We start from the raw sequence: 576,716 nt of genomic DNA, 5'->3' as shown, positions 1-576,716 counted from the left end.
TGCCACCAAAAAATGTAAAAAAACAACTCATGTTGACCTTTACATGTTTCTACCTTATTTTAATTTTGACCCTGTCGACATGTTGACCCAGTTGACTTTTCCTATGTCAACCTTTTGACCAATTTGACCTTTTGACCTATAGTATTGCATGTCGACATGTAAGAGTCGACCTATTGACTGTCTATCAAAACACTATCAAATAATCCACACCCCTTGAAAGACCCACCAAGGGAATGATATTTTAGGGGTTCACTAACTGGCATTACCAGTCACCAGATGGGATGTTGCCAATTATCATAGCTATTAAGGTGCCCATACACGGTCCGTTAAACGGATCCGTTTGGGTCTTAATTAGCATGCATCGTATCGGATCGCATGCCTAGTGCATGCCTAGTGCATGCAATGCGATCCGATACGATGTTTAGCTAGTACAAAAAGTATGTGCAGCACATACTTTTTGTACCGTACTATGTGATGCGCGGGAGCGCGCATCGCATAGTACAAAACGGACGGTCCGGGAACGGACCGTCTATGGGTACCTTTACACCAACAATTTTCATAAATTAATAAATACTGTAGTTTAAATTGCTGGCCTCTGTGAATAACTTTTCATAGCTATCACAAATAAGACTGTAAAAGTTAGGATGTTAAACCAACATTATAAGTAGGGATGCCAATCCCGGGGCATTTTTACAATCCCGGGATTTGTAATTGGAAAATGCTCAATCCTGCGATTCCTGGGATACCCAGGGTAGAGACAACCCAATAATTTGCATACCCCCCACCCCAATCCGGCCTCCCTGCAGGTTTACTCATGTGTGGTGGACGGCAGGTGCAGGTGGCCGGAGAGGTGCAGCGGGTGCAGTGTCTGAAGAGGTGTGGTGTGGTCAGTAAGGTATTACAGGGAGATAGGGGGAGGGGGATTGTTAGGGGTCCGCACACATTAGTTTCCTTTATACATATGCCCCAGAAATATATTTTAAGTTTTTCGGGGAGAGTTGATCAGGCGCCTTATTAAGAATTAAGAATCAGTAAGGTAGCCAGAGCTAAGTGGTGGTGCGGAAGACTCGAGCAGGGAGAGTTATAAATAATGTGAACCTGTTCATAATGGTCCCGGGCAGTTACAAATGCATTTTACTACCTTTGTGTAGCTTATACAAAATTAGCAAGAATTAGCTGCACTAATAAATATTTTGCTTTACACTACACTTCCTACACTATTTATTACTTAGGGCCTAATTCAGTACTACTGTAGTTAGACTTGCGAAGTCTAGCAAAATTAAAATTACCAGTGGCAGGCTGCAAGGGGCCATCCAGCACATGACAATTGCTTCTCTATAAGGGCCACTCTGACTGTGCAGCCTATCTGTGAAGCTGGGCACATGCCGGCCTTGTTTGGGTCTCAGCAACTGCGAATGGTATCATGCAGCCATCTGCACTTGAGGGCTCAAGAATGTGCATGTGCAGTTTCCCCCAAAATTGAGATTTTCAGGAAACTGTAGGATTTGTTGAATTAGGCCCTTAACTGCAATAATCATCAATGATTAGTATATCATTGTATATAAGCATTACTTAAGAGAGTAGAATTACATAATTCCATATTATCTCTGTAAAACAATGACTTTGAAAGTCACAATTGATTAAAACTTGCCCGTTCTCTTTTCCTGCTCTATGGGACCACTTTTTTTTCTAGCGGTATGAAACTGAAAATTAATATATATAGCACCAGTTCCTTTCAGCTAACAATTCACTTCTTTGGTAACTTACAGTACAAATTCCCAACTGTAACGGATTCCATTAACAAGCTGAAAGAATAGAAATGATGAACATTTAACACTTCGCTAAAAATCGCTGAGTATTGCAACATTCCCAAGAGGAATCTGACGACTTTGTACTTTAGAAGGTTGTCATAATTTAATTAAATACTTTCATTTCATTAAAAAAAAACATATTTTTCTATGTAAAATTAAACTGGCCAATTGTATTTTATTTTGTGTATAAAACGCTCTATTTCACACAATATCATTTGTAGATTCTTAGAATAAGAAATGTAATACTGTTGGCGTGTTGCTTTCTGCATTGTGGCGATATCCTTAGTTGTTATGCCATGTGAATCCTTGTAGATCAAGTAGTAAAATGCAATATGTATGAAGAAAAGTGCAATATTACAGCGTAGTTCAAGATACATATTTTAGTGATATGCAAAATGCAGAACGAACGAACGAACTGGGAACAAACTGTGAAATGAGCAGCATGGATATATCTACAAGGCTGTGTATATACAAATAACATGCAAAAAAAAAGAAAAAGAAAATAATTAAAAATGAGAAAGTGATGACTTCCTGTGGGTGGTCCATCTAGTATGGACGCTTTTTAGTGTGGCATCCAGAACGAGAAAGGAACCCTTGTCATCTATCCCCATTACTAGGAATTGAAGGTCATTGTCTGTTTTCCTTGTCATTAATGGAACCTTTTTTGCATGGAGCTACTTTGTGTCCCCAAAGTCAGGCCATCAGCTTTGACAGCCTGCATGAATGCCAGCACCTCATTGACACGAAACTGCTGCTAGGAATTGTGGGTGATCACTGTAAGCAACTGGGTGCTATGCTCCATCTGTTCCACAATCTGGGTGCTAAATATGTCCTGGACGCAACCCTCTGTGGTCTCCTCTTAATAACTGGATTGCTTGGGTGGTAAAGTGCATTATCTTCCTGCAGACCTCCGGTATCTAGCTTTCTATCATTAGAATAGTACAATGTACAAGAGTGGACTTTTTGCTGAAGTTTGTGGTAGTAGTCTACACTTTGGGCTCTACTTCTATTCAGATGATAGAGACAGATTCTACACTGATGTGTACAAACTCCTATAACTTTATCTCAATGATCAATCGAACCATCTGTGGTTGGCACTAACCTCTATCCTGGGAATTCATGCTACTCCCTCTTGTGATGTTGCTCCTATACAGCAGATGAATAGCTCTATAGTTCCGGTCCCTGCTTCTAATGCAGATTATTCCAATGCATGTTGAAAGGGTAACTATTTTTACTTTAACATAACTTCTCACCAAGGCAATTTGCATTCTTACTTCCAGGTGGACTAACTCTTTGGGTGATCAGATGATTTGGAACATGCTCCTGGTCCAGTACAGGCCATGTAGCATAGCCCTGTTATGGACTCCCTAGGCCTCCCATCCCACGATAATGCCTCTCTCAGGAAGATGGATGAATCTATGATTGAACTTCTCCCATCTGCTTTACTACTCAGGAACCTCAACATTTGGAGGGAATTTTAACACCCCCCCCCCCCCTTCCGGTACATCTTATCAACATGACTCCTCATACGGTATTTCACCATTTATTTGGACTTGTGCAAATGAACAGCTTGGAGTGTCTCCATTTAGAGCAATTTGTGGGATCTGGCTCGTGGTTTATGTTGATGGTGACGTACTACTGACCACCGCAGAGATCACCCATTGAAATCTATGTACTCCACCTCTTTTAATTCCTTTCAAAATTTGGTCTGCTACTTATGTTACTGGAATGCTTATAAAATGCATCAGGTAACTTAACTACTCATGTTATGTTCTTCCTCAGTTTATTTATTAACAGTTTCTTATATAGCGCATACATATTCCGTAGCGCTTTACAGAGAATATTTGAACATTCACATCAGTCCCTGCCCCAGTGGAGCTTACAATCTATATTCCCTACCACATGTACAGGCACACGCAGACATTATTGGGTTCTTATATACAGCCCCTTTGCATGTTTTCGAGGGGATTCTGGTGGCCCGGGCATTCGTTGGTGGGGCAGGCGGTGCTAACCCGCTCGCTAGGTAGCGAATTTATTCTACTGTATTTCTTTTTACTGTTATGTGATATTTAGTTTGGGGGCTGCTTATGGCACAAATTATCGTTGAGTTTTCCATTTTAGTTGATTTTACCCCTATATATTTACGGTTTATTTATTCTTTCCTTTTTACTAAATTTTTCACAAATCTATATTAGTAATATATCAGGTCTATTAATCTTTTTATGGTATGATCCGTTATAAAAATAAGTTTTGTATTCTCTTGATTGTTTCTGTGGACCTTTAGCGCTGTTCTCTGGCCAGTGCCGAGTTAGATTGCAATTTTGGATGTAAGAAAGTAATACATAAATGGTTTTCAGAAATTCTTTCTGTTATGGTTTGGTAGAATTAGAAAATGAAGGTGTAGGTAGCTGGCATCATAATATCAATCTATGCTGAATATCTGTGAAATTGTTGGTTCTCCCTTGGGATTCCTCAGAAAATATGTATTTACCTCTATTATATGCGATGTCTTCTACAATTTGTCATATTGCTTGAATTCTAGATGGTGTTTTAAGATTGCTGTATTTCCTACTATGTACAGTATATACAAGTTACCTACTGTCTGTGCAAATCATTTTTCATGTTTGTGATTTAATAAATAAATAAACATTTAATTATTGTTTTTAATTAATAAATAAATATAGGATTCCAAAATTACAGTCTGAACATAATGTAAAGAACAAAAGAGGAGTTTGGAGTATTGAGGAAAATTAAATGAGGGAAGTGAGAAAAAAAATACTACAGTAGTAATGTCTCCTTTAAGAATATTTTGATGGTAGACAGCTGTTTTAAGCAACCTGTGTGTGATGTGGCAGGGATGATATGGTGGGGAAGCCATATTCTTTGGTTAGCCTTGTAATAGGCTAAGGGGGTATTCAATGTCAGGGGAACGGCTGTCGAGCAAGCTCGACAGCCGTGCCCCTGTCCCGTTCTCGCTTTGCTCGACTGGAGCTCGGCGGTCGGGATTCAATGTCACGGCCGCCGAGTGGCGAGAAGGGGGCGTGGCCGCGAGATGAGGACGGAAATAGACGAGCTCCGGCCGGGAGCTCGCCTATTTCCGGCTTTTCTCGGCAGAACAAGCCCGACAGCTTGTGATGTCGGGTTCGTTCTGCGGAGAAACCCTGTTCAATGCTGTCGGGGAAGACAGCATTGAATAAAGCCCCGCAGCCATCTCCCCCGTCGGGAGATGGCTGCGGGAGCACGACAAGGAATGAATACCCCCCTACGAGTGAACTATGGAATATCTCCTTCACTCATACAGTTTGTGCAATGTGTTTCATATTGCCATATTTTTCAAGGATATTGCTGTGTTTGCTACAGTATGTAGGGTTTAAATACTTTTTATCAAAAATACTTTATCGGGATTGACACTGTTCTTGGGACAAACAAGTAATTTGGCACCCCCACAATTAAAATTAGTAATGCTCTTTATGGTACATTAAGCCACACAAGTTCCGCTTAAACATGTTATTCCATATAGTAGAAATATACCTTTACCACATTATGGGGCAGATGTATTATAGCGACGCTTAGTGCGCCACTATAATACTTCCTGCTTTGCCTCATTAACAAGGTGAAACGGGAAGGGACACTGACAAGGTGTATTAACATCTTGTCAGCCCCCTTCCGGCAATGTCCCCTGCTGGAGACAGCGCGTCAGTTCAAACTGAAGGCTGTCTCTGCCTGCCCGGCTGGCTCACAGAGCACGCGCAAAATCTCGCTATTATTGTGAGATCTCGAGCACAGCCCGGAGCCAGCAGCAGGGCTAGAGTTGTCCCTGCAGTGGTGATAAGACAACACTAGCCCTGAGCTGGCGTAGCGTCTGGGCGGATTAATGCATCACCCTGACCGCTAATTGCTGGGTGGATTGAATGGGACAGCCGCTCCAAGCATTTCTTGTTAGGTGCCCTAGTAATACATTTGAAAAAACTTTATCTCCCCAGTTAACTAGCATTAAGTGCAGCATTTGCACTTGAAGCTAGATGATACATCTTCCCCAATGAGAGGGGAGGGGGAGATAGAGGAGGTAGAGAGAATAGAGAGAGAGTGGGGAATGAGGGCAGATAAAGAGGAAACAGAGAGTGGGGAGGGAGAGGAAATGTAGGAGAAAGAGAAGAGAGAGACCAGGTTTGAAAATACACTTACCACCTATTGTCAATGGTGAACAGTGGCATAACTATACATTTTGCTCCCCCTGTGAAAAAATGTTTGTGCCCCCCCCCCCCATACAGAGAAATTAAATGAAAGGGTTAACTTTGCAGGTATGCAGAATAACAGATGTATGTATATCACAGGCAGGTGTAGCAGTAGTTAATACTGATAGCATGTAATACAGGCAGGGTACACAGGTGTATGGTGCAGGCTACTTTTCGTTCCTGTTGTAGAAGGATGATGGATGGAGCAGAGTATGGAGGCTTTTGCAGGCTTAAAGTCTGCGTGCAGATCTGGTGGGTCTGTGAGGCAGGCAGTGGAGTAGCGCTGAAGCGCTATGCAGGGAACTCACGCTGGCCAGGTGGTGATTGACAGCTCAGGACCCAGGGCTCAGGACGTGCTGTATACTAATGTGCTGTCCTGTCATACTGCAGGGCTCCCTCTCCTCAGGTAGCGGTTGGACACAGAGTAAGGTAGGAGCATGCTGTATCAGACACTCCAGCAGCGCTGCACACACACATACCACTGGGCACGCTGCAATGACAGTCACACAGCGCGCGGGGACATTGACTTGGCATGCTGGGGGCTGGCTTGCTGAGCACACTGTCACTCAAGAGTGTGACAGCATGTGGGGACAATGGGGCCCACCCACACAAGGGACAGGGAGCACAGAGGTACACAGTCACTGCTGGCTGAGGCTGCTGTCACCAATGAGCCAGGTGGAGCGCACCTGCCTCCCTGAAGCTCAATTCGGTCCCAAGAGATTAGGCGCCCAGCTAGGCCTGGATCCCCCAAGCCGCTGTGGTGGCTGCCGCACCATAGTTATGCCACTGATTGGTGAAGATGCAGGCTGCCTCGGGTCATAGCACACAACATGCAGCACCCTGCTGATACTAACAGTGGCAGACAGTATCCGGGAGCAGGTCTCACACAGCATCCATGCAAATTCATGTGCTTTGTTCAGCATTCAATTCATCCAGACTTTGGCAGCCTTTATAATACATTTCAAATCCTCTTATACCCCTTTCAGACCATACTCTCAACCCAGGTTATTGCCAGGTCTTTACGTCACCAACCCAGGTCAGGTGTGACCTGGGTCCCATTCACAGTATGGAGGAGGCAGCGCTGTCAGCTCTAAGTACTCCCTTCTCCCCCCTCCCCCAATGGCGCGCCACTGCTGAGCCCCACCCCTGTGTGACATCACCAAAACGGCAATGAGCTGAGTCGGACGCTGAGCTTTCTGACTGCAAATGCCGGGTCGTTCCTAGGATGGACCCATGTTCTAATTCTGGGTGCAACCGAGCACCTGCGGTCTGATTGAGCCATGAGGGTCATAAAGTGATTGCACAGTCTGTAGCAGTCTGGATGAATGGAGTGATGCTCATCAGTGTAATGCTCGCAGACTCTGTGGGGGAGGAACAGCAAACCAACAGAGCTACTGCCAGAAGGAGCATGATGGAGGTTGCAGCGCCTCCAGAAATCCGTTTCACAGGGCACGTGCCCCCACATACCCCCCCAGTTGCGGCCCTGACTTTATTAATCAATAAAAAAACAGGTGAACTATTTTTTTTATTTAGTTGTCAATTAACCCTTTGCATATTATATAATTTAACATATATGTTAGGGGATGCAGTTCAAATCCCGGCGGTCAAAATCCAGATGTTGGAATCCCAAATGACAAAATACCGACACTTTCTCCCTCCGTGGGTGTCCACGACACCCATAGAGGGAGAATAAATTAATGTGCCGAGCGTAGGGAGGCACGGGGCATGCTGCGTGGCGTCAGAGCGAGCCCGCAAGGGGGGGCGATCCACGTCCCCCCCTTGTCGGGATTTCGGCGGTAAGGACTCCGGAGTCGTGATTTTGAACGCCGGGATTCCAACCAGCAGGGATTTCATATCAATCCCATATGTTAGGTTTAAAGCAATATATCAGTATACGAGAATGGTGTGCAAAGAGAAGTGAATAGCTGAAAATTGTTGCAGAATAATATTAAATATGTTGACCTACAAATGCCAATGCCTATATCCTAACATTGGTGTAATGCTACTTAGAGCATTGTATCTAGTTTGTTATGACTTTAAACCTGCCATTTACCAGCATGTTTAAAGTTATAACACTTGCACAAGTAAAATGTGACATGTGTCCACCTCCTGTACTGTCCTCGTTCTCTTGTTATTTCACATGTTCTCAGTGATATGTACTATACATTGTAGGTTAACAGATGAGCCGAGTTGTTCTTATCTGCTGTCAATTTCTATGCTCTTTGGGCTAGCCATTTTGTGTCAGTTTTCTTTTGGAAGTGTTTCTGCTAAATGTTCATAATGGTAACACCTAAAAAGCTTAATATATAACATATAATGTAACAGTTCGATTAAACAATTAACTTTTCAGGTGCCCTTTGTCAGAAAAAGAAAATGCTTTTTAACCTACTTGCAAGAAACAGAAAATGGTGGACAATGATGTGCTGCCAGGAAACAATGTAAATATCACTCCTCTTTCCTTGGTTTAGGTGTAGTTCCAAGGTAGATAACACTCATATATGGGACAATTGAAGTGAAAATATGAGTCAGACGATTCATGGATATGAACCCAAGAATTTGTAATTCCTTTTTACTGACCTGTGTTACAGGCTATATATGCCCATAAAGGTGTCTTTAGTGTGCACCAGACATTCCCATTGAGTAAATGCTCACCTTAAGGCAATGCCCTATTTTCACAAAAGGGTTTCTTTGTGTCTCCTCGATACTCCGGACCTCAAAGGATAGAATGCCACTCCAAAGTTGGTTTAAAAAGATTTATTCCAAATACAAATAGGATAAAAACCAACTTAAAACACATGGTTTCCAGTGATTACTTCACTCTCTCTCTATCTCCACACCTCTCTCAGCCCGGGTCTTGAGAAAGGTGGATACCCCCTAGATGGGGGTTAAGATGAGGGGTCAGGAACACTGGAACCAGCAAAAGTACTCCACAACACGGACGCGTTTTGGACCTATAATGGTCGTTTTTCAAGGTTTTTCCCACACCTTGAAAAAGGACCATTATAGGTCCGAAACGCGTCGGTGCCCCTGCATGACCAACTTATGCCACACCATGCACCCCCTCACAAACACTGTACGAACATGGTATGAAGAAACCAGAAAGTTGGCAACTATGGGTCAATATCCTAAAATTCCAAAAAGTTAGAATAGTCATAAGCTTTCAATTAGTGCTTGCCATGCACATGTTCCTTTACAATATATTTACCACATTATCGATAATGTAGCCAGAGGTACCACAACTGCCAAGTGGTTCTCAGCTGTGGGGACCATACAATTCTTCCATGGAGGAATGGTATAGTCCTGAGTAGTAAACTGGGGTCTTGTAGACGAGAGAATAGAAATGGTAATAGGTTTTGTTTTACGCCTCCAAGCTGAATACAAAACCATCCCTTAAACTTTCTAGAATTAATATATATGTATATATATATTTATTTATATACGTGTACATTCTGTTTTCTTCCAGTTTTTTTACCCTTCGTGACATAAACAAAATTACATATTCCTGACTAGACTAGTAAAACGCAATTTATGCAGTCATATCAAAGATTAAAGAGCCCAGAGCTCCATAGTACAGTAGTCCATGACTCAGCATCTGTCAGCAGCATCTTGAATTAGAACCAGGAATGATTCAACATTTCAAATACACAGATTGTAAAAAAAACTATTAATTCAACTCTCCTGTAATCCATGGAGAAAAATAAGGGGAAAGAGAGGCACCTGTAATCCAGAGTCAAATGTAAATGTACCATTTTATATGCTAAATAAGAAAATGTAAAAGAATGCATTTGTTCGGCTTCTTAAATAATTTAAACAATGAAATGAATAAAATAAATACTTTGATGTTTATGAGGTGTCTGTGAATGCTATTGCATAAAATGGATTGCGAATAAATGTATTGGTTGTTTGTGTAATATACTGTATAATATATAATGATTTGTAATAGAAATATTTAGAATTGTTTTAAAATAAAGTCACAAATTAAATATAAGATTAATAGCAAAGTAAGATTAACATCTACAGTAAAAATGATGCTACAATGTCTTAATAGAGAGTGAACATATACATATACATATACTGTAGGATTTACTCTGAGTGGACCACTGGGTCATTATATGTTGGGCCACCGTTAATATAGCTTCCATTCTCCTAGGCACAGATTCTGCTATCTGTCTACACCAGCGGTTCTCAAACTGTGGGTCCTGACCCCAAAGTGGGTCCCGACCTTCTCAGCATGGGGTCGCGACTCCATGTTGCTGACCATCAGGCTGATGACTTTTCTAATCTCAGTCAGTGATTCAAGGAGTCTGATAAAATCTGTTGAATTGTCTGTTACTTTAGACTCCTCCCATCACTTTGTGCCTCCACAATGCTGCCATGTATGTGCTGTCTGCTGACTACACATGTGATGACCTTCTGCAGGAACTTTCTGGGGTCCCGTAATAATTTTTTTTGTCTGATGGGGTCCCAGAGCAAAATAGTTTGAGGTCCCATGGTCTACACAAATCAGAGGGCCTATACACTCTCATGAAAACAGGCCCTATACCATAATAGGGCTCTGTAAGCCAGAAAAATGATGATGATGTAAAAAGGGTCCATGCTTTTGTCTGCATACACCCATCATACCATCTGCATGGCGTAATCAAAAAGTTTAAGACCACATGACCCCTATACAAACATTCACTGAGCTACTAAGCACCTGCATGTGTTTGGCTCTATTTGCACTAAATAGTAAGGGTGTATGATGAAGCCTTCTGCTGTTGTAGCCAATACAACGTAATGTGCAAGGAAATGTTCATTGATAGGTCATCTATACTGGTTCCTGAGTCAGATTATCTATAATTTGATAGAGTTACCCATCTGTGGGACAAGTCCTTTAGGATTCACAGCTTGTATGTGTCATATTGTGGGGTCGCAGCTACATACTGTTTAATTTATCAGCTACAGTAGGTTCTCTGAACCACCCTCACCTCCAGTAACTGGGTGAAACTGTTTTCTTCAAAACAAGAGATGAGTTACTTTAACAAACCAACCAACCTCCTGCACCAGCGTGTAATGTAATGCGTCTAGTTAAATTCTATGGGTTACATGTAAAGGCCTGCGACTTGTAGACATTACCAAGGTTCCAGCAAGCCTGGCCAATCTTTTAATGTGGCAATAATTTACAAGACAAACCAACTTGGTTTTGCCTTTGAAATAATTGTTACAAGAACTTACCAATGCTGGCAAGTCACAGGCTATTGCGTTTACGTCTGTAACTATTGAGGTGATTTCCTGAGTTTGGACCAGGGATGTATATATTGTCTGTCAGTTTATGCCCTGCAAAATGCTATGGAACCTTATCATATCATTACAATATAAAATAGTATCATTATAAATTGGCTGTGTTGTTCCATCTGGGATTATCTACCTCCTCCTGGGTGGGATGCACTAAATAGAAAAATGCGGTAAAAACTACATTTTCAGGGTTTTTACCGCATTTTCATATGCAGTAAAGCTCCACCACTGGGGCTTCACCACGGGGGGGGGGGGGGGGGGGGGGGTTACATAAGGGCTTCCTTTCACATCCCCCACTGCCTCACTTGTCCACCGCTGATCCACACTGCACCCCTCTCCCACTCACCTCTGTCAGGGCAGCATCCTGCTGCGCTGCCCAGACCAGTGACCTCCCCCTTTCTGCACCTCTTCTGGGTGCAGAGAGGAGGTGGCGGAGCCGGCAGTCCCTGCAGCCGTCTAAGCAGGGGGCTGCCGGGGACCGCTCACACATCGCCGGGCACATCGCAAGGGGCAGCTCTTAACGCAAGAGCTGTCCTTTGTGATAATAATCACCTATGTGAATGCATGTGTAATTATTATATATGCAGTAGACAGCGATGTTACTGCAACCCGCCCACAAAGCTAAAATGGGCTCTCAAGACCCGACTTCTTGATCAAATCTTGCCATCTCCCATCATAACCCACTGCTACCTGATCTAAAACTGCATAAAACAGGCCATATTGAAGATCTTTTCAGTGTCATAAATAAATCTTTAAACGCATAGAATTTTCTGTCATACATCAGTCCAGCTGTATTCACACTGGTGCTACTTACCTCTTTGTGAAGATAAGAGTGAAGAAACGACTGGTAAAAGAACTGGTAAGGCACACATAAACATTTTCTCTTACAGAGTGCCACATATATACCACATACTTGTTCTTCATTGTCTTGTACTGTAAGTCAATATTTTCTTGTCTTGTTCATTTGTTTATGTACTTTGTTAGACTCTGAGGAACCCTTGTGGCACCATGTAAATTAAAAATAATAATCATAATAATAAACGATGTGCAGGTTTGGATTTTTATCGCAAGTTTGGATTTTTCCGGTTGGTTATCGGCTGTCACGTGTTTTGGACTGCCAATAAGATCCCACATTGAGATCCGCGTAAATCCAGGTAAAACTGAACCCACACATCTCTAATAATAATAATAATAATAATAGTAATGTGTATTGCTGAGAAATAGCTCTTACTGTATATATAGTAATGTTGTTATACCCAAGGCATGCTGCTCTGTAAATACAAATAAAATGCCTATGGGTTTCACAGTGCTTAAAAATGACATTAGAAACATTAATATACACATTTTTATAGTATTAATAATCTTCCCAAGGTGCCTGGGCACCAACCATAAGGTTAATTATTTCCTGCTGCACATGGGGGATGCGAGGCACAGCTAGGTTTAATGCTGCTGAAATGACCTGTTTTGCTCTTCCATGATATAGACCATTTCCTACCTAAATATCTCATACATTGGTTTTTCACCCTTGAAGTTCACTCTGTCTGTCAGAAGTTCAGAAGAAATTGGATTTCTCTCAAGGAATGGTTGTCCTTTATACTGTATATTACTTGTGTCACATTGGTACCTCAAACACATAGAACACTCAGCTATTCCATCAGTTGCCTTGTAGCTTCTACCATTTGAATCTATTTAAATATAAAAGAACTAAAAAAAAAAAAATACAGAAAAGAAGACAATTAAAGTACAGAAAAGTACAATATGTATGAACGGTTTTCCTCTTTACACAACATTAATTTTGACATGTCTGTGGCACTATACTGACAATGCTGTTATTGCTGCTAATTAATGATTCTCTTTTTTTGTAATTCCTCCGGGAAATGTTCCTTTTCAAGTGAAAACAGGGCTGAATAACCTTGGAAAATGTCTCAGGAGAATGTTCTCCTTATCAGACACACAAACACAGAGAGCCATGAGGAGATAAACTAACTTTGGAAAATAATGTATATAAAAGGTTACTTGAAAATTGATGTCACTCGCAAAATGGTGTCTGAAAAATAATAGCAAGCTTAATGTGTTCTAGAACCACTGTTTCTACTTTATTGTTTTCAAGACATAAATTCAGGCTTTGTACTCCTCCTTAGAAAAATGATAGATAATATGTGTTGGAATTCAGTAGAAAGCCTTAATGTACAAATTCTTTAAACAGTGTTTTAATTTAGACTTGTGCAGGAGTCAGCCAGAAAAGACAGCAATCATCAAGAAGATTTATGTTCCATCATGAACAGAAAGTATCAGCCGTAATTGTTTTAACTTCTCTTGATAAACAGAGAATGATTCGGCTGGATTCTTTTGAGAGTAATATTTAAAAGCAGTGCAATATTTTTTTTATACTATTTATTTCATTTTGTTCCTGAACATGGGATATTTAACCATTATTAAATATGCTATAACATCTGAGAGGCTGTCAGATGATTATTTATTAAGTATACCTGTAACGGAGATTTTAGAAATATAGGCCAGGTACACACTAGAGCACATGTTCTCAAACTCGGTCCTCAGGACCCCACACTGTGCATGTTTTGCAGGTCTCCTCACAGCATCACTAATGAAATAATTAGCTCCACCTGTTACTCTTTTACAATGTGTCAGTCAGCAGTGGCGTAGCTTGGTTTGGGGTGCCCCCCCCACCGTTAATGGGGGGGTGCATCCCCCCCCTCCCCGCCGGCCTCCCCACCCGGCCGCCGGTGCAAACGGACCAGTTTCAGAGAACTGTCTGCTTTATGGGGCGGCCATTTTATCGTGGTCCGTCTCCATAGAATTGATTGAAGCCAGGAGGGGAGCCGGGATGCGCAGACAGGTAAGCCTGCGGGGGATGGGGTGCGGGGGCATTACTATAGCACCGCAGCCCCCTGGCGCCCCCACATGCACAGCGCCTCCCCACGACCGCGGGGGCTGCGGTGCTATAGTTACGCCACTGTCAGTCAGTAATGAATGCATCTGTGCACCTGCCGGGTGACCTGTAAAATGTGAACTGTGTAGGGTCCTGAGGACCGAGTTTGAGAACCCCTGCACTAGAGTGATCTTGGCCCCACATGTTCTTTCCAGATGAATCAGATTTCTCCTGTAGTCCCATGTAATATATTCCCATCGGTCATGCTGCACGCCCAACCAGACGATATCGAATGCAGCACTGGGTAGTTTAATGAAGGACGAGAGATTGTTCTATGTTCATTACATAAGAGTTTTTTTGTTTCTCTCCTTCTGGCAAATTCCTTCTCAAATGGACAAAACCATGTGCACTGCAGGTGGGGCAGATGTTACTTGTGCAAAGAGAGTTAGATTTGGGTGGAGTTTTATTTCAAAGTGAGATCTTTATTGCAGTATAAAAATAAAGCAGCCAGTATTTACCCTGCACAGAAACAAAATAACTCACCCAAATCTAATTCTCTCTGCACATTTCACATCTGCCCCCTGCAGTGCACATGGTTTTGTCCATTAAAGAAGGAATTTGCCAGAAGGAGTGAACCAGAATAACCCCCATAGTCCTGATGTGTACAGCGGATAGGATATGTTGGTCTGTTGGCTGGAATATGGTCAAGGTACACATTGTTCTCATGTGTACCAAACCACAGAAAAGCTTGGACCAACCATGTTTTGATTGGCAAAATATAGGATACATAAAAAATACAAAAGTGCTAAGTTTCTAAATTTGTATAATTAGCACAATGTTAAAGATGGGCTTATAGTAAGAAAAAATATATTACGGTATTTTAATAATTTGAGGTTCAATTTAAAAAGCCTTGGAGAGAGATAAATTGGATAAGGATAATGTACCAACCAACCAGCCACTGATATAAACCTATGTGACAGATACAATATTCAAAACAATCAGTCCAATCCAGTCCCTTTCATGTCAACATTTATCACAACTAACTCCCAGCTGTGTAATTAATCCAGCAGTGTTCTTTGGACAAAGATTTCTCCGTACATGTCAAAAGCACTAATATAGGCAATTATCACACCCCCTCCTGATGCAGGTGTTCTTAATATACAAAGGATACACTAATCAGTCTGCTCTGGTGTGATCAAAAAGTTTCCAACAGCAACATTTCCATGTTCAAATGTTATGATGCGTTTCATCATTTGAGTTCTTCAGAGGTTTGTCAAGTGTGGATCTCACAATATTGAAAGACCTTGAATGCAGAAATATTATTATATATCTAATTAATTTTCTCCGCTTTATCTCCAGTTTATCTCTTCTCCAAGCTTAATTAATCTGCCCCATAATCTCTTACTAACACTACCCCCTTGAGTCTCAAAAGGGGATGACCAGTTATCCTATTTGTAAAGAAGAGAAAATGTTCTACAAACGTTTCTCCAAAAGATCATTTCCATGCAATGTTATGGCATTAGAAAGGTCATTATGTACACACCTTAGCATAGATAATTCATCAATTCATGAGAAATACTGTGTGTTTGTGTGTATGAATGTATATATACACACACAGACACACAAACGTGAGCATACACGCACACACGCATATGTTCATGGACTTATTTTCAAATCGTCTTTCTTGGGGAAGTTAAGACTCATCCTGCCCTAGAAACAGCCCTGACTGCAATGATTATACACAGGGATACAGGGATAATTTTGTGTTGGACAATTCAGCAGCGTCTTTCCACAAAAAAATATCTGTAAATTATAAAAAACACAACCGTTCTGTGAAGAAGAATGTGAAACCAGCAGGGAAGCAAAATAGGAAAGGAATAACAGAAGGTGAAATAATAATCAGTGTTTAGCCACCTTATTTTCAATACCAAGGGGTTTACTTACTGAAGGACAATATTCAGCAATTTCAAATAGATGAAAATCACTTTTTTAATTGATAAGGGGCTGACACACACATTTACTAACAGACTATTTTTTTATATTCATTTTTTAAAGTAAGTACAGTAAGGGTGATATGCACTAAGCTTTAAAAGTGATAAAATGGAGAGTGATACACCACCAACCAATTAGCTCCTACCTGTCATTTATCAAACACAGCCTGTGACATGGCAGTTAACAGCTGATTGGCTGGAGGTTTATCGCTCTCCATTTTATCACTTTTCAGGCTTAGTACATCTGGCCCACTATGTGTGTTTTAGCCTGGAAGTAAAACATTGATTTAGATTGATTTCCATCATTCTGTAATCGATAAAAATAAAAAAAACAATGAAAATCGACCTTTAGTAAATATAACCCCCAATGGTCAAACTCAGCTGTATTAGGTATGGACAAGTATAATGGTAAAATCAATTCACAGGGAGGAAGAAATATGTACTAAATAAATAAAGGATTACATTATTGTTATTGTTTACCTTGTGCATAACTAATATATTTTGAAGGACGATACATTACTTTTTATATGAAAATCCTGGCTATTTTCTATAAATAAAAACCTATGCACCTGCCTCAGCCCACTGGTGACCAAATGCCAGAAATGATTCTCTTCATTGAGCAATAACTGCAGTACCTGTTCCACTTGACAGGCGCCAGCTGAGACGTGCACACCAGGGGTACAATATGGATGCCAGAGCTGGCGTTAAAACAAGCTCATGTCAGGCAACCACAATCACATTAGAAGTGCCTGTTCCAACTATTTAACCTTACTCAATTTTTTTCATTAGCCATGGACTTGACAATTGTCAGGAGGTATTCTATTGAAATGAGCAAGATTTTCCTTGCAAGATAATGATTATATTTCTGTTTTCGGTACTTATGTAGTATCTGGGCTGCCGATTTTTTGATTGTATGCCTTAAGTTAAGGCATACAATCAGATGCGATGCGATGCGATATCGCATCGCATCGCATCGCATCCGATATCGGATGCGATGACCCGATTTTTCCATAGGAATCAATGTTAAAATGATTCCTATGGAAAAATGGGTCCTTTTCATACCCCTACTATCCAAGTGGGCATGGAGTTGGATATAAACCTGTGGCGAGCGTAGCGAGCCACCGAGCCCGAAGCGTGGCGAGCGAAGCGAGCCCCGCGAGGGGACGGTATTCGTCCCCTCGCGGGGCTCGCTTCGCTCGCCACGCTTCGGGCTCGGTGGCTCGCTACGCTCGCCACAGGTTTATATCCAACTCCATGCCCACTTGGATAGTAGGGGTATGAAAAGGACCCATTTTTCCCATTGAATTCCATGTTAAAATGGACTCAGTCCATTTTAACATTGATTCCTATGGAAAAATCGGGTCATCGCATCGCATCGCATCGCATCGAATCGCATGGTCGATGCGATGCGATGCGATCTCCCGATCCGACCCGATTTAGAAATCGGCAGCCCAGATACTACATAAGTACCCTGTTTTCTACTGAATCTGGAAAAAAAAATGACTGTCCTCTTGCAGTCTGTTTGTGAACATTGAAAATAAATTTTAAATGAAAAAGCATATTTAAGCATCTCATTAAATTATAAAGCTCTAGAAACTTTAATAGTATAGTTTCCAACTCAGAAATTGAAATTGTCTTTGGTACAAGAACCGTGGTAGCCGACATTAAGCACTTTCAAGGGGATGTAGTTGGCATCCCAATGGATGGCATGCCAGCGGTCAGAAAACAGCAGGAATCCCAAATGTGAGTATGCCTGGAAGGGATAGTGTCAGGCTGTGAGGGGGGAGGGTTAGGCTGTGGGTAGGGTGGGTTAGGCTTAGGCTGTGAGGGGTGAGGGTTAGTATTAGGCTGTGTATTAGGCTTTAAGGGGAGGGTTAGGTTGCAGCAGGGAAGTGCGGTGAGGTAAATGGCTGAGGAGTCCCTGGCAAGTACCAGAGCCAGATTTGCACACAATATATGAGCCATGGGGTACATGCCGGCATTATACACATGTGCAGCAGTATACACTGCTGGAGATTCAATGATTTTTGATAAGAGATGAACATAAAAGGTAGCCAGGTGAGGCCCTGCCTCACCTGCCATAGACTTTTTACTCCAGAGTTTTGACTTTAAAAATTATTAGAATAATAAAAATAAGATTTTTTAAATATATTCTTTGTATTTTTGACATACTTTATAAATTCAAAACTCTGGCATATACGGTAGTACGTCAGGAAAGGCTGTACCTCACCCCACCGCATGCCACTGGGTTGCAGGTAGGAAGGGTTAGGGTCAGGCTTTGGGGGGGTTAGGTTGTGAGGAGTTAGGGTTAGGATGCTAGGAGGAGGGGTAAGGCTGTGGGAGAGGGTTAAGGTTAGGCTGCAGGGGTGTGGGTTAGGGTTATGCTTTGGGGGGAGTGTTAGGGTTAAACTCCAGGTAGGATGGTTAGGGTCATGGTTTGGGGGAGGGTTAGGCTTAAGGGACTCATCCACTAGGGCAAAGTATCACATGCGGTACCATGCATGCAATACCCCGTCAACTCACCTGGCAGTTGCGGGGCAGCAGGATCGCGTACGACGATACATTGTATGCGGTCCTTTTGCATACAATCCATTGTATGTGATCCCAGCCAGGGCTACGGCTGCAATGAATATTCACAGCAGCCCATAGGATCTGTGACTGCGATGTGAGATACACAGAAACATGAACATAGGTGAATCTAGGGGGTGGTCCGGGGGTGCACTGGACCACCCAATAGCCCATTTTGTAGCTGAGGGATGGGGCTTTCCAACGAGCCCAGCCCCGTGTCTCTAGCCCCCTGGGAACCAGAGATACTGCCAGGCAAAGCTGGAACGTTTTCCCTATAGGATAACATGGGACCCGCTAATTCCAACCCCCACCCAGTTCAACGGTTGCCAGTTCCCCCTTCGGCATCACTGAAGCTCGAGGTTGATCTCAGTCGAACCCAAATCGCTGGGCCTTCAATCTGATACCAGGCTGGATCCATATGGGTTAATTGGTTCCAGGGATATTGAGGTTAAACCATTTTTTTACATTTCTTAAATGTAATTTCATGACTGTTTATGTTCTTTGAGGGCAGATTTCTCTGGAACCAAACAGCCCAGTTTCACGGGACCAAAATTATTCGAAGCCAACTCAAAAGTTCTTCAATATGATACTGGTCTCATGTAAATGAGTCAGTTGGTTCCGAGGATATAGCTGGTTGGTTAAAGGGGGGTCGGGAGAGGGGAGTGGTTGTCTCTCCCCCTCACACCAGAAAATGCATGATCCTGGGACCATATTCCCAGGTAAATCCCTGCATTTTCTGTTGTGGAAGGGGTATTATTTCAAACAGCCGTGACCTGCAGTGCTCTGAATACAGCCAGGCAGCCCCCTGCTCTCTGCCCAGCTGTCAACGACTGTCACCCCTGCAGCTTCCGCTCCAATTCTTCTCCCCGCTTTCACCTCAGCCCGCCACCCCTTTAATCATGTGGTGCTGGCGCCCGGCGTGCTCCCCCGACGTCACGCACAACAACAGCGCGCACAATATTTCAAATGTCCACTCGGCTAGAGGGGACACCAGGAGGGGAGTGGGAGCGTGCTCTGTGCTGCGCTCTGCTCCTCTCCCCATAGAAGCAGCTGCACCGCTCTCCATCTCTCCCTGCAGCAGCAGCGAAGGCTCATATAAAAATTTCCAGTAAGTGGCACTTTTGGGGTCATTGCTTAAGGGACGCTACAAGTGGCGGTATGTGGGGGCATTACGGTGTGCAGCATCATGTGTAAGGGGCATTATGTGTGCAGCATCATGTGTAAGGGGCATTATGTGTGCAGCATCATGTGTAAGGGACATTATGTGTGCAGCATCATGTGCAGCATCATGTGTAATAGGTACTATGGTGTGCAGCATCATGTGTAATGGGTATTATGGTGTGCGGCATCATGTGTAATGGGTACTATGGTGTGCGGCATCATGTGTAATGGGTACTATGGTGTGCGGCATCATGTGTAATGGGTAATATGGTGTGCAGCATCATGTGTAATGGGTACTATGGTGTGCGGCATCATGTGTAATGGGTACTATGGTGTGCGGCATCATGTGTAATGGGTACTATGGTGCCATCAAGCAAGAACCCCCTAGCAATGAGCACGTAACTAAGCAGCACTTATGTGGCAAATATGTAATGGGCATTACGGTTTGTTATATAGTATGTAATGGGCATCATGATGTGTTTCACAATGTGTAATGGGCATTACGGCATGTGGCTTTATGTGTAATGGGTATTACAGAGTTTGCTAAAATGTGTAATGGGCATTACTGTGTATGGTCTAAAGTGTAATACCACACCCCTTTTTGTGATGCCATGCCTCCTCCCCATGAGGCCACGCCCCCTTTTTGCTCTGTGCTGCGCTCTGCTCCTCTCCCCATAGAAGCAGCTGCACCGCTCTCCATCTCTCCCTGCAGCAGCAGCGAAGGCTCATATAAAAATTTCCAGTAAGTGGCACTTTTGGGGTCATTGCTTAAGGGACGCTACAAGTGGCGGTATGTGGGGGCATTACGGTGTGCAGCATCATGTGTAAGGGGCATTATGTGTGCAGCATCATGTGTAAGGGGCATTATGTGTGCAGCATCATGTGTAAGGGACATTATGTGTGCAGCATCATGTGTAATAGGTACTATGGTGTGCAGCATCATGTGTAATGGGTATTATGGTGTGCGGCATCATGTGTAATGGGTACTATGGTGTGCGGCATCATGTGTAATGGGTACTATGGTGTGCGGCATCATGTGTAATGGGTAATATGGTGTGCAGCATCATGTGTAATGGGTACTATGGTGTGCGGCATCATGTGTAATGGGTACTATGGTGTGCGGCATCATGTGTAATGGGTACTATGGTGCCATCAAGCAAGAACCCCCTAGCAATGAGCACGTAACTAAGCAGCACTTATGTGGCAAATATGTAATGGGCATTACGGTTTGTTATATAGTATGTAATGGGCATCATGATGTGTTTCACAATGTGTAATGGGCATTACGGCATGTGGCTTTATGTGTAATGGGTATTACAGAGTTTGCTAAAATGTGTAATGGGCATTACTGTGTATGGTCTAAAGTGTAATACCACACCCCTTTTTGTGATGCCATGCCTCCTCCCCATGAGGCCACGCCCCCTTTTTACAGCGCGGCTACGCCACGCAAAGGTCCCCCTTCTATTATATCTAGATCTGGGACCACCCATTACCATAATTCTAGATTCGCCTATGAACATGACATGAGATATGTCTCTTTTCATGCGGTCCGTTTGAATCATATAAAAAGCAGCCATATTGCACTAGTAGATGGCGACCTTAAGGCTGTATGGAGTATGGGTTAGGTTGCTGGGAGGAAGGGTTAGGTTTAGGCTGTAGAACGGTAGGGTTAGAATTAGTTTAGATGCTTGTATCTGTTGGGACCACAGCAGGTGGGATGCCAGGGTCAGTATTCTGACTGTTGACACACTCTACACCGGATCTGGTAGATAACCCCAATAAAGCATGGACTGGGCTGCAGGACATGCTGAAATACTCAGAGCCGACCCTAGCTTAACTGATGCCCTAGGCAAGATTTTGGCTGGTGCCCCCTAGCACCGCCACTAGTTCCGCCTCTGACCCTGCTCCCCTTTCCCAGCACCATCAATCCTCATCATAGCAGTCATCATTTTGGTGCTCCTACCCGCAATATTGTAGATAGAAACAGTGCACACATTCGGTGCCCAGCCCAAACAGGGGTGTGTTCTTGCTGGGAAGGGGCATGGCCACACAATAGTACCCCCAATTCAAATTATGCCACACAGTAGTGCAACTTTATTCACATTATATCATGCAATGGTGTCCCTTATTCACGTTACATCACACAGTAGTACCACTTTACCTTATATACATTACTCGTCACATTATTCACATTATACCCTTAGGGGAGGAGGCCGAGGCCCCCACTGGGCCCTTCCATCAGACTTTGGCCTGGGTAATTTCTACCCCCTACCCCTTTCTCTCGGCACCCCTGATAATACCACACAGTAATGCCCCTTACACATGACACACATTATAAATGTCCATATAAAAATAATGGCCTTACACATTATGCCAAACTTTATTAATGCCCTTCATACACATAATGACACACATAATGTCCCTTACACATATGCTGCACATTATTAATGCCCTTATACACATGACACACATAGTGGAGGTTATTCTGATCGGAGCGGCCAAACGTGCGTACGTTCACTATTAGCGTACGCTCTCCGTACGCGGCCGTTGGGGTTAAGTCCACCCACAACTCAGCCGCATACGTACGGCCAGAAACAAGGGGAGTGGCGTACAATTGAGCGTACGCCAACGTACACGGACGGACCAGCCCTTACACTCCGACAACTGGCGTACAACAGAGCGTACGCCACCGTTTACGGACGTCTCTCGTCCGTCTTCCCACCGACTTCTTGCGGCTATCTGAACGTACGCCAGCTTGCACGGACGGGTCCCTATTGTTTTCAATAGAAAACTCAGCTTATGTCAGCTTATGTCACCGCTCGTGAGAGTGAGCGTACGTCCGTGTACGCTGGCATACCCTTCACATATATGGACCTGCAAATCTTGCCTTTCAACTATAATTATGAAAATTAATTAATTGATTGAATTAATTAATGTGCAAAATAGTGGGCATGGGCTTAAAACATTGCTGAAACATCCTTTGTAGGTGTTAGATGTGGTTTATGTTATTGTATCATAAATACAAAACCTATGTTTGTATTAGAGTGAACACGTTGACACATGTCGACTTGTGTAGATTGAGTGTGCTACTGTGTAAAGTCTATGAAAGCACGTAGTGAATGTGTATAACTGTTTAACAAATACCTACCTTAGCATATATAAGCAGGTCTTAAAAAGATTCTTACCTTAAATTAAACAAACCTTTAAATGTAGAGAAGTATAGAAAGATAAGCTTCCAATGTGTTTGAGTGCTGTGTGTGGCTTGCAGGTAGTGAAATCATGGTTTGGACTTAATAGACTGCAGCATTGCTTATTACATTCAGGTGTATGTGTTTGAGTAGTAATCAGCGTAAATTAGCAAACCCAGGCGCACGCTGGCATGCGGTATCTGTAGGGGTGGTCTGAGGTGGCGGTTGGCGGCCGCCTGTTTTGTGTCCGAAATGAACGGTGCTTTAGGCGATCGTGCGGTAGTAGCACCGTTCATTTTTGGTGCACACCCCCGTGTACACCCATATTTACGCCCATTTTCCCTCATTATTTCGGCCGCTCCCCTCAACACGCCCCTATGCCGCCCCCAATGCCCATACTCTCGCGTACAGGTTTTTTCGCACGGAGAAACCCGTCCGTAAGCGTTGTGGAGTGTTCGCGCCTGCGCATTGGCGAATGTACGCATGCGCAGATCATGAAAAACCCCGGAACGTACGCGTACGGCCCGGCCGCACCAACCAGAATAAGGCCCAATGTGTGTTACAAATGTCGCACATTATTAATGCATTTATATATGACACACATAATGCCCTTTACACATATGCCGAACACTATTGCACAACCAACCCTCCCGCAGACAGCACTCGCACAGCCACTAACACTGTGACCTCTGCCTCTGCTTGGATACAGATGTTTCCTCATGCATCTTACCTCAATAGGCCATGCAGCTCCTGGCCAGTTCTGCTAACGTTGGGTGCCTTTTTTTGCTAAAAATTTGTCTTATTTGCATTGTTATGACCAGCATACACAAGGAGCTTCCAATGATTAAAATAATATGTGGCATGCCTATATTTTGTGTGCGACTGTGGCTGTACCTGCATACAGAATGCTATGTTACAGTGATTTCCATGAATACACTATTTCATATGCAGATACAGCCTCACTCACTCACAGAATATAGGCATGCTGCATATCATTTTAATCAGCAGAAGCTGCTGCTGCCCCCAGGCATTCCAAATGCCCTAGGCAATTGCCTAGTTGGCCTATGCCTAAGGCCGCCTCTGGAAATACTCCCTGGCCCAGCTGTAGAGTGCCTGAATAGGGGATAGAAAAAAAATTCAAGATCATCTTATGATGTAAGCTGGTCAAGCTTTAATAAATACCCCCATACAATAAATCATGAATGCAGATGGTTCAGTGGCTGATCAGGTAAAATGTAGATTTGAAGTCAGCCAGCCACAGAACTTGTGTAATTGTCATGTCTCTGGTTTGAAGAATATTATAGCAACCGCACATCCCATCCACATCTGTGTGTATCTAGCAATATGAAAATTGAGAAAATAGTTCATATTTGCTACAAAGCTTTTAAGCTTGCAGGCTAATGTCACATCTTCCTCATTTCCGCATTCCTGCACTACCATACTGTATATGCTTTAAACAAATTTTAGGGGTTATTTAGACCTGACCGATGGGCTGCGAATTCGCAGGCCGACTGATTATCAATTGACTGCACATGTGTATGGATCGCAGTGAGCATGCAAAGGCCATCCAGCGATAAAATCCAGCATCTTCTTTAATAGCAGCCACTCGCAAGTTGAGTGGCAGTATGCCAGCCGTTGGGGGGTGGGAACCGGACATTTCCTGGGAGTGTCTTGGAAACCACAGTGGGGCCTCTGGATATCTGTTCCCAGGGCTCTGAAAAATAGCAGTAATGTGGTCAGGTATGAATAACCCTCTCAATTGCAATTAAAATGGAAGATAGTCCTATTTAAAGCCATTAATATATCAGTGGTTGTTCAGCAAGGAAAGCTGTTCACTTAGCTTCAATAGATAAGGAAATATTCCCCAATTAATCACACATCTAGTATTATCTGTATACTCATAGACCTACATCCACATACGGTATGTAGTCTGGAGGACACATCCACATATCATGATCCTGTTGAGACGAGAACACTGTTACCAGTATAGTTCATTTACCATATTTTCTGTTATGAATGATGGCCATGCTTGAATGCCTTAAATTATCATAACATAGCACAGTAAATACTATTAGTTTAAGTGCAATGAGCGGAAACATATAAAAGACAACATACCGTAAAGATGGAACACCGTTCTTCAGACCTTGGCGGTTAGCCCAGCTACCATTAGAATAGAATGAAGCAGTGAGAGTTATTGAGACGTCATCCAGCACGCTTACCACACTTTGTATGTCATCAGCATTAATCTAAAAGAAACATGACCCTTCAGGCTCCCACAAACTCAGCCCAAAAAATCAAAATAAATAGATTTTGATCAAATCTATTTTAAAACTTAAATCCATGGTGTCATCTGAAATAAGGCAAAAACACTTCATCCACATGTTTTATCAACCTGCAAAATTGTTGATGCGTGCAATGAATAAAGTGAACTTTGCTTAATCATGCCATATCTACCTGTCAGAAAGATGTTGCTGTCATATACAGATTCAAATCATATCCTGCTTGTAAGATGACCCAGAAACTTTCAGTGGTTTGGATAGCTGCCATATTAGGAGATACTGTAAACTAAAGGGAAACAGTTATACAGCAGTATGAGGCCATGCAAGCATATAACAAAGCCTGATAGTTTCAGGAAACAGACACATTTAGCTAATATGGTATGTGGAGATGTAGTGTTAATTCATGACAACCGGAGCAGGCTCATGTTACAGCACCCCCTATTTTACACTTGAATGTAGATGCACACACAGACACACATAAATACACACACAAACACACACATTCTCAGATGCTATCCGGCAATGGCTTACGTGTGTCTCTGTTCCTTTACTTGCCGGGATTCTTACATCGGAACCAAGAGGACGCGATCTTTGCCCCACGTTTCGGTAAGTATAATTTTCGGTACTCTTTACTTAGAAGGGCGCCCACGATTTTGATCGTGGGCATCGTTAGTAAAAAATCTCGGGCATCTCGGGCATTGAATGCACTAAAAAATCGGGTGCGATCAACCGACGAGATGCCCGAGATTTCCCATAGGGAACAATGTTAAATGTCTCAATTGACCCAATTTTCCTGTTCAATGCCTCAATTGACCCGATTTTTCCATAGGAAACAATGTTAAATGGGCCACAGAGGCCAAATAGGCACCCTGAGGTGTATAATGGCCACCCGAATTGTTAACGCCACCCCACGATCAACGTCAACCCGATGAGTGGCGAGCGCAGCGAGCCCGCGTCCTACGACCTTTTCATACCCCCACTATCCACGTCGGCGTGGAGTTGAGAATAGAAAGTGTGGCGAGCGCAGCGAGCACCGCGAGGGTACGCGGACAGCTGTGAAGCCCGCGAGGGGACGCGGATACCTGTGAAGGTATCCGCGTCCGCTCGCCACGCTTCGGGCTCGGTGGCTCGCTGCGCTCGCCACACTTTCTATTCTCAACTCCACGCCGACGTGGATAGTGGGGGTATGAAAAGGTCGTAGGACGCGTACCGCCGCCCCTCGCGGGCTCGCTGCGCTCGCCATGCTTCGGGTTGACGTTGATCGTGGGGTGGCGTTAGCAATTCGGGTGGCCATTATTCACTTCAGGGTGCCTATTTGGCCTCTGTGGCCCATTTAACATTGTTTCCTATGGAAAAATTGGGTCAATTGAGGCATTGAACAGGAAAATCGGGTCAATTGAGACATTTAACATTGTTCCCTATGGGAAATCTCGGGCATCTCGTCTGTCGCATCGCACCTGATTTTTTAGTGCATTCAATGCCCGAGATGGCCGAGATGGGCGCCCTTCTAAGTAAAGAGTACCTAATTTTCTTCTGCAGGTACCCACACTTGGATTTTTACTGGAGAAAAGTAATGTATTAACGTTTTATTACTCTGGTGTCTGTGTGTTTTATTTAACTATTTGTTATGTTGTAAAACTACAAGTACCAGTGGGCCCTTTAATGCCCCGCATGCTGTGACTTGTGGTTCTCCAAGTCCCTGCATGTGGTGCAGGCTTGTTGGAACTTGTAGTTCCACAACATGCCACAATAGTTTCTAATTTTCACTTAAATAATCAGACCATGCCCACAGTCCTTGGGCACCAAGGACAGCCCTGGGCTGGGGTAATTCTGGAGAGGGGGACCCATTTATTGGGGGTCCCCACTCCCCCAGGGTCCCAGCCTGGGCTGACCAGTCATGGGGATAATGCTTTGGCTGGGGAACTAGTGTAAATAGTTTTTCCCAGCTGTGGTATTACCCTGCTGGCTGTTTGTGCCTGGTGCTGGTTGCGAAAATATGGGCAACCAGCATAACCAGCCCGGGGCTCATTGAGCCAGACCTGGTTCCAAAAATATGGGGGACAAAAAGCATAGGGGGTCCCCTGTATTTCTGAAACCAGCCCCAGACTCTTGGACTGGTCCTGGTTCCAAATATGTGGGGGACAAAAAACTGCGGGTCCCCCGTATTTTGGAACCAGCACTGGGCTCCAACAGCCTGTGGTATTTGGCCACAGCAAGGGGACACTTTTTACGTAAGGTCACCCGGCTGTACCATGCGCACCATGGCTAGTCAGCCCTGGACAGGCTTCACCCATCCAGGGTTATAGCCCGGGGCTGTCCCCTGCATCCCTGGGCGGTGAACTCAATGAGCTTACAGTATCTCCACCCAACATCTGGATTGGTATTTCCATCTGTTGCATAAAAAATATATATCTTTCCTTTCCTTTCCTCTCTTTCTAGAGAGATATATATATGTATATGTATATATATACATAATACATGTATATATACTTCCTCAACACCGAATACAATTCCTTCAGTACAGCTCGCTACGCTCATTAGCGAAGTACAACTTAATCCTCATTTTTTCTATAGTCTCTTTCTATGCAACCCACCATTCACCCTTTCATTTTTATTTTTTTTTTATTTTTATTTTTTATTATATTTTTTTCTTGTAATAATAAAATAAAAAATTATATATTAATTCTCCTGCATACTCCCCCTTATGAGAAGTCCCTCTTCTGTCCCTCCTTTCCTTAACAATAAAGTGCATTTACAGTATTAATTGATATCATCCTATATCTTCATACTCAAATTTATTATAATCCTTTAAAACCTTCACCAATATTTTGATCACTCTTTTCAGTCCTCTGTTATGCCACTATGGTAATCGGAGCTATGTAACAACATTTTCCCCTTACCTATTAGCATGTCATTGCAAGCATCTGGTTAATAGCGTCCCTATATGCAGGCCTTTACTATTTATGCATATATTTTGTGTTCATTACTTTCCTCTCGCTAGCAAAATGACACATTATCTGTCCAATATTTCCCCTTAACACACCTGGGGTTTTTTGTCTTTTGCCCTGTGAACATTCACAGTGCATCAATCAAGATTATGTATATACTTTTCTGCGTATACTATACAATATATCTCACTTAATAATATAACGCTATTAGCGCATTATTTTTAATTCTTAAATTGATTTATTTTTCCTTTATGAGCATTTTGATATAGAGCAAGACTTTCCCTTTATTAGCGTACACACCTGGGACTCAGTCCCAATTTCTCTCCCAACAATCAGGTGGAGGTGAGAGTATTACACTCCCCCTTCACCCGCTAACCAATCAGTACTAGACCATTCAACTTACACGCTATTTAATGAGCAATTGATACAACTACCCCCCACACACATTGAAAAAGCCTAACGGCGAAACGATCGTTTGTGGTCCCAGATACGCTGACAACAGCGCTCCGGGACACTTGGATTGCCAAGGACGTCCCCACTAACATCCCCCGGTCAGATCCTACATCGCTGACATTTCCTCACGGCATTCTGCTGAAGGCGGGCAGTGAGACACGCTGCCGTGAGCCAGCACGATCAGAGAGTGCAGGACTACACGCTGCCGAGTAGCAGCGGGACGCCGGGACACCCCGTGTCCCAGGCACATACCTCCCTCCCAGCAACTGACAGCGGGACAGCAGACGCGCTCCTGTGAACCGGCTGACAGCGTGTAGGAACTCACGCTCCAAAGCAGCAGCGAGACGCTGCCATACCACAAGTCCCGTTGGACATATTCCTTCCTGAGCAACGGACGCATTATATACAAACTATCAAGTTTAACAGTGGCGTTCATAGCAGCATACTCGGGCGAGGTCTTGGATCTGACCCCCGGGGTGAACAAGGAGGTACTCCCGGTCTCCTCCTTCCTGTTACCTTTTTCTTTCAAACCCGCTCTCTCAATTTTTCCGATTTCTTCTCTTTCTTTTCTTTTTTTCCCTAATTTTCTAATAACAGCAGGGCATTATAGCGTGGTATACTGATATTAATCCTATAACTATTACCCACCATACGCTTTCATAAGACCCCAGCACCTCTTTCTAGCCTGAGCTACTATATTATATTCAATTCTATGACTTTGCTTTAATTCTATACCCACAAGCTAGGGGGTGCGCTCACCCAATATACCTTTAGGCCCCTCAGTGTTAGAAGACACTGACGGAAGCCAACAGAAATTTGGGCCATTTTAGTACACAGAGGGGGTGACCCCTCTGCAGGAAACCCATGGCACCCATAACCCTGTCACAGGTATAAATTTATTGGACAGCAGCCACCCCTATTTCCATCCCTCTCTAACCCCTAGGCGATTTGAGGTCCGCTCACCCGCAATACCTTAAGAAGCCCCCCGGCATATTCTTATGCTGACGGAAGCTGACAAAACCAGGGCCTTTCTAGTACACAGAGGGGGTGACCCCACTGAAGGAAACCATTGAACCCCTAAACTTGTCACAGGTATATAAAGCTGGGCAGCAGCCACCTCAAGGGGAACAGGGATCAAGGTCGACGTCCCACAATACCTCCAAAAGCCCACTGATCACACCCAGTGGAAGCAGGTGTGGCAGAATATGACTAGTAACAACTAGGGAGACCTAGCTGCGAATAACCGTATTCACTGCCACACTATAGGTATATAAAGTTGCCGTACTGTCACCAAGGAAACTTGTTGGATCTATTCCCCATCTTTCTTCTTTCTTTCTCTCACCTCTTAAAAAACTGAGGGAGGAGACCCCCCTTAAATCCCTGTTGCCTGATAGGCACAAATATTCACTTCTGTACTAACTACTCTTATTTTCGCTAAAGCTTCATTTAGACTATTCACTGTGAAAATTAATTAATTCAAAGATACTAATTATGCGTATGATCTTTCTGATGTTAAATTTCTATTTTGACTACAAATAGACGGTTTAACTTAGACCTATAGGCTGTGTGACATTACCCTTAGGGATACTACAAACTCTTTATTTATATAGAGAAACTGCAACTTTGTTACAATGACCTAAATGTAACTATATATCTCTTCATTTGCACGGTTAACACTGTAGCCCCTAGGCATAAACTAGCATAGCCTGTAGCCAGTGTTATTACTAATTTTCTTTCAAAAACACAGTTATCAGGAGGAACGCACTCCCCTCACATTTATCAAAAGGTAAACAATCCTACTAATATTCCTAATTTGAGGGGTATATGTATCTTTTTTGAATGTTATTTGTTTGTGTGTCCTTGTCTAGTATTTATTTTAAGGTTTTACATTAAAGAATTATTTTTAGTGACTATATCACTCATACCAGGGGCCATTCCCTGGACATTTCAATAAATGTCTTACTAAACTGACATATATTATGCATACCTGAGAAACCCATTAAGTCCCCCTCAAACAAATTACACCAAAAACCTTTCTCATTTTCTAAACAAATCGTTTTATAAAGAGTGCCCCGACAAAAAAGAGAGTCTTTCCCCTCCTTTTTCCAAAGTATCTCCACCCACCCATACATCTTTATTCATTCATAGCATATCGTATATACTCGAGTATAAGCCGACCTTTTTAAGCAAATTTTTTATGCTGAAAAAGCCCCCCTTGGCTTATACTCGTGTCAGGGGTGCCAGAAGTGAAGAGCCATCTTGGCTTGTCCCACTGGTGCTGTCCTGTGATGAGCTGAGCCGCCGGAGATCGCGCTGCTGGGTCCCACTGCCCAGTCTCTCCCTCTGTTTCACCACTCTCAGGTACCTGTGCTTCCTCTGTTCCTCCCTAGCTGCCACAAATTTGCTAAGAGTAGGGGGATGGCACGGAGCTGGGTGGTTCTCAGTACTGTAGTCCGCACAGCTGAGGGGGCCGTCCACCCACTCTCACCTCCATCCTGCACTAATCGGCCATGCTTGCTGTAAATCAATGCAGGTTACTGAGGCTGTGTCCCTTTGCTGTATGTACCTTGTGCAGCTCCGTTCATCACCCTATCCTGTTTGGGCAGTTTTTGGGCTCACAGTCACAATGGGGAAATCTGCTCATGCTGATCTGGCTTCTAAACTGGAAAGATTTGCCAGGGGGTCCCACACAGCTCAGCAGCCTCCGCAGGCTGCTAATCCTCCCTCCTCACCCTCTCAGCCTCAGGAGGATTCTGCAGTGCAGTCAACACAGCAAATACTTCTTGCCATAATGGCCACCCTATTTCCCACCCTAGGCTCAATTTGGGCGTTATGTTGTTCCTTCGCTTTTACAGGCTGGTAACGTTAGTGAACATAATGATTACATAAATAGTTAAATAATGACTGCATAATGCAAATTCATGGACTGAAATGGCTGCTGTCAGCCCTGTTTTCTGATCCTCAGTTGCCAATATCAAACACTAGTAAGCACTCCAAGGAGGGAGTCTTTCATTAATTCAGGTTTGAGAAGTTGAATCAATAAACCGGCAATTTGTTCTTCCCAGTAGACTGCTTAGCGTATATAGGTCTGAACCTGTGATAACTAGCTGCAGGTGCTTGCAATTCATTACCAGCAATAGATCATTAAGGCATTCCCTGATACAGGTTACAGAGATATCAATGACAAGCAACAAGTGTTCAGTGGAGCTCTGCGTTCAGCTCTCACACATAGGTGACATACTGTACATATATTATACCTGGTGTAGATCAAGTCTTTGGATATATCAAATTTATTTGGAAAAATAGGCACAATCCAACTGCATGCAGAAATAACCTGGCAATCCCCCTTATGTGCTGTACATCTGTGGTGCCAGATAAAGGTAAACTAGTTACCGCACAGATTATCATGGCAACAGCAGGATATGGACAAGTGCCACCTGGGAAGTTGTTGGTCTCTAACCAGGGCCATCTTATTGGCATTCTGAGCCCTAGGAAAAATAATGCACTGGGGCCCCTATTTAAGTAAATAAAAAAATCATAACTTCCTGAGGAGTCTCTCCACCTGCTATCAGCCATCCAGCAATTAGAATGCTTACAGCCAGTAACTGTTTGGCTGCAGGCCGGTAGAGAATGTTTTCTGGCAGTTCTGATTTTGTGTAAATACAGGAGAGAGCTTGCATAAGCTTGAAACAATATAAGCACCCAGTTTTATGTAGAACTTTCTAGAAGTTTAGCTGTGCAAGGGGGGTTAGGGTAGCTAGTGGTTAGATTAGCTGTCAATCAATTATTCACCCAATGGCAGCATCCTGCTGGGAAGGCTTGTGAGGTTATATAAGCACCAGCCTGAGGCGATCACTTCCTCTTGGCTGTTAGTTCCAGTGGATCCCACCCACCCGCCCTGGAAGAGATTTTTTTTTATTTTTGTTGGTGAATTTTCGTTGGATGGCTATTAGGCGTGATTAGCCAAGTCCGACATAAAGGCCACAGCGCTCCTCGGTGGCTCAAATTATTGCACAACTAGCTTTTGACTAGCATTTCCCCTTTGAGGACGGCGAGTCGGTCACTACCTTTGGGGAGGACCAGGTCGCCATCTTCGGGAGGGGCTAGCACTCTGCCAGTTAAGGGGAAATGATTTCTACCCAACATGGTTGTGCGGGGGGTGGCTTTTGGTTAATTAAGCGAGCAAGTTACGAGCCGCAACTGAGGAGCTCTGCTCAGGTCGCCACCTTGGCTTCAATTAAAATTAATTACATTTCAATAAATTTGGCTGTGACCTTTAATTTCCAACTTTACTCAGTTGTCCGTGTCGTTATTTATTTCTAAGGTTTAATAAAGTGTTCAGTAAAACTTATGGGTGACTTATGCAAAACCAAAGCAGCCAGGGAGCAATCTCTGGTAGTCCAGGGTTGCCTACCTGACCCTCTCCATGAGGGACTAAATGCTCTGTTTCTGGAGTTCCCTGGTAATGTAGGATTGCCATCACCTGTGGGGAGCTAGGTATTTGATAAGAAAGGTGTTTCACCACAGATGATGGCAATCCTACATTACCAGGGAAGTCCAGAAGCAGAGTATTTTCTCCCTGAAGGAGGGAGTCAGGAAGGCAACCCTGCGCTAGTCTCGCAGGAAACTCCAGAGGCACCTGCCCCTGCTCAAAGGCCCCTAGAATTGAGGGGTCTTAGGGCTGCTGGCCAACAAGCCCATGTGTACGATGGCCCTGTCTCTAACCAGAAAGGTTTCTCCCATATCACACCCTCGGTGATAGCTTCTAGAAAATAACAGCCAGCTAACATTTTGTTGCAAAGCTGGGAGGATAGCAAAGACTCCTACAAAAAAAAAATGCTAAAATGTTATTGGTTCATTTAGAATTGAACATAAGCCAGCTTTGTTGGATAGTATGCACATTTATATACAGTACTAAGTATGAATATAAAAAGTTAAATTGTATATTGTAAAATTACATCTATAGGTTGGCACAGTGGCAGGAAGGGCTATTGTATAATAAGGACCTGTTCACCAACTACTGAGTCAATTGAATGGGATGTACCCCAGATACACCTTACAGGAGCTGGGATTTGCATGTGCTGAAGAGCTGGTGATACTGATGATGATAACGATGATGATGAAGATGATGAACAGCTGAGTGACTGGATTGTTGCAGAGTGACTTCCAGCTGGTAGTACTTTATTCATGACTATCTTCAATCAATTAGTATTAATTCTTGACATGACATTTCCATGTAAACTGACTATACTGTATAGGGATAAACAATGGATGTCGAATATTGTATTTAGCTTTATTTATTAAATGTGACTTTTATTTTAATATAGAGGCAATACTCTCACGTGTATATTTGAATGCATTACCTTATCTGCATACACCATATTGTATTGATTTAATGCAGCCTTTGTAAAAAAAGCATAGCTTATTACTTAACTCTAATTAATAACCACATGACACAGAGTTGAAATAAGTCAGCATGAAACATCTGGAACAACCCATTTGCTAGTAAATGATTGGCTCAAATACAACAAGTAAAGCAAAAATGAACAAGTAATTATATACGGGGACAAACCATGATGCAATGCACTGTATTTGTTTTTAGCATGCAGGGTAAATACTGGCTACTTTTCCATGAAGACACGGGCATAAATTGAACTTTGTGGGTCCCATAGCAAAGTTTTGAAAGCCCCCCCCCCCCTATTGTCAATACAATGCCCATGAGGGGAGCATGTCCAAACTGCATTACATCTGTGCCTAATTAGCCAACCACCTGTAACTGCTTTTACCCCTTTCACATAGCAAAGTCAGGTCACACCTGAGATCACAATCATGGCTCAGACCTGGGTCCAGCACTTTCACATTAAGTCCAGGTTGCCCGTTATAGAGAGGGTGAGGGTTTATCCCTTCTTATAATCTGGGTTGAATTGCCGGGTTGGTCGACTCAGGTTATAAGGTGTGGTGCTTTCACACCACACCTCGACCTGGGTTCACACATCACCATCCCGGCAATAACCCGGGTCCAAGTTGCGATGTGAAAGGTCCAACACATCTTTAATACACTTCCTGGTGGATACATCTGAATCCATATTTCAACTCTGTAACTATGAACATGAGTTGCATGTGTCCCATGTGACAGAACATGTTTAGGAGCATTAGTGCACATAACCTATTCTGATACCCCTTCTTCTCCATACCACCTAATGATATTTCTACCCCAGAATATCATACTACTACTGTATATGTATAAACATTAGGCACCTGTTTGTATAAGATGTAGTGATCCCAGAGTGAATCTGTTGTTTGCTTCCACTGATACTGAAGCAGTCATGCAGAAGGACAGTCATAAAGTTGAATGTTATATATATACTGTACAATCTGTCACGGAGTGTTTTATGAACGGGGAGGCTGACCTGCATGTCACCCTATAGTCAGTCCGTTCTCCTCAGCTCAGGGCAGAGAGAAGCTAGCACTGGGTTTCCTAAGAGGAAAAAAAAGCAGTTATCTGCACCAGAGCCAGCCCTAGCCTAAATGACGGCCTAGGCAAGATTTTGGCTGGTGCCCCCTAGCACCACCACTAGTTCCACCTCTTACCCTGCTCCCCTTTCCCAGCCCCATCAACCCTCATCATAGCAGTCATCCTTTTGGTGCTCCTACCCGCAATATTTTAAATAGTAACAGGGGTTTGTTCTTGCTGGGAAGGGGCATGGCCACACAATAGTACCCCCGATTCAAATTATGCCACACAGTAGTGCAACTTTATTCACATTATATCATGCAATGGTGTCCCTTATTTACGTTACATCACACAGTAGTATCACTTTACCTTATATACATTACTCCTCACATTATTCACATTATACTCGTAGAAAAAATATTGCATTTTAAGCACCTCCATGGCCACACTGCAACCCAGCAAAAAGCAGTGTGTGCTGGGCAGTGGAGAAGAGCTGCAGCTGCTGCTGTCACTTAAGGGGAGGGGGCCTGGGTAATCCTTCCATCAGACTTTGGCCTGGGTAATTTGTACCCCCAACCCCTTTCTCTCGGCACCCCTGATAATACCACACAGTAATGCCCCTTACACACATGACACACATTATTAATGTCCTTATAAACATAATTACACATTATGCCAACCTTTATTAATGCCCTTCATACACATAATGACACATATAATGCCCCTTACACATATGTTGCACATTATTAATGCCCTTATACACATGACACACATAATGTCTGTTACACATATGTCGCACATTATTAATGCATTTATACATGACACACATAATGCCCCTTATACATATGCCGAACACTATTGCACAACCAACCCACCCACAGACAGCACTCGCACAGCCGCTAACACTGTGACCTCTACCTCTGCTTGGATACAGATGTTTCCTCATACATCTTGCTTCAATAGGCCATGCAGCTCCTGGCCAGTTCTGCTGACGTTCGGTGCCTTTGTTTGCTGAAAATGTGTCTTATTTGCATTGTTATGTGACCAGGACACACAAGCAGCTTCCAATGATTCAAATGATATGCAGCATGCCTATATTCTGTGTGCGACTGTGGCTGTACCAGCATACGGAATGCTATGTTACAGTGATTTCCATGAATAAACTATTTCATATGCAGATACAGCCTCACTGACACACAGAATATAGGCATGCTGCATATCATTTTAATCAGCAGAAGCTGCTGGTGCCCCTAGGCTTTCCAGCCACCCTAGGCATTTGCCTAGTTTTCCTATGCCTAAGGCCGGCTCTGATCTGCACTGTGCTGTGCTGTCTGGCCGGACAGTGCAGACATCACTCACCTCTAGCAGGCCCCCTTAAATGTCAGGGGTGCTGGATGATGCTCCGACAGTCATGATTCCGACAGTCATTTCTCTGACATTGGAATACCGACTGCTAAATGCCTGACAGTCGAGATACCGACTGACAGGGGCTATTTTCCCTTATAGTGGTCCAAGTATAGAACCTGAGGCATGTGCAGCGAGCCACCGACCCACAAGGGGCTCTGATGCACTTGCCTCCTGTAGGACTACTGTCAGTCAGGATTCCGATGTCAGAGAAACAACTGTCGGAATCATGACTGTCGGGGGTGCATACCACACCCAGATGCCAGCTCCATGGCTAACTGTGGTTGTACACTGCCCCTGTACTCTCCAGTTAGCCTGCTTGTGTTAGAGAGGGCCCTTCAGTGCTGTGTGTCCTCGGGAGTACGGCTGCTGCTGCTTCTCCTACTCGTGTTGCTGCCGCTAGCCTGAGCTGAGGACTGTTTCCAGTTTGCGTTAGGTAGCGGAACGCATGTCCCGGAAGCTTGGCTGCGGGCTGGCAGCATGGGGATTATTAGACTGGCCGGCTAAGTAAACTATGGGACCAGCTTTGGTGACATTGAACAACTGGGTGCAGGGTGAGCTGCGGGCGCTGGAAACACTGAGGAACCCATAGCAGCTGCACCCCCTGCATCCTCGGTAGTTACGCCAGTGCATGTAGCCCATATATGCAGGACAGCTTTATTTTTGCATGGCAATTTAGACTTCATTTTATACATTCCTTGCTCAAATATATGGGGTACATTTTCTAAGGTGCAAGTTTTTAGAAATGTAGATGTTGCCCATAGCAACCAGTCAGATTCTACTTATTTATCTAGCAACTTCTAGATGATTTATAGTTAAACTACAATTGGTTGCCACGGGCAGTACCTCCATTTCTGAAAACCCACAGTTTAATAAATATACCCCTAAATCTCTCTGCACAATTAAAATCTGCCCCTTCTCCATTGCAACGTGGTTTCGCCAGAATGTAAAGTTGCAGTCCTTGGTCATTTTTGCTTTACTCCCACTACAGAAAAAGGTCCATTGTGCAGAAATAGAGAATACTGGTTTTGATGCAAGTGAGTTTTCCTTTGTGCATCTTTCCCTTTGTCCCAGTATGCCTTTTTGCCAACAAGTAATAGTGTTGGAGATTTGCTTGCGTGTGCCCACATGTCTCTCAAGTGCATAACACCCAGTATATTCCAAATATAACATATATTCACACCTACAGCACATGCTGATAAGTCTTTTATAGGGAAAAAACATGACAGGAATGACAGGATTCAGTGTGTATGGGAAAACCCCCTGTTGTTTGTAGTTGCTATTATACTAGGTTAAGATCTAAATAAAGGTGCATGCTATTATGGCTGAAATGCCAGTCTGCAGCGCTATAGAATCCGATAAACCAGAAATAATCTGAAGCCATTATGAATGCACTCTGCTGAATGAAGTACCAGGGGAAGGTCTCCCCTCATCTTCCCCCTGGCTTTGTGCTAATAGCTGTTTACAGTCTACGTTGTTTATCTTTAGCATGTGCACTGTGCTCAGAGATCCAGATTTCATAGATTCCCTTTATGTTCAGAATTGGCTTTTACTTTTGTTAAATAGACATAGCTAGTGGATTTATTAAGGGCTACAATTGATTTGATGTTGGCCAAATAATGATTCCTTCTAAAAGCGGCATTTTTCAGAGAAGGTCATTAGATTAATGATTTTTGGCTTCTAGGACTGCTATTAAATGAAGATATTTATGTGAAGTTACTGTAGGAACACCATTGCTCACCTACATTTTGTCTTTAATCCATCCACGATCCATTATCTTTCCTGTTTTGTGTGTAATGGCTATATTTGTAGCAGGCAAATACAGTGTGAATAATCTCTGTTCCAGAAGTTTCTTCATAATGTCATTGCAGTAAAAGGTCTCATTTGAAATCATACCACCCTAGCCATTACAGCTGAGCCTTCTTAAGTCCCTATTCTCCTACATCGTATACCTTTCCTGTCATATCTTGACCCAATAAGCACTAATAAGTTTGAAACAGCTGTAAGAAAGATCATTATATGGCTCTATATAACTGGCTGTACCGTTACCTTCAACAAGAGGTCTCTGGATATTTGGAATAAAGGTACAGATATGGAAGAAGCTGCATGTCTCTGACCAATCTAATTTAGTGGTAATTCTTTTTGTAGGTTTTTACTGTATTGGATTTGTAGAAGGTGTTTCTTTTTTTGTTCCTTTTAGGCCATAAATAGTTACATTGTACAGGCCTGAGTAAAAACTCCATGTGCGAGAACACCTGGTACATACATAATTTTTTTCCATATGCAATAATGTTCCCTGCCTTCAGCCTGTTAACCCTAAGTGAAGGCTAGAATACAACATTGCCATAGGCATATATGGAAGCCCTAAATGACAGAACTATTAGTTAGGTGAGACAGCTTTCTCCAGCACCGGCTTTGTCACCACTAGCTGCCATTATTTGCAAGCAACTCGTCATGTGAAGGAACTGAGCTTTTTGTCTCTTGGGAGACTTGCCAATAAAGTTTTGATGACAGAAATGCAGCTGCGCAGGAGAAAGGTGAGAGTTTACACAGTACAGTTAGGGTGCAGTTAGGATGTGTCTCCACTGTCACCACCGATGGGAGGACAAAACCAATGCACATATCAGACAGCATGTCTGCAAACCCGCATATATGGTGAATAGTAATTAGCTTGAATTAAATCCCCATACAGTATATGATCCCAAAGGAAGGTAAGTGTGGTGCCACAAGAGGGGTGAGGGATGCTCCTGGATGTCAGCCTTGTGGGGGGGGGGGGGGGGGACACACACCAAATGATGACTTCTCTACAGTGACATGAGCCAGATCCTGCACTGTGACATTAATCTGCAGCACTAAAGCTCCCATCAATGAGGTGGAGCCTGCAAGCACCCAAAGTGCTGTTATCATCCACTGAGCCATGTCCCCTTTAATGATGTCACTGGGTGCTCTTGTGACACCATGCTCCCTTTTAAGGAAGCCAAGGGCCTATTTAGAAAATGTATGCCTTATTTATTTACTCCATTGCACTTTAAAATTAGAAACAACAGTGATAAAAACAAAATGAGTAGTAAATGACCGAAATAGAGGTAGGAGGGCCCTGCTTGCAAGATTACAATCTATATGGATAATAGGAGGGATACATAAGGATGGTATCTATCACATGGCAGTCTCACCAGATTGCAAGAGAGCCCTGATGGGATGCAATTAGATATGGGGGGGGGGGGAACCCCTCTCCATACAGTACACCCTCGTGCAGTCACCACTGTCAAAGAAGAATTGTTGCTGCACTATGTGGAGCTGAAAATGGCAGCAGTGTCAGACTCAGATCCAGGTGGGGCTTATATTCTGTTTGACTGCATCCTATTTCCGCTAAGTAAGTGATTTTCACTCATGAGTGACCTCGCTCTCTTTTCTCTCTCCACCTGTTTTATTTTCCTCTACTTTTGATCTTAGCCCTCTCATTTCCCCCCCCCCCCCCTTTTATCACTTGCACTCTTGATATGCTCTCCCTGTACAAGCTCCCTTACATCCTCTTTTATCTGTCATACTTTTTTCAGTACTCATATCTCTTTCTTCACTTATTCTCTCTCTCTCTCTCTCTCTCTCTCTCTTTCGATCTCTCACACACATTACTCTCTAAACTTTTCTGTTATACCTACAGAATTCCTGCTTTGAATGCCACCATTGATGTTAAGACTGTACACTGTACACCTGCATCCCCCATGACCTGGGCTTGGGAGCAGTGGTAAAACAATTACCAACAACCCTATGTGTAAAGGACCAGACAATAACCTCTTCATGCAAATAGAGGCCTGCAAAATGGGATCACCTCTGGCTCCCTTCTTTTCCAATTGTTTCCTGTTTGACATTGATCGTGCTTTGGGAGTGATTCTGGTCCAATTGCACAGACCAGAACATTCGCACAGGGACCGACGGTGGGCACATGCACAGGGTCATTTCTGCGCATGTGCATATTCGATAGTCAGCAACCATCCAATTATGTGGGTGTTCACCACCTTTGTTTTTCTCATCAAGATTTCATCCATTGTAATGTTTTATTTTATACACACTTCCTTGATGACCTCCTTTTATTTTAGACAGATCGTAAAGATGCTCTGGAGTTAATAATGGAGGAAACATAACACCAAACCTTCACCAATGAAGTTTACATTTTTTATTTCCAAATGTTGCTGGTTTTAGCATGACCAGTGATACATGGAAATTTGCCCCATGTGGGAGTGACAGAGGTCATATTTTTTACACTAAGGCCTAAGTAATCAAATTTTCCAGAGTCACTTGAAAAGTAAAAAAAAAACCCAAAGGTGTTGATCCTATTACTTGCGAAGGGTGCAATGTGCTGCTTGAGTGCCGTACCCACGGCGTTTAAACATTGGCAACGGCACCCAATTGAACACGATCTTGCTCCCTTCACAGGCCCGAACTCCCTAAAAATTTGCTCTCACTCCTATGGAGCAGCGAGCACTTTTTGCCGAATTCCATCCACCATAAAGTGCGCTCCGTGCCATGATGATTCACACTCACGAATCATCTGTGGCTAATAGGATCGACCCCCAAGTGTAGAAAAAATGTATTTGGGTCAATTCCCTTAATACTGCAAATGAAAAAAATTAAGGGGGGTATTCAATCTCCCGAAGCCATCTCCCGACGGGGGAGATGGCTGCGGTCCCTTATTCAATGCTGTCTTCCCGCTGCAGGTGGGACATTGAACCCCGCTTGCAAATTCTCGGTCGAGCAGACAGAGAATGGGACAGGGTCACGGCTGTCAGGCCAGTTCGACAGCCATGACCCAAGATTGAATACCCCCCTAAATCTCTTAACCACTTGAGTGGTATGCCCGGAAAGTTTCCGAGCTCAGCTACGCTGCCGCAGCGGGCTGTCCCGGAAAATTTCCGAGCATACCACTAAAATGAAGCTGTGCACCAGTGGTGTCCAGGTGTGCACCTCTGGCACATCACCTGTCTGGGCACTCCCCCAGTGGCCACGCTGCTCTCCCCTCCCATCAATCCTCCTCACCTCTCAGCTCCGGCGATTGTACGCCGGAGCTCCCCTGTCTGTCACCATTACTTCTAGTAATAAGCAGGCAGCAGGCTCGAGGATGTTTGGCGCCGCTTGGTGGGACTCGGGATTTCAGGCGCCCGAGTCCTCCCGAGCCGACATGAACATCCCCGAGCCTGCCACCTATTATGATCAGAGGCTGGGGCAACGGCAGGGCACAGGAGCTCCGGCGTACGGCGCCGAAGCAGAGATGAGGGGGAGGGGGAGCGACTGGAGGGGGGAGAGACGCGGGGGGTGGCCCACAACTCTGTGGTGGGTTTTGCTGGGGCAGGACAAACCTGCCCTGGTAGGTTTGTCCTGCCCCAGCAAAACCCACCACTCAAGATATTAATCTCACTTGCTGATCATACCAACTAATCCATCTATAGGTTCCCATACACTAGTGTGAATTGAGCCCTTTTTAGCTGATTCCGTTGCATCGCACCAAGAAATTGTAAATTGTACTGTAATCGTACAGTAAAGGTTTTACCTCTGATTCTGATGTGCAGTATAATGCACTTTGAATGATGGATGCCACAAATATCAGATCCAGTAGCCATGGCTGGGATCACATACGATACATCATATGCAAAAAGACTCCATACTTTTTATCGTATGCAATCCCGCTGCCCTGGAAGATGCCGGGGAGTTCAAGAGAAATTTAATGCATCTTAAAAACTCGGATAAATCGCATTAGTGTATGCCTTGTGTCTGACATGGCATAAAAAAAGCAAACTGTACAGAAACAAATCGACATAGACGTAGGAGGGCCCTGCTCGTAAGCTTACAATCTATAGAAAATGGGTGATAAAGGACCACTAACCAATCAGCTCTTACATGCCCGGCGAACGCCCGCCCCATCCATTTGCTTTGCTGGGGTGTCCGCCCACATCATTCGATGGTCACCGGCCATCGAATGATGTTTAGCGTGCACGCCTATATAAGTGTCTTTTAAGTTACTTACATTTGCGTGCACGCTGGCGTGGATCTGGGCGGGCAGCTGACATTCGGTGATGTCAGCTACCCGGCCCACACACCCGCGTCACTGCCTCATTACCATGAGAACACCCAGCGTTCTCATGGAAACACCCATGGAACGCTGGGCGTTCCCATATGGTAATGGGGCAGACCGGCGCCCCCCGCCCATCTCATCCCCCCCCCATGCAGCCATGGGTGCATGCACCCGGCGACCCGAAAGGTCGCCGTGGGTCAACGCACCATGCGCCTGCACATGCGCAGATACATGCCTGCGCATGCGTGCGAATGCACACAGTACCGAGTGCATCTGAATAAGGCCCATAGTATACACACACATACATACATACAGAGCCCCCCCCACACATAGTATACATATGCACAGCCTTTGCACACTCACATACACACACAGTACACAGAGTCCCCTCCCACACACATAGCATACATATACACAGCCCCCCTATGCACACACACAGTATACTTACAAAAAGCTGATAAACACACACCTTTATGACATAACAAAAAAGCAGCCAGCATTATTAAAGACCAATATACCTTCCCCCTTCCCCTCTAAAACAAAGTCATAGCCTCATTTAACATACAATCCCCCTGTTCCAGCTTACCTGCAGCACATTCAAACACCAGGAAGTCCTCTCCTCACTCCTCACCCGGCCACTCGTCCAGCACTGTTTCAGTAAGGCCTGAGAGGAGCTGTCTGTGCACTTCAGCTCCCCCTACAGGCAGCCGGCTCTCGGAAAAAAAAATATATTCTGTGATGTAGGACCTTGCTGCAATCGTGCAACAAGGTCCTCTCATTAGGAGGTGCCTGTGCAACCCCGGCACCCCCCCTGCGCACGCCTATGCTTACATCTATTAAAAGAAACTGAAATTCTGGAGTGCTGCACGTCTGTTCTGATGTACTTGCCTAGGACACCCACTGAAAATATACTTCTATTGTGGCTGTGCTGGACCACCTGCTTTATATATATATATATATATATATATATATATATATATATATATATATATATATATATATATATATAGGCTTTTTCTTTAACCTGTTTATACTTGGACATTCATTTAAAATAAAAGAATGGAAAACATCAGTCTCTTTTTTGTTATTTTCTTTTTGTTGACAAAGTTAAATAATGGAAATTTAATTACGTTTCCTATTTTCCTGTCTAATCAGAAAAGAAAGTTAAAGCTCAAAGCACAGCTACTTAGCATATTTGTGCAGTCTACTTTAACAACTGCGTCAGGAAAATGAATGCATCCAATCTGCATATATTACAGCCTGCTGGATTGCATGGTTTGGTTATCACTGAACATCCTAATGAGGCTTTTTCTGCTTAAGTAAATATATTTTGTTATAAAGAAGATCCTATTTTACGTTTCCCTATAACATGGGGAGAGAAAATAAGAAAGTGAAGAAAATCACTTAGGTTTTTCTCTTTAGAATATGGTTTGTCATTCTATTGAGTAGATTGATGTTGAGTGTATGTGTTTTTCTGCTATTCCATGGTTACGTACAGATGCTGTATCATTTTTTTCTATTTTTCACATCAAACAATGTCTCTCTCTGTGTACTGCCAATGTAATAGCTTGCCAAACTGCTATAAAAAGCATGGTTCATGAATTCACATTGTACATTGACAGATTTCTCTAGGGAAGGGAGAGACAAAGCTGTAAGCACTATATAGAGGAAGGGTTACTAAAATAAAAAGCATTCAGCAAAGACCTTAGTTTCAGCTAAGTACATTCAATATGATACACTTAACTGACCATTAGAAAGCGTACATGATTATTTTTTATCGGTCGCAAGTCTTCAGAACTACAGTTTAGGGCAGTGGTTCCTAAACAGCACCCTAGAGTATCAGAATTCTTTTCATGGCACCCCTAGGCAATAAGTTTCTTATTGAGAAGTAAAAAAGCTGATTTTGCCTTTTACATTGACCATAAATATTTTTAGTCCTGGACCACCAACTTGAGGCACCCCTGAAAGTGCCTCAAGGCACCACAGGATGCCATAGCACACAGTTTGGGATCCACTGGTTTAGGGTGTAGAATTATAATTAAAAGAGTTTCCCAGATGGAGTAGCATTTAAGGAAATGAATGGCAAGCTCAATCACTATGGGCAATTCAGGGATGTATCTAGGGGTCCGAGCTCTCGTGTCAAAGTAAAGGAATTGGTGCTCTGTGTTAGTGCAAGCACTGGTGCCCCTCCCCTAATATTTTAAATAGAGACGGCAAAAGAATGTAAGAAGAGTGTATTGCTTAATGTGATACACATTAAGCAATACGATACGACTAAGGGGATGTGTGACCCTGGGGTCACCTAGGAGCGCTGGTAGGATAGACATTAAGCAATACACTAGAGCCACTTACTCAGATTACACTGCATAGTAGTACCCCTAATACCCATTATGCAACTCAGTAGTGCCTCTGACTTATTATGCCACATAGTACTACCCCTTACACACCAGCACACAACCACTTCTCTTTAGCTTATAACATGTAAAAACTAAAAGTGCATAGCACATGGGCAGCAATTTCCTCATGGGTCATCCATGTGATGTTATGAGTTCGACTATAAATTCAGCAGAAAATATGAATGGAATAAACTCCTCATTTTCCAATCTTATTTAGCTGAAGCCTGCATGGATCAGTGAGAAAAAAAAAAATACTTAAAAAAAAAAATGGTATGGGGTCCCCCCCATGAGCATAACGAACCCTGGGCTCTTTGAGCCAGTCCTGATTGCAGAAATACAGGTGAAAAAATTAAATACTTAAATATTAAGTATTTCTATAACTATCACCGAGCTCTTGGTCCGGTCCTAAAAATATTTCCCAAAATATGGGGGACAAAAGGAGTAGGGGTCCCCCATATTTTGGCAACCAGCACTGGGCTCAAACAGCCATCAGGTTAATGCCACAGCTGAGCGGTGAATGCCGGGTTCATTGTGTAAAAAAAAATGAGCGTAAAAAAAAGATAAAATAGGGTATTGTTTTTTGTAGTAGAACTACAACACCCAGCAAACCTCCCCCACATGCAGGGGTATGGCGAACCTGTCCCTGCATGCACTGCATTAAAAGACCCCGTGGGACTTGCACCCATGATTAAAGTATACATTTATTACACACCATACATACATGCTTACATGTCTTGACACAGAGGTTCGGTCCACTTGTCCATGTAGAAAGTCCAAAAGGGTACCTGTGAAAAAATAATTATACTCACCACTCCTCCGGTGTAAATTACATACTCTTCATTCCCTGTAGGCATCCACGGGGTTAAAAAAAATGCCTTTTTCCTGTCAGCGGCTTTCTAATAGAGCATGATCTGTTCATTTTCTCTGAGGAAGCCTCTGATGGGGAAAAGTGACTAACCAAAACTCATTGAATACTTAATAACTGCAGCTACTCACAAAATGAATTAACTGTTTATGTTCAGGGTATATGAATGTATTTTATATAATCATTTTTAATGTGTTGCTTGCATCTATTAAATAATGATAATTTTCACCATTTATTAAAAAGTATTTTAATTTCAAGCACTGGCATTTCTGTTTTTTGTGTACCCTCATGTGCTTGCTCCACTAATGCTAGCCACAGTTTACAATTCTCAGTCATAAGGGGGTATTCAATCCCGGGTCACGACTGTCGATCTGTCCCAACAGGCGTGACCCTGGCCCGTTTTCGTTTTGCTCGACAGCAAAACGGCACGCGGGAATGTCCCGCTTGACGATCGGCAAAAATGGGACGTGTCCACGTAAATAGCCATGGATTGTCAAGATTCACCTGTGACCACAACAATTCATGGCTGTTATCGACAAAAGGGGCCCGACAGCTTTTAAAGTCGGGCCCGTTTTGTTGATCTGCCTCTTCAATGCTGTCAGGCAAAACACCATTTGTCCCTGTCGACCTTACATACTGTCCATCTTTTTACCTATTATTCTTTTGTCCCTGTTGCCCAAATGCATGGAGATCACATGGTGTTAATCTATTTCTCACCCTAGACACTGTTGACATTTCCAGAAACCTGAAAAGATCCAATTTATGATTTATATTTTGTGATCCATTCCCGTGCAAAGGACTAATTGTAGCTCATCTGCTTACCAAATCACTAAATGAAAACTGAAATCTACATGAAACATAAAATGAAGATAAATTGCAAAATGAAAAACAGTTTCTGCTGATATAATTTCCACATCAAAAACAATTCTGGAACATCTTGAGGCAGATAAATTATAATTAGTGATCTGGAAGCTGAATTAGAGAGAAGATATACACAATGGCCACCTCCCAACATTTAGGGCAAATATTGTGACAAAAAGTCACTTTACCCTTAATACATGTGCCCTTAATCTGCCAATCCTTATTGGAAAATATTTAGGGGGGAATTTACTAAGATGGGAATTAGACTTCACATTTGATGTTGCGATGGGCAATGAATCAGATCCTGTCTACTATCTTCTAGGTGCTAAATAAATAAAAAGTAGATTCTGATTAGTTGCCCATAGCAACATCACATGTGAAATCTTATTCTCATCTTAGTAAATTTCCCCCATAATGTCCATATTTTATCATGATCATGTCCACTTATCAATAGCAATGTCCATTTTTGGACAATGAAAATCAGATGGTTGGAAGTTTGGGACAGATACCTGTAATGTATCAGTGATTATAGGGATGGCGAGAGAGAAGCAAGTTGGAGTGATAAGTAATGGGAATAAACTAAATTCCAGTGAAAGTGTGGCATGCATAACATGTAGCAAGCCTTTCCTTATTCTGTCTATGTTTAATTCCCAAATCTACATGGGTCCAGCGTTCTTGTTGGCACTGTTAGTTTTAGTCAGTCACATGGCATGAGGTTTTGGTTGCATAGATATTATTATTATTATTATTATTATTATTATTATTATTATTATACTATATGGTGCCAAAAGTGTTCCTCAATGCCCTATGCTTGTTTATCTCCTAGCCCTGATATAATATATTATTTATTAACAGTTTCTTATATAGCGCAGCATATTCTGTTGCGCTTTACAATAGGAGACAGTGATACAGCAAACTGGGTATTTACAGACAGTCAAAGGTATGAGGGCCCTGCTCGCAAGCTTACAGTCTATAGAGAAATAGGCATTAGTTTCACCAGAATGCAAAGGGTCCTGGTGTGCTATATGATATGGTGACCCAGCAATTTGGCATGGGGTCATGAGGATGGAAAATGTGATAAAGAAAGAGAGTGGGTATGTCTGGACTGTACAGTGGGGATGTGATTACATAGGAACGGTATATGAAGGTTAAGTGGCTGGTTCTGGAATTTGATAAGCTTGCCTGAATAGGTGAGTTTTCAGGGAACGCTTGTAGGTTTGGAGACTGGAGGAGAGTCTTATTATGCATGGGAGTGCATTCCTTTCACACAAGCACGTCTTTCTTAAGCTATCTTATGTCAGCACTGAGCCACCTGGTACTGTGCCTTTTGCCTTTTTTTGCCTATTTAGGTGTGGTTCTGTACTCAGTGGTACACAGATATGCACATGCTCAAGTTGGTATGTGGTCACTGGATAGACAATCACTAGGTCGACCACTAATGTTCAACAGTCACTAGGTAGACACCCTGAAATGATCGACATACCCAAGGTTGACGTTGACAAAAGGTCGACGCATGTAGACATAGTCGACATAAATAAGCTTTTTTTATATACTTTATTATACAAGTGGGCATAGAGTGGGAATATAACAGTGTGACAAGCACAATGAGGCACCGTACCCAAAGCATGGCAAGCAAAGCAAGCCATGCAAGGGGACGCGGTACACTTATATGGTGTCCAAAAAAACTGAAAAACTCATGATGTGAAATGTATGATGTAGCCTTGAAAAAGACAGTTTTATCTGTCGAAACGCGTCGGTGGAGAGGAGCTGTGCAGTAATTACACCTGTAAACCCTGGAAGCACCTGACTGGCAGTGAATGGCCATACTCTGCCAACTCAGGTACGATTCCTTTTTGTCCACCTAACATCTTGGGTACAGGTTGCACCCTGCACACCTTTTTATGTTCTATTCTGTAATAAAAACTTTGAAATAAGAGAGAACGTTCTCTTTCTTTTTTGGATACTCTGGGAATATTTGGAGGAATTCCGCTATCACCTTCTAGCAAAACCTGTGGGATCCAAAAAGATACCTCTATACGATTTGAAAAGTGATCGTACATGTGAGTACGGTACGAATCTACCCTCCTTACTTTGGCACCCTTAAAGATACACTGACACCTAAAGATACCTTTATGTGTTTATACACCCATTACTCCATGTGAGTGCAGGTACGATATTCGTTTAAGAAAATAACCTGCTCATTTGGGCCAAACCCCACCCTATTTCTGTTTGCCTTTGATTTCATACACATACATTTCTAATCTATGTATGTCTATGTCTCTATTTTATTTTCTATGAGCAATCTACTGGAGCAAACAAGAAACCAGCGCCCATCATACATTGTTTCTTTTCTTTCTTTTTTATAGATATATATATTTATAAAAACAATACCTACATTATAAGGCCAATCAGTGAAAAGACCTTGTAATGGGGCATGAACACAATTTTTGGGAATTGACATTTGCAATAGTACGTTACTCCTTTGGGGGCAACTTATATACAGAATAATAATGCTAGAACCTTCCAAACCCTTGTTCTACATCTAATAGAGACAAATATTGAACACCCCCCTATGTCCTATAGGGGGTTGTTCAATCTTCACCAATATTTCCAGCCAGTGGAAATATTGGCCCGTCACTATTCAATCCCAGGCGGAAACGGCTAAGACTCGCTGCTGCAGATCTGGCTCTTTAAAATGCTGAATCTGCATTCACAGAAATGTCTACTAAATTTGCGAATTGAGGGGGCACTCGCGACTTTAGAGTGTTTTTTCAGCCCCTCTAAACAATTTGGGGGCCCGGCATACCTCTCGGCGGCCCTGAATTAGGGGCGGAACTACTGCCGGTGCAGCCGGTGCAGTGCACCAGGGCCCATGCATTTAGTGGGGCCCGCTGCTGCCTGCACATATTCTGTATGTTTTTTTTATTTTTAATGTTTAATTGTAGCAGTAGCGGGCCTCCATCAGGGAGATACTGCCAGACGCTTACCGCGGCGACAGCAGTTCCGGCCAGTGGCTCCCGGCTCCATTGAGTGTCAGCTGGGGACCTCACGCTGCGACGCAGGAGGAGACCCGGCACCAGCTTGAATGTACTGACGGCAGCAGAGCCGCCGCAAGGGTGCGGGACACTGTGCGCCAAGGCACAGGAGAAGGCCGGCTCTCTGCACAATGTGATTGTATAGGCTGCGCTGCCTGCAACAGAGCTGGCACCAGGCAGTGGAAGACCGTGTGTCTGGCACAGGGGAAAGGAGCAGGAGCTGGGGACCGTGTGCAGGGAACAGAAGAAGAAATACCAAGTGCTGTCATTGCTGGTGACTGTATTACGTTTCTTCAAACCACTGCTCTCCCTTCTAACTCCTCTCCCCCTTCACTATGATCCCCCTACCCTCTGCTCTGCTACCCCTCTTCCCCTCCCCCTCGGCTCTGCTACCCCTATCCTCTGCTCCCCATACCCTCTCATCTGCTCCCCCCTCCTCTGCTACCCCTCCCTCTGTTCCCCCTCCCCTCCACTCCCCCTTCCCTCCGCTCTCCCTCCCCCACTCTTCTGCACCCCCTCTTCTCTGCTCTCCCTCCTCTTTCCCTCATCCTGTCCCCTCCATCCCCCATCCTCTCCTCCACTTTCCCTCTCCTCTCTCCCTCTACTCTGCTCCCTCTCCTCCTCTCTACCTCCCCCTTTCCTTTGCTTCCTCTTCCCCTCCTCCTCTGCTTCCCCTCCTCTCCCTCTCTACCCTCTCCTCTCCACCTTCTTCTTTTCCTCTTCTCTCACTTTCTATTCTATTTCTCTCCTCCCCACCTCTTTCCCCACACTTCCCTTCTATCTCTGACAGTCCCTACCTGGCGCTGTCATTCTTTCTCTCTCTCTTCTTGACACCCCTTCTCTTTCACTTCCTCTCTCCACCTTTTTCTCCCTGATATCCCCTCTCTCTTGCTCCCTGTCTCTCCCTTTACTCTCCTTGACATTTTCGTGTATGGTATAACGTGTAATGGGTATTACGTGTGTGGCATAATGTGCAATTGGCATTACATGTGTGACATAATATGTAATGAGCATTATGGTGTGCGGCATAATGTGTACGGGGAACTACAGTGTGAGGCATAATGTGTAATGGACGTTAAATCTGAAGTAAAAAAAAGACACTATGCATTTTTTTTTTGGTGGGGGGGGTACAAACCTTATTTTTGCACCTTGGCCCACAACTCGATTGTTCCGCCACTGCCCTGACTATAATCACTTTCTGTATTATACACTTGGCAGTGTTAGTAATTGCTAAAGTCACATTACTTTATTTGTGCAGAAAGTAACAAAGTAATGAAGGACTTTTATTGTTTGTTATTAATACATCACAGATTTCATATAACATATAAGTGGATCTAAAACACAATTACCAAATTTAATTAAATGACATATCTTTTGCTCGTCCTTTTAAAAAACATGTCTAATGTTTGGTAGTATAAATATATCAATTACGTATATGATTTACAGTAAGTGCTGTCAGCTAGAGGGATCAGTCTGCAATCAGAAGGGCATAATGCTAGTATTGTACAGCTGAAATGCTTCTTCAGGTATGTACAGTACAACTGAACGTATGTGAATATTATTGCATTTTTTATAATTATTACTTTAACTGTTTATGTTCAGGGTGCAAATGTGCCTAAATGTACATACTGTAGGCCCCAAGCTGTGTGCTTGCAAATTACTCCTATAGTGTCTATATTATTATTTATTTATTTACAGTTTCTTATATAGCGCAGCAGATTCCGTTGTGCATTACAATAGTAGACAGTGATAAAACAAACTGGGTAACAACAGACAGATATGGAGGTAGGAGGGCCCTGCTGCAAGCTTACAATCTATAGGGATATAGGAGGGAAACACAAGGACAGGCACCAGTAATAGCATAGCTTTCCCACCAAGTTGAAAGTCTAGAAGGGAAGCTATATAATACACAAGTGCCTCAGAGGGTCAGGTGTGTGATAAGTAAAGAGATATATGCTGGTGCAGTATGGTTAATAGCTTTATATGCGAGTAGAAGTGTTTTTATATTGAATATGGTAAGATACAGGCAAACAATGGAGGGACTGGCAGAGCGGATCAGCAGACAATGAGCATCTTGCCAGGAAGAGAGTCTGTTCTGGAATACCAGTTAGGAGACTATTGCAATAATCAATGCGGGATATAATGAGTGCATGGATAAGAGATTTATTAGTGTCTTGTGTAAGATACGGTCGTATTTTGGATAGGTTTTTTAGATGCATGTAACATGATTTGGAGACAAATTGAATGTGGGGAAGAAAGGACAGTTCAGAGTCGAGGATGACCCCTAAGCAACAAGCTTGTGGGGTAGGTAGATTGTTGAGTTGTCAACAGTGATGGAGATATCAGGATGGTAACTGTTCTTAGTTGGTGGGAATATAAGTAATTCCGATTTGGAAATATGGAGTTTGAGTGGGCGAGAAGACATCCAAGATGAGAGACATTCAGAGACTCGGCCCAAAAACACTGGTGACAACTCTGGGGTTGACAGATAGATTTGAGTATCATCCGCATATAAGTGATACTGAAATCTGAAAGAGCTGATTAGTTTGCCAAGAGAGGAAGTATAGATTGAGAAAAGCAGAAGACCTAAGAATGAGCCTTGCGGAACTCCGACTGACAGAGGTAATGAAGAGGAAGTAGAGTCAGAGAAGCGAACACTGAAAGAGCGATCAGATAGGTAAGATGTGAACCAGGAAAAGGCTGTATCATTAAGACCTAGGGAGTGTAGTGTTTGTAAGAGAAGAGTGTGATCCACAGTGTCAAACGCAGCAGAAAGATCTAGAAGAATAAGTAGTGAGTAATGGCCTTTAGACTTAGCAGTTACCAGATCATTCACCACTTTAGTCAGTGCTGTCTCAGTGGAGTGTTGAGAGCGAAAGCCTGACTGAAGCGGGTCTAATAGGGTGTGAGAGTTAAGAAAGTTTGTGAGGCGAGAGTAGACAAGCCTCTCCAGTAGCTTGGAGAGGCATGGGAGCTGAGAGATAGGACGATAGTTAGAGAGAGAGTTAGGGTCAGAATTGTGTTTTTTTAGAATGGGAGTAATTACTGCATGTTTGAGCAGAGAAGGAAAATTACCAGTAGGAAGAGAGAGATTGCAGAATTTAGTTAAGGTTGGAATAAGCACAGGAGCTAGATTTTTAATTACTTGTGCAAGTACAGGATCAAGAGGAGTGGTAGTAGAGTAGGAGGATAAGAAGAGTGTGGATACCTCCTTTTCATTTGTAGGCTCAAATAAAGAGAAAGTGCCAGAGGGTTCAGGTGGGGAAGAAAGAGGGTTAGAGGTTGTGGAAGAGCATACCATTTCATCTCAGATGTTATCAATCTTGTCCTTAAAGTAGGAGGCAAGTTCTTGTGCACTGATGGTAGCCGGTGGGGGAGTAAGGGGAGGGTACAGAAAAGACTTAAATGCGTTAAAAAGTCACTTAAGGTTGGTGGCATGAGAAGAGATGAAAGATGGGTAGTATGTTTGTTTGACAGTGTCCAAAGCATTGCAGTAGGAGTGGTAGCTAGTCTTATATGTGAGGAAATCAGTCATATTACAAGATTTATGCCATTGGAGTTCTACTTTATGGAATTTTGTAGTTGTTTTGTTGTTTTTGAGTGCCACGGTTGGTATCTAAGCCTACGTGGGGTGTAATAGGTAGCTGGAGCCACTTCATCAAGGGCTGTTTCAAGAGGCTGGTAGAGGTGGGAAACAGCAGAGTCAGGAGAGGTAATTGTAGAAAATAGTGAGAGTTGTTGTTGCAGGGAGGTGGAAAGTTGTGGAAAATTAATAGCATTAGAATTTCTGCGGGTTAGAGTAGGCTTGCATGATTTCAGTGTCAGTGAGCTTGGGGTAATGGAGGAGAGTGAGAGGGTAATGAGAGTGTGATCAGAGAGAGGGAAGGGTGTGTTAGTAAAATCAGAGACTGAGCACAGCCTGGTGAAAACAAGGTCAAGGCAGTGGCCTTCCTCATGAGTAGAGGCGACGGACCACTGGGAGAGGCCAAGAGAGGAGGTTAGAGAGAGGAGTTTGGAAGCATGCAAAGATGGTGGACTGTCAATAGCAATATTGAAGTCACCCAGGATGATACTGGAGATGTCAGAGGATAAGAAATGGAGGAGCCAGGCAGAGAAATCTTCTAGAAATTGAGTTTTGGGAAGCCCAGGTGGGCGATAGATAGCAGCAACACACAGAGAGAAAAGGGAAAAAAACCCTAATAGAGTGAACTTCAAATGATGTAAATGTGAGTGAAGGAACTGGTGGTAGAACTGAGTATGTGAAGGCTTGTTACAGTAATATACCAACACACCTAATTTACAGTTACCAGGCCTGGGGGTGTGAGTGAAGTGGAAACCACCATGTGATAGTGCTGCAGGCGAGGCCGTGTCTGATTGTGTGAGCCAGCTTTCTGTAATGGCCATCAGGTTGAAGTTGTGAGAGATGAAGAGGTCATGGATGGATGGTAATTTATTGCAAACAGAGCGTGCATTCAATAGGGCACATTTAAGTTGTTTGGTGTGTGGTGGGAGGCATGTGATATTTATGAGGTTCGCTGAATTTCTAGGCTGAGTGGGATGGGTGATTGGGGCCTGGATTTGGTGATATATGTCACCAGCTAATAAGATTAGAAAGGAGAGATAGATATAGGTGGATGTGTGTGTTTTTTGTATTGGTGGTGGGATGTGGATGTGAAAGTACAAGTAGAGAAGTAAGTAAAGAGCTCATGAGTGTTTAAAAGAGGGGAGTGAATAATGGAAGAGGTAATGTGCACTGAGTGGTGAGTTTCAGGGAGATTACAGGATGGTTGAAGTTTGGTGAGTATTCCATGTAATGAAATGAGAAGTAGCAGTTTGGTGAGCATGATTTGATTGTGTGTATGTTTGAGACAGGGTTAAGTAGAGTGAATAAGTATAGTAATAATGTGTAATAAGTATTGTATTTACCTTGCTTTATGTTGTTCAATGTTTTTCAACTGTTTTTTTTAAACTGTTCTTTATGAGTAATTCCTATTGTGGGGAAAGTGTCCCATCAATTAGCGGTGAGATGGTAAAAGCTTCACACTGGGGTAATTGTACTTCCACTTGTAAACCCCTGATGGGGTAGCTCTGATGGTGAATAACGTCCCGAATAAAGGGGAAAAGGTGACAACCACAAGTGCGGTACTCACTGCTTGTCCGCAGATAATTTCAGTCCGTCACTGAGCAGCAGTGTCCAGCGGGGCTCCTTCTGCGTGTGTGCGGGATCCGGTAACACCTCGCAGCGCCTGCCTGATTCACGCTGAACCGCTGCACAGTGGGAGAGATGCAGGCTTGGATTGCACTGATCACAGCGGCTGCGTCCTCTCCAATATCCGGGATGATAGCGGGGCTGGGCTATGTGGCCGCTCTGCCAATACTCTGCATGTGCTGTTGGACCGTGATACTGCCAAAGTTGGGAGATAGATGTACCAGGTCAGTAGGTGGCTAGTGAGTCTCTCCGGTCCTCAGCTTTTGGGGAATAGAGGGTCCTCAAAAACGCGTTTCGCCGCTCTCAGGGCGACTTTTTCAAATCACACGCAGAAGGCGCCCCGCTAGACACTGCTGCTCAGTGACGGACTGAAATTATCTGCGGACAAGCAGTGATTATCGGACTTGTGATTGTCACCTTTTCCCCTTGATTCGGGACGTTATTCACCATCAGAGCTACCCCATCAGCTTTACCATCTCACCGCTAATTGATGGGACACTTTCCCCACAATAGGGATTGACAGCAAGTTGCTGTGCCTCTTGTGAAATTAACTTTTCTGAAATTTGTTGCATTCCTGGGACCAGTAGTGGTAACTATGAAATTATAGCGGAGACCAACTGTTATTATATATATTCCCAGTTTTAGCCTTAATTTGCATGCATGCAATTAATTGTTTTTATTGTGAATTATCAAGTTGTTATTAAATTGTAATTTTTTTTGTGTGTTCATACGGCACCTAGTGTTTTTTTCCACTATTCTCCTGTAATATCACGGGCTGCCTGCGTCTATTACACTTACCATTTTGTGCTTTTAGTTTCTCTTTAAAAAATTTGTAACTGAAACTGTGTGTTGTGATGTTCAACCAAACAGTATTGCATATGCGATGTCCCATCTGTGTATACAATTCAGAAAAGCAAAAACTGTCTAGTTAATAATTTAACATGTCTACAAATTTATTATGCACAGTATCCACGTCTAAAAGAATAATATCTAGTTGGAAAGTAAATTGCTCTTTATTTTTCACTCAGCAAGCTTTATCTTCTTTGTTTGAATCATTAGTGCTAGAGGAAACATTTTAACAAATGACATTGCTTTTTTACCAATGTAGATCAAAATGTTTACGTTCAGTCTATGGCAGTCAGTGATTTGATAAATGCCCTCGTTATCATATTTTATTTAATTACAGTGAACAAAATATTTTTAGTGCTATTTTATCACTGTGCAATCATGAGAAATAACGTTGATGTATCTCTCCAATTCTAAATGCCAACCCGCAGGCTCATTTTTTTGTCTTTCTTGTACGAACTGACCTAACAGCAATAAATCCTTTCACAGAAAAATCTTGCTTTGCACTTCTTTTATATAATATTTTTCCCTTTTCATTCTTGCAGAGGATAGCACCATAACTATTTTGTTGATAAAAGCAATATCCTGACTATAAAAGAGGAGTTTTATCATTTTGCAACAATGAGAAAGATTAAGTTTATTTTTAAAAGGTGATTTTCACCCTCATATTCCAGCTACTATGTGTTTCTTTTTATAAATAGTTCTAATATTCTTATAGGTAAAGATATTTGGTAATATTGAGCAATAAATATAATCACATATACTAATATATACAGATGGAGCGTGTCCCATCTTTGGGCGGCGCTCGCCAGATCCCTTGCACTGGTGAGCACCGGCGATAGAGACTGGGACGCGCGTGCGTCTCACACGCACGTGCGTCCCAGTTTCCCGTCGGCGGGGGGACGGGAACCCTGTCCGTCTCTGCTTCAGGGAGACGGACAGGGTTAGGGGGGGTGCGGCAAGGCGGCGGGGACCCGGGGCGACCATCAGTGAGGCGGCGGGGACCCGGGGGGAGCCCCATTGTAAGGGGACGCGCGCGCATCTCGTGCGTGCGCGTCCCCTTTCGGCGGCTGGCGGGGGATGGCGGCTGGCGAATCTTCCGCCATCCCCTGCAAAGATGGGCCACGCTCCATCTGTAAAAGCAACCTGAACAGGGTGTAACTAGAACTTTGTGTGCCCCATAGCAACATATGTATGGATGGGGCACTGTCCAAATGCTTTTCCTCTCCTTGAGATACCTCTCCATGGCAGCTATTCAGTTTATGCCCTATAATAGTACCCTAGGTCATTTTATGAACCATAGTAGTGCCCTGGTCAATATTATGTCCCATAGTAGTGCCCTCATTAATTTTATAACACCCTCCAAGTTCCCTAGCTTACAAGGTGCCTCATTGTGAGGCTGCAGTGCACATATTGTTATACAGTGTGCCCAATTATGCCAAATTACAGTGTCCTCCAGTTCAAATCTTACTATGTTAAAGTTCCCCAGTTTATATACCATGCTTTAGTGACTCCATTGTGCCACATTACAGTGTCCCAGTACTTATTATGGAACATTATAATGCCCTCCACATTACAATCAGCAGATCAGATTATGACACAGTACAGGGCTCTCAAGTTCATATTGTGTCACATTACAGTGCCCCATTACTATTATAATATCCAATAACACTCCTCTCACTGAAAATTCAATGTCACACAATTCAGCCTGGGCAATGGATCAAACCAATTGCTAAGCATGCATATCTGGGTATTGGTATGCTACTTTAGAACCTTGCTCCAGAGCAGGAGCTACAAATTGATTACTAATTCCCTCCCCCACTACCTCTCTGTTCTCCATCAAACACTATACTTCAATCTCCCCCTTAATTTGTTTCCCCTTTTCATTGTTTGCTTTTTCTTACATTTTTGTCTGACCATTAGAATCCCCCATGAGAACAATTCGGTTGATGACTGTTTTCGTTGGTTGAGGTTAGGTGAGTTTTATTGGGATATTTGTGATGTTTAGGTGGGTGGCAGGCTGCGGTTTGTAACAGACCTAGCTGGGGCAGTAATGCACCACATATTATTACCAATAGCTATTTGGTCATTTGAACATACTGTAGGCATTTTATTGTGGCAATTTTGCCAGCATAAGGATTGCAGATACTGTACCCTTCCGCTGCATAAACTAGTCCTGAGGCTGCTTCTCCGACCACCTACCTGCTTACCTCCTGCTATCTAGCCACCACCCACTTGCTTGCACCTCATGTAATCAGTCTGTCTCCCCTTCCTACTAGATTGTAAGCTCCTCAGAGCAGGGCCCTCTTGCCTCCTGTTGTCAAAGCCCACTTCTCTTCACATTTCACTCACAGCTCTCCCATACTCAAACACTCAGTAACCATCTTTGTCCACATACTCATCTCCACCATTGGCCACAAGCCTCTAGTAGTCCTCACGACTTATATTTAAGCTGTAATGTGTATTGAACTGTGGCGCTCTTTACCTGTACTCTATTTTTGTTATTTATTCAATGTAATACTAAGTTTTGTCTCCCTGTACTGTTACATTGTATGGCGCTGCGAAACACTTGTGGCGGCCTTTAAATAAAATAATAATAATAATCCAGAAGGGGAAGTGGGAAGGTCCATTTGTAATTTGATTTCTGTAGCAATAGGCACTCTTTGTTGACCATGTTTTACAGGGGTGAAAAGAAAAACCTCTTATACTGAAGATATTGGTTACTATAACCAGTGGTGTAACAAGGCGGCCGCTGCTTGCACCTACAGCAATTGGCTCCTGTCATAGATGAAGAGACTGCATTACAGACACTCCAGTCTCTAGGGCAGTGGTTCCCAACCCTGGTCCTCAAGTACCCCCAACAGTGCACGTTTTCCAGGTCACCCAGCAGGTGCACTCATTATTCAGGCACATTTTAAAAGATCCACAGGTGGAGCTAATTATAGCACTTGTGATACAGGGATGCTAGACATGCCCTTGGAATGATGTCACAGGTCTCTCCTCAAAGCCATGCCCTTATATCTGGGCCTTTTCATGCTGCCACGCCTCAGTGCACTGGGAGGCATGTTGAGTGCACACCAGGTGTCACCAGACCTGGGGACATCTCCGATTGAATCATACCTTTGGTTATGACTGCTTTGCCTTGGTTTGCCCCATTCTGCTTTGTGCTTTGGTTTAATTTAGTCAATTTGGGCACTCTAAATTTAAAACTATTCAAATATGTACAGATACATTATAAAGCAATATTCAGAATTTATGAAGCTGTTATAAATAAATAATTTCAATTCACCATACTGAATTTACGTCTCATGGTCTATTTTGTAAATTTAAAGTGTTAAATATATCTTCATTTGTATTCCGTTTGGAGATATGCAGCATTTAAGAAATTTAATATAATAATATTGTATTATAAAAAGAAGAAATATACAAAGGAAAGTATATATACTGTATTATATAGTAAATATCACTTTTTCTTATAGCCTTTTTCATTACTTGTATGTGTGTTCTCATTGCTTCAAACAAACAAGTGAACCATCAACAACTTATGTGAATAATCAAAGATCACCTTTTGTACAAATACTTCTGTGCACACTGAGGCAAATAGTAGTAAGATATAGCTAGACTGATTCTGAGGGGAAATTTATTCAACCGGATGAACATGGCCGATCCCTGTATGAACGGGATCTGCCTTATACAATAAAAAAATACGAATGAAGAATATGACAAATTTACAAAGCTGTCGTATTCTTCTTGGTTCAGAAGTAGGCACCCTGGCAGGTAAAATATCAAACTGACACATGCGTAACCATTAACGGAGAGAAGTGGAGAATGTTTTGTTTACATTCTTGGCTCCTCCCCCGAACAGGGGTTAATCCCACCACCCAGCCAATCAGTATTGAACTTTTACCAGAGGCTGCTCCTGATTGGCACCCCTGCATCCAATAGCAGCCCAAACAATAATCAATGCTGTTCACATTTACCAAACTGCCATCAGCCAGGCTTTTCATTAAACTAAAAGACTACACACCTAATAAATTGTCTAAATTCTACACAACCAGGCCAATCAGTACATCAATACTTTAAATAAATAGTCCACAATAATAAATCCAAACCAGCTCTTAAACACAAAGTACCAGCCAATCAGCTCCTAACTGGAAAATGACAGTTAGGGACTGTTTTTTGGTACTTTATCTACGCCTACTTTATCTCCCTCAAAGGCTTAGTAAATAGACTCCCAAATCTACAGGTGGCGTATAATCACCTGGGAGGTTGGGGCTAAAATTGCGGGCTCTTGTGTGGCCTTAGTTTTTTCAAATTTGAAAATGTTAAATTAAGCTTAAAATCACATATGAAATTAATCACACATTATTTAAAACACATATTAAAATACTTTTGCCCATGAACTATAGTGATAACTAATATCCTATAGTAAGTTAGCCAGTACACTGAAGGCTAATGTGATGGGAGGTAGATCAATGTGTGTGTTTCAATTTTCCCCGAGCCTGCACAGTACTTTGCAAGAAATATTCTCTGAGCTCAACTATAATGAAAACAAGATACAGGCAATTGTACAATAGCTGATGGCATAGACTTTGCATTCTCTTTGCAATAGAAGAATACGACTTAAACCCAGAGATGTATTATATAAATTTAATTTTGAGAATCCGCTCCAAGCATGAATTTAGTATGCGGTGTCATAGAAGCAATTTAACTTTTGTGTTGATTTCATTTGTTAGATAACTAAATGTCATTCGAGAGCCTTATCATTATATACTCTTCTATTTCCAGCCACAGTCTTGCGTTTTCTTACCGGAAGAACTTTTTACTGTTTAAATTAATTACCTGTCTTTTTGTTTAACTTTGTTTAATTAAAAACAGAATTCAACAAAATGTTATCAAATGTATTTTCAGTATTAAAAGAGGAGCTTAGAGCTGGGGCTGTAGTAGAAGGAAATTCCACTGTACAATCAGGTGGATTAAAAATACCTAAAGTGGCTTTTTTAAACAGTTTTTAATAAACTCTTGAATAAGAAATCGTCTTTGCATGATAGGAAGACCATCTTTATTTTTGCGTACAGATAGTCTCCTTTCGGAATAGCTTTATTAACCCTATGAAGACAGTTTTCCCGCAGTAATCTTCAATGATTTCCATTAACCATTAAAGTGCAACTAAACTCAAACACTGACATTTTCATGTTTAAAACAAGAAGGTAGAATACATGGTTCAGGCTTATAATTTAGCTTACTTAGAGTGGAAAATGGGTAATGTATTATTTTTTCTTACTAGCAGTGCAAGCGTGAAATCTCCCCAAAATCATCTGATAGTTGGGCTTTTAGCTTTGCGATTCTGACTCTATGGAGCTTGCTGGCAAGCACAATTCAAGAGGCCACACTCATAAGCAAAGTTAGAAAGTTGGTAGTGGGTGGTCCCAGCTCCAAATGTCATGTTTCATAAAAATAAGTTGCTCCAGCCATAGGCAGGTGTGCAAAATAGGGGGCTTGGCCTCACTGCGAGGGGTAGGAATTGCAGCTGGAGTGGTAAGTGGCGGCTGGGAATGGCTGGCGGTGCAGCGTCCATCAAGAGTAACCGGCCAAGATGGCAGGCTTTGATGGACGCATGCGTAGGGTGGGTTAGGGTTAAGCTGCAGGGTACAGGGGTCTGGATTAGGCTGCAGGGGTAGGGAGGGTTACAGAGCATGTCAGTGTGATAGAGCACAGGCCGTGGGTGAGGGAGCACATCAGTGTAATAGAACACATGCTGCAGTGTGAGGGTGGGTGTCAATGTGATAGTGCACAGGCCACAGAGTGAGGGAGTGCGTCAGTATACTATAGCGCAGGCCACAGGCTTAAGGGGATGCACGTCAGTGTTACAGAGCGCAAGATGCAGGGTAAGGGAGTGCATCAGTGTAATAGAGCCCAGGCTGTGGGTTAGGGAGCGCATCAGTGTGATAGAACGCAGGCCACAATGCATCCAGTTTATGTTCCAGCATAGGGGGTTTGATAGCATTTGAGGGGGTGGGGGTACCCCAGAGATTTCAGTGTATGGGGCCCCAAAATTTCTGTTGCTGTCCTTGGTTGCCAGAAGGTTACTTGTGGTCCCCCTAAGAGGCATTTCACTGGTAACAGCTGTTTCAAAGGACCTTTGAAACAGCTGTTACCAGTGAAATGCATCTTAGGGGGGCCACAAGTCACAGCAATCCACACTCCTGAATTCACTGCCTGGACCAGCCTGGATGGACCTAACCTGCAGCTGCACTCTCAGGACCCCAAACTGCGGCTTCTATGCACACCTCATTGACCATTTGGATTACAAAGAGGGACTCTGAATTTCCATCTTTACTTGGGACTGAAACTCCAGTAACCTGCTAAAGACTCTGAGCCCTGTGTCCATGAAAATCAGATGGTAATTATAACACCCTGAGACGGTCATGATATTCCAGGCATATATAGGAACGGACAGTGTAATGACATAGCTGTGATTTTTCATTTATACTATTATTTTATTAATTTATGCATGCTACTTAATTTTACATCATTATATTTTATTGTTATATTTTATCTATTCTAACGAAGTGGTACAATATATTAAGTAATACCTTTACCATTTGACAATACTTTTGTAAGGTCAATCCAATTACTAAAAGTTTTTACTTTACTGGTTCCATATGTAAATCTTGGGTGTGAGGTTACATCTCTCTGGCAGACCTGGTCTTCAGACAGGATAAAACCAGGGTACTTAGGGGCGATTCATTCCCACGGCTGATGGTGTGGGTTTTGCATGCGTGAATAGGTGCATGTGCAAAACCCAGGAGCGAATGCCTTTGGCGAGTTCACACTCGCAGGGACTTTCCGAACAGGATGGGCAGGAAGGGGGTGGCCATGGAGTGGTCATAAGGGACCGTCCAGCATTTTATGGGGGTGCCCACAAAAACAGTGAGTGTGCCCATGGAAACACTGGTTGTACCCCTGTAAACTCTGGGCAAGTGACTTCAGCTCCCGCCCCCAATTCGGCACATAGCGGGCAAGTATAGACTTTCAGAGTGAAGGCTGGAGAAATCATTTGATGGTGAGCGACCATTAAATGATGTCATTTCCGTGCGTCCACATACGAGCGGGTGTGTAAGCGTACACATCCGCTCACATGCTAGTGTGGGGATACTCTCGGTGGCGGGGCGTGCGTTCGGCAGGGCAGCGTTTACCTGCTCGCTAGGCAACAAATATACGCTTCCTAGTGAACAGGTCTGAATCAGGCTCTTGGTTTGAACCCACCCATACCCTTTCAGTTGCTCTGTATTACAAGAGAACGAATTAACGGTAACTACAGCACTTTAGCTTCATAAATATTCTTGTAATGTTTCATTGGAAACTAGACAAGTTTAAATTAAAACTTTTGTTATTCTTGAGTAGCAGCTACAAAATGTTAAGTGTAAAAGGTTAGTAGGCTCCCAGGCATTGTTACCTATCCATATATATTGCACTATTTCAGTTTCATTTTATCTTTACTCTCTGTGTTGATTTTTTATGGTTTAGAAATGTTAAGTTTTTATGTGTGTTCTTTATTGAATTGTGCCTTGTGGGTGTACTAGACCTACACAAGTTATACTGCCAGTGTTTCTTTTCCCAGTGCTCTCATTTCCATTAAAGACTTAGCTATGTTCAATTGTCATTCATTAACAACATCTGCAAATATTGGAACAAAATGCGGGCTGCACTGATGGTTCCATTCATTACTAAAAAGTGTAAGTAGTTGCAGTACAGCTATAGCCACATCCATCGTTGCTGCATCAATCGTGACCTGTGACTCAGGTAGCAATTGGCGTTGTCCCTTCTCCATGTGCGTGCATCTAATTCTCTCCCATGGTACAAAGAAATGCAATGAGCAGTTAAATCACAGGGCAGCGATTCCCATACCATGAGGGTAAATTTGGCGTAACAAGCAAGCACGAGTGGCCGGACCGCCACAACGATGAGCATGGCTACATCTTTATTTGTTAAATGGTGTTTCAAGTAGAAGTTCTATTTTAGGCATCAGGAGTTATTACAGTAAAGTCTTATAGACTTTATTGCACAAATGGTTTCTTTTCAGATTGACATTTTACTTCCATATTATTCATTTTTGGAGTTTAAGGTGCATACACACTGCATACACACTAAGCGATTTTAGCCCATCTAAGTGATTTTCCCAGGGTTGGAGGACTTTCCACAGCAGGCAGATGAGCAACGGTGATGCAGGAGCACGCATCAGCACTCGCCACTCATCGCCAGGCCGTATGCAATAGGCGACTATTGAGCTGAAAGCTCAAACCGTAAAACTGAGTTGCTTTCTGGTCAAAATCGAGCAGTGTGTATGGGCCTTTAGTTATTAAACTGTGTTCACTATAAATTTACAGTAGCAAGTAATCTCAAAAGGATATTTGTAACACATATACAGATGGAACCTGGCTCATCCTTTGCCGGCGCCCACCAGATTACCTTCTCTGGCAAGCGCCGGCAATAGGGACTGGGACGCATGTGTGTCTCACGTGCATGTGCGTCCCAGTATCATGGCGGCTGGGCAGCGTCTCCCTGCGCGTGTCCGCTTCAGGGAGATGCTGCCCAGTTCGAGGGGTTGGGGCGGTGAGGGGGACCGGCGGCGACGGCAGGGAGGCGGAGGCACAGGGGCTGGCGAAAGATGTAGCCGGCTACATATGTATATGGTCATTACTGTAATAGAAACATTATCAAAATCCCAAACAACCCCCTTTTTGCAGACAAGTTCATTCGGGAAGTGTTCCAGCTCTAAATGTGGACCTCTAGTATAAATATTATTTTTACATAATGGACCTACTGTATTTATGTGAATGTGTCTCCAGTTAACGTATTATCTAAGGGTGCACAATCAGGTCCGAGAGCCACATTGTGGGATGTTCTAATTTGAAGGGGTCACAACAAATATCAAATTGTCTAAACAAGTAAAATACCTAATTGCAGTTATGTCATACCAGGCAGTAGCGAACACAGGGGGGGTTTCTGAGTACCCAGAAACCCCCCCAGGAGTCTAAGGGCCCTAGGCTAAAAGCTAAGGGCCCCCTCTTTCCATGGGTACAAGAATTTTAAAAATTGGCCTTTGGGAACCGGAGATATATGACTTCAAAGCAGTGGTCCCCATCCAAGCCTGTTAATTGCTATTCCCAGTCAGATATTTCAGGTTTTGTCTGCCTTAGAGATTTGCTGAGGGTATATTCTAAAAGCTGGGACTCTCCCCCTTTCAGGGACACTAGTAGATTGTCTCTACTGTTCCCATAACCAGAGATATCGGCCTTCCAGCAGCTGGTTACTGCTCCAGCTCCACACACCTGGTATGTAGTTTTATATTCTCGTTGGCAGATTGCTCTGCCTCCTGAACTCTGATCCCCTAGTCCCTAATAACATTTGGTAGGTGGGATTCTCTAGTTTTTAATTCCATTAAAATCTAAGAAATATATTTCCGGGAACTGGAGATATCTGCAGTCAAGCAAGCTGTCCTCTCACCAGAAAATTATGGATAATAAGCCCACTCCACTATACACTGCTCCTCTGCATATTAAACATCCTCTACCACCCTGGAAGTTATGTATCAGGGCCCCTTCATTAAGCCCAATGCCCCCTTCTCCCACCCAATCTCCCACCATCTGTGCAGTAAAGGGGTAATTAGTGGAAATTACTGATCCAGGCCCTACATGCTGAGCGGGTGATATTATACCCTCTACCACCCGTTCAGCATCAATGCTTACCCCACCCCTACCGCTGGAAGATCGGTAGGGGACCCAATACATTGCTATGTCCAGGGGTCTACACTGCTGTTGACGCCCCTGTATGTGTGTGAATATAATATAATATAATATAATATATATATATATATATATATATATATATATATATATATATATATATATAGGATGCAGAAAAGAAGCGGCACTCTCGGATTTGAAAACAAACGTGAAACGTGCTATTTATTGTCCGACATGTTTCGGGCAAGTGCTGCCCGTCCTCAGGGATCATGTGAATATAATATAATATAATATATATATATATATATATATATATATATACACATACATACATACATACATACATACACACACACACACACACACATTTGGTCTATACATAATACTTTAACTGACCCGACATATACTGGGTCACCTAGGTTTCCATCTCCGTGCTTTGCTCCGCCCCTCTGGAAACCCCCTTCTGAAAATCCTGCGTTTGCCCCTGCCAGAAGCCAGATAAACAGTGGAATGGATGGGGCCATATCACTGGCCCTCCTCAATCAAATAGACCAACTGTCCACAAATTTAGTTATTTCATTCTGCACCTGGTGTAGGGCCTCAGGAGGAATGGCAACTGGGAGAGTCTGCACAACATACAAAACCCTCAGTGACAAATTCAACCAAGACATGTTTTGGGGTTTTTTATTTGCTTCATTTACTATCTGCATGGAGATATATTAGGAATAGTAACTTTACCCAAAGTGTTGCAAATGAAGCAAGCCCGCATTGCTGCACAATTATACCGATATTGGTTACATAACATGGACTATACGATATTTAGCATTAAAAAAATTGTGTACCTTTTGTACCTGTCCCCTAATGCATGTTGTCGACAAGATCTATTAGACTACACCCATTAGGAAACCCCTGTCGAAATCATACATTTTCTCTGGGTGCACATGGCACTGGCCACATAAAGCCCTGGTCACATCTCATCCACTTCTTATAATAGGCACTTGAACATTTTAGCCCTGGAGCATGTGGACTTTAATTATAGTATAGAAATTTCAAGGGGAGCATAAGTTGGAGCACCACAAAGTGGCCAGGCACCACCATTAGGTGTGTGGCCAACTCAGCTGAGAACTCACAAGGACACAGCAACTGTGTCCGGTGCTAGGGTGTTTGGCGCCTCTTTGCAAAATATAAATTTGCTCCCCCTCTCCATTACATAATAAAGGGATATGGCATGCACCAGAAAAAGCTTGTGGTATCACATAAAAAGGTTGTGCCCACACAAAAGTATTTAAATTACGCCACACAATAGCACCCTTATTAAACCACATGTAACATCCCTGATTCATATAACATTCCATAGTATTGTCCCTTATTCACATTATGACACACAGTAAGTAAGTAAGTAAGTAAGTTTGGTACTTATGTAGTATCTGGGCTGCCGATTTTTTGATTGTATGCCTTAAGTTAAGGCATACAATCAGATGCGATGCGATGCGATATCGCATCGCATCGCATGCGACCATCGGATGCGATGACCCGATTTTTCCATAGGAATCAATGTTAAAATGGACTGAGTCCATTTTAACATGGAATTCAATGGGAAAAAGGGGTCCTTTTCATACCCCTACTATCCAAGTGGGCATGGAGTCGGATATAAACCTGTGGCGAGCGTAGCGAGCCACCGAGCCCGAAGGGTGGCGAGCGTAGCGAGCCACCGAGCCCGAAGGGTGGCGAGCGAAGCGAGCCCCGCGAGGGGACGGTATTCTGTGTCCCCTCGCGGGGCTCGCCACGCTTCGGGCTCGGTGGCTCGCTACGCTCGCCACAGGTTTATATCCAACTCCATGCCCACTTGGATAGTAGGGGTATGAAAAGGACCCCTTTTTCCCCATTGAATTCCATGTTAAAATGGACTCAGTCCATTTTAACAATGATTCCTATGGAAAAATCGGGTCATCGCATCGCATCGCATGCGACCATCGGATGCGATGACCCGATTTTTTCATAGGAATCAATGTTAAAATGGACTGAGTCCATTTTAACATGGAATTCAATGGGAAAAAGGGGTCCTTTTCATACCCCTACTATCCAAGTGGGCATGGAGTTGGATATAAACCTGTGGCGAGCATAGCGAGCCACCGAGCCCGAAGCGTGGCGAGCGAAGCGAGCCCCGCGAGGGGACGGTATTCTGTGTCCCCTCGCGGGGCTCGCTACGCTTCGGGCTCGGTGGCTCCGATGGCTCGGTGGCTCCGATGGTCGCATGCGATGCGATGTACCCGATTTAGAAATCGGCAGCCCAGATACTACATAAGTACCGTAAGTTTTATTTATATAGCGCACTTTCTCCAACAGGACTCAAGGCGCTTTACAGACATTAAAAATAATGCACATACTGTAATACAAAGGGTTGTCAAAACGGGCAACAATGGCAGTACAGATATACATCACACATACAGATATGCACTAGATGCATTCTAATGAGGGACATGGACAACATATTTACTGAGCTGTACAGCACCCAGGCAGCCATTCGTCGGCGCCACATGGTGATTGCACCAGCCAGAAGGGTAGACAGGTAAGACAGTACAGATATAGGACACATACAGATATATACTAGATGTACTCTATTGAGCGACACGGGGACAGGGAACATATATTTACTGAGCTATGCAGCACCCAGGCAGCCAATCAGCGGCGCCACATGGTGATTGCACCAGCCAGATAGGTAGCCAGTACTGATATATATATACTAGATGTATCCTGATGGGGAACACGGGGACAGGGAACATATATTTACTGAGCTATGCAGCACCCAGGCAGCCATTCAGCGGCGCCACATGGTGATTGCACCAGCCAGATGGGTAGACAGGTAAACAGGTAAAACAGTACAGATATAGGACACGTACAGATATATGCTAGATGTATCCTGATGGGGGACACGGACATGGAGCACACAGTGTAGGCCGCTGCTGTCAGGCTATGCACAGCAGAGGCGTAACACGCGGTGCGGGATAACAGGAATAAAATTTTTTTTTTTTTTTTTTTTTTTAATCAACTTTTTATTGTGTCAAAGCATCATAGTAAATCAAGACATTGCTGTTAATACAATTGTACATTCAGATACATATGGTAATTCAGTTACATAAAGAACATGCAGCACAGTACATCTTATTCTAGGGCATTGTTGTCACATGCTAACTTTAAGCTTTAATATGAAATTATATACTATTCTAAGGTTAATGGAGGATCTCTAAGCAACATTTGTTCCTCATACCATTGCGTGTTTTTGAAGCATTTGTGAATTGTTTGTCTAGTTGATAATGGTAATGATTCCATGTAACTGGTCCAGGTAGTAAAAAAGCGCTGAGTGCGCGTCTCTTTTTGGAGGGATGCCTCCAACCAATCCATGTGGAATATAAAGAATAGTTTGTCTTTGAACATCGCCAAGGCCGGAGGAGAGGACTGAATCCATACTTGTAGAATTGCTTTGCGAGCGGCCGATGATACCGCCAGCATTAGTTTTCTGACCGGTCTAGGTACTCTACACTCCTCCGGGAGGATACCAAAAATCGCCCATTCAGGGGTAAGTGGTGCATAATTCACAAGGTGCTCAGTAGCGAAGTCCCGGACATCAGCCCAAAACTTCATCACCAGCGGGCAACCCCAGAAACAATGGTAGAGATCTGCCCGTGCATTGCCACATTTTGAGCATTCTGGGGTATTTAATATTTTCATTTGGTATCCTCGTGAAGGGGAGATATATGACCTGTGAAAAATATTTAAATACATTTCCGTGAACTTGGCCATCGGAAAGAGGGTTATCGAGGTCTGTAATGTTTTTATTAAAATATCCGTGGTGAGAGAAGGGAAGTGGTCTAACCACTGGTTTAATCCTGTGCGCTGCTCTGAGTAATCAAATGGTTTGTGAAGAAATTTATAGTAAATGGAGATCGCCTTTTTAGGTAAGGGGGGGGCTAGGAGAACATTATCTAAATCGTTATCCCAATTATTGTCAGGGATGAGTTTACATATTTTATCAATATATGATTGGGCTTGAATAAAGTTCAGGTTTAGTGTGGTTATGACTGGGTACTCCTTTGAAGCTTCTAAAAAAGTAAGTGGCTTGTGAGTTACTTTATTTATTAGCTGTCCTACTCTATACAGTCCCTCATTTTTCCAAGTTGAAAATGTATTTGAAGCACTTCCATTTTGGAAATAGGGGTTGCGCAAGAATGGAAGGTGTATTGAGTGATTTGAGTTTAGCTGGTATGAGTGACGTAAGACTAACCACAGTTTTCTAGTTGACATTAAAAGGGGATTGGTGTATACGTCCAGGGGGATATCTTTGTCCTCTAAGTGTAGAAAGGCCGTCAGGGAAATATGAGGTAGGAAATTTTTTTCTAGGGTAGTATTTGCATATGTAGAGTTCGTGAGTAACCAATCTTTCAAATATCTAAACACCGCTGCCTGATTATATATCTTAACGTTTGGGAAGTTGATACCGCCATTCCACTTAGGTTGCATCAGCTTGACCATCCCAATCCTGGCTCTCCCCCCACTCCAAATGAAATTGCGGAATAATTTCGTAATATTGAGAGTGTCAGTGTTAGTTAATAGGAGGGGCAAGACCTGGAGCTGGTATAGGAGCTTAGGAAAATAGACCATGCGCAGAAGATTGGCCCTACCTAAATAGGATAGCTGTAAATGTTTCATCTTATTTAAATCACTAGTGAGGGTTTTGATGGTTTTAGTTAAGTTGTAAGAATATAGGTTTTGTATATTTTTAGGTAAAAGTATGCCCAGATAGGTCAATTTGCCCTTAGCCCATCTCATGGGCAACTGGGATGCCCATTTAGGTCGTGTGTAGCCTTGTTTTAAATAGAGGACTTCTGATTTGTCCCAGTTTATTTGAAATCCAGATAGTCGCCCCACACTACTAAGGAGGTCCAGCAATGGGCGCAAAGAAGTCTTGGGGTTTGATATGTAAATTAAGACATCGTCTGCAAAAGCAGTTGATCTGACCTCTTCAGCGCCCACCCGTATCCCCCTGAGCGTAGGCCAGGATTCAATCAATCTGAGAATAGGATCCAAGGACAAATTGAATAATATTGGGGATAGCGGGCATCCTTGCCGAGTTCCTCGGTGCATTCGTATGGGAGCACTTTTGGAACCGTTAAGTAGTAAAGAAGTATCTGGATTATAATAAAGGAATTTAATCAAGTTTATAAAGCGGGGTCCAAAGGAGTAAGCTGATAAGGTCGAGAATAGAAAAGGCCACGAAACTGTATCAAATGCCTTATGAGCATCTAAGCTTAGGAGCATATGTGGAGCGGAAGGGTTGAGGTTAGAGGCGATCACTGAGGCTATAGCTGTTCGGATACCCTTCACTGACTGTCGTCCAGCCACGAATCCCATTTGGGTGTGCGATATAATTTCTGAAAAGAAAGACTGTATTCTAGTCGCCATTATTTTTGACAGGAGTTTACAGTCCACATTGAGGAGGGTAATGGGGCGGTATGAATCTACCTTTGTTGGATCACGTCCAGGTTTAGGAATTAGCGTTGTGTATGCAGCATTAAAGGTGGGGTGTGAGGGGTGGGCCTGATGGATGTCCCGAAAGAGCCCTAGTAGTGTTGGGGTAATCTCTGACTGTAGTATTTTATAGAATTCCCCGGAAAAGCCATCAGGCCCCGGAGATTTGTTCGAGTTAAGCGACGAGATCGCTTGGGCGATTTCCTCCGCTGTGATATCTTTGTCCAACATTTCTAGTTGCGTTGTGGAAAGAGTTGGTAGATTAGAGTCTTTGAGCAATTGATCTATTTGGGAGTGATCTGAAGGGTTATCCTTATACAAATTGGTGTAGAAAGCATGAAAAGCTTCCATTATATCCTCCGTCTTTGTTAACGGTGGGGAGTTGGCTGATTGTTTTATGGATGTGATATGACTCTTTTTGTAAAAGGGTTTAGTTAAATTTGCCAGGAGGCGCCCCGTGCGGTTGCCCCATCTATAGTATCTATTTTTGGTAAAATCAAGATGCTTTTGGGCCTGTGATAGCAAAAAATCTTCCAGGAGATGTTTCGCCTGTTTGTAAGCGGTATGGTTAGCGTCAGAGGGGTTAGAGATAAAAAGGTTAAGGCAGGAGGTCATGTTGGAGTGGAGGGAGTCATACTGCAATCTGGAAGATTTGTTCCTTTTTGCCACATATGCTATTATATGTCCTCTCATTACTGTTTTAGCAGTTTCCCAAAACAAAACTGGTGTGTCCCAATGATCAATATTATTATCAACATAATCCAGCCAGTGATGCTTCAGATATTGACGAAAGTTTTCTGAGTGAAATAAGTATGAAGGGAATCTCCATGTCCTATGCAACGGGTTCGTAGCCGGGGTATTAAAGGATATAGTGATTGGGGCGTGGTCTGATATTAGTATATCTCCTATATTGGCTGATGTAACCGAGGTTACCAGGGTGTCTGCTACCAGTACGTAATCGATACGTGAGAAAGAGTGATAGACTCCTGAATGAAAGGTGTAGGTTTTATCACTGGGGTGGATCAGTCTCCATATATCGGTTGTGTGTGTCTGCGCGAGGAAGGTATTAAAGGCTGTCCATGCGTTGGAAGTAGTAGCTCGTGGGGGGGGTAGTTTGTCGAGAGCAGGGTCTTTTACAGTATTAAAGTCCCCTCCAATAATCAAGGGATTATTTGCTCTTTCTGCTAGTAATTGGGCTATATGTGTAAGGAAACTTGAAGTCTGTGTATTTGGAGCGTACACATTTAGAATTGTTATTGTTGAGTCTCCTATTTGTACATCTAGGAGTAAGAATCTGCCTTCAGGATCAAGTATTGAGTTAGTGACAGAATAAATCAGTTTTTTTGAGAAAAGAATAGCTACACCTCTAGATTTAGTAATATATGGGGCAGATATACATTCCGCGATCCATGTCGCTCTGAGTGTTGAGTCCTCACCTGCCTTCCAATGGGTCTCCTGTAATAGAGTTATGTCAGGGCTATGACTTTTTATGTGGGTTAGAACTCTCCTTCTTTTAATTGGGGAATTTAGGCCGCAAACATTCCAAGACAAAACATTAATAGAATGGGGTGGGGGTAAGTATGGTAGGGTCGTTTGGGTCTGTGTTGTCATCCTATTCCAACCCTGGCGATGCTCACATAAAATGGACTTGGTGTACATGATGGGCCCTCATCCCAGCGAGTGAGGGTCCACACTGTGATCATCTGCGTAAGCAGCAATGGATTTTCAACAGCAATGGTGATGCAATTATAACAAACATAACTTAAGTAAAGCTTTGACAACATTTTCCAATTTTTTCCGACCAAAACATGTTGGTGGGCTCTGACCCGGTTGTCAGAGCTGACCAGGTACGTACAGATTAATAACGACATTATATTTAAACGTAAGGTGAAGATCAGAAGTAACATTTTTAACATTTACAAAATTCCAGGCTGGAGAAAGAAAATTTGTGTACAATATCACAATAAACATGAAAAGGACCATTTATCTAGGTATTCGCTGGTAAATTTGGAGAACCACTAGATGGCATGAAATGTGCTTTCGCCGCTTCTGGGTCATCGAACAACAGAGTACGTCCGCTATCCGTTACCCGCAGCTTGGCTGGGTAAAGTAATGCAAATCTCCTATGGGTGTCCACCAAAAATTTGCATACAGTGGAGAACGCTTTCCGTTTCTGAGCTACCGCCACAGAAAAATCTTGAAAGATTAGTATGCTTACCCCATCGATTATGAGTTGCTCCATTTTTTTATATGCCCTTAATATCGCCTCCTTCGTTCTGAAATCAAGGTAGCGAGCTATTACTGGTCTAGGGCGCGAATTAGGGTCTGTTTTTTCTTGGCCTATTCTGTGCGCTCTCTCAATGTGGGGCAATTCTACAGAGTCCAGCAGGTCTAAGGCTAACAGTAGTTTAGAAGATAGATAGTCAGATAACATGTTGGGTTTAATGTTTTCAGGTATGCCTATAAACCGGAGGTTATTCCTCCGATTTCTATTTTCCAGGTCCTCAACTTTATCCTGGAGTTCTTGGAGCATCATGGAGGTGCTGTCAGAGGAGGATTGTATATTGTTGACAGTGTCCTCCGCATCACTTACCCTCTGTTCGAGGTCCGCTATGCGGGAAGTATTGGAGGCTACCTCTCTAATTGTTGACTGAAAAGATGACTTAAATTCCTCCATTTTTTTGTCAATGTGTGGCATCAAAACCGCTAGGATTTCCTGGGCTGTGGAGGAAGGACCCGGTTGGCTATCTAAAGATATATCCTCGTCTGGAGGAGGGGTTGTGTGTGAGGAGGATTGGGACGAATGAGGTGTCAAAGGTGTTTGTTTTGTAGCTCTATTGCGTCCCATTTTTTCCTCGCCAAGAGATATGGTTGGGCGTGGATGTGAGGGGGACAGAAATCTGTCCATTAACCAAACCTATTAGAAAAGGAGATAAACCGTGTGGGGATTCGTAAGATAATCAAAGATGTTATGGGATTTAGCACTGTACTATCTGTGTTAAGTATAGACCTTTCCAGAATAGAAATAGCTGGACTTTTTGAGTTGGTGAATTAAGCGAATAAATTGTTGCCTGTGTAATTTGGAGAAGAGAATAAGTAAATAAAAATAAAGTATGTGCTTCACATATTTAGAATAGGGTCCCTAAGCACTTTCTCCCGTCTAGAATCAGGTATTTCTTACATTTCACATCCTGTATCTATGTGAAAGTTCTATGTCTTTTTATTTCCCAAGTTGTTGTTTGTAAAATAAGGCTAATCTAAGTAAAAAAAAAAAAAAAAAAAATTGTGGTAAGATACTTCAATCTATTGAGTGCAACAACTACCAGTATTGCAAAATTATCTACAAGTTATATGAAATAGATTCTTAGGTTTAGGATGGTACCATGTCATGCCACAAGGTGGCGATGTGTACCTTAGCTATCAAATATATGGCCTATACACTCCTTAAAGACAATGCTAAACAATGCAAAACAATGTCTTCCAATTCACCAGAGAATGTGGTCCAAACTGTAAAATCCCAGGTGTCAACTTACTATGTCCTAGGTTAGCAGCCTGCACCACACTCACATATAATTAATCACAAAGATTTTTTGAGCATAGACTACAGGTATAGTAGAAGAGAATAATCATAAAACATATATAGTAAGAACCATTGAAGCTATTAGTTACGGTGAGTCTTCCTGAGAATTTGTATCTGCAGCCAAGTTCCAGAAACAGACACAGGAGAGGGGGGGGGGGGGGGGTGTAGGGATTCTGGAAAGGTTTCCTGGGATAAGTATTGGGCGTGGTGAGGGGCAATAAACTGGCCCAGATTGGGGATCAAAATCCGGTGTAGCTCCTAAATGGTAGGTCACAAATGTCACTTTCTGTCCCCTGTAGTAGATCCAATGCTAAGAGTAAGTCTCAGAAGATCGACCACAAGGAGTATTGGAGTCTGCCTGTTGTTAGCGTAGGTTTGCACCTCTCTCTATCAGGGTCAAAAGAAGGGGGTCAGAGAGTAGTATGAAAGTTCACGCAGGGGCAATAGGCACAGTGTTTATGTCCACCCTTAGGGAAATTGATGTGTCTTCAGGGTTGCCTTTTTCAAAGCTCCCACACTGCTTGAAGTGTGTATAATCACCTCCCCTTTCCCCTATATGAGGAGCATTCCCCACTTGCAGTTCCCTTATGGCGGGTTAAGCAGTCAGTAGGGGACGTATTATATCTCCCCTGGGTATTCAGCAGATAAGGAGAAATAACAAGGAAAGAGGGGGAGGGAGGTAGGCAGGAGGAAAAGGGGGAAGAAGGGGTAAAGCAAGCCCCCTTTTATTCTATTCAACCAATTGTCCCTCCCTAACGATGGGAGATGAGGTTGGAGCCTTGATTCGCACTTTTATTGGGGGGATTATCGGGGGAAGTTGGGGGTACAGCTTTTCCCCTCAGACGTAGTGATGCCGGGTGGCGAGGCCGCAGCCCAGATCTGAATATGGGGGGAGAGGTCGGGGGTGTCCGGTTATCTGTGCGCTGGGTCTCCGCAGCACACTACGGGGGTCAGGCGCCTCTCCGGTGGTGATGGGATCAAGGCAGGGATGTTACCTGTCAGGGGGTATGCGCCAGCACAGCCCCTGATCTGTCGCTTGTTGCTTCCCGGAGCCTCCGGCGTGCGCGCGTAGTCTCCCCTGGTGCCCGCTTCCAACGACCGCGTCACCCGTCTGCGCAGTGTGGTCCGTGAATTGCAGTCGCGACCCTCTGGCTTCTGCTCACCGCCGACCGAGGTCTCGGGCTGTGTCCTCTCTCTCTGGATGTCGGGTAGGGCGGGTGAATTGGTTGGTCTCCGCAGAGTAGACCGGTCTCCCTGTCACGAGGCGGCCTGATCACAGGCCGGACTCCGGCGCCGGGTGGAGGTGTTCCGGGACCCCTCTCGTCCCAAGATCGGGATCAGACGGTTCCCCGAAGTCCAGGGGTCACTGGGCTGATGTTTGAGGCCCAGCAAGGCTTATTGGTAGCTCGGATGGGGCCGGATTACTCCCTGGTGAGCGGAGCTCTGTTAAGATGCGGCCATCTTGGATGCGCCGCGCGCCGGAAGTCAGGAATAAAATTTAAGAGAATACTACAGTGGCATACAAGGCAGTATTAAGACAGTGGTAAGGTCAATAAAATTATTTTTCACATGTTTCAGGGAGCAGCAGATGATCTTTGTAGCAATAATGGAGCAAGGTGGTCCAGACGCGCGAGTGGATGATATAGTCAGAAGGGTATACAGAGCAAGTAGGTAGATGAATGCGGTCCTTAGCAGAAGAGTTAGCTGACAGGATAGTCTCCATTGTTCGTCTGATGTTTCCCTTCTGATTAACTCCTGTATAACTCCAGCTTCGATATAACTATTGTAATATCACTTTGAATTGATCACTTAGAATCTGATCAGCCTAGCACTCACTATAAGTAGGGCTGCTATCACACAAAAATCACCCCACCCCCACTAGCCTTCCTCCAACAACAAAAGGTCACCAATTAAGTAAGCAAATGGTGAGAGGGCAGTCTATACAATACAGAATCAGTGATTTCCTGCCTTAATTCAAAGTTTAAAATAAGAAGGGGAAATATGCTGTAGTCAATTACCAATAAATTTCAAAGCTGGGATATACAAATTCAAAGCAATAGGGTTTGTTGGGTGTTGTAGTCAATTACCAATAAATTTCAAATCTGGGATATACAAATTCAAAGCAATAGGGTTTGTTGGGTGTTGTAGTCAATTACCAATAAATTTCAAAGCTGGGATATACAAATTCAAAGCAATAGGGTTTGTTGGGTGTTGTAGTCAATTACCAATAAATTTCAAAGCTGGGATATACAAATTCAAAGCAATAGGATTTTGTTGGGTGTTGTAGTCAATTACCTGTGGATGAAAAGAATTGAAGAGTCATATCAGAGTCCCTTCCAGGTATGAGTATAAGTAGTATTAACTCCTGTATAACTCCAGCTTCGATATAACTTTTGTAATATCACTTTGAACTGATCACTTAGAATCTGATCAGCCTTGGCTATATCAGCCTAGCACTCACTATTAGTAAAAAATAGGTGTATTCGTATCCAGAAATACACCTATTTTTTACACATTCGTATTTTCGGGATTCACTATACCGAAAATACGGCAATTCGTATACGAGTGATGGGGCATTCATATTTGTATTTACAAATATGAATGAATACACCATTGAAAGAATACAACAGGAATCACCATTCAAAAGAATGGTGATTCCTATTGTATTCGTTCAATGGTGTATTCATTCATATTTGTAAATACAAATATGAATGTCCCATCACTACGAATACGAATTGCTGTATTTTCGGGATAGTGAATCCAGAAAATACAAATGTGTAAAAAATAGGTGTATTTCTGGATACGAATACACCTATTTTTTACTAATTTGGCTCAGTAAATTCAAAAGAATGGTTATTCCTAGTTTACTAACCGGACGTATTTTCAATACAGCCGGTAATTAGTGGAATATGCTCGCTAATTACCGCCCAAATACGCTTGGAAAATACACTTCATTTTACAGGCGTATTTGGCTTCAGCCTGCACGGATCAATCAGATCGTGCAGGCTGCAGTTTGTTAAAAAAAAATTTGAAAAATAAATAAATAAATAAACCGCCGTGGGGTTTCCCCCACGGGCATAACCAGCACCAGACTGAAAGAGCCGGGGATGGTTCTAAAAACTCAGGAAACCGGCCAAATAGGGCTTCACTTTATTTTTTAAAACCAGCCTCAGGCATCAGGGCCGGGGCTGGTTCCCAAAATACGGGGGATAAAATGAATAGGGGTCCCCCGTATTTTAAGAACCAGCCCAAGGCCCAACCAGCCAGCAGGGTAATGCCACAGCCGGGGGGAGACTTTTTATACAAGTCCCCCCGACCAAAGCATTAAGCCTCTGAATGGCCAGCCTGGCCAGGGGTCCTGGGGGAGTGGGGACCCCCCAATAATGGGGTCCCCCCTCCAGGACTCACCTGGCCAGGCTAAAGCGGTGGGCAGTGGGCATCAAGCTGATAAAATGGTGTAAAAAATAGAATTAAAAACCATTGTCTTATACTGTGGAACTATGAGTCCCAGCAAGCCTCCCCCCGCATGCTGGGACTTGGAGAACCACAAGTCCCAGCATGCGGGGCATTAAAGGGCCCGCTGGCACTTGTAGTTCCACAGTAAAATAAATAGTTTAACCACACTGACACCCATGAAAAATAAAAGTTTAATACATACCTAACACATACATACTGATACTTACCTTTCTTGAGCCCGTAGGTAGCCCTGGGTCTGGGGTCCGGGGCTCCAGGGTCTAGGGCTACAGGGTCCGGGGCTCCAGGGTCCGGGGTCCGGGGCTCCAGGATCCATAGAAATCCATTTGAGGACCTGTGGAAGAAAGTCCTACTCACCAAGGTCCTCCGGCAAAGATCACGTCCTCTTCTGTCTGCAGTAATCTGGGTCTTCAGAAAAAAAAAGCAAGTGTCTCAGTACCCTCGCACTGACAGGAGAGGCGCTGAAGTTTCACCTGCAGCGCCTCTCCTGGAGCCCCGGACCCTGGAGCTCTGGACCCCGGACCCTGGAGCCCCGGACCCTGGAGCCCTGGAGCCCAGACCCCGGACCCTGGAGACCCAGACCCAGGGCTACCTATGGGCTCAAGAACGGTAAGTATCAGTATGTATGTGTTATGTATGTATTAAACTTTTATTTTTCATGTGTGTCAGTGTGGTTATTTAACTATGTATTTTACTGTGGAACTACAAGTGCCAGCAGGCCCTTTACTGTCCTGCATTCTGGGACTTGTGGTTCTCCAAGTCCCAGCATGCAAGGGAGGCTTGCTGGGACTCATAGTTTCACAGTATAAGACAATAGTTTTTAATTCTATTTTTTACACCATTTTATCAGCTCGATGCCCACCGCCCAGGGGCATCGAGGACAGCACAAGGCTTCAGCCTGGCCAGGTCAGTCCTGGAGGGGGGGACCCCTTTATTGGGGGGTCCCCACTCCCCCCAGGACCCCTGGCCAGGCTGACCGGTCAGAGGGCTGAATGCTTTGGCCGGGGGAACTTGTATAAAAAGTCCCCCCTCCCCGGCTGTGGCATTACCCTGCTGGCTGGTTGGGCCTGGGGCTGGTTCTTAAAATACGGGGCACCCCTAATCATTTTGTCCCCCGTATTTTGGAAACCAGCCCCGGCCCTGGAGCCTGGGGCTGGTTTTAAAAAATACAGCAAAGCCCTATTTAGCCAGTTTCCGGATTTTTTAGAACCATCCGCGGCTCTGCCTGGAGCTGGTTACGGCCGGTTAGTAAATTAGGAATCACCATTCTTTTGAATGGTGATTCCTGTCGTATTTTTCCAATGGTGTATTCATTCGTATTTGTAAATACAAATACGAATGTCCCATCAATACGTATATGAATTGCCGTATTTTCGGGATAGTAAATCCCGAAAATACGAATGTGTAAAAAAATAGGTGTATTTCTGGTAATAGGTAATACACCTATTTTTACAAATTTGGCTTAGTAAATTTCCCCCTTATTATCAATATCAGTGTCATTCACATCTTTTTTATTCATTTTATTGCTTGTTTTAATTTATCCCTTTCTCATGTGAATTAATAAATTGTCAAAAAATTTTTTACCACACACCTGACCTATATGTTTATGTTATTGTAATTTATCACTTATACTAATCTTTAGTAAATTAGCGCAGTCAACCACCCCTTTTTTCTGTTTTCAGAGGCGGAACTAGTGGCGGTGCTAGGGGGCACCAGCCAAAATCTTGCCTAGGGTGTCATTTAGGCTAGGGCCGGCTCTGGTAAACTGAAGTTTGCATTGGTCTTGCAGATATCTCGCTGGTTTCCCAAACTCACAAGTACAGTACTGTAGAAGTAAAAAAAAAAGGCCAGAGTTGTAAAACACCAGTTTGTGGCACCAGACCCGCTTTCTAACATGGAGCAATGGAGCAGAAACAAATACTTATTTATGCACAGATGAATAATTTGTTTTACTTTTGTTCATAGCATAAAGTTAAATACAGATAGCATGTCAGAACATTCCAACCCACATGCCTAAATAATTTATACCGTTGGATTATTTTTAATGCTGAATACTGAAATATGCAGATCTGATTTGAAGTATAATAAACAAAACAAGACACACTAACAAATCTTAAAGAGTCTTTCAAAGAACCGTCAGAGTGCCATGAATCAGACCACAACTAAGCAATTGCACACATCAACAGAAAAATAGCTTTACAGACAAATAGTCAAAACCATCAATAGAACAAAGATAAAACAAGTTATATGTGCCAAAGAAAACAATCCATCTGAAACATACTTTATCTTTTTAGTACAACCTTAAAAGATATATCACTGAAGTACAATACTATTGTGGTCACAGCAAAGATTAAAATAGTAGATGGACTTGATCACTGCAATATCTTATCGCTGCTCTTCATGGCAATATGAAATCAAGTTTAAAGTGTAAAGCCCCCATACATACTGTAATAAGTAATATTACAAACCATCCCGCTCATTTTGGCCCTTCTGAGTGATGTCATTTGTAAAATTGCTTAGTGTGTACGCTCAATATATAACGATGCGCGCACCAGTGGGTCGTTAACAATGTCCTCCGTCATCTGTAAATTCAGCACAATTTGACTATATTGTCAATGACTACATTCTCTGCATGAGACCAGGGACTTCAGTCATTAACAATATCACTCAGTGTTCATGCACTATATCGTTAGCTTGGGAGACAAAGGAAATTGTTGACAATATCACTCAAAGAGCATATTGTCTGGTGTGTACACCTTTATTCTATCTCATCATTAAAAATATTTGAGACTCCCTCAGTTTTATATAAAAATATAGAAATATAGGAGGTTATTCTGGTTGGTGCGGAACTTTCCGAATTCTTTCGGAGCGGACCGCACGCCACGCTGTGCGGACATTGTAAGAAGAAACGCCCACAGGTCCTCCGCATTCGGACGGACTCGCTCTCTAAGAAGAGGGTGTGTTTTCGGACCACATCCAAACCGTGCGTGTGCGGTGGGAACACAAAGATTCTGCACGGTCTTACAGCATCAGAACGGACGGGAAGCTGCCCGTACGCACCGATGCAGTGTATTTACGCAAAACTCAGGACTATTATCTGAACTCATAAATCTGTCACATGACACACTTATGCAAATAGGCTACCTCATAAAAAAGGGTTTGTTTGTAATTGTAATCAATTAAATCCTATTTGATACTTAAACACATTACTACCACTTTACATTAACCCTTATCCCCAAATGTGTGGTGTTATTGCTGAATGTAAAAGTGACATGTAAAATTATATTATTGGTACCAATTTCTGACCATTGCTTGCAGTGTAAATGTGGGTAAATTAGCAAACATGCAGTGGTGTTTTAGCTTATCTTTGTGTCTTTAAGTAATGGTCCATTTAGGCAGCAATGCTTCCAATTGAAGCAATGAAAAGAGTGTAATTAATGAGTAATGAGTAGAGGAGTGGATTGTATTGTGTTCAGCTGACAGTGCTTCAGGTGCGGGCGTACTAATTGGGCAAACCAAATGCCTAGCACATGAACAAGTGCTCTCCGCAAAGTGAAACTTGCTTATGAAGACCGCATATTTCATGCGTGTTGGTTCGTTTGCAGTCGGTGTGCTGTCCGAATTCACGCCTACCAGAGTTCGTGCACTCCCTCGTGTACGCCCATATTTATGCCCAGTTTTTCCAACCACGCCCTTGTGTAAGTCCGAATGACGCCCAAAAACGCCCATATTTCCCGAGTCAATTCGGTGGACATTGCTGTACGCTGTTAGTGAGAACGATTACGGAGACCATGCGTGGCATATGAGCATAGCGTTGCCTACGCATGCGCAGACGGCTAAAATGCACCCTCCGAAAGAATTCGGAACGGACAGCATCGACCAGAATAATGCCCATAGTTATTTGGTGCATATAGATGATGTTAAGAAAACAACCTGCAATTAAAAAGAATGATAAGCAAGAATCAGTAATCAACTGATATGTTTAAGTACTTGAACATGTCCTTTAATCAAAAGGATCGATCACCACTACTTTGATGCTCAGAATCAATGATCAGAAGAAACATTTATGATAACTCCCATTGGCCATTCATTGTGATGGGCCTCTTTATCCTTTAAAAGAACAAGGTAACCGATCTGGAGGTTGGGTTTTGACATCTGTTATTTGTGACTACTTTAAAGCATATGTAGATTATCTGTCTTCCAGCAATGACAAAACACATTGGACAGGTGTTGAACCTGTTTCCACTGAGGTCTGTAAATGTCATTGTGGTCTCAGATTTCAGGAGGAATTAAAGCAGTTCCAATCTTCTGAGAAAGAAGAGTGGCTGGATTAAGAATGATTGGTGAATCAGGGTCTGAGGATTCTGAGACAAGTGGTCTTGCATTAATTATGGCAGATACTGCTGCAAAATGTTGATAAAACTTCATAAGAGATGACTTGTGGTCCTGCAACATTGAATCGAGGGTACAATTTCTCAACAACAGGAAATCAATTCGAGGTGGGTCGACAAATGGCATACCCCACTCACTCAAAAGGATGCTGATACAAGTGTATCAATGTATCTTTAAGATGGGTGGTGTACCCGTACTCCCGATGTAGTATGCTGTATAACATATATCACGGTTTCTTTCATAGGTTTCAATCATTTTATTTGATATGAATAACATACATAAAACTTGAAGTATAAAACCAAAAAAATATCAAATAAATTAAAAACTGCTTTATAGTGTGTGTGAGAGTGTGGAGCCAATACACCTAGATCCAAGCAGGTGTGGACAACCATGTTCTCTTGCATGTAACACTAAATCTGGGTCAACATGTTTTGAGACACAGTCCCTTCCTCAGGTTGTCCACACCTGCTTGGATTCAGATCCAATAGAACTTTCAAATGGGATCTTAGTTATTTATTAACAGTTTCTTATATAGCGCACACATATTACCCAGAGCTTTACAGAGAATATTTGAACATTCACATCAGTCCCTGCCCCAGTGGAGCTTACAATGTATATTCCCTTCCACATGTACACGCACACACATTCATTCTAGGGTTAATTTTGTTAGGAGCCAAATGACCTACCAGTATATTTTTGGAATGTGGGAGGAAAGTGGAGTACCCGGAGGAAACCCACGCATGGTGAGAATATACAAACTCCGCACAGTTAGGGACATAGTGGGAATCTAACCCATGACCTCAGTGCTGTGAGGCTGTAATGTTAACCATTACACCATCCATACTGGTTTCCACAGATTCTCTTATTATTATTATTGGTACTTGTTTCCTAGCACGGCGCCCGTCGTGGGTCATCGCATACCTTAAGTTAAGGTATGCGATGGACGCAACAGACGTGATTTTTGGGCTATTTGTAGCCTTTTTCCCGACAATTAAAAAATCGCATCCATCGCATGCCTTAACTTAAGGTATGCGATGCGACCGACACGACTGACGCGATTTAACATTGAATGCATTGTATTCAATGTTAAATTCCTATGTAAAATCGGGTCCATTGTATGCCATTATAATGGCATACAATGCGACTGATGCAATGGACCCGATTTTACATAGGGAACAATGTTAAATTGCTCAATGGACCCGATTTTTGATTGTATACCCACCCTGATGGGTAATTTGTATGTGAAATGCCCCCCCCCCCATTGTAAACGCCACCCCACGATAAACGCCAACCAGAAGCAAGCGCAGCGAGGCTGCGAGGGACGGCGGTACCTCCAATCCTTTTCACACCCCCACTATCCACGTCATCGTGGAGTTGATTTAAATAGTGTGGCAAGGGCAGCGAGCCACCGAGCCTGAAGCGTGGCGAGCGCACGCATAATACCTGTGAAGTAATGCACGTCCGCTCGCCACACTTGGGGTTGGCGTTCAGCGTGGGGTGGTGTTAACAATTGGGGGGTATTTGACCCATCAGGGTGGGGATACAATGAAAATTGGGGTCTGGGGGCATTCAACATTGGGGCCAATATAAAATCGGGTCTCAGGGAGTTTATACCCGTCAATACATGTAAAGAGAACAAAAATGGTCTCATAGCATATCACACAGTTTAATCCCACATGAACATAGATACATAAACAGACATTTACAATAATTAAAAATAAAATTGATGTAAAATTGTAGGTAAGTATATCTCCAAGCAGAGTCCGAGTCCAGATTTAACCAACGCATTTCTACCACCTTCTGTGGGCTTTTTCATGGTAGGTGTATGTGCTTACTAACAGATATCTGCCTTTTAAATGTAGGCTGTCTTATTCCCATTCATGAATTAGCATATATACTTATGATCCAAAGGAGTCCAATTACACTTCCGATTGGTTCTCCTCTTTTGCCAAGACAACATGCTCAAACTTCCAGGCAAGGCGGGTTAAGTTTCCATATAGTGATTATAGTTGCCCCAGTAACCAAGGTCAACATCCAGGCCCGGTGATGGAGCTTCCTGCTATAGCACCATTATACGCGTGACTGGACTTTCGACTTCCGCTACATGACATCCGCCCCGAATTGCGTCCTGTTGCTCTTTCTTACTCTTAGGGCAGAAGTTTTCCTATTTGAAACTTACAACATCCCATAAATTAAAAAGATCAAATATTGCAATACTCAGAAGAAATAACCATACATTTGTATAGAAAAAAATACAAAAAAACTCATAAAAATATGTAAAAAATGGAGTAGATTGTTAAAAGGTAATAAACAGAACAATAGGATCATTATAAAAAACAAATAAGTTCAAAATCATCATTAATACCATTTGGATTTAATGTATTAAAATCACAAATAATTCTCATCTCAATGCTGGCTAATTGTGCATCCAGAATGGTCCTGCGTATGGTTCTGCACTCTACACACTTAATAGCAGATTTACAGACTTTAGCAAAATGTTCAGTAAAAGCACAACATCTGAAACATACCCCACAAAGTTCCTTGCATTCCTGGAGTGGTTTCTTTCTGAAACCACTGCATTTCTTTAGTTGATGTGGCTTCTTATGAATGGGACACTTGCGATTGGGGTTTTCAATCCTTTCACCTTGTCAGAAGCTGATATTGATGTCGGAAGGATTTCAGTCCTTTCACTCCCACTGGACTTCTGTAGTTTTTGTAGTTAGGGTTTTCATACTTGGGGGTAGGTGAATCAGGATGGCTTCATTCACTGTAGGAGAAGCTTGGGTCATTCTTGGATTCTGCCATGTTCTTTGACAAACTCACAGAAGTAGGAAAAGAGGGGTAGAAAACTCAATTTTCCCTTTTGTATTTTGACCCAAGTGTATTCCACTTTTCTTGAATACCGTATGGCAGCTTGGAAACTATTGGGTTTACCCCATGAGCTTTAACCAGGTAACTGAGGCCAGGTTCATGAGTATCTGCATTGACCAGGTGGAGCTCAGAGTAGAGTAGGTCACTGAGCTTGTCCATGCCGGATATTATTTGTAAATCATGCAGCCGTTTGAACAGAGTGTTCTCTATTGCTTCAATACTTCCAAAGCTTCATTTTAACCTTTCCCAAGCAGCAATGAGGCCTGTCACAAGAGTAACCATGTGGATGGATCTGAGGCTCTTGACATGTTCTGCAGACTGTGGGCCAAGCCATGTGAACAACAGATCTAGTTTTTCAGCAGCAGTAATGCCAAGGTCACTAATTGAAGTCACATTTACAACCTCTGTAATTCTCAGGCTTGTCATCAAACCAAGTGATGTCAGGCTTAATAAATTCGCTACGAACCATGTATCTTGCGAAGTCTGGTATGTCTGTTTTCTCTGACTTTTGGAAAGGAATTGATGGCTGAGTATGGCTGTTCATATTATTCGTGGTGTTCTGGGTAAGAGACATAGGGAGATACAGAGGTGCATAGGCATTCAGCCTAAGAGTTAGTTTAAGGTCCCTAGGGCTCGCTGCATGTGTAACTGTGTGGTTGCCAAGGATCTGGTGTGACTTACTGGCATACTGTTTTTTGACCAGGCAATTGTATATTGAGGTGTTGGACCCTGGTACACTGTGGTGTGTGCAATGTACTGACCTTGGATTTGGTGTGTTAAATAATGATCTGAGTCCCTTTGTTTGCAGCAATCAGGGGTTCAGTTTTTTATAAGGAGGTTCCTCTGCCTCTCCTTCACTTAAACTGTCTCTTTCACTTCCACTGGCAGCTTGTTCCAAAACTTTTATACATATCATTGCTGTGGCATGCTCACAGCTTCTATTTTTACCTTTTTGTGTGCTGCTCTGGCTTCCATTTCTGACATCTTTTGATTAAAAATGGCTTGTATTTTTGTAGTTTCTGCACAAAAGATGGTCGACATGTGACTGTAAGTTTTGCCATAAGTTTAGGATATTGGAAGAAAGTTCATGCTTCCTACCTTCAAGATTCTCTTTAACCTTTCATGTAGACTTACGGTATTTAGACTGCAGGGTGAGATCCATAACCTCTCCTTGTTCTGAGTGTACTGATGGAGTGCCTCTCAGTCAGCGCTGGCAATCGCCAGATTTCCTTAGCTGGTGTTCGCCCATGGAGAGGTGCTCCATCTGACGGTAATGCGTGAGCATCTCACACGCTCGCGCAGTCACTCAGCGGCGGGGAGCAGAATGCCTGCCCATCTCCGCTTCAGGGAGATGGGAAGGGTTAGTGGGGTGCGGTGGCTGTAGGCAGCGACAGGGGAGCAGTGGGGAGGTGGCGAAGGGTGGTGGAAAATGCCGTCAGAACAGGGCATGTGAATGGGTGGTTGGCACAGGCTGGTGGATAGTGATTCTATCACCAGAGCAGCTCCGATGGAAGATGCCACTTTGTGATCTCATCTAAATGAGCACCACTGTTCATACTTTCATACTGTCCTACTGTGTATGTATGACTGAATAGTCCACTTTGATAGTTATGTATTACATTCTATCTACCCTTTCTATATATTTTTAATGTGTTATTAAAAAATATTTATCAATGATCAAAAACATATCCAAGTTTTTCATGGTGCATTTGAAACTGCCATGTACAGTTTTTACCTCATTTGAATATGATTAATATATAATTGTATGCTTTTTGAGGCATCAAAGATTTGAAATTGCTTATATTTGTTTTATATTTTTTTTAGGGACATGTAACGGACATGCATATAGAGGTATTACTTTTTTCATGTCTTACATTAAACAAAAATAGTACAATTTGGGATATATAGATATGTGGCTTGTACTGCAAATTTTATATCTCTAATAAATACTTATACTTTGTGTGGGAAAAATATCTGCAGTATGGCACCACAAACTACATTTCACAACTTTTAAAAACTAGATAAAAGAAAACTGTTCTTCATCAACAATTCATTTGGTTAAATATGATTACAGTTACTGTTCTGTACATGTTTTAATTTCATCAAATTTAACCAATTTGGAACATATCATTACTACTTGGACCTGAATAGATTTTATCACAAAAAAATAAAAATAAATGCATAATATTTTTTTAAATAATGCAAGTGTAATAAATGTCTATAAATGTATTTCTTTATTTATTGCAATCCTTATTTTTCATGTTTATGACTTTATTTTTATAGTTTATATTTAATTTGACTGTAATTTTATGTTGGTGGCATTGTAAAACCTCTTTTACTCAAGAGAAAAGAAAAAAGGACTGTTTAAAAAGGGCTAGTTAAAATAAAATTCTATTTACTGGTGGGGCAAGTTAGAAAATGTAACTTTGAACTACTTGCAGCAATATCCACAGACCAATGTTAAGAATTTTGCCGAAATTTCAGTTAAAAATAATTGGCTGCAGATATTTTTCTACATGAAAGCAGCAAAATGTTCATTGTAGTCAGTTGATTTAATGTTTGCTTGCTACAGTTTTTATATACCACCGAGATCATTAACTAAAATATAACATACAGTAGGTTTGCATATTTATTTTATAAAATAGAGATATTTCTAAAATAAATAAAAAATTGACAGAATTATTTAATTTACAAATTACATATGGTTTGGTTTATATGTATTATTGTGCCTCTGTTCTTCATCGCCTTAGCTCTCTTTTAGTAGTCACTGTTGCTTTTAATTTCTACCTAAAGTTTATCAATACTCATACTATAAATTCTATAATTCACTATTAAGTTGATTACTGTATTTTTGGAAATGTAAGTTTCTTGATGCTTGTTTTTCATTTCATCTAAATGCTAATTCACTAGCATTACTTTTGGATGTACACTGTCTTTCATTATTTTTAAATTATTATCATGTCTTGTTTCAATAATAAAAACATAAAAAATATATATTTCCTGTCTGTAATGAAAATGCAGACTATAAAAACACCAGTGTGCATATACCATCACTTTTTTTTTTTAAATAATAATCTTAAACAGGCTTATGCAGCATGTGGAATAGGTTGATTTGCACCATCTCACTTGAGAAAATATTATACCTTCCCTCTGTCCCTCTGTCCAGGACCTGTACCTGGCCAGAGCAAAAAAGCGGGCAACGAAGATAGTCAAGGACCAACTACATCCTGGCCATGGCTTGTTTAACCTGCTGCCATCAGGCAGACGCTACAGGGCTATTCCTTCTAGGACCACCAGAAGCCTAAAAAGTTTCTTTCTTTAAGCAGTTCACCTGTTGACACCTGAACACCTCACTGTCTAGTCACGCCATAACCCTTTGCACATAATCTAACACTGTGTCCCCTCGGAATAACTTTCTGTATGACTGTACATGCTCCCCCACCTGTTTATATTGTTTATACTGTATGCTGTTTACTTGTTACCCACCTGGCTGCTGCACAGCAAACCGAAAACAAATTCCTAGTATATGCAAGTATACCTGGCCAATAAAGCTGATTCTGAATCTGATATTGAGTGTAAGTGTTTGCTGGCAAAAGGTGCAGGACCCAATACAGAACAAAAATGTTGGCATAAAGTGGGAAGTTTGCCTGTGAAATGAGTCACAGTGGTTTATGTTCACCTTACTCTGATGAGCCAATGTGATCTGAGCTCTATATTACTGTTATCTAATGTGATGAAAATTCAATACATTTGAGTATGGGTCATAGGGTCTAGTATATGAAGGTCAACATACATTAGGTCGACCACTAAAGGTCGACAGGGCATAGGTCGATACAAGAATTAGGGACAGAAGGTCGACACAACAATAGGTTGACAGTCAAAAGGTTGAAATGCGTATCCTTATGCATGTCCTTATATTAAGTACTAGCAGAGGAGTAGCATGCGGTTCCTCTGTGTACTGTCTGACTTCTGTGAGATTAATGCTGCTGCTTGCTACACCCTTGTCAGTGCGGGGCAGATTATCGCTGATGACTGAGGGCAGCTTGGGTAGCCACCAGTGGTTTGCTTGACGTGCAAAAGCACAAAGAGATGCTGATGATGCTTCAGATGGAACTGGAAGTGATGCGTAATGGTTTGTCTCCATGGCAATGCCATCTGCCATCGGGAGACTACTTCTCTTGGTAATATTGGTAATTGGCCATTACCAATATTATTTTTAAGTTCCCCCAATCGGTCTGCAGCATACCCCCAAGGGTGCGAGTACCCTAGGTTGGGAAACGCTGCTCTACATGATGCATTAAATATGAAGAACAAAATAGAAAACTGACACTATAACACTCATAAGGTGACTATAAGTATTCAATAAAGTGATTCACACTACATAGAAGAAAAAGAGTACTGTCCCTTTAATTGGTGTTGATCCAACGATGACAAAAAAGCAGCAATATCCTTCAGCAAGGATTTAGTAGTTGATCTCCCTAATTGATGACCGGGGGGATCAAAGAAACAGATAATGGTGCAGATCATTTAAATCAACAACATATATTTTAATAAAATGCACTCACAAATTGTAGACATATAAAACAGGGAAGCCCAAGGCAAACACTGCTCACACATCCAAAACTGTCCTGGGATGGAATAAGGGTCACTGCACACAATCTGAATAGGCAGGAGTCCTCCAGGCAAGTTGGTAGTGGAGACAGGTGGGCAGAACAAACACAGATAGAGCCACGCTTTACATGTTTGAGATCCAAAGGATCCTTCTTCAGAAGCGTGGATATGGCTGTCCTCCTGGCCATATTTATACCCCTACTGTAAGGGGCAACAGCTGATCCTGCTGCGGCCCTAATTGGCGGTTTGGCACTACTGCGCATGCTCAGGGGCAGAAGCAGTATGGCCGTGCATTCCACCAACCCGGAAGTGGGCGCCGATGCGTTCCACAGTAAGATCCAGCTGGATAATCCATAAAAAGGTGTTTTAACACCTAAAAGTGTCCTCTTATTTGATACTGAAGCATAAACATAATAAAAAAACACAATCAGTGCAAATAATGGACATATATAACATAGATAGAAATTACATACTGACAATTAATGCAACATGTTTCTATATTACAACATTTTGTTTAAAAATCTATATATTTTAAAATATCCTTCTACAGATGGAGCGGGTCTCATCCTTGCCACCAGGCCGCCATGGCGGAGGTTCTGGCGCTCCGATATTCTTCTTGCGCCGGTGTCTGCCAAGAGGCGTGGGTGCACGCCATGCAATACAATCCGCCACCACTGGGTGGCTAATACTCCATCAAGCTAGAGTCGGAGTGATATACTGTAATGTGCCAATGGAATCTCACCATTCGCCGTACGGAGCGCGCTTACAGTAAGAGACGCTCGTGCGCGATGAGACGTGCGTGAACATTGGAGCGAGCAAAAGGGCTGTGTAGTGTCATGATCCTATACAAGCATTTACCTTCACGTAGCCGATGCTGAATATTTTGAACTGTTGGTACTGTGCATAATGTGTTTGCAGGGGTGGAGGGGGTCGACTTGACCTGGAATACAGTACATTACATTACAGCGTTAATCCATTAAAGGACCGTATCAGACGCTGCCGCGACTCGGGTTTCGCAATAGGGCCACGGATGCCATTGATTATTTATAATGTGTCAGTCAGTAACGAGTACACCTGTGCCACAGCTACTGTAGGTGTTCATGAAGTGTTGGTACTGTAGAGTAAGAGGACTTGATTTGGCTACAGTACCATTGCACTATTATCTCTTCCAGGGAGTAATGTGTATGCAGCTGAAGTCAACCGCCTCCTTCCAGAGGTCACAGTTTTAGCGGCTGTGCGAGTGCTGTCTGCGGGTGGGTTGGTTGTGCAATAGTGTTCGGCATATGTGTAAGGGGCATTATGTGTTTCATGTATATAAGGGCATTAATCATGTGCAACATATGTGTAATGAGCATTATGTCATTATGTGTGTCATGTGTATAAGGGCATTAATAATGTGCAACATATGTGTAAGGGGCATTTTGTGTGTCATTATGTGTATGTAAGGCATTAATAAAGGTTGGCATAATGTGTAAGGGGCATTATGGTTATAAGGACATTAATAATGTGTGTCATGTGTTACAGGCATTACTGTGTGGTATTATCAGGGGTGCCGAGAGAAAGGGGTAGGGGGTACAATTTACCCAGGCCAAAGTCTGATGGGAGGGCCCAGTGGGGGCCCCGGGCCTCCTCCCCTTAAGTGACAGCAGCAGTTCTTCTCCTCTGCCCAGCACACACTGCTTTGTGCTGGGTTGCAGTTTGGCCATGGAGGTGGTTAAAATACAATATTTTCTCAGGATTTTTTTCTAAGGGTATAATGTGAATATTGTGAGGAGTAATGTATATAAGGTAAAGTGGTACTACAGTGTGATGTAACGTGAATAAGGGACACCATCACATGATATAATGTGAATAAAGTTGCACTACTGTGTGGCATAATTTGAATTGGGGTAAAATTGTGTGGTCATGCCCCTTCCCAGCAAGAACACACCCCTGTTTGGGCTGTGCTCCAAATGTGTGCGCTGTTTCTATTTAAAATATTGCGGGTAGGAGCACCAAAATGATGACTGCTATGATGAGGGTTGATGGTGCTGGGAAAGGGGGGGGCACCAGCCAAAATCTTGCCTAGGGCGTCATTATGGCTAAGGCCGGCTCTGGATCAGATACTATCCTCCTCACTTTCAAGAGCTGAGAGTAGGGGAGACTACGTATCGTAGACCTAGGGTGGCAACTATGATAATCCAATAAATTATTTCTGTCAGACAGATTAGCATAGAGACAAGTTGAAATATTACCCTCAGTCTGTTTGATCAATACATCCAAGTAATGGATCTCTCGATTGCTGTGGTTGTACGTTAGCTTAATGGGATGCTCACTTTGGTTCTGTGTCTCAATCAGATTGATAAGATCCGAAGGTGGACCCTGCCAAAATATCAAAATGTCATCGATATATCGATTGTAATGGACTATTCTATCTGCAATTAATGGGGTATCAAAAAACAATGATTGCTCTAACTCAAACATAAATATATTAGCGTATGAGGGGGCTACTGCCGCCCCCATCGCTGCCCCCATCGCTACCCCATCAACTGCAGATAGAATTTGTCCCCATACACAAAAAAAAAAATTGTAAGGATGATAGACATAAGCTCCAACACAATTCAATAGCTGGTCCCTGGTATAAAGGATTATGTGTCAGGAAGCTCCGTAGGGCTGCAAGACCCATAGGATGAGGAATAGAGGTATATAATGCACTGACATCTATCGTAAATAGGTACATTTCTTCGGTACTTATGTATTATCTGGGCTCCCATGTTAAATGCACCCCATTTTATCATACCCCTACTATCCAACTATGCATGGAGTTGATTTTATATAGTGTGGCGAGCGCAGCGAGCCACCGTGCCCGAAGCGTGGCAAGCGCAGCGAGCCCCGCGAGGGGACGCGGTCTCATAAGAAAAACGGGAGCCCAGATATTACATAAGTACCATTTCTTCTGTAGGTATTATGACCGATTGTAGTTGTCTCAATAAATCTGTTGTGTCGAGCAGGTATCTGGGGTGAGCCTTTATGCAAGTTGTAACAAACTGTCGATATAAATCGACAAAGGTTGCATTAGTGACCCTCTGGCTGCCACAATGGGTCGACCCGGAGGATCCACCATGGATTTGTGGACCTTGGGGACACAGTAAAATTGTGGCACCAGGGGGTGTGACGGTAACAATGCATTTTTCAAGGTCTCCGTAATTATACCCTCATTTACCGCTCCCGATAATATCTGGCTAAGTTCCCTTGAGAAAACAGTGGTAGGATTTGTGTTAAGATTACGGTATACATTGGTGTCTTCTAAATGTGTCATAATTTGTCTATGATACAAGCTGAGGAACGTAGGTAGTCAGTTTACTTTAAATATGACACAGTTATTAAGCCTACTTCCAAAAGACATAGAGCCTGATTCAGATTTGTACGCAATTCCAATATTCATGCAGCTGAGCATTTATTGGTAGACTGTGCACACACCCAGGTACTCTACTGATGCCTTCTCCAATCAGCAGCAAAAAAATAGTACTACATTATGGATTGTTTGCAGGAGGACGGCCACAAATGGGTATCAAACCTAGGGCTCCATGAGGTATAAATACACCTCTGACACAGTCTCACACTGAAGGTCTAGCAGATTGGAAGCTGCAGTCTGTATGGAATTTAAAACAAGGCTGGAAAAAACTCTGAGAACACTACAGAAAACAAGGTAAGGTGCAGAGCAGGTTATCAGAAAATACATGACAGGTTCAAGTGAGTGTATGATCTTCATAATTGCAACCGCAATATACCTTATATGATGCTTTTCCTTATTTATGTGAGCAAGTGTTCTTCTACAGAGTATAAAGCAATGCTTCTATACAGCATATGGAAGTAGAACAGAGGGACCAGATAAACCACATAAAGGGCCTTATTCTGCTTGGTGCGGTCCGTTCCGAATTCTGTGCTTTTTAGCTATCTGCGCATGCGTAGGCAACGCAATGCGCATGTGCAATGTACTGTCTGCGCACTCATTCTCACCAATACCATCTAGAAATGTGCACCGAACTCCCTTGGGAAATATGGGCGTAACATGGGCATCATGTGGGCGTACACAAGGGCGCGGTTTCCAAGTGGGCAAAACTGGGTGTAAATATGGGCGTACACGTGGGAGTGCACGAACAGTGGTAGGCGTGCATTCGGACCGGACACCGAGTGCAAGCGAACCAACACGCCAGAAATCTGCGGAGTCCATAAGCAAGTTTCTGTTCTCGGAGAGCACTGGTTCATGCGCTAGGCATTCGGATTGCCCAATTAGTACGGCCACACCTTAAACACGCGCAACTGACCACAATACAACCCACTCCTCTACTCATTAGGGATTAATTATACTCTTTTCACAGGTTCAATTGGAAGCATTGCTGCCTAAATGGCCCATTACAAAATACTAGAATATATGCTGCAAACACGACTGGATTGTTGCTATCTGACCCACATTTACACTGCAAGCAATGGACATAAGACAATAGCAGTAAGACCGTGCAGAATCTTTGCACGTTTTGATGCAGTCCGAAGACACTCCCTCTTCTTAGCGAGTCCGTCCGAAGGGATGCGGAAGACCTGTGGGTGTGTGTTCTTAGAATGTCCACCGTGGGTGGTGTTCAGTCATTTCCAAAAGAAGACGGAACGGACCACAATAACCAGAATAAGGCCCAAAGTCTGTGCAGCCCGTGCTTTTAATACTAGATTGCATCATATCTAATACAAAAAGCACACTGCTGTAGCACATTGTATGCTTTTTGTACTAGATACAATGCAATCTAGTACTGAAAGCACTGTGTATGGGCACCTTTAGACATGGCTACAATTCTGTGGCCTACAAAAAAAAAAACACACAACATGTAAACACAATATAAATTTAAACTCAGTGTAAAACATTTCTGAGAGGCTCCAAAATATTTACATTACCAAATGAACGTTAACAAGTCTTTTGACCACTGTATTCTAGTTTCTTAGCAACTGCATAAATATATTTATAATACAGATTTTATTCTCTCCATGCAACGTTGCAAGAAAAGGCAGTAAATTTGGCTAGTGTAATACAATGGCTTGTACTGTGTATTACTGAACAAGAAAAATAAATTTGAATGATCACTTTTCATCTTAGGTTAAGTGCAATTATTATTTATTATTTCCAGTTATTTATAAAACTCACACATATACTGCACCACGTTACAGAATATATGTTGCAATTCACATCAGTTCCTACCCCATTGGAGCTTACAATCTATGGGGTAGATTTATTATATGGCGATCAGGGGAATCTGCGCTATCCCCGTGCGTTATAGCAGGGGATATCGCTTCCCCTGATCTATCACACCCGCCGAGCGTTTACTCTAACGCCGGCGGTGTGGGGCAGGAGGCATAGCGCAGGGGCGATATTTTGCACTGCGCCCCTGCCTCCTGCCAGATTTATGAACGGTCAGCATCGCTGACCGTTCCGCCGCCTGCAGCAGGCGACTTCGCCAGCTGCAGGCGGCGATGCCCTATACCTAACAGCAGGGACAGCTCTGTCCCTGCTGCTGGCGCTGAGCTGCGCTGGGATCTCGCGACACTAGCAAGATCGCGCGCATGCGCAGTGAGCCGGCCGGGGGGAAAGGAGACGGCGCATCAGTATTAACTGATGCGCTGTCTCCAGGAGGGACATCGCCGGAGGGGGGAGTTAGCGCTCCCCCACTCCGGCGGCAAGATCTTAATAGATCTTGTCAGTGTCCATTCCTGCTTCGCCTCGCTAATGAGGCGAAGCAGGAACTGTTATAGCGGCGCGATAGGCGCCGCTATAATAAATCTACCCCTATGTTCCTTACTACATGTATATGTACACACATACTATTTCATACTATGGTGAATATTGTTGGGATACACCATAACAACTCATGCGGGCAGTTCGATTAGTCTGGCCTAGCATTATCGTGCACCAAATCCAAACCTGTTTTGGTGTCATGACGTTATCACCAAACAAGTTGACTAATTTCAGCTGCTGATGTGCCATTTGAAATCTAATTACACTACAGTATACACCTAAATATTTGACCATAATTCCACAAGCACCACCATCTTACAGCTGATGTTGGGACAGTATAGCTGGCCATACATTTATGCGTTTTGGGCCCTTTTCACCCGATTCCAATGGATCGGGCTGAAAAATCTGATGAAAAGTGTCCTAATTATATGTGCCAAACCTCCGATTCCGATGCGCGGATCTGGTAGATACATTATATAATATATCGCCATTGCACAGTTCCTGAGGTGTCGCATGCATGTGATACCTTGGATCCGTATATGGGGGCCTTATGACTGATATAAGGCGCAGGCTAATGGCCTTGATAGGAAGCTGTGGTCTACCTGCTCTGGCCTGGTGGGAAATGATAATGAAATACTGTAGAGAACATTACACATATGAGAGTTCTTGTTACAGTATCTTACTGATTTTACCACCCTCGGCATTACCCATATCTACCAGTAATGTCCTGCTTCCATAGTTACCATATATTATCTAGGACATAAAACTGGTTTTATGTCAAAATCTTCAAAATCTGTTCAGTTGCAAGTATAATCTATTTCCCTACTTCCTTTACATCATTTACATTTTCTAATCAATAAGTATATTTAAAAAGGGTGGGAAATAATAATAAACATTTTTTTTAGACAATTTTATTTGAAATATTATGCACAACAGATTTATTATAGGAACTTTCAAAGTAAAAGAGAAGTCCAAATTATTTTGGCATCAAGGGTCATTAAACTGTCTTTTCAGGATCAGTAAGGAGGAAATTAACACTGCCAAATAAATCAAATGACACTGGCATCCAGAATGCAAAATCACCAGCATTCAGATCATCAGGGACACATTAAATGACATTGTATAAGAGAATAACTACTTAAAAACAAAACAAAAAAAGTCTCACGGAGTGTGCAAAGAGGGAAGTTTGTTTTATAATGCCATTTGAATTACGATTTCTATAATGAAGCACTTAATTCATAATCATTTTTTGACATTCTCATGCACCTTGGCATCCTTTTCTGTACAAACATTATACACAGTTAAATGAACATAACAAATGCATAAAGGCACCAATTTAATGTAAAATGGAAGCACGACACATAGGACCTTATTCTGGTCCACACAAATTTGCAGCGTTGTGTGTGGATGTAAACGCCGCCCGTTGCCCCCACGGCCGCCCTCCCCCCCCTAGCTCACTGAGTTCCCTGCATGGCTGCAAATGGATGTTTAGCGTAACCATCCATTCACAGCCTTGGGTGCAGGGGTGAAATCATTTGATAGTCCATGAATGCTGGGTAGTAGTTCTGGGTAATGCTGGGTATTCCCATGGGCGCAACCACTCAACACCACCAGACGCGCCCCCCCCCCCCCCCGCACTGCTAGATTCCGCCTGCTTGCATCCAGCATCTACAGACGCTCATATCAAATCTTTTTTTTTTTAAACATTGCGCCCCTGTTTGTATATGCAGGGGAGTGTGTCAATTAGAATATCCCCCTTAGTTACACCAATGTGACATGCAACAACGTACCAAATGACCAATCCCAAATGTTGCTGTGTATAAGTAGGCCACTATACATCTGTAACCAGAAATGTAGTGGCTAATATACAAGTTTAATTTTCTGATGATAAGGTGAAGGTAAAAAGAATAATAGAACAATGAAGTGGTAGACAAAGATTAATACGGATACTCAGAATTGATAAATCAACAGAAAGTTAAGGGGCATACACACAGGGAAATGGAGCACCGATCAGTCCTTGTGTATGCCCTGTAGCGACGGTGATGCCTGGTACCACGTGTCGCTATCACCCACTGGTAAAGCCACTGCTTGCTTCCTGCTAGATCGTGGAGCTTTGTCTATAAACAATAGGCATAGCCCCACTCAGCACACAGCATTGCGGGGTGCTTATGCCCATCACTCAGCATGGAGGATGGGTCGCCCCATGTGCATGGGGCTTTAGTATTGTATAGCAGTGTCCCAATTGAATTAACAAATCGGATAACTACTGTATTCTCTATAATATACATGTAGAGGAGTACTTGTACTCTGCAGGGGGGAGTCAAATTATATGCAATGCACCACTGGTCCTTGTGGCGATGCCTGGCTGCGCACTTAACAGCCAGTTACTGTAGAAGTTTTTCTTGCACCTCCATGGGATGCACGGGAAACCGTATGCTCCCAATGGGCTCTGTAGAAGGGTGCATCATGTCCAGCATGCCCAATTGAATTAACCCAGTTTACAATTAAGATATATTTAAATGACTCTAAAATCATGGTTGTCACTCATTCTAGGGCCTTATGGAATAGCCTGAGAGATGCAGTATAACAATGTCAAAACATTTACGTTTTTTTTGCCATAGCGGTGACTCTGGGAATTGGTAAGCTGCGATTGTCGAAGTTTACTGAGTCAACCAGAATTAGGACCTACGATATGTCCTATTCTTATGTTCTAATTATCTTTCATTGTTAATATCTCAGTTTCTTATAAACATAACATAACACCTTCATCCACCTTCCCTTCAATTATAAGTTGTCAGTCTTAAGGGGCATACACACGTAGAGATCTGTGCTAAGCAATTTTGCTAAGATATTTTGCTAAGCAATTTTGCTGGTGTCAAGATCTCCCATGGAGAGCACATACACACGCAGAGATTTGTGCTAAGTGATTTTGCTAAGTAATTTTGCTAAGCAATTTTGCTTATGCAAAAAAAGTCAGGGTAATGGTTCAGAATGGGAGATTGTGATCAGTATCTCTCATTCTGTACACACAGAGAGATTTGCAGTAATTTGCTAAACAATCTGACTAGATTGTGACTGCATGCACTGACTTAGTTAGCAAGAGATATTTAATCTCTTGGAGCATACACACAGAGAGATCTGTGCTTACTTTCTAAGCAATCTAGTCAGATTGCTTAGAAAATAGCACAAATTTGCTCCGTGTGTACACCCCTTTATAATGCAGCACACTCACAACAAATAAAAAGTATACAATCTTCAGATCAAAATAATGCATGTTTTATTTGTAGCATTGTGCATTACATTTATTCATTTATCATAAATCTGCAATGTAAAGCTCTTACATACAGTCCTTTTCCAGATGTAATATGATATATGAGAACTCTATACATTTATATATAAAAGATATGGTACTTTTTATAGAGCATTTCATTATGCAAAGCATCTCAAAACAAGCGCAGCTCGTCTGATAATACAGTCACATCCAAGTCTCCGGAGGTTTCCCATGGGATTCATATCAGTCCACAGTTTTCGTCTTCTATATATGTTAAGCAGCTTTAGTTAACCAACTGTATCAGTTGGGAGAGGAACACAGTAATACTGTCTTTTAAAGGTGAAAGCCATCATCGTTTTATTGATAAAAGGCTCTTGACTCCCACTGGGAACGAGTAGTATCTAGAAAGAGAGAGATGATAACAACAAAATATAATTAAGAGCCTTTGTAAACAGGATAAGCCAACATAGTTCAATAGCATTCCCCTCTCAGACGGTACAGCTAAGTTTGCAATGACCTCTGTCTAATGTAAGCTATCTATTTTACCTTGATTCATTGATAAAGGAGAAAGCTATTATCTGGCTAAATGTGGATTCCATCAGCAATAATTCCATGGCATACTGCAAATTAAGAATCACTTTAGTGATGTATTGTGTAATATGACTATTTAACATGTGGGATTGTCTACATTTATATTTACAAGAGATAAGTACTCTATTCCTGTTATGTAATATCGTTTTAGATGAAGAACACGTGGAAAAAATAGGTTTGATGCTTTTGTAATTTTTCCATTTTTTTTTACAAAAAGATTTTTTTTAAATGGGGGTTGGAGGATTCTTTGCTTTATCTATTTTTCTTATGATATATATAGAGTTTTTTATAGTATACTGTACAGTTTGTCAGCATACATTTCTACTGTACAGAACGGGCACTTAAAGAGCCATGGGGGTATATTTATTTAAAATAAATTCATAAAATCAAACACATTTTGGCCCTTATTTTAGTTCTACTTAAATTTGATTGATGTGGGAGAGTCTGATTGGGTTAGGTAGGGGATTTCTAAAGTGGCAGCACAGGAGGAGTCTTGTAGGCAGGAGTGAAATATGGCTACCAGGTGCAAGGTGCTGGTCAGAGACAGAACTAAGAGGGAGAATATTTTGAGATGGAAAGTGAGATGTATGAAGATGTGAGGTAACTGGCATTGTACATAAGGATAAGAAACATTAATAGGGTTCCATGGTGGACTACAAACAGTAGAGAGACATACATACTGTACATTATGTTTAGTGAATAGGGAGAAAGTTCAATATTGCTGTTACTTCTAAAATGGGTTGAAGCTAGTATTTTTTTTTTTTTTTTTATTAGAGATCTTACATTTTTACAGCAGTTCGAAAGCATAATAGTTCTATGACGACAGGATAACATAGATAGTATCAATGACAGTTTGGCTCAACATAGCCAGTACACTATGAATTTTAGTATGTTAACACTGCAGTGTGTTACAAATAAGCAGTACTTCCAATTTAACCTTGATTGAAGATCTTAAATTTCTCCAAATATCCCAAAAAGAGAAACATGTAGACACATAGACGGGAGGGGTCGGGGAAGAGGGGGGGGGGGGGGGGAAAGGAGAGATACCAAGAAAGAAAATAAAGAGTAGGCGAAGAGGAAGAAGCAAATGTGGGGACAGACATATTCCTCTGATGCTTGTAATACTAATAGTGTCCACTATCCACCATATCCATAACTTCCCAAGCCCGCCAAGCATACTTCGTTGCTCCAATACCGCCCATTTTTAATACAGAGGTTTAACATGATAACAGCTCATGCTATCCTGAAACAACCATGCAGTAACCACAAACATTTATATGCGGACATCTACAACTAAAACAGTCTTGATCTCACTGAGTCCTCTAGAGTGTGTATAAATGGAAGCCACTTGGAGTGGAAATTACTAGTTTCTAAGTCCGAACTTGAGCAGTCATATCTTTTTTCGAAATATAGAAATTGTAGAAGCTTCTGTTTAACCAACAACAAAGTAGGAGCTGATTTTTTGGTCCAATGTATCAATATACACTTTCGGGCGGTGGTAATTATGGTTATTAGCAGAGGTAAACCCTTGGAATCAATTTGTCCTGTTTGCCAGTCTTGAAAGGATAGCCCCATAAACGCAATAGGAGAAAATGTCCACTTGACAGAGAACACAAAGTTAATATAGTCCATAATTTTAAACCAAAACCTTCTTATTTTTGGGCAATCCCACATACAGTGCTCCCAGTTAGAAATGGTTGCATTACATTTGAGACAGTGACCCACTTCATCTAATACCATATGACGTCGTTGGTGACGTCGTATATATGCTCTATAAAATGTTTTAAAATAAACCTCTTGTAAATAAGCGGATTTTAGTGATTTAAGTGACAATGTACACATGGCGACAAGTTGGTCGTGGCCAACATCACACTGTAGGTCGGCCTGCCACTTTGCAACTAACCCCCCCCAAACCGTCTGGGTGTGATATACTTTGCCGATAAGTAGTTGGTATAGGTGTTTCAATTTATAATCTTTGACCGAGCAAAATTTTATCAAAGTGGCCAGTGACTGAATTTGAGAGGGACAGGTTATCTGTGTAACCGGAGATCCTAACAGTTTGGAAGCGTTCGCAAAGTGGCACGCCTGATAATACATGAACAAGTGTGAGCTGTCTAATTGAAACTTATTCATTAACTCCAAGAAAGACAATAAGCGGCCTCCTGGGTCAAACATCTTGCTAGTGAGATCCAGGCCCCTCCTTTTCCAAACCTTAAATTTCGAATTTGCGAGAGAGGGGGGAAAAGATGGGTTGCCCCATAATGGTATAAATATTGTTTTCTGAGGGTTGGATTCTAAGATACGATTCATCCGTATCCAGGCTTGATAAGTGTCCCGGAACAGAATATGATCCCTGATCCTCGGTGGTACGACCCCAGATCCAGATTGGAGTAATGCCCCAGGCGCAAAGGGATAAAAAACGCTACAATCTAGATCTAAATCCGAAAAAGTTGATTTGTTTTGGAGCCAATCATTTATGTACCTAAATTGAATCGCCAAAGAATAGCTACGAAGATCAGGGTAGCTCATTCCGCCTTCCATCCTATTTGCTTTAAGTTTCCTGATTGCAACTCTTGGGCGTTTACCTCTCCACAAAAATTTGTTGAAAAGGGATTCTAGATGCTGAATATCTAACGGTTTCAAAGAGATAGGAAGCATTTGCATACAATACAGGATCTTTGGAAGGATTATTGACTTAATGACCGCCATTCTCCCAATCAAGGATATGGGCAGGTCAGCCCATGTTTCTAATTTTGATTTAATTTGGGAAATAATTCGTCCATAGTTCAAAGAGTATAACTTAGAAAGGGTATTACTAATTAACACTCCCAAATATTTAAAATGAGAGTGACACGCTGGAATTGGAGACTTTAAGGATTGTAGCAGGTTAGGATCGAAAGAACCCAAGGGTAGCAGTTCAGATTTCGACATATTGACCCTATATCCCGAGACCTCCCCGAAAGAGCCAATCAGATTCAACAAAGCAGGTAAGGATTGAGTGGGTTTGGAGAGAAAGATTAATGTATCGTCAGCGAATAACGCTATTTTAACCTCTAATTTATTAATGGATATCCCATGGATCATGGGGGAGGACCTAATTGCTATAGCGAGTGGTTCAATCGCTATTGCGAACAACAACGGGGATAAAGGGCAGCCCTGTCGTGTCCCCCTCTGAAGTGGGAAGGGGGCCGACAGGGTCCTATTACAAGCTAATCTTGATGTAGGGGAGGAATACAACATCTCAATTATTGAAATAAACTTGTCGGGGAAAGGGTTGAAGCTAGTATTGATGGATGAGGGGAATGGCAGATAGGATGAATTTGAAGTTTAATAATCAATGTAGTAGATGATGAGAAAATAGCTGAGATGTTTTGTAGCATCTTGGGTATACTGTATACTGTATGAATATAGAATATGGCAAAATATATATTGACATAAGACTTGCTTAGCTTATGACATCCATATAACTGGTTTGTTATACATGTGTATACTGCCTCTCTATTACATAGTGTGACTGCCTGTAGGCTATTCATTGCCAAATTCTGCTTATCCCTTTTTATCTGTTCCCCTGGTGGGCCTTATCCCCTTCTATAGCTGTCTCCTTAGGTCTATATACCCCATAATTTCCTCTCATCTGCATTACTCTTTCCATCCTATTCCCTTTGTATCATTGCTGTCTTCTATCTTTTTCCACTACCCATTCCACTCCTTTATCCATTCTCTGCCCCAACCTCTCGCACCAATGTCTCCTTTCTCCTCTATAACATTGCCATCTTTAATGCTTCTCCTCCTCACCAATATTTTCTCTTTAATGCTTCTCCTCCTCCTCTCCCATATTTTCTCTGTCCTATTTTCAACATCCATTTTTTCCCTTTTCCCATTCCGGCCGTCCTTCCATGTATAATCCGTCTTTGCCTGGCTCATACAAAAAATGTGTTCCATAATCACTGTGCTATTGGTAACTAGGCTATTGGTGCTATTGGTAACTGGGACACCATTGGTAACTGGGACACCACTTTGACGTGTGAACAGAAACATGTTTTATGTCTCATCCAACATCAAAGGAGCTTAATGTAGGGTGCTGCAATGGCCTTAAAACAGAATGCACCACTTCAAATTCTTTCTATCAATTTCTAGGATGCAATAGTTAAATGATAGACAGAATCTTATTGGTTGCTAAGGGCAACATCACCTCTCTTCATTTTTAGAAGCTTTAGTAAATTTGCCCCTAAGTGACTATAATTACAAAATAATATACATACCGATTTGAAGTTAAATTATAGTAGCCACTGTCTTCTAAAACTTCTTCGATCATTGTCTAAGTGGTAAAAAGTATGAGTTTAGTGCATGCTACAACTTGGTCACTTTCAAACATTGTGCAAGGATAAATAAAATTGTGGTAGAATAAAGTCAAGAGATGAGAGAAATGGTTTAAAAAGTTTCAGTGGGACAGACCATTCCTAAGCGATGCAACATTCTAGTGATACAATCTTTGAGTTAAGACAGGTACACACTATCCAGTTATTGGTCCGATCAGTCAATACTTGGCCTGATAATTTGAGATATGTAGGAGTGTTAGCCAATAAACTGCTTCCAAAGCACCTGCAACTGACGTGACCAATTCTGGAATCGGCGGGATCCGGGGATTTGGCCATAAAATTGCCAGGATTTCAATCCCAGGATTGGAGGTTCCAATCCTGGGATTTTGGGATTAAACTTCGCATGCACAGATGCCGCCATCCAGATGCTGCTCGGCTGCCAGCTCGGCGTGGTGTGATGTGGTCAGAGGTCAAGCTGTGCGGGCCGCACCACCTGCCCCGCTCCTGGGCCCCACACTGCTCCTGGCTGCACCACCTGCCCCATTCCGGCCACACCTGCCCAGGTGAGTAAATATGTGGGGCGGCCAGTTTAGGGGGGGGAGGTTTACTTTTTTTTATTAATGATGCCAATTCTGGGACTGAGCATTTTTCAATCCTGTGATTGAAAAAATGCTCTGGGACTGGCATCCCTACCTACAACAATTAGGTCAGGAGGTTGGGATGTGTACTGCACATGCTTCAGTATATTGCTCCCGACCTCCCAATCCCTTTGAAGAGATCTGCATATCAATATAATCGCTATATCGGATTGGAGTGTTTATTGGATCAGCAGTATTTATCAAATATTGTGTACCTGACATTATTATACAGTATTGCATCAAAACTGATGTCTAGCAAATACTGGATTTTTACACAGCAATATTATGTCCATCAGTTTACAATAGACAGCAAAAATGATTATTAGAAAATGTATCCTCCAGCCTAAGATGTAGAAAACTTTTTAGTCTTCTCCTATGTAGGAAGTCTCATTATGACACAAAAATAGCACTTAACTAAACAATATGGGTGAGATTAAATAGGATGAGAGATTAAGAAAGTGAGAGATTTGGTGAGAAATCTTCAGTTTTTTTAAAGCGGCAATCTCAAAATCAAACTGGTTTTGCTGTGTAAATGATTGCCGCTTTAAAAAAACTGGAGATTTCTTACCAAATCTCTCACTTTCTGAATCTCTCATCCTATTAAATCTCACCCTATATATAATAACAATAATTATTACAATGTAACAATTAACATACCTGCAATTGCTCATACGTTATTCCACCATCAAGTTCAAATGTGCTAGCAGTCCCTATAATAGTAAAAAATAGTTTTTTTGAGGTCATAATCAATTCTATCATTGTTTCCTATGGCTCAACAAAACATTTGTCTGTATATGTTTCCATACATGGCGTATTTACCCTGGCTGTTGCAATGTAAAAGAGGCAAATTCCTAGTATATGCAAGAATACCTGGCCAAATAAATAGAATTCTGATAATATAAGAAAAACAAATAATGCTATCATTTTAAAGCATATCTATCTGTATTATGTTGGTTTGGTACGTCTCTGGACTGCTTCCTCCACGCCCCTTTTGTGCGACTTGGCTGCTCCCTCCAAGAGTGAGCAGCCACAAGGTAAGTACTGTATGTGGTAGTATGCCTCCATCAGCTTAAAGCAGTTTACATCTTCAGAAGATGGTGTAAACTGCCAGGTACAAACTCCGAAAAGTTTTGGTTTTTGAAGTTTGCTAAATAAGGATCCGATCCTACTGTAATCGCCATTGATAATAATGAGGAGAGTAATTTGCAACATTACCCTTATTCAGGAGTATTATGTGAAATCTCTTGCATTAGCATACCCTCCAACATCTGAAAAGCAAAAAACGGTACAAATTTGGAAAGGGGACGTAGCCATGCCCCCTTTCCTATACTTACAATAGACAGTTAGAGACCCAAAAGAAGTACAGGCAACAAACAAACAAAAAAGTACTGTACCTGCCAAAAAAGGTACAGTTGGAGGGTATACATTAGGCCAGGGGATGCCAAACTTTTTGGAATCACGGCGCCCTAGAGCATCAAAATATTTTCAAGGCACCCCTAGGCCAAATGCTTCTTATCGAGAAATTCAGAAAAAAAATATTAAATTAAGTGCATTGTGTTTATATGTCACAGTTATCTGGTGAGGGACAGGATTTGCTTCTTTTTGTCCACATATATTATGATTGGCAGCCACAAGCACTGGTTTTGCCTGGTACATTGACCATAAATAATATGAATTGATCCTGGTCCACCAACCCAATGCACCCTTGCAAGTGTCCTGAGGCACCCCAGGGTGCCTAGGCACACAGTTTGGGAACCACTGCATTAGGCTATTAGTACATAACAACAATTAATACAATTAAGTAGAAACTGCACTTTATACATAGTTTCATTTAAAAAAGCTTGCCCCTAGGCATTTAAGTATTTAGTATAGATGAGGACAACAATGTGTAACAGTAAGTAGGCATGACAAGTCCGGCCTGGTCAGCACTGCAGCCACACTGGTGTGAATATTGTGTGTTGTTTATTAAATCTTTTATATACAGAAGAAAACAACTTCAGGCTTTAAACTAATTTTTATGCATATCAACAGATGTCTATAGATGAAATATAAATATTTATACCAAGGTTTTCTTATAGCTAAAAATAACATGTTTTTATAATTATGCCCAACAGAACAAAACAAAATATAAAATGCTACTTGATAAATGGCAAATACAGAGATAGGCACAAACATTCCATGCTTACATTTAGTGAAATATGTTCTGCTTTAGCTATAATAACATATACTATACTGCATGTCATATCTGTGCTTCTAACATACGGTACTGCATGTAACATATGTGCTTCCAACATACTGTACTGCATGTCACATATGTGCTTCCAACATACTGTACTGCATTTCACATCTGTGCTTCTAACATACTGTACTGCATTTCACATCTGCGCTTCTAACATACTATACTGCAGGTCACATCTGTGCTTCTAACATACTGTACTGCATGTCATATCTGTGCTTCTAACATACTGTATTGCATTTCACATCTGTGCTTCTAACATACTGTACTTCATGTCATATCTGTGCTACCAGCGTACTGTACTGTACTGTAATGTACTGCACATTCCTTGAATCTCCCCGCATGCATGCAAATGGATATTTTACATAAACATCCATTCGCAGCTTGCGTGCGGGGATGAAATCCTTCGGAGGTTCTGAATGTCATATTCGTGCTTCTAACATACTGTACTGCATGTCACATCTGTGCTTCTAACATACTGTACTGCATTTCACATCTGTGCTACCAGCGTACTGTACTGAATGTCATACTGTATCTGTGCTACCAGCGTACTGTACTGAATGTCATACTGTATCTGTGCTTCCAGCATACTGTACTGCATGTCACATATGTGCTTCTAGCATAGTGTACTGCAGTTCACATCTGTGCTTCTAACATAGGGGGTTATTCTGATTGACCCACAATGTTGCAAATTTCGCAGTTTTGCGAGTCATTTAAACACTGCCCACAAGAAAAACCGCCGCACATTCTTTTGCATAAACATCCATTCGCAGCTTGCGTGAGGGGATGAAATCATTCGGAGGTTCTGAATGTCATATCCGTGCTTCTAACATACTGTACTGCATGTCATATCTGTGCTTCTAACACATACCTCCCAACTGTCACGATTTTAGAGGGACAGTCCCGATTTTCGGGTCCTGTCCCGCTGTCCCACCCGCGGCAGACATTGTCCCGCTGCGGGGGGTGGCAGTTGGGAGACCCCCCAATCTAGTAGAATAGACGCTGTGCGCATGTGCACAGCGTCTATTCTCGTATGAAAATGAGGTTGCGGCTAATTAGCATAAGCCGCGCCCTCATTTGCATACGCCCCATCCCCTTTTCGGGCGCTCGCGCGGCGAAGTCCCTATTTCTTCAGGTCAAAAGTTGGGAGGTATGCTAACATACTGTACTGCATGTCATAATTGTGCTTCTAACATACTGTACTGCATGTCATATCTTTGCTTCTAACATACTGTACTGCATGTCATATCTGTGCTTGTAACATACTGTATGATGCACTTAGTAACATCAGTTGGCCTTGTAGTGGCAACAACACATACAGATTGTGAAGAATAGAACAGCAGATGAAAGAAGCAGTATTTGTGCATGAACACACAGGATCCCCCCACCACCCACCCCCCATGCAGCTTTCATAGATTCTTTGAAAATCATTCCTTTATGTTATCATTTATGATTTCCATTTTTATTGTACCTCTTAAATGTAGCTGTGCTTTGATGTAGTCTTAGCTTTGATTAGGACAAATCTGCAAATAGGGATTGCAGTAATAGCTTCCAATCAAATATTTCATGGACGTTTTCTTCTAAAATCATCATTGCTCATATATTTTATTATATTTCAGGTCAGTAAATGCGCCTATCCCTGTATTCTGCAATGCTGCTACAGTACATAAATGGCATGCAATTATTGTTTAATGCTTACCTGTCCTGTCGTCAGCTATGAGTGTCTTCCCATATGACTGTAGCAGTCCATGGCAGTCGGCAGTAAAAAACTCAATGAGCTCAGGAGAACCTTGCAAAACCTAAACAAAGATGTACAATTAGATGGATAACCTGCTGACATCTTAAACCTACTGTACAGGATAGTCAAGCAATTACTGAGATTGAAGGGGCCATATTAGGTCAGGTCTCTGGAAAGTATATATGCCCAGATCTAAAGAAAATGACATGCCACATGCAGTATACTAATTAAACACCCTAAAAACATAGTAACGTAGGGTCTGATTCAGAGTTAAATGCCACCCTGCCGAACTCCCCCACCAGTGTCTGACTCCCCTCACTAGCATGCAAGGGGATGTGTACGTGGACACGGCTCGCATGCGGCCAAAAGGAGGAGAAATCCCTCCTCCAATAGGCGGTGTTGATTGGTTCTATTTTATTAGTTTCACATTTTTTTTCACAATGTTTATGTTTGTGTTCTCTCTTTATGTATGTATGCACGGCATTGTATAAGTAAAACACTTGATCAAAACACCTGCCCGCAGTCATCATTTCCTACGTCCATACTCTGTATTCCTGAACCCCCCCCCCTACTGCCACCAATAACCATTTTCTAACCCCTTAATGCATACTTGATTAACATTCTGGAATAGCGGGGAGCCTCCCAAAATTGAACGGTCCTGCCAGCCCCCCAGGTAGGTGGGCAAGACTCTTGCTTACTCTAGAGGCCCCCAGCACCCTCCCCTTTGCCACCCACAACCAGAGGTGTAGCTAGGGCGGAGCACGGGCTCCAGGCGCCGACATGTCACCTGGCGCCGGAGCCGTGCACCTTGCAGCTGGCTCCCCGCCCTGCTCGCCCGCTCCCCCAGCACGTCCGCTCAGTGGCATGTATGTATGCTGCCTGCAGGGAGTGCCAGGAGAAAACCCGCTGTGCACGGAAAACCCGCTGCGCAAAGAGCAGATGTGAGGTCGGGAGGGGTTAAAGGTGAAAGCTGTCGGCGCCGCTGATTCACCGTCCGAATCCCTACATAGCGGGTTTTCTCTTGGCGCTCCCTGCAGGCATCATACATACACGCCACTGAGCGGGCATGCTGGGGGAGCGAGCGGGATAGGTTCACAGCTCCACAGCGCACCCTGCTGCCGGTGACATCACAGGTCACAGGTTGTGTGAGAGCTCAGAGAGAAGGACACTGCGGGACCCCAGCAAGCCTCTGATTGGTGGATGGCTGGTGAGTCTGAACACTGCTCTTCCTTCCTGTACTCCAGGATTGATTGCCTTCAGAGTGCTCCGTGAGCTGGGAGCTTCATCATGGGCTGTGTGCTGTCAAACATTTCACACCTGGTGTTCCTCACTCCCCACAGCACTGCTCACTGTCACAGAGACCAGGTAGTTGCTCTGCTGCCGTAGTTGCAGGGCCGTCTTAATGCAAGGGCTCAAAGTGCAGTTGCCCATGGGCCCCAAAATGCTAGGGGCCCAAAGCCTGGCTCCTGTCGGCAAGCCCCCCCCCCTCCCCTCCCATCGCATCGCAGCCTGTACCCGTTCACCAGCCCCTGTCATTAAGGGCCCAAGCGCAGCCACCTGCACTGTTGGGGCTGCTGCCGATGCCCGACGCCCGCCCACAGAGCGCAGAGCATTAATGGGAGTGTGGGATATTACGGGGACGAAGTCATGCGGCCGCCCAATCAGAGGCAGAACTACCAGCTCTCTTCATGCTTCTGCTGGGGTGGTCACCATTTATTGAGGGGAGCCTGGCTACATCTGTATGTGTCCAATGTGTAATGGGCATTACGGTGTGTGGTACTTATGTATTATCTTGGCTACCATGTTAAATGCACCCCATTTTTTCATATCCCTACTATCCAACTACGCATGGAGTTGATTTTATATAGTGTGGCGAGCGCAGCGAGCCACCGTGCCCGAAGCGTGGCGAGCCCCGCGAGGGGACGCGGTCCCATAAGAAAAACGGGAGCCCAGATATTACATAAGTACCCCTTGTGTTATATAGTATGTAATGGGCATTACGTTGTGTTACATAGTATGTGATGGGCATTACGGTGTGTGCTATAATGTTGGGCCACGCCCCCTTTTTGCCATGCAAGAGCCCCGTCTGCTACAAATCGCTTTGTGCCCTTGCTCCGGGCACCGTGGCACCTAGCTACACCACTTCCCACAACATAGTACAGGAAGAGAGGGAAGCAAAATAGGGAAGTATGCCTCAAGAGAAAGTATGGAGGTGAGGTCGTAGAGGTTCCACAGCAACTGCCTGCATTGAGTACAACAAGGATCCTCACAGACATCCTTTATTTTTTGATAGGCAGACTTGGTGGCGCCCCCCTAGATCCTGGCGCCCTAGGCAGCTGCCTAAAGCTGCCTAGTGGTAGAGCCAGCCCTGAGTGCAGCACCTCATGCTATTTATGTGTTTACATTAAATTTTACCTAGAATTCCCATCAACCAATGACTGCTTTTCATGCTGGTATTTTGAACTACAAATTCCAGCATGTAGATGTTTTCCAGTGACTGCTTGAGCATGTTGGAGCTTATGGAACTAAAAGCATCGGCGTACACCAGCGTAGCCAGAGCATATTGTAACATACTGTACCACAGACCTACCAAATAGACAAAAACACAGACATGGTTAAAAATGTGTTAGGTGGAGGAGATGGAGCTTAACCAGTGTGATCATAGATATATTTTGTTGCTTATCTTTTGATACATTACCTGTCCTTTTTATGATAATATCCAGAGTGACAACTTAAGAAAGAATAGGAGGAAGAAATATCATAAGATAAGTAACAAAATATGTCTATGATCACACTGGTTAAGCTCTATCTCCTCCACCTAACACATTTTTAACCCACTCTTTTCTTGGGGACACAAGGGAAAAGTCCCCCTTTGGTGGAATTGAGGCAGAACATAACCAGACGAAGCACCCAATGTTTTTTTGCCCATGTTTTCTCACTTTTATTAAAATTAAGCCGCCGTCAACCCTCATTTACCGTTTTTATTACATTTCAAAATGATAAGAAATTATAGTGAATTGTCTATCTGAAGTAGTCCATAGAGAATCTTCATCTGTGCGTCATTCAAAAGAAAATAAAGCGAAAACAGAACAAAACCGTAAGACATTAATGTAATTTACCGAGCCCAACGGGTAAATGACACAAAACTGAATGGAGCCAGACAAGCCTAAGTGGAGTGTTGCTAAGTGTATAACACATCTTTGCTCCTCATGCATTCATATACCAGTATCTGCAATACAATTTATTAGAATATTACAGCATTGTCACTGCCTGACAGTAGTGTTAGGTTTTGCACGTGATGTAACTACTGTATTTGATAGTTAAATGGCACTTAGAAGAATGGATTCAGAGAAACCTTTTACATAAAAGTGTACTTGTGTACTCTGCTTATGGTACATCATTGATCCATATCTACAATATAGTAGTAAAATATTATAACATGTTCCATTAATGTAAATTCATTCAGTTTATAACTGGAAACCAAATACAAGTGTGCCTTGAGTTCTAGTCAGGATGTCGATATTCAGAAATTTGTCTATATTACCATCATGTTGTCAGTTAAGGTCAAGATTCACAATGTCAACACAGATATAATGTTGACATTTCAAAATGATCACTGCAATATGCTGCAATGGGGGCGGAGCCTAATGGCACACTTTACCTGGCCAACTCCATGCAAGAAAAAAAGTGTGCCTTTACCAGCGTTGAAAAAGGCTGGTGTCAGGAAAGAGTAGAAAGGAGAAGAAGAGAGTGGAACGATTGCAATTACTCCGGTTGGGCTAAAAATGTCAGCTGTCTTGGGTCCATAGAGCGATTTAGGAGTCTGGCTGTAATATTATCAGACACCCCCCCCCCCCAAATAAAAATATTTTTTTTTGTCATCGCATAGAATGCACCCCCCCTACCCCCCAACCCCCCAACCCCCCCCCCCCATAGAATAGAGTGTAGCTCCTTTAAGTACAGAATATAATTTGTCTCTACTTCCCTATATTATACAGTATAATGTGCCTCCCCCTCCCCATAGTATAGAATATAATGAGTCTCCAATCCTTTAGTGAGAATTAGAACCCCACACTGCCTTTAGATCCCATGTATTGACCCCTTCCAGCTGTACTTCTCCCCATATCATGCAGGGAAGGAAGCTGTCATGCTACCACCAGCAGGTGCCACCCCTAGGCATGTGCCTCGCGTGCCTGAAGAGTGTTCTTATATAGGAGCAAATGCAGTAGGAGTAAATATTCTATAGCTATATTATAATGGTGTCAGGGCTTAAAGTGGTAGAGAGTGGTAGAGAGACGGTGGAACTCATTCCCCTCTGCCACCCAATTCTTCCCTCCATTAGGCATAGCCAGTGGTTGGATTTGGCACACCCTTGCATACTATAATTCTTTTTATTAGAATTACTGTGCAGGCCCAAGGTGGAGTTAGTACTAATTCCACCTCACCATTACAGGTGGTAGAACTCAGTTTCAACCTGCACCCCCCACACGCACACACCTTACACACACACACACACTTGCGCACACACACACATAGTTTGAAGCCTGTGAGTGGTGATATGCCTATACTAGGAGATTATTATGTATAATTCCATATATCTGTGCTGTTATAATTAATGCATTTAATACTTATTATTACTGCTAATAGTCAAAATAGAATGTCAAGTCTGGAAACATCTCCACCAAGGTAGCAGGCTTCTTCTTCCCTGCAGAGAGTGACATCATGTATGTCCCAGGTTTCCATTTGCCAAATGGCTGGGGAGGTGGTGCGGTTGGGAGATGACTCTTTGCCTTGTCCTGGCTGTTGCTCTGTAGGGCGCAACACAGTGCAGCGGGTACATCATGAATGATCGCACCATCTCCTACTGTCTGTCTCAGTGTAGGGGTGAACCTTGGATGCGGCAAGCCAAGTGTTGGAGACATTCAGAGCAGAGCAAATAGAAGCCTCTCCCCCTGCTCTGGCTGGAACCCTTTCTCTCCCTCACCACCTTACCTATAATTCAGACCCCGTATTAGGGCAGCTGCAGCAGAGCCCCCGACAGTTCCCCAGTCCCCCTGCTGCACACTCTCAACTCAATCGGCCCTAGGCATGGACTGCATGATGCCCCCTATGCATTCCAGATGCCCTGGGCACTTGCTTAGTTTGCCTATACCTAGGGTCGGCTCTGGATAAGGGCAACAGGTGCAATCATAAGGTGACAAGCCAGCGGTGACCCGGGGGAAGCGCCGTCGGAAGGGGACGCGCGCGTCTCTCATGCGCGCGCGTCCCCTTCTCGCTATAGAGATGGTGCTGGCTGGGGATGGCGACTTGCATTGCCATCGTCATCCCCTGCAAAGATGGGACCTGCCCCATCTGTAATAGCCAGAATCTGGTTGCTATCGGCAAAATCTCCCTTCTAAAAACACACGTTAGTACATATACCCCTACATATAAGTTGTACATACCTACATGTACAATGTATAAGACATTTCTCTCCCAATATCTTACAACATGTCCAATTTAAAATATACACTTAACTAAGTTTGTCTACATTTAAATGTACAGTAACTTTTGATTAGGCCCAATATATATATATATATATATATATATATATATATATATATATTAATATATATATATATATATATATAAATATATATATATATATATACAAGACAGAAGTACCCAAAAATCCGCGCCTAATTAAGAGTAGCAGCAACTCTGAGAGTCCCCCGTTAGCTGAGACCCAGAACAGATAGAAATACAAGATAGGAACAGAGTGCGCTCAGAAGGTGCAAGTACACAACTCTTTACACAATATAAAAATTTAATAAAAGCCAACAACACGGCTCGTGAAAAGAATACAGTGATAATACAATCATATATTGGAATCAATCTTGACAGAATGTGTGGTAATTCAATATAACAGCAGGCCCAACGCGTTTCGTCACCCACGTGACTTCCTCAGGGGCAATCGATGACTTGATTAACAAGGCTGTAATTGTTCTAAAAATAACAATATAGTGTATCAGAAACAACACACACAGAGAAAGATACATATATCTCATTTTAGCTGGAGAGAAGTTAAAAAGGAGGAGGAGGACAAATGGAGAAGAAAAGAATTGAAAACCAATATAGCAATACTGCCTAAAAAAATAAATAAAACATAAATATACTTCATTATCACTGCCATATTATATTAACATCATGGGGAATATATCCCCCTTATTCTTAAAAAATTCCACATAATTCATTCATAGGGTCAATTTAAATATTCTAATTACACCCAATTAAAAAAGAGAGTACTACATCAAAGTATAAAATTGACATCTGAACAGAATCGAATATCACTTACACCCAGAACAATAAAAAACAATACCTTATTGCCGTATCTCAAATTGATTGTATACAGATAATTAAAGTGGGTAATGATCTAAATGAAGAAATGCATACAGTCGAAAAATTAGAATTAATTCTCCTTCTTGACTATTGTAACCTTCACCAGCACCATATATATGTGGGTCAAGTGTCAAATGAAAGAAATAACACTTACAATATACCAAAAAGACAGAGCTCTTGTCAATAATTGTGGTACACTTTTCCAATATCTCACTCAATTATGGATGCCAGCAGCACAATTCTTTCAAAAATCCACTTAAAAAGGCAAAGTATGAATGTCCAGTCAGAAGTAAATACATACATAAATACAATATAAGGCAATGACTATGGGCAGGAGCTTTCTAACATAAACCATTCCAAAAGAAAATACTCACATATAGCAGGGTCACCGGAAACATGCTACACTGTATCCAACTGCCGAATGACAGCTTGTACTAACAGGCAGCTTTATATAGGACTTAGCTAATTGCGTCACTTCCTGTCTAAGAAAAAAGAGGGGGAAGCCCAAAACGGGGACATAGTCACCTTCTAAGTTATAAAAAATTATAGTGGGCTGTGCACATGTCTATCTATAACGTCCTTAGAGAAGATAATGTCCAGACACCTCTTTTTACCCTAGGAACGAGCGGAAGAACCGCCGTGCGTTCCATACGGGCGCCATCCTGCCTAGGTGGAACGCAAAAGCGTCTCCTAGGCACTATTGTTAGACGTCATGAGGAACTAGCTTGTCGGACGCACGGCGCTGACGCCGTGCGTTCCATATCTGCGCCATCTTCTCCCTAGGTGGGACGCATATGCGTCGCCTAGGTGCTCCTGTAAATCATCACTATATACTCTATCAGAGTCGGCCGGGCGACGATAAACATCATGCGTTCTACCTAGACTCCATTTTTAATCATGGTGACACGCATAAGAGAAAAAATAGCTGGCTTTTAATTAATTAACCTTATAACATAATTTACTAATATTTTATGTTATACACCCACGTTTGTACTAGCTCTTTTAAGTTTTATTTGAGACAAGTGTGATTGATACCTCAGAGACTTGATAAAATAATCAGAAGGTGAACCCAATATTATAGTTCATCTCCTACAGTCTGATAGAATAACAATGCTAATACAAATTAATACTAAATAATATAAATTAAAAAGAAAAAACCATATTTAATTTTATTATATTAATATACAAAAACTAATGTGCTCCTTGACTATCCCATATCAGGGGATCTGAGTGTGCATCTATCAAAAGTGAAATATTAAAAATTGAATTTATATGCCTTGAAACATTATATCAGGCATTTTCCTCCTATAAAAAAGGACTGTGTTTATTATCAGTGAATGTGATATACTAATTAGATTAAATATCAGTGCCTTGAAATAATACATCAGGCACGGTACTACAATGAAAAGGGGACTGTGTTTGTTATTGATAGTGCATATAAACTTAAGATGGACCTCTATGAGTCCATTAAATAATATAATCAGAATTGGAGTACCCTATAGTATATTTTAACACCCATAAATTATAACGTGTGTAAAACAATTAATTGTCTAACTTTCAATTATTATATTATATATAAAAAAATAATAGAAAAAATATGAAAAAAATGGTGACCTAATGCTGATACTCTAATTTATATATCGTACCATTACATATATCCCAATAAATCTAAACGTTTTTTTAGAGCTGAAATAAATAGAAAAGCTATGAAAAAATATAAAAATAAGGGAGGGGAAAAAAAAAAAAAAAAACTTTCTAAAAAAAGAATCTCTTACAAATATAAATTACTCCTGCCCATATATCACCGTCCTATTTCCATCGAAATAGTTACAGCCCAGTTACATATTTATAACATTGTATTCATGTATACATAAAAAGATAAATGAAAAAAAAGGGGGGGGGGGGGGTTTTGGACAGAGAGACATCGAAGAAAAGAGAGTAAAGAACTATAGGAAGGCCACTATATCTACGCCCTCGTTGAGTCCCTTAGGGGTTAACGAATTTAGAGAATAAATCCAGAAGCTCTCTTTTCTGATTAACTCTCGGCCCCTGTCTCCACCTCTGGGATTTAATGGGACATGTTCTAAAACAGTAAATTTAAAATTCTCTTTTGAAACCAAAGAATTGTGTTTCTCCAGGTAATGCCTGGGTAAGCTGTGTACTTTGACTTTGTTCCTGATGTTGCGCATATGTTCTTGTATTCTCAACTTGACCTGTCTTATGGTCTTCCCGACATACGTTAAATTGCAGCTACAGGTAATTTTGTAAACAACATGGTCAGAGTTGCAAGTTACCGCATCTTTGATTTTATACTCCCTGCCGTTTTCCATAGTGTGGTGAAAGGGGGCTTTCTCCAGAAACGGGCAACAAATACATTTGTTGCAGGGCAACGTCCCAGGTTTTTTATTTAAAAAATGAACCGCTTTTGGAGTAGAGGGAGGTTGTGGTTTCATTCTACTTGGCGCCAAGATTGATTTTAAGTTTTTCGCTCGTCGATAAACCAAATTAGGTCTCACGGGTAAATGTGGACCAAGTACTGGATCACGTAAGAGGATAGACCAGTGCTTTTCCAGTGCCCTCTTAATTTGGTGATTCTCGCAATTGAATTGCGTCACGAAAGGTCTACTAACAAATTCTTTTTGGGGTTTACTGGTTTTAGATAGTAACTCATCTCTCTGATGAGTAAAAGCTTTTGTTCTCGCCTCTTCTATGAACTCCACTTTATACCCTCTTTCAACAAAACGGTCAAAGAGTAATTGTGATTGTGACAAAAGCTCACTGTCATCATTACAGTTACGCCTGATCCTCAGAAACTGTGCGTATGGCACACTGTTCTTCCAGGCTGGGAAATGGCAACTGGTGGCAGGAATAAAACTGTTGGCGTCGACAGATTTAAAATGTGTGCGGGTGGAAATTTCTTTGCCAGATACTCCTTCCAATTCCAAATCTAGATATTCAATTTTTGTTGGATTTGTTTTGAACGTAAATTTAAGGTTGAAGTCGTTGTTGTGTATATGTGACATAAAATCCTCAATACTAGATTGATCTCCATGCCAGATCAGCAAAAGGTCGTCTATGTATCTTTTGTACAAGATAATATTTGCTTCAAAACGTGATCCATAGACGAACTGTTCTTCCCAGGCCCGCATATGGAGATTCGCATACGCCGGAGCGAACTTCGTCCCCATAGCTGTGCCTTGCTGTTGAATATAATATTCATTATTAAACTCAAACAGATTGTGGGTTAAGATGAACTTCATGCTGTTGACTAGAAAAGATATTTCAGAATCTGTATTTTTTGGGTCACTTCTTAAGATTTTTTCAACGGACTCTACCCCTTTGTTGTGAGGAATTGATGAGTAGAGGCCTTGCACATCTATAGTAAGCCAACAATAGTCCATTGACCAAATTTTTCCTTTAAGCAACTGTAAGACAGAGGAGCTATCTTTCAGATGAGAAATGTTCTGCATCACATACGGTTGTAATTTCAAATCAAGAAAGTGAGACAGGTTCGCAGTCAACGAATTAACCCCAGCTATTATGGGGCGTCCAGGAGGTCGATCTTTATCTTTATGGACCTTGGGGATATGATAGAAAATAGGGAGTACTGGAAATTTTACATTGATATAATCAAATTCCTCCTTACATAAAACCCCTTTTTGTAGGCCAGAAAAAAGGAGTGCCTCCAATTCCCCCTGGAAAACCATGGACGGATTCTCAGGTATTTTCTTGTAGGTGGATTCGTCGCTTAAGATTTTTTCGGCCTCAGTGAGATAATCAGATCTGTCCTGAAGAACGACGGCTCCGCCTTTATCCGCACTTTTAATGACTGTATTTTCATCACTCTTCAATGCTTTCAAAGCCTTACTTTCTTGAGGATTAAGATTTTTAGGCAGATGTTTATTCGGTTTAATGGTCCTGAATTCTTCACTGACAGCTTCGTAGAAGATATTCAGATGACTCCCTCGAGACTCCACTGGATAAAAGTGGGAAGTAGGGGCAACTAAGGGTTTATCCTCAGTGATTTTATTGGCTTTGGTGGCATTGGAATGATTCTTTAAAAAGTGACGTTGAACTGTGAGGTTTCTGATATATTTGTTCAGATCGATAAACAAATTAAAGTGATTGACGTGGCCATCTGGCGCAAATTTGAGACCTTTATTTAGTAGCGTGCTCTCTTCAACAGATAATTCTTTCGTTGAGTTATTGATGACTCCGGTCCTGGTGGTGGTACAACTGGACCTCTTTTCTTCTTTGGGGAGCCGCTTACCCCCTCTGCACCCTCTGGGTCTCCATTTAATCTGCGCTTGAGGCCATGTGGGGATTCTAGACGGGTGTACAGTTCTTCCCTCACGGTGCGGTGAGGAGGGCCCGAATCTTGTTCTACATCTAAAAAATGTTTCTGATTCCGGTGAGGTGAGGGGGATCTAAACCTATCATTTCGCTGTTGTTGATAGGAATCCTGATAGGATGGTATTCTATCCCTAAACCTCCTTCTTTGATGATAATCATCCCTCTGATCACGATATTCGTGTCTTCTGGGTCTTTCATTGAACCTTTCGGTCTGTCTATGACCTTGATAGTTGTTATAATAATGATTTGAAGGTCGATGTACATTTTCTTCTCTATCCCAGAGTGGACCCCGTCTGGATCTCTCCCAATTGGAATTATTCACAGGTCGAAATCTTCTAGATGGGATATCAGGGGCCCTATTTTCATTAGGCCAAATATGTATATGGCCATTAATGTAGTCCCTTTTATCCCTTAAGAACTTTTTTTGTTTCCGCTGGATAATTTCTTTTTCCAGGGTATCTAGTTTCGACTGTAGATCGGATATATCCCTTTTAAATTCCTCACTTGAGTCAAATTTTTCCAGAAGGCCTTCAATTCTGCCCATCTCACTTTCCACTGTTACTAACTCGACTTTTCTTTCATTAATCAAAGCGGTCATGAGTTTCGCTGAACACTCATCTAAAATGGCATTCCAAGATTTGAGGAAAGTTGGGTTATCAATGCCATACGTAGGTGTTTTCTGAAGTCGCAAGCCTCTCGGGATTCTATTCACCTCGAGGTACTTTTCCAGTGTTGCAATATCATACCACCCTTTAAGTTCTTTGATGGCTAACTTCTCTAGGGCATTTAAGTGCCCAAAATAGTCCTCTCCTTCGTCCTCCATATCCAACTCAAACTCCTCTTCATCAAAAATGCTCTTCATATTATAACTCCTTTTAGTTCTATCTTTGAACAGTGGCATATTATCACGGCAGCGGTTTTAGGTGGCTAACAGAGAATAGATACACACAAGACAGAAGTACCCAAAAATCCGCGCCTAATTAAGAGTAGCAGCAACTCTGAGAGTCCCCCGTTAGCTGAGACCCAGAACAGATAGAAATACAAGATAGGAACAGAGTGCGCTCAGAAGGTGCAAGTACACAACTCTTTACACAATATAAAAATTTAATAAAAGCCAACAACACGGCTCGTGAAAAGAATACAGTGATAATACAATCATATATTGGAATCAATCTTGACAGAATGTGTGGTAATTCAATATAACAGCAGGCCCAACGCGTTTCGTCACCCACGTGACTTCCTCAGGGGCAATCGATGACTTGATTAACAAGGCTGTAATTGTTCTAAAAATAACAATATAGTGTATCAGAAACAACACACACAGAGAAAGATACATATATCTCATTTTAGCTGGAGAGAAGTTAAAAAGGAGGAGGAGGACAAATGGAGAAGAAAAGAATTGAAAACCAATATAGCAATACTGCCTAAAAAAATAAATAAAACATAAATATACTTCATTATCACTGCCATATTATATTAACATCATGGGGAATATATCCCCCTTATTCTTAAAAAATTCCACATAATTCATTCATAGGGTCAATTTAAATATTCTAATTACACCCAATTAAAAAAGAGAGTACTACATCAAAGTATAAAATTGACATCTGAACAGAATCGAATATCACTTACACCCAGAACAATAAAAAACAATACCTTATTGCCGTATCTCAAATTGATTGTATACAGATAATTAAAGTGGGTAATGATCTAAATGAAGAAATGCATACAGTCGAAAAATTAGAATTAATTCTCCTTCTTGACTATTGTAACCTTCACCAGCACCATATATATGTGGGTCAAGTGTCAAATGAAAGAAATAACACTTACAATATACCAAAAAGACAGAGCTCTTGTCAATAATTGTGGTACACTTTTCCAATATCTCACTCAATTATGGATGCCAGCAGCACAATTCTTTCAAAAATCCACTTAAAAAGGCAAAGTATGAATGTCCAGTCAGAAGTAAATACATACATAAATACAATATAAGGCAATGACTATGGGCAGGAGCTTTCTAACATAAACCATTCCAAAAGAAAATACTCACATATAGCAGGGTCACCGGAAACATGCTACACTGTATCCAACTGCCGAATGACAGCTTGTACTAACAGGCAGCTTTATATAGGACTTAGCTAATTGCGTCACTTCCTGTCTAAGAAAAAAGAGGGGGAAGCCCAAAACGGGGACATAGTCACCTTCTAAGTTATAAAAAATTATAGTGGGCTGTGCACATGTCTATCTATAACGTCCTTAGAGAAGATAATGTCCAGACACCTCTTTTTACCCTAGGAACGAGCGGAAGAACCGCCGTGCGTTCCATACGGGCGCCATCCTGCCTAGGTGGAACGCAAAAGCGTCTCCTAGGCACTATTGTTAGACGTCATGAGGAACTAGCTTGTCGGACGCACGGCGCTGATGCCGTGCGTTCCATATCTGCGCCATCTTCTCCCTAGGTGGGACGCATATGCGTCGCCTAGGTGCTCCTGTAAATCATCACTATATACTCTATCTATCGCACCGTGAGGGAAGAACTGTACACCCGTCTAGAATCCCCACATGGCCTCAAGCGCAGATTAAATGGAGACCCAGAGGGTGCAGAGGGGGTAAGCGGCTCCCCAAAGAAGAAAAGAGGTCCAGTTGTACCACCACCAGGACCGGAGTCATCAATAACTCAACGAAAGAATTATCTGTTGAAGAGAGCACGCTACTAAATAAAGGTCTCAAATTTGCGCCAGATGGCCACGTCAATCACTTTAATTTGTTTATCGATCTGAACAAATATATCAGAAACCTCACAGTTCAACGTCACTTTTTAAAGAATCATTCCAATGCCACCAAAGCCAATAAAATCACTGAGGATAAACCCTTAGTTGCCCCTACTTCCCACTTTTATCCAGTGGAGTCTCGAGGGAGTCATCTGAATATCTTCTACGAAGCTGTCAGTGAAGAATTCAGGACCATTAAACCGAATAAACATCTGCCTAAAAATCTTAATCCTCAAGAAAGTAAGGCTTTGAAAGCATTGAAGAGTGATGAAAATACAGTCATTAAAAGTGCGGATAAAGGCGGAGCCGTCGTTCTTCAGGACAGATCTGATTATCTCACTGAGGCCGAAAAAATCTTAAGCGACGAATCCACCTACAAGAAAATACCTGAGAATCCGTCCATGGTTTTCCAGGGGGAATTGGAGGCACTCCTTTTTTCTGGCCTACAAAAAGGGGTTTTATGTAAGGAGGAATTTGATTATATCAATGTAAAATTTCCAGTACTCCCTATTTTCTATCATATCCCCAAGGTCCATAAAGATAAAGATCGACCTCCTGGACGCCCCATAATAGCTGGGGTTAATTCGTTGACTGCGAACCTGTCTCACTTTCTTGATTTGAAATTACAACCGTATGTGATGCAGAACATTTCTCATCTGAAAGATAGCTCCTCTGTCTTACAGTTGCTTAAAGGAAAAATTTGGTCAATGGACTATTGTTGGCTTACTATAGATGTGCAAGGCCTCTACTCATCAATTCCTCACAACAAAGGGGTAGAGTCCGTTGAAAAAATCTTAAGAAGTGACCCAAAAAATACAGATTCTGAAATATCTTTTCTAGTCAACAGCATGAAGTTCATCTTAACCCACAATCTGTTTGAGTTTAATAATGAATATTATATTCAACAGCAAGGCACAGCTATGGGGACGAAGTTCGCTCCGGCGTATGCGAATCTCCATATGCGGGCCTGGGAAGAACAGTTCGTCTATGGATCACGTTTTGAAGCAAATATTATCTTGTACAAAAGATACATAGACGACCTTTTGCTGATCTGGCATGGAGATCAATCTAGTATTGAGGATTTTATGTCACATATACACAACAACGACTTCAACCTTAAATTTACGTTCAAAACAAATCCAACAAAAATTGAATATCTAGATTTGGAATTGGAAGGAGTATCTGGCAAAGAAATTTCCACCCGCACACATTTTAAATCTGTCGACGCCAACAGTTTTATTCCTGCCACCAGTTGCCATTTCCCAGCCTGGAAGAACAGTGTGCCATACGCACAGTTTCTGAGGATCAGGCGTAACTGTAATGATGACAGTGAGCTTTTGTCACAATCACAATTACTCTTTGACCGTTTTGTTGAAAGAGGGTATAAAGTGGAGTTCATAGAAGAGGCGAGAACAAAAGCTTTTACTCATCAGAGAGATGAGTTACTATCTAAAACCAGTAAACCCCAAAAAGAATTTGTTAGTAGACCTTTCGTGACGCAATTCAATTGCGAGAATCACCAAATTAAGAGGGCACTGGAAAAGCACTGGTCTATCCTCTTACGTGATCCAGTACTTGGTCCACATTTACCCGTGAGACCTAATTTGGTTTATCGACGAGCGAAAAACTTAAAATCAATCTTGGCGCCAAGTAGAATGAAACCACAACCTCCCTCTACTCCAAAAGCGGTTCATTTTTTAAATAAAAAACCTGGGACGTTGCCCTGCAACAAATGTATTTGTTGCCCGTTTCTGGAGAAAGCCCCCTTTCACCACACTATGGAAAACGGCAGGGAGTATAAAATCAAAGATGCGGTAACTTGCAACTCTGACCATGTTGTTTACAAAATTACCTGTAGCTGCAATTTAACGTATGTCGGGAAGACCATAAGACAGGTCAAGTTGAGAATACAAGAACATATGCGCAACATCAGGAACAAAGTCAAAGTACACAGCTTACCCAGGCATTACCTGGAGAAACACAATTCTTTGGTTTCAAAAGAGAATTTTAAATTTACTGTTTTAGAACATGTCCCATTAAATCCCAGAGGTGGAGACAGGGGCCGAGAGTTAATCAGAAAAGAGAGCTTCTGGATTTATTCTCTAAATTCGTTAACCCCTAAGGGACTCAACGAGGGCGTAGATATAGTGGCCTTCCTATAGTTCTTTACTCTCTTTTCTTCGATGTCTCTCTGTCCAAAACCCCCCCCCCCCCTTTTTTTTCATTTATCTTTTTATGTATACATGAATACAATGTTATAAATATGTAACTGGGCTGTAACTATTTCGATGGAAATAGGACGGTGATATATGGGCAGGAGTAATTTATATTTGTAAGAGATTCTTTTTTTAGAAAGTTTTTTTTTTTTTTTTTTTTTTTTTTCCTCCCTTATTTTTATATTTTTTCATAGCTTTTCTATTTATTTCAGCTCTAAAAAAACGTTTAGATTTATTGGGATATATGTAATGGTACGATATATAAATTAGAGTATCAGCATTAGGTCACCATTTTTTTCATATTTTTTCTATTATTTTTTTATATATAATATAATAATTGAAAGTTAGACAATTAATTGTTTTACACACGTTATAATTTATGGGTGTTAAAATATACTATAGGGTACTCCAATTCTGATTATATTATTTAATGGACTCATAGAGGTCCATCTTAAGTTTATATGCACTATCAATAACAAACACAGTCCCCTTTTCATTGTAGTACCGTGCCTGATGTATTATTTCAAGGCACTGATATTTAATCTAATTAGTATATCACATTCACTGATAATAAACACAGTCCTTTTTTATAGGAGGAAAATGCCTGATATAATGTTTCAAGGCATATAAATTCAATTTTTAATATTTCACTTTTGATAGATGCACACTCAGATCCCCTGATATGGGATAGTCAAGGAGCACATTAGTTTTTGTATATTAATATAATAAAATTAAATATGGTTTTTTCTTTTTAATTTATATTATTTAGTATTAATTTGTATTAGCATTGTTATTCTATCAGACTGTAGGAGATGAACTATAATATTGGGTTCACCTTCTGATTATTTTATCAAGTCTCTGAGGTATCAATCACACTTGTCTCAAATAAAACTTAAAAGAGCTAGTACAAACGTGGGTGTATAACATAAAATATTAGTAAATTATGTTATAAGGTTAATTAATTAAAAGCCAGCTATTTTTTCTCTTATGCGTGTCACCATGATTAAAAATGGAGTCTAGGTAGAACGCATGATGTTTATCGTCGCCCGGCCGACTCTGATAGAGTATATAGTGATGATTTACAGGAGCACCTAGGCGACGCATATGCGTCCCACCTAGGGAGAAGATGGCGCAGATATGGAACGCACGGCGTCAGCGCCGTGCGTCCGACAAGCTAGTTCCTCATGACGTCTAACAATAGTGCCTAGGAGACGCTTTTGCGTTCCACCTAGGCAGGATGGCGCCCGTATGGAACGCACGGCGGTTCTTCCGCTCGTTCCTAGGGTAAAAAGAGGTGTCTGGACATTATCTTCTCTAAGGACGTTATAGATAGACATGTGCACAGCCCACTATAATTTTTTATAACTTAGAAGGTGACTATGTCCCCGTTTTGGGCTTCCCCCTCTTTTTTCTTAGACAGGAAGTGACGCAATTAGCTAAGTCCTATATAAAGCTGCCTGTTAGTACAAGCTGTCATTCGGCAGTTGGATACAGTGTAGCATGTTTCCGGTGACCCTGCTATATGTGAGTATTTTCTTTTGGAATGGTTTATGTTAGAAAGCTCCTGCCCATAGTCATTGCCTTATATTGTATTTATGTATGTATTTACTTCTGACTGGACATTCATACTTTGCCTTTTTAAGTGGATTTTTGAAAGAATTGTGCTGCTGGCATCCATAATTGAGTGAGATATTGGAAAAGTGTACCACAATTATTGACAAGAGCTCTGTCTTTTTGGTATATTGTAAGTGTTATTTCTTTCATTTGACACTTGACCCACATATATATGGTGCTGGTGAAGGTTACAATAGTCAAGAAGGAGAATTAATTCTAATTTTTCGACTGTATGCATTTCTTCATTTAGATCATTACCCACTTTAATTATCTGTATACAATCAATTTGAGATACGGCAATAAGGTATTGTTTTTTATTGTTCTGGGTGTAAGTGATATTCGATTCTGTTCAGATGTCAATTTTATACTTTGATGTAGTACTCTCTTTTTTAATTGGGTGTAATTAGAATATTTAAATTGACCCTATGAATGAATTATGTGGAATTTTTTAAGAATAAGGGGGATATATTCCCCATGATGTTAATATAATATGGCAGTGATAATGAAGTATATTTATGTTTTATTTATTTTTTTAGGCAGTATTGCTATATTGGTTTTCAATTCTTTTCTTCTCCATTTGTCCTCCTCCTCCTTTTTAACTTCTCTCCAGCTAAAATGAGATATATGTATCTTTCTCTGTGTGTGTTGTTTCTGATACACTATATTGTTATTTTTAGAACAATTACAGCCTTGTTAATCAAGTCATCGATTGCCCCTGAGGAAGTCACGTGGGTGACGAAACGCGTTGGGCCTGCTGTTATATTGAATTACCACACATTCTGTCAAGATTGATTCCAATATATGATTGTATTATCACTGTATTCTTTTCACGAGCCGTGTTGTTGGCTTTTATTAAATTTTTATATTGTGTAAAGAGTTGTGTACTTGCACCTTCTGAGCGCACTCTGTTCCTATCTTGTATATATATATATATATATATATATATATATATATATTAATGTGTTTACAGGAGCTTTCCAAATTATTTTTGGAATCCTTCCCCAATGTCATTTACCTAAAGAACACAAACGTGTCACCTGTAATTGTTTTTCAGTTGATTAATTGAATTAATTCACATTCCACTAGTTACTTGCAAAGTATGGGGGATTGGAGATAATACTATAAATTAAGTCTTATAAGCTAATAACCAATGGTAATTTAAAGGAGAATGATATTACTTTAAGTGTCACATCTGCAATTTTTGAAGTTGTAATAATTATACATCGCATGCTGTTGTTTCACTAAAACTTACAGGATGAGTCCTATAGCAGTTAAGCACACCACCAAATTTCTCTAGGTGTGGACTCAACTACGTTTCAGGGGTTTCCCTATTTATTTCTGCTACGTGCCGACTGGGTAAGGGATGGTTCCACATTAGGATGGGGGACCTCAGGATGCAGGTTTCCATATTCTGTTGTAATAAACCCAACCTGGATTAGCCTGGTATTGGAGGAGCACTAAAGGGGTGTACACACGGAGAACTTTTAACAGGGGATTTAGACTAGATAGTCAAAATCTCCTAGAAGGTTAGCCAAAATCTCCCTATTTTTCTCCTGCTTAGTCAATATTGTCTAGCAGAAATTGCTTAGCATAGATTAACTGTGCAGGCAAGAAAGTTTTGACTAGATCATAGACAATCATTGCTTAGATAAAATTGCTTAGTCAAAATCTCCAGTGCATCTAGCCAAAATCTCTCCCAAAAATGCTTAGTCAAAGTTGCTTAGTCAAAATTGTCCATTAGCCAAAATCTCCCCGTGTGTACACCCCTTCAGGAGTAGGGACAAAATGCATTCATTGTTGAATTTACTTAATTTTTGTGATAAGCAGTAAAAGTATGTGGTCCACTTGTTGTGGCTACTTCTAGTACAAGATGCTGAACAATAAAGGCCCATTTACAAAGTTATTCTACAGTACTGCAATTCAAAATGATACACTTATCATCCATGTACAATATAATGCATGAAACTCCTGCTACTTTAAAACTTATTGTATTTTGTAAATGATTAAACATTTGGTAAATGATTTAAGAATTTAAAGCAAAGTCCGGTGGGCGGGGCGCCTAGAGCGGCCACATTTTACAAGGGCTCCTTATAGAGACGGACTAAATCTGTTGAAATCTGTCTCCATAATTTACACAACTATCTCTCTGCAACTATCTCTGGGCACTGGGCACAGGAAGCTGGTTTTCTCCTTTGATATTAGAGGCCTTCATGACCACCCTCGTTTGGGTGTGAAAATTGGCATTCTATACAAGTCAACGTGAAATAGGCATTCAGATACCCCTTAACTCGCTATTGTGCCATGGTGGCCGAGATATTGTGATGTAGCAACTCGCAGAGGAGAAACCCTAAAAGTGTTCTATACATGTATACTAACCATGAGGGTAGCAGAGGATATTCGTGTGCACCGAGCACAAAAACTGCCACACCTTTGGGACCAAAATCAATGACGCACCATTTTAATGGATCGTAAATAATCAGGTAACTACTGGGTGTGGACTTCAGTGAAGGGTACTAGTAATAAGTACTATAATTTTGAGAAGATTTTAAATATTCAAACATCACTGGCACACCCGTGCAATGCACCCCTGGGACCAGAGATGTCGCTGAAAAGGATTCCGAAGTCCGCCGTGGATGCCAGGGAACCAGGTAAGTATGAAAAAAACTATCCCAAAATCAGCAAAAATCCCTTATCCAAAATGCTCGGACCAAGCATTTCGGATACCAGATACTATACCTGTACTATCAATCTAGTCATATCGCCTAGCAAGAGCCTGCATGCTGCCGTGTTAACTTATTACGTTTATAAAATTACATTGATTTCTGTTATGTGCAATTTAACAAGATTGAAGTTATAAGTAATTCAGCATCATTTGCGTTAATGTTAGCTTACTATTTGACATTCTATTGTACTTACCAATCACATTTATTGTAAGGGTTGGGATCATTTGGTCTATAGCATGATGGTCTACAGTCATTAGGTCGACACCATTAGGTCGACATGGGACAAGGTCGACATGGGTCTAGGTCGACATGGGAAAAGGTCGACATGGTTCTAGGTCACAATGTCATTAGTTCTACAGGTCATTAGTTTGACAATGTTTATGTCGACAGTCAAAAGGTCGACATGGGGTGTTTCACTGTTTTTTTTACCTGAATTTCAACAGAGTCGACATGGACACAGTTTCAAGTGCACCGCATCCCCTTGCATCGCTCGCTGTGCTCGCAATGCGTTGGGCACGGTGCCTCGCTGCGCTCAGCACACTATTTCATTCTCCCACCATGCCCTAGTGGATGGTAGGGCATGAAATACCGCCTGTCGGCACATGTCGGCTGAAAAAAACAGTGAAAAACCCAATGTCGACCTAGACATTGTCAAACTAACGACCTGTCGAACTAATGACCCTTCGACCTAGAACCATGTCGACATTTTCCTATGTCGACCTAATGGTGTCGACCTAATGACTGTCGACCATCATGCTGTAGAGCAAATGACCGCATCCCGTTTGTAACTAATTGATTTGGTTTTATTCACGTGCTATTTAACAAAACTAAAATAATTTGTGATTCAGCACCATTTGACTTCATATTTTGACCTCATATTGTATTTATCAATCACATTGGCCCTTATTCTGATTGACGCGTACTTTACCGCATACTTTCGGATCGCGTCTTTACGGCGTCTGCGCATGCGTGGAGAACGCTACGCGCATGTGCCACGCCTTGACTCCGTACCTGTTCGGCCAAATCCCGTACAAAACTGGTCACCGCAATCATTCGGGAAATATGGGCGTATTATGGGCGTCATGCGGAATGACACATGGGCGTAGTTTCAAAGTGGGCAAAACGGGGCGGAAACATGGGCGGACACGGTGGAGTACACTTATGTTGGGGGGCGTGCATTCGGATACCACTCCGAATGCACGCGAACAAAAAGGGAAGAAATGTGCGGTGTCCAAAAGGCCACTATTGCTTTGCGGACACCACTCGTTCCTGCGGGAGGCGAACGGACCGCCTAATGACTACAAGCATTAACACCTGAACCCAATAAAATCGTCTCCTTTACTCATTACTCACTAATAGGACGCTTGTCAGTGCTTTAATTGAAACCATTGCTGCTTCAAGGAAACCTTACTAATCACCCACATATGCTGTACTTCTGACACACTTTAAACCTGCTAACAATGGACATGACTGAATATTAATACTATCAATACACATGTGTATGCGACATGTACTAATTAAACCACACAATTGTTGTAAAGTAAAGAAATTTATTTATAGACATTTCACAGTCAATGCCACTGTGATGCAATGACAAAAAAAAAAAAAATACAAAAAAAAACAAACCATGGCAGGAATGTACAAAAATAAATTATAATACAAAACAAATATAATTGCACACAGATGGACTCCAGCACCTCCTATGTGCCACTGCACATGCAGCCAGTGGGAAATGAGGAGGCTGCTGGCCCTTCTACAGCAGGCCAACCTGCACCTGACCATTCTACAGCAGGGCAACCTACACCTGGCCCTTCTGCAGCAGGCCAACCTGCAGCTGGCTCATATGCACCATCAGCAGAATCATTTGGAACACAACCGGGGACTTAGCAACATCACATCAAGTGCAGCTGACAGTAATGGCAGGCAAAAGAGGGCAACAGGGGAACCAAAAAGGACATTTGAAGCAAGGGCTCATCTGGTTACCCTCAGCACGTGATTGGACACAAGAAGCTGACACACACAGTACAATGGAAGATTTGGGATGAGATAACGGTGGAGATTAATGCAGCCACAAGTTCATTTTCGACCACGTTTGGCCTTGGTAGGCTCCTTGGCCTGTGCAGCAGCTCTTCGGGCACGGCCAGATGCTGGGGCAGGTGGAGCAGATGCTGGTGAGGGGTTGGCTGGTCTACCCCTCCTGCCAGCAGGGAGTGTTGCTGGTGGTAATGCACCAGAAACGGATGACATTAGGACCCTGTTGCTGGTAACTAGCTCCACCATAAGCTCATTATGGTGGAGGAGGAGATCATTTTGGCGGGTGGCTTGCTCGGCCAGCACCTGAGCACTTGCAGCCATGGCCTGATGCGCCTCAGCCATGGCCTGCAGGCTCCCAGCGATGGCCTGCTGGGTGCTGACCAAGCTCGCCATGATCTCCTCGGTCCTATGCATCCGTTCTGATGCCAAGTCTCCCTGCTGGTTTATGTCCCCAAGCATCTGGGCCAACCTGGCCAAATCGGGTTGGGCCGATGGCTGCTGCTGCACAGGCCTACCACTCGGGCCAGGTGGCACGGACTCCTCCACCTCCTGACCAGAGTCGTCACCAAGCAGTGGCGTGTCTGTGGAAAATGATAAACACAATTAGGACACATTCTAAGATAATTACTTGCACAACTTTATGGCATGACAAATATTTACCTTCAATAAAAGACGCAAACACTTCAGCTGGGGCCTCGCTATCCATCGTGCTCACCCCCCTGACCTCCTCAAGTGATACACAGCTCTCGGCCATCAACTCCAGGGGGGTGAACTCTAGCCCTGATGGCATGGGCCCGGCCCCAGATGTCTGGCTGTGTTGCCACCGCTTGGTCATCTTCCTCTTCAGGTTGGTTTTGAAGTCCTGCCACCTGCAATGTAAGTTGACATATTAATACATGTCACTCCAGATGTTTGCTGTTGCTGCCATTGCTCTGTGCTACATATTACGACATGTGCTTAATGTCCAAAAGATAACATTACATGCAACTATGATATCAACCGTTACAATACACATTCACAATCACCCTACTCTAACTCTCAACCAAATAACATGTCAATAATGTCTGTGTATGGTAACAACCTCACCGGCCATTTGCAAAATCCATCTAAGCATGAATTCAATCATTACTTGTCTATTACTGGGCACATGTATCACAAAACAACTTGCCTCTTCTTGACATGGTCGGCCTCACGAACTTGTGGCGCAACTTCATTAATCTCTGCCGTTATCTCTTCCCAAATCTTCCATCTGCGTGTGTGTGTCAGCCTCTCTGATGGACACTCAATCAAATCACGTGCTCGGGGAACCAGGATGGCAAGCTCCTGTGCTTCATATGCCTTATTTCTTGTAGTTGGTTCCTCTGTTGCCCTCTTTCTCCCCTTGCCACGTCCATGGCCACGCCCCCTGGCACGTGTCGCTGCACTTGAAGTGCTGGCCATGGTACTATCTTGTGAAGTCCCCGGTTGTGTTCCAAAAGATTCTTCTGATGGTGCATATGAGACAGCTGCAGGTTGCCCTGCTGCAGAAGGGCCAGGTGTAGGTTGCCCTGCTGTAGAATGGTCAGGTGCAGGTTGCCCTGCTGTAGAAGGGCCAGCAGCCTCCTCATTACCCACTGGCTGCATGTGCAGTGGCACATAGGTGGTGCTGGAGTCCATCTGGTCAAATAGTTGCTGCAGCTCCTGGTCCACCTCTGGTTGTGATCCAGACATGTTAGCAGCAACATTGTCACATTCTAATACACCTTTATATACTGTTTGTGTATCCTGTTTGGCGGACGTCCGCGGCAGCTGCGTTCCGTGCACGAGCGTACGTCGCTGTTTTTTCGCGCCGCATACGGTGGCGGAAATTCCATTGTGTAAAACCTGGCGAAACTTCTACATGAAATACTGGTCACCAATTCTAACATTGCATAGAATCTTCTGATACACCTGTGACTATCGCACAATACACATGCTATTTGCTAGCATGACATGACATTTGGTTCATGACTACTGTGGTATTGTGGCGTTTGATTGCAAGCTAAAAGTAGCCCAATCCCTTAGAAAATCCAGGCCACAAGTCATCCAATACTCATCACTACTGTTCTAGACCACACATGTGACAGGCCTATAAATAGTGAGTTGCTGCTAGAATCATTTGTCTCCAGATCTGGACTTGTCAGGGTCTAAGGTAAGCTCTTCCATGGTCCTTGTAGATATGTTATCCATTAACAATGTAAGTGTATGAATGTATGCACCATTGCCTCACTGACTACAGATTGTTGGGCCTGCAAAGTCTTTGTAGCATTATTGCAACATGTCACATGTTCACTATTTCCCTCACAGGTCTTAAACCTGTGTGTGTTCATCTATTGCAGGACAACATGTCCCAGCAATAGCTGGAATGTCTCATAGTACATGATGTCGGCAACAAATGCAGACACCTTTGATACTCAAGTAGTGTTTAGTAGTTCGATGTTGTAAGCATCTGTGTGTTTAGGACGGTGTGTATTGAGTTCATATTATTGTTACATCATTATAGAGTCAAATGGATCTTCGGGATTTTACGGGGCGGCCATCTATTGTACGTATTGAAGCCTACAAATCTATTTGTAGTGGGATATGGCCATTATGTGCATAGGTGCATCAGTATTTATGTTCATTTCTTTATAGGTTGCTGAAGCAATGATGCGGGACATGGAAAGGAGGCTAAGGGCACTTGCGGCTCTCCCCACTCGTCGCCCAAGGAGGCCAGGACGTGCTAGAATCTATCGCACACGGGTGACTCTGTTTGCTATGCCCGATGATGAGGTACTTACTAGGTACCGGTTACCGCCACATGTAATTCTGAATCTGCTCTCGTTAATTGAGAGTGATCTGGAACCTCTACACGGGATCACGACAGCAATTCCGCCTCACACACAGCTGCTGGCGGTGTTGCATTTCTGCGCCTCTGGATCATTCCAACAAGTAGTGGCAGTACTTGCTGGAATATCTCAGCCGGCCTTCTGCCGAATCCTGAGGCGTGTGACGTCGGCCATGTTCAGGCGCAAGGGGCACTTCATGGCCATGACATTTGCCACCGAGACCCTGCGCAGAAGCCAGCAGGCCTTCCATCAAATTGCTGGCTTCCCTAATGTGATAGGGGCTGTGGATGGCACCCATGTACCATTTGTGCCTCCATCTCGAAGTGAGAAGATATATAGGAACCGCAAATTGTTCCACTCACTGAACGTGATGGTGGTATGTGGCCCATCCATGGAAATTCTCGCCTTCAACTCGAAGTTTCCCGGAAGTGCCCATGACTCTCATGTCATCCGACAAACCGGGATATGGCAAAGACTACAAGAGCTGGAAGGCCGTGATGCGTGGGTTCTGGGTGACTCCGGTTACCCATGTACGCCCTGGCTACTTACGCCGTACAGCTACCCAGCACCGGGCCCACAGGAGGCATTCAATCGGGCGCATGTTGCCACCAGGCAAGTGGTGGAGCGCTCAATTGGCCTTTTAAAGGGTCGATTTAGAGTGCTCCACCGCACTGGTGGTGACTTACAGTATGCGCCTGAAATGGTGTCGAGGATCGTGGGCCTGTGTATATTTTTCCATAACATTGCTGTGCGGCGTGAGATACCCTTTGATGAGTGGGAGGTTCCATCTGAGCCGCAAGATCCGCCCATGCGCCCATCCCGCGCCCCCGAATGCCGGAGGGGATACCAGCTGCGGGACTCTGTGGCGCAAAGATACTTCAGGTACATTTTATCTAGTGGACCAGAACACACCAATTGTTGTAAAAATCACCCCTTCAAATAAGTACAGTGTGGTAGTTGTCAGTGTTACAAAACGACAATTAGCCAGCCTGCCCTCCTAATGGCAAAGAAATAGTAGATATTTATCATATGTGCTTAGTTTTGGGGGAAGTACAATATAGGTGCTCATTATTATACCTTGTACAAGGGATCTTATGTGTTTGTTATATCTTCATTATTGTAGTTGATACTATCCCTGATGACTGGTGAGTACATTGATTTATTCTCTAATGTGTTGGGGATTTTTTCCTGTGTTGATGTATGATTGGTTTGCAGAGATATATATATATATATATGATATTTCAATTTATTAACATGTTTAAACATTTCAAGGAGCAGGCAGGCAGGCAGGCAGGCAGGCAGCCAGGCAGCCAGGCAGGCAGCGCTGGTGTATAATGCTGGACTCAGGATACCTGCAAGTATGTGTATGTGTCTTTTAAACATAAATGTACGCATACACATAGATGCATAGAGTAAGTAATGCTAAGTACAGCTATGCGTTGCTAAGCTATAGCACGCGTTGCTTGGCGGAGCGAGGCCTTATTGGATTTGCTAAGTGCATACACACTGTGTTTTATATATATCAGATTTGCTCATTCCCATACATCAGCACTACTGTTTTTAAGGCATGCGAAATTGTCACCATTTGTGTTGGCGCAGAGACGCTGTTCATGTAAAGATGAACAATAAAGTTATTAACACAAATAACTGTGATAAACCAATGACACCACCTGATTGGTTGATTGATGCCATTGTTAACATGGCGGAGACACGCAGGGCAGAGCCATTTTCTCCTGCGGAGCTGAGGGCTCTGGTCTCCGTCATGGAGACAAGGCTGGGCCGTGCGGGGCCCTTTATCACAAATGGGCAGAAGCGGCGGGCCTATGCTGCGGCAGGGCGCCGGATTTACGCCCGCACCCGGGTGCGGAGGAGCCTCGGCCAGCTCGAGAGGCGGTGGTCGGACCTCCGCAGGCGCCAGCCCCAGCTTCTCCAGCAAATTAGGGGCGAGATAGCTGATTGTGAGTATTTTAGCTATGAAATTTCGCACTTACATCATACCATCTATAAACAATAAAATGTGTCTCATGATAAGTGGGTGTCCATGGGTTTAAAAGTCCATAGACTGTTATGTGTGCTTCTTCCTGGTTAACATGCAGTCATGTGGCTTTTATATGTAATGACATAGCATTCATGATTCAGATGCATACAATGTGCCAGATCTAATATGTGTTCAACATTGATAAATGCCAGGGTTGTAATGATTGAACAAATTACTAACAATCACATAATAACTTAAATGACACATTTTGGAGTCCATTAACAGTAAGGAGCTACTTTCAAGCATCGTTTGCCAACATTATCACCCTTCCATGTATGTCTTGTTATGGATTACTACATGTGCCCCAATGACCCGACATTGACCATGATTTTGTTTTATACCACACAGCACGAGCCCGAGCACGACAGGCACGGGAGCAGGCCGAGGCAGCCCTGGCGGAGGAGCAGGCGCAAGAGCGTGATGAGGAGGTGGCGGCGAGGGTGGAGGAGGAGCAAGTGGAGGAGGTGGAGGAGATGGTGGAGGAGATGGTGGAGGAGGAGGAGGAGATGGTGGAGGAGGTGGTGGAGGAGGAGGAGGTGCCTGAGGAGGTGGTGGTGGAGGAGGTGGAAGAGGAGTTGGTGGCAGAGGAGGAGATGGAGGAGGTGTTGGTGGCGGAGGAGGAGGTGGAGGAGGTGGTGGTGGTGGAGGAGGTGGTGGAGGAGGTGGTGGTGGTGGAGGAGGTGGTTGTGGCGGAGGAGGTGGAGGAGGTGATGGTGGCGGAGGAGCTGGCGGAGGAGGTGGCTGAGGAGGCCACGGTTGCCCCAGAGGTGTCCGAATCCGAGGGGGAGGAGGCGTGTGAGGCCCCGGAGTCCCATCAGATCGGTATGTTTACATAATGCATCATTCATGAAGTAGTTGGACTGGTATTTGTTATGTAGCACTGGTGATTAAACATTTTGGTACAATACTATTAATACAGACCCCAAAGTGGGTAGCTACAGATACAGGTACGGGTTAGATGGGGTGTCCAAGGCATCCCTTTCATCCAGGACACCTCTGAATTACACAGGTTTGTGGGATGGCTTGGAGCTCAATTTTGACTGCCACATAACCGTTGCAGTTAAACTGGATCCTGGAGTAAAGGGATGAGTGGATCATTTGTGGATTAAATTCACCTGCTGCAAGCGTTGATTATGACCCATCAAATAGTGGAATCTATATTTTTGGTGAATGTTATTTATAAACTATAGGATGTATGCTATAAATGGAGTATGGCCCAGCCTACCTTGGAATGGAGTCACAAGTTGCCAGTGTCCCAGGAGCCTCCTCTACCTAAACACCCCCTGTAGTTCAGATTGTTTTTTTGGCCTCACAGAATTGTAGGTTGGTTTAGACTGAATTATGATTTTGAGGATGTGTACTGTGCATTCCTGACATTTGCATAACTCCCATGCCACGAACCATCACTGAACTTAGACTGAGGAGATTGTGACAAGTTCTTATTGACGGAGGCCATGACATGCTTGTCATTGGTTAGTCATGGGTGGGTTGTGACTGAGAAGAAACACTATGACTGTTATGTCTTCTGCAGAGTAAAGGGTAGAGGGAAAAAAACACAGTATGTAGTAAATAAGTTTGCATGTATGTATATATGTATGGGTCATATCTATTTATCTATGTGTGTCTCTATCTCTCTACATATATATATATATATATATATATATACACACACATGTCACCTAGCATTTCTGCAATGTATGTAGCAGTATGTGAAATGTATGCATGAATATCATGACTAATTTTTGCCCCTTTGACATGCCCACAGATGCCACAACACCGCCAGATGAGGGGGTTCGTGGGGCCCTCCTGCGTGCGGAACACCATTTACGGCTGTTATTAGCCGATCTGCAGGACCTGCGCGATTTAATTCTATAATTTTTTCTTTGGTTTTTTTATATTTAATTGTTCCTGGTAATAAATAATTTATGCAAGTTCAAAGTTGTTGGTTTTCTTTGCACATTAAACAGTATATGTGTAGATTGTTTATAATATTTTACACAGGGTCTAATACAAACCATTGCACTTCAATTGCTGTAAGGGTTAATGTGTGCAATGCATGTGTTAGGCATGCTTGTAAGGATATATTGGAATCTAATTGATTCCAATTCCAAATAAGCATTTTTTGATGAGGATAGGTAATTGAATAAGTGGGTCATGTGATGTATTGCAGAATTGACATAATAGTGGGTTGTTGGGCGTAAATACACCGCTTACGGGCGGTAGCACCGCTTGGCTCCCGTTCGGATGCGGTATTCCCGAGCATACTCTGTAATACTCTGTAATACCGTGCAGAATCGGAGTGTTTCTCCCGCACACGCATGGTTTGTATGTCGTCCGTAAACACGCCCTGTTCTTAAAGAGTGAGTCCGTCCGAATGCGGAGGACACGTGGGCGTTTCTACGGACGATGGACGCACGCGGCAGAACACCGTGGCGTGCGGACCGCTCCGTAAGAATGCGGGAATATCCGCACCGATCAGAATAAGGGCCATTGTCTGGAACTATGCATATGCTTCAATAAAAATCTTTTAACAGAAAAAAAAAAGATTTAAGAGCCAGATGCCATGACCAGTGATAAAATGGAGAGTTCTAAAGTACCAGCCAATCAGTTCCTAGGTGCCATGTTACAGGCTAGGATGCCAGATCATGCTTTAATAAGCTCATCGGATATAGGCCCTTATTCTGATCGGTGCATACTTTTCCGTATTCTTTCGGATGGCGTTTTTTAGCCGTCTGCGCATGCGTGGAGAACGCGACGCGCATGTGCCACGCATGGTCTCCGTACTTGTTCTCATTAATACCGTACAGAAATGTGCACCGCAATCACTCGGGCAATATGGGTGTGTTATGGGCGTCATGCGGAATGACACAGGGGCGTAGTTTCAAAGTGGGCTAAACTGGGCGGAAACATGGGCGGACATGGGGGAGTACACATATTTTGGTAGGCGTGCATTCGGACAGCACGCCGAATGCACGCGGACAAAAAGGGAAGAAATGTGCGGTGTCCAAAAGGCTACTCTTGCTTTGCGGACACCACTCGGTCATGCGCTAGGCAATCGGAACGCCTAATCAGGACGGACGCACCTCAACCAATGTCACCTGAACCCAATACAATCACATACTTTACCCATTACTTGTTAATTACACGCTTCTCACTGCTACAATTGGAAGCATTGCAGCTTAAAGGGAACATTACATGCTGCACTTGTCACACACTTTTACACTGCAAATAATGCACACAACTTAATATTAATAATACTAATACACATGGCACTTCTGCATGTATCAATTAATACAGACATTTGTGGGTCCAAAATATCATTTATTAAAGAAACTTTGCCAAAAATGACAAAAACATCACAAAACAAATGGGACCATAACAGGACAAAAAAGAAATAATATAGAATAAATAGCCACAGCAGAATCATTAGGAACACATCAGGTGGCTTCACAACAAAAGTACAGCACCAACACTTCAAGTACAGCACACAGTAATGCTAGCCGAAACAGGGCAACAGGGGAACCAAACATGACATTTGAACCGCGGGCAAAAGTGGTGACCCTGGGCACGGATTTGGACACAGGATGCTGACACACACAGCTCAATGGAAAATTTGGGAAGACATAACGGGGGAGATTAATGGGGACACAAGTTCATTTGCGGGCACGTTTGCCCCTGGCAGGCTCCTTGCCACGTGCAGCAGTTCTTCGGCCTCGTCCACGGCCAGAGTCAGATGGTGGCTCATGTGGAGCACATGCTGGTGAGGGGGTGGATGTTCTTCCCCCTCTGGCAGCAGGGAGTGATGATGTTGGTAATGCACCCGAAGCGGGTGACATTAGGGCCCTATTGCTGGTAACTAGCTCCACCATAAGTTCATTATGGCGGAGGAGGAGGTCATTTTGCCGCAGGGCTTGATCAGCCAGCACCTGCAGGCTAGCAGCAATAGCTTGGTGGCTGGCACTCATAGCTTGCTGGCTGGCACTCATAGCCTGCAGGCTCGCAGCAATACTCTGCTGGCTGGTGGTCAAACCCTGCAGCACCTCCTCGGCCCTACGCACCCGCTCGAATGCAAACTCTCCCTGCTGCACAATACTATCCAGCACACGGCCCCACATGGACAATTCAGCCGCGGACAATCTCGGCTGCTGATGCACGGGCCTGCTACTGGGGCCAGGTGGCACAGACTCCACAACCTCCTCAAGAGAATCTTGACCAAGCGGTGGGGATGCTGTTGAACGAGAAATTACCAATTACCACACATTCCATGCCAAATTTTAAACATCTACTTATGGCCTGGCAAATAATTACCTTCAAGCGTAGAAGCCATCACTTCCGCTGGGGACTCGCTGTCTATAGTGCTCACCCCCCGGACCTCCTCCACTGCAATACAGCACTGGGCCATCTCTTCCAGGGGGGTGAGCTCCAGCTTGGATGGCATGGGGCCAGCCCCAGAGGTGTGGCTGTGTTCCCACCGCTGGGTCAATTTCTTCTTGAGGTTGCCTTTGAAGTCGTGCCACCTGCAATCAAAGGGTACATATTAATACATGTAACTCCTCATGTTTGCTGTAGCACCCATTGCAATCTGAAACATAATACAACATGTGCCTACTGACACCAAACTTACATTATATTCATTTTTCAAACCAACCCTTAGAAGATACAAAAACAGTCACAATAACTATCAATTCAATGTCATGGCCAACATGTCTGTGCCTCCAAGCAACGTGAACACCCATTGCCCAACTCCATCTAATATTGAATGTTAACATTACTGGACTTGTACTACTCAAATGTAACACACATGTACTTGCCTCTTCTTAACATGCTCCGTCTGACGAACTTGTGGAGCCACTGCATTAATCTCCGCCGTTATCTCCTCCCAGATCTTCCATCTCCTTGTGTGTGTCAACTTCACTGCTGGGCACTCAATTAAATCACGTGCCCGGGTCACCAGGATGTCAAGCTCCCGTGGTTCATATGCCATGTTTCTTGTGGTTGGTTCCTCTGTTGCCCCACTGCGGCCACGGGCACGGGCACTGCCACTGCCACGGCCACCGGTTGCTGTACCTGAAGTGCTGGGCTGGCTACTCTGTTGGGAAGCCACCTGCTGTGTTCCCAATGATTCTGCTGATGCTGAGGATGGCCCAGCTGCTGATTGGCCTGATGTTGATGGGCCATCTGGGTGCTCTGGGTTGAGGGGGACATAGGTGGTGTTGGCCTCCATGCGGGATAAGAGATTCTGCACCACCTGGTCTTCCTCTGACTCTGAGCCTGGCATGTTTGCAACAAGTGTTTGCCTTTCTAGGACAACTTTAAATACTATTTCTGTAATTGGCGTTAATCAGCTGCAACCTGCGTTCCGTACGGCCGCGTCCCGTACGCCAGCGTCAACCGTGCGGCGCATACGGGCCGCCCCTTGGTGTTGAAAAATATTTTAAAAAAACCTGGCAAACTCAGTAAGTGTGATTTATTAGCTACATGCAGATTCCAACACCAATGACCAAATAAAACTGAGGTCAGACATGACATGTATATTTGAATGTACTTCTGTACTGTGCACTTGTTTGCTATGTAGTACAACTGACACTACCTATTCCATATGTCAATCCAGTCCACCACTTAGCCACAAGTAATCAGTGCTAGCATCCAAATCACATGTGAAAGCACTCCAAATTCAGGCTGGATTCTAGCTACTTTTCATTCCACCTCTGTAGTATGGGCCAGTAGAAGGTAAGTGTACACATGGCAGCATGGTCTAATTTTGGGAAAAGGTCTGCCACTATTTGCTATGTTTCTGCTGCATAGCTTTCATTATAAATTAGCTGTTTAGTACCTTGTTGAGTTAGGTGTAAGTGTCTAGTGATGCACACTATTTCACCTGTTGCTTATACCCATGTTTGGTGAATGTTATAGATTAGATAGAATGTGTTTCCATCTTATTTTACACTGTTTAGGATGGCTGTGCGATGCAATGGGTTAGCCGTCTGTTCGGGCGCATACACGCTGTTAGTGTAAAAATGAACAATAAAGTTAATACCAAATATCACTCTGACCAACCAATGACAGCACATGATTGTTTGATTTGTGCCATTGCTAAAATGGCTGCCTACCAGCGAGCACAGCCCTTCTCCACTGCGGAGCTGATGTCGCTGGTGGCAGTGATGGAGCGCAGACTGGGGCAGGCAGGCCCCTTCATAAGCAATAGAGACAAGCGCCGGGCATATGTTGCGGCCCGGCGCCGCATATTCGCCCGCACTCATGTGCGGAGGACCATCGCCCAACTGGAGAGGCGATGGTCCGACCTGCGGAGGCGGGAGCCGGAGCGTCTGCAGGCTCTGAGGCGGCGTCTGCAGCGCTGTAAGTATTTTCGCAAAATACCAATAAATTACAGTGGCCAGGATTCGGTCTGCTTCAAAAGTGTTAAAATGGAGAGTAACAAACAGGCAGACAATCAGCTCCTACCTGGCATTTTACATCTACAGTCTGTGACATGACAGGAAGGATCTGATTGGCTGCGTGTTTATCACTCTACATTGTATCACTTTTGAAGGCTAGTGCATCTAGGCCAGTGAGTGTTTGCATTTTCACATTATTTAATATTAATATTACATGAGGTCAATTGGGTGTTGATGACATAGAAAACCCATATACTATATTTGTGATATATAACACATATATCATGTGGTTATGATATGTACTTGTTAGAGTAATTTCAATGTCAAATGACACTCACCCATTTTGTTTGTTTAACCCACAGCGCGGGAGAGAGCCAGACAGGCACGTCAGGAGGCCCAGGAGGTGGGCAGTGAGGAGGCCAGACAGGAGGTGGCCAGTGAGGAGGCCACACAGGAGGTGGCCATTGAGGAGGCCACACAGGAGGTGGCCATTGAGGAGGCCACACAGGCCCAGGAGGTCGTGACAGAGGAGGACACGGAGGAGGCCCAGGAGGTCGAAGTGGAGGAGGAGGAGGTGCCCCTACCCCTCCACGATGTGCCACCACCTCCCAATGTGGAGGATGAGGACCTGGTGGAGCTGCATGGCAGGGGTAAGTAGACATAATGCTTCATTACTGAGTTAAGTACAGTTTGTTATGTCGCACAGCTGATTCAATTTTCCTATAATATAGTAAAGAGTAGTCCCAAAAAATAGGAAACAACAGACACACTTTGGTCTTATAGGGCCATGCTGCAAACGTGCAATCTGGATGCTCATGTAGGTGATGAGTGTTTATTTATGGAGGCTCTTTGTATAGAAGCAACAATAAAACATCAATGGATTATGGGCAGGCCTGATTTATACTGGAGTCCCAAGTGGGCAGTTTGCATGGGCACCCCTCTAGCCAGTGTGCCCGTGTTGTTGTCATGTATTTTTTAAAGGTATTATGTATGATGGATTGACCTTAGAAATTGTTTGGTGTATGGAAGCGGATTAGTGCTGCACTTTCACCTATCTGGCAAATGTGACAAGGAATCATGAAGTAATGGGAAAAGGGAGTAGCCTAGCATTTTCCTGTGGTATCTATTCTATCTATTCTATCTATTCTATCTATCTATCATGCAGTTTAGCTATTAAGCAGTAACATGCAGGTATATATGTATGGGTAAATGTGGCATGTTGTAGTGGGTGTATGTTTTGAGTTGAGTGAGGAGTCTTTGGCCAGGACAACTGTGAGTGATCCTCAAGTGTGGTTGTGTTTTTGATATATAGATTGTGAAATGTATATGTCACACAAGTGTGTGTGTGTGTGGTGGCAGCATCATGATCATATATTTGATGACATTACATACAAGAGTGGCTAAGGCTTTTTTTGTATGTATGATTTCTCATGGTGTAGGTACTTAGGATTGACTGTACAAGGTGTACGTGAGTAGCATAATTAATGTTGTACCCCCTTTCTCATGCACACAGATTACCAGGAGCCACCCCAGGGAGTAAGAGGGGCTCTCATGAGCTTAAGGGAGGACCTGAGGCGGATGACCGCTCATGTGGAGGACCTCTGTGTCCTGCTGCTGGACTGATGTTGGTCCATTTTATTTTATTTGTGTAATAAAAGTTTGCCGTTGTTTAAGAAGTTGTCTGTGTGTTATTTTAGTATTTAACATTAAAAGTACAAAAAGCATTTAAAACACAAACATGTGGATGTTTAGATATGTACACAGCAAAAGGGTAGATGACATTTTTATTGACATAGGGAATGTTAGGGTTAATGTATAGTGCTTGTAAGTGTTTAAGGATCAATTAGCTAAATAACAGATGACCAGGAGCAACAATCTGTTCTCAAAGTGGTTTGATAATTGCATAAGTGTGTCATGTGATCTATTTGGGAACTCAGATAACAGTAGTCTGTTTTTTTGCGGAAGTACACCGCATCTGTGCGTAGTGGCCGGTTCGCGTCCGTTCTGATGCGGGAAGGCCGTGCATACGCGGTCAGACCGTGCAGAATCTGAGTGTTTCCCCCGCACACGCATGGTTTGTATGTCGTCCGTAAACACGCCCTGTTCCTAAAGAGTGAGTCCGTCCGAATGCGGAGGACACGTGGGCGTTTCTACGGACGACGGCCGCACGCCGCCGCACAGCGTGGCGTGCGGACCGCACCGTAAGAATTCGGGAATATCCGCACCGATCAGAATAAGGGCCATAATGACAGTTGGTATGGTTGGGAGGAGTCAGAGTTCATATAAACTGTTATTACATTCAATAAGCAGTCAAGAGCCTGTGTAATTCATTTGTGTTGCTTGTTAAAGGGATGATCTGACAACTCTGGTTACAGGCTTTGTTTAAATATGACAGTTAGGGGTTTGTAGTTTAGGTACTTATGTATTATCTGGGCTCCCATGTTAAATGCACCCCATTTTTTCATACCCCTACTATCCAACTACGCATGGATTTGATTTTATATAGTGTGGCGAGCGCAGCGAGCCACCGTGCCCAAGTGTGGCGAGCGCAGCGAGCCCCGCGAGGGGACGCGGTCTCATAAGAAAAACGGGAGCCCAGATATTACATAAGTACCGTAGTTTATTACTCTCCACTTTATCACTGTTCATGTTTAGTACATCTCAAAAACAATGCATATTTAACAGTAAAAAAACAGCGCTAAGTGAACATCTCAACATGTGTATGCCCCTTAAGATATTTGTACAAACATTAAACAATAAATAGTTCTTATTAAAATGATGTTATATGAGAGTTGTTATTTCCCCTTTAACTAAGTTAGTTGCTGAGGTATGGAGCAAAGAGAAATATATGAAGTGCAACTAGGATGGACAGTGCGAGGAGGTTGTCATTAATAATAAAAGTGTTGCTGACTTTGCTAATGGAGAATCTAATGGTGTCAAATTGATTGAGCATGTTCTTGATAGGACAAACGGATGATATTAATTATGCAAGCAGAGAATGTAGAACTATATGGCACAGATGCTGCTGAGATGAGTAAATAATATTGGGATAGTATTAAAGGGTTACTCTAATGGTGTTAGAACTTGGAAGTTTATATTTTGCTAGAAATTTGTATATGTTAGTAGATGTGAAAGTTGTACTCCGGCATGGGAGAAATACTCTAAAGCTCTGTACACACGGAGCAATATGATTTCTTGCAATATATTACTGAGCAATATATTGCTCAGCAATCATATTGCTCGGTGTCTTCTTTTCATCAGCGACCAGAGATGGTCGCTGAAGAAAAGGAGATACTGTCGAGGGAAGCCGCAGGGGGACGCAGCTGTTTGCCCGGGAGCCGAAGAGGAAAGCCGCGGTCGTGACCAATGCAGGGCTGGTCGCAGGCAGCGGTGTAGCTAGGTGCCATGGTGCCCGGAGCAAGGGCAAATCCCCCCCCCCCCCCCCCCCCCCCGGTAATGAATTGGGCGCGTGGCTAACATGTGTTGCATTTTACATTTGAAAAGAAAAAACTTCAAAAAATCTAAATGGATGAAAGGTTACATTCTTTACTGTAACGGAATCTGCTGCGCTATATAAAACACTGTAACGGAATCTGCTGCATTATATATGACACTGTAACGGAATCTGCTGAGCTATATAACACACTGTAATGGAATCTGCTGCGCTATATAAGACGCTGTAACGGAATCTGCTGCGCTATATAAGACACTGTAACGGAATCTGCTGCGCTATATAAGACGCTGTAACGGAATCTGCTGCGCTATATAAGACGCTGTAACGGAATCTGCTGCACTATATAAGACACTGTAATGGAATCTGCTGCGCTATATAAGACGCTGTAACGGAATCTGCTGCGCTATATAAGACGCTGTAACGGAATCTGCTGCACTATATAAGACACTGTAACGGAATCTGCTGCGCTATATAAGACACTGTAACGGAATCTGCTGAGCTATATAACACACTGTAATGGAATCTGCTGCGCTATATAAGACGCTGTAACGGAATCTGCTGCGCTATATAAGACACTGTAACGGAATCTGCTGCGCTATATAAGACGCTGTAACGGAATCTGCTGCTCTATATAAGACGCTGTAACGGAATCTGCTGCACTATATAAGACTCTGTAACGGAATCTGCTGTGCTATATAAGACGCTGTAACGGAATCTGCTGCGCTATATAAGACGCTGTAACGGAATCTGCTGCACTATATAAGACACTGTAACGGAATCTGCTGTGCTATATAAGACACTGTAACGGAATCTGCTGCGCTATATAAGACGCTGTAACGGAATCTGCTGCGCTATATAAGACGCTGTAACGGAAGCTGCTGCGCTATATAAGACGCTGTAACGGAATCTGCTGCACTATATAAGACACTGTAACGGAATCTGCTGCGCTATATAAGACGCTGTAACGGAATCTGCTGCGCTATATAAGACACTGTAACGGAATCTGCTGCACTATACAAGGCGCTGTAGCAGAATCTGCTGCGCTATATAAGACACTGTAACGGAATCTGCTGCGCTATATAAGACCCTGTAACAGAATATGCTGCGCTATATAAGAAGCTGTAACAGAATCTGCTGCGCTATATAAGACCCTGTAACGGAATATGGTGCGCTATATAAGACGCTGTAACAGAATCTACTGCTCTATATAAGACGCTGTAACAGAATCTGCTGCGCTATATAAGACGCTGTAACGGAATCTGCTGCGCTATATAAGACGCTGTAACGGAATCTGCTGCGCTATATAAGACGCTGTAACGGAATCTGCTGCGCTATATAAGACGCTGTAACGGAATCTGCTGCGCTATATAAGACACTGTAACGGAATCTGCTGCGCTATATACGACACTGTGACGGTATCTGCTGCGCTATATAAGGTGCTGTAACAGAATCTGCTGCGCTATATAAGACACTAACGGAATCTGCTGCGCTATATAAGACGCTGTAACAGAATCTGCTGCGCTATATAAGACAATGTAACGGAATATGCTGCGCTATATAAGACGCTGTAACTGAATCTGCTGCGCTATATAAGACAATGTAACGGAATCTGCTGCGCTATATAAGACAATGTAATGGAATCTGCTGCGCTATATAAGACAATGTAATGGAATCTGCTGCGCTATATAAGACACTGTAACGGAATCTGCTGCGCTATATAAGACACTGTAATGGAATATGCTGCACTATATAAGACACTGTAACGGAATCTGCTGCACTATATAAGACACTGTACCGGAATCGGCTGCGCTATATAAGACACTGTAACGGAATCTACTGAGCTATATAAGACACTGTGATGGAATCTGCTGCGCTATATAAGACGCTGTAACGGAATCTGCTGCGCTATATAAGACACTGTAACGGAATCTGCTGCGCTATATAAGACGCTGTAACGGAATCTGCTGCGCTATATAAGACGCTGTAACGGAATCTGCTGCACTATATAAGACACTGTAATGGAATTTGCTGCGCTATATAAGACGCTGTAACGGAATCTGCTGCGCTATATAAGACGCTGTAACGGAATCTGCTGCACTATATAAGACACTGTAACGGAATCTGCTGCGCTATATAAGACACTGTAACGGAATCTGCTGCGCTATATAAGACGCTGTAACGGAATCTGCTGCGCTATATAAGACGCTGTAACGGAAGCTGCTGCGCTATATAAGACGCTGTAACGGAATCTGCTGCACTATATATGACACTGTAACGGAATCTGCTGCGCTATATAAGACGCTGTAACGGAATCTGCTGCGCTATATAAGACACTGTAACGGAATCTGCTGCACTATACAAGGCGCTGTAGCAGAATCTGCTGCGCTATATAAGACACTGTAACGGAATCTGCTGCGCTATATAAGACCCTGTAACAGAATATGCTGCGCTATATAAGACGCTGTAACAGAATCTGCTGCGCTATATAAGACCCTGTAACGGAATATGGTGCGCTATATAAGACGCTGTAACAGAATCTACTGCTCTATATAAGACGCTGTAACAGAATCTGCTGCGCTATATAAGACGCTGTAACGGAATCTGCTGCGCTATATAAGACGCTGTAACGGAATCTGCTGCGCTATATAAGACGCTGTAACGGAATCTGCTGCACTATATAAGACAATGTAACGGAATATGCTGCGCTATATAAAACGCTGTAACTGAATCTGCTGCGCTATAAAAGACAATGTAACGGAATCTGCTGCGCTATATAAGACAATGTAATGGAATCTGCTGCGCTATATAAGACAATGTAATGGAATCTGCTGCGCTATATAAGACACTGTAACGGAATCTGCTGCGCTATATAAGACACTGTAATGGAATATGCTGCACTATATAAGACACTGTAACAGAATCTGCTGCACTATATAAGACACTGTACCGGAATCGGCTGCGCTATATAAGACACTGTAACGGAATCTACTGCGCTATATAAGACAATGTAATGGAATCTGCTGCACTATATAAGACACTGTAACGGAATCTGCTGCGTTATACGACGCTGTAACTGAATCTGCTACGATCCGGGTGTGTGTGCCAGTAACTGAGGCGGCAGGCCGGCCAATGGAGTAGGACCTAAAGATCCTGCATAGACAACTGACATCCCCAACTCTAAATTGCAAAATCTGCGGTGGGAAGGTATTGTGCTGCCGGCGACACTCACCAGCTGGAGCTCCGTGCAGATCTCTCAGCGCTTTGCGCTGTTACAGCCCGGGACCCAGAAGCACGTGAAAAGTCCCCAGACGCGGCCTTCTCCCTCCTGATCAGCGCTGCGGCGTCCGTCTGTGCTCACTGAAGGGGGCTTTAGGTGACGGCGCCGCTGTTCTCCTCTGGAGCTTCCTCCAGCACTGTCGGCGGCGTGCGGAACCGCTCTCCCACACTTCCTGGCTGTGTGGTGCTACTGGAGGGCGCAGCGTGTATACATGGCGTGCCGCAGGCTTCGGTGTCATTCCACGGGGGATGCGGGCGGGCGGGGGGGGGGCTTCAAACCGGGTGAGCAGGGCAGAAGGCAGGTGCCGGCAAACGCTTTGTGGAGGGGGGGCGGGCCGGCGGCGCCATTTGGCCAAACGGCACCCGGAGCATGAGCTCCAGTGGCTCCGCCCTCCCTACGCCACTGGTTGCAGGAACGCGTTCTCGCAGCAGTCGCCCCTGTACGCATGGGGATATGGTCGCTCAGTGACCATATCCCTGAAGATTCTTGCTAGAATTGCACCCTGTGTACGGGGCTTAAGATATACCCCTACTTTGCATAACCACTTATCAGTGGTGCTGAATAGTAATATACTTATGTTTCGTGTAGGAAAGTAGTGAAATATTCGAGAATAACCAAGATATAAGATTATATATATATATTTAGTACTGCATTATCTGGGTGTTCATTATATATATATATATATATATATATATATATAATATTTTACTGTGCATGATGTTTTAAATTTGTATTACTAGGTTCATCTAACTATTCAATTGGTTTAGAAGCATTTTTTACATACTGTATATAAGCATATTTATATCTTTGCAATTCATTATGTGCACTAATTACATACATTTGTGTCTGTTCTTTCAGCGAACACTAACCAAACAAAACATTATACCAATTGTACTCCCAGATACTGGACAGCCAGATATTGTGCCTAATTCAGTATGGGTTGTAGAAATGTGGAAATCGGTAATTGGTATGCGCAAGCCCTTCAACTGTGGGAAAATGCGAACGCAGTCTAAGAGCTGGCGGGGGGGGGGGGGGGGCGAGGCTTTGAAACGATGTTGAAGGGGACACGGTCTGGACAATGCATGAGTGTCAGAACCATTTGCGGGTCCTCTAGTGACCCTAGTGCCAAGAATCTACAGTGCTGCTGGCTAGAGAGAAGGGAGCCCAGATGGAGTCTTCACACGGCCTCCTCCTCTAGAAGCGTCCCTGCATATACCATATAAGGATGTTTTTAATGTAACTGGCCCCTCCCCTCATGCTATATCCTATGCGTGGTCTGCACCGTAGTTGTCATTGTTATTCAACCATTACACTCATACTTCATATGAAAACTGTATTTGATTTATTTTAATCTGTATAGGACAAGGAACTCATGAATGAGAGCAAATGAGCCTATGTGAAGTGAGTAATAATAGGGTATTATATACAAAATTTTTGATTATAATAGCCTACCTTAGGTATGACAGTGAATATCACAAAAATACTACATACCACATAAAGGAGCATTTTATTTACCAATGAAGATAGTTTTCTTCTATAATATAAACAGCATGCGTTTTACCTTTTGCATCTCTGCTTTCAGGTTACAGGGATTGCTCTGGAGACTGAACAGAGATTTCTTGTATCGCTCAACAACTCTCCTTTTGAGGTTATCCTGAAGAGCTGGAGGGAGCTTGGGGAACATAAGGAAAATTGTAAAAATATTTCAAAGACATTGTTGTTGGGATGTAATACTTTTTTGTTACATTCTCTGGGATTTGAAGGTCACAACTGCCTCAATATTTGAAACATATACTCTCGATAATATGTTATACCACAAGTCACTGCACAAGATAGCGTTCAGCTTGTACTCATTATTTGTGGAGTTATTTTTGTATCTCTTTGAAGGTCCCATATGGAATTTCATCACGGGGCATTTACCTTCATTATTCTCAGGTGGGGTGTCACTAGGGGTGGTGTTCAGCACCAAGTGGCCCCATACAAGGGGATGACACCAAAATGTACTGTTTTTTTGGTGCTACTCCCTCAGATGGTGTCGCCAAGAAGTGCTGCAGCAGTGATGGCATCACCAGTGCAGGGAGATGCTGGTGGCTGCCAGGGTGCTCACAGTGTGAAAAAAAGGGCAAGACACATGGCCATGCCCCCAAAACATTACAAGATAATGTCCACTTTCACATGTACGAGAAGAAGGGTTGTGTTGGTAGGTGCACTGAAAGAATATTTAAACATTACTTTTAATATGGTCTTCTTAAAAGATGCCATGTGACTTCAAGGACAAACAGTGAAATATATAGGTAAAAAAAGTATAAAAATAGATGTACATACAGTGGGTGCAAACAATTCCAAATAATAAAGTGTATGAAAAGAGTGAAATGTTTGCCTACTGTGTTTTATTTACCTGTGTCTTATGTCGCTGTGTTCAGAAATGTTTCAATTGTATAACATTAGCGGGAGCAGAAATACTGTAAGTTCTCCAATTTTATCAGTAATTAGCAAAATAGATTCCTAATTAATATATACCAATAGGCTCCTATTTATGTGCAGGTCCATGGAATTCAGTTTATTATTACCAGTAGGTACCGTGTAATTACAGGTTGAGTATCCTTATCCAAAATGTTCGGGACCGGAACCATTTTGGATAACGGACTATTAAGTTTTTTGGAATATTTTTAGATTTGAATGATGTATCTTGAGGTAGCTTGCATTTATGTTGTATAAACACATGAAACATGAAATACACACAAATATATTTTATTTGCGCATGAAACCGTGCCCCCACCCGCACAGTCAACCCGCCCCCCAAAGAAATAATTTGATGGTCGGCGACCATTAAATGATTTCTTCAGCGCTTGCAGATCTGAGACACTTCTAAGGTGTCTCAGACCTAAAGGCACCCTGTGAGAGGACAGGGCAGTCAGCAGACATTCGCTGACGTCAGCTGCCTGCCCCCCGCATCCATGTCATCGGGGGATTTACAATGGGAATGCCCAGCATTCTCATGGGAATGCCCATGAAACACTGGGCATTCCGATAGGAAAATTCCCTGATGCGCATAAAAACCTATGCAAACAATCAGTCCCCCGGGCGAACACGTAGGGGACCAAATGATTTAGAATAACCCTCAATGTTTGTGTACAATCTCAGACACTGAATTTGAATTCCAAGCAATCATTTTCTTGCAGTAGTGCCAATTACAGATGCCCGCAGGTTTTTAGCAAATACAGTATATATATATTTTGGACACAACGGTTTTCGAAATTTGGAGAAATTTGGATAACAGATATTTGAATAAGTTATATTCAACCTGTATACCCTTCATGATACCAGTGTGATCATATAACCAGGCCTGGCGCCAGGGGGGGTCAAAGGGGACCCCAGAATCAGCCACTCCTCCCTGCAGTCAGCTGCCCGGCACTGGATTGCTATGGGCACCTGACACATAAACCACCCCCCTAACAAGAATTTTTGCAGCTGCGGTGCTGCAGTGACTCGGTAGGGGAAGCTGCCTGGGGACGCATGTCAGAACACGCAGCTTCCGGCCGCCGCTTACAAACACACTGACATGAGCACCGCAGCAGCACCGGCTCATGTCAGTGTGTGTAAACGCGTGTCTTTAAACAGGCATCCCCAGGCAGCTTCCCCTCCCGAGTCCCTGCAGCGCTGCAGCCGCAAAAAATCTTGTTGGGAGCGATATTAAGTGCCTGCCACCCACTGCAGTTCAGTGCCGGGTAGCTGAATGAAGGGACAAGGGCTGAATTTGGGGCCCCTATGATGCACAGGTTACCCCTGGGCAAGAAGCATGTAAATTCCCCTGGGAGCAAACATTTACCCCCCCCACACCTTCTCTGGCAACAAGCATGTTATCCCACTGGGCAATAAGCATTTAACTCATCTGGCACTGGGAATGTAATCCTCACAGGGCATTGAGTGGGTAATTCCCACTTGGCAATGAACATGTACTCCCCTATGGCAACAAGTATGTACCCCCCATGGCAAGGAACATAATACCCAGGCAAGGGTAACCCCCCTGGCACCGAGCATGTAACCCCCCTGGCACCGAGCATGTAACCTCCCTGGCACTAAGCATGCAACACCTGACAAAGAGCATGTAGGTAAGTGGCACTTATGTGGAATAATATGCAATGGCCATTATGGTGTGTGGCCTAATGTGTAATGGGTATTACCATGTGTGGCATAATATATAATGAGCATTACGGAATGTGTCCTAATGTGTAATTGGCATTACGGTGTGGTATAAGTAATGGGCATTACCATGTATTGTATAATATGTCATGGGCATTATGGTTTGTGGCCTAATGTGTAATAGCCATTATGGTGTGTGGCATAATATGCAATGGACATCATAGTGTGTGGTAAAATATGTAATGGGCATTACAGTGTGGGGCATAATATGTAATGAGCATTATAGTGTGTGGCATAATGTGTAATGGGCATTACGGTGTGTGGTAGAATGTGTAGTAGGCATTACGGTGTGTGGCATAATGGGTAGTAGCTGTCAATTCAGAAGTGAGACTGTCTGCACTGGGGGCAGCCATTAAATGGGACTTCTTGCCACCAATATGCCACCATCCCTCTCTGCTCCACACAACTACTAGTGCTATTTCTGTTGCCAGCCCTGCATATAACCTGCTAATTATGTATATATACATAGGAGAATGTATTAAGCAGAGACACAGGCATCCAAATTGGACACACATTTCGAAGATCAGGCTGGCCACATCTGTTGGATATTTTTTTTTACATTACCTTTTTAAAAATAATGAAAGTTAAAACGTTATATACAAATAAAAAAAAACAATCTTTGTACCTGTGTAATATAGATAATTTTATGCAGCTGGATTAAAATTTGTTGAATAGGGTCACTGATCTGACGCACTTTTCTCTGTGATACTGCAATACCTGCAGATGCTGCAGCGTAGAAAGTGAAATAAACAAAACAATGAACATTGTAATTAACGGAATATAAACAATATGATTTCATAATTATACAAATGAAAACAATGTAATAAAAAAAGGTACTTGTTTAGTTTCACGGCAGCCGATATATCAGATGCGATATCGGCCGATCCAATGCGATCCGATGCGATTTTTTACCTGTTCATAACCCCACTATCCACTACGCATGGAGTTGATTTTATATAGTGTGGCGAGCGCAGCGAGCCACCGAGTCCGAAGCGTGGCGAGTGTAGCGGATTACTGCGCTCACCACACTATATAAAATCAACTCCATGCGTAGTGGATAGTGGGGTTATGAACCGGTAAAAAATCGCATCGGATCGCATTGGATCGGCCGATATACCGCATCTGATATATCGGCCGCCGCGAAACTAAACAAGTACCAAAAAAAAATCTGTCACATTATAGAAGAAATAATAATAGTTTTATGTATATATCTCTCTTCCTCCAATAGGACTCAAGGTTCTTAAGAGATAAAACTAACATAATATAGAAACAATGAAATACAAAAAAAGCTGGTAATAAAATATAAAGAAAATAAATTAATTAAATTATAGATAGATGAAGTCAGCTAAGTGATGTGAATACAGTACAGTATGAGTTTTGCTAACATTTTGTGTAGTATTTTTGCATGATAAGCATAAAATAAACTGCGAAATGATAGGACTGACAGAAGAGATATGATAGAATTCAACCCTTTGAGTGCCAGCATCCCTGTGAGAGATGCACAAAAAAATCAGCTAGAAATGCCAGAGTCGCTCACATTTGTTATATAAATTTAAATAAAAATGTTGTGCAGAAAAAGATTATATTTCCTATATTAGGTAAACATTACAGGTCATTATGATGAATAAAAATGTTTGCTTGGCAATTTTCACACCAATTTTGACAAATTCACTCGGCACTCGAAGGGTTAAACATGCATGGTATAGGTATATAATATCCTTATAATGATCAAATAGGGTGGAGGTTACCTGAAGGATAAAAATTCTGTTCTATGTTTCATTACAAGCCAAAAGGAACTAACAGAAATAAATGATTTTCAAGTGCTTTGTTACAAATATTAAATGCATGTTCCTGAAAATAAAAAAAATACAGTGAAAGTGTTACTATAAATGAAGGGCTTTAAATAATTAGTGGATATGGGAATCCAAGTATTTTCTGCACCTACTACGAAGAGCAAACCTAACACAAAGGAGTCACCACTGCCTCACAAAATTCCCTCTTCGTAGTAGCTGATATGATACAGGGTCACATACCTGTAGTGGCTGCTGATATGAGATGAAAGTAATAATCACATGACAGTATGCCTACAGAATATGTAACAATATAATCATGCGGTTAAAGTGGGCCAGAAGGGGCGGAACTGTGTTCTGCCAGTTCCAATTTGGAGAGGGAACGGTTCTGCCTTTGTCCGCCCACCATGTCTGACCAGTCCACAATATGAATCATTATGCAAAGGAGTACACTTGCCGCTGACAAGAGGATGGATGATGACAGGCTGTGACTCACGCTGTCTGTCTCTCATCATCTGTCCTCTCTTTAGCAGCAAATCAGAAGTAGCTGCCACGCCTCCACCAGCCCACATACTGTACCTTGCATGCTCCCCTGCTGCGGCCAGAATAGATGGAGGCTCAGTCGGTCGGCTTCCTGGTCTGTGTCTATAATGTAGTGGCGGGTGGAGCAAAGGGAATGACTGATGTGGCCTGTCCCGCACCTCTGCCAGCCCACCTGCTTGCGCAGCCAGGACTGATTTATGATGATGAGATGGGCTCCCGTAGCACCGGCTACCAGCCAATGAGACCTTGAGTACCAGCAGCCAATCACTATCCGTGGCTGCCAGTACTCAAACTCTGAGTGGCTGGCAAGCTAGTGTCATACTTGAAAAGGGTAGTCACCGGGGATTTTCTTGTATGGCGTATAGAGCCGGTGCCTGACACTGGCGGCCCGGGGTGCACTGCATGCTGAATCTGTTGCACAATTAGACAGCACAGTGCACCAGGGACCCTGGGGGGCTGGCTACCGCGATTGCGAATGTGCGATCAGTGCACATAGCTGTGATGTCTGGTACCTGGCTTTTAGCTTCCTCTCCCCTCCCACCAGTGGCAGAACTACGGGAGGCAATGGAGTCACTTGTTGCTGGGCTTTTTCTCTTAAGGGGGCACTCTTCCATTGCCTCACACTGGCTGCCGATCCATCCCCGGAGGAGTAGTGTCACGCGGCACACCAGCTTCCTCCTTTCATTAATTTTCACACAGAGTGAGCCGGCAGCTGGCTGACACCAGGGGGATCTCCAGCGTACAGCTCCTCCAAGGCTGAGAGCTGTCCGGGAGAATTCTGTAGATGAGAAACTCTTTTGCTCTATTATGGGGAGATTGCTGCAGTCAGCAGGTAGGCACTGCCAGCGCTGTTGCTGCTCTGTGTGTGTGGCACATGTGGGGTGGGGGTCTTAAGTGTTGATAGCAATGGGATTTTACAGAATTTTTGTGAGGAGTGTTTGTGTGTGTGTGTTTTATTTAAGGGAATGTTGTTTTTGTTTAAATAAAATGGGAGTGTGTGTGTATTTTTAAGTAAAAGTTGTGTGTGTGTGTGTGTGTGCATCTGAGTGAAAAAAGGCATGTGTGTGAGTGTGCGCGTCTGAGTGAATAAGGTGTTTGTGTGTGGATTTAAGTATGTGTGTAAGCACACATCTGTATGAGAGGTGTGTATGTGTGTGCACGTGTCTGAGTGAGAGGTGTGTATGTGTGTGCATGCGTGAGTGAGAGGTGTGTATGTGTGTGTGCACATCTGAGTGAGAGGTGTGTATTTTTGTGCGCGTGTCTTAGCGAGAGGTGTGTATGTGTGTGCGTGCGTCTGAGTGAGAGGTGTGTATGTGGGCATCTGAGTGAGAAGTGTGTATGTGCGTGCGTGCGCACGTCTGAGTGAGGTGTGTATGTGCGACTGAGTGAGAGATGTGTATATGGGCGTCTGAGTGAGAGGTGTGTATGTGGGTGTCTGAGTGAGAGGTATGTATGTGGGTGTCTGAGTGAGAAGTGTGTATGCACGTCTGAGTGAGAAGTGTGTATGTAGCGTCTGAGTGAGAGGTGTGTATGTGGCATCTGAGTGAGAAGTGTGTATGTGGCGTCTGAGTAAGAGGTGTGAATGTGGCGTCTGAGTGAAAGGTGTGTATGTGGGTGTCTGATTGAGAGGTGTGTATATGGGCTTCTGAGTAAGAGGTCTGTATGTGGGCTTCTGAGTGAGAGGTGTGTAAAAGGGCCCTTGTATGAGAAGATCTGTCCGTAACGGTAGACGCCACGAATCTATCGACAACTCCCGAATGCTGGAGTACCAAGACCTCTTCTGCCACTGTGGGGCGATTAAGATCACTGAAATGCCCTGAGACCTCACCCTTTTCAGTAACCGAGCAATCATCGGGAACGGTGGAAAAATGTAGGCCAGCTTGAAGTTCCACTGACTCGTCATAGCATCTACCGACCAAGCCAGAGGATCCCTGGTCCTTGAGCAAAAGATGGGTACCTGGCAATTGTGCCTGGAGGCCATTAAATCCACTACCGGGAGACCTCATCTGGATACAATCTCCTGAAAAACCTGTGGATTCAATGACCATTCCCCTTCCAACAGCTTCACCCTGCTCAGATAGTCCACTTCTACATTCTGTATTCCCGGGATGAATACTGCTGAAATGGCTGGAACATTCTTTTCCACCCAAATGAAGATCCTTGAGACTTCCCTCATTGCCAAACTGCTTTGCGTGCCTCCTTGGTGATTCAGATAGGCAACCGCTGTGGCATTGTCCGATTGAATACGAAGAGGAAAGCCTCGCAATCTCTCCTCCGCTTGCAGAATTGCCTGCCAAACAGCTCTCAACTCCAATACGTTGATTGGCAGCAATGACTCTGTCCTGGACCAAGTGCCTTGGAGTCTCAATTCCTGGTCCACTGCTCCCCAGCCCTGGAGACTGGCATCGGGGGTGACCACCAGCCATTCCCACGTCTGCAAAGAGCGCCCCCATTAAAGAGTCTCCAAGTCCGTCCACCAAATCAAAGAAGTCCTTGTCTCCTGATATAGGACTACTGACTCCGTCTTCATGATCTTGTGATTTCCGGAACAACAGGCCAGGATATTCCACTGAAAAGGTCGAGAGTGGAAGCGGGCAAACTGTAGCATTTCGAATGTCGCCACCATTTTTCCCAGCAATTTCAGACATTTCCACACCGAAGGGGCAGACATCTAAAGTATAGACAGGGTTAAATGACGGATCTCTACTGCTTTTGATTCCGGTAAGAACACCCTGTGTAGATGGGTATCCATGATCACTCCCAGAAATTGAAGAGATTGAGTTGGTGTCAATTTCGACTTCTGTATGTTTAGGATCCACCCGTGATCCTGAAGAAAAAGAATTGCCGCAGATAAATCCGACTGTAGTTTCTCTGCTGAAGACGTCTTGAACAACAGGTCGTCCAAGTAAGGAACTACCACAATGCCATGCATTCTCAGAACTGCAGCCATCACTGACATAATTTTCGTAAATACCCTTGGTGCTGTTGCCAGACCAAAGGGTAGAGCCTGGAATTGAAGGTGTAGATTTTTGATTGAAACCAAAGCAGAGCCTGATGTTCTCTGTGAATGGGAACATGTAAATACGCGTCTTGAATGTGCAAAGACGCAAGGAATTCCCCTCGTTCCAGACCTAAAAGTACCGATCTCAGGGACTCCATTTTGAAATTATCCACCCAAAGAAGAGAAATCAGGGCTGGATAAATGTTACATGAGGATATTAAATTTCTTCATGCCCTGTGCTGTGTCCTGCATGACTTGCAGCAGGGCTGGTTCCCCCTGTGACATAGGAATGAAACCAAGGGACTGTTGTGAGGAGGATGAAGGCCTAGGAGACCTTGCCAGGTCCTCCTTCTGTCTGCCCAAAGCCTGTACCAAGGCTGTCACAGACCTACCTAAGGCAACAGCCCACTAAGGCTCTGGCTGATCCCCTTTTTTAGCCTGCGCTCCACTGGGTCCAGCCTTACAAAAGGGGCATATGTCCCCCTTAGCCATCTGTCCAGAGTTAAATCTAAGCCGCAAACACTGCACACTCTCCCACACCAGCAGACTGCCTCTCTGTCATGATTACCCACACAGTGCACAATGACAGGTAATATACTGAGTAAAAGTATGCAGTGCACTTATCTGTCTGCCTCAGAGATCCTCAGATCAGCGGGGATAGCGTGGCTCAAGAGAAGCTGTCACTCTGCAGGAAACCTTCAGCTCCGCGTTTAGTGCTTCCCAAAGGCGCCAAAATGCAGGGTGAAGGAAGAGACCAAAAGTCCCTGCCACAGCGGGGTCTGTAGCTTTTGGCGCCAACTGCCCCCTGTAGGCTGCTCCCATTAGCTGCTTCTCCTGCTCCAAGTGCCTCCCCCTCTGCCTGGGATCACTTGGGATGGTCCTGTGACAGGCTGCGCCCTCCATTAGGAGTCCAGCCTGTAAGCCCGAATCCAAGATGGCGGCCCCATCGCGGGAACCCCGTTTCCTACAATCCCCCCCTGTGGGGAGCCAGTTCGGGGGTTCCCCGCGCCCAGGAGTGTTCACCGCTGCGGAAGTCAGAAGCGCTGCGCAGGGAGACCAGACATCGTCTCCCTGCGCACAGGACGCTGACAGGATGCGCTTCTGTCAGCTCCTGCATGCGCTGTCAGTGTGAGGATTCTCATAGAATCCTCACACTGCATCTGCCCTAAAAGCTAGTGTAAAATTAAGAAAAATAAAAAATACCTAACTGTTCAGCATAGCACCCACTCCAGTGGGCACCTAAACGAAACTGAAGCATGTTGGGATGCAGAGGGGAGGAGCCTGCCCCCTGAAAGTTTAGCATAGGTGCCTGGCTCCTGCGGACCCTCCCACATCTCAATGTTGAGCTGCATCACCAGGATAAGATGATAGAGAAATGCATGCACCTGCACTCAATACTCACCCATGCACCATACAAGTTTTTCTCATTAAACAATTAACTAACCACAACTCCTCAATGCAGGCACACAGTAAGCACACTATTGCACTTTAAATATTTCTACCTTTCATACTTCATATCTAATATATCTGTGTGCGTATATGTAACACCTTAATAACATTCGATTTACAAACTGTTGATGTGTGCAGTGGCGTGCGGTAGGGTGAGGCAGGTGAGGCACAGCCTTTCCTGTCATACTAACGTATACATCGGAGTTTGGAGTTTATAAAGTTTATAAAGTATGTCAAAAATACAAAGGATATATAAAAAAATCTTTTTTTATTATTGTAATAATTTTTATAGTCAAAACTCTGCAGTAAAAAGTCTATGGCAGGTGAGGCAGTGCCTCACCTGGCTACCTTTTCTGCACATTTATAAAAGCTCAGCGAATCTCCAGCAGTACATATTGCTGCACATGTGGATAATGCTGGCATGTACCCCATGGCTCATATATTGTGTGCAAATCTGGCTCAGGTACTTGCCAGGGACTCCTCAGCCATTTACCTCACCACACGTCCCTCGCTGTGTGCATGTGGACACTTTCACTTGGAAACATGACTACTAAATCACTATAATGACTGACAATCATTGTGCAAAACATGTTTCATTTGTTTAAACCACACTTGCATCAGTCTTTTTAATGTCTCTTATGTATGTTAAGATTAGGGTACTTGTGTATTATAGCGGCGCCCCTGATGTTCATCGTACGATGAACGCATAGCATCGCATCGCATGCCATGTACCGGATGGCATGCGATGCGACGCGATTTTGACCCCCTATACGATAAAAAATCGTATAAGCACCCTAATGGGTGCTTACAATGTTAAATGCACCCCCACGCCACCCCCCCCACTATAAACGTGAACCCGAAGCGTGGCGAGCGCAGCGAGCCCGCGAGGGGCGGTGGTACGCGTCCTACGACCTTTTCATACCCCCACTATCCACGTCGGCGTGGAGTTGAGAATAGAATAGTGTGGCGAGCGCAGCGAGCCACCGAGCCCGAAGCGTGGCAAGCGGACGCGGATACCTTCACAGGTAATCGCGTCCTTTCGCGGGCTTCACAGGTATCCGCGTCCCCTCGCGGGGCACGCTGCGCTCGCCACGCTTCGGGCTCGGTGGCTCGCTGCGCTCGACACACTATTCTATTCTCAACTCCACGCCGACGTGGATAGTGAGGGTATGAAAAGGTCGTAGGACGCGTACCGCCGCCCCTCGCGGGCTCGCTGCGCTCGCCACGCTTCGGATTCACGTTTATAGTGGGGGGGGGGGTGGCATGGGGGTGCATTTAACATTGTAAGCACCCATTAGGATGATTAACATTGTATAAGCACCCATTAGGGTGCTTATACAATGTTTAATCGCATCGCATCGTATGGCATTGTATGCCATGTACAATGGCATACAATTTGAGAATTGTATGCCATCGCACACTATCGAACGAAATCGCGTCGCATCGCATACCATCATATGCGTTATGGTATGCGATGCGATGGGCGCCGCCAAAATACACAAGTACCAAGATTAGTAAATTATTTCCAATAAACACAATGAAATGAGTCAAATCATGTCATTAACTAATGGGTTGAGAATGGCTTGACTGCGTGCATAGTGCTAAGGCCCCCATACACCAGAACGACTGGTTGTATGACGGATTGTATGTAAATTGTGTGCACACAATTGTGCAATGTGCATTCCCGCTGGTTGGGGGAATTGGTCCTCTGATCAGACGTGCTGTCAGTGGCGTAACTATTAAATTTGCGCCCCCCTGCCGCAAATTCAGGAAGTGCCGCCCCCTTTAGGGTTAACAAATCCCCCTCCAACCCCTAGGGTTAACAACCCCCCCCCCCCCTCCTCCCCATGCAGCCGGGATATCTCCTGCCGCTGGTGCTTCTGTCAGGTCCCAGCTCTCCCGGCTCCTGCAGCTTATAAAAAGTGACACTCAGAAAATGGCTGCCCCCATAATGCAGACAGTTTTTGAGGATGCTAGAGGAGGCCGCGGCCTCTTGTAGCAACCTTAAAAACGGTCTTCTGTATGGGGGCAGCCATTTTTTGATTGTCACTTTTTATTAGCTGCAGGAGCCGGGATCCGACAAAAGCGGAGGCAGGTGCAGTTGCCATCCCCGGAGACACCCCCCCTTCTCAGCACCTCCCCGCCACCGCGGGGGCTGCGGGGCTATAGTTACGCCACTGCGTGCTGTATCATTTGATTAATTGGGATTGGGAGCCGATTACATGTACTTTTAAGCACATGCAATTGGTCGTTTGACTGCTTATACTGTATGACAGGCATCAATTGAGTGGCAGTTTTCAGGCAGTTTAGGTGTATACAATCGATTGTGACATTACCAGTCATATGCAGCAGCTGAATTGTACAATGGATTGCATGACCGATTGTGAGTACACTGTTTGTCCAAAAACCGCCAAGGACTGCCAGGGAGTTGAAGGGAAAGTTGGACACAATCATGATTGTAATACAGGTCTTTCTGATGTATGGCCACCTTTAGAGTTGCGAATGAAATCACCCACAGAGGTTGTTCACACGCGCGCACAGTGCATGATCTTTCACAGCAATGTGTGTAGGAGCACGCAAGTGTGCAGATACTTTGAGTCCACTGCCCTTTGGGTACCATTGCGAATCCTCACATTCACATGTGTTATGGGCGTAAATTTGCATGTCTGCGTGCGTGCGACTACCATTCGCACGAGTGCATGCGAACGTGCGAACGAGTGCATGCGAACGTGCATGTGAACGTATCAAACAGAATAAGGTCCAATGTCCGTGGGAACTGAGAGCCTGGTGACATGTTTTATGAAAAGAGCTATTCAAGAGAGGATAGAGAAAGACATGTTTTATGCCTAATGTTGTGACACACCTTTGTTTATGCCTTCACTCCCCATAACGGCCACATTTGTTCCCTTACTGTCCATCAGGTTGAGAGAAAATCCTCCCTGCGCTTTACTTTGCTGTAACTTAGGTATTGTGGCGTGTGCGCCAACCATAATGCACTGACCATGACACATGTGCAGTTAGAGGATAACTGCTCAACTGCGGAAATATCAACATTGTGCATATCTGAATTAGGCCCATAGAGTGTAAGCTCCACTGCAGCAGGCATGATGTTAAGAACTAAGTAGTCTCTGCAAAGTTCTACATATTATGTGTGCAAAATATAAATAGTTTAATAAATAATACATTATATTGTGTACAAATATGATATACAGTAGTAATAATAATAACTTACAACGCATACCTCCCAACTGTCCCGCTTATCAGAACAACCCAGTTTTTTGGGACATTCCTGCGTCCCTCACAGGGCAAGCAGTGTCCTGCAGTGGGGGGGGGGGCATTTGGGAGTCCCCCCCCGCCCCCTGTGAATGGATGCTATGTGCATGCGCACAGCGTCTATTAATGCAGCCCAACTGTCTGGGGACATAGCCAGCAGCTACAAAAAACGCTAACCATGCCCCCACAGAACCAAAATGGGGAGTGACCTTATGACAATAGGCCACAGCCTCTTACCACAAGGTCACACCCCCAACATTTTGTTCACGTGCAGCCAGCGCTCGAATTGTCCCTCCTCCCCGTTCAGCATTGGGAGGTATGCACCATCAAGCCGCATCTCTAAGCTATTATTGTATGTAAGTATAACGTGCCACAAATGAAACCATGTCACTATTTGTTTAATGAGCACATTTTATATCAAATGACACCAGCCTCAACCAACAATGAGAAGCAATGAGAATGGTATCATTGGCATAATCCTACTTACTCGCCCTGCCTACATGATTATGCAAATGCTGTCAACCAGGCACAGCCGCTGATTCTCTTTATATAGTAGATGTCCTGTATACACCATAAGAGCGGTTATCGACAGTAAACAAGTACAGTATGACAAAGAATTAAATTAAAAAAGTCACATAGTATTTCCGGTAACTGAGCCTTACAGTATTTGTGAATTATGCCCAGCAAATGTCAGTTAGGATCATATTTAGACTGGGCAGAGTGGGGCAGATGTATGAAGCAGTTATAAGGTAGGAGAAGTGAGCAGTGGAGAAGTTGCTTAACCAATCAGCACTGAAGTTATATCTATAATTTACATACTATAAGCTTATACAGAGCAGCTGATTGCACAATATACAAGACAAAATGGTATAGGATATGCCCCTAGTTCGTACTATCCTGTGGTTATCACCTAACAACCAAAACAATAGCAAGAAAATACAAAGGTGGGATTTCCAAACTGTCTGAGGCGGAACCGATCCAGATGGTATTCAGACCATCAATGGTTTCAATCTATTTCTCCACGTATACAAGTCCTCTCCGTGTGTATTTTCGGAAAGTAAATCAAAGAGAAAACCACCGATTAGATGAAATTCAGAAAACGTCAAGATCAAAACAAATTCACCAATGGGGCAAAGTAGAAAAATAAGGGTGAGCGTACCCCTACTCACAATGTGAGTGGCACTGTATGTGCACGTAGCGTGTACTTTCTCCGCTGGGCTCTTCTTTTACTATTCTCCCCCTTTGCTCCAAGTGGCGTATAAATCATGAAAAAAGGAATAAACAGTAATGTGTAAATCTGTTTACTCTAATTATTTGTGAAGAATTGGTGGTACAAGCTATTTTTGATGGGCGCACCTCACTCACCCGATATCAGGGGGAGGTACACATATAAAGGTATCTTTTTTAGTGTAACCAAACTTAAAACAAAGTGCAGTGATGAAATAAATGGGCGTACCCCACTCACGGTAAAGATAGATTGGGTATATGCCCATAGCAGGTTCTTTGTGTCTCCTTAATTAATGTGATGGTCAGGAATTTTTTTCTCCGAAGTGCAGATATAAAAAACAAATAAACATAGACAATGTGTAGTCTCGTCCTAACCGGTGTGCATATATACAAATGTTCTACAGAAGAACTATGAAGGTGGTGTGCACAAATCGTACCAGGACTCACTCTTAAAAGATTTTCTTAATGTGTATAAAGGTTTCTTTATGTGAAGATTGGTTATAGAAGGTTCCTTCACCAAATATAAAGAGAAAGGGTTTTTATACCCAGTGGCAGCAATAACTGTGGATAATGATGGCGTACCGGACTTACGGGTTTCATGTCTTGAAAAAAGGTGTTTTACACCGAAACGCGTCGACGGCTAGTGTGGAGAGTGAGCAGCCATCACCTCTTTTCCAAAACCCTTCACTGGATGCTTCCTCAGTGAGATTGACAATACAGGCCAAAAAAGAAAACGCTATAGGAGTGTAAAGACTTAACAACCCGTAAGTCCGGTACGCCATCATTATCCACAGTTATTGCTGCCAATGGGTATAAAAACCCTTTCTCTTTATATTTGGTGAAGGAACCTTCTATAACCAATCTTCACATAAAGAAACCTTTATACACATTAAGAAAATCTTTTAAGAGTGAGTCCTGGTACGATTTGTGCACACCACCTTCATAGTTCTTCTGTAGAACATTTGTATATATGCACACCGGTTAGGACGAGACTACACATTGTCTATGTTTATTTGTTTTTTATATCTGCACTTAGGAGAAAAAAATTCCTGACCATCACATTAATTAAGGAGACACAAAGAACCTGCTACGGGCATATACCCAATCTACCTTTACCGTGAGTGGGGTACGCCCATTTATTTCATCACTGCACTTTGTTTTAAGTTTGGTTACACTAAAAAAGATACCTTTATATGTGTACCTCCCCCTGATATCGGGGGAGTGAGGTGCGCCCATCAAAAATAGCTTGTACCACCAATTTTTCACAAATAATGAGAGTAAATGGATTTACACATTACTGTTTATTCCTTTTTTCATGATTTATACGCCACTTGGAGCAAAGGGGGAGAATAGTAAAAGAAGAGCCCAGCGGAGAAAGTACACGCTATGTGCACATACAGTGCCACTCACATTGTGAGTAGGGGTACGCTTACCCTTATTTTTCTACTTTGCCCTATTGGTGAATTTGTTTTGATCTTGACGTTTTCTGAATTTCATCTAATCGGTGGTTTTCTCTTTGATTTACTTTCCGAAAATACACACGGAGAGGACTTGTATACGTGGAGAAATAGATTGAAACCATTGACGGTCTGAATACCATCTGGATCGGTTGCGCCTCAGACAGTTTGGAAATCCCACCTTTGTATTTTCAGAGCAGCTGATTGGTTGACACTGGTAACTTCTCCTCCGTTATCAATGCTTCATAATTCTGCCCCAGCATCACGAAGCCCTGCTTCCTTGTGGTAAATATCCGTGATTCACTTGTTTCTGTGGAACGGGCGGAGCAAATATGACAGGATCCTATTACAATTGCATGATTTCAGACCCTCCACTTAGATCCACAAAATGTGGCATTTTGCTGCAAGGAGGTGGGGCTTGGTAATATCTGTATATATGGAAACCACCCCTGGAAAAAATCTGCATTTGCCCCTGACTGGACATTTTCAAGTAAGAGGACTTATTGCTGAAATATTTTAACTATTTTGATTTTAATGTCACTAATCAATCCAATTTTAGATACGTCGTTTTTGGTGAACATGCCTGTGAACTGCAGGCATCAGCTTGTTGCCTATTGCTGCCAGATATTTTAAAGTAGCAATCATTTGAAAGTAAAAATCAGGGTTACTTTTAAACGAGTGCTGTTTTGAAACACTGATGCTGCAGTTGGCATTACGTTTACCGGATTATCAATGGCAGGCACAGGAGTCTGTATTCCCCCTGCAGACCAGAAAAGCTACACAGCCTGTTAAATATAAAGTCATGCTATTTTCACTACAGTGTTTAACAATAGTAATATGAAGTTTCTTTTGGAAGTCAAATTGGAATCCCCAGTGAAAATCCCATCCTTACCCTTGAAAAGTGCTGACTGCATAAGTGAGATTAGACTTCTGAAGCTTGTGTGCTTAATATATTTTGTGCAACTAATGCAGAATAAGATTTAGCTTTACAAACTCATACAACAGTTAGGGTAAAATATATGGGTGAAATTTTAATAGGATGAGAGAATCAGAAAATTAGAAATTTGGTAAGAAATCTCCACTTTTTTAAAGCGGCAATCATTTACACTGCAAAATCAGTTTGATTTTGCAGTGTACATGATTGCCGCTTTTAAAAAAACGGAGATGTCTTACCAAATCTCTCACTTTCTGAATCTCTCATCCTATTACATTTTACCCTATGTGTCTATATCAGGAAGCAAAGAAAGATGTATATAATTCCACTAAAGGTATATACCAGAATCTTTCAGACTGTGAAGAAGCAAAGTAGGAAAGCTGTGAGTAGGCCATTCTGCCCCTAAACACGTCGCTAGTTTTCTACTTTGAGACCTGAACACCAGTGAAGGAACTTTCAGAAGAAGATCAATAGGCAGCAAAGCTGAAGAAAAGAAGGCAAGAAATAGCATTTCAAGTTATATAATGAGAGAGAACGTTTCAAGTATCTAAAATGAAAATACAGAAAAGTACCTGGTCTTGGTTTAGAACCTGTGCTTCCTGTACGTTCCCTGTAAAACAGATAGCACAAACATTAATCAGTATGCTGGGGCTTTATTATAAATGACTCAAACAAATGGAGAGGGAGCCTTTTTTTAATATCAAAACTATTTCTTGAGAAAAAGGATACCTAGCAAGTGCCTTTGTAATAGAAGATATCACTGACTGGCTTCTTATCTTTATAGAGGTCTGGGAAATACACAATTAAACCTTTTTTTACATGGGTTCCTAAGTTTCTGTACATTGAAAAACTGTTAATGTTTACCAGTTCAAGAAGGCTATAGGGGGAATTCAACAAAATGGGACCTTTATCTGTCTTATGATGTTATTGGGCAATTCAATTGAGCCGGGATCCATTAGTTTTCATAATAGGTCACTTATCAGGAATTTTCTTTTCTCCTGTGTCTGGTGAGGTAAAAATATCCCAGATACTGCCAGCTATCAGGGCTAATTCAATAAACTCCAGGGATTGTTCAACGTGGTAAGTTACTGTGCCTAATTGAATTCCCCTATGTGGGTATGAGACTGAGGGCTGAAAGATACCTAATGTCACACCCCATATCTATATCCAGTATATAAAAGACTAAATACTCCTCACCTCTGAGGTGAAGTACTGCCACTAGAGGCCACTCAATGAACCAAATAGCTCCTTTACAGAAAGTGAAAGTAAAATTATCTGTTTCAAACTTGCTGGATATGGAGAGAGGGAGCTGTGAAGACAGAGATTGGAGGCAGGCTCAGATAGGGACTAAGCTGTAATTTTACTGGGTTTAACTAGTGATATACATAAAAAGCCAGTGAAACTAATGGCCCTTATGTCTCAGCATGCAGAAGGGGGGCCCCAGTTTGGTTAAAGAGTATCGGTGAATGATGCCATAACAAATATTTTACTATAGCCATGATCCAGGCACAACCTGGAAGCCTAGGGGCTAAGAATTCCTGAATACATAAAACGCACAATTTGAGGAATAGCACAAATGCAGAGAAATATAAAGTCTGTATTTTTATTTTTTTATTTTAGCAAATGCATGGTGTTGAAAACAATACCATGAGCATAAATATCTAAGATCATAGCCCGTTATCAATTGCTGGAATAAGAGAGACAAATTGAGAGTGCCTACATGGGTCTTTCTGTAAATGCAAATGCATCTACAGGCTCAAAATCAATTCAGACAGCATCTGAGCAGTACAGAGGAGTCAGGAATTGTCAGTGACAGCCTCATTTCAATGGAGAGTTCATCATGCAACTTGCCAGACCGCGGAGGTCATATATTGAAGATCTGCAATCGTTTTCCCTCCCTGTTGGCCTCATTAGACGGAATAATTATAACAAATAAAAAGGCAGGAAGAAGAGAGCACATCGGTGGCTGCTATCTACAACTTTATTACAGGGCCTTGTCTGTAAATAAATCTACATTGCAACCACAGACTTAAAAATAATGGTTGGCATGAGAAATTACTCATTACTTGACAGTATTTAAGTGTGTATTATTGGTTAGGTAAACGATTATTTAAATTATAGACCTTGACCAATTGATTACATCATTTGTCTTCCTTTATGTCATTTTTTTCTTCACGCCATACTATATACTTGAATCATTTGTTGACACATTGAAAATCAACATGAAGTGTTGCTGTGCCAATCAATAGTTTCCAATCACAACCACATGTGTGTGTGGTAGTAAACCTGACAATACCAGGAGTTACTGCAGTTCTTAGAAATCCAAGTATAGATACCTGTAAATAACTATTCAGGTAAATAATGTTAACACATTAGGAAAAAGGAAATGCAATATATTCGTCTATACCTTAAATTCCTCATTAAGGCATCTTTAGACCGATATTGAGCAAAATACAATATAAGTAACAATGCTTGGTAATAGGGATAATAGCCTCAATGTATTTTAAACTAGCAATTGACAAAGTATGTAGCTGTAAACTAGGTGATGAAGTAGACCTGCCTCAGCCTAGCGATCTGATGTTTAACTTCAATTATATTGTTGCTTTAAAGCCTCTTATTATTTATTTCTGCTTTTAAGAACTCTGCAGCGGTAAAATAAATGCAAATAGTGTTTACAGTATATCAGAAGTTAGATCTGGTTTAGAAGGAAAACACTTTCTGCAGCTGCACAGTAATAGGGATTGACATGGGATTTTGGTGGTTTAATTAAAACAAACAATGTTTTTTTTCTGGTGATGGTAATGTTTTTATTATTTGAAGGCAGCCACCGTCAAATGGTGTGAAAGTGATGGCCCCTTGTTTATATACTGCTAAATGCGGCTTTTTAACATTGGAAATGGATGCAGGTCGTTACAAACATTTATTTTCCACAAACTAACACAACGGAAGTTTTGATGGAAGTCTAGTAGTTTAAAAGTTTCCTGTTTGGGCTTTGTGTGGATCAACTCCTCTCTGGCAAAAGTGTTGTAGACTCCAGAAGTGTCTACTGTGCTTGTGCAGGGCTCCAGAAACATGGCACCTACATGTTCTTCTTGGACAACTACATGTGCAGATCCCCTGGAAAACGTCCACTGCGCCATTTTCACAGAGATTACTGTCTCCAGCGCCAGAAACCACATTGTACTTCAGAGCGGTAGGTATAGTTGTATGTGTGCAAGGTGTGTGGTATGGGCCTGTGTGCACCCTGCACCATTATAGATACACAAACTCTCAGGGTACAGTATTCCATGCTGCACTCAGGACTCACAGGTGCATATTTAATAAGATGGGAGATCTATTGAAGATGGTATGTTGCCCATAGAAACCAATCAAAATCTTCTTATTATTTATTCCGCTCCTTATAGAAGATAATAAATACAATCTGATTGGTTGTCCTTAATAACATCCCATCTTCAATAGAACTCCAATCTTAGTAAATAAGCTGCACAAAGGGCCTAACTCAGAACAGTTTGCAAGACAAGTTGTTCTCAAAATGAGCAAAACCATGCTGCACCGCAGGTGGGGCAAATGTAACATGTGCAGAGAGTTAGATTTGGATGGGTTATTTTCATTCTGTGCAGGGTAAGTACTGGATTCTTTATTTTTACAATGCAATTTAGATTTCAGTTTCAACACACCCCAACCAAATATAACTCTCCCTGAACGTTTCCCCCACATGCAGTGCACATGGTTTTGCATATTTTCAGAACAAATTTGTCCTGCAATTAGGACTGAATTAGGGAGGTTATTCTGGTTGATTCGCAAATTCAACCAAAAGCCGCCCGCTTTACAGTTCACCCCCCCCCCATTCCCCCCCGATCACTGACCATCAATGATTTCTACAGTGCTTGCATATGTAAGACGCCTCTCTGGTGTGTTACATATGCGCGAGCCCTGTGCGGGAAGCGGGCAGGCAGCTGACATCATCTGCCTGCCGCACCCGCGTCATGGGTGCATTAACATGGGAAAACCCAGCGTTTTCATGGGTACGCCCATGAAACGTTGGGCGTTCCCATGTGCGCAGCCACTCACTGTTGCCCCCGCTGGTAATGCTAGGTGCAAGCATGATGGCGAGCAAGCAGTTTGCTGCGTCCGCTTGCACCAAGCAGTCGCTCAACTTCGCTCCCCTGTGCGAACACGCAGTGTAGCGTGTCAATTAGAATAAGTCCCTAGGTCCAAAGTCCAAAGCAAATAGTATCAAAAGCCAGGCTAACTCTCCCCAGCTGTCCCAGAATTCCCTACCACAGTTTTGCTGTTAGGGAATGTTAAACTGTGGCAGGGCATGCTGAAATCCATCGTTTTACAACATCTATAGGCCAACACACTGACCAGACCTGTCCCAAGGGATCACAATCCATGCTTTATAAATTAGAAACAAATGAATTTACACATATTTAAGCAGGATTATTCCTATCAGTGGTATAACTAGATATAACATAACAAGTTTGTAAAGGCCTCTATTTACCACCCAGTGGTGAAAAATGTATCTGCTGTAGCGTATATTACTTTAATAGGGAAAGTGGGCCCTTCTTTGCCCTGCCCCCCACAGTAGCTGCACTCCCTATACTTATGGTAGCTTCCCCTTTGTGCAGTGTCTTAGTTGCTGCTGGGTGAGCAGCTGGATGAGCAGTGACCAGTGTTATGGTAGAATAAAGGGAGAGGGTATGGGCCAACAGACAAGTAAGTCCCTAGGATGGAGCCACCTGAGATGAGGTTCTGAACTAATAGTAATAATGGCCTATACATACCTTGATTGTGATATTTCTTCTCCAGAAGCACTGACACTTCGTTTGAATGTATCTGAAAGAGAATATGTGCAATTGTATAAAGTTTGCATATATACAGATGAAGCCTCCATCATCATTGCATTTTCTCCGCCTCAACTGAGATTTTGCCACGCCTTAGTTGGAGCACAGACAGGCGTGTTGGGGCAGGTTGAGGCACAACAACATACATACTGTAGCATGTAATACACATCTCCAACATTGGGTGGCTAAAGCTCCACTAATCCAGTACTGTAGAGCAAATCGTATCAAATGGATATACTGTACAGTATAAGCTCTTACAAATGGGCAGTGACAACTGTAATGTTACTGTATACTGTAACAGATGGAGAGAGTCAATAAAAAAAAGAAACCAATAAATCATTAAATAAACATAGTGTATACAGACGCAAACGAACGTGTTAAACCAATGGTCAACTGATGTTAGGCTTGTGTGTGCGTCCAAGTTCCCTAGACAAATCAATAAATAAAAATAGTAACTACACATCTGAGCCTATGTATATATGCTGAATGTTCTCAGGATATGGTATCCCTTAATAAGGACGCAGTTCATGAAGTATATCATGTGCCCTAACAAGCAAGCCATGCAAAGAGCACACCAACTGTAGCAGCTGTGTGCGGATGATTCCCTGTATTACAACTCAGTGCATAAAAGCATTGTTAAATAATACCTTTACTTGTATCAATTAAGTGAGGCATAAGCTTTCAGTAACTGCTGTATAAGATACAGTAGCACTCACCCTGTAGAGTTCAAATACGCTGTCGAAAATTAGGCTTGTGTGAGCCTCCAAGTCAACTAGACAAATCAATAAATAAAAATAGCATATACAAGCTTTGTGCCAATGTGTTAAAGCAATATTCCTGTATGTTTTTAGCAATGAGGTGACAGGTATGGTCACTGCTGCTGCAGATTATATAGTGCAGTGTTCATTACAATGTCAACAGCACTGGTGTCAAGGTGCCAGGAATTATCTGCAGTACCCCCCCTAAAAATAAAAATAAAGCCTGCCCTACCCCAACCCTGCCTTACCCTGCTGGTGCTGCTTGCCACCGCGTGTGTGGCTGGGACCCGCAGCGCAGATCTTCCTGTTTGAGGTCCCAGCCTGCTCCTGATAATGGCAAGAATAGCTTTCACAAAATGTCTGCCCCCTTACAGCAGACACTATTTGAGGATGCTAGAGGAGCCTCCTCTAGCATTCTCAAAAGTGTCTGCTGTAAGGGGGCAGACATTTTGTGAAAGCTATTTTTACCATTATCAGGAGCCAGCCAGAAGGAGAGCCGAGACCACAGACAACTTGAAGTAGATCTGTGGGTCCCGCCGCACACCCGGCGGTGGCAACAGCAAGCAGTGCCAGCAGGGCTAGGCAGGGCTAGGGAAGTGCATCAATAGCACCGCAGACCCCGGCCGGCGCCCACACATGCTCAGCGCCTCTCCTGAGGGGCTATTGTTATGCCATTGCAAGGTGCGCTGCTATAGAATTGCTATAATTTAACCCTATGGATGAATTACAACAGGCTTAAAGCTTAATTTCTCTGGTTTTAAAGGTCTAATAGCATGAGAGCTGGGCACTTATGGAATGGAAGAGGATTAGCTTCCAGAGGATATTGACCTCATGTTCCTAGGCTCAAGGCTAACAGCAAGCGTCCGAATCCATGGTGGGTCTGAATTAACGGGATTATTACAGTCTTTTGGAAAATGGGTCCACTTTGCACCCTAATATCTCTGGTTCTGGGTGTCTCAGTGACTCAAGACTGGCACCATGCAAAAGAACAGACTATTGGCTTTCGGGACTAAGATTGAATACTAGTTTCCAATTGTTCACCCAGCTTGCATGGGGTGTGGGGTTTCTGGCTTGCTCTGCAGCTAGGGTGCCCCCGCTGGGCTATGGGGAAGGAATGGTGGGCAATCCCTTCCCCGTAGCCCATGGTGGGTGCTCAGGTGGCTCAGCTCCTGCCAGGTGCTGTTGTGCAGCAGGTGCACCCTAACCTTGACAGTGGTGCAGGTAGGGTACTGAAGCTGCAGGTTGATCATTGCAGCATCTGTGCCTTTGTCAGCAGCCCATGGGTGTTTTAACTAGCATTTTGAAATGCACCTGCAACATTACTCTTAGATATGTAAAACCTATGCCATCGCTCATTGATGTGGGCTTCCACAAGGCGCTGGATCATGGGCGGCCACCATTTGGTGCTCCATAGATGTTGGCGTCCACAAAAGGAGGGAGAGGGAGCAGCGTCTCGCTCCATGGGGGAAGGGGGTCTGCTCTGGGGGGGTTGCACCCAAGTGGCCGCCCTCCAGTGGCCGGCGCCCTAGGCAAATGCCTAAGGCTACATAGTGGTTGTGCTGGCCCTGTATATATGTACACACACATACATATGTACAGATTTACATTTACTGTAAATGTATGACAAGCAGCATGCTGAGCCCAGCATACAAAACATGAAATCTTTCACAATGGATACAATACTTTTAGACTGTACTGTAGGTCATTTGTGCATGTGGCCTTTTATGATTTTTTATATTACAGTATACTGTACAATTGCATATCCTGAATTGTCTGTCCCTGCTTTCTCTGTACAGTGCATCTGTGATGCTCAGCATATCTGTCTGCCTCATTCCTGTACCATGAAGGCCATTGCTTGTTAAATGGAATATTTAGTACACATTAAAGAGTATTTTATGTTCAGCCACATGTGACAAGTGACTGTCCTTCTTTTCAGTTTGCAAACTAATCTTTTACAAAACGGTGCAATTTCTACATCGTATTCTTTTTTCATTACGTTTCTGCCACACATTAAATCATAGGCTATTTATAGGAAAGGAAAATATTGTAGGTATCGAGGTAAGATGCATTCCTTAGTATCTAGTGATACAAAGGGAACCGAAATTCCAATATTTATTGTAGAAACTTCTATTGAGTTTCTATTTATTTTACCAAGATGCACAGTATATCTATATATCTATATCTATTGTATCTATCTATCTATTGTATATATCTATCTATTGTATCCATCTATCTATCTATAGTATCTATCTATCTAGATAGAAAGGATGAGAAGAGAGGCGGCACTTGATTAAACCGGTCCTTTAATATCCAGTGGTTATAGGGTCACCTCAAGTCGTCAGGACCCTGAAGGGCAGGACCCTGATGAAGGGCAGGACCCTGAACTGTTGTCGTCAGGACCTGATGAAGGGCAGGACCCTGAACTGTTGTACCGTTTTATTCAAGTATGCAAAGTGGCGCCAGTAAGCCTATTTTACTGTATTTCAGAGTGCTGGACCTTTGCGCTCTCTCTCTCTCTCTCTCTCTCTCTCTCTCTCTCTCTCTCTCTCTATATATATATATATATATATAGAGAGAGAGAGAGAGAGAGAGAGAGAGAGAGAGAGAGAGAGAGAGAGAGAAGTAACAATGTCATTTTTGGCTTTCAAATATTTATGTTTGCATTAGATGTATGAGCAATGTGACAGCTTTTCACAGCCAAACACAGAATTCCCAGTTGAACAAGTTGACTTTGCCCATGTCAGTGACCGCCTTATATTGAAATGACGAGGGAACTTTCTTTAGAAGCTTGAAGCAATGTCATCCATATGACCTATTTACAGTAGTGATAGAAATCTCATCACATTAACAGCATGATCTGTTTTTCACTTTTTTGTGTCTTTATACAGTAGAACACCTGGCTCGAAGATTCAGGTGTATATCTACTGGTGCAGGTTTTCAAATATGGAAATGTTGCCCATGACAACCAATTGGCTATATCTTCTAAAATGTACTAGATAAATGATAAGTACAATCTGATTGATTGGTTGCTATGGGCAACATCTTCACAATTGAAATCTGCACTTGAATATACCCCTCAGTCTCTACTAAAAATACACATATGACCTGATTCTGAGTTGAGGGTCAATGATGCCCTCACTTGGTCGATGTTGTAAATCTGCACATGTAGAGTCCGCAAGTGCATGCATCCCGATTTTTAGTGCTCAGAGAGACACAATTGCCTGCAGAGTGTGTAGATTTTAACAGACATTCCTGGAGGTAAGTGGGCGTGGCTGAGCCGACGAGGGCGAGTTGCAGGAGTGTCGCTGAAAGCACCTGCATCGAAAGATTGCGGCTCACATAGGAGGCCATACTCAGATGGAGAAACTGCAACTGCCATAGGGCCGGCCGGTGCAAGCGTCAATTGTGCGCCAATAGTGGATCTACAGACACTTTGATATGGTCTATTGTCAATAAGACCATCCCCAGACTCCTGTGCAACTAGCCTATGGGAGTCGAGGCTGAATGATGGATATACTTGAAGCTTTTGTCCTGTGCCGAGACAGCGGCTGCTGATCCCAGGTAAGGCAGCCAGCACATATCTTACATACAGTTATAAATGTATGTTTATATGTGCTGGCCAGCTCCCCCTGCAGTCTTTGGTCGGCGGTGAAGCTCAGGAGCAGCAGTCGCCGCTGTAGGAGAACATACTATAAGTTATGACTAGTATCCACTATCCTGGTAGAGTATTTGAACCCCAGGGATCATTAGGGCAAAAATGGATTTTAGTATCTGAGTTTATGGTTGGTGACTACAAAAATTACAAGGACAACAAACCACTCACTTTTGTTTGCGCTTCAAATGTAAAAATATATAGTTTTGTTATGAAAGGAGAAGAATCATTTTGTCATAGTTACATCAGGTTTGTTGTTTCAGAAAACTGGAAAATAATTAGAATTATGTACACATTTAGCAAGATGTTCTGGTTGACCAGGCATACTAAATATAATTATTCCTTGTGGTTCCATCACAATACAGCAGGCCAGAACAAACATAATTATCAGGAAGAACATACATTTTACATGGTCTGATCATGCTGGAAAAGTAAAGACATTCTCTAACCAGCAAAATTAGCCACTTGAAATAAAAATAAAAAAATAGAAAGTTTTTTATAAAGCAAGAAACATCACAGCTTCCCAAATAAGTTTGATTATTCAGTGGTGGAGTGGGACTAACGTAGTGCTCACATTTGTTAAAGCAGTTGTATTCATCTACAGATTATTCTCCCTCTAATTAAATAGTCACAGTTGATAAATTTGAATGTATGATTGTGCTATAGTTTTTCTCTTTGATTAATTGGCCCCATGCTGTTTAAGTTTTAGAAACGACCTAATTTGCATGTTGTTCTGTTGATCCCTTCTTCTGGGAGAACTTTCACTTGTACATCAACTAAGGTTTTTTTTATGATGTTTTTCTAATTTAAATTGTGTTGTCAGATATTCCTGGTTCTGACTGGTACATGGTTCCGCCCAAAGTCAAACTGGAGAAATGCACAATATTCAAACATTGGAGATTGGAGATGATGGGGATACAGTAATTCAGACCTGGCCACCATGGCCACGTATTAGCAATAGCCAGGCTTCAGTGAAGCCGCCGCCCCGCTACAGTGAAATCCTGCCTTGTGCATTAATGTGTTTGCCGTGCAAATGGATGTGTAGGGCTACAAATGTATTCGCAACCAAGTGAATAGGTCATAAATCCATCGCAACAGTCTCACCATCTAATGATGTTAACACTGGGCAAAAGTCACCGTAGGCCAAAGACTAACTCGGCGGTGCGATGTTAAAAGACATATCCGGCCTGGAGCTGACGTCACACACCCTCCCTTAAAATGCTCAGGCATACCTGCATTTTCCTGGATACTACTATAAAAACTGAGAGAGAAAGGGACTGTATTTGAAGGGCGCCCTATGTTATTTAATAAAATGTAACTTTCATTGGTAACTACTAATGGCAGGTAATGGGCAATTCCCCATAATTAAAATTAAGGAATTATCAGTAATTACCAATAAAATTAACATTTTTATAAAATATATTGTGCGTCCTGCAAATACAGTCCCTGTCTTTCTCAGTTTGTATACTTTAATCTTCTTGACTGTGAGGCGCAGCACCCTCAATTTAACTTGGGGTCCTATCGAACTCATCAATATGTGGGATAGTGGTGTGCAGGTATACTCTCTGCCCCATAGGGGCCAATACCAGTTTCCCAGATACTCCCAGCATTTTCCAAGGCACACGTGCGTTTTTCTTAGCACTCCCACAAAACGGCTTTGCGGATGCGCTCTACAGGCCGTATGCATGCGCAGTCTATAGATAATCATCCACTGTGCAAATTCCCGGCTGTGCGATACGGTCCCAATTACCCCCAAGATGCAAACATTGATGATAGCCAAAGAATGGGCAGCACATCGCCAATGGTACTCTCTAGTAATACTAAACTCTTCTTACTTCAACAATCCACAGTACTAACATTTACCTAAAAAATATGACTTGGCCTCAAAAACGAACATTCCTCGCCACAGTCTGTATCTATATGCTAATGTCACCTCCGATTATCAAACAACTGAGACGTCTACTATTTACGATTTGGATACACCATCGGCGCACCAAGGAAACTTTCACCAGGTCTATGGCAGGTGCTGTTCCCTGTTTCAGTATGACCTCCTGTGTGAGTAGCATTTGAATGCAGCTGCACCAATAAGAAGCTGTCACACTGAGGATCTATTGCTATCACTCTCACTTCACTGCCTTTTCTGTCACCGCATGAGTCATTTAGCAAAACCTGTGGAGGAGAACTGCATGATAATGTGTCCACAGGCATCAAGCCGCTACTGTCAAGCTAAGAAATGCTTGGGAAATACAGTAGGGACTTTAGCAGGAGATATCTGTGATATTGGGTCTAATTCAGATCTGATCGCAGGACAAATTTGTTCTCAAAATGGGCAAAACCATGTGCAGTGCAGGTGGGGCAGATGTAACATGTGCAGAGAGAGTTAGATTTGTGTGAGTTGTTTTGTTTCTGTGCAGGGTAAATATTGGCTGCATTATTTTTACACTGCAATTTAGATTTCAGTTTCAACACACCCCACCCAAATCTAACTGTCTGCACATGTTACATCTGCCCCACCTGCAGTGCATATGGTTTTGCCCACTTTGAGAACAAATTTGTCCAGCAATCAGGTCTGAATTAAGCCCATCTCCTGCACCATGCTATTGTTGTTACCCCTTTTAGACATACTACCCGGGATTTTAGACCCGGTTCAGTCCCGGGTTTTTAAAAATCCCGGGTCCATTGCAGGTGCGCAGGACCCGTTTTTTAATCTTCAGACATACAGTAGTCCCAGGATTGTGCGCATACACGTGAAAAATCCCGGGATTTTTCCGTATGTCTGAAAGGGGTATAAATAACCCTAACACTTAAAATCACAAGGACTCTGCAGTTTCAGCATGAGTTAGGCAGGGGTTTAATAAATAAATACCCATAAAAAAGGAACAGACTGATGATAAAAGAAAGGCAGCACATTTCTAGAAGCTCTTGGTTTAAGACAACACTCATTTTGATATAAAGACACTTTAGAATGAGATGACAGCTAATTACTCTCAGACAAGGGAATAGCAGGAATGATTATAGTATTCATATCGATAGCTTGAATCTCTCTGTCAATTATATGTGCTCACTGAGGAGGATCAAGTAACTTTATGGTATGTTCACAGAAAACTGCTTTCTATTAATATTTTTTAGAGAACATGATTTTGGAAGGGAAAGCTGTATTCTATTTTTAGAAGCAACATGTGGAATGTTAATAATTAGAACTGCACAGGTATTATACATACTGTAGCAGACAAATGGATAGCGTGACAAGTTCAATTTATAGTAAATCTATCACCCTGAAGAAGCTGTTCCCTATCAGACATACAGATCTGTGATCCCGGTCATGTGACTTTAGTATGAAATGAAATCAGGGGACAGCAACTCCCATAGAGATGATTGATGTCTATGGAAAGATTCAGATGTACATTTTCGGAAGATGAATGACAGAGCAGGGATGAACATGGGAGAACATGCTTGTGTCTACCCTACCCCTATTCTTCATTTCAAGACAGTCAGGTATACTACTTTAAACTTCCCTGATTGAGCTGATGTGTTTTCCAATCAACAGTCCCGGTACACTTGCGCTTCTATCTATATTCATTCAAACTCACCATCAACCTGTTATCATTTAAGTACAAATTCTGGCAAAAGAGGAATCTGAATAGAAATGTTTTACAGAAAACATGGATCATACCTGTACTGCATCCTTTAAAATAGGTAGAGCAACTTGAATTATCAGATGTATAATCTTCAAGCTCAGAAAACACTTCTGGGGAGGCGAAAAAAAACATAAAGGTAAAGAAGTGCATCAAACTATCAATGATTTTAGTATGTTAAACAACAAATTCATGAATTTGAATTCATGAAGAATGATTAAACATTCTTGTATTATGCATTTGACATAAAAAAAGATCATAAACAAATTAGAACTGACAGGAAACAAATATTAACGTCTTCCATACAGACTAAAATAACACTGATCTATAACATGTGACCAGAATGCACAGATGTGTCCTCATTAGGGGTGTGTGAGTTCGGATTTACTTGAATCTCAAAGCAGGATCTTGTTGGCTATTCAAAACATGTGACAGCCAATAGTCTGAAAATCCGAAATTGCAATAATTTGGCGAAAAGAACTCAGTAAATTCGAGTAAAACCGAATCCGCTCACCATAGTCCATGAGGACTGTGTCAACATTTGGCACAAAAAACATGAAAAACCCCATGTCGACCTTTTGACTGTCGACCTTGGCCATGTCGAACTAATGCTTGTGTCAAGCTAATGACTCTGTCGACCTAACCCCATGTCGACATTGTAAGGCATAGACCTTGACCCATGTCAACCTTCAGTGGTCGACCCAATGCAAGTTGACCTTCCTCTTGTTGACCCTATGACCCATATCCGTTCCCGTGCAACTCTGTTAATGACGGGTAGATTTTCCCCCGAAAATGTCTTATCCTTCGACTGCTGATTAGAATGATTGGTGACATGCCTATGTTATGGTGCCCATACACTTATGCAATGGGATTCGATGCAACATCGAAGTGCTATGTCCATCGAATCCGATCACATTTTTGGGTACAAAAGTCAGCACCCGATGTCGTATGCCATCTTCCAATTGCACATCGGTGCTGGAAGAGGGCAGGCATGGGACGGCAGAGTAGTGTATGCTAGCAGTAGCGCTTGTGGGTGGCGGGAGTCAGCGGTGGCGGCAGATTTGTTGGTACTTGTTTCTTATCACAGCCACAATCGCGGGCATCGTGTGACTTAACTTTAAGGCACACGATGCCCGCGATGCCCGCGATTTCCTTTGAAAAAACAGTACTCGGGTACATCGCGTCGGTCGTGTGCCTTAAGAAGGCACACGACGCGACCGACGCGATGCCCACGATTTCCCCATAGGCTTCAATGTTAAAATATTTTAACATTGAAGCCTATGCGCGCCCGACGCGATGCCCCCGATTTCTCCATAGGCTTCAATGTTAAAATATTTAACATTGAAGCCTATGCGATGGACCCGATTTGTCCATAGGCTTCAATGTTAAATTATTTTAACATTGAAACTGAGTCCATTTAACATAGTAAAAAATGGGAAAAGGCCGAATAAGGGCCATTTCTCATTGGCTATGGCCCCGTCATGCGTGTAAAAAATAATGGCCCCCCATTGTGGCCGCCACCCCCACGATTAACGCGAACCCGAAGCGTGGCGAGCGCAGCGAGCCCACGAGGGGTGGCGGTGCGCGTCCTCCGACCTTTTCATTCCCCTACTATCCACGTCGGCGTGGAGTTGAGAATAGATTAGTGTGGCGAGCGCAGCGAGCCACCGAGCCCGAAGCGTGGCGAGCGCAGCGAGCCCCGCGAGGGGACGCTGATACCTGTGAAGCCCGCGAGGGGACGCAGGGATCTGTGAAGGTATCAGCGTCCACTCGCCACGCTTCGGGCTCGGTGGCTCGCTGCGCTCGCCACACTAATCTATTCTCAACTCCACGCCGACGTGGATAGTAGGGGAATGAAAAGGTCGGAGGACACGCACCGCCGCCCCTCGCGGGCTCGCTGCGCTCGCCACGCTTTGGGTTTGCGTCAATCATGGGGGTGGCGGCCACAATGGGGGGCCATTATTTTTTACACGCATGACGAGGCCATACCCAATGAGAAATGGCCCATATTGCCCCTTTTACCATTTTTTACTATGTTAAATGGACTCAGTTTCAATGTTAAAAAAATTTAACATTGAAGCCTATGGACACGATGGACCCGATTTCTCCATAGGCTTCAATGTTAAAATAATTTCACATTGAAGCCTATGGACACGATGTACCCGATTTCTCCATAGGCTTCAATGTTAAATTATTTTAACATGGAAGCCTATGGAGAAATCGGGTACATCGCGTCGGTCGCGTCGTGTGCGTTTTGGTATGCACCCGACGCGACCGACACGATTTTTTCCGACACGACCACCACGATAGAAATCGTGGTGGCCGTGCTAGGAAACAAGTACCGATTTGTTTAAAACACTGGGCTGCCCTGTGATTGGCTGAGCTCTCCCAACCAATCACAGGACAGCCCAGTATTTTAAACAATTCTCCCGCCACCACTGACTCCCACCACCCACAAGCGCTACTGCTAGCGCTACACTACTCCGCCGCCTCCTGTTACGAGAGGCAGGTACGCTGCCAGCGGTCCCTAGGGCCCCCTCTCCCCAAACCCCACACCGCTAAATGCGTCCCCTCTGCCCCCCACCCACGGATTGTAATAGAGCGATCACATGTGGTTAAAAACTCCTACAATTCGATCGACATGACATTCAACTGCGTGCCCGCACATCGCGTCGAAAAGTCCCTTAAAAATGCATACAATCATTCGATTTATCAGCCAGAATCGGTCAAAATCGAATGATTGTATACAATATCTCACCAAGTGTATGGGCTGCATTACAATTATTAAACTGGCAATAATAAATTAAAGTGACTTCCAGGAAAACACTGATACAGTACATAGCAGTTGGCATAAAATGCACAAAAAAGATGCCCAGCACTAAGATACTGCAGCAACGTTGAGGTAGGACATATCTGTACACTGGCATCTATATGTCATAAAATGTGACCCGCTGCAGGAGAAGTAGTGTACAGATTTTCCTTAAAATGTTGCGTCTTGGGGGCGTGGCCTGAACGGGAACGCAGGTAGTCACGTATCTACATAGCTCCTGCTTCCAATCCGTTTTTATTGCCAAAAAGCCCTCTCTCCCAGAAAGATAAAAGCACCAGCACTCCTTGCCCTACCTACAGCCACTTAAGAGAGCGGGTGGAGTCGGGCTGCGGAGCCGGGGGACACAGTTCTGTGTCTTTGCAGGTTGCGGCCTTCTCCCCCACTGAAGCCGGGACCTATGGTGCAGCTGCTGGCCGGGTTCCGGGCTCCGGGACGGAGGTGCCGCGCACCCACCCAGATTGAGCGGCGGGGGACCTGTTCAGCGCGCACTAGCGCCGGAGCCCATCGCCCTGAGACTCCTGCGGGACTGGACTGCCTGGCACTGGGGGTTTGAAGGTGAGGAGACCGTGAGCGCCATAGCTATCTCCCCTGCCCTTCCCCTCCTGCTGCGGCGGCCATCTTGCGTCCTCACAAGAGGCTGTTCTGCCTACTGTCTCTCACAGCAGAGGTCTGGTCCCTGCTCCCTGCCTATCTGCAGCCCCCCAGAGGCATCCTAGCCTTCGGAAGGTGCCCATAACTTTTATACAGCCCTCCTGCAACTCTCTAAGCCTCCACAAAATAACAAAAGTTAATAAAATAAAATAAAAATATTAAAAAAAAATATATATATATATATATATATATATATATATATATAAAAATAATTAAAAAAAAAAAAGAGTGTTAAACCAGCAGCGGCAACTGTATTGGGCTATATTGTGCTCACCTTCACTGCTCCTGAGCCCCCACCTTTATCTTCAGAAGTCGGGGCACTGGATGTGTAAATGTACCCTTTCCTCCACTTATTAGAGCATGGCTACTTCATCTTCGCATCAAGAGCTCCACCCTGTGGTCATTTGTGTTATTACACCTGTGTTTTCTGGGATGATGGGCATACAACCCCACTGATTATGCTAGAGTATCCCAACATGCTCACTTAGATTCTCTAATGTCTCCTGCCTCCCAAATCTAATACGGAACGATCTGTCATCAAAGCTCTGTGAGGATCAGCCCATTCTCCATACCCTACCACACTCAGCACTTCTAATGATCTGTGCAATTTATTATGCCTTCCAAACGAAGTAAAGTGTCAAAGCCTATCCCGCAGATTCCATTCTTCAAAGCTTCGCCCCACAGCTCGCGACCTAAAAATACAGAGATTATCCCTGTCAAGTCTGACTCTCCAGCCATACACACTATGGCGGCGCCACCCCCTGTTGCGACATCCAGCCCAACATCTGCTCCTGTTAGAGACACTGACGCTCTTACAGTTGGCACCTTGAAGCAACTATTCGAGAGTTTCAAGAATGAAGTCACAGCAGAAATCCGAGCTGCGGTGCAGGACTGTCAGCATGCTGTGAACGAACTGGGTACGCGCACGGATCTCCTTGAGACCAAGATGGAGGAGGTTGTCGGCTCACATAATGGGTTGATAGATTCACACGACTCCCTGGAAGCAGAAGTCAAGTTGCTAAGGGACAAAGTGGCGGATTTAGAGGACAGGTCCCGGAGGTGTAACCTAAAGCTGAGGGGTATTCCGGAAACTGTTTCTAATAGCAGCTTGCACGACTATGCAATGGATCTGTTCAGGAAACTCCTCCCTCTTGTTACATCAGCGGACCTCCTTATTGACAGGATACACCGGCTGCCGAAGGCTCGAGCTGCCCCGAATGGTGCACCTAGAGATGTGCTTATGAAAATGCACTACTATCACATCAAGGAAGCCTTACTGAAAGCGGCAAGACCCTCAGCTGAATCATCGGCTCTGCTGGGGGATCTTCAGCTATTTGGTGACCTATCGGCAGCCACTCTTCTCAAAAGACGCTCCTTCCAACCAATTACTTCGGCCCTCAGGAAGGCTAACATCCCCTATCGTTGGGGATTCCCTACAAAGCTGCTGGTATCTCGGGAAGGCTCCACCATAGCTATCCTCAACGCTGAAGATGGGATGAAAATCTTGGCCTCTTGGAACATCTCCATTTCTGTTGCCGGCACCTCCCCCCCTCGTCGACTTCAGCAGGACTGGTCGGTGGTGGGGTGAGGCCTGATAACAATTGCATTTGTGTCATATATCTATATGTCATATGATGCTCCTGACGCAAAATACTCTCCCACAGTCCCAGCTTTACATTCTCAATATATAATACTCTCTCTGTTGAAGCAAAGTTTTGATATTCTTGGGCTGCTGCGGATGCTGGTTAGAACTCTCTGTGTTAACTGGAGGTTTGTGTATTCTGCAGGTTAGTTACATTCAAAAGAAAAAAAGAGAGTAAAAAGAAAGGGAAAGGTAAAGAGAGAGTTGCCACTGTTGTTGTTTTTTTTTTTTTCCCTCTCTTTGCCTGCGAAATCTACTCCTTCCCATATACTGTCGTCTGAGACCTAAAGCACAGCTAAATGGGCTTCATATTTGAGCAGAGTCCTCTTTATATATTTGTTTATATAGATATATATAATCTTTCCATCAGATTCAGGCTATTCCCTTCAATATGTGCTGTAACGAGGTTATGATTAATCCTAGTATTTCTCTCCCAAAGTTTCGGTTCCTAGTTTATGGGGAATCCCCTTCCTTTGTTGAGGGAGGTAGGAGACCGGCTGCTACCCCCCTTGTAGTTTCAACTCCCGACCACCTGTTAGAGATGGTCGGCTTGGATCCCTCTTGGGATCAGGTTTTACTTTTTCTATTTCTTTGTTTTTCATTTATTTTAGTGTCTTTCTATGTTATGTATTTTGTTTTCTATGCTCTCTACTATGCAGTTACATGTTACAGGACAGGTGACTATACATCCTCACAAAAAATCGCTACCACCATCGACCCCCCCATATTAGAATATGGTTAAGATAGTATCACTAAATGCAAAGGGGTTAAATTCCCCCCAAAAAAGGAAGCTGGCCCTAAATTATTTTCACAAACTGAAAGCTCAAGTGGTTGCTCTTCAAGAGACCCACTTCAATAAACAATCCCCTCCCCTTTTTACAGATTCAAGATACCCCCATTGCTATACTGCCAATGGACCGAGTAAGAAAGCTGGAGTGGCACTCCTCTTTGCTCGTCAATGCCCATTTGTTTTGTCCACCCAGCATGCTGACCCTGAGGGAAGGTTCTTGATTTTGACGGGACAACTAGACAATGTAGAAGTGACCCTTGCCTCCTGTTATGCCCCGAATTCTAAGCAGGTGTCCTTCTGCAGAAAATTCCTTGACACTCTACGGAAGCAGTGTAAGGGAGCTTTATTAATTTTAGGTGACTTCAATATGGTCCTAGATCCCGTCTTAGACAAGTCTAGATCGCTACAACACAAAAGTCTACCTAGACAACTTGACAGTTCGGCACGGTTTCGCTCTCTGTTAGCTGAATATGAGCTATACGATCTGTGGAGGGCTAAACACCCCTCTGAACGTGACTACACGTTCTACTCGCATGTCCATGGTTCATGGTTCATATTCTCGCATAGACTTAGCAATGGTTGACAGATGGACCTTAGCTACTGTAAGGAGAGTTGACATTCTACCGATTAGCTGGTCTGATCACTCCCCAATAGCAATTCTGTGGCAGGTGGATAAATGTAAAGTATCCCCAGGACCTTGGAGGATGAATACACTCATGTTAAATCAGCCTCTGGCCAAAAAGCATTACAGGAGTCCCTAGATGTATACACTGATACGAATCGTGTTGAGGATACATCCACTTTCATACACTGGTGTGCACTAAAGGCTGTACTGAGGGGTTCGTCGATACAAATTGCAGCCAGGCTCAAAAGAGAACATAACCAGCGGTTTGCGAGTGCGGAGCAAGACGCTGCTACTTTAGAAGCAGCCCATAAGGCTGACCCCTCTAATAAAGCTTTATTTAACAAACTACTAGCGGCTAGAGAAAAGGTCAATACATTCTCACTAGCGGAGGTGCACCGTAACATACATCGGCTCCACCAGAAGTACTATATTTTAGGAAACAAACCAGGGTGCCTCCTGGCGCGTAAACTCCGAGGACGTAGGGCTAAAGATCGGATCCACGCCATACACACCTCTAAAGGCGTTAAGGTTTCAGACCCAACAGAAATAGCGGATGCCTTTGCTGAGTACTACTCGGAACTCTATAATTTAAAAAATGACCCGGACACCCCCCAACCAACCATACCTGTCATAAACAATTTCCTTCAGAGCCTGTCCCTCCCTGCACTTGACTCCAGTGCTCGAGACTTAATTAATACGCCGTGGACGTTGAGTGAAGTCGAGAAAGCCATAGATTCTCTTCCCCTAGATAAAGCTCCAGGCCCTGATGGATTCCCTTCCAACTTTAATAAGAAATTTAAAGCTAAGATTGCCCCAATACTTGTCGCGGTTTTTAATGAAGCCTCTTCCTCGACAACTTTCCCTAAGGAAATGCTTGAGGCCCGTATAATTACTATTCCTAAACCTGGTAAATCTCCCACTAATGTACAAAATTACCGCCCCATAGCCCTCCTTAATGTAGATATAAAATTATTTGCCAAACTGATAGCAACTCGAATCTCCCCCTTATTACCTAGTCTAATCAACCCGGATCAAGTAGGATTTGTGGTAGGTAGGCAGGCATCGGATAACACCCGCAGAGTTATTAATGTCATAGAATTCTGCCAAACCCGTAAACACCCTCTATTAGTGCTTTCACTCGATGCAGAAAAAGCCTTTGACAGGCTTCACTGGGGCTACCTGCGCTCCACTTTACATCATTTTGGCTTCTCGGGTAGGATACTTAGCTCCATCTTGGCCCTGTATTCCCTTCCAAATGCTAGAGTGTTTACGAATGGATGTTCCTCCTCCCAATTCGATATTACAAATGGCACCCGTCAGGGCTGCCCCCTCTCCCCTCTAATTTTTGCGTTGGCAATAGAGCCCCTGGCTGAGTGTATTCGTACCCAAGTCCATATCAAAGGTCCTCTCATAGGTGGGGTCTCCCACAAAATCAGCCTATTTGTGGATGACGTGCTAGTTTGTCTTGAGGATCCTGAATCCTCTCTTCCCCACTTACAAAACACTCTTGATGCTTACTCGAAAATCTCCTACTACAAATTGAACACCACTAAGACTGAAGCTTTTCCGCTTAATGTGCCAGACAGTGTGTTAATACGCCTGAAAGACAAATTTAAATATATTTGGAAAGACAAATCGATTAAATACCTTGGGATTAATTTAGCTAGGGACATTGACATTATGAACCTAAATTATGACCCTCTGTTACGTGCTTTTAACACCCTTACTAAAGAATGGTTGATGCAGGAGGTGTCCTGGGTTGGTCGAATAGCTGCAGCAAAAATGGTACTCCTACCCAAATTAATGTATTTGTTTCGGACCATTCCTCGACCCTTTCCATCCGCGATAAGTAACAAATTCAATAAGCTACTGTCCTCCTACATTTGGAGAGGCGCTAAACCTAAAATAGCGAAAACCACCCTATCCTTTTCTAAAATAGACGGTGGCCTAGCATACCCGAACGTAGAAAAATATCACTCTGCGTGTATATTGAATCAAGCGAGGGATTGGCATTTGGGGAATTGCGTCAAACCCTGGGTGGCAATTGAAAGAGCCGCTGTGTATCCTCTTGACCTCCCTGAACTGTTCAGACTGCCCCCTACAGCTGCCACATCTAAAAGCAGTACATGTAAATCTGTTCATACTACACTTCTTATATGGCATAGGCTGGTTGCCTCTAGTACCAACATCTCATTGCCTTCCCCTCAGTTAGCATTGAAATCCATCGCAAATATAATCCCAGACCTTAATGTAGACTCTTGGGTGGCCCTAGGATTATTATCTCTGAATGACATTCTTGCCGATGGAACAGTAGTTCCCTTTTCCCACCTACAATCACAATACCATGTCCCGAAGCAGGACTTCTATAAGTATTTACAGATTAGGCATTGGCTCAGTAGCTTCCTACCCAAACCCCCTGCCCAGCTCTCGATACCTAAACTACTACTTGCTCTCATTGAAACTCCAGCCACAAAAGGTGGTATCACTCGCTGGTATAAATATCTGATTTCCAGTTGTTTGAAAAGTAAGTTCCCTTCACAACGCCGATGGGAGAAGGATTTGCCAAACGTCTTTTCAGATGAGGTGTGGAAATTTATATTCCGCTCAAGCTTCAAGATTTCTAAATGCATCAACCATGTAGAGATGTACTATAAATTGGTCCATAGGGCCTATCTTACCCCAGACCGACTACATCAGTTTTGGCCTTCTGTCTCCGCCCGGTGTTGGAGAGGTTGCGGCTCAGTTGGAGACATTCTGCATATTTTTTGGGCTTGCCCAGTCTTACATTCCTTATGGAAGGAAATATTTCTCCTTATCTCCAATGTATTAAATCAATCCGTACATATGGACCCTCTTATTGCTCTCTTCCACTACTGCCCAGGTGTGCGTTTTAGCAGCGATAATTACCTCCTTGGTCATATCTTGATCGCGGCTAAAGCCTCTATTGCCCAATTCTGGAAATCACCTGACATACTAACCATCCATATGATCGAAAACAAGATCCATAAACACTTCCTATTTGAGACATCAGATGTCGTATATTCCTCCAAGGCATCTTCCATCCACTTTAAATGGAACAGATGGAGGGAGTACAGGGAAAGAACAGGCCAGCCATGTTCCCATAATGCCGTTATAGACCTATCTGTACTTGATTCGCCTGGGCAAAATCCCAGTTCTGTTCATTAATTACGAGCAACCCGAACCACTCCTTTTTCTCTGTTTCTGCATTAACTGTGTCCTTTAACAGAGTCCCTGTATCTATCTATTTTTCTCCTTTACTCAGTTTACTTTAGTCAACCTGGCATGTACTAGTCTACAGTTGATACTGGTAATGATGTAACACCTATACATATATATGTAAATATTTGTTTTTTTTTGTATGTATTTTTTCTTTCCTTTTTCCTTTGTTTTTGATAATAGTCCATATCTGAACTTGTAAATTCAATAAAAATTTAATATTAAAAAAAAAAAATGTTGCGTCTTAGTCGCACCACGGATGCCTCTCATAGGCCCTTATTCTGGTTGGTGCGGTCAGAGCCGCACACGGGGCTCCGACCGCACAAACCAAGGGCCGCCCACCCGACGGATCGCCACGGCCGTCCGTACACGGACGGCTGGCGATCCGCACAAAAATGGTGGAGGCGTACGCCTCCACCATGGTGGGAGCTACCCCCTGCATTCGATGGTCGTCGACCATCGAAGGCAGGGCCGCACGCCGCGGCAGCTCCCGCAAGCTGAGACCACACGGACAATCGTCCGTGTGGTAGCTTGTATGGGGGCTGAAAGCTGACATCCGGCGACGTCAGCTTTCCGCCCCCATGTCATGGTAATGAGGGCGTCATGCCCTCATTACCATGCATACGCCCCGCGTTTGCATGGGAACGCCCATGAAACGCGGGGCGTACACATAGGGAAATGAGGGGATGAAGCCCCTCACGCCCCTATCCGCCCCCTTTGCGGCGGACGAAATCCGTCTGCGGCGAAGGGGGCTGCACATGCGCAGAATGACCTCTGCGCATGTGCAGACCACAAACATCGGCGGTACGGCCGCACGCGGGCCGTACCGTGCCGATCTGAATAAGGGCCATAGTGTACTAGAGACACTGGGCTGCAACTTTAACCACATAGGAATTAGCTCTACACTAATGAAGCACAATGGAACTTTTCCGTAAGGAAGCTGTGGCTATTCACACACACATTCATACTCAGGGGGTTATTCAGACCTTATTCCTGGGCTGCGGATTTGCAGACCGGCCGTTTATCAAATGACTGTACATGCGTACAGATTGAAGTGCACATGCTCAAGGCCATCCAGCTGCTTTTCTAAACACAAGCCGTTCGTAAGTTGATTGACAGGAAGCTGGTGTTTTCTGGAAGAGTCAGGAGAAATGCAGCGGTGCCCAAGCGTGTTCAGGGAGGATGTGTGACGTCAGCTCCAGCCCCGATCAGCCTGTTTCTATCGCACTGGCTGAGTAGGTCCTGGGATACGCACGGACTGTACACACTGGAGAAATCATTAGATGGTGAGTGCTTTGAGAATGGATTTGCAGCTAATCGCAGATCTGCAATATTCTCATTGAAGCCTTGCACACGGCAGGATTTCCCTCTGGCGGGGATACAGCTATCTAAAGTTAGCAGCGAAGTGATCAGTTCTAAATAGCTCCCTCAGTCACACACACATGTGCAAATGTCACACACAACAGCTGTCAGTGTATACAGGACAACACAGTTCTATACCTCCCAGAAAGAAAAAAATTTGAACTGCGCTTTTGAGGAAAGTAATACCACAATCAATTTATGACCATTTATTTACTTAATCAACACCATTAAAGTTTTATCATAAAAAATATAATGCACATTTAAAATACACTAAAAAACACACAAAAAATAGCATTTTACTTGGTGCTGGCCTTGATAAAAGTATATACTTCCACTCTCGATAAATAAGAGTGGAGTGAATTTGGACCTGGCAAGCAGAGAGGGGCTAGTTGGTGCTTCTGAAGCCATAGCAAAAGGAACATATGTACTTTATGAAACGATTTCCAAAAATGGCAGGAATCCCAGAGCTACAGTATGTAATGAATTAAGAGAACAAACCAGGAATTAGCTAATTAATTCAACTGTCACTTGAATGTCATTTAAAAAGTCTTAGAAGTTAATAGGTGCTCTATCATTAATAGTGATAAGTACTTTTCTTAGCATCAATTAAGAAAGATTAAACAGATGAAAAACAGCGTTTAAAAGGCTAGATCCTCTCCCCTGCCATACGAATGTTTAATCAACCTGTAAGGATATTAAGATATGTGGGCGACATTTGATTATCTGTCATAATAATAAGGCTAACACTGCTCCTCACCTCTATGTGGGGAATTCAAGTGTTTGCGTGGCAGAACTGAAGTCATTTTGATGGGCTGGTAACTAGTATATAATATCTTATAATATCTTTGTATATATTATCTTATAATTCTGAAGTGTTAAACTGAAATGATATGTCTGCTTTGTATTTACACTGCAATTTAGATTTCAGATTGAACACGCCCAACCAAAACTGTCTCTGCACATGTTACATCTGCCTCACCTGCAGTGCAGCATGAATTGGTCCTTCTGCAAAAATTGCAGCCTTGTTAACAGTCGAAACTATTCACAACCAGAATAGTTAATCAGACGCAAAAAAAATATACAATATATGGAGAAGATCACATTTTAACTTTAATATTGTTGATATTGGACGTTATTCAATAAAGCTACTGGCTGCTCTCAAGTGGCAAACACTATACCGCTCAGATGCAAGATGCAGTCCCGGTAGTTGGTTAGATGACGGGCCAGCAGATTGAAAATCAGCTGAATTTAAATGGCCAAATAAGTGCATCCAGACATTTTAAATGTCAAGGGATAAATGTAAACCCCAATCCTCAATGTGTTTCTCCGCTATGGGGCATTCAGCGGTTTCATCAGGAGGAAAGACCGGGACGGCATCTGAGCGGTGAGCGGCTCACTACCTGCTTCCTCTGCTGGCTTTGTGCTGAGCGCAAATGATCCGCCCAGGTCAGTTGCCCTACACTGCGCATAATCACACCCACTTTGCAGCAGTTCAGTGTTTTCTATCCTCACTGACTGCTGATGGCGGACGGTTCGCTCCCTGCAAATTACAGCATCAGCGGTTTGTCAACAGGCGACGACTACTGACCGGGGCAGCTGGAGCAGTCTGCAAACAGCGACTTTATACTGGTATCGGCTTTAATCTAATTCTTCATTTCTCAGGAGCATTGTCATACTACATAATCACTCCCTCTGCAGTACATTCTAAAGATGGGCAAATTAATTTATACCTTTTATCTAACCCGAGGACAGAGAAATTTGGAAATTCTACTGTAGCATTATTGGCCAATTTACTCACCAGAATCCGAATCTATAGGGAATATTTGTATATGTATGTACTTGTTTTATATGAAAGTGTTTTATGCATTGTTGATATAGATTTATACTATTGATATTAATAAAATATTTTTTCCATTTATATGGTGTTTCCAATTGTGTGGCGCTCTCTGAGATATGTACAGGGGTATTAATCTCTGTATCTATTCTCTTATATAGCCTTGCTAACAGGTCTGCATTAGGCCCTTAGGCACTGATATTGGGGGATGGGGTTGGTTGTCAAGTTTTCAACAGTGATAGCGATATTAGGTTGGTAGATACAGTACAACTGGCCATTGTTATTATTATTATTATTAATAATTCTGATTGGAAAATAATTGAGGTGGCAAGATTACATCCAGGAAGAAAATGCAGACCAATACAGATGGTGACAAATCTGAGGAGTATAGCAAGATTAAAGTATCATCTTCATAGGGGATACATAGAGATGAACCGCGTTAGTCAAAATACTGATGCCAGCATCCCAGCCTAACCCCCCTCCTAACATAACAACCCTCACCCATTCCTCTACCACCTATATATCTGACCTTATCTCTCTGTATCTGTACACTCCCACCTGCCCTCTTCACTCCACAAATGCACGCGGTCTCGCCTGCAAACTGGTTACTTCCTCCTACTCCTGCCTCCAAGATCTTGTCCACTGTGCTTCTTATCTCTGGAATTCACTACCCCTCCCTATCCGACTCTCCACTTCTCTTCAAGACTTCAAATGGGCTTATGAGACCCACTTCCCCCTTGAACCCAACCATCTCTTATACTGACCTTCTATTTATGCTCATTCTACCCCTCTGTGTCACTCCTGTCTATCTGCCCCTCCCTTTTAGAATGTAAGCTCTCACAAGCAGAGCCTTCTCTTCTCATGTGCTTTTCTTAGAATATATATCGTTTGTATTTCAATCCTTACTCCATTTAATGGCACCTAACCCTTGGTCTCTGCCACCCTAATAATTACTTCAGTGTCCTGCTCCCTGATGCAACTCTTTATTTACTTTGTACTTGTCCTAAATTGCCTTGTACTGTAACTCGTGCATTCTTGTTTCGCTCATTTATATATTGTTAGGCTCTGTAGACCCATTGTAGCACCATATAAATAAACAATAATAACATTAAGAGATGTGGTTTAGATTTAAAAAAGCAGAGGACATAAATCTGAGCCTTATGGTACTCCAACTGACAGAGGTAGTGAAGTGGAGGTGGATTCAGACACACGTTATATCTAAGGTCTGGTACGGGGAGATCCTATCCTAATAGCTTTTACTCTGAGTATGTTTGTACCTGCCCTTTTGTTTTTAATAAAGGTTGTGTTAAAAAATACATGACTGGAGGCTTTTTTCTCTATCCGCAAGTAAAATTTCTCATTCCGTGATGTGGAGTATAAGTAATGACATATGCAAGCCTTCCCCACCCCCAAATGGCCTGAGCTTATCAGTCAGAACATTGGAGACTGATTTCCCCTGTGTACATTTTGGTGGTGGTGATGTAGACCTTCATAAATAGTTTACCATTCACACCAGCCTAAATTCCCGAGTTGAGTCCGGGAACAACCCGGTACTAGCGCTGGTGTGAAAGGTTCCCGGGACAAAATCCCGGGCAAATTTCAACCCGGCTAGGTACCAGGGTTGTTCCCGGGTTCAACCCGGGGATCTGGCTGGTGTGAAAGGTACAGGGTATACTTACCTGGGTTTCCGTGTCCTCGGTGTGCTGTCTGGACGGGAATCCACGCAGGCGGCGGGCGCAAATGACGGGACAGCCGGTGGATGACGATGACGCAGCTCTCCGGCGGCAGTGAGGACGCCGGAGAGCTGCGTCATCTTCATCCGCAGCCTGTCCCGTCATTTGCGCCGCCGCCTGTGTGGATCCCTGGCCTGCACGGAGGACCAGCAACCGGGGTGAGTATTCTCCCCACCTCCGCCGCCATCCCGCCGCCTGCCCACCTCCTCCCCACCTCCTGCCGGCCTCCTTCCCGCCCCCTTCTCACACCAGAAAATGCAGGGACAATTCTGGTGTGAATGGGTCCAAACCCGGGAATGTCCCTGCTTGTCCCGGGAACTGAATTCCCGGGTTTGTCCCTGCATTTCTGGTGTGAATGGGGTATTAAGCAAAACTAATACCTGGAAATCACCCTAAGGAGTAATATTAAAATCCTGTGAAACCATTGATAAGACAGGTTTTTGTATTTATTATACCACACAAAATTTATACCGTAGCTAATACTCATTGTTGAGTGAAACAAAAACTGTATGCCCCTTAAAATCACTGTAATTTTACCTTTAGCAACGTTATCAACAGAGTAGCTGTGATTTGTGGAGAACACATCAGATCCTTTCTCACAGTGGTGTGGTTGTAGTAAATCCATGGAAATAATAGTGCTGTCGGAAATGTCACTCTTGCAGCTCGCTACTTCACTGCTACTGCTGCTGCTCATGCTGGACTTCTCATAGTGATCCTAATACAAAACAGACACGTACGTAGAGTTACAGAATCAGAATATATACTGTATGTATATGATTTTACATAAATTTGCTTCCTCAGTAGTCTGGCAAATGACATATGGTAATGCAATCTCAAAAACATTTTGACGAATAGTAGCGACAACATATAATGGAACGTAATAGGAGTATTCAACATGAAGCCTTCCATCTACTGTGGAACTAAAAATACTAGCATGACCATCAATCCTTTTTAAAAAGAAGACTTGTTCATACTTTACCATCCCAGTGGGTATAGAGTGAGAATATTGCTGCTCACCCACAACTGCCCTGAGCTTGTCAGTCAGGCTGGGGCTTAGAGGACAATGCATGCAAGGATGCAGGACCCTGTTCCGCACATGCGCAGTGTCCCCTCTTTCAGACTTGTGCGCTAACCATTGGGTTGTTATACAAGTCTGAACCAGGCCCATTGTTAATACACTATGTTACCATTGAGGCATGGAGCACCACCATACACACTTAAAATTCCTAATGCACAGCTGGCACAAATGCTACTGTTCCAAAGTGGGCAATTCAACATATGGTTGGAAGTGTGCTGTTTAGGGCTATGTCTTGTCCATCGAGTACATACAGATGGAGCCTTCTTCAACTAGCCATCTCTGGATAGCCATAGCTCACCAAGACCTATTGTTCTCAGCTGCAATACAATACACAGAACAATGCAGTAGGGATTAGCATAGGATTAAGTCCGACAGCTCTGGCTCCTATTAAAGGGCTGGATGAGGATGGCTCTATCTGTATTGTACATCTAAAATGTTGCTACGTTTACATTGCTTAATTGTATATCATTATCTCATCTTCTAGTGTCCCCATGTTACAGTAACATAATATTGAATTTCTCTCATTTCAAGATTGTTTCACATATTGTTTGTTTCACCTGAAAAATACATCACTGACCTTCTATATACCAATCTACATTATGTGAGGGTATTGCTCAGTTTTCTCCAGTGTAACACAATACACCATAAAGAGCCCAGGATTGGATTTACAGTTTTCTATTACACATACAATTCCCACTGAACATACTAAACAGCTTCCCAAGTCAATGTATAGGAAAGAGATGAATCTATCCTAGAACATGTCTACACAGTACATGTGTGAAGCTGTCCCAGGGGCGCAAGGAATATTTTACCTCTCATCCATCACTAATATAGCCCTTCTTACATCAGCAAATAGCATACAGTATTTAAGAGGAAATGTGATTTTATATATATATATATATATATATATATATATATACAGTATATATATATATATATATATATATATATATACTCTGGTGTGGCCGGCGGCACTCAAGGACCCAAGAAACAGCTTTACGCCTGGTGAAACATATTTAATCTACGTTTCGGGGGTTCCAGACACCTTCGTCAGGATAACGAGTACCGATGGGAAGGCACCCCACGTGAGTAAACTGGTTGAGGAGTGCTTGCCCATACTTTGCTGTGTGCATGTATATATATTTATATATATATATATATATATATATATATATATATATATAGATGTATATCTTTATAGTTATATATATATATATATATATAGAGAGAGAGAGAGAGAATTTACTGTACAGTAACCTTTTAACTAAGAGAAAAAAAAGAACACAAGACAATTATATCTGTGGGCTATATTTATGATAAACACATCTGTAAACTTTATCTTGGCAATGAGAACATTACAGTGAGATTGATAGCTGGAGAGGTCAAGAAAATAGAGATGAATGAGTTGCATCAATCTAAACACAAAATAGATATGAAACTTGTTTGCCTCACATTTATTTTAACCTATGACCCGCTCTAGTCTCTTTTTAAAGGAAAAAGTAGCTGCTGCTTCTGCTGCTTATGTGAGCTAACCCCATACTTTCCAGGTTCTCATGCTTTGTGCTGTGGAAGGGAAAGGTAATATACAGTACTGTGAAATAATATAATAAGTTATCATATACAAACTTTTAATTAGTTTCCTGATTTTATGTTTAAGTTATGTTTACTTCTATCTTATTTTATATCGAGTTTTAAATTACTGCTGGCGAAAAGGGTGGTTGCCTCAATCTTTAACGTCCAGGACTATTATATTAACCCTTTGAGTGCTAAGGGAATTTCTCACAATTGGTGTGAAAATTGGCAAGCAAACAATGTTATTCATTATAATGACCTGTAATGTTTACCTTATATAGGAAAAACGCTGAGGGGGGAGACTAGCACCAGGGCCGGCTCTATCATTAGGCAGCTTTAGGCAGCTGCCTAGGGCGCCGGGATCTGGGGGGGGCGCCACCAAGTCTGCAAATCAAAAAATCAAATCTGTCTATGAGAATCCTTGTTGTACTCAATGCAGGTGGCGACTGTGGAACTTCCAATACCTCACCTTTATACTTTTCCTTGAGACACACTTCCCTACATTACTGCCCCCTCCTCCTTGTACTCTGTTTGGGTGGCAAAGGGGAGGGTGCAGAGGGCGTCTGGGGGGCTGGGAGGACCACATGATTTTTTTTTTGGGTGGGGAGGGTGGGAGTAGGTTGAAGTTTTGCCTAGGGTGCTGAGAAGCCTTACACCGGCCCTGACTAGCACTGATTTATATAATTTTCTACAATCTATAAACCAACTATAGCGATAATTCCTGACTTCTATTGTCCTAATGCATCTTCATTTGTTGGTGGTGCTCCCATGAGTCATAATATAGTACACTTATATATAGACAGGGAAAGATTACTCTCTTTGTTGGGGCACAACTTATTAAAATATTAAAATTTTTATTGATATACGTTAAAAGTTTATTAGGACTCTCTATACAACCTCCAACACAATTCTATTTTATAGTGACTTTTTAGAGAAGGAAAAGAGGAAATTAATTTTATCTAAATGTTAGAAAGATTTCTGTGTGTGACAATATATAGCAGAATATGGTAGTGTATCAATTCAATGAAGTTAAATTGAATTCAATTATGTTAGTAGTGTTTGTATCAGCCTCGGTCCAACATGTTCTCAATAAAGGGATATTATCCCATGAGGCATTATGATAGCCTGGCTGATTTTTAATTTTTTTAGTTTTTTGAATGAGCGTGACAAAAAAATATAATATGTGAAACTTAATTGATCAATATAGTGAATTGAAAAGGTAATAAAGTAAAATATTAAAGTCTGAGACCATAAAATTATGGCGAAATATAAGTGATGTTAAGGTGGCTGTCACGGGGGCTACACACAGTATATATCTCTGTGGTACTGGATGGCTTAGCTTGTATTATTTCTACATATTGTACATATATACGAAGCATGGTAAATTCACAACCTGGATGCACATGTAGGGTAAAGTTAGAGATTGAAACAAATTGTTCTCTTTGGTCTCAGATCATTCCTGCTTTCCGGCCGTGTGTCTCTGGGACAGTGAACGAGCCGAATGAGGGGGTGATACTGTTTGAGACCAAAATAGTGAGAGCAGTTGGAAGGAAGCAAATAGGGATCTGCTGTTGTTCTCCAGTCTGACATATCACCCCTGTTAGTGAAAAACCAGCGCAGGGGATCTAATAGTGACTGGGTTCAATGAGAGTCCCTTAGTAAGAGATAGATATATTCCCTATACATAGGTGCATCATATTTTAGTTATCATCAAACTTTGAACATTAATATACTTTGTACTATTCTCATACTTTATATCATTCTCTGTTAAGTTCCCTACATGGGTCTCATAAACCTGTGGCTTCCAAACAGAATTCAGTATAACTGCAAATGTGAAGCTTAGATTTAGTACAAACAGAATTAGAGAGCCTCAGTTCTTTCAACAGGTGTGATGGAAATAAAAAGATTTCATGCAATACTCATCATGTGTCTGCTTCGTATTTTGCCATAGATGGCAGCCTTCCCTCCGTGACAGCTGCTCCAGCCTGGACGCACGTTTCGCCTGTGATTGTTCACCAGTATCTGCTATGTATCACACAATGTCTATTTAAGCCACCAAGGTTTCGCGGGGAAACAGTGCTACTATCTCTATTGGTTAAGCCCCCTCCATGCCTCCCGCATTCATTGGGGGTTACAGTGATCTGTTACATGAAGCTGCCTATCATTGTCCGGCTTGGGGTCACGTGGCATATCATCGCATCATCCATATAGACGCGAGCCACGTGATACACGGCCGCGTCCCCGGCCATAGCAACAAGCTCCATGTTACACCATCGCGTCATCCGTGTGGGCGCGAGCCGCGTGATATACGGCCGCGTCCCCAGCCGTAGTAACAGTCTCCATGGATGTGTGGTTGCGTCACCAGTATAGACGCATGCCACGTGATATGAGGCCGTGTCTCCATGCGTAGTCTCCATGCATGTATAGCGTGCCTACGTAATCACGCTATATACGTGTATCGCACTGGATGTGATCTCCCAGGGGCGTCGTATCCTAGGTTACTAGTAGCATATCTCCGTGTCCCCGTAGTACTTGGTGGAAATGTTTTAAGTCATGATAAATTAGTGTGTTTAGCTTATATAGGAAATATAATCTTTTTTTTACAAAAAAAATTATTTGAATTTATATAGTTTATTTATTAACAGTGTCTTATATAGCGCATACATAATCTGCAGCGCTTTACAGAGAATATTTGTACATTCACATCAGTGAATAACAAATAAGAGTGACGATGGCATCTTCAACCCCTTGAGTGGTAGGTTTTGCTGGGGCAGGACAAACCTACCAGGGCAGGTTTGTCCTGCCCCAGGAAAACCCACCACAGTTGGAAGCCCCCCTCCTTCACCTCTGCCCCGGCGTGACGCCGGAGCTTCCCTGTCGCCGATGTCCCCGCTGCCTTAGCCGCCGGCCTGCCACATTCAGCAGTGACGTCGGTGGCAGGCTGGGGGATGTTCGCGGCGGCTCAGGAGGACTCGGGTGCCTTAGCGCTCCCGAGCCTGCCGCCGACGTCATTGCTACTAAAGGTATGGCGGCAGGCAGCTGGGGAGCAGGAGCGGTGTGCGATCGCCGGAGCACAGTTGATGGGAGGGTTGGGAGAAAGACTGGGGGGGGGGGGGGGGCTCTAAAGGTGCTGCGCCAGTGGTGCACATCTAGACACCACTAGCGCGCACCAATTTCATATTTGTGGTATGCCTGGAAATTTTCCGGGACAGCCCGCTGCGGGCATCCCACTCAAGGGGTTAATGGATATTTTGCACATCTCTCACAGAGATGTTGGCACTTGAAGGGTTACAGCCCATTTCTTTCAGGCCTAGTAAATGACCATGTTGTTAACAGGCTTAGAATACAGGATAAATTCTCCAAACTATGATTTAATACAATAGTGGCACCTGAAAACAGGGATTTAACACAAGTTTCCTTTCAAGCCCACTCATGCTTTAAAAAAATCCTTGTTATCTGCAGCTTGCAGACTGCCTTAGGTACTAATTGAATAGCTCCACTGCTAATTCAATTTCCCCTAAGTATCATTAAATATAGTCACTACTTTATCAAATCAGGGCCAGGATCTGTTGGGGCAACATTGAGTGTGCAGACCACAAAACTAAGGATGTCTGTGAGAAAGACATTCTTGTTGTACTTAATGAAGGTGATGGCTGTGGAATTTCTTAATAAACAACCTCTACACTTTCATTTGTGGAGCTGGAAAGTGAATATTGGTGGCAGTATGGGGTCAGGGGGAAGTCAGTAGGTTGAAGCTCTGCCTAGTGTTCTGAGAAGCCTTACATCGGTCTTGCTCCTAATACACATCTGACATTCAGCATGTATAGGCTGCACACTGTAAAAGCCACCCTACTTGCGTACTCAGGAGCACTAGACAGGGCAGTATCCCCCACCAGGCAGAGTGGTCCACTCCATGACACCAGGCAGAGTAGTCCACCAGAGCAGAGCAGCACAAGGCAGGGCAGTCCAATAGCACCAGGCACGGCAATCCACCCCATAGCATGAGGCATGGCAGTCCACCCAACAGCATGAGGCATGGCAGTCCACCCAACAGCATTAGACAAGGCAGTCCACCCAACAGCACTACGCAGGACAATCCACCTAACAGCACCAGGCATAGCTGTCAATCCCATAACACCAGGCATGGCACTGCACACCATATCACCAGGCATGGAAGCCCACCCCACAGTACCAGGCATGAACTGAGCCTGAACAACCCCTACATACTGGACAACATGTGTGATCATATTAAAACAGTGCAGAGAGATTGTCAGAATGAAAAGCATTTGCTGTTATTGTCCAACTGATCTGGCCATACTGTAAAGTGATTTCCGAGCAGTACATAATATAAAAAAATGTAAATCAGTTTTATTTATACTCGTGGCTATACATGTTAATGCTTGGAGAGTGAACTAGTACCACAAAGTCAGCATCCAACTGTTATTTTACATGCTGTGTTTAAAAAATGACATTTGAAAACTGACTGGCTGGAATCCTATCTCTCTGTCCACTGTATCTCTCCCCAAACTTTGATACATTTCCCCTCTAATCCCCTATTGGTGCATGCTGGCCAGAACATTGACCTGGGGAGCATGTTCTGGGCTTTTCACTGGATGGATTTGGATCAAAGCGTTAATGAACTGTAAGAACTCACTGAAATATCCATAAATCATTAACTAAAATAACTGACAGAAATGGAGGTGGGGAGACATATAATAATGTGTACTACAAAGTTGGGGTTAGGGCTACTGGTGACACCCCAAAAAATAATGAAACGGGGCAGCCACCTCATGGTTCTGTTGGAAGAGCTGCTCAGGTGTGAATTATTTTTAATATGTTGACAGCTACATCCAACTCATTGATAACTGAGTTTTAAACTGTAAACCCAGGCAATCTGTACATCAGCTAGAACTTGATAAAAAAAAACTTATTGTGTGGTACAGGAGAGAGAGAGAGAGAGAGAGAGAGAGAGAGAGAGAGAGAGAGGGGCAAAGAGAAACATCCAATGTTTTTGAATCTAGCATGCACAGAGGCCACACTACTCGTGGACAGAACACTCGCAATGACCCAAAAGCCACAGTATGATTAACTTGCTGCTGGTGTTTGGGGGTGGTGACAGGCAGAATTTCAGAAAACAAGGATTACCATCAGTCATCCGAGTAGCCACTGGTTTCAGCAGCATGAAATTCCTGGACTTTCTAAGTACATCCTCAGTCACAGTAGTTGGGCAGAATATAAGTACCCAGGATTGCATTGTAAATGTGATAATTGTTAAATGGGAAAAAAAAGAAAGAAAGAAGAGAGAGAGAAAGCAAAACAAATTAAAAAAACAGAATAAAGAAAGAGAAAGAAAATTAAATATCAAAGAAACAGAGAAAAAAGAAAGCAAAGGAATAAGAAAGAAATAAAAATAAAGAAACAGAAAAGGTAAGCAAAATACAGAAAATAAATGAGGAAAGAAAGATTGCGAAAAAATAAAGAAAGAAAAAAGAAATTAAGAAAATGAAATAAAAGAAACAAAAAGTAATTAAAAGAAAGCAGAAGAAAAGTCACAGAAAAAAAAAAAAACAGAAAAAGAAATCAAAAGATGAAAAGAAAGAAAGAAATAAAATATAAAGAAAGAAAAAGAAATAAAGAAAGTAAAAGCAAAGGCAAGTTAGAAAATCAAAAATGGAAGAAAGAAAAAATTTACAAAGAAAGAAAAAAGAAAAGAAAAAAAAGAAAAAAAATAAAGAAACAGAAAGAATGAAAAAGGAAAGACAAAGATAGAAACTAAGGAGGTCATTCTGATTGACTCACAAAGCTGTGAAATGCACAGTTTTGCGAGTCAAGTAAACGCCGCACGCATGCACATTTCACCTGCACACATTTGAAAGGATGTTTAGCATAAACTTCCATTGGCAACTTGCGAGTGGGTACGAAATCATTAGATGGTCGCCGACCATCGAATCATTTCTAAAGTGCTTGCAAATATTAGACACTCTCTGGATTTGCAGCTACCTTGTATGGGAAGAGGGCTGCCAGCTGCCCACCCCCAGTACCCGCATCACTGACAAATTACCATGGGAGCAGAAATGGCGCAACCCATGTCCGCCATCCCCACCGCCCACACTGATCAGGTCACCGCATCCGCACACACAGATGAGCTGCACATGCTCATAACCGTATATGCACATGTGCAGCCAATAAACATTGATAACTGTTGCAAATTCGCAACGTTGAGACCAAACCAGAATGTCCTCCTAAGAAACAAAATGAAGCAAAGTAAAAGAAAGCAAAATAAAGAAAGAAAAAAATAAAGTGAAATAAAGCAAAATAAAGAAAAAGGCAAAAGAAAGAAAGAAAGAAAATGAATAAACAAAAGAAAGAAAGAAAGAAAACAGAAAAAAATAAAGAGAAAGAAACTTTGGTTTTTGCGCTAGATTTAATCTTTACTGACTTTGGGCCAATTCATCTTCAGTTGCAGTTTTTACTAAAATAGTAAAACTTCAGCTGTTTTTCAACACTCTGCAGCCCCTTCGCACAGCAGTACCTCTATCGCTAACAAAACCACCTAGTGGGAAAGGGGTATTATCTTCATTCATTGTTTTATTTATATATATATATATATATATATATATATATATATATATATATATATATTTCCAAAGGCTCAAGTTTACAATTATCTAAGAAATTGAATAGCCAGTTGATGGAATAGACTACCCTCATTTCTGTATTTTTTAATAGGTATGAAATGTATTACTTAAACATTTTTTTTATTATATTGCACAATAGTTGATATAGGAAACTATCATAGTCTAAATTTTAACAAATTTAGTTTCATATAAATTAAGTTGAAACAAAACAACAATAATAAACAATTAACCAGCTTCCTCGAATTTATAGCCATAAACAATAAAAATAAATACCATCTGGCTTTTTTATGTGTTATAAATCTGTTTTTAAGCAAGATTCAGAGTATATTTATATTTCTTCAAGAACTAATAACGATTTTTTTTTTAAGAAATAACAAACATTTTAATCCACGCGGTATGAGAAAGATGGCAATAATAGACTTATATAAAGCCACTGATATTACCAATTGTATCTATTTATATTATATGACACAGAACTGGAGTAGGACTCTATGCAGCCCTGTCCCTGCCAAAACCCCAAACATGTTGGGGGAAATTTACAAAGATGTGTATTCTACTTCACATGTGGTGTTGCTATGGGCAGCCAATCAGATCCTGTCTACTATCTTCTAGAGGGTGATAAATAAGTAGATACATATTGGCTTCCAATAGCAACATCACATGTGAAGTAGATTACACATTTTAGTAAATTTCCCCCGTTATGTCATGTATCACTCCTAGGGGGGTGCGGCTGTCAATATTGGGAAGTAGAGCACTAGTCGGAGTGTCCTTAGGACAGCTATACAGGCTGTAGAGCAGGTGTGCAGTGTGTCCCTTAGTTACAGCCCAGATAGCACATATTAAATGGTGATTCTGCTGTGATTATATAGATTACTCTAGGGTAAAAATAATGTGTTGTGTTGCTGTAACACTTATATTTCTATAGAAAGGGGTATGATACAAGGATTGCTTGTGTTAAATGTCTGTAGATTACAGGGGTCCATCACAAAATCTTTGTGCCAAAATATTATATTGGCCTTATACAAAACTTTTACTTTTCTGACTCACCTGTTTCATCATTCAATTGCTTGAAAAGAAAGCATACTTAATGCAATTTACACATTTTGAAGGTTACTTCAGAAGTATGAACTAGTGTGAAATCAAATCCCCAATATATTCATCCCTCCTTGCAGAGGGCATTCAGAGCCTAAGGGTAGAATTCAATTAATTGATCCAATGGACTTTTTTTCAGGACCCACTTAGTTTGGGGGAAAATCCCCAATAAGTGACCTGTTTTAATGGCCATGTTTGCAAAAGGACATAGCACTGGGAAGTTATCCTGGAACATATGCATTTTCTCCCTAACACAGGTCACTTGTTCCACTAAATACCAATAAACCAATAAATTCGGGGGCGGTACCAAGGGACTGGTTTATAGCTAATGTAGTAACAATATCGAAGAAAGGTAGCAAAACTAACCCTGAAAATAATAGACCGGCCAGCTTTACACCCATTGTGGGAAAAATATTAGAAGGAATAATACATTTCTTAGAACAGGAAAAGCTTCTACGAAGAAGTCAATAGGGGGGTGGACTTGGGGAAATCTGTTGATGTAATTCTTCTTGATTTCGCTAAAGCTTTTGACACGGTACCCCATAAAAGGTTATTACTAAAACTTGGTAGAAGATAACATTTTTAATTGGATTAAAAACTGGTCGCCCAAATCAGGGACAGAGAGTGGTGGTAAATGGCATACATTCCAGCTGGGGTAAGGTCCAAAGTGGAGTCCCGCAAGGCTCAATATTGGGACCGACCTTGTTTAATGTATTCATTAATGATGTAGGTAGTGACATAGAGAGTAATATTGCAATATTTGCAGACAACACAAAATTGAGTAAGGAAATTAACTCAGGAGAGGATGTGGATACATTACAAAGTGACTTAATTAAAATGGAAAGGTGGGCGGAAAGGTGGGAAATGTGGTTTAACTTTGAAAATTTTAAAGTAGTCCATTATGGGAACAAATATGAACAAGCTTCTTATAAGCTAAATGGAGTTAATATAGGCAATTCTGCAGTGGAGAAGGACTTATGGGTCATCATAGATAATAAATTGGGTAATAGTGCACACTGCTCAAGTGCAGCAGCAAAAGCAAACAGGACACTGGCATGTATTAAAGGGGGAATGAATATAAGGGATGCCAATGTGATAGTGGGGGTTATTCAGGTTGATTCGCAAGGCTGCGAATTCGCAGCCTTGCGAGTCCACCAAACCCCGCCCGGCGAACGACCGCCCCCCTGCCGCCCCCTCAAAGTGCGGCTTCGCCCGAACAGCTGCAAATGGATGTTTTGCATAAACATCCATTCGCATGGCTCGGGTAACCGCCCACATCTTTCGATGGTCACCAACCATATATAAGTGACTTTTCAGTTGCGTATATATGCGTGCACGCTGGTGTGGATACGGCCGGGCAGCTGACTTCCGGTGATGTCAGCCACCCGCCCCCCACACCCGCGTCACTGCCTCATTTCCATGAGAATGCCCAGCGTTCTCATGGGAACGCCCATGGAACGCTGGGCGTTCCCATATGGTAATGGGGCAGCCCGGCGCCCCCCGCCCATCTCCGCCCCCCCACGCCGGCATGGGTGCGTGCACCCGGCGACCCAAAAGGTCGCCGTGGGTGCACGCACCATACGCCTGCACATGCGCAGATACCCGCCTGCGCATGCGCAGACGCACAACATCGGTACTGCGTGCGAATGCACCCAGTACCAAACGGATCTGAATCAGGCCCAGTGCCTCTTTACAAGGCATTGGTGAGACCACACTTGGAATGCTGTGTTCAGTTCTGAATCTGAATCACATAGATATGACTCAAGTCAGTAGTTACAAGTCAAATAGGTGGAACTCGATGGACTAATGTCTTTTTTCAACCTTAATTACTATGTTACTATTTTACCGTCTGAATGGGGGACCCACAAAGAGCATGCATATCTGCCCTCTCCTCTCTTAAACCACCCCTCATCCCAATTTTGCATGGTTTTCTTCCCACCCTCCAAAGTCATGCTTTAGCACAGTAAAGCATCTCTGCGTGATGTAGAGGTGGGCATCGTGAGAGTCAAATCCTGAAGGGGTGCGACCAGTATGATCATTCTCAGCAAATTTGGTAGATTAGGTCCGTAAAAAAGGCTACTTTTTTTTGTCTCCGCTCTGAGATAAGCCTAGGGAGGATATGCAGCAGGCTGCTTCAGGGGTGGAGCCGGTCAGTTAGGTAATTAGGCTCCACCCTCAAGATTATGAAATCCCCTTGAATCACAGGCCCACAGGTAGGTGCAGGGCGAAACTACAAGGCTCTCATATTTCTGACCTGCCCATTTCCCACAGCTGCCAGGATTGTAGTCCCTTTTATCCACATCTTGCATGCTTTTTTAGGATGCAGGAGAGTCACCTACCCTTCCGGGGCTGCAGGGAACTACGTGAAAAATCGATAGTCTACTGCAACCTCTGGGAGGGTAGACAGTTATGATAAAAATATTGAAAGCGGTGTTAGCCTATAAAAGGAATCAAAATAAATACGGTACTCTTTACCTAGAACGGCGCCCACGATTGAAATCGCGGGCGTCGGGGGTAAAAATCGCGGTGATCGCGGTCATCGCGGGCATCGCGGGTAAATCGGGATGGCCGCGATGCCCGCGATGACCGCGATCACCGCGATTTTCCCATAGGGAACAATGTTAAAAAGCATGATTGACCGCGATTTTACACTTAAATGGCTCAATGTACCCGATTTGAGCATAGAAATCAATGTAAAATGGGCCACACAGCCCAAATGGGGCCAATGAACCGTAAAATGTCCCCCGAAATTTTTAACGCCACCCCACGATCCACGCCAACCCGAAGCGTGGCGAGCGCAGCGAGCCCGCGAGGGGCGGCGGTACGCGTCTTCCGACCTTTTCATGCCCTACTATCCACGTCGGCGTGGTGTGAGAATAGAATAGTGTGGCGAGCGCAGCGAGCCACCGAGCCCGAAGCGTGGCGAGCGCAGCGAGCCCCGCGAGGGGACGCGGATACCTTCACAGGTAGACGCGTCCCCTCGCGGGCTTCACAGGTGTCCGGGTCGCCACGGACACCTGTGAAGCCCGCGAGGGGACGCGTATAACTGTGAAGGTATCCGCGTCCCCTCGCGGGGCTCGCTGCGCTCGCCACGCTTCGGGCTCGGTGGCTCGCTGCGCTCGCCACACTATTATATTCTCACACCACGCCGACGTGGATAGTAGGGCATGAAAAGGTCGGAGGACGCGTACCGCCGCCCCTCGCGGGCTCGCTGCGCTCGCCACGCTTCGGGTTGGCGTAGATCGTGGGGTGGCGTTAAAAATTTGGGGGGACATTTAAGGGTTAATGGGCTCTGTGGCCCATTTAACATTGATTCCTATGGCCAAATCGGGTGGATTGAGGCATTTAACACTAAAATCGGGTCCATCGCGGCTTTTAACATTGATTCCTATGGGAAATCGCGAGCATCGCGTCGCGGGCATCGCGGGTACGTTTATGGCCGGCCGCGACGCGACCGACACGATTTTCATGTTTTACATTGGTTTCAATGGGAAATCGCGGGCATCGCGTCGGTCGCGTCGCGGCCATACATAAATGTACCCGCGATGCCCGCGACGGGCGCCGTACTAGGTAAAGAGTACCATAAATACATATTTATACTGTTTGGGCAGAAAAGACAGGTAGATTATTTTATTGTCTTTTACTGACATTTCTTACCCCAAAGGTATCGAACCCAAATTATGCATTTTACTCCATTTGAATAAAAGAAAAACAATGTAAAGTGTCTGAGTTCAATGGCCATGCGGGATGCCAGATAACCTTGGACATTTTTTAAACATAGGCATGGATACAGTAGCATTAAAGCAAATTCTGAAATAAGTCTACATGGTAAAATGAATGGTAATGTCTTACAGATAGAAGGAATTAAGCAATAGAGCAGGCATATTGTAAGCTATTAAAATTGCCACCGGAAAAATTATGAGACCCGTTAATTGCAGGATAATTTCCTCCTCAATGTAATCCTATAACACCAAATTCTGCATAAATGTGGTACAAATTCCTACAATGCTACTAAAAACTGAATCTGCATTAAATCAGCCATAGAACAGAATACTCACAGAAAATCAAATATATTAAAATGAAAACATTTACTATATCATATGAATAAATATTTTCTGAGGAACAATGATGTTTTGTTAATATAATTATTATTATGATTACTATTTTGCGGCATAACACAGCCAAACAATACACTTTGATATCACTTATTTGAAGAAAGTATTTTGGTATAGACAATAATATGCATTCATCAGTCAATGAAACTAGAGGTTGTCTAACGAAACAAATGCATCTAGTAATTATAAATTTTATGTGCTACGCACTGTTTATTAAATTTAATTATTCAAAATAAATTCAGTGGGTTGGGAAGGATTTTACATGAATTAAGCTATAATTTGTTTTAAGAACGGTACTCTATGTCCTTATCCTTTGTAACTATATTTTATGTTACCAGTTGACAGTTTAAAAAAGAAATACATTATTAATGGCCTCATACATCAGTATAAAGGGATCCGATACGATTTCCCGGCGGTCGGGATCCCGGCGGTCGGAATCCCGACACTGGAATCCCGACCGCCGAAATCCCGACAAGGGGGGGACATGGATCGCCCCCCCTTTGCGGGCTCGCTGCGCTCGCCACGCAGCGGGCCCGGTGCCTCGCTACGCTCGGCACGCTATTTTATTCTCCCTCTATGGGTGTCGTGGACACCCACGGAGGGAGAAAGTTTCGGGATTTCGGCGGTCGGGATTCCAGTGTCGGGATTCCGACCGCCGGGATCCCGACCGCCGGGAAATCAACTGCATCCCGTATAAAGGCCCGTGTACACTATGCAATCTGACAAGTTCACTTAGAAATTAAGTACACATAGCCCCGTGTGTATAAACCCCCCCTCAGCGATGGCGATGCGCAGTTCCACACATCGCTATCGACTGACTAGATCTTGACTGCGTGCAGTCAAAATCTAGTTAGATCGTCAGTGTTCTCAGCAAATAACACTGGTCCACACAGATCACATCGCTGGTGCATCGCATGTGTGCCAGCGATCTGTGCTGAGCAAACTGTGCTTAAGCACATCGCTCAGCACATAGCTCCTATTGCTCAGTGTGTACAGGCATTTAGAGTATCATTTAATGGGCTGATTTGTTAAAATTTGCAATCCAGATGCGGATGTGCTGTGATAGAATCGCCCCAATTCGCAATTCAATAACTGATGAAATTGCATGGATGTATCATTTATGGCATGTAAGGACAGAGCTTGTAAGAAGCTCTGTCCCTGTAAATGCACTCTGCAGCCTTTTCGGGATTTTTTTTTTTTTTTTAGCGAAAAATAACCTAAGTATGTGTTGCACATATGCCACCCCCAACTTCGCTGCTACTGACACGGGTCATTCTCCCATCACATCTACTCCCCTTCCCCCTCCCATACACACACACTTCACACCGCTGCTCATACTCACCAGACACAAGGACCATTGCTTTGGAAGGGCTACCAGTCACCGTATCCACTTTCCACTGTGAACCCTAGTGTTATAGAGTGAGCTGCCACTTCGCAGCACCATGTTACTGCCCCCGGGGTCATGCAACAATGCAAAATGAACTGATAACCGGCAGCCCTCACAGCGTGTGTCCATCAGATGCACACACAGTTGATCACACTTGTTAGGTATAATCACAAAGGCCCTTATTCTGATCGGTGCGGATATTCCCGAATTCTTACGGTGCGGTCCGCACGCCAGTCAGTGCGGCCGCGTGCGGCCATCGTCCGTAGAAACGCCCACGTGTCCTCCGCATACGGACGGTCTCACTCTTTAAGAACAGGGCGTGTTTACGGACGACATACAAACCATGCGTGTGCGGGGGAAACACTCAGATTCTGCACGGTATTACAGAGTATGCACGGTGATACCGCATCCGAATGGATGGCAAGCGGTGCATCCGCACGGAAGCGGTGTATTTACGCACAACTACCCACTATTATGTCTATTCTGCAATACATCACATGACCCACTTATTCAATTACCTATCCTCCTAAAAAAATGTTTATTTGGAATTGGAATCAATTACATGCCAATATATCCTTACAACCATGCCTAACACATGCATTGCACACATTAACCCTTACAGCAATTGAAGTGCAATGGTTTGTATTTGTCCCTGTGTAAAATATTATAAACAATCTACACATATACTGTTTAATGTGCAAAGAAAACCAACAACTTCGAACTTGCATAAAATATTTATTTTTTTAACAATTAAACATTTAAATAGAAAGGAACAAAAAAATAAAATTAAAGGAGCAAGTCCCGGAGGTCCTGCAGGTCAGCAATTAGGAGCCGCAAATGGTGGCCCATCCGCATGAGGGCCCCACGGACACCCTCATCTGCTGGTGTTGTGGCATCTGTGGGCATGTCAAAGGGGCAAAAATTAGTCATGATATTCATGCATACATTTCACATACTGCTACATAAATCGCAGAAATGCTAGGTGACATGTATATATATATATATATATATATATGTGTGTAGAGAGATAGAGACACACATAGATAAATAGATATGACACATACATATCTACATACATGCAAACTTATTTAATAAATACTGTGTTTTTGTCCCTCTACCCTTTACTCTGCACAAGACATAACAGTCATAGTGTTTCTTCTGATTCACAACCCACCCATGACTAACCAATGACAAGCATGTCATGTCCTCCGTCAATAACAACTTGTCACAATCTCCTCAGTATAAGTTCAGTGATGGTTCGTGGCATGGGAGTTATGCAAATGTCAGGAATGCACAGTACACATCCTCAAAATCATAATTCAGTCTAAACCAACCTACAATTCTGTGAGGGGAAAAAAACAATCTGAACTACAGGGGGTGTTTAGGTAGAGGAGGCTCCAGGGACACTGTCAACTTGTGACTCCATTCCAAGGTAGGCCGGCCCATACTCCATTTATAGCATACATCATATAGTTTATAAATAACATTCACCTAAAACATATATTCCGCTATATGATGGGACAGAATCTACGCTTGCAGCAGGTGAATTTAATCCACAAATGATACACTCATCCCTTTACTCCAGGATCCTGTTTAACTACAACGGTTATGTGGCAGTCAAAATGGAGCTCCAAGCCATCCCACAAACCTGTGTAATTAAGAGGTGTCCTGGATGAAAGGGATGCCTTGGACACCCCATCTAACCCGTACCTGTATCTGTAGCTACCCACTTTGGGTTATGTATTAATAGTATTGTAACAAAATTTATCCTCACCAGTGCTACATAACAAATACCAGTACAAATAATTCATGAATGATGCATTATGTATACATACCGATCTGTTCGGCCTCCACCGCCTCACACGCCTCCTCCCCCTCTGATTCGGCCGACTCTGGGACAAACCTGGGCTCCTCAGCCACCTCCTCCGCCACCAACACCTCCTCCACATCCTCCTCCGCCACCAACACCTCCTCCACATCCTCCTCCGCCACCAACACCTCCTCCACATCCTCCTCCGCCACCAACACCTCCTCCACATCCTCCACCACCACCTCCACCTCCGCAACATCCTCCACCACCACCTCCTCAGGCACCTCCTCCTCCTCCACCATCTCCTCCACCACTTGCTCCTCCTCCTCCACCATCTCCTCCACCACTTGCTCCTCCTCCTCCACCATCTCCTCCACCACTTGCTCCTCCTCCTCCACCTCCTCCACCACTTGCTCCTCCTCCTCCACTTGCTCCTCCTCCTCCTCCACAAGCACATCCTCCTCCTCGACCACCGCCGGCACCTCCTCATCAGGCTGTTCCCTCTCCTCAGGCACCTCCTCCTCGGCCTGGCCTGCCTCGGCCTCTTCCCGTGCCTGTCGTGCTCGGGCTCGTGCTGTGTGGTAGAAAACAAACATCATTGTCAATGTAGGGTCATTGGGGCACATGTATTAAGCCATAACAAGAGATACATGGAAGGGTGATAATGATCGAAAACGATGCTTGAAAGTTGCTCCTTACTGTGAATGGACTCCAAAATGTGACATATAAGTTATTATGTGATTGTTAGTAATTTGTTCAATCATGACAACCCTTGCATTTATCAATGTTTAACACATATTAGATCTGGCACATTGTATGCATCAGAATCAAGAATGCTATGTAATTACATATAAAAGCCACATGACTGCATGTTAACCAGGAAGAAGCACACATAACAGTCTATGGACTTTTAAAGCCATGGACACCCAGTTATCATTAGACAATTTTTATTGTTTATATATGCTAAGTGCGAAATTTCATAGCTAAAATACTCACAAACAGCTATCTCCCTCCTAATCTCTTGGAGTAGCTGGGGCTGGCGCCTGCGGAGGTCTGACCAGCGCCTCTCTAACTGGCCGATGCTCCTCCGCACCCGGGTGCGGGCGTAAATACGGCGCCCTGCCGCAGCATAGGCCCGCCGCTTCTGGCCATTTGTAATAAAGGGCCCTGCACGGCCCAGCCTTGTCTCCATGACGGAGACCAGAGCCCTAAGTTCCGCAGGTGAAAATGGCTGTGCTCTGCGTGTCTCCGCCATGTTAGCACTGGCATCAATCAACCAATCATGTGCTGTCATTGGTTTATCACAGTTATTTGTGTTAATAACTTTATTGTTCATCTTTACATGAACAGCGTCTCTGCGCCAACACAAATGGCGAAAAATTCGCATGCCTTAAAAACGGTAGTGCTGATGTATGGCAATGAACAAATCTGATATATATAAAACACAGTGTGTATGCACTTTGCAAATCGAATAACGCATCGCACCGCCAAGCAACGCGTGCTATAGCTTGGCAACGCATAGCTTGACTTCGCATTACTTACTCTATGCATCTATGTGTATGTGTACATTTATGTTTAAAAGACACATACACATACTTGCAGGTATCCTGAGTCCACCATTATACACCAGCGCTGCCTGCCTGCCTGCCTGCCTGTCTGCCTGGCTGCTCCTTGAAATTGCTAAACATGTTAATAAATTCAAATATCATATATATATATCTGCAAACAAATCATACATCAACACTGAAAAAAGTCACCACCACATTAGAGAATAAATCAATGTACTCACCAGACATCAGTGATAGTATCAACTACAATAATGAAGATATAACAAACACATAAGATCCCTTGCACAAGGTATAATAATGGCCACCTATATTGTACTTCCACCAAAACTAAGCACATATGATAAATATCTCCTATTTCTTTGCCATTAGGAGGGCAGGCTGGCTAATTGTCGTTTTGTAAGACTGACAACTAACACACTGTACTTATTTGAAGGGGTGATTTTTACAACAATTGTTATGTTCTGGTCAACTATATAAAATGTACCTGAAGAATCTTTGCACCACAGAGTCCCGCAGCTGGTATCCCCTCCGGCATTCAGGGGCGCGGGATGGGCGCATGGGCGGATCTTGCGGCTCAGATGGAAGCTCCCACTCATCAAAGGGTATCTCACGCTGCACAGCAATGTTATGGAAAAATACACACAGGCCCACGATCCTCGACACCATTTCAGGCGCATACTGTAAGTCACCACCAGTGCGGTGGAGCACTCTAAATCGACCCTTTAAAAGGCCAATTGAGCGCTCCACCACTTGCCTGGTGGCAACATGCGCCCGATTGAATGCCTCCTGTGGGCCCGGTGCTGGGTAGCTGTACGGCGTAAGTAGCCAGGGCGTACATGGGTAACCGGAGTCACCCAGAACCCACGCATCACGGCCTTCCAGCTCTTGTAGTCTTTGCCAAATCCCGGTTTGTCGGATAACATGAGAGTCATGGGCACTTCCGGGAAACTTCGAGTTGAAGGAGAGAATTTCCATGGATGGGCCACATACCACCATCACGTTCAGTGAGTGGAACAATTTGCGGTTCCTATATATCTTCTCACTTCGAGATGGAGGCACAAATGGTACATGGGTGCCATCCACAGCCCCTATCACATTAGGGAAGCCAGCAATTTGATGGAAGGCCTGCTGGCTTCTGCGCAGGGTCTCGGTGGCAAATGTCATGGCCATGAAGTGCCCCTTGCGCCTAAACATGGCCGACGTCACACGCCTCAGGATTCGGCAGAAGGCCGGCTGAGATATTCCAGCAAGTACTGCCACTACTTGTTGGAATGATCCTGAGGCGCAGAAATGCAACACCGCCAGCAGCTGTGTGTGAGGCGGAATTGCTGTCGTGATCCCGTGAAGAGGTTCCAGATCACTCTCAATTAACGAGAGCAGATCCAGAATGACATGTGGCGGTAACCGGTACCTAGTAAGTACCTCATCATCGGGCATACCAAACAGAGTCACCCGTGTGCGATAGATTCTAGCACGTCCTGGCCTCCTTGGGCGACGAGTGGGGAGAGCCGCAAGTGCCCTTAGCCTCCTTGCCATGAATGCCATCATTGCTTCAGCAACCTATAAATAAATGAACATAAATAATGATGCACCTATGCACATAATGGCCATATCCGACAACAAATAGATTTGTAGGCTTCAATACGTACAATAGATGGCCGCCCCGTGAAATCACGAATATCCATTTGACTCTATAATGATGTAACAATAATATGAACTCAATACACACCGTCCTAAACACACAGATGCTTACAACATCTAACTACTAAACACTACTTGAGTATCAAAGGTGTCTGCATTTGTTGCCGACATCATGTACTATATGAGACATTTCACCTATTGATGGGACATGTTGTCCTGCAATAGAGGGACACACACGGGTTTAAGACCTGTGAGTGAAATAGTGAACATGTGACATGTTGCAATAATGCTACAAAGCCTTTGCTGGCCCAAGAATCTGTAGTCAGTGAGGCAATGGTGCATACATTCATACACTTAAATTGTTAATGTATATCATATCTACAAGGACCATGGAAGAGCTTACCTTAGACCCTGACAGCTACAGATCTGTAGACAAATGATTCTAGCAGCAATTGACTATTTATAGGCCTCTCACATGTGTTGTCTATAACAGTAGTGATGAGTATTGCATGACTTGTGGCCTGGATTTTCTAAGGGATTGGGCTACTTTTAGATTGCAATCAAACTCAACAATACCACAGTAGTCATGAACCAAATGTCATGTCATGCTACCAAATAGCATGTATATTGTGCGATAGTCACAGGTGTATCAGAAGATCCTATGCAATGTTAGAATTGGTGACCAATATTTCATGTAGAAGTTTCGCCAGGTTTTACACAATGGCATTTCCGCAACTATGGGCGCGAAAAAAACGCGCCGTACGCAGGCGGCCGTTACGCTCGCGCACGGAACGCAGCTGCCGCTGATGGACGCCAAACAGGATACACAAACAGTATATAAAGGTGTATTAGAATGTGACAAAGTTGCTGCTAACATGTCTGGATCGCAATCAGAGGTGGACCAGGAGTTGCAGCTACTGTTTGACAGGATGGACTCCAGCACCTCCTATGTGCCACTGCACAGGCAGCCAGTGGGAAATGATGAGGCTGCTGGCCCTTCTACAGCAGGGCAACCTGCACCTGGCCCTTCTACAGCAGGGCAACCTGCACCTGGCCCTTCTACAGCAGGGCAACCTGCACCTGGCCCTTCTACAGCAGGGCAACCTGCAGCTGCCTCATATGCAGCCTCAGCAGAATCATTTGGAACACAACCGGGGACTTCACAAGATACTACCATGGCCAGCACTTCAAGTACAGCGACACGTGCCAGTGGGCGTGGGCATGGACGTGGCAAGGGGAAAAAGAGGCCAACAGAGGAACCAAGTTCCAGAAATAAGGCATATGAAGCACAGGAGCTTGCCATCCTGGTTCCGCGAGCACGTGATTGGATTGAGTGTCCACCGGAGAGGCTGACACACACACGCAGATGGGAGATTTGGGAAGACATAACGGCAGAGATTAATGAAGTGGCGCCACAAGTTCGTGAGACGGAGCACGTCAAGAAGAGGCAAGTTGTTTTGTGATACATGTGCCCAGTAATAGACAAGTAATGTTTGAATTCATGCTTAGATGTATTTGGCAAATGGCCGGTGAGGTTGGTACGATACACAGACATTATTGCCATGTTATTTAGTTGAGAGTTAGAGTAGGGTGAGTGTGAATGTGTATTGTAACGGTTGATATCATAGTTGAATGTAATGTTATCTTTTTGACATTAAGCACATGTCGTAATATGTAGCACAGAGCAATGGCTGCAACAGCAAACATCTGGAGTGACTTGTATTAATATGTCAACTTACATTGCAGGTGGCACGACTTCAAAACCAACCTGAAGAGGAAGATGACCAAGCGGTGGGAACACAGCCAGAGATCTGGGGCCGGGCCCATGCCATCAGGGCTAGAGTTCACCCCCCTGGAGTTGATGGCCGAGTGCTGTGTAGCAGTTGAGGAGGTCAGGGGGGTGAGCACGATGGATAGCGAGGCCCCAGCTGAAGTGTTTGCGTCTTTTCTGGAAGGTAAATATTTGTCATGCCATAAGCTTGTGCAAGTAATTATCTTAGAATGTGTCCTAATTGTGTTTATCATTTTCAACAGACACCCCACTGCTTGGTGAAGACTCTTCTCAGGAGGTGGAGGAGTCCGTGCCACCTGGCCCCAGTGGTAGGCGTGTGCAGCAGCAGGCATCGGTCCAAGCCGATTATGCCAACTTGGCCCAGATGCTTGGGGACATTAACCAGCAGGGAGAGTTGGCATCAGAACGGATGCGTAGGACCGAGGAGGTCATGGCGAGCTTGGTCAGCACCCAGCAGTCCATCGCTGGGAGCATGCAGGCCATGGCTGAGGCGCATCAGGCCATGGCTGCAAGTGTTCAGGTGCTGGCCGAGCAAGCCACGCGTCAAAATGATCTCCTCCTCCACCATAATGAGCTTATGGTGGAGCTAGTTAACAGCAATAGGGTCCTAATGTCATCCGTTTCTGGTGCATTACCACCAGCAACACTCCCTGCTGGCAGGAGGGGTAGACCATCCACCCCCTCACCAGCATCTGCTCCACCTGCCCCAGCATCTGGCCGTGGCCGAAGAGCTGCTGCACAGGCCAAGGAGCCTACCAAGGGCAAACGTGCTCGCAAATGAACTTGTGGCTGCATTAATCTCCACCGTTATGTGATCCCAACTCTTTCATTGTGCTGTGTGTGTCAGCTTCTTGTGTCCAATCACGTGCTGAGGGTAACCAGATGAGCCCTTGCTTCATATGTCATTTTTGGTTCCCCTGTTGCCCTCTTTTGCCTGCCATTACTGTCAGCTGTACTTGAAGTGATGTTGCTAAGTCCCTTTGTGTTCCAAATGATTCTGCTGTGGCTATGAATGTGTGCAATAATATTTATTTTGTATTATAATTTATTTCGGTACATTCCTGCCATGGTTTTTGGTATTTTTTATTTGTTTTTGTTTTTTTAGTGCTTCACAGTGTCATTGTCTGTGAAATGTATTTAAATAAATTTCTGTAGTTAACCAAAATTGTGTGGTTTAATTAGTACATGTAGAATACACATGTGTATTGATAGTATTAATATTCAGTGATGTCCATTCTTAGCAGTTTAAAAGTGTGTGACAAGTACAGCATATGTGTGTGTTTAGTAAAGGTTCCTTGAAGCAGCAATGCTTTCAATTAAAGCACTGACAAGCGTGCCATTAGTGAGTAATGAGTAAAGGAGTCCATTGTATTGGGTTCAGGTGTTAATGCTTGTAGTCATTAGGCGTTCCGTTCGCCTACCGCAGGACCGAGTGGTTTCCGCAAAGCAATACTAGCCTTTTGGACACCGCACATTTCTATCGGTTTTGTTCGCGTGCATTCGGAGTGCTATCCGAATGCACGCCCCCAACATAAGTGTACTCCCCCGTGTCCGCCCATGTTTCCTCCCAGTTTTGCCCACTTTGAAACTACGCCCATGTGTCATTCCGCATGACGCCCATAATACGCCCATATTTCCAGACTGATTGCGGTGCACAGTTTTGTACGGGATTTGCACGAACAGGTACGGAGTCAATGCGTGGCACATGCGCGTTGCGTTCTCCACGCATGCGCAGACGCCGTAAAGACGCTATCCGAAAGTATGCAGAAAAGTACGCATCAATCAGAATAAGGGCCAAAGAGAGCTGTGCATGTACATTACTCAGGATACCAGTATCCCAGGACTCACTCCAAAGATTTTATTTTTATTGATTGATTTTTTTTTTATTTTTTTTTTTGGGGGGGGGGGGGGGGGGGGGAATTCTGCCAGATCACAGGGCCCATTATAAGTATGGGAAATGTGATCTGATTACTAAATCACCATGAAAACTGCTCCAAAAGCACTTTTATACATTTATGTTAAAATACAATAACATGAAAGGGGTTTGAAAACCTCCTTATTCAGTATTATTTCAGTAAAAAAATTTAAGAAATCTGCCCCCAAAATCTTTAAAGTGGACTTTTCAAACAAATAAAATGACTTTAAAATAAAAATAAGGGCAACAACAAACCTAGATATACCATATGATGCAAAAAAGATTACAAGATAATTGTAAAATGTAATTATTGCCATACCAATGAGTTGTTACATTTTAAATTAGTTCACATAATCAGGCATTCATTATGCATTCTCTGTCTCCTCATTCTGGAAAGCTATCTGGAAAATTAATGCTCTGGCATCCTAATTGATGCTCTTTCACCCTTGACCCTTTGGACACTCCCACTGCAAGTGCCCATGGTGATGAAAATTGCAGCAGTGCCCTTTTGGCTTAAATTAACTGTAGATGTCCATGTACAATGGGATGTTGCATTATTTTAGGAGTGTAACATTTGTGGGGGTTTTGGGTGATACCTGTTTGCGCTTCTCCCTCCCCATGTCTCCTGAGGCTCTATCTTTTTGGCTCTATCCTTTAGCCAACCCTGAGGAGAAATGGATGACCCTGAGCCTTGCAGAGAGGGAAAGCCTGAATAAATTTGCCCCTTAATGGTTCAATTGGCTCTGGGGTCAGGCATTTAAGGGGTCCCTAGTTCGGGAGAAGGCGGATATGAAGATTTCCTTTTTCCCTACATCTGGCCTTTGGATAGGGTCCAACACGGATTCTGCACTGGGTGATTGAAGATATGCAATTCGGGCTTAAAAATAAAGAAATAAACAGTTGTCAAGTCTCAATGATTTCACTGATGCCTTAGACCAGGGGTGGGAGTCAAGTACAGGGGAATTCTCGCTTGAGGTCGGTAGTTCTTGCGAGATTCCTCTTAATCAACAGCAGCTGGAAACTGTCAGTCCTATTCAGCGGTAGCCGCCGGAGCGTGGGACGGCTGCAGCAGAACAACTTGTAAGAGACATTTGTACATATGCCCCCCCCCCCCCCGAAGGATTTTTTGCCCATACAAATGGCCCTTGGAGAAAAAAAGGTTCCCCACCCCTGCCTTAGACTGACCAAAACATCTTACTGTAGTCTCATCAATGTCCTGAGTCCATCCAGGACAGTTAGCTAGACATTGTAGTCCTAGTGTTAGGCATATAGGACATTTATAGATTTATGATACAATGTGGTCCAGTGTACAATGGCCCCGGCACAGTAGCAGGCACACAAATGTGACCAAAACTGGGCATGGTCATGCTAACAGGGGGCATGACCTTGTAGCATGCTCCCATGTTTCCGTGTATTGGGTGGGCGAGCAGAACGCAGGAATGCTTGGCCAGCCAGTCTCTATGTTTGGCTGGAGAGACAGCCCATGAGCCAATCTGGCATTTTCCTAAAATGTGCATTTTATTAACTTTTCAAATAAATGTAGTTTGCATTTTATGTATTAAAAGCAGTGAAATAAAATGAAGTTAAAAGAAAGAAAAGTAAGTGACTTAAGATTCTGCTGTGTGGAGTTTAAGGCTTAATAAAAGACAATTAAACACACTGGAATACTTTATAGCCACTATAATACTTGTAATCTAAAATCTCTTTATTAAACAGTATTTAAAGACAATAGTGAACAGAAATCTTAAATGTGAAAACACGGCACATGCAAAGAAGCTACAATGCTTAAAATGAGGAACAGCTATAGAAAAAAAATATCTACAATGACAAGTGCTTAAAATAGAGAACAAAAGAAATACATTCTAAGCCATTTCCACAGCAATTATATGTCATTTGTTTTGCAAATATGAATGGGATAGTTAAATAATGAGGTGAAAAAATGAGGGTTTAGAAGGACCAGTGGTCCTAATTCAGAGATGTACATAAACCCAATAGTTTACATACACCTCTGTTGGTGGGGCACCTGTGCATTGGCAAAACGAGTCCTTATGCACAGTGACCTCCAAGTTGCAGCCTGACTGACAGGTGGGAGTGCGCTGCACTTGCCACAGGTTCTGTTCTCCCTCTATGGGGGTCGTGGACCCCCACAAGGGAGAATAGCCCCTGTGAGTTAGGATCCCTCCTGTCAGAGCACCGGCAGTTGGGATCCCAATGTGCGGATCCTGACTGTCAGGATCCCTACTGTCGGATCGTCATCCGGCACCCATTACATTCTGCATCATTAGACACACATTTTCCTGTCCCTTCCAGGGTAAAAAGCCTGCCATCTTGCATAACCTGAGGGTAACTCAGATAACCAATATTGCCTAAACTACTCTGAATGCTGGATTTTCGGACACAGTGGAGGATCACACAAGCATGCACAATGCGGCTAATAACACAAGACACATGCTGCTTTAACATATATTCATTCAGCAGGTGCAGGATGAACTGCATCCATCTTTGAGGCCAGAGGTCATTAGCTGGGACCAGGGGATGCCCTACAGGTAGGGCTGCAGTGCAGTTCAAAATTCAAATAGCACAGCAACTGCCAGCAACTGACATTTCAACCGAAATAATTAGTTATTATCACTTCTGTTTGTGGCAATATGAAATTAAATTCCCCCAAATGTACTAAAATTCACACACAGTGATAGTTTCTGATCACAGAAGCCATCATTTCCATTCGACTTTGGAAGCCAGGCCGTTATGTGCAGGCATGGCAGCAGACCAACCATGTGTGGCGGCCATTGCATCCTGATAATTTTTCAGGAAGATTGTGTTATCCTATCGACACAAGTTCCACTTGGTAAGTCCTCATCTCTAGGACCTCAGGAGTGACAAAAATGTGCACAGTTCCCATAACTCGCTTTCTATTTGTCTTATGGATTACCATTAGCAGAATGTAAATGATAGTTTGGAATGTGTGGAACTTTGTGGCAGTTACATCACTCCTGTTCACTGCACAGAATACGTCCCACTCATTATCTGCAAAATGTTCACTATGAAGAAAGATAAATAACTCATAGCTTCTCAACCAGTGCTGATTACTGGTAAGGCATCATGGCTATCCAGAATTGTTCAAGAAAAATGAGTTGGAGGGGGTACATCCCTCTATTTTCTAAATAGCAGTTTTGCAGATTTGCAAACCTAGTAGTAGTAGTAGTACGTTTATTTTTAAGGCGCCGCAAAGTGTCCGCAGCGCCGTACATAGCAAGCAAAAAAAATTACGAGGTAACGTACAGGGTGTGTTAAAAATACAGTATAAATAGGGGTATAGCTGGTAGAACTAAAATCAGCATCAGTTCTGAAGTAGGTGTCGAAATTGTCGAGGAGACTGAAGATGAAGTAGAGGAAGGGAAGAACAGGACAGGAGCACAGGTGAGGTAAAGAGGTAGGGTGAGTACGTGAGGAAGGAGGGCCCTACTCATAAGAGTTAACATACTAAAAATAGGTGGGTGGACGAACGAATAACAATAGGATAAGTAGGAACGGAGGGGAACGGAGGCAGGATAGGAGGATCAAAAGAGGTTAGGAGGAGGGATAGGCTAGTCGAAAAAAGTGGGTTTTAAGGGAGCGCTTGAAGGAGGTAAGGGAATCAGAAAGCCTGATGGGTGGCGGGAGGTTGTTCCAGTGCAGGGGGGCAGCGCGAGAGAAGTCTTGGACACGGGAGTGGGAGGAGGTGATTAGGTGAGAGGTCAGTCGGCGGTCAGTGATGGAGCGAAGAGGACGGGAGGGAGTGTGGATAGAGATCAGTGAAGAGAGGTAAGGAGCGGTGGAGGAGGAGAGAGCCTTGTAGGTGGTGGTGAGGAGTTTAAAGAGAACTCGGAAAGGAATGGGGAGCCAGTGAAGAGATAGACAGAGGGGGGAGGCAGAGGTAGAGCGGCGGGAGAGGAAGATGAGCCTAGCAGCAGCGTTAAGAATGGATTGGAGAGGTGCGAGGCGGGTGAGAGGTAGCCCAGAGAGAAGGATGTTGCAGTAGTCAAGGCGGGAGATGACAAGAGAGTGAATGAGAGTTTTGGTCGCGTCAGTGGAGAGGAATGGTCTGATGCGTGAGATGTTGCGTAGGTGAAAGCGGCAAGACTGTGAGAGAGCACGAATGTGGGGGGTGAAAGAGAGGGAGGAGTCAATGATGACACCGAGGCAGCGCGTTTGGTCGGTGGAGGTGATCTCGGTTTCACCAATACTGATGGAGATAGTGGGAGAAGAGGGGATGTTCAGGGGATGGAAGATTAGAAGTTCAGTTTTAGCCATGTTTAGCTTCAGGAAGCGTTGGTTCATCCAGGCTGAGATGGCCGTGAGGCATTCGGAGACCTTGGACAGGAGTGATGGGGATAGGTCGGGGGAAGAGAGATAGATTAGGGTATCATCAGCATAAAGGTGGTAATGAAAACCATAGGAGCTGATGAGGGTGCCCAGAGAGGTGGTGTAGAGAGAGAAGAGGAGAGGGCCAAGGACAGACCCTTGGGGAACACCGACTGGCTGCGGGGTAGTAGGAGAGGAGGAGCTCGGAGTGGAGACGGAGAAGGAGCGATCGGAGAGGTATGAGGTGAACCAGGAGAATACCGTGCCAGTGATGCCAAAGGAGCGGAGGGTGTTGAGCAGGAGAGGGTGGTCAACAGTGTCATAGGGTCAAATGTAATAGGGTGTGAGAATAGGGTTACCATCCATCCGGCATTACTGATAATTGAGACCGGCGTCCGGAGTCCGGACAGGTGGCTGCCCCGGCCTATACAATGTCTGGGAATTCAGTGCTCACTGAGCCGCCCAGTGGAAGCTTCCGCCCGCAGCCTGGCTCTGACCTATTCTCAGCGCTATTTTTCTGGCACAACACTCCGAAACGCCGTTCCTGAAGTTCCGCAGAAAAATTACCTAATCAGGAACGGTGTTCCAGAAGTTCTAATCAGCTGCGGTACAACTCTTCTGCATACTCCATGGTGGCTGGGTGAATGAAGTTCCGGCCACTTGCCATGTCAGTCCCGCCCCTCCACCACTGACTTCATGATGCAGGCACAACACATCACTGTGCAGTGCGCACTGCACATCCATGGTGACCTCTGCCCGCGGCTCGCCTGAGACGCATGCTCTCTCGCCCACGCCTGCCTGACCTGCCAGAATAATTACACTGGCACTGACTTCCGCACTCCACAGGCACATTCAGTGCTGTTGTGGAAGTTGAAAGTCTGCTGCTTGAAGTTCAAGGTACTGGCACTGCTGATAATCCTGCACACTTTCCATTTTATTTTTGCAATATAAAATCACAATGTGTGGCATATGTATAATGGGCATCATGGTTTGTGGTATATGTATAATGGGCATCACAGTGTGTGGCATATGTATAATGGGCATCACAGTGTGTGGCATATCTAGAATGAGCATCACAGTGTGGGGAATATATTTAATGGGCATCACAGTGTGGCATATGTATAATGGGCATCACAGTGTGTGGCATATGTATGATGGGCATCACTGTGTGTGGTATATGTATAATATATGTATAATAGGCATCACGGTGTGTGGCATATGTATAATGAGCATCTCTGTGTGGGATATGTATAATGGGGCAGTACGGATGGTGTAATGGTTAGCATTACTGCCTAACCAGCACTGAGGTCATGGGTTCAATACCCACCATGGCCCTAACTGTTCGGAGTTTGTATATTCTCTCCATTTCCTCCAGGTACTCCGGTTTCCTCCCACAATCCAAAAAAATACTGGTAGGTTAATTGGCTCCCAAAAAATTAAACCTAGAATGTCTGTGTGTGCATTTACACGTGGTAGGGAATATAGATTGTAAGCTCCACTGGGGCAGGGACTGATGTGAATGGTCAAATATTCTCTGTAAAAGCGCTGCGGAATCTGTGTGCGCTATATAAGAAACTGATAATAAATAAATTATAATAAATAATGGGCATAACGGTGTGTGGCATATGTTTAATGGGTATAACGGTGTGTGGCATATGTGTAATGACCATCAAGGTGTGTGGCATATGTATAATGGACATTACAGTGTGTGGCATATTTATAATGGGCATCTCTTTGTGTGGCATTTCTATAATGGGCATCTATTTGTGTGGCATATCTATAATGAGCATCATGGTGTGTAGCATATGTTTAATGGGCATCACGGTCTATGGCATATGTATAATGGGTATCACGGTGTGTGTAGGGATGCCAATCTGGGATTGGGATCGGCGGGATCCCGGGATTTAGGGCATTTTTGAGCGAAATGCGCATGCTCATTTGATCCCTTTCTCCCGTGTAGCACTGAGCGGGCTGGGGAGGAGGCTGGTAACTCTGAGTCCGGGCAGACGTGACGGCGTGGGAACACTGTGGTTGCGCAGTGTGACCTGGCAACAAGGTTGTGTGGCTGCGCAGCGTGATGTGACTGATCACATCACGCTGCGCAGCCACACACTGTTTCCCACGCCGCCGCGTCTGCCCGGACACCGAGTTACCCACCTCCTCCCTGGCCAGCCAAGTCACCTCGCCTCCTCCACCGCATTCCGCCGCATAGCTCCTCCACCGCATGCCACCACACAGCTCCTCCACCGCATGCCGCCACACAGCTCCTCCACCGCATGGTTAGAGGTAATATATTCATCATTGGGCATATCAGGAGGCCAATTCCGAGATCCCAGGATTGACAGTTTTTCAATCCTGGGATTGAAAAAACGGTCTGGGATTGGCCTCCATAGGTTTGTGGCATATGTATAATGGGCATCATGGTGTGTGACATGTAATAGGCATTATGGTGTAGATTTTTGGTCCCTGATTTCTCTGTATAGCATGTAATGGGCATCATGGTGTGTGGCATAACATGTAATGGGCATTACGGTGTGCAAAATCAAGAATTGAATTGAAGCAAAGGTTAAAAAAACAACATGATAAGGTGGGTCAAGAGGCGGGACTGGGGCGGTTCAGTGGGTGGGCTGTGGGTGTGCCAAGGGGCGGGCCACTGCCTGGGAATCTCTCAACACAAAGGTGATAATGTGAGATTCAATGTGAGAATCAGAAATGAGAGATTCAGAGAAATTTTAGCAATTTTCTTTTAGAGAGCGGCAATCATTTACATGGGAAAATCAACATTTTTTTTTTTCAGTATAAATAATTGCAGCTTTAAAAGAAAATGGGAAAACCCTCCAAAAATCTGTGATTCTCACACCCTATTACATTTGGCCCCTTGAGTGAAAGGCAATAGTCTCACATAGAAGTCATTGCCTGGTGATCAGTGTGATCTACAAGCAATAAGTGCTATACTACAGAAAATGTATGGAGTCTGTAGATGGGATTTGATTTCCCCCAGACAATCATCCATTACTTATGGGCATATGAGGCACCGATATATAAAATGGGTGTGTTTTTTCAAATAATGTGTCCCTCTTGTAGCTATTGGCAGGTGATAATTTAGCATGTGTTTTGTAATATGTAAGTATATGTCCACATGCAGATTTGTAGCATAGCGGAGGGAAGGGGAAAGCAGAGGCCATTTACAGTAAGCTGCTTGTTTATCTACAGCTTGGTAACTACTGAATGTAGAACAGAACAATGATTTTGATGGCAATCACTAGCAATGGGTATGGATCACAGGATAGACAAGCATTAATTCTTCAAGCATTAGGTCGATCACAGAAGGTCGACATGCATGAAGGTCGATATAACTGAAGGTCGACATGGGGTTAGGTCGACAGGGTCATTAGGTCGACAACCGGAAGTTCGACAGTTAAACAGTCCACGTGGGGTTTTCTTTTATTTTTCCCGAATGTCGACACAGTTAAAATGGACAACTTAAAAAGTGTACCGCATCCTCTCGTCTGGCTCCGCTCAGCACACTATTATATTTTCCCACCACGCCCTAGTGGATGGTAAGGCATGAAATGCCATCTGTCGGCACATGTCGGCTCGAAAAAACGTGAAAAAATGATGTCGACCTTTTGACTGTTGACTTTCTCTATGTTGACCTAATGCTTGTGTCCACCTAATGACCCTGTTGACATAACCCCATGTCGACCTTCATGCATGTCGACCTTCATGCTTGTCGACCAAATGACCATATCCTCTAGCACTAGCTCAGCTACTTCTGATTGGTTGATTGGATTCCTTCTAGCTTATATATTGTAGTCCTTCAGACATGAAAAGTCAGGCTCCTATCTTTATTCCTTTTTGTTATTTCCATTTGAAATGCAGCAGCAAAGAATGTTATCCTTTGAATATTAAAGTAAACAAAAATATTTCTATTTAAATGGATACAATTTATTTTATATATGTTATTGAATTTCATCATATTTACAGTATATGGAGTTTGTGACTTTTACATGTAGTAACAACTGCATCACGGAACAATTCTCTCTTGGGTATATGGAAGTTCCGATCGGAACATATGCTAGTATTACACTGATGAATGCATCTTGAGATGTGGATGATGAAACAAATGAAATCCAGCCGACTAAACATGGTAAATGCACTTTTTTCATGCTTGCTTACATTTGGGACCTTATAGTCGCTTTTTAAGTTTAACGTCTGTTTTTTTAATGTAAAAATTGGATTTTTATTTTGCTCACGAGTACCAAATAGGTGCATATATAGCATATCTTTGCTTATGTATTAATGATTCATATATTTTTACATCTGCCGGCAAATGTGGAAAATGTCATTGGGGGGCGGACAAATGTGACCTGAATTGTGTGATGAATGTAAAATTGGGACGTTTACATGTAGACACATCTGCAGATGAGATGTCTAGTATTAGTATAAGGCCCTAATCTCTATCAAAAGTTCTATCTAGCCACTTCTTATTGAATGATTGCATTTAGACAACTTCAGTGGAAGTACAGTACTTATTTTATTAGCATTCCAGTTCCATATACTGTAACTGCCTGTCTATTCATCTTACTTATTTTATATTCCTACTTTAGGTACGGGACTACAGAAAATAAGATTACTGTTGGAAACTGTAAAGTAAAAAAAAATACCTTTTTTTTAAATTGAATTTGGCCTTTATTTTATATTTATTTTATATTACTATATTAATGTTTCTATTTCATTACATTTAATATTTAAATGAGACTTGCTTTTTAAATGCAGCATGTTATTTTACTATGTACAAGCATGGTAATGCATTAACTGCTAACAGTATCAAGCCACCTCTTAAGTTTATTTGGTACTTCTTTACTTTCACGGCGCCACTAGATTAGGACAGATAGGATATCGCGGTCATCGCGGGCATTGAATGCACTAAAAAATCGGGTGCGACGCGATGCCCGCGATTTCCCATAGGGACCAATGTTAAATTTCTCAATTGACACGATTTTTCTGTTCAATGCCTCAATTGACACGATTTTTCCATAGGAAACAATGTTAAATGGCCCACAGAGGCCAAATAGACACCCTGAAGTGTGAAATGGCCCCCACAATTGTTAACGCCACCCCACGATCAACGTGAACCCGAAGCGTGGCGAGCGCAGCGAGCCCGCGAGGGGCGGCGGTACGCGTCCTCCGACCTTTTCATACCCCCACTATCCACGTCGGCGTGGAGTCGAGAATAGAATAGTGTGGCGAGCGCAGCGAGCCACCGAGCCCGAAGCGTGGCGAGCACAGCGAGCCCCGCGAGGGGACGAGGATACCTGTGAAGCCCGCGAAGGGACGCGTTTACCTGTGAAGGTATCCGCGTGCGCTCGCCACGCTTCGGGCTCGGTGGCTCGCTGCGCTCGCCACACTATTCTATTCTCAACTCCACGCCGACGTGGATAGTGGGGGTATGAAAAGGTCGGAGGACGCGTACCGCCGCCCCTCGCGGGCTCGCTGCGCTCGCCACGCTTCGGGTTCACGTTGATCGTGGAGTGGCGTTAACAATTGTGGGGGTCATTTCACACTTCAGGGTGGCTATTTGGCCTCTGTGGGCCATTTAACATTGTTTCCTATGGAAAAATCGTGTCAATTGAGGCATTGAACAGTAAAATCGGGTCAATTGAGAAATTTAACATTGGTCCCTATGGGAAATCACGGGCATCGCGTCGCACCCGATTTTTAGTGCATTCAATGGCCGCGATGCCCGCGATTTCTAGTGGCGCCGTGAAAGTAAAGAAGTACCGTTTATTTCGATGTTATTGTGGATTGTCAATAAACATACTTGGGTACTTGTGTAGTTTCACGGCGCCAGCTGTACGCTACGCTATGTTTGAATCCTGGCACAGCGCAAGATCTACGCTACGCTAAGCTACGTTATCAGCGTAGTAGTTCCACAGAGAAATAGACAGCCCGCCACACCACTAACACGTAGCTACGTTATCAGCGTAGCTCATAGGCTGTCTTGAATTACGTTGTCAAGCGTAGTGACTCCGCGGCAGCCCAGCGCTGACAGGATATTGTGGCACTTGTAGTTCCACAGAGAAATAGACAGCCCGGCACTCCGCTAACAATGGGGGCATCTAAAGTAGACACCCCAGCAAACCGCTAACAAAGGGTGCGCTCTAGTACTTAGACGCTATAGTGTCTAAGTACAGCACCAGCAAAATGCTAGCAAAAGTGCGCGTCTAAAATTTAGACGCTTAACATCTAAATTTAGATGGTCCACAAACCGCTAACAAGGATGTATCTAAATTTAGATGCTAGAGCGTCTAAATTTTAGTCGGGTATAGGGGTGCAGCATTATTCCAAAAAAGACACAGACCCAAAAAATGTGAAAAACACAAGTAAACCTGTCATCAATGACACTTGTCGACGTAACAGCTGTCGACCTTGTTTTTTCCACTATCCACTCCAGCCCAAAGCGTGGCGAGCACAGCGGTACGCGTCCTACCGACCTTTTCATACCCCCACTATCCATGTCGGCGTGGAGTTGATTTTTTAAAGTGTGGCGAGCGCAGTGAGCCCGAAGTGTGGCAAGCGCAGCAAGTCACTTCACATGTATTCCACGTCCCCTCGCGGGGCTCGCTGCGCTCGTCACGCTTCGTGCTCGGTGGCTCGCTGCGCTCGCCACACTTTATACAATCAACTCCACGCCGACGTGGATAGTGGGGGGTATAAAAAGGTCGGGCTGGCGTGGATGGTGGGGGTGTTTCAGATTCACCTTCACACCTGCCATATCATACATCTGAGACAGTAATAACGTGGAAACACTACGCTGCATCTGACAGGGACGCTGGCTACGCTAAGCAACAGCGTGAACACGCTACACTAACTATGTAACTGCCGCGCAAACGACTGGCTTCGCTGACTAAGCTGGTCGACAGCACGCTATTTATGATTGACTACGCTAGTCACGGGAACCCTACGCCTGTTTTGACAGGGACGCTTACGCGACCACAGGGACGCTATGTTATCAGCGTAGCACCGGCAGCAGCGCTACACTAACCTAATTCTGAAAGGGATGCTACGCTAACTTTGTAAGTGGCGCCGTGAAACTACACAAGTACCCATACTTGTTATGTCTGACGTACCCTGACTTAAGTAGGTGCATCTTCAGATGCGTCAATTGTAAATATACATATAAACATGCATGTGTGTCCACCGCTACAGCTATTGCTAGACTGTTGTAATCTCAAGATTATATATAAAGTGCATATGAATTACTTATGAAAAGAAAAATCTAGTTTTGCTTGGTTAAAAAAACATTGATCGGTACTGCTGAAATGTTTCCTATAATAGAAGGTGTGAAAATCCATTGACAATCTTCTGAGGTCAAAGTCAAAAAGTCAAAAGACAGCAAATGAGATAAATACTATTCAAGCATAAAGGTGAAAAATGTAAATCAATATTACAAATGTTTAGAAATATTTAGAAATTATAGTTAACCCTTTGAGTGCCAAGGGGATTCATCAAAATTGTTGTGAAAATTGGCAAGCAAACATTTTTATTTATCATAATGACCTTTAAATGTGATGTAAATGTGATGTAGTTATGATGACAACAATCAGGATGCCGGCCGCAAAAATATAAATATTGTCGCCAGAATCCTATCTGACGGCCACAGCACCGGAGTCGTAATCCCAACATTAGTGGCAATGCTGTTGCTTAAGGGTATAATCAGGAGGTGCGTAACTGATGGATTGGGAGCCCAAATGGAGTAGAGTCTATTTATTTGGATCCCCCTGATTGTTGGTATACATTGCTTTGGGGTTCCCTAAATCATATGACATTTGGGGCACCAGCATATAAAAGGTTGCACACAACCGGAGTAATCAGTGAATTCCTGTCCTGTATTTTTAATAGACCCTATTTTTAGCTACTGTTTTTTGTATATTTCTTGCAAAGTATTCCCACTTTACATACTTGTATTATTAGCAAAATAGCTGCAGCATCATTTGTCAAAAATATTACACTTTTTATGTATCAGTTATCTACTAAATGCAATTTGCAAACAGTAATTGCACTTAATTAATTCTGAATTAGTGTGGTTTATTTAAAATTGATTTCTCTCATTACACATGATAAATGAATCCAAGGGAAAAAGCCTATAACTACAAAAAAGAAAAAGTCTTCATGTTGTTCATTAAACAAATTCCAAGAAGTTACAAATACCATACATGGAGATAATATTTATTATTTAATGCATATTAGTTGCTCAAAAGGCTTCACTGTTTAGGTTTATAAATGTCCTCAATAGACACAATTAAAAAAAATATATTATATTTATTTTAAGACCAATGTATTTTAGTACCTAACAAAGGGCCTTATTCTAGTTCACTCTTAGAGGCAAATTCCTTCTTAGCTGGACAAAACCATGTGCACTGCAGGGGGGCAGATGTAACAGGTGCAGATAGAATTAGATTTGGTGAGTTATTTTGTTTCTGTGCAGGGAAAATACTAACTGCTTTATTTTTACACTGCAATATAGATCTCACTTTGAAGAAAACCCCACCCAAATCTAATTCTCTCTGCACATGTTAAATCTGCCCCACCTGCAGTGCACATGGTTTTGTCCAACTAAGAAGGAATTTGCCTCTAAGAGTAAACTAGAATAAGGCCCAAATTTTTGGGACAGAAAAGGTAAAGTAGTAGAATCCATTCCCCAATCCAGCCAAACCATGGTCATATTTAGGGGTCTATTTATCTGACCTTAAAACATGTGGGAAAGGAAGAATTCATTTTACCCACAGAAGTGAAGCTAAACTTTCTGCAAAAACCATACATTTTAAAAAGTATTTTTTGAAATATTTAAATATTTTATGTAACTATATATATATACCACCCATCGCTGTATCTATAGACCTTCATTGTAGTTTGATTTCCAATCCCTATCAGAAATAGCCCCTCACCCAGGCATACTGTAAGATCCCCTGAATATCCTTCAGGAATATCCTTCAAGTTCCCCAGTTTAATCTCCCCTCTTTATGAGTCACTATATCTGTAATTTTTATTTTTTTATTTTTAATATATCCCCACCCCCGATCCAAACATGACCCCCCTTTTACACCTCGGCTCCTACCCCCTTGCTGCACTACAAAGGGGCATGAGGTAATACATTCTATGCATTTGCAGAACAGAAGGGGAACACAGCAGGATAGCACTTATGTATGGGATGCAACCGGGTCAGTTAATGCACTCTTGCATTTTCAAAGTTAGTGCCATGCACGTTATTAAAGGTTATAGAGAGTGGTGAATACAGGAAATAGAAGGTAGCAGAGTAACAGTTCAACAATAAGTAAATAATAAAACCATCATTGGCAACTGTTATTTCTGTGCGAGGAATGTAACGTCATAACGAAGCATCTTAGTGCCCTCAGACAAGAGGCTGCCCAACCATATAATACATAGTATTCCACAGTGATAACCATAAGATAGAGCTCACAGTAACTGTCATATACAATAATATAGAGAAAATCAAAGTGAATACCATTTAACCCTATGAGTGCCAAAATCTCTGTGAGAGATGCGCCAAATATCCGCTAAATCTGCCAGCGTCGCTCACATTTGTTATATAAATTCAAATATTAAAATGTTGTGTAAAAAAAGATTATATTTTCTATTTAAGGTAACCATTACAGATCATTAAGATGATTACAAATGTTTACCGGGCAATTTTCAGACCTATTTTGACAAATTCACCGACATATAATTTAATGTATAATGTATTCATCACAGTGAGTATCATATGAAGCAAAGAACATTATAGTGCGCCATTATATTATGAAGAGAACACCGAAATAGCAACCACATAATATAGAGAGCATCAGTGACTGCAATATAATAAAGAGTGCATCAGTGATTGGCAAACAAGAAGGGAGCGTCAGTGGTCGCCATTTTCTAGAGAGAGTATTTTAGATTACCATACAAATATTTCATAAATAAATTGCAATTACATACGGTATATAGCCATGCTATAGAACATTTTCATGAGCAAAAGCTGATTGTGCTACTAATTATTAACAGGGAAAAAATGGAAAAATTACATATACAGTATATGAGCTATTTTGACAAATCAAACTATATTTTTGAATTTTAAGGTTAGAAATAATTTATAAAATGTTTATTTATTACAAATCTGATCTAATTTTGCACATGTATGTTAATTTAATAATTGCAGATTATAACTAACCCAAACAAACCAGCTCTAATTATGTCTGACTTTATGGAACAGTTTTGTATGAGATTTGCTAACTCTGCCCCATTACCCCCTGGCCTCAACTGCCCCTTCATATACAATGGGGAGGGGGAGGTGCGGCGCTTGTTTGCAGTGAGCTTCCAGGATGTGTGGGAATTGAAATCAGTGATATTCAAGGGGGGTGATGACCATTTGCTGGACTAAACTAAATGTGTGAGCAGCTTTTGCTAGCGCACAAAGCAGAAGTGCGCACAAACAGCAGTGGTCCCCTTTTTGTAGTTGTGGACTCAGTTAATGTGTGTTTCGCCCATTAACTACATCATGTGCTGTGTTTTGAATGTTTAAATGTTTTGAATGTTTAATATAATTTAGAAGTAAAGTTAACACAAATGCTGAACATTGTTTTCCAGTTTTATATATGTGACACACAAAAATTAAAATTTCCTTCCAAAGCCAATATCCTTGCATAGCCAATATATTTTGCCGCACACAGCCTTCGTAAAATTAAAGGGAACATTGCACGAGTCCCTGGGGCTGAATGAGCATCATTACTGTACAACACAGTGGCGGGCCTAGAATAATTGACTACATAGCATACTGTTTTAAAAACATGCTAAAGTAGTTCTTGGACTATATTACTGTACTATATTTCATTGGAGACCTCACGCATGCATATTGGTGATTTTTAATAGCGACATCTGGTGGATGAACATAAATATTACACTCCTCAGCAACACCATAAGCCACACTAGTCAGGTTGAGCAACGCTTCACTACGCTGCAACACGCCTAGTCTGTCGGGCCAACCGCCATAGGTAGGACAGAGGAACATGGCTAAATCTGTATATTAATTCCCCCCTTAAAAAACAAGATGTGCTAACTACCATAGCCCTAGGCTCTTATTAGGCTGTGATGTCTCATGCAGGAAAAATCTCTGATGGAGCAATAGGCAGAAGAAACTGACAAGCTAAGTGAAAGACCTTTTATATAGATAATATTGTTATTTAGCACTTTATCTCACATGATATTCCAACAACAGCCCTTTGTGTGACAGAGCACTGGGAATATGATGTCTAGAGACTGTACAAGAATGAACATTAATGTAGTAATCAATTCCTTTGACTTAGGTGTTTCCTGGGAGATCTTCGGGAAGATGTGGCCATTTCAGCAGAGCATAGATGCAGAATAAATGGATCTATGAATTATGAAGCGAATGTTAACTATATTAACCAAGCCCCATTTCAACTAAAATCTAAGCAAGGAGACAGAGATATTGTAGCACATTCTGGTATGAATGGGTACTGCTCTGCTTGTCTAATAACAAATGCTTAGTTTGTATATGCTGGTCTTTTTTTTACCCTGAAGCCCAAACAAGCATATTACACAACACAGTGTTAGTTTCTCATTCAATATTAGTTATAGGATTGCTAAAGTTCCAGCATGGAAACAATAAAAATATTGAAGCAATTTCCAGTTAAATACTGTAATGTGGGGTACACACCAGGACGATATGCCCAAAACGAGACAATTTAGATACAATCTCGACCGATTGTATGTAAAGCGGCTGTGTTTTGGGCCATTTCGCTGCCCTTCTGATGCGATCCCGATCCAATGCGCTGCCCCGCGGGTGGGTCGGCCTTTTCTGAGATCCTACCTGCTGCAGGTAGGATCACAGAAATGACCATTGTAGTGGGTGGGGGTCGCGATCGGATCGCGATAACATTAGGGTCATTTTCATGGCGGGTCGGCGGCGCCGTCAGCTCGTGAGCGGGTTGTACCTGTGTTCCTGTGACGACCCGCTCTCGAGCACCATCGTCCTGGTGTGTACCGGGCATCAGCTTGAGGACTAACAATCTCTTATATATTTAGCCACATCTGTCAATCTGTGACTGTGTGTATGACACTGGGCGGAGTCAGACAGTGAACTCCGCCCCCCGCCCAGCATTATACACACAGCCCACAGATGATACACAGATGTGGCCTGCCCAGCTGCACACTCCCCAGCCCTACACATATTATGGCTCACCCACCCCACCACAGACCTGCTATTAACTGCCGAATTCATGTCCGGACCTCCGGTGACATCACTGCTGGAGGCGTGCTATGGCGGCCATTATGGGCGTGCCTTCAGCTACCACACACACCGATGGACGGGGGAGGAGCGCATTGGCGCTGCCTCTATTCCTACCTGCCGCACATAGCCATCCACCCACCTTGCCCGGCCCCCACCTCCCAAGCTTACCGCTACGCAGCTGGAGCCGGGCTGCGTACTGCGCTGCAATGCTGAGTGGGGCGCTGCCAGCATGAAACAGTGTCTTGGCGCCAGCGGCCGAACCTTCCTCCTGCATGCAGCAGGCTCCCATACACTGAAGTGAGCGGCCATGGCGGCGGTTCTGGGGCTGGCTCTGTAACAATGTCACCTGCGCTATGCCCGCTATGGTGGCACCCTGGGGGGGGGGGGGGATTGAGAAAGAAAACAGCCGATGGTCATTAAACAGCCAGCCCCAGGAAAGCATCACCTGGAAAAAGGTCTATGCTGTGCTCTTGCGTATGGAGGGAGAAAAGGTTGGTTGTGCGGCTATATCTCCCCCCTTTCCCCCTCTGCTGCCTACTCCCCTCCCACAGCCTAAACCTTAATCATTCCCTCCAAAAGTCTAATCCCTAACCCTCCCTCCCTCAGCGTCAACCCTGAACTTCCCTCCCTCAGCATCAACCCTAACCCTCCCTCCCTCAGCATCAACCCTGACCTTCCCTCCCTCAGCGTCAAGCTTAACCCTCCCTCCCTCAGCGTCCACCCTGACCCTCCCTCCCTCAGCGTCAAGCCTGACCCTCCCTCCCTCGGTGTTAAGCCTGACTCTCCCTCCCTTGGCGTCAATCCTGACCCTCCCTCAGCATCAAGCTTGCATCAAGCCTAACCCTCCCTCCCTCAGCATCAACCCTGACCCTCCCTCCCTCAGCGTCAAGCCTGACCCTCTCTCCATCAGCATCAAGCCTGACCCTCCCTCAGCATCTACCCTGACCCTCCCTCAGCATCAACCTTGACCCTCCCTCCCTCAGCTCCAAGCCTAACCCTCCCTCCCTCAGCGTCAACCCTGACCCTCCCTCCCTCAGCGTCAAGCCTGACCCTTCCTCCCTCAGCATCAAGCCTGAACCTTCCTCCCTCGTCTACCCTGCCCATATAGCATTTACATGTTATGGGGGTGGAGCCCCTTATGACGGTGTGAAGAGCGCCCGTAGGGTGTGATGAATCACCTAGTGTGCATATAACCAGTAAGCCAAGGTACTCACGTAAGGCAGAGAAGCATGTCTGTGCCGGTACGTCACTGTATTTTTGTTAGCCTCTATGAAATATTTCTGTGCATGCTTTCTCTCTCGCTCCAGCTTTTTCTCCAGGGCAATCTGACAAGAGGATAAGCTGTCCATGTATCTCATCATGACATCTGATATTAACGCACACACTTCTACTATATCGGGACGAAGATCTGCATCTGGCGTCAGACATCTGTGGGGTAAGCAAGCGAAATAACTGATGTCCAATAAAAATCCTTTTACATCATAAAAAAAATATATTCCTGTAGATAGCATAAAAGGACATTTAAAGACAAGTGTAGATTGTAATATATTTATATAGGTGACATGCATAATTTAATAACTTGGTGACAGTAGCATTTGTGTTAGGTGTACACACTATGGGCTGGTTCTGGTTCACTTGCAAAAGCAAGTACAAACCCCACCCAAATGTAACTCTCTCTGCACATGTAACATCTGTCCCACCTGCAGTGCACATGGTTTTGTTCATTACTGAGGGAATGTGCTTTTGCAAGTGAACCAGAATTAGGCCCTATGTGTATATCAATGCCCTAAAATAGGAGAGAAGTTGAATAGGACAGTGTAAAGACAATGCAGAAATATGGCAAAATAGTGTTAATAATAAATGCTAAATGTATATGTAAGAAATACCGTAATATAATGAAGTGTAATATAGAAAAGAGAATAGTGTCTCCAGGCTGGGAGAGAGTGATGGTAGGAAGGCATTAGTGAGAGAGTGGCAGGAAAATGCTTTGTGTACAGGGGATAAAGGGATGGAAGGAGGAGGCCAAATGGAGAGGGTTATGGGAAGAAAGGGGCTGTGCGTACTTCAAATATAGGGTTGGCAGTGTAATAGGGAGTGTGATGGTGGGGAGGGTGGTGGGGCTGTGCATATTTGGGAGGAATAATGGGAGTTTTAGAAATAGCAAAAGAAAGTATTAACCCTGAAATTGACACTGGTACAAAGGAATGTATAAAAATGATGATTTACTGTATGTCAAGTCTGACAGATCGAGGGGAAGGCAGTTAAAAAAAAAAAGAATTTATCACATCTATTGTCTTTGTAGAAAGAACCAGTAACACGTGATGACATATTGATTTTAATAAGAAATTAAGCTCTCAGAACAAATGACAAATTGCATACGAACAGAAAACAAATAGACAATGGGGGTTATGTTGTAGTGCTGCAAAGGTGTAGTCATTTTTAACAATCCATAAGCATTCTTTATTGTCTAACTTACTCAATCAATCAATACTAATTGTTGTTTGTTCACTTAGGGTTATTGCATGTTTGCCTTTGGTTAGCAAATAACCTCTAGGAATCTGTAGAGATTAAATTACCTTCTTATTGTATTTGAAACTTTTTCTGAATAGATTCCATCGGATACAGGAATATACTCAGCCTCCACTATCTAAAAGAGAAAAAAAGAGACAAAATTAAAATGTACGAAATAATAAAAAATTGAAAAAATGAAAACATTTTAATTTACAAACATTTGAATTTGCAAAATGTTGAATGCATTGTAAATGTTCAAATTGTGTAACACATTAATACAATACTAACATTTGACCTGATTCAGACCGATCTGTTCGCGCAGGGCCGAATTCTGTCACCGTGCAAACCGGTTTGTATCCGCCTACTGCCCTGTGAAATCCCGCCTTGTGAACAGGTTTGCAGGGGCTGCGATTAGATGTGTATGGGTACACATCCATTCGCATCCGCCGCCTAAAGGAAGAAAAACATTAGATTTTACCTCAGAAACTAATGCCTTTTCCTCTGGTACTTTGTGATCGCAGCCACCGGGTAGCTCAGGCTCATAGAATGAGCTTTCCAAATGTAAAATGTCACATACTCACAGTGAATGAGTCATGTTGTGTATGCACTGTGCAAGGAATTATGGGAATGCAGCCTATAATTTATTTAGTGACTGATTCCTAGTGCAGTTATAGGCTGCATTCTACTTGTTAACAGCTTACCCTGCAACAATGGCAGCTATCAAAGTGTGTAGAGCAGGCATTCCCAACCACGGTCCTCAAGGCACACCAACAGTGCAGGTTTTAGTGATATCCAGGCTTCAGCACAGGTGACTTAATTAGTATCTAGGGATTTTGATGAAACCCTCTGTGCTGAAGCCTGGATATCACTAAAACCTGCACTGTTGGTGTGCCTTGAGGACCGTGGTTGGGAATGCCTAGTGTAGGTTATTGGGGCATTTAATTGAGTTTTCATTTTATGACTATAGTGTCATAGGAACCAGTTTCTCATTAAGGGCAGGATGCACTAAAGGAGACCCTCTGTCAGGGTTCTGTTGCAGAGGGTAAAATGCCAGCTGTAGTTACCCAATAGAAGCCTTTGGGCATCTCTCTGCAGTGCTGTTTATTTGGTCCAACATGGATCCCCCGAAGCTGCCTGCTTCACTCTGCGAAGACCCAGAAGTCCAGGCAACGGAACGCATCAGGGGAGCTGCCCTTCACAAACCACACAGTTCACATTTCCCAGGTTTCCCGGCAGGTGGAACTAATTACTTTACTAATTATTTGACTTGATTCTGTGTTGAAACCTGGAAAACATGCACTGTGTGGGGTCCTGAGGACCAAGTTTGTGAACATGTGTTTTAGTGCATTTGTGATGTCCGGCAGGATGCACTGAGGAGTTTTAGTGCATCCAGCCCAAATAAAGATAAACTCTTTACAGCCAGCACTGCCTTTAAGTTGTACATTATAAAGTTAATTTCTGATTATATTAATTTCTGAATATATATTTATTGTATTATAAAACTTACATTTAGATTTTCTCAAGATATGGTGAATGAACCAGTATTATGGTCTATTTTATTACCAACATGTTATGTACTATACAGAATTAACACCTACGCCTTTTACCGTGTGTACCCTACATTACTGTATGCAGCTAGAGTCTGCAGAGGTTCTGACCTTTAGCCATTTTATTCTTGAATATGTGCTGCTGGTCCATATGGTGGACCAAAACTCTAATGTTACTGCGCACATCTATGGCATTAGAGGAAAAATTGTCAATGTTGATAAATACTTATGTAGTAGCTGTACTAACCAGCGGATGACACTGTCAGTCTTATTACCGCTGGTATCCTCAGTGCCGATTTGGCATATAACACCCACAGAAACCAATATTAAACTTTGATGTCCCCCCATAGTACACGTCTGCACTAAGGATGAGCGAGTTCGGATTAGGGTAATCCGGACACCCCCGGTCAACCCCCAATCCGAACTCGCTCTCCCAGCCTGTTTGGGATTTCCCACACAGTCTCAGAGTGTGGGTTTGGGGCCTCACGAGATCCCACCATCGAATCTCGATAGATCCAGCCCTATATATATGTGGGCGGGCGGTGCCATTTCCTCATTCCAGTTTAGAAGAGGAAGGGTGTGCTGTGCTGTCCTATTCAGTGATACTGCTGTATAAGTCCAGTCCAGTGATCCTGCCTTAAAAGTCCAGTGATACTGCTGCAGCTCCAGTCCAGTGATACTGCTGCTGTTAATGCCTGGTCCAGTCCAGTGATACTGATGCATATGTCCAGTCCAGTAATCGTGCTGTATAAGTCCACTCCAGAGATACCGCCTTTGAAGTCTAATGATGCTGCTACAGTTCCAGTCCAGTGATAGTGCTGCATCCAGTCCATTGATACTGATGCAGTTCCAGTCCAGTGATAGTGCTATATATCAGTCCAGTCCAGTGGTACTGCCATTAAAGTCCAGTCCAGTGATACTGCTGAATAAGTCCAGTCCAGTGGTACTGCCATTAAAGTCCAGTGATACTGCCATTAAAGTCCAGTGGTACTGCCGTTAAAGTGCAGTGATACTGCCATTAAAGTCCAGTGGTATTGCAGTTAAAGTCCAGTCCAGTGATACTGCTGTATAAGCCCATTCCAGTGCTACTGCCATTAAAGTCCAGTGGTACTGCCATTAAGGTTTAGTCCAGTGATACTGCTGCATAAGTCCAGTCCAGTGGTACTGCCAATAAAGTAAATTGGTACTGCTGTTAATGTCTAGTGATACTGCCATTAAAGTCCATTGGTACTGCCGTTAAAGTCCAGTGATACTGCCGTTAAAGTCCGGTGATACTACCACTAATGTCCAGTGGTACTGCCGTAATAGTCTAGTCCAGTGATACTGCTGCATAAATACAGTCCAGAGGTACTGCCGTTAAAGTCCAGTCCAGTGATACTGCTACATAAGTTCAGTTCAATGGTACTGCCAATAAAGCCCTTTGGTACTGCCAATAAAGTCCAGTGACACTACCATTAAAGTCCATTTGCATTGCCGTTAAAGTCCAGTAATACTGCCGTTAATGTCCTGTGGTACTGCCATTAAAGTCCAGTGGTACTGCCATTAAAGTCCAGTGATACTGCTGTATAATTCCAGTCCATTGATACTCCAGAAAGATAATGGAGAACCAATATTTGGAGGATAAAATAGTAAAAAAACAAAAAATACTTCCTCCTAGTGCTGAAGCTGCTGCCACTAGTCATGACATAGAACATGAAATGCCATCAATGTTGTCTGCCAAGGCCGATGTCCAGTGTCATCATAGAGGGCATGTAAAATCCAAAATGCCAAAGTTCAGTAACATGAATAAAAAAATAAAAAAAATGTAAATCGTTTGAGGAGAAATGTATACTTGCCAATATGCCATTTGTGATATGGGCCCTTATTCTGATCGGTGCGGCCAGGACCGTGCGTGCGAAACCCCGCCTTCCATACGGATCGCCAACTCCGTCCGTATGCGGTAAGAAGCTGGCCGAACGGACCGCACGTGTATTTTTCACGGAATACGCCTCCTCCATCTAAGGGAACCTCCCCCATCATTCGATGGTCGCAGACCATCGAATGCAGGACCGTGTGCTCCACCAGCACCCGCAACCTCAGACCACACGGACATTTTTCCGTGCAAAAGCAGGGATCTGGGCGGGCAGCTGACATCCGGCGATGTCATATGTCTGCCCCCTACACGTGCGTCACGGCCGCATTACCATACGTACGCCCAGCGTTTTCATGGGAACTCCCATGAAACGCGGGGCGTATGCATATGGTAATGAGCCCAAATAGCCCTTCACGCCCCTCTCCACCCCCTGTTCGGAGTGTTCACATATCATGCGGGATTTGGCCGTACGCCCCGCTCGCACATGCGCAGAGACGCCTCTGCACATGCGCAGACACAAAACATCGGCGGGCCGAACGCACGCGGATATATCCGCACCGATCAGAATAAGGGCCATGGAGTGGCAAGGAATGGCTAAGACCCTGGCCTATGTTCAGGACTAGTGGTTCAGCTTCACACGACGATCTAAGCCCTCCTCCTCCCCCAACTAGAAAATGTAAGATCGCACTTTGAAGCTACACAATCGCAGAGGCCACTGTGTAAAAAAAGACTGTTTGCAATTTTTGCACTTACAGTATATGCACATTTATAAAATAGCTTATCGATACAATGTACAAATGCAATGCCACAGACTATGGGTTTGAATATTGGGTATGTCAGTGTGGCAATCCACTCTGAGTGCCCCTGTGCCCTCAAAAAGGCTTAATGGCAGCCAATGCTGCTATTAGGAAAGACTGCAGCTTCATAGACACTGCAGGGATGTGAGGGGTTAACAGACCCAGCTCACATCCACGTGCAGAGAACCTGACATTCCCCTGATTGGCTGCCCTGGAGTGTGTGAAGACAGGAAGCTGAGAGGTCAGGGGTCAGCCAGCAGAACGGGACAGAGGAAAACTTGCTGCAGTGGAGAGAAGGCAGAGATTGTGCACAGAGAGAGAGAGAAAGAGAGAGTGAGAAGACATGCTTGGAGCAGGGAGAGGCTCAGGCAGAGAGAGGAGAAAGCCCAGCAGCGTGTGTGCAGTGAATGGAGAAGCTGTTCCCCTGTCCTGCACTGAAGAGGAGATCAGGTGCTGCTGATAGGTGCCAGGCAGAGTGAGACCCAGAGAGGAGTGAGAGACCCTGAAGAGTCATGACCAGCAGGAGCTGGCATCTGCAGCTGAGAGTTAAGGTACAGGAGCTCCCCTACCCCCAGGCTGGCCTGCACCCCACATTGGCCCACTTTACCCAGCTATTGAAGTGGCTCTCCACTGCATAGGGGACAACTGTTATTGGGGTGCTGATCACCCGGCGACATTACCAGCCCAGAGACACCTGCAACGCCCCTCTGGCTGCATGCCAGATTTGCCACCACTGCCAAGCCTATATCTACAGCCTGTGTTGTATGTCTAGCAGGGAGTTGCCCTAGGTAACGGGGACTCGCCTGTACCCCGCTATAGGGGACCATTAATATTTTCTGGCCTTTATATAGTAGTGTGCACACTAAGGTAGGGCCTACCCTTGTACTTGTGAGGATCTTCCTGCGTGGGACCGTTTCTTCATTGACTGTTTTCCTTGCACCAGGGACTATAGTTCAGTATAGTGTTGTATGTGCAGTATAGTGTTATATGTGCAGTATTGTGTTGTATGTGCGGTATAGTATTCTAGTGATGTCATATTATTGTCTTTAATATTGCTCTGTTTGATGTCATTGTCTTTGTGTTTTTTTTATCTTTCTTATTGATGTTTGCATATGTGTACGAGTATATCACAGCGACTAGTGCAGTTGTTTTCCTTTAATAAATATTTGTCGCTGCTAACCGAAGTAGCGTTGTCTTTTGTGGGTCCCTTGGGTTGTGCCGTTCCCTGCCACAGGTTCTCCAGCAGAAGCCGCAAAGAATCCAGAAGCCGGCTCCAGCTCCAGATTAAGGTACGCCATCTTGCACCACACCGAACAGGGGCACTGTCACACTTGGCGTCTACGAACAGGATTGCACAAGACCCCTGTGAACGGCAAGATGTGGCGATCGCAGTACATAGAACCGCTGGAGATGCGAAGAACCGCCACTCCACCAGCCCAAGCCAATCAGAACTCGATTGGGGCCATCATCGAAGCGATGACCGAAATGACCAGGATGATCCGTGAGATGCGTCAGGAATGGGCGGAGGATGAAAAGGAAAGACAGCAACGTGAAGGTGGCAGAAGGCATAGATGGCAACAGAATCGCCAATGGAGGTCGGAACGACTACACAGTGACCGAGCCGATGTATGCCCACAGACTGTGAGATGGCATGGGAGAAGAGGTCCACCGGCAGTGTTCCAGAACACGTCAAGAGCATCCGGTGTAACGCAGATGACTGATAGGCCGCGAACCGGCCCAAGAAGGATCACAGGTCGTGTCCTGTGGTTTGATGTGCCACGCGGATATGGATACATTAGACGTGCGGATACTGGGCGGAGCGTCTATGTCCATTACACCGCAATACAGAATGAAGACCCCCAGAATTGCTTTCGGAGCCTGAGCGATGGTGAAGCCGTCGAATTCGAATTAGCAAGCGGGAAGAAAGGCACCAAGGCCGCAAAAGTGACGGGGCCGAATGGAACACCGGTGCTACGCAACAGACATGCCCCAGAACATCAGTGGCACTACCCGCACCGTAAAGAGCCTCCACCCTACCACCAATATAGCGGAAGCAGAGTTGAACCGAGAGTGGTCAAGCAGGAGAACGAAAGGGTCAACACCAACCCTCCTCGACCAGGACAGATGCCCCGCCCACCAGAACCTGACATCACGAGGTCAAGCAAGAAACCGGTTGTGCGGAGTGAGGCAGTCCATCAGAACTGGCAAAAAGCGACCAGGCCTCAACTTCCGGAGCCGACGCGGGAGTATGTGCCCAGGATGGACGATGCCAATTACCGGGTGGCGAATCTAAGGCCGAGAAATGTCGGAATGGTAGACCAGCAGAGAAGCCCAGAAATTGTGGTTCACATGGCTGTGACACAGACAGTGGAGCCGTCAGCAGCAGAACCAGTTGTGCCACTGCCTGAATCCAAGGCCAAAGTAGAAGCACCAGAGAGAGAAGACAAGGCCAAGATCTGTTTCATCGGTGGGAAGCCGGTAACAAGTGGTGAATATACGACCATCTCAGGAGAGGAATTCGCCCTCAGAATCCAGCAGGCGATACAGAGGTCGAATAGGCAAGTTCGAGAGGTGAGACATGCCTAAAGATGCGTACATCGTGAGAGTGGGCGCCATCCATTGACAGCCTTGGAGAAGCTGGACCGCAGAGGGATGGAGGTCCTGTGGCGGAGGGATGGTTGGCACGGGGAGCCCACATTGGATATCAGGTGATAGGGAGGCAGTAATTTGTATTTGTGGTGAATGTATGTGTACTCACCTGTTTTCTTTCTCACCGTTAAATGTCTTGTCATGGACATTGAGAGGTTTTTGGCAGGAACCTACTGACCCAGGTTAAGTTGCCTGCGGACAGGCAAATTTCCAGCAGGGAGGTATGTGGCAATCCACTCTGAGTGCCCCTGTGCCCTCAAAAAGGCTTAATGGCAGCCAATGCTGCTATTAGGAAAGACTGCAGCTTCATAGACACTGCAGGGATGTGAGGGGTTAACAGACCCAGCTCACATCCACGTGCAGAGAACCTGACATTCCCCTGATTGGCTGCCCTGGAGTGTGTGAAGACAGGAAGCTGAGAGGTCAGGGGTCAGCCAGCAGAACGGGACAGAGGAAAACTTGCTGCAGTGGAGAGAAGGCAGAGATTGTGCACAGAGAGAGAGAGAAAGAGAGAGTGAGAAGACATGCTTGGAGCAGGGAGAGGCTCAGGCAGAGAGAGGAGAAAGCCCAGCAGCGTGTGTGCAGTGAATGGAGAAGCTGTTCCCCTGTCCTGCACTGAAGAGGAGATCAGGTGCTGCTGATAGGTGCCAGGCAGAGTGAGACCCAGAGAGGAGTGAGAGACCCTGAAGAGTCATGACCAGCAGGAGCTGGCATCTGCAGCTGAGAGTTAAGGTACAGGAGCTCCCCTACCCCCAGGCTGGCCTGCACCCCACATTGGCCCACTTTACCCAGCTATTGAAGTGGCTCTCCACTGCATAGGGGACAACTGTTATTGGGGTGCTGATCACCCGGCGACATTACCAGCCCAGAGACACCTGCAACGCCCCTCTGGCTGCATGCCAGATTTGCCACCACTGCCAAGCCTATATCTACAGCCTGTGTTGTATGTCTAGCAGGGAGTTGCCCTAGGTAACGGGGACTCGCCTGTACCCCGCTATAGGGGACCATTAATATTTTCTGGCCTTTATATAGTAGTGTGCACACTAAGGTAGGGCCTACCCTTGTACTTGTGAGGATCTTCCTGCGTGGGACCGTTTCTTCATTGACTGTTTTCCTTGCACCAGGGACTATAGTTCAGTATAGTGTTGTATGTGCAGTATAGTGTTATATGTGCAGTATTGTGTTGTATGTGCGGTATAGTATTCTAGTGATGTCATATTATTGTCTTTAATATTGCTCTGTTTGATGTCATTGTCTTTGTGTTTTTTTTATCTTTCTTATTGATGTTTGCATATGTGTACGAGTATATCACAGCGACTAGTGCAGTTGTTTTCCTTTAATAAATATTTGTCGCTGCTAACCGAAGTAGCGTTGTCTTTTGTGGGTCCCTTGGGTTGTGCCGTTCCCTGCCACAGGTTCTCCAGCAGAAGCCGCAAAGAATCCAGAAGCCGGCTCCAGCTCCAGATTAAGGTACGCCATCTTGCACCACACCGAACAGGGGCACTGTCACATCAGCATCTTAAAATGTATTAAAGACAGTGTGACCAAATAACAAAGAGCTCTCAAATTAGGTTCATGAAAGTCGTAGGGATTCGCAAAGGAAGGGATGGGGTAAGTAGACAGGGGGAGACAGAAGTAATAAAAACAGATAAATAACAAGTGCCCAACAGCACCCCCAGCAGCACTGTGTGTGGTGGCACACTCGTTACCACCCTAGTTAGGCCCTGAATATATGTAACAAATGTCCCAGTAAACAGTAACCAGGGGCGGATTGGCCATTAAACTTACCGGGAAGTTTCCCGGGAGGCCGGCCAACCCTGAGGCCGAAAGCTGCAGGTGGCTCTGAATCCAGGTCACCCGAATAACAGAAAATATATTCCCCACTGTAATGCCCCTTCGCTAAGGTAATAGGTCGGGCCATGGCAGGAAACAAGGGGCCGGCCACTGCGGAGTTATGGGTAGCAGTGGCCGCGCCCGGAAGCAGTTCCCCGGCTCCAGCAGTGAGACGAGTGTGCTGCTCTAAGCTGCTCCTCCTCCTGGTCCCCGCATACAGCGAAGGAGCGAAAGGAGGCCAGCTGGAGCCAGAGCTACAGTAATTTCAGCAGCAGCTCATCGGATAACAGCGGGGGACTGGGCATAGCAGGAATGGAGCCCTCCGTGAAATACAGCAGCTGGAGGAGCAGAGAAGTCCCTGCAGGCAGAGAAGGTAAGGAAAGGGGTAACAGTGTGCATTTTAACGCGATTTGCGGGCCTGTGGGGTTATGGCAAAGCTGACTTGATGTAATTGTCCTTAGATTAATTTGTCTCTGTCTTCCTAAATTCCTACAGTACAGCCCCGCAAATCGCGGTAAAACGCCGTGGGGGGAGGGGCCTAATTATGTAAATCGTCTGGTCACTGCTCTGAGCAAACATAAATTCTGCTGCTCTGAGTGCCAAATTGTGTGTGTATGTGCATATATAAGTGTGTGTGTGTGTGTATATGTGTGTATATATATATATATATATATATATATACCTTGTGTGTGTGTGTGTATATATATATATATATATATACATACCTCCCAACTTTTCATGTTAAGAAATAGGGACACTCGCGCGGTCCGAAAAGGGGGCGTGGCGTATGCAAATGAGGGCGCGGCTTATGCTAATTAGCCGCGACCTCATTTTCATACGAGAATAGACGCTGTGCGCATGCGCACAGCGTCTATTCTACTACATTGGGGGGTCTCCCAACTGCCACCCCCCCGCAGCGGGACAATGCCTGCCGCGGGTGGGACGTCGGGACAGGACCCGAAAATCGGGACTGTCCCGACGGAATCGTGACAGTTGGGAGGTATGATATATATATATATATATATATATATATATATATATATATATATATATATATATATATATATATATATATATATATATATATATATATATATATATATATATATATATATATATACATACACACACACAGGGGCACAGGCTTACATTTTTGCTGGGGGGTGCTCCCCCCAGTCCTGGCTTCGCCGCAGGGGGTCCTGGCAGCGCCACAGCAGGGTCCCAGCAGCGGATATGCCGTCAGCAGCGGGGGTCCCTGCGGAAGATGGGAACTAGCAGAGGTATTAATACTGCTACTAGTTCTTATCTGCCGCAAGGACCCCCGCTGCTGACTGCATATCCGCTGCTGCGGCGCTGCCAGGATCCCCGTGGGTGCTCCTCACCTTCCGTATACATAAGTGCTCAAAGTGGGCCGGTATACACCGGTATGGTATACCGCCACTTCTTCGAGCACTGCTTTCTTTTTTTATTGCCACGCTGAAGGCTTTGACCTCCCGAGTCCCCACCCCTTCAGTGGCTAATAGCAGCATGCAGGATGCGGGGCATGTGTGAAACCGAGCTGCTCCTGTCACTACGCAGGAGGCCGGGCAAGATGGCAGGGCCGTCCGGATCACTGTCCTGCTGATGCGGCGTGCACGTCGCCGTCCACATGGGATGCTCTGTGCGCTCTGCTGCTAGGTGGAACTACCAGCGGTGGAGTGCACCGGGACCCTGATGTCAGCGCTGAGGCCGAGACCCTTCTCCCACCGCAGCCTAGGTCAGGACCCTGACGCCACCAGCACTGAGGCTGAGACCTTACTGCTGCCAGTGCTGTGGACAGGGGGACCCGCTGCTTACTTACTAGGTACACCTCTCCCTGTGCCCCTTCTCTCTATCTATCTATCTATCTATCTGTTCTCTCTCTCTCGCTCTCTCCTCTCTCTATCTGCTCTCTCTCTCTCTCTCTGCACTAACTGCCCACTGGGGTAAGGAGGAAGAGATAATTGTGCCCAGTAGGTCTGATGTTTGGTACATACATGGGGGCAAGTGGACAGTAAAGCCCTGTACACACGGGGCGATATATCGCTCGGTGTCCCGTTTGCATCAGCGACCAGAGATGGTCGCTGATGAAAAAGAAACTGCTGGGGGAGCCCGGCAGCGGTAATCAGCTGGTCGCAGGAGCATGTTCCTGCGACCAGCGATCACTTTGGGCAGAAAACGGGAGCGCGCACCCGGCGATATATCGCCGGTGCACACTCCCATCGCTGGCAATATGGTCGCTCAGTGACCATATTTCCAGCGATATTTGCAATAATCGCCCTCGTGTGTACGCACCATTAGTGAGTGCATATATGGCCATGGTTAATGGATGCTATCTGTGTTCTTTAAAGCAATGCAGGGATGCAGTTTACACACCACGGCAACTGCTGAAGCCAGGGGCTTAGATCCGCCATTGCCGGACACAGTACACCTGCCACCACCACTGCCGGAGCCTGCTGGAGTAGAGGAGATCCACAACTTCCAAAGCAGGTGAGAAATAGACCTGTCTGTCCTTGGAGGGAAGAGAGGGGAGTTAAAGTGATGCCTGGCAATTCTTTTAAACCATGGCACGCCCCCTCTTCCCCTCTACCCCTCTCCCAGCTCCTTCTCACCCTCATCAGCACTATAGGTGGCATCCAAAACTGACGGCATTCTCTTAATAATGGAACAACTTGCTCCCGGTGCCCGAAGAAATACATACAAATCCAATCCCCAGCAGTGCTGTCAATTGGATGCAATAAAATGCCCATCATTATGGTGCTGATCTGCGGTAAGGTCAAGGTGATTGCCCTGGGGGGGACTACGGGAACACTTTTGTGTCCTGAGTTCCCTAATGGCATTCCCGCGACTACAGCGGATCTTAGCGCTCTATGGTATGGAGCTATTTTGTGTCTAGTGACAGTATGCATTTTTTGCTATACCGACACCTGGGACACACAGCGTGATCTCTGCCGCATGTGTCTAATGAGCGTTGTCAGCCTGTCTCTCCGCATCCGTGACACGCATGCATTGAGTTGCCAAGCAACCAGCTGCGTGTCTGGGCGGAAGCAGGCAAGGATGACAGCTTCCGGCCATGACGGAGGGGTGCGCCTGGCGTGTCCTGAGTGTCGGAAGGTGCTTGCGTGTAAGTATATATGTGTGCACTTTTATTGTGTATATATTGCTGTAGGTTGGAGCTGACGAAACGTTCTCCCCCATATTTAATATATATGATCTTCTGTGATTGAACGTCTCCTGAGTGCCATTATTCCCCTGCTGGGGATTGGATTTGTAGGTGTATAAATATATATATATATATATATATATATATATATATATATATATATATATATATATATATATATATATATATATATATATATATATATATATATATATATATATATTAGTGCGAAAGCACTTTGGGCCAGATGTACTAAGCTTCAAAAGTGATAAAATGGAAAGTGATAAACCACCAGCCAATCATCTCTCAACTGCCATACTCCATGCTGTGTTTGAAAAATGATAGGTAGGAGCTGATTGGTTGGTGGTTTTTCACTCTCCATTTTATCACTTTTCAAGGCTTAGTACATCTCGGTTTATCTGTGATTAAAAATGTTAATGCGGGGGTCGTGCGGTGGCGGGACGGAGTGGCGTTGCGGCGGTGTGGAGTCTCTAAGAGCATTACAGAGACCCTGTGCCCCTCCAAAAATGGCCATCACCACAGAGAAGAGATGCTAGAAGTACTCCTGCACCTCTAGCGGCTGTCTCCTTTGCTACGGTGGCCATCTTTTGTCAGAGACGCGGCGCTGATCCCCCCTGCAATGAAAAGATCTTCCCCCTGAAGCATGTAATCACCCCTGGCAACGAGCATGGAACCCCTGGCAGGGGCAGATTGGCTATTATATCTACCGGGAACTTTCCCGGGAGACCGACACTAGTGTGGCCGCTGCAAGTTGCGCATACGCACACTGACACAAATATAGTGACGGGGCAGAGGTGCTGCTCAGCCACTCACTGGAGGTGGGTGGCTGCAGTCAGAGCTAGTGGCCCCGCCTCCTTATGCCCACTGTTCTATCTGAGGCTCTCTCAGAGCGGCGCTGTCCACTGCATTGCCCCTCCTCCACAACATGGACCATGCTGCCAATAATCAATAATGCATGATCACATAAATCTATAAAATAAAAATGAGTCCCTGATGGGTGGCAGCACCGCACACAGTGCCCTGTTACTACTGTATGTGGGCCGCATCCTCCCACCCGCTGTTCTCCGGGACTCAGTCACTCGGAGAACAGAGGGCAGGAGGAGGCGGGGCCGCATATAGTAGCATTGCACTGTGGGGACTCATATTTTTAATTTATACATTATGTGATCATGGAATTATTGATTATTGGCAGCATGGTCCATGTTGAGGAGGAGGAGTCATGAAGCTGCTGCTCCTCTGCCCCTGTCCCGCCGACACGCTAATGCAGCTGACGCTCCTCTCCCCCTGTCCCCACAGAGCCAGCCAAGAGCCTGCCGCTCCCCTCCCCCCCCCCCCCCCGACTAGCCATGATGTTGCCCCCCTCTCCATCCAAGTCATGAAGCTGAAGCTCCCTACCACCAGCAGAGCAAAGGACCCAGTGTCAGCTCTGGACTTCTCTCCTTCCATGAATGCCTGATACCAGCCTGCAAAAAAGTGAGCATTACTATTGTAAGGGGCACTACTGGTGGCACTATGTATCATGGACTAAACTGGGGGCATTCTGTATAATGGACACTACTGGGGACATTGTGTGTAGAATGGGGGCATTAGGTGCTAACTGTATAAGTGAAGCATTACAGTAGCATAATGTGTAATGGGCATTATGGTTTGCAATGTAATGGGCATTACAATGTGCAGCGTAATGGGAATTACAGTGTGAGGCATAATATGTCATGGGCATTATGGTGTGCAACATAATATGGAATGGGTACTATGATATGTAATGGGCATTACGTTGTGTGGCATAATGTCATGGGCATTATTGTGTGCTGCATAATATGTAATGGGCAATACGGTGTGCGGTATCATGTGTAATTTGCATTACAGTGTGTGAATTTGTAATGGATGCTACAGTGTGTGGCATAATATATAATAGGCATTATGGTGTGTAGCATAATATGTCATAGGTATTATGGTGTGCAGCATAATATGGAATGGGCACTACGGTGTGCAGTATAATGTTTAATTTGCATTATGGTGTGTAACAATGTGTAATGGGCATTACTGTTTGCGGCATAATATGGAATAGGCACTACGGTGTGCGGTATAATGTGTAATGGGCATCACGGTGTGAATGTGTAATGGTCATTACAGTGTGTAAATGTGTAATGAGCACTACAGTGTGTAATGGGCTTTAAATTTGAAGTAAACAAAACAAACCACAATGTGGGTTTTTTTTTGTGTGTGTGTTTGGGGGGGCCCAAACCATATTTTTGTACCTGGGCCCACAACTCGCTTGATCCGCCTCTGGAGAGGGCAGTGCAGTGGACAGCACCGCGGCATGGGCGGCCGCTGATCGGCGACGGCTGGGCCGGGGACTCATTTTTATTCTATTTAACATAACATGGCCTAGAGAGTCAGGACAGTAGCCGCTTGGAGAGAGGACGCATCAAGTAGCAGGCAGGGTACTGTTCCACTGTTCGCCGGGGAATGCACTGGGAGGAGGCGGGGCAGCGGACTCTGGAGTGACAGTCTCACTCTGAGTCTGTGATTATATGTGCGTTGGGGCGTCATGACGTCACCGCGCACATTACAAGAGGCTGGGGCCGGGTGGGAGGAGGAGAACGGGAGAAGCCTGTGTTGTGCAGCAGTTGGAGTCCTCAGTCATGGCTCCTGCTGTCCTGCCCTGAGTCCGCTCACAGCAGCAGAAGACTACTCTCAGCAGTCCAGTGGTTGTGGCATCAACTAACTGTATGTAACAGCACTGCCAGCAGCCCAGCATCACTGAATATGCAAAATTATTGTCTCTCTGCCAGGGCTGCATGTATGTGCATTAATACAGGATTACGGTGTGTGCACTAGCGTAAGGGAGGGATGGGATGAATGGGAACAGTATGTATGAGAGTGGCGGTGTTGTATGTAAGACAGTGGTGTATGTATGAGATTGGTGTATGTATGAGAGTGGTGGAGTATGTATTAGAACGGTGTAAAGTATGTATGTATGTATGTATGAGAGTGGCGGAGTATGTATGAGAGCGATGTATGTTTTAATACAGGATTACAGTTAAAAAAAAGTCTGCAATAAATTGCTTTGTTGGCTAGCATTAAAATCATAGGTAACACTAACAACGGTTCTTGTACGGCACTAGCCGTAGTGTAATCGTTAGTTGGGGGGGGGCTACCACCAGCAAGCCTGGCAGGCCATCGTTGCATGTGGTATACTATGTAATGGGTGTGTGACGTGTTATAGGCATTACGGTGTGAATTTTTGGCGCACTATCCCTGTTGTCCCTACTTTGCGAAAATTTGTAAAGCCCTGACATGATGTGTAATGGGTATTACGGGGTATGGCATTCATTTTGCCTGTCAACAATGTATCTATGTATAGTGATATAATAATCCCGCCTACTGTTATGTTGGCTCCTCCCTTTATTGATTTGTTGCCGCCCACATGAGGCCACTTTCAGAAATTTTCCAGGGCCACTTTTAGTCCCCAATCCGCCCCTGACAGTAACAGTCCAAACCTGCGTACTTTGGTAGCTAAGGACAGCATATTTGTACTGTAGAAAGGTGGATTTAGAGTGGTCATCTGATACAGAATACATCCTGCTGCCCACACATCAGCCTTTTCACCATACGGTTCACTTTTAACAACTTCAGGGCTGTGGAGAAAAAGCAAGAATAATAATTTCTGCAGCGCTTCACTTTACTATATTAACAAGGAAACTATGTGAATGTGCCAAGTGCTAGACTTGTGGTAGCTGGGGAACTATCGGACATTCTGCATGCACCTTACTATTTACCTGACCTTTGGCTTACAAATGAAAACAGTAACATGCCTGCTTAGTGGTTAAACCATACCTAGGGATCTGCCTTGGCACTGCATGGCATCTGTGACAGACAGAACACTGTGACCCATGGGAGGGACAGCGGGACAGTCTGTAAGGGTGTGGATCAGTTGGTCACCAGCAAGTTGTTAGACAGTCATTAGGCCACACCATTAGGTCGACATGCATTTAGGTCGACATGTGTCTAGGTCAACATGCAGGATGGTCGACCTGAGTCTAGGTCGACATGGGTTAGGTTGATAGGGTCATAAGGTGGACAGGGTCATTAGGTCAACATGGGTTAGGTCGACAGTCAAAAGTTCGACATGTCAACCTAGTGACCCGGTCAACCTGACCCATGTCAACCTAGACTCATGTCGCCCTTCCTGCATGTCGACCTAGACACATGTCGACCTAATAGTGTCAACCTAATGACTATCTAACAACTTGCTGGTGACCCAATGACCTATCCCATCTGTAATTAGCGGAACTGTTCTGCCGTACTCGGGACAGTTGGGAGTCACGTGATTACATAAGGGAACGTTGCATGCTTGAGAAAGTGGGTAACACAAATAATGGTCAGGACTGTATATACCAAACTGATACAAATTACTTCAGATTGCGTTCTCATCTTAATAGGTATCACTTGCCTTGATGCATGTCAAAACTTTACAGTATTTTTCCAAGATAAAAAAGTTTACTTGAAAACAAACTTTGATTTATGAGCTGTACATGACTTACAGTTTTAGTAATTATTTTTTGATGAACAGTACGGTCAGCTCAGCTTAGGAAGTAATTGGAGAATATTGTCCTGTCGGCGGGTGTATAAATTCTACGGCTAAATCTTCTTAGAGGATTGCTTGGAACTTAGCGAGCTTCTTACAGATTTACCAGTTTGACTAAGCATCTGGCACCCCTTTAAAAGCTGAAAATCATTTTTTAAATATGTGACATGGCAATGCCAACTCTAGTAATACATTTAATAAATAATTTTCAGCTTATAAAGGTTGCCAGCTGCTTCCTCCAAATGATAGTTCTGAGATCAGTTCAATAAAAAGCTTTAGGAATACGCATAGGTCAACTAGTAATTTCTATTATAGCTTGATAAGTGGCTTGTGAGTACATGAAGAGAGGAACTACTGCCAACGTGTTCTAAAGAGTACACTGTGTAAGTATTAGCATTGGATGTCTTTTTGCAATATGACTTAAGGCCCATACACACTGGGTGATTTTGAACTGAATGCAGCTCAGTTTTGTCGTTTGAGCTGCTTTCAGCTCAGAAGCCGCCCAGTGTGGCGGATTTATGCCAGAGCGATGAGCAGTGAACTTTTATGCGCGCTCCCGCATCATTGCCACCCAACACCCATTGGCTGATATTACCAGCAGATGAGCAACAGGGCGGACGACTTTCCATAGCGCTCTGCTATGGAAAATAATCCACCCCTGTGCAGGGCGGACGACTTTCCATAGCGCTCTGCTATGGAAAATAATCCACCCCTGTGAAAATCGTTTAGACGGGCCGAAAATTGTTCAGTGTGTATGCACTGAGCAATTATTAGCCCAGAGATTTTCCCCATCATTCCCCAGGCTAATTTTATGTGACACTTATCTGTGCATGACTGAGTCTCTGAATCAGTATACTGTATTTGTGTTTTGCTCCATATACAGACTCAGTCACACACAGAAGTACAGTACAGTAACGTACAGAATAGAACCAAATAACAACTGACCACTTGCTCTTAAATGCAGTAAAACTGACAAAAACGGTCATGCAGACAAATTGGTTACGTCGAATGTCATTTGCACCCAAATATTACCAGATTTTCATTTCAACCAGCCACATTGGAAAATACAAAATAAAAAAGGTGTATGGTTAGACTTAGGCACAAAAAAAAAAAAAAGACACCCAACGTTAGCAGAGCTGCATCGGACCCTGCAGACGAACAGACAGGGTCTCGGGCGGTCAGACAGAGCATTATATGGGGGCATGGATGAACAAATGAACTGCATCTGCATGTAACTGCTGTGTATGGGCCTATTTCAGCATAAAGTTTAGTTTTGCAGGAAATCATAAAACTCCAGTGGGGCACTCAGCACAGTTCAAGGCCGGCCCATATGTCAGGTGTCCCCCCGTGATGGAACTGCATTGCTAATATGTGATCACTTCGCTTGACAGCGAGGTAGTAGCCCCCTGCCTGCACAGACTAGTTGCAAAGGCAGTAGCTGGGCCACCATATTAAACATTGCAGAAGCTGCATGTATCATTACACAGCTGCAATGACCCACCCCAAAAATGGTCCAGACATGCCTCCTGTATGCAGACCATGCACACCCCCCCCCACACTGTGTCTAGTTCCCGCCCCCTGACCATGAGGCCACGCCCCATGTGTCCCTCCTCCACTGCCACCAATGTTGGGCGGTATTTATTTATTTACAGTTTCTTATATAGCGCAGCAGAGTCCGTTGCGCTTTACAATAGTATGCTTACACCTTTTCTAAAATGAAAATACTAAAAACAATTGAAGCCTTCATCTAGTTCCAACCCATCAAGTAGCACCATCCAGAGCAGCAGCACCAAATGATTATGATCTGTAACAGGTTTTCTTAAAATATATGAAAGACATCAAATTATTTTTAAAGTGTTAAATATTGTAGTATTAACCCCTTCCTGACACAGCATGTTTTTGCCTTCCTGACAGAGCCCTTTTTTTCAAATCTGACATGTATCACTTAAGTGGGGATAACTTTTTTTTGCTTTTACTTATCCCAGTGATTTTGAGATTGTTTTCTCGTGACACATTGTACTTCAAATAAGTGGTAAATTTGGGTCGATACAGTCTGTGTTTTTTTGTGAAAAATACCAAAATGTCGTAAAAAAAATGGAAAATTTAGCAATTTGCAAAATGTTAAATTTTCTGCTTGTGAGACAAATAATCATACCACTCAAAATAGTTAATAACTAACATAGACCATATGTCTACTTTATGTTTCCATCATTATTTCAACTTCCTTTTAATATTTTTGGACACTAGGAGGCTTACAATATGAATAGCAAATTTTCAAATTTTCAAGAAAATTTCAAACACTGATTTTTTTAGGGACCAGTTCAGTTCTGATGTGACTTTGAGGGACTTGTATGTGAGACACCCCCATAAATGATGCCATTTTAAAAACTGCACCCCTCACAGTATTCAAAACAGCATTTTGGAAGTTTGTTAACCCTTTAGGTGTTTCACAGGAATTAAAACAAAGTGTAGGTGAAATTTCAAAATTTCATTTTTTTTGCAGATTTGCAATTTTAATACATTTTTCTAAGGAACACAGTAGATTTTACTAGAGAAATGTGACTAAAAATTGATTCCCCCAATTCTTTTGTTTTCATAAATATCCTATATGTGGCCCTAGTGTGCACGTTGACCAAACCACAGGCTTCATAATAGAAGGAGCACCTACTTGATTTTGGAGCCTCCTTTTTATGAGATTATTTTTTAGGCACCATGTAGGTTTCTAGGCACCATAAGATGCTAAAAGTTAGGAACCCCCCCACAAGTGACCCCATTTTGCAAACTACACCCCTCAGGGAATTCATCTAGGGGTATAGTGTACATTTCAAACCCCCAGGGGTTTCACCAATTGTGGTACAACTGGGCAGTGAAAATGAAAAATTAATTTTTTTTACACAAAAATGCAGTTCTGGCTCAAAATTTTTCATTTTCACAAGGAATGAAGGAGACAAAGCACCCCAAAATATGTGCCCCAATTTCTCCCGAGTACGGCAATGCCTCACATGTGACCAAAAAATACCATTTGGGTGCATGGCAGGACTCAGAAGGGAAGGAGTGATTTTTGGATTTTGCAGCTCAGATTCTGGTGGAATGTTGGTGGGTGCTATGTTGCATTAGCAAGACCCCCGAAGCACCAATACAGTGGAACCCCCCCACAAGTGACCCCATTTTGCAAACTACACCCCTCAGGGAATTCATCTAGGGGTATAGTGTACATTTCAAACCCCCAGGGGTTTCACCAATTTTGATACAACTGGGCTGTGCAAATGAAAAATTAAATTTTTTACACAAAAATGCAGTTCTGGCTCAAAATTTTTCATTTTCACAAGGAATGAAGGAGACAAAGCACCCCAAAATCTGTGCCCCAATTTCTCCCGAGTATGGCAATGCCTCACATGTGACCAAAAAATACCAGTTGGGTGCATGGCAGGACTCAGAAGGGAAGGAGTGATTTTTTGGATTTTGCAGCTCAGATTCTGGTGGAATTTTGGTGGGTGCTATGTCGCATTAGCAAGACCCCCGAAGCACCAATACAGTGGAAGCCCCCCACAAGTGACCCCATTTTGCAAACTACACCCCTCTGGGAATTCATCTAGGGGTATAATGTACATTTCAAACCCCCAGGGGTTTCACCAATTTTGATACAACTGGGCTGTGCAAATGAAAAATTACATTTTTTTACACAAAAATGCAGTTCTGGCTCAAAATTTTTCATTTTCATAAGGTATGAAGGAGAAAAAGCACCCCAAAATCTGTGCCCCAATTTCTCCCGAGTATGGCAATGCCTCACATGTGACCAAAAAATACCATTTGGGTGCATGGCAGGACTCAGAAGGGAAGGAGTGATATTTGGATTTTGCAGCACAGATTCTGGTGGAATGTTGGTGGGTGCTATGTCGCATTAGCAAGACCCCCAAAGCACCAATACAGTGGAACCCCCCCACAAGTGACCCCATTTTGCAAACTACACCCCTCAGGGAATTCATCTAGGGGTATAGTGTACATTTCAAACCCCCAGGGGTTTCACCAATTTTGATACAACTGGGCAGTGAAAATGAAAAATTACATTTTTTTACACAAAAATGCAGTTCTGGCTCAAAATTTTTCATTTTCAGAAGGTATGAAGGAGAAAAAGCACCCCAAAATCTGTGCCCCAATTTCTCCCGAGTATGGCAATGCCTCACATGTGACCAAAAAATACCATTTGGTTGCATGGCAGGACTCAGAAGGGAAGGAGTGATATTTGGATTTTGCAGCACAGATTCTGGTGGAATGTTGGTGGGTGCTATGTCGCATTAGCAAGACCCCCAAAGCACCAATACAGTGGAACCCCCCCACAAGTGACCCCATTTTGCAAACTACACCCCTCAGGGAATTCATCTAGGGGTATAGTGTACATTTCAAACCCCCAGGGGTTTCACCAATTTTGATACAACTGGGCAGTGAAAATGAAAAATTACATTTTTTTACACAAAAATGCAGTTCTGGCTCAAAATTTTTCATTTTCAGAAGGTATGAAGGAGAAAAAGCACCCCAAAATCTGTGCCCCAATTTCTCCCGAGTACGGCAATGCCTCTTATGTGACCAAAAAATACCAGTTGGGTGCATGGCAGGACTCAGAAGGGAAGGAGTGATTTTTGGATTTTGCGGCTCAGATTCTGGTGGAATGAATGGTGGGTGCTATGTGGCATTAGCAAGACCCCCGAAGCACGGTGAAATTATGAACCTAATAATCCATAGATGTGTGGTATATTTTAAAACACTCCTTTATACATAGGCCGGGTTTGTCGGGGCAAGTGTCACACTGGAAAATAGTTTGCTTTCTTATTCCCTTTTTATAGCAAACTTTGCACCTTTTTTGTGTCCTGCCCTTTTTTCCAGTGGAGGGGATTTCATCAGGAAAATGCTGCCCTGGTACAATACGGGGGCCAGTACTAGAAGTACTGGGGCCCTCTGCCTGCTGGTTCCCAAATATTAGGCCCTTTATGACTTCCTCTTGAAAGTGCATAAATGTCCCCCTCTGGCTGGTAGAACGGAATAGCACGTAAGCATTATACAGTGCCATCTGGATGATATACACGGCCAGCTTCTTGTACCAGATTTTTGTTTTCCGCAGGGCACTGTACGGCTTCAGTACCTGATCTGAAAGATCCACTCCGCCCATGTACCTATTGTAATCCAGGATACAATTAGGTTTTGAGGTGTGGGTACTGGTACCTCGTACAGGGACGGAGGTGGTACTGTCTCCGTGAATTGTTGTCAGTATAAGGACATCCCTCTTGTCCTTATATTTGACCAACAACATATTTTCGGTGCATATTCCCCTGCTTTCACCCCTTCTCATTACTTGGGCAATGTGCGTTTTTGGGAGGCCTCTTTGGTTCTTGCGCACAGTACCGCAAGCTGCTGTACCTCTTGAACCAAGGGCCTTAAACAGGGGGATGCTGGTGTAAAAGTTATCCACATAGAGGTGATAACCTTTATCCAGGAAGGGGTGCACTAAATCCCAGACAATTTTTCCACTAACACCTACGAGGGAGGGGGGGCATTCTGGCGGTTCAATTCTTGAATCCTTCCCTTCATATACCCTAAACCTGTGAGTGTACCCTGAGGTGCTTTCACACAGCTTATACATTTTTATGCCATACCTTGCCCTCTTACTGGGAAGGTACTGGCGGAATTTAACCCTTCCTTTAAAATGTATAAGGGACTCGTCTATGCAAATGAATTTATCTGGGATGTACATCTCTGCAAATTTGGCACTGAAGTGATCAATGACCGGCCTGACTTTGAATAGCCGGTCAAAGGTGGGATCATCTCTGGGTGGGCACTGTGCATTATCGTTGTAATGCAAAAATTTAAGGATTAACTCAAAACGAGTCCGGGTCATGGCCATACGGTAAAGTGGGGTGCTGTACAGAACATCTGTACTCCAATATTGCCTAATTTCTGGCTTTTTTACTATGCCCATATGAAACACCAGACCCCAAAACGTCATCATCTCTACTGCATCTACAGGGGTCCACCTAGCAAATGATGACGTGGGGTTTTGAGCAATAAACTGCTGGGCATATAAATTAGTTTGGTCCACCATTAAATTTATAAAATCATCAGAGAAAAATAATTTGAAAAAGTCAATTTCTCTGAGACCTGTGGAATCAAATTGGATTCCTGGGATGGCCAAAAACTCAGGAACCTGGGGCTCAAAATTGTCTGGTGGTGGGGTCCATACGAGATCAATTATTGGGGGGGGGGGTCTCAGCTGCTCTACGGGGGCGTCTTTGAGGGGGTCCCTCATCACTAGAGGAGGAAGAGGAGCTTAAGATGAATCCTTCAAATTCCCCGCTTGCCTCACTGGCTGTGTCAGAGTCAGAGGCAAGCATGGCATATGCCTCCTCCGCTGAATACATTCTTCTGGATGACTGGGATGACATTTGGGATGACATTTGGGATGACATTTGGGATGCCATTTTTATTTTTGTGTTTCTGGTAGTGAAATGTTTCAACACGTGTATAGTGTAGGGGGGGTACAAACTTTATTTCAATGTAGTATGTAGTGTGTAGTGTGTATGTAGTGCAGAAAAAAAAAAAAAAAAAGGTCCTGCGCCAAAAATTGAGCACAGATGTTGGTCAGTAACGTCCGTCACTGAACAGCGCTCAAAGGCAACAGGAATTTGATCAAAAAAATTTGATCAAAAAAAAAAAAAATTAAAAAAAGACCCCACAGCACCCTCAAAAAAAAAAAAAAAAAAAAAAAAAAGGTGATCAGTGATGCGACACTGATTACCAGTGAGGGGCAGCAGGTGCACAACCTTTGGTGCAACTGACAGTGCAACTGGCAGGTATATATAAAAAAAAAACCTCTGCACCCCCAAAAAGTTGCTGATCACCTCAGATATAGTGATCAGCACAAAAGGGGGGGGGGGGCAGCAGACACAAAATATAGCACTCTCTATCACTCTCTGTCACTATATCTCTCTATCTCTCTCTATCTCTCTCTATCTCTCACTATCTATCACTATCTATCACTCTATGACACTGCAGCAGCAGCACTGACAGTTATATATATAAAAAATAACCCCTGCACCCCCAAAAAGTTGCTGGGGGTGCACAAAAGGGGGGCAGCAGACACAAAATATAGCACTCTCTGTCACTATCTCTCTCTATCTCTCTCTATCTCTCTCTATCTCTCTCTATCTATCACTCTATGACACTGCAGCAGCAGCACTGACAGTTATATATATAAAAAATAACCCCTGCACCCCCAAAAAGTTGCTGGGGGTGCACAAAAGGGGGGCAGCAGACACAAAATATAGCACTTTCTATCACTATCTCTCTCTATCTCTCTATCTATCACTATCTATCACTCTATGACACTGCAGCAGCAGCACTGACAGGTATATATATATATAAAAAAAAAACCTGCGCCCCCAAAAAGTTGCTGATCAGTTAATTTATACTGATCAGCACAAAAGGGGGGGGCAGCAGTCAGTTGCACACGCAGTACAGCTGTATATATATAAAAAATATATAGCACAATCTGTCACTATCTCTCTATCTCTCTCTATCTCTCTCTATCTATCTATAACTCTATCACACTGCAGCAGCACAAAATATAGCACTCTCTGTCACTAGCCCTCTCTATCTCTCTCTATCTCTCTCTCTCTATCTCTCTATCTATAACTCGAACACACTGCAGCAGCACAACACAGCACAGCACAACACAGGAAGTCACAAGAAGTAACAAGATCCAGGAACGCTACAAGCAGTGATCAGGTAAGTGTTTGCAAGGATCAGGTCAGTATATCGCGGCAGATAGGCACGGTGACCGCACTGCACGCAATTCCAGACCGGAATGGCGTCTGCAGTGCAGTCACCGTTAGTTTAAATCACCCTCCATGGCTGTGATTGGTTCGTCGGTCCAACGAACCAATCACGGCCTTTGGGGGCGGGTGAAGTGAGGTGGGGTGACACCAGTGTCACCCTTACACCCCGTGGTGATTGGTGCTGTACAGCACCAATCACCACCGATCCCTGTGTCACCGGCGAACGTTATTCGCCGGTGACACAGAAAACGCTGTAATTGGCTGTTCACACTGAACAGCCAATCACAGCGATCGCCGACGGGGGGGGCGGCATCGCAGCCCCCCCTGGGCATGCAGGGACATGTCTGCTGTCAGGGACAGCAGACATGTTTAAACTGTCACCGCGTCTATAGACGCGGTGACAGTTAAATGGCATGACGTACATTTATGCCATGTGTCGGGAAGTACATCCCGGCCATGACGTAAATGTACGTCAAATGTCGGGAAGGGGTTAACATGCTTTCCCATTGTACATAAAATACATTACATCAGCGGTAGCCAACCACGGTCCTCGAGAGCTACCAACAGTGCACATTTTCCAGACAACCTAGCTGCTGCACAGGTGCACTCATTACTAGCTGAAACATTTTCAAAGATCCACAGGTGGAGCTAATTACTTCACTTGTGATTCTGTGAGGAGATCTGGAAAACATTAAGGGGGATATTCAATCGCCGTTGAACATCTCCCGTGGGGGAGATGCTCGACGGGCCCTATTCAATGCTGTCTTCCCCGACAGCATTGAACAGGGTTTCCTGGCAGAACGAGCCCGACATCTCTAGCTGTCGGGCTCGTTCTGCTGAGAACAGCCGGGAAGTGACGAGCTGCCGGCTGCATCTCATCACTTCTCGTCCCGCTGCAGGCGGGACATTAAATTCCGCCTGCATGTTCTCGGTCGAGCTGACCGAGAACGGGACTGGGTCACGGCAGGCGAGCAAGCTCATCTGCCGTGACCCGAAGATTGAATACCCCCCTAACTGTTGGTAGCTCTCGAGGACTGGAGTTGGCTACCCCAGCATTACATCCTCCGTGCAGCAGCAGCCTATTTCTGTAATGCAAAGGCAGAGCCCCTCCTTCTCCCGTGTCTCTCCTATGTCATTGTACATAATTTATATAAACTGGTTATTTAAGGAGATAAAGTAAAAAGGATAAACAGGTCTAGATAGATCTCATTTTCAGGGGCAACCAGAGCATAGCTGCCTACCCTCCCTGAAATAGCAGCAATCTCCCTCTCTCCCTCATTAGTCTAACAATCTCCCTCATTTCACCTAGCCCACATTATGTAGCTGTTACTTTTTTTTGGGGGGGGGGGGGGGGGAATGAGAGCTAGATACATGTGCATTGAATCCTCAGCACCATTTCCCAGCACTTTACCAAGTATAGTAGCTGTTACTAACTGCTTTGGGGCTCATCTACTCATCTACATTTGTATATAAGTAATTTAAAAGATTCCTTTCAGATGTAGCAGTACAAACCCACACTTCTAGATGCCACATTCACAATCTTATATGGAACTAGACACACCCTTTGGGTGGAGCTTGACATGCCCCCTCAATGGGGCACCTGGCAACATTTTATTACCAACTATAATCTCCCTGAAACTCGTTTTCAAAAGTATACAAGTATGGGTATAATTTATGGTGTATATTTGGCCTAGTGTTTATTTCACACAGGGCAAAGGTGCATACACACTGTACAATTTTTTTTGACCAATTTAGTTGAAAGACATTGATGACAAATTTAAACAAAAATTGGTCACAAAATTACAGTGTGTATGCACCTTCAGTTAGGCCCTTTGATTAGGTTGAGAGACCACAGCTGTAGCATCTCTTTATCAGACATTGTATAGCTTTGCATAAAGTTAAAGGGGCAGTTGTCTGAGTTAGAAATGTACGAAGTGGTAATTACTTTTTAAAGAACAGTTAAAATGCAATTGAAAAACAATGAATAACAAAAAAGGTAATTACAATACTTATTACACTTTATATTCCACCCAGATCGCGTTGTATATACAATCCTTAATAAATGGGACATTTAATATAAATGTACTTATTTATTATATTAATAATTAATATTATTAATTCTAATTTCTCAACATCCTCTCCCCACCCAATTTGTAGCATGCTCCTCACACACACTTTCCCATTATTACATACTGTATATTTTATTTATTAACCCCTTCCCGACATTTGACGTACATTTACGTCATGGTCGGGAAGCACTTCCCGACACATGGCGTAAATGTACGTCATGGATTTAAACTGTCACCGCGTCTATAGACGCGGTGACAGTTTCAACATGTCTGCTGTCCCTGACAGCAGACATGTCCGTGCATGCCCCGGGGGGGCTGCGATGCCGCCCCCCCGTCGGCGATCGCTGTGATTGGCTGTTCAGTGTGAACAGCCATTCACAGCGTTTTCCTGTGTCACCGGCGAATAACGTTCGCCGGTGACACGGGATCAGAGGTGATTGGTGCTGTAAAGTACAGCACCAATCACCGCGGGGTGTAAGGGTGACACTGGTGTCACCCCACCTCACCCCGCCCGCCCCCAAAGGCCGTGATTGGTCCGTCGGACCGACGGACCAATCACAGCCAAGGAGGGAGATTTAAACAAACGGTGACTGCACTGCAGACGCCATTCCGGTCTGGAAAGCGTGCAGTGCGGTCACCGTACCCCCCTGCCGCCATACTGACCAGAAATACTTGCTGCAATACTTACCTGATCGCTGCTGATTGCTTCCTGGATCCTGTGCAATAATTGTGCCATACTGTGATATTGTGCTGCTGCACTGTATTAGTATTAGCTAGATAGATAGAGAGATAGATAGAGATAGATAGAGAGAGATAGAGAGAGATAGAGAGAGATAGAGAGAGAGAGATAGAGAGAGATAGAGAGAGATAGAGAGAGATAGAGAGAGAGATAGTGTCAGAGAGTGCTATATTTTGTGCTGCTGCAGTGTGATATAGTTATAGATAGAGAGAGAGAGATAGAGAGAGAGAGATAGAGAGAGAGGCCTACTGACAGAGTGCTATATTTTGTGCTGCTGCAGTGTGATAGTTATAGAGAGATAGAGAGAGATAGAGAGAGAGAGATAGAGAGAGATAGAGAGAGATAGTGACAGATTGTGCTATATATTTTTTATATAACTGACTGCTGCCCCCTCCTTTTGTGCTGATCAGTATAAATTAACTGATCAGTAACTTTTTGGGGGCGCAGGTTTTTTTTTATATATAGATATACCTGTGAGTGCTGCTGCTGCAGTGTCATAGAGTGTTAGATAGTGTTAGATAGTGAGAGATAGAGAGATAGAGAGAGATAGTGATAGAGAGTGCTAAATTTTGTGTCTGCTGTCCCCGCCTTTTGTGCTGATCACTATATCTGAGGTGATCAGCAACTTTTTTGGGGGTACAGAGGTTTTTTTTTTTTTATATATACCTGTCAGTTGCACCAAAGGTTGTGCACCTGCTGCACCTCACTGGTAATCAGTGTCGCATCACTGATCACCTTTTTTTTTTGTGTGTGTGCTGTGGGGTATTTTTTTAATTTTTTTTTTTACACACACTGTGATTTTGTGGGTGTCCTGTGGCCGCTGTGCGCTGATCAGTGACGTACATCACTGATCATCTCTTTCGGCACAGGGTTGATCTATTTTTTTTTTTTTTTTTGATCAAATTCCTGTTGCCTTTGAGCGCTGTTCAGTGACAGACGTTACTGACCAACATCTGTGCTCAATTTTTGGCGCAGGACCTTTTTTTTTTTAACCCCTTCCTTTTTTTTTTTTTTAACCCCTTCATTTTTTTTTTTTTTTATTGGTATAAAGTATTTTTTTTTTTTTCTGCACCACATACACACTACACACTACATACCCCCCGGATTGAAATAAAGTTTGTGCCCCCCCCTACACTATACACGTGTTGAAACATTTCACTACCGGTAACACAAAAATAAAAATGGCATCCCAAATGTCCTCCCAAATGTCCTCCCAAATGTCCTCCCAATCATCCAGGAGAATGTATTCAGTGGAGGAGGCATATGCCATGCTTGCTTCTGACTCTGACACAGCCAGTGATGCAAGCGGGGAATTTGAAGGATTTGCCTTAAGCTCCTCTTCCTCCTCTGCTGATGAGGGACCCCCTCAAAGACGCCCCCGTAGATCAGCTGAGATTCCCCCCCCAATAATTGATCTAGTATGGACCCCACCACCAGACAATTTTGAGCCCCAGGTTCCTGAGTTTTTGGCCATGCCAGGAATCCAATTTGATTCCACAGGTCTCAGAGAAATTGACTTTTTCAAATTATTTTTCTCTGATGATTTTATAAATTTAATGGTGGACCAAACTAATTTATATGCCCAGCAGTTTATTGCTCAAAACCCCACGTCATCATTTGCTAGGTGGACCCCTGTAGATGCAGTAGAGATGATGACGTTTTGGGGTCTGGTGTTTCATATGGGCATAGTAAAAAAGCCAGAAATTAGGCAATATTGGAGTACAGATGTTCTGTACAGTACTCCATTTTACCGTATGGCCATGCCCCGGACTCGATTTGAGACAATTCTTAAATTCATACATTACACCGATAATGCACAGTGCCCACCCAGAGATGATCCCACCTTTGACCGGCTATTCAAAGTCAGGCCGGTCATTGATCATTTCAGTGCCAAATTTGAAGAGGTGTACATCCCTGAAAAATTTATTTGTATCGACGAGTCCCTTATACATTTTAAAGGAAGGGTTAAATTCCGCCAGTACCTTCCCAGTAAGAGGGCAAGGTATGGCATAAAAATGTATAAACTGTGTGAAAGCACCTCAGGGTACACCCACAGGTTTAGGGTTTATGAAGGGAAGGATTCAAGAATTCAACCGCCAGAATGCCCCCCCTCCCTCGTAGGTGTTAGTGGGAAAATTGTCTGGGATTTAGTGCACCCCTTCCTGGATAAAGGTTATCACCTCTATGTGGATAACTTTTACACTAGCATCCCCCTGTTTAAGGCCCTTGGTTCAAGAGGTACAGCAGCTTGCGGTACTGTGCGCAAGAACCAAAGAGGCCTCCCAAAAACGCACATTGCCCAAGTAATGAGAAGGGGTGAAAGCAGGGGAATATGCACCGAAAATATGTTGTTGGTCAAATATAAGGACAAGAGGGATGTCCTTATACTGACAACAATTCACGGAGACAGTACCACCTCCGTCCCTGTACGAGGTACCAGTACCCACACCTCAAAACCTAATTGTATCCTGGATTACAATAGGTACATGGGCGGAGTGGATCTTTCAGATCAGGTACTGAAGCCGTACAGTGCCCTGCGGAAAACAAAAATCTGGTACAAGAAGGTGGCCGTGTATATCATCCAGATGGCACTGTATAACGCTTACGTGCTATTCCGTTCTACCGGCCAGAGGGGGACATTTATGCACTTTCAAGAGGAAGTCATAAAGGGCCTAATATTTGGGAACCAGCAGGCAGAGGGCCCCAGTACTTCTAGTACTGGCCCCCGTATTGTACCAGGGCAGCATTTTCCTGATGAAATCCCCTCCACTGGAAAAAAGGGCAGGACACAAAAAAGGTGCAAAGTTTGCTATAAAAAGGGAATAAGAAAGCAAACTATTTTCCAGTGTGACACTTGCCCCGACAAACCCGGCCTATGTATAAAGGAGTGTTTTAAATTATACCACACATCTATGGAATATTAGGTTCATAATTTCACCGTGCTTCGGGGGTCTTGCTAATGCCACATAGCACCCACCATTCATTCCACCAGAATCTGAGCCGCAAAATCCAAAAATCACTCCTTCCCTTCTGAGTCCTGCCATGCACCCAACTGGTATTTTTTGGTCACATGTGAGGCATTGCCGTACTCGGGAGAAATTGGGGCACAGATTTTGGGGTGCTTTTTCTCCTTCATACCTTCTGAAAATGAAAAATTTTGAGCCAGAACTGCATTTTTGTGTAAAAAATGTAATTTTTCTTTTTCACTGCCCACTTGTATCAAAATTGGTGAAACCCCTGGGGGTTTTAAATGTACACTATACCCCTAGATGAATTCCCTGAGGGGTGTAGTTTTCAAAATGGGGTGACTTGTGGGGGGGATCCACTGTATTGGTGCTTGGGGGGTCTTGCTAATGCGACATAGCACCCACCAAAATTCCACCAGAATTTGTGCTGCAAACTCCAAATATCACTCCTTCCCTTCTGAGTCCTGCCACTTTTTGGTCACACATGAGGCATTGCCGTACTCGGGAGAAATTGGGGCACAGATTTTGGGGTGCTTTGTCTCCTTCATTCCTTGTGAAAATGAAATATTTTGAGCCAGAACTGCATTTTTGTGTAAAAAAATGTAATTTTTCATTTTCACTGCCCACTTGTATCAAAATTGGTGAAACCCCTGGGGGTTTGAAATGTACACTATACCCCTAGATGAATTCCCTGAGGGGTGTAGTTTGCAAAATGGGGTGACTTGTGGGGGGGTTCCACTGTATTGGTGCAACATAGCACCCACCATTCATTCCACCAGAATCTGTGCTGCAAAATCCAAAAATCACTCCTTCCCTTCTGAGTTCTGCCATGCACCCAACTGGTATTTTTTGGTCACATGTGAGGCATTGCCGTACTCGGGAGAAATTGGGGCACAGATTTTGGGGTGCTTTTTCTCCTTCATACCTTCTGAAAATGAAAAATTTTGAGCCAGAACTGCATTTTTGTGTAAAAAATGTAATTTTTCTTTTTCACTGCCCACTTGTATCAAAATTGGTGAAACCCCTGGGGGTTTTAAATGTACACTATACCCCTAGATGAATTCCCTGAGGGGTGTAGTTTGCAAAATGGGGTCACTTGTGGGGGGGTTCTACTGTATTGGTGCTTGGGGGGTCTTGCTAATGCGACATAGCACCCACCAAAATTCCACCAGAATCTGAGCTGCAAAATCCAAAAATCACTCCTTCCCTTTTGAGTCCTGCCATGCACCCAACTGGTATTTTTTGGTCACATGTGAGGCATTGCCGTACTCGGGAGAAATTGGGGCACAGATTTTGGGGTGCTTTTTCTCCTTCATACCTTCTGAAAATGAAAAATTTTGAGCCAGAACTGCATTTTTGTGTAAAAAATGTAATTTTTCATGTTCACTGCCCACTTGTATCAAAATTGGTGAAACCCCTGGGGGTTTGAAATGTACACTATACCCCTAGATGAATTCCCTGAGGGGTGTAGTTTGCAAAATGGGGTGACTTGTGGGGGGGTTCCACTGTATTGGTGCTTGGGGGGTCTTGCTAATGCGACATAGCACCCACCAAAATTCCACCAGAATCTGAGCCACAAAATCCAAAAATCACTCCTTCCGTTCTGAGTCCTGCCATGCACCCAACTGGTATTTTTTGGTCACATGTGAGGCATTGCCGTACTCGGAAGAAATTGGGGCACATATTTTGGGGTGCTTTTTCTCCTTCATACCTTCTGAAAATGAAAAATTGTGAGCCAGAACTGCATTTTTGTGTAAAAAAATGTAATTTTTCATTTTCACTGCCCACTTGTATCAAAATTGGTGAAACCCCTGGGGGTTTGAAATGTACACTATACCCCTAGATGAATTCCCTGAGGGGTGTACTTTGCAAAATGGGGTGACTTGTGGGGGGGTTCCACTGTATTGGTGCTTGGGGGGTCTTGCTAATGCGACATAGCACCCACCAAAATTCCACCAGAATCTGAGCTGCAAAATCCAAAAATCACTCCTTCCCTTCTGAGTCCTGCCATGCACCCAACTGGTATTTTTTGGTCACATGTGAGGCATTGCCGTACTCGGGAGAAATTGGGGCACAGATTTTGGGGTGCTTTTTCTCCTTCATACCTTCTGAAAATGAAAAATTTTGAGCCAGAACTGCATTTTTGTGTAAAAAATGTAATTTTTCTTTTTCACTGCCCACTTGTATCAAAATTGGTGAAACCCCTGGGGGTTTTAAATGTACACTATACCCCTAGATGAATTCCCTGAGGGGTGTAGTTTTCAAAATGGGGTGACTTGTGGGGGGGTTCCACTGTATTGGTGCTTGGGGGGTCTTGCTAATGCGACATAGCACCCACCAAAATTCCACCAGAATCTGAGCCGCAAAATCCAAAAATCACTCCTTCCGTTCTGAGTCCTGCCATGCACCCAACTGGTATTTTTTGGTCACATGTGAGGCATTGCCGTACTCGGAAGAAATTGGGGCACATATTTTGGGGTGCTTTTTCTCCTTCATACCTTCTGAAAATGAAAAATTGTGAGCCAGAACTGCATTTTTGTGTAAAAAAATGTAATTTTTCATTTTCACTGCCCACTTGTATCAAAATTGGTGAAACCCCTGGGGGTTTGAAATGTACACTATACCCCTAGATGAATTCCCTGAGGGGTGTACTTTGCAAAATGGGGTGACTTGTGGGGGGGTTCCACTGTATTGGTGCAACATAGCACCCACCATTCATTCCACCAGAATCTGTGCTGCAAAATCCAAAAATCACTCCTTCCCTTCTGAGTCCTGCCATGCACCCAACTGGTATTTTTTGGTCACATGTGAGGCATTGCCGTACTCGGGAGAAATTGGGGCACAGATTTTGGGGTGCTTTTTCTCCTTCATACCTTCTGAAAATGAAAAATTTTGAGCCAGAACTGCATTTTTGTGTAAAAAAATGTAATTTTTCATTTTCACTGCCCACTTGTATCAAAATTGGTGAAACCCCTGGGGGTTTGAAATGTACACTATACCCCTAGATGAATTCCCTGAGGGGTGTAGTTTGCAAAATGGGGTGACTTGTGGGGGGGTTCCACTGTATTGGTGCTTGGGGGGTCTTGCTAATGCGACATAGCACCCACCAAAATTCCACCAGAATCTGAGCTGCAAAATCCAAAAATCACTCCTTCCCTTTTGAGTCCTGCCATGCACCCAACTGGTATTTTTTGGTCACATGTGAGGCATTGCTGTACTCGGGAGAAATTGGGGCACAGATTTTGGGGTGCTTTGTCTCCTTCATACCTTCTGAAAATGACAAATTTGGAGCCAGAACTGCATTTTTGTGTAAAAAAAATAATTTTTCATTTTCACTGCCCAGTTGTACCACAATTGGTGAAACCCCTGCGGGTTTGAAATGTACACTATACCCCTAGCTGAATTCCCTGAGGGGTGTAGTTTGCAAAATGGGGTCACTTGTGGGGGGGTTCCTAACTTTTAGCATGTTATGGTGCCTAGAAACCTACATGGTGCCTAAAAAATAATCTCATAAAAAGGAGGCTCCAAAATCAAGTAGGTGCTCCTTCTATTATGAAGCCTGTGGTTTGGTCACCGTGCACACTAGGGCCACATATAGGATATTTATGAAAACAAAAGAATTGGGGGAATCAATTTTTAGTCACATTTCTCTAGTAAAATGTACTGTGTTCCTTAGAAAAATGTATTAAAATTGCAAATCTGCAAAAAAAAAGAAATTTTGAAATTTCACCTACACTTTGTTTTAATTCCTGTGAAACACCTAAAGGGTTAACAAACTTCCAAAATGCTGTTTTGAATACTGTGAGGGGTGCAGTTTTTGAAATGGCATCATTTATGGGGGTGTCTCACATACAAGTCCCTCAAAGTCACATCAGAACTGAACTGGTCCCTAAAAAAATCAGTGTTTGAAATTTTCTTGAAAATTTGAGAATTTGCTATTCATATTGTAAGCCTCCTAGTGTCCCAAAAAATTAAAAGGAAGTTGAAATAATGATGTCAACATAAAGTAGACATATGGTCTATGTTAGTTATTCACTATTTTGAGTGGTAAGATTATTTGTCTCACAAGCAGAAAATTTAACATTTTGCAAATCGCTAAATTTTCCATTTTTTCACGATATTTTGGTATTTTTCACAAAAAAACACAGACTGTATCGACGAAAATTTACCACTAACTTGAAGTACAATGTGTCACGAAAAAACAATCTCAAAATCACTGGGATAAGTAAAAGCAAAAAAAAGTTATCCCCACTTAAGTGAGACATGTCAGAATTGAAAAAAAGGGCTCTGTCAGGAAGGCAAAAACAGGCTCTGTCAGGAAGGGGTTAAGAGAGACCCCCTCACCAATCCCCCAAACCCCCACCCCCCATCAATGATTATTTTTTAATGTATGTAAATGTTTGAACATAAAATGCACCTTGAAACAGGCAGGCAGCCAGCAGGAGCAGTCAGCCTCCTCCAAGTCAATTGACACAGCCAGCGTTATACGTCCTCCTGATTTCTGCACTGCCCGGCCGGCTCGTCATCACAGCTGACTGAGTCGGGCAGCAGCTGCAGGGAGGACACGTGATGCTGATGGGGAAGAAGAAATGTCAATGGGTTGCGGGCGGGCCGGCAGCAGCGGGGTGGGTGGACAGGTGCCGGCGCCGGGCAGCACACAGACGCAGGCACAGGCTTAAGCGAGTCCCGACTCCCGGGTTCCTTTGCGGGGCGCACCACCGTCCTGCACCCCTTCGGCGCCCGGAGCGTGTGTTCCACTGGCTCCACCCTCCCTACGCCCCTGATAACAGCAATCTCCCTCTCTCCCTCATTAGTCTACCAATCTCCCTCATTTCACCTAGCCCACATTACACTGTTACATTTTTGGGGATAAAAAAGAATGAGAGATACAGTAGGAGCAAGTTTCATCTTTGCTCCTTTGGCTATGGCTAGCCATGGCTATTCTATTGTTCTCAGCTGCAATATGTATTGTATTGCAGCTGAGAACAATAGAATAGCCATGGCTAGCCATGACCAAAGGAGCAAAGATGAAACTTGCTCCTACTGTAGATAGTTACATAGTTACATAGTTACATAGTAGGTAAGGCTGAAAAAAGACTTGCGTCCATCTAGTTCAACCTGGTATAGATATCCATTGCGGATTTGGTTGGTTCTGGTATTTTACAGACAAATTATATTTCTTATTTGTACCCATGGATGTTTTTCTCCAGTAAATGTTTGTCCAACTTTGCCTTGAACGCATTTAATGAGCCAGCCGTTACCACCTCTCTGGGAAGAGAGTTCCAGAGTTTGACTGTTCTGACCGTAAAGAAATTCTTTCTACTAGCTGAATGAAATCTTTTTTCTTCTAATCTATACTCATGCCCTCGCGTCCTAGATTCCTTTCTAGTAGAAAATAGGGTGTGTGACAGTTCCTTATATTGGCCCTTGATATACTTGTACATGTTGAGCATGTCCCCCCTTAAACGTCTCTTTTCTAATGTAAATAGTCCCAAATTGCTTAATCTCTCCCCGTAGCTTAAATTCTCCATTCCCCTAATAAGCTTTGTTGCTCGCCTTTGGACTTTTTCTAATTCTATGATGTCCTTTTTATAGTGTGGGGCCCAGAACTGTACTCCGTACTCTAGGTGAGGTCTCACCAATGCTTTATATAGTGGCATAATTACCCTTGAGTCCCTAGTTTCCATTCCCCTCTTAATACATGCCAGAATTTTGTTCGCCTTTTTTGTAGCTACATTACAATGGGCACTACATCCTAGATTGCTGTCTATTTGGACTCCTAGATCCTTTTCAAGTATGGAATTACCCAGTTCCTCTCCACTAAGGTTGTAACTTGCACACTGGTTGTGTCTCCCAAGGTGCATAACCTTACATTTATCTACATTGAACCTCATCTTCCATTTTTTTGCCCACTCATCTAGAATTGCAAGATCATTTTGAAGCATGGTGACATCTTCTGGTGATTTGATGACTTTGATACATTTACATTGAATCATCAGCGACATTTCCCAGCACTTTACCAAGCACAGTATCTCTTACTAACTGCTTTGGGGCTCATCTACATTTGGATCTAAGTAATTTTAAAGGTGATGGTGATGGTGAGGTGATTCCTCTCAGATGTAGCAGTACACACCCACACTTCTAGGTGCCTTGTTCACAATCTCTTTTCACAATATCTCCATATATTGAACTAGACACGCCCTTTGGGTGGAGCTTGACACGCCCCCTCAATGGGGAGCTGCGCCAAATTCTACTACCAACTATAATCTCCCTTGAATCTAGTTTTCAAAAATAGGCAAGTATGAACAAAAATACGTAAAAATAGGCAAGTATGAACCAGAGTCGCTGCTACAGCAGCGATTTCTGCGATGTAAACACGATTTTATTGCGATTGCAGCAAAGGGTGGGCCCTTACATGCTGGGTGGTCTATCCCTGTGCTAGGCAGCCCCAGCATGTGACTGACTGCAGCAGCAGTAGTGTTGTTATTTTAGCAAAACTGATACTGAATTAGCCCCATATTTCGTTTAAAATGCTGTAGCTTTATTACTCCTATTCATAGCTATCGTGTCAGTTATACAGTGCTGATTTCTGATGCTTCACAGAACTGAAGAGATTTCCAATGAAATTGTAATCCTAGAGAAGGATAATGTTCTAAAATAAGAGATTTGTAGCCAGTAATCCATCTGACAGCCCCTCCTGTGCCTTTATTGGACACCAGCTGCATGGCACATATAAATACAGTGTGAATTGTCTGATTGTTTGCTAAATTAGGGGGACTGATTCATGTATGTTTGGGAAAGTTAGTCGTTTATGCAAGGCATTGTGCGTTTTATGTTAAGTTGTCATTTAAGATGTTCTCTTAATACTAGTACCCAACATGCAATTACAATTGACAGTTTAGCAAACAGTAAGGTTACAATTACAGTATATAATACCACTGCATGGGAGATCATTCACAGCCTCCATTCCCCCTGCCACCATGGGCAAACAGGGTTTAAAAAAAAAAAAAAACGATCCCTGGGCAGTGAAATTTGATAGAGGCGCTTTAAAGTATACTGAATATAGTCCATTGCCAATAGAGGCGAATAAATGCTAACATTTCTGTCATGCTTCCATTGTATTTCACAGACAGGTAACCTGGTAACTTAACTTTTGGAAGCAACATTTTGGTCAAAGCATTTACAAAACAGCAGCCAACTAACATTTGTACAGCATTATTTGGTAGTAAACAGGAGATAGAGCGAATTATGGAGTGCTGTTTTATGACATAAAGCTCCCACATTTTAGCAAATTAGTACACCCATTTCTATGGGTAAGGAAATGAATTTGCTGGTGAAAATAACAGCATTTGCCCCAGGGAAGGGGGTAGTGAAAAGGCCTCTGGAATTCTGTGTTTAGTATTGATTTGGTGCATTGACTTGGGTTTCTGCTTTGGCACCCATTCTCAGAAACATTCAATGTGATTATTTAAAGGGTTGATGTGGGTGGTGGATTGTACGTGGCACATGATTCAAGGAACCCCTCGCAGCTCCTTGACTTGCTTGTACATCTTGCAATCATAGTTGTACAACCAAAACATGGATACCTCCTAACAGGATTCCGAACCACCTCAGGAGTAGGCAGTTCCAAGTTCCAGAAGTCCTGGGCACAATTACCTGAAGTACTCTAATGCAGAGTCTCCAGAGGCTTTTCTATGTGCCACCATTCAAAGTGTGGGGGAGAGACAAAGCACAGTGGAGCATCACACATTCCATCTCTGGTTGGGAGCTAATGGTTGCTGCAGCCTGTGAGACATGGGGCCTTATTCTAGTTCACTCTTTATGACAAAATCCTTATTAGATGGACAAAACCATGTGCACTGCAGGGGGGCGGCAGATGTAAAATGTAACATCTGCCCCACCTGCAGTGCACATGGTTTTGTCCATCTAAGAAGGATTTTGGCAGAAAGAGTGAACTAGAATAAGGCCCATGGTTAGTGATGAGGTGGTGTTATTGATGATTATGTTGTTGGGGTTAACGATTCTGCTAATGGAATGGTTAATTGTTTTGCTGTTTGTGGTGCATGAAAATTATCAAAAACTTGGTGATGCCTGCATCGCGCAGACTATTACATTTACCCCCTATATTTCCATAGCCAGGAGCCAGCCAACCGCATAAGGGTCATTACTCACACACTGGTTTTGACCGGGTGGCAAAAAAGGACTGTTTTTTTGCCGGGTGTAAAATGTAGTCAGATATAGAAGTGTGACCTTGCACACTGCACGGACACAGTTCGGCTGTCGGGTTACACCGGAAATATCCACTGTCTTGCCGTGTGCGTGCTGTCCCTGCAACTCAGTGAAGAGCAAATGTTAATGAGTCCTTTCACACACTACGGCTTTTGACTTTGTTGTAGCCATTCATTTTCAGTGCTGCAGTGTCAACATGAGTGACTTTATGATTGACACTCATTTCATTAGATGAAAGCAGAGCAGTTTTATGGGACATAAATGAAGATATATAAAGATAGAAATGCCACTGGAAAGGCATGGCAAGAGGTCTGCTTTGAATTAAGAGAATATTTTAATGTTTTGGGAAAAAAAGGATATATACGGTTAATAGTTGTTTTTGCAGTACTTTTTGCGTACTTTCTCGCAGAAGCTGGCAGCCAGGAGCCAGCCAACCGCATACCACCTCTCGCAGGAGCCGGCAGCCAGGAGCCAGCCAACCGCATTCCACCTCTCGCAGGAGCCGGCAGCCAGGAGCCAGCCAACCGCATTCCACCCCTCGCAGAAGCTGGCAGCCAGGAGCCAGCCAACCGCATACCACCTCTCGCAGGAGCCGGCAGCCAGGAGCCAGCCAACCGCATTCCACCTCTCGCAGGAGCCGGCAGCCAGGAGCCAGCCAACCGCATTCCACCTCTCGCAGGAGCTGGCCACCGCATTCCACCTCTCGCAGGAGCCGGCAGGCAGGAGCCAGCCAACCGCATTCCACCTCTCGCAGGAGCCGGCAGCCAGGAACTGGCCACCGCATTCCACCTCTCGCAGGAGCCGGCAGCCAGGAGCTGTCCAACTGCATTCCACCTCTCGCAGGAGCCGGCAGCCAGGAGCTGGGCACCCCATTCCACCTCTTGCATCAGCCGGCAGCCAGGAGCTTAAACTTAACACCATGTCTCCTTGTGAGCACTTCTATCTTTATTGGGATTCAGGGACACTAAAAACAACCCCATTGCTTTGGACATAAGAGAGTGAATGTACATCTGGATCTGCTCCCCTGTACATTTGCATCAGCACACTCTTTCTCTCTCTCTCGCCCCCCTCCATCACTAACTTACTCTCCCATCTAACCCCTCTCTCTCAATCCCCCATTAACTGTAATTGCAAGAACATGCACAGTGCAATTTTATGCAAACCAAAAGAAAACGATGCACTGCATCCAACATCGACGTAACGTCCATCTCTGGATCAGACCCCTAATCCTTAGAATAATATTAATTCAATAAACATAATAATGTCTGTTATTGAAGTGCTACCATTAAACCTGTGGTTAATTAAAATGTTTCAGGGAACAAGAAGAGCTTTTTGTGTTGTGGAGCACCTTAAATTGAATTATAATGTTTTTAATAAAGAAGCAGAATAATTTTAGTGTTGAAGGAGAAGTTCTCCCTCGCCTGACACACTTATGTTAATTTGTAGACTAATTAAGAGCTCATTATTTATAGTGGATATGAATTTAAAAGAAATAAATTATTCTCACTTGTGTTTCTTGAAGATATCAATATCAAATAGTATCACATCCTTACTAAAAGCAAAAAGAGCTATAGTTATATATTTTGCGATACTTTGTGTCCTTCTTGGAAACAGTAATTTATTTAAAAAATCTCCTATCATGAGCAGATAATAACTAATGTTTCACTTAAGGTATGAGTCCCCATTCAGTTGATCACATACATTTATTGTAGTTGTATATTATTCTTCAGGACATATCCTATTACCATGGGAAACCTGGTTGTCAGTGATCTATATTATTGTTAGGTCTTGTTAACCCTTGCTATCATAGCATGAATGTAGTATTTTAGTATACTGTATGTACAGTAATTGTGCTATATAAGATACAGTATATGGACAAAAGTATTTGGCCACACCTGTTATTTACTTAATTCAGGTGTTTCAATCAGACCCGTTACCACAGGTGTATAAAATCAAGCACTTAGCCATGTCGTCTCCATTTCCAAACAGTTGTGATACAAAATGGGTCATTCTGAAGAGCTTCAGGATTTCAAAAACTGGAGCAGATGTATTATAGCGGCGCATAGCCCGCTGATATAATACTTCCTGCTTCACCTCATTAACAAGGCGAAGCAGGAAGGGACATCGACAAGATGTATTAACGTCTTGTCTGTGGAAGCAGAGGAGTGCAAACTCCCCCCTATGGTGATGTCCCCCTCCTGGAGACAGTGCGTCAGTTTACACTGATTCGCTGTCTCCTTCCCCCTGGCCAGCTGGACTGGGCATGCGTGGGATCTCGCTGCTCACGTGAGATCTCCAGCGCAGCCCAGAGCCAGCAGCAGGGACAGCGCTGTCCCTGCTGTTGAGATAGTGCTTTGCCACCCTGCAGCTGGTGAAGCCAATAGCTGCAGCCTGTGGAACGGTCGTACATTCGCCCTGCATATCAGCCTGCTATCATTTAGATAGCGCCCCTGTCATTTATCACTCACCAGCTCCTTCATACATGGGGAGAAGTGATATCAGTGCATATAAAGAGCGCTGATACCCCTTCTCCCCCATAACGACTCTTCATACATCTGCCCCACTGTGATAGGATGACACCTTTGCAACAAGTGAAATTTCATCCCTACTATGTACTATTATAGGTTTGTGAAATTTCAACCCTGCTGGAGATTTCACGGATAACTGTAAGTAATATTATTACAAAGTAGAAGCATTTAGGAACAACAGCAACTCAGCACCAAAGTGGAAGACCACGTAATATCACAGAGCGGGGTCAAAAACTGTTAAGGCCCATGGTTCATAAAAGTATAATTTAGTGTTGATATAGTCTCTTATAATCACTTACTAATTCAAATTGAATACACAGAAGTGTTTATTTTAATGATTGGACATTGGCTTACATGTTGTTGTTATTATTATTATTATTATTATTATTATTATTATTATTATTAAGTTATTTACATAATGCTCTACATAGAATATTTGAATATTCATATCAGTCCCTGCCCCAGTGGAGCTTACAATCTATATACCGTACCACATGTACACCACCCAATTATTCTAGGGTTAATTTTATTGGGAGACAATTAACCTGCCAGTATATGTTTGAATGAAGAGATAGTGTCAGATACCTAAGTATCTGGCACTTTAAGAAGCGCAATCCTGCTCAGGAAAAAATTAGAATGTCCTTACAGTTTTAGGAATATATAAATCAATTTATTAAAAAAGTATATAAAGTGGAATCAATCCACACAAAAATTCATATAACAATACAATTGTGCACAATTTAACAGACAGACATGACAAACGACATATAACATATATTGCAATAAAAAAGCTGAATTTGCTGGGATTGCCGTTTTTCTTTTGAATATTAGAGTCACTGAATCAGGAATGAAAAATGAGGCTTAATAGAGGCAGTGATAAAATCTCATAGTTACCAGTCCTGCATGAACTTTCTGTGGTGGATAATCAAGGTCAGTCTCTCCAACTGGTATATTACCAGAGATGTACTCCGGAAGAAGCTGTGTTGGGAACCTTCACCTGCTGGACCAGCCAGCTAGGTAGTATTTGTAATCCACGGGTTAAAAGTGCGCTTGCAGAATGGATACAGGACCGGCAAAGATAGGGCTCAAAAACGCGTTTCTCCGCCTGCTCGTGAAGTCGGCGGCTTCCTCAGTCTCAGTATATGTTTGGATTGTGGGAGGGAATCGTAGTAAACCCACACAAGCACGGGGAGACTATACAAACTACGCAGGGCCATGGTTGGAATCGATCTCATGACCTCAGACACTGTCCGTGCTGCCCCACATGTTAATTTGGTACTTGTGTAGTTTCATGGTGCCCGATATATCGGATGCGATATCGGCCGATATATCGATGCAATCCAAATCGATTTTTTTACCTGTTCATAACCCCACTATCCACTACGCATGGAGTTGATTTTATATAGTGTGGCAGGCGCAGTAATTGCTATGCTCGCCAAGCTTCGGGCTCGGTAGCTCGCTGCGCTTGCCCCACTATATAAAATCAACTCCATGCGTAGTGGAAAGTGGCATTACGAACAGGTAAAAAAGTCGCTTTGGATCGCATTGATATATCGGTCGATATCGCATCCGATATATCGGCTGATATCACATCCGATATATCAGGCGCCGTGAAACTACACAAGTACCGTTAATTTTCACAGACAGTTTTCTATAAGTGGTGTGAGACATATTTTGTCCACAACTGAATGATCCTTATTGACACACTGGGCGGTATTCAATGTGAATACCTGCGAGGTGCAGCGAATCCTTTTTAGGATTCGCTGCACATTCGCCACGTTCCGGAGCCAGCGGGCTCCGGTATTCAACGTGTCAGGGGCTCGCTGCCCCTGACAGGCGAATATGAGCTCCTGCGGCGAATGCCGCAGGGAGCCTGAGGAGGGTGCCAGGCAGAGAGATGGAAGTCTCTCTGCCTGCCCCTGAACGTTTGTGGGGGGCAGGTGGGCTCCCCGGGTGCCAGGCAGCACAGGCTGCCCCCCGGGGGTGCCAGCAGGGGAGTGTATATTCACTATACCCGATCGTAACGATCGAGTGCAGTGAATATATGAATATGTAATGAGCGGCTCGGCTCCGGCGCCCCCTGCTGGCTGCTGTGTAAAAAAAAAATATATATTTTTTTTTAAAATTAAATATATATTCATGTGCTTACAGCACATGAATAAAAGTAGCATGCCCCTCCTCAGAATAAAATTCCCGATTTTTTTACACCAATTGTAAAACACAAAACACTTTATTTTAAAAGTTCACCTTCCACTTCACCATAAAAAGATAGTGATTGCTACTCGGTGAATCATGGCGAAAAAAACCTTCAAATGTATTCGCCATGTGGTCATTGAATAGGGTGATTCACCGTTTTTGTCAAAAATTCGCCAAACAGCACAAATTCGCCATAAAAACATGGCGAATCAGGCTCATTGAATACCGCCCATTGAGTTACTGTGAATACTGCTTAGAAGTTATATGCTTGAATAATGCCAGATATTTTACCAGAATATCAGTCTTTCAATAATGTTATTACATGGTGTCTCTATCAACTATTTAACATTGTATACCTCTTGTAATTACAACATTTTTGAAGTGCAGTAGTAGAGTTGAAGATATCACATTACATTTTAATAGGGAATATACATTGTATCAATTCACATAACTCATGTCCTTGCTGTACCACAACCTACCCTACAATACTTAGCATAAACATAATATCATGAATATAGTTAAATTATGGTACTTATGTAGTATCTGGGCGTCCGATTTAGAAATCGGATCGCATCGCATCGCATGCGACCAAATCGTATGCGATGCGATGGTCAAGATTTTTCCATAGGATTCAATGTTAAAATGGTCTGAGTCCATTTTAACATAGAATTCAATGGGAAAAAGGGGTCCTTTTCCTTTCCCCACTATCCAAGTGGGCACGGAGTTGGATATAAACCTGTGGCGAGCGTAGCGAGCCACCGAGCCCGAAGCGTGGCGAGCCCCGCGAGGGGACACAGAATACTTTTTAAGAAATATGCGTCCCCTCGCGGGGCGCGCTTCGCTCGCCACGCTTCGGGCTCGGTGGCTCGCTGCGCTCGCCACGCTATATAATATCAACTCTATGCCCACTTGGATAGTGAGGAAATGAACAGGACCTTCTTAACACTGAATCCTATGCAAAATCGCATCGAATCGCATCGCATCTGATTGTATGACTTAAGGTAAGGCATACAATCACAAAATCGGCAGCCCAGATACTACATAAGTACCTAAATTATTTATGAAAAGGATAGGACTGTGTCCCACCAAAGGCCAACATGCGTTTCGCTCTGGCTTTTATTATTATCTGCAATCGAGAAGCCCTAAGTAAAACACTACTATTTTAACACAGTTATTTATTCCACATTCTTTGCTAAAGTATGTACTGTATTTAATTTTTATTTTAGCAGATCCCTTAGGTAACTGTGAACTGTGTAACACTAATATTGTTTAACATCTTCTAGTTGAAGACTAAACAAATATGCTTTTATTTTATAACTTAAACAAATACAGAGTAAGGATTATTATTTTAAAAAAATATTTGTGCGTACTGAATATGCAATACAAATGATTATCTCTTAATTACACATAACAAATTCACAGAAGTGTATCAGTAGAGGGAGAATGTCTTTAACTCAAAAATGATTCCTCTGCTTTATTTAAAACATTATACAATAATTAAATGTAGGGACTGAAGGGTTTAACACAGCACAGAATGCTCTTCTTGTTCTCTTCTTTGCAATGCCTTTGAAAATATGTGGTGTTACGTACATCTAGCCTTCATTCACATTAAATAGCCTGTCTAGGGCGCAACTTGATAATTCTGTCTTTTTGTGACTTTTTCTGTTAAAAAAGCTTCTTGCAAAACATTAATAGGATGCACAAGCAGCTTCTGCTGAATAAAATGAAATGTTGTTACACTTTTCCCAGGAAAACGCTTTAATATCCCATTGTAGATACTGCAGCAGTCACACACTGAATATAAGATGCTATTTAACAGAAAAAGTCGCAAACAGGCTACTCATTCGGAGCTCATGGGCTATGTATGTATTATGTGACTTGTATCACATGGGGGATAGATGCATGTGGATCTTTATATATTTAGTTATCACATATATTATGTTAGTGGGGTCTGATGCAACATCATGAACTTCAATTTCTTATTACACAATGTTCACAAAGTGTTAAGACAAATTAAACCTACTAAACACTAGTTTCCCCTTTTTATGTTTCTTATATCTACGGAGTGCACTATACTTTGACACTCCCTTCAGAGAAGAACCACTGTTTAATCCAACCATATATGAAACCTTGCTCATAACTGAATGTCTGTCTGACTGTCTGCAAAATATTCTTGCAAAATCAATTTTCTTTTTAGCCAGTTGCCTGGCTTGAAGCTAGTCTTTTAGCAGCTGCTGGACACAGCCCACCGGCTTGGCCCCTCAGTTTCAACAGAAACCCTTCAACCTTCTCAAGCCAGCTGGGCTATGGAAGTGGGTGATCCAAAAAAGATCTATGAATATTAGTGAACATCTGCATATATTTTCATGCCAGCAATGTGGCTGCAAATTATAAGTGCTCACAGTATTTACTTTTCCCCTTTTGTGTTTCTGCATTTTCCATTTAAAGGGATGCTGGATATACCATACCTGTACTTCATACTATTGAGAAGAAACATGATTTGTTAATTATAGGAAATTAGAAATATTTTCTATTACTGCCTAATTTACCATTGAATATATCACTGGAGCACGAGAAGTTCAGTGTAAGAGTATCCTCACTGCTTCTCCAACCAGACCTCTAACTACCCAGAATGCATAACTCTTTTTTTCTGTTTTACAAATGTGCTCTGTAAGCCCAAGTGTGCATAAAACAGACAGGCCAGGAGTACAAGAAGCTGACTGCAGAGATAAATAGCCAGTCCCTAGGTTCTGTCACAAAGCAGTAGCGGCCGTACCTCCCCTGCCACACACTGACTCACCTCTCCCTCTGCTCCAGATTCCGTTGTGGCATGCAGGCCATCTTCCACAGCATCTCCCACTCCGGTCGAACTCCAATGGCTGCCATAGCCAGCTCCCCATGGCATTCCACGTGGCACAGGGACTGTGTCCTGTCATCTTAGTTTATCTCACATGACTGCTTCGTCACCAATGTGAGATAAGAGGTGCTGCCAACAGAATGCAGCAGCCAATCCAAGAACATCCAGGGGTATAAAGGGAAATTCCTGCACATTCCCAAGTCGGAGAAGGGTTGATAATGACTTATCAACACGTTGTAGGGGCGCAAGGTATATGAGATGCCTTGTCAAGCTGCAGTGTGGGTGAGGGGTAGTCAGCCCCTTATAAATTGCTAGAGAAAAGAGGAGGGTAAACTGCGCTGTACAATATGTAAATAACTAAGTTAAATTACTGTACAATAAATTGAATTACATGTCATTTAAATAAAAAAAAACGTAGTGCTAATTAGGTTTAAAATACAGTGACATTTAATAAAAAACATGTAGACATTATAGTATAGTGTTTCATGAAAAAATAAAAAGTAAATTAATAAAAATATATGAATAAATTTCCCGTCGCCAGTGCTTTTTGTCTTCAGATGCACTGTGTGCTCACTTATGTCTCTCTGTAGCAAGTGTCCAGGACTCAGACTTCTGGTGCAGTGACCATCTCCCGCACTCCTTGGCTTCAGAGCTACAGATGTAGCCCGGCTCATCCTTTGCCAGCGCCCGCCGGATCCCCTTCTCTAGTGAGAGCCGGCAATAGGGACTGGGCACACGCGTCCCAGTATCACGGGCCGTCTCTGCTTCAAAGAGACGATGCCCAGCTCTGGGGGGGGGTGTCGGGCAGCGAGGGGGACCGGTGGCGACGGCGGGGGAGGCAGCGACCCACGGCAAGCTCCGTTGGCATGGGGCGCGCGAGTGTCCTATGCGCGCATGCCCCTGGCGGGAGCCGGCCGCTGGCAGGGGCTGGTGATAGAACCGCCAGCCCCTGCAAAGATGGAGCCGGTTCCATCTGTTTATGAATAGTTGGTTCATTCCAGTCTCTGCTCATTCATTTCTGAATAGCTTGTTCATCCCAAAAGTTGCTCAGTCATTACTGAAGTGCTGGTTCAATAACAACATAAGTGACATGCAGTTCCTGAATAGCCTGTTAATACATGCAACCAATCAGGACTGCAAGTCCATTAGAAGATTTACAAAATGTTGATTTAAGTATTTACTCTGAAAATGAGAGTCACGCTGCGGCAGCAATTCTCGCGGCACAGGCTGTTCTCACAGGTACAGGAAGTGCAGATAGGGCAAGATTCACTTATACCCCTTTTACACCAAAAACCCAGGTCAGACCCGGGTCTTTGAACACAGGTTTTTCCAGGTTCGGACCCTGCTTCATTCCCCCTTTACACAGCAATTCGACCTTGGTCGGACCAGAGTCTGCACCATTTACACTGGACCTGGGTCAGCCCTGCCTTTCCTTGTGGATGTCATTACAAATGAACAGGAAATACTCGCACAAGGCGAGTTTAGGCAGCGCTCAAATCAATGAATGGAAACAAAATTTGTTTATAAATGTATAAATCTTTTTACTGATTAAAAATGCATACATACACAGTATAATGATACAATCATGAACATAAAACAGTAATGTAACTGAATAAAAATTGAGAAGGTGGGGAATAAAAGTAAACTGGAATTAACGAAAATAAAATTAATATAGAAATATCCCGCCTCAAAGGACATATATTGGTGAGTGGATGGTGTGATCACTTGATTTGTGGGAAAAAAAGTATATATAACAGGTAAGTGCACTTTACCAATAGGAAGTTCTGGATCTTTGTAGAACAAATGATAGTGAGAGCTGGATGGGTCCTCACAATGATTGCGGCTGTGAGTCGTGCCGCTGGAGGGGTCAGGGATCGCTAGATGGATTCAGTCCTCTGTAGTGAGGTGTGAGACTGGATGGAAATTGTCTCCAAACACCGGAGGGAGGTTGCTGTGGCGATATGACCAAACGAGTTCCAGCAATAATGGATAATGGCTTCCGTGACCCAGGAATGGCCTCACCGGTGTAGATGTTGATAACCAGTGGTGTCCGGGAACACGGTGTCCGCCTTGTATTATGATATCCAGATGAAAAGCAATGAATGAATGTCCACAATGGAGTAGATCCACACAATTAAGTCCTGAGGCTGGGATAGAGCTGGGAAATCACCTAACGCGTTTCACTGCGTCCTGCAGCTTTATCAAAGGACCTTTGATAAAGCTGCAGGACGCAGTGAAACGCGTTAGGTGATTTCCCAGCTCTATCCCAGCCTCAGGACTTAATTGTGTGGATCTACTCCATTGTGGACATTCATTCATTGCTTTTCATCTGGATATCATAATACAAGGCGGACACCGTGTTCCCGGACACCACTGGTTATCAACATCTACACCGGTGAGGCCATTCCTGGGTCACGGAAGCCATTATCCATTATTGCTGGAACTCGTTTGGTCATATCGCCACAGCAACCTCCCTCCGGTGTTTGGAGACAATTTCCATCCAGTCTCACACCTCACTACAGAGGACTGAATCCATCTAGCGATCCCTGACCCCTCCAGCGGCACGACTCACAGCCGCAATCATTGTGAGGACCCATCCAGCTCTCACTATCATTTGTTCTACAAAGATCCAGAACTTCCTATTGGTAAAGTGCACTTACCTGTTATATATACTTTTTTTCCCACAAATCAAGTGATCACACCATCCACTCACCAATATATGTCCTTTGAGGCGGGATATTTCTATATTAATTTTATTTTCGTTAATTCCAGTTTACTTTTATTCCCCACCTTCTCAATTTTTATTCAGTTACATTACTGTTTTATGTTCATGATTGTATCATTATACTGTGTATGTATGCATTTTTAATCAGTAAAAAGATTTATACATTTATAAACAAATTTTGTTTCCATTCATTGATTTGAGCGCTGCCTAAACTCGCCTTGTGCGAGTATTTCCTGTTTTTTTGTATTAGTGAGGAGTGACTACCCTCACACCCCGGCAGCAGCTTACCTTGTAGGATCAGCTCACTGTCAAAGCGCCTGAATATTCCTAGTGAATATTTCTTTCTGTCATTACAAATGGCCTGCAGCAGCAGCAGCAGCTCATCCCCCCCCCCTGCAGCATCACCCCCCTTGCACATCACCCCCCTGCACATCATCACCTGCACATCATCACCTGCACATCATCACCCCCCCCCCCCGCAGCATCACATCACCCCCCTGCACATCCTCACCCCCTGCAGCATCACATCACCCCCCCTGCACATCATCACTCCCCCTGCACATCATCACCCCCTGCACATCATCACCCCCTGCAGCATCACATTACTCCCCCTGCACATCATCAACCCCCCCCGCACATCATCACCCCCTGCATATCATCACTCCCCTGCACATCATCACCCCCCTGCACATCATCACACCCTGCAGCATCACATCACTCCCCCTGTACATCATCACCCCCCCTGCAGCATCACATCACCCCCATGCACATCATCACCCCCTGCACATCATCACTCCCCCTGCACATCATCACCCCCTGCACATCATCACCCCCTGCAGCATCACATCACCCCCATGCACATCATCACCCCCTGCAGCATCACATTACTCCCCCTGCACATCATCACCCCCTGCACATCATCACTCCCCCTGCACATCATCACCCCCTGCACATCATCACCCCCTGCAGCATCACATTACTCCCCCTGCACATCATCAACCCCCCCCCGCACATCATCACCCCGTGCATATCATCACCCCCCTGCACATCATCACACCCTGCAGCATCACATCACCCCCATGCACATCATCACCTGCACATCATGACTCCCCCTGCACATCATCACACCCTGCAGCAACACATCAACCCCCTGCACATCATCACCCCCCTGCAGCATCACATCACCCTCTGCACATCATTACTCCCCCTGCACATCATCACTCCCCCAGTGCACATCATCACTCACCCTGCAGCATCACATCACCCCCCCCCCCCCTGCACATCATCAGCGCGGGGTCCAGCCTCCTGGCAGCGGGGTCTGGCAGTGTATGCGGGCAGGGGGTCTATCCAGTGAATAGGAAGTCGCCGGCAGGGTCCTTCCTGTGTATGGGAAGTAACCCGCGGGGTCCCTGAGGCGGATGGGAACTAGTAGCGGTAGTTTCCATCCACCGCAGGGACCTTTACCGGTTACTTCCCATAAGCTGGAGGGACCCTCCTGTCGACTTCCCATACGCTGGATGGACCCCGCTGCCTGCCTGCACTGCTGGACCCCGCTGCCCCCACGTCCCGACCTGTGATGGGGCCATTTGCACTGGCCTCGACCCAGGTCACAGCCGGGTCCAACCCAGATCAGGACCTGGGTCAAAGTCTTGTGTAAATGGACACGGGTCGACCCCATTTACACCGCCGACGATCCGGGTCTGACCCGCCACTGACCCGGATTTTTCGACGGTGTAAAAGGGGTATTAGGGAGCAAAATGCAGTCCTTCAAACCTGTGTAAGGTCCGAGAAACAGTTACCAGTGAGTTGTAGACACAATTCGAAAATTATGTTGAACGTGAACTGTAAGAAACTGTTGGATAAAAAACACAAACATGATTCTGTGAAGACAAAGGTAGAATTTGAGGAAGATGTAACGGCAGCTTCGCCCTATCAGATAGGGATACGGTCATTGGGTCACCAGCAAGTTGTTAGACAGTCATTAGGTTTACACCATTAGATCGATATTCATTTAGGTCGACATGTGTCTAGGTCTACATGCAGGAAGGTCGACATGGGTTAGGTTGATAGGGTCATTAGGTCGACAGGGTCATTAGGTCGACATGGGTTTTTTCACTTTTCATGCCCTACCGTCCACTAGGGTGTTGTGGGAGAATAAAATAGTGTGGCGAGCGTAGCGATGCACCGAACCCGAAGCATGGCGTGCGCAACGAGCCATGCGAGGGGACGCGGTGCTCTTAATCCTGTGTCCATGTCAACTGTGTTGACATTCGTGTCAAAAAGCAGTTAAAAACCCAATGTCAACCTTTTGACTGTCGACCTAACCCATGTCGACCTAGACTCCTCCTGCTTGCTGCACTACAGGTCTCAGCAGGTAGCACCTCATATGTCCAGGGTGTGCAGTTTAGGGCCCCTCCCCCTATGTACTATATATTGTGTATTCATACACACTGGAAGGAACTAGAGACGCCTTCCTCCTTAACTAGCACCCCGACCGCCTGTCCCAGATTGTTTTTAATTAGGTTGGAGTCCAACATTCAAGACTGCACACCTCAGCTTGGCACTATGAGGGTAAAGCTGCCCATACACGGCCCGATACGGGCGTGCGTTGTGGGCTTAAATAGCACACATCACATCACATTGCATTGCATGTGCATGCGTTGTGCATGCAATGCGATGCAATGTGATGAGAACTAAGTACAAAAAGTATGTGCAAGCACATACTTTTTGTACTGTGCGATGAGGTGCCGCGGGAGCGCGCACCTCAAGGCAAGGAACGCACAGCCCGGCATCGGGCCATGTATGGGCAGCTTAAGTCCTACTATACATATATGCTGAGTGTTAGTCTGTGGGACTGTGTTTGGGGCGCAGGGCTCTTTGGGCTGCTGTTGCTGGGCTGCTCCATGGCATCATATCGTACACTTTCCATCACCCCTTTAGTTTGTTTTATATATATATGTAGCACCCTTCACATTTATTATTACCTCTTACCTAGGTAAGTCTTATCACATATAATTTCCCCTATCCCTTTTACTATCACTTCCATTTCACACTAATGTGATGCCATGGGGTGGCTCTGCTGGGCTGGCCTGGGGGGTCCTGTGCCCTGGACCTGTCTCAGAGTAGTGTTAGGGACTTGTCCTATTGAGGTAACCTGGACGTGGTGGACAAGCCCATAATAATGGTATCTTGAGGACCAAGTTAGTATGCCAAGCTACAAGCTGCAGTCATGCTGCTAGAAGAAAACAAAGGCCCTCCAAACATCATTTACATCAACAGCTGGACAGTATTTCAAGGGCGGATGACATGGATGCTCACCTGGCAGCAGATCAACTGGAAAGTATATGACAAAGTCATCTGGGGAAAACCAGGCTGGGTATATAACAGGTGTCATCCATGGCCTGTGTCTGTGGGACATGTCAAAAGTCACATTGGACTAGAAGGCAATGAACTCTGAGCTGGCCCCCGCCCCCCCCCCCCCCCGGAGATAATGTAACATACATCACTTCAACGATTGGGCAGCTAAGCAGGGGGGGGGGGGTTGGCCCTATTATTGAATTGAATCTGCTTAGCTGATTGAACATAGAAAATAACTCCTGAAGGACCAGAAGGGGATGGGATAAAGTCTTTCAGGAGGCAGAATGCACTTTGAATGAGAGGGCTGTCAGGGGAAATATGGCACCATTTGACAGAATATTGACACCAGCACCAATTATGCACCCACACAAAGTTACCATATTGGTTAAAAGGAGAAATAGTGGCAGTAGAAAAAGAAACAAACCCAATCTATTTTGCCACCCACAGGTTGTATCCAAGAACTAAATCTGCAAGATACCTCTCTTCAACCTGATGGATCCAAAATTAGATCAGGGCCTATGGGGATGGATCTACTGCCAATAAGAGTGATTTTTATTGTGTGGACAAATTTGCAAGAAATTGATTCATATCCACATGGAAATAATACAAGAGGAAAACAGGAAGTGCTACATCTGAAATGACTGAGGATTGGGACAATGATTTTATTGGGTTACATTTTGGACCTTATTCAGGTCCGTTCGCATCATCTCTGCCCTCCCATTTCCTTCAGATTGTGCACACATATGCACGGGTGCTTCAGACCTCTTACATATGCGTGCATGTTCCACATCATTTGATGGTCTGCGACCATCGAATGATGTGGGCATTCCCCTGCATGCTGCGAATGGATGTCTTTGCAAAACTTCCTTTCACAGCCAATGCGAAGGAACGCACCTTGCGAATGGTGAGCCGGTGTGCCACTAGGCTGACTCGCAAGGATGCACATCCGAGCGGATCAACCAGATTAATCCCCGTTGTGCTTTTGAAAATATAAAATCATGAGGAATACAGGAGAAACTTAGATGTACAGGTTGAGTATCCCTTATCCAAAATGCTCGGGACCAGAAGAATTTTGGATAACAGATTATTCCGTATTTCAGAATATTTTTATATTTCAATGATTATTCTAGAGGTATCTTGCATTTTTGTTGTGCAAACACATCAAATACATGAACTACACACAAACGTGTTTTATATGTGCATAAAACACGGTTTCAAAACATGAAGTTGGTGTAGTATCTCAGGTACTGAATTTGAATGCCAAGCAATCATTTTCTTGCACATATTTAGTGCCAGTTACATATAGATGGAGCAGCTGTCAGCCAGCCTGAAGAATCACCAGATCTCCTGAGCTGGTGCAGGCTGGCGGACAGGAGCTCCATCTGGCGGGGACACGCAAGCATCTCACACACTCGTGCGTCCCAGTCAGCACGGCAGCGGGGAGCGATTCCCTGCCCGTCTCTGCTTCAGGGAGGCGGGCAGGGCAAGTGGGGGCTGCAGGGGGGGGGGGGCTAGCAGCAGGGGAGCTGGCAGAGGGCGGCGGGTGGCTCCGACAGAACAGGGCGCATGAGCTTCTTGAGCATGCGCACCCCCTTCTGTGGGATGGCGCACAGCAGAGATTAGCAATTCTATCACCAGGAGAAGCTCCATTGAGAGCTGCTCCATCTGTATCATGTCCCCAGTAGTGCTGTTACAGATGTCCCCAGTAGTGCTGTAACAGATGTCCCCAGTAGTGCTGTAACAGATGTCCCCAGTAGTGCTGTAACAGATGTCCCCAGTAGTGCTGTTACAGATGTCCCCAGTAGTGCTGTAACAGATGTCCCCAGTAGTGCTGTAACAGATGTCCCCAGTAGTGCTGTTACAGATGTCCCCAGTAGTGCTGTAACAGATGTCCCCAGTAGTGCTGTAACAGATGTCCCCAGTAGTGCTGTTACAGATGTCCCCAGCAGTGCTGTAACAGATGTCCCCAGTAGTGCTGTAACAGATGTCCCCAGTAGTGCTGTAACAGATGTCCCCAGTAGTGCTGTTACAGATGTCCCCAGTAGTGCTGTAACAGATGTCCCCAGTAGTGCTGTTACAGATGTCCCCAGTAGTGCTGTAACAGATGTCCCCAGTAGTGCTGTTACAGATGTCCCCAGTAGTGCTGTTACAGATGTCCCCAGTAGTCCTGTTACAGATGTCCCCAGTAGTGCTGTTACAGATGTCCCCAGTAGTGCTGTAACAGATGTCCCCAGTAGTGCTTTTACAGATGTCCCCAGTAGTGCTGTAACAGATGTCCCCAGTAGTGCTGTTACAGATGTCCCCAGTAGTGCTGTTACAGATGTCCCCAGTAGTGCTGTAACAGATGTCCCCAGTAGTGCTGTAACAGATGTCCCCAGTAGTGCTGTTACAGATGTCCCCAGTAGTGCTGTTACAGATGTCCCCAGTAGTGCTGTTACAGATGTCCCCAGTAGTGCTGTAACAGATGTCCCCAGTAGTGCTGTAACAGATGTCCCCAGTAGTGCTGTTACAGATGTCCCCAGTAGTGCTGTAACAGATGTCCCCAGTAGTGCTGTAACAGATGTCCCCAGTAGTGCTGTTACAGATGTCCCCAGTAGTGCTGTTACAGATGTCCCCAGCAGTGCTGTAACAGATGTCCCCAGTAGTGCTGTAACAGATGTCCCCTGTAGTGCTGTAACAGATGTCCCCAGTAGTGCTGTAACAGATGTCCCCAGTAGTGCTGTAACAGATGTCCCCAGTAGTGCTGTAACAGATGTCCCCAGTAGTGCTGTTACAGATGTCCCCAGTAGTGCTGTTACAGATGTCCCCAGTAGTGCTGTTACAGATGTCCCCAGTAGTGCTGTTACAGATGTCCCCAGCAGTGCTGTAACAGATGTCCCCAGTAGTGCTGTAACAGATGTCCCCAGTAGTGCTGTTACAGATGTCCCCAGTAGTGCTGTAACAGATGTCCCCAGTAGTGCTGTAACAGATATCCCCAGTAGTGCTGTAACAGATGTCCCCAGTAGTGCTGTAACAGATGTCCCCAGTAGTGCTTTTAGCAAGATTATTTTTTTTTAACTTTTCTGGAATGTATGAATTTGAATAAGAGATACTCAACCTGTGTATAGTGCAATACTCCCTTAGACCAAGGGTGGAGTGTATTAGATGTGATGAAAATATAGTGTCTCTATCTGATTCTAGTCTAATCTTTTTGCACCAAATACAGCTGTTGTTAATAATTATAGTGTTACCACTAAGTTGTTTTCACACATGACTTTATAGTAATAGTAGTAAATTCTAAAGTTACAGTACACTTTTTTTTCATAATATAAATCGATACAGTAAGGTACATTCACCATATTAAAATAAATTGGACCAAGGCATATAACATATAAATATATAAAATAAAAACAAAATTGAAGTTTCTTTTATAAGATCAAATTCATTTCACACACACATCCAGTGCCACCTTCTTTAAGATTAAGGGGGTTATTCAGGCCTGATCGCAAAGCACATTTTTTAGCAAATGGAAAAAAACATGTTGCACTGCAGGTGGGGCAGATGTAACATGTGCAGAGTTAGATTTGGGGGAGTTATTTTGTTTCTGTGCAGGGAAAATACTGGCTGCTTTATTTTTACACTGCAGTTTAGATTTCAGTTTGAACACACCCCACCCAAATAGAACTCTCTTTGCAAATATTACAGTATATTTGCCCCACTTGCAGTGCAACATGGTTTTTTCCATGTGCTAAAAAAATGCGCTTTGCAGTCAGATCTGAATAATCCCTTAAGGACCTCATTCTGGTCCACACACAACGCTGCAAATTTCACAGTGTTGCATGTGGATTAAACGCCGCCGGCCGCTTGCTCAGCCACCCGCCCATCCTCGCTCGCTGTGTTCCCCGCACAGCTGCGAATGGATGTTTTGCATAAACATCTATTCGCAGGCTTGGGTGCAGGGGCCAAGTCATTCGATGGTCGCTACCATCGAATGATTTGGAAGGAGCACGCAAAAACTAAGACACTCTCTGGTGTCTTAGCTTTGCATGTTCCCTGTACATAACTAAACTATACTAAACATCCATTCACATGCATGTGGGGAAGTCACCATGCGGGCAGCACAAAGATGACACGCAAAGCTGAGAATTTCATAGCTTTGCGTGTCAACCAGAATGACTTCTATAGTCTTCTTAGTCATAAACAGGCAACTGCGCAAGTGCATAAATAGCTATAAAAGGTACTTGTTTCCTAGCATGGCCACACCGATTTGCATTGGGGTGGTCGTGTCGGAAAAATTGCGTCGGTCGCATTGCATGCGACCAAATCTCATGCGATGCGACCAACGCGATCAAACCGATTTTTACATTGAATCAAATGTGAATAGGGTCCCTGGGACCCTATTTTACATTGGATTCAATGTAAAATATTCCCCAGACCCCCAATTTTACCCCCTCAATGGCGCCACCCCACGACTGTGTGGCGAGCGCAGGGAGCCACTGAGCCCGAAGCGTGGCGTGCGCAGCGTGCCCCGCGAGGGGACGCGTATAACTTCACAGGTATACGAGACCCCTCGCGGGGCGCGCTGCGCACGCCACGCTTCGGGCTCGGTGGCTCGCTGCGCTCGCCACACTTTATATTCTCCACGCCGACGTGGATAGTAGGGGTAGGAAAAGGTCGGAGGACGCGCACCGCCGCCCCTCGCGGGCTCGCTGCGCTCGCCACACTTCGGGTTGGGGTCAATCGTGGGGTGACGACGGGGCCATATACAATGTGAAATGGGTCATATTGGCCCATTTCACATTCCTATGTGAGATGGACTTAATCAAGTCCATCTCATCTTGTGCCATTATAATGGCACAAGACCGATGCGATGCTCCCGATTTCAATGTTAAAAAATATTTTAACATTGAAGCCTATGGCAAAATCGCGGGCATCGCGTCGGTCGCGCCGGGGGCCATGTTAATGGCCGCGACCGACGTGATGCCCCCGATTTTGCCTTTGACTGTAAAATGGACCTGATTTCAAAGGAAATCGGGTTCATCGCGGGCATCGTGTACCTTAACTTTAAGGTACACGATGCCCGCGATTGTGGCCGTTCTAGGAAACAAGTACCCTATAAAAAGTATTGACAAAAATAAGATTTAGCCGGTATTAAACTACCCAGTGCCAGTGCCAGATTAAGTTCCACATATGCCTGGAGCTGAAATTTATGAGGGGCCTATTGTGTGCCACCGCATGGTGTGTGATCAACGCAGAAAAGTAGCTCTCCCTGTGTGGGCAGGGTGGTTTGGTGGCATACTACCTGACTACACTACCTCCATACAGTACTACTCACTACAGTATATTACATTATATCTCTGTACTATATCACTCCACACTATGGGGGTAATTCTGGTTGATTCGCAAAGCTGTGAATTCGCGAATCCACCAAGCCCTGCCCTGCGATTCCAATCACAGCCTTTGGGGATCCTCCCACATAATTAGATGGTGTATATGCACCCCGCTGCCACCAATATAGGCAATGGCGGGGATCAGCTAGTGTGAAGGGGACTTAAGAAGGGAATACGTCACACCACATCCATCGAACATAACTTTGCACTATCAACACATACAGTAAATGTCATCACTATCACTGACATTACATAAACACACTGCTCCACTACTATCACTGAAACTCACACAGCACACTACTGTACATCCTATATACAATAAAGCAATTAGCATACACTGCATATACACCAAACCAGCTCACACTACAAACATATCACAAACATTGGCAGCTTGAACAGTAACTCCTCTCCATAAAACATGCAGTGACTCACCTATGATTCTCTCAGCTCCCTCTGCTGGAGCCTGGTGGAAAATGCTTATAACTGATAAGCAGAGTAAGATTCCGAGGGCTGCCAACTCTAGAAGTGAGAGCTTCTGTGCAGTAGGGTTGGGGGCCCGGCCACGGGTCCCAATGGACCCAATGCCAGACTTGAGTCCATTGGGACCCAATGTAGCCGACTGTCAACACCAGCTATATTGCAGGGCACTGTGGGCCTATTTTCAATGGTTGGCCTGGAGCTGCAGCTCCATCCAGGCCAATAGGTATGTGGATGTGGATTACTTTACATGTATTCCGCGTGCGCTCGCCATGGAATACATGTAAAATAATCTGCGTCCCCTCACGGGGCTCGCTACGCTCGCCGCGCTTGGGGTTCGGTGGCTCGCTGTGCTCGCCACACTATATAAAATCAACTCCATGCCATAGTGGATAGTGGGGTTATGAACAGATACTAAATCGCATCGCATATGCAAATCACATGCGATATATCTGCTGCCATGAAACTAAACAAGTACCACTTTTTTTGGCCACTGCAGCCCAGTTTTTGCTGAAAATGGGGCTGCTCAGGCAGGCAAAACCAAATCTTTGTTAAGCTGCAGCAGGCACCACCTTATTGGGGCTAATTGGATAGCCCTGGGTAAGACACCAACAATTAGCATTTTGCACTGTACATCATAATAACTCAAACATTTTAACTCTGTACAAAAAATGAGATCTTACCAGGAATAGAGAATTGTTCCAACAATAGATGTAAGTTTACTGTTCTCTTGCTTCTGCTTAGCCAAGCCAAAGTCAGCTACAAAAAAACAAAATGTACTGTGGTTTATATCTGATATGGAGCTACCAACAAATAAAAATGATCCATAAAAAGAAAATGAGTTGACATCGCAACAGCTGTACAGTTTTGTCTTTTCAATTTGCACGTTTTAGTAAAGTGCCATCTGCGTATTTTTTTACACCTACTAATACACAAGTTGTCATGCATTTTAATAAGCATTTCCCACGTTAATAAGAGTTAAGAATGCTTCCCACAGCTCTTATTCAGCAATATATGTTTTGACAGTTCTCTATAATTAACTGTTTTCAAATCAGCATACAGCAAATCATTATTTTTTTAATATAAAAATACAGAGAAATCCTAAACAAAAAACCATACTTCCCAAATATTTAAATGAACTAGCAAGAACTAGTCAGAGCTGGCCATAAACAATCTGATGCCCTAGGCAAGATTTAGTTTGGTGCCCCCTGGCACCACCGCTAGATTTGCCTAGTTTGGCCTGGATGGGAGGGTCTGCGAGATGTTAACAAACGGGAATACTGTTAGTTGATAATTGTTTACCTCCCAACTTTGGAAAAGAGCAACGAGGGATGGCTGCACGCACTGAAGGTGCTCAACCAAAATTTTGAGCCGTGGCCTCATGGTCAGGGGGCATGGCCTACAATCGTGGCACTCCCGAAAGGTGACAACCCAATTTTTGCCACTTTGGGGTCATGGCCAACTACCCTCACCCTGCCGGCCGCAGGTAGGATGCAGGACAGTCCCCCCCAAAATATGGGATTCCCCCCCTCCCCCCCCCCCAAAAAAAAAATCGATTGTTTTCAGCTGCAATACCATATCAAGAGCAGTACAACAGGGGATTAGCAGGGGATCAAGTGTGTCAGCCCTGGCTCACTTAATCCTATTAAAGGTATAGATGAGGATGGCTCTATCTGTATGTTACTGAAGGGGGCAGTTCTGTGAAAGATAGACATTTGGACCTTTTTGGATGTTACCCTATTGTTTCTGGTTGCAAAAAGAGCCCTTAAAACAGTTCATAGTTCAGTTTCCTGAAGTGTCCGCCACTTCCCCTTACAAATGATGTGCTACAGAGCATAGGCATGAGCAGCACATTTTATTAGGGGGTGCACCGTCAAAGGGGTGTGCGTAGCACCATCTATTGGACATGTCTAACACCACCCATTGGGTGTATCTAACACCACCAATCAGGCGTGTCTGCCATCATCTATTGGCAGTTGCTACAATAAAAATTACAGCATTGCAGACATTTGGCATTCTAGCTGTTATTTTTTTAGGTAATCTGAAGAAATATCACCACAGGCTTCCTGAAGCACCTGCCACAAGTAGGATTGGCTTGATTGGCACTTCTTGCATACAATACGGTCAAGCTGCTCCCACAACAGCTCAATGGGGTTGAGATCTGGTGACTGCGCTGGCCACTGCATTACAGACAGAATGCGAGGTGCCTGCTTCTTCCCTAAATAGCTCTTGCATAATTTGGAGGTATGCTATGGGTCATTGTCCTGTAGGAGGAGGAAATTCGCTCCAATCAAGCACTGTCCACATACATATGGCATGGCGTTGCAAAGTAGAGTGATAGCCTTCTTATTCAATATCCCTTTAACCTTGTACCAGCATCTTTTCACTTGTTCTGCATCTCACAAATGTTCTTCTGTGTGATGTAAACACGTAAAACGTCAATTCATCTGTTCATAACACTTTTTTCCAATCTTCCTCCGTCCAATGTCTGTGTTCTTTTGCCCATATTAATATTTTCCTTTTCTTGGCCAGTCTCAGATATGGCTTTTTCTTTGCCTCTCTGACAAGAAAAACCTTGAATAAATCAGGCGCAACTTATAATTAATAAAAATTATCAATATTAATATGATATCTAGAATGATAATATAGAGTTTATCCATCTTCAAACCTTTGCAGCTCCCAGGTAACTGGAACACTCAAGAAACAGTTAATTAAGAGAGCGCACAGAGGTAAATAACACACAAGAATAATACACTTGATATATCCGTAATTTGCAGTATATTACTCATACTGGTGAGACTGATCTGTCGTGGGGATCAAGCCGATGTCTCTCCGGTCATCTGTGCTGCGCTGACCGTGGCCGTACCCAGTGCTCTGCTACCACCGGGCTTTTTTATGGTTATATGAATTGTGATATAAATATGATATACATTTATCATTATTGAAATAGGTATTATTCACCTTAGTGCACTCTCTTAATTGACTCTGACTTGAAGGCTGACATCCCGGAGTCGCCTCTTCACTGTAGACATTGACACTGGCTTTTTGCAGGTACCATTTAATGAAGCTGCCACTTGAGGACATGTGAGGCATCTATTTCTCAAACTAGAGACTCTAATGTACTTGACTTCTTGCTCAGTTGTGCACCGAGGCCTCCCACTTCTCTTTCGACTCTGGTTAGAGCCTGTTTGTGCTGTTCTCTGAAGGTAGTAGTACACACCATTGTAGGAAGTAGCCATCATTGACAGTTCTCTTTTTCTGGCAAATTTGTACGTATAACCGAAACCACAAATGTGATGCTCCAGATACTCCAGGACACTGACCCAAAGCACACCTCCAAATTATGCAAGAACTATTAAGGGAAGAAACAGGCTGCTGGTATTCAATCTGTAATGCAGTGGCCAGTAGAATTAACAACTAGAATGCCAAAGGTCTCCAATGCTTTAATTGTTGCAAAAGGAGCATTCTTTGATAAAGGAAAGTTTGAAGAACGAAATTACTATTTCAAATAAAAATCATCATTTATATATATATGTTGTTTGCACTTGTTTGATATTCCTGGTCCTGACGAAGGGTTTGTCCCGAAACGGCGTAGACCGCATGGATAAATAAATCTTCACCTTTTTGCACTAAGACCTGGAGTGACGCCCATTATTCCCCGATTATATTGGTGGTGACTGTACCACATAGGGAAGGCACCCGGGCACAAGAAATTGTTTGGAGGCGAGGAGTGCCGGACATTGTACGGGTATATATAGATATAGATATAGATATAGATATAGATATAGAGATAGAGAGAGAGAGAGAGAGAGAGAGAGAGAGAGAGAGAAATAGCCGGCACTCCCTTGCTCGAATAAACGAATAATGCACCAGGTGCCTTCCTCAGCTCAACCCCACATCAGGGGTGGCATACATGCATTCCTTTTAGGCGGCACTCTGACATCTTTCAAAAGAACTTAAGACCACACAGGTTTCATCAAGATCTTTCGAGAATTATTCATCCTGATGACGAGAATAAATCTTGAAAGATCTTGATGAAACCTGTGTGGTCTTAAATTCTTTTGAAAGACGTCAGAGTGCCGCCTAAAAGGAATGCATATATATATATATATATATATATATATATATATATATATATATATAGCACTTACCCCCTCATGGAAAGGATTGGAGCCTGCACATGGTAGTAGGTGAAAAGTAAAGTAGTTTAATGCAATTACATCATTGCACAAGGTGACAGCTGCCAACCTGACAGCTGTTTCAACTGCATGTGAGCAGTTTTCATCAGAGGTATCATCTATATATATATATATATATATATATATATATATATAGAGAAAGTTTTTGTTTTGGACTTTGGATAGCGACTACTGTGCACGTATTTCACATGGGACAATATTTAAAGATAAGTAATTTATTTAAACACAGAAGAGAAAAGTATAAAAATACATATATATATTCAAACAATGTAATAAAACCACAATAAAAAATATATCAGATTTAAACCAAAGAGACCGAATAAAATAAGGGGGTGGGGATGGATAAAAAAATGGATACTAAAATGACAATATGTATTAATACAAGAATGGGATGGCGATGGTGTAAATTTAATAAACTGACTGTACTATAAGAACACAGCAAGTGTATTAAATAACTATATTAAAAAAGTGTCAATGTGCCACCTGGTAAGTATGCAAAGCCAAGTGCATCAAAATATACAAAGAAAGAGAGAGAAAAAAAAAATAAATAAATAAATAAAAAAAAAAAAAATATTATAAATGAACTGCTGTTAGAACGAAATATTTGTAGTTTAGAAATATAGGTTAGCTTAACTTGTTAGCAGTGTAGTGAGGAGCAGGAGTCAGAAGTATCCCAACATGTTTCGTCCAACAGGACTTCGTCAGGGGTAAGGGACAGAATGACTGAGGCTGTATTTATAGCAGGGATAGGGTCTGAGGTGCCGCCCCCCTCGTTAACACTGCTTAATTAGACAAAAAATACCGTTTGAAAAAAGCATGATATAGGACTATGTGAGAGGTGCTGGGGTTAGTACCACCAATCCTCATAATAACAAGTTCAAAAACGAGTGTTGGAAAGTCTAAAACAAGCTGAAGGGGGTTTGGAGTGTGTCAGCTCCGTTTGCAGGGATGTGATGTCACGCTCCCTGCAAACGGAGCTGACACACTCCAAACCCCCTTCAGCTTGTTTTAGACTTTCCAACACTCGTTTTTGAACTTGTTATTATGAGGATTGGTGGTACTAACCCCAGCACCTCTCACATAGTCCTATATCATGCTTTTTTCAAACGGTATTTTTTGTCTAATTAAGCAGTGTTAACGAGGGGGGCGGCACCTCAGACCCTATCCCTGCTATAAATACAGCCTCAGTCATTCTGTCCCTTACCCCTGACGAAGTCCTGTTGGACGAAACATGTTGGGATACTTCTGACTCCTGCTCCTCACTACACTGCTAACAAGTTAAGCTAACCTATATTTCTAAACTACAAATATTTCGTTCTAACAGCAGTTCATTTATAATATTTTTTTTTTTTATTTTTTATTTTTTTTTTTTTTCTCTCTCTTTCTTTGTATATTTTGATGCACTTGGCTTTGCATACTTACCAGGTGGCACATTGACACTTTTTTAATATAGTTATTTAATACACTTGCTGTGTTCTTATAGTACAGTCAGTTTATTAAATTTACACCATCGCCATCCCATTCTTGTATTAATACATATTGTCATTTTAGTATCCATTTTTTTATCCATCCCCACCCCCTTATTTTATTCGGTCTCTTTGGTTTAAATCTGATATATTTTTTATTGTGGTTTTATTACATTGTTTGAATATATATATGTATTTTTATACTTTTCTCTTCTGTGTTTAAATAAATTACTTATCTTTAAATATTGTCCCATGTGAAATACGTGCACAGTAGTCGCTATCCAAAGTCCAAAACAAAAACTTTCTCTACTAATCACCCCCTGAGTGGCACACCACCGCTCCTGGACTTAGCTGACGCCCCAACCATAATATTAGGGGAGTGCACTATATGGGATTACGCCCCTGGACTAACTACCTGTTTATACCCTCCTGGCGCACATCTCACCAAATTCTAACCTTTCCATATATATATATATATATATGTCTAGTGACTGTGTGTCTCCGAAATGCTGAAATCTGTTGGCAGCGAGTGAAGCTACATCTCCTTTCTCTCACACATGTACAAACACAAGGTAGCAGACTAGCTTTCGAAGCATTTGTTTCAAGCGGGCTTACTAGCATTTGTTTCAAGCGGGCTTACTAGTATATATATATATATATCATTAGTGGACTAGTTGGTGCTCTAGTAACTGGTCACTGATGCATCATCAACCCCCAACCTGACTGAGGAGCTGAATCACAGTGCAGGTACTGGGGAAATTTCACACCTGACTGCACGGTCGCAAATTCACACAACCAGCCGCCACCCCGCTAGAGTGGAATCCCACCTTGCAAATGAATGTGCTCATTGTGCGTATGGACGTGTACGGCTACACATCTATTCGCAGCTGTGTGAATATTTCCACAACCCATCGTAACAGGCTTACCATCAAATGATTTTTACATTGGGCACCAGTCATCGCAGGCTCAGAGACGTACTTGCTCAGGCACAGCTAGCATTTTCCCAGATACTCCCAGCGTTTTTTCGAGCACGACTGAGTTTTTCTTAGTTCTCCCACCCCCAGACACCTACCTTCTGTTAATAAACTTGCGATCGTCCAGCATTCAGAAAAAGTAGCGGCCTTTAATTGCAGGACAGTATCATGCATCCATACTGCAACCCGTACACATGCGCTGTCTATCAATAATCATCCGCTGTGCAAATTCGCAGCCCTCTGATCAGGTCTGAATTACCCCCACTGATTATTAAAGGTTGTAGCTCCCTTTAATCTTCATACACTACTACGTTCTGTCACATGGGAATTTGTAATCACGTTTTCTTTCAGCCAGAAAACAATATGATGGGCAGAAGCTTCAACTAGAACTCCAGCAGTGACGCATAACACTGAATGGCAAATGCTGTCTTGTCACAGACACTTCAAAGCTCCTCAGCTCTGGCACAGAACACAAGGCCTGACTACCACCTAACTGCTGATAGATTCTGACAAGACATCAGCCCTGTCTAGCTAAATATGGTTTTTAGTGTTGTTTATGAAAAATAATCAGTAACAGCACACCTGTAAATTTAAAGACTTGTTTCCCTTTAGAATTCATGCAATAAACATAATATACAGTACTGCATGCAGCACAGTATGGCAGTAAGTGGTGTACTTAAAATTTCAGCCCTAAAAAAACATTCACAGCACAGTTGATTAGCTTAGTTTACAGAACCAATGGTGATCATGGGGCCTTCTGTATTTCATGTTTGTAAGTAATGCAGGAAAGCTGGTCAAAGGCATGTTGTACTGCTGGTGGGGCAGATACTGTATAACACATGCAGAGAGATATAAGTTTGCATGTGACTTAGGGTTAAGATGCTGGGGTGGTTAGGCTGCAGGAAGGGGGATAGAATAAGGCACCTAGAAGTGGAGTAAGGGCCAGGCAGCATGGCGGGGTGAGGTTTAAGCTGCACAATACGAAGGATAGGGTTAGATACTAGTGGGGGGGGTTAGGGTCAGACTGTGGGAATGGAGAGTTAGGGATGTGGAGGGCAGGGTGAGGATACGTACCTAATCCCTTTCAGGATTTCCTCCATCGGGATGTAGGCATAGGTCATCTGTATGTATCACGTTCAAACTGACATAATTGCAAAGAATAAAGCAAACATTTGTGGCCTATATGTAAATGCATGTGTACAAAGAATATAGTAATCAAAATTTGGGCACAATGCTACCTGAAATAGATGTCACCCCATCTAAACAAAGTATAACAACACAATTGGAATTGAAGTGATCAAGTGGTGCAAATAGGTGAGCAAACAATTGTGGAAAAAAAAAAGTGCACAATAAAGGTACAGTATAATAAGTAAAATAAAAATTAGTAAAGCACGTCCCTTAAGAACAGTAGTATTCATTCCTCTGATCTGAAATCAGGGATGTATATACTGTATGAGGCTACCTATTAACCAAAGAAACCATTACCCAAGTTACTGAGAATATAGTTTCATCTTGGTTACACTTTTTACAGTTACATTCATATTTACCACAGAAAGGACCTTTATTTACCTCACATAAAGGTGAGCAAGGTACAGAAAAATCTCCAGTCATCTTCCAGAGTTCCATATTAGTATTGGGTACTTATGTAGTATCTGGGAGTCCGATTTAGAAATCGGATCGCATCGCATCGCATACGACCAAATCGTATGCGATGCGATGGTCAAGATTTTTCCATAGGATTCAATGTTAAAATGATCTGAGTCCATTTTAACATAGAATTCAATGGGAAAAAGGGGTCCTTTTCCTTTCCCCACTATCCAAGTGGGCATGGAGTTGGATATAAACCTGTGGCGAGCGTAGCGAGCCACCGAGCCCGAAGCGTGGCGAGCGTAGCAAGCCCCGCGAGGGGACACAGAATACGGTACTCTTTACTTAGATGGGCGCCAGCGATGGAAATCGCGGGCGTCGGGGGTAAAAATCGTGGTCATCGCGGGCATCGCGGGTAAATCGGGATGCCCACGATGCCCGCGATGACCGCGATTTTCCCATAGGGAACAATGTTAAAAAGGCTGATTGACCGCGATTTTACTGTTAAATGCCTCAATGGACCCGATTTGGACATAGGAATCAATGTTAAATGGGCCACAGAGCCCAAATAGGCACAATTAACCCTTAAATGTCCCCCCCAATTTGTAACGCCACCCCACGATCCACGCCAACCCGAAGCGTGGCGAGCGCAGCGAGCCCGCGAGGGGCGGCGGTACGCGTCCTCCGACCTTTTCATGCCCTACTATCCACTAGGGCGTGGAGTGAGAATATAATAGTGTGGCGAGCGCAGCGAGCCACCGAGCCCGAAGCATGGCGAGCGCAGCGAGCCCCGCGAGGGGACGCGGATACAGTTTGGGAACCACTGTTATCGACACAAAGTTACCTGCTTTTTTGGTTTACTTACCAACATGAATAAAGCTCATAATAAAGTCCATATGCTAAACATTTACAGCCTTAGGGGGGTATTCAATGTCAGGGGAACGTCCCCTGTCCCGTTCTCGCTTTGCTCGACTTGAGCTCGGCGGTCGGGATTCAATGTCCCGGCCGCCGAGCGGCGAGAAAGGGGCGTGGCCGCGAGTTGAGGACGGAAATAGACGAGCTCCGGCCGGGAGCTCGCCTATTTCCGGCTTTTCTCAGCAGAACGAGCCCGACAGCTTGTGATGTCGGGCTTGCTCTGCGGAGAACCCCTGGTCAATGCTGTCGGGGAAGACAGCATTGAATAGGGCCCCGCAGCCATCTCCCCCATCGGGAGATGGCTGCGGAAGCACGACACAGATTGAATACCCCCCATACTGTTCAGCAAATTTATACAACGTACCTTAATGCATAGATAGATAAAAAAAAAATAGATATCCAAATCTCTGATCATTACATCTTTGGTGATTTGGCACGTTTAGTCACCTCAAACTTTTGCCCTATTATATTCTGCACGTTAAGGCAAATTACATTGCCAACACACGATCAGGTAAATAAATGGCAAAACAGTTTTAAAATTTTCTTTGCAAAATAATAATAAGAAAAAACATTCCAGAACCAAAATAAAGTTGCAGCCTAGTTCAGAGATGTATACATCAAAAGCAAATATACAAAAGCAGCAGGAGACATCTTGAGTAAATAGATTCCTCCTGCATGCCTGTATGATCTGCTACTGCACCCGAAGACACTGCATCGCATCACTTGCATGACATCGGCCATCAGAGAAGCTCTCAGTTTATGCAGGATGGCCAGGCTGTTCCAGCTGACCCTGTCCTCACCACTCTCACAAAATGCAGTGACACACCCCTGTTGTCATATACACAGGGGGAACTCTGGGAGTCAGTGGAGTCAGCTCCTGCACTAAAGGGGGACCACTTTTCATGGATGCCATCACCAATAGGGCCTGGGGTCTTGACAGGCTGCCTCAGCCATGGAGATACAGTATAACCTGCCTGCCTCCGGGCGATTGGAGGAAACTTACACCAATGGGCATATACACTGCCAAGCCACGCCCAATCCAACCCCAAACAACTGTACCCTGTCAATCAGGCTGCAGCTCAGAGGTATACATGCAGAACAGTCCTACACATGCGCAGACACCCCACCTTCAGAGATGTTCTGTAAGCACATTTCAGAATCAAGCCCTTTGTGTCATTCCCTTGCCGCAAACTCTTCATCAGGAAACACCTACAATAATGTATCTGACTCAATGGACAAAAGAAATTAAAGAACATTAAAGAAATTAAAAATACATAAAAAAATATAGAAGTCCATTAATGGGTTTAATTGGCTTTATGGTTTATGTCAGGCAGACGAAAAGTGTTGTAAGATTGATGCAAACCAGTTATTAATAATTAAACAGTGAGCAATACGAGGTTGTGTCAGTACAAACAAGAATTACCTAATTACCCCAAATTTAGAGCTCAGTATCACCACAAATGGACTTATCTGTTTTTAAATGTGTTAAAAGCAAAAACATTTTTACTAAGAATATTGTGTGTTTAATAAATAATGAACTCAGAATTCATTTCTGTTGTGTCAAAAGCTACTTCATTTTATTATGCTTAATACTGCACATACTGATTTAATAAGGCCACTCCAGTACCAAAGTAAAAGCCTTAAGCACCAAAATCTTGAATCGCAACATATAAACCATTATGTAAAATACATTGCTCACTATTACCCTGTTATGTCTCTGCATTACAAGATGCTGAATCCCCTCTCCAGCTTTAGGGGGGTATTCAATATCAGGGTCACGGAAGTCGAGCTTGCTCGACCGCCGTGACCCAGTCCCGTTCTCGGTCAGCTTGACCGAGAACACGCAGGCGGGATTCAATGTCCCGCCTGCCGGGGAGCGAAAAGGGGGCGTGGCCACGAGTTGCGGCCAGGAAAAGGCGAGCTGCAGCCGGCAGCTTGTCACTTCCCGGCTGATCTCGGCAGAACGAGCCCGACAGCTAGTGATGTTGGGCTCGTTCTGCCGAGATACCCTGCTCAATGCTGTCGGGGAAGACAGCATTGAATGGGAGGAGCTCGCCTGAGATTGAATATCCCCCTTAGAGTAGTATCCTGAAGGGTATTAGGTAAAAAACGGAGGGAGGCTGAGTTTCTAAGTATAGGGTGTCACACTAAAATACATTCCATTACTGTACCTGAAGTTACCCTAAGTTTGCAGTGCACCCCACCATCTCTGATCTCTATCCTGCCTCAGTAGAACTTCCAATAGGTAAATGGACAAGTATAGTATTTGCTAATATAGTAGCACGCACTTAGATGACAGGCATTTTTCCTGAACCACTCAACTGGAACTGATGATATGTATGATCCATTCCAGTAAAGAGTCACATGTAACACAATAACAGTGCTGGTGTGTGCACTTAATGATCTACTCATGTCAAGACACAGGGGTAGTTGTTCAATCTTAATTTTTCTGGATCTCTCTTCAGCATTTAATACTAGAGACCATGGGATTCTAATGTATTTATTATTTACAGTTTCTTATATAGTGCACACGTATTCCACAGTGATTTACAGATAATAATTGAACATTCAATCAGTCCCTGCCCCAGTGGAGCTTACAATCTATGGGCCTTATTCTGGTTCACTCTCAGAGGCAAATTCCTTCCTTCTCGTGTACAGAGAGAAATAGATTTGGGTGAGTTATTTTGTTTCTGTGCAGGGTAAATACTTACTGCTTTATTTCGACACTGCAGAAAAACATTTCTTCACTAGAAAAACACCACCCAAATCTAATTCTCTACGCACATGTTATATCTGCCCCACCTGCAGTGCACATGGTTTTGTCCATTTGAGAAGGAATTTGCCTCTAAGAGTGAACCAGAATAAGGCCATATATTCCCTACCACATGTACACGCGCACACATTCATTCGAGGGTTAATTTTGTTAGGAGCCAAATAACCTACCAGTATGTTTTTGGATTGTGGGTGTAAACCGGAGTGCCCGGAGGAAACCCACGCGAGTACGGGGAGAATAAACAATCTCCTCACAGTTAGGGCCATGGTGGGAATTGAGCTCATGACCTCAGTGCTGTGACCTCAGGCAGCAATGCTAACCATTATACCATCCGTGCTGCCCCTAGTTGATCACATGCGAATGGAGATCAGACTCTGAAAATGACATTTTGCCTTGTTTTGGCAAATCTGCCCCTGGCAGGAAAACCCGAGTCGGGGCTTGCATATACGCAGATATGCGGAATTCTGGAGGATTCTGTTTTTAGAAAACTGAACCCACATATCTCTAGTTAAATGTTTTGTAAATAAGCTACTACACATCCAAGATTGTAGTTGAAAAAAAAGGTCATGCAATAACCTAACGCTCTACACACTGTAACTTGTTCAGAAAATCTCAATGATACTGTAGCTAAAGAACGAAGGCGAAGATAAGTGGCAGGCTGACTGAAGGAGCGTCTGTACAAGGTGACTGTGGTGTGCAGGCCAGCAGTAAACTTTGTTGTCCGAAAAAAGCCTTTATTTCCTCTATCCTTTGTGACAATGGGGCAGATGTATTAAGCCTTAACAAGGGATAAATGCAAGGGTGATAGAGAGATAAACGTCCAGCCAATCACCTCCTTACTGACTTTTTTCAAACACAGCCTGTAACATGGCAGTTAGTAGGTGATTGGCTGGACGTTTATCTCTCTTTATCACCCTGGCATTTTTCTCTTGTTAAGGCTTAATACATCTTGCCCATTATTCCAAATAAATTTTTTTTTTTTTTTTGAAACAATTTTATTGAGCAAATACAGGGATAAACAGGCTATACAGACCAGCTGTTTTTACAAACTCTCAAGATATCGTGTATCACAATTTGCCAAGTTTTCAGTATTTAACTTAGAAAGAAGAAGAGGGGAGGGAGTGGTGAGACCACAGGAATGGGAAGGGGAGAGAGGAGGGATGAGGGGAAAGATAGACGGTAGGAAAAAGAATGGGGGGGGGGGATTGATGGCCTTCATTAACCTGGATCAAACGGGGGTGGTACGTCTTGCTGTGAGAGCCACGGGTCCCACACCTTATGGAAGGACTTAAGTGAGTGGCGCAAAATTGCAGTAATGTATTCCATTTTATAGACATACCACACCCGTGTGAGAATTGCCTGTAATGGAGCTGGGGTAGGTTTTTTCCAATCAGCCGCAATTTGGCAAGTCATCGCCGAGGATATGTGCCTTAGTAACTTGTGTTGGTGTTGGGTAAGCCCAGGGGGTTTCAACGGGAGGAGGAAGTATCTGGGATCTCTGGGCACCGAAACTCCTAGCAAAGCTGTGAGTAAGTCTATTACTTCTCCCCAGATGTTCGAGATATGGGGGCAAGTCCACCAAATGTGGAGGAAATCACCTTCAGAAGGGCAACCCCTCCAACATCTGTCAGATACCTCGGGGAATATCTTATGCAGCCTAGAGGGGACATAGTACCAGCGGTATAGCAATTTATATGTATTTTCCTTTATTTTGACACAAATGGAACTAGACGCGGCATTATCGCGTATTTCTTCCCAATCTTCCTCATCTAGAGAAAGACCTATGTCACGCTCCCACGCCTTTTCATGAGGAGTCCGGGATGAGGCTGCGAGGGGGTCTAGCAGTGAGTATAGTGCCGATATTAGACCTTTAGATGAATCACGTCTCCAACAAATATATTCAACGGAGGTTAGGGGCCTAGCCATTAGCGTAGACACCACTTTGGAGTGGAAGTGGCGAATCTGGAGAAAACGAAAAAAATCTATGTTGGGGATTGACGTGCCATCTCTGACTTCGGAGAACTGGGGGAAGGATGCTTTGTCCGATATATCGTTTAAATAATAAATGCCCTCTTTGAGCCAGCTAGACAAGGAGGAGCATCCCATGCCCGGGGGAAACGCGGGGTTATGGGATAAAGGTATCAATGGAGAGGGAGGCGGGGCTAGGTTGTATGATTTATTCAGTCTGTCCCAGACCGCCAAAGCACGTGACACCACCGGGTGCGACATTGTAGAGCGTGGACGTTTAGCTTTAGGTAGCCACAGCAGTGAGGACAAAGTATTCAAGCCTAGGTCTCCCGCTTCTATGTTCACCCAGACTTTACTCGCACCCCAGGGGTTGCACCACTGAACGATCTGGGACAACTGTGATGCGTAATAATATCTCTTGAAATCGGGTATCCCTAGGCCACCCCGGCATGAGGGCCTCTGCAGTAGTTTTAGTCTAATACGGGGGCGTTTCTTGTCCCATATGAATTGGGATGACTGGTGTTGTAAGAACTTAAAAACATAAATCGGGACATATATGGGCAAGGTCTGAAAAAGATACAACAGGCGTGGGAGGATATTCATTTTAACAGAGTGTATTCTGCCTATCCAGGAAATTAAGTGGGAGGACCAAGTGGAGAGGTCTGATTTAATCCTGTCTAACAGTCTCGGGAAGTTGGCTTGAAAGAGTTGGTGGTGATGATGTGTTAAATAGATGCCTAAATATTTAACTTTTTTCCCATTCCAATTACAGGGCAGCATATTCATCAACTCAGTTTTAAGGGGTCCGGGTACATGGAAGTCGAGAACTTCGGTTTTCCCCACATTTATTTTATAGTCGGAAAGGTGGGAGTATTGTTGGATCTCTGATAGTAAATGGGGGATAGAGCTCGCTGGACTGGCGAGGGTCAAGAGCACATCATCCGCATAAAGTGCTATTTTATGCTCCGCGGAGCCTACTTTAATGCCCTGGATAGACGTGTTATTGCGTATCCTCGCCGCCAAAGGCTCCATGACCAAAGCAAAGATTAATGGAGAGAGGGGGCAGCCCTGGCGGGTGCCATTGGTTATATTAAAGGGGTCTGACCTTGCCCCGTTTACAACAACCCGGGCGGAAGGAGTGCGATATACAGACGGCGCCGGCCTTATGCTTGCTGGCAAATCACCAGCAGCATGCTGCTGGCGATCCGCCAGCAACACGGCGCGCCATCTGACTGAGACGCGCGTGCGTCCCCCACGCACGCGCGTCTCAGTATCCGGGCGGCCGGCGAGGCGGACGCAATACCGTCCGCCTCCCGCTCGAGGGGGGCTGGGGGGACCCGAGGAGGCTGTGGGGGGGTGCGGGCGCCCGGTGTGGGCACCGGGCGACCGTCGGAAGGGGACGGCAGCACCGTCGGAAGGGGACGCGCGCGCACCTCGTGCGCGCGCGTCCCCTTCCGACACACAGATGGCGCGGGAGCAGGGAATGGCGATGGCGTCGCCATCGCCATCCCCTGCAAAGATGAGCCCGGCCCCATCTGTAGGGCCTTAATCCCCTCTAAGAAGGGCCCAGAGATACCCATCTTCTCCAACACTGCAAAGGCAAAAGACCACGATATGCGATCGAATGCCTTCTCCGCATCTAATGCCAGGAGCAAGGCCGGGTTTTTCCGCTTCTGAATTATATGGATAAGGTCAATCGCTCGCCTTGTGTTGTCCGACGCCTGGCGCCCAGGAATAAATCCCACCTGGTCCGGATGGACAAGGGTTTGAAGCAGAGGGGTCAGACGTCCGGCAAGAATTTTTGCGTAAATCTTCAGGTCAATGTTCAAAAGGGAAATCGGCCTGTAATTTGCGCAATTAGTCGGGTCTCTGCCCTCTTTCGGGATCACCACTATATCCGCCAGGGCTGTCTCGGGGGGGAAAGAAGCACCCTCCAGTATGTTGTTAAACAGAACCACTAAGTGGGGGGCTAATTCTTTTGCAAAGCGCTTATAATAAATGGCTGAAAACCCGTCAGGGCCCGGTGCTGCCGACGAACGCATTGACCTGATTGCCGCTACAACCTCTTCTTCTGTAATCTTTACGTTTAGGGTGGCCAGTTGGGCCTCCGGGAGGATCGGGAGGGGGATATCTGCAAGGTAGGAGATTGTTTCTTCGTTTATTCCAAATAATTTTTAAACATTTTTTTTTTTTTATAAATACAAAGTACAAAAAAGGAACTTCATCAGAAGGTTCTAGAAATGTTAAAGAATACTGGGAGGATATTTATTGTAATGATCAGTCTCTTTTCCATAAACGGCAACATCATTATTCAATAAACAGTCTCATAACTGGCATGACTGAACAATATTTCCCTCTTTATTAATCACCCAGATTCAAGCTTCCAATGCCAAGGCCCCTAGCACAGATTAAAAAGGGTTTAAAGATGAAGTAGTCAAAACCCCTTCTGGGTTCAGTTGCTTTCCTGATTTTGCTGTTTAATAACCATGGGGATTTCCGAACATGTAATTGCAGCACTAAGTTTGGGGGAAATTACGTAGTCAGCGTAGGGTCCCTGTCAGCATCAGCATCGTGTTCCCACAGCCAGCATAGTCAGCGTCCCTGTCAGCATCAGCGTCGTGTTCCTGCACCCAGCGTAGTCAGCTTGTGCCTGCAATTGTGTGTACGTTCGCGCCTAACTGGAGCTTACGCAGTTAGCGTAGTCAGTCAGCGTTACGCAGTTAGCGTAGTCAGTCAGCATTGTGTCAGCACTTATTACATTGTGTGGGTTATGGCTGCTGAACCATTGACCATTTTTAACCTGCCACAGACCGAGAAGGAGTTGGTGCTTTTTTTCAGCAGCACCACTTACTGGTAGAGACATAGACCTGTGTCAATGGCCATCCTATGGCGCTTAATGCGAAGGAGCGTATGTGGCGCTGCCACATAAGAGGCTGCAGGAAGGTCAGTCTCTGCGGGGCAAATTGGTTTTGTGGATGTCACCAATACTTTCTGACACGTCTGCGCTTCAGTTTTACATTTGTTCAATGTAAAAGCCACGTTGGACGTGTCCTACCACAGCAGTGACTCTTCGATGGGATATCACGTGACACTGATGACTGTTTCATCACACCAGTGGCCAGCCGTGATGCCCGGACTGCCATGGAAGCACACATTAAGCTAGGTACCACCAATTACTCGGACTGTTGGCGTGCATACAATACGCAAGAACTTGAGCAGGTGGGGTGCCACCATATGTACGTCAACCACCGGTACATCTTTGTGGACCCAGACACTGGGGTGCATACACAGAATATTGAGAGGCTCTGGGGCTCCTGCAAATGGAGTAATAAGATGCAGAGGGGCACTGCACGCCAATACCTGGACTCTTACTTACAAGAATTTTTGTGGTGTAAAACCCTAGGGGCAGAGGACACATTCCTGCATATATTACATGATTTAACTCTCATCCCAACTGCCGACAAAGCAGCCGTAATGAGGATGACACAGCTGCGTCGACATCAGCTGCATCTGGAGGGGCTGTTGCCAGGGAAGAATAAATGTTTTGACCTTTCTGGTACTTGTTGTTCTACGCTATTGATCATTGTTTTTCTTCTTTCTTTTTTTATGTCAGTAAAATCCATTTGACAGTTACAGATGGAGCGGGCCTCTTCTTTGCAGGGGATGGCGATGGTGATGCCAGCTGCCCTCCCCCGCCATCTGTATCTGTGAAAGGGGACACACGCGCACGAGATGCGCGCGCGTCCCCTTCCGACGGCTTCCCCCGGGTCCCCGCCAGCTTGTCAGCGGTCACCCGGGGTCCCCACCGCCTCCCCGCAACCCCCCCCCCCAACCCTGTCCATCTCCCTGAAGTGGAGACGGACAGGGTTCCCGTCGCCCCGCCGCCCGGAAACTGAGACGCACGCGCGTCTCAGTCAGATGGACGCCGGGCTGCTGGCAGATCGCCAGCGGTGAAGTTCTGGCGATTCGCCAGCAAGAGGGAGCGCGGCTCCATCTGTAACTCGTGTCATCATTATTGTTTCAGATGGATGACATGACAGGTGTGAATGTGTTCCTGAAACACCCCCACTATACACATCAGCCTGAGGCGTTGCGAGTGCAACAAACCCACGAGGGGCCACTGTACGCATCCTCCTGACCTGTTCATACCCCAACTATCCACGCTGGCGCGGTTAGTGATTTTATAAAGTGTGGCGAGCGCAGCGACACACCGAGCCCGAACAGGCCTTGACTAGCTTAAAATACTTAGGTACTTCGTCAATAACAGCAACAATCATGTAACTTGTTCAGCTTCTGATACCAAATAACATTTGTTTTAATATTTTCTGCACTTTCATTTTTTGTTCCATAGATACATGACCAGTATTAGGTGATATTTCTATAAGCTTTTCTGGTTTTCCCTACCCTTTGTTATGATAAAATGAAAAGCTGACACAATCCTCTTTGATGTGGGCGCTTGGAATGAGGTTGTAGCTACTTTGAAATAGTAATATTATCTAGACATAAACCAAGCAGGCTTGTAACAATTCCCACAACAAGCATGATAGAGGTACGGACAGTTCAGAAGGACAGTCAAATGTACAGATGGAGCATCTCTCATTAGAGCTGCTCCTGGCAATCGAATTGACCAACCGCCAGTCAATTACGCACCACTAAAAAATTATACGGTAGTCAATTTATAATTACGCACCACCAGAAAGATATACGGTAGTCAATTACGCACCACCAAAAAATTATAGGGTAGTCAATTTATAATTACGCACCACCAGAAAGATATATGGTAGTCAATTACGCACCATCAAAAAATTATACGGTAGTCAATTTATAATTACGCACCACCAGAAATATATATGGTAGTCAATTACGCACCACCAAAAAATATATACGGTAGTCAATTACGCACCACCAAAAAATGATACGTAGTCAATTTATAGATAAGCACCATCAGAAAGATATACGGTAGTCAATTACGCACCACCAAAAAAATATACGGTAGTCAATTTATAATTATGCACCACCAGAAAGATATCTGGTAGTCAATTACGCACCACCGAAAAAATATATACGGTAGTCAATTACGCACCACCAAAAAATTATACGATAGTCAATTTATAATTACGCACCACCAGAAAGATATACGGTAGTCACTTATGCACCACCAAAAAATGTATACGGTAGTCAATTTATAATTATGCACCACCAGAAAGATATGCGGTAGTTAATTACGCACCACCAAAAAAATATCCGGTAGTTAATTTATAATTACGCATCATCAGAAAGATATATGGTAGTCAATTACGCACCACCAAAAATGTATACGGTAGTCAATTTATAATTACGCACCACCAGAAATATATACGGTAGTCAATTACGCACCACCAAAAAATTATACGGTAGTCAATTTATAATTATGCACCACCAGAAAGATATACGGTAGTCAATTATTCACCACCAAAAAATTATACGGTAGTCAATTTATAATTATGCACCACCAGAAAGATATATGGTAGTCAATTATTCACCACCAAAAAATTATACGGTAGTCAATTTATAATTATGCACCACCAGAAAGATATACGGTAGTCAATTATTCACCACCCAAAAATTATACGGTAGTCAATTTATATTTATTTTAATTGCTAGATGCACCAGTACACTGTAAATTTATTAATATTTTTTATCTATGTCAGACTATGTAGTACAGTGAGTAGATGCACCAGCAGAGAATATGAACCAGTTATGTAAGGCTGTATACACCAGCAGGGGGGTATTATTAATTATACAGCAGATGCACAAGCAGACTGGTATACAAGTGGTTACGTTTAACAACAGTGCTGCAGCACACTGCAGTCATATACACAATGGCTGATATAAGGCTGTAAAAAAATACACCAGCAGGGGGGTATTATTAATTAAACAGCAGATGCACAACTAGCAGACTGGTATAGAAGTGGTTAATAAGTTTAACAGTGCTGCACACTGCAGTCATATACACATGATCCTGATGTATAAGCCAATGCTGTAAAAAATACACCAGCAGGGGGGTATTATTACAGCAGATGCCCATAGGCGTGCGCACATAGAGTGTTAGAGGTGCACAGGCACCCCCTAATGCTGTGCCCACCCTTATATACTTTTGCTTTTTTAGAACTGGTATTCCATTAAAACAAGCGCCCATCAATCAAGTATGTGTGTTTTGCATTGTTAATTGTAATAGACCATTGGCATATCACTACATACCTGTGTCATCCATGTATGTTTATGACTATTTGCATGTACTGTTACAGAGAGTAATTAGAAGATTAAAACTGAACTAGGCAGGAGATTATGGTGTGGCTGAGAGACATTTTATATTGTAGCGAGTGCCAATAGCTGATGGTAGACACGTCTGATTGGTGGTGTTAGACACATCCAATGGGCGTGTAAGACACCCCCTAATGAAATGTGAACCTCTAATGAAATGTGCTGCGCACGCCTATGCAGATGCCCATGCAGACTGGTATACAAGTGGTTAAATATATACACGTTTTACAACAGAGTGCAAGTGCACACTGCAATCATAAGCATGTATGATTGAAGTGATGGGCTGGCGCCTGGCAGTGCAGCAGTCACACCATCAGAGAGCAGACAGTGGCACTAGGCACTGGCAGTCACCCCCGCAGAAAAAAAAACACAGCTCTTCTTAAGCCTAACCTAACTAACCTCCGCACACAGACTATCCTACTCCTAACCAGCTCAAATCATGAGTGAAAAATGGCGCCGGTTGCTCGCTCTTTATGTAGAGTTCTGGGTCTTGCGATAATCCGGCACCGGGCAATGACGTTCTGCCCATGCGCCCGGATCCGAGTCGGCCAGGAAGCTCCGAGCGCCGCTCAGATTGATGACGTTCGTGTGGGCTCGGATCTGGGAAATCCGAGCCCGCACATCTCTATATCAACTCGTAGTTATGACCAGTTCATGTATTGTACATCATGGCTTAAACATTTAGAATTTACATTATTTAAAAAGAGCTACAGATAATATGAACATTTATGCCACAAGTATAACACACAATTAGCCAACAACAAGTGTACTATTATAGTCATGCCACTTAGCTCCATGAGTATAAAACGCCACTTGACATTTCCCAGCTTTTCAAGCGCTCAAAGTAGAACACTTAAGTTTTGTTAGAATCAGTCATACACTGTGGTTGCATGAGTTTACCTACTTCTCAGCAGACAGCACACATTTCTATAAACTCTACAGTGTTATGAACACCACACATAATTTCACCCTATAATCCTAGAATTTAAATATACTTAGAATTTAGTAGACAGATAGATTACGTATAATGAGCTACAGTATGCATTACACCATGCTTGCTACCTTTGCAAGTGGCAAAGCGCAGGACAACATGATGTTTGCCATTATGGCCCCTCCCATGACTGCAAATGCCACAGTCTGTGGCATGGCACAGCTGGGCAGTTTTCCTGATATCCAAGATTTTTATCATGCAGCCATTTTTGGTTGCATAGCTGATTGCAAAATATAAAGTATCACCAAACGTTCTTTAGAAGAAGCTAAGCTCCAGCAGGTTTACTACCTCTACGTATGAGATGCAGTCATCATGATGGTGATCGGTATGCCGATGTCAAAATACAGTATAGCCAGCATCCCATAAGTATGCCTGATTCTCTTAGTAGAAAGGTGGTGGTGTGCGGCGATTTGTGCATAGGCATGGGGGGGGGGGGGTAGAGTTAGAGGTTGGAAGTCTGTGTGGAAGGAGTGTTAGGCACCAAAAAGGGGGGTTAAGGGAGGATGGTTATGGTTAGGCTGTGGGGAACGGTTATGGTTAGGCTTCAGGGGGAGGGTTAGGCACTAATGGGGAGGGTTGGGGTTAGTAGGGAAGAGATAATTATACTTACCCAGCCAATTGAGATTCTAATGATCAGGATAACGCTGTTGGTAAATTGGTCGAACCATTTACTTTTTAGAGGTATCTACTGGACCTGGCTGCCCTTTAATAGGAAGGTCCATGGATATTTCACTACTATACTGTACATATAAATTGAGGCATTTCAAATGGAGCTGACATTTTTGTGGAGCTGCCGGTGGTCTTTGGGGCTCAGCAGGAGCATTCCTAGGAGGTTGGAAGACGACAGGCTTTTTATAGTTCTTGCTTATGAACAGGAGAAATGAACGACTGATAGATGTTGACGTGATCCAGAACAGGGGCGTGAAGTCTAGCACGCCGTGAGTGTTTACCAGTAACCGCAAGGAAGTATGGATTTCTACAGCAGCCGACATGCCGGTTGCAGCCCGCTGACTGGGTCCTGTACACTTGCCTGATACTGTAAGCGCTTTGGTTTTATGAGAAGATGAGCCTAGGAGACTGGCCTAAACTGGAGAAGAAAGAAGATCCGTCAGGAACACTGGACGATAGCGTGGAGTGATGAATACTTGGCCACCAAAGATTACCAGATGAACTGAACTGGACTGAATAACTGAAAATAGCAAGGAACCGGAGAATCACCAGGTAGACTGGACTGGACCAGACTGAAGAACTAGAAGATAGCACAGAACCAAATAATTACCAGGTAGATCTGGACTGGACAAAAGTACTTGATTATAGTCTAGAAATGGAAAATCACCAGGCAAACTGTAATGGACTGAAGAACTTAAGGTAGCATGGGTTCAGAGAATCTCCAGGTGGACTGCACCTGACTGAAGAACTTGAACAGAGTAAGGAAAAATCCAATGGAAACACAGGAAAGGAGCTCAGGACAATGCTGGGAAGAATCCTTATAATTCCTTAGAGTGTTTTCAATTGGCCAGATGCAAATTGTAGGTCTGTGATTGGTATTCAGTGGTCACCTGACTGCACTGTCATGATGGTATCAATGACCCATGGACAGCAGGGACTACTGGCACTGCCTCCACTGAACATGAGAACGTTCTGAGGCCAGAATAGACACTGCTGTCAGACGCCCATTGTACATACAGAAACTAAATTGAAGAAAGTACATGCCAAATGTTTTCATAAAGCATATACTGTATGTCGCAAGTGCTACAACTGCATATGTTCTCAGGGTAAGATATGCATTATCCTAAATGTAACACTGCATATGCAGATCACATCCTCAACATACAGTATGGTCATGTCCAAAATTTCAACATTATAGGAATCATGTTTTGCATTTCCTTAACCATACCTTCCAATTGAAACTCCCATTTCACCCCTTACCTTTGCATTTTGCTGCTTTCAGTATCTGGAGGACAAACTCTGATGTATCACATCTTACAATTATCCTTACAGTGATAGTGCAGAAACTACAGGGGTTTTTTAGATATGGGAACTCCCTGGAATAGTCTAGACTTATGGGGCCTACACACAGGCTGATTTCAGGGCATTTTCTAAGCGATCTCACTAGATCGCTTAGAAAATAGGTACTTATATGTTAGTTGGGCGCCCACTATAGTTAGTACGCTCATACCCCCACTATCCATGTCGGCATGGAGTTGATTTTATATAGTGTGGCGATCGCAGCGAGACACCGAGCTCGAAGCGTGGCGAGCGTCGCGATCCCCAGGAGGGGACGCGTAAAACTAAGCAAATAGCTTAGTGGGCGCCCAACTAACATATAAGTACCGTTCCTTGTTAATTACATTACCTCCCCTACAAATCTCCCTCATTGGAATCCTGTTCCTTCACCATATTTACTCCCTGTAGGCCAACTATTAATTTTTGCAGACTTCCATTAATCTGCATCTCAGGCATAGGCTGATTGTGCTATCCTTGAATATTGGGAATTTATCATAACTGTCAGTGGATTACATGAGACTGCCTCAGACTGGACTCTTTAATTGAAACTTTCAATTTTGTCCTATGTGCATTTTAGTTGGTTATACATCGTCCTTGATGCATGCCAACCTCATTTATAGGTAATTGTTATGATGGAGACTCCATTTGCCTCAGGATGTTTATGATGCTGTACGTTTTGTATGGTTATTGCAGTGGTTCCCAAACTGTGTGCATCCTGGGGTGCCTCAGGACACTTGCAGGGGTGCCTTGGGTTGGTGGACCAAGAACAATTTATATTATTATTATTTATAAGGTAGCATGGGTTCAGAGAATCTCCAGGTGGACTGCACCTGACTGAAGAACTTGAACAGAGTAAGGAAAAATCCAATGGAAACACAGGAAAGGAGCTCAGGACAATGCTGGGAAGAATCCTTATAATAACTTAGAGTGTTTTCAATTGGCCAGATGCAAATTGTAGGTCTGTGATTGGTATTCAGTGGTCACCTGACTGCACTGTCATGATGGTATCAATGACCCATGGACAGCAGGGACTACTGGCACTGCCTCCACTGAACATGAGAACGTTCTGAGACCAGAATAGACACTGCTGTCAGACGCCCATTGTACATACAGAAACTAAATTGAAGAAAATACATGCCAAATGTTTTCATAAAGCATATACTGTATGTCGCAAGTGCTACAACTGCATATGTTCTCAGGGTAAGATATGCATTATCCTAAATGTAACACTGCATATGCAGATCACATCCTCAACATACAGTATGGTCATGTCCAAAATTTCAACATTATAGGAATCATGTTTTGCATTTCCTTAACCATACCTTCCAATTGAAACTCCCATTTCACCCCTTACCTTTGCATTTTGCTGCTTTCAGTATCTGGAGGACAAACTCTGATGTATCACATCTTACAATTATCCTTACAGTGATAGTGCAGAAACTACAGGGGTTTTTTAGATATGGGAACTCCCTGGAATAGTCTAGACTTATGGGGCCTACACACAGGCTGATTTCAGGGCATTTTCTAAGCGATCTCACTAGATCGCTTAGAAAATAGGTACTTATATGTTAGTTGGGCGCCCACTATAGTTAGTACGCTCATACCCCCACTATCCATGTCGGCATGGAGTTGATTTTATATAGTGTGGCGATCGCAGCGAGACACCGAGCTCGAAGCGTGGCGAGCGTCGCGATCCCCAGGAGGGGACGCTTAAAACTAAGCAAATAGCTTAGTAGGCGCCCAACTAACATATAAGTACCGTTCCTTGTTAATTACATTACCTCCCCTACAAATCTCCCTCATTGGAATCCTGTTCCTTCACCATATTTACTCCCTGTAGGCCAACTATTAATTTTTGCAGACTTCCATTAATCTGCATCTCAGGCATAGGCTGATTGTGCTATCCTTGAATATTGGGAATTTATCATAACTGTCAGTGGATTCCATGAGACTGCCTCAGACTGGACTCTTTAATTGAAACTTTCAATTTTGTCCTATGTGCATTTTAGTTGGTTATACATCGTCCTTGATGCATGCCAACCTCATTTATAGGTAATTGTTATGATGGAGACTCCATTTGCCTCAGGATGTTTATGATGCTGTACGTTTTGTATGGTTATTGCAGTGGTTCCCAAACTGTGTTTTATATTTATTTTATATTATTTATGGTCAATGTACCAGGCAAAACTAGTGCTGGTGGCTGCCAATCATAATATATGTGGACAAACAGAAGCAAATCCTGTTCCTCACCAGATAACTGTGACATATAAACACAATGCACTTAATTTAATTTTTTTTTCTCAGAATTTCTCGATAAGAAACATTTGGCCTAGGGGTGCCTTGAAAATATTTTGATGCTCTAGGGTGCCGTGATTCAAAAAAGTTTGGGAACCACTGGGTTATTGTACTTTTAATTCATGTGTCCAGCTATTCTAGCAGGACTTTATATTTTTATAGTATTCACATACAGGAAAGGGTTTTATATACTTATTTTACCCTAACTATTCTATATTTGGGTAAATAATTGTTATTTAATTTGACGTAGGTCTTTTCTGTTAGGCTTGCATGCATCAAGTTTGGTCCCATATGTGGGGATTGCCACCTTTCACCCCCAGCTGTTAAATGATTTTTGGGCTAATTTTTTTTATTTTGTCCCCTGTATTTACTAGTTTAAACCTCACACACATTCTCGATATCCTCTTGTTCCTCTTTTATATTTATCTTTTATATGTCATTAAGTGGCCTGACTATGGTCCAATGTTGTGGGTATAGTATACAGGCTGTCAATTCCCTCCTTTTCATCAATGGTGGTTCCAGGAGTACCAATGATCTAATCCAGAGACTCTGCAGGCCCTAATGGACTCCGTTATACAGTACACCCAGACTAATTCTCCTTCTGAGTACTCTATTAAGTACTGGTGCACTTTGTGGCACATCTATACACAAGGGTGCTCAATTGAAGACTCAAATGGCCAAGACAGAAGCCAAATTACAGTTCACCCTTAAATTAGTAAAAATACTAAATGATTTCCATCTTTTTTAGATATTACCTAAACTTCATCAGGTGGGATGTAAACAGCTCCAAAAACTATACTGCTGGCAACAAATCCTCTCACCTCCTGGTCCAGGCCCATAACAGAATTAAATGCTTACTTACTTGTTTGAACACTATGGGGTGAGATTTAATAGGATTAGAGATTCAGAAAGTGAGATATTTGGGAAGAAATCTCCTGTTTTTTTAAAGCGGCAATAATTTACACTTCAAAATCAAACTGGTTTTGCCGTGTAAATGATTGCCGCTTTAAAAAAAACTGGAGATTTCTTCCCAAATCTTTCACTCTCAATCTCTCATCCTATTAAATCTCACTCTATATGCCTTAACCCCTTAGACAATGCTCATTTGTTCTCAGAGTACTATGCCAAATTGCATATTTTGAAGGATGACACTTCTATCCCAGACCATTGCTGACTCAATATCCTCCTTCTATGACAGTTTCCACCTCCTGTCCTTAGATGAGAAGTGCCTCTCTTCTTTAAGATATGCCATGGAAGTTGGAGGAAGTACAATTAGTAATTCAACAATTGCCCCCCAGGGAAACAGGTTTTAAATAAATGGTTACATTAATCCATTTTATTCCACATTTAGTGAGGCCTTCAGTCCAACTCTTCTGCTGCTTCCCAAAATGGCAGATTTCTGCCTGAGGTGGCTTAGGCTCAGATAGTAATGATCCCAACGTCAGGCAAAGACCAACCAGGTGAAAATTGTGCTTGGACACAAGGCCATGGATAACACATTTAGAGTTCTTGATTTGGTGGTATGGGTGTCAAGTAAGCAGATGGCACTCCTTTCCCTTGATGCTGAAAGGCGTTTGACAGGTTTCGTTGTCAGTATATTACTCTACTTTATAAATTCAGGTTTAAGAGAGACATTTTGAATTCCATTTGAGCCCTGAATAAAGGCTGCATGTGTTTTTTCACTAACAATGTCCTTTCCATTCAATTCCCCATTTACAATGGCACCAGGCAGGGGTGTCCCCTCCCCCTTTATCTTTCATCTTAACCAATGAACCTCTTCTCAAACTCTTCATTTATCCCATAACTATCCAGACATCATAGTTGATATCTCGCACAAATTGTGTCTTTCTGTAGATAATGTTCTTTTATATGTAAGTACCCTTAAGTCCTTGTTGGACATGCTATGCTATAGTAAACTAATATTAAATGTAAAAATAAAGCAGCCACTATTTATTCTGCATAGAAACAAAACAACACCTAAATCTAAAGGTGGCCATACACACGCAGATTTATCTTCAGATCTGGCTGGTGGGAACAAAAACATGGTTATGGATGAGAGCAAATGACAGTTGACCATTTGCTTGGAAATGCTGGAAAACTGACAAACTGTCACTCATCCATAACCATGTTTTTGTTCCAACCAGCCAGATCTGAAGATAAATCTTACTAGTGTATGGGCACCTTTACTCTCTCTGCACATGTTACATCTGCCCCACCTGCAGTGCACATGGTTTTGTCCATTAGAGAGTGAATTTGCTTTTGTAAGTGAACCAGAATCAGACCCTTTGTACAATGTGAAAGGGGTATTTTTGGACTGTTAATGTACTGATGTCATGTGCTTTGTTCTTCTATGCCTGAATAAAATGTTATTTAAATAAAAAAATATGTCCTATACTGTGTAAATATTTTTCATTATATTTAATGAATATCAGTGCTTAGCCTGAAGGAATACAATAATAAATATATAGCAAACATTGTCATAATTAATTTCAAATATTTAAACCACTGTCTGAATTGTTTCTGAGCTGTAAACAATGAAAATAAATCCAAGTTTCTGTAAAATGGACGGACTGAAAAATGAAAATGATGCAGTTTAAGAAGAACAATAGCGCCATGCAGTGGCAAGATAACAGCATGGTAACCAGAAGTCCAATATACTGAATTCTAAAAAAAATAGCCCATAATACTAATGCTTTCATAATATTATATACCACAATAATGATATACAATACTTTGTACACAGTTACTTTAGGAAAGCATAAACATTATTATTTTTCAGAGAACAGTGGATTGTAGAGAAATTCAAACGTGTAGGCTGGTGTTTGTTCCTCAAAATTGGGACCATATAGTAGTAATAACTGCTTAGAGCAGTGCTTCACAAACTAGAGTATCAGATATTTGTTTTCACAGTATGCCACGCCCAAATGCCTGTTACTGAGAAAATTCAGAAAAAAATAAATTAAATAAGTTGTGCTTAGACGTCATATTTAGCTTCAATTATGTAGTAGGAGGCAGCATTTGCTTCTGTTTGTACACATATTTTATGAGTGGAAGCCACAGGGTAACCCAGGGCACCGCTGGAGTGACACCCTGGCAAAAATATTTTTGTCCCCACCATATATTATAGGTTTTTTACTTACATGCTTATTGTCAGGGGTTTCATGCTCATTGCCAGGGGTGACATGCTCATTGCCAGGGGTGACATGCTCATTGCCAGGGGTTTCATGCTTCTGGGTAACACTATATGCACTGCGCTCCCCTCTAGCATCACTCTCCTCCAAGGAGGCAGCCATTTTAGGAGGCCCATTTTTAACAGATTTTGGGGCCAAATCAGGATCGCATGCAAAGGTTCAGCAGCAAAGGGGTGGGCTTTCAGCTGGGCAGTGTTAAGCCGCTCGCTAAGCAGCAAGCGACTTCTGCTTAGCGAGCATTACTGAATTACCCCTTTCATGCGGATGGCCAGACCACATGGAATCTGCAGAAATATGGTTTCTACTTGGACTTTAGTGTCATAGTTATGTCACACATACACACAATATTTTATATAATACTTAGTATAGGTTGAGTATCCCTTATTCAAATATCCATTATCCAAATTATTCCGAAAACAATAGTTAGCAAAAAGTACTTTTCTTAAATTTTTTGGGTACTGCTTTCCTAGCACGGCGCCCACGATTAGCATCGCATTAATCGTAAGCCTCATATGCATCTTATGTGTTTCTGCACCACAAGATGCATGCAATGCTTGTGATTAATGCGACTACAGTGATTTTTTCATCGTACCTATTTTTATTGCATGCATCGCATCACTCGTACTGTAAACATACATACAATGTATGCGATGGACGCGATGGACGCGATTTACCCCCGGGTGCTGTTAAGCACCCAAATGGGTGCTTACCATGTTCAATGCATCCCCACGCCAAATCCCCGCTATAAACGTGAACCCGAAGCGTGGCGAGCGGCGGCGGCGGTATGCGTCCTCCGACATTTTCATACCCCCACTATCCATGTCGGCGTGGAATTGAGAATAGAAAGTGTGGCGAGCACAGCGAGCCCCGCGAGGGGACGTGGATACCTGTGAAGCTCGCGAGGGGACGTGGATATCTGTGAAGGTATCCGCGTCCCCTCGTGGGGCTTGCTGCGCTTGCCACGCTTCGGGCTCGGTGGCTCGCTGCGCTCGCCACACTTTCTATTCTCAACTCCACGCCGACGTGGATAGTGGGGGTATGAAAATGTCGGAGGACGCGTACCGCTGCGCTCGCCACGCTTCGGGTTCATGTTTATAGCGGGGATTTGGCGTGGTGCTGCATTGAACATGGTAAGCACCCGGGGGGTTGATGTGGGGCTGCATTTAACATTGTAAACAGCCATTTGGGTGCTTAAAAGCACCCTTTAGGGTGATTAGACAATTTGTACGTATAGGGGGCATACATACACCATAGTATATCGCACCCATCGCATTCATTGTACATCTACAACTACATACAATCCATACAAGTGACTCGATGAGTGTGATGCATGCGATTTAAACGCATACATCGCAGTCATCGCATCGCACGCATCGTAGCTAACTATAGTACTGTTTTTCATACGATGCCTGCGATTTAAAACCCTAAATCGCAGGCATCACACAGATTGTATGCCATATAAAAATGTAAAAGATTACTGCGATGGGCGCCGTGCTAGGAAGGGATACGGTCGTTTTATCGAATGACATTAGGTCGAATGTCATTTGGTCGACCCCACTAGGTCGAATGTGTAAAAAGGTCGACATGGGTTTATGTCGAACTTCCGACTATGTCGACTGCCATTAGGTCGACTGGGGTTAGGTCGAATTGCTCTTTTTGGGGTTTTTTTGGTGCCGACATGTGCCGACAGGCGGTGGTTCATGCCCTACCATCCACTAGGGCGTGGAGGAGGTTATTAAAGCTGTGGCGAGCGAAGCGAGCCACCGTGCCCGAAGCATTGAGAGCGAAGCGAGCGATGCGAGGGTCCGATTCACTATGTCAATAGTGTCCATGTCGACACTGTTGACATTTCGGCCAAAAAAAAAACAAAAAGAGCAATTCGACCTAACCCCAGTCGACCTAATGGCAGTCGACATAGTCGGAAGTTCGACATAAACCCATGTCGACCTTTTTACACATTCGACCTAGTGGGGTCGACCAAATGACATTCGACCTAATGTCATTCGATAAAACGAACCACATCCGCTAGGAAAGCAGTACCATTTTTTCCTAAAAACCCTACTGGCTACACCTGTACCTGGCACTACTGGGAAATAACATGTAACTGGCACTAAATATGTGCAAGAACATGATTGCTTGGCATTCACATTCAGGGGAGTATTCAATGCAATGGCGAGCGCATGGCAGCGAATCCTGTTTTTGATTCGCAGTGCGCTCGCCATGATTTTTCGCTCCCCTGCAATTCGCCGCCAGCCGCCAGCCCTGACTATTCAATGCGTCAGGGGCTCGCTGCCCCTGACGGCGAAAAATATCCTCAGTGACGAATCCCCCTCACAGATGCTCCATGCCTGTCTGGAGTCTGCAGGGGGATGGGAGGGACTGGTGTCGCGGCGGGGGAGCGCGCTGATGCAGGCGGGAGCCTCCGCACAGCTTGGGGACAGGTCCAGCAGCAGCAGAGCCTCCGGCTCCAGCAGTCCCAGCGCTGACATCACCGTGCTGTGGCTGCCGGAGCCAGAGGTCTGCTACTGCTGGAGCCGTCCCTGTCAGCTAATGTCCCCCTCCCATCCCCTCACCTCCCTCCCCTCACCTCACCCCCAGCAGAAGGGCTTGCAGGGTGCTGCTGGATGTTGGAACTTGACACTGGCAGCTGCAGTGACAGAGGACACTGAGGTGGGACAGGGAAGCAGAGGTGCAACTTCTCAGAATGGGCAGTTACCCCCATCCCTGCACGGCAAGTGACATAAGGACGCCCCCCAACACAGCTGACACCGGGTCACTCACCTGCCGTTCTCAGTCGGCAGTACCCGGACGGTGGGCGGCGGTGCCTGGTCTGCCATTCCTACGGGGACGCGAGCACTCATCTGCGGGGAGAGAAGCAGCAGCAGCAGCAACGGCGGCTTCCAGATACAGGAGGCGGCGGCAGCTCACGAAAATCCTGCTGGTGCTGTACACGGCGGCGGGATGCGGCATCCCTTGTAGCTAGCCTACGTGCTGGAATAATCACACGTCCCTCAGCTGTGTGGCACATTCCGCGTACACCCCAGTGCCCCACACACAACGAGCACATGCATAATTGTGTTTTATATGAAATACATAACAGGGCATTATGGGACAACTTATTACTGAAACAGTGGTGCAGCAGGTGGCTACGCGCCAAATGGGGGAGTGAGCAGGTATGCCCTAGGGTAGGGATGGCCATCGACTATCGCTGTTCCCAAAACATCGATGGTTGGGACCTAGTGCTCGATGTTTTGGACATCGATAGTGGATGGTTGAATAGTTTCATGCCATCGATGGATGGCTTCCGATGGCAAAAGTTGTGGGCGCACTGTGTGCGCAGTGTCATTGCGTCCAGCGGCATCGCTGCGGGCGGCTCACCCCGCCGGAAGGTGCACGTATGCGCAAAAGAAACTTAAAAACTGGATTGATGGCTAACATTTCTTCTGCGCATGCGTGCGGATCCTGGCTAAGCGATGGCAGGAACCATCGATGGTGTGAGATAGAATGGTTTATAGCCATCGATGGCTCCTGCTCTAGAAGCCATCTATGGCAACCATCGATGGGGGATGTGCCGATGGCCATCCCTACCCTAGGGTTGCCAACTCTGAAATGAAGAACAAGCAACCGTAAAGTGAAAAACAAGCCCAAACCAATCCTAAAAAGCCCCCCAAAAAAGCTACTGCCAAAATGGAGCAAAGCTTCCCTGGGGTGAAGGTACAAGGACTAGTGGGGTCTATTCATTATCATTAATTTTACTAAAATTGTAGTTTCACTCCCACTGCTCATCAGTAGTTTCACTTCCACTGCATGGCAGGTTTAGTGTTTTTAGTGCTCCCTGCAGAGCCCGCCGATGCTGGCTCCTCGAAGCCACCGTAGGGTCTGCGACGCATACACATACAGTGGCAAACGCCGGATTTTCATGGGAGGGGTTTTCATATATACATACTATGGTGCCCATACACGGTGTGTTTTGGACTCGATTGCATCGCATCTAGTTCAAAACGCATGCGATGGCCTAAAGCACCATGCATTTTGAACTAGATGTGATGCAATCTAGTTCGCATACGCCATGCCCCTTATCGCCCGCGATTACTGGGACCTAAAAGTTGGGAGGTATTGCGTGGGGGATGCAACACTCACCCAGGAACAGAGCTGTCCAGCCATTGTCAGTGGGCCAGTCGGCTACGCACCAGGCGAGTATGATCTGTGGGGGCTGGCTCCATAGGGAGGCATAGCTGAGGGCCTACAGCATAGGCAGAGGCATGCCCCATCGTTAATCAATAAGGGTCATTGAGAGGTTTCACCTTCCTCATCAGCAGGGATGCAGCAGACTGCCCTCTCCCCATTAGGTGCACACTATTTGCCAGGCTGGCTAGGAGAGCCCACTCAGACTCTATACAGGTGTGCAGGAAGCGCTGCAACATATGGCGTGATGCCAACAATGTTTTTTATTCCTGTACACATTCCAGCCTGCCAGGGCCGGTGCTAGGCAACGGAGCGCCCCAGGCAGGGAGGAGGGGGGCGCCCCGGCACTCAATCACTTACCCACTCCAGGGGGGCCGTCTGCCGGGTCCAGCTATGAGGCGCATATCCCCCGCATATCTCTCCCCCCCGTCCCCTCACCTCCCTCCCCTCACCTCACCCCCAGCAAAGCAGCACACGTGTCCCAACTGTGGGGTGTCCGGACACTAGTGGGGGTGAAGAAGGGCTTGCAGGGTGCTGCTGGGGTCGGAGCCGCTGCACTCACTGGTCCCGATCGTGCCTATGTAATGATCGGGACCAGTGTACAGTGAATATATGAATATTAATGAGCGGCTCCGGCTCCCGGCCCCCTGCTGGCGAATGTATAAAAAAATATATATATATATTGTTTAAAAAATATATATATATATTAAAAATATATTCATGTGCTGCAAGTTTATGAATAAAAATAGCATGCCCTTTCATAGAAAAAAAATCTGATTTTTTAACACCAAAAAAAATATTAAAAACGCTTTAATTTAAAAGATCACATTACAGTTCACCTAAAAAAGATGACGAATGCTAAACAGAGAATCATGGCGAAAATCAATGGAGAAAGCAGTTCTCCATTTGAGCATTGAATACACTGTCGGCGAATTCCACTAAAAACCCCATTGAAAATCACAGGCGAATTGTGGAGAATCATTTACGGCGAATCGGCAGACATTCGCTGTTCATTTGTGGCGAATTGCCTCCATTGAATATGGCGAATTGTTTTTTCTAACAGAAAATTCGCCGTTAACCCAGCGAATTGCCAGATTCACTGAAAAAAACGGCGAATCTGAGGCATTGAATACTGGCCTCAGTGTCTGAGATAGGACACAAACATAGTTTCATGTTTTAAAACCTTGTTTCATACACAAATAACATATATATGTATGTATTTCATATGTTTGATGTGTTTATACAACATACTGTACATGCACGATATCTCAAGATACCTCCTTCAAATAAAAAAATATTCCAAAATATGCAATAATCCGTTATCCAACATTCTTCTGGTCCCAAGCATTTTGGATAAGGGACACTCAACCTGTATTACATTTTTTTATTTATTTTTTATCTTTGGTTTTGTTGTTTTCGGGAGATCCTCACCAATTTTTCTCTTCTTCTGAACTGTAAATTTCTGTGTGCCTTTTTTCATTCTTCTATATTGTTATACAGTTTATAGCAATTTGTGCACAATTAGATCATTATTGGTAGAGAGAACTCTATACTTCAGTTATACTTTTTTCTAGCCACAGTTCAATTATACAAAAAACAATTGAATTTATGAAAACGTTTTTCTAATAGATACAACCATTGTAATATTTTGTATATTAGATAAGAAGAAAAACATTTCATGATGGGATAATATCCTATGACCTTGTGTGCACTGTGGTCTGGCCCTTGCCTACCTTGTAAAGTATGTAACAAATTCTTATACTAAAGCAGAGGTCCTCAAACTATTTTGCTGTGGGACCCCATCAGACAATAAACATAATGACAGGACCCCAGCAAGTTACTGCAGAAGGTCATCACATCACATGTGTAGTCAGTAGACGGTACATACTTGGCAGCATTGTGGAGGCACAAAATGATGTGAGGAGTCTAAAATAACAGTTCAACAGATTTATCAGACTCCTTGAATCACTGACTTAGATTAGAAAAGTCATCAGCCTGACCCCACGCTGAGAAGGTCGGGACCCGCTTTGGGGTCAGGACCCACAGTTTGAGAACCGCTGTACTATAGTATATTCCAAAATGCCTTTGAATTGGTTCCTTAGTAGTGCTGTTTTTTTAAATACATTTTGTTTTTATTGTAGATTCTAATTATGACTAGATTTTTTTATGGTTGATAGTACTGATATTTTACTTTATGTAAATGTAATTCTGCTAATATACATTCGATGTACACCTGTAACGGACTTTAGTAATTAGTTAAGAGCACATACTGTATAAATATTGAATTTAAGCTGCCCATACATCAGTGATCAATTGGGGCAATTTGTGATGATTGCCCTAAACCATTGCAGATGTATGGGCTTCCCCAATTGATGATTGCATTGGGGAAAAAAAAGTGATTTTAATCTCCATTGTAGATTGATCAACATGTTGGTAAATCTGCAATGGATTGGACTTTAAATTGGTAATGTATGATGGTGATCTGCAAATCGCTGATAAATATCTGTAGTGTATAGGCGCAGAAAGGGAATATTGTGCAATCGATATTGTAAAATCTTCAGATCATGGATTGTAGATTGCTGATGTATGGTCAGCTTTAGGTTGCACTTGTATACACCCTTCTAGGAAACCGCTAGCCAATTACAGCAGAGAAATGCATCAAGGACAGCTGCGTTCTTGCTGAGTGAAGTCAAGAGCTTAGGAGAGCCCTGCTTGGTGATTTGTATCCGCTACCAAATCGGAAGCATCACAACCCCCCCTTTTTTTAATTTATATATTTCCGTATTGTCAGTGATTATGTGTTTTTTATGTGTATTTTAATGTGTTGTTATTAAATTTTCAACTCCTTTCATCAAACGAAGCGCCACTTTTTTTGTATCATTAGCTGTGTTCTACCTTCCCCGTATGTGGATCTCCACACTGCCTAGGGCTAGTTCTCTTCTAAGGAGTACAGATGTTACCAACAACTGTGCAACATGAACCTAACACATGTGGTAAGATCCTGAGGAGGTTGAGCATAGAGGAGGTTGAGCATAGCGCCGGCTGGGCTATACTATACTAACTAATTATTCTGATTTTACAGTAATCAAAATTGATACAACATATCTCTAGAGAAGAAGATGGAGCTCTCTTTATAACATTGGTACCCACTGTGATATGTATTACTGTGCAATAGCTAAGGACTACTATTGGGTTCTGTTTTGGACCTTTTACTATAGATATTTATTGTATATCTCATGAGCTTAATTTATTTTAAAATTGTGTAAACATTTATACATTGTTAAAAATGAATAATGTCAGTGGTTTTGATACATCTAAGGACAATTTATTACTCCAGCTTACTTGTTTTATTGCAATTCATGTGGATGTGGATGGGGGAGGTTCCTGACTACTGAGCATTCTCTCTGCAATACAGCAGTAGGACTTCTGGACTATCTGTCCAAATTCCATATTACCATGAGAGACATTTGAAGAAATGACTTGCAACAAGATGTTATTACTTTTACAGGATTGGCACTTCAAAATGAAGAGGTCTAACTAAAACAAATATACTTGTATTTGCTGAGTACTTACTGACTGTGACTTTATCTTTTTCTCCCAGCATGATATTGTTTGGCGATAAGTCTCTATGAACGATCCTTTTTTCTTTGTGTAAATATCTCAATGCTAAGCATAGCTGGAATAAACAAGAAAGATGACTTTCATTTATTAACATTTGAAAAAAACATACGTTTCCTTTAATTATTTTGTTATGTCTTCTGTAGACAATTTATTTTGTAAACAATCATTTTTATTGAGGTACTGGAAGTTACGTATTGAAAAGAAAATACATGTAAACAGTTATAGATCATATATGTCCAGGGGTTAAAGTGGGCCGGAACGAGGTGGAACTGCGTTCTGTCAGTTCAATTTGAGGCGTAACTGTTCCACCTCTGTCTGCCGACCCACCAACAGCATTGCAGCAGTGATTAAGGAGAATACAGCCTGACTGGTATGCCTGACTAGTAATGCTGGCTTTCTACGCTATGTGCCTTCCTCCAGATGAAATGCGGTACTCCGCTCTCCTCCCCTTTCCCCGGACACGGAAAGTCATGTCCACAGCCCTGCCAGCCACAACCCCCTCCTTGCCAGTAGTTGGGGAAAGTCATTAGATGAAGCAGTAGATGTTTGAAATTGATTGTGAAGCTAGATACTTTGCCAAACTTGGATATTTTAGGGTACAATACAAACTAGATGATGTATGCACTGAAAAACTGAAAGATAATGGTGACCAATTTTCCTTAAACTTCTCCAGTGTCCTGGACGAAAGATGTGGTGCATACACTCTGAACAATGTGACGAACGATGAACGACAATCAAACTAGCTAGACTCTATAGCTTTTTCTGAAAGATATCCGAAATTGACCTGCCTGCACAGTCGATGAACAACCTTGATGAATGACCTGCGGGTACGCACATCATCATTCGTAGCATACACACTGAAAGATATGTTGTCCAATATAGTTTAGAAGGGCCAAAATTAATGTTATTGGTCAAAATCATAGAGTGTGTATGCACCTTTAGACTTCTGTAGATATATTTGATTGATTTGATATTGATGTCACCAAGTAGGTAAATTAGTTGTTACTGACTAACTATTTGAGCACAAGAGGATCCACTATTTGGCCAAAGCGTTATCGGTAAAATAGATCAAGAACAGCAAGTGGTAAATATGAAATGGGTTAGGAGTTCGGTTACTTTACAATTTGGCAAGCAAAGAGTAAAACACCTTCCCAAAATCATATTAGGTGAAGAGAGTACACGCATGTTGAACTAGAGTTGTTGGCATCTGAAGAGGGATTACTGGGCTGTACATAGGGTTCTTACATACACATAGTTCAGTAAGGGCTGTACATTAATTGACGTAAGCTGTTTCCAGCACAATCTATTGATCCTAGTGTAATGTAGGCCCAAGTGGGTATTGATAATGATGATGATGACAAGTAGCAAACCAAGTGAACACATCATTGCAGATGCATCTCCACATTGAAAGAAGTCTAAATTCAGCCAAATACACAAATCTTTGCAGAAACATACGCCTGATTTACTTTACTGCATATTATGTTTACCTGTATAAATATATTCCAAAGCCGCTCTTCTGTAAATTGCTGTTTTTTCTCTTTGAGAGACTTAAAGTGCTCACCCAGAGATGCCCCTTCAATGAGCTCCATCACAATGTAGAGTTTGTCATCTGTGAAACAGTACTGCAACTCGTTAGGTCTCAATGTTTTTACATACTGTATCAAATGTAGGAATTACTGAATTATCCTGATATAATACAGCTAAACTTACTGTTATTGGTAACTTTAAAAAACAATATGTTGTGTTTGTTAGAATTTCTATAATGTATTAAAGTGAAAAGATTAAGTAAAAACAAAGTAAGTTACTTAGAGACCTATTTATTGGTATTTAAGTTTCCAAATCACTATACTGTAACAGCTGTGATACAAAATTACCAGAGCAATTCCACATTGCTCTGGTGCGGAGACAGCTGATCCAAAGATCATCCATCGCCGTGATTCTTGAGACTTAGCAATGGCAAGTGTGACTTGCGAGTGCTACTGCAAATGCATCAATGTGGGTTCGTCCATACTGTACATCACTTCCTGCGGAGCCAAACAGGGGTGTATGAAACAGATTGGATCTCATTTGGAACCCGGACCTCCTTCCTACAGAAGGGAGTGGGGGGATGGCAACAAGCAGATGGTGCAGGTTACTGCAGTCAAGCTCAGAACATTTTGTATTTTCCGAGATTAGGTCCCCCATGCTAGTGTCCAGGGGCAGATTGGGAGTGAAAGGCCATCATGTGTCACCTTTATATATAATGGCCATGTTACTTAATTAAAATGTAAATTTTCACCTATTTTTGCTAAATCTAACAACACAAAACAAAGGTTATTTATATTGTATTTCTCTATATATTTCTTCACCATCTGATCAGTTCATATTGCATTCTCTAGATCTGTGCTTTTAAGACTATGCTCATACCCAGTATTAGTAACATCACATGATTACAAGTAACAATTTTTAATTTAAAAGAAAAAAAATGATAACATCTCTGTCCATCTTTATCTTTAGGCAATGGTCATGATTCCGACCTGCTCGCCAGGCTGCATAAATTCAAAGTCCAGTGAGCAGGCTGATGTCCGATTTGGGGGCAGGTGCTGACTTCATGTGATGTCATCCCCCCGCTATCGAGCAGGCCGGGGAACGCCTGCTATCCATGGGACCCGACCAGCATTTTTGAGGTTATGCCAATGAAATGCTAAGTGTCCACCCCGGAACACCCCCTGGCTACAAGCAACATGTGAATGCCCTGGCGAGTGAAAATATCCCAAAGGTGTTCACTGCGGAGGTTTGCGCATGCGCATTAGTGCCTATGTGCAGACCCCTCACCATCGGAGATGGGGCCGAATTCGGACCTACAGATGGGGCCGGGCTCATCTTTGCAGGGGATGGCGATGGCGACGCCATTCGCCATTCCCTGCTCCCGCGCCATCTGTGTGTCGGAAGGGGACGCGCGCGCACGAGGTGCGCGCGCGTCCCCTTCCGACGGTGCTGCCGTCCCCTTCCGACGGTCGCACGGTGCCCACACCGGGCGCCCGCACCCCCCCACAGCCTCCTCGGGTCCCCCCAGCCCCCCTCGAGCGGGAGGCGGACAGTATTGCGTCCGCCTCGCCCGCCGGCCGCCCGGATACTGAGACGCACGTGCGTGGGGGACGCACGCGCGTCTCAGTCAGATGGCGCGCCGTGTTGCTGGCGGATCGCCAGCAGCATGCTGCTGGCGATTCGCCAGCAAGCATAAGGCCTGCCCTATCTGTAAATGAGCAGGCCTGAATCGGCCCCAATGTCTTGAACACTGGGAGTATACACCTTTCGTAAAACAACGAGACAAATATAGAATAAATAAATAGAATTACTGATTGCAATTAGTGCATAATGCCTAATTACATTAGGCATTTAAGATACCTTGGGGGAAATTTAATAGGATGAGAGATTCAGAAAGTGAGAGATTTGGTGAGAAATCTCCAGGTTTTTTAAAGCAGCAATCATTTACACTGCAAAACCAGTTTGAGCTTGTAAATGATTGTCGCTTTAAATAAAACTGGAGATTTCTTACCAAATCTCTCACTTTCTGAATCTCTCATCCTATTACATTTCACCCAGTATGTTTTAAAGCAAACCAACAGCTGAATCTGTAGTACAATTGAGACTTTGAGAGAAATCTCAAATTTAAAATACAAAAAGAACAAAATTAAGCATATAGGCCCTTATTCTGGTTGGTGCGGATATGTCCGCGTGCGTTCGTTCCGCCGATGTTTTGTGTTTGCGCATGTGCAGAGGCATATCTGCGCATGTGCGAAAGGGACATACGTCCAAATTCTGCATGAATTGTTTACACTACGAACAGGGGGTGGAGAGGGGCGTGAAGGGCTGTTTGGGCTCATTACCATATGTTTACACCCCGCGTTTCATGGGCGTTCCCATGCAAACCCTGGGCGTACGTATGGTAATGCGGCCGTGACGCACGTGTAGGGGGCGGACATATGACATTGCCGGATGTCAGCTGCCCGCCTAGATCCCTGCTTTTGCACGGAGAAATGCCCGAGTGGTCTGAGCTCGCGGGAGCTGCCTGACCACTCGGTCCTGCATTCGATAGTCTGCGACCATCGAATGATGGGGGAGGTTCCCAGAGATGGAGGAGGTGTATACATGAGAAATCCACTCGTGCTCCGTGCGGTCAGCGGATTACCGCATTCGGATGGAGTGAGCGATCCGTACGGAAGGCGGGGTTTAGGACGCACGGTCCTGGCCGCATATTCGGCTCCGGCCGCACAGACCAGAATAAGGCCCATAGATATTACTTTGACTACATGGTAAGACATTTTAATGGATATTTACTGTACTTTTAATTAACATGTCAGCTAAAAAGTCAGAGACTTCTATGACTAGTTATGAAATGCTGAATTGGCGTACACTGGGTGATCTTTCTCCATCACTGAATGTTACTTACTCTCTAAGAAGGTCTTGCAGTACCGCACAATGTTTGGATGGCAAAGCTGCGAGACAGAAAATAGTGAATTGTAAAGTCAACTAATTTCAGTTAAACTCATCAAAACAAAAGGTTTATTTTATGATAAAAATTAAATCAGTATTACAGTATATAAACACAAACATTAAACTAAACAGTGTAAAAATTAAACATTAAAAAAAATAATAATAAATGTTAGAAAAAAGAGATAGATGTTTTGAATTATGCCTTTCTTTGATTATTTAACCAAATATTTAAAATAAGGCAAAATGTAAATTAAACATACTGTAGACAAAATCTTTTGAGAACAAAAATAGGAAACCCTGGATGTAGATAAGAGATCCTATATACTTCAGATTTTTCTAAGACAAATTGGTATCTTTATCGAAGCTTTTAAGGTGTATACACACGGGGCAATACAGTCGCTGATTAATTTTGGCTTAATATCGCTCAGCAATATCCATCAGCGACCAGAGATTTTGGCTGAAAATTGCAAGCACTTTTGTCTCATTCTGTCTCTACCTCATTTTGACTAGAAATCGCTGGTCGCTGGTGCACAGTGCATTGTGCAGCCGCGACCAGCAATTTTTAGCCATAATCGCAGGACTATTAAGGGCTGACTGCGGGAGAGCGCTACTAGAAATTTATCTCCCACAACACAAAAAACACACTGGCTATATGGTCGCTCAGCAACCATTTATCCAGCGATAATGACTTAAATCGCCCTGATATTGCTGATATTAAGGCATTTTTTAAGTGACTTTACTAAGTTTGGCAAAAGTCACTTAGAAAATGCCCCTACATCGGTGCATGTGTAGGGGCTATAGTGACAGCAATACGCATCACTGGGTGAGATTGATGGTCAGTCTGCCTTATATATTTGTAAGTTTTTACTAATTTCGCAATGAAAAAAAAGTTTATTGGAAAAAAGGAGAAGGTATCAATGGTTTTACTAGTGCCGCTACAGTTTAAAAAATGGGGCGTGGCCCCATGGGAGCATTGCGTGTATAGGCCACGCCCCAAAAATTTCAGGTCACGCTTCCTGTCCCTCACGTGTTGGGAGGGATACTCTAGGTATGGGGATCACTTCTTACAAACAGTTCCTATTTTTGTGTTCAGATATTATGTGTTCAGCTGTGTTCAAATATTAAACTATATTAATTTATATAGAGAGAAAATTTAAACTGCAAATACTGTAGAAGCAGAAATAAAATAGTCGGTACGTAATATCTGGGCTCCCGTTTTTCTTATGAGACCGCGTCCCCTCGGCACGCTTCGGGCATGGTGGCTCTCTGCGCTCGCCACACTTTATAAAATCAACTCCATGCGTAGTTGGATAGTAGGGGTATGAAAAAATGGGGTGCATTTAACATGGGAGCCCAGATAATACATAAGTACCAAATAGTCTTCTGTGAAAGCAGAAGCTATAAGATCATTCTTTCTACAGGTCATTTTCTATAGTTTAGCTTCTCTTTGTCAGGTGAAGCTATTACAGAACTGTTATTGAACAATTACTCTCTGTATCACATCACCAAGGACAACAGCAGAAAGTGAATCATAAAACATGAACCTGAAGGCATATGTACCTGTTCTCTGATTATTGTTAGCTCAAACATTATGTTCTCTGCACTGCTATCTCGGTCTCTTTTGTCTTTACCAAATGCTGGATTGTGCAAATTAATCTCTTTCATTGCGAAGAGATTCTGGCCGCTGCGTTTTCTGACCTAGAGAGAAAGATTATTACACAAATATAAAACTATATAACCCTTACTCACTAACTCCATGGGAACATTTACATAAATGCCATTTATACCTGCTTACATAAGGCTTACATGGATACATACCTCCCAACTTTTACATGGCAAGATTAGGGACATTCAGTGCATGAAAAGGGGCGTGTCTTATGCAAATGAGGGTGCATCATATGCAAAGGAGGGTCGCGTCCCCATTTTCGGCCACTGCACCTCTGAATATTTGCTGTGCGCATGCTCACAGTGTCTATTCTGTCAGATTGGGGGGGACTCCCAATTGCTCACCCCCCGCAGCGGAACACTATTGTCCGCGGGAGGGACACGGAATGTTCCCAGAAACCGGTACGTTTCCGTGTTTAGCGGTAAGGTTGGGAGGTATGTAGATATAATGCACAATGATTATTATTGATCAGGATATCTACCACGCTTTCAGGGGTAGATTTACTAGGCTGTTGAGTTACAGAGGAGTTTAAACTGTGCTAATTACAAACATGATTCATATTTTACGATGGTGAAGTGTTTGGTGTTTGGCTGCCGAGTTTGCATCAGTCAGATCCGTACAATGCTTTTATTTGTGAAAAGGGTAATTGGTGCGATGTGGAGGGGCTAACCGGTTACAGCTAACCGGTAGCAACACGGCAATATGAACTGAGTAAAAAGAAGGGTTCTTGCCGGGTTGTTGCCTTGTTGCTGTGCAGTGTGAACAGGTTAATCGGGTCAAGCAACCCTTTTCCTGTTCACACTATGGAGGAGGCAGCACTTGCAGCAGCGCCAGCTCTAAGAGCTGCCTCCTCCCCCGCCCCCAATGACGCTCCGACGCGCCCCCACATGACATCAGTGAATATTGCTGGTTCGCTGATGCGATCTGAACAGACTGCACATGCAGGGTCGCACCGGGATTGAGCCATTTCAAAGTCCCCGCGCGACCCTGCATTTGCAGTCTGAAAACGATATAAGTGTACATGAGTGATTAATAAACTTTTACTTTCACAGGTTATTTGTGTCTTAATATTTGTTTTACTGTGGGACTACAAGTACAAGCAGCTATCAACTTGGCACCCACCTCCTATGGGTGCCGGGTATAACCCCAGGCTTCAATCCAGGCCCGTGGGTGCCCTGGAGGGGGCACCTTCATTGCTGGGGTCGCCACTACCCTAAAGGACCCAGCTAGGGCAGACTAGCTGGGGGGCGGGGGTAAAGCCATAGCAGCAGGGACCGATATAAATGTGTCCCCCAGCTGTGGCATTATTTTACTGATTAGTGGAGCCCAATGTTGGTTTTAAAAATACAGGGCACACCTAAATATTTTTTCCCAGGTATTTTTGGAACCAGGACTGGTCCAAGAGCCCAGTGCTAGTTCTTTAAATACCGGGAACCCCTACACAGTTTTTGTCTGTATTTTCAGAACTAGCACTGATTCGAAGAACCTGGAGCTGGTAATGCTATTTTGTTTTTAAATTTTTCACATATACTGTAGGCATCGTACAGATTTGACTTATGCATGCTTCTGCAAATTTATCTGCCAAATGTCTATTTGACATTCATATTTTGAGCTGAATTATTGGCAGAGTTTGTCAATAGGAATTATAGTAAATTTCTGTGTTGTGCTGGTGCCTAAGGCAGGTCCTGCTAAGTTTGGCCAATAGTCTATTGAATTGCACATGTGTGTTTTACAGTGATTTTCATTCATATTTGAGCAAACTCTGCTGATCGATGTGTTTAGTAAATTTCTAAATTGGGATTCCCAGCTGAGATTGCCTACTTCATATCCATCTGATCTTAGAAAATGTTGCCCTCAGAGAGCTATATAAATACATTGGGTATACTTCAGCGAAGATTCAAAAACACTTAAAAAACGTACCTTATAGACACTCCCAAATGCTCCACTTCCAAGGTGATCCAGAATTGCATAGTTTCCAATAAATTTTGTGGGTGTTTTATTTTGATTGATGCCTTCAATGCCATCGGTAACTTGCCTCAGTATATCTTCCTGGAATAAAAGGCACAAGAGATCAGTTACTTGGGACCACATGACAACAATATTTTTTATTTTTTTAATGGCAGGTTAATTACTTACTGGTAGCAAATTTAATTTAGATGCAAGGTCTTCATAAGCACTGATATCTCGAATGTAGTGTCCAATATCAATAAACATCTCAAATAAATCCGGTGGAAAAAACCTAAAACAAAAAGGTTTAAATTATATATATATATATATTCAAATGCAAACAATATTGATATAGTTATATTACTACAGTATGTATCAAACTTTGTAAGTTATTAAACAGGTGATTATATACAAGCAGTTCTTATTTTATGCATATTTTGCTTGATTCAGAGGTGACATAAGTGGAGCTAATACTGAAGTTACTGTCTACTATAATGATACATCCACCAATTGCTTCTCAGGTCTACTTCATACGTGTGAATTGGTGAAATACTGTATTGGAAACATTGCTCAGAAGTAATTGGAGGAATTTCTGCGCTATACCCCTATGCAAAAATGATGAATGGAAATGAAAGCTTAATTCTCAAAAAGCTTTTTATTGGTACAAAAAAACAACGTGGTATAAACTGATCAGTGGCAGGTATATACAGTGAATCTTGAAAAAGCAAAAAAAGGGGGGGGGGGGATTGGGGATGAGAATGTCTGTGTCACACAGTAGTGGCACTTGATGCTTGTTCTGAGCAGTGAGTGCTGGCCTGTCCCAATAGTCCTCTGATGATATCCCCTGGGGCTCTCTAGCTACGTCACTAGTGCTGTTGTTCTAGTAGGGACAGTAGTTAGTCTGCACAAAATAGGGGTTCAGTGGGTTAGTCGGGACGGTCAGGAGCAAACTGATCAGTGGGGTGGGGGGATGAATAAATCGCCCAATACAGTTCCTGGTGTGGGGGACTGGATCAGATGAGCATAGTCCTGAGGCAATCGGCAGCGGGGGTGAATACAGTACGTTGGTGGGTGGTGAGCGTGTGCGCTGGGTGGCACCGGAGGACGGCGTCCCTTACCTCGGGTGGTGCACCCGCACTGGCTGCTTCTCGGTCCCTCGTCGCTGACGGCTTGCTTCTGGTGTTGGTTGCTGGAAGTCCCGGGCTGCTCCGGCAGCTCCGGGTGCACGGTGCTTCTACGTTGGCCGGTGTTACTTCCGGGTCGGGCGATCTCGCGAGATCTCGTCCGCCGGGAGCGTACCTGACCAGACGGAGCTCCGTGTGCTCAACTCCTGGATTGGAGGAGGCTTAGGTGTGCAGATGTATAAGGATGAGTGAGGATGAGTATGTCTCCGACGCGTTTCGGCCCGTGGGCCTTCTTCTAAGGAGTTAAATGTCTATGGTAGACTGTGGGCAGTATTTGAGGATGGAGGGCGGGACTTGGCCCGATGTGTGTCCTCCTATTGGTCCGTTTCTGGCTCTCTGATAGGTTCATGCATCTGTCAATGAAGGTGACGCTTAGATTGCTTGGTTTTGTCAATTTTTATGTGGGAGATTGGTTGTTGTAGTCAGGGGTGCCTAGATACCATTTTAATGGTATTAGGAAGGTGGGTTGTACTGGTAATGACTAGGGCAACTTGGATGTTTAAGTATTGGAGGCTAAATTTATTTGGATGGTTAAGAAGCGGACTAAGTGAGTGGTAAAGTTGGGAGTGTTAAAGTATGGAGATAAAAATGGCTGTTTAATTTGCTCTTTTTTGTTAATTTTTTACCCACTATTGATTTAATTTCGTTGTCTAGGTTTAGACCCCGTGGCGGACTGAGTGAGTGGTAAAGTTGGGAGTGTTAAAATATGGAAATAAAAAATGGCTGTTTAAAATAGCTCTTTTTTGTTATTTTTTACCCACTATTGATTTAATTTCGTTGTCTATGTTTAGACCCCGTGGGGAGAAAGTTTTCATGGTGTAGATCCATCTAAGTTCTATTTTGTTTATGCGGTGGATATAATCTCCTCCTCTCCAGCTTTGTGGCACTTCTTGTATGCCTATGAATTCTAGACCTGCTGGGTTGCTATTGTGATGTTCTTTAAAGTGTTTGGATAAATTGTGTTCATCAGACCCTGTTTTGATTTTGCGGATATGTTCTCCTACACGTACTTTAAGCTGTCTAATTGTGCGACCAATGTATTGCTTGTGGCATGGACATTCTAATAAATAGACTACTCCTTTGCTGTTGCATGTGATTTGGGTTTTAATTTTATATCTGGTTTGTGTGCTTGTGGATATGAACTCAGTGGTAGGCTTAGTGCTTCTTTTGTTTGCGTTGGTGCATCCCATACATGTGCCGCAGTAATAGTGTCCTCCTGTTTCCTTGTGTTTGTCAATTGTGGTTTGTATTGTCCGTTGTGGGGGGATATGACTGTTGGTTAGTTTACTTCTGATATCTGGTGCTTTTCTGAATGTGATCTTAGGGTGTGTTGGGAGGAGGTCTGTTATTTGTTCGTCTTCTTTGAGTAGTGGCCAGTGTTTGCGCAGTATGTGTTGGAGTTCTTTGGATTGTTGGGAGTATTCTGTTATGAACCGTATTTCTTGGGGTTTGTCTTGTTTGTCTTTGTATTTTAGAAGGTCTTCTCTCTTGTATTGGTGTACTTCTTTGTAGGCAGCTTCTACTGTGGTCTGGTTGTATTTTTTATCTGTGAATTGTGTGGTAAGATGTGCGCTTTGTGTCTGGAAATCTGTGGTTCTTGAGCAGTTGCGTCTTAGTCTGATAAATTGTCCTTTGGGTATTGCTTTTAACCAGTTGGGGTGGTGCCAGCTGGTGGAGTGTATGAAGCTATTGACGTCTACTGATTTCCTATATGTTTTTGTGTGTAGTTGTTGGTTTTCTATGAATATGTGCAAGTCAAGGAATTCTACGTCTGTTTTACTGTACTTGTTGGTGAATTTGAGGTTGTTAGTGTTTATGTTCATGTTGGTGAGGAATTGCTGTAGGGTGTGTTCTGGGCCGCGCCATATAAAGAAAACGTCGTCTATATATCGTGTCCAGAGCACGAGATTCGTCCCAAGGTGCCCACCCTGCCATATGTGGTTGTCCTCCCACCAGCTCATGAACAGATTGGCATAGCTTGGGGCGAATCTCGTGCCCATCGCGGTCCCAGTGTGTTGAATGTAGAATTGATCCTCAAACCAGAGGTAGTTGTGTTTCAGAATGAATAGTATACTGTCAGTGATGAATTTGCGTTGTTCTGCTGTCATGTTGGGGTCATTTTTGAGGTGGTAATCAATACTGTCTGTTCCCTGTTGATGATCTATTATGGTGTATAGTGAGGTTACGTCTGATGTCACCAACCACATGTCCTCCTCCCACTTGATGTCTTTTAATTTATTGAGGATTTGTGTACTGTCTTTAAGGTGTGATTGCTGTGTTTGTACGTATGGTTGGAGTAGTGTGTCTATGTATTCTGACAGATTGGTGGTTAATGAATTTATACCTGAGATAATTGGTCTGCCTGGTGGATGTATGGGGTCTTTATGAATTTTTGGCAAGTAGTAAAATACGGGTATTACCGGGTGATGTTTCTGTATGAATTTATATTCCTGTTGGTTTAGTATTCCTGTGTGTAGTCCTTTTTGTATGTGTTTTTCTAGCTCTCTATGAAATTGTTCTGTGGGGTCCTTTGTGAGTTTGCTGTATGTCTGTTCGTCATTGAGTAGTCTGTGTGCTTCTGTAAGGTAGTCGTCTTTGTTCAGAACAACAATTCCTCCGCCCTTATCTGCAGGTTTGATTATGATTGAGTGTAGGTCTTGTAGTTCTTTAAGGGCGGAGGATTCCTTATTGGTTAGGTTGTTCTTGGTTTTGTGAAGGTGTAGCTGTTCTAGGTCTTTTTCGACCATTTTTGTGAATGCATTGATTTGTGGGCCATTCATGTGACTGGGATAGAAGGTGGATGGTGGTTTTAGATTGGTGTGTTTGTATTGGTCTGCTTCGTTTCTAACTTGTGTTGGTATTGTAGATGAGAAGTATTTTTTGAGTGCTAGCTTACGGGTGAAGTTGTGGAGGTCTAGGTAGGTCTGGAATTTGTCCAATTTGTTTGTGGGTGCGAATTTAAGCCCTTTGTCCAGTAAACGTAAATGGTCAGTGGTTAATGTGTGGTTGCTAAGGTTGAAAATCCCTTTGCCTAATTGTGCCTCTGGTTCCTGGTTCTGCTTCTTTTTGTTTTTTTCTCCTCCCCTACACCCCCTCCTTGTTTTTTTGTTGTTGAAGTTGTGCGTTTGCCGGTTTTTCTTTGTGTTTGTGTTGCCCTGGCTGGCGGGTTCCCTAAAAAAACCGGATGGTATTTTACACATGTTGTAGGTGTTGTGTTGTTTCCAGAGCTGGTTGCTATGGTGGTTTCGTCTGTCTGTTCAGTAAGGGTTATCACCGGGATGTCGGTGTTTTCGGTCTCTTGATTGTCGTGTATCGAAATGTTTGTCAGGGATTCTAGTTCTTTGTCTGTGTCGGAATCCAAAATGTTTGTTCTGTCAGGTACTTGTGTTTGTGTCAGGCTGATTGGGTTCTGTGGTTCTCCTATATGGGTAGAGATGTTTGAGATATCGCTAGTGTTCCACCCAAGGCCTAATGATAGCCTAGCTAGTCTGGGGTAATTAGGAATTTCTTCTGTCTCGTGGGTAGAGAATGAGGTTTCTGAGTCTGTCGTGTTATTTTCGTCGTTAGTTTCTGGGTTTTCAGTTGGTTTTTGTGGGGTTGGAATGGTCTCTATGTGTTTGTGGATTTTGGACATATATTGTTGGTAGGTCAGGTTCTTCTTGTTGGTAAATCTATGTGATTCTTTCTGAACTGGTAGGGGTAGTAAGTGTTTATGTTTCAAGGTGGTGTGGGCGTTTTTCTTTTTGTTGTTTCTATCAATTGGTTTTTTGATGTGGAATTTGTCCCTGAGTATTTTATTCCTCTTTTTTTCTACAATGGTAGTTTCAGTCTTTTTAAGTTTTGAACTCGTGAGTTCTACTAGATTAATGAAATGTTCCTCTTGTTTGTAGGGGTCTAGAATGTTGTCTAGAGTTTTAATTTCTTTGTCTAGTGCCTCTAGTTTTTTGTGGTTGTCATCTATGAGTAGCTGCATCAATTTAAAGGAACAGTCTTTGAGGGTTTTCTCCCATTGGTGCATGAATGTTTGGTTTTCCTGGTTGTGTGTCGGTACTTTGCTGATTGTAAGTCCTTTTGGTATTAAATTATTTTGTATGTACCAGTTTAGTGTGTACGTGTCCCACCATAGTTTAGTTTCCTTGTTTATGAGTTTCTCTAAGTTTAGAAATGTGTCACAAAAAGTGGTCGCTTCTGTGTTGGGGTTGTTCTCTATTAGGGAGGAGAAAAATACTTCAGCTCTCCCTTCCCTGTTGATTCTTATATCAGTGAGGCCCATGTGTGTACTTTTGCTGCAGTTCACTTGATCTGAAAAAGCACCAGATATCAGAAGTAAACTAACCAACAGTCATATCCCCCCACAACGGACAATACAAACCACAATTGACAAACACAAGGAAACAGGAGGACACTATTACTGCGGCACATGTATGGGATGCACCAACGCAAACAAAAGAAGCACTAAGCCTACCACTGAGTTCATATCCACAAGCACACAAACCAGATATAAAATTAAAACCCAAATCACATGCAACAGCAAAGGAGTAGTCTATTTATTAGAATGTCCATGCCACAAGCAATACATTGGTCGCACAATTAGACAGCTTAAAGTACGTGTAGGAGAACATATCCGCAAAATCAAAACAGGGTCTGATGAACACAATTTATCCAAACACTTTAAAGAACATCACAATAGCAACCCAGCAGGTCTAGAATTCATAGGCATACAAGAAGTGCCACAAAGCTGGAGAGGAGGAGATTATATCCACCGCATAAACAAAATAGAACTTAGATGGATCTACACCATGAAAACTTTCTCCCCACGGGGTCTAAACATAGACAACGAAATTAAATCAATAGTGGGTAAAAAATAACAAAAAAGAGCTATTTTAAACAGCCATTTTTTATTTCCATATTTTAACACTCCCAACTTTACCACTCACTCAGTCCGCCACGGGGTCTAAACCTAGACAACGAAATTAAATCAATAGTGGGTAAAAAATTAACAAAAAAGAGCAAATTAAACAGCCATTTTTATCTCCATACTTTAACACTCCCAACTTTACCACTCACTTAGTCCGCTTCTTAACCATCCAAATAAATTTAGCCTCCAATACTTAAACATCCAAGTTGCCCTAGTCATTACCAGTACAACCCACCTTCCTAATACCATTAAAATGGTATCTAGGCACCCCTGACTACAACAACCAATCTCCCACATAAAAATTGACAAAACCAAGCAATCTAAGCGTCACCTTCATTGACAGATGCATGAACCTATCAGAGAGCCAGAAACGGACCAATAGGAGGACACACATCGGGCCAAGTCCCGCCCTCCATCCTCAAATACTGCCCACAGTCTACCATAGACATTTAACTCCTTAGAAGAAGGCCCACGGGCCGAAACGCGTCGGAGACATACTCATCCTCACTCATCCTTATACATCTGCACACCTAAGCCTCCTCCAATCCAGGAGTTGAGCACACGGAGCTCCGTCTGGTCAGGCACGCTCCCGGCGGACGAGATCTCGTGAGATCGCCCGACCCGGAAGTAACACCGGCCAACGTAGAAGCACCGTGCACCCGGAGCTGCCGGAGCAGCCCGGGACTTCCAGCAGCCAACACCAGAAGCAAGCCGTCAGCGACGAGGGACCGAGAAGCAGCCAGTGCGGGTGCACCACCCGAGGTAAGGGACGCCGTCCTCCGGTGCCACCCAGCGCACACGCTCACCACCCACCAACGTACTGTATTCACCCCCGCTGCCGATTGCCTCAGGACTATGCTCATCTGATCCAGTCCCCCACACCAGGAACTGTATTGGGCGATTTATTCATCCCCCCACCCCACTGATCAGTTTGCTCCTGACCGTCCCGACTAACCCACTGAACCCCTATTTTGTGCAGACTAACTACTGTCCCTACTAGAACAACAGCACTAGTGACGTAGCTAGAGAGCCCCAGGGGATATCATCAGAGGACTATTGGGACAGGCCAGCACTCACTGCTCAGAACAAGCATCAAGTGCCACTACTGTGTGACACAGACATTCTCATCCCCAATCCCCCCCCCCCCCTTTTTTTGCTTTTTCAAGATTCACTGTATATACCTGCCACTGATCAGTTTATACCACGTTGTTTTTTTGTACCAATAAAAAGCTTTTTGAGAATTAAGCTTTCATTTCCATTCATCATTTTTGCATAGGGGTATAGCGCAGAAATTCCTCCAATTATCTCTCACCTCTGCAGTTTGATCTTCTGCACTTTTCTAGCAGCTTACTCCGCACATCTGCACTTAGTGCGCAGTCTCACAACCAAAATTTATTCTGACCCTTCTAAAGATCAAGTGAACTGCAGCAAAAGTACACACATGGGCCTCACTGATATAAGAATCAACAGGGAAGGGAGAGCTGAAGTATTTTTCTCCTCCCTAATAGAGAACAACCCCAACACAGAAGCGACCACTTTTTGTGACACATTTCTAAACTTAGAGAAACTCATAAACAAGGAAACTAAACTATGGTGGGACACGTACACACTAAACTGGTACATACAAAATAATTTAATACCAAAAGGACTTACAATCAGCAAAGTACCGACACACAACCAGGAAAACCAAACATTCATGCACCAATGGGAGAAAACCCTCAAAGACTGTTCCTTTAAATTGATGCAGCTACTCATAGATGACAACCACAAAAAACTAGAGGCACTAGACAAAGAAATTAAAACTCTAGACAACATTCTAGACCCCTACAAACAAGAGGAACATTTCATTAATCTAGTAGAACTCACGAGTTCAAAACTTAAAAAGACTGAAACTACCATTGTAGAAAAAAAGAGGAATAAAATACTCAGGGACAAATTCCACATCAAAAAACCAATTGATAGAAACAACAAAAAGAAAAACGCCCACACCACCTTGAAACATAAACACTTACTACCCCTACCAGTTCAGAAAGAATCACATAGATTTACCAACAAGAAGAACCTGACCTACCAACAATATATGTCCAAAATCCACAAACACATAGAGACCATTCCAACCCCACAAAAACCAACTGAAAACCCAGAAACTAACGACGAAAATAACACTACAGACTCAGAAACCTCATTCTCTACCCACGAGACAGAAGAAATTCCTAATTACCCCAGACTAGCTAGGCTATCATTAGGCCTTGGGTGGAACACTAGCGATATCTCAAACATCTCTACCCATATAGGAGAACCACAGAACCCAATCAGCCTGACACAAACACAAGTACCTGACAGAACAAACATTTTGGATTCCGACACAGACAAAGAACTAGAATCCCTGACAAACATTTCGATACACGACAATCAAGAGACCGAAAACACCGACATCCCGGTGATAACCCTTACTGAACAGACAGACGAAACCACCATAGCAACCAGCTCTGGAAACAACACAACACCTACAACATGTGTAAAATACCATCCGTTTTTTTTAGGGAACCCGCCAGCCAGGGCAACACAAACACAAAGAAAAACCGGCAAACGCACAACTTCAACAACAAAAAAACAAGGAGGGGGTGTAGGGGAGGAGAAAAAAACAAAAAGAAGCAGAACCAGGAACCAGAGGCACAATTAGGCAAAGGGATTTTCAACCTTAGCAACCACACATTAACCACTGACCATTTACGTTTACTGGACAAAGGGCTTAAATTCGCACCCACAAACAAATTGGACAAATTCCAGACCTACCTAGACCTCCACAACTTCACCCGTAAGCTAGCACTCAAAAAATACTTCTCATCTACAATACCAACACAAGTTAGAAACGAAGCAGACCAATACAAACACACCAATCTAAAACCACCATCCACCTTCTATCCCAGTCACATGAATGGCCCACAAATCAATGCATTCACAAAAATGGTCGAAAAAGACCTAGAACAGCTACACCTTCACAAAACCAAGAACAACCTAACCAATAAGGAATCCTCCGCCCTTAAAGAACTACAAGACCTACACTCAATCATAATCAAACCTGCAGATAAGGGCGGAGGAATTGTTGTTCTGAACAAAGACGACTACCTTACAGAAGCACACAGACTACTCAATGACGAACAGACATACAGCAAACTCACAAAGGACCCCACAGAACAATTTCATAGAGAGCTAGAAAAACACATACAAAAAGGACTACACACAGGAATACTAAACCAACAGGAATATAAATTCATACAGAAACATCACCCGGTAATACCCGTATTTTACTACTTGCCAAAAATTCATAAAGACCCCATACATCCACCAGGCAGACCAATTATCTCAGGTATAAATTCATTAACCACCAATCTGTCAGAATACATAGACACACTACTCCAACCATACGTACAAACACAGCAATCACACCTTAAAGACAGTACACAAATCCTCAATAAATTAAAAGACATCAAGTGGGAGGAGGACATGTGGTTGGTGACATCAGACGTAACCTCACTATACACCATAATAGATCATCAACAGGGAACAGACAGTATTGATTACCACCTCAAAAATGACCCCAACATGACAGCAGAACAACGCAAATTCATCACTGACAGTATACTATTCATTCTGAAACACAACTACCTCTGGTTTGAGGATCAATTCTACATTCAACACACTGGGACCGCGATGGGCACGAGATTCGCCCCAAGCTATGCCAATCTGTTCATGAGCTGGTGGGAGGACAACCACATATGGCAGGGTGGGCACCTTGGGACGAATCTCGTGCTCTGGACACGATATATAGACGACGTTTTCTTTATATGGCGCGGCCCAGAACACACCCTACAGCAATTCCTCACCAACATGAACATAAACACTAACAACCTCAAATTCACCAACAAGTACAGTAAAACAGACGTAGAATTCCTTGACTTGCACATATTCATAGAAAACCAACAACTACACACAAAAACATATAGGAAATCAGTAGACGTCAATAGCTTCATACACTCCACCAGCTGGCACCACCCCAACTGGTTAAAAGCAATACCCAAAGGACAATTTATCAGACTAAGACGCAACTGCTCAAGAACCACAGATTTCCAGACACAAAGCGCACATCTTACCACACAATTCACAGATAAAAAATACAACCAGACCACAGTAGAAGCTGCCTACAAAGAAGTACACCAATACAAGAGAGAAGACCTTCTAAAATACAAAGACAAACAAGACAAACCCCAAGAAATACGGTTCATAACAGAATACTCCCAACACTCCAAAGAACTCCAACACATACTGCGCAAACACTGGCCACTACTCAAAGAAGACGAACAAATAACAGACCTCCTCCCAACACACCCTAAGATCACATTCAGAAAAGCACCAGATATCAGAAGTAAACTAACCAACAGTCATATCCCCCCACAACGGACAATACAAACCACAATTGACAAACACAAGGAAACAGGAGGACACTATTACTGCGGCACATGTATGGGATGCACCAACGCAAACAAAAGAAGCACTAAGCCTACCACTGAGTTCATATCCACAAGCACACAAACCAGATATAAAATTAAAACCCAAATCACATGCAACAGCAAAGGAGTAGTCTATTTATTAGAATGTCCATGCCACAAGCAATACATTGGTCGCACAATTAGACAGCTTAAAGTACGTGTAGGAGAACATATCCGCAAAATCAAAACAGGGTCTGATGAACACAATTTATCCAAACACTTTAAAGAACATCACAATAGCAACCCAGCAGGTCTAGAATTCATAGGCATACAAGAAGTGCCACAAAGCTGGAGAGGAGGAGATTATATCCACCGCATAAACAAAATAGAACTTAGATGGATCTACACCATGAAAACTTTCTCCCCACGGGGTCTAAACATAGACAACGAAATTAAATCAATAGTGGGTAAAAAATAACAAAAAAGAGCTATTTTAAACAGCCATTTTTTATTTCCATATTTTAACACTCCCAACTTTACCACTCACTCAGTCCGCCACGGGGTCTAAACCTAGACAACGAAATTAAATCAATAGTGGGTAAAAAATTAACAAAAAAGAGCAAATTAAACAGCCATTTTTATCTCCATACTTTAACACTCCCAACTTTACCACTCACTTAGTCCGCTTCTTAACCATCCAAATAAATTTAGCCTCCAATACTTAAACATCCAAGTTGCCCTAGTCATTACCAGTACAACCCACCTTCCTAATACCATTAAAATGGTATCTAGGCACCCCTGACTACAACAACCAATCTCCCACATAAAAATTGACAAAACCAAGCAATCTAAGCGTCACCTTCATTGACAGATGCATGAACCTATCAGAGAGCCAGAAACGGACCAATAGGAGGACACACATCGGGCCAAGTCCCGCCCTCCATCCTCAAATACTGCCCACAGTCTACCATAGACATTTAACTCCTTAGAAGAAGGCCCACGGGCCGAAACGCGTCGGAGACATACTCATCCTCACTCATCCTTATACATCTGCACACCTAAGCCTCCTCCAATCCAGGAGTTGAGCACACGGAGCTCCGTCTGGTCAGGTACGCTCCCGGCGGACGAGATCTCGCGAGATCGCCCGACCCGGAAGTAACACCGGCCAACGTAGAAGCACCGTGCACCCGGAGCTGCCGGAGCAGCCCGGGACTTCCAGCAACCAACACCAGAAGCAAGCCGTCAGCGACGAGGGACCGAGAAGCAGCCAGTGCGGGTGCACCACCCGAGGTAAGGGACGCCGTCCTCCGGTGCCACCCAGCGCACACGCTCACCACCCACCAACGTACTGTATTCACCCCCGCTGCCGATTGCCTCAGGACTATGCTCATCTGATCCAGTCCCCCACACCAGGAACTGTATTGGGCGATTTATTCATCCCCCCACCCCACTGATCAGTTTGCTCCTGACCGTCCCGACTAACCCACTGAACCCCTATTTTGTGCAGACTAACTACTGTCCCTACTAGAACAACAGCACTAGTGACGTAGCTAGAGAGCCCCAGGGGATATCATCAGAGGACTATTGGGACAGGCCAGCACTCACTGCTCAGAACAAGCATCAAGTGCCACTACTGTGTGACACAGACATTCTCATCCCCAATCCCCCCCCCCCCTTTTTTTGCTTTTTCAAGATTCACTGTATATACCTGCCACTGATCAGTTTATACCACGTTGTTTTTTTGTACCAATAAAAAGCTTTTTGAGAATTAAGCTTTCATTTCCATTCATCATTTTTGCATAGGGGTATAGCGCAGAAATTCCTCCAATTATCTCTCACCTCTGCAGTTTGATCTTCTGCACTTTTCTAGCAGCTTACTCCGCACATCTGCACTTAGTGCGCAGTCTCACAACCAAAATTTATTCTGACATTGCTCAGAAGGTCCACTGCAACTAAAATGCAGAGGCCCATAAATCTGTATCCAAAGATGCGGTTGCTGGCTTCAAACGCCTCCCTCAAATGCCTACAACCTGGCAACCAAGCTAGGCTCCGATGTATGTGCAGATCACCAAACATCGCTCATCTCTGACTGAACTGAATCTGCATCACAGGGGGTAGTAAGAGGAGTGGGGGTCTGTGTGCTATCTCTGTCCTGGCTCTCTCCTCTCTAGCTGGCAGCGAATAAGTATGCTAGAAGACTGGCGCTATACCAAAACCTGCTGTGTATGGTCTCCACAGAAATGACGCAGAGGCCATCTTCCCAGTGATTTCCCAACGCATGTGAAAGACGATGGGAAAATGCCCATCATGCTATTTTCCCAGAGATTTTGGTGCGCTGCTGATATGGGATTTCAGGGAGGTAACCACTGAAAAAATTGGTACCCCCCACACACACACACACACACACACACACACACATACACCCGCGTGATATCCAGACTGATCATAAATTAACTCTAGGTAGACAGTCAAAAGGTCAACAGGGTCTACAGGTCGACAATCAAAAGGTCGACAGGGTCCAAAGGTCGACAGTCAAAAGGTTGACAGGGTCAACAGGTTGACAGTCAAAAGGTTGACAGGGTCAATATGTCGACAGCCAAAAGGTCGACATGGTTGAAATGTTGACATCCAAAAGGTCGACATGGCCAACAGGCAGTATTTCATGCCCTACCATCCACTACGGCGTGTAGGGAAAACATAATAGTAACCGTGCATGGCGAGCACAGCGAGCCATGTGAGGGGACGCGGTACACTTAGTCAGGGTCCATGTCGACCTATGACCCTGATGACCTTTCCTATGTCAACCTTTTGACCCTGTCAACCTTTGAACCTTGTTGACCTTTTGGCTGTCAACCTTTGTACCCTGTCGACCTTGTGACTGTCGACCTTTGGACCCTGTCGACCTTTTCAATGTCGGCCATTGGACCCTGTCGACCTTTTAACCCTGTAGACCTTGTGACTGTCGACCATTAGTGGTCGGCTATATGATCGTAGACCTAGACACTGTAGCTTTAATATACCATGACCCCCCCACACACAAACGCAATGCACCCATTATACTGTTGAATCAGACCCATTATATTTACTTTTACTTTTCCAGTAATGTCATATTGAATGTATTACTCTACCTTTTGAACAGATCTCGGTTTCTTTCCATGCTAAAGAGAAATCTTAAAGTTCTGAACGCATAACACTGTGAAACAAAGACAAAAGGCAGAGAAGCTAAAACATTTCTGCCACAATAACACAGTAACACTCAGCAGGATACAAGATAATAATTAGTTTCTGTCTCTGCCAAGTATGGCTCTTATTTCGCTTAGTCTGTGATCCTGGACCATCTGCCTGTGTACATTCTCCTATTAGAGATATAACTACCATCTGGACGTTTGTATCACAACTTTTCTATTTAGTGATATTTCACTGTACAGTAAATATCCTTAAATATTTGTGGTCATGACACATGCAGCGAATAAATTAATATTTCATGATTTGTCTCAGTACAGCTACAGTACTTAGTGGAACAGCCCAGATGGGAATGTTGGAGGGGAAAATAGTATTTTCTTAATGAATATCCCGAGGTCCTTTGGTGACAGGTTCTCCCTAAGTTATCAGTAATGGGGGGGTGGTATTTCAAGTCTGATATTTGTAAAATAACATTGATTATTGTGCAGCTAAATAAAGGTCAAGAACATCTTCTACTGAATGGTGTAATATAAGTTAATGTTTATCTTTCTATAAACATGTAAACAGCTATAAGATTAATAAGATTAAAGATGCACACCACATTAAAGCTATTCGATAACATTAAAGTTAGTTATTCATTATAGTTTGAGTGCCAAGTGAATTTGTCAAAATAGCTGTGAAAATTGCCAAGAAAACATTTTTTATTCATCATAAAGACGTGTAATGTTTACCTTGTATAGGAAATCATTATTTACCGAACATTTTTTATTTGACCTTATATAACAAATGTGAGCGACACTGTCATTTTTAGAAGATATTTTGAACATCTCGCACCGCGATGTTGGCACTCAAAGGGTTAATTACAATAACACTAAATAATTATATTGCCGAGTATCAAAAAAAGAAGGAAAGGCAGGTGGCTAGAAGACATAACCACCCTCACCAAATATTCCTGGCATTTAATAATACGTCTATTAATATAAGATGCACTTGATATTGATGTAATTGCAGTGCTTAATGATATATATGGAATACATTTACTAAAAACAATAAAAATGGCATCAAAGCATTGATTTGTGATATATAAGATATCTATAATGATTAATATATACAAATTATTATTGTGCATATAATTAAACACATAAAATGACCATTTCTTCTCATGCAAAAACAATGCCTCAATAATTATTCACAAATATTTAGTAAAACACCAATAAAAATAATAATAATAATAATAATAATACATGGATAAAAAAACATAAATAAATGAAAAATATATTATAATATGAACGTTTGCAAAATTATTAATTATACTTTATCATCAGCAACATGCACTTATTCAGTTTTCTATTATCTGCAACATCTTGTTGTCAGGTATATGACAAATGTTGTAATTACACCATCTGACCATTGGGAGGAGCGCAATGCTTTACTGAAATAGTGTTTGATTATTTATGTTTTATTTATTTATTTATTTATTAACAGTTTCTTATACGTATAGCGCATACATATTCCGCAGCGCTTTACAGAGCATAGTTATGAGCAAACACATAACGAATTACAGTACAAGACAGTTTAGGACAAGTACATGGTTAATACAGATAGTTACATCAGGGGACAGGACACTGAAGCAAGCATCAGGGTGGCAGTGGTTTATATATTCTAAGAAAGGCACATGAGGAGAGAGGGCCTTGCCCGTGAGAGCTTACATTCTAAAGGGGAGGGTTAGACAGACAGGGGTGACACAGAAGGCGAAGAAGTGAGCATAAACAGGTTAGGATGAGAGATGGTCAGGTTTTATGCAGGAGGGTCGGAAAAGGTCAGCTTAGTGTTTGATATTTTAAGTCTAAAAAAGCGCTGGGTCCTCCAAGAGTAGACAGCAGAGAGACAGTTGGAGATATGAGTGAGGATGGAAAGAGAGCGATCAGGAAACGAGGGGTAGATTTTAGTTTTATATGCATACATTATGGTTAAAAAACTGAAATTGTCTTCAGCACTATATGAAACTAAAGATGTTCTTACCTGTAACAAGGTAGATTTGCTTCTAATACAATCAATTTGTCTGTTTGGTAAAATCATCCTACCAATAATGTAAACACCATTTTCCTACATAGAGAATAAAAAAGATAAATAATGCTTATATAATAACCTGTATTTTCTAATACTATAATGTGACATCATACTATGTTATTAAATGGTGATTTCAAGACCTTTAAATCAATGAAATCCACCATTGTTTATATGACATGTGAGGCTGAAGCTGGGTATACACTTGCAATTCAACTTTGCAGATTACATAAACGCTCCGCCCCCAACAGAATGATAATCAAATCAGTGTGCACCTATCGGAGACTGGAATCAACTATCGGAGACTGGGGATTGGACCTTATGCAGGATATTAGGTCCCAACCTCCTGATCTGACTGCTATAGTTGTGTTTGAAGCTGTTCATCGGCTAAGACTCCTGCCTACACACTTTACAAATATTGGCCCAATCATATAAATTTTGGATGTCCATCCCGATACCTGCATAGTGTACACCCATATTTAGGTTTACTTACTACAGTATTCTTGTAGAAAATCATAAAATCAGTAGGATTTTAAAACATCATACCAGATGATATTCAATAGATATTTGAATTAAGAAAAAGTTTATGTTATATAATTTCAGCAATACAAGCTCAGCTCATTTGGATGGGTTACGGCATAACTGATAGACAATGTCTAGATCAACAGTCACTAGGTTCACAGTGATTAGGTCGACACCTTGAAATGGTCAACATTGCAAACCGGCATTGACTCACAAATCCATGCGCAATTCCCGAACTATTGAATGGTATTTGCAGTCTGTGCAGTAGGTCTGAGGCTTCCACTAATCTGCGACTGAGACAGGGGGGAAATAGTCATCGCTGATGTCACAGATCCTCTTCAAAAACGCCTGGGCACACTTGTATTTTTTCTGACACAATCAGAATACACAGGTTACCATCCCTAAATGCCAGTTTCCTGTCAAATTGCAAGGGGATTGCGTTTATGCTCCATATGCATTTTCTGTCACTAATTCTCACGCATGCGCAATGCATATAGAACACATGTGCAATCATTCAATAATTGCTCGATATGCGAATGCGCTGATTAGCAATCCAAGCTAAATTAGCCACCTTGTATAGTAGTGTAAATTCATAAATGGCTCTTAATGTTTTGAATAAACAGATACACGCCCTTTATTAAACTATATTAAACTATATTTGATTCATTTTACTCACATGGACACATGGAGGTGTGTAAAGGCTGAATTAAGTAAGCGAGGGCTGATTAAAAGCATGTGTTGTTAATGAGTTTAGGACAGCTTATTTGAATTTGATAGACATTAGGATGGTTTCCATATTGGATTTTGACTGAGTTTCTTATATCACTGTGTTTAAATTGCTTATGTTTATTAATAATTATTATTATTCCATTTTTTTCCTCCTTGCCCATTTTGTTCCCTGTGTATGACTGTTTGAAGTAAACAACCTTGACGTTGGTCAATTAGAAATTATATTTTGGTTAATTTTTGATTTGTGCTGTCTGGCGAACCCCAACTTACAATCAAAAATTATCTTTTGGTAAATTTTTGATTTGTGCTGTCTGGCATACCCCAACTCACAAACAGATTGTGTTTCTGCTCGGGTTGGATTATTGAGTTGGGGTATGCCAGACAGCACAAATTTGAAGTGTGAAAGCATTTATATCTAAGTACAAAATAGCAACCAATAAAATTCTGTATCAGCACCTCTCTGACTGCAAGTATTACACTTTGGGACTTTTTAGGTCTATATACAGTATATTTAGACATACCACACATTTGTGTTGTATTGTCTTCTTCCATGTACACTGTCTCAAAAATAGCAAAGTGCGAAAGAACTCCTAGGACAAGATCCTCCTCAGTATCTCAAACTGAGACAGGAAAGCACTTTCTATATATTTTGTTTATGTTAGCACTTTTGACTTGTGTATTTACCCATCTTCCCCTTTATGGTACTTTCTTTACACTTGCTGCTTGTATTCCTTCTTTTCATTTTTCAATTCAAATGTCTTGTTTAGCCCCAGTGGGTCACAAGTCTAATCAAAAGCCTCGGTCAGTTTTTCCTTCCGCCCTAAAATCTTTTCCTTTTACAGTGCCCTGTTTTAATCTTTTTGTTTGCCTATCCTGGAACAGAGTTAAACTTTTTATTTATTAGCAGTTTGACAGGGGTTCCTTCTAATAAAGTGGGGTGATGGTACAGATGCATTTTCTTAAGATATTTGTTTCAAGTCATTGCGAAGCATCCTCCAAGAGGATTGGCTGTGGTTCATCTTCACGGAAATGACAATTCGGATTGTAGAGTTCTGCATGTAGCCAAGTTGTGAGGTTTGAGCTGTGGCAGGTTGTTCATATGAAATTCTCTTGGCAGTTACAGGAGAATGGTTAAAGAGCCAAGCTTACAGTGGCCATTCTTTAGGATCTGAAGGGGCAATCATTTTGAGATAATGCACTGCACAAATAGTGGTTTGGGGTGCATAGGATTCATGTATTTATTTACAGTTTCTTATATAGCCCAGCATATCCCATTGCGCTTTACATTTAGAAATTGACATGGATATTTCATTGATCTGTCTATCATGACCAAGGATGGTATAAAAGTTCTGGGTGAGGCTAAGTAAGGTAGTGATCCAGAGTATAATAAATCAATTTCTTTTTTTCACCAATGGAGGGAATTGCAGGTTCATTCAGCACCTGTCTTATGTTATAGTTAATTTGGTTAATGACATTGTTCATCCTGTCTTCTGTTGGGTTGAGCACCATCCTCTAAGTGAGGCATTGTGTTCAGTTTTGGGTTTTTGCAAAAGAGCTCTTAGCTAAGGCTGACATTGAGCCTTCTCCTTTGCACTCTGGGTCTTTTAGGGTCATGGATTTTTGCATCAGAAGTTAATATTTTGTGAATAAATGCTTGCTGGTATTCTTATTACTCTGATGACTGAGGATTTTGAAATGTGCCTAACTAATCATTTGAGGAGTCAGATTTTCTGCCATCAGTTTGAGAGAGTGACAGAAGGCAAACCTTCCAAACCCTATTGTACAGTAGTCCAAGGAGATATTCACTTTTGATTGTGTATTGTGTTGTGACTAATAAAGTTTTGCATTTAACAAGATCATTCCATATGAGTAGACAGCATTCCATCTGGATTTTGGTTTCTTAATAAAGTCTGTGGGTCAGCTTCTCTTTGGTAGTGGCAGTTTCCAAACAGTTCAATTTAAGATCAGAATAAAAGAGTTGAATAGCATCCACTAGTGCACCATTGTGTTTTGGTTTTAGTTTTACAAATATAGTAGACGCCTAAATGGAGTTAAGAGGACATCCCTCCCTTTGAAGAATAGTGAACAATATAATGGAAAAAGATGGACTATGCTGGGGAGAATTCAGTAAAAAAAAGATATATTTATTTTCATAGTACATTTGTTTTTTAACAGTTTTTTTGTTTACAGGTGGATGACAGGTCCCAAAAGGCCCTGGATCATAGTTCAGCTGGTGACAAAATAACCATAGACTTGAAAGGGTTTGCTGACACCTGTAGTTTGCCAACACAAAACGTGATATTTTAATTTTTTATTATTTTTATTATGCCACACCCACCACCCAGAGGTGTTTGGGAATAGCCCTTAGGAATGCCAAGGCATGCTCTTTGCCAGTGGTTTTGTGCACATTGCCAGGGGTTACCTGCTTGTTGCCAGTGTTTACATACTTGTTACCAGGATTTACATGCTTGCTGCCAGGGGGTAGGTATTTACAATGTGCCAGCACTCCCAGAAACTGGAACGTCCAGGCATCGCTGTATGCGCTGTGCTACCCTGACAGGCACGAGAGGTCCATCTTTCTCATCCAAGGCAGCAGCCATTTTTGGTGTGTTGTTTTAAGGAGATTCTATGTGGACAGCTAGACCGCATGGAATCTTCTGATAGAGACCCTGCAGTGCGTAGGTATGCCAATGGCCTAGATTTTCCCATGATCCAAATCACTGTGCAATATGTTGGCACAAATAACAGAAACTAATAATTTTAACTGAAGATAAATATGTCAGTTTATTAACAACTTTATGGTGTGTAGTTTATTAAGTAATACTCTGAAATAAGTACAAATATATATATATATATATATATATATATATATATATATTGCATACGCTCGGCACTCCGGACAAAACGATGTAATATACCGTGGTGCCTTCACATTCATTGATATACACTGATATCTCCTTTGGCTTGTGATAGAGCCGGGGAGACAAAGAGCGGCACTCACGGGTTTGTAGAAGTAAGAATTTATAACATCTTAGTGGATTACATCAAAGTCTCATTCAAGCGACGTTTCAAGGCAGGATGCCTTTTCATCAGGAGAGACCATAAAGTGCTGGTAGTGCTGGTGAGGGGATGCAAGGAAGACAAGATAGTGCTCCGTGCTTACCTTAAATAGCCCGTGTGCGTGGCTCATGGCTGCTGCTGCGGCGTCTCCGGGTCCCACTTCCGGGTTCCGGGTGTCGAGTCCCACTGACGTCAGACCGTTGCCCGGCAACCACGAACGCTGAATATCCCAGGTACGCGGCGCACCAGTCCAGAGCTGTGTGTAAAACAGAAATAAGACCAACTAAGTGTTGTTGGAACATAAAGTGATCAAAAACAGTGCAAATCATCTAAGTGGGGCTGTATATAGATAAGAATAGTGCTAAGGAAGTTAAAAATGGCAGAAAATGACAAAACGTTAGTATATAGCGGAGAGTAACTACTAATATGTAGAATGCACCGCGTGACCTTATAGAGTGTTAGCTCCAGGAAAAGAATAAGGGGGATATATACCAAGTAATGAAAAAAGAAAAATAAAGGACATATCACATAAACAATATTCTTGTGTGCAACTGTGTTCAGCCTTCTCGAGTGTCCAACACATCCGACGGTTCTGAATAGCATGTTGTTATACTAGAGTCCGATGTTTAAATAAATATGTTCCATGCTATCATTTCGTTTAACCCGACCGGGGCCATAGAGTCAAGTCTCAGAATCCATTCTGATTCCCGTTTAGACAGCATCAATTGTCTATTTCCTCCTCTGATCAACGGGGGGATATGATCAAGAATCTGACACTGCATATCTGCCAAAGTGTGGCCCATGGTTTTAAAATGCCGAGCAACCGGCTGGTTGATGTCTTTGCCTTTCAGGATATTCGATATTGCAGAACGGTGCAATGCCATTCGTGCTCGCAAATTTACTATCGTCTGTCCAACATAAATTTTCTTGCAGGGGCAAGTTATTGCATATATGATAAAAGGGGTCTTACAGTTTACCACATGTTTGATTTTGTACTGTTGTCCCGTGGACGGATGTCTAAAAGTTGGGCCAGCTATTGAATGATTGCAAGTGGTGCATTTGGGGCATTTATATGACCCAGGTTTCTTGTGTTGTATGTTGAAGATAGGGGTATCCGGTTGGCTTACAATGTTGGTCTTCACCAGCATATCTTTCAGGCTTTTGCCTCTTTTGAAGCTTGGCATAACTCTCCTATTTTTGAAACATGGCAACTGGGTATCACATGTCACCACTGGCCACACTGCATTTACTGCCCTCGATAGTACTCTGGTGGCAGGCGTATATGTTGTTACGAAGGGAATCTTGTTGAAGGGGGTCTTTGTTTTGGATTCCAATAACTCAGCTCTTGGTGTCTGTTGTATCAAATGCTTCTGTTTTCGTAGCTCTGCTTGATTGTACCCTCTGGCGGCGAATTTGGTGGACATACGGTCTAATTCATCTTCCAGTTTGGATGTCTCACTGTTGATTCTCGCCACTCGCATCATCTGTGATTTAGGGAGGCTGCGTTTTAACGATGGGGGGTGATTACTACTAAATGATAATAGGGTATTCCTGTCTGTTGCCTTATGGTATACCGAAGTTATTATTTGCTTCTCCTTCAATGTGATTGTGACATCCAGGTAATTGACTGATTCCCCGTTGATGTTATACGTAAATTTGATGGGATTGTTATAGCTATTGATGTCCTCAATCTTTTTGGCCAATAGCTTGTCCCCTCCTGACCATAGGATCAGGAGGTCATCTATATAGCGGGTATACAATTTGATGTGTCGACTTGTCCTGTCGTCACTAAAGAAAAAATCTTGTTCTTGCTGGAACATGTATACATTGGCCAGAGAAGGAGAGACGTTGGACCCCATCGAGCAGCCCGTAAGTTGTAAGTAAAATGTCCCATTGTGGATGAAGTAGTTATTTTTGAGAGTGAGATGTAAAAGTTCGAGGTATAAATCAAGGTCCAGCGCCGTGAAGTTTACCCTGTGGAGGAACGATCTCATGGCAGAAAGTGCTTGTGCGTGTGGAATTACTGTGTAGAGATTTTTGACATCTAAAGTACACAGCACAGTGTTTTCGGTGATGTCTTGCACTTCTGCTAGTTTTTTGAGCAATTGGGTCGTATCTTTAAGGAAGGTTGGCTGTTGTACTATGTAAGGTTGAATTAGATGGTCCAAAAACTGTGAAATTGGTTGAAACAGAGAGCCCCGGGCAGAGATGATGGGTCTGCCCGGGGGGTTGGCAGGATCCTTATGTATTTTCGGGATGGTGTAAATTACTGGACTAATAGGGTAATCATTGGACAAGGTTTTAAAGACTTTTTTGCTGATATGACCCTCTTGTAGCGCTGATGTGAGTACTCCATCCAGTTCCTTCTTGAATATCATAGTTGGATCCGCCGGAAGCTTCCTGTAAGTCACCATGTCTGAAAGAAGGATGTTCAAATTGTCAATGTATTTACTGGTGTCTTGTATCACTATAGCCCCACCCTTGTCCGCGGGGCGTATAGTGATAGAAGTATTCTGTGACAGATTCTTCAGGGCTTGTGTCTCTGTTTTTGACATATTGGACCACTTATTTGGAGTATTGGCGTCAAATTTTCTTACTGAAGCATCCACTAGATTGATAAAAGTTTTTATAGACGCATTGGAGGATGGGGGATCAAAAGAGGAATGGGCGTGTTTCCTCAAAAAGCTTTCATGTGCGTCCTGTGATCTATTAGTGGAATGCTGAAAAAATTCCTTTACCCTTAAAGAACGACCCATTCTATGGAGGTCTACGTTCCACTCAAACGGGTTATGGCGGTTAGTTGGCACAAAAGACAGCCCCTTATTCAGGACAGTCTCTTCGTCGGGTGTCAGGATATGGCTCGAGAGGTTAAATATTAAGTCCTTGTTTTTTTGGTGGAAGTGGGCGGTTTTTTGGATCCGGCCTGATTGGCCGCCGCGTCGGGTGTATCTGGCACCTTGCCTCCGGTTCTGGCCCGGGTTTGTCTTCCTAAAGGGACACCCCTGGCAGAGGTACCCTCGTCGGAATCTTCCACCGCGAAGTCGCTGTCACTGGTGTAACGACTTTGGTCTCTGTGTCGTCTTTCTCTCCACGGTTGTCTCAGATTAGATCTCTGTCTCGAGCGGTAAGGTTCCTGCCCACTTAGCCACCTGTATACTCTCCCGTCCTCATAGTCCATTTGGACCGTTTCCCATTTTTTCTTTTTGAATTTTTCAAGATCGGTTTTGTATTGCTGCAACTGCACTTCCAATTTCTCCCACAAAGGGGTGTTCTTCTTGTCCTGTATAGTGGATTTGTTATCCTCCCGTATGGTTTCAATTTTCGATCTAGTGGTCTGGAGGGTGTTCCCAGCCTCTTCTATCACCAGTACCATGAGGTCCTGGCTACATTTATTTAAAATTGATATCCACTTCAGACAGAATTGGGGATTATTTCTTCCAATAGTGGGGATGTTACTAATGCGGAAACCCCGCGGTATCCTGTGGGCCCTGTAATAATCTGACAGGGTTGATCCATGTAAATGGAAGTCGATCTCCTTTTTGTGCAGTTTAAACAGGATGTTAAATAGATCATCTGCTGTTTGTGTTGCTTGAAATGGGTGCTGATCCTCTTTGAACAATATGGACTGTACTCTTTCCTGGGAATAGGTAAAGGTCTCGTCAATGTGCTTTTGAATATCAACAAAGGACAATGCCTCCTGGGTGGCTTTATCCATTATGCTGTTCTTGAAAAAGTGCGTTCTGCCAATAAAGTGAGGTGAGTGCTAAAGTGCTGGTGCTTGTGGCCAGTGGTGACATGTGATACCCAGTTGCCATGTTTCAAAAATAGGAGAGTTATGCCAAGCTTCAAAAGAGGCAAAAGCCTGAAAGATATGCTGGTGAAGACCAACATTGTAAGCCAACCGGATACCCCTATCTTCAACATACAACACAAGAAACCTGGGTCATATAAATGCCCCAAATGCACCACTTGCAATCATTCAATAGCTGGCCCAACTTTTAGACATCCGTCCACGGGACAACAGTACAAAATCAAACATGTGGTAAACTGTAAGACCCCTTTTATCATATATGCAATAACTTGCCCCTGCAAGAAAATTTATGTTGGACAGACGATAGTAAATTTGCGAGCACGAATGGCATTGCACCGTTCTGCAATATCGAATATCCTGAAAGGCAAAGACATCAACCAGCCGGTTGCTCGGCATTTTAAAACCATGGGCCACACTTTGGCAGATATGCAGTGTCAGATTCTTGATCATATCCCCCCGTTGATCAGAGGAGGAAATAGACAATTGATGCTGTCTAAACGGGAATCAGAATGGATTCTGAGACTTGACTCTATGGCCCCGGTCGGGTTAAACGAAATGATAGCATGGAACATATTTATTTAAACATCGGACTCTAGTATAACAACATGCTATTCAGAACCGTCGGATGTGTTGGACACTCGAGAAGGCTGAACACAGTTGCACACAAGAATATTGTTTATGTGATATGTCCTTTATTTTTCTTTTTTCATTACTTGGTATATATCCCCCTTATTCTTTTCCTGGAGCTAACACTCTATAAGGTCACGCGGTGCATTCTACATATTAGTAGTTACTCTCCGCTATATACTAACGTTTTGTCATTTTCTGCCATTTTTAACTTCCTTAGCACTATTCTTATCTATATACAGCCCCACTTAGATGATTTGCACTGTTTTTGATCACTTTATGTTCCAACAACACTTAGTTGGTCTTATTTCTGTTTTACACACAGCTCTGGACTGGTGCGCCGCGTACCTGGGATATTCAGCGTTCGTGGTTGCCGGGCAACGGTCTGACGTCAGTGGGACTCGACACCCGGAACCCGGAAGTGGGACCCGGAGACGCCGCAGCAGCAGCCATGAGCCACGCACACGGGCTATTTAAGGTAAGCACGGAGCACTATCTTGTCTTCCTTGCATCCCCTCACCAGCACTACCAGCACTTTATGGTCTCTCCTGATGAAAAGGCATCCTGCCTTGAAACGTCGCTTGAATGAGACTTTGATGTAATCCACTAAGATGTTATAAATTCTTACTTCTACAAACCCGTGAGTGCCGCTCTTTGTCTCCCCGGCTCTATCACAAGCCAAAGGAGATATCAGTGTATATATATATATATATATATATCATAAAGTCTTAAATACTAATGTATTCAAAAGTAATTTACTTATATACTGTACTTAAGAGTTACACATGCATAGCAGTATAGAGAAATGTTACTACACCTGAACTACTTGATGGGCATTGGTATCATTGAGCACAAGTTCAGTAAGAGCTGCACAGCAGGCTAAAATGAGAAAAACAGTGGAGATACAGTTTATGCTCAGTAAAGGTTCATTATGGCCATGTACAGTACATTGGTAATGAAAAGAAAAACAAAATATACATCACGCCCTTATTACATGCATATCTACATCAATTCTGTTTTCAGGAGGTACCCAAAATATTAAGTTTCCCCAAATGTATGTAGAATACTGCTGCATGCTTCCATTTTCGATCACAAAACAGTACCTAAAGACTATCAGGACTGTTCTATTGCAGAATTAGCCAGCTTGGCCCCTGGTAGCTAATGCCAACTTTAGATGGCATTAGCCATTGTAGACTATTGCAGAGGGTGCACGGGATGCAACTGGTATGGAGCCCAGCCACTTCAAGGGCCCCAATGGCCCAGAAGGCAATCCCCTGCACCCTTTTGATTTTTTTATTTTGTCAGTTTTATTTTAAATAGTGCCGTGTGGGCAGTGGCTTCGCCGCAGTCCCATGTCCCCCTTCAGTGGCACTAGGAGCAAGAGATGCAGCACAGCCAGCAGCGTAGGGAGCTGGAGACCCAAAGAGGCCAGTAGCGGGAGACCCAGCACAGCAGGGAGCTGGAAACCCAGGGGTGGCTGTGAGCAGGATACCTCGGTAAACAGGAGGAAGTTGCTGGTGAATGGGAGACCTGATAAAGACCTGCAACTGCCAGAGGTACACAGTGCTGCTTGTACTGAGTGGGAAGGGGGACACAGCCAGGTACACAATGCCAATGTAATGAGGGTATTACACAAGCCCCCCCCCCCTTAACACCCCCCCCCCACCTTCCCTCTTCCTTGCCCTAATATTCTTACTTTGCAACCACACCCTAAAAGGGCAGTCGACTGGCCAAATGGATCTCATCTGCTGTCAAATTCTATGTATTTGGTATTTGGGTCTACAACCACTCGCCCATGGTGGTCAGCTAGCCATGCATACACAGTAAGCAAGGGGGGATGTGATCACAGCGTACTGCAGGGATGAGCACCTTACAGAGACCCTGGGTGGTTTTTACTACAATCTGTCAATATTTAATTTCATATTGACGCAATAAGTAGCCTGGAACCGGATGATAAGAAATATTTCCCGCTAAAGCACTATGAATATCCAGAACATGTTAAAAGTAAATATTATAAAATAGTTAAAAATGTCTGTCATTATTTACAACAGTGGCCAAAATAGTGCTGTTGCCCACAAACTGGTGTCTTCTCCAGAGATAAAGCTATTCCCTTAGCCCAGCTTTGGCCCAGCTTTGGTATTCTTATCATGTGTCATTGAAAAACCTAATATGTTAACCCTTTGAGTGCCAACATCTGTGGGAGAGGTGCAAAACATCCGCTAAAAAATGCCAGCGTCACTCACATTTGTTATATAAAAGTGTTGTGTAAAAAAAAAAGCTTATATTTCTGATATAAGGTAAACATTACAGGCCATTATGATGAATAAAAATGTTTGCTCTGCAATTTCCATGCCTATTTTGACAAATTCACTTGGCACTCAAAGGGTTAAATTCATATCTAGATTACAGGAAGATATAAGGCAGAAGTGTAAGCTTTTAATACATTTCATAGAATCTATTATGTAAAAATGAATAAAACAGATAGCTATATATGAACTTTGAATTTGGATAACTTTAATAACAATTATAATGCCAAAAAATACTTAGAAAACATCTGTGTGTAATAAAATAAGTTTCTGTTGCTAAACTAAATGTAAAATGTGTTAAGAGATGTTTATTACTGCTATATATATATATATATATATATATATATATATATATATATATATAGAGAGAGAGAGAGAGAGAGAGAGAGAGAGAGAGAATAGATACTGTATGTATGTATATATATATATATATATATATTTCGGTACTTATGTATTATCTGGACTCCCATGTTAAATCCACCCCATTTTTTCATACCCCAACTATCCAACTACGCATGGAGTTGATTTTATATAGTGTGGCAAACGCAGCGAGCCACCGTGCCCGAAGCGTGGTGAGCGCAGCGAGCCCCGCGAGGGGACACGGTCTCATAAGAAAAACGGGAGTCCAGATATTACATAAGTACCTATATTTCTATTTATGGTACTTGTGTATTATCACAGCGCCCGCGAAATCGGCCACAAATCGCCCGCAAAAATCGGATGCGATTTAGCGGCCGATTTGTAGCCGATTTGCAGCCGATTTTCTGACGAGTTGCATGCTATTCCATCCTGGCACACCCCCACTATCCAAGTGAGCCCAAAGCGTGGCGAGCGGACCCGGTCCACTTCCTCCCGACCTGTTCATACCCCCACTATCCACGTTAGCATGGAGTTGAAGTTAAAAAGCGTGGCGAGCGCAGCGAGCCCCGCGAGGGGACGTGGAAAACGATCCCGAAGCATGGCGAGCGCAGCAAGCCCCGCGAGGGGACACGGAATACACGTCAACTAATGTGTGTCCCTTCTGAGTGCTTGAATAAATTAGCCAAACTTTATTTTTGGCAAAAATTTTTTATTTTTGGGGGTAAAAATAAAGTTTGGCCAATTTAGTCAAGCGCTCTTAAAATCTACTACTAAGGGGTATATTCAATGTGGTCGGCAAGGTTTTTTTTTATGGCGATGATGGCTTGTTTTTGGCGTGGATCGCCGAAAACAAGCCATCCTCGCCATTTAACTCCCTCGCCGGCCACGATGCAGCAAGCGAATGCAGCGATTCCGCAGGGCGGTGGGTTGAATACTGAGGGCGGGCTATGACGGGGAACAATAGGCACTGCTTGTCGTCATAGCTCATCAAAACGGCATTGAATATACCCCATCATGTGAAGCGTAGTAACTTATACTATAACTTATACTAACTTATACTAACTTCTGAAACTGGAAAATGGCAATGTAGGGGGTAAGAAAAATGTAGCATTCACATAAAGCTTTATAAGCAATATACACATTCTCTACTAAATACTGTATAAGGAAAACTATTTTTGCTTTATTTTACTCCTTTTAAAGTACAACCAACAACACAGGTGCACAGACATGGGAGACTACATGAGAGAGGGCCGGGAATACTAAACGCAATCATCATCCTAAAGTGTGACAGAGTCGGACATTACAGCCAGCCAGAGGGGATGAGGAGGAGGATAGCTGCTCTTTGCTACATTTCCATTTGTTTTATAAGTAATACTGCAATTTATTGTACAGCAATCTGTCTATTTTCATTGCACATAGAAAATACAGTACATATGGTAAATGAAATTGCCTGCTTGGAGTGAGAGCGTATTTTCTTGTATTTCTCTAGGGCTCAAATCTTCAGATAAATAAAGATGCCGGATGCGGCCTGCAGCATTTGCACTTGACAAGCTCCCGATGGAAGAACGATCAGAAACTAGATACTGTTCCCTGGAAGAATGTAAAAGTGATATCAAATTATTTTATGTAATCAAACATTTTATTTAGTGCTACACAGTATGTTTAGTCAACACAAAGATAATTATACATACACTTAAAAGTGTCACAAGAGGGGTGAGGGATGCACCAAGATGTCCCCCTTCCAAGGGGTGACACCAAAATACCGGTTCCTCAGCAGTGACAGTAGCTGGGTGCTGCAGTATGGAATTATCCTGCAGCACTTGGCTCCTGTCAGTGAGAAGGCGACAGCAATGTAGACAGTCTCTTTGGATGCTGAGCACGCTCTCAATGTGATGTAATGAGGCAGCTTCTCCCGTGGCCATGTCCCAATAGTGCATACTTGCCTACTTTTGAAAAACAGTTTCAGGGAGATTATAGTTGGTACTAGAATTTTGCAAAGCGCCTCATTGAGGGGGCATGTCATGCTCCTCCCAAAGGGCGTGTCTAGTTCCATAGATTGGAGAGATTGTGAAAAGAGATTGTGAAGGTGGCTCCCAGAAGCGTGGGTGTACTGCTACATCTTTTAAATAACTTTTATCCAAATGTAGATGAGCCCCAAAGCAGTTAGTAAGAGATTCTATACTTGCTAAAGTGCTGGGAAATGGTGCTGATGATTCAATGTAAATGTATCTACAGTATGTCTCATTCCTTTTTTCCCAAAAAATGTAACAGTGTAATGTGGGCTAGGTGAAATGAGGGAGATTGCTAGACTAATGAGGGAGAGAGGGAGATTGCTGCTATTTCAGGGAGTCTCCTGCAGAATGCAGGAGGGTAGGCAGCTATGCAATAGTGATGTAAAAGGGGGCTTCCAAGAAGTCAGGCCTCCACCCATAAATTGGAACCCTGAGGGTGGCAATATTGCGGCTCCAAGACAACTGCTGCTCCACCGAATTCCCCGGGCAGTACTCCACTTCTTATTGCTTTGACATCGTCATGTTTGGAGGACAGGGCCGGGACAGGGTGGCAGAGTCCTGTTCTAGCACTCACATCCAGTAATATAATTTGTTGTTTTCATATCTTAGTTTGCTTTCCCATTTTAATGGCTGTACCCATGTGATGAGAGCCCTAATATAAATAACCCTGACGTCAGTAAAGTAAAATCACCACATTATGTGCAATGAAGTGTACAAGAATATCAGCATACCCCTTTAAAATATGGAGCAACTGTTTGATTCCTCCCCATGTACGAATTTCCACACTCATTTCCGGGTCTTCACAAATCTGAACCAATATCCAGACAACGCTCCAAAGCAGCTTTAGATGGTCCGAGTGAAGCAAGCTAAGCAGAGTGGGAACACCATCATAAATCTTCACTTGTTCTTTAACATCAGACTCTGAACAGAGAAGACGTAGAAGCTCCGCTGAAAGCCTAGAGATGACACAAACATATTCATCATTTCAGCAACTTTTTTATATTCTATGAAGTAATGATATTGTTACACTGACTGTGTGCATAGCTTTTAAGGATCAGTTTTATTGCTGTCTCCAGTAAGGTTTAAAGGGAAATCAATAATGACATAAGAATAACAATGTGCACTCCTGACCGCATGTCTGCAAAGTTTATAGAATTTGGGTTATTATGGAAAGGAGGGTGGACAGACTTTCACTGTTAAAGTCAGAAATGTACTAACATTTTGGTGATTTTGTTTGTGGTTTGGAAGCATTTAGGCATACAGTATATATAAATTTGCACATTTTAAAACTGCAGAGCTTCAGACACAGTTTATTAAGGTGTGGCTTAAAGAATCCGAAGAAAAGGCAAATGTTTTAGTAAATAATAAACAACTTCCCTCAAACCCACCCACACAATTTCAGTAGTTTAAGTTTATGCCCTTAAAACAGGAGGATAGTAAATCATATAATTTAAAGCTGAAAACCAATTCCAAGGCAACTTGCCAGGCACCAGCCAACAAATTGTTGCTTAATAAAATTTTCGGTACTTGTTTCTTAGCACGGCGCCCACGATTTTGATTGTATTGTATTGATCGGGTCGGAAAAATCGCGTGCGATGCGATCGACCCGATTTTTACATTGGAATCAATGTAAAATGGTCCCTGAGACCCAATTTTACATTGAATTCAATGTAAAAAGCCCCCAAACCCCCCATTTTAGTGGCAAACCTCCCTTATGGGTGAAATGGCCCTCCATTGTTAACGCCACCCCACTATTGATGCCAACCCGAAGTGTGGGGAGCGCAGCGAGCCCGCGAGGGGCGGCGGTACGCATCCTCTGACCTTTTCATACCCCCACTATCCACGTCGGCGTGGAGTTGATATTATATAGTGTGGCGAGCGCAGCAAGCCACCGAGCCCGAAGCATGGCGAGCGCAGCGAGCCCCGCGAGGGGACGCACATAACTTCACAGGTATGCGCGTCCCCTCGCGGGGCTCGCTGCGCTCGCCACACTAAACAAAATCAACTCCACGCCGACGTGGATAGTGGAGGTATGAATAGGTCGGAGGACGCGTCCCGCCACCCCTCACGGACTCGCTGCGCTCGCCACGCTTCGGGTTGTCGTCAATAGTGGGGTGGAGTTAACAATGGGGGGGCATTAACCATACTTTCTAACCATATACAAGAGAAATTGGCCATATTGGCCCATTTCCCATTGTTCCCTATGTAAAATCGGGTTGATCGCGACCGACACGATCAACCCGATTTTAACTTTAAAAATCATTTAACATTATTCTCTATGGGAAAATCGCGTTGATCGCGTCGGTCGCGATCAACCCGATTTTACATAGGGAACAATGGAAAATGGGCCAATATGCCCATTATAATGGGCCGCGATGGACCCGATCAATGCGATTTTCTCTTTTACCGGCAAATACACTGGTGATTGACAGAAAATCGGGTCCATCGCGTCGATCGCATGCCTTAAGTACCTTAAACTTAAGGCATGCGATTAACCCGACGGGCGCCGTGCTAGGAAACAAGTACCAAATTTTCCTTGTTACATATAAATTCTTGTGGCACAGAAATGGACTGAGGAAGTCCAAAAAATGGAAAACAAAATGCGTTGGAAGCGATTTGCTACCTCTACACTCCAGAAATAAGCTCTCATATGATCTTTATATTGTAATGCTGTGTACACACGATGAGATATGACATTAGATTTTGACTTTATAGTCAAAACCGCATGCAGATTGTATGCAGATCACACAGGTTTTTTGCCTTGCGATCCCGATGCGTGCTCTCGTGACAGCACAAATCGAAACCCAGATAGACAGTGCAGCAATGACTATATAGTGCAAATCTAATGCAGATTGTATGAATTGTATGTAAAAAGTACAGAGATAGCAAAGATTGCATAGCACTCAAATCTTAAGTCGAATAACAAGGGAATCTCACCTTGTGTACACACTGTAAGAGTTTTTATTGTGCTTGGTTTAAAAAAATGTGTTGAAACAATATTAAACTATTATAATTCTTCCTTGCCTGGGAGTTTTTCAGTTTAAAAGCCAGTATTACTAATTTCTAGAGAAACCGCATTGACATCAAAATAAAGCAGGTGTTAAACCAGAAAGGCTTTTTGGGGTTAACGATTTCCATAACAAAAAAAAGCAGTTCAGTAGTGCCAAGCATAACCCCAGCAAACTGATATATATATATAAATAAATAAAATATTTATATATATATCATTATATTATATTATATCATATATATATATATATATATATATATAGCGGGGAATAGACCGGCACTCCAGCAGGTAATGTAGATAAACGGACCGGGGTGCAGGCACCAAGAAACAGGTACAGGGGGGTAGACAGGCGGCACTCTCTCGGATTTGCAATAAACAACACCAACAAGCAGGTGGGATAGTCGACGTTTCGGAAGTCACTCCTTTATCAAGACAAGAACAAATAACCACAGAAATGTACATACCTATGTACCCCATGTCAGCGTGCACCGTCCAATCCAGGCTCCACCGGAGATTCGTGTCCGCATCCCTCACTCTTCCGGGTTGCCCCGTACTTCCTGCTTCAGCGCGCTGCGTAATGACGCACCACCGCTACACCAGTGTGTATCAGGGTTGCTAAGAGACCATCTCCAGGGCGCTCTGAAAGAGACAGATACATGCTTGTAAACAGTCACCAGAACATCATAAATACAGTGTGAAAAAAGACAACAAAGATACCACAATTATATAAATGGCAATCATAAGAGGGGCTCAGCGGTACTGAAAGTTGGATTATAGAAAAATATTAAATGAGAACTGTTCATTAAGACCTTGCGGTCTCATCGTGTCCAATTTATAAATCCAATACATTTCCAGTTGCAGCAACTTCTTAGCTCGATCACCGCCTCTAGGATCTAAGGGGACATGATCGATAATGACGTATCGTAGGCTGGCCAGGCTATGTTTCTCTTGGACAAAATGCCTGGCTACAGGCTGGTCATTATCTTTTTTATTGATCGCGGCTCGGATAGCCGAGCGATGGAGAGCGATCCTTTCTCTGAAAGTTCTGACAGTTTTGCCTATATAGCATTTGCCACAGGGACATTTAATCATATACACCACATGGGTGCTGGTACAGGTGACGGGATGCCTGATCTTGAATTTGGTGCCAGAGAGTGGGTGAAAGAAGAACTTGGTGTTAGTCATCCCACTACAGGTGGTACACCCTGTGCAGGTGTAGCAGCCACCTTCCTTGACACGAGTATGGGCTGGAATTCTCTTAGCAATGTCGGTACGGACCACCCAGTCCCGTACATTGCGGCCTCGTTTGTAGCATGGCATGATAGTAGTATTTTTCAGTTTCACCAGGTCACGATCTTGTTGGATCACCGGCCACAATTTTTTGGATGCCGCTGTTATCATATTATCTGCATCATTGTAGTCCCTCACCCATCCAATCCGATCTTTCAAGTGGTCAGGATCTTTGTTCTTCCTTTTCAGGAGATCTTCTCTGGAAAGTAGATCCACTTTACTACGTGCATTCACCAATGTGGTATCATCATAACCACGTTGTTTAAATCTGTCCATCATATTAGACAGTTGTGTAGGTAAAGTCTCAGTATTGTTAGTGATGCGTTTAACACGGATGAGCTGGGATAGTGGCAATCCCCTAATCAGGGCTGGAGGGTGGTGGCTCTGGGCACACAGCAGGGTGTTTCTATCTGTGGGCTTTGAAAAAATCGATGTCATGACTTGTTGATTTTCAATGGAGATCTGGACATCTAGATATTGAATAGATGTCTGGCTCATACTGTACGTGAATTTGATGGGACAATCTTGACTGTTGATGTCACCCATCAATTCTCTGAACTCTGTTTCGGTACCCAACCAAAACAGTAAGACGTCATCTATATACCTAGTATATAGCGCAATTTTGGGGGCAACCTGTTGATTAAAAAACAACATTTGCTCGACCACAGACATGTAGGCATTCGCGAACGAGGGTGCCACGGGAGATCCCATGGCACACCCCGTTCGCTGTAAGAAGAATTCCTTGTTGAACCAGAAAAAATTTCTGGTCAAGGTGAGTTCCAACAGCTGGACAAACAGTTCAACGGGTGGACCCGCATATTCCGGATCTGACTCGAGGACTTGTTTAGTGGCTAGCAGCCCCCCTGAGTGGGGTATACTTGTGTACAGGCTGCTTATATCAAGTGAGCAAAGCCACATTTCAGGAATGGTTTGTTTAAACTCTTGAAGTTTAATGAGGAGGGAAGTAGTGTCCTGCAAATAGGTGGGCAGACATTGTATGCAGGGTTGCAGATAAAAGTCCAGCAGTTTAGACACTGGAGAATAGAGAGACTCTCTGGCGGCGATGATCGGCCTGCCAGGTGGCGACTCAAGGCTTTTGTGTACTTTAGGAAGACAGTACAGCAGTGGAGTCTTTGGACAATCAGTGGTAAGAAATTTTTTGGTAGCTTCTGAGATCCATTGCCTCTTAAAGGCATCCTCTAGTACTTTATCGAGCTCAGCTTTATATGTCATTGTAGGGTCAGCATTGAGTTTGATGTATGTCGACTGGTTGTTCAATTGGGAGTATACCTCTTTCTTGTAGGCTTCAATGTCCCAAATGACCACTCCCCCACCTTTGTCGGCGGGGAGAATCATAATATCATCATACGTTTTCAACGCTTTCAATGCTTGCCATTCATCTTTGGATAGATTAGGCCGGAAGGCTTTCTGGGTAGCTGCTTCTTTAACCTGTACATCCAACACTTTAACAAAGCTTGAGATCGATATATTGGTAGATGGAGGATCAAAGCGTGATTTACATTTAAAGGGATTATTATCAATAGTTGGCATGATGGCGTCAGTAGAGTTCTTGAAGAAATCTTTCAATTTAAGACTCCTATGAAATCTGTGCAGGTCAACTTTCCACTTGAAGTCATCAAACCGTTGGGTCGGCACAAATGACAAGCCTCTATTAAGGACTTTGCATTCAGGGTCAGATAAAATTCTATTAGACAGATTGAAGATCAAGGTTTTCTCGGGCGTCCTCGGGTTTTGGTTTCTTCTACCCTGTCCCCCTCTACGTTGAGGTCTTGATCTTTTCCCCTTCCTGCTCGGGTCCTCACTCCGGCAGGCGGTCTCTGCACGTTTTTTGACCCCTGTCGATTATTTCTATTGTCGACATTAGAGGCGGTTGACTCATTGCTCGATTCAGTCTCTGTTTGCCATCTATTTGCCCGTCTTCTAGGACGATCATTGCGTCTGGATGCTCTGGTTGATCCGGAGACCCAAAGATACACTTTATTTTCAGAATAATCTCTATTCACGCGATCAAACTTTGTTTTCTTAAAAGCGACCAATTCTTTTTTAAAAGCAATGGTTTGGGAGGTCAGCTTGTTAAGCCAGTCCTCGCTTTTGTCTGCTGCCAAACTCTCCTTGTGTAGTCTCTCATATTCTGCAATCCTAGACTGTAAAACTGACATCTCCCGTGCCGACTCCTCGATCACTAATGTCATCAAATCTAGAGAGCAGGTGTTGAGTATGGCCACCCACCGTCTGCAAAATTCATTATTAAATCGGCCGATGGTCGGCGAGTTTTTAATCCTAAAACCTCTTGGAATTTTGCGTTCTCTGTAATATTCAGAGAGGGTGATGCCATGCATCAAGAACTCGATTTCTTTTTTCTTCAATTTAAGTAAGCCATTGTATAAGTCTTCTGTGGAGGGAGCCTCGGTAGCATCTTGGAACCGTTCTTTGAATAGGACGGAACTGGCTTCATCCTCTGAGAAATGTAGTCGTTCCCCGATAGGAAATGCAGAGCAACTGAATCCTTCACTGTCCGACATAGTATCGACACGGCGGTGTCGTCAGCAGCAATCTGGATACATTCATCCACTTGTATGTCCACTCAATCTGATTACCATACACCACAGTGTAGATAAAAGCAGCTGTCGTTATGCTCAATGCACCAATAATATGGTAAATAACGACGGTACACACTTGGATGTTCTAGTCTTAGAAGCGAGTATATACCAATACTCGTGTGTGGCGGGTGCACAGATCTGGAACACCAACCAGCTGGAACCCTTGCCAGCTGGTTGGTGTTCCAGATCTGTGCACCCGCCACACACGACAGCTGCTTTTATCTACACTGTGGTGTATGGTAATCAGATTGAGTGGACATACAAGTGGATGAATGTATCCAGATTGCTGCTGACGACACCGCCGTGTCGATACTATGTCGGACAGTGAAGGATTCAGTTGCTCTGCATTTCCTATCGGGGAACGACTACATTTCTCAGAGGATGAAGCCAGTTCCGTCCTATTCAAAGAACGGTTCCAAGATGCTACCGAGGCTCCCTCCACAGAAGACTTATACAATGGCTTACTTAAATTGAAGAAAAAAGAAATCGAGTTCTTGATGCATGGCATCACCCTCTCTGAATATTACAGAGAACGCAAAATTCCAAGAGGTTTTAGGATTAAAAACTCGCCGACCATCGGCCGATTTAATAATGAATTTTGCAGACGGTGGGTGGCCATACTCAACACCTGCTCTCTAGATTTGATGACATTAGTGATCGAGGAGTCGGCACGGGAGATGTCAGTTTTACAGTCTAGGATTGCAGAATATGAGAGACTACACAAGGAGAATTTGGCAGCAGACAAAAGCGAGGACTGGCTTAACAAGCTGACCTCCCAAACCATTGCTTTTAAAAAAGAATTGGTCGCTTTTAAGAAAACAAAGTTTGATCGCGTGAATAGAGATTATTCTGAAAATAAAGTGTATCTTTGGGTCTCCGGATCAACCAGAGCATCCAGACGCAATGATCGTCCTAGAAGACGGGCAAATAGATGGCAAACAGAGACTGAATCGAGCAATGAGTCAACCGCCTCTAATGTCGACAATAGAAATAATCGACAGGGGTCAAAAAACGTGCAGAGACCGCCTGCCGGAGTGAGGACCCGAGCAGGAAGGGGAAAAGATCAAGACCTCAACGTAGAGGGGGACAGGGTAGAAGAAACCAAAACCCGAGGACGCCCGAGAAAACCTTGATCTTCAATCTGTCTAATAGAATTTTATCTGACCCTGAATGCAAAGTCCTTAATAGAGGCTTGTCATTTGTGCCGACCCAACGGTTTGATGACTTCAAGTGGAAAGTTGACCTGCACAGATTTCATAGGAGTCTTAAATTGAAAGATTTCTTCAAGAACTCTACTGACGCCATCATGCCAACTATTGATAATAATCCCTTTAAATGTAAATCACGCTTTGATCCTCCATCTACCAATATATCGATCTCAAGCTTTGTTAAAGTGTTGGATGTACAGGTTAAAGAAGCAGCTACCCAGAAAGCCTTCCGGCCTAATCTATCCAAAGATGAATGGCAAGCATTGAAAGCGTTGAAAACGTATGATGATATTATGATTCTCCCCGCGGACAAAGGTGGGGGAGTGGTCATTTGGGACATTGAAGCCTACAAGAAAGAGGTATACTCCCAATTGAACAACCAGTCGACATACATCAAACTCAATGCTGACCCTACAATGACATATAAAGCTGAGCTCGATAAAGTACTAGAGGATGCCTTTAAGAGGCAATGGATCTCAGAAGCTACCAAAAAATTTCTTACCACTGATTGTCCAAAGACTCCACTGCTGTACTGTCTTCCTAAAGTACACAAAAGCCTTGAGTCGCCACCTGGCAGGCCGATCATCGCCGCCAGAGAGTCTCTCTATTCTCCAGTGTCTAAACTGCTGGACTTTTATCTGCAACCCTGCATACAACGTCTGCCCACCTATTTGCAGGACACTACTTCCCTCCTCATTAAACTTCAAGAGTTTAAACAAACCATTCCTGAAATGTGGCTTTGCTCACTTGATATAAGCAGCCTGTACACAAGTATACCCCACTCAGGGGGGCTGCTAGCCACTAAACAAGTCCTCGAGTCAGATCCGGAATATGCGGGTCCACCCGTTGAACTGTTTGTCCAGCTGTTGGAACTCACCTTGACCAGAAATTTTTTCTGGTTCAACAAGGAATTCTTCTTACAGCGAACGGGGTGTGCCATGGGATCTCCCGTGGCACCCTCGTTCGCGAATGCCTACATGTCTGTGGTCGAGCAAATGTTGTTTTTTAATCAACAGGTTGCCCCCAAAATTGCGCTATATACTAGGTATATAGATGACGTCTTACTGTTTTGGTTGGGTACCGAAACAGAGTTCAGAGAATTGATGGGTGACATCAACAGTCAAGATTGTCCCATCAAATTCACGTACAGTATGAGCCAGACATCTATTCAATATCTAGATGTCCAGATCTCCATTGAAAATCAACAAGTCATGACATCGATTTTTTCAAAGCCCACAGATAGAAACACCCTGCTGTGTGCCCAGAGCCACCACCCTCCAGCCCTGATTAGGGGATTGCCACTATCCCAGCTCATCCGTGTTAAACGCATCACTAACAATACTGAGACTTTACCTACACAACTGTCTAATATGATGGACAGATTTAAACAACGTGGTTATGATGATACCACATTGGTGAATGCACGTAGTAAAGTGGATCTACTTTCCAGAGAAGATCTCCTGAAAAGGAAGAACAAAGATCCTGACCACTTGAAAGATCGGATTGGATGGGTGAGGGACTACAATGATGCAGATAATATGATAACAGCGGCATCCAAAAAATTGTGGCCGGTGATCCAACAAGATCGTGACCTGGTGAAACTGAAAAATACTACTATCATGCCATGCTACAAACGAGGCCGCAATGTACGGGACTGGGTGGTCCGTACCGACATTGCTAAGAGAATTCCAGCCCATACTCGTGTCAAGGAAGGTGGCTGCTACACCTGCACAGGGTGTACCACCTGTAGTGGGATGACTAACACCAAGTTCTTCTTTCACCCACTCTCTGGCACCAAATTCAAGATCAGGCATCCCGTCACCTGTACCAGCACCCATGTGGTGTATATGATTAAATGTCCCTGTGGCAAATGCTATATAGGCAAAACTGTCAGAACTTTCAGAGAAAGGATCGCTCTCCATCGCTCGGCTATCCGAGCCGCGATCAATAAAAAAGATAATGACCAGCCTGTAGCCAGGCATTTTGTCCAAGAGAAACATAGCCTGGCCAGCCTACGATACGTCATTATCGATCATGTCCCCTTAGATCCTAGAGGCGGTGATCGAGCTAAGAAGTTGCTGCAACTGGAAATGTATTGGATTTATAAATTGGACACGATGAGACCGCAAGGTCTTAATGAACAGTTCTCATTTAATATTTTTCTATAATCCAACTTTCAGTACCGCTGAGCCCCTCTTATGATTGCCATTTATATAATTGTGGTATCTTTGTTGTCTTTTTTCACACTGTATTTATGATGTTCTGGTGACTGTTTACAAGCATGTATCTGTCTCTTTCAGAGCGCCCTGGAGATGGTCTCTTAGCAACCCTGATACACACTGGTGTAGCGGTGGTGCGTCATTACGCAGCGCGCTGAAGCAGGAAGTACGGGGCAACCCGGAAGAGTGAGGGATGCGGACACGAATCTCCGGTGGAGCCTGGATTGGACGGTGCACGCTGACATGGGGTACATAGGTATGTACATTTCTGTGGTTATTTGTTCTTGTCTTGATAAAGGAGTGACTTCCGAAACGTCGACTATCCCACCTGCTTGTTGGTGTTGTTTATTGCGAATCCGAGAGAGTGCCGCCTGTCTACCCCCCTGTATATATATATATATATATATATATATATATCATGCACTGTAGACAAGACCAGGCAGCTTAAACATATTTTTGCTAATAATAGTATACAGTTTTGCAGTTTGCTGGAGAAATATTTTGCCTTTGAGTTCTACATTACCCCTCCCTTTTATGCAACTTTGAAGGACCATGAAACTGATTTGGGCAACCCCCCCCCCCTCCCCGCCCGTCTGTCCGGCGTGCCCACCGTGCCTGCCCCCCGTGCCCTCTCCCCCCATTGCCGCATGCTTACCTGTCCGCGCGTCCCGGCTCCCCTCCTGGCTTCAATAAATTCTATGCAGACGGACCACGATAAAATGGCCGCCCCCATACCACAGACAGTTTATGGGGTGGCCATTTTATCGTGGTCCGTCTCCATAGCATTGAATGAAGCCAGGAGGGGAGCCGGGACGCGCGGACAGGTAAGCATGCGGGGGATGGGGGGCGGGGGGATTACTACAGCACCGCAGCCCCCCCCCCAGCGCCCCCATATGCACAGCGTCCCCCCGCGACCGCGGGGGCTGCAGTGCTATAGTTACGCCACTGGGCAACCATCTCTTTACATTGCTGTTCAGAGAGACATGGATGGGACTGGCATTTGGAGGGTTTGCTGGTCTTTGGAATGCCATTTATAAGATCTTGATGTGTCCTCATGTAAGTTGGCTCCATTAAAGTATGTGCTCTTATCATGTAATAAAGCAATATGCAATTATACAATACAAAGTGGCTGCTATTATTATGTAGCTTTAGGGACAGCCATAACAGACACCTTGACATGTCCTGGTGGCTAAAACATATCTTTGCAAATATAAACAATTTGATATCTCTATAATTCTATTGTCATGTAGTATTCACATCTCATTGCTGGTTCTTTCCATTTTTTTGTTTTCCTAATCTCAGTCAGGCTTACCTCTTAGAAAGTAGATCATATTCATGCAATATCATCATTAGACTTTCAACCAGATTAAGTTCACTAATTGCAGGTCTGCATTCTGGACTGCAAAGATTAAAATCACAAGTTAAAAGCAGACAATGCCATCTCCCGTACATGGTTATACTGTAACTACAGAGGGATAAATGTAATAGGCTCCAATTAACCAGAGGTCCAGGATTGCGTCTACGAATGGCCGTATTTTTAAAGCAACAATTCTTTGGTTTTGCCTTGTAAATGATTGCTTCTTTAAAAATACAATTCTTAAACGAAAACCTGGATCTCTGCAAACTCGGACATTACCCATAGTTTGGATTATAGAAGTTGTGGAAAATTATTATCTACTGAAAAATATGTAATTAGACATAGTGAGAGCTTAAGTGGGCTCTGATATTAGAAACTGGTGTATTAAAACGAGAGTGTGGCCATGCCACGTCAGGTCAGAGGCAGATTTAGACCTCATGGGGCCCTAGGCACTATATCGGTTGAGGCCCTCCTCCCTCAAACAATCCAATCCATAACACTATATTTGTGCTGCTGATTGCAGCCAGCTTTGATAAAGTACCTTGGGTCGTGCACAGTCTGCCGATAGATGCTCAGCTGTGTGAAAATTGGCATAGCGTACAAATCTGCATCAGGAACTAGGCCTTTTGGAAGTAGGCTTAATACCTGTGTCATGTACAGTAAACTGACTGCCCACTTAAAGTGAATGAGACAATTATGTGCATCTAAATATTTTTATGCTATCAAAGAACATGAACAGGACTTTGGGAGTGTGGGCAGATTTCTACATGGGGCCCCTTGAGACATGCTTGGCCCTATGCAGGTGCCTAGGATGCCTTGTGGAAAATCCGCCTCTGCGTCAGTTGAACATTAAAGCTATAAGTACACTAAAAGGGACATGACTTTAGTTAAGGGGAGAAACACCGAGAGTGAGAGGAAGTTTCTGTGTGTGGTTCATTTGCAAAAGCAAATTCACTCTCTAATGGACAAAACCATGGAGGTTATTCTGGTTGGTGCGTATATTTCCGCTCTCTTTCGGAGCGGTCCGCATGCCACGCTGTGCGGACATCGTCCGTAAAAACGCCCACCTGTCCTCCGCATTCGGACGGACTCACTCTTTAAGAAGAGGGCGTGTTTACAGACGACATCCAAACCATGCGTGTGCGGTGGACACACACATATTCTGCACGGTCTTACAGCCTATGCACGGTCTTACCACGTCAGAACGGACGGGAACCTGCCCGTACGCACGTACGTATTTACGCACAAATCACCACCACTCTTATCTGAATCCCCAAATCGATCACATGACACACTTAGCCAATTAGCCAACCTCATTGAAAAGGGATTGTTTTTCCGGGTCATCTATTATTTATCTAATTGATAATTAAATTTGTTGTGAAGCCACCTGATGTTTTCCTAATGATTCTGCTGTGGTTATGTATGTCACAAATTCATTTATTTATTATATATTATTTTTGTACATTCCTGGCATGGTACCTTTTAATTTGTTACGGTTTCCATTTTATTTTTTAAGTTCTTGTAATAAATGTATATTTTTATCCCGAAATGTGTGGTTTAATTGATACATGTAGAAGTGACATGTCTATTTCTATTAGTGATAGTAAGTTCTGTCCATTGGTTGCAGTGTAAATGTGTGTGAAAACTGCAGCATATATGTGTGTGTTTAGTAATGGTCCATTTAAGCTGCAATGGTTCCAATTGAAGCACTGACAAGCGTGTAATTAATGAGTAATGAGTAAAGGAGTGTATTGTATTGTGCTCAGCTGACATTGGTTGTACTGATTGGGCGTTCCGATTGCCTAGCGCATGAACGAGTGGTGTACGCAAAGCAATACTTGCTTATGAACACCGCATATTTCTAGCCTTTTTGTTCACGTGCATTCGGTGTGCTGTCCGAATGCACGCCTACCAGAATGAGTGCACTCCCTCGTGTCCGCCCATGTTTACGCCCAGTTTAACCCACTTTGAAACTACGCCCCTGTGTATTTCCGAATGACGCCCATAATACGCCCATATTTCCTGAGTGATTGCGGTGCACATTTCTGTACGGTATTAGTGAGAACAAGTACGGAGACCATGCGTGGCACATACGCATAGCGTTCCCCAGGCATGCGCAGACGGCTAAAAAACGCCATCCGTAAGAATTCGGGAAAGTACGCACAGACCAGAATAAGGCCCCATGTGCACTGCAGGTGTGATGTACAGTATGTTCAGATGTATCCTATTATGACACAGGGCCTGATTTCTTAGCTTGCTGTTTATAAAGGTTTCATGGCCATTCAAAAAGTTCCCCAAGACATCATATGGACCTGCCCACTCTCCCAAAAGCCCCATTGATGTTCTTTTATACAGTAGGCTAAAAAAAATGTTTGGACACACAAAACGGTTTTAGCCATTGTATGTTGACAGTCAGTTTACTTTAAATGTGACACAGGTATTTCGCCTTCTTTCTAAAGACTGAGAACCCAAATTAGATTTGTATGCAATGCCAAGCAGATTTGTATGCAATACCAAGAAGATTTGTATGCAGCTGAGCATTTATCAGTAGATTGTGCAAGCCCCAAGGTACTCTATTGATGCCACTTGCAATCAGCAGCAAAATATAATTCTATGGATTGTTTGAGGGAGAAGGGCCGAAAACCAGTATCTTCCCTAGGGCCCCATGAGGTCTAAATCCAACTCTGGTTAGGGGGATATTCAATGTGTGCCAATAATTCCAGCAGTTGGTAATATTGGCACACATCTATTCTATGTTGTCATTTTCACTGAAGACTGTCAGATTTGACTATCTAAAAAGTGAAATCTGTATGGTCGAAAACGGCTGCTGGATTGGCAAATCTATAGCCATTTTCGTCCAAATACACATTGATTTCGACAATCCACATTTATTCCAACTGTTGGAACTTTTTCTAACAATCTGATCAGAACATTGAATACCAAATCAGAAATTTTCCAACAGTCAGAATCAAGCATTAAATACCACAGTTAATGGTAACATTTCACAGCTTATTAACAGTAAAAGGTGTAAAAGTATGTAGAAAACGTGATTGGAAGACTTCCACGTAATCCTAAAACTTTATGATTGGGGAAAGCAAGTTAATGTTAAATAAATATTATGGCTACTAAAATCCATTGCTACAGTAATTATTCAGATAAATCAAGATCTAGTTTTATAGCATGATAAAGAGCTGACACCTGCAAGCATTTGGAATACCAATCCCTAAAAGCAAATAATCCTGTTTATTTATTTTACACTCAGAACAGTCAGTTTATAAGATAACAATACTATTAATTGCACCCGTGTACTTACTAGCTTAGCACTCTCTTTAAGTTTACTAGGAATGTGATATGTATGTTACCATTTATCAATTTAATAATAGCTCACCTTTCTGCCAAACTTGTAAGAGCAAGCAGGGCACCAAGCAACACGTTACTGTCTCTAGCAGCTAAAAGTTTTACTAGTGTCTGAAAAACATGAAAATAAATAGAATTATTGTACTACTTAAATATACACATACACAATATGTGACAAATATAATGCAAAATATAATACGGCATGGTGATTGCTCAAGTGATCCTTTTACTAATTAGCGTAAAAATTACAAAACCCAGGATTTGTCTAAACACCATCCAAAAGTAGATATTTTAACCCCAAATAGTGCCATATCACACCATAACCTTATACAGCACCCTTCTCATCCTATAAAGCCTTGTAATAAAAACTACCAAAATATATATATTTATGGCATAGGTGTCTACACTAACGGATCCTCTTTGTAGCTCTTATCTCCTGCATCTCCCAATTGTTTGGATTATTCACTATAGCCAGGGTACAACCAAGGAATTCCTGAGCAAGGACAGTGATTTGCTGCACTCATTAATATAATATCTGCCTGGTCCCATCAGCCACTGCTGTTTACACTCAGTAAATCCTTGTGGGACCCCGAGCAGTAGAGAATACAGTTTGCCTGAGCCATGTGGTCTATGTCTTTTTATCTCAGCTGCTAGTGTGTGTGAACTGTGAAATATTTTTATTAGCAATCTTTAGTTAAACACAAAAGGCAATTCAACAAAAAGTTTTAAAATCTGTCTTTTTTTGTTTGTTTTTTAATGATCATTAAAGTAAAAAATCACACAAGATCAAATATCAAAGGCATCACATTTATAATGTATATTGTGAGAAAAAAATAAATATCACAGTGATTAGTTTCAAACAAGTAATCTGGTGCTACATGCAGCAATTTTAGTACCAAAAATTGTCAAACTGTCCCCAACTTTATTGCTACAAATGTGCAAAAAATAGATATCCCCAAACTGGGGCTTTAAATGACTCTGCAGCTGCAAACAAGTTAATGACAAGAAACCAGTATAAACAAAACAACTTGTCACGGAGAGAGTCGAGTGTTAGATAGTCCGCTTGAAAGACACAGCATTAATTACCTAACTGGTTGTCTCTAGGCAATAGGCCACACAATGTTTGAACACTTGAATTGATTCAGGTTTTTTTTACATTTTAGAGCTCTTCAGGGACAAATTGTTTTGTTTGGAATTATGCAACTAAAATATTTAGCAACAACCATTTAAGCATGTACTGTATATGCCTATATGAACGGCTATACACACCGTTTGGGTGGAGAATGACGCAAATCAATAGTAGGCAAGTATGATTTATAATACTAACTGCAACCAAATCATTTCTCTACACCACTGCTACTAAGAACCAACGGTTGTATAATGAGATCCATGCACACAGTGCATTGCCGTTGTAAAGGCACTTGATGTGCCATATCTTACATGTGATAAATCGGTTGCGATTTATCACATGAAAAATCCGGGGAGCTGCAGGCCGGGGGGGGGGGGGGGGGAGCGGCAGGATGGGAGTGGGCACCGGCCGGGGGAGTGACAGGAGCAGGCTGGGGGCGGGGTCCGGTCCTGGGTACCTGTAGGTGCAGGCTGTAATCTGTATTGTGCACTGGGAGAGCCTCAGCAGATGTAGCGGTGCTGCGGCAGGCAGGGTCAGGAGCGGGGACCGCAGATGCAGAGAGACCGGGTGCGTGACGCGACAATAGAAAGAAATCCCATTCAAAGGACTGGGCGGCCGCTGATTGGCTGAGAACTCAGTCAACCCCTTATTTCATAATTATGATATAATTATGAAATAAGGGGTGTTTCATATTGTATGGGGAGGTTAATAATGGAATGCTGTGCTTTATATATTGAAATGGTGGGGCTACGCCTAAGATATTGGGCAGTATTCAATGAGAAAAATTTGCCCTGTTTTATGGCGAATTTGTGCTTTTCGCCTTGGACGGAGCATTTTGCTCTCCAAAAGCGAGCAACCCTATTCAATGTGAAATATTCGGCGTCTTTCTAAGTGATTTTCGCCGTCTCTCTCCGTGTAGCAATTCTCCATCTTTTCATGGAGAGCTGGAATGTGAACTTTTAAACTAAAAGTTTTTTGTTTTTTTTTTGGTGTCAAAAAATCAGGATTTTTTTTCTGTGAAGGGGCATGTTATTTTTATTCATGTGCTTATAGCACATGAATATATATTTCATTTTAAAAAAATATTTTTAAATTTTTTTATTTATTTTTATTTTTTACACAGAGCAGCCAGCAGGGGGCCGGAGCTCTCGAGCCGCTCATTAGATATTCATATATTCACTGCATCCGATCATTACATATGCACGATCGGGTGCAGTGAATACTGGGTCCCCCGCTGGCTATAGGGGGGGCAGCTTGTGCTGCCTGGGTCCCGGGGAGCCCACCTCCCCTCCACATATGTTCTGGGGCAGCCATGGAGACTTTAATCTCCCTGGCTGCCACCATCCCACGGCTCCCTGCCAGCTCCCTGCCGCGGACGCTCGTCCGCTGCAGGGGTTAAGACTCGCCGCGAGTGGCGGCGAGTCTTAACCACATTGAATAGAGGGAGCAGGAGTGGCAGCGAGCCCTCTGGAACAGGGCGAGTGCATGGCGAGAGAAAAAACCTCTCGCCATGCACTGCGAATTTTTTTCATTGAATACTGCCCATTGTGTCTTGACATTTGCCCAGAGAGTAACATTGTTTTGCTGATGAGGTGTCACGTTTTTTATTCAATAAATACAACTTCTTTAAGAATTGGACTCTTGATATTTCTTATATCATGATCACGACAACATAAAATTAAAGGATTTTTACAGTGGATAGATACAATCAAGGTTACTATTCAAATATATATATCTATTAATAGATAAAATATGTTATATATTGTATATTTTTATTCTATCTATCTCTACATCTTATAAATGCAGAGTCAGCTTAATAAAATTATGAGCCCCCAGGCAATGCAATGCCGTGGGGTCCCTACCTACACAACCTCACCTCTCTATGTGCTCCTCAATTATAATATTGGGCATGATGTTACAGGATTCCGGCCAACCCTGGAGGAATGCCGACCAACACTGGCCAGCACTAACGAGATTGCCGTAAGCAGCATTTTTTATTCTTGACATGCCCTGCCTTAGGCTGCTCTCAGCCCCATATACTTGTGGGAACCCCTGGGCAGTAGTTTTTGTTTATTTGTATTACTGCAATAAACCCAAACTGAAACCACTGAACCGATTGTGACGTCGGTGTTTCACCATTTCATAGGTATGTTTTAGGCTAGGTATCATAGCGACTAGTTGTCAGGATAGTGTGGGTGGGGCACCACGGGTAAGGATCTTGTGCACTGCTCTCAGCAAGTAGGCAGCAACAGGTGTACACGCCACAATAAAAACTGAGCGTTGTCAGTCACCTGTGGGCAGGCTCCATTGGAAGGTGTTCCCTGGACTGCTCTAGTGAAGTCGGCAGCCACAGGAGTATGTGCCTCAATAGCAACCAATCAGAACACTGTGGCACATGTGAACTGGGTATTGTGATAGACTTACAGTATATTACCAAATATGAAAACCGTAGTTAAGTGACTTCTGTTATCATCAATTTACACCCGAGAGGGGGCGGATAATGCTGGTAGTAGTAAATATATATAAATAAATATAGAGTATTCATGTAATTTGTGCTGTTGAACACATGTAAATTCCCTTACTTTGTGAGCTCCACACTGTATCACCCACTCCCTTTGATCCTTAGCAGCAGCAAGTTTCTGAAAGATATCTGCAATAAATGAAAGGCGCTATAAATGACAAAATCATTATACAATAAACGTACAAGCTAAAAAGGCTATATTTAGCAACTGTATCATTGCAATGATGTATAAAACGATTATGGCTAAAACACTGCTCCTAACTAATTCATGCAGGAAACCTCGAACACCTTTTATATTTGCATAGGAAGAGGCTTGGTGTGATTTGCAGATGAGAACCTGACATATTGCAGGAACAGTGCTTCTGGCACATGCGCTGAACTTTGCATGTAAACTGTTGTATTTGCAACTCATTTCTGTATGTTCAGCTCAAGAAAAGAATGCACAGGATAAACGCTCCCTAGAGAGGTGTCCCATTTAGTGTTTGACACTTCCATAGATACACTTCTTTGGTTTCATCTAATTTAGGTATCCTTATGTCTGGGGTAAAGAGGGATGTAGTCAAAAGGTCAACAATGTCGACATTCATAATGTCATCACCACAATGTTGGCAGTTATGATGCCTACCCTGTTTAAATGGTAACAAACACTGTCATGTGAAATATTAACCTGACTAGAATGGCAATATTAGGTTACGGTTGGGGAGGCACTGACTAACAGACAGAGTACCATATGGGGGAATAGACAGACAGGCAGGAGAGGCATTGACGGACAGACAGGAGGGGAATATAGATGACAGATGGGAGAGAGCATAGACAAACAGATGAAGAGAGCACCATATTGGGGCTATAGACAGATGGACAGGAGGGGACATAGACGGACAGATAGATGGGGGCATGGGCAGACAGACAGACAGATGGAGGGCATAGCAGGACAGGCAGATGGATGAGAGGGAGAGTGCATAAATGGACGAAAGGGGGCATATATGGACAGATGGGAGGGGGAATAGAGGAAGAGATGTGAAGGGCCTTCAATGGATAAATGGATGGGAGGAGCCATAGACAGATGATGGGAGGGGGCAAAGATGAATGGATGGGAGAGGGCAAAGATAGATAGATGGATGGGTAGGGCAAAGATGGACAGATGGGAGGGCCATAGGCGGACAGACATGCGGACGTGGGATGGACAGACAAACGGATGGGGGCATAGACAAATAAAGGGCCAGATGCACTAAGCTTCAAAAGTGATAAAATGGAGAGTGATAAACAAACAACCAATCAGCTCCTGCCTGACATTTTTCAAGCACAGTCTGTGACATGTCAGGTAGGAGCTGATTGTTTGGCTGTTTATCACTCTCCATTTTATCACTTTTGAAGCTTAGTGCATCTGGCCTAATGTTAGGCATAGATGGACAGATGGATGGTAGGGGAGAGGGGATGCTGTCAATGGGAATAATTGGCATAACTATAGAGTGCCCGACTGTTTGCTTACTGGCAGGGAGGCTGAACCACCCCCAATGTGTGCCCAGAGCCACTTGTGGAAGAAAACCCAGAAGTGTAGCTGCAGTAGTGGCACCGGCGCTGCATGGCTGATTGACGTGTCATTGTCCAAGCACAATCAGTCCACCTCCAAAAGCGGATCCACCTTTAGATGCAGTGGTATTGCTTTCAAGGGCCCCTCAAGCTGGCAGGCTTCATAGCAGCTGCATCCCCTGAACCCTATATAGTTACACCACTGGGAAGCTAGGGGTCAGCTGTAGGGGGAGTTACATTAGACACTAGAGGAAAGGTTAGGGGTATGGATAAGTTTTAGGCAGTCACCTGGAGACAAGTTTGAATTTGGTGTGTGTGTGTGTGTGTGTGTGTGTGTGTGTGTGTGTCCCCTTAAAAATAAGGTGTGACACCAGCACTGGTTTTGCCTACTACATTATACAAAAATTATATGAATTGGTCCTGTGCCACCAATTCAATGCACCACTGTGCCACTGCTGTACATGGTTTTAAACCACTATCATAACAGGAAAAGCTAGATGAGGTAGAAAGAAATAACAGAAAGTTATGTATACTTTGTTTGTTGAAAACAGAAAAAAAACAATCCATATTGTTTTTTCACTATGTTATAAAATACTCTATTGTATTCTTTAATAAACAAATCAAAATTATGAAAAGTAGAAGAAATCCTTTCAAACAGACATATTTTACATTAAGATCAAAAAAGTGTACTTTCCAAAAATGTGACTAACGAAAGTAAAATACTTACTAGTCATATTGACCAACTTGTCAACATCAAACTCATCTTCACCAGAAGAGAGGTATTTATCACATGTTGTCTGCATGTACTGAAAATAAGAAGTGACTGTTCAACAAAATGACCAGCAGATGGCGAATCAACATTACAAATGAACAGGATTACTCAGATTTATACAGTAGGAAGCAATACATTCAACATCCTGCGTATCCAATTTGTGTGTAAAGAATACAGAATAGGGCTGTAGTTATTTAAGGTACAAGAACATAGGTAATGGGCAAATGCTAAAAGAATGGTAGAAAATGATCTATAGATAGCAGCAACAATTATTCAATAAAAAAAAAAAATCTAGTAATGAAGCAGCTAGGGATGCCAATCCTGGGGCATTTGTTCAATCCTGGGATCCGGGATTGAAAAATGCTCAATCCCAGGATTCCCGGAATTGGAGCAAAAGGGAAATTCTTGAAGGATAAGAAAAGGAGAATGTCGCTTTGTGATGCACCAGGGGGAGGGAGAGTTTTTTTAAAATATAACCTTTATTTATTTATAACATAAGAACTCTAGCGAAAGTTTAAAAAGACACAGTACAAACATATAATATATGCCGCTGATCCTGATGAAGCTCACTGGCGAAGCGTACGCTGACCGTACACTCCGTGGTGTGCTCCCACTTCCCTTTCCACCATGATTGCATTTTGATCTGTACTTTTATTCCTTAGCGGCTTTAGCAGTAGTGTGCACTAGCACTGATTGCGGCAAAACAGACGCTGAGTACTACACCAGACTCCGGCGCCGTGTACCTGAGCTGACAGCCCCACAGGCTGATCTCTCACCGTATGCTGTAGGGAGCCGGTCATGTCACTACAAGCTGACGCGACTAGCAGGCGCAGTGCACCAGATAGCCAAACTGCGCATCCCGCTGTCCCGGCTGATGGTCCAGAAACACAGCACTTAGCCTACCACTTACTCCTGACTTGCTCTTAAATAATACATACAGTCTAGCCCTGGACAGGGCTTCAGTACTATTAGACTGGGAGCATTTGTACTTTATAAATTATAGATTAACCGTTTAATGTGTGGACCCATGTATTAACGGTCATTGCCACAACGGCCATTACCCCAACAGTCTTTTTCATATTGATAGGGCAAAGTCAGCACTACCGTTAAGGAGCATTTAAAACATTTGTATCTATACACGTGTGACTGGCACTATTTGGAGTAACCAGACCAATTTACAGACAAATAAAGTGCACAAAACACAAATACTGTGAAAAGCATATATTTATTGTGGAAACAGTAGGAAGTGGGACTCCACGGACCTAAGGATACCTTTATCCTTTTTTATGTTTATGTTATATGTTTGTATTGTGTCTTTTTAAACTTTTGCTAGAGTTCTTATGTTATAAATAAATAAAGGTTATATTTTAAAAAAACTCTCCCTCCCCCTGGTGCATCACAAAGCGACATTCTCCTTTTCTTATCCTTCAAGAATTTCCCTTTTGCTTCAAATGATATGTCCCGTGATAGCAGACCCTTGCCATGATGATCAATGTGTATAATACAAACATCTAAAGGGTCACCCATTATCTACTCACAAAATATACTCTCCCTCTGCGATTAACCTTTTCCTTCTACTTCGATTCCCGGAATTGGCCTCTCTGATAATAAAAATTGAGGCAAGCTGCACAGCCCAGCTGCTGCCATGCCCCTACACACCACACTGTTCCGAAACAGCCGCAACGCTGCATGGGGTACTAATCCCAGAATCCTGGGATTGGAAGGCTCAATCCTGAGATACAAATCCCGCAGAATTTAACCCAAAATTCAGGGATCCGGCCAATCCCGATCCCAGGATTGGCCTCTCTAAAAGTAGCCCAGATGAAATGCTTAACAGATCTTACAGCACTATGGGACTGATATCGCAGCTTGGGCGATTATCTAACGACATCCCATGCGAGCGATATGTTGTGCACATGCATGAGCCATCCCTGTGATGGTAGCCAGCAATAGCTAGCCATTGCAGGCTGCTCGCAGGGTGATTGACACTTGCAGCCATTGAAGGCGGCATTCCCCGGCCACTGGGATGGAAGGCCGCTGAGGTCATGAGCATCCTCCTTTTCCCCACGGCCATTGCAGCGCTGAGTAAGTCCTGGGTTACTCAGTGCTGCGAACATAGGGGAAAAAAACATTCGAAGGTGAGTGATTTTAAATGATTTTCCCCTTATGTGCACGGGTGCGATTGCTTTCGCAGCCATGCACATGGGTGGGGGGAGTGCGTTCGATGTTTTTCCGTCAATTTCCGCAACGCTGCTGCCATCATTGATGGACTCCATTATAAATACACCACTGTATTCAAACAAATAACATCTTTAATGCATACATCATACACATTGACAAATATAAATACATTTAATAAAGGTTTCTGGTTTCAATAAATTAAACACTTACATGTGCAAGAATGTCAATGCCATCAATTTGATGAAGCAATCCCTGTATTAAAAGAAAGGTAACAATTCAGTTAAGTATATACTAGTAGTACATATGTATTATATTAATGTAAATCAGTAAATGGCAGCAATTTCGCCAATAAAGTGCACAGCTATAGTATGCGTGTTCTTCCCAACTGTCCTGTGTGATGGCACTGTGCTACCATCCCCTGGGTCAGAACTTTTATCCTGATCCAAGGACATCTGGAAGAGGTTGGCCCCAACTTACCAGAGCATTTACGTACATATTATGAAGCATACACAGAGCTAGTACATGCACATCGTCACCAGTAGCACATGCACCATCACAGCATGCATACGTCCAGTACTCCTATCCCCATGTTTTCAACCATCTGTTTTACTTGACAAATAGGCAGCCAGCATTGGCCGTTTGTTCTCCAGAAGCAGGTATCCGGTTGATGGGTTTGACAATCAATAGGTCAATACAATATGGTCGATATGCAAACGTCGACATCAACCAAAGGTCGTCGCACATAAAAAGTTGACATGGCTACAAAAGTTTTTGAAATTTCTTGCTTTTTTTGGGACTTTTTCATGCGTTACCATCCACATGGACTTTGACTGGGAACAGCCCAAAGCACGGGCTAGGGAAGGGAACGCAGTACACTAATTGGTAGTTCACGTGCTCAGGGGTCCACATTGACTCCAAAAAGGTGAATGTAACTAAGCATCATGAGATTAATAGTAAAATCCTGACGGGATCCCATGAATGGCAATCTATAGCAGACGTAATACATACTGTATATTAAGTACTGTACCTGATAATATTGTTCCCGGATTAATAATCTCAAACAGATCAAAACTCGCAGCACATGAACCGATGGGGCTTTGTTAATCCATTCACTATAAAAAAGAAGAAATGTGGCATATTATAAAGCATCCTATATAATACAGGGCTAATGCTGCAGCTTACCTCGGTAGAGGGAACTCAGGTGTTGCTCCGTATGGGTGCACACAGCCTCTGGCCCTGCCATTACTGCTATGTACTTCCATAATATTGGCAGGCTGGTAACTAGTGATATACTGTATATTGCCATTTACAAACAATTGGAATTATGTAGAGACAAAGGTTTCTCACAGCAATAGACTGTCACTGCATATTTTAGAATGTATCACATGCATTCCATTGTAATTATACATATTTAATGAGATCCTTGAGAATGAATATTATTCGGTATAATATTTTGCTGCTATATTGCCAGGCAGACGCCGATGCTTCGTGCAACATACAGTGTGTAGGAGCTCAGTGTGGGCTATTAAACTGTGTATAGCTGCACTTATTAATGACTGTCTGGGAATAAGGCCAACGTGGATAATACAATTACTCAGATTACAGAGACACCAAGGACTGTCACACAGTAAAACATGAAAAGAATTTGAGGAATCTCAGCACTTTGCGAATGCAGCGATATTCATATTTCTGTACAGCTGTTCAGTACATTCCTTCTGTATTTGTATTATAGACTCAGAGGCTGGAGACAGATGAGGCCTTGCACCAGGATTTCTCATGTTAGAATCCTTCCTGAACACTAATAGACTATATTTTTTAAATTAAAATCTAAGATTATTCAAATGCGGGATAATTAAAAATAGGGCTATAACTTTATTGCAACCAATATATTTATCCAGTAATTATCATATTTTTTATATTTTTTAATTGGAGATTGGCATCTTTTGTCAACATACATCTTTGTCGGCATGAGAATGTGAACATGGCTGTAATGTTGACATAATAAGCATGTCAAACAGTGGCGCAAGTTTGTCCCAATATAAAAGAACAATGCAGAAAATATTTCTATAAAGCTTGTTACATTGCACCACATTTAATTATTTTGTTATTTACTTTGTATAAATACATTGCTTAGCAACCATACCTGTGACCTGTCTCAATGGCGGCAGACATTCAGGGCCGGCGCCACCACTAGGCAGCTTTAGGCAATTGCCTATTGGCGCCACTCAATGGAGGGTTGCATTGCAGGCTGCCGATGAATGGCGGTTTTATTATTGCCATACCTCCCCAGCTGAGCTCAGTGGGTGGGTAGGGCAGGGTGCTAATTGACACAAAGCTAATTCAGTTTTCGGCCACCTGCAACTGCACTCTACATACTGCGCTGCAGGAGGAAGCTGGAGCAACCCCCACCTGACTTTTACGATTGCTGTCAGCACCTCTACTCGGTGAAGCAGGAGGACCATCGGCGGCACCTGTGGCTGAAGGAGAAGGCCTAACAGCGGCGGTGCCTGTGTGTGGTGGAGAAGGACCAGTGGTGCCTCTGTGTGGAGGAGAAGGACCAGCAGTGGCACCTGTATGCAGAGGAGCAGAGGCCCGGAAGCTGCATCTATGTACGGGAGGAGCAGGAGTCCTGGCAGAGCCGCCACTATGTGGGAGAGTAGGCCCGGGGACGGCTCCTGTACGCGGGAGAACAGAGGCCCTGCATTGTGAGAGCAGGAGGCAAGGCAGCGGCAGCAAGGAGCGGGACTCAGGTGCTGGTGATAACATCTTTGTGGTGAATAGCTCATACTTTCGGGGGGGCGGCAGTGGTGCAGAGATGTAAAATTAGGAAGTACAGCCCGGCTTTCCCTCTCGCCTGTCTTTTCTTTCCCCCTCCTCCCTGCCTTTCCCCCCCCCCCCCCAGTCACCCCCTCCCATCTCTCCCACCCCCAGTCACCCCCTCCCTCACTTTCCCAACTCTCCCCCGCCCAAGACACCTCCACCCACCCCCTCCTTTGCTCTCTTTCTCCCTTCCATGCTCCCCCTCCCTTTCCTGCACTCCTCTGCTCTCTCTCCTTTTCCTCCCTCTCCCCAGTGCTCCTCCACCCCCTTTCCCCTCAACACCCCACTCTTCTTTCTTTTTTTCCCTCCCTCGCTCTCTCTCCTCTTTTTCTCCACCCCTCTTCCTTGTGCTCCCTTGCTCTTTCTCCTCTCCATTTCCCTCTCCTGTTCTCACCCTCCCTCTCTCGCTCTTTCTTCTCTCTCTTTTTCGCTTCTGTGCCCCCTCTCCCTCTCTTCCCTGAGCTCCTGCACACTTTCCTCTCTTTTTCTTCCTCCAATGCTCCCCCACCCCCTCCCTCTATCCCAGGATTTTTCTCCCTGTCCTCTGTTTATCTCAATCCTCTCACTATCACACTCTCAAAATGTCTGTCTCATGCACTGTCTCTTTCTCTTTGCCATGCTTTTGCCCAAGGGTGTGTGTGTGTGTGGGGGGGGGGGGGGGGGGGCTGGTTCAAGACCATTACTATTAGGCAGAGTAATGTAGTGTAGTAACTTCAGATAGCTATGGGGCAGTATGGATGGTGTAATGGTTAGCATTACTGCCTCACAGCGCTGAGGTCATGGGTTCAATTCCGACCATGGCTCTAAATGTATTCTCCCCGTACTTGCGTGGGTTTCCTCCGGGTACTCTGGCTTCTGGTAGGCTAATTGGCTCCCAATAAATGAACCCTAGAATGGCTGTGTGTGTGTGTGTATACATGTGGAAGGGAATATAGATTGTAAGCTCCACTGGGGCAGGGACTGATGTGAATGGTCAAATATTCTCTGTAAAGCGCTGCAGAATCTGTGTGCTCTATATAAGAAACTGTTAATAAATAAATAATAGCTAGAATTCACATGCTTCTTATGCAGGATCAACTCGTAGCTCATTCAGTAAGGTATCTGCTTTTTTTTAACATCAATATTTTATTGAAAAATATTCAAATTTTTGATTGAGGGTTACAGAATAAAGTAAAAAGGGGGGGAGGGAACAGGGGGGACAAGGGGGGGGGGGGGGGTACATAGACTCTGTACATAAGTAAGCAGGCAAGAAATATCGTCATACGGTACACAATGAGAATTTAGTAGACCTAAAGAGAAACATCAGGTAAAATATTTAACCATAACAGTAATGTAAGCTATATCTATAGTAGCCAAATAAATCTAACAATAAAATAATTAAATAAACATTAAGTACGCAACCAACACAGGCAGATCGTAGAGTGGAGAATTGAGGGATCATGGAGAGTCTGTGGATTCTGCTTGCATCTCGTTAAGGCTGAATTGTAGGGGTCACATTGGGGTGATTTGGGAATGTGCGATGTACCTGCTCCAATAGTAACATATTCATGCCAAAGCAACCAGCGAGCCATTGAAGCAGATGCAGAGCCTGAGTGGGAAGAATATTGTGTTTCCAAGGTGAAGTTAAAGTTAATTTTCTGAATAACTTTTAACAGTAGAGGAGGCGTGGATTGTTTCCAGCACTGGGCCAGGGCTGCGCGGGCCGCAATGAATATATGGCCTAGAACATAGCGTTTATTAGGCAAGACCGTGTCAGGGTTGATATTGAATAAGGCTATTAATGGAGTGGGTAATAGTGCTGTGTCTAAGACCTGATTTGCTAGGTCAAATACTTCCTTCCAAAACACAGTGAGGAGGGGACAAGACCAGAATATGTGGTATATGTGACCGATACTACCACATTGTCTCCAACAGAACTTGGAACACGAGGGCCAGAAGGAGTGTAGTTTGGCTGGGGTTAAATATAATCTGTGTATTAGTTGTATGTGCATCTCGGTATGGTTCATACATTTTGACATAGCATAGGAGGAGAAAAAAATTTTGCTCCATTGAGCGCCCGAGAGGGTCATACCTAGGTCAACTTCCCACTTAGACTTTGCATTTGACTTAGGGGAATTTGGAATGTCTATCAATGTTTTATACCAAAATGTAACGTCCCCTTTCGAGTTTGGTAGGTTAAGGCGAGAATAGATGTGTGAATCAAAGTTACTAGGTGTACTATTAGAAGTATGGGCAGTATTCCACCAGTGGCAAATTTGAAAATAATGTAGTAGTTCAGATTTGGGGAAGGTATTTGCTTTTAATGTAGCAGGTCATGGGTTATAATACAGGGTGTGACATTTTACAATAAAGAGTTTGCAAGTAGGGGGGAGTCAGCCACAGAAGTGATATTGATGGCTTTCATTCAAACTCACAGGGGAGGAAAGGTGCCCACTGGGAGCAGGAGCCTGGCGGCAGATGACTCCATTGCCTCCCAGAGTTACACCTCTGATGTCAACATTGATGAAATGTACACATGTTTAAAATGTGAATACAAATTTCACTAGTAGTGACAAACCTTATATGGCGGCTCCAGCGGTGTCTTCCAGGTCTAGGTCCAAGTCGGGATGGCTTCTGGTGGATTCTGCACAACTTCTAGTGGTAAATACTACTAACTGTAACCTCCCCTAGTACCTAACTCCAACTCCTGCAAACTAACTGTAACCCTCCCTCTGTTGCCTAATACCCTCTCCTCCTGTAGCCAAACTCTAGCCGTCTTCTGCTGGCGGTGGCAAACAAAATATTTCACATGTCTACATTTCAGATGTCAACATGCAAAAATATTGACGTTCTGCACATGCCGTCATGTTCAATTGAATGTTGACATTTCAACAATGTTCATGCAGTAGTTAAGCAATGTGAATGCGCAATTAAACCACAGTGCAGCTACCGTACAGAACCACAGAGTAGATACACCTCTAACTACTCAATATAGACAATTGTACAAGAAAGGAGAAGTGGAACTGCCAGGTGGCGCTCAGATAGTAACTATGAAAAAAGGGTGATAGACCTCAGGTGTAATATAGTATAAATACAATAAGAGGATTTATACAAAACCAGGTATCAATTCTCAGTATCCCACACAATCTGGGGAACGTAAATAATTCCAATTTTCCACAAGGGAATTTCTCTCCTATTGAATATAAATGGGAAACACAATAGGGAGAGACATGGTGCAGATCATTTAAAGTAAAAACAATTTAATACATTTTCATACACTCACAAGTGTTGCAGATAAAAAGGCGTGTAACAAAGTATCCAGGGCATTACAGCATACACAGTGATGGTATTCGGAAGGAAGTCCTGTTCAGGGTCCCTTGGTCCGGAATCAAGGGGGGCTCAGTCCAGGGTCCTTCACCGATGTAGATGCCGCTGCTCCAGGATCAATGCACAGGCGAAAAAGCGGGACACGCTTAACGCGTTTCGGAAGTACTATCTTCCTTCTTCAGAAGCGTGTATAAAAGTCCCCAAGCGGGCATATATATACCCCTTGCAATTTCTAAAACATACAATACAGCTGCCGCTAATCGGCGTTCAATATCCGGGTTCCGTGTGGAATCAAAATGGTGGTGCGTTTCACGCACAGGAAGTGCGTCACTATATGCATTCCAAATGCCGGAAGTTGCCGCGCTCAGCACTGGTCAGTGCGAGTGACGGCTCAAAGATGGCGGTGCGTTCCTTATACAGGAAACGCTTCATATTATGCGGTCCAGCAGCCGGAAATACCACGCTGTATACTCAGCGGTGCAGGGATGCGTTCCGTTGAGGGTTGGAACGCATCCCTGCACCGCTGAGTATACAGCGTGGTATTTCCGGCTGCTGGACCGCATAATATGAAGCGTTTCCTGTATAAGGAACGCACCGCCATCTTTGAGCCGTCACTCGCACTGACCAGTGCTGAGCGCGGCAACTTCCGGCATTTGGAATGCATATAGTGACGCACTTCCTGTGCGTGAAACGCACCACCATTTTGATTCCACACGGAACCCGGATATTGAACGCCGATTAGCGGCAGCTGTATTGTATGTTTTAGAAATTGCAAGGGGTATATATATGCCCGCTTGGGGACTTTTATACACGCTTCTGAAGAAGGAAGATAGTACTTCCGAAACGCGTTAAGCGTGTCCCGCTTTTTCGCCTGTGCATTGATCCTGGAGCAGCGGCATCTACATCGGTGAAGGACCCTGGACTGAGCCCCCCTTGATTCCGGACCAAGGGACCCTGAACAGGACTTCCTTCCGAATACCATCACTGTGTATGCTGTAATGCCCTGGATACTTTGTTACACGCCTTTTTATCTGCAACACTTGTGAGTGTATGAAAATGTATTAAATTGTTTTTACTTTAAATGATCTGCACCATGTCTCTCCCTATTGTGTTTCCCATTTATATTCAATAGGAGAGAAATTCCCTTGTGGAAAATTGGAATTATTTACGTTCCCCAGATTGTGTGGGATACTGAGAATTGATACCTGGTTTTGTATAAATCCTCTTATTGTATTTATACTATATTACATTTCAACAATGTTGACATCATACAGTAACTGTCTTAAAAGATTTTGTATAGTAAAGCATAAATACAAAATAAATATATAAATAAATGTTATAAATGTGTCAGGCATCTGGGGTCTTAGCCATACATACTCCTACGCTGCTCCCATATTGAGGTCGTCTTCTGCAATCCTGATCTACTGTTTGTATTTATTTCCTGGACTACATGGCTGCAGTCAGGTGACTGATATGACAGGCAGGAGTGTCTTATTTAGACCTGCTTAGGACTCCAGTGCATTGCGTGAACAAGGGTGTATAGATCCGCACAGACTGGACAGATAATTTTATTTAGATATATAACCAACTTATAGAAACTACTTAAACAGTTTTTTGTAGTTATGGGGTTGGCGGTGCGCCCTGCGTTTATATTCAATGCTAATACACTGGGGTTTTGGTCAGGAAAAGGCTGACAAAGACAGAAAAAACGCTTTTTGGGCGCACTCCTTTTTAAATTTTGACTGGGTTAAATGATTATTTTAAAACATAGCTTTTATTAGAGACTTTTATAAAATATATGGCACATTAAGAAAAATTAATTGTTTTGGATTTGTTTAGTATGTAGTGTGATCCTTAAACTATAATTGTTTAAGGGATAAAAATTATTGTATCACACGTTAGTTTATCATTTATGCACTGTATTCTCAAAGGTACGATTACCAGTGATCATAGGCAGAAAAATGATTCGGTTCCCCTTAGGAAATGACAACAATTCTGTGCTAGTATTGCACAATAGGTATACCAAAATGGTTACCATACAAGAAAAGCCTCAGACATAAATGGTACTCAATCTGGCAGTCATATATACAGCAGTTGGATTGAAGTGGCGATTCACCTCCCTTGTATTTATATTTATATTGCCACACCTGGTCTTCCCCAGGGGTCTCCAACCTGGGTACTGTCCTGGCCCTCCACTGCTTGGCTTCCAAGTTCGGAGAGGGTTTGGGCAATCCAGCGGGGTATGGTGGCAATATATCAGGGTTAATTCGGTGTACTTCAATCCATTGAGGCTGTTGGACTACAGATAGAAATTGCGCAGCCGACTCGACCAATAGGTTTGAGAGAGGCAAACTGAATGGGCAGAGATGCTCAAAGTCACAAGCAAAATATAAAAAACGGTGTTTTGGTATTAAGGCGAACTGTGGGTAGAGGAGCCAAAGTGTATCACTATATATAAATTATACGTTAAATACGTTAAATAAGTTCAGAGGCTTTCGGCTATCATATGGCACAATGAGTTATGCATGAACTGGACAAGCCCAGCAAGGTCACAAAAAATACTCTCGCACATATATATCTTCGAGAATTGTGGAAAACTAAAGGTGAAAAGCCTTTAGAAGTAGTGGCAAGGTTAAGGCTAAATCTGCCTGTATATACACACTGTTACACAATTGATTGAACAGATAGTTGGTGCTTGTCAGGTTATGAGCCTGAAATAGTAAAGTCTGCACAAACTGCAATTCTTGACACAGTTGAATCCACCTGTGTGGATGAGTTATACATGAACTGGACAAGCCCAGCAAGGTCACAAAAAATACTCTCGCACATATATATCTTAGAGAATTGTGGAAAACTAAAGGTGAAAGGCCTTTAGGAGTAGTGGCAAGGTTAAGGCTAAATCTGCCTGTATATACACACTGTTACACAATTGATTGAACAGATAGTTGGTGCTTGTCAGGTTATGAGCCTGAAATAGTGAAGTCTGCACAAGCTGCAATTGTTGACACAGTTAAGTCCACCTGTGTAGATGATGTAGGCAAAGAGTACTGGGTTGATATGTTCAGCTTCTCATGCTGACTCACTTGCTTGGGATAGAAACACACGGAGTAGCACAATGATACATGTTTTAAGCATAATTAATACAATGTTACTTGTTCGCGTGAGTAAAGGATCTGCTCGTTAGCTGCTGGTGAAATGGAGACTGTGTTATATTAATTGACACGGAGTGTGTTGACACTCTGTAGCTAACTGTCCCGTGAGAGACCCAGGGTGGGTGATGTGCCGAGCTGACAGTAAAGGACACTTAATGGTATTCGGCAAAGTTAACAGAATGGGAGCACTTCCCGACTGCACATTGCAGTGGGAGATGCGCCCAAGTACCTGCTGCCGCTGCCTAGGTTAGCGGCTGTCGGCGGGCTTCAGCGTATCAGGATGTGCTGTGTGAGCCGGAGAGGTAGAGCGCCGGGTTGGCGGGTGCTGTATTCCAGTACTGCCGGTGGCTGGGGGGATGCGTGGAGTCGGAGAGACGGGAAGCCGGACCCGCTGATACCTGTTACCCGGATGAAGATTAGATGGCCCGGAGTGAGTCAAGCGGTGGCTGGATCCCGTTATGCTGCTTATGGATGCCAGAGAGGTGAGGCTCAAGGGGAACTGGCTCGTGGAGCTGGACACGTGTTTCGCCTATAGGGCTTCTTCCTGCAGTGTATCATTGTGCTACTCCGTGTGTTTCTATCCCAAGCAAGTGAGTCAGCATGAGAAGCTGAACATATCAACCCAGTACTCTTTGCCTACATCATCTACACAGGTGGACTTAACTGTGTCAACAATTGCAGCTTGTGCAGACTTCACTATTTCAGGCTCATAACCTGACAAGCACCAACTATCTGTTCAATCAATTGTGTAACAGTGTGTATATACAGGCAGATTTAGCCTTAACCTTGCCACTACTCCTAAAGGCCTTTCACCTTTAGTTTTCCACAATTCTCTAAGATATATATGTGCGAGAGTATTTTTTGTGACCTTGCTGGGCTTGTCCAGTTCATGTACAGTATAACTCATCCACACAGGTGGATTCAACTGTGTCAAGAATTGCAGTTTGTGCAGACTTTACTATTTCAGGCTCATAACCTGACAAGCACCAACTATCTGTTCAATCAATTGTGTAACAGTGTGTATATACAGGCAGATTTAGCCTTAACCTTGCCACTACTTCTAAAGGCTTTTCACCTTTAGTTTTCCACAATTCTCGAAGATATATATGTGCGAGAGTATTTTTTGTGACCTTGCTGGGCTTGTCCAGTTCATGCATAACTCATTGTGCCATATGATAGCCGAAAGCCTCTGAACTTATTTAACGTATTTAACGTATAATTTATATATAGTGATACACTTTGGCTCCTCTACCCACAGTTCGCCTTAATACCAAAACACCGTTTTTTATATTTTGCTTGTGACTTTGAGCATCTCTGCCCATTCAGTTTGCCTCTCTCAAACCTATTGGTCGAGTCGGCTGCGCAATTTCTATCTGTAGTCCAACAGCCTCAATGGATTGAAGTACACCGAATTAACCCTGATATATTGCCACCATACCCCGCTGGATTGCCCAAACCCTCTCCGAACTTGGAAGCCAAGCAGTGGAGGGCCAGGACAGTACCCAGGTTGGAGACCCCTGGGGAAGACCAGGTGTGGCAATATAAATATAAATACAAGGGAGGTGAATCGCCACTTCAATCCAACTGCTGTATATATGACTGCCAGATTGAGTACCATTTATGTCTGAGGCTTTTCTTGTATGGTAACCATTTTGGTATACCTATTGTGCAATACTAGCACAGAATTGTTGTCATTTCCTAAGGGGAACCGAATCATTTTTCTGCCTATGATCACTGGTAATCGTACCTTTGAGAATACAGTGCATAAATGATAAACTAACGTGTGATACAATAATTTTTATCCCTTAAACAATTATAGTTTAAGGATCACACTACATACTAAACAAATCCAAAACAATTAATTTTTCTTAATGTGCCATATATTTTATAAAAGTCTCTAATAAAAGCTATGTTTTAAAATAATCATTTAACCCAGTCAAAATTTAAAAAGGAGTGCGCCCAAAAAGCGTTTTTTCTGTCTTTGTCAGCCTTTTCCTGACCAAAACCCCAGTGGACTCCAGTGCATTGCCAGAACCACTCACTTCCAAGTAGAGTTGAGGATCACACTGGCTCCAAGTCCAGCTCACTCATCAGGGACCCTCACAGGGCTTCTGTTGCACCGGCTCCATACTTAGATCTGTAGAACTCTCTCTCTGGGAGGGGACAGTCAGGTCAGCACAGCAGGGGGTGGGTCGTGGTAAGGGGGCATGGTGTGGCACTCGGGGTGGTTTGGTAGCATGTGTTGTATAGGACGATATACATTGCTAATATTACTGGCATTGTATTGTGGGGAGCATGGCTATGATGATGTGATTAGTGCGAATTGCATCATCAGCCGCATCATCAGCAGATGGGAGAAATCTGGTAGCTGGGGACATTACTGTGCTACCTACAGTATAGTGTCTTTGAGTTCCCAGTAAAGGGTGCCAGCTCCATGCATGTTGGGGTTGAGTTCTCCCAGAACCATTCACTGTGCTGAATCCCAGCTCTGTATTCTAGTCCAGTCCCTGGCCATAAGGTCAGCCCATTTCCCAATGTTAAGCCAGTCTTGGCGATTCTACTGTATTACATCTGTCCAGTTTCAGTTCACTTCAGCTTTAACTAGACCAGTGGCTCCCAATTTTTTTTTTAAGCGTATCAGATCTTATCAGGGCACCCCTAGCATAAAATAATGTATTTATGGATTTGAAATACAATATTAAAATAAGCAAATGGTGTCTTATATGCCACCCTTAGGTTTAGTTATGTGCTGGTGTACATTTATGCTTCTGATTATCCACATGTGTTATGATTGGCAGCCACTAGCACTTGTTTTGCCCATCATTTTAACCCTAGGGTGCCTAGGCACACAGTTTGGGAACCACTGGACTAGACCCTATGGTCGGGCTCGGATCAACTTAAAAATACTAAGCGTGACAAAATAAATTTGCTTCTAGCATTTTCCCTGTTATGGTAGCATTCATTAAGGAGATACTGTAAGATGTAAAAATTATCATTATTATTGCTATGTTAGTGTCAACATATTAACCAGTGCTGTACATTGGGGGAGGGGATCGTGATAGAAATAATTATAATTAATATATGTATTAATCATACAATTACATTTATCATCTATATATGTCTAGTGTCCATGTGGCACCAAAACACTGGCATCTGTGAAACTACATCTACTAGCTTTCGAAGCATTTGCTTCGAGCGGGCTTACTAGTTATATAATATATATCAAATCAATCTTCTTCAAAAACAATACTTACAGTATATGCTACTTTATATTTATAAATGTAAAACAATTAAAATCATTAAACACATTACAAATGTCTCTGCTTACTGTACCTGCAGCCAAGCCTGTTTTTCACCAGCGCCATGAAGATATCAAGAAACAAGTTGTGCTGCGAGTGCTGGGTAAAGTTCCTCTCATCTTTGTAATTAATGCTAGAAGAAGAGATCAATTATGAAACAGCCCAGATAGTCAAATATTGTCTTATCAATATTCTCAACATGAGATTGTCAACATGGTCGTAATGCTTATATTACATATTTACATGTCGGCATATGCTGAATGTCAAGCTTAACCATTTAGCATTAAGATATTGATGTTATCTCGACATTGTTATGACGACAGAGTAGTTTTCCTGATCCTAACCCACACAGTAACATTATCCCTACTTTAACAGTTACTCTGACATCGACAGCAACCATAAACTATAACCCTAACCCTAAACTTCATGGATATGTCCTCATTATGACAATGTCAACATATCAGATGCAATGTCGACATTTTTACTATGTTGAAAACATCAATGTTGACCCACTTCAGACAACATTGTGAATGTCTTCATCATGAACGGTGGTAACATGTTGACTGCATATTCCTTCATATTCCTCCTTGGTAGCAATCCCTAAGGCCCTGCTTTGTCAGTTTCTGTCTTGGAAATGACAAGGATATCAGCAGCAATTGAGGAGCTCCAGTGTTCCTTTAATGATTGTACGTGGCTGCTGTCAATGAGAAACTAACAAAATATGACAGAACCCGAGCATATCAAGTGAGGACTGTTAGCAACTGCTACATTAATCTGTATAATCAGCACATTTTGCCAATTATACACATATTACCGGTATTTACATTTTGTCCATTACTGTGCATAAAGAAAAAAAATATTTAGAACTGATGAAGAATTGTCGCTAATCATATAGGGCCTGACTAAAATCATTGCTGTTCTCTAAAAGGTGATTTTTTAAATATATATATATATATATATATATATATATATATATATATATATATATATATATAGAAAGGGAGATAGATGTGCGCTCTGTTCACCACTTAATAATCATACATTGGTACATAAAATGTATATTTATTCAGATTTTCTTTACAGTAAGAATAAAACAGTTTTTCAATAAAATCAATGTAGATTCCAGATTCAGATATAATGCTGTTCAAATGAACGACAGGAAGAAGATCCAACTTCAAAACATATAGACTTCTTAGAATACGAAACCCTACGCGTTTCGTCCCTTAGGACTTCATCAGGGGTAAATGAAGATCTGAATGAGGATCCAATCTGGATAGTACCATACATAAAGGTTTCTTCCAACGACAAATGCTGGGTATAAAAGCTGGGTATATAAGATTACTGACCACGTCAGTTCTGGTAAAACCTCTGTCCTGCAGAGGTATAGGACTTCAAAAAGCCCAATTTCAGCCGAAAGTAGTTTGAAGTAAAACTGCTCAACCACAGAGGTCTCTTCCACGTTAGTGGTTAACAAATACGGTGGAGGTATGATATCCAACTCCTGCACACCCACAGGAGTTGGATATCATATTATACACCCAATCTCACTCACCCATTGCAAAGTACAACTTCCTATATCCATGCAGATGCTGCCATCTTGGTCTATAATTCCCTGTGCTTACCATAAAACTGGGTGCAATATTGTTATTATATGCGCAGAGAAATGGCAAACTGTTGCAGTCACCTGAATTTTTCAAGTTCCACCGATTCAGTTGATTCTTGCCACTGAGTTTTGGAGGTGTGGATCTTTCCAAACTTCTGCTGGGTCTTTGGTGTGCTGTTAACTTTTAATGCTGGGAGCTTTGAATAGAGATAATTTGGATTCATTTTAAGTGAAGCAATATTTAATAAATACAAAATATAGATATAAGAATATTGGACAGATAAAACATAATACTCATTGAAATATGTTTTTCTATATGACACATGTATGCACTCCCTTATTTGTCTAATGTGTGCTAGTGGGGTAGTTTGCTTACATTTGTAAATGCATTGGGGCAAACCACCCTACAGAGTCTCAATCTCTCACTTTAGGCTCATGGCCAGTGTTGGACTGGGGCATGAACAGCCCACTAGGGGAATGCCATTTTTGGAGCCCATTCTTATGGCTGTGGTGTGCCAGAGGCTTTGCTAGCCATTAGGTATGCATGGTGTAAGCCCCTTGGTAAATAGATATAGTACAAACTGCTAGTCTATGCATAATAATGTACCATATTAGGAAGAACAACGCACTGGAAAATACACCATATGTATAAAATATAATTCAAGTGCACAGCCTAGAAACTTGGTGCGCCCCCAGGCAGTGGCGTAACTAAGTTTTGGGCGCCCCCCCGCCGTTAGGGGGGGGGCGCCCCCCCGCCCCGCCAAGCACCCCCAATCCCCCGCCGCCCATGCAAACCTCCCCAATCCCCCGCCGCCCCGCCGCCCATGCAAACCCCCCCCCCCCCCAATCCCCTGCAGCCTTACCTATAGCGCTGGTCCCGGCGGCTCCGTTCTTCTTCTGCTGAGGACCACCACAAAATGGCCGCCCCCATACAGCAGACAGTTTCAGAGAACTGTGCGCTATATGGGGGCGGCCATTTTGTGGTGGTCCTCAGCAGAAGAACGGAGCCGCCGGGACCAGCGAGATAGGTAAGTCTGCGGGGGATTGGGGTGGGTGTAACTATAGCACCGCAGCCCCCGGCGCCCCCACATGCACAGCGCCCCCCCCCCCGCGGTGGCGGGGGCTGCGGTGCTATAGTTACGCCGCTGCCCCCAGGCAGTGGGGCCTACTGGATGTTTTCCCTGTACCCCTATGGGTCAGTCCAACCCTGCTTGTGGTTAAGAAGAAAGAGGTGTCTGTGAATATACAAATATAATAACAGTTACTGTGGAGGGGTGTGCTGCTGCCAGTGTTAAAACTAATGGTTACCAGGCCCTCTTTTCTGATGGAAATAAAATGAAGTAGATCTTTATTTACATCTTCTAATTTTTATCTGCAGCACCTTTCATAGCCCGTTGTTTCCCATGGCATAAGAGCTGATACTCTTGCATTGTTTTCTGGCTCTAAAAATCTAATTCCCCCCCCCAAAAAAAAATCATACTAAGGGGGGATTAAATCCAGGATTCCGACTGTCGGAATGTCTGACAGTTAGAATCACGGACATTTTCGTCAGCTTCCGACACAAATTCCTGTCAGGAAATATCAGCAGAGATTGGATACCCCCTAAAGCTGTGTGTACACTGTAGGGAATAGCAATGCGCGACCCCGTGGATGCGGTGGATGGATGTGGATGCCAGTGCAGGCAAGGCCTATGGCCAAATACCCGCATAATCAAAAATCGCTCCGTGCACTTAGCAGCAGCCTGCCCATGTGTGCACCTCTGTACAATACCTTACTTCTGTACTATACACTCTTAGCTCTCTCACCTTCATCATCACTGGCTTATCTCTGCATTAAGAAGCCTTTGTTTCGGTAATCACAAGCACACCGTACTCGATTATTTAGAGTGGAAGCAGTGGTGTAAGTTCGACCCAGGTGCCTGGAGGCAAAATGAATGCTGGTGCCCCCCCCCCCCCCCCCCCCAACCCCTCAAATATATATATGTATGTATAGGGTTTGGGGAGGCACCAGCATTTATCTTGCCTCCAGACACCCAGAGAGGATCCGGAGGCAGCAGGGGGAGAGCCGGCCCGGGCAAACTACATGTGGACCCCCGATGAGGATCCGGCAGCAGGGGGGAGAGACAACTAAACTGTGGCACTCCAGCTGTGGTTAAACTACACATCCCAGCATGCATTGCCATAGTTTTAGCATTCCCTAACAGCAAAACTGTGGTAAGGCAGGATGGGACTTGTAGTTTCACAACAGCTAGATGGCCAGGGTTTGCCAAACCCCCAAACAAGGGCCCCTCTCGCTGCATTCCCTGGTAGGCCCTTCATGTCCCAGTCCGACACTGGCACATAGACTTCATCTGCACACATAACCAAGCCCAACCACAGTAACATTTAGTACTGACCAACAGTTTACTAGCACCGGCAGAGACTGTAAGCATGCCAAGAACATTTCTAAAAGGTAAACAAATTACAAAATGAAGTCTTTGGTGAATACAACATGCTATTGTGTTTTCCAGTTAACATGTCCCTGTGGTATAATTTGTGTGTACAATTTCAGACACACTGTATGAAACTAATAAAAGAATATAAAAAATGGACAAATTCAAAAGACATTGCACATATAAAACTAATTGTATGCATTAAGGGGGTAATTAAGGTTGGTTTGCAAAGCACATTTGATTTGCTAATGGACAAAACCATGTGCACTGCAGGTGGGGCTGACGTACAATTCATCTGGTGATCACTGGACAATATTACATTGCTATATAGAAACCTTTGATCATATATAGGCTATAGGTGTAATAAGTGGCACTGAGAGGGGATCGACAGGTGTGAGCCCGGCTGCTCAAGGGGTTCACTGCCCCCAACCCCCCTCCCAAAGTATACATATTATAAGACCGGCACTATCCTCACAGTGATATCTTTGGGAAGATGGCACCAGCTCATTGAAGCAAAAACTCTGGCACTGTGACAGAGGGCCTTATTCTAGTTCACTCTTTCTGACAAAATCCTTCTTAGATGGACAAAACCATGTGCACTGCAGGGGGGCAGATGTAAAATGTGCAGAGAGAATTAGACTTGGGTGAGTTATTTTGTTTCTGTGCAGGGTAAATACTGGATCTCACTTTGAAGTAAAACCCTGCCCAAATCTAATTCTCTCTGCACAAGTTACATCTGCACCCCCGCAGTGCATATGGTTTTGTCCATCTAAGAAGGATTTTGTCAGAAAGAGTAAACTAGAATAAGGCCCAGAGGCTTTGCTCTCTAGTGAACATGCGCCATCTTCCCAAATATCACTGGGAAGATGGTGCTGACCAAGCAGGAGGGATCTGCTTCACGCAAGCAAGGTTGAAAATGAGTTCCCTCTCCAGCGCTCCCTTTTATATTAAAATGGCACCCCCTGTGGAGCAGCCCCACCATTATTTATTTTTCAAATGTTATTATTTTTAGGGGCCTGGACATACCCGGCATTGCTCTCTGCACCCCTGTGTGCCACTCCACCCCCATAGTGACACTGGTAAATTGAGGCACTTATATTTGAAAGAGGGAAGATTCTGACACTCTTTCAAATGATGTGGCCTACTAGTAGCTATTGTCTAGTGATGGCCTGTGATCATCAGGCAATGGGCCTGATTCATGTTTGTACTGTACGCAAACAAAAAATAGTACCTTTGTGTCTGGAACAAGCTATGTTGCCATGCAAGGAGAGCAAATCCATTTATATTTTTTCTGTGCATGGTAAATACTGACTGCTTTTGCATGTAGCCCACAAATGTTAGACAGCTTTATTTTTACACTGCAATTTAGATTTCAATCTGAACACACACCATTCAAATCTAACTCTCTCTCACATGTTACATATGCACCCCTGCCTGCCCCGGAGGCTGTGTGGGGGAGAAGGAGGGCTGGCAACGACACAGACAGCACAGGGTCAGGTCGGCTAGAGCTGGCAGGCAGGGGTCCCTACGGTGTATGCAGGGGCGGATCCAGGATAAAATGACAGGGGGAGCACCATGATACATGAGGGTTTAGGTGGGGGAGGGGCGGTGTTAGTGGTGCCAGTGTACATGCTAAGAGAGCGGCAGAGAGAGGGTGGGAATGGGATTAAAAATAGGCCCTGGCATTTAAAGTATGCAGGCCCACCATGGCGACAAAAGTGAAGGATGCAGTTGTGCGCGCGCCAAAGGTGCGCTCCGGAAAAGGGGGTGTGGCCACTCAACAGGGGGCATGTCCTGGAGTGTAGTGTACAACACCATATACAACTTCTACACATTATGCAACAAAATACTAGACCCCATTATACTGGCCCCTTACACATGATGCCAAATAGAATGAGCCAAAATTCACATAATGCTACATGGATTAAGCCAAAATTCAAATAATGCCACATGGATTGTGTCAAAATTCACATAATGCCACATGGATTGAGACAGAATTCACATAATGCCACACAGATTAAGCCAAAATTCACAATATGCTTCATAAACAGGGACATTGTCCACCAAAGGCGCGCATTAAACATTTGCACCATAATGTCCATTACACGTTAAATTACACACCATTATGTCCATTATGTATTATGCCAAACACCATAATGCCTATTAAAAATGATGCTACATAAGTGCTGCTTATTTACATGCTCAGAGGTTCCATGCTCGTTGCCATGTGGGATTACATGCTCATTGCCAAGGGGGAATACATGCTCGCGGTAAATGGGGGACGCCAGGCAGAAGTGATAGCCACTGACAGTGGCAGAGCCTGGCTGTATTCAGAGCACTGCAGGTCCCGGCTATTTGAAATAATACCCCTTTCACACCAGAAAATGCATTCCCAGGTTGGCCCCTTTTACACCAGCCTAGTCCCTGCATTTTCTGGTGTGAGGGGGAGAGAAAACCACCCCTCCCCCCCTTTAACCAGTTATCTCATTTAACCGGCTATATCTTTGGAACCAACTGACCCATTTACATGAGACAAGTATCATATTGAAGAACTTTTGAGTGGGCTTTGAATGATTTTGGTCCAGTGAAACTGGAACGTTTGGTTCCAGAGTAATCTGCCCTCATAAACATGAACAGCCATGAAATTAAACCACAAGCTTCTGTGATGCCAGGGGGAGAACTGGCAGCCGTCAGAACCGGGTGGGGGTCGGAATTGACGGGTCCCATATTATCTTATGGGGAAAAAATGTTACAGCTTTGCCAGGCGATATCTCCGGTTCCCGGGGGGCTAGAGACACAGGACTGGGCTCGTTGGAAAGCCCTGATCCTCAGCTACAAAATGAAATGACAGTGGGGGCACGTGCCCGGGTGCCCCCCCCCCCCCCCCCCCGAATCCGCCACTGGGTGTATGTGAGATCAGTGGCAGGGTCCCTGCGGCGGATGGGAACTAGTAGCTCACATCCGCAGCAGGGACCCCGCCGCTGATCTCACATACGCTGCAGGGACCCCCTGTCCGTCGGCGCTAGCCGACCTGACCCTGTGCTGCCTGTGTCCCTGCCAGGGGGTCCCTGCAGCTGAATACTGGCCGGAGAGGAGACAGGGCAGGCAGAGAAGTGCGGGGAGCGCTACGCTGGTCCCGCTCCATGCATATGTAATGAGTGGGACCAGGCGCAGTGAATATTAATGAGCGGCTCCCCGCCCCTCTGCTGACGTCATGTGTAAAAAAAAAAATATTACAAATTAAATATATATTCATGTGCTGCAAGCATATGAATCCAAATAGCATGACCCTTCACAGAATAAAAGTACAATCCCCCGCCGCCCCGCCGCCCATGCAAACCCCCCCAATCCCCTGCAGCCTTACCTATCGCGCTGGTCCCGGCGGCTCCGTTCTTCTTCTGCTGAGGACCACCACAAAATGGCCGCCCCCATACAGCAGACAGTTTCAGAGAACTGTCTGCTATATGGGGGCGGCCATTTTGTGGTGGTCCTCAGCAGAAGAACGGAGCCGCCGGGACCAGCGAGATAGGTAAGTCTGCGGGGGATTGGGGGGGGGGTGTAACTATAGCACCGCAGCCCCCGGCGCCCCCACATGCACAGCGCCCCCCCCGCGGTGGCGGGGGCTGCGGTGCTAAAGTTATCAGTGAATCCAATTTTCAGTGAAAAGATTCACCGCAGAGAGTAAAAAACGGTGACTCCTGAGCATTGAATACTGCCCTATGATTGCAATCGGACCCAATTTAGGGTCCAATTCAGGCTGGCTCGGTTAGTTGCGAACATCGCAACTTACCAAGCAACTGAGACCCCTCCTGACGCCCGTCGGAATAATGCCCCCCGTTGCCTCCAATTCCCATTGGTAAAATGCGAAGGGATGTGTAATGAAGACACATACCTTCACATGCCTCCGCTGCAGGATAAATAATTTGATGGTCGCTGATCATCGAATGATTGATCCTGCCTTTGCAAATAGAAATCAGTTAAAACGGACATCCTGTGACATCAGCCTCTTGCCTGCGTACCCATGGGAATGGCCAGCGTTTTTATGTGGATGCCAATAAAACGACTGGAGTTCCCATGGGCAAGCCCCATTGCCAGTGCCGTCTGCACCCAGCCCTCCCTCCCTGCAACAAACGGCCTGGCGAGAGTGTAGCTCACCAAGAATGCTTGTTGACGGGGTCTGCACATGCACAAACACACGCTTGCACATGTGCAGACCCCCAAACATCCCCCCAAACATTGGAACGGGCCCAAACTCCCTCCGTTCTGAATTAATCAAAATTAGGCCCTTAATTCAAACCAAGTGATTCAATTAACACCATAACAAGATACAATTAGTTGTGGTGATGGGTTTTCCAATGGGCGTGGGGCATATTCTTGATGGGTGCCGGACGCGGTCCCGACAGTCGGGATCCTGACAGTCATTTACCCGACCTCGGGATCCCGACTGTCAAAACTCCGACAGACGGTTGCCCGACGGCCACCGGCTATTCTCCCTCGTGGGGGTCCACGACCCCCATGAGGGAGAATAGAATAGGTGGCGAGGGTAGCGAGCCATCGTGCCCGCAGCGTGGCGAGCACAGCGAGCCCGCAAGTGGCTTAATTGCGCTCACCATGCTGTCTGAGTCCGGGCAGTCGGGATCCGGACATCGGGCTAATGACTGTCAGGATTCGGACTGTCGGTAGCCTATACCACGCCCATTCTTGATGACTACTGCAAAAGGCTTAGCATTTGGAGTTTTGCTTATACATTAGCAAAAAAATTAGCTATATACAGTACAGTGTACATTTTATATTTTAACTGACAAAATATCTCCAGCAGATAAATGAAACAACATAGGAAAATAAAGTGGAACATATTACCTGCTGTTTGCTTGCCTGTACATTTAAGAGAGACCAGAGTTTTTTGAGATCAGAGCATTTCCTAATAAAAAAATAAAAATTAAAATTACAGTAGATGCTGGCATATCTTCTAATAAAATACTTAGAAAAAAAATAAATTTAATACAGAAGAACACTATACAATATACAGTATGGTATGCTGTGTTGTGAAACACAATTTTACTGTTTAACTATTCTGTACTATTTCCCAGACCTATGGAACCATATCACACACAGTGAAACTTTACAGAAGAATCATTTAAGTGTCTTTTTATTTTTATGTGATTTTAAAAAACATTCTTCAATCTTATAAACAATTTTTATACCTTTAAAACATTTTGGGGGAAATTTATTAAGGTAAAATCGTATAAAAAATTAGCATTTTCATAGTAAAATACGAATTTTTAAGGTGTATTCGTATTTTTGGCATTAACATTGCCAAAAATATGCATATTCAGGAGCCACTAGGCCGCAAACCATCCAATAGCGCTATTTGGGGGGCGGAGCCGCATGATGTAAACAAAGACATTGTGCGGCTCCTGCCCAGTCTGGCTTGGTACGCGTAGTCGATTTGTTTTTTTGCCAAGACCCCCGGGGATGCTACTTGGAACGAAGAGGATGTGATCTTCGCCAGGACACCAGAGCCCCAGGACACCGGAGCCGGACCCCTGGACACCGGACCCCGACCTGGGGACCTACCTACAGGCTCAAGATAGGTAAGTATCAGTATGTGTGGGCTTTGGATGTAATAAAGCTTATTTTTCATGTGTGTCAGTGTGTGTTTATTTTACTATTTCTATTACTGTGGAACTACAAGAGCCAGCCAGTGGGCCCTTTAATGCCCTGCATGCTGGGACTTGTGGTTCTCCAAGTCCCAGCATGTGGGGGAGGCTTGCTGGGACTCATAGTTCCACAGTATTAGACAATGGTTAATTCTATCTTTTACACTTTATCAGCTTGATGCCCACCGCCCAGGGGCATCGAGGACAGCACCAAGCTTCAGCCTGGCCAGGTAATTTCTGGAGGGGGGGGACCCCTTTATTGGGGGTCCCCACTCCCCCAGGACCCCTGGCCAGGCTGACCGGTCAGAGGGCTGAATGCTTTGGCCGGGGGGACTTGTATAAAAAGTCTCCCCCCCGGCTGTGGCATTACCCTGCTGGCTGGTTGGGCCTGGAGCTGGTTCTTAAAATACGGGGGAACCCCTAGTCATTTTGTCCCCTGTATTTTGGGAACCAGCCCCGGCCCTGGGGTCTGGGTCTGGTTTTAAAAAATACAGCGAAGCCCTTTCTCAATGCTTTCCTGATTTTTCAAAAACAGCCCCGGCACTTTCAGCCTGGTGCTGGTTACGGCGGGGGGGGGTTCCCACACAGTTTTTTTAGTTTAATTAATTAATTTTTCTATTTTTTTTTAACACACTGCAGCCTGCAGACTGATCAATGCTGGCTGCCTATGCAAATTCGTATTAGCAGCCGTATACACAGCCGCTAATACGAATGGATACGCCATCGGGGATTAGAAAGCAGTCATATTTGACTACTTTGTAAATTCTCCTCCGGAACACAAATTTGCATACAGCTAAAACAGCCATATGCAGTCGTATTCATAAGAATACGAATACGAAAAATCGTATTTTTATTCTTAGTAAATTTCCCCTTTATGTCCTTATCTATGTGAAAGAGGTCAATTTCTAGTGGAGTGAAATGAGTGATACTCAGCAATGTCTGTATATTTTTAATTGTGCATTTCTTGTAAGTGGACGCCAATAGCTTCCTTTAATAGAGCAAAGCAGTCTAAAGTGCTACTCAGAAAAGCTTTGATTGATCTGGTCCAAGTTAAAACATGGAAGGCTCATAGATACAATAATGTCCCAATCAATGTAAACTGTCTCAAACGTAAGACTCATACACACTAGATGATTTTGGTCACAATATCATTTAGAAAGGACTTTCTGAAGGATATTGGTCACAATATTGTCCAGTGTGTACACTGTGCATCATTAACGATGCGCGCTCCCATATGTCGTTAATGACCCCTCCCTAGTCCAGGCATGTTTGGACAAGGCGAACAACGACATCCACGCTGTAGCATGACAGTTGTTTCCCTCGCTGTCCCCAAGCCGTCGGCTCCGTCAGTTGCAGCATCGGAAAGTGTGTATGCACTTTCACATGCCGGTCCCCCCTGTTGAGTCCTGCCGTCACCAATATCGGCGTCAGCGGGATCGTCTGAATGTGTATGGGGAAGAAGAATTTTGTTGGTGTCGACCTGTACTTTAGAATTGTCCGTTACCCAGAACAAAAGCGCAGAATCTAATGTGCTGGTAGTTTTCACCAGGCCCTCTCTATAGGTTACTAAGTATGAGGGTTGGTATACAATAGAGTTGGAACTGATAACACAGGGGTGACAGGACCCAGAAGCAGAACACAGGAGTGGAAAGAACCGGAAACAGGACACAAGCGTGAACGGAAATAGGCACAGAATATCACAAATATGGTTTTCTGGCACTTTTCAGTGCTCAGATACTCCTTTTTATAGAGAGATTACAATTTTGTGTGAAACTTGAGGTTATGTTTGATGAGCGTATCCCAATAAAATTTTAAACAGGAGGACAAGAAGCCAGCAGAGAGAAAACACTGGTCGACACAATAAGACTGACACAGATGCCAATGGGTCCTTGCCACAATAGGTCCATAAGATCCCTGAGAAACCAGTGCCATCAGACCCAGTAAGTGAATTCCAGCATGTGACAGTAATTCATGTTATCTATTTCTAAATATCTAGCAGTGATTCTGCGTCAAGCACTAAGAAGAAATATGATTGGTAACTTGGATAACAAAATAATAATGAATAATAATAATAATAATAAAAGTTGCGGTTTAATGATTTATTAACCATGGTAGCAACAGATGAATCCAAGACTATATCCCACTTTCAGGATTTTACAGTGTAGTTTTGCACTTCCACTCACCACTAAATTCACCAACATAACATTATACGGCATACAGCTAACAAACCTTGAAGATGGTCCTTGTTTTTTGCTATCAGATGTCTTTTCTGTTTTTTTCCCTTTTTCATCCTGATCCGGCATTATAAAAAACTCAGTTCATGGAAATGAATTTTCTATTCCTATAATAAACATATAAGTTATAATTTAACCATTGTAAAGTATAAATTATGAAGAGGATATAAGGTAAAGCCATACACTGACAAACAAATCATAGAAACATAGTAATCAAACATTTGAGATTATATTGGGCCTTATTCTGATCGGTGCGGCCGGATCCGAATATGCGGCCAGGACCGTGCGTGCGAAACCCCGCCTTCCATACGGATCGCCAACTCCGTCCGTACGCGGTAAGAAGCTGGCCGAACGGACCGCACGTGTATTTTTCATGGAATACGCCTCCTCCATCTCAGGGAACCTCCCCCATCATTAGATGGTCGCAGACCATCGAATGCAGGACCGAGTGGTCCACCAGCTCCCGCAACCTCAGACCACATGGACATTTTTCCGTGCAAAAGCAGAGATCTGGGCGGGCAGCTGACATCCGGCGATGTCATATGTCCGCCCCCTACACGTGCGTCACAGCCGCATTACCATACGTACGCCCAGCGTTTGCATGGGAACGCCCATGAAACGCGGGGCGTATGCATATGGTAATGAGCCCAAATAGCCCTTCACGCCCCTCTCCACCCCCTGTTCGGAGTGTTCACATTTCATGCGGGATTTGGCCGTACGCCCCGCTCGCACATGCGCAGAGACGCCTCTGCACATGCGCAGACACAAAACATCGGCGGTACGAACGCACGCGGATATTACCGCACCAACCAGAATAAGGGCCTATATTATACCAATGTGTCAGCGTGATATCTCCAGTATATTATCTTCTGAAGGGTATGCAGTAGATAGACAATATCTAGCATGACAATCACTAGGTCGACCACTAATGTTCGACAGTGACTAGGTCGACACCCAAAAAGGGTTGACATACCTTAGGTTGACATTGCAAAAAGGTCAATATGAGTTTTTTTTTTTTTTTTTTTCTAAAAAGGTGGTTTTTCATACTTTACTATCCAAGTGGGCATAGAGTGGGAACATAATAGTATGCTGAGCGCAGCGAGGCACCGTGCCAGAAGCATGGCGAGTGCATCATGTCGACGTACAATTACACAGACACCAAAAAAATCATGAGAAAACTCATGTCGACCTTTTGACTAATGACCTTGCCTATGTCGACCATAAGCTTGTGTTAGAGATACTATCACCAATCGCCGTCCCTTGCCAGTCGTGTTCTCTGACAGAATGGGGTGGGTGCACACGAGACGCTTGTGCGCCCCGTTCTGTCACAGTATGTAGCAGCCCGGCTCTGCCCCTCCACCCGCTCTGCCCCAGCCTGTCCTTGCTCCCTATATATAAACAAAGGAAGCGCTTGATATATAAAATACACATACACATACACATAGCTGCAAAGCTACTATGTCAGTCACTTCACTGGTTACCTGTATTCTACCGTATTCAATACAAAATTATTTTACTTACACACAAAGCCATAAACCAAACTACACCAACATACATCTTCTCTTATTTCAAAATATCATCCAACACGACCTCTACGCTCCTCCCAAGATCTGCGTCTCTCATCCACACTCATTACTCACTCCCATTCCCGACTGCAGGACTTTCTTCGGGCTGCACCCACTCTGTGGAATGCCCTCCCAAGCCCAATAAGACTCTCCTCCAGTCTCCAAACCTATAAGCGTTCCCTAAAAACTCATCTCTTCAGGCAAGCTTATCAAATTCCAGAACCAGTCATAGAACCTTGCGTTCTGGTGGAATCGATGCAATAAAGAATACAGTATCTATCCTTATGTATCAATGCCTATTTCCCTATAGATTGTAAGCTTGCGAGCAGGCCCTCCTACATTTTGACTGTCTGTAAATACCCTGTTTTGTTGTATCACTGTCCCCTATGTAAAGCGCAACGGAATATGCTGCGCTATATAAGAAACTGTTAATAAATAAATATAAAAAAGCAAACAATTTAAAATCACTAATAAAGCTATCTAATGATTTTTTGCATATTATTATCTTAATGACCTGATTAACTCATATTGTCGACTACTACAAATTTAATCCGTGAGTGTAGTCACAATCCTCTCAGTATGGGGCTCCTTCATATTAGAAGGTAATTTAAGTCCAGATAAGTATATTTGTACCGGGACCTGTCACCAAAAAGTTTTGTCTCACCCTTGATGGGTATAGAATAATGTGTCCTCCACTGGATCAAAAAGCCAGTATACTTACTCAGGTATCTTGATAATACTCAATCCTCACAGTGGTGGTATTGTGGAAATATCCCTGGCTGTGTCGTTTGCACAGCGTCACAACAGCCAGATGAGATGTGACACCGCACTATAGAACCAACAGCAGTGGAGCGGACGCTGATGATGTGATGCGCTGTTCTAAACAGCCGTGTTCTCAGGGCCAGTGTAAGGCTTCTCAGCACCCTAGGCAAAACTTTAACCTGCTCCCACCCCCCAAAAAAATCATGTGGTCCTCCCAGCCCCCCCAGGAAGGTGGGAAAGTTCCCTGCTTTTTCCTGAAGGCCCTCTGCACCCTCCCCTTTGCCACCCACAACAGAGTACAAGGAGGAGGGGGCAGCAATGTAGGGAAGTATGTCTCAAGAGAAAGTATGGCGGTGAGGTCTTAGAAGTTCCACAGTCGCCACCTGCATTAAGTACAACAAGGATCCTCATAGACATCCTTGATGTTTTGATTTGCAGACTTGGTGGCGACCCCCCAGATCCTGGCACCCTAGGCAGATGCCTAAAGCTGCCTAATGGTAGAGCCAGCCCTGCGTGTGCTGCTCAATACTGACCGATCCCTCTGCCTAGTGGTGCATTCACGGCTGTCCCGCTTGTAACCGTTGGCTCAACCAGGCATGATTGTGACTGCTTGGGCTGCATCACCGATGGTGGAATCCTAGGGTCCACTCTGCTTTGTTGTATACTCAAGGCTAGTACCGCTCCTGACTGTCAGCTCAGCCGAGCAGAGTTATGAGCGTTGAGGCTGCGGCACCAATCAACAGGCTCCAGCATCCATTCAGTGAGCCTGGTGTGCCAGTACCGATAGGGGATGATGACAGGTGGCAGGTGAGGGTCCCCAAGTGAGTGTATCAGGTCAAATACACCTTAACGCGTTTCTCCGCATCAAAAGGCTGACGGTTTCATCAGAAGGTGAATTGATGTGCTTCTCACTCGATATTTAAAAGACCAATGGCCAATCATTTGCTTGCTTTAACTAAGTACTTAATAAAACACAGGTGTACTCATGGTTTACTCAACCCTTCCGCAGGTGTTTCTAAGTAGTGCACGTTACACATTACTAAATCTCATACATCAGTTAATATTTCTATACATATTGTTTATATTACATTTAAAAAAAAAAAAAACAGATGATAAAACAAATTAAATTAAATGAAATCATGGCATCCCCTATATATTCTTATTACAAGGAGCAGAAAATTACCACATATGTTTAGGCTACAGCCTTATGAATATATATTTTTATAAGAACAGACTGGCTGATAAGTCAGACCTTGTCAAAAAGCCTCAATAGCTCAGGTCTCATAGCTCAGTGGTTAAGCTCTCGGATCTGCAATACAGCGCTCATCTCCAGCATAGGATCGAAACCTATCATCCACGTTTCCAAATTTAATTTCTTATTTATTCCATTTTTCCTTTTTTATTTTATTGAATCAATTCGTTCTAATAAACAAGATTTATTAGTTCAATAAATCTATATAAAGGAGCCACTTACACACATGATAATGTTAACATGCACCATTATAATGAGAGATTGATCAAATCACACTACTTATGATACACAGATAACCAAGATCTACGTTTATTATCCTGGATATTGAGATTATGTTTTTATTAGGATTATGAACAAAATGTCAAACCCCCTCGTGGAATGATTTACTCGGGGCTCACCTTAACCTTAGGAGGGCCACCTAAATATACTGTAAAACTTTTGATTCCAATTAAATTTCCCACATCACCCTAGGATCATATAGGTTTAACTTGCTCAGTTTTGATCGTACCTAAAACCACCCTTCTAACTCAAAAATTCAGTTCCACATTCTCATTCAGACCCTTCGGATATAAGGTCCCCAAAGCAAAGATCCAGTACGCTTCCCGCTTACAAAGAAAATTATATCTGTTGCCTCCTCTGTCCGTATCTTTGATAAACTCCATTACTTGAACCCTAATCCCCTCAAGGTTCCCAACTGGACACTGCTTGATATGTCTTGATACACTATGTGCTTTGTTCCCTTTCATGATGTTACGCCTATGCTCTAAAAAGTGGACATTGAGTGACCTAGTTGTTCTACCCACATATTGGGCCCCACAAACACATGATAATAAACATATCACAAACGTATCTTGGCATGAAGTCATTCTAGTGATATTAAAAAAAGGTACCTAAGGACGAAGAAACGACTGAAGCGGATTCTGAAATATGGGGACACGTCATACATCTCACCCTCTCACATCCTTTCTTCCCTCTATTTTTACTTTTATAGTCATTTGTTCATGTCCAGTATTGGAATTTGTATTCAAATGACTTGCGTTCAAGTAGTTCTTGATGTTATTATTCTTTTTGAAAACTACTTTAGGTTCCTCCTCCAAAATCTCAGCCAGAATCTTATCAGTTTTTAGAATGCGATAGTTCTTTTTAACAATTTTCTTTATTTCACTTGATCTAGAGTTACATTTTGAGATGTATATAGAGTTATTCTCCTTAGAATGTGTGGGAACATCAGGTTTACTTTTACAGCTCAAAAGGGATTCCCTTTCCATTAGAGACACCTCCATTAAAGCCATATTTAAAATCTGTAACGGATAGCCTTGTTCTTGAAAATAATGAGTCAGATCACTAGCCTGTTGGGAGAATTGCTCCAGGCTCGAACAATTTCTCCTCAATCTCATAAATTGGCTCTTGGGCATATTATCCAACGAAGGCCGATAGTGACAACTATTATAGTGTAAATATTGCAATCAACCTCCTTCTTAAATGTAGTTGTTTCTATTTTATTATTCACAATTCGAAGGGCACCTATAGTAACCTTATCTGGCTGAAGCGATGCTGTGCAAATGGCACAGCCAGGGATATTTCCACAATACCACCACTGTGAGGACTGAGTATTATCAAGGGGTGTGGTATAAGATACCTGAGTGAGTATACTGGCTTTTTGATCCAGTGGAGGACACATTATTCTATACCCATCAAGGGTGAGACAAGACTGTGTTTCCACTTGGGAGTATACTAAAAACTTTTTGGTGACAGGTCCCAGTACAAATATACTTATCTGGACTTAAATTACCTTCTAATAGGAAGGAGTCCCATACTGAGAGGATTGTGACTACACTCACGGACTAAATTTGTAGTAGTCAGAGATATGAGTCAATCAGGTCATTAAGATAATAATATGCAAAAAATCATTAGATAGCTTTATAAGTGATTTTAGATTGTTTGCTTTTATATGTGTAATAAATTAATTGTGCATTTTAAATATCAAGCGCTTCCTTTGTCTATATATATTGTGCAATATAGTGTTCCAGCTAACTATTTGGGAGCAGCTAGAAGTTTAAATATTTTCCAGGTGTGCTAACTCTTTAAATTCAGCATATTAACACATAAGAAATCTTTCATGAACATTTCAGATACATATAATTATTAAAAACATTAAAAAAGGGGGTATTACCTCATTAAGACTTCATAATTGATTTTTTTATGATTTTTTATGAATTGCGTCTGATTCTTTGTGTATATGTCCTTGCTCCCTGCCTGTCTCCCTGAAGCTGCTCCCCGTTGCCTTGCTGACAGGGACACGCAAGTGAGATGCCCGTGCATCCCTGTCAAATGTGCTTACGGCGGCTCCATCTGTATGTAAAGTGGACTGAACCTTGCTAAGTACTAGAAAGATATATAAAACAAAGCTGTGCGTTGACCCCTGTATTTTGCCAAAATCACCCTCATGTATTTTGGTTTCGGATCTGTAATTTATAAAAAATGTATAAAATCACATAATTTGTTTCTACAGTAATAACCTCAATATTATTACTTCCCAGGCAATGTTGACAACCTCACAATGGGCCTTATTTTGGTTCATTCTTTCTGACAAAATCCTTCTTAGATGGGCAAAACCATGTGCACTGCAGGTGGGGCAGATGTAACATGTGCAGAGAGAATTAGATTTGGGTGGGGTTTTACTTCAAAGTGAGATCTATATTGCAGTGTAAAAATAAAGCAGTCAGTATTTTCCCTGCACAGAAACAAAATTACTCACCCAAATCTAATTCTCTCTGCACATGTTACATCTGCCCCCCCTGCAGTGCACATGGTTTTGTCCATCTAAGAAGGATTTTGTCAGAAAGAATGAACCAAAATAAGGCCCAATGTGTAATATTATTTTTATCAATATTGGCGAATACTGCAGCAAACTAGATGGTTACTAAAAGACATTGAAAGCATCGGCACTAACACACATGAAACTTTGCCACACAGCAGTGGCAGAAGAGAAGTGGTGTAAGATGGAATTGTCCTGGGGCTCTCACACCCACCCATATTTTGTATATTAAATGAAACATTCACAGTTTAACAAACCAAGCATTTCAGTGATCGCTTTTGTGGCTGAAGTTTTTGGATACTTTGGGTCCCACACAAACCAATTTTTTTGTAAGGACTATCTCAAATCACTATTGAGGTGGTTGTTGATGATGGTATTAATTACATTACAATTTTTCAAATACAGTAGCTTTCATGAACTCAATGCAAATTACGTGGAGGAGATGCCTAGATGCATATGTTACCTCCACTAACTTTTGGCCACATAAATGGAGTGGACGCCTTACTGACTATTGTCAGTATTTGGGTGATAATAGTTCCACACCCAAGAGGTGGCTTTTTTGGTCTTATGCCCTGGCATCACAATGGCTTTCTTTTTAACATGGGCAAGAACTGCAACCATCAGTGGCTGACTTACAGAAACAAAATCACCATCATCCTCATCCTCCTCATTAGTGCCAGATAATAGTAGTACACAATTATCCTGTTTCACTTTCACACAAGCATCCTCAATTTCGATTATGTCCTCAACACCATCTTTAATTATACTGTTCCCCACATGCAGATAATGCAGAAATAGTGGAAGGAAGTGAAAGAGACTTTTCTATGAGGACAGGGACAGAAATGTCAGACTTGCATATAGCTGAAGTGGACACCCTTAGACTCTCCTGCACATAGTTAATGACCCACTCCCTCGTCCTCGTTCTGATGAGGGAGGTCCTTGTGAGCGATCCCCCCCACACACACACCGTCGCTCACAACTAGCTGGCATACGCACTTGCCAATGTGGACACCCTGCTGGTTCCCCGCAGCCCCAAAATTTGTGTTGGCGGGGATCGGCAAGTGTGTATGGGGCTTTAGACAACAGATGTAACTATATTCCTCCACTACAACAAAATAATAAACAATGACTTGCTAACTGCATGTACTGTAATCCAAATTGGCCAATATTAACTCTAAGCAGCGTGGAATGTATTGGTCACAGTGGGCACAGATAGGTCAGGTCAGTTCAGTCACTGGAGTGAATGGATACAGTGTAGATGAGACAGAGGTAGGTCAGGTCATCCACTGGACTGATTGGAAATAGTGGACACAGGTGGGTTAGCTCATCTAATCCGCAGCATACACTAGACATATACTGTATAGATCAGCTCAGCCAATGAAATGAATGGACATAGTGAACTGGACACAGAAGGTCAGCTCAGCCAATGAAATGAATGGACATACTGAACTGGACACAGAAGGTCAGCTCAGCTACTGGAGTGGATGCACACAGTGGATACACAGATAGGTCAGCTCAGCAGTGTGGAGTAATCCCAGATTATCTTCGCGGTCTCCTGTTAAATGATGCAGAATCAACATTATATGTAAGCACTCATTTAATATCAATCATATAGTATTCAAAACCTGTGAGAATGCAACACTATGATTATGTCGTTTTGCTTTGAATTTGAATCTGAGCAAGGTGGGACCCAACATGATGCTCAGCTTCACTTTTACTAATTAAACGACTGCTCAGTCTGGAGTACATGCAGGTTTGCATGCTAATATAAAAGGGATTCTATTTTGTTATTCATTATATGCGTATATTCAGAGTATACTGGTTATAGCAATTGCATTGCATTCTCAACCAAGTCATAATTAGGCTACAGCAGCCGAGGTTAAGTGTTATGTTTTAATTGACAAGTAAGATGCCGTTTGATTTGGCTATTCACTGTAGAGAATAATTGACTGGAATATAGTGCTATTAATATTATTTCATCTACCTCCCCATGGCAGCCAACATAGGGGTTTTCTCCCTATAGGTAGATATCTGGAAAGAAAAGACACCACCCCAATATAAGGACTGCCCCCTCTAGGCTCTGTGTCTTTTTTTCCTTTCCATAGTAGATGGTGGCTTACCCTGTGAAGAGGCTGCAGCCCTCCCCTCTGTCCAGAGCAGTAGGGGTTGCGGCGTGATGATTGCAGGACCCCCGCTGTCGAGGGCAGTTAGGAGTGTCCATGTATGCGGGCCTACTGCTGTTGAGGGCAGTTTGTAGTCCCAGGACCCGGTAACCAAGAGGTGCAGCAGCAGGCCAGGCGGCGGAGATTGGCGGCAGCATGGGAGCCGGATGCTGGGACTGGCGCTGGTGTCAGTGCAAGCACGGGCGTGTGCTAGGCCTGGCGTATGATGTCAGCACAGGTGCTGGTGGTGTCTGACATCACAACCCAGCGCCAAAGGCTCCGGGCGGTATGACGCTACAGGCGCGCCAGAACGCCGGGCATAAGAGAGAGGCACTCTCTCTGGGGAGTCTCTGGACTTGGCTCTGGAATTGGTTCTGGACTTTAGTACTGGAACGGACCGGGTAAGGCCCTAGATCAGGCTTGTCTAACCCGCGGCCCACAGGCCGCATGCGGCCCAGGTCGGCTAGTTATGCGGGCCAGTGCAATTTTTTAATTTTTTAAGAAATTCTAAACTTTCACGTTACACTGCCGGCGCTTGCGGCCAGGGCATGTCCCAACGGTGATGCCAGCGCGCTTCACCCGCCCCATCCATTATATTAGCTCCAGTTAGCGAAGTATGGGTGAGCTCGTCACAAAAGTGACACCAGCACGCCAGTGCGCCAGCTTCACCTGCCCCCGTCCATTTTAGAAGCTCCTACAGGCCACATCTTGCTGCCTGTGCAGAGTGTAGGTGAGCCGGTTGAACTGTATTGTGCTGTGGCCATCACTGTCGTGCAGCGTTCCCCCACTGTTGTGCAGGGTCGGACTGGCCCACCGGGGACCTAATGAAACACCCGGTGGGCTCCGACCTGCAATAAATTAGCTCATTTTTGCCGTGATTGATGGCGGCTTTTAACTGCTGCGAAGGCCGCCATCTCTCTGTAGGATTTATTATTCCCAGTATACATACAATGTCCGCAGCCCTGTTCCTCCTCTGTCTACTCTGCAATGTTGTGGCCCTTATACCCCATTACTGTCTTACCTTGTATATTATCATACCAGGCACACATCTACGCACAACAAGAGGCAGCATCCTTAACGGCAGTCCTCATTGCAGCATCCATAAAGGCAGACAGTCCTCATCCCAGCACCCAAACTCTCAGGTAAGACACTTTCTGGTAGTCTCCTGTCATTCTCCACCCACATAGCTCCACATTTAACCAAGATCTTCTCTCCCTCCAGGCATCCATTACTTCAGGCCTCATACCAGCATCCATCAAGGCAGACAGTCCTCATTCCAGCATCCATTAAAGCAGACAGTCTTCATTCCAGCATCCTAACTCCAGGTAAGCCACTTTCTGGTAGTCAGGAGACTAAGGCTGGGTTCACACAACAGATTTTGACACAAAATTGGCTGTGGAATTCTGCATCAAAATCCAATTGCATTCCACTTCCCATTAATTTGAAAGGGAAATCTGTAGCATAATGCACATAGTAATCACATTAATTATTAAACCAAGCTTTCTAAAAGTCCTTTTTTTAGTCTAGGGCCTAGATGCAGCGGCGCTGCAGGGGCATGGTGATTTTTTTTTGACATGATGCTTACTATGGTGTATTTCTGGCTCATAGGCAGTGTTCTGAGTGCAGATGTATAGCACTATGGCAGATGATAAAAGGCAGCAGTTGAAGTCAGGGTAAGCCGGAAAGGTTTTTTAGAGGTGTTTTTTTTAGTATTTTTTATATTTTGTTAGGTAACTTCTGATTATACTTTGCACTGCTTATATTGTCTTATATAGGTCTGAGACCAGTAAGGAGAAGGTGGAGCTAAAAGCTATACATAAGAGGCTTCATACGGCAAAGTGTACCCTCTGTGATATATTATTGCCGGAAAAATGCTCTGGATCGGTGTGTGCTAAGTGTAAGGGGTCCCAGCATATGGGGGCGTCTAAAATGACAGAACTAGTGGGCATGCCAAAAACAACCCTTGCGGACACTTTTGTGAACAAAGAAGATTTGGCAAAGATGTCTATGAAAAGAACCAGAGCTGTTCTGTCAGAGGATTCTGATGATTCTGCAGCAGGCCCAAGAGTTGGGACCGATGAAAAAGCGGACGAGGGTGAAGTATTTCAGGAAAGAGCTGAGGTTGACTTTAATCCAGACCTGCTTAATAACCTACTTACACTGATGAATAAGTCTCTAAATATTGAGGACCCTCAGGAGGAGGGAAAATTGCAGGACTTGTTATTTAAAGATAAAAAGAACAAGGCTAAAGTTTTTCCTTTATCAAAAATGCTCAAGAATTTAGTTGAGGAAGAATGGTCGCATCCAGATAAGAAGGTGGCCGTACCGCTATGAGTAGCTAAAATGTACCCGTTTCATTCGGAGCAAGTGCGGGTGTAGGAGGAAGCCCCCAAAGTAGATGCGGCGGTGGCCAGGATATCTAGGAAGACGACGCTCCCCCTAGAGGATGCTAAAATCTTCAAAGACTCTATTAAGAGAAAAATGGAAGTTAATCTGCGGAAGCAACAAAGGTATCGTCTGCCATCGCAGTAACTTCTGGAGTTTTGAGGTCATGGTGTCAGGACCTAGAATCCAACCTTCTAGACCGTGTAAAAAGGTCTGAGCTTATAAAGATTGTACAAAACGTACAAGTTGCTGTGGAGTTTATCTGCAATGCTTCACTTGATGCAGTGCACCTGGCAGCCAGGGCTAATGCTATGGCAGCCGCTATCAGAAGGGCCTTATGGCTCAGGCCTTGGGCAGTGGACACGCAGTCAAAAAATAAACTTATTTCCCTACCCTTCCAAGGGAAATACCTTTTTGGCCAGCAGTTGGATGATATTATTACCAAAATGTCTGGTGGGAAGTCGGTATTGCTTCCACAAGATAAAGGCCCTAGGCAGTTTAGCAGATCTCAGCGTTACCAGCCTGCTGACTTTAAAGACGCAAGGGCCTATCGGCCAGGCAGGAGTTTTAGAAGGCCTTGGTTTGGAAACCGAAGTTCCTTTTGTGGACAAAAAAGGCAAGGAGGGAAGGTTCTCCTTCCGTCAGGGGTCACAATGACGCCAAAGGGTTGGAGGCAGGCTGCTGAATTTCAGGCAGGCCTAGTTTCAATCTACCGAGGAAAAATGGGTCCAAGAAGTAGTGTCCTCGGTCTTTATAAATTGAATTTATAAAGAGACCTGGGAATTGGGTAGAAGAGTCACCAATTCCAGTATGTCAGGAAGAGAGAAGAGCCTTAATCGACAGCCTTCAGATTATGATAAACCAAGGTGTAGTAGTGGTGGTCCCAAAGGAACAGGAAAACCTGGGGTTGTACTCAAGGTTTTTTGTAGTCAGGAGGCTACAGGAGGATTCAAAACTATCCTGGATCTAAGGAGGATGAATTCTTATGTACAGATACAGAAGTTCAAGATGGAGTCGATCAGGTCGATCCTCCCAGATATCAAAAGAGGCACTTTCCTAACGACCAAAGATTTAAAATATGCCTATCTGCATATCCCTATATTCCAAGGGCATCAGCTATATCTCAGATTCCGCATAAACAGAACCTCTTACTAATTCCCCTCCCTGCCATTCGGACTGTCCACATCACCAAGTACATTCACAAAAGTCCTGGTAGTAGTAATAGTCAATCTCAGGAAAAAAAAGCATATCAATTTGGCCATACCTGGACGATCTGCTTATTATGGCACAGATGGAGACTCTGGCACGAGATCACACTAGATTACTTAGGTCATCATGGTTGGCTAATAAATATAAGAAAAACAGGTACTTGTTTCCTAGCACGGTGCCCACGATATTCAGTCGTATGGTATTGTATGCATTGGATCGCATCGCATGCCATATGCCCGCATGCAATGCGATGCAATGCGATTTAAAATGGTATAAGCACCCTAATGTTTTTTTTCAATGGTAAATGGCCCCCTATACGATTTTTAATTGTATAAGCACCCTAATGGGTGCTTACAATGTTAAATCCACCCCCACGCCACCCCCACTATCAACGCCAACCCGAAGCGTGGCGAGAGGCGGCGGTACGCGTCCTCCAACCTTTTCATACCCCCACTATCCACGTCAGCGTGGAGTTGATTATATATAGTGTGGCGAGCGCAGCGAGCCACCGAGCCCGAGGGGACGCGTATTACTTTACATGTATTCCGCGTCCGCTGGCCATGCTTTGGGCTCGGTGGCTCGCTGCGCTCGCAACACTATAAAGAATCAACTCCACGCCGACGTGGATAGTGGGGGTATGGAAAAGGTCGGAGGACACGTACCGCCGCCCCTCGCGGGCTCACTGCGCTTTCCACGCTTCGGGTTGGCGTTGATAGTACGGGTGGAGTGGGAACCTTAATATGGTGCTTAACGTTTTGACGGAAGCTCCTTTTGAACCACTGGAGGAGGTACCTATTATATGGCTTACGACCAAGGTGGCATTTATAGTAGCTATCACCTCAGCGAGAAGAGTGTCAGAGCTGCAGGCACTTTGGGCTAAAGAGCCGTTTCTCAGCTTTTTCCAAGACAAGGTTGTAGTAAGAACAAATACCCACTTTTTACCAAAGCTGGTTTCTAGCTTCCATAAGAACCAGGAAATAGTGCTGCCATCCTTCTGTGCTAACCCAGTTAACTAAAAGGAGGCCAGGCTTCACAATCTGGACGTAATGAGAGCCCTTAAAATGTATCTACAAAGAGTAGCGGAGAACCAAAAGGCTGTTCCTAGTAACGATCCCAGCAGCAGGGAACTGCAGGATTGTCTGCAGCAAGACTTTTCCTCCACATGAACTCCTGCAGGTAACTGTTCAAATGCTGCCTTGCAGTGCCTCGATGTTGCTTGTTCCTCCACTTGGCGGCCCCCGCACATCTTTCTATATTCTGGTTGTGTACCCCAGAAACAGGGTCAGCAAAATTATATTTGTGGTTGACCCTGCTGTGCTCATATCCGGCCGCTTGTAATTCTTTAGTCTTATAGGCCCTCCAGCAGTCACTATAAATTATAGATCCTGGGGCAACATGCGCTGTAATAGCAGCCATAAGTGTTGTGGCATCCCCCCCGTCTCCCTGCAGATGCCACCAAACACCCACTGCTGTGACAACATCCTCCCCATGGAATACTTGCGCTTGGAGAACAGGGTCTCGTCGACCTACACCACAAGTCCCAGTCCTCCGATTTGTGTCTGGGGCTGGGAAAGCAGATCATAGGTGCAAGCCTCCCTCATCAGTGCATTATACTGCACCGTCGTGGCAATGCACATCCCCAACTCCCTTTCCCAGTAGGCCACACTGGTGAGCTCATTTGCCCACAAGTACAGAAAGCGTATCAGCTTCACAAATGGTAAATGGCAACCAGGGTACCAGAGCCCTGCTCGCACCGTCACCTTTCGGCGACAGGACTTTATATGGCACCGCCACTGACCTTCTCTCACAGACAGTTTCATGGGGTGTCTATTGACGCACGTTTGTGTCACCGGCAGCAAATATTTGCTCTGCAGCAATGACAGCGCCTCCTCCTCTGATGTCGGCAGACTGAAGAGTGACATCTGCTGACCTGCAGCGATGCTGCTGTCACCAGTAAATGCAGAAACACTGGGCGCACTCTGGGTAGCATCCATCACTGACACTGTTTTACCTCAGAGTGAGGGACCAGGAACACTTACGCAACTTCTGACTGACTACACTATTTACTTAGCTTAAGTTTATTCACCAAACATAGTTACGGTAATTTATAGCCATACATCACTACTTTATGCATATACAGTACTGGTTTCTTTAAGGACCGACATCTGGTCCTTAAAGAAACCTCTGTAATATAGAGGTTTCTTTAAGGACCAGATGTCGGTGAATATGGAATGTGCATGCAGCAGTTTATTTTAAGGGTTAAACCACAGTGAATATCCCAACTTAGTAGATGGCCTGATATTAGTAAGCGTACCCCACTCACTGAGAAACGGAGTGTTTCCACACATGTAGCAGTTTCTTTGGATGTCTCATATAGTCAAAATCGAATCAGGATTGCATAGACATCGAATAAAGATTGAACATGGTTTTAGCCTTTCTATCCCAATTCGATGCGATGTGCGCTCCCGCTCAGCAGAAATCAAATAGCCAAAATAGACAGTGCAGCAATGACTATATAGAACAGATCTGTACTATATAGTCATAATTGAAAGCTTGCGTTTTGGCTTGCTGTGCGATTTGATTCCGATCGAATCAGGAACGATTAGCAAGGCTATCGCACTGTGTGTACACAGCATACATTTTCCTAATCCTTACGTAAGTAAGGTATGCATGTTGGGTGGTCTACATGTATCTACTAAAAAGTATACCATTTTTTTTATGCACCTTCACATTGAGCATCATATTGCTGATGATTTATTAAGCCTGGAGAAGATTGAACTGAATCACAAAGAAACCACTATATGAATATATCATTCCCATTTCTTGTGAGCATGGGTACACCCAATATTGTTTTAACTTCACACATAAACATACATTGATGTGCTTGTTATTACACTCATTTTGCTGAATGAGGTATGCTGTGAAATATTATCCAATAGTCTCACTCAGATGACATTCACTATCTCTGAATATAAAATATTTTACACATTGGATATTACTGTATTTTGCTTCACTTCTATATATTGGGAGCCCCATCCTTGATCTCCATCGGTCAAATCCAGCACGTGAGGGTTGGGGATTAATTTTCAACGAAAGAAACCTTTATATGTTTGAAGACATCCTAACCTACTGTGAGTTGGGTACGCCCATCATCTTTATCCATAAGTGTGCTATTCAACAATTAACTTTCACATAATATAATAATAAAAAAATGATTTTGTATAGTTTATTAAGGATTTATCACATCAAGATATTACCTTAAAGGATAAAAAAACTCTGAAAAAAGGAAGACCTTTCATAAGGAAAGTCCCCCTATATGAACTATTGCATTTTACACCTTTGAAAAGTGTTCTCCCTCATTGTGGGGTAATAAAAAAGTCGGAGGACACGTTCGGGGTGGCGTGGTTAGGGGGTGGGTGCATTAAATCTATTTTTGGGACATACAATCATATTATTGTATACCTAATGTCATGGCATCGCACACCCTATATATTTCTGAGATCCAGATTGCAAGTTTCAGGTCACATCATGTTTCAAAGGGTGCCGGATGGCTCCCCGACAGTCGGGATTCCAAAAGTCATTCCTCCGACGTCGGAATCCCAACTGCTCCCTCGTGGGGGTCCACGACCCCCATAGAGGGAGAATAAAATAGGTGGCGAACGCAGCTCGCCACCGTGCCCGCAGTGTGGGGAGCGCAGCGAGCCCGCAAGGGGTTTCATTGCGCTCCCCACGCTGTGCAGTCAGGATTCCGACGTCTGAGTAATGACTGTCAGAATCCCACTGTCGGGGTAATATAACACACCCGTTTCAAAAACTACATTGTACATATACTGTATGTTAATTGTCATGTGCACATTAAACTTCTTTAGACAATCACAGTATAATCCATTGTCACGCTGTGCAAAGACACATTAAAAATGAAAAAAGCGACCAACAGCATGCAAACAATTTGTAAACAGCAGTTTTATTTTTGACAACCCAATTCTGCCCATAGCACATTGCCGCTTATAACCTGCCATCACATCTCATCACGATCTCACACCTCCCATCCTACATTACACATTCCATCTGTACTCTATTTTTATACACCTCATCTCAGGCATCACATCAGCCTGTAACATATATCAAATTCCACCAACAGAATACAATGGCAATCACATTACAGACAGGCGTCATATCAGATTCTACAACATGGTCAGGGTCTGTGCCAATGTTAAAATGAATGCAGGGTATGTCTGTTATCAAAGTCAGACAGAATTTTTGTGACACATGCAAGCCAAAAAGATGTGCTCATCACTTGTCTACCAGGGGCAGCAGAAGAAAACAGTCCTCATTTACTGATATAAAAGCAATGAACAGAAAAGAAATCCAATATACCACTGGTAGAAAAAGTGACTCTCCTATCTTCCTTTAATCCAAAGGTTCCTCTAAGCACCCCAATGGTCCAGATTCTAAGAATGTCCATGCTTGGCCACAGGTGACTTAATTAATACCTCTATCATTTTGATGTAACCATCTGGAGACTGTAAAAACCGGACCCGGACAAGACCCCGGACCGCTGGACCGGACATCAAAATTTGAAGTCCAGGGGGATGCCTGTGACAGCTGTCACCAGGGAGAGGAGGAGGGGAGATTACAGCCTCCCCATGTGGGCCGGACCATTTGTTGCTACATGCCCAGACCATACAGGGAGGCTTTATTCTACCCCTCCTCCTCTCCCTGGTGTCACGTGAAGCCCCCCAGAGAGGACACCCCCAGGACAGGACACTCGGCCCCGGACCAGACACAAGCTTCGGACTGCAGATTTTTATGTCTGGTCCGGCGGTCCGGGGTCTTGTCTGTGTCCGGTTTTTCCCCATACCCAACCATCTGTGCTGAACCAAGGAAATACTTAAAACCTGGAACATTGGGGTACCTTGCGGACCGTGTTTGGGAACCTCTGGTTTAATTGCTCATTAATTGCAAACACTTCTTTTTTTAACTGGAAATGTGCGACAGTACTTCACAGCTTACTCATGCAATGTTACTCTAAAGCAATTACTGCTATTTCATGTAACCACTTGATTACAAGAAACACGTTACACAGCCCATCTTAATTAAGTGCAAATCAAACCTAATTTAAATATTTTCTTCCATGTTGTTTCTAAAGTTCCAGTTGTCTCCTGTCCCAGCCATCTTCCTGCCCCTGTGTACTCACATAGTGCAGTGGTGGTCGGCGGCTCCTCAGCGGGACCCGACTTCCCGTCTCCAGGGTAACGTTGTAAACAGTACACAGCGACGGCACAAAGAGGACAGTTGCCTAGTGACGGGAGGGGCGGGGCTAACAGGCGCGCACCCCGGCAGGGAATGCCTGTCATGAGTGTGTACTGTGGTGTGTGAGCGACTGCGTCTGTGACTGTGTGGAGGTGCTGCATGCTCATTTTAGCGAGTTCGCTTATAGGAAAATCACGCAACACAAACATGAATACACCACCGACGATTTTGTTTTCCTGCATTTGTTACCCTACTGAAGCTCGAAGTGTTCCATAACGATTTATGCAAACAGTTTGAATGGAGCATAATGTTTGGCTGCACTGAAGTGAAGCTACACTTTTTGGGACATTTGTTGGGGAGCAGAGGCTGGCTGGCAACTTTCAGCCTGGGGGACAACACAAGCAAACGGCCCACCCTCACCACCAGTGCTTAAAGTGGTCCTGGAGGTCCAGTGCCAAGGGGTCACATGCACATACCCTCCAACATCTGAAGGGCAGAAATCGGTACACATTCGGGAAGGGGGTGTGGCCATGTGTGAAGTAGGCGTGACCACAGTTAAAGTGGGCGTGGCCACACACCCTTTCCAAATGTGTACTGTGCATTTTTTTTTTTTTCATTCCATGCTGCTTGTCTAGCTGCCCCATTCCCGTATCCCCCGCTCACCATGCCGCCCTAACCCCGGGGAGGATTCACCTGCCCATTTCCCAGTCCTCCTTTACTCCCCAGCACCCAGACCTGGTCACCGCACATTAGGTGCGGGCCGGCCCTCACACCACACCAGGAAGCCGCTAGTACGCCAAGGTATCGAGAAACTGGCGCAGGGCACGGGCATCTCATCCAGCGTCTGTACAGACAGCGAAATCCGGAAGAGCGGGCGCAGTCATAGCCGCCTGCACAGTGCCATAGCCGCCTGCACAGACAGTGACACCCGGAAGAGCGGGCGCACAGCACCATAGCCGCCTGCACAGCACCATAGCCGCCTGCACAGACAGCGACACCCGGAAGATCGGGCGCACAGTCACAGTGTGCGAGTCATGCGAGAGGCTACTGTCTGTCACCAAGTCTCCGCACGCACAGCCGCACATAGCCTACAACTAGCCGCATCATTGGCCGCAGCACAGATCACTCTTCCCAACACAGCCCTCATTGGTCAAGTCGATTGCTCCGCTTGAAACTTGCTTCATCCTCACTCTGATTGGATGTTGATGACCGTTTCGAAAACTACAACTCCCAGAGGTACTGACTACAAAAAAAATCGGTACATTCGGTACAGTTAGATTTAGCCGGTACAGACCATTAAAAAACGGTACTGTACCGGCTAAATCGGTACAGTTGGAGGGTATGCATGCACAGTGCTCAAGCACAGACTGCACTAGAAATATTAAACATATCCAATGTGTATAACTCCCCCAGGGTCCCAGTGGTCATTGCCATGCTATTGACCGAGCTGTCAGGCGGGGTTAACAGCCCTGCACACTCTTACGTGCTTTGCTGACAGCCAGCACGGAGGCTGGAGCCCTGCTTTCTTCAGTGTCCAGCCACATGATGGTGGACGCCCAGCCAGGAGAGAGATCCGGTGGGGAGAAATGCTGGGACCCCGCGGGGGACCGACATTACCACATACATGGCAGCCGCTGATGTCACCAGCCTCCGCCCGCATTGCCGTCTCAGCCAGCCGCTGTGGGGGGGCTCAAAGGTGCACCAAGAAGCTCTTATTAATGTACTGCAGGCAGGGACAGACAGGGGCAAAGTGAACGGATGGAGACGGAACCTTTCCTCCTCCAAAATGGAACTGACGGAACGCAGTACCGCCTCGTTCTGGCTCACTTTAACCCCTGCCCATCCCCCCCCCCCCCCTCCTAATATAGAGCAAAGATGAAACAGATTCTGGTGCTGCATCTATTAGTATAGTGGTTCCCAACCCTGGTCCTCAAGTACCCCCAACAGTGCTCGAATTCAGTGATCTCCGTGGAGGGGGAGGGGCTAAAATGACGCGATTGTGACATTTTAGCTCCGCCCCCTCCTCTGAGTCCCGAGGATTGCGGCATTTTAATGCCGCGATCCGGGGGACAGCGGGGGTCCCCCCTGAATCCGGGAGGGTTGCCCATCCTTCCGGGGGGCCGGGAGGGAGCCCCGATTTTCGGGAGACTCCCGGAAATTTCGGGAGGGTCGGCAACCCTTGCTTAGTCCCAAAACTTCCTAAAAAAGATTTGCTATTACTAAATCCTGGAGTGTTGCGCCATGTCCTTTAGTCCCCAAATGGCATTATTAAACCCATATGCTGCATGATAAGGAAAAGGAGAACCAATGGAGCAGCTACAGCTTTTGTATAGGGGAGGGTGTAAAACTCCCAATATAGAGAAAACCAAGAAAATAAGGATATATACAGTGTTGAGGTTGTTCTGAAAATAATGTATACAGTTCTACCAGATGAATTAAATATGATTTATTACACGAAAAAATGAACATATAAAAGTATTAAAACATACATAAATAAAAATAAACATAAAAATAAATGGGATCGGTAAAAATTAGAATTCTCCTAAAAAAATTAATTGGTATAGTTCTTCAGTATAATTTAAAGTAGCAGAAATTAAGCAATTAGGGATACCTCAATCAGAATAGAGCATATTTATCAGACTGTGAGAAATTTGATGAAGATGCAATGAATTAATGTCCTTTTAGGCTAATACCAGATGGAAGAATGTGTAAGAGTCCCGGAATAACATTATTTTCAGATCAACCTCAGCGCTGTATATATCCCTATTTTTATATTCTGCATGAACTTGGCAAGGACACCCAGGTGGACTCATTATACATTGTGATGTGCCGAACCAATTCAGCTCTATTTAATTATATGACACCATAGACGTAGGTCGCTTATACCCCTATCCACCCTTTGATAGATCTATAGATAGATAGATTAGACACATATATATATAAATTATGCTACCTTCCTGGCTGGATGCGTCATTCCACTCTGCACTTCCTGGCTCCATTTCTGGAGGTAGGAGGGTAGGAGAGCCTGGGCAGAAAATGCACAGAGGAGGATGAGTCCGCCTCCAACTGCTTCTGTCATCGCTGAGATCCCAGCTCCCCTCTCCCCAAGGATACCTGACAGCCTCCTGACTAGCTGCTCAGGGCTGTCACCGGCAGTCTCCTCTCTACCCGGGAGCAGCAGCAGCAGCAGCTTTGTACAGGGATCTCTTTCCCCCCTTCTCTTCTGTTACAGCCATGGAAGAATAATTAGCGCCAGAGGCGGAACTAGCGAGTTGTGGGCCAAGGTGCACAAATATGCTTGCCCCCCCATACTCAAAATAGGAACAGTGTGTGCTGAAGGAGGGCGACAAAAATGTAGGGCATAGGTTTGTGGGAAAAGTGGCACATAGTAGTGTCCATTATTCACATTACACCACAAAGTAGTGCCACTTGTACACATTGCACTAGGCAGAGCCCCTCATACCTCTTTCAGATTGCATTTATAACCCGGATTATTTCAAACTGAATAACCAGGTCGTCTAACCCAGTATTTCAACCCGGGTTATAAGAAGGGTTAAAATACCGGGTCTGACCAGGGATATCGATCTGAAAGAGCACCTTAGACACACTGCACCAGGATTACACACACCCTAATGCCCATTAAACATTGTCATACACTGCAGTACACATTATGACACACACTGTAGTTCCCATTACACATTATGCCGCACATCATAATGCCTATTACATATTGCTGCACACAGTAATGCCCATTACCGCACAATCTAATGCCCATTACACATTGCTGCACACCGTATTGCCCATTACACATTATGACACACACACTATAATGCCCATTACACATTGTGACACACACTGTAATGCCCATTACACATTGTGACACACACTGTAATGCCCATTACACATAATATGACACACTAATGCCCATTACACATAATGCGACCCAATAATGTTCCTTAAACATAATTCACCCAAAGATGCCCTTTAAACAATGCCCACATTAGTGGCCCTTACAGAATTCTGATATTAGTGCCATATAAGAGGGAAGGAGAGAGCTCACCACTATGGCCCTGTGTGGTGTGTGCTCAGCTCCTATGCTGAGCGGCTCATATAATCGTCGACAGACATTTGAAATATGGCGCAGGCTAGTGAACCAATTGGAGCTCGCGGTCCGGCAGTCAATCACTAACTGAGGCTGGTGGTCCGTGAACTCTGGTAGGCTGGTGGGCAGGTGCTAATATTTCAAATGTCTGTCGGTGCTCTTTTAAGCCCCTCAGAAGCCAAGGAACTGAGCACACACCACACAGAGCCATGGCAGTGGGTGGTGAGTGGCCATGCGCTGCTCCCCCCAGGACCCAGCATCCAGGCTGCCCATGTCTCACCACATGCACCCCATACCCCTCTACCCCCAACATACCCTACTTCCCATATCTCCTTCAAACATCCCATATACCACTACCCCCAACACATCCTGCACTTCAGTTTCTGTCCCCCAATATACACCCCACAACCCTCTATCCCAGCCACAAACACCCTATTCCACCCACGTACACCCATTAATCCTCTACTCTCACTCCACACCCTGCTTTCACTGACTGTACCCAAGATACACATCCCACATGACCTCCTTTATTTTTGTTATGTTTGTAACCCTTCTGGTAGCCAGTGGCCACTGACTTACCAACACATCAGGGATCTGGGCAGATGGGGTTAAATGCAGCATGGGCAGCTGGCTCTGGTTTCCTTTCTGCATACTGTGCAGCCTGCGCGCCAGCCACTCCCAGCGCAGGCTGCAGTGCACAATCATACAGGTGAGTTTAGAAGGTACTGGCAGCCGACACAGCCCACGGCTGTCACCGGGTTGGGGGAGCAGTGCCGAATGCGGTGTACACACGGTGAGATTTGACATTAGATTTTGACTATATAGTCAAAATCGCATGCAGATCATATGCAGATCGCACAGGTTTTTTACCTTGCGATCCCGATGCACACTCCCGTGACAGCACAAATCGAAACCCAGACAGACAGTACAGCAATGACTATATAGTGCAAATCTAATGCAGATTGTATGAATTGTATGTAAAAAAAAGTACAGAGATAGCAAAGATTGCAAAGCACTCAAATCTTAACTCGAATAGCAAGGGAATCTCAGCGTGTGTACACACCATCAGATTGGATCCACAGCAGCAGAGATGCGATTTGTCACACACACTGCCACGGTGGTGCTCCATCAGCATTTCCCCCCTGCGGGTCCCCACAAAAAAAAAAAAGGACGGAAACGGTGGCAGCGGTGCAAATGGCAGCGGGCCCAATTAACTTGCTTGGGCCCCAGTGTACTCACTGCACGCCGGTAGTTCCGCCCCTGATTAGCATAATTTGTCTCCCGGCAGCCAGACACTGAAATACATACCGGCCCGGGGGGCATGTGGAACCCTGCCCCCCCGGCCCAGCCCGCCACTGTTGAGGAGTAGGGGATAGGTGCATAGACGGTTCCACCGTACTCGCCTACCTGACCCTCTCCGTGAGGGAGAAAATGCTCTGCTCCTGGGCTTCCCTGGTAATGTATGATTGCCATCACCTGTGGTGAAACACCTTTCTTATCAATTATGTAGCTCCCCACAGGTGATGGTAATCATACATTACCAGGGAAGTCCAGGAACAGAGCATTTTCTGCATCATTGAGAGGATCAGGTAGGCAAGTGTGAGCTCCACTAAACACACCCACAGGCAGAAACGTGGGGCCTGATAGTTTTGTTCGATGAGCTATGAAGTCGCAGCCCGGGCAATAATTGGAAGGCCGCACATGCGAACAGACGTCAGTGTGCATGAGCAAGCATAGGCTCTGTAAACCTATGCTTGTAAGCTGCTCGCGGTTTGATAGCGGGCGGCCATTTTGTTTTTTTCTGTGTATTCCCCACAGTGGCCCTCGTTACCTAGCAGTTGGGTGGGAGGGCCACTAACATCATCAGCAGACCCCTCTCTATGGCCTTCGCAGCACTTAGTAAGTCCTGGCTCACTCAGAACTGAGCAACCTGAGCAGGGGGAAGAAATCATTTAAAGGCGAATGATTTTTCCCCTGCTTGCAAGGCTGCAAATATGCAGAGGGATGGGGGCGTTCTTTTGGGGGGGCTGCATGTATCTACTCACAGCCCAGGGTGCAGGTCTGAATCGGGCCCATGATCCATGAAGAAAGTGATTATTTGGTTGTGGATTAGCTAGCAGACATTGACTAGGTAGACTGTCAATAGAGCAACACCAAAATATCAGCATAGACTAGGTCAACATTGACAAGAAGTCGACATTGAAAAAATTGACACATGAAGAGGCCAACATGAGTTTTTCAGCACGTGGATCCACATTTAGCATACCTTCCAGTACCATGGTTTTATGGTTTGTACCGCCCACAAAGGGCTCTGGGCCAGATGCACTAAGCTTTAAAAGTGATAAAACAGAGAATGAAAAACAGCCAGCCAATCAGCTCCTACCTGCCATGTCACAAACTGTGTTTGAAAAATGTCAGACAGGGGCTGGTTGGTTGATTATTTATCACTCTCCATTTTATCACTTGTGAAGCTTAGTGCATCTGGCCCTTTTTACTGGTTTTCAGTGTTTTCTACTGTAGCTCTATTGATTCATAAAACAGCGCCACAAGGCAACGCCCTCTCTACCAGTGACCATGCCCCTTTTGCTCATTTGAACCGGTTTTCTGTCCAGCCATGTCCATGGAGGGTATGAATTAAGCCCCTTTTAGACCTGCAGTCTGACCCCCTTTAACATCGAGCAGCAAATTATCGGCTTAAAAATGTCAACCAGATAATTTGCTGAAGTACATGGGTATTTCTTTAGTCTGAAAGAGTCTACCTGGGTTGCAAAACGCGGTTCGCTGACCCTGGTAAAAAGCAGGGTCGGCGATCTGGTATTTAAGACCGGGGTTGACCACGTTTACACTGAAAAATTGCTATGTTGAACTTTTGTCAATGGCAACGTAATGCATGTCTACCCAGGGAAGGAGACAGTGGGGTCAAGGGGGACACTTGTACCGGGCCCTGACCAGTTGAGGGGGCCCCAAGGCTTTGTAAGCATGGCTACCTAGTCACTTGTCTGGCTACCCATACTAATGACTTTAGTGACATCACGCAACGCAACAAACCACACAATGCTGTGCCCTCCCATAAGAATCAGTTTATTGCCAGATGTATCAGTACAAGATGCACAATACAAAGGAATTTGTGTATTATCTGCCCATCCCTATTACAGTATATTGCATAGTAAATATTAATTACCTGTTTATTTCTAATAATAAAAAAATACATTCAATATGCAATGTAATAAATATCTGCATTTGGTGTTGGGGGGCCCCAGAGATATCAGTGTTCAGGGCCCCAAGATTTCTGTTGCCGGCCCTGTGTCTACCTAGACATGGTCTGTGAGCCATCTGGATACCACATCTACAGTACATGGCCTCACTACAGAACTAAAAATCCCTTTTCAACCTAAATGCGGGGTTCAACCCATGTTTTTGATTTTGGGGCCACCATTATGTTCCCTGCAGTATCACCTCACTTACCTACCTAGTCATCCTCACACTGCTCCTTCTGGCTGCTGCTGACCTATTATCCAAGTCTAGGCCCGAAGGGCTCGATTCAGACCTGATCGCTGGGCTCCGAAGTTTCGGAGCCCAGCTATCAGTTAAAAACAAGCGCAATCCCCCACCCATGTGCATGGCTGCGAATGCACTTGTAGCCATGCACATGAGAGAAAAACATTGAAAACCACTCACCATCAAATGGTTTTACCCTCTGCTGGTAGCACAAGTAAGCCAGGTCTTACTTGGGGCTGTGAAGGCCATGGGGAGGAGGCCGCTGATGCCTTTAGCGGCCCTCGCTCCTAACGGCTGGGAAACGCCTGCGTTTTCTGGTGCACTCCCCGAAAATGCATGGTTACCGCCAGGGCTATTTTTCAGTAGGCTCCAGCAGGAACTGAGGCCCTTATTCTAGTTCACTCTTTCTGACAAAATATTTCTTAGATGGACAAACCATGTGCACTGCAAGTGAGGCAGGTGTAAAACCCCACCCAAATCTAATTATCTCTGCACAAGTAACACCTGCAGTGCACATGGTTTTGTCCATCTAAGAAATATTTTGTCAGAAAGAGTGAACTAGAATAAGGGCCTCAGTTCCTGCTGAAAAATAGCCCTGGTTACCGCCCCCAAATGGCCACATGGTGTCAATCACCCTATGTGCAGCCACCATCGCTGGCTTTTACACGGTCGGTTCATGCATGCACACAACGTCCACACATGTACGTTGTGCACATGCGTGAGCCAACCGTGCAAAAGCCAGCGATGTTGGCTGCACACAGGGTGATTGACACCATTCTTAGATAATCGCCCGTGTGATTGGGTCCGAATCAGGCCCTAAGTCTGGCTCCCCCCCTCACCTACCATGTACCTCGTGCTGTTCTCAGTTGTTTTCCCCACTGCCCAGTTATGAAGAATTTTGTGGCACTGTATAAATAAATATTATTGTGTATCATGGAGGCACAGGTGGTAGTACTGGTGCCGTTCAGTGCTGAGGATTTGTTGACACATGGGGCCACAGTGGGTGTGTGAGATGCCAGCTGAACTCACTTTCTAAAGGGGCAAATGGTTTTGCCTTGTAAATGATTGCCCCTGGCATCCCGTACAGAAGCCAAACTAGGCTATTACATTTGGTTCATGGGTACTTATGTATTTGCAGGGCACCCACTAAACAAATAGCTTAGTGGGGGATTCTGCGTAAGAAAATCGCATTGCAACACATCGCATGCGATCGCACGGCACATAAAATCGTATGCGATTGAATAGGGTGCGATGCCATTTAATTTAGTATACACTTGTATGAAATACAATGGGATTTAGGCACCGCCCAACTGACCACACCACCCTGAAGCGTGGCGAACACAGCGAGCCCCGCGAGGAGCGGTGGAATGCATCCTCTCGACCTTTTCATATCCCCACTATCCACGTCGGTGTGGAGTTGATTTTAAATAGTGTGTCGAGCGCAGCGAGCCATAAGCGTGGCGAGCGCACGCGGATTGCTTTACATGTATTCCGCATCCACTCGCCACACTATATAAATTCAACTCCACACCAACGTGGAAAGGTCGGGAGGACGCGTTCTGCCTGCCGCTCTGGGTGGCGTGGCTAGTGGGGGTGCCTCAATCCCATTGTATGTCATACAAGTGTATAGTACATTAAATGGCATCGCACCACCCAAGGACAGAGAGCAGTGAATAAATTACATAGGAAAATCGCATCGCAGTACGTATGCTAATTGGGCACCCTGCTAATACATAAGTACCGGTTCATGTTTTGTTTTATGATTTTGTAGGTTCTACCCATATATAAAAGTTTCATTTTTATACTATTATATGTTGTGTACTTGCAGCTACGATAAATAACAGGGCCGCAACCAGGCACATTTGGCCGGCTCCGTCTGCAGCAGAACTGAATTTATCTGACAGCAGGGCAGCCCACCGGTCTCTGCACAACTGCTTTTCCCGTGGCAAGGAGCACGTAAACCCCTTTGTGATAGAGTATGACGCCCCTGGCATCAAGCTGGAAGCCTTGGGCATTGAGCATGCAACCTCAGGAATCGAGCATGTAACTCCTGGCATTGAGGAAGAACCCCTCAGCAATTATCATGTAGTTAAGTGGCACTTATGTGCCATCATATGTAATTGGCATCACTGTGTGTTGCATATGTATAATGGGCATCACTGTGTGTGACATGTATAATGGGCATCACTGTGGGTGGTAGTATGCCACAAGCCGGCCCTGATAAATAGGGATAGTTATTGCCACAAAAAATATACAACTATAAGCAAAAATATGGAGGTCCTGATATGCCACATGGAGTAGTCTGGGGTCGATCCAAGGTAGGTAGCTCTTACAGTAGTTCAGATATATGAAGTAAGGAGCCATTATCATGTGGTGTGGGGTGCGGTGCTGATGGGCTGGGTGGCTTTAGTGCGGCATGCCCTTACATTCTATTAACACTTTTCCCTCACTAACACTATCTCTCTCTCTTTTAATTACATTTCATTTAACTCTCTCTATATATAGCTTCGGCTTCTTATCACTAATTATTAACACTTAGTATCTCACTGGCATGCCGCACTGGGCTTCCCGGCTTATGATAGTTTTTGGGGTGCCGCACCCTGCACCTAGATATAGCGCTAGGGACCCCCAATATACAGAGAAGCCTTGACGCGGCTTGGGGGCATAGCATACACCTGCGCAGGTATATGTAACCAATATCTCTGAATTTTATTATCATGTAGTGTTCAAGACTGGTTACTAACATTACTCAGTGTGCTGAGGAAAAAATGTCTTGTTTTTTTATATTAACCCCTCCCTCATGCACCTGGGTAATGTTACTGAACTAATTGAGCATCTACCACTATCTGTATGTATGTTGTTAGAGGCAGAAGGGAGCCCATATTAGGAGGAGATGTGGGTCCTGATATGCCACATGGAGTAGTCTGGGGTTGCTCCAAGGTAGGTAGCTCTTAGTATGGATATATCAAGTAAAGAGCATTATCATGTGGCTCCTTGCTGGTTAATCGTAGACCCAATTTAGGGTAACGATGGTGTGGGGTGCGGTGCCCCATGACTGGGTGGCTTCAGTGCTGCACGCCCTTACATTCTATTAACACTTTTCCCTCACTAAAACTATCTCTCTTATTTTAATTACATTAAATTTTATCTCTCTCTTTATAGCTTCCTATCACTAATTATTAACACTTCGTATCCCACTGGGCTTCCTAGCTTATGATAGTTTTTGGGGTGCCGCACCCTGCACCTAGATATAGCGCTAGGGACCCCCATTATACAGAGAAGCCTTGATGTGGCTTGGGGGCAGATCATACACCTGCGCAGGTATATGTAACCAATATCTCTGAATTATATTATCATGTAGTGTTCAAGATATGTTACTAATACCATTCAGTTTGCTGGGGGAACCAATGTCTTGCTTTACTTACTCAGTAATAACCCCTCCCTTGCATGCACCTGAATGGTATTACTGAACTAATTTGAGCATCTACCACTATCTGTATGTTTATATGGTGCTAGCAATTTTTATTTATTAAATCCTAGATCAGTAGTTCCCAAACTTTCTTGACTAGGGCGCCCTAGAATTACAGCATTTGTTCAAGGCACCCCATGATAAAAAAGTTTTGAATACATAAATAAAAAAAAATAAAGTAAATATTGCTTAACTGTCACCCTCAGATTCAGTTATATGGTGGGGAACATAGTTGTGGCTCTAATTGTCCATACATTTTTGATTAACAGCCACCAGCACTGGTTTTGCCTATCACTTTGAGCATAAATATTATTTATGGTAGTGGACCCTCAACCCGAGGTACCCTTGCAAACATCCCAAAGCACCCCACGGTGCCTTGGCACACATTTTGGGAACCACTGTCCTGGATTATATTTATTCTGTACTTCATATATTTCTGGTTCTTCAGAGCTACTATCTTTTGCAATCATTCAAAAAGGCAAAACTAGGTTGGTTAGCAATTCATATACAGATTCACACTCATTCACACATCAATTTAAATCAGTACAAATTTAGGAAAGTAGTTCTGTTGCCTCCAGTTTTATTTGTGCAAAAAATATGCGCATTTTTAGTGAAACTGATGCTCAGTTTGCTTGAGTCAGCTGGGATCTGGTGGCAAGAGAGGGGCTACTTTGTGCAACTGAAGCCACAGTGTATGAGGACACATCCATATAACCAGATACAGTTGATAAGTTATAAAGTAAGTCACATGGCAATTAAGATGATAAATCCCATCTCATGACAAAAGAAAAAAGATCCAGGAAATCAAGCGCTTTTTATCCCTCTGCTACAGTTATTCTCAGAGGTGGTTCAATCTTAAACCACCCAAGGATAAATACAAATGGTTATACAAGATTATGAAAACAGTTCTGCAGCACTGGACAATATGCTTTGACTTATCGGAAGTATTTTTTAAAAAAAAAGTCCACTTCTCCGTTCTGTAGTGCAAAAAAATAGTTACTTTTTTTGCACTGTAATTTTTTGCACTACGGAACTGAGAAGTGGACTTTTTTTTTTTATAATTCCGATAAGTCAAAGCATATTGTCTAGCGCTGCAGAACTATCGGAATTATAAAAAAAAAAAGTCCACTTCTCAGTTCCGTAGTGCAAAAAATTACAGTGCAAAAAAAGTAACTATTTTTTTGCACTACAGAACGGAGAAGTGGACTTTTTTTTTTAAAAATACTTCCGATAAGTCAAAGCATATTGTCCAGTGCTGCAGAACTGTTCTCAATCTTCTATAACCATTTGTATAAATCCCATCTCATGTATATCCCCAAATGTTTCTATCAATATTAACAACCATGAATCACACAGGTTCCGTGGCTGATTAAAATCAAGGGGAAATGAAGGCTTGATTTAAGCCAGCCATAGAACCTGTGTAATTCAGGAGTGTCCCGGTTTAAAGGGATAAAACAAGCATACTTTGTTACCGTAAATTGTGAGACGTCATATCAGCAGATACAGTTGATATCTGACAGTTTTCCACAAAAGTAGTGTACCTAAGCTGAGTGACATCACAAAGGATGTTTATGTTGTGAGCAAGTCACATGATCAGCAAGGTTCAAAATCACATGTATGCATTTTACTATTGCTACAATATTTATAACCTATCTATCCAAGTTCAGATTAACAATGTGGTGGATGGGACTATAGTATATAATATAAAAGATCTCTCAGGTAGGTGGTGAGGCAAATAAATCCAGCTGCCCCTGTGGGGGGCGACATTCAGCAATTTAGGGGTCCCATGCTGCATGATGACCAGTGTGAAATGACCGCATAGATTGGAGCAGACACATACGTACCACTGTGCAAATTGGGCGCAATTATGATTTTTGGAGTATAGCTCTGATTCTGTTGACATAAATAAAAGGCACCACTTGTAGAAATTTCAGTAGACTTTTATTGCTTTTAATCAACTTTTTTTTCTTTTTTTTTTAATAACCGTACAAAATATAATTTGCATATTTTTCCTAAGTTTTCCAACAAATTATAAAGGCAGGGTTTTCACATCTTAGGTAGTTCAAGATACTCACATATTTATCATAAAACTAACAAAATATAATTTATGCTTTTGGAACTTGCTTTGGATTTATTACAAAAGAGGAAATAAAAACACAAAAAACACTATTTTCAATACAAAATCAAGCATAAAAAAATCCTGGTGCTTTCAGAAAGTCATTCAGTATAATAAATACTAAAAGTCTGGCTAAGTTCAGGTCATTTCACCGAACCCTGGAAGACCAACATGATTGTATTCAAGATACTAAATAGGAAAGATCTGAGAAAATTATAAAAATTTATTTTTGTTAACTGCAGTTATGAGAAAGACGCAAAAGTTGCAGTTCAATACTTTAACATTTAAAGGTCAGATTGTAATAAATGCACCAAATATCTTACAAAACTCCAGCTCAATCATTTCAAATTGCATCCTAAGACATAAAAATAAAATTTAATTTAAAAAACGGTTTCACACTATTAAAGTTCTATCGCAGGACTCAACTATAAACATACAATATATAGATTGTTGATGATTCTAAACAAGATTACAGCCTCTCACTTTTTGTGGAATTACAAGTATAAGATACAATTTACAAGCACTAGAGGAAATATTTTTACATGCATTTTTGTCTTAAGTCAATTGTTTGCATTAGAAATTGTGTACAGTCCTAATAAACCTTACTTTGTGGCAAATGTGTTTAAATGGAGTATGAAATAGACGGAAATAGGAGATTATCCTAGCTAGCACTGTTAGCAGGGATCCAATAGGAAATACACGATCCACTGTCAAATTACCCCTTTATACATCAATTAAAGAGGAAATGGTCATACATATGTGCGAGGGGGAGCTGCTGCAATATAATGAAGGAGAGTTGCACAAGCAAAGTGGAAATAAAAGACTTGATATAAAAAAACTTTGAAATATAAATAAACATAATGAAACCATTTCATAAAATAATTTCTGTGCAGTCTGATCTGGAAAATAACATTTATATGGACACAAAAAAAAATCTGAATGGATTACTAGTATAAGATTTGAAACTATTGAATACAGGGTAAAAAAAATCTGAATGGATTACTAGTATAAGATTTGAAACTATTGAATACAGGGTAAAAAATTTAATTAATCCAGGAAACTTCCTAATACATAAAGTAAATGCTAGTGTCTACTTGATTACTAGGCTTCTTACAAATATAATTCGTAAATGACAAAAAAAAAAAGTGGTTCTAATAGAGAATATTTATTTGCACACCATAGAGGCCAGCATGTCGTAAATTATGACATTGCAGATACACTTTGTGTCTCTTGTGTCAGTGATGCCGCTAATGGACTGACTACATTCTCAAGAATATAAAGTGACACGCCTTACTTGCATGTAGACAGCAGGTAGACCTACTGTACACTACAATCATATTGGAAATGGTTCCGCTTCCATTCAGTAAACTAGTACATGGGCACAGTTTGTATTAACAAATAGATTCTTAATATTTGTATATACAAATTTTTTGTTATTTTAAACGCATAATATTGCTGTAAAGTGGTGCCATGGATATATACTATGATTAACCTACTAACACTGTTTATCTTGTAGTTGTTGAAAAATAGTATTTCATTTTGGATTTACATGGGTAATAGTTTGGACAGATCAACAAGGTTGTTGCTTATACAAGTACAGCCTAGATTGTAGGTTTGTATAGCTGGCTGAGTCTAACAAGATCTGATACTGAGCTAGCAGAAAGGTTACAAGTCTATTACACTGTCACTGAACATCTTCTTTTCAAAGTGCTACCTATTTTTCGAACATGTCTAAATAAACAAGAACAAAAATATATGTACAATGTTATTTACTGAGCATTCCATGCCATTAATGCCTTTTACAGTCTAATAACAAGATAGTAGTGTTCAGTATTGAATGTCAGAATATCAAATTGAGTGGTTAAGTTATTAACTCATTGCGTATGGTAAATGGCGCTCTGGCCTTTCAGCTGCCAATTGTCACGTGTTTGACAAATAACAGTTGGAAGCTGATTGGCTGAAAAAACATTTATCTCACACAAGTTTTTATCACTCATGAGATTTATCACTCGTTGATAAATAGGCCCCGGCGTAACTAACCATTTCAAATCAAGATCAGAATTGCAATACAAAAATGCATCTTACAGTCACTGCTAAGCCTCAGGGCACTATTAATATGACATAGTTTGTGCAATCTTAAAGCATTTCACATAAGCATCTAAACTTAGATTTCCACATCACTTCTTTGTAGCAAATTTGGCAAACAATGGTCATAAAATAGGTCCTATTAAGCACTGATGTGGCTTATTGCACAAATGTCCTGAGTTATATCACTGATACGAGTCCTGGACTCACATCAAATTTTAGGAAATATTAATAGGAGACACCATTGCCGTTTAGCCACTGCATAGGTCTGCCATATAATTAAAATATAGGCTGATATAAGAAAATCAAACGCACTGGACTTGATCATAGCTCCCCACAGCACATGGAAAGTGGCACAGCACTAAAATATCTCTTAAGTATGCAGCAGCTTTCATACTTTTTATCCAACTTACCCAGTGCATGTGAACGAGCAGAAAGCGGGACTGTTAAAGCAATTACACAAAGACAAGAAACTTATTTCCACCAAAAGCCTCCAATTACCTAATGACACTAACATAAATAGTTGTCTTCATTTTCGTTTTAAGCAAAAGTCATGTAACAATGTTTTAGGCTGCATAGCATTTAATTGTAATCATTATCAGATTTTGTTAAGGCGACAATTTCGAAACTTCCAATGCAGTTTACTGCTGCGGCAAACTACTTGGGTCTCCCAACTATCCTGGTTCTCACGTGATATATCGCCTGAAAATAGAAACATTTTCAGCAGATAAAAACAGGCTAGAACAGGCTAAAATAGCCATAATAACCCATTTTTTATTGGATGAAAAATTAGCTCAGATAATTTGAAACCCCCTAAGTATGAAGGGGAAAAAAAACAAGATCTCCTGCTACAACACAGTAAGGTTCGCATAGCTAAAATGACATAATACAAAAACACAAAATAATAAAAAAAACAAGCAAAGGATTAAAATAGATATATCAACTTAAAACATGTTTTCTTATGAAAATGAAAAGTATGGGAATGACAAGTGGAGAAAAGTCTGATGTACTCATTTTGAAGAAAGAACGATTTAAATACTATTGCTTGGTGACCGCCTTTTAAATATACAATAAAAATCAATTATAAAGAGGTCTATAAAAATTCCTATTGAATAAATTATTATCGAGTGAACATTTTGTGCCGTATTACAGTTTGAGTCAGCCCGTTTTAAATCATATACAGTATTTACAGTGCTAATAACTTAAGAGGTGCACATACAGTATTTTGGAATTATTTTTACACTTTGATGGTCTGATATTCACTCTGATACATACAGAAGTCCAAGTACAAACACACACACACACACTTCATCTTGACACAGTTCTATAGGGAGGTTTCAGCATCCATGTATTTTCGGATAGTTTCATCTTCAAGAGTGATCTTCACACTGGCTGGCTTGTCGGGGCTGACAAAAGAACACACATGAAATTACAATTTATAACACAAAACTTAAGACGTTTCAAACCTATAGAATCTTTCTAAACATTGGTTTCAATCCATAGTGCAGAAATGAGGGTAACAGACAATTTATTTTGCATACAAATGGTATTAGATGCAATAGAAACATAAATCACATAACAAAGTTCATTAGACTGTAACAAGGTTATAGCACTATAGCAGGGACGTGTGGGGAGGTAAATGGCTGAGGAGTCCCTGACAAGTATCAGAGCCAGATTTGCACACAATTTATGAGCCCTGGGGTACATATTGGCTTTATACACAGATGCAGCTATATGTACTGCTGGAGATCTGCTGAGTTTTGATAAGAGATGTGCAGAAAAGGTAGCCAGGGGAGGCACTGCCTCACCTGCCATAGACTTTTTACTCCAGAGTTTTGACTATAAAAATTAGAATAATAAAAATAAGTTTTTTGTATTTTTGACATATTTTCTAAATGCAAAACTCCAGCATATACGTTAGTATGACAGGAATGGCTGTGCCTCACTCCACCGCGCGCCACTGCGCTATAGAGTATGCAAATGCACAACACTGAGTACATGAAGTACAGGAAGCAATGGAAGACTAGTACCTAGGCTGTAATAGGGGTGAGGTATATTAGGTGGACAACGTCTAGGTTGACATGAGCAAAAGGTAGTTGCAGAAAAGTTCGTTATGAGTTTTTAACTTTTTTGGGTGTCAATGTGGACACCTGAGCATGTGGTGCCCCAATTAGTGTACTGCTTCACTCAAAATGCTTCAGGCCAGGGCTTGGCACACTACCATCCACATGGACTATGATTGGGAATGGGAAAGTATGGGGGAAAAAATACAACCCCCCCCCCCACTATCAAAGATCTTGGCGATCAGAGGCCTTGAGGTGCCCAAACATAGGTCCGATTTGGCCTGTTTTTACCAGATATCGGATTGGGTGAAAAAGTGGCAGCTTTGATTTTTTGGGGGTTTTAGTTATATTGTGAAGAAAATTTATTATTTCTGCTTACAAAATATCCCAAATTATATAAGTGTATCCTCTGTCATTTTAATCTTATTTACTTTTGGAATGGTGTATAGAAAATAATCTTTGATACAAACCTAGAGGGCAGTCTAATAAATCAGTACAGTTTAAGATAAAATAGTTTGGGATATATATAGGAAACCTAATGCTTTATATGTAATAAAATTGGATATATATTAAAGAACAAAGATAGCATGACATCACAATAAGTTTTTCCTTTAGTATGCCAGCTTTATAACCTGTTCTTTACCAGGTTACTTTGGACAAAAGGCCATCATTTATTTTATTCCCCATAATTGAAATAATGATAATTTTACATTGCAGTGACAATCTCTCATAGACAATTTATCGTCAGCCCGATTCTGAGTCATGTGTACGAATTACTCTAAAAATATATTGATGCAATATTAAATCATCCTGGAACATACTCAATGAGGTCAATTCAATCCAGTTCTCAATGAATAGTTCCAGGGGAGGTAAGTATAGCAAAGTGCTTATAATAATGACAATGATTGCAGATGGAGGGCTAGGTGTGGTGCAATAAGAGATCCATACAACTGAAAATATAGGAGGTTACTCGCATTGGACTCCTGTTTCAGGCTGATGAGTTGAGTGCTCAGTGTATATACATGGAGGAGAAATTAGACCACTTCAATGTTTACCACTCTGTACAACATAAAAATGAATTAAAGTGCAGGGAACGTGCGAGTCATGATGCAGGCTCTGAGGCAGGAGCCACAAGCTGGGTAATATGTTACATAAGCGGTTAATTCCTTATTATTACTTTATTAAGATTTTTGCTACTGATTGAGCTTGTCTGCATAACACGTAGCACATTACCTAGAGTGGACATTACATGAGGAGCAGTGTTCTAAGCTGTGCGTGCGCACAGACATTACAACAGAGCGCACAAAGCAGCAGTGTTCCCTTTTTGCAGTTGTGGACTCAATGTGTGTTTCACCCATTAACTACATTGTGTGCTGTGTTTTGAATGTTTAAATGTTTAATATCATTTTGAAGTAAAGTTAACACAAATGCTGAATGTCATTTTCCAGTTATAAGTATATAACTATATATATAAGTGACGCACAACATTTTTAATTTCCTTCCAAAGTTGCACAGCCAAAATCTTTTGCCGCACACAGCCTTCGTAAAATTAGAGGGAACATTGATGAGGAGGGAGTGAAATGATGATAAACTACCTCAGGTTAGCCCTGGTTACTTTGGCATTTTCAGGGTGCATTGACAAAGCCTTCCACTGTGCAGTTTTTGCCATCTCATCTGATATGTTTACAACGGATGGATCGACGCTAAAAAATAAAACAGGTTACAGTTAGTAGCTTGTTCTGAATAAGAATTTATGGCATTTCAGTACGGTGAGAACATGAATCTACTAGAGATGTGCAGGTTCTGATTTACTCTGATTTCAAAGCACAATCTTATTGGCTATCCCAAATCACATGACAGTTGTTGACAGTTGATAGCCAATAAGATCCTGCTTTGAAATCAGAGTAAATCGGAGTAAATCAGAGCCAGAATCTACCTCCACTAGCCGTGACATATAGGGTAGGGGTATGTTACAAATAGGTCATTTTACCAAAATGCAGATAGGGATTGCCATCACCAAGACCTGTGAAGTTGTCACGCAAAAGCATGTAATAAGCAAAATAGAAGGCAGGCTTCCTTCCCATACAACAGGGTGAGGGCATTTTATTCAGCTCCACGGCTTACTCCAGTCTGCACTGCAGCAGAGCTAAGTGGGATAGCAGATGGTATATGGATAATAAGTGGACAATGTCTAGGTTAACATTGACAAAAAAAGGTTGACACAAGCAAAAAAGGTCAACATTGAAAATTTCGATATGAGTTTTTCACAAATTGTTTTTTTTCGACATTCATACTCTACAATTTTCGTGGCTCGAGATTGGGAATAACGTCCCGAAGCATGGCATGCAAACGTGGTACCCTAATTGGGGGTCCACATGCTCGGGTGTAAACAACAAAAATCCCTGAAAAAACTCATGTATAAAAACAATTTCCATTTCAACCTTTTGCTTGTGTGATTTGACCTTTTGGTGTTGACCTATTGACGTCTACCTAGACACTGTCAACGCTTCAATCCATAATAGAGCACATACAAAGCAATCTGGAAGCTGGACTTGAACAGAGAGTTAGATAGGTAAGTACAGCAGTCACTCCCAGGATTGCATTCCATGCACCCATCACACATCATTCCTGCTACCCGTGCTGGAGGAATCCTGTGCATGAGAATATCACATGACCTGATCACCTGCCCACATTCAGCGAATCAAATATGTGTAACTGAATTATATGCAGATGGATACATTCCAAAGCCACAACATACAGGACATTATCTGTGCTGCCGTGGAAAGACCCTTTTCAAGCTGGTAAGCATTACAAATATAGCTGCATATTTGTGTACACACACACACACTTCCTCCTGCATCCCAGGTCTTTCGTAAGGTACAAGATTGTTCATTTTGGGCCTTCTGAACAATAGTGATCATTCAGTGTGTATGCTACGAACGATGATGCGCGTACCCCTCGTCGACTGTGCAGGCAGGTCAATTTCAGACATCTTTCAGAAAAAGCTATAGAGTCTAGCTATCGTATCATTCATCGTTTGTCACATTGTTCAGTGTGTACGCAGCACATCTTTCTCCAAGACACTGGGGAGTTTCAAGGGAGATAGATCACTCATGTCTTTCAGAGCATACCTCGTCCAGCATGTATGCACCACACCATTAGACTTAACACCCTCCTTCAGGGCCTTATTCTGTCAAATTCCTTCTTAGATGGACAAAACCATGTGCACTGCAGGGGGGCAGATGTAACAGGTGCAGAGAGAATTAGATTTGGGTGAGTTATTTTGTTTCTGTGCAGGGAAAATACTGCTTTATTTGTACACTGCAATATAGATCTCACTTTGAAGTAAAACCTCACCTGAATCTAATTCTGTATGCACAAGTAACATCTACCCCACCTGCAGTGCACATGGTTTTGTCCATCTAAGAAGGAATTAGCCAGAAGGAGTGAACCAGAATAAGGTCCACAGTGTTTCTGTCTGCTCTCTCCACCAGTTTCTACACATGCAAACACCTTTTGACACCAGATAGTGAAAGGATAATGTATAGATTATCATAAGAAAATGTAGCCTCTCACAACTACTCACACACAGACAAAAATGCATTACCTGTATTTCAAGCTCTTTACTGGAATCGTGAGAAGATTCCTGCCTTCATAAGCAAGATCTACGTTATCACTATCCTCTGCCTGGAGCATTCGTTCAGCTTCCTGAAAACCATATAAATGAAAAACTATTATTAGCACACCTGTCTTTATTTTACTCCTAGTAAACAGCTGTAGTTCTAGAATGGAATTGAACCCAGTGACACCACGGACATTCACATTACTCTGATACTGCAGCTACTTGTACAAGATCACTTATTTTAACATGCAAGACAGTACAAAAAAAAACCACATGCTCAGCAAAAGGTGTTTTGACAAATAAACCAGGGATGACATCAATCATAAAGGGGCACATTCAATGCGTGGGGTGAGCGGCTGACGGCAGGCTATAAGGCTAGCAGTGCTGATAGCTCACCGTCCGAGTATTCAACAGCCCCCCTCGCTCGCGGTTTCCACCTCGCCGTTCTGGGGAATCCTCGCTGCCCTTTGATGGCGAGGATTTCCCCTGAACATAGTATACCACCTTCACTGCCCCCCCCCCCCCCCCCGCACTGAATAATGCCCAAATATTGGGTATTATCATCTAGAAAACAAATAATCAACCTTTATATTTGAAGTCTGCTATATTACAACTATGTCTTGCAACTAAACTATTAAAGTAGTTTTCCACCTTAAACCGGTTTAAAAAAAAAAGAAAAGGTTTTGATGAAAGCACATATTTGTTTCTTATGGTTGTTGGGATCACAGCGTCCCACTGCTATCTGGCAGAGTTCTATAAATGCTGCAATAGCAAGCAGGGAATGTCTGGGTACTGACTGGCTGATTACATGATAAATGATAAGCAGCTGTTCCTGTAACCACATGGCAGCAATAATGCAGAAACCAAGACAGAAAGGATCTTCAACATTATAGTTAGGACACAAATAGATTAAAAAGATCGGTAAAACGTGGAGATATTTTATTTATACATAAAAATGCTTGCCACATGTGGAGTGATTTGAAAACTCAAGACGACTGGTAATGAATATATGTGACCAAACTGAATTGAGCCATTGGTTAACGCTCATCCCCAGAATAAAGTAATCACCACAATAATCTGCATACTTTATACTGTACAACTTTTACACATCAAAATCCCAGGCTATTCCCAAGTTGACTCAACAACCCTATAAAAGAAAAAACAAACAAAAAAAAAAAATGTCCAAACCAACGCAGGAATCAAGCGGGGTTGGACAGGGGTAGAACTCGTGTTGAGGGTCAGTTTAAAACAGCCTGTTTATAGTAATGGGAGATCCCATACCTCCTAAACGCAGCATCCTTGAGGGCAGTCAGGGCACATAGAGTCTCCGTTGCTATGTGCCCAGCTATTCAGACAGCAGCGGCACCAGGGTGAAGGAAAATGGATGCTGTTCGCATGCGCACATGATCCATTAACTGCACAGAGATGGAGGCTGGGGGGCAGGCCAGCAGCTGCCAGAGTAGGTGCATCGAAGGGTCGCATAGGTGCAACTGGGGGCCCCCCATAAATGAATTTTCAGGAACTTGGAGATTACATCAATACAAAGAATCAGCTTTAAAAATACTGCACAGCAACAGGCATCCCACACAAGTATCTCTATATGTCAAGTACACCACAGCTTCTTGTAATAATAAAAAACAACTTAATTCTAATAAAATATAGCAGGCTTTATCTACTGTGTAAGCGACAGAAAGATCCTGCAAACCTCCCCTTCACATGGGCTTCCATGTTACATACCTCTGGCGAGTCATCTTCAATCTTCTTGTTTTGTAAAGGAGAGAGGAAGAGGAAGGTCAAAAGCCAATTCACTCCTTTGCAAAACTCTACGACAATGTGCATAGCTAGGGCAACGTATATAGGTAGCATACTACAAAAGGACACGTTCACAGAAGGGTACATCCAACAATATCATTTTATAATATTATAAAATCTTGTAGCAGAATAGTCTTCATTAAACAAAATCAGGCCAATGCCTACCTCTTTCTCTTTTTTCTTCTTGTCATCTTCTTTCTTTTTCTTACTTTCAGGCATAAGATCATCCAACCAGCTTAACTCACGTTTGGTAAAACAAAAGTCTAATAGTTTGCGGATAAAGACAAGAGCGAGGACCTGAAAAGAGAGAAAGTGGGGACATTTAGATCCGTGGCTGCTGCCGAAAGACAAATAGTGCAATCTGCAGCAGAGACATTCTATGCAATCAGTCGATTCTAGGGACGTCCTGTGCTGGGTCCCATTTCTAGGGAGTGGGGCAAATACCATATTTATTTAAAGGCATTGCAAGTCTACCAATTCACTGTTGTGCTTTAGGGGAAATATTGGTTGTAAAATCGCTAAGATACTCTTGTGCCAATTATATTGCATACATATTTATAATTCTGGAAAATGAAACATGTAGGTTTGTGTGACCTACAGTCACTACAGAGTTTCTTTTCCTTTTATTCTTCTTGTTAAACTTATACCCAACTCGGGGGTGCACCACTGACCATTACACTAACCAGACAAAGGCTATTTGCCATTAGTCTGACTGTAATGATAACTTCAGAAGCCATTCTATTATATTAGTCAGTTATATCTTTAATCCGCTATCTACTGTATACAATTATCTCTCCTTTTGAATTATTTAACCCCACCTAGTGCAGACTTCCCTCAAACCCCCTCCTTTTCCAGTATATTTTACTTGCAAACTAAAGTGGTTGGATTTATATTACAGCAGAAAAAGGACTTGGAATCTAGTTTGACATGGTTAATAGAATGTTGAATTAATACCATAAATGTATCTTTGTTGCATCATGAAAACTCTCCTACCATTACGTTATCTAGTCTCATTTTGTAACCAAGTCGTAGTACTTATTTGTTGTTAAACTATTTTTGTTTGAAATTCCCAACTCATTTATAACATCACCCCCTACAAGTAGCTTACAGATCACAAGAAAAAAAAAAACAATAGGATATTTTATTGGTGTCTGGATTACCATTGCTGAAAATACTTTTAATAACTGTTGAAAACACATTTACCATCATAGGGAACACAACGGCAGCTGAAGATACTTTGATAACCCATAAAAGGACAAGACAGGTAAGCTGTATGACAGTGAACACGTGGACCTTCCACAGTGGGACATAACGTAGGTAGATCAGGTCTGGCTGATGCTTGGCTGGCATCCCAAACAACTTGATACGGTCAAAAAACTGCAAACAGGAAGTAGAAGGGAACAAAAAAGATCTGATAAATAGAATACATGCATGTGCACAATGTAAAAGACAGACATTTTTAAACATGGGTAGATTTGAATTAAAAGCCTCTGCTTAAAATACACACTTTAATATTAGCACTTACCTGGATTCCTTTCAAAGACGATGCTCCCATGTACAAAAATACACCATATAGAACTGGCATTGGAATAAACTGAAATGATATGGACATTAATTATTAATTCTGGCAGCAAGAATAAAAAAACAACAATACAAGAGTCCTGGTTAGCAAGAGAAATAAGGAGTCTATTTACTAAGCATTGGAGTAAGAGAACGTGGAAAAGATATAAAGAAGCAACCAATCAGCTCCTAACTGCCATAGTAAAGGCTGTGTTTGAAAAACTACATAAGCTTATTGGTTGGTTCTTTATCTCTCCAAGGCTTAGTAAATCGACCCCACAAAAAACTGTACATGCGTAACTGTAACTTGTGTACAAACTAGATATAGTTGCAAATGTATCAACACTTTCTAAAGAGTAGAGAAATGAAAAGTTGCCCACAGCAACAAAGTTTGCCCACAGTTTACAAGCCGGCGGGGACCCGCGGGAGCAGATGGAAGCGCCGGCGGAAGGGGACGCGCGCGCCTCTCGTGCGCGCGCGTCCCCTTCTCGCCATCGATATGGCGCTGGCGGGGGATGGCGGCTGGCGTCGCCATCCCCTGCAAAGATGGGACCTGCCCCATCTGTACCACATAAAAAAGGGGCACTGGCAAAAATGATTTTGCATATAGGACCTTACTTACCAGACTTTAATGAATGCTTTGAAGATGAAAGCTTCCATGTATGTACTGATTTGCTCTCTATCCTTGCAGCTACATGTACTATACTGTCTACTACATTCTTCCAAGTACACAAAGAAGAACAAAGCTGAAAACAATCACTACAGAACGGAATGTGTGGATAAAAGTTTCCAAGACCCTGAACTACATATACAGCTATCAATAGATGTGCTTGTCACCTTACCTTCAGTACTGAGGTCATAAATACAGAGAGTCCCATCAGCATAAAGATCAGAAGACCGGTCACTCGCTGCTCTCTGATGCCCAGGAATTTTGGCTGCTCTCCTGGAGCAGAGCATTCAGATTCCAGTTTTAAGCTGTTAACATGGCTGATGGATAGAACAGTAGCAGCTACAAACCATGGCAATCCCATGATGGAACATATTCCCAGCATGATGGAGACCACAAACAAGTCCAGATGGTAGCCACACCCTTTCTGTAAAAAAAAAAAAATAATAATAATAATAATAATAAAGCATACAATGACGAATTTAGGTCTCTGTTTCTACACTGTGCCACAAAGGGGGATATTCAATCTTCAGGTCACGGCAGGCGAGCTTGCTCGCCTGCCGTGACCCAGTCCCGTTCTCGGTCAGCTCGACCGAGAACACGCAGGCGGGATTCAATGTCCCGCCTGCAGCGGGGCGAGAAGGGGGCATGGCCGCGAGTTGCGGCCGGGAAGTAACGAGCTGCAGCCGGCAGCTCGTCACTTCCCGGCTGTTCTCGGCAGAACGAGCCCGACAGCTAGAGATGTCGGGCTCGTTCTGGCAGGAAACCCTGTTCAATGCTGTCGGGGAAGACAGCATTGAATAGGGCCCGTCGAGCATCTCCCCCACGGGAGATGCTCGACGGAGATTGAATATCCCCCTAAGTCTCATACATTCATCATCAGCCACTAAATAACAGTATATATAAACACCAGAGCAACAGACAAGCATTGAAAATTGTATTTGTATTGTAATTGTATTCATAGAAATACATCGAGTACGGGTGCGTCACCCAGTAGAAAGATACCTTGATATATTTACTTATCCACTTTTAATAAATAGTGAGTTGGGTACGCATTTACATTACCCAAAAGACCCCTTAAATGTTTTCCGACTAATAATTCCAATATCAAGAGGAAAGATATAATACATGGTGTATATATATGTATTTTCTTTCATATATTCCTCAACTCACCTGAGAGGAGAAAGGAGGATTCAGAAAAAGGAAATATCAACAGAAGGAGCCACTATCCCTAGAGTTAAGGGAAGTATTTCTCCATACATTTTTATATTTTTGGATTTGATCTATGCCCATATGAAGAGCGTCTAAAACCTGAGTCCCATTTGTATATATTGTTTCTATTGGGGGGTCCCCAGGGTAAGACCTCAGGGTTACTAAGAAGGGCGAACCTCAAATTACCGAGCGCCGCGTTAACCTTCATACCAATCTGTTCTACTGGATACACAGAGAGATGGGGCATCGGGGCAATTCAGCCTCTCAATGCTCTGCTCAGCTGCGAAGACAGAGGCTGGCAAAGCAGCTCAACTTGCCAGGGCTCTGCTCAGATGCCCGACACACAAAGACAGAGGCCTACGTGAGCTGCGACCACACAACCTCAAACCTTGGTGCACCCATGTCATGCGCAGGCACAGAGATATGCTAGGGTCTAGTCTGTCCCTGAACACAGTTTAAGGCTCTAAACTGAAAACACCAAGGCTTTCCATATTATTCTAAACATGACCAAGGCCACAGGCTGATTGCTTTCATGCAGCTCAAGGAACCTTGAGACAGCAGGAAAGATTCTGAATAATGTCTCAAAGTTAAGAAGTTTAGATCACATTATATAGAGATTACTGCATTTATTCAGATTACTGTAAAACACTGATACCTTCAACTTGTGTTCTTTACGGTTAATGATCACAGCGGTGATTTGCTGATCCATGAAGATAAGAATGGTGCAAAGCACGGCTGGGATTGCTGCAGCTAGTAATGTCCACCAAGGGTTGGTCCCCAAAGGATCCATCAACCATCCTCTGTTTTTCAGAGTGGGCTATAAATAATAAGAATGTATGACATAGTAGACTGACCATGCAGGGAAACCACTTTTATATATACTTTATATAGATCGTGTTCTCAGCCAGATATAGAATTCTGCTTGCTTACCTCGAACTTCTCTGGAACCTGGAGCTTTGGGGAAGGAACACCCACAAGATAGTCAATGAGTACCATAGTGACTATTGTCAGGAAGACAGCAAAATCGCTGATTGTAGAACGCACCTACAGAGACACAAGCCAGATATAAAAGCTGTGACTATATCATTACCAAAGAATGTACAAGAGTCCAGGGCAGAACTACTCTTTAAGTAATGTAATGAGCCACATTTCCGTAAGAAGGACTAGCTTAGAACTAAATGCTCTGCGAGTTGCAAATCTGAGCTGTGGTAATTAGGGAAAGTCTTGTACAGTAATAGAAGAAAAATGCAGGGCAAAAGTATTGACTAAAGCAATATTTTTTACCTAATAAAACAGAATAATATGTATAAACATATAAATATGAAGCAGAAAAGTAACACCTGTCACATAAATCTTGCACTATATATATATATATATATATATATATATATATATTTCCTTATGCACAGGTATACAGGAAAACGCATTTATTTCATATTGCCATGTACCTACATTTCAAGACCTAAGTCTTGTCATCAGGGCGTGCATAAATAAATATAAAGTGCTGTGCAAGAAAAAGGACAATTACAATTTGAGGAAGGCACCACGGGATTTACTCTGAATCAGCAGCAGTGCCGAACTACATACATTTACCGCTGCCCGTTTCATTCCGAATATATATATATATATATATATATATATATACACATACACACATATATATATATATATATATATATACACACATACATACGGCAGAAATAAGCGGCACTCGGAGGCTGATTCGTGGTGAAAACAGCAGGAATATTTATTCCATGTGCAGGGATCAAAACGTTTCGGAGCTCGGGGGCCCCGTCGTCAGTTCAGGGAATGCACTATATATATATATATATATATATATATATATATATATATATATATATATATATATATATATATATATATATATATATATATACACAGGGAATGCACTATATATATATATATATATATATATATATATATATATATATATATATATATATAAATATTTTTTTTTATTTTTTTTAAACCAAAATGTATCAAACATGGGTTTCCAAACTTTCAAGAATTACATATTTATAGAAACAGAGTTCATTTTTACCTTAGTTGGAAAATAATTCTTTGTTTTGAACTGTTTCAGGAAGGCGGAGAGGAAGAATGTAGTGAAGAATAAGAGGACTGACCAGAAGAAAACGTCAGGGATGTAAGGACCGTGGAGACCACATGCTTGACCCTCAAATGAACCATGATATTTAATACACTCCTGAAATGATTACAAATGCCAAAGTTACATCACCCCTGTAGTTCTTGTCAGTCAGCAGTGTCACCAAGGTCCCTCCTCTATGAGCTTCCTATTGATTCCACCTCTATGAGCTTCCTATTGATCCAAAGGGAAGTTCATGGTTGAGGGTACTGCCATCAAGTGACATCCAAGATCAATGGGGTAAAAGCAAGTATTTTATGATTTATTTAGCTTGCACCAAAAGCAAAATTAAATGCTAGATTTATAACAAGCGTACTCCGTACACTAAAAAAGGAAAACCTTTACCCAAAACCGGTAAAAGTTCAACTGACTGCATGGAAATGCCAAACCTAGTTGGGCCAAGATGGATGTCTGGAGACTCAAATTGCCAGACTTCGGGTAATTTGAGTGATATACAGCTCACTCAATTACATTTTTCTTGAAATTGTTTAAATTTTTATTGCAACTGCACCCATCAAATCTCACCTGGCAGCACACAGGGAATACATACAGATGCCTGGTATAATACCGGCGCAAATATCCTGAATGAGGGAATCCCGAAACGGGTCTGGTAAATATACTTGCCTTCCCCCTGCTCCCTTCTAAGCCCTCCTTTCCTACAGTCTGCAGCATAACCCTAAGCCACCACCTATACATAAACCCCTGGACCACAGTCTAACCCTAACTCGCCCTTCTAAGTTAGGGTTAGACTGTGGTCTAATGGTATCCCTCCCTGGATACTCCAGTTCAGGATGCCAGCAATCGTTATTCCGGTGTTGGCATCCTCATTGATGTCTGCATTCTGGCGTTTGTCAGCTGCTTGCTAGTTGGGATACTGGCATCCTGACTTCAGGGATGCTACCTACAGTACATCCCAAAGAGAGGGGATGTAGGTAGCATTTGGGATGTGTATGAGTTGTTCTAGAATGGGGAACACTAGCAGGTCCATGTTTTCCATACTCTGTGCTGGAGCACAGGTGTATTCCTTATTGATCCACAGGTGGAAAACAAGCACTGTTCAGGTTCTCCGAGGACTATAGCAGAGAAACACTACTCTGGCAATTACGGTTACAAAATAATTGCACAGTAGCTGCTTGTTAAATATATAATTTTTAATGTTTTTTACAATCCCCAACCAACATATCTAAAACAAAAAAAATATATATAAATTTATACTATATATAAAATGTTTTAAATGAGTTAGGTTTAAATTTTGTATGACAAAAAGACAACTGGCGAGCAATGAAAAGTAAGACCTATAACTGGCACATACAGATATTTGTTCCAAGGTGGAAAGGAAAGACTGACTTCTGTGTGATTGTTTTATCACCACAGAACAAGAAACATGCACAATACTGATGAAAGACTTACAGAGACCGTGAGATTGTTCCATGGTACTTCACTGGCAGTGATGTTAGTTTCCTTCCACATGGAGAGAGTATCATTGTTGGGGATGACAGGCTCTACACAAAAACACCTGAAAAGTAATAACAGAACAGTCATTGTGAGTACACACACATACACTTTGGGGGTAGGGTATCCAATTACCCCTGTTAAAACATCAAACTGGCATTTTTTCACTATTTTCCCAATGTTTCACCTATTTTCAAATCAGGCTATCCTATTGGATTGCCAGATAATAAAATACGTTTTCGTGATCTCCGGTAATTGAATAGCCCCCCAGAAAATATATTACAAAAAACAAGGATAGTTGTGATATCCATCTAATTGTTGAGCAGCAATCTTACTAGTTTCAAAATCAATGTTGAATGGGTTACACAATGGAATGTAAGAAGTATACATACACCTGGACATGTAGATCCTACATACAGTCATTTGTTTTTCTGCAAGTTGAAACCTGTAACAGCCAATCAGCTTCTAGCTGCCAAATTGCAAGCTGTGTTTGAAAAACGACAGTTTGGTTGGGACTTTCTCTCTCCACCTTGTCTCCAAGGCTACATACTGTAGATAACAGTTGTTTTTTGTTACGGACTTCCATAGTGATTTCAACTTTATACTTTCCAGTAGATGACGCATAAGCATCATTGTACTGATATATTTATTCAGTGTATTTTCTCCATATATTGTACTCAAACATAAATGGCTGGTCACCTATGTTGCAATTTCAAGCTTAGGTACATGCGGTAGGAGCTGTATGATACAATACACATTTTCATTCTGTATTTTGGAATTAAAAAGGTTTTTTCCAGACATTAATAAGCAAAGATATTTAAATTGCTGTTAATCCATCAAAGGTTACTCTCAGGTATTGGACAGATTACAATTATACAACCAGTTTGCTTAAAAAAAACGAATTGTTACACTTTATTTAAAAAAAAAAAAAAGCTAAATTAATTTGTGTGATTGTTTTCGTACAAAAGCCTACAAACTCTTATTACATTTTAGGTGTCTATGTGGCAGTCCCTGATGTCTGCAATTAAGTTTGAAATGAACGCTTCTCAAGTTGCACAGGAATGCAGATGGCCCTTCTAGTAATAACAATGCTACCAGACAAGCACATAAAGTGAGCAGAGGTAAGAATACACCCAACAAGCTTTCTGTATGTAGAAACCATCTTAAAAAAACACGGCTTGTGCTGTCAGTAGTAACATTTATCAGGTCATGGGTTTAGAGGCAAATCATACGAATAATGACAGGACCTCTCTGGGCAGTATTCAATGTTAAAGTTCTCCGTGCATGGAGAGCGTTTTATTTCGCTCTCCATGCACTCTCCCTGTTTTTGCGGAGATTCTCCGCGTTCCGGAGCCTCCTGCCCCCTCTATTCAATGTATTTAAGACTCGCCGCCACTCGCGGCGAGTCTTAACCCCTGCAGCGGACGAGCGTCCGCGGCAGGGAGCTTTCAGGGAGCCGGGGGACGGAAGCACGGAAGCAGCCAGAGAGAGATTAAAGTCTCCCTGGCTGCTCCAGAGGAATGTATAGGGGTGGTGGGCTCCCCTGGACCCAGGCAGCACAGGCTGCCCCCCCCTATAGCCAGCGGGGGACCCAGTATTCACTGCACCCGAACGTGCATATTAACTATCGGGTGCAGTGAATATATGAATATCTAATGAGCGGCTCGAGCGCTCGGGCCCCCTGCTGGCTGCACTGTGTAAAAAAAAAAAAAAAAAAGACATTTTTTTTTTTTTTTTTTAATTAAATATATATTCATGTGCTATAAGCACATGAATAAAAATAACATGCCCCTTCACAGGAAAAAAAACCTGATTTTTTGACACCAAAATAAAAAAAAAAAACCTTTCCGTTTAAAAGTTCACATTCCAGCTCTCCATCAAAAGATGGAGAATTGCTACACGGAGAGAGACGGAGAAAATCACTTAAAAAGACGGAGAATATTTCACATTGAATAGGGTTGCTCGCTTTTGGAGAGCAAAATGCTCCATCCAAGGCGAACAAAGCACAAATTCTCCACAAAACACGGAGAACTTTTCTCATTGAATACTGCCCTCTGACTTCTACCCCTTTCACACTGCACGGTATATTGCCGTTTTTTTTTTCCATTTTAAAACGTTTAAGGCTGCAGTGCGAAAGTGCCAGAGTTGATTTACCAGTTAAAGTTAACCGGTATTTCAACACGTTTAAAAAGCCATTTTTTAGGCAGTGGGAATGGGCATGTGCCCTACATGTCCAGGCTCTATTTCTATGGCTTGAAACGTGTCCCTTGGGGTTAAACGGGTTGAATGTGTGAATGGTATTAAATGCTTTTTGAAACTGTTTTCTCCTGCAATGTGAAAGGTCTTAAGGTTCAGACCCGTTTTAAAGTCCCATTTAAGAATACAGGGTCAATACCCGTTTCTGCAATGTGAAAGCAGTATAAAGTACTTACAATAATAGTTTGTACACGTGGTACAATGCAGCATGAGATTTGGACTATATAGTCTAAATTGCATCAGGATCGCATGCAGATTGCACAGGTTTTTTACCTTGCGATCCCGATGCGCGCTCCTGGGACGGCACAAATCGAAACCCAGATAGACAGGGCAGCAATGACTATACAGTGCAAATCTAATGCACATAGCATGAGTTGTATGTAAATAGTACAGTTAGCAAAGATTGTATAGCAATTGAATCTAAGTGGAATAGCAAGGGAATTTCACCGTGTGTACACACCATAAGACAGTCTGAGGAAACATGTTTGGGTCAACTTTGGAAAAAACATCTGAGTATTATATAATAAACGTTTCCCTGCATGGCTAGGAGTGGTGTGCTTATATACTGCATGTATCTATACCTACGTGTATTTTGTCAGCAAGTCAAGATCATTGTTCATATTGAAGGCATATGTATGTCCCAGATGGTATAGTTTCTCCAACGACTCATAGATAAAGATAATGCAAATAAGAGCAGCAAATGCTTCTTCTGTAAAACGTGTGATGTAACAGACCAAACTGCTCGCATCTGTAGCCACCAATATTAAACAAAAGAAAGCCGTCCATAGACCAATACTGGTACGCAGCGAGAGATAGGACAGTTTAAAATCTCTGTAAAAGAAACAAAAAGTTAATGTTGTATAGATATAGATAGTAATCTCCACTGGGGCAGGGACTCATGTGAATGGCCAAATATTCTCTATGAAGTGCTGTGGTATTTGTACGCTATATAAATAACTGGTAATACATTTACAAAGCTTTATTGAAAGTGTTTTTTCATAGAGGGCCATCCGGTTCCACCAATACCAAGGGATATATTATACAAACCTTGTGTATTTGAATCTGGTGTATGTAAATAGATTTATATAGGTTTGTATAAAATGTAGGTACTCTTTACCTAGAAGGGCGCCCACGATTTTGATCATAGGCATCGCAGGTAAAAAAAATCGCGTCGGTCGCATCGCATGCGACCAAAAAATCGCATGCGATGCGACCGACGCGATTACCGCGATTTTACATAGGGAACAATGTTAAATGGGTGGGGCGGCGGTACGCGTCCTCCGACCTTTTCATACCCCCACTATCCACGTCGGCGTGGAGTTGAGAATAGAAAGTGTGGCGAGCGCAGCCAGCCACCGAGCCCAAAGCGTGGCGAGCGCACGCGGATACCTTCACAGGTATCCGCATCCCCTCGCGGGCTTCACAGGTATCCGCGTCCCCTCGCCACGCTTCGGGCTCAGTGGCTTGCTGCGCTCGCCACGCTTCGGGCTCGGTGGCTTGCTGCGCTCGCCACACTTTCTATTCTCAACTCCACGCCGACGTGGATAGTGGGGGTATGAAAAGGTCGGAGGACGCGTACCGCTGCACTCGCCACGCTTCGGGTTCACGTTGATCGTGGGGTGGCGTTAACAGTTTGGGGGGCCCAGGGTGGCTATTTGGGGTCTGTGGGCCATTTAACATTGTTCCCTATGTTAAATCGCGGTAATCGCGTCAGTCGACCGACGCGATTTCCATTTTAAAACACATTTCTATGTAAAATTGCGGGCATCGCATGCCATTATAATGGCATGCGATGTACATGCGATGCCCGCGATGGGCGCCCCTCTAGGTAAAGAGTACTAAAATGTATTTGTGTATGGCATTTGAACCTTGAGTATGTAAATGGTATTTTTTGTAATCTTATTTTGAAAATGTCTTTTATCCTCACTAATAAGATTATAGCGGTGATTATTGGACGCTGATCAAGTCAATAACTTTTAAACACCTTTTGCTTGTTTGAGTGTTGCTAGTTAAGCTCCCTTAATGATTGTGTTCATGTAATAATGGAAAAAACAAGCCGTAAACCTGGCTTGTGAGCCCCACCATACACAAAAAAAAAAAAATTGCTGAATCACTCACTTGCAGAATTTAAAGAGTATCTTCTCAAAAACTAAGACTGGTCCTGTGCTTCCCAATATTGTAAGCGGTTGTCCAGCAAAGAGAGAATAGGCAATGCCAGTTAAGGACGCTCCAAAAAGAGACTCTATTGCACTCTGTGTAGGAGAAATAAATAAAATAAATGGCTGCGCTGTCTGCACTTCCAGAAGCACATACATTAAAAAGTAATAAAATAACAGGATACAAGCACAGGTAAAAGCAAGAGAGACCAGCCATCCACAAGACACACACGTTTAACCTGACAAGACAAGCATATTTTCCTATGTGTAAATTGCTTATCCTTAAAAAAAACTGCTAAAATAGAGAGGTATGAAGGATTTTCTTTATCTTGTATACATAACAGTCAAAACATTATGCCATGTGATAACCACACACACATTTTTATCTCTGCAACAGGACAGCAAATTGGTGAGCCACAGGCCAATTACACCAAAACGCTGATCCCTTTATGGGCAGTATTCAATGCTGCCTGCTCGCTGTCACAGCTCACAGGGTCAGTATTCAACTGCCCCCGTGCACACGCCGATTCCCCCTCGCTCCGTTTTTGGAGCGTGGGGAAATTGGCATATGCGGCTGCTAAAACAGCGAGACTCGCAGCTAAATGTAGTGGGTTCCCTGCATTAGCAGCGAGCCTCACTGTTTGGGGGAATCCTCGCCATCCTCTGACAGGGAGGACTCCCCTGGATCGTTGAATAGGGTGTGCGGCCGGCGCGGGGGTTAAACAGCAAGGATCGCTTGTTTTCTGCAATCTCCGCCATTTAACCCCCTTGACAGCCGCATTGAATAAACCCCAATGTGTGCAACACTATAATAAATGGAACATTGAAGACAAATTGATATTTGCATTTCTCTAAATCAATATTATTTGACAAACAAAACACTAATATTAAAATGCTTTGATTATAAAAAATGACTAACCCTGTAAATAAATCAAACCATTAATGTTAACATAGTATGATTAAATCACATCACTTAGCTACTGTATCAACTGATGCTATTTAGAAAGAACATTATCCTTTATAACATTCGAGCAATTGAATTGCCATACCAAAAGGCTGGATTCTAATAAATCTAATTCTAGTAAAGCACTAGGGTTTGCTGTTTGGGTGTTTCTAAATAACAATAAGGCAAAGACTGGCCTGTTGCGAAAGAAAATGTCATTATACAGATTTCATTGTTTTTTCAACAATTACTTTAAAGAGCTGACATGTGATGAAACCATTACAGAGCATCACACTCTTGGGGGGGATGGGTGATTCAGGTTGGCTCGCAAAGCACATTTGGTTTGCTAATGGACAAAACCATGTGCACTGCAGGTGGGGCTGATGTAACATGTGCAGAGAGAGTTAGATTTGTGTGTGGTGTGTACTTCAAACTGATATTAATATGGCAGGGTAGAAATAAAGCAACCAGTATTTACCCTGCACAGAAACAAAATAACTCACTCAAATCTAACTCTCTCTACACGTTACACTAGCCCCACCTGCAGTGCACATGTTTTTTTCCATTAGCAAACCAAATGTGCTTTCCATGCCAACCTGAATCACCCCCTTGGAACATACAATATAATTACTAAATGTGCATCTATTACCTGCACACAGCAGAAGCATATATTCTGTGCACTGATACACTATGACCCTTATTCTGATTGAGCCGGATGGCTCCGAATGCGGACGGATGGCCGATGGTTGGTGTTTGCGCATGTGCAGAGGCGTATCTGCGCATGTGCGAACGCCGCGCAAATCCGACTACGGCGTGAATTCTGTACAGAAAATGATCGGTTGGAACAATCCAAACAGGGGGTGGAGAGGGGCGTGAAGGGCTGTGTGGGCTCATTACCATATGCGTATGCCCCGCATTTCATGGGCGTTCCCATGAAAACGCTGGGCGTACGTATGGCAATCCGGCCCTGATGCATGTGTGGGGGGCGGACATATGACATAGCCGGATGCCAGCTGCCCGCCCATATCCTTGCTTTTGCCCGGAGAAATGCCTGAGTTATCTGGAGCACTCGGTGCTGCCTGAACACTCGTTCCAGCATTCGATGGTCGGCGACCATCAAATGATGGGGGAGGTTCCCACAGATGGAGGAGGTGATCACATGAAAAATCCACTCGCGGTCCGTTCGGTCGGCGTCTTACCGCATACGGACGGTGTGAGCGATCCGTATGGTAGGCGGGGCTAAGAACACTCGGTTCCTGTCCGAAAATACGCATCCGTCCAAACCAACCAGAATAAGGCCCTATGAGTGCAGTGTATCAATTCACTAACACACCAGTGGCACTACTGAGGCACAAATATTTTTCATGAAGTGCATCAGTGATGCCGCTGTTTCCTAGAGACTGTTAAAAGCACAAATAATGCTTATGCCTATACAATCAATGCCTCTACTCTGTGTAGACTACAGATATACATGAAATGAAGAACGCTGTGGGAAGAAAAGCCTTTGTAGTTTAGCTTATTAGTTAGGACAGAAATGACAAATAAGTATTGACTTGATTCAGAGAATAATAAAAAAAAAAAACCTAGGTGTAAAGGAAAAAAAAATACCAAATAAAACTTTGCCTGGTGTAGTACTCTCTGGAGATCGTGGTGGCCTCCTTTCTTTTTAAGACTTTCTCACGTCAGGGATAAAAAAACTTTTACCTCAAACTTTGTATCTTCTGTTCACTTGGTCTCCCCCATACTGTGTCAAAGCTGTGAGTGGGTGGGGAAGGTCAAATACTGTGGGGTAGACTCTTTGGATCAAGCATGAACACGTGAGACAAATGCACAAGGACACCTTCATGGGAAGGTCTAATAAAAAAAGAGAGAGTCTGGGCACTACCAATCTTTCTTTTGTACTCACTATTCTGTTTTGTGTGGCTTCTCCCAGGAGACCTCCAAAAGTGATTACAGGAGACATACAGGCACAGTATAGGAAAAGAACGGAGGCCAGGCACTGCAGGCTTAATGCATCCTTGAAGTCACTCAAGAAAAAAGGTGCTTTTCTTTTGATGTCATGCATCAAACCACCAAATAGCCTAAATAGGTGAGATGAAACTCGTCAAACTGTACACTGCAGGAGTAGTACTACTTTCTTAGTTACGGTTTTGCTTCCTTCTTTAGTAAAAGGACATTTACACCCATAATAAAAATGTAACCGTAAACCAGCCAACAAGCAGAACAGAAGCGGAGCGGATAGCAAGGAAATCTCCTGTACAGGAGACACTCACCCCAGATAATATACCTCTGCGTTGTTCACATGTCACATTGAATGCCAAGGCTGCTAACACACATTGTGTAGACTAGCACTGATTAGACGAGTACCTCAACTTCAAACCAATGACACAGGTGCCAAGGGTGGAGTATCTCCCTGCTGTTCTGCTAGTTGGGGTAAAATGGGTATTTAATATGGGTGGATATCTCCCAAAGCCTTGTGCGTCTTCTCCAATCTAAATAATAGTATTTGCCTTCGGATGTCATCTTATATAAAAATGGGCAAAAGCTACTGTATTCCCACAAGTTACTATGCTGACTCACTAAAGAAAAGTATCTGCAACATAGATTATACATTGTCATACATGTTACAATTATTAAAAATTAGTATCATAAAATGATTATTCCACAAAATACATGAAAACCACTTATCATGAATATGCATAATCATCATTAATGTGAAAAGATCAGGTTTCTGATTTTCAGAAAAACATAATGCTGTTCCAGAGAAAACAAAACATGGATTAATGGTCTATATTCTTACATATTGTGCAAAATAAGCCATTTCTTTTTCTGTACGCTCCAATCTGTGTGCTTATGAATAAATTTGGTCAAGTAAGAGCGGATGTACAGGTGTGACCTCATACATCTAGCCTCTATACCCTATGTACTGCGAAATACGTGTAGTGAGCCGACCATTTCTGTACATATATGCGAATAAGAGGCACGAGTAGCTTATGCTGAATAAAATATGCGGAATGCCAAGTTTATGTGTGTGACTGCAGCTGTCTTCCTGGAAAACATTGCAGCGTATGCAAACACTGTAGCCTAGCATTTTGTGTGCATATAGAGCTGCAGTCAGGTACAGAAAATAGGCATGCCACATATCATTTTAGTCAGCATAATCTGCTTGTTCATAGTGATGCAAATAAGAAACATTTAAATGGAAAAAGGCCACACAAAAAGACACTCAGGGCTACCACGTCGAGCCATTTCATGGCGTGACTAGAAGGCCTGTTATATGCACAAGGAGGATAGATGTATGGGGACACATCTGTAAATAATTATAAAAAAATAAAAGTGATAATTTCCCATTAACAGCATTATGTACAGTTAACCCACTAGAACAGACGATCTCAACCTCAACCCTGAAGTTTACCAACAGGTCATGTTTTAAGGATTTCTATCTGTGGAAAAAAGGAAGGATAATTATTTATATAATAGCTGAACTCTGTACTTAGAGAAAGCCACAAAACATGACCAACCGCTGGCCCTTGAGGAGTGGAGTTGAAAACCCCTGGTCTAATGAGTACCAGTGAATATCTGAGAACAGGACTGCTACAAATATAATGCTTTGTAATGTCAATTAAGTAATTCTTAAACATGGCTGAAGTAGCTGGAATTCCTTGTAAAAAGGCCTTTTCAGGCCACGATTACTGAATTACAAACAGTAAAGCTGTACATAGGCCAAATTATACTGATCTTCAGTCAGTGGCACTGATCCAATATTAAGTGCAAACAAAGTTATTTGAATATGGCCTCAGACACCCAACCTCCCTCCAAAAATACAGACGTTTTCCTTTCCTCTTTTTATCTTTTATCTTTGTTTAACACATGAAGAACCTTTAATGAACAGCTGTTAATCTAAATATCATTGATCTCTATAGTGAATGTGTTCTTTGTACACAAACAGTTGCTGGAACCACAAAAATACAACACTGTACTCTGCAGGCTAATACAGCACATGTGTGTAATAACCACAACTTTAACATGCAACTCCGTAATTACTGTGACCATAGGAGCCAACGGTCTAAAATTATTGGGAGAATTCACTATAACCTTAACCCATGTGACTGAAATATTACATGCAGTAAATTATTGGGTGTGATCAGGCACCCCCAGAGCTGGATCTTGTGCCTGAGACACTGGGCGTTCTATTAGAATAAGTGCACGCAATTTACCCAATAACACTGTACCGCTAACAATAGTAGTTTATCGCTGCTGCTAAGTTCACTGGGGGCTATCCTATTAGCCCCAATGCTGGTGTTCCTAGAATACCAGCACTTACTGAGTATTATGCTTCACGTGCCTGAGCCTGTAATTGGGTACTGCAATACATCACAATATCAAGTCACTTTATTTGCCAAAAATACTTTGTGGCTAATTGGATACCCCCCTTTCTGTTGACTGATATTTTGATCATTTATAAAAAGGGTAGCCAGATTTATATGCTCTAGGTTTCTTTTTTTTAATATATATATTATGCTATTTTGTCCATTTATCAACAACATCCCCCAAACATTAATTTACCTATAAATATACTAATTCACAACTATTTTAACATGAAATTCAATTAAAACAACTATGTAAACACAAAGACTACTGGAGGATAATATATATATATATATATATATATATATATATATATATATATATATATATATATATATATATATATATATATATATATATATATATATATATATAATATATATATATAAATATATATATATAAATATATATATATAAATATATATATATATATATATATATATATATATATACAACATGTGGGCCGGCACTCAATGATCTGCAGACCCCTTGTCCTTGGGGGGTTAAACAAGTGCCGAGGTGCCTTCCCAAGAAATAAATATGGTGTGGGGTGTTCCCTATCCAGGAACCAGGCGGCACTCAACGGACTTCACAAAGGTGCAATTGGTGTTTATTCCAGCATCAACGTTTCAAAGCCGATGCGGCTTTTTCTTCAGGATAAAACAAACATGTTTGTTTTATCCTGAAGAAAAAGCCGCATCGGCTTTGAAACGTTGATGCTGGAATAAACACCAATTGCACCTTTGTGAAGTCCGTTGAGTGCCGCCTGGTTCCTGGATAGGGAACACCCCACACCATATATATATGGATAAATATTCCTCAGAATAAAGAACTCAGTAACAAAGTCAGAATGGAATTACAGATACACACCTTCCAGTTCTCTGAAGCTCTGGACCAGTATGGTGTTGCTCCTCCTTTAACGTCTCACCTGTTGGTGTGGAGCCATTTGGAATAGTCGGGATCTTGCGTTTTTCCTGACAGAATGTAGAGACATATTTGAGCATATAGGAAAGCTAGCCTAAAGCAATCTGGCATATACTGCCCACACATAGCTTTTTTTGTTAACGATATGGTCGTTTTCAACCAATTGGAACGATCTAGAATTTAAAGACTGTGGGCAAGATAACGATGTAACGCGCCTACAAGCTTGATCCCTACAGCATGCAGAAAGATAAGGACCTGTCTTGCAGGATTTGCATCATTCGTCTCATCCTCTGATCATTTACACAATTTTTCTATGTGTGTGTGCATAATATCTTTTTGCCAGGAGTGTTCTGAATTTCAAGGGTAAACTGGGTTTTAGATTACATTGTTCATAAAATATTGCCGCATGTGGGCCCCTTAAAAAGTAGCATGTAACATCTGATTGGCCATTGTGTCCCCGCCACCAGTTTAGGTAGACATGGAGGTGATAATCTGTGATATTCCTAATACGGTTATTCAAAACGTCCCCAAACATGTGTGCAATGCACGCTATGGTTCTACACATGCAATTGCTCTACTGTCAAGGAGTATTGGGTTGCAAGAACAAAACAATTCCAGATATACAGCTATAAGAACTAGAACTGCTCAGGTTCCACAATGGGGCATTAGAGATCTAGCATAAAAACAAATGAGCTTTTTTTACTGGTATTTTCTATTCATTCATATACATTTCAGTCTGGTATTTTCTTTAAAATAAAAAAAAACCTCTCACAAATTCCTTTATTCTCATGTAATTTATACAATGGCCTCCTCTGCCTGGGAGAATGCTGGTTAAGCAGCTTGACTCGGCTCCAATGTCACGCTGCTTCATGGTCTATGCTCCCTCCCAAGTGGCTTCCTCCTACAGCCTTTTCCATGCTGGAGCGGAAGCCTCCAGGAAGAGACAACAGTCATTATTCAGCTGGATGCACAGTCTGGCTATTATACAAGTTCTCTCCCGGGCAATCAGGGTCATAGCAGGAGACCCTGTTTTCTAACACAGTGCGATACAGTGTGAAATGAAATTGTTTTTAGGGCATATTAGTAATCGTAGGTACACTATAAAATACTGAACTGTGGGTGTTGAGCTCTACAGCCCACACTAAGAATGGGACATCACTCCTCCAGATGGTGAGCTTCTTAGCCAGAATGGGATCGTATTGAGAATGAGAACGGGGCCAGAATATGGGAGTATATCATACGGTTTTAAAGGCTCCCGAATAAACTAGCCACCACATAAGGTTAAAAAAAAGTGAAAGTGGTTGCCATTGCTAGCTAACCCATGGCGGTGCTTTATGTTCCACACAAATTACAGAATTTTACTACCCAGAGAGAGTATTAAAATTCCCTGAAGGCTGAAGTGCTCCAGATCTTTTTTTTTTTTTTTTTTTACTGTGTCCTATACATATGACCCTTGTGTCAGAACAGTTCTTACTCATATAGACAGTATGTAAGATTGAAATTTTGTTGCATTCAGATGGACAAGGTCTATATCAACGGGTATGGATCACTGGATAGACACCAACTAGGTCGACATGCATGAAGTTAAACAAGACTGAAGGTTGACATGAATTAGGTCAACATGGGGAAGGTTGATAGTCAAAAGGTCGATGTGGGGTTTTTCTCCCACCACACCCTAGTGCAGTGGTTCCCAACCCTGGTCCTCAAGTACCCCCAACAGTGCACGTTTTGCAGGTCTCCACACAGAATCACAGGTGAGATAATTAGCTCCACCTGTGGATCTTTTCAAATGTGCCTGACTAATGAGTGCATCTGCTGGGTGACCTGGAAAACGTGCACTGTTGCAGTCACCAAAAGATGTCAGTCTTCACAAAAAACAGAATTCTGACCTGGGAAGGAACGGTTTTTGGTGGCTCAATACGGATGGTTGGATCCCACTCTCCAGGAGGTAGAACCGTCACTTGGTCTAAAAATTCGTCTATTCCTGCAAGAAGATCATTTCGGTCTTTTGCCTTGTATGCAACGTCATGGAATATCTGTTAAGGAAACAACAAAATGATTGTATTTTAGAAAGCCATTTATTAAGTCAATAATAATCAACTTTTTTTTCGAGCTACTGTTAAATCTTTGATCCTAATGAGTGTAAAATGACTCAGATGCTGGCTCAGCTTCATCCTCTAGGAACTTGAAATGGAATAAAAACAAAAATCTGCCTTCTCCTTACGATCACCTTATGGTCAGTTCTAGTGCAGTGTTCTGAAAGCCAAGCATTAACACTAACATCTATGGACTAAAGACTAAGGAGTCATACATATCAAACAGTGTATATTAGTATTTCACAAAACCCAAATATACACTGTTTGCACCATTTCCCAAGTGCCACTGCCTTCTTTATTGACATACATACCCATAATAATGATATACCTATATAGATCTATGTATATCTATATCTCCTGGTAGATGATCACTGTACCAGCACTCCATTGCAGGAAAAAAAAAGGTAGATTCATCAAGCAACATAGACAGGACAGATGCCCAACAAACAGGTTTTGTCAGGGAGTCTGTGAGCAGTCAGGTCTTTATTGCTTGATGTACTTTTTTCTGCATTAGAGTGCTGGTACTGTGGTCTGCTCTGCCAGAAGGGTTTACTATCAGATTTTACAAAATAGGAATACTTAAGTCAAGATTTAGGAAATAGTAATGATTTTGTATGGGATGTAGAATAGTGTGACCGTTCATAGGAAATTTAGTATGAAATATGAAAACTGTGTAGGTATGAATAAATTGGACTCCCTGATGTGAGAAGGTTGAGAAGGTCATACATGGTAAAAGTAAAAATTTAAATAAACTGAGGAAAAAGATTTTTTTTTTTACTTCAAGCTGGAAAAAAAAAAAAAGATGATGGAGGCAAGCGGAGAGGTGGTGGTGGTGGTGGGGGGGGGGGGGGGGGGGGTGTTAGCTGTATGAACTTCCCTTAACCACAACAATCCAACTGTCATCAGAAGCTGATTGATGACTGTAGGTTGGGGGCCGTCTCCTATGTGACACTTAGAAAAAGTGGAAAGCATTTAAGGCTTTGAATGGTTATATAGTGAGAGGAAAAAGAGTGATCATTCTTTATTCTAAAGGGCTGCATCCCCGAAGATGGATCCAGCCATTGGGGGGTATGCAATGTGGGATCACGGCTGTCGATCCCCGCCGACAGCCGTGATCCAGGCCCGTTTGCAGTCAGATCGACCACATAACGACAGACGGGATTCAATGTCCCATCTGCCGATGGGCGCAAACGGGGCGTAACCACGAAAAACGACAATCAACGGTCGTTATCGGGCCCGTTCTGCCGTGATCCCGCATCAATGCAGTCGTTAATGACAGCATTGAATAGGGAGCTGCCGCTATTTTTCACGTCGGAAATAGCGGCGGCACATTGCATATCCCCCATTATCTGTGTTCGCAGCGTAGGAGCAATCAGTAGTTCCTGCACCTACCCACCAGCACCCCATTCCACATCGGTTTATGCAGATGTCACTGTAGAAGCAGGAAATTACCTGAAGGATAAAACACTTACTTCATCAGTCATAAGTGTAGCTATTGATCTTCCAATTTCATGGTACTGTGCTGCCTTTCCAGTTGGACCCAATAATACAAACAGAAACCTGTTTGGATAAGTAGATGGTTAACACAATCATCTAATACAATAGGACTTTATATTGTTTTGTAGACACTGTAATTAAAGGATTTACTCATTTGCTATTTACAGTATGTTTAGTTATCTAGTACAATCAGCTACTACCGGCTATTTTATAGGCTGTGTTTGAAAAGTGGAAAAGAAGTAGAAGCTGGCTGACTGGTACTGTCCCTTTCTACTTTCTCAAAGATTTGATAGATCTACCCCTATATAAAGGATATGAGAATTCTGAACTAGAGCTCACATACATTTAGTTGCACCACTGTAAAGAACAATATCAACCTCCGATAGATCCTGCATCAGAGACAACGCTGCACGAATTATATACAGTAAGTACAATGTACTTTGCCTCCAGAAACTTTTTCCTTATTGCAACCTGTTACTTTACCCTACATAACTTCCTCTGGAAGTGCAGCCTGTTGTGCAGGGGATAAGAGCAGAACACCACTGATTATGAATTTAATGAGCTCAATTCTTGGGCACTCTGCATAGCTAAAAGGCAGTCCACTATTGATTTGTGGACTGTAGTTGCTCATAAAAGTCTGCTAGGCTGGGAAGATGTTTAACCCAAATGTGTAATGCTCGATTGATTTTCTATCACATGGATTCCTGCAGCGCTGAAGCGGAAGTATCTCACTCTTTTCTTATACTAAAAGCTCAGGAAGTTGTCTATGATCAGAAGGATACAGAAAAGACACACAAACTAACCAGAACCTTTCCAGCTAAAATGTCATGCACAGTGAAATTATAATCCAATACACAGTGTTCTTTTAAAATATACGTGTACATGTAAGACTTTCCAACATGTGACACCGCATTACGCTCCACATCAACATTTGTAGCTTCCTATTCTACTATGATGGCAGGAAACAGTGGAGAGCTAGATCATAAAGCAGCGTGTGCATGACAATTTACCCACAATATGTAATATCTATCATTATCCATGCTCATCCTCCTAATAGTAACGAACTTCGAGCTAACTTATATCGTTAGATCAGATCTAGTGGGGGCCAAAGGGTGAAAGTGAATATTACATTTGGCTGATCATGCAATCGGCAATGCAAGCAACTCTCTCTGGGCCATACATTTACAGATTTATTGTCAGATCCGGCTGGTTGGAAGAAACCTGGTAATGGATGACAGCAAATGACGGTTGACCATTTGCTTCAAAATGCTGGAAAACTGACAAACTCATTTAGATAGTATCAGGTTTTTGTTCCATCCAGCCAGATTGGACAATAATTATGTAGATGTATGGCCAGCTTTGGCAAGGCTGCAATATTTGCAGATGGACAAAACCATGTGCACTGCAGGTGGGGCAGATCTATCACATGCAGAGCGAGTTAGATTTGGGGGAGTTATTTTATTTCTGTGTAAATACCAGCTGCAATTTAGATTTCAGTTTGAACACACCCCACCCAAATCACTCTCTCTGCACAGGTTAGTTTTGCCCCACTTGCAGTGCAGCATGGTTTTGTCTGCCTGAATCAAGCCCTCTGTGTGAATCCAATTAGCAGCAAAGGGGGCTAGTTGCCATGGCTACACAAATCTGAGTCCAACTGCACCATATATAGCATTTAGCCATATGTGGGCCCAATAGTATGACAGTTTGTATCTACTTTCAGACACAGGGGAAACCAGAGATAGCCATTTACTGATTCGCCCTATATACTTTAAAAGCAAAAGTAAGAAAGTAATTTTTTGTATGGAACAAACCATCTTGCTATTCAAGGGGAAAAATACATTTATATGGTTTCTCTGCATGGTAAAAACTGGCTGCTTTTGCATGTAGCCCACAGTTGTTATATAGCTTTATTTTGACACTGCAATTTAGAATTCAGTTTGAATGAACCCTCCCCAAATCTAAATGTCTCCGCACGTTACATCTGCCCCACCTGCAGTGCACACAGATTTGCGTGCTTAGTTAAAGCTGAATCATGCCCACTGTATCATGCCCACTGTATTTATTCTAAGGCGATACATGAAAGACAAAAGCTCACAGAATCCATAAATGTTATTACCTTGTTGGGATTGGTACTTCTGTAAGTCCGGTAATAAGAACTGCTGGACTCAACCTCACAAAGGCAATAATGGGCCGATCCAAAAACTCTACTTCTCCCACTAAGACATTCGATGCTTCGGAGCCAGGGGGGATTTTCTTCATAAAGTTCATATCAACCTAAACCAAAAACATACACTGCAATTAATATTAAAAAAATGTATATATATTAGCCAACGAAACACCTGTGGAGGGAAGGCTTGTAATCCAGATAAAAACAAATGTAAAAAATAAAAATGTGAATTTGAAGTGGGCAGCAATTTTCAGCATGGAGAATTCTGTCAGCTGGTACACTTACTTATTTATTTTTTAGTTAAAAGTGTTCTTGAAATATTTCGATATTATGAATATAATTTGTAATCTATATAGAATAATATCAGCCAAGCACCACTGTTATATAACAGATAACCAAACTTATTGGGAAAGATATATATATTACAGTGACAGATATACTCACGAATCAATGATGGAGATATACACATACTATACATTTACTACAAAGAAAAATTAAAAGAACAAAAACATTACAATATTTATACATAAACAAATACAACCCAGGGTTGATATTATACACAGAGTGCACGCTACTATTAAAGCGTTTTGCGGTTCTTGTTTAGTTTCACGGCGGCAGCATGGCCGCCCGCTACTTCCGGGTTCGGCGCTCGGAAAACTATCTAAAATAAAGCCCATGCTAGCGTGAATTGGTTCATACCCACACTATCCACGTTGGCATGGAGTTGATTTTAGATAGCGTGTCGAGTGTAGCGAGCCACCGAGCCCGTAGCGTGGGCCAGCGAAGAGAGCCCCGCACGGGGACACAGACGCTGCTGCGACTGAGACGCTGCTGCCGTGAAACTAAACAAGTACCCGTTTTGCCAATAAACGATGTAGCTAAAGAACAAATTTATAAAGTTTGTTGAAAACAATTTGGATCTAATAAAAATGTGGTCACATGTGTATAATAATTGGGCTCATGTTCAGAACAGAAGACCCCTTGGGCTAGCTTTTGACTAAACTGCCTCAGAATACTATCCAGAGTGACAATCTATAGTAACCTGTGGTAAGTGGAGTAAGCCACCTTGCCCAACGTGTGGCAAGCAAAGCGAGCTTGTGAGCGTTTTAATGTTCTGAACAACTTTAATGACGTAATGAAGCAGTTCCGCTATGCTGCCCTAGTGGGCCCCATGTTCTGAACTTGAACCTAATAACCGGGACTACAGCACAAATGAGTCTGCACCATCAAACAATGTGATATGGTTTTCTGCAAGAACTTACAGCAGACCTCTTGCGTCCCATAACAAACGTGCCACAATTACAGTGCCAGGAGTCATAATCCTGCTCCTCAGTGGGGGAGAGAGAGGGCCAAGCAGAAACAGAACAGTCATAAATGTATTGCCAACTCAAGGACAATACAAGGTCTAAAGTTCCATCCACAAATAGGGCATAGCAGGATTGTTATCATTTACTAAAAACCGTGCAAGAGGAACACCTGGTTGTAGCAGGGCTGATAAAGGATACAAAGAACAATTACATCTGGTGTTCTTACCAAATAAATCAGACATCAGCTTTGGCAGGCTAACGATCCCAGACTAATTAAAGACGAAACAGCTTTCAGTAATCAGACTACAGAGTCTGAAAGACAGTAACGGCTTGGTTGTAAGAGCTACAGTACATAAGTGTTCTTGCCATCTTGCTACTGAATATTTTACAAATGTTTTTAATGTTATTTATTTATTGTTTCTTATATAGCGCAGCAGATTCCGTTGCGCTTTACAATAGTAGGGGGGGGGGGGTTGCCTCTTTTCTAAGCAATCTGTCTAGATCGCTTAGAAATGAAGCATGGATCATTCAGTATGTACTTCCAACAGCGATGGAGATGCGTGATCCCGCATGCTGCCATCACCGGCTCAGGTCTTTAACGCATGCAGTCAAGTTCTAGTTAGATGGCCTGCATGTGCTTCATGAGATAGCACAGATCGCTCAGTACACATAGCTATGTGTGTATGGGTGGTCTATCCAGGGATCCTGTGCTGAGCAGCATAATATGCTAATGGTGTAGGAGTCATCTGCAGCCAGCTTCTCTGATCCGCTGCTGCGTTCAGGCAGATGATCCAGTGCTGCATCTCTGAACACTGGCCACCCGAACTTCAGCACGTGCGATCAGAAAAGATGTTGGAGTTTAGGTGGCATACAAGAGGCGCATCGGGTCATTGAATAAGCTTGCTGTGACCATCATTCAGTCCTTCCTGGCCATGTCAGAGGAGTTCCAGGGGTCATTCTGAATAAGCTTAGGCTGTGACCATCATTCGATGTGGTGTCTTATTCAGACGACACCTGCGGTATTAGCATTGGGGGTTATTCAGAGCTGATGGCTGGGCTGCAATTCACAAGGCTGCCAATTATTTCTTGATTGAGCATGTGTATGGATCGTAGCACGCATGCGTGAGGTCATTTTGCTACAAAAAATACAGCATCTTTTCTGATCGCAAGCCGTTCGTAAGTTGATTGACAGGTAGCCGGTGTTTGGGGGTGGTGACCATACTCTTCTGGGCGTGTCAAGGAAAACGCATGCATGCCCAAGAATTTTCTGGGCGGACTTGCAACATCAGCTCCGGCCCCTGATCAGCCTGATTTTATCACACAGGCAGAGTAGGTCTTGGGTTGCGCACACTGGAAAAAATAAATTTGATGGTGTGCTGCAAATGTATTTGCAGCTATTTGCCAATTGGCATGATTTCCATAGACATTTGCAGCCTTGCATGGGGCGGGTCTTCACTCCGGCAGGGCGGATGGCTATCTGATCACAGGGCTCTGCAATTTTGCAAAGCAGCCATCAGGTCTGAATAATCCCCATTATAATCACATAACTGATGCATCCGAAGACACAAAAGCAATGCTAACAGTGCCAATATCTATAAGACCACCAGTGATCATAAAGAAATACAAATGCAGCAAATTCACTTAAAAGCAAATGAATGAAATCATAGCACCACTTTTACTGCAAGTATAATATGGAGTGGCTGTGGAACATATTCACACCATTTTCACATTTTCTTATATCAATTTGTTCAGAAATTCTTACCACTAGACAATGCAAAATACTTCATAATGGGAAGAGAAAAAGAAAGAAATAAAGTAGAGCTAGCATTCTCTTAATTACAAGTATGAACAGATAACAACCAATTGCAGAAGTCTTCACCATTGTTTTAAATCAGAGTTGCTACTGAACAGTGCTTCACTGTTGATACAGGTCTGCACTAACCCCCTAGTATTGAGTCCGAAATGTTAAAGCAGGGTGTTATCAGATCATATCTTCTTTCTCCACTAAGTACGCAAGTCTCCATCATGGTAGGCAGTAATTCATGAATGTTTAATTCAACAATGGTTTTAGTTTTGGGACCCTCACAGGTGTAGATATGTAAAGTGCCCAGGCTGTTGTAGTCTAATACAGTGGTTCCCAACCGCTGTCCTCAAGTACCCCCAACAATGCACTTTTTCCAGGTCTCCACACAGAATCACAGGTGAAATTTTAAAATGTGTCAGGGAATGAGTGCACCTGTGTCACCTGGAAAACGTGCACTGTTGGGGGTGCGTGAAGACCAAGGTTGAGAACCACTGAACTAATAGACAGTCTCAAATTTTTGGCATGCAAGGGGAAAATGGATCAAGAAGCTTCTCTGTATTATTTTGTTAAATTCAATGTAATTATTAGACAAGTTATATATAGATATTTAGAGTAAAAAAATACATACACTAGATAAGTAAAAGGGTTTTTATTATTATTTTTTTCACCTTCCATCTCAATTAACCATGTGGTATTTGCTAGAGATTGACTACCTAGAGTTATTGAATGATTTTCAATGGCAAACCATAGCTGCTGTGTTGGGTGGCCAAATCTATGCAATTACTGTCCGTGGTAAGCCCATGACTAGCAGCAGAAGCATAGAGTTTGGTCTGCAATCCTGTAGGGTAAGATCAGCAATTGGCATTAAGTGCACCCTTGGGGCCAGTTGTAGGCTTACTGTGAGCATTAATTGAATAGCTCTGAGCATTTAACTTGGAAACTGAAACCCTGTGTTAAATACGGTAGTCACATGAATCTGCCCTTTACTTTTAGATATTCTCTAGACTGAGCGAAAAGGGGCATTATGGACCAGCTGATCATCATCAACAAGCCCCAAAAATCTGTTTTCTGAAAGATCTGTGTTCCTTATAAAAAAATATCTATATCCTCTACAGATCACATGTTCATCACATTTCAAATATCATTTCAAGATGAGCAAACAAATCTTTTCTTTTCCTAGCTCTTTATATAGGTTTAATTCATTACTATTTAATACACACAGACAATGGATTAAGATCTATATACACCCATCTATTAGCACACCGGTATCGGTATAGACGGAGAAGTGGATAAATGCAGTACAGTACTTATATAGAGCTTTTTAGAGAATTAAACTACTTGCGATATTCAATCTTTCTCTGCTTACTACTTGCCTTCTCTTCTGGAGTATCTGTGAGACTTCTGGTAACCTGGATCCTGCTCACGTCATTGCAAATTTTCATCAAAGCCCCGCCCCACTGCAAACCACTGATCATGCAAATCACAGCACCACATGGGCCAGATGTATTCAGCTTTAAACGTGATAAGGTGGAGAGTGACAAACTACTAGCTAACTGGCCCCTAACTGCCAGTTGTCAAACAGCTGATAACATGGCAGTTAGGTGTTGATTGGGTGGTACTTTAACTCTCTGCAAGGCTTAGTACATCTCCTATAGGTCTAGGTCAGGGGTGGCCAAACCTGTCCTCAAGATCTACCAACGGTGCATGTTTATCATGCAACCTGTGGATCTATAGTAGGAATGAATGCAGCGTGTTATAAAACGTGACAGTTAGTAATGACTACAGCTGTGCACCAGCTAGGTAACCTGGAAAACGTGGACCATTGGTAGATCTTGAGGACCGGTTTGGCCACCCCTGGTCTAGGTAATATATAGCCAGATGTAGTAGCTTTGAAATAGTGATGAAGTAGAGTGATCAACTACAGCCAATCAACTCCTAACTGCCACGTTACAGGCTAACCCCCAAAAAAGTACAGCAGCTGATTGGTTGGTAGTTTATCTCTATCCACTTTATCACTCTCCAAGGCTTAGTACATCTGTCCCATATTATTAAATGTTTGCTTATATTTCCTACCAAGCTTTCCATACCTTGCTAAAGTCAACCGTGCTGTTCTCCTGGCTACCCCCAGTTCCATTCCGTTTCAGCTCTGCCAACCTGTGAATATCCAGGTTTCCTGGGGTTGACTGTGGAGAAGATAGCAGCCCTAAGAACAGATACATGCCATTAGACAGGAATTTATATTTGTGGACACCATGCTGGAGAGAAGGTGGCGAAGACCATGTGAAGATGAGAAGTTTGAGTATGCAGATTTACAGGCAAAATAATTAATATCTGTTCATTAGTAGCCGAATGCATTGACAAATCGTGACAAACCAAGCTTGATGTGGTCACACTGGTTAAAAGGACAATGTCACATACCTATGCTTCAGAGAACAATGGCATTAGCAAGATTTTCTTTTTATAGAAAAATCTTACTATGTAAAACATAAAACCGGTATAAACTGGTATAACCCAGTATAACTAAACAGTGCAGATTGTCATTTTCTTTTCTTTTCACAAATAAAATAAGCCTTTAACTTATAATTGTGTGGAAACTTTTGAGCTAATGCATTGGAATTTCATACAGGTTGTATGGATTGACTTTTATATAAATGATATAAGTTTATTTGCTTGTATATTTTTTAGATAAAAAAAAAAAGAAAACATTTAGCTAAATTTGGACAAATCACAGAAAAGTTTGCAAAATTTAGTCTTAGTTGCAAAATGGAGCATAAAGGGTGCAGAAGCAGCTTCTTTTAATTAAAATGATATGCAGCATAGTGTTTGACTGCAGCTGTCTCTGCGTACAGTATGAAATACTAAGTTACAGTTTTCATGGAAAACACTAAAGTTCCATTTCCTATGCAGATACAGGAGCAGTGTAAATGTGCATCCCATTCACTCAGCTTTGCAAATAAAACACTATTTAACGGAGAAAGTCTCAAGATAGGCACCCGGTGCTACAGAGTCACAGAGCTCACATGTTATGTAGAACACGACTTATATCGATTGGAGGATAGATGTATGTGGACACATCTGTACTTAAACATTGTAACCGGATCTCTATATTGAGGGACCGCGCATCAGACCTGAGGGGACATCACACTGGCAGATTGGGGCCGATATAGCCTTTAACTTGAGAGTAGTAATCTAACCAGTGACCAGCTATTAGGGGCTGGCAGAGTAGTGCTGCATTTCTAGGCCTATGATTGACAATTGCGGATATGGAAAAGCTAGGACTAAACCCAGTTTTACTAACTGCATAGGACTAAACCCCATTTTCCTTATTGCATAAGAACATGACACAGTATAAGTAAAATTGTAATAAATAGTCAAGACATGCATTTCACTGTGGACACTATAAGCAAGTGCTGCATTTACAATGTACATAGTGATCCTCCCAGGTAGACAGCGCATGCTCTAGGGCTTTGTAACAATGCCTCAGGTTACAATGAAGATGAACAGGGCACATAAGTCTGTAGTTGGTAACAGTATATTACATTCTAGCAATGTGTGGATACATTTATAGAACATAGATTTCATACCATATTTCAAAACAATAGAAAGTATATAGTAACAGATTTTTACGTGTGTGTCTGGGTTGGTAACAAATGCTCCCAGCAGGCCTGAGCATTACCTGAGAGCAGCACATGACAAGTACAGCATGACCTGTGATGACCCCTTGCAGATCCACACAAAGCCAGTGCAGTTAGGATGACAAGCAGAACACTACACACATTCTAAGATTAGCTCTATATAAAACATACTTAGTATTAGGTAGAAGACTGCAGTACCTTTAAAAAATATATATACACACCACAGAAGCCTAACAAAAAAAATGGACTTTGTGCAAATTGCTAGTAGTATTGCAATCTATAGTTTATTAAGTCCCATGTTTTGAAGAGTATGGCCACATTCCAAAACTCAGAACCGTGTAGAGGTCATGCATGGGTGATCATCATACAGTAGCACTGCTGGAATAATTAACATGTGGAAGTTTGCATGTCCCCAGTCCAAAATAGAACGCTTTCAAAAGGTTAAGACTAGGTGTAAAACTCCATCTGCCGTGATTCAGGACTTCCCACAAATCTCCTTGCAGTACTGCTGTGGAAAAGGATTATGGGACTTGCAGCCTGCCAGAAGACGGATTAAAACAGACCAGTGAATTTATGAAATTATAATATTAAACTATTTTGTTACTCGTATTAAGGAATTTTTCCATAACTTTAAAGCATGTAAAAAACAAACTCCAACAGAAACTTAGAATCAAGTTTTCTTAGCCGTACAGCATAATTGTGGTCATAATTGCCTAGTTCTCATTCGAGACATTTACAAGTAAATTACAGATGCATTAGCAGATTGTTTTATTTTTGGGTATCATTTGTTCCTTTAAAGTCCATATATTAACTAGTGATGTCAACATATGAGGCAATGAATACTCTATGCCTTCAGTGACATCAGTTAGCAGGGAGACTAATATAGGCTAACTGCTGGTGTATGCCAAACAGCTATGTACAACTGATATGCAATGAAATAATGAGGATTGATCTATGGAAGTGGCTCCAAAATGCTTTAAAAAGGAAGGTTTTGTTTAAGGATTGCACTGAAGATGGAACTATGCATGCACACTGAAGCAATTTTGTAAGCTGTAGTAAATAAATGATGCCAATTACTTATGCTTAAACAATCAATGTGCTCAAAAGCATTCCAGTGTGAGTGATTCAGCTGCAAGGTGCATCACACAGGGAGATGAGCAATAGCTGCCTGGATCAATACCACCATGGTCTTCCTTCCTTAAGTCGGTGATTTCCTCAGTGTCAGCATCTTCTTCAGGTGGATGAATGATTACAGTGGGGATAACATCACCAGTAAATGAGTGCATCTCTGGCACCCACTGCTCACTCTGCCGATAATTTGAAGACTGCGGCCAACTGAGTTTAGGGCTGGAGGGTGGCGTGTTTTGGGGGGATGGTACAGGGGTGGTACGTCTGGAGCCAGCTGGGGTTCCAACTCTCGAGGGAGGAAGAAGGTAATTGAGGAGAAGGGAGAGGCGAGATTCAGCTCGCAATGAATTACGGGAGGCAGAAAGGCCTTCCCCTGAGGTAAACAAGAAAAAGAATAAAAAGAAAACAGTTTTTTGTTCCGTGTCACAAGTCAAACCCTTATTTTTACATAATGCAACATTTATGACCAAACACGCCACACAAACACTTAAGACAGACATGCATACGTAGCTGTGTCTGCAATGAACAATTAAAACCAATTAAAGTTCAAGCTCAACTTCTATGAAAACAGTGTCCAACAGTTGCTAGACCACCATCACCTTAAATAGACCTTTAAATATATACACATTTAAATATTATAATATACATATACACACATTCTGTAATAGGTGATTACATTTTACACAATGTAACCTTTCCTTTTAAAAGCAAAGTGTTACCCATTGGATTTCATTAATTCTAGATTACTCCACCTTTTGCTAGCCATTAGACCTATAGAATTATAAAGTTAAAAAAATGAAAACCACTCAGGCAAGACAAGAGGGCCTGATTTTTGAGTCGCACATACTGAATATGCGTGCACACAGAGTGGGAGTTGCGATTGAGGAGCATGGGATTTGCGTGGTCTCAGAAACATCTTCAAAACCCATTGTGCATTCCTTTGGGGGTGTATGAAGCTAGTCTGTCTTATGGGTGCATTTTATTTTATTCATACACACACTATTTGGCGGCAAGCAGGTCTTCAGTTTAACTATATTTCAAAATATCCATCATGTCCTGATAAAAATGTTGCATTAACATTAAAACATTGACATTAGACAGGTTTGTTAGGTCATACTTTGCGCCAGAGTGCTGTTGAATATTGAATATATGGGTGCCTAGTCTCTTGTTCGAACTGGTATGAAGCAGAGAACAACAGGGCAAGCTTCTATATGTAGTGAGCACCAGAAATACTAGCTTATATTACACATCTAATCGAGAAAGAAAGAGCAGAAAGAAAGAGCAGAAAGAAAGAAAGAGCAGAAAGAAAGAAAGAAAGAAAGAAAGAGCAGAAAGAAAGAAAGAGCAGAAAGAAAGAAAGAACGAGCAGAAAGAAAGAGCAGAAAGAAAGAGCAGAAAGAAAGAAAGAACGAGCAGAAAGAAAGAAAGAACGAGCAGAAAGAAAGAGCGAGCAGAAAGAAAGCAGAAAGAAAGAGCGAGCAGAAAGAAAGCAGAAAGAAAGAAAGAAAGAGCAGAAAGAAAGAAAGAGCAGAAAGAAAGAAAGAAAGAAAGAGCAGAAAGAAAGAAAGAAGTAATTTTGCAGTCATTCTATTACATTTGTATATATGATATTTTTTACTACTGCTGGGATCTCTATAAACAAATGGAGTTACAAAGCTAAATTAAAAGCATCACAGTGCATTTGTAAAGCTCATTAATGCTCAAGGTTAATAATCAATTATCCCAAATCCATGTCTGTGCAGTCACTGAACTGACATTGTTCCCTAGGTCAGGACATTACCAGCAGTAAAGGAGAACAATCTAATATTAAATGAGAGCCTTACTTCTACCATAGGGTTATATATTCAATGAGCCCTGAATAAAAGCAATTAGCAATGAATGTGAATATATTTTCTGTCATTTACAGTCTATTGCATGAACATAAAAGATTTTTTTTGTCAATATAGACAATGCATCCTTTCTTTTTATAATAGTTTAATATGGCAACTGCAAAGGATCTGCATGTAAATGTATGAATGAGTTTGGCAAACCAACTAAAAAATAAAGCAATAGAAGCATAAGCAAGTAGGCTTAGTAGACAAGAATTTTACAGTGATTATGGAATGTGTATAGCCAAGTAATGCAGTTCATGGAAACCTTCTTGAATACCCATATTACTATTATAATGGTAGTCTTGTTTTTCTCTTTTAAGTGTTTATTAGGAGTACCCGCTGACACCTTTTGCTATACTGGGGATACACAGGGCATTCACCTGCAGAGGGCATCTGTTTGGGGTGTGCTGGCATGTCTGAGAATGGGTGGTTTGAGGTTAACAGGCCTGCCAGGGAATGCAGGGTTTCGGGTGTGGAGGCTTGTAAGGAAATGGATGGGGGGGGGGGGGGTGTTGGGCTGTGCAAGCATGTCAAGGACTGGAGGGGGTTGTGCTGTGCAGGCATGTCAGCACAAGCCAACAATACGCTTTGTTACACCAGTGTTTCCCAAACTCTGTCCTCAAATACCCCCAACATTTTACACTAGAAAGCTCTTGCAAGCTGGGTTACAAGCTTGGTACGTCGATGCAGGTAACCCGTTCACACTGCCCATGTACATGCGTGTGTCCCGGGTCCAACTCTGGTCAAGACCGGTTTGAAATCCTGGAACGTTGGACCCGGGACAATCTTTACGTAGCCAGGTTGTTGTGCGTTCATGTCTCAATATTTATCAGTGTGAAAGGGGTATAATAAACTAGATATATTTTTAGGCCACGTCAGCTGAAACGGTTCCTGAAATACACACATACACAGAGCCAATTGCATACATGCTATATGAGTTCTATGCATTCTGCACAGGACATGGCTGCCTTGCATGCCAAGTCCTGCCCCACGATGTGCCTGCAGAAAGTACTCTGTGTTTACGTTGGATTCCTCTGAGTGCTCCAGTTTCCTCTAACACTCCAAAAACATACTGCAAGCCTAACAGCTGCTGACAAAAAAAAAAGACACCAGAGTATGTATGTATGTATGTATGTATGTATGTATGTATGTATGTATGTGACAGGGAAAAGAGACAATAAGATACACTAAGGCAGAGACCACTGTAAAGTGCAGCACAACTCATATGATATTGATAAATCTATATCTATCTCATGTTCCCATATGCCTGCTGGTGCTCATGTGACCTATACACTCACACACATTTGCTTCTACATTAGGTTTCCCGGGCAAGTGGTGTTTGGGCATGTATTTTTATGTTGCTTCTATCACACTTCTTTCACAGTCACTCAAAACCACGGACAAGGTCAGATATGTTCCATTTACCATAAAGCTGACCAAAGAGTTGAATTAAATGCTGCCCAACAGCATTACCAAAATGATATTTGGTTAGAAACTCGTTAATTAGCAGTAATTGAAACACTTTCAAAAAAGTTGACTAAAACATGAAAAGAAACAAACAAAGAAAAAATTAAAGCAGCAGCCAAATTATAAAAGCAAATGAAAGCAGAATCAAAGAGTAAGCTCCATTTTTCTTGCTATGGCAGATGAATAAATAATAATATGCAATGTAAGACAACGCATACACACCATTGAATCAATCCCTCTGAAAAATGATTTTGGCTGAAAATTTGTTCACTTGGCAGATGAAAGGATTGTAGCAGATGAAGATGTGTTAATTATGGAAGCAGTTCAGCATAATCATCATTTACAAACAAAGTTTAGCAAAACAAAAAAGGCGGGCTGCTGCTGCTTTAATGTACAGAGAGGAAAAAGAAGCCATTTTCCCGTAATAGCGAAATAGGTTAGAATAAGCTGCTTGTGACAACTTATCTCACCGTTTCGTTCAAGCAAGTGAGGATCAGAATGTTTCTTGCCTATGTCAGCGAAGGACCGCACTAGTGGGATACGGTTGCTCAGTTTCTTCTCGTTCTGGTGGTGATGCCTTTTTAAAAGAGCTTCTCTGACTATATCCCTCATTGAATCATCCAGCTGGCCCGATGCAGTCATGTTGTCCAAGACCATATCTGTGGAGAATGGGTTTCCAATGTTATTTGTGCTTTATTTACAGACATCTAGCCTAAATAAACGTCTTCGCAACTAGTGCTGACACAGGCCAGGCAAAGACAGACCTTCAAAACTCAAGGGTTATCTGCAAGAATTCTTCCCATTTATTAGATCCGGCATTCCCTCCTGCACTTATTACCAAAACATTGTTTTATCTTCAATACCTGCTCACCTGTGGGCATACCTTTATTAGCCAATTGGATCATTTTCATCTTCACAACATAATCTATCAAATTACCAAACGGTTAACATGATATAAGTGAACCGACATCATGACTTATCCTTAATGGTAGAGGTACATGTGACATTGGCATCTAATGATGCCAGGGATGGAAACAACCAAGGCTAATAAAAGTAAAATGAGAGTAGTGATGAGAGGCTCCCGCCACACTGATGCAGGAGGATTGGGGTATCAAATGCACCTCTGTATGATAAAGCTCTTCCACACAAATTATCTATTGACTGCCCTGGGATAGGATGAAGACTGCTATCTAAAAACATGTTCAAAATGTAGAGTAGACAGTCGCCTTGTGTTACATTAAAGGACTATTGTATAGAAATCAACCCCTGCTCTTCCTTAAATACATTGCTAAAAAGCAGAAAACAGATACAAATATATTTGGTAACAACTGAAAGAGGGCATGCACATGCAAATAAAAGGCCCATGAAGTTGCATAATATAGTGTATTCATAGGACTATCCAAACACGAATATGGGACCATACTACACCTTGTAATTGTAACATGTGGGGAACCCCATGAAGAGGATACTGGTTGACAAACATTATTTCATAAATCAAATAGCAATATAACAACTTTAACTACAAATGGAAACCATAAAAGCAACTTTTATATATTTTTCCTCATTGGCGCCTTCAGTTACTTAAAAAATGAAAGTTTGTGGGCAGATGTACTAAGTCTTGCATAGTGGCAAATTTCCTACCAACCAGACAGCACCCAACCCAATTTCCATTTTTTAAACAGCCTGTAACATGCCAGTTAGGAGCTTATTCACTGGTACATTGGAGTCTGATTACTAAGGGACTAGTTAAGACATGAGCACAGGACAAATTTGTTCTCAAAATGGGCAAAACCATAAGAGAGTTACATTTGGGTGGGGTGTGTTCAACCCGAAACCCAAATTGCAGTGTAAAAATAAAGCAGCCAGTATTTACCCTGCACAGAAACAACATAACTCGCCCAAATAGAACGCTCTCTGCACGTTACATCAGCCCCACCTGCAGTGCACTTGGTTTTGCCCATTTTGAGAACAAAAATTTGTCCTGAGATCGATCAGGTCTAAAAACTAGGCCCTTCGTATACAAGAGCTCATTGGCTGGTATTTTACCTCTCTACACTTTATTATTCTGCAAGGCTTAGTACATCTTCCCCGAATTATGCGAAAAAAAATACACAAACCTGACAGCGGATCTATAGGTTCGCAGTTTTAAGCCAAAACACAATCTGCATGTTTTGATGGATACTGACAGATCAGAATGGGCTACAAATCTCCGCAGTGTAAAAGTTGCTTGTTTTAAGTTACCAGATAGACAGGTGCGATGGTGAAGGCTGAGTAATACAGCAAGCATACAACACGCCCTTAATGAACATGCACAGGCAGTGCTAGTCATCACATCACATGCCATGCCTGTTAACCTCAGGAAATATTCTCAAGAGATTATAATTAGTACGATTCATTTCTAAGGCATCACAAAACACTAATATGTAAATAAAGAACATAACACTGCATTTGACTCAGCATTAAACCCAATCTAAAGAAAGAACCGTTGTGAACGTTAATGATGAGGACAGCACATTTCTAGATAGAGCTGGCAGCATGGCGGGAGGTCTGTATGGGAAGAGCCTGCACAGAGAAGGAAGTGACCTGCAAGCCCGAATAATTACTGTACGTCCATCGTTATACAATATAGTTGTTACCAGTAAGGAGCAGCAGTAATTGTAATGGATGCCACGTTTGAGAGTCATAATTTAGTATAAGTGTCACTACATTTTATATGAACTAAGAATGTAGCTAAATTACAATCATGACCTTTAAAAACCCTAAAATTATTTTACACCACAGAATTGTGGCCTTACATTAAAAAATAATTATCCCTCTATAATTATACAAATTGCTATTAAAATAAATAAAAAAACTAAAATCAAAGGCTATAAAGAAAAAAAAATATTAAAATACAATGATTCATGAAAAAAGGAAAAGAAGAAATAAAGGGTGGAAATCGTAGATTTTGGTCCTGTTATAGGAATCTCTCTTGCTCCTGTTTGGACAGTGCAGCTGCATAATGCAGTCATCGGAATTATTGATTCTTGTAATAAAACGCCCACTGGCTTGATAGAAATATGGACAGACAATCCTATAACCAGCCGCATATGTCAGCCTGGTTGTCATTCTGCAGTTTTTATAAGAGGCATGAGGAAACTACACAGTAACAGACTGACAGTACATTACCTGAGATTTCCTCTATAGTGCTAGCTCTCATGTCCAACATTACTGTGCCGTTAAGTATGCAGCTCCTCAGTTCAAAGAGGCTATGTAGTGAGAGGGTGGCCACATATGGCTTGCTCCACCTGTCTCCACCATCTTCAACGTCCTCTTCAAATTTAAGCCACCTATACAAAATAAAAAGAATTAGAAAAACAAACTTATTGCTAACAGAAAGAGATCCAGAAAGGGATGATTAAACCATATGCTGAATGGCAAACGGCACAACAACAAAATCAAAGACGGAACTTTAGAAGGTCCAGTGCAAGCCAGGCTGAAGCATCTTCTATTCTGACAGTTGCTGTAACACAATGATGTATTCGTAGTCAGATGGATCTCTGTGGTTGGGTGCAAGGCATAAGTCATGGGTCTTCAACCTGTGGCCCTCCAGATGTTGTGAAACTACATGTTCCAACATGCATTGCCACATTTTTTCCTATAAGAGCATGCCAAAACGGTCAGGGCATGCTGGGACATGTAGTTCCACAACATCTGGAGGGCCACAGGTTGAAGACCTGTGGCATAAGTGTTTACATACAGAACATGTACAGATTTTTGCATTGAGTTTGTCTGGTTCTCTCATTCCATGAAATTGTGCCTTTTCCATGGAGGTAACATTGGGAGAACCACCCTGTATGATGGAGTGTGTATCTATAGCACTGTGCGAGTCATGTGTATGAGGTAGGGAAGTCTGCTTGTGATGGATCTTTGCATGAAATCAATGGCCGACGTGGCTTTCTGCTTCCAGATGTAGATTCTCGCATCAGCTGAATGTTATGCCACATTTACTATTTTATGCCCACGGGTATGGGTCATAAGGTCAAAATGCATTAGGTCGACAGTTAAAAGGTCAACAGGAGGTTTTCACTTTATCGTGAATGTCGACATGGACACTAAAACAAAGTGTACCGCATCTGCGCGCCATGCTTCGGGCAGGGTGCCTCGCTATGCTTGGCACACTATTTTATTCTCCTATAACGCCTTGGTGGATGGTAGAACCTGAAATACTGCCCGTCGGCACATGTTGGCTAAAAAACAAAAGTGAAAAACCTCATGTCGACCTTTTAACTGTCAGCCTAGCCCATGTTGACCTAATGCATGTGTCGACCTTCAGATATGTCGACCGTCAGACATATCTGACTTCCTCTTGCCCACCTAGTGACCATATACTCTTCCCGCAACTGCAGCCTCTTAGTGTGTAATATTCACACAGCAGATCCACCATGATGGAAATATAAAAGTAGAGGCAAACTATGCCACAGGAAGGGTGTGCTCTAGCCTGACGTGCACTGGACACACATCTAAAGTTCATCTTGGATTACAGTGGTTGCTGTACATTTCGTATTACTGCATTACTTTACAATATCACCCCCTCCTGCATTTTACACCGGCAGACAAAAGGAAGGTTTATGTTAGCGACACGTGCACTTTGTGTGCTCCAGTTCATGTATTCAGTATTTACATATGTGCTTGCATGTAGCAGGCAGGGCTGAATGACACGAGGAGTCACATTCCCACGTAAAGGTGCCCATACACTTTACAATTACTGTATACACAATATTGCATCTCATCGCATCTCAGTTTTGCGATGAGATTAGATCTAGTACAAAAAGTATGTGCAGCACATTCTTTTTGTACTAGATCTCATCTCATTGCATCTCATCTCATCACCAAGATGCGATGAGATGTGATATTGTATACAATAATTGTACCGTGTATGGGCACCTTAAGAGATGGCAATGCTGTTAATGTTTCCTGAAATGTACAGGCCAATGAATTATGCAAATAGGTTGGGATCATTTGGTCTACAGCAAGTTGGTCGACACCATTAGGTGTAGGGGGGGGGGGGGGGCGCGCTTAAATATACCAAGATGGGATGTTGCCCATAGCAACCAATCAGAATCTACTTCTTATTTAATTAGCACCTTCTAGAACAGTGGTTCCCAACCTTGGTCCTCAAGTACCTGTAACAGTTCAGGTTTTTCAAGCCACTCAGCCAATGTGTGGTGTATCACCAACTGTCACATTAATAATCCACAGGTGACCTGGAAAACGGGAACTGTTGGGGCTACTACAGGACCAGGGTTGGGAACCACTGTTCTAGAAGATAATAGATATATAAATCAGATTGGTTGCTATGTGCAACATACCATCTTTAATAAAACTTTTCTGTTCAATCGGTGTAAAGCGTTAAACACAATGCAGGTGATCAGCTGCTCAGATGAATGGTGAAATCGCATTTTATATTCATGCATTTGATTCTATAGTGTTTGTAAATGTGGTCACTTGTTATACATACTCCCATTCATGGTCATGGGTCTTTTTTAGACTACAGCCACTCTGAGATGCCCACCTGTGCAGAACATCACATTTGGCCCGATTCGGACCTGTTGGCAAGGCTGCAATTTCCAAAGATGGACAAAAACCATGCTGCACTGCAGGTGGGACAAATGTAACATGTGCAGTGTGTTTATGCGGGGTTGGGTGGCTAGTGTTAAGATTTCTGTGCAAGACAAATACTGGCTGCTTTATTCTTACACTGCAATTTAGATATCAGTCTGAACTATGTAAGGAATTGTGATAATATTGAGCATCTTTTATGGCAAGAACAAAATTTGAGCTCTATAAGGGCAAATCGTTTAGTGCTATCTGCTCCCACATACACATATGCTTCGAACAGCTTAATTTGTTTGGCTTGTTAATGTGATATGTACAGGGATGAAGCCAAGTATTTGATATGGTTCCAATTGCACAGTTCATGTTACTAGTGTGCTGCTTCGTCACCCACCATTAACCACTCTCCAGGACAAGTCACTTTAAAGAAGAACGCTATTAAATATACAAATCTATCCTTTTATTCACAAACCACTTCATTTCACATTATCACATTGATCTGATATAATTTCCCTTTTACTTTCTACTCTTGATCATTAGCAGACATTATGCTGGGAGTGAATTGGAGGACTGGGCTGGGATAGTTTAGGGAGGCGACATCTGGTGCCTGTTCTTGCTCGAAGTACTGGAACAGTGTGTGATTATTTCACAGAAGATGCAACGTCAAACTTAGCCTACAGTTCGCAATCCGACCTTGGCGAAACAACATTATTATCAATATTAGAAAGAAAATAGACTTTATCTGACTTTCTTGTAGCATTAGCTTAAGATTTATTCCGCAACTTAGTCAGCTATAGGCAATACAGAAACTGTGAAAGTAACTCTGGCCAGGAACCCAGACAGCCTGCAATAGGCCACTCACCTTGCGGTCTCCTTCCACTCGCATTCTGACCCATCTCGAAAACAAAGCTCATCCATTTCTGTGAAGAGGTCGTGAGGGATGTGTTCCTCATCATCATCCTCAGTGCCCAGAATAAACTGCACACGTTGTGATGGGGTATCTGCATAAAATAAAAGCAACAGACTTATAGTAATGGGGCCCATACATCTATTGACAGATTCCCTGTTCTGCCGATGCCAGTTCATCAGGGACACATTGGGGAATCTACAAAAATATAATAAATCTATGGGTCAATCATTGAATCAAGGATTTTCAACATGAGGGATTCAGGCACTGGCAAAACTAGGAATTGCCCAACAAATGCCTGATGAAAGGGCCCCATAATGTGTTCATGCATACACTTGACAACACATTCTCAAAAGTAAGATCAAATTATACTGTATAGAATCCATAAATAGAAACAAACAGTGATTACAGGTTTCCCATTCAAGAAAACACACATATGTGAAGTGCATATAGGATGGGACCTCTTACATATATTTTATGTGCACACGCAGCAGATTTGAAGCTACAAGTAGGAGATATAAAAGCAGTCATGGTCACTTGCAGGTCACGTGACCTTGGACTTTTAGAATGTCTGACTTTACTCTATCCCTATAAATCATTGTAAGTTGTTCTGTTAATAGATTTATGAATAAAGACCGTCTCCTATGCACACAATATTTATACATTTGTTTTTTTAATATCTTGATTGCTTTTCAATTCAAATTAATGGGATAGGACATCAGTTCCTGTGTAACTCTATGGGCAGTATTCAATGAAAATAGTCTCTGTGCATGGCGAGCGGGTTTTTTTTCGCTCGCCATGCACTCGCCGTGTTTTTGCGGAGATTCTCCATGTTTGGAGATTCTCCGCCACGGCACTTTAGATAGTATTCAATGTGACTGAGACTCGCCGCCCCTCGTGGCGAGTCTCAGCCAATCCAGCGTATGAGGTGACGCAGGGAGCCTGAGGACGGTGGCAGGCAGGGAGATGGAAGTCGCCCTGCCTGCCCCAGAACATATGTGGGGGGGGAGGTGGGCTCCCCGGGAGCCAGGCAGCACAGGCTGCCCCCCCCCGGGAGAGCCAACAGGGGGCCGGGTATTCACTGCACCCGATCGTGCATATGTAATGATCGGGTGCAGTGAATATATGAATATCTAATGAGCGGCTCGGCTTCCGGCCCCCTGCTGGCTGCTCTGTGTAAAAAAATATATATATATATATTTTTTTAAATTAAATATATATTCATGTGCTATAAACACATGAATAAAAATAGCATGCCCTTTCACAGATTAAAATTCCTGATTTTTTTTACACCAAAATTAAAACAAAAAACCTTTTATTGTAAAAGTTCATATTCCACTTCACCATGAAAAGATGGAGAATTGCTACACGGAGAGACACGGCGAAAATCACTTAGAAAGACGGCGAGAAGTGCACGTTGAATAGGGTTGCTCGCTTTTTGAGAGCAAAAGTCTCCATCCAACGCGAGAAAAGCACATACTCGCCATAAAACACGGAGAATTTTTCTCATTGAATACTGCCCTATGACTGAGGAGAGCATAAATTACAGCCCCTGGGAAGATTCATTTATTAACCTGCTCCTGAGGAAGGTGTTTGCATTGTACATCGAAACGCGCTGGACTACCTTGTCACAGTTCTGGAGCAGCTTCAGAATCTAGAGGCTGTGAGACCTGCAGTCTGCGAGCAAGATTTGCTTAACTTCACAGACAAATCCAGATAGACTTGAGCCACCCAAACAGGGTAATTATCTCATCCCAAGTTGGGTATATCATATGTTTTACCAGTACTGGCAACATTTACACGCCATGCTCCCCTACCAACAAAGGAGCATTATTGCACCATTAACTGAACTCCGTGTCCAACGCCTAATCCAGCAAAAGAGTTTGCTCTATCGCTCCAATGTCCAAGGTTTGTGAATGTTATTCCTTCTTTTCTTATATATTGATGCGTTTTTTATTAAATATATTTACTCAATACTCCAGTGCCGCTCACCCTTCTTTTTTCACGCATGGATAGCCATCCACCCCGGTGTTGCTGGCAATACCAGCAGATGAGCGGTCGGGCCACCGATGATACAGGAACGCGCATCAGCGCTCATCGCTGCCCTGTACACACTGGGCGACTTTGAGCAGAAAGCAGCTCAGTTTTTACTTTTGAGCTGCTTTCACCTGCAAAGTCGCCCAGTGGTTGTGGGCCTTAAGTCACATTAATAACAATTGCGATGCAATATTTGATTGTACATGCCATGAAATGTGATGAGTGCTTACAATGAGATGTGATGCGATGTGATGGGTGCTTACAATTGTAAGCACCTGCTCCATTGTTTTGAGTCAACCCCGAAGCGTGGCGAGGGGTGGCAGAACGTGTCCTCTGACCTTTTCATACCCCCACTATCCACGTCAGCGTGGAGTTGATCTTAGATAGTGTGTCGAGCGCAGCAAGCCACCGAGCCCGAAGCGTGGCGAGCCCTGCGAGGGGACGCAGATAACTTTACATGTATTCCGCATCCGCTCGCCACGCTTCGGGCTTGGTGGCTCGCCACACTATCTAAAATCAACTCCACACAGACGTAGATAGTGGGGGGTATGAAAAGGTCGGAGGACGCGTTCCGCTGTGCTCGCCAAGCTTTGGGGTGGCGTGGATACTGGGGTTGACGCTAAACAATGGCGTAGGTGCTTACAATTGTAAGCACACATCACATCTCATTGTAAGCACTCATCACATCTCATGGCATGGGTGCTTGTACAATCAAATATCGCATCGCACACATCGCATGGTAAAAACAAATGAGATGAGATGAGATTTCACTACGTTTGCATACGTAAGACATCTGGGCGCCCTGCTAGGAAACAAGTACCGAAACTTCTATACAAAGTGGCAGGATGGGGTAGGCTCTGAAAAATTCAAGCAGCACTTAAGTCACAAATCAGGGCCTACCCTAATATTGTCAAAGAACAATGAACAACACACTTTGGCCACAGAAAAGCATGACGTGCCCATACAGACTTGTACATCAAACTGAGCTGTCTCTCAGAGCTGACATGCAGTAAATTTACTGCTCAATATCAAGTGAACTAGTCTCCAACAGACATAATAGTTCCCATGTCAAAGGGTAAGTGTCACATTGCAGCCTGCAAATAGTTGCACTGGAACACCATATTCAGAGGCAGCAAAAGTACTAAAAATAGCTTGGCTTTTCAGAGGAACTAATATGATATATTAGCTATAGATTCCAATAGGCTATTGCCACGCTTCTGCCCATTTAAAAAGGTGGAGGAAGAAATGTCAACCTTTGAAGTGATGCTTGGCACAGTTGTTTAAATACAATGTCATGAAGTATGACAGCATGATAGTGTATGATCATAAATGTATTTATATGGCGCTACAAGGGATCCTAAGAGTGCAGAAATGAAAAAGAAAAGCAGGAAACAAGCGACTTAAAAAGTGGAAGGCAATAAATGACAAGTACAGGGTACATAAACATAACTGCATCAGCAGACACTGAAATAAGTATTCCAATTTGCAGCATCTGGTTACATTGGACATGGTGTAAGTAAGAGAACGAAAAGCACATGGAGGATGAGGGCCCTGCTTGTGAGAGCTTACATTCTAAAGGCCTAGGACAGGTTAAACAGGCAGCTTTGGACCTTTATTTTGCATTCTTATATAAGAAATGAAGGGGGACAGCCATGGGTTAACATGGACAGTGAAGAATGTACTAATGTAAAAGGCACATTAAAATTAATAATATACCATAGTTTGGAGATTCTCGGCCATCATCTTTATCATCGTTTTCTTTTTCTCTTCTTCTCCTGTGATGTCTGTGGCCCCGATGTCTGTGGCGTCTGCGGCTCTGTCTGCCAAGTGGGACGTGTACACCAATATAAACGGCTCTGTGACCTGTAGCAGAAAAGTCACGGAAAGAATTTTAGGCAAGAACATATGTTAAGCAGGATATTTTTGGACAAAACACAACTTTAGAAAGTATTGTAGAGGATTAACTCCTTTAAAGCAAAGGAACACACACACAGGAGGTCATTCTGGTTTATTTGCTCCCCGTGTGCTTGCACGGGGGGAGCAATGTTTTGTGTCTGTACATGCACATAACATTTATGCGCATGTATAGGCTCTGTTTGCAAACAGACACGGCGACTTGTATAGGGGCCGGCTCGCACAGCGCAGTGCGGACGGGGGCGTGGGGCAGCGGGTCACGCCCATGTGACCACCCAGCGTTTCACGTGCGTTCCAGTAACGGGGTTGCCGGGGGTGGGCAGCTGACATCCCAAGATGTCAGCTGCCCACCCTGTTCACGTAGCAGGGCACATCAAATAGATAGATGTTTATGCATAACATCCATTTGCATGCCTGCAGGGACATTCGCCGTCCAGCAGGGGGGGGGACGTTTAGTCAACCAGAATGACCTCCATAATTCAAAGATAAATCAAGTTGTGATACCCTATCTCAGAGCTACACAGTAAACTACTAAAACAACCTGGAAAGTAATGTTCTCTAAACATGTGGAGATTCAATTAGTAGATTTAATCAGTGTTACTAATGTAAGTAGGGATCTGAAAAAACAATTTAATGGGCTAGGATAAAAAACAAAACATGTAGAATAGACGATAGTTATAACTACCATTTTTATTCAAGTAATTTCACCAAGCAAGTGGGACATTTGGCAGATGCGGCTGCTCCAGGATGTGCGCAATTTGGCCCCTTGCAAATGTGAGTAAATTGAACAGATCTGAATACTAATCTCCAGACCAAGCAATGGATTCTACTGGGGCACAGACTAGTTAATGTTTTGTCTAGATCGACTGGCTATATATTTAGTGACACCTGCTATTACATTGCTACAAATCAATAGAGCATGTATAGTCCTTCTAGTATTAGGTTTCCCACACTTTATAAAGGATAGATTTCTTTATAGGATTATTGCAGAAACCCAAGAACCAGATGCAGGCTACAAAGGGTGGTGAAGACGGACGATAAGATTATCGGTACTGACCTCCCATCTGTTCATGACCTGTAACTGACCAGAGTCAAGAAACGTGGCAGAAAAATCGTAGGAGGACGATCTGCATCCTGGCCATGTCTTGCTCAAAATACTTCCATCTACCAAGCGCTTCAGGGCCATAACTGTTAAGTCAAATAGAAGACTAAAATGCTTCTTCCCCCAAGTGGTCCCCCTAATGAACAATTCTAGTGTGCCCGCAAACCACTGTACTGTATACCTCCACCTGTTGTGTTTGTCTCTTGGCAGTTGCATTGTAACCGGAAACAAATTCCTAGTATACTAAAGTATTCCTGGCCAATAAAGTTGATTCTGATATATTAGTAATCACATCATTAAAAGAAAAAAAAATTGCTAGGAAGTGCAAATGTATGTGGCATGTGAGAACTTCAGCTTGGAGAAAATAATCAGGTTTCATTATCTACCAATTAGAACTCCTGTACTATTTACAGATGCAGGAAATGCAATGAATCCTAAAAGCAGCTTATCGGTGCACTAGTGATATGTTTTGGTTCTGTGACAGTAGATAGAAGTTCTCACAATTATAGATTCTCACTAAGGGCCTTATTCTAGTTCTCTGACAAAATCCTTCTTAGATGGACAAAACCATGTGCACTGCAGGGGGGCAGATGTAAAATGTGCAGAGAGAATTCGATTTGGGGGAGTTATTTTGTTTCTGTGCAGGGTAAATACTTGCTGCTTTATTTTTACACTGCATATAGATCTCACTTTGAAGTAAAACCCCACCCAAATCTAACTCTCTCTGCACAAGTTACATCTGCCCCACCTGCAGTGCACATGGTTTTGTCCATCTAAGAAGGATTTTGTCAGAAAGAGTGAACTAGAATAAGGCCCTAAGTCACTGGGACACATAGTGGAAGTACTGGTGTCAGAATAATTAGGTGGGGGCCTCTGTAGTCAAATAGACACAGGAGGAGGTGGTGGTTGGGCTGCTGGAGTTGGAAAGACACAGACAGGAGAGGTCTGGAGCCAGAGAGACAAAAATCAATATGAGTGTAGAGATGGACAGAAGAGGAGGAGGGGGGGGGGGGGGGGTAATTACATGGAATTACATAATTCTTTCAAGAAAGGGGCCATCTCAAAAAGTCTATATTGAGCCCTTGTTTTAGGGGAGGAGAGGGGGGGCTGGGGCAGGGAGATGAACAGAGAGGAGGATAAAGCCAGGAGATGGACAGGGAGTAAAACAAGGATGGGAGGGTATGGAGAAACAGAGGGGAATGTGGCTGGAGGAAGATGAGGCTGGAAATGCACATAGAGCAGGCCTATGGCCCCCCAGCTGTTGTGAAACTACAAGACCCATCATGCCTTGCCATAGTTTTAGTATTCCCTAATAGCAAAACTGTGGCAAGGCATGGGACTAGTTTTATGACAGCTGGAGGGCCATAGTTTGGACATGCCTGACAGAGTAGGGAATGAGGGGGGGGGGGATGGGGAGGATTATTAAGCTTTACCTATGTGCTCAGCACCACTGTAATAATTACTAAACAGTTGGCTACAATGGGGCCAACCAATTTATGTAAAAGTTAATTAGGTATAAATTGGTTTGTGCGAGAATGCCACGTGCAATCCAACTGGAAACTTCCATTCTACACCAAAATCGTATTTGTATTGCTCATCCTCCTGAGCAGGGGTATCCAGATGGCTGACAGAAAAGGTCTAGATCAACAGGTTGACAACGTATAGTCAACATTGTCAAAATTTTAAATTTTTCGATTAGGAACAGTAAAAAGCGTGCTTAGCACAGGTGTAGCAGAGCGAGGAACCTGGCCCGAAGCAAGGCAAGAAAAACCAACCATGTGACAACGCAGGCACACTAATTGGGGGGCCATGTGCTCAGGTGTAAATATCAACATAAATAATATGAAAACACTGCTCGACTTTTTCTGTGTGTTTTACACATTTAAACACCATCCCCCATTTAGCTAAATTGGGCTAATTGGGGTTAAAATTTCCTCAATGCACCCCCAAATCAACTTTTTCATTTTTGTAAGCACCAAAAACTAAAAGTATTTAAACCAAAAAAATAATAATAATTAAATAACAGTGGCCTAAATTACACTAAAATCACTTTCTTTTATTCATTTGTATTTAAAACAAAAATGCATACTTTTTTTTATGTGTTCCCACGAGCTGAAAAATGGCAATAAAACCATCATCCGAACTAGTTATAAGAATTAGACATGATGATTGCAGGCTTTAGTGCCATAGGAAAGCCAGGCCTGCTGCCAACTGGCCTGGGGCCACCTGGAATCCTGGTGGTGGTGGGACTCCAACACTTTAGGAAACCCTCTAAGGATAAAGCAAACCAGGCTAGCAATGTCCAGTGCTGGTTACCCCCAATATGGGGCACCACATACCATATTTCTCCCTCATTTTGTGGTAGCCAGCCATTTGTTATTTAAACAATAATTTACTTAGGGACCTCTTTAACACCACTTCCATTTGAAAAGTACTAAATTCCTGACTGGTGATCTGACTAGATCTATCCGGCATGCAGGATCTTAATCGCCCAGTGATAGCTACGCGTGAGGCCGTGCATCGCTATGGCCCCTACACATTGAGCGATGTAGGGGCATTTTCTAAGCAATCTAGTTAGATCGCTTAGAAAATGGACTGAAATCACCACGTGTGTAAGCCCCATAAGAAGCACTGTTTTAGTTGGACAGAAAAGTTAAATGGTTGGATGAAAGTTGTTCTGGTGTATGCGCAGCTTAAACCGCTATCAGGCAACTATGTCTGTCAGGCATACGGCCATTAGGTTTACACCAACTAGGTCGACAAGCATTGGATAACACCACTAGGTTGACAGTCAAAAGGTCGACATGGGGTGGTATTTCATGCCCTACCATCCACTAGGGCTTGGTGGGAGAATAAAATAGTGTGCCTGAAGCATGGCGAGCAAAGCGAGGGGATGCGGTGCACTTTGGCGCACACTGTCCCTATTTTATTTGGCTCCTACATTTTCATACTGGCTCCTAGATTTTAAAGAAATTTGTCGAGCCCTGATATAGTATATAATCAGGAATCTGCCTGCTGCCCCATTAGTGCATTGAGCTCTGAATTAGGTCCCATGACTCTTAAATGGAATATTACTGCAAGTTAAAATTCAAGGAGTCTTGGTGTTTCTGATATGGTAATTCTTTGCATCGTATCCATGCCCACAAAAAAAAAAAAAAAACATTAAAAAATACAAATACCCAAAGTCAAGTGTCAAAGAAATAAATTCGCTGAGAAAAGTTCTACAAACGAGTCAGACATGTACCATATATACTTGAGTATAAGCAGAGTTTTTCAGCACATTTTTGTACAGAAAAATCCCCCCTCAGCTTATACTCGAGTGAGGGTCACATTGTGGGAACACCGGAGCTGCCACAGCTGGAAGTTGAGCAGCGGAAAAAGCAGCCTGGAAGACTCCTTGTGTACCCCGCTGCACACTCAGGTGGCACTGCGACACGGAGGGTTACAGTAAGTAATGATGCAGCCCCATCTGTTGCTGTCCCTGCTAGCAGCTCCCCTACCTAACCACTGCTGTTGCTGAGGATAGGCCGGGAGGGAGCTGCTGCCGGGGATGGTCGGAGGCGCAGGTGGGTAGCCGGTACCCGGTGAGTGTGGGCAGCTGTCACCTGCTGCTGGGCAGGTCTGGCAGCACCCGCTGTGTAAATAATGCATATGGCTGTGTTTGCATGCAGTTACTAATAGGAAAGGCAGGAACGTGGGCAGCTGCACCTGGGGACTAGATCATTTTGCTGTATGTCTGGGCTGTCACTAATGTACATCTAAACAAAACGTATTTCTCAGATACAGATCGGACTGTCGGGCTTATTTTCTATGAAGTGGGAAAGCAGAGATTTTATGTTGTCCCTTATTTTGTTTGGCCATATAGCCTGCCATTTCAAACCCTTGCTCTCCCTTCCTCCCCCCTAGGCTTATACTCGAGTCACTCACTTTTCCCGTTTTTTGGGGGGTAAAATTAGGTGCCTCTGGTTAAATTCGGGTTGACTTATACTCGAGTATATACAGTATATGGCTTTTCAGCCTATAGAAGTCTTCAGAAAAGGCAATGCTTTCCTTTAATGCATTGCTTCATGTGCATGATATCATAAAACCAGGAAACGCTAATCACGCAAAGAAAATGCCAATGACTATGCAAGGTTAACAAATGATCCTAAAAATTAGACACACTAAAAATTACACTTCCGTTCACTCAAATGTTGAAGCACCCACGGCAAAACAACAATATAGGCAGCTCAAATAACAGGTAGACTGCCCAAAGCAAAAGTACATCTTCGATTGCAGTTGACCATTATATCCACTTACTGGTACATTACAATTATCTTCCATCTTACAGAATGTGGGTAGGCAACATTTTTGACATTGGGTGACTGCCCATTAATATTACAAGGCAAAAAAAAAAAAAAAGTTTTCCAGAGTGCCGCCATCATTTACAAAATGATCATAAAGCTGCTAAAATGTTATTGGTTTCCCGGCCCTTTCTATATCAAACGAGTTTGCTCGAGTTTTGTTGCTAATCTGCAGTCTAGTAGAAAAGAACAAAAGGAGTTAAGCGCTTCAAGGGTTCCCAAAAAAAAATAGCCACATGTGTAGGATATAATGCAATAAAATCACCGTCCATAAAATGCGGCAAGTTAAAATGATCCTTTTGCATTTCTTCCAATACAAGGTTGGTCACTCTCCTCCCATTAGATGTGGATCACACAAAAAAAGGAAAAAGATGGAGAAACATAGTGCATAACGTTTTCGTAAAATAAAAGATTAATATAGGTTTGCACTTACAATTTTAAAAGGGGTTAAAAGCATGTAATATAAGTCCCAGGCAAAATCAGGAACAGTAGCTGTTAATGCGAGTCGGGCGACCAAAGTCCCAGTTCCGGATCTGATGATAGGGGGAGCCGATTCCACAATCACAAAAAGTAGCCAAGGACTGTCCAGAGCAAGGCAAGGCAAGAAGCATGCCAGCATCCTGCGATAACTGCATCTGAGTGCACCAGCAGAAGTAGGTGGATAGAGTGTATGGCTACTTTAATTAAAATCGTTCAGCTGGTGGGAAGGTGTCCAATTTTCCCCCTATACTGAAACGATTATTTTGATTTATTATTTATTAACAGTTTCTTATATAGCGCAGCAGATTCTGTTGCGCTTTACAATTGTAAACAGAGATAAAACAAACTGGGTAACAACAGACAGACTAGGAAGTAGGAGAGCCCTGCTGCAAGCTTACAATCTATCAGGTTTTATACTACCTAGCCAACTATTTGATGATTGGAATGATATTGTTTCGGTGTATAGCCAGCATTATAACACAAAAGCATCTATAAAGGACAATTTGCCATGATTCACTTTCTTTTCTCTGGACAGAAGAATGCCTTTTATATGCTCCAGTATTTTCCAAAGGAATGTATTATGTAATCACTAGTTAAAATGACTTTCCCGATACGGTAAAAACGTAAGTGTTTTTGCTTTAGGATCGTGGTACATGATTCATGCACACAGATGTAATGCGGACTAATCCAAGAGATCTGTTTAATATCTAGTTCCTCACATGTGCCAAATTAGATAAATCATCTCTGCTAGATAAAATCAAGACACTGCTCTATACAAATCACATGGCTAGTCAAAATGTTATGGTGGAAGCATTCCACAATGTCACCAGATAACAAATTAAATAAAGGTGCCCATACACGTTACAATTATTGTATACAATATTGCATCTCATCGCAACTCAGTTTTGTGATGAGATGAGATCTAGTACAAAAAGTATGTGCTGCACATACTTTTTGTACTATATCTCATCGCGAAACCAAGATGCGATGATATGCAATATTGTATACAATATTTGTAACGTGTATGGGCACCTTTATTTTTATTTGTTTTCTGGTGACACAGAAGTGGGTGGAGTAAGAAGGATGCCCACAGTTCCTTCAAGTGTACTTTAAGCTTAAACAAAAAGGTAACAATTTGTGAGGACACTGATTTATACATATTTCTCACAACTAACAGATTTTAAAATGTGTTTTTTTGCAATCATTACAGTATTTCACCCAAATTCTTCAAGACAGACACTATATTATTGTGTTTAAAAAATATAAACAGACATGATGGGTGAAATTTAATAAGATGAGAGATTCAGAAAGTGAGAGATTTGGTAAGAAATCTCCAGGTTTTTTTTTAAAGCGGCAATCATTTACACTGCAAAATGCAGTGTAAATGATTGGTGCTTTAAAAAAAAAAAAAAACCTGGAGATTCCTAACCAAATCTCTCACTTTCTGAATCTCATCCTATTAAATTCCCCCCGATGAGTCCAGTTTCTGTATAGACTCACTCTGTTAATTACAGGAGTAGTTTAAAGTAAAAAGGTGCCACCTTTAGCAGCAGGAATAAGGAGTTTACTAAATAAATTGAATAAATGGATGATGTTAACAGGAAATTATGTAATGCAGCATACTTGAAAATAAGACACAGAACTTAGCTGTCATGTGGTCTCTCACCAGATTGGGCAATAAACCATGCAAAACAAGCCAAAAACGATGACTGTGTTCCTGAGCAATCAATGACTGCAGTATAGCTTATCCCATTTCTTTTTTTACATCTAGGTTCCAACCTACCAGTGGCAGAGATAGAAGAGCGAGCTTCCAAGGGTATGGCTTCAGGACAGAGGACAATTCATATTACACTTGTTGATAAGCCTCTTTAAGAAACCGTACTCATGTTTCCACATAGCTCCTGCAGTATTATCTGCATACTTCATACAGACCAATGAGTTGACCGATTAAAGCCCAGAGAACCAGCTGCACACAAACCAACTTACTTTCCAGTTCTTCTTTCTCATAGTTTGTGTTGACAGTAGAACTGGTCTTCCCCATATCAACCACTGCTTCTTCATCGTGACCCTTAGGGGTTAAAAAAAGAAATATATAAATAAATGTATGTTTTATACACTCACATGGTGTCACACAAGGGTATACAGAACACAGCTAAACTAAGACATGATAACTAATATTATTACTACATTTTAAAAAGGTCTAAAAAAGATTTATAAAAAGCAAAAAGGTAGTATTAATTTCAGAACACAAGACAGGACATGCACAAGAGAATACCACATACCGACAGCAACAAATATGTTGATCACATGGGGTGGGAAACATTATTTTTTTAAAGTGACATTTAAAAAGGTCTCAAAAGGGGGTGTGGTATAGTAGCCTGACAGTCGGGATTCCGACCGTCATTAGTCAGATGTCGGAATCCCGACTGCACAGCATGGGGAGCGCAATGAAGCCCCTTGCGAGCTTATTTTATTCACCTATTTTATTCTCCCTCTATGGGGGTCGTGGACCCCCACGAGGGAGCAGTCAGGATTCCGACGTCGGAGGAATGACTGTCGGAATCCCGACGGTCGGGGAGCCGTCCGGCACCCTCAAAAAGGCATAGCAACCCAAGTTTGCATTAACAATTTGTCTAATCTAATGTGGATTTGAAAAGGAGTTAATGCATGGGGAACATATTTTAGAAGGAAGTCTTTATTAAAAGGTTAATACTAGTAAAAAAAGAAAGACAGACAGACGGCTAGATTCTCTAAGCTTCAAAAGTGATAAAATGGAGAGTGATAAACAGCCAGCCAATCAGCTCCTACCTGCCATGTCACAGACTGTTTAAAAAAAGTCAGGCAGGAGCTGATTGGATGGCTGTTTATCACTCTCCATTTTATCACTTTTGAAGCTTAGAGAATCTGGCCCAGAGACAGAAAAAAAGGTGCCACTTACACAATTTATTTAGCACCAAGACATAGGAGATGTATCAAAGAGATCGTGGAGAGACGTTGGGGACACTGACGGTCACAGAAGCGATGATGGGGGGACTGCAGGTCACAGAAGCGGGGGTTGGGGTGAAACGACAGAATGGATGGACACGGCCGGTCAGAGGAGAGGTGATGCAGGGACACTGGCAGTTACTGGTCTGCTCCCCCCACCACCAAGTGACCTGGGCAGTGAGCTGACTACAAATCAGGCTAGACGCCGCTCTGCTGCTGGGGATAACGGCGCTGATAGCCACATAAGTACTTAGTGGGGACCCGCCTCGCAGTGAATATTAATGAGCTCATTACTTATGGGGCTGTCAGTACCAGTATCTCCAGCAGCACTGGAGTGGGTACACACTCATTAAAATGCACTACGAGCTGGGTCCCTGCTTTGACTACTAGTGTCAGAGTGGTGGGCAGGGCGCTGTCAGGTGGATTGCCTGTTTGATATTCCGCCAGAATGCTTTCCGCTAGGAAAGCATTCTAAATAGTTGGAATATCACACTGGCGGAATATATTCCGCCAGACGAGCGGATGTAAATCAGCAAACTGGCGGAATATATTCAGCCTCCACCTGACAGTAAATATACCAAATAAGGAGGCTGCATTAACAGTTTGAAAATTTTGCATCATTTTAAAAGTGAAAAGTCTACATACAATATTGAAAGGCTGAACTGCAATGTGTCTAGCAGGCATTGGCAATACATTATTTTGTAATCATTTTGTACTACAGTCGACAGGTGTTTATTACAGTAGTCTTGGCACCAGTCCTGGAGAGTTGTATACATCATCCTTGGCACTTGGAGGTACTAAGCATTGGCATGTAGGGTCATTCTTGCCGAGGATTTTTAGACTGTACTCGTACAAAAAGGCATTTCAACTTGAATGTTGGCAAAAGAGTCGTAAACAGAAGAGTACAACAACTGCGTGCCCCCAAATGCAGGACGTGAACCCAATAGTGATGTCACCAACACTCAAAAATTGGAATTAGGAATTAAAGTGGCCAAACACAGCATTAAAAGCTTGATAGCCAACTGGAAAAGATCTTTATTTACTAGCAAGATATTTTCAAAATAAAATATTAAGCATGAATATATAAAAATCGGACATATGTTTTTTTTTTTGTATCAATGAAAACCAGAGTCCTTACTTTCTTATCTAATCTCCATAAGCAATACATTTGGAGCCTTAAATCACAAGGTGTCAGGCAAACACTCATTTTAAAATACCAGAGATGTTTTTAATGTTGCACTTTCCTAGGTCAGTGGTTCCCAAACTGGGTGCCAAGGGTTGATGGTCCAGGGCCAAATTAAATTATTTCAGGTTAATGGGATAAGCAAAATCAGTGCTGGAGACAGACGATCAAAAATATGTGGTACTGGTGTAGTTTCCTGGCACCACGTTACGCTACGGTGTCCGCGTAGGACAACGGCAGCCTAGAGTAGTCAGCGTAGTGTCCCCGCGGCAGCCCTGCGTAGTCAGCATAGTGTCCCCGTCAGGCAGCGTAGTCACCATACTGTCCCCGCAAGCTGCAGCTCTCTCTCCGGCGTCCCTGGTAAGCCTATCGAGCGCCTTTCATACAGCGCCGGTAACCGCCAGATCCTCGGTGGACGCCGGCAGAGAGGCGCTCCATCTGATTGGGACACACGAGCATCTCATACGCAAGTGCATGTCAGTAGTTTGTGCGGCAGGGTACTGCAACCTTGCCCGTGTCCACTTCAGGGAGACTGTCAGGCGTTCGGAAGCGTGGCGAGCCACGTGAGGGTGCACGTCGATTCCCCCTTCCCCAACCCCCAGCAGCATGTATCCTCCTTACAAGCCTCCGCAGCGCATCTCAGGCTCACCTCTGCAGCGCGGCGCCGCCACCCCCTCGCAGCGTGACTCTCCCCTTCCAGAGTCTAATACCCTCCCACAGGTTATTTTACAGTTAAAAACCATAAAATCCTACCTTCCCCCTGGCTCCCGATGTGTCCGGATTAAAAGGTTCCGGACCATCAGGGTTGTACATGTAGTTAGTGCTGAATCTGTGCCAGTCCTCAGTTGCCTGCTAGAAAGCTAGCTACTGACAAGCTGAGCTATGTCTCTACACAACTCTACCTCAGATCCCATTATACAAAAACTCTCTTACTGTAGTTCACATTTGACCTACTTATGGACATATTAGAGGGTATAAACAATATAAATGTGCACATATTATTCAAAGGAAACAAATAACCAAATAATGGCCAGCATCAACTTGGCCAATCTTGAACACATTTTATTGTTTATTAAGTAACTTGGTTCAGGTCATCAAAAATTGGAGTGGATTCATATGCTACATTCCCAATAATGGTTGAGCCACCCGATGTCAGTCCCAAGTGGAAGATGCTCTTAAGATTTAAATACATAAAAAGGAGGTAAAAAAAAAAAAAGTTAAGAAAGCATTCCCAGTATAAATGCAAATGGTAGAAAACGAATACCCCTTTTATACCTACAAGCCGGATCGCATCTGAAATTTGGGGATTTGACCCCTTGCACACAGGTGTCCCCACCCAGCATAATGTCAGGCGGGTGACTTCACCGGAGATGGGCCTGAGCCGATGCTGGGAGATGAGAGCATCTCCCTGTGCCGGTTATTGCATTGCAGTGAAGGGTACCAGGTCGCACCGACACGGGTTACCAGTTTACATTGCATAGCAAGCCTTATATATTTTGCACCTGGGCTTGCCACCCACAAGTTCTGTCACTGACATAGCGTGTGTTAATAAAACATTGTATAAACAAGGCAGGATAGTAAAGATTAAAAATTAAAACCACACAAAAATAAAATCCAGGGCACTGCATATAACTGGCAGCAATCTGAAAGAACAGCATGATTTCAGCAGCAGAGGGAGATTTTTTAAAAAAATGCAGTCACCATGAAGACGCAGAACAGTATCAGATCATGACTGGTGGGCGGGATGAGCAATCAGACCTCACTTGTCACAATACAATACAGTGCTCTTTCACCTAATAAATGAAAGAGTAGGCAAATAGCTGAGCTGATAATAAATGAAAAAGCCCCCCCCCCCCCAAAAAAAAGGATAAAAATCAGACACTGTTTGCATCATCAACAGCTCACAAAGTGCAACAACGTTTTAGCTGTCAAGTCCCTTTGAGCAGCTGGATTTTGCTCTACCCATCTTGGACACAAACCTCATTGTACTTTAGAACTGTGGATTGCTTCATCAGTTTATAGTTGCCAGATAGGTTTCATTATTGATCAAATGAAGTCCAGCTGGAGTGCTACAATGCCAAATCATCCTTCTTCAGAAGGGTGTATCAGAAATGGTGAAGGAAAATGTGTAGTGCATGGATAAATCTCTTATCCATGCACTCAATGGCATGTATTCAATGCCGGTGCGAGCGGCCGGCGAGGGGGTTAAACTGCGAGGATCACAGAAAACCAGTGATCCTCGCAGTTTAACCCCCGCACCGGCCGCTCGCACTATGCAACGTTCCGGGGGAATCCTCGCCGTAACAGAACTGCGAGGATTCCCCTAAACTGCGAGAGCCGAGGCTAGTGCAGCAAACTCGCTGTAATTAGCCTCGATTCTCGCAGCTTTTGGAGGCACATACGCCAATTCTCCCTCGCTCAAAAAACGGAGCGAGGGGGAATTTGCGTATGAGGGGGGGTCAGTTGAATACTGACAGGGTGAGCGGTGACAGCGAGCAAAAAGTCCTGCTCGCAGTCACCGCTCGCCCACGGCATTGAATATATGCCATTATATCCTGCATTGATTATTGCAATAGTCTCCTAACTAGTCTTCCCAAGAACAGACTCTCACCACTGCAATCCATTTTAAATGCTGCTGCTAGGCTGATCTTCCTTGTAAGACGCCTATCATCTGCTGTTCCGCTCTGCCAGTCCCTCCATTGGTTACCTGTATCTAAAGCTGGGTACACATATATACAATCGTCGGGCCGTTCTTCCAATCTGGGGGCAAACGGCCGTTCGATTGTATAGGTGTGTACGCTGTCCCAATTGCTGCTGTGCGACCGATAAACGGCCAAAAACGCTCTTGGCCGTCCACGGTCGGTCGGTCGAAGGTTCTTTGCTGCTTAATATTTCATCCGACAGGACGGCTCCATATCGGAACAAAAGTGAAGTGTGTACGCACGTTCGATCGATATGCTTGACAGTTTGACAAAGCACGGTGGTATGCTGCATTATGAGAGACCCTGTAACCCTTTGCCTGCTGTTTTAACTAATGTGTTTTTAATGCCTCACTGCCCAACACTTTAGAGGCATCACTTTAAGACATTAATCAATGTTGAAGTTTTAATAGAGTGGGCTGGAAGCTCTTTTTAGGGCACCATAACACACTATTAAAACTTCAACATTGATTAATGTCTTAAAGTGATGCGTCTAAAGTGTTGAGCAGTGAGGCATTAAACACACATTAGTTAAAACAGCAGGCAAAGGGTTACAGGGTCTCCCATATACTTCTTCTTGCGATTGTTTGGACGGGAGTACATCGGACGTCGCAAGTAAAATTGTACATATGTGTACGCGCAGAACGGTCGTATGTTTTGGACGGCCGAACGTGTATTCGGTCGATCGAACGGTCGCAAGAAAAAGGAAATTGTACATATGTGTACCCAGCTTTAACGTATTAAATATAAAACACTTCTACTCACATGTAAAGCTATTAACCATACTGCACCAGCATATATCTCTTTACTTATCACAAAATATCTCCCATCGCTATCGCTCTTCACAAGATCTCAGTCTCTCTTCGGCACGGATCCCTAGCTCCCATTCACTATTACAGGACTTTCATCGGGCTGCTCCCATCCTATGGAACGCCCTTCCACGCACAATAAGACTCTCCACTAGCCTCCAAACTGTCAAGTGTTCCCTGAAAACTCACCTCTTCAGGCAAGCCTGTCATATTTAAGTACCACAAGCATAACCCTCTGAGGCACTTATGTATTATATAGCTTCCCTTCCGGACTTGCAACTTGGTGGGACTGCTAAGCTCCAAGTCTGTCTGTTGTTACCCAGTTTGTTTGATCACTGTTTACTATTGTAAAGCGCAACGGAATCTGCTGCGCTACATAAGAAACTGTAAATAAATAGTATGCAACAAAGCCCCAAGTGCTTATCCCTTTATTTCCTCTTTCTACATCTAATGGCTTCCTATGTCACCAGTTTATTGTGATGCTGTTGTGCAACCGGTCAAATAAAAGGCCATTTCTGCTTAAAAATCTCACCACAGAGCAGCATTACTGTACAAATACTTGTCATCCAATCCAAGAATAAAAATTGCAAATACCAGTGCCTACACATTGCTGGAGGAGTCATTTAGAGACACGCAGCACACACACATCAGAGCGCTGTGCTTTTGCCTTCCGCAAGGCTGGTTACTGATACTGCACATCTTTAATACCCCTTTCAGACAGAAAAGTCTGAAAATCCCGGCAAATACACGGCATTTCAAATGCCGTGTCAATTTGCCGGGAGCAGACTGACCCCCCTTCACACAGAACAACAAAATTACCGGGTTGAAAATTTCTACCTGGTAATTTGCTGAATAACACGGGCATTTCTTCTGTGTGAAAGGGTCAACACGGGTCATAAATCCCGTGTCCTCGACCCTGGTCATTTCCCGGGTCGGAGACACGGGATTTACGACACGGGTGTGCCCTTTCACACAGAAAAAGGACCCGTGTATTTAATGAAATTCCCGGGTGGAACCGCTTCACCCGGGTATTTCATTTTCTGTGTGAAAGGGGTATAAATGTAACAATTTTTTTCCATTTGCCATCTATGAGAGCTGATACCTCCTATTTATTAGGCAGGTGAAGTACATGATATTTTATGGATCTTGCACCGGGTTATGATTGTTTGGTTTATACTGAGTAAAATGACACATTTATACATTAATTTAGTGCTGGTACAAGGAGCCTGGTAACTTCTGTGAAAGATTTGTGCAGAAGACTCCATTCACGTGGAAGCTGCATGTCCACTAGGATAACATTACTGACAGGCATGGCCTTGTAAATCCTTATGTTATATTATGTTGCAATAAAGTAACGGAACGCAGGAGACGTTCCAGAAATAAACCCCTGGCAATCACAAAGTAGCTCTGTAAAGAATGACACCATTCATGACTGGCACACTATCAGATCCAGGCTCATTTTAAGTGCAATGATAAAAGTTCTTGCCTCATGATCTCTGTGCTAACCAGCATAGCAGGCAAACCCTGACATCATCAACTCCTGTAACGGAGAATATTTACACGGTGCACTTGTCTAAGACGGTAGTTCCCAAACAGGGCCATGCCATTCATTAGTTTCAAATGCTATTAAAGGTAAAGTGCATAAGATAGAACTTTCCCTATACAGAACTGGCTGGGGTGAGGGGCATGTTGTAATATGACATCTGAAACAAATGATGTAGGCTTAAATAGTATTTCTCTATCCATAGTTAGTGTTTATTTCTGTTGCCATTTTAAAATGATCAAAGCAGCCTATTATCAGTGGCACTGGCAAACCTTGGGTTTGTATTAGTATTTTAACCAGAGTGTTTATTGAATATTAAATACACGAATGCTGCTTTCACATTGCAATCACGATCCTGGGCCCAATGTTTTCACATTAAACCCAGGACTCCCATTATACAGAGGCAAACCCGGGTTTACTCTTCTTATAAATCAGAGTCGAAATGCCAGGTTACTCAACCCAGGTTATAAAGTTTGGTGCTTTCACACCACAACTTGACCCAGTTGGTTATGTCAGCAATCTGGCAATATACCGGTCCTACGTACGGTGTGAAAGGGGCCTAAATAATGCACAACAACAGTGAAAAACAGAAGCTATGCCAACAATGGTTTCAGTTTTCAGACTCGTGTTCACAGTATACTGTACTTAAAAAGGAGTGCAACATAACACCAGTGAGTGTGAGGCCTACCCGTGGCGGTATCAAGTACTTTATACAATAAAGCTGAAATACATTAAATATGTTTAAATGCTTTTAAAAAAAAACTATTTAAGCCAACCTAATTCCTCCCTTGCCTGTTCTTACCTCTGCTTGGATACCGCGATAATGACCATCAGCCATAAATTGCGATATCCGGAAGTTTAGAATGGTCGAGACTGCTTTGTGGATAACTGAATAGCCCACCAAACGTGCAGTTCAGGAAACAGGTGTAATTTCTTAAATTGCACAATTCCATGTGTTTATCTCCTGAAACTGGGTAAATTTTTGTTCCAAAAACAACAAAAACATGGCTAGAATTGGATAGATTGATACAGATTAGCGGGCTAAAATCACGATAACTGACCTTATTCAAAGACAAAAAGTCCTAACAGGAGGATAAACGCATCTGTGTTCACTAAAGTGTCTGATTAAGTCTTGATGAATGGACATATGTGATTGGACATTGGTCCTACAAATACCCACTAGGGTAACACATCAATTCAATCAGCTTATGCCAGACATTGGAACCATACAAATTTGGGCGCATTGAGGTGACCAAGACGCGAGATCCAACCACAGGACACCAGTGTGGCGTGGCTAGGAGGTCTGCACGGACGAGCCGCACACCATCAATAGCGGTACGTACAGGTGCAATAACCGCTGGGTCCCTCTGCGCAGTCGGAAGGAATGTTTGGGTATATTAGCCGGTGGGCTGACTGATACATTGGTGCCTAAACGGGATAACCAGTGGGAGAGTCCAGTGGCTGTTTGGCACGGAGCTACTGATAACTATATCTAATACTGGTTCCCACCGAGGACTTACCAAGTGGCCTAGGGCGAGTGAAATTACATATGCTCTATGGACTTTGGATCATACAAACACTTCCTGTGGCCGGTCCCAGAGCCTTCCCTAGGCATAGGATAGGCATACTATGCAATTGCCTAGGGCTTCAGCCTATGCCTAGGGGCAGCAGCCTCCCAGCCAAATCTCAGCACCGCTGGCTCTGAGCTTCCCGACCGGCGCTGCGCCCGCCCAACAGAGGATGCACAGCAGGGAGGTGCCGGGCAGGAGACGCACCCTCCATCCTCTCTGCTGTCCTGCTGTTATTGCCGGGCCAGTTGCTGCACTTGCCACAGCAGTGTGTATGACAAGCAGCGCCGGAAGCATGAACTTCAATCCGGAATCTGATCTATCCTTCCCTGCAGCGCCTCCCCTGCAACTTTCTGTCCCTGCTACTAAACACAGAACACTTTCCCTTGCACTCCGATTACTAGCCCTCCCCTCTACACGCTGCTGCACAGAGAGACAAGAATAACAGGCAGATTTAACACTTTGGCATCCTGGTTTCCTGGTAAGCTACAAGTGTGTGCATTTTATATATTTTTCAGAATATATATATATATATATATATATATATATATATATATATATATATATATATATATATACATATACACACACACACACACACACACACACGTATATATACATACATACACGTTGAAGAGGCACTCACCAGGGCTTTTTGTCAAGCAGTATTTATTCAGGCAGGCATCCAAAGTATTTACAACGTTTTGGTCCCTTTAAGGACCTTCTTCAGGTAAATTCATTATAAAGCAAGCATAGAACCAGTGGGATCAGCAGCCTAAAGCACATTGAGCCTTGGAGTGCTTTTATACCCCTGTCTGACACCCAAATTGGCGCCAAAAAATCTGGGCCAATCAGGTAGTAGGGGGAGTATCACAACATCTGAATTAGCATGATACAGCTTATATACACATATTTAACCTATATACATATGCCTGGAGAGGGCGCTGAACCATAGATGCTTACCACCTTTCATTCATGTTTTCCTGTTACTTCTGCCGTCCAAGACAGAGTTTCAATTACTAGCAGCGCCATGGTGCCTGGCTTCCGGTCTACGAACCGCAGCAGAAGCCGGAACTACGCATTCCAAGCCGCCCTATAGGCGGAGACAGCGTCATAACAAATTCACTTCCACTTAGGAAGCGTCCATGCGTTCCACTGCGGAATCTAGCAGTTACTGCTTATATCATACACCGCATTAGATCTTTAAAACCAAGAGAAATGGATCTTCACAGCGCTATCTCCCGGATCTCCTCAATTTCCCTTATTGCAAGTTTCCAAGCAAAAAGGGGGGAGGGGGGATTCTCAAACAGTGTAAAAAGAAAATGAGATAACACAATCTTCTGGGTTAACACCAACTGGAATACTGCTCAAACTTTAAAACTCTGAATCCCAGATTGACTCACCTAGTCAAACTAGGAGACTATGTAAAACATATGCAATAAAACTCACAGAGGGACAAGTCCCTATTTTCATCAAAAGGTATCTTTTTATTCTTTTTGTTCCATCCTCCAATAACGACCATAGGTATTTATTCCAAAAGAGTAAATTTATTCCTTAAAACTAGCACCTCCACCCTTCTAGCATGCTGAATCCTCTCCTCTCCCACCCAGAATGAGAAAGGGTAGAGGGTAGAATCCAGACTATCTCCAGGTGACAACTTCCAGACGGATGGGGCTTAGGTCCAAAGTAAAAGAGTCCTTTAACACCAACACGTTTCGAACTGACAAGTCCTTCCTCAGGGTGGAAGAGTGTTAAAGTTTGAGCAGTATTCCAGTTGGTGTTAACCCAGAAAAATTGTATTATCTCACTTTCTTTTTACATGGTTGGAGAATCCCCCCCACCCTTTTTTGCTTGGAAACTTGCAATAAGGGAAATTGAGGAGATCCGGAGATAGCAATGTGGAGATCCATTTCTCTTGGTTTCATGGTGTATTTTTTTGGGTCTGGCATCCCATTTTTTGTTTTTTTCCCAGCAGCAATCTTCTTTTGAGCGCAAGTAGCTATTGTCAATTTCCTGTCAACCGCATTAGATCTTTGTTAAATAATGATCGGCTCGTAATCAAATTAATCAACCAATATTATATCCATCTATGACGCCCATCTTTAAATCTACATAAGAAGTTATATAATTATATATGAAAAAGGTCACGCATATTCCATAGTACAGCATCCCAGTCCAGCAATGTTTACACAAATATATTAAAAAGACACACAAACACACTATTAAAAAGCACACCAAGAGTACAAGCTACCAAATAGTAATGTTCACATTATCCATATCAATTCTATATTTATTTCCAGATGTTTTAATATTTTTTTAAAGATTCTATCGAAGAAAAATATTTAATGGGTTATTCTCGTTTAAACCATGTGGAACCAATGTGTTCAAACGGAAAATCCACCTGGCTTCCAATTTCTTTGGAACAGTCATGCGGTCACCACCTCGTGGTAATGGGGGAACCCAATCAATAATGCGGCAACGTAATGAGGATACATGGTGGCCCATGCTTAGAAAATGTCCTGCCACTGGTTTGTCGGTGGAACCTGTGGACAATGCCTGGCAGATCGAATAGCAGTGATTTGCCATTCTTTCCAGGAATTGTCAGGGGGTCATCTCAATACATGTCAATCCGCATGGGTAGATTAGTGAGTAAATCACAAAGTCCAGACGACAATGTAATTTATATTTTATTCGAATCGCCTTGCCCGTCTGCAGATGTGGGAAGCTGTTTCCAGGAATCAGACCAGCAGGTTACACAGCCAGTGCATCTTATGCACCCCCGTTTTTGAGTTTTTAACCATGTATGGTCATTCTGTGTCTTATATCCCATTGGGTGCATTAGTAGCTGCTTTAAGTTTCTTCCCATTCTGAAAGACACCATAGGAGGTTCCATCTAGTTCTGACCCAATCCTGGATCAGTTTTCAAGATTGACCAGTGACGTTTTGTTGATTTTGAAATGACCGATGATTTGTCATCATATTGAGTCACATAGAGGTTTACTGCTTTTTTTAGATTGCCTGGTGGTGCGTTGTTCTGCTCTCTGGAGACATCTATTTATAGTCGTGGATTTATATCCTCGTTCGAGAAAGCGATCCCGCATCTCATTCAATTGTATCTCCGCCACCTATACATAAACTGGTGGCCAAAATTGCGGACACTTTTTGAAATTTTAATGTTTTTCAACTTTGAATGCTTATAAAAACTGTTACACTTTACGCAGTACAATGATTCATATATCAAATGAAAGGAAATGTAATACTGAATTCAAAAACATAGTTCAAACATTTGCATTACAAGATAAGTTATGCTATTTTCAAGTCAGACAAAGAAGCACAGATGCGTGAGATTCAATAAGCAGATTGCAGTAACAGCTACTACCAGCCAATCGGAATCATCGTTCAGAGGACCAATGATCAGCTATCATATATGAGCAGGTGCAAGGTCATGTTCAAAGGTGGGAAAGGTCAGTTTGGCCATTTCATTTTGCAGAATAAAGTTGGTTACAGAAGTGCAATTACGTTTGGATGTTTGTGAGTACTGTTTAGTGCTATTGACAGTGTAAAAATAAATAAAAAATGTCATCCAGGCAAAGTGGTGACTGGTCACCCAGGAAGAGATCCAGGATTGTTGTGTTACGTGAAAATGATCTTTCGTATGCAGCAATTGCAAGAGAAGTTGGTGGGAATGTGACACCATCGGGAGTACGAAAGTTTTGTTTACACTATCAGGAAACACAGTCTATACAAAACAACGAAAGAAAAGGCCGAAAAAAGTGCATCACAGCTGTTGATGATAGGAGAATAAAACAAATTTGTGTCAGGGACAGATGGATGTCATCTGCGGCCATTAGCAGTGAACTGAATGCAACTGGTGTTTTTGTCAGTGCAAGAACGGTACGGAGAAGACTAACGGAGGTTGGCCTAAAAGGTAGGATTCCCCGAAAAAAGCCATTGCTGAATAAAAAGCAGCGGCAGAAACGAATACATTGGGCAAAAGAACGCATTGCATGGACAGAAGGTCAGTGGAAACAAGTGATATGGAGTGACGAAACTAAGATATCGATATTTGGTAGTGATGGGAGAAAATATGGGAGACGTCGCATCGGGGAAGAGGTACATCCAGATTGCATTCAAGTGACAAAGAATCCTGCAAGTGTTATGATCTGGGCATGTATGACAGCAAGAAAAAAGAAGTGGCAGAGCGCTAATCTATATATAAAATCGAATCTGCTGCTGTCTCTGATAAGGGGACACCCCAGCCCCTTAGACACAAATGCTACAAAGAAAAAAGTTTCAGAGGCAGCGCTGATTCATATAATCATTTAAAATTTATTAAAGAACAATAAATACAATTTTGTATTCAGATACCGGCCGGTACTTCAAATATATAAAATGCACATTTAAATCACAAAATAAAAAGAAATAATAGCAATAGTACGCAATGCAATTGGTTAGTGGCTTGCTGCAATGAATGGTAATCCACTCTCTTTCACTCCAGTTTTAGTATATGTAATTTTTAGTGAAAAGTGAACTGTTAGCTCTCTCACAGCTTAGTCCAGGTTAATAAGTTATGGCATGCATGCTTTTATGGTTAGAAGGGGTTAATTGGTAAGAAAACATGTATGACAGCAGATGCTGTAGACCGCCTTCATGTCATAGATGGCACACTGAACAGCAGAAAGTACATTGACACCATCCTACAACCAAAACTTCTACCTTCTATCAGAGTTTTTTTCCAGATAATGCCCCATTCTTTTTCCAGCAGGATTCAGTTTCCTGCAACACTGCACGGATATGTGAACAGTGGTTCACAGAGAATGACATACAGGTGCTTGGATGGCCTGGAAACAGCCCAGAACTGAACCCCATAGAACATTTGTTTGAAAAAACTGGTACATCAGAGGCGTCCATCCAATAAAAGAGAATTAATTGAGGCTATAATTGTCTCATGGCACCACATAATAAAGGAGGAAGAGCTCCAGACATTGGTTGGCTCAATACCACGTCACTGTGCTGCTGTCATGAAAAATGAATGATACCCAACAAAACACTGATATGACAGTGACATCATAAGCACACAGGGATTTTCACTTCATAACTTCCCTTGTAATGCAAATATTTGACCTCTGTTTATTGTGTTTAGCATTAAATTTCCGGTACTTATGTATTATCTGGGCTCCCATGTTTAATGCACCCCATTTTTCCATACCCCTACTATGCAACTACGCATGGAGTTGATTTTATATAGTGTGGTGAGCGCAGCGAGCCACCGTGCCTGAAGCGTGGCGAGCGCAGCGAGCCCCGCGAGGGGACGCGGTCTCATAAGAAAAACGGGAGCCCAGATATTACATAACTACCAAATTTCCTTTCATTTGATATATGAATCATTGCACTGCATGAAGTAAATACATACAACGTATTGCAGATTTCAGCTATCTGTTGCACCCCAACTTCCAATATCCTATCTCTGTCACCCCCTGCGGTCTCTACCTCACTGCCTACCAGCCACCGCTGTTGCCCCACGTGGTCTCTACCTCTCTCCCATCTAGCAGCTGTTTCCATCCATGATCTCTACCTCTCCCACCCAGCCACCACTGTCGCCCCCGAAGTCTCTATCTCTTACCCGCCCAGCCACCACTGTCGCCCCCGAGGTCTCTATCTCTTACCTGCCCAGCCACCGCTGTCACCACCCCATTGTTTTCAGACTGACTGCAGAATCTCTCTCCCCTCCTTCCACTATCCCACTACCTGGCAGCTACCTCTCTCCCACCCGGCGGCGCCTTGTATCTGTGTCAGCATCTGTGTATCTGTGTGCGATCATATCTGTGTGTCAGAGTAGGTTTCTCATCGTTCCTTCGCACAGCATGCAAATGGATGTTTGACAAACATCCGTTCGCATGCCACTGGGACCCTCCCACATCTTTCGATGGTCGTCGACCATCGAAAGATGTGGAAGGTGCATGCATATGTAAGGTTGCTCTGAGCAACCTTACATATGCGTGTTCGCTCGGGGGGGGGGGGGGGGGAGTGGACGGGCAGCTGACAACCAGTGATGTCAGCTGCCTGCCCCCCACATGTCTGTTATGGCTGCATTAGCATAAGAACACCCATCAGATGATTTCGCTAAATGTTTCTGCTAAACATCCATTCGCATGTGTGCTGGGAAATCAGCAGGGGGGGCGCCAACGAAAAAATTGCCTAGGGCATCAAATTGGATAAGTCCGGCTCTGGCCTGTCCATTTCAGTGATATTTAATATTAACAGGACAAAACTTACCATTCAGGAGTATAAAGATCAAGGAGTCCTATAACAAGGACAGTATTGTTTTAATGTTTTAATGTGGACTGTGACCTATTAAAAAGGTAATCAGGTTATGAGATTGCAAAACCCTATTATTAAATAGATGGCTTTTTTTTACCTAATATTTAATTAATGTTTGCTTTTTAACTGCAATTAATTTTTACATATATGTACCTACTCCTAGCGCTTTCTGTATATGTTGTATTGCTTGCATTAGTGTCCAAGTAAACTAATTGGGGGCAGCTGGAGTTCATTTAATGATCACGATTGGATACTTATTTTTTGCACATATGAACTATGTCATGAACATAAAATATCAATAGAGATATAGAATTGTAATTGGGCTTAAAATCCCTGCTCTATTCCTGATATATTTCATTTATCTGCACTATATATATATATATATATTTATTTTCACATTATAGTGAGATTTTTTGTCATTTAATGTTGGTTGCACATTTATTGCATCCCCAGTCCAACAACAAACCACGAAATGTAATTAATGTCAGCAACGCCTAGTTGCTGGAAATTCATTTTATGATGTTTTTCTGACACTTTCCAAATCTTTTCCAAGCAGCCCTTACCAAGACAAGCAGTATGCAGCCATGAGTCTGAATAGAAGAAAATGAACAAATGCTAAACAATTGCATAGAAGATAAATAGATAATCCCATCACGTGCTATTAATAATTACATAAAGTATGGTAGATGAGGTAGTCAAAGGCATCTAGCAATCCAAGACAAAAAAACCCGACATTTAGCTGTGAACTGATTATCTTCAAGCAGAAAATCAGCTTAGCTTAAACCTAAAGCAGATCAGTGTCATCCTGTAGCACTTTTACATGAGCGACGGTTTTTTACTATATTGTATGAGGTTGTCGTTCTTACAGACTGGTCTTAAACAAAAGACACAAAAACCAAGATCAAATAGACCTGTAACATGCTATTGACCTCCAAATTGGATAAAGTAACAACTACATACACACCTTTTTTATTCAGAAAAGAAAATGGTCTTTGAGAAATCCACAAAAGAAAAAAAAAATATATATATTTATATTATTTTGGGTTTGGTGGTATGCAGGCATACAAAATAACAGATGCTAGCAAAGCATACCATCATACCAAAACACAACTCTATTTTGTTTTGCAACAGCCATAGATAACACTTACAGATATCATATCCTTGCTTCTCTCCATGATACAGTAGCTTCCTAATTGCAAAGCATGTCCTTGACTTGTAGCAGTGTAATGCAATACAGCCCTAGCTGCTCAGTGACTATGTGACTGCTTTATTATGGGGGGGGAGTTACAGAAAGGAACACTCTCCAGCTTCCCAGCCAATCCGAAGAGAGGGCAGCTCAGACACAGCATCACACAACTGAAGATAGGGGAACATGGCATGCTTTCAACTATCAACTTCAGGAAATCCCAAAAAAGGAGACTGGGATATGTAGCTAGACTCGATCCAGCAGACCAGTAACTGCATAAATGTAAATTTAGATATGGATACAATTTAAGTTTTTTTTTATTTTATACCCACTAAGGGACATGCTTATAAACATAACACTGGGCAGTATTCAATGCTCTTTTTGCTAATTGCTTGCCGTCACAGCTCACGAGTCAGTATTCAACAGACACCTACCCAGCCACCCCCCCACCTCCCTGTACACGGCATTTCCACCTCGCTGGGTTTTTCAAACGGCGTGTGGGCCGCCAAAACAGCCTCGCCGTTTGGGGAATCCTCACCGTGCTCGGAACGGTGAACAGCTGGTGCGGGGGTTAAACGGCGAGGGTGGCTTGTTTTCAGCGATCCTCACCGTTTAACACCCCCCCCCTTGCCGCCACATTGAATATGGCACATTGTGTGGCGATTTTGTATTAACTGATTACCTGACTTTCCCACACGGCCTATGACTTATTACCAAATAGACAGTGGGTGCCTGTAAAATTGTGGAAGCCAGATACAGAAGTGTGAGGCCACAATTACGAGGGAGGTCACTGGAAAGAGGAAAAATATGGGTACATTTAACAGTAATTATATATTTTTGATTAGTTAATGATGAAAAATTTTTTTTTTTTTAGCGGTTGCTTAGTGCAAACTTTATCAAGCAGCACTTTACAATTGGAAGCAGAACAGAAATAAAAACAAGACTGGGAAATGGCAGATAGACAAAAATAGGAATTTAATACCTACCGGTAATTCCTTTTCACGTAGTCCTTATGGGATACTGGGAATGGTCTTAAGACATTGGGGTATTAGAGGGTATCCGCAGGAGACAGGCACATCTATAACTTTGAAGCTGGGTGTACTGGCTCCTCCCCTCTGATTCCCCTCCCAGGAACCAGTTAATGGAAAAACTGTGCCCGAAGGAGAATGTACATATGAGAGGAATAACATATATGTCACCTATGTAAACATAAGTGTGAATAGTGTGGTGAGATTTATGCCAGCACACCCGCATTCATACAAAACAATAAACAACTATAATACCACCAACTGGGTGGATTTTCTTTAACAAGGTCACTGAACTAGACCTTCGAACCAGAAGACCATAAGGTGAACTTCTGAACTTAAACAGCAGAATAAGCTGCAGCCAGACCCCCGCACGGGGCGGGCGCCCAGTATCCCATAAGGACTACGTGAAAAGGAATTACCGGTAGGTATTAAATTCCTATTTTCACTAACGTCCTTGATGGGATACTGGGAATGGTCTTAAGACATTGGGGATGTCCCAAAGCTTCCAGAAAGGGAGGGTACGTGCGGAGACTGCTGCAGTACTGCCTGCCCAAACTGGGTATCTTCTTGGGCCAAGGCATCAAACTTGTAAAATTTTACAAAGGTGTGTTGCCCTGACCATGTAGCAGCTCTACAGAGTTGCAGAGCTGACACACCCCGAGCAGCCGCCCAGGATGCGCCCACCGATCTGGTGGAATGAGCCTTTAAAACCGGAGGAGTCGGCATGCCTGCCGTCACATAGGCTTGTTGGATTGTAGTCCTAATCCATCTAGCAATGGACTGCTTAGACGCAGGGTGTCCCTTCTTTTGTGCGTCATACAGAATAAATAGACAATCTGTCTTCCTGATTCTTAACGTCCTCTGGACATACACACGCAAGACACGCACCACATCCAGGGATACCGGAATATCCGGTGAACCAGATGCAGACGGGACCACAATTGGCTGATTTAGGTGAAAGGAAGAAATCACCTTGGGAAGAAAACGCGGGTTTGTTCTCAACTCCGCTCTATCTGAGTGGAAAATCAGATAAGGACTTTTACAGGAAAGGGCTCCCAATTCAGACACTCTCCTAGCCGAGGCTAGGGCCAAAAGGACCACTGCCTTCCAGGTGATATACCTCAACTCAATTGACTCCAATGGTTCAAACCAGGAGGATTGAAGGAAGTTTAGAACAACGTCCAAACTCCAAGGAGGTGTAGGAGGTACAAAGGGAGGCTGGATGTGAAGCACTCCCTGAAGGAAGGTCTGTACTTCCGGGATGACAGCCAATTTTCTTTGGAAGAATATGGACAGGGCCGAAATCTGTACTTTTAGTGAGCCCAGACGAAGACCCAAATCCAATCCCGCTTGTAAGAAGCACAACAACCTATTCAGGTTGAATTTTGCAGGGGGAACCTTCTGTTCCTCACACCAACCCACGTACTTTCTCCAGATCTTGTAGTAGTGCGTGTTTGTCACCGGCTTTCTGGCCTGAATCATCGTGGTGATAACTGATGAATGCAGACCCTTCTGAGCTAAGATTTTCCGCTCAGCCTCCACGCCGACAAACGTAGCCGCCCTAAATCTTGGAAGACGCAAGGGCCCTGTGTGAGAAGATCTCTCCTTAGAGGCAGAGGCCAAGGATCCTCGATCAGCAGGCTCTGTAGGTCCGAGAACCAAGCCCTTCTTGGCCAGTCCAGAGCCACAAGAATGGCTTCCACTCCCTGACTTCGAACCCTTTTTAGAACTCTTGTCAGCAGTGGTATGGGTGGAAACAGGTACACCAAGGGAAACACCCATGGAATTGTCAGGGCGTCTATTGCCACTGCGCAGGGATCCCTGGTCCTTGTGCAATACATGGGGACCTTGTGGTTTAACCGGGATGCCATCAGATCTATCGATGGCTGGCCCCAACGGTCCACAATTGCTGCAAACACCTGTGAGTTCAGGCTCCATTCCCCGGGGTGGAGGGCGTGACGGCTCAGAAAGTCCGCCTCCCAATTGTCCACACCCGGGATAAAGATGGCCGACAGAGCCACCACGTACAATTCCGCCCAAGCCAGGATCTTGGAAGCTTCCTTCATGCAAGTCCTGCTTTTCGTGCCTCCCTGGCGATTTATGTAGGCCACAGTTGTGGCATTGTCGGACTGTATCTGGAGCGCCCGACCTTGGAGGAGATCCTGGGCTTGTAACACTGCATAGTATACAGCTCTCAGCTCCAGTATATTGATGTGGAGTCTCGCTTCCCACCGAGTCCACTGACCTTGAAAGGTTCTGTCCATGGTCACAGCACCCCATCCTTGCAGACTCGCATCTGTTGTGAGTCGCACCCAATCCTGGATGCCAAATCTCCGACCCGCAAGCAGGTTTGACTCCTGGGTCCACCATAGAAGGGACTGCCGGGACTGATGCGACAGAGAAATCCTCTTGTACATCAGGAGATGGGAGCCCGACCATTTTGCCAACAGATCCAGTTGGAACACCCTGGTGTGAAAGCGTCCGAACTGAATGGCCTCGAAGGTGGCTACCATCCTGCCCAATAGCTGGATGCATTGGTGAACCGACACCTGAGGCTTTGCCAAAATCACCATCACCAGGGATTGTATGGCTTCCATCTTCTCCCGAGGGAGGAAAATCCGCTTCAACTCTGTATCTAGGAACATTCCTAGAAAGAGGATACGACGCGATGGCGTCAGGAAGGACTTGAGGATATTTAGGATCCACCCATGCTCGGATAAAACCTGCCTGGTTTTTGCTATATCCTGCAGCAGGACCTGCTCCGACCTTGCTTTGATCAGCAAGTCGTCCAGGTAGGGGATAATGTTGACACCCGACCTCCTGAGTAGTACCATCATCTCTGCCATCACCTTCGTGAACACACGCGGCGCTGAAGACAGGCCGAATGGCAGCGCTCTGAACTGAAAGTGCAGATCTTTTACCGCAAACCTCAGGAAAGCCTGGTGTGGACCCCAAATTGGTATGTGGAGGTAGGCGTCCTTCACATCCAGCGATGCTAAGAACTCTCCCTCCTCCAGGCTTGCTATTACTGCCCGGAGGGACTCCATCTTGAATTTGTAAACCCTTAAGAAAGGGTTTAGAGACTTTAAATTTAAAATGGGGCGTACCGAGCCGTCCGGCTTCGGCACGAGGAACAGATTGGAGTAGTAACCCCTTCCTTGTTCCTCCAATGGGACAGGTGTGATAACCTGTGACATCAGTAGGCGTTGTATTGCCTGCTGCAGGTTCACTCGATCTGCCTGTAGGGCCGGCAGACCTGATTTGAAGAACCTGTGAGGGGGAGGTTTTTCGAATTCCAACCTGTAGCCGTTGGTAATAAGATCTCTCACCCAGGAATCCAGGTGAGAGACTGACCATACTTGGCTGAAAGCTGACAGGCGACCCCCCACCTCGCAAGTGACTCCAGGGTCGGAACCCGAGTCATGCTGCCGGCTTAGAAGCGGAGGCATTAGCGGCACGATCCTGAGATCCTGTGCTGGCGGGCTTCCTGAACCTGCCTAGGCCCCCTCTGGCGGCCGAGCTGGAGCCTCTCGCCCTCTGCCTGGGCCTGGAAGGCCGAAAGGACTGAGAAGCCTGAAAGGACTGGGACGCATGGCCCTGAAAGGAACGTTTAGCGTGAGTGGAAGCCGTCGGCAGAAAAGTCGACTTGCCGGCTGTAGCCTTGGATATAAGGTCGTCAAGTTCGCTACCAAATAACTTTTCTCCCTTAAAAGGCAAACTTTCCACACTACGTTTGGACTCTGGATCAGCTACCCACTGTCTTAACCAGAGGGCCCTGCGGCCTGAAACCGCCATTGCGGAAGAGCGAGCATTTATAGCTCCAAGCTCCTTTTGAGTGTCACACAGGATCTTTGCAGTATCCTGGATATGGCGAAGTCTTTCTCCGACCTGCGCCATTGACATATCGGCCAGCATGCCTTCCTGGATTTGAGAAGCCCATGTATAAATGGACTTTGCCATCCAACAACTGGCGAGGACAGGTCTCTGAGACGCCCCACTCGCTGTGTACATGGACTTAAGGGTAGTATCCAGTTTTTTGTCTGTACTATCCTTTAGTGTTGCTGCCCCTGGAACGGGGAGAACCACCTTTTTGGACAGTCTGGACACTGATGCATCCACAACCGGAGGCTCTTCCCACACCGCTCTAGTGGCGGGATCAAAGGGAAAGTTGGACTTAAACCTTTTAGAAAGTTGGAAACGTTTTTCAGGTTGTTTCCAAGCCTCCTTAAACGTCTCATCGAGGTCAACTTGTTCAGGATAAACAATTTGCTGTTTCCTTTGAGACCCAAAAAACGGGTCGCCTTCCTGCATGTCTGCTAAGGGAAGGTCTAATACTTCTCTTATTGCTGTAATAAGAGGTTCTGGGCCTCTAAGAGATGACTGTGAATCAGGGATCAGAGCCCCGTCGTCCACATTATCATCTGTGTCGTCACCCGCCTGCAGATCATCATCTGAATCAGGCAACATGGCGGTCGCAGCCCGCTTCCGTGACTGGCCCGTGGTGGTATTGATATTATCCACCCGTGCGGCTAGAACTGTTAAGTCCTGCTGCACCTGTTTGGTCTGCATTGTATTTGCAGCCAATTGTGTTGACACTGCCTGCAGCATGGTTTTAATGCCTGCCGCCCACTCAGGCTCCTGTGAGTCTGATTGAGGAGTACCACTGATCTGGGGTGGAACCCCTGCCCCACTCGTTTGAGTGGACATGCATTCCTCACAAGTAATCTGTGAGGTGGACTTAGGCACAAACTTGCTGCTGCAAATGAGACAGGTTAACTTCCTCACCATGTTGAAGGAATAAGTAACCTTTCTTCCACAAACACACCACAATCACAATGAAATAAATATATATCTATATTCAATGTGCAGTGTATAGCAGCTATATATGTGTGAGCTCTATCACTGGAAGTGTGTAGCTTAACAAGCACGTGGGGGAGCGCTCAGATTACACTGAGGAGACCAGCACACCCTGTACAACCTTAACTCCTATTTAGGAGTTGGTAACACGCATAAACACAGAACAGTGTGATCAATTAAGCGATCTTAGCGCTAAATACACTTGCTGTTTTCTGCAGATTTCCTCTGTCCAACACCTCACCGCTGAGGAGTGTATCTGGAGACAGTAATGGCGCCCAGGGAGAAGCAGGAAGTAGTGTATGCGCGCTCAGAGCTCTGGCCTCGCTCCGCTGAAGCCCCGCCCCCCTGTGATGGCGCAGGGGCTTCACTGATCTTTATACTGGCGCTGGCTGTCAGTTTTAATGGCGCCCTTACACTGAACAGCGTTTTATAGTGGGATCTGCCCTGGTAGCCCAGGGACTGTCACCCGCAGCCAGTTTGTGACAGGGGGTCTGCGCAGCCCCTGTGCAGGGTACCGCGTCTGCCGCCGCCGCCATCTTGCCGCACAATGAGCCGGGGTACCCCACTGTGGGGACCCCGGTTTCTACTCACCACAGACGTCTTCGGACTGTGTCAGGAGTGTGCGGCATGCTGGGGGTGAGTATCACTGCAGCGCAATGCCCGTAAGTACAAACACCCTCTCAGGACAGTGGTCCTGCAGCAGGGACAGCTCGGTACCTTAAGAGGCCTGCAGCTGAACCCTCCTCAACTGACTCCCACGAAGCAGGGATACTGTGAAGTCCAACACAGTAACCCCAAAATAATAAAAGAAAATAAACTGAAGACAAAACTCTCTGGAGCTCCAGCAGTGTGCATCCTCTCCTGAGGGCACATTTTTCTAAACTGGTTCCTGGGAGGGGAATCAGAGGGGAGGAGCCAGTACACCCAGCTTCAAAGTTATAGATGTGCCTGTCTCCTGCGGATACCCTCTAATACCCCAATGTCTTAAGACCATTCCCAGTATCCCATCAAGGACGTTAGTGAAAAGGTAAGAAGGCGCGGCTCACAAACTTACCATCTACAGGATAATAGGCATTGATACAGATTGCAGATTGGGCTAGGACAGTGGTTCCCAAACTGTGCGCCTAGGCTCCCTGGGGTGCCTCAGAGCACTTGCAGGGGTGCCTCAGTTTGGTTGTCCAAAACCAATTCAAATAATTTATGGTCAATGTAATAGGCAAAATCAGTGCTGGTGGCTTCCAGTTTTAAAATATGTGGATAAACAGAAGTGAAGTTTGTCCCTCACCACATAACTGGACCTAAGGCTGACATATAAGCACAACTTATTTAATATAATATTGTTTTCTGAAATTCTCGGTAGCAAAATTTGCACCTAGGGGTGCCTTGACAAATATTTGATAATCTAGTGTGCCGTGATGCAAAAAAGTTTGGGAACCACTGGGCTAGGAGATCCAGTATCAATGGAATGTTGGCCTATGGTCAGCAGGATATGAAAGTGAAGAAAGATGATATGTATAGCTATGTGAGGACTGTATAGTGGGAATGTAATAGATTAGAATATTTTATGGGGGGTTATGTGGGTGGTTCTGGAACATGATAATCTGTCTGACACTTGAAGGTCTCCAATACCCCTTTCAAATCCACCTAATTACCGGGTTCATGCCGGTTCAAACCGTTAATAGGTGCAATATGAATGGGCTTACACTGCATTTCGATCCGGTAAAAAAGCAGGTTTCTTACTGGTTTGTTGCTGGGTCCCTGTGCAGTGTGAACGGGTTTAATGGGTCAAGCGACCTGGTTCCCATTCACAGTGATGCTGCTCCAAGCACTGCCTCCTCCCTCACCCCTGCATGACGTCACTAACCCGGAAATATAAACAGGTCACTGAAGCGCTCTCAATACAGCAAAATGTAGGGTCGCTCCAGGACTGAGCCGTTTCAAAGTCCCGATGTGACTCTGCATTTTGCAATGTGAAAGCGAGACGCCTTAGAGGAGATGGGATTATGATATACAAATACATTAAGGGTCACTACAAAGAACTATCGCAGGAACCATTTACCCCAGGTCTGTACACAGGTAAACGCTGTCACTCCTCTAAGGTCAGAAGAAAGAAAGTACAATAAGGGTTGTTAAGATATGGAATACTCTGCTAGGATAAAACATCCCAGGTCAAATCTGACTGACCAATTATCATCATCTGGATGCAATCAACTAATGATTAATATCTGGATGCAACTGACAGGACGCCACAGTCTGCACCAGTAACCAACACCAGCCATTTACTTAGTTAAATACTTTGATGGACACAAACTTTCAAAATTATATACTTTTTAAAAAAGTAAAATGTGCATACATACTGTACAATTTTTAGGGCCAATTTCATTCATTGAATGATACTGGTCAAATATCTGTTTGTATGCAACGAATGATGATGTGCATACCCACCAGTTGTTAATCAATTGAGCATGCAACTTAATTTGGATATCTTTAAAAAAAAAAAAAAGCCTATAGAGACTGTAGCTAGATTGTTTGTCTTTCGTCAACATCTTTCGTCCAAGACACTGGGTTCAAGGTAAATTGGTCTTCAGGGTCTTTCAGTGTACACACTGAAACATATTTTGACCAATATCTTTCAGAAGGGCCAAAACGAACGAAATTGGTAAAAAATATTGTATATGCACTTAATGTATGGGGGATACACGGTCCGTTTTGACGGTCCGTTTTGTACTTTTATAGTACACATCGCATCGCTTCGCATTGCTTGTGCATGCACTGTGCATGCAATGCGATGTAAACCAAGTACAAAAAGTATGTGCAGCACATACTTTTTGTACCGTACGATGAGATGCGCGGGAGCGCGCATCTCATAGTACAGAACGGAACGTCTATGGGCACCTTAAGATGGATAGCTGCTCATTATCAATACTAACGAGCCACTACCTGCATGTTTGAACATTAGCCTTTCACAAATCCTCAACTCCATTTTTTATATATTTTTATTGTTTTAGTTTTATAACTGAGCTCTAATCTTGCCTCAATACTGTTTTCAATATACGTTTCATTGGATTGAGTAAAAGGTGTATGGATTACAGACCATTTTTTTAAACCGGTAAATATTCTTTCAAACCGCAATTAAATCTGTAGTGCTAAACATTTATCATCCCCTCCTTATCACATCAGGACCTTTCACATAAGGGGCAACATTAACGGAATGTAACAATACACTGTTTCAATCTGAAAGTTATAGAAACAAGTGACAGATTGTATTTAAATTATATTTATTTTGTATTAATAACACACTGCTTGATTACGATCACTCCGCACCACTACAGCACAATAAAGATAGGGTATTGAGCGCTATTTCCCACAACAAACCCTTTCTAAATATACCGATCTACTATCGGCTAAATCCAAAGGCCTCTTCTCTATCCTCATCCAGCTTGATCTGTCGGCTGCCTTTGACACTGTTGACCACCCTCTCCTGCTCAACACCCTCCGCTCCTTTGGCATCACTGGCACGGTCTTCTCCTGGTTCACCTCATACCTCTCCGATCGCTCCTTCTCCGTCTCCACTCCAAGCTCCTCCTCTCCTACTACCCCCCAGCCAGTCGGTGTTCCCCAAGGGTCAGTCCTTGGCCCTCTCCTCTTCTCCCTCTACACCACCTCTCTGGGCACCCTCATCAGCTCCTATGGTTTTCATTACCACCTTTATGCTGATGATACCCTAATCTATCTCTCCTCCCCAGACTTATCCCCATCACTCCTGTCCAAGGTCTCCGAATGCCTCACGGCCATCTCAGCCTGGATGACCCAACGCTTCCTGAAACTAAACATGGCTAAAACTGAACTTCTAATCTTCCATCCCCCGAACATCCCCTCTTCTCCCACTATCTCCATCAGCATTGGTGAAACCGAGATCATGTCCACTGACCAAACACGCTGCCTCTGTGTCATCATTGACTCCTCCCTCTCTTTCACCCCCCACATTCGTGCTCTCTCACAGTCTTGCCGATTTCACCTACGCAACATCTCACGCATCAGACCATTCCTCTCCACTGACGCGACCAAAATTCTCATTCACTCTCTTGTCATCTCCCGCCTTGACTACTGCAACATCCTTCTCTCTGGGCTACCTCTCACCCGCCTCGCACCTCTCCAATCCATTCTTAACGCTGCTGCTAGGCTCATCTTCCTCTCCCGCCGCTCTACCTCCGCCTCCCCCCTCTGTCTATCTCTTCACTGGCTCCCCATTCCTTTCCGAGTTCTCTTTAAACTCCTCACCACCACCTACAAGGCTCTCTCCTCCTCCACAGCTCCCTACCTCTCTTCACTGATCTCTATCCACACTCCCTCCCGTCCTCTTCGCTCCATCGCTGACCGCCGACTGACCTCTCACCTAATCACCTCCTCCCACTCCCGTGTCCAAGATTTCTCTCGCGCTGCCCCCCTGCACTGGAACAACCTCCCGCCACCCATTCCCTTACCTCCTTCAAGCGCTCCCTCAAAACCCACTTTTTTCGACTAGCCTATCCCTCCTCCTAAGCTCTTTTGATCCTCCTATCCTGCCTCCGTTCCTACTTATCCTATTGTATTTCGTTCATCCACCCACCTATTTTCAGTATGTTAACTCCTATGAGCAGGGCCCTCCTTCCTCACGTACTCACCCTACCTCATTACCTCACCTGTGCTCCTGTCCTGTTCTTCCCTTCCTCTACTTCATCTTCAGTCTCCTTGACAATTTTGACACCTACTTCTGAACCGATGCTGATTTTAGTTCTACCAGCTATACCCCTATTTATACTGTATCTTTCAACACACCCTGTACGTTACCTTGTAATTTTTTTTTGTTTGCTATGTACGGCGCTGCGGACACTTTGCGGCGCCTTATAAATAAACGTACTACTACTACTACTACTTTTAAGTATTAGTGAAATAATTCATAAGCAAGTGCAGGGATATCTTCCATCACAGAAAGGGGAGATCCAATCACTGGAACATTGGCGAGCAACTATTGCCTTTATCATCTACAGTGCTGGTTACTTAATTTTGTTATTATATGTTGCATTATAAAGGGATGGGTGTAAGCACCAGCTGCTCTATTTAGTTTGAGCACATGGTCAGAACATCCACTCATCTGTCAAACTATGTTACTATAAAAATACAGGGTAGAACAGACACGTTGGCTCTGTAGGGTAGGATGGGTGTAGGGGTGTCTCAGCTCCACATTGCTGTTGGCAGCAGTTGCATTTGACCCTTTTACAGTGCAAGGATCAAGTGTTTTTGTTTTTTTACATCAGTTCGAGATGGAGCGAAGATAACAGATATGCAATCAAGTTGTGTTAAAACTCAGGAAATTGGGTACGGAGACACTTGCCATGCTTCAAAAGGCCTTCAAGAAGCAATCCTTGTCCAAGACACAAGTTTACTACTGGTTTAAATTCTTCGAGGAAAGCATAATAGACATTAAGGGCGAACCACGCTCTGGAAGACCCTTCACAAGCAGAAAAAGGAGCAAAATGTGGGCAAAGTGCATGACACTGATTTTTTTTTTTTTTTTTTACCATTTCTGCACCATTATACCACTCAAATGATAAACTACTGAGCACGAGATCATGACAAATGAATTAGCAATGCGAAAGGTGTGTGCACGATTGGTTCTCAAGGTTTTGAATCATGATCAAAAAGACAAGCACGTGGAGAGCATGTGATAACAGATGACGAACCTTGGATCTTTGAGTACGATCCGGAGACCAAAAGGCAAAGCACAGAGTGGCACACACCATTGTCACATCACCTCTAAAAGGACAGAATGAGCAAATCAAAGACCAAATCTATGCACACTGTATTTTTCGACTCGAAGGGCGTGGTCCACAAGGAATATCTACCTACTGTACCAGTTAAACCGTCAACGGTGCATTTTACACAGGAGTGCTCCATCACTTGAGAAACAGGGTCCTCCGCAAGGAACTTGCCATTACCTGGGTAATCAGGACAATGCACCAAATCATACATCACTGCAAGTGAGGGAGTTTTGGGCCAAGCACAACGTTACAACAATGCTTCAACCGCCCTTCAGTCCATCTCTGGCCCTGGCTGACTTTTTTTTTTAGGTCCCCTAGATGAAACACGGCCTGAGAGGACAGTTTTCAGACCATGGACAAAACAGGAAGCAGCAGCGACAAGTGCACTCAATGAGGTTCCAGTGAATGCCTTCCAAGAGGTGTAACAAGCTTAGCAAATACACTCTGGCAATGGTGAATCAATGCTCAAGTGTCATAAGTTGAAGATTATTAACAGTATGTATCTAAAGCATGGGTCTTCAAACTGCGGGCCTCCAGATGTTGTGAAACTACAAATTTCAGCATGCCTTGCCACAGTTTTGCTATAAGGGAGTGTTAAAACTGTGGCAAGGCATGCTGGGATTTGTAGTTTCACAACATGGAGGGCCACAGTTTGAAGACCCATGATCTAAAGGTTCAATATATAGATTTTCCTGGCTTTAAGGTCCATACACAATGGGTGACTATGCCAATGTGACAATCACCACTGCAGGGAAAGCCGCTCAGTGCATACACACTGAGCGGCTTTCCCCCTGCCCGACACCAATGGAGGGGGGAAGGACGGGCTTTGCATAGCGCAGAGCTATGCAAAGCTGTCCTCAATGCTGCTCATCTGCTGGTATTACCAGCAGATGAGCGGCTTTCCCGGCAATGTTGCCCAGTGTGTGTGGGCCTTTAGTATCATTACATTACATGCAGACCCTGTATATTACTATGTTTGGGAGACTAAAAGAAAGTCTTACTATGCGATGGAAGGGCATTTACAGAGTGGGTGCAGCCAGAAGAAAGCCCTGCAATTGGGAATGAATAATGAGAGATCATGCGAGTTATTCGAATTGCATCGGTCCCTACCGATGTTCAGTGTCTGCACACTTGCATTCCTGCGCATGTGCAGATGCTGGGCGCGAGCAGGCACGGTGAACTGCATGTTCGCCATCCCGCTCGCACCTAGAAGTGGTTTCGGCGGGGAGTACAGTGGGCGTTCCCATGCAAATGACCCAGTGACGCAGTGGGGGGCAGGCAGCTGACATCAACAGAGCTGAGACACCACAGAGATGTCTCAGATCTGAGAGCGCTGGAGAAATCATTAAATGGTTGCTGACCATCTCATGATTTCTCCCCACACCCAAGGCTGCGAATGGATATTTATGCTAAACATGCGGACGATCGCGGCGGGCGAAGGGGAGCGCGAGGCTGTGCGGGTGGCAAATTTTGCAGCTTTGCGAGTCAACCAGTATAAGGGCCCTTGTCCAGAGGGGAAGTGATGAACATTGAGATATTCTGAGATAAGTGAAGCAATGCATGTTGGAGCAGTTCAATGAATATCTTAATGTGTAATTAAAAGTATTTTATATTGAATATGGTAAAAAAAAAAACTGTTAACTTATGGAGGGACAGACAGAGGAGCAACAGATGATGAATGCTTGGTGGTAAAGTTCATCCAAGCAGCTGCATGGGCATATCCTGTTTGTTTGTTTTTTTTTTGTTTTTTTAGATTTATGCAACACAATTTGGAAATAGATTGAATGTGGGGGAATCAGACTCAGAGGACTGAGGCAGGGATTCAAGTTGGTTTTGTCCAGCCAAATGTGCTTTGCAAACTATGTGCACTGCAGGTGGGGCTGATGTAACATGTGCAGAGAGTTAAGGCCCATACACACTGGGCGACTTTGAGCTGAAAGTCACTCAAAACAGCATGCTCCCGCATCATCGCTGGAAAAAACACTCATCTGCTAGTTTTACCAGCAGATGAGCGGCTTTGAGGACAGCTTTGTATAGCTCTGCGCTATGCAACGCCGTCCTCCCCCCGGGCAGGGGGAAAGCCACTCAGTGTGTATGCACTGAGCGGATTTTGTCCCCGCCGATGATAGCGATCATAGCTGTCCATACATGCTGGGCATAGTCGCCCAGTGTATATGGACCTTTAGATTTTGGTGAAGTGTTTACTTCAAACGGATATCTATATTGTAGTGTAAAAATAAAGCAGCCAATATTTACCCTGTACAGAAACAAAACAACAACCAAATCTAACTCTCTCTGTACGTTACATTTGCCCCACCTGCAGTGCAAATGGTTTGGCCATTAGCAAACCCTATGTGTTTTGAAAACCAACCTGAATCACACCCTGAGTTTTATGGTTCCTCTACCCTCACAATTAAACAAGCTATGGGGTAGATTTAAAACTTGCTGCAAACGATAAAACACATTGATAAAACGTATTGCTTATGATATATGGTACTTTGCCAATCAACATCTGTCATTTTTCAAAGTAGCTGATTGCCTGGAATAACATTTATCATACTCAATGACCTTTAAAACTCATTGGATATAATAAAACTTGTTGATAATTCAGCCCCTGTAATTGCATAAGCATTCCACTATAAAAGGAACCTCAAGAGTAGCCAAATGGTAGGAGACCAAGAAGGTTATACCAAATGTATTCACATGTCTGTTATTCTACAATTTAACAGTTATAGGGGGAAATTTACTAAGATGAGAGTTCTATTTCACATGGGATGTTGCTATCGGCAACCAATCAGATACTATCTATTACCTTCTAAAAGGTGCTAAATAAATAAGTAGATTCGGATTGGTTGCCCATAGCAACATCCCATGTGAAATAGAACGCCCATCTTAGTAAATTTCCCCCATAGGCACTTATGAACTAGCCTGCAAGATACAGACATAGGGTGCAACTCTGAAGAGTCAGGTTTGGTTTCGTCTTTGTACAGTGTGTATGCACCTCTACAAGAATTTCAATTTCTTTGACCAATTTGGTTGAAAGCCATTTCCATTGAACCCAGTGTCCTGGACGATGTTGACGAAAGATATTGACAACATATGAACGACGAATGATGATGCGCATACCCGCCAGTTGTTCATCAAGATTGTTAGTCAACTGTGCATGCAGCTCAAAAAGAGCCTATAAAAACTGTAGCTAATTCTTTCATCTTTCGTATTTCGTCAATATCTTTCGTCAACATCTTTTGTCCAGGACACTGGGTTCAATGGAAATGTCTTTCAACCAAATTGGTCAAAAAAAATTGTACAGTGTGTATGCACCTTAGCTTTTAAAAATAAATATGGAATGAGGCTTAAAGGACTGCATTTCACAGGGTATTTCATAAGGCCCATACCATGGTTACTTGTTATAATTCTGGATAGATCATTTTCAATGCATTTAAAGTGACATACAATTATAGAACTATAAATTACTGAAGCGATATTTAATCTTGTAATTAAATGTAGTGAGAACAAGTAATCACTGAGGAAGATGAGCTCACAATAGAAGACATGGTGGTCTGTTTCTGACGTCTCTGTAATTAAAAGAAAGAGCATTTTAATCTAGGTAAGACTGAACATTAAATTACAAAAAAAACAGACTCGTTCCTAAATATGCTTACTATAGCAAATACAGCAACCTGTGCCATGGAACAGTATTACAACGCTGGTTTCTTTTAATGGCAATAATCCTCTGTAAAGACCCAAACAAACAGTTTAACATTTTTGTGGTAAAAGGTTCTTTCATAAGAAAGTAGCATGTACTGTAACTCCATTTGCAGTGCATGGCGGCACTAGGTCAGGATCATAGCATAAGGTGTCCCAGTTTCCAAACTGTGAATGCCTGAGCTGCCATAATATCAGCATACCGGGGGATCCATTTAACAACGCTACTTTGCTCTCCATTAGAATTGCCTGTACTCTTGTGCCAGGATTTTTGTCTGTTGCTGATCTTGTGCCAGGATTTTTACCACTCAATATATTTCACTTGCCACCTTGTGTCTGGATACAGGAGACTCTGTATTGAGTTGCAAGTGAATAGTAGTATCCTAACAGCAGACTAGATGCAATGCATTTTGGAGATGTACTACAGGCTAGCAGATGAAACTACAAGCACAGTAGTCTGTACTACTCTGTATTCCGCCTAGATGATACCAAGTGTCCAATTCCTTGGGACAACAGAATACAGATGTGCATTTTACGCTGTATAAGAAGAGGAGCTGCTAGGAGGTGAAGACCATGGTTGGTATAGATCTAAAATCATACCTTAGTACCGATACATGGGTTCCTATTGACTGTATACAGGCATGTAAAAGTGGAATAGGACTTATTTCCCCAGGTCTTTGCTTGGTCATTCTTTGGGATGGAACAAACACACTACACCAGTAACTTTACATAAACAATCGGGAATTGTGGTCACCTGTGGATTTTAAAATGTGACAGTTGGTGATGCACATTGCTCCAGCTGGGGACCTGAAAAACAGCACCTGTGTGAGGTCCTGAAGACTGAGGGGCAGATTTATTACACTCTGTGAAGTGATAAAGCGTCTGGTTTTTATCACAGGCCAATCAGCTCCTAACTGTGAAGTTACAGGCTTGGTTTGAAAATGAAAGGTAGGAGCTAATTGGTTTTTATCACCGGCCAATTAGCTCCTACCTGTCATTTTTCAAACCAAGCCTGTAACTTCACAGTTAGGAGCTGATTGGCCGGTGATAAAAACCAGACACTTCACCGAGTGTAATAAATCTGCCCCTGAGTTTCACATGGGGGGAAGATGTATTAAGCCTGGAGAAGAGAGAAAGTGAGAGGAGATAAAGCACCAGCCAATCAACTCATTTTGAAACACAGTTCATTGGCTGGCGTTTGATCTCCTTTCAATTTATCTCCACTTTATCGCCAGTTTAGCTCTTCTCCAGGTTTAATACATCTGCCCCATGGTGTGAAAGAGTAGACGGCTCTATTGAACAACCAATGAAATCACATGGTCCCTTAGTATAACTTGCACCGGACTTGTCAACCCCATTACTCAACTAGTTAAAAATCTCTTCTTTAACTTTAAGGCAGGCATGTCCAACGTTGGCCCTCCAGATGTTGTGAAACTACACATCCCAGCATGCTTTGCCACAGTTTTGCTATTCGAGAATGCTAAAACTATTGCAAAGCATGCTGGGATGTGTAGTTTCAAAACATCTGGAGGGCCAACGTTGGACATGCCTGCTTTAAGGCTTTGCTGTCCTTAACTGGTTTGCATGCATACAAGCACAGCAATCAGCTGTTCTGAATGGTTGTCACCTAAGGACCCTATATACTAGGGCAACTTCTTAGACTGGAGAAGTCGCCCTGCAAGGATGTTCCGATGCATCATGCTGGGAAACCATCACAATATATTAAGTGGCAAATCTGTAAGTGCCTAGGCTTTCCAGAATCAGCCACTTGGTCGGCAGACAGCTCAGTGTGTGCCCAGCTCTAGACTGGGAAAGGCTGTGCTTGAGAACTGTTACAACTGTTACAAACGGAAGATAAAGTAGCAGTGCAGCCAGGTGTTTTCTACAGATCTCTGCAACAGGCTTTATCTTCCCGAGTCTACAGTATATTTACTTTTCCTGTCATTTCTGCACATTTGATGAAATGCATTAAATTTCTGTCACTGCATTCTCAGTGAAAACAACGGAGCTTCACAAGCACATACTCCAGTAACAGATTAGTCATGTCTATGGTATATAAGCCAGTAGGGCCTAGTGCAGAACCCAAAGCAGAAACCCAGCATTTATTAGCAGGTTTACAGAGCTAAATGCATTTCTGCAACCCACTGGCCCTTGGGCCTAATTCAGCATGGATTGCTAATTTGAGAATTGCCAAACCGATGGATTACCAAACTATGCATGTGGATCGTAAACACCATGTGGCCGATGCCTGGCTGACAGCACGCCAGTGTTTGGGGGCGGAAGCATGGCATTTTCTGGGCATGCCTGAAAAAAAAAAATATGCAGGTGTGCCCAGGTGTATATGAGCAGGGTCTCTATCGTCAGGGCTGACCATTTCCAGCTGGTGTCAGTCGCAGATTAGAGGCACCTTCACAACACTCTATGTTCCGAAATTTGGGAATGGATAGTTATCGGTGATCCATTCACAAAATTGCATGGGGCATTTTTTTCTGTCCCGAGCAGCGGTTTTGTACTTGCAGTCAACTGCAACGCCTCAGGATTAACAATCCATGCGGAATTAGTTCCCTTATCTGCAGGCTTGATGTACTAATCATCATGGTCAGGATATAATTGCACCAGCCTATAGTTGCTGCAGGTGACACACCGTTCAACTCTACACAGCGGCATCACCGAGCGTTGCCCATATGAAATGCCCCATTACACTCCAGCTCTGCCTCCTTGTCTGCATGTGGAGAACTGCTGGAAATGCATGAACAAAAAACAGTATGAAATTATATACAATCTGCGCTCCAGATCAGCTGGAGGTCCAAACACTGAATGGTGACCCTACACCATATAGATAAACATAAAAAGGATGATGTGTCAAAGACACATACAGTAGTGTTTAGATCTCCTGCGCTCTGTAAATTATATATAGAATAGTGGTGGACTACCACATCCCTATTTAAAGGTAGAGCGATTCCTCTTCTCCGCCTTTGGATTTAGTGCAATGGTCTTTTCACCATAAAGGAGTGTGACCTGGATACCCTTCACCACTCTATTAGAATAGAGAGAAGATACCGTACATCCCTTTTGGGGGATATGCGTCTCCTCTTCTCCGCACAATAACGACAGCAATCAATGGTTGAAGATGGAATCCCAAACACTGCAACCAGGGGTCCGTATACGTTGGTGCACATTTATGGGAGAAAGGATATGGCCATATAGTGTAACACTGGTTATTTATTCAGTGCAATGACATGTAAAACGTATATAACATTTGACCAAAGTTAATACAATAAAAAGGGCAATAAAATGGAATCCACAGTGGGAGCAAACAACAATTACCGGAATCAGTGGAATCAAATTGTTGTTTGCTCCCACTGTGGATTCCATTTTATTGCCCTTTTTATTGTATTTTTTTTAACTTTGGTCAAATGTTATATATGTTTTACATGTCATTGTACTGAATAAATAACCAGTGTTACACTATTTTTTAGCCCTAGTTTTTCTATAAGAGCATGCTATAACCGTGGCCGGACACGTTGTGATGTAATTTCCCCAGCATACTGAGTGCCGCATGCTGCCTACCCCTGGTCTCGGTTATTATTAGCCTCTTCCAGGGCTCGACAAAACCCGGGGGCCAGGTCGCCATGGCGACCAGATTCTGCTTCCTGGCAACCAGATTTGCCAGGAAGCAGAACCCCCTGGCAGAGTGGTTCCCGGACTGGTCCCGGCTGCCGGGAGGTGGACAGGGAGAGGCAGGGAGCTGGCAGCAGCGTCTCTGTAAGCAGCGGGTCCCCGTGGCTTGCTATCCTATCAGCACTCACAGCAGCCTTGGGTGCCCGTTTCAGACACGTAAAAAGATGGTGCCACAGTGGGTTAATGTTCAATATAACAGCCAGCACGGCGGCAGCCCGGTGCAGAACTCTCCCGGCTGCCGGTGCATCAGATCAGCAGCGCGCCTATTACACAAGCTAATCGGGAGCCGTGCTTGAGCTTTGAAATAGGCGCGCTGCTGACCTGCTCTGATACAGCGGCAGCCAGGAGAGTTCTGCACTGCTCTGCCGCCGTGCTGGCTGTTATATTGAACATTAACCCACTGTGGCGCCCTGTTTTTACGTGTCTGAAACGGGCACCCAAGGCTGCTGTTAGTGCTGATAGGATAGCAAGCCACGGGGACCTGCTGCCAGCTCCCTGCCTCTCCAGTCCATCTCCTGTGTTTTACCGGGCTGCCACTATGTTGGCTGTTGCATTGAACATTATAACCCACCACGGGGACCCGCTGCTTATGCAGAGGCTCCAGTGGCACCAGAGAACAGAGTTTTGTTTTTTTCTCAGTCTGCCCCTGCCTGGCATCAAGCCCCAAACCCATAGTAATGAGCATGTAGGTAAGCAGCACTGTGGCATAATATGCCATGGGCATTATGGCGTGTGGTAATATATGTAATGGGCATTACGATGTTTGGTTTACCGTGTAATGGGCATTACGGTGTGTGGGGTATATGTAATGGGCATTATTGTGTGTGGTATAGTATGCAAAAGGTTTTTCAGTGTGTGGCGTGATGGGCATTGTGTAATGGGTATGTGACATGTGTAATAGGCATAATGGTGTTACTTTTTGGCGCACACTGTCACTATTTTTTTTTCTGGCTCCTACATTTTCATCCTGGCTCCTAGATTTTCAAAAAATTTGTCAAGCCCTGGCCTCTTCAAAAGTTAAGGTTTTAGAAAAGCTTGTGATGATAAAAATTACCAGGAAGGTTTACAATTTTAGACTCTTAAGGCCACGTTACTTTCATAACCCTAGTTAGTCCCCCTCCACAGTCACCGGCCGATGCTTCTTCCATTACCTCTTAGTTTCAGAATGTCTGTAACTTTGTCATTCTCCGTGTATCTCTCTGCGATTATACAGACCGTGCACCCATTAAAAGGTTATACTGAGGAAGGATAAATATAGCCTAAGAACATGTCTGTATAAATAGTCCAGTAAGTCTTCTTATACCAGTCAGTGTTCACATTCTCACTGTTTTAGGTCATTGAGAAACAACCAGCATTGTCACACAAAAAAAAAAAAACGTAACCTTGGGAATTTTTTAAGTTTTTCCTCCAAAAGCTAACTCAAGTGTAACGGAACATTATATTGTACACATCGTGGTCCTTCCCGGGTCACCCCTATCAGATGAGCTGCACGTCAGATGGGAACAGCCTGCGGACAACAGCACGCAGTTCTATGCGGGAGCATGTACCAATACATTACGGCATTGTACAATATATTAGGGGAGATGTATGAAGCAGAGAAAACAGTGGAGAAGTTGTCCATGAGACCCTATCAGGTGTGAAGTAACATTTATCATGTACAATCTATAATAAAATATAGGTAGAGGCTAATCGGTTCCCATGGCACTTCTCTATACATCGAGCCCACAGGCAGTGCAATGAATCATTACATTAAATCATTCCATAGCTGTGCGCACCCAGCTTTAGGGACATAAACCAAAATGTATGGAAAAAACACATATCAATACTGTACAGAGATCAATTAGACAGGTAATTCCTGTTAACAAGTCAAAGAAGAATTAAGGAGGTCCTTCAGATTGACGAACTGCGAATTTCTCAGCTTTGCAAGCCACCTGCACGAAGGTCCGCATGCAGATTGCACATGCATTCATGCAAATGGATGTTTTGCATAAACATCCATTTGCAACTTGCATGTGAGTGTAAAATCAATGGATGGTCGCCGACCATGGAATGATTTGTATAGCGCTCGCAGATCTAACACCCTCTCTGGTGTCTTAGATCTGCATGCTCCTTGTATGGAAAGCGGGTGGGCAGCTGACATCAGCTGCCCACCCCCGGCACCCACATCATGGCGCATTTCCATGGGAACACCCAGTGTTAAAAAATAAAAAATACAAATTTTTACCATATACCTGGAAAGATAGCTTTATATTATCCACCCAAGCCTGTAAAGCCAAATTACTTTATAGACTTGCTGAATTTTGTACATTGCATACTCAATTGAACTTCTAAAGTGGTTTTGGGATAACCTGTATAAATATGCTAATTCTGTGCCCTTCCAGCGAGGACTCGCACTGCGGCTTACCAATGCTGAATGTAATCAGCAGCTAACTGGACAGATTTGCAGGATGGAGATCTTCCCATTAACATTACTATGAAATCTATGTTTAATGTTCTGACAACATCATCTGACTAGCAACCTCAGACCGGGTCAGGAGCATAACACTTTCGCTGCTGGGAACTCAATGACATAAGATTAAACACTGAAGTAACTGAACGCCCAGGGTGGGATGTAATGCCACCCAAATTCAGCCTTTTTTTTTTTTAAAGGGGCAATCACGAGGCAAAACCATGCCTTGTAATAGGGCGATTTCAGGGCATTTCTGACTAATCGGTTAAAAAATGCTCCTACATCTCACAGTGTGTAGGGACCATAGCAATGAGTGGCCCCATGCATCACTATCACCCGGCGATTAATATCCAGCATACTGGATAACTACTTAAATAGTCAGTCAGGGCCAGTGTACACACCGGAGAACACTGGCCATGACAGATCGCGCAGCGGCACATTACTGTGTGTGCCAAGCATGAACTGCCCGCCAGTCCTTTAGCATACGATGCATCATATGCGACCTCAGCAAGTGCTGCTGGATCCAATAAATCGTAAGTGCAGCACTTGCAAACTCTGGTTCCGATGCAAATTTATGCACATACGATTCAGACACCTTCAGGGGAACGTTTGCTAAATCTTCTAAAAATGAAAAAAGAGGTGGCATTGTTGTCGTCCATAGCAACCAGAATAGGTCTCATTTTGTAGGATACAGGATAAAGTAAAGATAAAAAGTGATAGTGCGCTTGAACCAGATGCAGCTTAACACTTTATGTAGTGAATGACATCACATGAGCGCATAATCGCCCAGCGTGTATAGACTAAATCGTAGGCAGTATTTTTCATGCATGCACAAAATAAAATGTATTGTACAAACAGGGACATTTGGAGGGTTCTATGATATAAGAACATGAAAAAGGTATATAAGGAAAAAGAATTTGTACTCTTTTCAATGTTTTTTTTTTTATCCCTGTATTAATGCACAAAAAGCAGATAGATGTAAAACCTTAATGTTATATTACTGCATATTGTAGTCGTAAATGATACTTTTACTGGATAAAACCGAAACGATACAGTGATAAGCTTTGAGGAAGCAGTCAGCAAACAGTTAATGAATATTTACAGCAAGCATTTGTATGTATGTTCAGCCTAAAATGTGCTAGGAATCCACAATCTGGAACAGGAAATGGGAGGTTAATGTAATGCAATAAATACATTTACTGCTTCATAAGTAAATACAGATTTTTCTGTCTTCAACCCAACAGTTCTCAAAACACAAAAACATGCCGATTCAGCCCAGGAGTCATTGGCATCATCTCATCAATTGATTGTTTTGCTTCTGCTTTGATCCACTCCCCCTAAAGGCAGTTTAAATGGGGCGTTGTGTACAGAAGGGAGCAAAGGTCAGCAACCAGGACAAATACACCAGACTGTGAATGAGTGTTCTGTATGGCGTTGATACATTTTTTACTTCCTTCCAATTACAGTTTCTACTTCCCTATTCAGAACACATCATTTGAATAACAGCTTGACTCAAACAACATAAACACAGTCAATAAGCAGATGTCTAGTTTGCATACTCCACTTAAGCCTTCACACACATACACACAGAAATATGTGCACAGAATCAGGACTGCCTACATTGGAGAACAACATTTTTTGGGACATCTCAAGTGTGAAATTAAATCTGATTAGTCACGGGACAGTATTGCAATATTATAAAGCGTGCCTTACGAATTTACAATTCAGATAATTAAGTACATGTCATCATTTTCATTGTTTACAACTATACGGAGTAGTATAAAATGTGAACTGTACACGAACATTCTCATTTAAATAAATAGCAGTACAGATATTGTTATACATATTGCATGTTATATATTTACATAAACTACCAAAACACCTGTATATTATATACAGAAACTGAAAACAAGCCAGACATGCCATTTCTTGTTGTACTGGACCAACCAGTGCCAGGAAAATACACAATGATACAGTAGCCCTACAGGATTCTTATAGTGCCCCTGCAGTAAGTAGAGGCATCTCATGCAGTCCTACAAGCGATATCTGAGCAAGTGCCTGCCGGTTCTTTAGCATACGATGTATCATATGCGATTGCAGCAAGTGCTGTGAAACATTTGCCTTTTGTTTGTCATTTCTACAACTAATAATCCCCATGCAATAAAGAAATTATAGCCAAAATCTCATTGGTTACTATAGGAGACTTCACTTTCAGAAGTTTTCGTAAATTTACCACTTAAGTTTGGTACACACTATGTATCAGCCAATCAACTCCTAACTGCCATTGTACAGGCTCTGTAGCAGATGTACAAAGACTTGGATGGAGAGAAAATGCACAGAAATAAAAGTCAGCCAACCAGCTCTTGTAATTTTACAAAATATGACCTGTAACATGACAGTTAGGAGCCAATCGGCTGTTACTTTACATTTCTCTATGGCTTAGTACATCTATACCTATGTAATAGATCATTCATACAGCTGATGAACGATAGATCACTAGGTGCATAAGCCAGTGGGTACAGCTGTGTGAATGACATTATCCATTTGAGTTTTGATATAGGAAAGGGAAAAGATGGAAAACAACTAAGCACTGGTCAGGATATCACCACATACAAACAGTAAATACAGTAGTCACTGGGACTAGCAGTTACTGTGTGGAGGTCAAACATCTGCCTGTGTGTACGGGCGATCCACCAACTGTTGGCCACAGGAACAGCCGACAGTGAGGACACTATTGGTTCCTATGGCTGTGCATGTCAGGGGGCGGTTTGGTAAGAGTGTACGCTCAACTTATATGAACACGCTTGTCAAATTTTATGGATCAGTTGACCCACTTGGCCTAACTATCGTTTAGGTGCGTATCCAGCCTAATGCTGGCCACACATCAGTCCAACTTTCATCCAACTAGTTGGTTGGATGGAATAAATATCTGGTACTGGATGGAAGTAAATGTAATTTGCAACTCAGTAATTTGCTTCGAAAATCAGGAAACGGACAAAACCTGCCGCTCAAAGTAATGTAGTTGTATCGGTTTGATTTAAATAATTTCACTGAATGTTTTTGTGCTTTTTCCTTTGTCATTTGTTACCATCCAGTACCAGACTTTTATTCCATCAACTAGTTGGATGGATGGTTGGATGAAAGTTGGTCTGATGTGTGGCCAGCATTAGTCTTCCACAAAATTCTAGGCACCTAGGCAGAGGGACAAAATCAGGAATACCATTTCCTTTTGGACTAGGTAAAATACTTCCTATGGCAAAAAATAAATAAATAAAAAAAGTCTCGTAAAGCACATTTAGCATATGTATATGACAGACCAGACATGCCCAAAGGGTTATGTGAAATCAGGCATTAGTCTTGTCCATTAGCAAGGATGGGAGTGATGTAACTGGAGGATCATCTAGTGATCCATCTCTGAATCTGGCCCTAGAGCGATAACTATTAGCCTTTACCTGTTACCTGTATTAGCTCTGCAGTGAACTAGTCTGAATCCTTAAATTAACATTGTCAGACATACCCTAAAATTACTTCTGAACCACAAAATGTGTACATTATTAGAAGAGACTGTAAGAATGATTATTCAACTAGGGGATGGTGTCTGAGTAAATTATATACATACCTATACATCTAGAGATCTAATGTAGGGGAATACTCTGAACACATTCTGTAAAAAAATATATATATTTTTTTGCAGTGCAAGCCCGTTTATTCATTTGTCCTATGCAAGATGATATTTTTCCTTGGAGACAATAACTACATCTGACGTAAAGCATTCTTCCAACCTGCTCCTTGCCATGCTATATTTAGTTTCATACTAATTAGTCAATACAGCCATCAGACAACTTCCACTGCCCTGATGAAAACAAAGCAGCGCATGAAGTGCATTCTGATTACAAGGCCTCATTATCTGCCAGATGAATCTCCTGAGAGGTCTCATGCTCTCAGTCTGTGCTTTTATGTATGAACATCCTGAGCAGGACAATATCCAGGGTCATGTCTTTACAGTTGTAAGTCTGAGTGGTGCGTCACGGGGAAAAATAAATGAGTATTGATACTTTATATGGTCATTAAGCAATATGGAAATTAACGCTACACAGACATCACTAGATGGCGGGTCATCTGCAACTACACATTAAAGTACAAACCATCCATATACATAGCGGTACAATTGTTTTCAAGTCCTATGGGATCAAATCTGTCACACCTGGGTTAGGATATATGTGAAAGATCATTCACTTTCTATACATCCCTTTTTATGCCATGATCCTGTTAAGACCTCATTTAATTGTGTTATACAAACCACTGTGTGGGCACCTTCACAGCATTTAACCTACAAGATATTTGCTGACAACTCAATCTCTTCCTCAAGCTCCAGATGCAGAAGTGAACACTCAGGAGCGAGTGGATATTAGTAATAAGCAGCTAATATAAACTGCCAATGAGATGGAAAAATAATGATGAGGCATCCGACTTCTTTAACTTGTTACCATCCATACAGGAAATTAAAGAGGGAAAAAACAGAGTATTTCCCTTAGGAACATCAGTCTGTATACAGTAAATCTCTACAGAGCCGTTTGTAAACTCCCTGATTGCTTATGGTGTCTAAGGGTCGGAATATAGCAAACAAAAGAAACAGTGTTAACTACCAAAAGTAGACACTCATTCATTGATGCATACAGTAGAACTTACGATTGCGAGCAGGGCCCTCCTACCTCTATATCGGTCTGTTACATCACAGTTTCCAAATTCATCTTAAAAAGGTTTCCCATATCTGCACTAGTGACATAAATAGCCAACACCAAAACATAGCCACTCCTAGGAAACCAGTAATATTAGAGATTAGAATTCACATGACGTCCATAACAGACACAACTACTGTAATCTCCTATACTCCCGGTAGCTAGTAGAGATGCGTAATTTTGTTTGATCAACACTTTACATAAACCAATTACCTATTTCGAAAACAAGTATCTGGTACAACGGAAATCTTAATAGTAACAATAAATTATATATTTATTTAAAAAAAATAGATCCTTGCAATCAGTTTCTACCATAATAAGTAATCATAGCCGGCAAATAGCCCTTTCTACTTATAAGTTGACCCATTCATTTCAGGTTATGGTATAAAGGGTAGACACCAAAAGGTTCACAAGGTTGACAGACAAGGTGGACGCAAGTAATAAATGGAAAGGTCCATATGCGTTTTGTTTAATCTGAAGTTTTTCATCACATGGACCCCCAATTAGCGTATTGCATGGCTTGTCCATCCGTCAAGCAAGATACCTTGTTTTACCGTTATGCTCCTCAAATTTTACCTTTTATTTCATTTTATTTCTCAAAGTCTAATTGGATGGTAACGTATGAAAGTCAAAAAAAAAAAAACTCATGTCGAACTATTGACCAGGTACCTTCATTTCAATATAAGTAATAGGATTCTGGTGACGTCACACATTTAGTTGGTTGTAAAATAGAACAAGATTTTCTCTTAGAAAAATATAATGGATTTGTAACACCATGGGGAATAATTCTATCTAACCATCTGCTCACTAACCACCCCCTCCCACAAGGTATCCAGACCCTAGGTTGACCATGTCTAGGTAGACCTGCATTAGGTCGACACTATGGTCAACACCACTGAATGGGTGACATACTCATGGTGGACAGGGTCTTAAGGTCAACACAAGCTTTAGGTCGACAGTCAAAAGGTCTACACATGTTTTTCAGGCTCGGTAGGCGGTATTTCATGCCCTACCATCCACTACGGCAGTGGTTCCCAAACTGGGGTGCCTCGGGTTGGAGGACCAAGATCAATTCATATTATTTGTGGTCAATGTACCAGGCAAAACCAGTGTTGGTGGCTGCCAATCATAACATGTGGACAAACAGAAGCAAATCCTGTCCCTCACCAGATAACTGACAAACACAATGCATTTAATTTAATATTTTTTTCTGAATTTCTCAATAAGAAGCATTTGGCCTAGGGGTCCCTTGAAAATATTTTGATGCTCTAGGGCGCCGTGATTCAAAAAAAGTTTGGGAACTACTGCACTACGGTGTGGTGGGAGAATAAATTAGTGTGCCAAGAATAGCAAGGCACCGTGGCTGCAGCGAGGGGACACGGTGCACTATTTTTTTTGTATCCATGTTGACATTCGTGACAAAAAACAAAGTGAAAAAATTGTGTCGACCCTTTGCCTGTTGACTATCCCATTGTCGACCTAAAGCTTGTGTCGACCTTTAGACCCGTTCAACCATGAGTTGATGACCATTGAGTGGTGTCGACCTAGTGACTTGATTATAGGGTGTCAACCTAATGAATGTTGACTTACACATGGTCAGCCTAGCATACCAGAACCACCCCACAAATGTATTATTAATTAAGGTGTTCTTTAACATGGAATGTATACCATAATCCATGAGGTCATTGCTGCAGTGGCCACAGCATAAGGAGGCTAATTCAGCATGGATCATTAATGTGAGAATTCACAAAATCAAGCGTTTCTATGCACTTCCCATGAGCGAGGGGAATTTGTGACAGAAGAGATGCATGGATCGTAACGGTAGTCCTCTAGTAGTTTGATTGACAGGAAGTCGGAGTTTGGAGACGGAACTTGACATTTTCTGTGTGTGGTGGGAAAAGAAACGCAGACGTGCCCAGGCATTTATGAGGAGGGTCTGAGACATCAGCGGTGACCACATCCACCCAGTCTCCATTGCAGATTACATTTACACAGACAGCAGAATCTTTTTTTTATTGTTCGGGAATTGCGATTGGATGCGATTAGCAATCCATTAACCAAGTAACCTGTGTGCATAATCATTTGTAACTTTTTTTTAAAGCAATTTCCATTCAGATATGTTTTATAATTTCACTACACTAAATTTAGAAGTGCTCAATCTCAAAAATGTTTCTATGTAGCAGTTTTGTTTATAATCTCCCTGGCAAGGAGTTCACAGCCAGGTTAAAAAAGCAGTAGTATAAGAAACATACTAGTTCTTCACGGATTTGGTTACACACCCATGCAAGGGAATAAAAACAGGCCAAAAAAAAACAAGTTATACACCTTTCACACCCAAATACCAGGTCGCACCTGGGGATTTATACATGGGTCTATCTGGACAGCTGGAGTCACCACTGGCACACCCTTTCTTTACAGTGGTATGCATGGACAATGGCAGCTCAGCCTGAGAAATATCCGGCCATACTACCAAAAGGGTTAAAGCCCTATAAAAAGGTCCACTAAATGAAAAACATTTTTCACTTTATAGGAGATTTTGGAATTGCATAAGCTTAGTGAAAGATAAATGATGCCCAAAATACAAATTAGGAACCATTTAATAGTTTGTTAAACAAGAGCTTATTCTGTTAAGACTTAAAACTGAACAAAGACACCAGCAAACCATCCCAAATGGGTATTTTATTTATCCTGCATGAGCATACACACATCAGGAGTAGGGCTGACCCAGAGGTGTACAAGGGGCACCCCTAGAGGGCTCAACTCCTCATCTGGGAATCTGGTTCCAAACCTTTCAACTGAACTATACATTGTAGTTATGTTACAATAAACTGCACCGTGCTATGATGTATTTTCTATTATCATTTTGGTACATTATCATGCATGGACTAGCAGTATTTACAGCAGGGCTGGGCAACACCGGCCCTCCAGATGTTAGTGAACTACACATCCCAGCATGCCTTGCATCAGTTTCAGCATGGCCACATAGCAAAACTAATGCAAAGCATCCTGGGATGTGTAGTTCACTAACATCTGGAGGGCCGGTGTTGCCCAGCCCTGATTTACAGTGTATATTTATCAAGAGGCCTTATGCAGGGGTGGCCAAACCTGTCCTCAAGATCTACAAACAGCTCATGTTTTTCAGGCAACCTGTGAATCTACAGTACGAATGAATGCAGCATGTTTGAAAATGTGACAGTAAGTAATGACTACAGCACATGATTTGGAAAACATGGACCGTTGGTAGATCTGGCGGACCGGTTTGGCCAGCCCTGCTCGAACGGTTAACCAAGCCTCTGTGGTGCCACAACCTCTTTTGGTAGCTTACCCCACCCCTTAAGCATGGGCCTCTACCACTGCAATCCCCCAGTAAGTCATAAATGTCCCAGTCAGACACTGCACATACATGCACAAGGGTCTCAGTGACTGAAAACATTGAGGCGTATGCATAGTCAGTCTGGGCATGTGTATTACACCAAATATCATTTAAAAAATCCTGAGATGTTTTGGACACCAATGTGTTCTCTATAAACTTGACCTGCAGGTACAATAGATATCCAGTCTTAAGGGGCATACACAATGAGCGGTTTATGCCCCATTTCTAAGCAATATTACTAGATCCTGTACCTAGTCCTGTTTTCTTCTAGCACTCATTAATTGCAGCATGCTCCCATTCATATGTTAATGCTTTTTCTAAATAGGACAGGGCCATCCAAACTCAAATCTAATTATCATCTCATTGATTGACACTTCTCTCAACCCCCATCCCTTTAAAGGCAGCGGTTCCCAAACTGTGCACCGTGGCACCCTGGGATGCCTCGGGTTGGTGGTACAGAACCAATGCAAATTATTTATGGTCATTAGAAAAAAACAGTATTACTAGCTGCCAATCATAAGCTATGCGGGCAAACAGAAGTGAGTAATTTCTCTCACCACATAACTGAACCTAGGATGACCATTTACTTTCTCAAGAAGAAACTTGGCAAAAAAATTTTTTTTTTAAAATCTGATACTCTAGGGCACCGTGATTCAAAAAAGGTTTGGGAATCACTGCTTTAAGGAAACTGGTACATCTTAAGGAGCATAATTAGGGGGGTCATTGGTATTAAACGCATTAATGAAACATGTGCATTATTTTGTATGTTATTTGATTACTTGTGTTCTCTTTCTGTCATTATAAATGAAGACCTGAGCAAGTCACATTTCTAAAGAAAGTTCTTCAGTGGTTGTGCCCTTTCCAGCACCACTGGATGTTAAAAAGAAACATCTGCCCCTTTGTACTGTATGTCATCGCAAATGTCTCCCGACTCCTGCAGTGCATGTCAAATTCTTGAACACTTTCGCTTTGCTATGCTTCGGTTCACATACATACACCCACCACTGGACTTTTCACAGATTTCTTTGTGTAAACTGGATTACAGATGGAGCAGCTCTCAAATGGAGCTGCTCCTGGTGATATAATTGCCATTCACTGCCCCACACAAGGCGACGGAAGAGGATGCGTGCACATGAGACATGCGCGATCCGTTCTGTCTGAGCCCTCCGCCGCAGCCCCCATTCCCTGCCCATTTCCCTGAAGCAGAAACGGACAGGGAAGCCGCTCCCCGCCACGTTGCTGATGGGAACACGTGTCAGATGGAGCGCCTTTACAGGTGCATAAAATATTTGCCACAAAAAGAGCACAGATATAACATTTAAAGAAAAAAAAAACATACACACACCTTAATAGGCATTTGTGTGTCCAGAAGAAGGATATCAAACTTGGCTATAAATGACAGGTTTGTAATCACAGGCAAGTAGTCTGACAGCTTCTCAGTTATAGGATAGGGGGTTATTCAATCTATGTCTGAGACTTCTACTTTTTCAAAAATGGATTTGCTTTACCTTTAGGAAGATAATCCCCATATACAAAAAGACTCAAAGCAAAAGGTGGGTCAGCAATCTGGCAGACTGCAAAAGCAGAGTTCCCAGCCATCCCTCATACTTCAAAGCTACAAGTTAAGCACTGATTAGGTAATTCAGACGTTCACTCTCTACTGATCCCGGCGGATCAGCAACTTTTGAGTTTTCATAAAACAGCAGATTAGACAGAGCTCCGTATAGCTCAGACAGGTTTATCTATGTTCATTTTTTAAAGAGTGAACAGCATAATTAAAAAACTTTTCTAACATTGCATTCTCAAACTTGGTCCTCTGATGGGAACGTGGGAATAGTCGATTGGACATTTTTTTTTTAGGGGTCCAAAATCACACGTGTGCCCATTAGCCCCAGATTTGGTTACTCTGAATAATCAGCTTTGCCTGCTGTTTTCTCAGCGTTAACAATATAGAAGAGATATTTACACAGCAATTCCCATCAAAAATAAGTATTAACCCATTGTGTATGTATATATTGGCAAGCTTCGGTTGACCTTTTCAGTGTCTCAAACCAAATGTCACTAAACAGGCAGATAATCCCTTTAATGTATTTTAAAAGTCAGTAACAATATCCTAAAATGCCCAACAAACTCTGTAATCCCAATCCACATAAGATGATCCCTCTTAACTTCTTTGTGACCTTATTTTTAGACAGAAAAATTGTCCTGTGGTAAATAAGGCAAAGGGAAATTGCACACAGATTAACCCTCCCCCTCCACATACACACAGTTGGCCTACTGAATCAGTGAATAATTTCACTTTAATTTCTATATTTAGCAAATTAATTCACTTTCATCCATTTACAGGTTTCTCTATTTTTTGTAATTGTTTCGTAAGGTTTTTTTAGCCTCAGTAACTATGTAGGATGGAAGTCCCTTCTGCTTCTTATCTAGAACACCACCTCCGTAACATGCACCTGTAATGGGCCAACAAATTAATTGATTACGATTCTGTGCTGAGAGGCATGCATAGGGTCAGTAGCTGGAGGGCATGCTGATCCTTGTAGTTTGTACTATAAGGAGTGGTAGAGCTACGTGAAAATGCCTAACATGTCAGTTTAACTGAACTGCAATTTACAAATTCCCAAACAATTGTTTTAAGTGACCTTAACACGTCATGTAACAAAATATCAAGATTTGAATTTTTTTTTAAATGGTTGAAAACCACACACACTTGGCAGATGCTTAGCTGTATTGCTGTTATCTTATTTAAGACTGACATAAAAAAAAACTCCTCCCCCCAATAATAACCTTTTCATCAGCCGTTAAAAACCCAGGTTATTGCAATGTTGAACTGATTGCAGGTCAATGTTATGGCTCTTAGAAAAATATCTGGGGTTGAGTGACTGTCTGGGTGTTTAGCAGGGATTTACACAGGAATGACCTGGTAATGCTGCAGTGGAAACAGGTCCTAACCTGGGTTCTGACCTAGGTAACCACCAGAGATTCTGATTGAGCCCTCCTAGTCACTAGATTGTGATGTCATCAGCCAGAGACCCCGAGAGGAGGAGTAGACGTGCTGATACAGAGTTTGGAAAGGCTGACTTTGTAGAACTAGGAGAGAACTGGGCAGGCTGAGGAGACCTTGAGAGGAGAAGCCGCCATGCTGCAATGCTGTGAGCAGTCCTTACCCCTTCCTAGTTTGCACTTTTGTGACTTGAGAGCATAAAAAATAAAAAAATAAAAATCCATATTTAATGAGATCCAAGAGTTATTCAGGGATAGCACCTGTTCAGTGTCAACTGGGCTGACCCTGAATAAATCCTGGTCGAAGGAACAGTGGAAACTGTCTGGCTCAGAGCAGTGTTAGAAATACCAGGTAGGACCTGGGATTTTGCTGGAAAAGCGGTTTAATCCAGCATGCTAATTTTTATAGAAATCATTTGATAAAGATAGATTATCAAAAGAGGTTGGTCCTATTAAGTTTCCTACATTTATGTTGACAGAAATGTTTAGGTTTATATTCTCCTTTTACAAAATTATAATTCTAGTAAGAGGAAATTGTGACTAAATAACGTAACAAAACAGAATGCAGATTTTCTTTTTTTACAGATCACATCTCCAGGCTGATATAATATCTGTGATGATTCACAGTAGGTGGTTTGTTATTCATTATAAAATGTACAACTGTTCCTAAAAATTACAGAAGTGATGTCATCTATTAAAAGGTACAGATTCAATTAGCAGTGGTGTTAACCATGTGGGTAATGCACTATGCAATTATTCTGTGATGTCCCAATGCATAAACCTTCAGGTAATGCACATAAACTCATATAAAGGGTGGCAACTAGGGGGTTTAGGGAAGTGCGTGCTCCGGGAGCTTGATGTGATACCAATATATACGCATGCAGTGGGAGTTTTGAGGGATAAGGTGGAGCCAAATAACTGCTTTGCCCCTGGTGACAAAAAGCCTAGTTTCAGCCCTTCCATAGACTTCAGCCTAAATAGCCAGCATCTAAGGCAGGCTTTCCCAACCACGGTCCTCAAGGCACACCAACAGTGCAGGTTTTATGCTGGCCACACATCACACCAACTTTCCTCCAACCATCCAACTAGTTGGTTGGATGGAATAAAAATATGGTACTGGATGGGAGCAAAAGACAATCAGAAATGTGCTCACAAACCCAGGAAAATGGACAAAAACATTCAGTCAAATTGTTTAAATCAAACTAAAGTACCGTGTCTGAGCGACAGTTTTTGTCCTTTTCCAGATTTTGGGAGCAATTTACTGAAGTTAATATTACATTTGCTCCCAACCAGTACCAGATTTTTATTCCATCCAAGCAACTAGTTGGATGGTTGGAGGAAAGTTGGTCTGATGTGTGGCCAGCATTAGTGATATCCAGGCTTCAGCACAGATGGTTTAATCAGAATCACTCAGGTACTAATTAAGTCACCTGTGCTCAAGCCTGGATATCTTCAAAACCTGCACTGTTGGTGTGCCTTGAGGACTGTGGTTGGGAAAGCCTGATCTAAGGGTTACCCCTCGTATTAATTCTCAGAGAGTGCACTTAAATCACCCTTTGACTAATTGAAGCTGCCCTATTATGTGTGACTAATAGTGTGTACACACGGGTACAATCACCCTGCGATTCTGATTATATAGTCAGAATCGCATCGGTATCGCAAGAAGATCGCAAGGGTTTTAACCCTTGCGATCCCGATATGCGCTCCTGTATCCCACGGCAGAAAGTCTTGGCTGCCTTGACTATATAGTCAAAATTGTATGCCTTCGCATGCATGCCGTGCGATGCGATCCCGATGCAATCTGATTGCATCGGGGATCACATTGCATGGCACATCTCACCGTGTGTACATTCTTAATGTCATCAAAATGTAGGAGGGCCAGGAGCAGATCCATTTCCGAGAGCAGCTACAACCCCCATAGGCTTCCTAGGGATGATGCGATGCTGTCAAATTTATGAAGATTGAAGAATCCTAGGCTTAGCCCCCACAGTGAATGCCATCAGATTTTACTGGAAGTTGAGTTAGCCAACTAATCCTGCCAATGGCGTTCCAAACCTTTTTCACACATATATGTTGTCAAATATGGTACCTAGAAGTTAGGGGAATATAACCCAAGTTAGAAACCAGCCATTACTTTTAACTATGGGGTAACCTTTTTAACACAAAAGTGTAACCCTTGATTTCCCAACAGTCAGGATCCCGGCTGTCACAATCCCGATGTGAAATCCCAACCGCTCAACTGAGAATCACGATCCTGATCAACAGGGGCTATTTTCCCTTGTGGAGGTCCGCGACCCCCCATAGAGGGAGAATAGAATCTGTGGTGAGCAAAGCAAGCTATCAAGCTCTCAAGGGGCATACTGGCAGAAGGGATTCTGATGTTGGTATACTGACAGCCGGGATCCAAGCAGTCGACAAATCATACTGAACCCAATCATACTGTATGCGCTAAGGGGATTATCCAATTACCAACTCCTAAAAAGAAATAAAAAACAGGATAGTATTCAACTATAGCCCAATGGTCATTATCCTGCTCTCCACTTTAAGACCATGTTTTGGGCTGAAAACGGACCAGTTTTGGAGTGATGACACATGGGATCTGGGATAACTTTCTATACCCAGGTGTTATCGCTGCAAAACAGCTCTCCTAGGGCTGGCTATTGTGGATTTTGCTTCATGTGTCTAATAATCCCTGATGAGTGACAGCTATCATGGCTAATTGGTTGGCCCCAGAGGGATCCATTACCTGCGGTTAATTGGATACCACCTCAATACACTATATAAAGCTTTTATAAAGAATACATTCTAAAAGATCAGTCATACATGAGGGGGGGGAGCCGATAGAAGGATGAATTCATCTAGCCACACAGTAGTAAGTGCAGCTATATGCAGCACTTATGCAATGGGGCCCACAATCTGACTAGATCGCTTAGAAAATGACCCTACATCGCCAGGCAATTAAGATCCTGTAAGCAGGATAAATCTAGTCAGTTTGCCAGTCATCTCACCAGAGAAAACTGGCCCCGATAGATCACTCAGCACACAGCGCTGTGTTCTGAGCGATTTTGCATCGCTCAGCACATTAGCCCCATAACTCTGGTCTCACTGATCTTTGCTGACATCCCTGTAAGGCTGTGCAAAAAAATCTCTTAAACTGGCCATACACTTGTGTGACTTTTCCCCTTCGAGACATCACATGCGATCCCCCCTTCCCAAGGCAGCAGTATCTCATGCAATATTTAGTATGTGGTCCTTTTGCATACAATATATACCATGTGATCCCTGCCTGGCTGTGATCAGACATCTCTCCTGGGGATGCGGTCATTTGGTCTACTGCATTATGGTCGACAGTCATTAGGTCGAATCCATTAGGTCGACATGCTAAAAGGTCGACATGACTCTAGGTCGACATGGGAAAAGGTCGACATGATTCTAGTTCGAAAGGTCATTAGTTCGACAGGTCATTAGTTCGACAAGGTCATTAGTTCGACATTGTCTATGTCGACATTCACAAGGTCGACATGGAGTTTTTCACTGTTTTTTGAGCCAACATGTGCCGACAGGCGGTATTTCATGCCCTACCATCCACTAGGGCGTGGTGGGAGAATAAAATAGTGTGCCGAGCGTAGCGAGGCACCGTGCCCGACGCATAGCGAGCGCAGCGAGCGATGCGAGGGGATGCAGTGCACTTTAAACTGTGTCCATGTCGACTGTGTTGACATTCAGGTAAAAAAACAGTGAAAAACCCCATGTCGACCTTGTGAATGTCGACATAGACAATGTCGAACTAATGACCTTGTCGAACTAATGACCTGTCGAACTAATGACCTGTCGAACTAATGACCTTTCGACCTAGAATCATGTCGACCTTTTCCCATGTCGACCTAGAGTCATGTCGACCTTTTAGCATGTCGACCTAATGGATTCGACCTAATGACTTTCGACCATAATGCAATAGACCAAATGATCCCAACCCCTCTCCTGCAGCCAGTGCAACTCACAGGCTCCGATGCAATGCGCATCACATGCCTTTTGGAAACTTTTCATGCGATTTATTGTCGCAATCACATATAAAGTAACCAAATCGCATGTGAATCACCCTAGTGCAGCAGTAGGGAACTGGCGGTCCGTGGTCTGACTCGGGACCGCAAAGGACAGGGAACCGGACCGTCTCTAGAATATAAATTAGGGGGCATGGCCTAGCGGCGGAGGAGAAAAGACGCACTTTCCCAGGGCTCCTGCTTCTGAGTGCTGGCCACCCAGTTCCCGGCCTTCCCCTACACCCTGCTCACCCCCACAGTCAGTGTTGTAACTATAGCTCTGCAGCCCCCGCGGTGGCGGGGAGGCGCAGAGAAAGTTTGGGCGCCGGGGGTCTGCGGGGCTATAGTTACCCGCTGCTGTCTCTGCCGGTACCTGCCTGCCATGCCCGGTCCCGTCTCTCCCAGTGCTGGCTAGTGGCTCCTGCTGCTATTATGAAAATGGACACTTAGAAAATGGCTGCCCCCATACTGCAGACAGTTTTCTGTCTGCAGTATGGGGGCAGCCATTTTCTAAGTGTCCATTTTCATAATAGCAGCAGGAGCCACTAGCCAGCGCTGGGAGAGATGGGACCGTGACGGCACTGGGCACGGCAGGCAGGTACCGGCAGAGACAGCAGCGGGGGGGGGAGGGGTTTGGGGGGGGGGGCCGAAAAATTTGCGGCGGGGGGGGAAAATAGGTAGTTACGCCACTGCCCACAGTGTGTCCTCACCTTGGTCCCGGCACCCCGCCACCTGTGCTGGAGAACTGCGGAGCATAGATCGCTCCTGCGGGTTGCTGCCTCCAGTACTCCTGAAGCCGGGGCCTCGATTTCTGCAGCCCCCTCCCGGATGCTCTGGTTCGGCCGCCGGGGATCCACCTCCTCTCTGCCCGTGATGGGACATAGTGACTGCAGGGATAAGGTCCGGGTGCCTGCTGCACACATCAAGCACACAACAGGAGGCAGACACTGTGCCTGATCTCAACACTGCTGTGGTCATCTACCTTATGTGGGTTCCTGTTCCTCTCGCTCAATAGTAGGTTCCCTCCTAGTGCTCCCTCCCTCCATTAATCTCCTATCTATACTATTTCTCTCTGGGAGATTATAAAATGAATATATAAAAATAGAATATAGATTAGTGCTGCCATATAGTAGCCATAGGCGAATCTAGGTGTTCCCAGTGTGCACTACGTCATTGCACACCGGCGCAGTGCAGGACTGAGAACGCTGATTCGGACTTTGATCAAAATAATTCAAAATATCCGCACTACATTAAAATTTACTTGCCTACCCCTGCTCTAGTGTATGGGCACCTTTAGTCCAGGACGAGATCAGGCTGTGAGGGGGTACGTTGCGCTGACAGTTCTGGCCTTTCCATCCTAGTGTAATGGCAACTCACCCCCTTTTAACAGCTAATTTAATTGACCATATAGTATGTGTAACAGATTGATCTACATGCAGAGAAAACAGATGCGCGCGCACACACACAACCCATACGGTATTGGTTCTGCCAGATGTATACCGTAATCAGAGGACCAATGCCAGCAGCCATAATATTGCTAACTGAGGCAGGGTCGGGTCGTGTATGAAATGTTCCTAAACAGTCACACTCAGCTCATTCTAGTATAGGAGGGAGGGAGGGCGGAAGAGACACTCAGACAGGGGATGGGACTTCCTTGTGATGTGACTCATTTCCACTACAAAGCACAGGCTGTTAGCATTTAGGATGAGCACTCAGCCATCAGAGTACGAACTAGGGATGGGACATCGAAAGAAAACATCGGTCAAATGATGTTTTTCAACATTGGTTGCAAAACATCATTTAGACCTAAACATTGGTACTGTAAACCCGATGTTAACCGATGTTTCGATATTTTTTAAAATAAACTGGTTACCAAAGCATATAATACACTAATAAGCTTCTGAAATTATAAATATTCCCTCTATTAAGTTTATCTTGTTGGGGTGGGTGCAGTTGCACTCTCAAATCCATCACTTAAGTATAAAAGATGCAACATTGCCAACATCAAACATATGAGCAACCCTATTGTTGCTTAGAATAACCATCAGAACAAAGACGCTGGAGCCAGTGCAACTGTAAATTAATGTTTGAAACACGTCTGCATTTGACAAACCAGCCCCCATCCCCTCCCTCAAATAGAAACTACTGTACCTGTCACTCAGGGGGAAATTTACTAAAGGAAATTTGTAAAAAATAGGTGTATTTGTATCCAGAAATACACTTATTTTTGACATTTACTATCCCAAAAATACGGCAATTCATATTTGTATTGATAGCACATCAATACCAATACGAATTGCCGTATTTTCGGGATAGTAAATGTAAAAAATAAGTGAATTTCTGGATACAAATACACCTATTTTTTTACAAATTTCCTTTAGTAAATTTCCTCCATAGTACAGGGTTGCCGACTTTAAGATTCTCCTCTCCGGGAGAAGCCCGGAGAGGAGAGTTTCACCAGCCGCTCAGGGGGCGGGGCTTACGAGTGACATCACTAATCCCCGCCCCCATGCTGGTAAAACAAGGAATTAACAGATTTCCGTGGAGGGGGCGGGGCTAAAATGACGCGATTGTGTCGTTTTAGCTCCGCCCCCTCCTCTGAGCCCCGAGGATTGCGGCATTTTAATGCCGCGATCCGGGGGACAGCGGGGGTCCCCCCTGAATCCGGGAGGGTTGCCCACCCTTCCGGGGGGCCGGGAGGGGGTCCCGATTTTCGGGAGACTCCCGGAAATTCCGGGAGGGTTGGCAACCCTGCCATAGTATCTGCGTCCGCTGTAAGTCACTGCACATGTGCAGTGTGACTGACATTGCATTTCAAAGAAATAAACTGTGCAAATGTCTGCATCCACAACTGAATCAGGCCCTTTGTAAGGTGCTGTGATATGCTTGCTGCATAATAATAAATCAATTGATAGATTGTAAGCTTGCGAGCAGGGCCCTCATACCTTTGACTGACTGTAAATACCCTGTTTGTTGTATCACTGTCTCTTATTGTAAAGCGCAAGTGAATATGCTGCGCTATATAGGAAACTATTAATAAATAAATAAATATGAAGGGAGTTCACCATAATGTCACTACTAGTGACTATCGTACTATACTGTTCATTCTAGCACCCACTATCTTTGAAAACCCATGCAGTTCCTCTTCCCTGCCTGTGGTGTCGCTGTCTGCTGTAGTGCTTCTAGCACAGTGTGGTCTGTATATCAGCACTGACCTGTGCTAGAAACCCCACAGCAGACAGCGACAGTGACTCACTAACAGCACCAGTTGCAGTGAGGCAGGGGTGGGGCTGTCCTGTGTGCTGCTGCTTAATGGCTGGCCAGACTGTCTTTCACTGTCAGCTACCACCCACAGCAGCAGCACACAGCCACACACACATATGAAAGCCCAGCCAGCAGTGATACTGTCATGTTTGTTAATGTTTTTTTATTAGTCTCTTAAGTTTTTAATGAATATAAATCAAGGAGAGAGTGAGCTGGCTGCAAAGCATTGAAAGCAGCACACATTGACACACAAAAGAAAAAACATTGGAAGATTGAGAAAAACATCGGGGGAGAAATCTAGCGATGTTGATGAAACATTGGATCCTCAACATTGCAGGGTTAAACATCGAACATTGGAACCATAAATCCGATGTTACCGATGAAACATCATATGATTACCCATCACTAGTACGAACCCCCCGTGACATGTGCTGCAGGCCTTGGTAAAAGCAGGGCATAGAATAGTGTCCCCCATGGAGGGAAAGGAGGTGTAAGGCAGCCTGGCAGCCCCCCGGTGTGAGCACAGTGACGGGGAAGGCAAGACAGGGTTAAGCACTTCAACTCTGTAACAAAGGGCTGTGACATGTCCCGGCTCAGGGGAATACAGGGGTAACACCATACTCGGGGGTGAATTTATGAAGCTTGGAGAAGTGTTATCTATCCCCATAAAGAACGTTATGAGCAAGGTGATAAGGGTTCAGCCAATCAGCTACAATATGTAAATTGACAGGTAAGAGCTGATTGGCTGAACCCTTATCACCTTGCTCATAACGTTCTTTATGGGGATAGATAACACTTCTCCAAGCTTCATAAATTCACCCCACAGACCGGGACGTCACCTACTTTCCCATATGATGCATAGATGTACGTGGCGGCCACATGCAGCAGCAGCAGCTACCCCGTATCCTCACATGCCTACTGGTAGTGTTATACATCGCAGTACCGACAGTTACAATACAAGCCAGGCCAGATACAACCCTTACAACCCTTACCACAGTGGGACACAGACATGGACAATGGGCAACATCTACAAGTCAGTGTCTCCGGAGCTACTGAGGGGTGAGAGTGGGTACTGCACAGTGCCAGGCTGGCAGCATATACAGAGTCCGGCCATGTACCAGCAGCCTGTACACATCCCATACCGTGGTGAGCAGAGGTCTCATCTGTTCTCCGGCACGGTCCTCGTCCATGGCCTCCCGGTGATGAGCGGCGAGTAGAGCTGGGTTATGCGGGCACACACACTGGATGGCAGAGGGACGTGTGTGCCCCTGGTCTCCGCAGCGCCGGGTACAGCGGTCACAGCATCGGATGGAGGAGGACTAGTGTCACATACACTTACAGCCCGCTCAGCAGCACAGGAGCTTTATGTGAGAGAAGAAAGCTGCCGTGTGCCGCTGTGTTACTCCTCCTACTCCCGGCTCCCCCTCCTCCTTACCCGGCTCCGACGTCCGACCCACACTCTGCTGCTGCTGCTGCCGCATACATGGCCCCCTCTATCTCTTCTATTGGCTGGGCCCTCCCCTTCCCTCTCTCCGGAGCTCTCCTCTGCACTGACTGATGTTGCTGCCGCGCTCCTTCCTTCCCCGGCCCTCACCCCTTCCTCTGTTGTTGTTGTTGCTGCTGCTGCTCCTCTGTGGCTCTAGTGTCTGTCCCTGGGGCCACAGCACTGCCACACACTGAGTGCAGAGGATGAGGATGCCGGGAAGTGTCTGTCTCCTCTCACTGTACGTGGTCACAGAAGCAGCGTGTCTATCTAGGTTTGCATGCATGGGAGTGCTGTGCTACCCATGGACGACATATGTGTGAATATAGGGCCTCATTCAGGGGTAGATGAATGAAGCAGTGGTAAGTTAGGAGAAGCATAGGTGCCGATTCTGTGGGTGCTCAAGGGCCCAAGCACCCACGGAAATTGATGAGCACCCATCCTGCTGCTGGGCTGCTAAATTAACTTGCTCCTTTGCGGCGGCAGCACCCGCATCACCAGACCCACCACCTGAGAAACAGTATGCCGGGACAGCGGGAAGAGTGTATTCCATCTGCGGAGTAATATACGGATATCGGCCGGCCAGCCTGTGCATGCTCTGTGCGTGCTGTGCGGCATTGACGTTTGATGTCTAGGCACTTTGGTGTCGATTTATTAAGCTCGGTTAAGATGCACCAAACTAAAAATGCCATAAAAACCCCAACCACGAGCTAATAGGCGCTCGCGGTCTGGCAGCCAATCAGGAGCGGCCACCAATGCCACTCCTGATTGGCTGCCGGCCGCAAGCTCCTGGTCCAGGCAGAGTATTGAATGAAGATATGCACAGGGACAGAGCTGCTGCTTTGCTTAGAAGTTAGGCAGTGACTATACAGCCGGGCAGCGTACAGGCCTTTTCTGCCCTGCTGTCATATCTCTATAAATTGTGTGCGCCCAGTGGCACTCCCCCTTTGAAATGAGGACAGGTGTTCGGGCGGGCGACGTATCAGGCGCTCGGTAAGCTGCGATGTTCACAGCTTACTGAGTCAACCAGAATCAGGCCCTTCGTTTGTTATTTACCACTAATCCACAAACGTACCCAAACATTGCAGTATGTCTAATCTTTATTTAATAAATCATAATCATCCCATAAACCTAGAAATAAAAAAATATAGGCTAATCGTGTGTAAACACGGTGTAATTTTGGCTACAATTTTGACTACCATATTTTTCGGACCAAAGACACACTTTTTCTCCCCAAAAAAGTGTGTGGGGGGGGGGGGGGGGAGAGTGTGTGTCTTATGGAGCGAATACCATCCACCAGTCAGCAACATAACTGCCGCACAGCAGCGTCCCGGAGCCCCCGTCTGTATACAGCCCATGCACCTGCTCCTTCCCCCCTCCTCCTACCTGGGCAAGGCAGGCAAGTGATCCGGCTGGGCAGCAGGGTCAGGTCGGCAGCAGGTCCCTGCGGTGTATGTGATATCAGTGGCTGGTCCCTGCAGCGGATGGGAACTGGTAGTTCCCAGGTGCGTCTTATGGTCAGGTGCGTCTTATGGAGCAAAAAACACGGTATTTAGTCAAAATAGGATAGAAATAGAATAGTAGTTTGTCAGAATCGCAGCGTTTAGGAGGCTTGCTACACCCAGTGGCGTAGCTAGGGTGGAGCACGTGCTCCAGGCGCCGCAATATCCCAGGGCGCCGGAGCCGTGCATTTGCACTCTGCCGCCGGCTCCCCTGCCCTGCTCGCCCGCTCCCCAGCAAGCCCACTCCACAGTGGTGTAACTCTTCTAAAACCAGTGTTACACGGCCCGGGTAGTAGTGGTGTCGGCGCCGCAGTCCCTAGTCAGCGGATGTGGTCTCCGCTCCTGCGTGTCACCGGGTCTCCTGCTGGGATTGGTAATTCAGTGGCTCAGCCCGTGTGGGAGACCCAGCAGGAGGAGTGTGTTAATGCCGGCACCGGGAGACCCTGCTGTGAGCAGGAGAACAGTGTCACAGCCGGCGCCGGGAGACCCTGCTGAGAGGATGCGATGTCGTGAGACCCGTTACATATAAGGTGACAGTGAAATATTGTGGCATAGGGCATATAGTGCATTATGTTGCAACTAGTCTTTTTTTGTTATTCCATATATCTCCTGGGTGTCATCATTGTGGCAGCTGCAATTATGGGACAAGAGGGACTGCCTTTGTCTCCCCAGCCACTCTTCGTCCTCTCTTAACCTCCCAGGGTCCCCAGCACTCCCCTCAGTTTCTGCAGCCCCCACACTCTCCCCCCAGTTCCCATCTCTCCCCCTTCCCCCTCCCTGACTCACCAGTCCCCTCTCCCTCTCTTTACCCCCGGTCCTGATCTCCCTTTGTACCCCTCCCTGTCTCCCAAGTACCTCTCCCTGTTTCCCCTGCTTTCTCACTTTCTCCTCAACCCCCCTTATTATACACAGGTTGAGTATCCTGTATCCGTACATCCCTTATCCGAATTATTCCTAAAACCGTGGTTTTTGGAATCATTTGAATTATTATTATTATTTTTTAACCCCCTTAACCCTCTTTTCATACTTACCAAGTCCCCGGGCGTCCACAGCAGGCCTCCGGCATCTTCTCCAGGGTCTCCAGCGGTCCCAGGAATGCATTGCGCGAGTGTGCGCGTGCGCCTGTGACGTCACCGGTGCGCGCGCACACTCGCGCAATGCATTCCTGGGACCGCTGGAGACCCAGAGAAGATGCCGGAGGCCTGCTGTGGACGCCCAGGAATTGCGTGGACGCCGAGGGACCATCGGACACCATCAGGGGACAGGCATGTGGCTTTATGTGTAATGGGTATTACAAAGTTCACTAAAATGTGCAATGGGCATTACGGTGTAATGTATGGCTGCGCCCCCTTTTTGCCGCGCAAGAGTGAAACATGCCCTTGCTCCGGCACTGTGGCACCTAGCTACACCACTGGCTACACCAATGTACAGCCCTGCGGCGTCTGTACCGCAAGGGAAAATAGAATGTGCAGGCAAGTCTCTGGGCAGTATTCAATGACGTGAATCGTTGGTCACGGCGATTCTGATTTCAGATTCGCCAGCCATTCGCCGGTTTTTTGACGGCGATTCGCCACGCGTAGGGATTCGTCGGGAGTCGCCGGGACTAGCTGTGTCACCCTATTCAACGTGGCTGAGAATCGCCGCCCCCAACGGCGATTCTCAGCCAATCCGGCGTTTCCCTAAACAGCTTCAGTACTGTAAGAAATTGCAGTGAAATGCAAGAAAAATGCAAATTACCCTGAAAAAACGATTCCAATACAGCAGACTGCAAAAGCTGTGTAATCTCCTCAAAGGCCAAACGAAGGAGTGAGGTGGGGAGGAGAATCATGGGTAATTGAGGTGAACCATGGGTAAGAACAGTGCATTGTGGGAGAAAAAAAAAATACCAGAAAAAATTAAATACATATTTGTATAGCACTTCTACAACCATCAAATCACACAAGGGCAGCAAATAATATTAGATTACACTTGCAGAGTGAAATTGAACACTTAAAACCAATTATTTCACAGGTTCATATCAAAGTTCACCATAAAAAGATGACGAGGGACACTCGGTGAGGAACGGCGATATGAAACAAGAAATAAGAATCGCCAACTTCTCATTGAATACACTTTTGGCGATTCATGGCGAATCCCGTCGACTACCGGCGAATCCCCATGAAAATTCCTATAGACAAAAACCGGCGATTTGTAGCGAATAACATTTGGCGATTGGTGCTTCATTCGCCGGTCGTCATCGGCGAATAGAGGTCGTTGAATAGGGTGATTCGCTTTTTCAGCTCCAAAAATCGCCGGCACACACGAAAAAAACACAGATTCGCCATAAAACTTGGCGAATCTGCCTCATTGAATACCGCCCTATATTGACTGTCGCCTATAGAATTTATTTTGGCTAGGGACAAATAGCAAGATAGTCAAAATCATAAGTGCAGTTAGCTAAAATCGCATAATTGAAATCAGTCAAAATCAGCCATTAGTGTGAATCGCAACATGTATACACTTAAGACCTATACTCAATATACTTGTTTTTTTAATTTATTACTTATTGTTTTTGTAGAAACATGAAAGAATTACAATGTTTTCTTTTTCAATGATTAGAAAAATAATGTTGACAATAGAAGGATTGAATTTTTTTACAATAATATTTTTTTGTTTTTAACTTAGTAAAACATACAGCTAGGTGGTCATTCCAACAGTGTCCCCTCCCGCTCTTTTGAGCTACTATGCCCTAGGGATGAAGTTGCTGTAGTATTGCAGATGCGGGACAACCGCCTTTGAGGAGCGGTTATTGGGGTTGTTTGTATGTGTTGCTCACTTTGTTGTGAGACCAGGTGCTGGGTTAACGTGATGAGTGCGGCATTGAGATCTCTGGTGGAGGCATTTTTTTTACTCCATGAATTGTAATTTGCTCTGATCGTGTGGTTCATTTCAAACATGTGGAGATAGCATTAATGTAATTTTGTATTTTCTGCCTTGATTCGTCAAAGGTATCATGGAACCTATTACTGTCTGCAGTCCTTAGCTCTACGCTATTAGCCAGCCCTGTTAGCTGGGTAGTTTTCATTCCAGAATGTTTGGGGGGCTATTTTTTGGGGATATGACTGGCCTGGGTTCCCATATATGCCATCTGCTTTTTTAATCATCCGTGAAGGGTTGTGTGCTGGGGGTACTTCTATGTTAGTTGGGCGCCCACTAAACTATTTGCTTAGTTTTACGCGTCCGCTAGCCACACTTCGGGCTCAGTGGCTCGCTGTGCTCGCCACACTATATAAGATCAACTCCATGCCGACATGGATAGTGGGGGTATGAGCGTACTTACTATAGTGGGCGCCCAACTAACATAAGTTCCGTGCTGTGTGGTCCAGGTGGACCAAAATGCTTGCTATTGGTTTTGTGTAGGTGAAGGTAGGCTGAATTGGTGAAGGTAGGCTGAACATGCTATCACTGTCAAGGGTAAGTGTGTCCTTCATTTCATGATCCTCCTGTTGTGCTGGATGTGGCTCATCTTGAATATCATTTGGACGTAAAGTAGAGGTATGGGTAATTATTAACTTGTAATGTTAAGTGCTTTACTTTTATTAAGTTTAGAATTAAAAAAAAAAGATAATAATGTAAAGATGCTTACATAATAGAAAATGGTTAGTGCTGTCCCTTTAAATTTTGTTACTTCTTTTTACATTTTTGCATCCTAGGAAAGAATATTTGTTATGGGCAACACCAATACTAGTAAAAGTTTGTGCCTTCTTAAAATACGCACCAAAATGAAGTATGTATGGGCGCTTACATGTATTTAACCAGCCTGAGTTCCGGCCACGTTATCAGCCTGGTAACAGGCTGAGCAAACTGGGAGAAATTTGACCAGGAACACAAATGAATTAAAGCAGATAAATGGCTCTGATGAGAAAGGAGACCGGGAGCATGATGGACCCAAATAGAATGGAGACTAGGTGGGTTATTCTGGTTGATTCACTCAGATGCGCATTTGCATCCTTGCGAGACAACCAGATCCCGCTTTGTGAATGGTGGTACACCGGCCTACTATTCACACGGCGCTTACGTTTGCACAGCATGTGAACAGATGTTTTACAAAAACATCCATTCGCAGACTGCAGGGGAACACCCACCCGACCATCAGGATGGGTGCGTGCACCCAGCACATGCATACCCTTCAACTGTACCAATTTAGCAGGTAGAGTACCGTTTTGTGTGGTCTGTACCGGCTAAATTTAACTCTACTGAATGTAGCGATTTCTATGGGCGGCACCTGCTGGGGGCGACTCGGCAATCCCCCCTCTTCGCGGGAGTGGGTGTCGCGGGGGGTCCACGAAATGCAGGAGGGGTGGTTGCGGGGGGGGCGCAAGTCGTGGAGGGGCCGTGAAACAAGCGGAGGGCTTCCTCCTGCTCCTTATCCTAGCATCACTATAGCAGCAGCTGACGCTGATGGAAGAGTCTGTGACATCTTCAGCACTGACGACAGGACGCCGGTTACATCAGCAGGTACAGGGGGAGCATCAGAGGGGGTGGGGTGTTGCCAATACACATTCAGAAAGGGGGTTTGGCCACACACCCTCTTTCTGCTGACCGCGCCCATTTGGCCACGCCTCCTTTCAGAATGTGCACCGATTTCTTCCCTCCAGATGTTGGAGGGTATGCACATGCGCAAACAACAACCATCGGCCCCGTGCGAATGAACACGGCCCTGCGAATGGACCTGAATAAGGTCCTAGGAACATGCTATCACTGGCAAGGAATGCTGGTACTGACTTCAATTTAACAGGAAGAGAAACCAATGCAAGCCAAATTCCTTGATTGCAGACTAAACTGCAGCTGAGCTGCACACATACATTAAATACGTCACGGGCAGATTTATTAATCTTGGAGAAGAGATAAACTGGAGATAAAGCGGAGAAAAGGTAAAAGGAGATAAAGCACAGCCAATCAGCTGTGTTTGAAAAAGACAGTTGGGATTTGATTGGCTGGTGCTTTATCTCCTTTTACCTTATCTCCACTTTATCTCCAGTTTATCTCTTCTCCAAGCTTAATAAATCTGCCCCTCAGAGCTTGATTACAGACTGGCTGCAGCTGAATGCCTCCACAATACTGATAGCTTCCCTGCTGCCTAGCAACAGCCAGGACTAGAAGCTGCTAAGGCTGTCAGAAATCCTGGCAGCGGATCATAACAGTAAGGTGAGGCACTAGTTACTGTAGAACACATAACCAAACAAGCAAAGTGTGCTGAGTTATACAAACAAAGCTTAACTGTTATAAAGATATGAGATAAGACTAGGTAAATTATGTAGCTACTATAAAAGACAAACAACTCAAATAATAGTAATCTCCTGTGTTCTCTATGGAGAAGGGCTTTTCAATTTATCAAAGGTGCTCACCTTTTTATGTTGCCAAAGATAATACAAAAAACCCTTGCAGAGGTCATTGGTTACCTGTTTGCTATAGATTGTAAGTTTACGAGCAGGGCCCTCATACCTTTTGACTGTCTGCATCATACTTGCCTACCTGACCCTCTCCATGAAGGAGAAAATGCTCTGTTACTGGACTTCCCTGGTAAAGTATGATTGCCATCACCTGTGGTAAAACGCCTTTCTTATCAATGAACTAGCTCACCACAGGTGATGGTAATCATACATTACCAGGGAAGCCCATGAGCAAAGTATTTTCTCCCTCTTGGAGAGGGTCAGGTAGGGAAGTATGGTCTGCATACCTCCCAACATGACCCTCTCCAGGAGGGACACAATTCTCTGTTTCTGGACTATACCCTCCCTCTCTCCCCCAGCCGGCTCACCGGGCCTGCACGAGATCCTGCTATTATCGTGAGATCTCAAGCGCAGCCCGGAGCCAGCAGCATCGTTATCGTTTTCCCTGCAGTGGAAATAGGACAATACAAGCCCTGGGCTGGCAAAGTGGCTTAACAGGGGATGTATGCCTGACAGCCAGTCATACATTGCCTGAGCTGTAACTGGCAGGGGTGTTTAAAGGGGACAACCACGTCGTGCATTTAGCAGCGGGCTGTCCGTAGTACACGTTAAGTGCACTCTTCATACATTTAATAAAACTGTTAACCCCTCAGATAACCAGCGTTAAGTGCAACATATGCACTTAAAGCTGGTTAATACATCTACCCCATTATGTCAGTGACAAGTTTTCATAAATTAACTGATGTATCACAGTAAAAAATACAGGTTCAGATCCAGTGTCTGAGCTAAGCTTATGGCAGACATCAGTACAGGAATGGTCAGTATAAAGGCAAATGGTCATTGCAGGTGATAAACCGGAGATTGGGCAGAAGCACAGGCAAAGGGTTAGGGTGGCCAATCCCGGGATCAGGATCGGTGGGATCCTGGGATTTGGCCCCAAAAACACCAGGATTTCAATCCCGGGATTGGGGATTCCAATCCCGGGATTTCGGGATTAGACTGCGCATGCGCAGTCTAATGCCGGGCAGCGTCCGAGCACACGCTCAGACGCTGCCCGGCTTCTCCCATACCCGGAGAGCACTGCGCAGCATGACCTCTCAGCGTGACATCAGAGGTCACGCTGCGCAGGCAGGCAAAGATCACGCCCACCCACAACAAGGCAGCAAGCGACTCCGCCGAGTCCGCAGTCCCGCTCCCCCGCAGCTCCCGGCAGTATGACGGCGCACTCGCGCCCGCCCACCTAGCCAGCAGCCGCCCACCTAGCCAGCAAGCGGTAACCCAGGGTCCCGGCAGTATGAAACTGCCCACCCACCCAGCAACCCGGCCGCAAAAGTAAGTATATGCGGGGAGGCCAGGGCGTCTTTTTTATTAGGAAAGCCAATCCCGGGATTGAGCATTTTTCAATCCCGAATCCTGGGATTGAAAAAATGCCCCGGGATTGGCTTCCCTAGTTAGGGT

At 43.3% G+C, this 576,716-nt stretch overlaps 2 protein-coding genes, 1 long non-coding RNA gene and 2 pseudogenes across 22 annotated transcripts; 1 reads left to right on the top strand and 4 right to left on the bottom strand.

Annotated features, from left to right (window-relative positions):
- Window positions 1-25,233: 25,233 nt before the first annotated feature.
- Window positions 25,234-43,412, bottom strand: LOC146079660 (uncharacterized). The gene is made up of 3 exons (XR_014474678.1): window positions 43,310-43,412; window positions 25,573-25,683; window positions 25,234-25,278 (listed from the first exon to the last, which is right to left on the bottom strand). It is a non-coding gene; the product is annotated as an uncharacterized LOC146079660 (long non-coding RNA).
- A 55,741-nt stretch (window positions 43,413-99,153) lies between these two features.
- NEK10 (NIMA related kinase 10) lies at window positions 99,154-434,819 on the bottom strand. Of its 4 annotated transcripts, none has more exons than XM_083188708.1 (37): window positions 434,730-434,819; window positions 417,375-417,486; window positions 414,346-414,406; window positions 407,136-407,251; window positions 405,486-405,584; window positions 393,902-393,986; window positions 393,085-393,126; window positions 390,649-390,727; window positions 388,453-388,520; window positions 384,773-384,852; window positions 381,340-381,426; window positions 370,411-370,635; window positions 369,118-369,257; window positions 365,819-365,880; window positions 356,208-356,291; window positions 354,131-354,195; window positions 340,600-340,702; window positions 340,384-340,512; window positions 338,358-338,495; window positions 336,754-336,799; window positions 333,809-333,930; window positions 332,274-332,376; window positions 296,530-296,605; window positions 253,429-253,558; window positions 238,103-238,173; window positions 236,741-236,954; window positions 194,802-194,979; window positions 179,599-179,673; window positions 171,456-171,507; window positions 167,241-167,278; window positions 167,011-167,151; window positions 153,620-153,720; window positions 150,353-150,463; window positions 108,654-108,753; window positions 105,376-105,428; window positions 104,024-104,079; window positions 99,154-99,571 (listed from the first exon to the last, which is right to left on the bottom strand). In XM_083188708.1, the coding sequence occupies exons 2-37, from the start codon at window positions 417,446-417,448 to the stop codon at window positions 99,520-99,522; spliced, it is 3,456 nt and encodes a 1,151-aa protein (XP_083044834.1). In that variant the 5' UTR covers window positions 417,449-417,486; window positions 434,730-434,819; the 3' UTR covers window positions 99,154-99,519. The 4 variants fall into 4 exon arrangements, with proteins under 4 accessions (XP_083044834.1, XP_083044832.1, XP_083044835.1 ...); XM_083188706.1 differs by having other exon boundaries at window positions 434,646-434,752; XM_083188709.1 differs by lacking the exon at window positions 167,011-167,151 and having other exon boundaries at window positions 434,646-434,752.
- On the bottom strand, window positions 401,136-401,254 carry LOC146006011 (5S ribosomal RNA; annotated as a pseudogene).
- Window positions 403,577-403,695, top strand: LOC146006009 (5S ribosomal RNA; annotated as a pseudogene).
- Window positions 434,820-447,773: 12,954 nt separating the features above from the next.
- Window positions 447,774-568,307, bottom strand: SLC4A7 (solute carrier family 4 member 7). 17 transcript variants are annotated; one of them, XM_083188687.1, is made up of 28 exons: window positions 567,984-568,307; window positions 510,591-510,672; window positions 502,482-502,628; window positions 498,684-498,822; window positions 495,395-495,555; window positions 492,697-492,885; window positions 488,941-489,261; window positions 486,213-486,328; window positions 482,277-482,342; window positions 480,964-481,121; window positions 478,823-478,910; window positions 477,144-477,290; window positions 475,201-475,304; window positions 471,869-472,043; window positions 468,982-469,115; window positions 467,449-467,694; window positions 464,566-464,671; window positions 463,054-463,215; window positions 461,922-462,035; window positions 461,647-461,808; window positions 459,955-460,206; window positions 459,078-459,146; window positions 458,756-458,929; window positions 457,718-457,849; window positions 457,478-457,501; window positions 455,726-455,826; window positions 453,714-453,821; window positions 447,774-451,461 (listed from the first exon to the last, which is right to left on the bottom strand). In XM_083188687.1, the coding sequence occupies exons 1-28, from the start codon at window positions 568,029-568,031 to the stop codon at window positions 451,380-451,382; spliced, it is 3,807 nt and encodes a 1,268-aa protein (XP_083044813.1). In that variant the 5' UTR covers window positions 568,032-568,307; the 3' UTR covers window positions 447,774-451,379. The 17 variants fall into 17 exon arrangements, with proteins under 17 accessions (XP_083044813.1, XP_083044814.1, XP_083044815.1 ...); XM_083188688.1 differs by having other exon boundaries at window positions 457,478-457,498; XM_083188689.1 differs by having other exon boundaries at window positions 482,277-482,336.
- Between the last annotated feature and the right edge of the window lie 8,409 nt (window positions 568,308-576,716).

The sequence above is a fragment of the Crinia signifera genome, chromosome 5 (assembly GCF_055691185.1).
Source record: "Crinia signifera chromosome 5, ASM5569118v1, whole genome shotgun sequence".
Lineage (NCBI taxonomy): Eukaryota > Metazoa > Chordata > Amphibia > Anura > Myobatrachidae > Crinia > Crinia signifera.
The sequence above is the reverse complement of the archived record's forward strand: the minus strand, read 5'-3'. Positions and strand labels throughout refer to the sequence as shown.

What these genes read in the sequence shown, in the direction of transcription:
- NEK10 (XM_083188708.1), bottom strand. Translation starts at nt 417,448, where the DNA reads ATGCCGGATCAGGATGAAAAAGGGAAAAAAACAGAAAAGACATCTGAT. An exon ending in AACCGAGATCTGTTCAAAAG is followed by an intron (nt 340,703 to 354,130) that starts GTAGAGTAATAC and finishes TTTTTGTTTTAG; the next exon opens with GTTTTTTCCACCGGATTTAT. An exon ending in GACATGCTTCTCTGCCTTAC is followed by an intron (nt 194,980 to 236,740) that starts GTGAGTACCTTG and finishes GTTTTGTATTAG; the next exon opens with GATCACTATGAGAAGTCCAG.
- SLC4A7 (XM_083188687.1), bottom strand. Translation starts at nt 568,031, where the DNA reads ATGGACGAGGACCGTGCCGGAGAACAGATGAGACCTCTGCTCACCACG. An exon ending in TGAGACCTCTGCTCACCACG is followed by an intron (nt 510,673 to 567,983) that starts GTATGGGATGTG and finishes TTAACCCCTAAG; the next exon opens with GGTCACGATGAAGAAGCAGT. An exon ending in CGTCTTTGAAAGGAATCCAG is followed by an intron (nt 458,930 to 459,077) that starts GTAAGTGCTAAT and finishes TCCTGTTTGCAG; the next exon opens with TTTTTTGACCGTATCAAGTT.